The 530975-nt window shown below is 45.1% G+C and overlaps 11 protein-coding genes and 4 long non-coding RNA genes across 37 annotated transcripts; 8 read left to right on the forward strand and 7 right to left on the reverse strand.

Annotated features, from left to right (window-relative positions):
- Nucleotides 1-2076: 2076 nt before the first annotated feature.
- Nucleotides 2077-291510, forward strand: LOC309519151. The gene is made up of 2 exons (XR_014213691.1): nucleotides 2077-2377; nucleotides 290937-291510. It is a non-coding gene; the product is annotated as an uncharacterized lncRNA (long non-coding RNA).
- Nucleotides 37131-47469, reverse strand: NT5M (5',3'-nucleotidase, mitochondrial). 2 transcript variants are annotated; one of them, XM_082199897.1, is made up of 5 exons: nucleotides 46391-47438; nucleotides 43749-43849; nucleotides 41575-41635; nucleotides 40497-40611; nucleotides 38558-38838 (listed from the first exon to the last, which is right to left on the reverse strand). In XM_082199897.1, the coding sequence occupies exons 1-5, from the start codon at nucleotides 46697-46699 to the stop codon at nucleotides 38696-38698; spliced, it is 729 nt and encodes a 242-aa protein (XP_082056023.1). In that variant the 5' UTR covers nucleotides 46700-47438; the 3' UTR covers nucleotides 38558-38695. The 2 variants fall into 2 exon arrangements, with proteins under 2 accessions (XP_082056022.1, XP_082056023.1); XM_082199896.1 differs by lacking the exon at nucleotides 40497-40611 and having other exon boundaries at nucleotides 37131-38838; nucleotides 46391-47469.
- Nucleotides 51115-69390, forward strand: COPS3 (COP9 signalosome subunit 3). The gene is made up of 12 exons (XM_082199831.1): nucleotides 51115-51272; nucleotides 60286-60415; nucleotides 60922-61034; nucleotides 61130-61179; nucleotides 62232-62324; nucleotides 63498-63677; nucleotides 64835-64975; nucleotides 65598-65771; nucleotides 66073-66159; nucleotides 67044-67157; nucleotides 68293-68373; nucleotides 69081-69390. The coding sequence occupies exons 1-12, from the start codon at nucleotides 51218-51220 to the stop codon at nucleotides 69132-69134; spliced, it is 1272 nt and encodes a 423-aa protein (XP_082055957.1). The 5' UTR covers nucleotides 51115-51217; the 3' UTR covers nucleotides 69135-69390.
- LOC309519188 lies at nucleotides 76748-77427 on the reverse strand. The gene is made up of 2 exons (XR_014213736.1): nucleotides 77319-77427; nucleotides 76748-76974 (listed from the first exon to the last, which is right to left on the reverse strand). It is a non-coding gene; the product is annotated as an uncharacterized lncRNA (long non-coding RNA).
- On the forward strand, nucleotides 77433-106281 carry FLCN (folliculin). Of its 2 annotated transcripts, XM_082199760.1 has the most exons (12): nucleotides 77433-77570; nucleotides 79633-79903; nucleotides 83762-83908; nucleotides 87963-88184; nucleotides 91025-91185; nucleotides 92479-92570; nucleotides 94854-95044; nucleotides 98013-98126; nucleotides 98529-98652; nucleotides 101923-102054; nucleotides 103588-103693; nucleotides 104295-106281. In XM_082199760.1, exons 2-12 carry the CDS (start codon nucleotides 79655-79657, stop codon nucleotides 104494-104496), a joined length of 1740 nt encoding a protein of 579 aa, XP_082055886.1. In that variant the 5' UTR covers nucleotides 77433-77570; nucleotides 79633-79654; the 3' UTR covers nucleotides 104497-106281. The 2 variants fall into 2 exon arrangements, with proteins under 2 accessions (XP_082055886.1, XP_082055885.1); XM_082199759.1 differs by lacking the exons at nucleotides 77433-77570; nucleotides 79633-79903 and having other exon boundaries at nucleotides 83280-83908.
- LOC309519173 lies at nucleotides 95051-97982 on the forward strand. Its single transcript, XR_014213719.1, has 2 exons — nucleotides 95051-95216; nucleotides 95716-97982. It is a non-coding gene; the product is annotated as an uncharacterized lncRNA (long non-coding RNA).
- On the reverse strand, nucleotides 107732-109939 carry LOC309519099 (putative CENPB DNA-binding domain-containing protein 1). 3 transcript variants are annotated; one of them, XM_082199921.1, is made up of 4 exons: nucleotides 109720-109939; nucleotides 108946-109017; nucleotides 108262-108770; nucleotides 107732-108168 (listed from the first exon to the last, which is right to left on the reverse strand). In XM_082199921.1, exons 3-4 carry the CDS (start codon nucleotides 108742-108744, stop codon nucleotides 107875-107877), a joined length of 777 nt encoding a protein of 258 aa, XP_082056047.1. In that variant the 5' UTR covers nucleotides 108745-108770; nucleotides 108946-109017; nucleotides 109720-109939; the 3' UTR covers nucleotides 107732-107874. The 3 variants fall into 3 exon arrangements, with proteins under 3 accessions (XP_082056047.1, XP_082056046.1, XP_082056045.1); XM_082199920.1 differs by lacking the exon at nucleotides 109720-109939 and having other exon boundaries at nucleotides 108262-108761; nucleotides 108946-109704; XM_082199919.1 differs by lacking the exon at nucleotides 109720-109939 and having other exon boundaries at nucleotides 108946-109704.
- PLD6 (phospholipase D family member 6) lies at nucleotides 110175-115859 on the forward strand. The gene is made up of 2 exons (XM_082199917.1): nucleotides 110175-111239; nucleotides 112573-115859. The coding sequence occupies exons 1-2, from the start codon at nucleotides 110714-110716 to the stop codon at nucleotides 112863-112865; spliced, it is 819 nt and encodes a 272-aa protein (XP_082056043.1). The 5' UTR covers nucleotides 110175-110713; the 3' UTR covers nucleotides 112866-115859.
- On the reverse strand, nucleotides 115593-273925 carry MPRIP (myosin phosphatase Rho interacting protein). 9 transcript variants are annotated; one of them, XM_082199573.1, is made up of 25 exons: nucleotides 272500-273925; nucleotides 244321-244398; nucleotides 242189-242254; nucleotides 197650-197801; nucleotides 191462-191546; nucleotides 176548-176758; nucleotides 172991-173510; nucleotides 161655-161796; nucleotides 160255-160368; nucleotides 151132-151188; nucleotides 149482-149550; nucleotides 149131-149220; nucleotides 146914-147023; nucleotides 139724-140315; nucleotides 138163-138279; nucleotides 131203-135015; nucleotides 128602-128749; nucleotides 128343-128460; nucleotides 127738-127897; nucleotides 126398-126517; nucleotides 126151-126237; nucleotides 125247-125409; nucleotides 124349-124434; nucleotides 122852-122917; nucleotides 115593-120478 (listed from the first exon to the last, which is right to left on the reverse strand). In XM_082199573.1, exons 1-24 carry the CDS (start codon nucleotides 272617-272619, stop codon nucleotides 122885-122887), a joined length of 7251 nt encoding a protein of 2416 aa, XP_082055699.1. In that variant the 5' UTR covers nucleotides 272620-273925; the 3' UTR covers nucleotides 115593-120478; nucleotides 122852-122884. The 9 variants fall into 9 exon arrangements, with proteins under 9 accessions (XP_082055699.1, XP_082055697.1, XP_082055698.1 ...); XM_082199571.1 differs by lacking the exon at nucleotides 272500-273925 and adding an exon at nucleotides 250688-250886; XM_082199572.1 differs by lacking the exon at nucleotides 122852-122917.
- On the forward strand, nucleotides 274668-275088 carry LOC309519192. The gene is made up of 2 exons (XR_014213740.1): nucleotides 274668-274776; nucleotides 274883-275088. It is a non-coding gene; the product is annotated as an uncharacterized lncRNA (long non-coding RNA).
- CYP2W1 (cytochrome P450 family 2 subfamily W member 1) lies at nucleotides 291492-328225 on the reverse strand. Its single transcript, XM_082199979.1, is given in 12 exon segments — nucleotides 291492-292033; nucleotides 293430-293571; nucleotides 294428-294612; nucleotides 295382-295523; nucleotides 304131-304307; nucleotides 306334-306491; nucleotides 306597-306746; nucleotides 309111-309273; nucleotides 316006-316213; nucleotides 319850-319871; nucleotides 319874-320025; nucleotides 328161-328225. Coding segments are annotated over 12 exon segments (1731 nt in total). The 5' UTR covers nucleotides 328211-328225; the 3' UTR covers nucleotides 291492-291851.
- Nucleotides 328226-334271: 6046 nt separating this feature from the next.
- CHLSN (cholesin) lies at nucleotides 334272-474381 on the reverse strand. Of its 2 annotated transcripts, none has more exons than XM_082199939.1 (5): nucleotides 474225-474381; nucleotides 470690-470849; nucleotides 360911-361098; nucleotides 336637-336718; nucleotides 334272-335460 (listed from the first exon to the last, which is right to left on the reverse strand). In XM_082199939.1, the coding sequence occupies exons 2-5, from the start codon at nucleotides 470846-470848 to the stop codon at nucleotides 335278-335280; spliced, it is 612 nt and encodes a 203-aa protein (XP_082056065.1). In that variant the 5' UTR covers nucleotide 470849; nucleotides 474225-474381; the 3' UTR covers nucleotides 334272-335277. The 2 variants fall into 2 exon arrangements, with proteins under 2 accessions (XP_082056065.1, XP_082056066.1); XM_082199940.1 differs by having other exon boundaries at nucleotides 474230-474357.
- On the forward strand, nucleotides 378698-428981 carry GPR146 (G protein-coupled receptor 146). 7 transcript variants are annotated; one of them, XR_014213671.1, is made up of 4 exons: nucleotides 378725-379457; nucleotides 410182-410305; nucleotides 423122-425494; nucleotides 425529-428981. XR_014213671.1 is itself a non-coding variant. In XM_082199887.1 (4 exons), exon 4 carries the CDS (start codon nucleotides 423166-423168, stop codon nucleotides 424165-424167), a length of 1002 nt encoding a protein of 333 aa, XP_082056013.1. In that variant the 5' UTR covers nucleotides 378725-379039; nucleotides 379133-379457; nucleotides 410182-410305; nucleotides 423122-423165; the 3' UTR covers nucleotides 424168-428981. The 7 variants fall into 7 exon arrangements, 5 of the variants coding, with proteins under 5 accessions (XP_082056013.1, XP_082056012.1, XP_082056014.1 ...); XM_082199887.1 differs by having other exon boundaries at nucleotides 378725-379039; nucleotides 379133-379457; nucleotides 423122-428981; XR_014213670.1 differs by lacking the exons at nucleotides 423122-425494; nucleotides 425529-428981 and adding an exon at nucleotides 417747-418428 and having other exon boundaries at nucleotides 378698-379457.
- Nucleotides 451443-456393, forward strand: GPER1 (G protein-coupled estrogen receptor 1). The gene is made up of 2 exons (XM_082199480.1): nucleotides 451443-451886; nucleotides 454524-456393. The coding sequence occupies exon 2, from the start codon at nucleotides 454858-454860 to the stop codon at nucleotides 455926-455928; it is 1071 nt and encodes a 356-aa protein (XP_082055606.1). The 5' UTR covers nucleotides 451443-451886; nucleotides 454524-454857; the 3' UTR covers nucleotides 455929-456393.
- A 2240-nt stretch (nucleotides 474382-476621) lies between the features above and the next one.
- On the reverse strand, nucleotides 476622-484124 carry ZFAND2A (zinc finger AN1-type containing 2A). Of its 4 annotated transcripts, none has more exons than XR_014213683.1 (7): nucleotides 483972-484124; nucleotides 482680-482776; nucleotides 481579-481673; nucleotides 481212-481343; nucleotides 479210-479361; nucleotides 478196-478390; nucleotides 476622-476776 (listed from the first exon to the last, which is right to left on the reverse strand). XR_014213683.1 is itself a non-coding variant. In XM_082199951.1 (7 exons), the coding sequence occupies exons 2-7, from the start codon at nucleotides 482732-482734 to the stop codon at nucleotides 476758-476760; spliced, it is 522 nt and encodes a 173-aa protein (XP_082056077.1). In that variant the 5' UTR covers nucleotides 482735-482776; nucleotides 483972-484124; the 3' UTR covers nucleotides 476622-476757. The 4 variants fall into 4 exon arrangements, 3 of the variants coding, with proteins under 3 accessions (XP_082056077.1, XP_082056078.1, XP_082056079.1); XM_082199951.1 differs by having other exon boundaries at nucleotides 478196-478264; XM_082199952.1 differs by having other exon boundaries at nucleotides 478196-478264; nucleotides 482680-482826; nucleotides 483972-484100.
- Between the last annotated feature and the right edge of the window lie 46851 nt (nucleotides 484125-530975).

The raw sequence follows: 530975 nt of genomic DNA on the forward strand, positions 1-530975 counted from the left end.
GACCCCTCGTCGTTTCAGAGATTGTGGAATCTGCAGCACAAGAGAAAGTACAGAACATGAAGTTAGCTGCCTGCGTGTTTAAGAAACAGGAGATTAAATGTAATTGCAGTGGGTAAATTTGCTTAGCACTCAGAAGCAATTGCTGCCATTGTTTCACTCTAACCTTTGGGCCACACTGCCTCTGGGCTCCACTTTTTACCTGCAGAGGGAGAGGGATGGTGTGAAAAAAAGTTTTCGGCGCACCGCTGGCATCTTCTCTGAACACATTAATCCTGCCCTGAAGCCCAGGACGTTCTAACAGGTCACAAAACAAAACATTTTAAGAACAGGTAAAACTTCACACCTGACAAAGCTTGAATCCGGTTCAGACTGACCCAAAATTACTGTGTCTCATTGATGGCATGTCCTGAGTTTCCCTTTTGGAGATGCCAAGAGGGGAGAACAGAATGTTACGCCCCTGAATTATTATATTTGCAGAAGGGATTTAGCTTAGTGATAGAACACCTGCTTTTTCGTGCAGAAGGTGCCAGGATCAGTCCCTGGCATCTCTTGGTAGGGCTGAGATAGACCCCTGCCTAAAAGCCTGGAAAGCTGCTGCCAGCCTGCGCAGGTAATACTGAACTAAATGGACCCAGTGGTCTGAACCAGTATCAGGCATCTTCCTGTGTTCATATGATTGCATAGAAGCAAGGCAGGAATCTCAGCTAAAGGATGCATGATAGATGACCATCCTCTCCAACATACCTTGGTTCTCAAACTTAATCCATTCCAGAAGTCCGTTCCAAAACCAAAGCGTTCCAAAACTCAAGGCGTGCTTTCCCAAAGAAAGTACAGTCATACCTCGGGTTACAGACGCTTCAGGTTGCGTTTTTCCGGGTTACGGACGTGCCGAAACCCGGAAGTACTGGAACGGGTTACTTCCGGGTTTCGGCGGTCGCGCATGCGCAGAAGCGCTAAATTGCGCTTTGTGCATGTGCAGAAGCACTGAAACGCAAACCATGCGTGCACAGACGCGCTGCTCCCGCACAGATCACGTTCGCAACCCGAGCGTCCGCTGTATTGTAAAACAGATTACAATGGTACCTCAGGTTAAGTATTTAATTCGTTCTGGAGGTCCATACCTACCCTGAAACTGTTCTTAACCTGAAGCACCACTTTAGCTAATGGGGCCTCCTGCTGCTGCTGCGCCGCCGGAACACGATTTCTGTTCTCATCCTGAAGTAAAGTGCTTAACCTGAAGCACTATTTCTGGGTTAACAGAGTCTGTAACCTGAAACGTATGTAACCCGAGGTACCACTGTAATCCGTTCCAGACTTTTAAAAACAACCCCCAAAACAGGAATTTAACATGAACTTTACTATCTAACGAGACCACTGATCCATAAAACGAAAGCAATGAACAATGTACTGCAGTCACACAATCAATCAGTAGCTGAACTGGGTTCCACACAGTCACAAAAACGAAACAAAAAGAGCCGCAGAAACAAAATTGCAAAATAAATAGCAAAAACAGACAGACCTCAGTGTGGCACTCAAAACAGAAGCGTGACACTCAAAATGGAGCACTTTCGGCTTCCAAAAAAAGTTCGCAAACCAGAACAGTTACTTCCGGGTTTGCAGTGTTTGGGTTCCAGGTTGTTTGAGTACCAAGGCGTTTGAGAACCAAGGTACCACTGTATGGACACAGATTTTGCATTGACCCAATAACAGTGCTTTAGTGATGTGTTCACACTGGACCATCCGTCATTCCACTTTACCAGTTATTCTGGGATGCTTCCCTAACATTATTATATTGTGGTCACCTGGGTGGGGCAGTCTAGTGGCGGCCAGGCGCTGGAGTTTGTTGTGGAGGTTGGGAGTTGCCAGGACACCCCTATTGCCCTCAGAGAACTACAATTCCCAGAGTTCCCCAGGAAGGGGGGGTTAGTTGTTAAGCCAGTCTAGAAATTGTAGTCATAGAATCATAGAGTTGGAAGAGACCACAAGGGCCATCGAGTCCAACCCCCTGCCAAGCAGGAAACACCATCAGAGCACTCCTGACATATGGTTGTCAAGCCTCTGCTTAAAGACCTCCAAAGCAGGAGACTCCACCACACTCCTTGGCAGCAAATTCCACTGTCGAACAGCTCTTACTGTCAGGAAGTTCTTCCTAATGTTTAGGTGGAATCTTCTTTCTTGTAGTTTGGATCCATTGCTCCGTGTCCGCTTCTCTGGAGCAGCAGAAAACAACCTTTCTCCCTCCTCTATGTGACATCCTTTTATATATTTGAACATGGCTATCATATCACCCCTTAACCTCCTCTTCTCCAGGCTAAACATGCCCAGCTCCCTTAGCCGTTCCTCATAAGGCATCGTTTCCAGGCCTTTGACCATTTTGGTTGCCCTCCTCTGGACACGTTCCAGTTTGTCAGTGTCCTTCTTGAATTGTGGTGCCCAGAACTGGACACAGTACTCCAGGTGAGGTCTGACCAGAGCAGAATACAGTGGCACTATTACTTCCCTTGATCTAGATGCTATACTCCTATTGATGCAGCCCAGAATTGCATTGGCTTTTTTAGCTGCCGCATCACACTGTTGACTCATGTCAAGTTTGTGGTCAACCAAGACTCCTAGATCCTTTTCACATGTACTGCTCTCAAGCCAGGTGTCACCCATCTTGTATTTGTGCCTCTCATTTTTTTTACCCAAGTGCAATACTTTACATTTCTCCCTGTTAAAATTCATCTTGTTTGTTTTTGCCCAGTTCTCTAATCTGTCAAGGTCGTTTTGAAGTGTGATCCTGTCCTCTGGGGTGTTAGCCACCCCTCCCAGTTTGGTGTCATCTGCAAATTTGATCAGGATGCCCTTGAGTCCATCATCCAAGTCCCAGGAGGGGAATCAGGCGGTCTCCTAATACCTCTCAAACTACCTTAACAAATGGCAGGATTCTTTGGGGGACGCTGTGACTATAACCCAGCACTGTGAATGGGGCCTTTGTCAGCAGGAGATCACCTTGCGCTGGTCAAGCATCGGCGCTTCCTTCCTAGCCTTTATCATAGAATCATAGAGTTGGCAGGGACCCCGAGGGTCATCCAGTCCAGCCCCTTGAAACTGAAGCATCCATGACAGGTGGCCACCCAACTTCTGCTTAAAAACCTCCAAGGAACCACCTTTCAAGGGAGTCTGTTCCCATTGTTGAACAGCTCTTACTGTCTATGGCTGCTCCTGGTCTGCCCCGTGGAGGACCTTAAGGTCCACAAATGACAGTATTTTGGAGGTCACAAGTCACAAGGTGGTTAGATTGGTCTCAACTAGGGCCAGGGCCTTTTCAGTACAGTGGTACCTTGGGTTAAGTACTTAATTCATTCCGGAGGTCCGTACTTAACCTGAAACTGTTCTTAACCTGAAGCACCACTTTAGCTAATGGGGCCTCCTGCTGCCGCCGCGCCACCAGAACACGATTTCTGTTCTCATCCTGAAGCAAAGTTCTTAACCTGAAGCACTATTTCTGGGTTAACGGAGTCTGTAACCTGAAGCGTATGTAACCCGAGGTACCACTGTACTGGCCCCAACTTGGTGGAACGCTCTGTCACAAGAGACCAGGGCCCTGCAGGACTTGACATCTTTCTGCAGGGCCTGCAAGACAGAGCTGTTCCACCAGACCTTTGGTTTGGACTCAGTCTGGCCCTTATGTTTCCCTTCCCTAATGGTTTTGATCTATGGGCTACTTTTAAAACGAGGCTGCATTTTAAACTGCATTTTAACCTGTATTTTAAATAGTCCCTCCCCATTATGTTTTTACTGTAATTTTTACTGTTGTTAGCCGCCCTGAGCCTGGCTCTGGCCAGGGAGTATAAATAAAACAACTTCTTCTTCTTCTTCTTCTTCTTCTTCTTCTTCTTCTTCTTCTTCTTCTTTGCAGAATTTTCTAGACATAGGCTGAATACAGCAGTTGGAAACAGTGTCCGTGTGGGAATCGGTGAGATGTATCCATGTCAAGAATTTCCTTGTTTTGCATTCAGATTTTCACTTCTTGAAATAGGGCAACTCTATTACTTCCAGAAAGTTCTTCCTGAAGTTGAGTCAGAAACTCATTTCTTGCGTTTGAAGCCATTGGTTCTAATCCTACCGCAGAGAAGCAGGGCAAAAGCTCGTTGCATTTTCCATGCGACAGCCCTTCAGATATTGGAAGGTGGCTGTTATATGACTTCTCAGTCTTCTCTTATCCAGGCTATAAATTCTTTGGACGCTGTTAGCTCTCTGGTTGGGGACCAAATAGAAAATTTAGAAATGCCATAAATGAATAATCAATAATAAGCACAAAGCATGTGTCAGAGCTGCCCGAGGTCCCAGCTCACAAAGGACCAATGCTGGTTTGTTGTTATATACAAAAGTCTTTATTGAAGTTCAGTTTTGCTTTCACAGCCGCAGCGCGCAGCTCTACGTCTTAACCTCTAGACCGCTGAAGCTCCGTCTGAGTCTCCTCCCCCCAGACACCAGTTTAAGACTCTAGCCTTGCTCCACCTCTTCCTCTGCTCTTTCCTCCTCTGGGTCCGCCTGTCAGCTGGGGTCTCGCCCTTCCTAGACTCTTCTGACGCTGAGTCCCCTGAGTCTTCCCCCTGCCTCCGGCGGGCTTTAGGACCTGGTTCCCGATCCGGGCTTTCTGCTGTCCCGCGCGCCTGTACATTTGAACTTGGCGCGCGCGCCCAGCCGGCAACCTTCCTCCTGACCGTTACACTGCTCCTGTCACTGCTTCCCCCTTCGGGGAGGCTAGCTGTACTCGACCTCCCCTCCGTTCCCCCACTCTCCGATGGAGGTGTGGTCAGTCTCGACTCATCTTCTCTCCCTGCTGGAGGAGACACTGGCCCTGACACCTGGGACTCTTCCCCCCCCACTACGCTCTGGTGGGGAAGCTGGCCCTGATCTCCAGCTGCTGCTTTGGGAGTCCCCACTGGCCCCCCTTGCCCTGACCATCGGCGCCTCCTTCTGGGAATCTTCTGATTCGCTGGAGAAGCTCATGGAATCTCTCGGGTCACTGCCATACTCCCCTACGCTGCCCTCAGATCCTTCCCCTTCGCTCTCCATCTCCTCTCTCCCCTGTGTGTGCCTCTGTTCCTGAGCCCCTGACAGCATGTAATTATTCTTTTGTTTGGGGTGTGTGCATGCATGGTGTTTTCCTGAACATAAAAGTTTGTCCCAGCTGATGAATTTTCTTCAGCTGAAGGCAAAGGAAAAGAAGAGAAGAGAGATTAGCCTGAGGCGTTCAACTTTTGCAGTTTCTTGCACCTCAGGCACGAAACAATTTGGTCCATTTTTCTCTAAGAGGATGAAAAACCCTAGCATTTATTATTTGACTTGGGGCCAAGCTGCTTCCCTGGTGTTTCCATTGATGTAAACCCAGGATCATTCCACCTGTTTTTATTTTATCTTATGGGGGTCAGGATGTTTTGGATTGTTAAAAGAATTCTAAGGTCTCAAATATAAAATGAATGTTCCTAAGTGCACAAGGTAAACACAGAAACATAAGTATAAAAACCACATGTCTGAAATAGTACAGGAGAACAATCCTGAAAATATCTTGGCTCTCCTAAAGACTATAGATGTTTCCTCTGCCTAAAGAAATACTTTGGAAAAACCTTTCCCAATGTAGTTCTTTCACTTACAAATCCTACAAATCCTGCCTTTTGTGTATGAATCGGGTAGGCCTGTGACCTGGATTCAAGAACTAAAGTATTTACCATCTCAAAAGAGACTCACCAGATAATGTAATCAGTGACCATTATCATATACCTTGGCAGACAGGAGAGAAGCCACTCTCTCAAATTTCTGTTGTAGACGGCCTCTTTCTGTGACACGTGTATGATGCCTTTTGGCTGGCCTTTGGCTAAGGGGTTGGGCAATTTCAGAAGTCTTTAAGCAGGGGTCAGCAACCTTTTTCAGCGGGGGGCTGGTCCACTGTCCCTCAACCCATGGGGGGGGCCGGAATATATGGGGGGGATTAACGAATTCCTATGCCCCACAAATAACCCAGATGCATTTTAAATAAAAGCACACATTCTACTCATGTAAAAAAACGCTGATTCCTGGACTGTTCACGGACCGGATTTAGAAGGCGATTGGGCCGGATCCGGCCCCCGGGCCTTAGTTTGCCTACCCATGCTTTAAAGGTTCTTGCACACCTTTGTTCTGGGTCCTCACCTCCTTGCAAGTGGTGGTTGTGGTGGGGCTCTGTTGCAACAGAAAAATAAAGATCTTCCTTCCTTTCACCGGATCCTGCCTCCACTCCATTTTCTCTGACTGATCGTGAATTCAGGGGGATGGAATCCCTGGATGGAAAGCTGGGTTGTAAAAGCCAACCCCGAATTATTCTATAACGAGATGTTGTTGGTCCAGGGGGCTGGCTGAACCTTAGAGACAAAGTGAGTCCCCTGTCAGTCTCAGGCTGCCCTGCTCTGCCAGGCTGGGGAGTTGAAACGCAGGTGGATGTGATGGGGAAACCAACCTGGATGAGAAGGAGGCTGAGAACGGAGAAATGAAAAACAGAGAGAAACTGAAATTGACAAATTTGTGCCTATTGGTCCTGCACAACAGTTGGAACCCTGCAGATTTAGTTGTAACAGACCTGGGCCGATTTGATGTTTTCCTCCATGGAAACCAGCCGGTCCTTGGTCTTGGAACCAGTTTGCATAACCCATGTTCCTTCCTTCTGGGAAAGAAAGAGAATGCAAATACAAGTTAATTGGCAGGACCTATTAAGTCTAACTCTCTCTGGTTTTGCCCAGCTTTCGTTAAGTGTTTTCCCCGCACTCTTCCTTTGGGCGATAGGAAGAAAATGCCAATTGCCGACTCGTTAATTAAGGAGGCAGCTTTTCTTCCAGGAGGGGTGTGTGTGTGGGTGTGTGTTTTCCCCAATAGTGGTTTTTCGCTTCTTTTGCAGGAGTAAGAAAGAAAGATCAAGATTAATCCAGCCTGTGATGAAGCAAGATCCAGCTCTGAGCTGGAGGGTTCTGGCCTGGACTGGCTCTGGTGAGCTGGCGCAGGAGGGCTGGTGTTTGCTGAGTGCTCAAGAAGCTGAGACGACGCATCCTTGTTTTGATCCCTCGTCATCACATCTGGCAAAACTCGTCTTTGAGAAGCTTCTCTGTTTGAGCTTGCAGATCCAATACTGGTAGCAGCTAAGGTGGCAATAATAATAATTTTATTATTTGTACCCTGCCCATCTGACTCGGTTTGAAATGGCTGGCTGTCCTCTTTTTCAAGGGCGTAGGTCCAGTGTAAAGGAACCCTGAGAAAAGCCCTGATGCTAGAAAATAGACCACTTTTTATGTACAATACAGTAGCAGCCAGGATCTTAATTGCAAGAAACTGGAAAAGTGACAAAACACCTACGATAAATGAGTGGCAGGTCCAAATGATAGAATATCTACAGATGGCCATGATGACAGGGACAATTAGAGGGTATCCAAAACAGAAATGAGATGAGCGCCGCAACCCCAGAGTCGGTCACGACTGGACCTAATGGTCAGGGGTCCCTTTTCCTTTAATAGTGAAAGGCTTACATAAGCCTGGAACCAGCTATCCGCTGTGCATTTAAAAAGAGAATGTAAAACTCGGCTGAGTAAAAGAATGTGCTAGCTAGTGCATGTTAAGAAGGATATTAGGTAAAGGGACCCCGACTGCTGGGTCCAGTCGCGGACGACTCTGGGGTTGCAGCGCTCATCTCGCTTTACTGGCCGAGGGAGCTGGCGTACAGCTTCCTGGTCATGTGGCCAGCATGACTAAACCGCTTCTGGAGAACCAGAGCAGCACACAGAAACACCATTTACCTTCCCGCCAGAGTGGTACCTATTTATCTACTTGCATTTTGACATGCTTTCGAACTGCTAGGTTGGCAGGAGCAGGGACCGAGCAACGGGAGCTCACCCCGTCGTGGGGATTCGAACCGCCGACCTTCTGATCGGCAAGCCCCAGGCTCTGTGCTTTAGACCACAGTGCTACCCGCATCCCCTAGGAAGAATATTAATAAGCAATATATCCTCTTCTGTCTCCCTGAACATTCCCACACTTGGGACCCCTTCCAATGTGACAATTCTATGATTCCATGATTTTTACGTTCCTATGTACAACAGGAAATGTATGACAACAGAGCCATTCCTTCTAATTTTGCATTGAGGCATTTAAATCAGCACATGCAAATGCCATGCCAAATCTGTGTCCTCTTTTTTGACAATTCAGAAGTAGCTTTCCTGGAATATCCTTAACAAAAAGCCACAAAGACTGGGGAAAGGAGGAGTTGATTTATGCAGAGTCCATTGGAGCACATCTTGCCTGGGATCACTTGCTCTGATTGATTGCAGCTCTCCAGGGCTCCAGGTATTTACAACCTGCTAACTTAAACCCTTGTTGACCTGGAAATGCCAGGAACTGAACCTCAGACCTTCTGCATGCTCAGCCGCTGAGATACGGGTCCTTCCCCATTTCGACAAATGCTCTGCTTGGACTTTGAATGGGGAAGAAAGCAGGAAACCCAAGAGGCACAGCTCGGATAGGAAGGCTGGAGCACAGAAAGCGGCAGGAGCTAGATCTCATGGACTTCAAAGCATGAGAAGAGATGGCTGGATCAGGCCAGGGACCCATCTTGTCCAGCAGACTGTTCTCATAGTGGCCAAACTCTGGGAAACCAGCAAGCAACATTTGAGGGCAAGAGCTCTCTCTTCTCCTGTGGTCTTCACCAACTGGTATTCAGAAGCATCACCATGGATTTGCCTAATCCTCTTCCAAAGCCATCCAGGTTGGTGGCCATCACTTCCTCAAGTGGGAGAGAGTTCCATAGGTTAACCACGCACCATGTGACTAAGGACTTCCTTCTGCCTGTCTGGAATCGCCCAACGCTCAGCTTTGTTGGATGAGTCTTGGTGTTATTACACAAGGGAAGTGGGGACTTTTCTCTATCTGCTTAACAGCTGAATGGAGCTTCCATGTTAAGTGGCAGTCTACCTCTGAATACCGGGTGCTGGGAACAAACTAGAAGGTGTGGCATCGCTGCATTCACAGCCTGCTTGTGGGTTTTTCCAGAAGGTTCTAGCTAGCCGTTTCTTACATACAAGCAGCCTTTGTGTCTTGGTTCCGAAATCTGCCTTGCTAGAGAACTCTCTCGAAGGGATGAAGAATGATAATCAGCCTGACCAAGAGGCGCAGAAAGGACTTGGGGAGGGTCTTCTCTCTTCCCTTCTGCCCTAGATTTGGTCTCCAAGGCACTCAGGCCACCCCAATTAAGGCCAAATATTTTCCTCTCCTCTTCTCTGGAAACGACGGTGCGTCAGGGTGTTATTTCATACATTCACACAGTGACCTACTTCTGCAAGAAACATAGCGGTGACACAGCGTTACGATGACAGCGACTCTGTCGGGCCGAGAAAACTCAACCCAATCAACGATGAGAGCTTCTCCCCTCTCCATCGATCCGCGCCAAATCCAGAGATGCGGCTTCGTCCCTCCTCGCTACCACCCAATTTTCGATCAATTTCGGCTTAAATGGACGAAAATGATGTGATTTTTAATAGGGCCTTTGCTGTTTGTTTGTTTTTTAAAAAAGGCACAGCTGACTCAAGCTCTTAATGTGATGAGCAAAAAAATATATAGGAGTTTTCAGCTTCCCTCCACCCCTTTGGCCTTCTGAAGGAGGAAGGAAAAGCAGTTACATCTTCAATTTAGCCTCCTCGCTTTACAGATTGACAGGTTTCACCACTTTAACTGAAGCCTGCCAGTGCTTGGGCAGAAAGGACTTGGCTGAAGCTTCCCCAAAGAAAATTGCAGCAGGTGGGAGAGTGTGCTTTTTGTCCAGGTAAAAGCAAAATTAAATAGTTTTTCTCACGCGTGAGACTCCTGGAGGAGAATGAAAAGAGAAGGCCGTGTTTTCGTTCCAAAAAGGCTGCTCCAGATTTCTCCAGAAAAGAATAGCGAATATTTATTATTCTTATTATTTTCCACAAAGCGCTCCCTGCTGCCTCGGCCTGCAGGTGGCCTGGGCTTTTTGTGTAGTACAATAAAATCATATAAACCCTGAACCAAAGCCGTTGTGAGTGTTTATAATGGGAGAAAGAAGGCATGAAGGGTAAGGACATTAAAGAGGGAACGCGAGGTGGATCCTCTGCAAAACAACCAGAGAACAAAAACAGCTTTCTAATGGCTTTTTGAAAAGCGAAGAGGGAAAGATAAAGAGGGTTATGTGTAGAGGGGAGGTGAATGTCATATTGCGGTCTGGGATGAGGGCGACAATTGCACTGTGCATTTAAAGCATTACAATGCCACTTTAAACAGCCATGGCTTCCCCCAAAGAATTATGAGAGCTGTCGCTTGTTAAGAGTGCTGAGAGTTCTTTGGAGACCCCTGTTCTCCTCGCAGAGTTCCCTGGTAAGAGGGATGGATTATTAAAGCACTCTGAGAAATATAGTTTTCCATATTCAGTTTTTTCAGCGAAATTGCTTCTATAGGTTAGGGTTTCCATATTTCAAAAAGTAAAAACCAGAACACCTCAAAAGTTGTTGAGCCAAAAAATAATAATGTGATTTTTCGATTTACTTGCCCAAGATCCAGGACAAAGTGCCGCCTTTTGGAAATTTCCCCCGGATGTCAATTCCGCCTTTGAAACCCTGGTCATGCCCAGGAAAATCTGGATGTATGGTAGCTCTACTATAGGTGAAAGCCATAAGAGTGTTTTCCTTTCCAGCAGGTTTTTATATTTCTCTCAAACTCTATATAAGTTTTTCCTAATTACATGGTTCAAAAACTTTTTATGTATTTTAGCTTTACCATACCACAAACATGCATGCCAGCCAAATTTGATACCATACCCCTCCAAGTCTAATAACTGAGTGTTCTCCAGCATTATCCAATCCTTTAACCAACACAGACATGCTGCCTCGTAATATAAATGAGTCATCTCAAAAGCTGCTCCACTTCAGGGGTGGCGTAACCTTTGGCCCATTGTCCCTGGCCACTGTTCATGCTGGTTGTCACTGATGGAAGTTGGAGACCAACAACAGCTAGTTCCCCGCCCCAGGTGAAGGCAATACTGAGGCAGCAGGGTCTCACTTAATCCCCATCCGCACCACACCACTAAAGCAGTATCGTACCGCTTGTGACAGTCATGGCTTCCTCCCTAAAGAATCCTGGGATCTGTAGTTTGTTAAAGGTGCTGAGAGTTGCGAGGACACCCCTGTTCCCCTCACAAAGCTACAGTTCTCAGGGTGGCTTAACAACCAATCCGTCTTTCCCTGGGAACTCTGGGAGGGGGAAAGGGGTCTCCTAACAATTCTTTGCACCCTTAACAAACTACAGCTCCCAGAATTCCGTGGGGAAGCGGCAATTCCCAGAGTTCTCTATGAAGGGGAATGCTTGCATCACTGTGAATTGTGGCTCTGGGAGGGGAAGAGAGGCTTGCTGTTAAACTCTCAGGACCTGAACAGATCCTTTGGTGGAAGCCATAATTGTTTAAAGTGGTATCATCATCATCCCGCTTTTGACATGGCTTTTCGAAATCATCTGAAGGCAGCCCTGTACAGTGGTACCTCGGGTTACATACGCTTCAGGTTACATAAGCTTCAGGTTACAGACTCTGCTAACCCAGAAATAGTACCTCAGGTTAAGTACTTTGCTTCAGGATGAGAACAGAAATTGTGTTCCAGTGGCGCAGCGGCAGCAGGAGGCCCCATAAGCTAAAGTGGTGCTTCAGGTTAAGAACAGTTTCAGGTTAAGAACGGACCTCCGGAACGAATTAAGTACTTAACCTGAGGTACCACTGTATTGGGAAGTTTTAAATGTCTGGTGTTTAGTTGTGTTTTTATATTAGGTGGGAAGCTGTCCAGAGTGGCAGGGGCAACCCAATCAGATAGATGGGGTTATAGTAAATATCATCATCATCATCTTCATCACCACCATCATCATCATCATGGCCTGAATGCCCAGGATCCCAGCAGCTGCAGCTCAGGGCCCAGCCTCAACATTTACCATTGACTTGAGATACTGCATGCTCCAACTGTCCTGACCAGTGCCGGCCCTACCATTAAACAGCATGAGGCAGTGGCCCCAGGCAGCAGATGCTGTGGGACAGAGGCCAGGAGTAGTAGGAAATGTGGGAGAACATAGCTGCACATAGGAGCCAACTCCTAGGGTCTGAGGGGTCTTTAGCTTCCCCAATAAAATATTTGAGTGGCCTCAAATTTGGTGGGCATTGCCGTTCCGATGGTGTGTTTGTGCCGTGCCATGTGATCGATTATGCAGGGTGGGGTTTGCCTACCCACGCAGCAATATTTTGTTCAGGATGGTACCCCTGTAGCTGCTAGGGCCATATGGTCTGTCCTACATCCCCTCGTTCCCTCAGACACAGGAAAAGATGCGGTCCCAATTATATAACATTCAGTTGCGCCAGTCCACTCGCCTTCTGTAGGTGGGCACCTCTGCAAAGCCCTTGGGGTTATCAGCTGGACAGCACACTGAGCAGTGCCCGGGTCACAGACATTGCTGTCAACTTTCAGATTTGAAAATAAGGGATCAGCAGCCTCGAAAATAAGGGCTCAGCAGCCTCACCTGTCCCGGGGACGGTTTACGGGATATCCAACAATCCGGGATAGAAGTGAGAAGCAGCAGGAAACGGCGCTGGAATAAGGGAATTTCCTGCCAAAAAAGGGAAGGTTGACAGCTATGGTCACAGTGGAGGCTGGTCTCAGCATTGCCTCTTGTGGGGCTCAGCAGGAGGGAGATGGGAGAAGAAACTAGAATGAATTGCCTCTGCCTGGCATTGGCTCTCTAGCGCCACCTACTGTCAGGCTCCCTTCTGCCCTAGCAGCTCCAATGGGCACCAAGCACCATTGCATAATTTTTGAAATAGTGACTAGGGCCATGTATAATGCCAGAGGGAGGTCTTTGATAAGGGAAGCAGGAGGAAAGGGGAATCCCTATGTATCTTGGTTGTTGGCACTGATTGTGATGGACTCTGGCCATTTTTTATCAGCCTGGGGTTTTATAGTCTCTTGCCACGGACCACAGCTGAACGGGGAGTGATCTTTGGCCCTGTGGGGCAGGTGATCACGGGATTACATTTATACCTGCCCTAGATTTATATCTCACTGTTACACAACCTGCAGGTCCCTTAGCTTTGGAAAGACCCTTAGCTCCAAATCTGGAAACTGGGTGTTTGTTTATCCACCTCCCGGTTAGGGGAAGGGGAGAAATTCGATTCAGGCAACTTGACCTAATTCTCCTTTTCCAGGACAATACAAGAAATGAAACACAGGCACCTGTTGAAATTTGAACTCCTCCGTATTTTGCACTCCAGTTCTTCGACTGTGTCCAGAAATGTATATACTGTGCAGACATATACTGGTGAAAAGAACATACAAAGATGCATTATATTAAGGGAAACGGCTTTGCAAAACAGTGTATCTTAGGAAATGTTTCTCATTCGCCTTCAGAATTTCACTGGCACAGCTGAGAGATATGGCGGCATGTGGTTCTTTTCGGCCGAAGCATAATATCACTAAGAATTAAAATAGGGAGATTCACAAAAAGGACTTAAGGGGGAGGGGGGATGTGTCATAAGTGAAAGGTTTACAGGCCGATTCTTTTCTCAGTTTTGACAGAGTGCAGACCCAGCGGCACTTATCTCTCTCCAGACACCCCACAAATGGAATGGCAGCCTTGTGAACATGTTGGCTTAGGAGGTTTGCTGTTCCCGTTCGCTCTGATTGATAACCCCAATCGAGTGTCCAGGACATGGTGTTATCATTCTCTGCTTATCAGGCATTGTGTGCGTTTCACAAGAGCTATAGGAACTGAGAATTGCCATTGATGCATTGCCCGTTATGCTGAGGGAGCCGTATTCAACCCGGGTGGCGTTGTGGTCTAAACCACTGAACCTCTTGGGCTCGCCAATCGGAAGGTCGGCGGTTCGAATCCCCACAACAGGGTGAGCTCCCCTTGCTCTGTCCCAGCTCCTGCCAACCTAGCAGTTCGAAAGTACGCCAGTGCAAGTAGATAAATAGGTACCAATGTGGCAGGAAGGTAAACAGCATTTCCATGCGTTCTGGTTTCCGTCACGGTGTTCCGTTGCGCCAGAAGCGGTTTAGTCATGCTGGCCACATGACCCGGAAAAACTGTCTGCAGACAAACACCGGCTCCCTTGGCCTGAAAGCGAGATGAGCACTGCAACCCCAGAGTTGCCTTTGACTGGACTTAACCATACAGGGGTCCTTTAACTTTTTGCCTTTACCTTACCTATTCAAGTGTGTGCAGCTCCCGCTTACAAAATGCATTGCCTTCCCTGAAAATCATTTCTTAGGCAAGTGTTTGCATAGCGAATGCATGATTTCCATCAATTCCTATGGGAACATTTCTAATCTGGGGTTTGTCCCATCTCACCCCGCCTCCTTTATTTCCAATGGAGTCTTCCTGAGACAGCTCCAGCCAACCAGCAAAAGAGACACAAAGGAAAAACTAACTTGTCCCATCTCTCCTCCTCTCTGATTTGTCCGATTTTGCTCCTTCCCTGCATGGTTTCTGCCTGAAAATAGCTGCCGCCGATATCTGAATCTGTGGAATGTATAGTGAAGTTTGGGCATAATTCTTACTTTTGGATAAGTGAATTTTCACATAGTAAGAGGCTGGATGGTGGTACATGCACGTACGCTTCCTATCAGGCTGATTTCACTGGAGCTGTCAGAAACATCCCTACTTTACATCCTTGCTTAGCCATGGGAAGATTTTGGGCTTGTGGGTTTGACTTTGTTTTTTACCAGAACCCTAAGACCAGGGCCAAGTGAAAAAAAGTGGCTGAAATGGGTGGACATATATCAAGAATTAAGGAACATAATACAATGTAAGAACATAAGAAGAACTTAGGGGCTGGTACCTTTATGCACATGTGGCGGGACTGTGCGAAGTTAAGAGAATTCTGGGATATAGTATACAATGAACTCAAAAAGATCTTTAAATTGTCATTTTAAAAAAACCACCTGAAGCCTTTTTGTTAGGCATTATGTCCATTGATATACCAAAACAAAAACAAAAAAAACCACAGAACCCTCTTTATGTATACAACCACAGCGGTAAGGATTTAATAGCAAAAAAACTGGAAAGGTGATGTAATCCCCACAAAAACTGATGGGCAAGCAAAGATGATAGAATATTCAGAATTTGCAAGGATGACTGGGAGACTAAGAGGAAATTCTAACCAGAAATTTGGTAAAGATTGGACAATGTTCAGAGAATATCTTAAAAAGTACTGTAATAACACAAATCTCCTGACAGACTTGGTTTTTGCAAGTCGCAGCTGGAGTCAGGCCCCTCAGTCTGTAGAGATTGAAGCCCACTGCTGCAGTGAAGGAGATCTCTGCCTTGTTGCTCTCGAACCCTTGGAGATGTTACGTTTCATAACATTGCCCAGTCAAACATGGTGAAGCCTTATTCCCAGAAGCTGCAGCCTTTGGGAAAGATGGTTCACTGACATAAAAATGTGGGTGGATGGTCCAGTCTCCGGTGGTGTTGAGGTGTCTATGGGGTCGATAAAGGTTGTATCCCAAGGGCAGAAACAGTCCCTTCCCATACCAAGATCTCCTCCAATGTGGCGCTGGTCCAGGGAGGGTTCTGCTTCCAGCCTCCCCCTTGGCAGGTGATATCCCTCCTCTTGTGGCCTTTGGCATACTCTTCCCCTAAGAGAACAGATTGCTCTCACCTTTCCTCCTCTTCAAACACTGCAGGTTCCCCTTTGGCCTGTAAAAATACCTGCTTGGGGAGTCCGTGGCTGAGCAGAAAGCTTCTGCGCATTGTTATCGCTCTCCCCAGCCAAGTCCTTATCTTTGTTTCTGCTGCATTCAAAACATGCGTGAGAAATTACACCACAACAACACAATGCTGAGGGAGAAGGAGCGGAGCTGTGGACTTTGCTGAGCAGGCTCTGGCCTTGCCTCGGTTTTCCAAGGGAAGAGCTGTGAAATCAGGTCACTCTAATAATAACATTTATTAAGAGAAGACAGCGGAGAAGCTGCCATTCTTTGAGTGAGACCATTCGTTTATCCAGCTCCTCAATGTGTACACAGACGACCAGCCACACGCCTGGGTTTTAGGCAGGAGTGTCTCCTGGAAAGGCTGTGAATTGAACCAGGGAGTTTCTACGTTTTCTTTCATGGCAACTTGACACATTTTAGAGGTTGCACACTTTATATCGCCATTATGCCTTCCCCTGCTAGAGCGTTGTTATATATTACATTTTCTGTTTTACAATTTAGAATACTCATTTAAACTTACTTACATTATCAATGACTTCCCTTCTTCTCTTTCCATAGTGCATTTTGCATATCATAAATCCCTGCATGTTTTACATAAACTAAACCATTCAGTATTCCATTATTACATCCATCATAACTTATTTACACTGTTGAATTTATCTTAATGCTGCCAGTGTTTTCAAGTGTACACAATTCCCCCCCCCATATATTCAATAAACATTTTCCAATCTTCTTTAAATGTATGTTCTTCTTGTTCTCTTGTTCTATATATTAAGTCTGCAAGCTGCGCATATTCCATCAGTTTAAGTTGCCATTCTTCTTTAGTTGGTTTTCCATTTTTGGGCCAACAAAACATGGGCCACAGTAGTGGCATACATAAATAATCTTTGTTGACACCTGGGAATTTCTGCCTGATTATCCCCAACAAAAATGACCCCATTTTTGGAGGGTAGGGGAAATACTTTTTGTTTAATGGTTTCTTTAAATATTAAGGTTCATTATTGTTTCACAAGATGTGTATCTCTTTAAAGGCCAGAGTAAATATCATGACCTAGTTTTTCAGCCGTGAAGCAGTACAGCAGGTGCTGTTAAATTGTGTTAATTCAGCTGTGTCAGCAATTGGGTATCGTATATAAAGAGCAGCGTGTAAGTCTCTCAGTACCCTGGTGAATGGGATGGGTCATACTTATAGATTTAATGTAAGAGGAATTTTTGTTTTTGTAATTAAAGCCAAGCAAAAGGTATTTTTGCGTTTCTTCATTGTTTCCTGAACACGTGGTCTCCCCGGCACACTTTCTGCAGTGCAATTCATCTGCTAAATATGCAACACTTTTAAACATTTTTTTCCAATTCGTTACAGATTATTTCCCAGCACTTTTTTTACCCTTTTACAGGTCCACCATGCAATGGGATATTTTTAACTGGGCACCCCTAAAACGCAAAATCAAGGTCTGGAACAGAGACCAGAAAAGTGGGCCTTTCCCAAAACAGGGACTCTTGGAGTGTACAAAAGCTGGTTTTGACCATGTTGCCATAAATTCCCCTTTCCCTATGAGGTTGCCACTGGAGCGAAATATTTACAAGGCTGCATTGGTTACCTTTCCCCCAGAGCAAACAGCAATAAATCAGAGGTTGGGAAGTTTTGCAGAAAAAGTCAACAACGCCATCGGGCTACCAGCTTCCAGTTCAGAGCTCCGGGGGGTTTAAAAGTATGCGAACCTTTCCGTCACATTCTCTCCCCCTGCATCAGGTATTCTGGTAAATCAAGAGGTAGGATTTCTCCTCTCTTGGAAAAGCCGAAAAGCCGGAAAGTCCCCTCGCTGTCCCCACTGCTAAACGTGCAAGCCACGGTCGTGTGCTGTGATCTTGTTGTTGCACAATAACTCACTTGGGGCTATCCTACGCAGAAAGTGCATTCGAGAGCAGCTTCTTTACAGTGGTTTCACGGTTGTGCCCTTTCATTATACTCATGTCAAATTTCTACACCTAAGGCTTTTCGAAGACCCCAAAGACTCCTCATCCCACAACTGACCTGCCAGATATGGGATCGTCTGACTGAATTACTCTTTCTGGCTCCGTTTATTTTTTTAAAAAAGTGGTGTGTTGCTAAATCCTAGTTTTAACTTTTACAATTTTGCATACACTTCGAGTTTTATGGCAAGCTGCTTTGGACGGGCACTTTGCATAGAAAAGCAGCCTAAAAGCATTTTAAATAAAATAATATAAAAGATTTGCGTAAAGCCATGATTTTTTTAAAGCGATTATGGTACTGCTGTAAATGTATGGGGACAGATGGGGACTAGGACAGATGATCATATGGGGCAGATCTCAGTCAAAAACGCATACCTTCCAACAAGACGTGGCCCAAATTCGGGACACCAACTTCTGCGTCTGAAATCCCATGCAAGTCACGTGACCAGTGCAAGGTTGTGGACCCAGAAAAAGTAATTTTCCCTGTATAGTGGTACCTTGGTTCTCAAACTTAAACCGTTCCAAGGTCCGTTCCAAAACCAAAGTGTTCCAAAACCAAGGCACACGTTCCCATAGAAAGTAATGCAAAATGGATTAATCCATTCCAGACTTTTAAAAACAACCCCTAAAACAGCAATATAACATGAATTTTGTTATCTAACAAGACGATTGATCTATAAAATGAAAGCAATAAACAATGTACTGTACTACAGTCACACAATCAATCAATCGATCAATCAGTAGCTGAACTGGTTCCACACAGTTGCAAAACCCCAAAAAAGAGCTGCAAAAACAAAAATGCAAAATAAATAGCAAAAACAGACAGACCTCGGCGTAACACTCAAAACAGAAGTGTGGCACTCAAACAGGAAGCGTAACACTCAAAATGGAGCACGTTCTGCTTCTGAAAAATGTTCGCAAACCGGAACACTTACTTCTGGGTTTTGCAGTGTTTGGGTTCCAAGTTGTTTGAGAACCAAGGCGTTTGAGAACCAAGGTACCACTGTAATCCTCAGTCTGGTCCCTGACATCACCACACAAGATTACAGACCCAGGGGAAAAAAAGCTTTTTCAGGCACAGCACCCAAAATGTGTGTTTCAGGGTCCTGTGCAAGATCATGGATCCCCCCAAAAGCTGGGGGGGGCAAGATCTTGACCCAAAATCATGTGAGAGGAAGGCACCCCAAATTTTCGCCATACACTTGTGGGGCAAAATTGGATGTCCCAGTTTTTCCGGGGCAGTTGACAGGGATGTAAGCAAATGTCAAAATACTTGGTGTTCACCCAACAGTAAATCTGGTTGAGTTTACATGGTCTTTGTTTACAAAGCAATCTGGTGCTTAATTTCGAAAACGAGGCATGGCAGCGCTCCAGGCCCCAGACCTGATTCCTGGCAGACCTGGCAGTCTAGGTTGCATCATCTACACATAAAGAATTATAGCCAACTTGATGACCCAAAGAGACTCTCAAACAGGGGTTGCAAAAGTTTTCCACAAATCGCACTCTGGTCTAGCAACTGAAACATAAATTATGGTCCCATACGTTCAAACCAGATTTAACGCATGTTTAAAGCACATGGCTTACTCCAAAGAATCCTGGGAACTGTAGTTTGTTAAGGCTGCTGGGGAATTGTAGCTCTGAGGGGGGGGTAAGCTACCATTACCAGGGGTTTTTTTGAGGGGGGAGCTATGGGTTTTAAATGTGGTTCCAATACATGGGGTGTATGTAACTTCCATGTTTGTCTGTTGGGATGGGAGATAGAAATTTGGTCAGATCGGCTTTCCGTGTGAACATTCCTAATTCTTATCCAGATAGCAAATGAAGAACATTCCAGTGGCAGCCACCCTAAAAGATAAGTAAAAGAGTGATTTTTTTGTGAGACGAAATGTTCTATTCCCAGCTTCATTTGTCATTACCAATACACCACGATTAGAAACCTGTGAAAATGCAGAGATTTTTTTCCAGGGTCAAAAAATGCAAGAGGGAAGAAGCTTTAAGAATCTGCATGGTGTGGACAGGGGACAAGGTCCTAGCGAATCTCTGGGATGTTGGGGGACATGTCTTTATAAACTCAAAGCCAGAGATGGAGAGCCTGTAGCCCTCTAGATACTGTGGGACTTCAAGTCCCACTATCCCTGGTCTTTCAACACGCAGGGAGGGGCTGATGGGAGCTGAATTACAGGTTCCCCATTCTTGATCTAAGCTTAGGGTTGTTGAGTTTGTTTAATACACCTGGCCTTTGATTTTAAGCACATCTTAAGCCTGTAGAAATCCCAGTGGTGGTTCTTAGGCAGACAAATCCACTTGCTAAATACCTTGTTATCACCCAGCTATTATAAGCACCATAGCATCCATCTGTCTTGGCAGACAATGGAAGAGTGCATTTCTGGGGATGTCAGTCAAACTGCTGGAGAGTTACAGCACCTGCTGTGGCCGTAGAGACTGATATGGGAGATGCAGTATAGTGGGTTCCCACGAGGCAAGACACAGTGATAACAGCAAGAGTGTGATGGCCTGGGATTCGGACTCGGAGGCTGAACCTGAGGAATCCCAGCCTGTACAGGATTCTCCGCCTCCACAACCAGCTGAGCCGGGGCTGGGGCTTGAGCCTGAAGGGTCCTCACCTGTGCTGGATCCTCAGGTGCAGGCACCAGCTGAGTCTGCTCTGGCTCCTGAGATGATGGAGGACCCGTTGCCTGCAGGTGCTCCACTCTCAGCCCCGTCAGGGGAAGGTGAGGTTGTCTCTGGGTCCAGTAACCCTCCAGCCTCTCCTGAGCTGCAGAGGCTCAGGGCAGAGAGGCAGAGGGAACTAAGTTCCTGAAGGAGGAGTGCTTGCCTCCAGGCCAGGAGAGGCGAGTCACCTGTGGACCGGGGTGGCCCTATGCCTCGGGGCAGATAAAAGCCAGCCAGTCCCAAGTTGCGGTAGCAACATTGTTGGTAGCCTGTTCCTGCCTGCACCCTGTCCTGCTCTTCTGCCAGAGTTCCTGACCTCACCCAACTCCCCGCCTTGGACCCAGCTACAGCTTTGACAGACAGCCTCCATACCGCACCATCGACCTCGGACTGGACTCGGACCTTGCCTCTCGGTTAGCCCCCGGGACCAGGACAAAGAGCCTTTTTTGAACTAACAGAACTAGACACCAGGGGAAAGCAACTGTTTATATGCATTTCTGAAGGCCTGGGCCACTCCCACTCCAAACGCGATTGGCTGTCTAAACGTCCAAGCTGCGAATCATGACTCAGAGTTTAAGGGCCAATGGCAGAAGCCCAAATCCTGAAATGTTCTGTGATTGGATATTGTTAAGTTGTGGGCGAACATATCAGACAACACAGCGATTCTTCAGACAGCTCTTGTTTATTCACAGGCCAGAACAGAACTGAAATGAAGGGTTCAGCCAGCCTGCTTATAGAGAGCTCAACTAAAAAGCAACAGTAACAACTTTCTGTAACTATCCAATCACTGAACGTCACTTTCAATTCCTTATTTGCATATGCGGACCTGAGTGAAAACCATCTAGAGTATTCCCCTGCTGGCCCAGGGTGAGAACTTCAGTACATAACAGATAACATGTATCAAATCAGAACACAGGGGCTCAGAAGACTTAGTCCAGACTCAAGCTCAGGCAAACACAGACTACAGTGGACGCTCGGGTTGCGAACGTGATCCGTGCAGGAGGCACATTCGCAACCCGCAGCGCTGCATCTGCGCACAAGTGGGTTGTGATACGTTGCTTCTACGCATGCGCAAAGTGCCATTTAGCGCTTCTGCACATGCGCGGCCGCCAAAACCCGGAAGTAACCCGTTCCAGTGCTTCCAGATTTCGGCAGATCTGTAACCCAAAAAAATGCAACCTGAAGCATCTGTAACCCGAGGTATGAGTGTACTGAATACATAACAGGAGAGACATGTTTTGTTGCAGCTGGGGCAGATGAAGACAACCAGGTGCGCTGCTGCAGATGCACCATGGCGTTTCTTCTGTCTGCAGTCCTCCCAGTGGTCATTTCTCCTCGGGCCACTGCTGTGGACGCACAACCTGCCTGTATGTCTCCTGTCGTCACGGAGACAGGAGTGCGAGCGTGCTGGGAATGAGGGCTTGGGTGAACACATCATTGTCTGACACGCTGTCCTGCCTTGTGACGCCCAAACTCCAAATAAACACGAGAGCCTTTCCCAGAGAAAAATCTGGTTGCCTGTACCTTGCAGGTGGCATCTTCTCCCTAAAGCATAGCCTGCTCACAGGTTCTCCTGATCTCATCTCATTTTCCCCAGGCTTATCTTAATTGACGTGAAGGAGCTCCTTCGGTGTAGATTTATTTCCTTTACAGCTCAGCTCTTGCAAAGGTTATCTGCCTTATCTTAATGGCTGCGGGCAATACATTTGCTTAGTGAAAATTAATGATGAAATAAATACACTCTGACGAGAATAAAAGCACAATTCAAAAGGCTTTTTGTTTTAAAAAAACCCCAATAGGGAGTCATTGTGGGTTTAGGGCCAAAGGAGCTTGCGCTGGCAGCCTGCCCCAGATTTTTGCAGCCTAACTGTACCTTCTGGAGATTTGAACCCAGAGACCTCAAGATCCAGAAGCCAGCAAAGTGAAAGGTTAATTCTTGGAACATGGCATCTTCTTTGTATTGCTTTGCTTGCAGATTCAATGATTAACTGAAGAGGACGGATGACGTGGAAAGTCCTTTTTGGACCGATTACTTCAGTGCCTTTACTGAGCGTGTTCTTATCGGTGGATCAGTGCAAGGCTGCCTGTCTCTGTGTGCATCAGTGAATGGGTTGCCAACAGGGATGGAGTCACACTCAATAGTCAGCTGTTGCCTCATACTTTCCAATTGTCCCAACCAGTGGAGGCCGATACCCATTGAGACTGGTTGGGTGGCTTGGACTGTAGGAGTGCAAATATCCAGAGTGTGGGGTCAGGTGGGATTACTATGAGCAATTATAAAATATGCATCAAGCCATTGTGTCCACGATGAATGCATTGTGTTGACTGGGTTTGATACATTGACAATAATTTCTGACCAAATCCCACAACCCTCTTCATCTCTGGCTATTTCCTCTACTGTCCATCTCTCTTGCTTGACAAGACACGTACACAGCCCAGTTGCTTCGTCAGACAGGCATCCTGGGTCATCGAAGACAGTGGGAAGTTTCTTTGATGTAGCTTTTCTGATATAAAAAAATTCCTTCCAGTAGCACCTTAAAGACCAACTAAGTTAGTTCTTGGTATGAGCTTTCGTGTGCATGCACACTTTTTCAGATACACTGAAACAGAAGTTGCCAGATCCTTCTATATAGTGAGAAGGTGGGGAGGGGTATTACTCAGAAGGGTGGTGGGAATGGGAGATTGGCAGATAGCTGAGATGAGCCTGTTGACGACTCTTAACGACTGTAATAGGTCTTACAGGAAAAGGCAAGGGGTGAGAAGGTGAGAAATGGCTTAGTCATGTATAATGAGATAAGAATCAAATGTCTCTGTTCAGACCAGGTCTCTCCATGGTTTTAAGTTTGGTAATGAGTTGCAATTCAGCAGCTTCTCTTTCCAGTCTATTTCTGAAAGGACACTGTTGGCATTTGATGGCATACACAGCTCTCTATATTGGACAAACAGGCCAAACCTTACGCCAAAGAATAAACGGACATAAATCTGACATCAAGAACCAGTAGTTGGTAGTTTAATTTTGTCCCTACGTGGGGTCTGTTGAGATGCTCAGAAGAAATCTGATTGGTTCTTACGAACACTCTGTAAAAAGTTCTTTTGTGAATAAAAGGACCTGGGCCAAGGGGTGGAGGCACTCAGACAGAGAGATTATTATATGCACCCTTCCCAGAGTCTTGCTGGTTCAAGCCTCTGTGTGTATTCTTATTAATCAGAGTTCAATCCTTCCTTTACTTTGAGAACACCTCATTGGACATGGGAAAAAGCTAAGGGATTTTGGGAAAGGATATATATTGAAACGAAGATGATGATGATAAAATTGTTCATTTCCCCAAAACCTGAGGCTTTACTTCTAGGGATGTTGGGGACAAATGTGCCAGAGAATATGATCAAACTATTTATGTATGCAACAACAGCTGGCAGAATCCTATCCGTGCTGAACGGAAAGGAAGAAAATGTCCCCACTAAAGAGGAACGGATGGCAAAAACCAACGGGCTGTGTGGAACTGGCGAAGCTGACAGCAAGAGTGAGAGACCAAAGTGAGGAATGTTTTTCTTGAAGAATGGAAACCCTCTTCGGAATGTTTGAGAAAGAACTTTATATTCAGATGAAATCGTGGGCAGGAGTTGAATTGTGAGCAGCGGATTGAGAACGACAATAAATGTAATACAGTTACTTAATTGGTTAAGTACTTAATTCGTTCCGGAGGTCCATTCTTAACCTGAAACGGTTCTTAACCTGAAGCACCACTTTAGCTAATGGGGCCTCCTGCTGCCGCCGTGCCGCCAGAGCACGATTTCTGTTCTCATCCTGAAGCAAAGTTCTTAACCTGAAGCACTATTTCTGGATTAGCGGAGTCTGTAACCTGAAGCATATGTAACCTGAAGCGTATGTAACCTGAGGTACCACTATAGAGGAAATATGTATTAGATATAAAGGTAAAGGTACCCCTGCCCGTACGGGCCAGTCTTGACAGACTCTAGGGTTGTGCGCTCATCTCACTCTAGAGGCCGGGAGCCAGCGCCGTCCGCAGACACTTCCGAGTCACGTGGCCAGTCTGACATCGCTGCTCTGGCGAGCCAGCACCAGCGCAGCACACAGAACACCGTTTACCTTCCCGCTATAAAGCGGTACCTATTTATCTACTTGCACTTTAAGGGTGCTTTCGAACTGCTAGGTGGGCAGGAGCTGGAACCGAAAGACAGGAGCTCACCCCGCCGCGGGGATTTGAACCGCTGACCATACGATCGGCAAGTCCTAGGCACTGTGGTTTTACCCACAGCGCCATCCGCATCCCTTATGTATTAGATATAGTTTGACCTATAATGCAGCAGAATACGGGCAGGAATAAAAACACCACAGAGGTAAGGGTGGGAAGTCACCTTGTTTATTTTTAGTAAGGGAAAAGGATATTGAATTTGAAGTTAATGCGTTCCAAGTTTTCAAAAATGAAAAAGAAATTATTTTTCAATGAAGAGAAAGAGAACCTGGTAGGGCAGAAGGCAGGGAGAACAACAGTAGGTGGGATTAGTTGCCAATTTGTTTCTGGGCCCAATCCCAAGTGATCAATATCTGAAAGACCGCCTCCTTCCCTACAGGTCCCAATTCTATGATTCTAGGACCCACTTGAGTGAAGATCTGCAGGAGAGGCCCTCCTGGCAGTTCCACTGTCCTCAGAAGTGGCCTGGAAGGGGGGTCTTCACCTTGGAATACAGTGGTACCTTGGTTCTCAAACTTAATCCATTCCAGAAGTCCATTCCTAAACCAAAGCGTTCCAAAACCAAGTCACGCTTTCCCATAGAAAGTAATGCAAAACAAATTAATCCGTTCCAGACTTTTAAAAACAACCCCTAAAACAGCCATTGAACATGAATTTTACTATCTAACAAGACCATTGATCCATAAAATGAAAGCAATAATCAATGTACTGTACTATAAAATAAATAAGACAGTATTGTAGATGATAAAAAAAAAATATTTTTTTCCCCTTGCCTGCACTAATGATAGTCATTGTTTGGATGGGGGGCTTTTATCCATTTCTGCAGTCACACAATCAATCAATCAGTTGCTGAACTGGGTTCCACACAGTCACAAAAACAAATTAATCGAAAAAGCCTCCAAAACAAAAACAGAAAATAAATAGCAAAAACAAAAGCACCAAACTTAATCAGTTCTGGAAGTCCATTTGACTTCTGAAATGTTAAAAAACCAAGGCGCAGCTTCTGATTGGTGCAGGCATCCCAGAAACAATAGCCGACAGCCGCATAGGACGCTTGGCTTTCGAAAAAGGTTCAAAAACCTGAACACTTACTTCCGGGTTTTTGGAGTTTGAGAACCAAAGCGTTTGAGAACCAAGGTACCACTGTACCAGTTGCCTGGAAAGGCAAGAGGGAGCAGCGCTTTTCCACTTGGGGGTCCCGTTTGCAGGTTTCCCATGGGACATCTGGTCGGCCACTGCAGGAAGAGACCGCTGGAGTAGATGGACCATGGTTGTCAGGGAACTGACATCGGAGCCAGAGGCGGAGGGAAGGCTCTCAAGTGATGCTGGAGAGGGACCCAGCAGGGAGAGAGGCAGCTCATCAGAGGGGGAAGGAAATCAGCGCAACACCAGGGATAAAGGAGGGCAGATGGGGGAATCGGTGAGAGGGCTCCAGGACTCTTCGCCGGACACCAGCGGGGAGAGCACGGGTCCTCCGCTACCCACACCCTCCCTGCGCAGAAGACTTCCGCGCAGGGAGAGTAGGAGGAGACGTGGCGTCAAACAGCTTTTATGCTGGAAAAGGTTTAAGAAACGCCCACTGACGGATTCTGCTAGCGACTGAGGCAGCCACGGAGTGAAGGGCTGTCCAGACAGAAAAGGTTTAACAAGCCAACTTAGCCAGGAGTGGCGGCAACTTACGCACGAGCAACCCATATTCATCACAATGGTGCTGATCCATCAACCAGGCTCTCCGATGTCCTTAAGGTCTACAAAGAAGATCTTAATGCCGGTGGCGCTTTGCATGCCTCTGCACCCCAGACACGCAGTCTCAGCTCTTCAATGTCTCTTGAAGTTGAGCGTGTGCATCGCGCGGTGCATATTGTCTGCAGCAGGCATACATGCAGACATCTTTTAAAACAGCCAGAACCATGTACTGCGTAAAGAAACAAACAAACCCATGCTTGCCAAGGATAAGGACAGTAAAAAAAAACAGATGCCAGAATTTGGCTACATGATAAATTGTCATATCAGCAAAGTTTGGCAGATCATGTTAGCTGCGGGGGGCAGCTGTTTGATCAGAGAGGGTTAACTAAGAGAGGCCGTCTATCAGGATTCCTCAACCTCAGCCCTCCAGATGTTTTGAGACTACAGTTCCCCTCATCCCTGACCACTGGTCCTGCTAGCTAGGGAACATGGGAGTTGTAGGCTAAAAACATCTGGAGGGCCGAGGTTGAAGAAGCCTGATCTACATTATCAGATTATCCTCCCCCAGGGCCAGGGCCTTCTCAGTGATGGCTCCGACATGGTGGAACGCTCTGTCCCATGAGACCAGGGCCCTGCAGGATTTAACTTCCTTCCGCAGGGCCTGTAAGACAGAGCTATTCCGCCTGGCTTTCAATTTGAACTTAGCCTGATCTTTTATTCCCCTTCCCTCCCCCCTCCCCTTTTTATGAAGATTACCCGCTCTGGGATCCCACAACTAATTCTCCCCTGGTCTCCTCGCTGGCCCAAATAGGACTAATTTAGCCAGCTTGCCCTGGTGATCATCTAATGTTTATTGGATGGATTTTTCCCCTAAACTGATTTTTGAATTCTGAATTTATTGTTTTTCACGTTTTATACTGTATTTTATGCTGTTTTTTGCTGCATCAATTAAGTGTTTTAAATTTGTTGTTAGTCGCCCTGAGCCCGGTTTCCTGAACCGGGAAGGGCGGGGTATAAATAAAAAAATATTATTATATTTATTATTATAGTTCCTGTTTATTGAGTATGCATGTGATGGGTCAGCCAGACCTCAGCCACCAAATTCACAAGCTTCTTTTTGGACGGAAGTAGAAAAGAAAGCATATAAACCAAGTTGCATAAGAGATGTTTGCAAAACATCAGAAATAAAGGTTCAAGCACAAAGTTGGCTTGTAAGTAAAGCTTCTGTGGCTTTATATCATTACTGTTTACTGTTCTTTCATTTTATGAGTGTATATTTATATATACAAAACATAGCTAAAACTGAAACAGGGAGATCTGTTGTTCCTCTCTAGCTTTTAAATGAAGGAGCTTGGCTCACATGCACAGAACTGTGAGAAGATCTTTGCGTCAGATAAAAAAATTCCTTCCAGTAGCACCTTAAAGACCAACTAAGTTAGTTCTTGGTATGAGCTTTCGTGTGCATGCACACTTCTTCAGATGCATGCACACGAAAGCTCATACCAAGAACTAACTTAGTTGGTCTTTAAGGTGCTACTGGAAGGAATTTTTTTATTTTGACTATGGCAGACCAACACGGCTACCTATTTGCATCAGATGTCATTGGACTCCAACTCTAACTCCCATTATTGCTGACTGTTGACTATGTGAGCCAGGGCTGATGGGAGTTGGAGTCTAACGACATCTGAAAGGTACCTGATTTGGGGAAGGCAGCGTTAAGAGTGTATATTATTCTATTTTTAAAAGTCTGTGTTTAAATTTCATTTTGCAAACTATCTCTCTTGGAAAGCAAAACTCAAATGTAAAAGCTCTCTTGGGGGTTGCAAAATTGGATCTAGCTATACCAAGTTTCCCACAGCCAGGAGACTGCTGGTCCCCACCAGAGATTGGGGAGAAATTCATTTCTGTTCACATTGATAGGCAAACCTCTTTCTAATTTGCACCAGCTGGAACAGCATGCAAACTAAAGCTAGCCTTCAGAATCCGCACTTCTCTGAAACTGCAGTTCTCCAGCCAAGGAATGTGTACGAAAATGCATATATTAAGGAAAGGCTCGCAATAAAACGAAGATAATAGTGAAGATAACGTACAAGAACGCATTGCATTGAAGAATATTGCTTTGGGAACATATTAGGCAAACTTGCATGAAAGGGTTTGTATATATTGGACATTTGCATGAAAAGGCTGCAGGATACTCATGACGACTTGTTTTTAATAAATTCTCAAAAGGATTTAGAAATGTGGGGATCTGAACTTAACAAGTAGAAAACTGAGAAATCAAAACTGAAAGATTTGCCCATCTCAATCTGCCATCCTTATGCACCACCCCTCCCTAAACTTAGAAAAACCCCAATGCTTTAGCCTGCCAAAATACAGTTGGCAATGCCATCATAAGAACATGCAGGCCAGTGGCCTATCTAGGGCTGCATTCTGTCCTCACAGTGGCCAAGCGGTTTCCAGCAACTGGTATTGAGAAGCATTTATTGTCTCGAACCACGGAGACAAAGCATAGCCATTATGAGTCTGTCCACTCCTCTTTTCAAGATCTGGCGGCCTGCACTGTGTCTTGTGGGAGTGAGTTCCATAGTTTATGTGCTGTGTGGAAATGTCCTTTCTTTTATCCGTCTTGAAGAAGAAGATATTATTTATACCCCACCTATCTGACTGGGTTCCCCCAGCCACTCAGGGCAGCTCCAAACAGAATTAAAAGCACAATAAAACATCACACATTAAAAACTTCCCTCAACAGGGCTGCCTTCAGATGTCTTCTTCTAAAAATCAGATAGTTGCTTATTTCCTTGACATCTGATGGGAGGGCGTTCCACAAGGTGCGTGCCACCACCAAGAAGGCCCTCTGCCTGGTTCCCTCTAGCGTCACTTCTCACAGTGAGGGAACCGCCAGAAGGCCCTTGGAGGTGGACCTCAGTGTCTGGGCTGGATGATGGGGGTGGAGACGCTCCTTCAGGTATACTGGGCCAAGGCCGTTTAGGGCTTTCAAGGTCAGCACCAGCACTTTGAAGAGAGCCAGCATGGTATAGTGGTTAAGAGCAGTGGACTCGTAATCTGGGGAACCGGGTTCGCTTCCCCGCTCCCTCCACATGCAGCTGCTGGGTGACCTTGGGCCAGTCACACTTCTCTGAAGTCTCTCAGCCCCACTCACCTCACAGAGTGTTTGTTGTGGGGGAGGAAGGGAAAGGAGAATGTTAGCCACTTTGAGACTCTTTAGGGTAGTGATAAAGTGGGATATCAAATCCAATTTTTTCTTCAAATCCAAACTCTTCTGCTTGGAAATGTACTGGGAGCCAATGTAGCCCTTTCAGGACGGGTGTTATATGGTCTCTCCCAACATTTAGCTTCATTGAATGTCCATGAGTTCTAGTGAGGGAGACAAAACTTTCTCTATGCCATGCATAATTTTATAAACTCTTCACATGTCGTTTCTTCCTTGCTTTTTCTCTGAACTCAAAAGTCCCGAACACTACGACCTCTTCTCAGATGGGAGTCGCTTCATCCCCTTTATGTTTATGGTTCCCTTTTTTTCTGAACCTTTTCCAACTTCGCAATACGTTCTTTGAAGTGAGGCAACCAGAACTGGACATGGTGTCCAAAACATCAGGACACATCGCATCCAAAACTTAAGGTGAGAGCATTAGGGAATAGTGCGTAAATAAATAAAATGGAGGCTCTTAGCTGCATATTCGATAGTTTCCCCTTATCCACCCCATCGGCGCTGGTGTTTATAAGAACAAAATGCCACTGAGATATAACCAAGCTCAATTAAATGTCCGTCCAGCTCCCTGGCTCTGGCTGAAGGACGAAAACAACCCCTTCTTTCAGGCAGCCCTAGAACTCTGCCAATTTAATTCAGCAGCCGAGGATTTGAAAATCCAAGGGCACCGTTTCCCCACCAAAGGGACAAAGCTGACCAAACTCTCCTTGACGTCAAACCACTCCAAAGTTTCCCTACTTGAAATTTGGCTGGCTGCAGGCTGCGGATGCGTGGAAAAAATAAAATGAGTTTGTGTGTGTCTTTGGGGTAAGGAAGGACAAGGGGACTTACAAACCTCTGGGTGCATCTACTGTCTGGAGCAGGGAAAGGGGAAATACCAGGGCCATAAATCATAGGAGCCTTTGCGAATTTCCTTTGCACAGACGTGCTTCGTAAGAGTCTTCTTCTCCCCCAAGAGATGTCTGCAATACAGGTGTCATTTATAGAGTAAGCCTATGCTCCCCTCATCAGAAGGAAGTCCCACTGAGTTCAGTAGCAGTTGCATAAGTTTTATGCATAAGATTGCAGCCATCATGATTTTAGACGCATCAACAGAATCACAAATGAAGAAGAAGAGGAGTCTGGATTTGATATCCCGCTTTATCACTACCCCAAGGAGTCAGCAGCTGCATGTGGAGGAGCAGGGAAGCGAACCCGGTTCACCAGATTACAAGTCTACCACTCTTAACCACTACACCACACTGGCTCTCCAGTGAAGCACAGATTCAACAATTGCTCTTTAGGTATTTGGGTTTTTTGCTAAACCTGTATGCTAGGAACGGTGTGACCACATGCAAAGGAAGATGGGCCCCTGTGCTTTTGACATCTCTGCCGTAGAAGGGAGATTTGTGGGTTTAAAACCAAAGCGACTGGCACTCCTGTGTTTGAGGATTCTCGTGCACATGAACGAACTGAGCATAAGCACAAATGGCGATGCTGCAGCGGAAAGGGCCAGTGCTGAAGTGGTGCACACATGCCAAGGGGTGGAGCACGGAGGGTGAAGGAGTCCACCACGGAACCCCAGCCCTTGCCACACCGCCCAAGTGACCCCGCACTGCACTGGAGACAAGCAGGGATGTGCTGCGCCACCTGCCCACCCCCACAGGGATCCTGGCCACCCAACATGGCACTTGGCGGGTGCAAACCAGGCGCCCACACGCTGGTTCCCCCAGTGCAACCCATCAGGGTCCTCCTCTCCACAAATGTTGGTTTCTTCAATGTCAGGATAGGAGCGCTGGACTGGGACATGCAGTGCGTGCCTGGGCGGGGGGGGGGTGCCTGCTTCGTGCCCTGAAAAAATCCCTGCCCTGGGCTACGGCCCCTCTGGCAGCCCCCACGCTACACCCCTGCTAGAAGGGCATCCACAAAAAGGAGGAGGAGGGCACTAGAAAGTTTAAAAAAGTAAAGGTAAAGGACCCCTGACAGTTAAGTCCAGTCACAAACGACTCTGGGATTGCGGCGCTTATCTCGCTTTACTGGCCGAGGGAGCCGGCGTTTGTCTGCAGTTTTTCCGGGTCATGTGGCCAGCATGACTAAGCCGCTTCTGGCGAACCAGAGCAGCGCACGGAAACGCTATTTACCTTCCCACCGGAGCGGTACCTATTTATCTACTTGCACTTTGACGTGCTTTCGAACTGCTAGGTTGGCAGGAGCAGGGACCGAACAATGGGAGCTCACCCCATCACGGGGATTCTTACCACCAACCTTCTGATCGGCAAACCCCAGGCTAACTAGAAAGTTAGGAAAGTTTAAAGGGCTATAGCAAATCATAGGTGGGCGGCTGAAGGAAGTGTTAGATCAGAAAGTAGCTTTCTTGCCAGAGGGTCTTTATGAGAACTCAAAGTCTCCCCTAGCTGGAACAGATGAATTTGTCAATTTCGGTTTTTAATTTTAAGTTCAGTTATCCACATTTATGCATCAATCTGCAATTAAAAGAAGTCCTTGTGAAAATTTGTCAGCATTTCTCTTAATGCACAATGCTTGCATGCAGTTTTGCCTAACACACACACATACAAGCAAATTTCCTTAATAGAATGCATGCTCGCGCCTTGTTTTCACCTAATCTGTGCATTAGGTACATTTTCCCTTAAAATATGCATTTGTGAACACATGATTTCAACGTAGAAGTGCAGCTCAAAATTCAGAGAAGTGCGAAATTTTAAAGGAGGGCTGTATTTCCATTCTTGCATTGTATTGGAAAGTGCAAAATAGGTAACTTCTCGCTGAAATTTGAACTGAAACCAAATTTCTCCCCCTTCCCTACTTCTCATTGCTTTAGTCTCTCTCCTTGGCCTTTAGATGTTACTCTGATCCCCTTAGAGAACCAGATCTTCAGGCCGCCGATTGCTGGAATGCTACCACCCCCATGTGGGTTAGAAAGGATGACAGCCACTTCCTGCTCCAGAATTTTTGTTCTGCAGGACTTGACTACATGGTGACACTATATGTACATGTGGCGCCACCTACCGGAGGGATATGGGATTCCTTTCAGGTACAAAGAGGACGCGAGGACGTTTTTCTTTGTTCTTGCAAGCTAATGAATAGGTGAAAGCAGGCGAGACCCGCAACTAAATATTGCAACGCACCCTCATCTCCTAGCAGGAGCGCTCCTGTTCAGAGTTATAGTACCGTTATGAAAATCTGGCCTTTCCTCCCAATGGAGCCCAGGGCAGCAAACGACATTCGATGAAACAGTAAAAATAAAACCGCCTTACAAACAATTCCAGCACAGATGCAGACTGGGAAAGATCTCCACTTAAAAGGGTTTGTTGGAAGAGCTCCCGCCATCCAGTCATACCCATCTCCAGGATACTCCATTCCACCTCCTCCACATTTTCCGTTTTTCTTTATCGATAGTTACTGAGCATCCTTAGTCCTTATTGGACTGTTTTGGGGGCTTTAGGGAAGTTTTGTTTTGTTAAGTTTTGTACTTTTGTGAACCTCAGTCACCAGTTTAGCTGCCACACGCTGAATTAGTTGCATTTTCTGAGTCACCTTCAAAGGTAGCCCCATGTAGAGTGTGTTGCAGTAGTCCAAGCGGGAGATAACCAGGGCATGCACCAGTCTGCAGGCAGGTAGGGTCTCAGCCTGCGTACCAGATGGAGCTGATAAACAGCTGCCCTGGACATAGAACTGACCTGCACCTCCATGGACAGCTGTGAGTCCAAAATGACTCCCATGCTGCACACCTGGTCCTTCAGGGGCACAGTTACCCAATTCAGGACCAGGGAGTCCTCCACACCGTCTTGCCCCATTCCTCCAAAAAGTCCTTCTGTTTTGTCGGGATTCAACCCAGGGGCGTAGGAAAGGGGGGCGGTGGAGGCGGACCACCCCGGGTGCCCTCACTAAGGGCATTGGGCGTGCCGCTCGCCCATGGCTCCCAAGTCTACCCCGAGGCATTGGGGTAAGCGGGGGGAGCTGCGCCGCATTGCCAGTAGCATTCCCCCCTTCCCCCTTCGTTTTGGCAGCTTGGGGGAGACTTGGGAGTCGCGGGTGGGTGGTGCGCTGAATGTCCGCCATGGGTGGCTCGTTCCGCCCCCAGCTGCAGGGCACGCGCACCACTCCGAGCACCCGAGCACCTATCCTGCATCTGGGAGGGCACCCTCCGCGCCACACCCTCCTCAGGAGCGCGCCCGCCCTGGGCAGCACGGGCATATACTCTCCCACCCTCTATACATTCACTGTTGGCACTCACCCCTTGAATTTGCTGCCACAAGGAGTGAGTATACTGGTATACCCAGTCATTGCTCGGTGAATCTTTTTGACTCTTTGCGTGTGAATGAGTCATCACCTATCAAAGATCATCACGGTGGATATAATCGGGTTATACATTCAGCTGTGAGTCAACAAGCGTCGGCTTGGCGATCCGCACGATGCGTTTATGCACTGTCAGCAGAGGAACTGCATCACCAACAGAAGAACTGAAGAACCACCTTCTGGATCAGGCCCAATGCCCATCTGCTTTGCGATCCTGGTCTCACAGTGGCCAATCAGAGGCCCGTGGGGAGTGATCAAAAGCAAGGCCTGAACACCACAGCTCTCTCCCCTCCTCATGCTTCCAGGAAATGGTACTATCTCTGAGAAAACAACCTGAGTACAGCAGCCACTCATTGGGTTCTTACAAATGGATCAGGTAGCAGTTCAACATAGGTAAAAGAAAGGTAAAGGACCCCTGGACAGTTAAGTCCAGTCAAAGGCGACTATGGGGTTGCAGCGCTCATCTTGCTTCAGGCCGAGGGAGCCGGCGTTTGTCCACAGGCAGCTTTCTGGGTAATGTGGCCAGCAGGACTAAACCATTTCTGGCGCAACGGAACACCGTGACGGAAACCAGAGCGCACAGAAATGCTGTTTACCTTCCTGCCGTAGTGATACCTATTTTTCTACTCACACTGGTGTGCTTTCGAACTGCTAGGTTGGCAGGAGCTGGGACAGAGCAATGAGAGCTCACCCCATGGCAGGGATTCGAACCGCCAACCTTCCAATTGGCAAACCCAAGAGACTCAGTGGTTTAGACCACAGCGCCACCCGCGTCCCTTTAGCAGTTCAGCATGGTTCTTTGCAAACAAACATGAGCTGCTGCCGTTATACCAACAAGGGACCTTGTTCAAACTTTCCCCTCCCTTATGCTGTACTTTCTATAGTAAAACGTTCTTGGAAGCAATGTACCGTTTGCCTGACAGTGTGTAACTAGGAAAACAACAAATACTTTGGGGATTTGTGTCTTTAAAAAAAATCCATGGAAGCTAGAAGACTCAGAAAAATACTCATGCAAACAGGGTAAGAAAGTAAATAATGTCTTTGCACATATTGCCCTCTGGTGGCTGACTTTGAGATCTTGGGGAAAGCCGAATGGGGACTTTGCCCTGTGTGAAGTACAGTGGTACCTCGGGTTAAGTACTTACCGTATTTTTCACTCTATAACACGCACCCGACCATAACACGCACATAGTTTTTAGAGGAGGAAAATCCGTAGGCATGCCACCCGTAGGCATTCCCTCCATAACACGCACATACATTTCCCCTTACTTTCTAGGAGGAAAAAAGTGAGTGTTATGGTGCAAAACATACGGTAATTCATTCCGGAGGTCTGTTCTTAACCTGAAACTGTTCTTAACCTGAAGCACCACTTTAGTTAATGGGGCCTCCTGCTGCCGCCGGAGCACGATTTCTGTTCTCATCCTCAAGCAAAGTTCTTAATCCGAGGTACTATTTCTGGGTTAGCGGAGTCTGTAACCTGAAGCGCATGTAACCTGAAGTGTATGTAACCCGAGGTACCACTGTATTTTATTTTATCTGTCCTGAATTTCCCAACATTCAGCTCAGATGCCCACAACTTGTAGTCTTATGAGAAATGCAATTCTGTTTCTGCTTTCTCCATGCCATGCAAAATGCTATAAACTTCTATCATGCGGCCTCTTCTCTGGAGTCTAAGGGGAGCCCCTTCATCCTTGCTCCATAGAAGTGAATGGTCACGTTTGCTCATTCATGTATGTGGAGGGAGAAAAAAGTAGGGGTGTAAGAAGGTGTTGCTTTCTGCTCCACCCTGTATTTGTGTCATATGCAGTACTCTCTGTTCTGCTGCAATTTGCCTTCTGCCCAAAGAATCAGTCGTCTCGATGTCTGCTGTGCTGAAATTACATTGCGCCTTAAACAACGTCATCATTACATCATCAATTCTGCAAATTCCTTTCTTGCTGCATTATTTTGTCTGTTTTATATTGTGTACAGTCAAACTTTGGTTCCTGAACTCCTCCATTTTAGAACGTTTCAGCCCCTGAAAACCTGGAAGTAACTGCTCCAGTTTTCAAGCGATTTTCGGAAGCCAAACAGCTTCCGAGCCGCATTTTTCATTTCCCCCTGTTGACTTTGCAGCTATCCCATTGATCCTCGGTTTTCAAACTTTTCGGAAGCCGAACAGTCTTCCGGAATGGATTAAGTTCGAAAACCAAGGTTCCACTGTGTTGAAATCTACAAATGAAGGGTGGCATACAAATTTAATAAGTAATGAAATACTAATTCCACCCCATTCATTTCAGTGCAAAGGAAACACAATGCAAACGTTTGTGTATGTGACCAGCAACATAGCATCTGCAAACCGAAAGCGACAGCAGCAGCATATTTGCTGGATCGATTTCTGTTGCAGATTGGAGGCGAGTAAGTGAACATTAGCAATTTCTACTCTCGTTTCTATTAATCGCCAGAATTCTCCAACGCCCCTAGAAAAAAAAATGGGTGAAAATTAGGAAAACGGGGTGAGAGAATTGGGAAGCGGGTCCTGTCCTCCTAACCCTTAAAAGATTATCTGGATTGGACTGGGAGCCCTGGAATTCTGCTGCCCTGCTAGTTTGACTGTCCCTTCGTGAAGATCTATCAGGGATGGAGGCTCCAAAACCTGGGGAATCTGTCTATCCCGTGGGACTTTCCCCAAGCCATACCCCCTCTCCGCAAGTCACATCCCTCCCCAGCTCTGCCCCACACCCTCACTGAGAGTTTCTGCCTGGCTGGAATGTGTTCTTGACTCAGATGATGGCTCTCAGCCATCTGGGTGTGCAGAGAGTTGTGTGAGGGTAGGCAGGAACTGGCTTACCATACAAGGGTAACGTTATTGCTCTGCCACTGCTAGCATGTGGCCCTTGAAAGGCTGGCAAGAAGGGAATATGGCCCTCAGCCAGGAAACGGTTCCCCATCCCCGCCTGAGAGGAAAGATGGAAAACAATACAGGACTCTTGGATCGTCTGGATGGAAAACAGAGGAGTGTGTGTTTTGTAGAAATTAGCCTACTGTAGAAAGGGTATATTTCCATTCATTTGCCATCTGACAACTGTTGGGGTAGCTCAGTTGGTTGCGCATGAGTCTCTTAATTTCAGAATCGTGGTTTTGAGCCCCACTCTGGGCAAAAGATTTCTGCATTGCAGGGGGTTGGACTAGATGACCCTTAGGGTCCCTTCCGACTCTACCACTATATGATTCTATGATTTGCCTCCACCTGTTCCCCAAAAGATACCCAGAAGAGCACATTTTCCTAGCTTGAATCAGCGTTGCAGAAATCCAAACTGATTCTAATTCTTTCAGATTTATTACTCAACATGACTGTTTAGGAAAGCTGCTGAATTTGGGGGTTTTGAACTGGGATAATAGAAACAAGAGGACAGCGTCGAAGCACGGAATTGAAAACTTGAAAGGGCTGCCTTTAAAATACATTGACGAGCCAATCTTTCCTTACTTTCTCGTTTTGTAAAAGACTCAAACAGATTTCAAAAGCAGAACTTGCAAAATATTGCAGATTCATGAAGCCAAATGAATTCTGACCATTTTCCCAATTTCAGCTTGAGGGGGAATCCTTTTGGCTTTCGTCTTCCGGGAACAATAAAGCTTTCTTCCTTGTGTGCTGTCCCAAGCTTTTTAGCTGCCGTGTGTCTGGAGGGAATGAGAGTGTCTCATGACGGAAGACCTCTGTCCAGTGTCACTTGACTGAGACACTAGTCAAAGAGCTACATATAGCACAAATGTTCCAGAAAGTTCCCTTCAAGGCGAAGCTCAGACCTTGCTCCTATGGGCAGCGAGTGCAAAATTGTCTGCTTGCTCATGGGTTGCCATATCTGCTTCAGGATATGGGCCCACATTGTTCTCCTGTCCAAAAAATAAAATAAAAATTCCTTCGTATAGAAAACCAGCAGAATAGAATATTTCTCCCTGGCTTCTACCTGGAGGGATATTTGGTGGGGTATGAAGTCCATTCAGTCTTGTGAGTCTATCCGCAAAAAATGACGTGGTTGGCCTCCTCTCTTGCCATTTGTGAGGCCTCCTCGCCCAACCTGAGATTCCACAAGCCTTCTTACGTTAGAAGGGCACTCGCTTTGGCTTACACCGAGAGCCCAAAGGAGAACTTGGTTGGAACCAGGTCTCAGCTCAGAAACCTGGGTTTGTTGACGAGCCGCCATCTTGAACCATCAAACGCTACGAGAGAGAGGATGTTTCTGGGAGTAAGGGTAGGGAAACTGTGGCCCTCCAGATGTTGACGGACTCCAACTCTCATCATCCCCAGCCAGCACGACCAAGGATGATGGGAACTGGAGTCCAACAATGTTTGGACTGGTGACCGGTTCCCCAACCCAGGCATTTCCCCTGGCAAATGAGCTACCACAGTTCACACACACACACATTTTGGATTTTGAAGTGGCTCCCAGACCGGCCTGCCCCTCAGCTCATTTCAACGTCCTCCTGAAGCAAACTAAATTTCAGTCCCAGAGATTGGGAGCGGACGTTAAAGATGGCGGCCATCTTTACGGAAGCCAGATATGACGCTAAACAGTGCTTGGTGGGTGGTGAACACCCCTGGCTGGGCCTTCCTTTGGGATAAGACGTCTTTTGGACTAGGCCAAGCCAGACCCAAGAAGGGTGCTTGGCAAAGGTCCTTTGGTGGCCCAGCTTTTGCGATGGCTCTTGCGGGATGGCCAGGCTCCTTTTTCTTGGGAAGCCTGCCCTCGTCTCTGGCTCCATAGCTGAAACCAAAGACATGGTTTTTCCTGCTTCTCCCCACGGGGCCTAGGTGTGGTTTTAGGGCCTGCACCACAGATTCTGGCCCCTCGCCGGGCACGTGGAGGAGACTCTCCCAACGAGCTCTACAATGCCCGCTTGCTATCCAAGATGGCCTTCCAGTCGTCGGCCCACGAGTGCAGCCTCCGACGAAGAAGAGGCAGCTGGAGGTGCTTGTTGTGGCAGGCCGTGAAGAGGATGTGCTCCCAGCTCGGACTCTTCTCAGCTCCTGAAAGGCAAAGAAAAGGCGACGACTTAGGACCTTTTTAAACTGAATAACGCCTGTCTGTGGGGTTTGTTTGGTTTTTTAAAAAAAAAAAAATCTGTCACCTCACTGCTCTATGCAGTGGCGTAGCGTGGGTTGTCAGCACCCGGGGCAAGGCAAGTAATTTGCGCCCCCTAACCCGTGGATTTGCGCCCCCTAACCCGTGGATTTGCGCCCCCTAACCCCCAGATGTTGCGCCCGGTGCGGCCGGCCCCCCCTGCACCCCCCACGCTACGCCACTGGCTCTATGGAATCTAATAGTGGGGAATGAAAAGGGGAGAGAAGTTTCTAGTCTTCATGGGTGTAAAGATTGGCTTTACAACAGCTGGTGGAGTCTCACAATCCACTAACAGAGGTCTGCGCTCCAGTCTGCAGAGCTTGTATACCATGGGAAGGCTACCTAAGGCCCGTGGGCCAGATATGGCCCAATCGCCTTCTAAGTCCGGCCCGCAGACGGTCCGCGATTCAGTGTGTTTTTACATGAGTAGAATGTGTCCTTTTATTTAAAATGCATCTCTGGGTTATTTGTGGGGGCATAGGAATTCGTTCTCCCCCCCCCTTCAAAATATAGTCCGGCCCCCCACAAGGTCTGGGGGACAGTGGACCGGCCCCCTGCTGGAAAAGTTTGCTGACCCTTATTGTATAGGTTTCATGTTTTGTTTCTGTCCTCGAAGCAGAATTTTGAATTTCTGCAGGGTAGACACAGCCCTGTGTGTGCTATATGCCTGTAAACCCCAAAGTCTGTCGTAAGCGACTTTGCTTATTTACAGTAAGGAAGCAACTGTCAGAGAGCCATATAGTGTACTAGCCAAGAGATACCTGCACCTGGGAGCAATGTGATCTAAACATGCCTACTTAGATGTAAGTCCCATTGTGCTCAATGGGGCTTACTCCCAGGTAGTGGCTGTAGCCTCAGGAGAGGCTGGATGATGTTTGTCGTGACACACAGAAGAATTGCCTAAAAGCAAAAAACGATATTCTCACAGCTCCTTCACGTCCCTGCCTGCCAATAACCTCAGAGCTCCTCTGTGTCCCTCCATCCCTGCTCCATTTAAACTCCTGCTGTTGTTTAAAACCATCATTTGAAATCCTGCTTCTCTTTCACTCCCCCTCCACCCTTGCCCTGACTTCATGCGAATCCAGGATTGCGATGCAGGCCTAAAATGGGAGTTGCGTGATGACAGCCTTACGTTTTTATGTCTATAGGAAGATACAAACTGAAGCTCAATCCGGATAAGGCTGAGACACTGTTAGTGGGTGGTTCTCTAGACCGGATGGATGGGAGGTTGCCTGCTCTTGGTGGAGTTACACTCCCTCTGAATGAGTGGGTACGTAGCTTGGATCTATTGGTCTGGATCTATAGCTGGATCTATTGCTGTTGCTTGAGGCTCAGGTGGCCTCGGTGGCACAGAGTGCCTTCCATCAGCTTGGGCTGGTGGTCCAGCTGTGCCCTTATCTGGACAGGGATAGCCTAACTACTGTTGTCCAAGCTCTGGTATGCAAATTCAAATAAATAAGCACAGTATGTGTCAATGTTGAAGGGCTGTTGGGGCCTTCACTGCTTTGCACTTCCACCCACCCACCAGCCCCCGATGCCCTTTCCCTTGGGACAACCACTTCACCTATTATATCAGGCCTGTCGTCGATCAGCAGGTCGCCAGAGACCACCGTCTTATCTCGGGTGAGGACGATCTGCTCCAGAAACTCTTGGCCGAAGTGCTTCTCCACCCAGGCGTACTGGAAAGTGGAAAAGGAAAGAGTGGAAGAAAAGAGTTTGTGGGCAGAGGGCGGGGGAGGATGGAACTGGCACCGGCATGACCAGCAAACCCCAATGACCAAAAAACCCAAAAATAAACCCCATTATGGGGAAGCAGGGAGCGGGAAGTGGAGCTTAACTTTGAGCCAAGACTCCAGATGTGCTGGGTGTCTGCCCAAAATTTGACTGCAATCTTGCACTTGGTGCAATTATGGAACCAGCTCCCCACTGCTTTGAGGCCGATCCAGGAGTCCGTGCCTTTTAACTGGCTTTTCATATCAGTCTTTTCGTGGGGAGTTCTGCTTTATTCGTCACTTTAATGCCCTCTCCTGGTCTCATCCTGGCTCCCCGGAGTTTCACTTTATTTTCAAATTGATCACTTTATTTTCGTTCTTGATTTCACTCACTTCTCAGCAATAGTTATATACCAATTAAAATACAGAACCTCTCTAAGCAGTTTATATAAAACGTACTATAAAATTGCAACGGTTAATATTAGGCAGGCGTCTTCATTGTGATGTTTTTGACACCGGCTAGAAACCTTTTTTTTGTTCCGGCGAGCACCTCCAGACATAAAATTAATTGTGCACCTCTGTCTTTTTAAAACTGTCGATGTTGCCCATATTTTGATCATTCTCTTATGCCTCCTGTTTTTCAAAGTCTGCTTTTACCTAGTTTTAATGAATATTTAATGCCAGGAAAACCCAGGAAATGTATTGGCAATTTCCAGCCAGGGAAAGCCTGGCTAAACAGATGGGTTTTCAGAAGGCGGTCAAAACACACGGCTTAGTTCCTGCCTCTCCAGACTGCACGTAGGAGGGAGTTTCCGTCGGAAAGATTCTGAATTTCGTCACTGTCCTCTGCTCTGGGAATCCTTTCGATTGAAAGGCTGGCTACAAATTATCTAAATGAAGAAACAATAATAAAAATAATATACCCGTTACCTTTTCGTATGGGCAATACCGATACTTCTTGATGGGACTGGTGCATATGAACACATCGGTCCTACCATGACAGAAAAGAGAGATAGTGAAGGAGGGAAGGAGACAGTGGAGAAGAAGAAGAAATCTACCTTTGCATTTATTCATCCTGTATGGATTCTGGCTTTCCTGCAAAAAACAAAATAGCTCAAGTGTGCTCTGCATAGATATAAGCAAAGGCTGCCTCAGATGGACCACTTAGTCCAGGGGTCGGAAAACTAAGGCCTGGGGCCAGATGTGGCCCCCCAGGCTCATAAATCGGCCCGCAGACCCTGCTGCCCGATTGGTCAGTCCCCACACACTGTGGACGCCTCGCCGTGCGGGGACTGACTTTCGCGATGCTGGCACGGCTTCTGAAGAAGAAGAAGAGTTTGGATTTGATATCCCGCCTTTCACTCCCTTTAAGGAGTCTCAAAGCGGCTAACATTCTCCTTTCCCTTCCTCCCCCACAACAAACACTCTGTGAGGTGAGTGGGGCTGAGAGACTTCAGAGAAGTGTGACTGGCCCAAGGTCACCCAGCAGCTGAATGTGGAGGAGCGGGGAAGCGAACCCGGTTCACCAGATTACGAGTCCACCGCTCTTAACCACTCCACCACACTGGGCGGGCGATGACGCTGGCGCAGCTTCAGATTGGCTGCAGGAAGTTTCCACCCAATGAGACTTATTAAGATGATTGTGATTATGATTGTTCCTTTCTACACTGCTCTGTATTTAAAAGGGGGAGAAACCTCAGAGAGGTTTACAACACGTTAAAACATCAAATAAACCAATCCAGAATAAAACAAATTCAAGCTTCCTGGAAAGCATTTCAGATCCTTCTCTAAGTGACATTTTGCTGTCCCCATATTTATCTGCCTACTTAATTTATAGAGCTGCCCTGTAGCAGAAGGACTTTAGGAAGGCAGTGGTGTGTAGTGGTGGGAGTGTTGGACTAGGACCTGGGAGATCAGGGTTCAAATCCCGACTCAGTCAGGAAGCTCACTGGGTGACCTTGGGCCAGTCCCAGACTCTTCACCCACCTCACAGGGTCGTTGTGGTGATTAACTGAGGAGGGGGGTGAATCATAGACTGGGAGATAAATGCAGTATATAAGCTCTTCTGCTCACCTGCTTAAGAAAACTAGATGGTTCAGCCTGCTAGCCTGGCATCCAAAATCTCCATGTGGGCGCAATTGGACCCCAAAACATGCCTGGCGCCTGGGGGATTTCCAATACGGGCCAGAGCCAGTGACAAATGGAACCCACTAATGGTAGTTTTGTCCCTATCCTCCTCCTCCTCCCTGCCGAATTCTGCAAGGGGCATCACTGCGACTGTGGAGGAGGAGGAAGGTGACAGCCAGTGGATTGCTTGCAAGTAAGAAGGCAGGCAGAGAACAGACAAAAGTTGTTTTTTTATGGGGGCAGCACCCCATCTCCCCTAACAGACTAGCTCCTGCTGCAAAATGCCCTCAGGCCGCTTAGAGGGAAAATACAGAAACAAAGGCAAGTGACCGATCACAAATCAACAGAATGAGAAACAGCAGCAGTTAAAATAACAACTGACAGTTAAGTCCAGTCGTGAACGACTCTGGGGTTGTGGCGCTCATCTCGCTTTACTGGCCGAGGGAGCTGACGTTTGACAGCAGACAGTTTTTCTGGGTCATGTGGCCAGCAGGACTAAGCTGCTTCTGGCGAAACCAGAGCAGCACACGGAAACACCATTTACCTTCCCGCCAGAGCGGTACCTATTTATCTACTTGCACTTTGATGTGCTTTCGAACTGCTAGGTTGGCAGGAGCAGGGACCGAGCAAGGGAAGCTCACCCCATCGCAGGGATTCGAACCACCGACCTACTGATCAGCAAGCCCAAGAGGCTCAGTGGATTAACCCACAGCACCACCCGCGTCCCTAAAATAACAACAGCCGATAACAAATAGATAAAAATGTTGTTGTTGTTGATTGATTCATGCATTTAGTGTCATGTATTGATAGATATCGCCCGGCCTTATAGTTCATGCTCACCCTGGGACTATTTGGTGTAGAGAAGGCTAGAAGGACAAAATAATGAAAATAAAGGAAGAAGCCCGGCTGGTGGAAGAGCAGGCGTGTGCCTGCAGTGGGGAAGCTTCTCCCTTGCAAATTCCGCCAAACATACTCACTCTTTTAACTCGGCCATCTGCTTGACGGCTTCCACGGCCCCTGGGAGCGGATCCAGTTCCAGGAAGAAGTTCTTTGACTCCCAAATGCCAATTGCCTTTTCCTGCAAAGAGTTTTAGAGCAAGAAGGTTGGGGAGGGGAGAACATTAGTCTGTTAAGTCTCTTGGCTGCTCTCCTGCACAACAGAATCCACGAGAGCAGCTTGAGCAGCGACATTTGAATAAGGGCTGCATACAGAGCACATTTTAAACACCTGACTTTCCTCAAAGAATTCTGGGGGTTGTAGTTTACCCCCTCGCCAGCCTGCCCAGTCCTCCCCGCTTATCTGATCAGTTAAACCAATAGCAGCAAGAAGGAATAGAATCGCTCTGCCCAGGCCCAGGTCAGAGATAGCTACTCGATGGAGTTTGCAACCTTGTGGACTTTGAACACGCTTGGACTTTTGTCATTAATAAAAACACAGAGACGGGATTGTGCAGTAGATGGAGAACAGGCCTGGAACTTGGGTTCAATTCCAAGGCACTTACTTACCTGCCAGCCTCATTTCCACTCTATCCAACAGGTGGATAACAGTAGCCTACCCTATAGGGCTGTTGTAGGCATTAATAATAATAAAAAAGCCTTGGAGGTGACTTTGCCTATTTAAAAGTGCTTGTTATTATCTACTTCTCTAAACAAATGTGTATTTATTTATTTCTATGTGGGTCTACCCTTGAAGAAGACTTTGAAATTTCAACTGGTCCAACATGCAGCAGCCAGATTTCTGCCTGGGGTTCCTATTCATATAACCCCTGTTTCAAAACTGTGTTCAAATTGGTTTTCAGGCCCAGTTCAAGGAGACAGTGGCAGACTTTGGATTCTCAAATTTCAGCAGTTCCCAAATGGCATTAAAATTTGGCGCGCGCCCCCCCCCCCCGCCTCTTCCACATCATTGTTGCAGAGCCGGCACCCAGTGCCACTACACTAAAACCGCCTCATGTCACTGTTTAAAGCCCTGAATGACTTGGGCCCCAAATATCTGAAGACTGCCTCGTTCCCCACTGACACTCCTGGTTATTAGGATCTTGGTAGTTCCATCCATCGCCTGTGGAAACTCCGGATGGCAGCAGTGGCCCAGAAGAGGGCATGCTGCTTTGTGGCAGCTTTTGGGTTGTGGAATTCCCTGCCCACAGAGATGTGTCTGGCACCTTTATTGTATTGTTTCCTTGGTATGCTGAAGACACACTTGACCTAACCTAGGCTTTGACACACGAGATACCATATTTTTCGCCCTATAGGACGCACTTTTTCCCCTCCAAAAATGAAGGGGAAATGTGTGTGCGTCCTATGGGGCGAATGCAGGCTTTCGCTGAAGCCTGGAAGCACCTCCAGGCTTCGCGGACCTCTCCGCAAGCAGCGGGAGCCAGCGCTGGGCCCCCCCGGCTTGCAGAGAGCTGCCTGTTTGGGGGCTGGGGTCGGGGGAAGCTCAGGCCTCCCCCGCCCCAGCCCCGCGCCTGGGGGAAAAATAATTTTCCCCCTTTATTTCCCCCCAAAAAAACTAGGTGCGCCTTATGGGACGGTGCGTCCTATAGGGCAAAAAATACGGTAAATATCCGTACACATTCCAGGCCACTCTGCACCCAGTGAGCTGCCAGTACACATGACGTGGCCACAATCCGTACCTATCCTGTCATTTATTTGTGAAATACTGTGTTTTGATGAATTTCCCCAGCAAACCAGCTTCAATCCAAACTGAGAAAAAGAACGACCTAGCTGTGTGGTAAGCCCGTAATGTGTACACAGCCGTATTTTCAGGACCCATCCTTTTTGGAAATGTTGTACAGAATGTTTATGTTTTGTGTTTCTTCCTCCCTCCTCCTTATGGCATCATGTTTTTAATGGCATTACCCCAGTATGTTTTACATGTTCCGTAAGTTGCTAGGAGACCTTTTAGGTAACAAGCGATTAATACGTTTCAAAACCACAACAGTATTCCTACCACTATACAGTGGTACCTCGGGTTAAGAACTTAATTTGTTCCGGAGGTCCGTTCTTAACCTGAAACTGTTCTTAACCTGAGGTACCCCTTTAGCTAATGGGGCCTCCCACTGCTGCCACCGCACGATTTCTGTTCTCATCCTGAAGCAAAGTTCTTAACCTGAGGTACTATTTCTGGGTTAGCGGAGTCCGTAACCTGAAGCGTATGTAACCCGAGGTACCACTGTAATTTGTTTCAATATAAAATAGTGGTAACCTGCCCTGGAACCTTACTGTGAATGGTAGATAACAAATCCAACAAACGATAACATCAAATTTCATTTGGTTTGCTCCAGCTGCATTTCCCTTTCTGCTTTTCTCTGGTCTCCCTTCTGTTTATATACTGCAAGCCCCTTGGGGTTTTGTATTTACAAATGCCCTTGGAGATTTGTATTTTTGTATTTTGCAAGGCACTGTGGGTGGTGTTGATGCTAATAATGAGCAATTTCCTTCATTTTACTCCAGCTGCAATTCCCTTTCCGTTCCTTGGTGGACCTCCCTTGCGTCTAGTTATATATGGTAAGCCCCTCGGGGCAGAGATCTGTCCTCTTGTAATCTGCAAGCTGCCTTTACTGACATCATGTTGATAACAACAACAACAATAACAACAACAAGGCCACTGACTCACACTCAGCTCCGATTCCAGCTGCCCATACTGCTCCGAGACCCAGAACCCCCTGCGGTCCTCCAAGGCGATGTAGGGCTTCTCGGGATACTTGGCTCTGAACTTCTTCAGGAAGCCCCCCTCGAAATCCGCCAGCACCCCGTCCATGTCCACCAAGACCCGCAAGCGCCGGCGGCGGCCGGGGGCGCAGCGCGAAGAGGCGCTGCGTCTGCTGCAGTGCGCCAAACAGCCAGCGCCCGAGGCCAGGAAAGTGGCGCAGCAGCCGCGCAGGGCTGGCCGCGGGTGCAAGAAGAAGCTGCTCATGGCTAGCATGGAGAAGGGCGGAATCTCTCTCTTAAAAAACCGGGGAAGGGCGCCGGATCAAGGCTCCCTCGTCGCTGTGCTCCCAAATCCCCAGCCTCCTTTTCTGCAACTGCTGCATCACGCCCGGTTTTCTGTCTCTCTGCGGCGCACGGATTTGGGGACCCCACGAGGTCCGCCAAACCCGCAGATCATTGCTATTACTGTATTGATGCAATGATTGCCGCTGCAGCACCGGAGTCCTGCCGCTCCCTTCTTGCTTCTCCACCCCGATTTGCAGCCAAAGAGGAGCCCCGGGAGAGGAGATGGAGAGGGCGGCGAGGCGAGGGCTCCCGGGCCGGCTGCGCAAAAGCAGCGGCAGGGTGGCGCTCAAGGAAACGAAGGTGGGCGCGGGTCCGGGTGCGTTACGCTCGTCCCGCGCAAGATCCGCACGGGCTTCCTTCTCCTCGCCCCCTTTGCGACGGGCAAGGGCGCTTCGCGGGGCGCCGCCGCGTCCTCGAGGTGCTTCCGCAGCGCTGGGGGTGGCCGGGCGCGGCTTGGCGCTCCGGTGCGCGCGCCTCTGGGTTGCAGCCGAGCCGCGGGAGCCGCTCTCTCGCCCTCCTCCCGAGGCGCCGGCAGAGCAGCCCAACCCGGCAGTGCTCCGGTTCTCCTTCCCATCGCCCGCGGGAGGAGCTGCGGGTGGGGAGGGGGTTGGTGCTTGCGCTCCCGGCAGCTCCAAGCGCCGCCTCGCAGCAGCGGCATGTTTCCAGCGCCGGCCGGGAAGCGCGCCTCCAGCTCCTCGCGTGGGATCTCCTGTGTTCCCCCTCTCCGGGGTCTCTCCCCAGCAGTGCCGGATTTACGTATAAGATAAACAAGCTATAGCTTAGGGCCCCACTCTCTTGGGGACCCCCCAAAATATACTTCTTCTTAATTGTATTTCACTATTAATATACTTCTTAATTGTATTTCAGTTCAACAATTACTTTGATAAAATACATGTTTTGTTATTTGCAAATGGCTTGAGATACCTATTAGGTCCATAAATTACCATAGAGCATATTTAACACAAAAAAACAGTGACAATTTGTTGTTGACAAAGGACAGCTGGACATATAAAGGGCCCCATTACCTTCAGTAGCTTAGGGCCTCATCAAACCTCAATCTGGCCTTGTCCATCGCCTCCCTCCTTGCGCTGGAAGTAAACCCAGGGGTAGGAAACACCTCCTCAATTGGGCTGCTTCTCCCACTGCAAAAAAGATGACCCGAGCAAGGTCAGCCGCGCAGCGCAGGCTGATCCCATACCCTCCAACATTTATCCAATGAAAATATGAACGTCCATTCTATAGTATTAGTATTAGTACCCTGCACATCTGGCTGGGTTGTCCCAGCCCCTCTGGGTGGCTTCCAGCATGAATAAAAACATAATAAAGCAATAAACATTGTAAAACTTTCCTATACAGGGCTGTCTTCTAAAGGTGGTACTATATAGCTACTTATCTCCTTGGCTCAGGAGTTGCATAACTCCATCCCCTCCAACATCACTCCGATGAAAATAGGGACGTCCTAAGGAAAAGTGGGACATTCTGGGATCAGATCAGAAACTGGGATGGCTTTTGTAAATCTGGGGCTGTCCGCAGAAAACAGGGATATTTGGAGGGCATGTGATCCTGCGTGTGTTTACGTGGAAGAAAGTTTCGTTTTGTTCAGCGGGGCTTTCAGGGTCCATGAGGCCTACGGGCAGGTTCAGCTCTGGAATAATCAGGTTCTGACGCCAAGGTTCAACATGGTGTATACAATTAGAAGAAGTAGGCCTCTGAGCGTGTGCAGAATGCCTTTCAAGCAAAGGTTGATGAGCGCCCAAGCAGTTGCAACATTGAGGTGTCGGAGCTGAGCTCCTGTGAGCTCTGGGTGAAAAAAAGCCCTTATTATTAAAAAATTATTTATCACCCTAAGGTCCCAGGGTGAAAGTCCAAGCAACCTAACTAAAGGTGCTCATATTCCTTGGTTGCCCCTGCTTCAGCTTTGTTGAAACTCAGTGGAAACTCCTGGAAGCATAAAACAATCTTTTGTTATTGTTATACTTTGCAGAGACTGCCGTATTTTATTGTGCAATAGGAACTATAGGCAGAACTAGCCATATCTTTAAAATAGTAGTAGTAGTAGTAGTAGTGAAAGCCAGGGGTTACCGTATTTTTCAGCAGGAACTTACTGGAATTCAGTTCCGATACCTCTTAGGTGGATGCCATTGCCATTACAGTGGTACCTTGGGTTACATATGCTTCAGGTTACATACGCTTCAGGTTACAGACTCCGCTAACCCATAAATATTACCTCGGGTTAAGAACTTTGCTTCAGGATGAGAACAGAAATCGTGCAGCTGCGGCACAGCGGCAGCAGGAGGCCCCATTAGCTAAAGTGGTGCTTCAGGTTAATAACCGTTTCAGGTTAAGAACAGACCTCCAGAGCGAATTAAGTTCTTAACCCGAGGTACCACTGTATAACAGAACAAGGGAAGCTTTCATGGTGAGTTCCAGTGTAGCCTTATGAGGCTTTGCCCTCCTACACCAGCACCTCTTTTTCAAGAAAGATGAAAGCACTGGTGAAAGCCATTTTTTCACAAAACATCTAGACCATAATTATCACACTTATTCTGTACTGTAGCCCAGAACTCGATCCTTACTGCTTCTTGAGCAAATCCCATTTCCTCCTCGACGTTTCTGGAAGCATAACAGACTGCAGATTGAAGTAGGCCTCATTTACATCACCTGTTTATAATATGTGGGTTACAATACACTATTTTTGTTTACTCAGAACAGCTATTCGCCATATGAACATATATGGTTTTCTGGAGCATAAGACATGAGATGATGGTGGGAAGAGGTCACTGGCAAAAGAGATACAGCTTTGCCAAAAAAAACCACCCTGAAGTGCTGTTCCATTATTAGGTACAGACTGGATATACATCAGCCCCTGATGTCCACACTGGGAATATCAAGTGAAGGATGAGCTCATCTCTTCTTAGGATTTCCTGGTATCGTGCTGCTCACAGCACAACAACTGATTTCTCTCTCTCAAATGGGATCTCATAACACTGGCGCCTGAAATGCATTTCTCAAAAACAAATGTCATTTTTAGAAGGTTCCAGAAGCAGCATTGAAAGAGCTGGTTCTGAGCTGAGGTGGGTTGCTTTGTGTCTCCCAAATAATTACTGCCCTATTGGCAAGGAAATTGGAATCCTCAGTAGAAAGTTGGCACACAAAAGTGCCATGCTCAGCAGAAAACAGGAACTCTGTGTACTCTTTGTGGATTTGAGTCTGCTTTATCTAAAGCAGGCTTCCTCAACCTCGGCCCGCCAGATGTTTTTTTGGCCTACAACTCCCATGATCCCTAGCTAGCAGGACCAGTGGTCAGGGATGATGGGAATTGTAGTCTAAAAAAAACTTCTGGAGGGCCGAGGTTGTGGAAGCCTGATCTAAAATATCTGATGAAGTGGATTCTCCAGTCCATGGAAATTTATGCCATTAGGCACCTCCTGCCCCTGAGCTGTTTCTCTGCAAGTCAGTCATTATGAGAACTACTATTTAATAAAGGTTGCCCGAGTTTCCTTTCTTCCTCTTTCCTCCTTATCCATTTTCCCTTTTGTAATGTGGAATTTTTTTTAGGTTGTAAGGCTGCAGGCAGGGACTGTCTTGTTTATAACTCATTTTATGCAATTGGCTGTGCTTTCTTTGGCCCAAGAGTAGAGTACAAATGCACCTAAATAAATAAATTAAAATGTGTTGATCTTTAAATTACCACAAGGATCTTTTGTTCTTTTTGCTTATGTAACTGTGCTACACTCCCCCAAACAGCAACAAAACAATGATGATGATGTGATAGTGAAGTGATTAGCAGTGAAGTGATAAGCAGCCATAACCGGAAGATGCTTCTGAGTTGCGTGAAGTACTCTGTGTGACATCACACCGCGTCTGACGTCACCCTGACCCTTAGCACCCAGGCTGGGTCGTCGCTGCATTCTTACTATGTTTTTGTCTGCCAGACAGGGTAGAAAGCTGCAGAGGGCATTGTGGCCACCTAAATGTATTATCTGGGAGGGAGTTAAGGCAGTTTACTACGGGCTGGGTGCTTCTCCATGACGACAATTTGAAAGCAGACAAGGCGGGTTGCGGTGCCAGGCTAAAGAAGCCACCCTTCCCCGGTCCAGTTGGAGCAGCTACCGAGTCGAGGGCACAAGTGCAGTCGGCAGCTGCCTCTGTTTACACCGGGGAAGGCCGCTTCCGGGTTGAGGGCCTGGAGCGGCGGTTCCCATGGCAACGCCCTTGCTTAGGCCCGCGCGCGCGCGCCGGCGCCGGCAATGACGCCCGGGGAGCTCCGCCCCCGCGGCCCTCCGAAGCGGCGTCTGATTGGCCCTGCGCGGGAGGAGACGCTGCCTCAGGAGGGAGAAGAGGCGACTTCCTCTCCTCCTCCCGCCCCCTCCTTCCCCGGCGCGGGGCCCGCTCCGTCTCCCCCGCCTCGCTGCTCTCCCGCCGCGGCCTCCCGCGAGCCGCCAAGATGGCGTCCGCCTTGGAGCAGTTCGTCAACAGCGTCAGGCAGCTCTCGGCCCAAGGTGACCGCCGGGGACCCGGGCTGAGGGGGCGAGGCCGGGGGGCTGGCGGGGTGTCAAGCGCGGGGACCCGCCGGGCGGCTCCGGCTCTCCTCGGCCCCCAACCCCGCACCTGAATGGCCAGAGCGAAAGCGGCCTGGTGGGAGGTGGAGGCGGCGGTGGCCGTGGAGGGGGACGTGGGTTCGAATCCCGCCCCTGGGGGGGGGTGTCGGGGAAAGAAGCTGCCCCTGGCTGCCTTCTGGGGAGGGAACGGGCGCGGCTCCCCCTTTTCGCGTGTCCCCCGCGGGGCGTTTTAGAATTAACCCCTTTAACGTTTGCCTCGTGCAAGGGATTTTTTTTTGGGGGGTGCAGATCCGACGCATGTTGTAAAGGCGGTGGGGGAAGAGGTTTAGGGATGGTTAGCGCTGGAACTCGTGGACAACTAGTGAGCCTAAGAAGATGAGAAGAGCCCTTGTGGATCAGGCCAGTGGCCCATCTTACTTTCACAGTCAATGAACATTTGTCTGCGGGGAAACCAACATGCAGGACCTGAGCACAAGAGCATTTTCCAGCAACGGATATTCAACTCCAACTGTGGAGGCAAAGATTAGCCACCAAGATGAGTAGCCTTGTCCTTCGTATATTCTGTATATTCTGTCTTTCAAAGCCATGCAGGTTGGTGGTCGTCATTGCCAATGTGGGAGCGAGTTACAGTTCAACTATGCGCTGGTTGAAGATCTTCCTTTTATCCAACATAAATCTTCCAACATTGGTGAATGGTGGAAGCATAGAATTGCAGAGTTGGGAGGGACCCTGAGGGTCATCCAGTCCAACCCCCTGCAATGCAGTAATCTTAACAAAAGCATCCATGACAGATGGCCATCCAGCCTCTGTTTAAAAACCCCCAAGGAAGTAGGGCCCACCACCTCTCGCAGGAGTCTGTTCCACTTCCAAACAGCTCTTAATGTCAGAATGTTCTTTCTGATTTTTAGTCGGAATCTCCTTTCTTGTATCTTCAAGCCACTTGTTCAGGTCTTATGCTCTGGAGCAAGAGAAAACAAGCTTGCTCCATCTTGTTATGTGGCCACCAAGACCACATAACACCGGTCCTGAAAGACCTACATTGGCTCCCAGTACGTTTCCGAACACAATTCAAAGTGTTCATGTTGACCTTTAAAGCCCTAAATGGCCTCGGCCCAGTATACCTGAAAGAGCGTCTCCACCCCCATCATTCTGTCCAGACACTGAGGTCCAGCTCCGAGGGCCTTCTGGCGGTTCCCTCACTGCGAGAAATGAGGTTACAGGGAACCAGGCAGAGGGCCTTCTTGGTAGTGGCGCCCGCCCTGTGGAACGCCCTCCCATCAGATGTCAAAGAGATAAACAACTACCTGACATTTAGAAGACATCTGAAGGTAGCTCTGTTCAGGGAAGTTTTTAATGTGTGACATTTTAATGTATTTTTAATCTTTGTTGGAAGCCACCCAGAGTGGCTGGGGAAACCCAGCCAGATGGGTGGGGTACAAATAATAAATTATTATTATTATTATCTTCCATGTCCCAACCCTTTAGATACTGGAAGCTGCCTTTCATATCTCCTCTCAGTCTCCTCTTACCTAGGCTAAACACGCCCAACTCCTTCCATTGTTCCTCACAACAGATAAAAGCAAGGACTTCTTACGCAGCACTTAGTTAAAACTATGGAAATCGGTTCCCACAGGAGGCCGTGGTGGCCACCAATTCTCCTATGAGAAAAGGTTGCAGCATTTGGGACTTTTTAGTTCAGATCAAAGACAAGAGGTAACATAGTAACACGATGCCTTATGAGGAACGGCTAAGGGAGCTGGGCATGTTTAGCCTGGAGAAGAGGAGGTTAAGGGGTGATATGATAGCCATGTTCAAATATATAAAAGGATGTCACATAGAGGAGGGAGAAAGGTTGTTTTCTACTGCTCCAGAGAAGCGGACACGGAGCAATGGATCCAAACTACAAGAAAGAAGATTCCACCTAAACATTAGGAAGAACTTCCTGACAGTAAGAGCTGTTCGACAGTGGAATTTGCTGCCAAGGAGTGTGGTGGCGTCTCCTACTTTGGAGGTCTTTAAGCAGAGGCTTGACAACCATATGTCAGGAGTGCTCTGATGGTGTTTCCTGCTTGGCAGGGGGTTGGACTCGATGGCCCTTGTGGTCTCTTCCAACTCTATGATTCTATGATTCTATGATAGTAGTTTATCAAGAAAGTGGGAAGAGAGAGGTTTTTCTCCGTCACTCAATGCTAGAACTTGTGAACATCTAGATTAATAAAATGTATGTTAAAAAAAAAAGAACTTGTGAACATCTAACGAAGCTGAATGTTGGAAGATTCAGGACAGATAAAAGAAGGTCCTCCTTCACACAGTGCAGTTAAACTGGAATTTGCTTCTGCAGGAGGCAGTGATGGCCCCCAACTTGGATGACTTTAAAAGAGGATGAAACACATTCATTGAGGACAAGGCTATCAGTGGCTACTAGCCACAATGGGTGTGTTGTACTACCACTGTCACATGTCATACTTCCAAATACCAGTTGCTGGGAATTGCAGCTCAGGAGAGTGCTGTTGCATTCATGTCCATCTTGCAGGCTTCCCTCGGACATCAGGTCAGCCACTGTGAGAACAGGATGCTGGACTAGATGAGCCATTGGCCTGATCCATCCGGTTCGCCTTCTGTTCTTCTCATGTCCTGCTTGTGGGTTTTGGGGAGGCTCACCAACCCATGTTGCTGGCCGCTGTGGGATGATGGGCTAGATGCGCCTTTGCTCCAATCTGCTTGGTGTTACGTTCTTATGATGCTACTGCGTCAATAAGCCATGATGATAATGCAGCCTTGAAACAAGCCTACCAATGTTACTGTCTGCAAAACATTTCTACCAGCTTGCTGGAATCACTAAAAAGGGATGGAGTGCGCTGTCTGTTCTGCAGCAGCCTGCTGTTTCTGTGCTGGGTGCTTGGTGTATATCTTAGGTGCAGAAGAGCAATGGAACCCTGCATCCTTCCTTCATCAACCACCTTATTCATCTGCCTGGAATTCCTTTTTGGATGTGGTTATCAAGCTAATGCTTAAATACAAGACTGTGATAATGTGTGCAGCCCTGAGCTCCTTGAGGGTTAAGAGGGATATAAATGCTAAAACTAGGTAAATAATAGTAATAATAATAATAATAATTTATCATTTGTACCCTGCCCATCTGGCTGGGTTTCCCCAGCCACTGGGCGGCTTCTAACAAAATATTAAAATACAATAGCCTGTTAAACATTAAAAGCTTCCCTAAACATGGAGAAGTTTTCTTTTAGTGCCTTGCACCAGGTGGCTGTGACAGCTACTACTATTACTACTAACAGTAATTACTACTACTACTACTAATTATTGTTTTTTTCCTATGTTTTTAGCTATTCATATTTTCACCTATATGTCACCTTGAGTCCCTGCGGGGGGGGGGGGAGTGGGGGTGTCAATAAATGGATTCAAATAAATAACTACCATTGTTACTGGGGCTTTGAAGAATAACATTAAAAAGGACAGATTCCTAGCCAACAAGGAGCTTAGTCTACTTTTCGACAGTAGAAAAGGAATCTTAGAGAGATGAGGGTAGCAAGTGCGAGTAGTTACTAATCCTTAGGTTTGATTCTGAGCTACAAGCCTTGAGGTGATGGCTTTTGAGGAAGGCTTTGAAGTTGTTGGCGGGAGGGGGGAGATGGAACCATTCAGAGCAAGGCTTCAAGGCACAAGGGGAAGGATGAATGGGGGCAAGACGTGAATGGCCATCTTGCCAGAGTTATACCATCTTGACAGAACATTAGGAAAACCCTGCCTGGAGAGCCTTTAAGTTTTATTTGAAGGTTTATGTCTGCAGACAAGGAAGTTTCTAGCACTAAGGTGAAACTGTGACACTCCCTTGCTATTTTCGCCATCTTTTATTTTTACTGCTGTTGTTTTGCTATGTTATTATAAAATTATTTTTGTATAGTTTGTTTGAAATGTATTCCTGTTTTCTGTGTTGTTAAGCCACTTTGAGCATCTTTTTGTAGGAAAGCAGCATACAAATAAAAGGAAGGAAGGAAGGAATGGAATAGATGCTACCAAAACAAGCCAGCCCTAACTCAGCACAGCTCTGTTCTTGCTCACTCTTCAAAACATCTTGCTGCATCTTCTCAGCGTTTGTTAAGTCAGGGTTTCCAGAGATAAGATGGGCAATGCTACATGCATAGGAACAAAGGCTCAATGTCTATAGGGGATTTTCAGGGTTAATCAGGGATCCGAAGTGAATAATCCTGCAAGTTCTTTTCAGACACAGGCTGACATTTTGCATTGAACTTTGTGGCAATTGGAAAAGGGGTGCCAGCATGTTGGGGAAGAAAATGAGGAGGGGTGAGAAGTGTTGGGGAGCACGTCTTTCAAGCGTTTTGTGTGCTATGTTTTACTGGTGTGGTTGTTTTTAAACAGCAGAGCAGAGCAGGGAACCTGCAGCCCTCCAGATGTTGGTGGAATCTCAACTCACATCAGCCCCTTCCCAGCATGCCCAGTGGTCAGGGATGATGGGAATTGTAGCCAGAAGCATTTGGAATACCAGAAATTAGCCATCACTAGTCTAAATCAGTGTTTCCCAACCTTTTTTGGGCAAAGGCACACTTGTTTCATGAAAAAAATCTCGAGGCACACCTCCATTACAGCCCCGTGACGTCAGCGCGCAGCGTCACGCCGGGAGGGACATGAATTGCTAGCAAATTACATAATCACCTCCTTGAGGGCTGGCTCATCTTCTCCGAAGGCAGAACCCCATTAATTAACAGCACAGACTCACACCATAGCCAAGACGAGGGGGGAAAACCTCAGTCATGCACAGTCATGCACATGTGGGGGCTAAATGAGGACGAAGACCGGGCAGAGAGCAGGGTTCAAATCACCCCACCTGGCCAGGACAATCCCTGGGTGCTCCCTTGGGCCACTCGCCTGACCCACCTCGCAGGGCTGTTGTTGCGAGGATAACACGGGGAGAACCACGCGCGCCCCCGGGAGCTCCTTGGAGGAGAAAGCGGGCGATGAATGCAATGCACGAAATATATGAGAGGCGACCAGGTTTTGCAGGTGAGGGGCCCCCGCCAGCCTCCGCTTCCAACACCTGGCGCAACGACGCCGAAGTTTTCCCCCGGGCTCGGCTCGGGGAGCAGCGCTGCTCCCCCCGGCTCCCCTTCGCCCTCCCGGCTCTCTCTGCCGCCCACTGGGGACCCCCCTCACCTGCCAAGTCCGGAGCGCCGGTGGAAGTTGCATGCATGCATGCAGGGCGCCGCGTTGCCATTGCATTGCACTGCACTCCATGCAACGCCTGCACGCATGCATTGCCTTGCACGCCCGCCAAGGGGTCTCCCCGCGGTCCGATGCGTCCCCTCCGGCGCGGATGCAGCATTGCAAAAATAACCCCCCCCCGATGCAGCCCTACCTGGGGGGCAGCCTCCGCCTCCGCCGCTCCGCCTCCACGGGGATCCCCGGGCTCCATCCTGCCGCCCGATCTCTGCGGGGGCGCAGGCAGGCTGCGCGGGGTCTGCGCGGAAGAGCCCCTGCCCGCCCGGCCGCCACCGCTGCGCTCATTCCATGGCCGGGAGAAGAGCACTTCAAACAAAATGCCCGGCCCGCCAGGCCACACTGGGAAACGTAGTTTGCGCACCCCGCGCGGGCGCGGAGCCCAAGGGCGAGGGGACTACGGATTCCGGCAGCCCCCGCGCCGGGGACGGAGGGGGAGAGGCCGGGTGCAGGGATGGAGGGACGGGTGGGCGAGCGAGTGAGTGAGTGGCAGCCGCCAAGCCTTGGCCGAGAGCCAGGAAGGGCCTCCCCGGAGGAGGAGGAGGAGGAGGGAGGCGCAGAGAGGGAGGGAGGGAGGGAACCCCAGGGGTCATCTAGTGACGGCGCCCCAATCGAAAATTTGACTTTTAAAAAAAAAAATCTTTCGAATTTTTTAATTTTTCCCGCGGCACACCAGGCAACATCTCGCGGCACACTAGTGTGCCGCGGAACAGTGGTTGGGAAACACTGGTCTAAATAATGGTTCATCTTTCAGAGAGGAAGGCGTATATGTCTTACAAAAAAGATACAATTTATGCTGCCATTCTGTTCTCTGATTTGTACCCAAACCTTGCAGTTGAAGGTTATGGGGCATCTTGTGCATGTGACTCTTCTGCTGATGAGGGCTTCGTAGTGTTGATCTAACTAGTAAAGCTTATGTGTGAATGAGAAACACTGAGTGTCTTATGCATACTGTAGAAGTTAAGCTTAATCTCCCCAAAATTGTTTAAACTCAGGTTATACTCTGCATACACATAATTTTTAAAAATCTTGCCAGTCTCAGAAATATGCATTGTGTTTAATGATAACTTCTATGCACTTTGCAAAGCAGTTGGGGAAAAGCGTCCTAGTGAAGAGATGGTAATTTTTTTTGGGGGGGGGGGTCAGACCTGTTTGAATCATTAGAATAGCTTCACAGTGTTCTGTAGAACCTAATGTAGGTTTTTTAATCTTTAGCACAGCTATATGTCTTGCAGGACCCCCCAACCCCACGCCAGCTACCACTTAAAGATTCTGCATGCAGTAACATGTATCTTGTTTGGGACTGTTAATTGGAACAAAGGGAAGCTTTAAGGTTGTCTATGTTCTTTAAAAATAACGAGCACTCATGCTTTCTAATTTTGCTCCTAGTCACTTTTGACTGAGCCAAAGTAATAGTTCGTATTTGTGATCATTAGTTTTGAATTTGGAGCACAGCTTTGTGTACCTGCAATAGATGTGCTCAGAGCTGTAAAAAAAAATTCGTACTCCTAGGAATCCAGGTGTGAAAGCATTTGCATGCTTTTTTTTTTAAAGCTCAGTTTTCTTGGAGGATTCACATTTTCTTTATTTAAATATATAAGCAACATTGTACCGTACATTTTTTTTGCATTATGGAGGGGGAAATGTCAGGCTTGAAGGATCTACTTTTTCCTAGATCCCGGAGATCCACCAACTAGAGCCAGATTTTTGCATAGTACTGTAGCTGAGTGCACAGACCTCCACTTGAATACACACATACCCCAATAATTTGTTTTGTTACCAGCTGTCAACCTTGTCACATAAAAATCCCCTCCTCATCCCCCACTCCAACTTTCCTTCATTTCAGAAGCCAGTGACAGAGGCTTTCAGTTGTTGTCATTGTTAAAATGACTGGCAGTCAGCAACCCTTGCTGGGCTGCTGCACATCACCCCGATATCTGATGCTAAATCCAAATCTACTTTTGCCCAGCCTGCTCTATATAAATGCTTCATCTAAGGTTTGAGGAAAGACTTGTATTATTTTTTCACTAGCTGGCCTAGGATTTCAGCTGTGGTGCTGTCCATGGTATTTCATGTGTCTCGGGATTTTCAGTCTCTTCCCTCAAATTCCAGCTCTTTTAATCTGAAAATTAAACCCTCTACAAAAGTGAAGCATAATTCAGATTATATTCGAATCTACTTAAACTCCCACAAACTCATGCTCTTGCTTATTTAAAGCTTGGAGACTAGGGATATCTAATATGATGCTCTCCAGATCTTGTTGGACTCCAAACCCAATCAGTCCCAGCCAGCACAACATTTGGAAGGCACCAAGTTGGCTGTCCCTGTTGCATTCTCGTGCTGCACTTAACTTTGGGAGCTTCCAACTTGCTGGACAATTTAAAAATACAGTTTGCCGAAGTTCATTAGCAACAGACCCTTCACTGAAATGATTGTGGATGTAAGAACAGGCCAGTTTGATTGACCTCTTTCCCACAGTGCCCAGCCACAGCTCTCTTCTGATATTCTGTGGTAGACAATTTCTGAACATGGATGCTACCTTCAGCTGTTGTAGCCAGTAGTGACTGATGAACCGCCACATCTCTGTGGATTCGTCTAATTCAGCCTTTCCCAACCTCGGGTCCCCAGATGTTTTTTGGCCTACAACTCCCATCATCCCTCACCACTGGTCCTGTGAGCTAGGGATCATGGGAGTTGTAGGCCAAAAACATCTGGTGACCCAAGGCTGAGAACCACTGGACTCTAATCCTTGTTTCCCAAGCTGCCTTCCAGCTAGTGGTGATTGCCACACCTTATGACAGTGGATTTTCAAGCGTCGTGTGAACTGAAGGTGGGGAGATGGACTGTAGCACACCGTTCTCTTGCACTTTCTCACCCGGAGCTCTGAGCTCAAGTTCTGTATGGCGTTGTGATGGGTGTTGTCGATGGTGTTGAGTAGGAGGGGCACTAATTTAGTTTCGGCTGGGGGCAGTGGTAGAGGGGTTCACCTGGTGTCTGCAGAATAATAGCAAAGGAGGCAATCAGTTTTATCTGCAGCACCTGTTAAAACACCTCTCTCTCTCTCTCTCTGTAGAAGGCACCCATTGCCTTCCATTATTCCATTGTATTCCGTCATAGAATTGTAGAGTTGGAATATATCTCTCTTCCTCCGTAAGAGGCTTTTCACCACTCTGAAAGTACTTATGAAGAGCCAATCAGTGCAAACAGGTTCAGCTCAAAATATAGCTAAGGTTCATTTGCAGCACACACATGCCCTTCTCTTCTCTGCCCCTTTTTTCATTTCTTCCTAGACCGTAACAGCAGTGCTTCAAAGATAGGTGTGTCCTTCCCCTCTAGTATAGCTCACGGAGGAGAAAGGATACATGTGAAGCATTGTCTTCTCACTCATTGCCCAAGATAATGGTGCTGATCATATTTCCATGGCTGATCATATTTCCATTTCATGCAGAAGGTCCCTGGTTCACTCCCTGATTTCCCCAGGTAGGACTGGGCAGGGCTTCTCTCTGAAATCTTGGAGAGATGCTGCCAGTCAGTGTCAGAAGTACTGACCAAGGTGAGCCAAAGGTCTGACTTGGTGCAAGGGAGCCTCCTATGTCCTTGCACTTGGTGCAAACTCAGGGGGTACATAAAGGTGCGACAGGGAGCCTTTGCTTTATATACTTTTATTGAGCTGAAATGTAACAGCCCCTTTTTCTTGTTCCAGGGCAAATGACTCAGCTTTGTGAACTGATCAACAAAAGTGGAGAACTGCTAGCAAAAAACCTCTCTCACCTGGATACAGTGCTCGGTGCCCTGGATGTTCAAGAACACTCCTTGGGGGTTCTTGCAGTCTTGTAAGTTACTTTCCTTCATTTGAAATTTGTGTGGTGTAGTGGTTAAGAGCGGTAGTCTCGTAATCTGGGGAACCGGGTTCGTGTCTCCGCTCCTCCACATGCAGCTGCTGGGTGACCTTGGGTCAGTCCCACTTCTCTGAAGTCTCTCAGCCCCACTCACCTCACAGAGTGTTTGTTGTGGGGGAGGAAGGGAAAGGAGAATGTTAGCCGCTTTGAGACTCCTGAAGGGGCGTGAAAGGCGGGATATCAAATCCAAACTCTTCTTCTTATTGAATTGAAGGTTTGAAAGGGTGGACGGACTTGCTGTATGCGAGTTTTTACATTTTTATTCATGAAGGTTGCAGATTACTCTGTTTCCATTGCAAGAAATGTTAGAATGTGCAGATTGAAGCAATGGCTCATTGCCTTTGGAGCAGTCCTATTCTGCATTCTGGCAGCTTTTAAGAGCCGTGCCCATTTTCACGTGAGAGCTCCTGTTAAAATGTGGGTTCTGTCTTCGTTTTCAGGTTCGTGAAGTTTTCCATGCCCAGCGTCCCTGACTTCGAAACGTTATTCTCGCAGGTCCAGCTTTTTATCAGCACTTGTAATGGGGAACACATTCGATACGCAACAGACACTTGTGAGTTACTTCGGCAGCCTTGCATCTTGCCACGGTTGACGTGTTCCCTTTGCGGGGCTGCTCACTCTTTCTTTTTCTTGTTTCGTTGTCTCTAGTTGCTGGCCTGTGTCACCAGTTAACCAATGCCCTTGTGGAGCGGAAGCAGGTAAACAAGCCCAAACATGCTCCAGATTCTCTTTAGGGTGCTGGGCTAGTACGTGTTTTCTGGCCAACTAAATTTTGCCCTTCCTCATGCACTAATTCTGAACCTTTTCTCTTTTCTGTTGGTATGTCTCTGTTCACTTCTTTGGAGTATGTTGCACAATATAACTTTGCTGTTTTCATACTAGAGGAGGTATTTTTATGCTGACCCTGCGACCGGCAGTATGTTTCCCAGCCCTTCCAATGCCTGGGATACAGCAGAACCACCTTGCCACGTTAGATCACTGGGCCTGGTAGATCACTGGCATCATCAAAGGAGGCCTTGCAGATCGCATTCCAACCTGTTGAGTGTCATCTGGCACCAGTAGAGAGAGGGGCCTTCTTCATGGTAGTGCCTACCCTCTGGGGTGCCCTGCTCCTTTTTTGGGGGGGGGGGGAGACACTAACGAATTGGTGCCTCTGCCATTTAGTAAAAACTTTATTTTATTTATTTACTGTTGCTTTTCTTTCAAAAATGAAAATCAGTGTGACTTACAAAAAATGAACATTAAAACAGTATTAATTGGTTTTTGTATAATTGGGGTAATATTGGAAAACCAGTACAAATTATTGGGGGGAACCAAGGATCGAAGAGCCTAAAATACATACATGCACACATCCTACCCTGCTAAAATTAACATCCAATACTTGGGTGAATGAGAGTGTTTTCGCCTGCCACCTAATAACTGCTAGTGATGGCACCAGGTTTGCCTCCCTGGGAAGAGTGTTCCATAGAAGTGGGGCCACCACTGAAATGACTCATTCTCGGGCCCTCCCTGATAATTTACTCTGTTTCCTTTTGCTCTTTTATCAGTGATGCTTGTTTCTCTGTTTTAAATGATTTGAACCTTTGTTTTCCTTTTGTGATCTGCTGCAAGATTTCTTTTGAATGTAAGCGGTAGAGAAATGTTATGTATTAGATTAAAGTCAGTCGTCGGTGGCTTTTCGTTTATAAGTGCTGCTGCTGGGGTCCCTTGCGGAGGCTTCCCTAACAGAGACCTGTTACCTTTCCGACAGCCCCTGCGAGGAATTGGCATTCTCAGGCAAGCCATAGACAAGATGCAGATGAACACCAACCAGCTGACCTCAATACATGCAGATCTTTGCCAGGTAAGGGAATCCGGAAGACTAATAGGCTGAGTGGTTCTGCTTCAAGGGTGCTCACAGTGCAGGAAGCTTCAGCAAAACATCCTCACGATCCCTTCCAGCCATGTATAATCCAGTGAATAGCTTGAAACAAAAGTAAAGGCTCATCAAGTATGTCTGCTGCTTGCTGTGCTGCTGCAGAACTTCTGAGTCATGGCGACTTTTCCTGCAGCACTGCAGAGTTCCTTACAAAGCTAGCTGTTCACTGTGGGCAGTTGGTCAACACTGACATGGCATCTCCCAGTTTATCTTTCGACTCAACCCCGGGAATAGATAAAGTTGCTTACAGCAATAAGGTATTCCAGATACTTTGTGCCGACAGTAGCCTTGCGACTCCAGGTAGCTGTGTGAATTGGCATCAAGTCACTTCAATGGACGGAGAAGCTTGTTCCCTTTCTCTTTCAGTCTGGCTCCAGAGATGAGACAAGCTGTTAGAGGGTCTGTAATGCCATGCTTTAAACAAACATAAAGCCTAACCAGAAAAGTACCAAATAGAAACAAACAACGCTTAACGCACCTTTGTATGACATGCATAACCTTGAGTGGTTCGGTGTGCAACAGTTAACGTGCTTTAGCAAAGGCATGAATAATAGTGGGATTTGCAGGCTTATAAAGTGGGAAGGCAGTCAAAAGTTCTACTAAACCTACATTAACCCAGTTTTTTGAAAGAGTTATTCAAGCATCCTGATGAAGCCATTTGCATGTTTTGTAAATGCAGTTGTGACCTAATCCAGTCATGGCCAAACTTGGCCCTCCAGCTGTTTTGGGACTACAACTCCCATCATCCCTAGCTAACAGGACCAGTGGTCAGGGATGATGGGAATTGTAGTCCCCAAACAGCTGGAGGGCCAAGTTTGGCCATCACTGCCCTAATCTCACTCTCTCCTGACTGCCAATGTAATGGTCCATATTTCTCAGGAGTCCAAATTATTAGGGTTATTTCACTCAACGGGGCTGAGACTCCCAGCATCTCGTTCTCTCATGAGGTTTCATAATGTAATTCTGTTAGCATTTTGCCATGACTTGTGATTAAAGCTCTGTTCTTAAAGCAGGAAAGATTGGATTTGAACAAAGGCAGTGTGTGAAAGTGGCTGGTTGGTTTGATTTTTTTGGTAACTCTGGTCTGTTTTGTTTCAGCTCTGTTTGTTAGCAAAATGCTTTAAACCTGCCCTTCCGTATCTAGATGTGGACATGATGGATATTTGTAAGGAGAATGGGGCTTACGATGCAAAGCACTTTCTATGTTACTACTACTATGGTGGAATGATATACACTGGGCTGAAGAACTTTGAAAGAGCACTGTACTTCTATGAGCAGGTAACTTCCCCCGCCTCACCCGTGTGTTGAAGGAGAGCTCTCTGTGCCTCAGGAGGTGTAAACTTCAGGCTGTAACAGCTCTGTTGATAGGCGCATCAGAAGCTACTAGATTTCCCCAGTCATTTCTGGTTGCAGCAAAAGCCTACAAATAATGAAAAAGAAGACTTCCTCCACTTACAAAACCTATCCTCACCTGGAGACAATTATTAGCACCCATAACAGTATAGGTCGTTAGCAAGTCTGTGCTGTGATTCAGCATAGTTCAGGAACAAAGGAAAAAACATGTCTGCTTCCCTTCGTGTCCAGCAAAAGCAACATACAACGGAAGTTCCCAGCAGACTGTGCTGGACGTAAACAGGCATGTGATACACAACAGTCATGCCTGACCCTTTTAAGGTGGAATGGAACTATATCCTAACAGTGTTCCCTTTAACTGACGCTTCTGCCTAACAAATGGATTGATATACAGTATTGGGGGGGGGACCTATTTCAGCCTGAGGGCACATCCCCTTCTGAGTGACCTTGCGAGGGCCACAGGTCAGTGGTGGGTGGTGGCAGAGGCAAAAGTGGGCGGAACAATGGATGTAAATGTTACCTTGGGTACAATAGGCTTGTTTCTGTGCGCGCGCGCACACACACACACACACACACACACACACACACCTCTCTCCTCCATCCAGTCAAGCAAGAGGCCTGATCAGAGTTCAGGGAACGGATCCCAGCTGGGCAAAATCACCCAGGGTGCAAAACAGGGACGTGGTCCGGGGAAGAGTTCCAAAGGCCAGATGGACAGGCTTTGGGGCTGCAGCTGAGGTTCCCCACACCTAGTATACAGCTATAAAAGGGAAGGAACAAAGGGAAATGACCAAGCCGTTCCCATATATACCATTCCTTGTTTCTTCCGAGAAAATGTTTGGGAACCCAAGAGCAAGCATTGATTTAGGATTGTGGTTTGTTTGGAAGGAAACAGAAGTTCGTTTCTCTACTGGAACACACAAGGAGCAACAGGGGAGAGCTTTTGCTGCATGTGCACAGGATAATCTGCTTGACCATGGCTCACGGATTAGGACTGCATGCAAATGCAGCCCCTCTCTCTCTGTGTTTGTTTGTTTCTGGTGATTGTCATTTGCTCCCTTCATTTTTCTTTTCTTTTACAGTCTATAACAACTCCTGCCATGGCAGTCAGTCATATTATGTTGGAATCCTATAAAAAGTATATCCTAGTTTCATTGATACTACTTGGCAAAGTGCAGCAACTGCCGAAGTATACCTCCCAGATAGTGGGTAGGTTCGTTAAGGTAAGACTCCAGAAATCCTGTACTGGTGCATTGTTATTTTTTAAGGCAAAACTGTGATGGAGGAGGAGGAGAACTTTAATTGCAGTAGTTCTTGGGCCATAGCAGTGCAAAAAAGTGGAAAAAAATAAAGCAGAAAATGGATTTTACAGGAACAGGCATCAAAATCAAAACTTGCTATTTCAAATTGAGCATTAGTAAAAGTAATAATTGGAATTAATAAAATGAATGGGCAAAGCTGTGCAGTTGGAGTTGTCTGTTTTCTCTCCTGCTTTTAGGAAAAAACAAAAGAACAGGAGATTTTTGGGAATAGCAGACTCATTCCAGGTTATAAGGGGAAGAGGTGTTGCTCAGTAGTGGTGCATAGCCTTTGCAGTCCAGGTCCTCTATTCAATCCCTGGCATCCCCAGCTAACAATGATTTTGGGTAGCAGAGGTGGGGAAATCCTGGGCCCTTGGAGAGCTGCTTCCAGCCAGAGCAGGCAGTACTGGACTAAAGAGACCAATGCTTTGTGTTGGGATAAGACAACTCTTGAGATCAGTAGCTCCTGATGGGGGTCCTCATTGGTGTTTTGAGTTGCCCTTCTCTGCATTTGAAAAAGTCTTATTTTGCTTTCTCATCACAGCCACTTAGCAACGCCTACCATGAATTAGCGCAAGTGTATGCAACCAATAAGCCCTCGGAGCTACGGAATCTGGTGAACAAGCACAGCGAGACCTTCACCAGGGATAATAATATGGGTTTGGTGAAGCAGTGCTTGTCATCTCTCTATAAAAAGAACATTCAGAGGCTAACTAAGGTGAGTCATCCATTCTGCTGTATTCTTGTGAGTCCTTGGGAACATTATGCAGGTGTGTCTTAACTGAGGGTATTTTGCCACCTTGCAAAATTGCTTGTCTGGTTCTCATGGGTGCTTTCATGAAGTCTAAAATGTTACCTGCCGACAGCATCACACACCTGGCTTCTGATTATCCTGGCTTCTGCCCTTTTGCAGGCGTTCAGGGGTGGTCCTGGGTGTGCTGTACAGGATGCTAGTCCCATGGGAGTTGGTCAGAGTTTGCAGAAATCTCTAATGAATCTGCTCTGCTTCTGGATTTCAGACATTTTTAACACTGTCGTTACAAGACATGGCAAGTAGAGTGCAGCTATCGGGGCCTCAGGAAGCAGAAAAATATGTCCTTCATATGGTAAGGAATGTTGCTTTTTGAACGAAATGTCAAGTTGGATTTAGTTGAACGTCCCTTTTCTGCATATATTGCTTTCAGTAGCGATCAGGCTAATTGCAAACAATTGAAACTAAAGATCATATGGAATATGCACAACTCCTGGACCTAACATATACAGAGTAAGAGAACAAGAAGAACATATGTTTAAATAAGATTGGAAAATGTTTATTGAATATAGGGAGGAGAATTGTGCTTATTTGAAAACGTGGGGAGCATTAAGATAAAGTCAACAGTGTAAATAAGTTTTGATGGATGTAATAATGGAATACTGAATGGTTTAGTTTATTTAAAATATGCAGGGATTTATGTCATGCAAAATGAACCATGGAAAGAGAAGAAGGGAAGTCATTGACATTTTAAGATTGCTTAAATGAATATTCTAAAAAGTTAAACAGAAAATTTAAAAAAAAAATATAGGGGGGAAAAGTAACTAGAGGTCATTGCAAGTAGTCAACATTAACCAGTACAATAGGATGATAATGAATATTCCTAACAACTTAATTTACCAGGATAGGCAAAGTTATTATGATATTATGATAGCACAAATCAAAACGTATTGATCTTCATGTCAAAACAAGGGTGTTTTTAAATTTTTAATTTATTATTATTATTATTATTATTATTATTATTATTATTATTATTATTATTATTATTATTTTATTATTATTTGGAGACCACACATTCCTGGTTATGAGATGGGGAGGACTTCCTTTCTTGGAGGTTTTGCTGTCAGTTAAGATGCGGGAAATACAGGCAGTTGGAGGGTCTTCTGGGTGGGATGGCAGAGGCAAGATGAAACAGGAACAGCGCCCAAATCATAAAACACTAAAATCTTGTTATTTCAGATAGAAGATGGCGAAATCTTTGCAAGTATTAACCAGAAGGATGGTATGGTATGTTTCCATGACAACCCTGAAAAGTACAACAATCCAGCTATGCTTCACAATATCGATCAGGAGGTAAATAACCCTTCCTTTTCACCTCGGTTATGGTTGCCATGAGCAGCAGAACGAGTCAGTAGAACAGCAAGCTCTGTGGCACATTATGAATTCCCTATTAATTCTAAAAAAAAAAGCATGCAAATACCTAGCACAACCCAGAGCTGGTTCTAGTCACTGCTGTGCCAGCTTTCGAATTTTCTGGGAGGTGTTCTGATTTAACTCACAGGAGATAATTGAAAATCATTCCTGCCCGCCCTCCTGCCAGGAAGTCTGAACCAGCATAGTTCATTCTGTCCCCACCCTCCTCTTTCTCCTGTATGGACAGAGCCCACCCCCAGAATCTTCCAGCCTCCCAGTTAAAGCCCTTGGGATGAATTCAGGCAGTGAATTTATGGAAAGCAGGCACTTAAACCGATGCTGCTTATGAAGTTGAAAGGCAAGATTCTAGTATTTTGGATATAAGAGGGAGTGAGAGCTAATTTAAATGGCGCTGCTGAAAAATCTCTGCATGTTTACTCTCCGATAAGTCGCCCTGAGTTTCATAGGCCTTGCTTCCAGGTGTGTGTTCATAAGATGGCAGTCCTCTAAGCTGCGAATCAATCACTGAGCCAAGTGCAAAATAGTGGCTGGGGTCCTGGTGCAGATTGCTGCGATTAAACAACTGGGCATCAAGGAACCCTCCTGCAGACCACCCAGACACCTTTCAACAGATCCTCTTCCACCTTCTGTCTGTTCCTGCCATAGAAACAGCTGAGGGGATGGGCCAAATTCCTTCCTTTCCCTTGGTCGCTGCATTTCATTATTGACTGTGGCTTTGGGCAGCAGTAACTTCCTGATGGTTACCTTGACTGGCCCAGTGAAAATGCATTCAATGTTCTCTTCTTCCTTGCTGCCCTGCCCCGGATTCCTGGGTTCTTAGCAACAAACGCGTGTTTGTAACGATACCCAAATCTGTAAAGCAGCAGTCTTGAAGCGAATGGCAAGGGAGAGGATAAAGAGTTCAAAGTGGTTACTGGGATGGATTCCAAGATTCTGGCAAGCAGGTTATATATGTGGTGCCTGGGAATTCTGACACACGTCTGACCATAGGGCTTCAATGTGGATGATGAAGCTAACAAACTGTGACTGTCCTGTATAATCTGACTTTCCCCAGATGCTGAAATGTATAGAGCTTGATGAGAGACTGAAAGCCATGGATCAGGAGATCACTGTGAACCCTCAGTTTGTGCAGAAGGTAAGTGGCAGGACTCAGCTCTGTTTGGCCTTTTTCATAGAATTGTAGACTTGGAAGAGACGCTGAGGACCAACTAGTCCAGCCCTCTGCAGTGCGGGAATATGCAGTTGCCCCATATGGGGATTGAACCTGCAACCTTGGCAATATGAGCACCACACTAACCAACGGAGCTATATGCGTGGAAGTCAAACATTAAGCATGCATGGAAGCAAGCACCCTTTTTTGAACAGAAAGCACAGTGCATTGCTGCTTATCCAGTGGGTTGCGCCATTTCCACACACCCCTCCTCTCACCACCTTACAGATTAGTCCCAGCGGTGCTGTTTCCTATTTTGCTGGATTCACAAGGACACGTTTCTCTTTGTCACCCCCAAATTACAGCTCTTTTTTACCTGACTGAAATATAAGCCAAGAAACGGCTTCAGAGTAATTTTCAACGTTTAGAAAAATCACATGGGGAAGAGGGAAAGAGGCATTGATTGTTAAACTACTCTGGGAATTGAAGCTCTCTGAGGGGAACAGAAGTCTCCTAACAACTCTCAGCATCTTTCACAAACTGCTACAGCACTCAGGATCTTTGGGGGAAGCTGTGACTGTTTAATGTTTTATCATAGTGCTTTAAATGTATGGTGCGAATGTGGCCTGTACTTTTTCTTATTGCCTGTGTTTTGGAAGTAGGTACTAACAACTTTTCCCTTTCCTTGACAGAGTATGGGCTCCCAGGAAGACGAATCAGGAAGCAAACCATCCAGTTATTCTTGAAAATCACATTTTACTTGCTACTCTGTCATAGAGCAACAAAAAACAGAAAAAAACTAAAGAGAACCACCTTTAGGATCAGAGTGTTAAAAAAAAAGAACTGTTTCGCCTGGACATTGAGCAAAATTAAAATGATGTCTTCTCAGTACTGTGTGATTCCCCAAATATTCTCTGCAAGGAAAGGAAAAATCTCATTCTGTTGTGGATTTATCTTGAGGTTAACATCGTTATTGCATTAAATAATTTACTTTTTGTTTTACATGGCTTTGTTTTCATAATGGCCCTTCTTTTCCTCCATGAGACATTCAAGAAGTTTTATGTTGCTTCTTCAGGGAACAAGACAGGGCTAGTTGGTCTAAAAGCATTTTTATTTTTTTTGCCTCATTTGTTTGAAATACAACCTTTCTGAATGAACTTTGTATATAAGCAGGATAGCTTATTATTAAGGGAGGGGGAATGGTTTATTCCCCCCTCCCTCCTGCCATACCTAATTAAAGTGGTACATACCTTTACTTGGTGGTAGCTATTGCTAGATTAAAGACTCCTCAAATCTGACTGGCAAGGTATGAATGGAGAATATTCTCCCAAACTGTACCTGCCTCTCCCATTTCTAAAGCAGAGAAGCTGGCCTCATTGCTAGACCTTTTGATAAGGGAGCCTGTGAACTGCCCGCCATGAACAGAAACTTCTGTCTGGCTAGCAGCCACTGGCTCCACCTGCTGCATCCCCTTCTCAGCTGGGCTTCTCCCATCACGACCACTAGCTTATTTCAGCCCTACCTGGCTTGATCAAAAGGTAGAGAGGAGGTGCTGTTGTGATCCTGCAGCACCCAGTACACTCTAGGGCACTCTCTTAAATGACGTACAGTACAGGAGTGCAAAATGATCCCGCCATCCTTAAGAACAAGGATCTGTCTTAAAGCCACACATTCGAAATCAGTCCAGCCAATGGAATTTAGTCGCCCATGTGTGGTTCAGAATTGATGACTGCGATCCGCTCTGGCATGGAAGGTCCGAGTGAATCGTTTCCATGGCTGGTGTGGCTCCACTGTATCCTAATTTATTTCTGTCGCATTGAGAGCATATGTGAGCTCTGGAAAGGGATTTGTGACCACGGGGTGGGAGTTAGTATTCTTGAAGTCATCTTCAAAAGGGGTTTGTGCATGTGTCTTTAGATACTTTTGCAAAACCTGAAACGGGATGTAGATGAGTTTTGGAAAGTAGAACATATAAAACACTGGTTTTTATTTGTTTTTGCACTCTTGAGAAGCTCTTGTGGCACTTTATATACCAGAGCTAGGAAACAGGCATGGCGTTTTATATTCACAATCGGTTTTTAATGTGTATGAAAAATACAGGTTGTAGCATATGTGTATTTTTAAGGTTTTGCTTGCTCTGAAGTTCTCTTGCACAGTTCTGTTTTTTAAGGTGGTGGATTTAATTCAAGGACTCTGGAAGGAAGCCGTGGTTAATACTTGCTTTGGGGCTTTTAAAAACCGCATCGTTTTGTAACTTCTGTAAAGTACCTATTGGTTTAAATTTAACACCTGCCTAGTGTGTGGGCTGGTGGTTCTCAAATGATAGGTATAGACCCCCCCCCCTCGAAGAAACTTGAAAGATAAATTCAGAGCATTTTGAAGATTGGTGATGTGCAGGTGTTTTATCAGGGTTGGGGGCTAAAGACAGAACAAGCTTAAAAACCTAAACAAGGCGGCTTGCACAGTGTCACGTGTCACGAGTGGAGATTTAGAATTTTAACCCTAAAGTGAACCCACCCTAGTTAGCGTCGTAAGCATGTACCAACACTTGCAGCAATTTGAACTGGAGATGTGGGGTTATCACAGTACTGATATGGGAGCAGCCTAGTGCCCCAACAGATGAGTTACATCAGGGATGGGAAGACATGTTTGTTAGTGGCTACCGGGTGCTAAGGCACTGGAAGAATTCTGCTCTAGGTGAAACCTGATCCGATCCTGCAAGCTCACATGCGGATGCAACAGGACATTCTCAGGATCACTTAAAACAGGTCACTTTGATCAGGGTTTTTCAACCTGGGATCCCCAGCTGTTGAACTACAACTCCCATCATTCCTGGGAATTCCTCCTTATCCTGGCCTTTGACACCTGAGATGCGTGCTTTCCTGTGATTGCAATCTGTTTTAGCAATATTTAATTTTGATTTCAGATGGCTGTAACCTGCCCTGGGACTTACTGGCAAAGGGGTGGGTAAGGAATTTAAATGATGATGACGATACTGGCTGATCTGCCTGGGGGATGATGGGAGTTGTGGTCCAACAACATCTGGGAACCCTAGATTTAATGAATGCTAACTTCGTCCTTATCTGTTAGGCAGTCTAGAGGACGTGTGTTAAACTGAAACGCCACACACAGGATCTCATGTTGGGCAAGATCTAAGTGACCTTAACTACGGACGCTTCCTAATCTCTGAACGCTTTGCTGTGTCAGGGATTCTACAGTTGGAGTAGACCACGTAGATCTGCCCACCCTTGGTGCATGTGCTGTGTTGCCAATGCTGGAAATAAATTTCAGTTCCTGTAAGCCACTGCGTGAATTGTAGATACTTGGCTACTGAGCCCTACGTAGTGTGACCCTTCCATCTTGCAGGATAGGTCAAATCTTCAATGCAGCCTCTGCTCTAATGTTGAGCCTCAGCTTCAAGCATTACTTTGAATCGCTTGCTTGCGGCCCCTGAAGTCTGCCTGCGAGTTGGGGGAAGAATCTCTAGTTATTGGACACTTGCATGCAGTTTGCATGTGCAAAGTCAGCTTGATAAAGCTGTAGTTCGGGGGTCCCTGTGTAAACGATGGCTTTCTAAGCAGAAGCCAGCTTTGGGGATGTCTTCTTTCAAAAGATTCCTGCATCCTCTCATAGAACTCTACGGTTCTATGATTCCTGTTGTGTATACACACCTCATGCTGGAGCAAGTTTTGCCGTCCACTTTTCAGCTTCAACCATGACTTATAATTACACATGCAGGATTGATCACTAGGTTCCCCAACATTACCACTGGTTTGCAAGTTGAGCTGAGCGTTTGCCCCAGGATCATTCATTGGCATCTCCAGGTACGGCTAGGAAAAGACTCCCTGCCTCAAGCCTGGGAGAGCTGCTGCCAGTCCAAGCAGACAGCAGCAAGATACAGGATCCCTCTGTCTAAAGCAGATTCCTGCTCCTAAAAAGTTGCTTGCAAAAGAACCATGATTATAACATGCATGCTCATGTATTTAGTGTAGGCAAGGGGGAAAGGAGTGCAGGTCCCCAAGGGTAGCTCCCGATTTGCAAATGATGGTTTGCAGAAACTGTACTGCGTAAGCCATGGTTTGCAGTCAAACTAGCAAAGACTTCCTTTCAGTGGAAAATGCTTCGCTAATATTTGTATGGCACTATTAAAATATTCAAAGTGTTCCATGTGCGCTATGTTGTAAACCTCACAACAGGCTTATAAGGTAGGGCAGACTCATTCTGGCATTGCAGACTGGGATGGGATGAGGCAGCGATTTGGTAATTTTCCTAAGCCAACCTATTGAGCTCGTGGCGAAAGTAAGATTCAAAGAGGCTTGCAGCTTGATTCACAACATGAAATTCAGTATTCACAATTAGCATGAAATTCTTATTAGATCTAAAACACCGCCTTTTTTTTTTTTTTAGCCCTTACAATTGTGGGTTGATTGATTTGCTTGTCTTTCCAAAGAAATCTTTCCCAGTTTATTTCCATCCATAATTGTTCCATAGTTCGCAACTGTTGCTCCTGTGCTATGGCAGTCGTCACCGTACTTGATATCCCACAGAACAATAACAGAGGTTGAGGTGTATTTCTAAGTTCTCTTTAGGCTATCCAGTTGTTAGACTAGTTCCCATCAGCCCCAGCCGAGAATGGCTAAGATTATGGGAGATGCAGACCAAGTTCCCCTTACTATCTATAGAACAGCCTTTTCCAACTAGGAGTCTCCAGATGTTTATTTAGACAACCTGCGCTGGATGGGGCTGATGGGATTTGTGATCTAAAACATCTGGAAGGTTGGGAAAAGGCTGCTTTAAGCAACCTTGGACTCTTCTTTAATGCCTGGAAGGAAAGGTCTGTGTGATCTATAGCTTAATCTGAAAATCCTTTTGGTTCTGTGATCCTTAATCAAGTGGAAGATTGCTTGCCTCAAACGCAGCTGCCCTCTGACCTGCAGAGACTCATAAAGGATGAAGCTAAAATCTGCAGCTGTTTTAACAATCTGTACTATGCCATATAAAGCAATGTTGCAGTGTGCACCTTGCACAACAGTTTCACCTTCAGTTTACATTAAATTTCTTCCCATTTCCATCCTAGTGTTGTTGTTTTTTTAAAAAACCATTCTGTTGCAGAAGTTTTCCTTTATTACTCAGTGCCGTTGTGAGCTGTCTTATGTGTGCTGTCACAGGATTACTCTGTATAATATGGAGAGATGTGGGGTTTGTTTTGCATGGCTGTGACAGGTCAGTACTGAGGAGCTTTTTTAAAAAACCAAAAACCAACAACAACAACCCCTGTATTATTTAGTGACGAATAAAAAAGATCACACACAAGACTTCCAAGTTTTTTTCCAATATGCTATGTAAGGGATGGAGCAACTCTGCTATGAGGAAAGATTGCAGCATTTGGGACTTGTTAGTTCAGAGAACGCGGGTGGGGCTGTGGTCTAAACCACAGAGCCTAGGGCTTGCCGATCAGAAGGTCGGCAGTTCGAATCCGCGCGATGGGGTGAGCTCCCGTTGTTCGGTCCCTGCTCCTGCCAACCTAGCAGTTCAAAAGTATGTCAAAGTGCAAGTAGATAAATAGGTACTACTATGGTGGGAAGGTAAATGGTGTTTCTGTGCGCTGCTCTGGTTTGCCAGAAGCGGCTTAGTCAGGCTGGCCACGTGACCTGGGAAAACTGTCTGTGGACAAACACCGGCTCCCTTGGCCAGTAAAGCGAGATGAGCGCCGCAACCCCAGAGTCGTCTACAACTGGACCTAATGGTCAGGGATACCTTTACGATAGTTCAGAGAAAAGGCAAGTAAGAGGCAACATGATAGAAGTTTTTAAAATTATGCATGGCAAGGAGAAAGTGGATGTTTTCCTCCCTCATAACACTAGAACTTGTGAACATCCAATGAAGCTGAATGCTGGAAGACTGAAGACAGATAAAAGAAAATATTTCTTCATGCAGCGCACAGTTAAAACTATGGAACTCGCTGCCGCAGGAGTCAGGGATGATCACCTACTTGGATAGTTTTAAAAGAGGCTTGGACAAATTAATGGAGGAAGAGGGCTAGCAGTGGCTCCCAGCCACAATGGCTCTACTCTGTCTCCACAGTCGGGGGCAGATATGCTTCTGAATACCAGTTGCTGGAAGTCACAGGAGGGGAGAGTTGCTCTTCTGCTCAGATCCTCCTTGCAGGTTTCCTGCAGGCATTTGACTGGCCACTGTGAGAACAAGATGCTGGACTAGATAAACCATTGGCCTGATCCATCCGGTTTGCCTTCTGTTCTTCTCATGTCCTGCTTGTGGGTTTTGGGGAGGCTCACCAACCCATGTTGCTGGCCGCTGTGGGATGATGGGCTAGATGCGCCTTTGCTCCAATCTGCTTGCTGTTACGTTCTTATGATGCTACTGCGACAATAAGCCATGACGATAATGCAGCCTTGAAACAAGCTTACCAGTGTTACCGTCTGCAAAACATTTCTACCAGCTTGCTGGAATCACTAAAAAGGGATGGAGTGCACTGTCTGTTCTGCAGCAGCCTGCTGTTTCTGTGCTGGGTGCTTGGTGTATATCTTAGGTGCAGAAGAGCAATGGAACCCTGCATCCTTCCTTCATCAACCACCTTATTCATCTGCCTGGAATTCCTTTTTGGATATGGTGTGATCCAGCAGGCTTTTTGTTCTTATATATGTAGCTGTATCAGATCCGAGTCCAAATAATGGCACACACCCCCGCTCTGGGTTTACTCCTTAGCCCTTTTCTTCCCACAAGGTGTCCCACAAGGCAACGGGTACGGATTCTTCCTTGCGGTTTACTCCCAAAGCCTTTCTCACAAATGAGTGTAGCTATAAAGGCACTGGAGGCTTAGGACCAGAGCAGGGCTGTCTTGCCCATAGGCGTTAGGGGTGTGGGACACCGGGCTCTCAGGGGCGCCAGGCTGAGAGTCTGGGGCCCGAGAGGTGAGTCCAGGGAAGAGCCCACCCGTCAGTCGGAGCACCGCGGTGGGCTCTTTTGCTGCGGGCGGCTCTACGCCACGAGTTCAGGGGCGACCGAGGCAGCGAGATGCTGAGGCGGCCGGCTGGCTCTGCCCTCCTGTATGCCTGGGACTGGGGGCGGGCGCTAGGTGGATCTTTGCACCCTGGTGCCGCATATGCTTAAGACAGCCCTGGACCAGAGTTTGCCATCCCCCAGATGGGCTACCTTCCCAGGTCGATGAGCCCCACCTGCCCCTCACTTCCCTCTGCATCTCATGTAGAAACCGCTTTCTTTTTTATATATATAAAATTTTTATTGAATTTTCACAATTTATATAAACACACACAATACACAATACAAACATACAAACACAAAAACAAACATGTATAATTTCAAATCCTTTTTTTCTTAAAACTTATTTCACCGACCTCCTCATACCTCCCCTTTCTGCATTCCAATTTCAAAATTTATTTCAGCAAATCCTCCCCCTTAATTTTATCTAATTATTTCCTTTTCTTTTCCTCTACTTAATCTTTACAGCTGTAATCCACTTACTTTCTATAACCACAACATTTTAGCACTCATTAATTTTACAATATTTCTTAAGATAAATTTTAAATTTCTTCCAATCTTCTTCCGCTGTCTCTTTCCCCTGCTTTCTTGACCGTTGGACCCAATGTTGCTCTTGTACACTCAATCTACCAGAGCCTGTCTTTGCATGCAGGACATGTCCCTAACTCACCGAGGGTTTGAGACCTATACCTGTATCCGATATTAACCTGATGCTTTTGCTTTGTTTCCTTACAAACAAGTAACATTCAAAAGCCAACATTTGCTCTCAGGCTCCCAGTTACAGATAGGTAGCCGTGTTGGTCTGCCATAGTCAAAATAAAAAAAATTCCTTACAGTAGCACCTTAAAGACCAACTAAGTTAGTTCTTGGTATAAGCTTTCGTGTGTATCTGAAGAAGTGTGCATGCACACGAAAGCTTATACCAAGAACTAACTTAGTTGGTCTTTAAGGTGCTACTGTAAGGAATTTTTTTTTAATTTTGTCTCAGGCTCCCAGTCACTGTTTGCTTGGGAGAAACAAGGTACGAGATTTGGGAGCAGTTTGGCCCACTTCCCTTTGTTCCTTCCCTGTAATTGTTGGATACCAGGGTTATGGAGCCTCAGTTGCAGGGGTCAAATGTGGCCTCCAAATCTTTCCACCTGGCCCCCAGAACCCTTCTGCAGGCCACATCCCCGTTTCGCAGCCCGGGTGATTTTGCGTGGCCGGAAAACACGGGATTCTGTGAGATCTAAAGGGAACCCCTGGCAGCTGCATTGTGGACCAACTGTCTTCAAGGGCAGCCCCACGAAGAGAGCACTGCAGTAATCTAGCCTGGAAGTCACCAGGGCACGGAGCCCAATTTATTTTATCTATTTTATTTTTTTAAATTTCTATGCTGCTTCATATTTTTAAGAAAAATCTCAAAGCGGTTTACAGCATATTAAATCAATAAAACAATTGCACTAAAGGCACAGCCCTTTTCCCAATCTGCTTTCACAAAGCATCTCCCCTCTTCATGTGACTCTGCTGTTCTGCGTTGCTTCTGTCACATGACTGTCACAGGACTCTCTGGCTCGCAACATCTCCCTAAAGGCATGGGGGGGAGCAGAAAGAAGAGCCCGTGACTGAGAGGCCCTTGCTCTGATCGCCTTCCTTATTCCCAGTAGATTTTCAGCCTTCCTGCCTCCATTCTCTTCCTTAGACGGTACGAATCCCAGATTTGTATTGCGGAAATATTACTGCGCAATGCCCCCCCTCTTTCATAGATAGACCCGCCCGTTCTCTCCAGGCTGGAGTAGACGAGGGCGAGATCATTTTCCTATTCTAGGGGGTATCAGTGACGATTAGGAGGAGAATGCCTGGAGGCTAACATACGAGGTTCTGGAACTGAGTTTTTTCCGTAGCTGTCCTTTCCACTCTCCCCTCTGTACCTTTGTTCTTCGCGGGGCCTTAATGAAGGCGACTAGATCTCGTTTGCCTCCCCCTTGGAGAGTGGGCCTAATGGTACGCCCCGCTCAGTCAGTGTCAGGCGCTTCGGGCAGGACCAGAAGTCTGGACAGCTGCGCATGCGTATAGAAGGTTGGCGGAAGCGAGGTTTAGAATGTTGTCCCTGGACCCGCGATAGAAGCCGACCTCACTCAGGACTAGGAACTTGGTTTTGCACCTGCGGAGGGAACACAGGGGTAAGGTCTTGGGGGAATGCGTGGGAATGTCAGAGCATGGCTAGGGATGGTCGGTTGGGGGTGTTTCTTTGGATGCGTGTTGAGCTCAAGTTTCCTGCGGAGAGAAGGAGCAAGCATGTTTAGAATTCAAGGCAAGCAGGATGGGGAGTCCCCACTCCAGAATTTATGCATTTTAAAAACTTCCCTGTGCTGCACTTTGGACTAGACTCGCTTGCATTGGCTTATTATGCTGGTAGAAGCGAACAAGCAACCAGAAATAATATTGAAACAGGTCGCAGCTCAACAGAAGAAGAAGAAGAAGAAGAAGAAGAAGAAGAAGAAGAGTTTGGATTTGATATCCCGCCTTTCACTCCCTTTAAGGAGTCTCAAAGCGGCTAACATTCTCCTTTCCCTTCCTCCCTTCCCTTCCCAAACACTCTGTGAGGTGAGTGGGGCTGAGAGACTTCAGAGAAGTGTGACTGGCCCAAGGTCACCCAGCAGCTGCAGGTGGAGGAGCGGAGACGCGAACCCGGTTCCCCAGATTACGAGACTACTGCTCTTAACCACTACACCACACTGGCTCTCAGTGTGAACTGCTCCTGCTCCTGGACAAACAGGCCAAACCTTACGCCAAAGAATAAACGGACATAAATCTGACATCAAGAATCACAAAACAGAGAAACCAGTAGGAGAACACTTCAATCTCCCAGGACATTCTATACAAGATCTCAAAGTAGCTGTTTTACTACAAAGGAATTTCAGAAATAGACTGGAAAGAGAAGCTGCTGAATTGCAACTCATTACCAAACTTAAAACCATGGAGAGACCTGGTCTGAACAGAGGCATTGGATTCTTATCTCATTATACATGACTAAGCCATTTTTCACCTTCTCACCCCTTGCCTTTTCCTGTAAGACCTATTGCAGTCGTTAAGAGTCGTCAACAGGCTCATCTCAGCTATCTGCCAATCTCCCATTCCCACCACCCTTCTGAGTAATACCCCTCCCCACCTTCTCACTATATAGAAGGATCTGGCAACTTCTGTTTCAGTGTATCTGAAGAAGTGTGCATGCACACGAAAGCTCATACCAAGAACTAACTTAGTTGGTCTTTAAGGTGCTACTGGAAGGAATTTTTTAATTTTGACTATGGCAGACCAACACGGCTACCTATCTGTAACTGCTCCTGCCTAGCTGCCCAAGGGGAGGAAACACACGAAGGGGGGTTGGGAAGAGCTAAGGGGTGAGAAGAAGAGCTCAAGTCTTGGGGGAAGACTTGCTGGATTGTCAGCTGAGAGGTGCCTGGTGCTATAGCTAGCTAGCTATAAAGCTCTTTGACTGCAGTTTTTAGATTACCTATTTAAGCAATGCAGTTTCATTTTGTACTGGAAGGCAGTGTTGCGTAGGAGTTGCAGGGTTGGGCAAGGACTGGGGAGATGAGGGTTCGAGTCCTTGCTCAGATGTGTAACTTACAGCTGACCTTAGGATCAACTCCTCTGTTCCAGCTTCCTTCACAGGGTTGTTGTGAAGAGGAAATGGAGGCGGGGGAATCATGTACAGTGGTACCTCCGGTTACATACGCTTTAGGTTACATACGCTTCAGGTTACCCACTCCACTAAGCCAGAAATAGTGCTTCAGGTTAAGAACTTTGCTTCAGGATAAGAACAGAAATCAGGCTCCGGCGGCGCAGCAGCAGCAGCAGGAGGCCCCATTAGCTAAAGTGGTGCTTCAGGTTAAGAACAGTTTCAGGTTAAGAACAGACCTCCGGAATGAATTAAGTACTTAACCCGAGGTACCACTGTATACCATCTTGATATCAATTTATGTGAGTTCACCCCACTCCACTATCAAGGAGCTTTGCCTGTTATGTTTTCATGTGGGCAGCTGCCTTATTCCTTGTAGAAAGGCAGGATATAAATATTAGAAAATAATATATTAAATATAGGGCATACTAGGGGACGGTTTGCCAGTTTTTCAGGGAGCAGAGTGCGGAAAATGCTGCTCTTTGCTCCTCCAGGAATGCGAGTGGATTCTTTTTGGAGGCACTGTGTTCGAGACCTGCGCCTCTCTCTTGATTTTCCAGGGATTCCTGCCGGGGAGTCGCAATGAACGCCATCGTTGTGCTTTGCCACTTTTGTGAGCTGCACGGGCCTCGCACCCTCTTTTGCACGGAGGTCTTGCACTCGCCTCTTCCGCAAGGGGCGGGCAGCGGAGACAGCCCCGGGCAGAGTGAGCAGGCAGAAGAGGAGGAAGGAGGCATTCAGATGAGCAGCAGGATCCGGTCGCACAGCCCGGCGGAAGGTGCCAGCGCAGACTCCAGCAGCCCAGGGCCCAAGAAGTCCGACATGTGCGAGGCGAGTAGATTTGAGACCGTGAGCTGCTCTTGCACCAGAATGGAAGTGTCTTGCCTGTCAGTGGAAGACTGTGTGTCTTCACCTTCAAGCACTGTGGTATTTACCCCCGTGCAAATACTTGGAGGATTTGTTGCTATTATTTATTAAATTTATTGGTCATTCTTTAACCATAGTAACTCAATAGTGACTCAGAATGGAGAAATAAGCAAACTCATATTTTGATTTTTTCCCCAAAAGATATTTATTAAAGTTTTTAAAATATAACAATGAAAATGAAAAATAAAAAAACCAAAATACAAAATACAACATAAAAACAGTTAAAAAACCAATAAATTTCCATAACATATCTTCCTTACGCTTATTTCCCCAGACCTCCTCATACCTCCCTTCTTTGTAAAGGTAAAGGTAAAGGTAAAGGTACCCCTGCCCGTACGGGCCAGTCTTGACAGACTCTAGGGTTGTGCGCCCATCTCACTCAAGAGGCCGGGGGCCAGCGCTGTCCGGAGACACTTCCAGGTCACGTGGCCAGCGTGACATCGCTGCTCTGGCGAGCCAGAGCCGCACATGGAAACGCCGTTTACCTTCCCGCTAGTAAGCGGTCCCTATTTATCTACTTGCACCTGGGAGTGCTTTCGAACTGCTAGGTTGGCAGGCGCTGGGACCGAACAACGGGAGCGCACCCCGCCGCGGGGATTCGAACCGCCGACCTTTCGATCGGCAAGCCCTAGGTGCTGAGGCTTTTACCCACAGCGCCACCCGCGTACCAAAATACAAAATACAACATAAAAACAGTTAAAAAACCAATAAATTTCCATAACATATCTTCCTTACGCTTATTTCCCCAGACCTCCTCATACCTCCCTTCTTTGTATTCCACTTCAATTTGTTAGTTCAGCAAATCCTTACCATTAAGCTTTTACCCATTTGTAAACCTTTTTTTCGTATCTCCTAAAGCATTACAGCTGGAAACCCCTTAGTTTCTATCCAACATCCTTCTAGCATTCATTAATTTTACAATATTTCTGTAAATAGTCTTTAAATTTCTTCCAGTCTTCTTTCCCCAACTCTTCTCCCTGGTCTCGGATTCTGCCAGTCATTTCTGCCAATTCCATGTAGTCGATCCCCTTCATCTGCCATTCTTCCAGAGTGGGTAATTCTTGTGTCTTCCAGTACTTTGCAATGAGTATTCTTGCTGCTGTTGTAGCATACATAAAAAAAATTCTGTCCTTCTTTGGCACCAATTGGCCGACAATGCCCAGGAGAAAGGCCTCTGGTTTCTTCAGGAAGGTATATTTAAATACCTTTTTCAGTTCATTATATATCATTTCCCAGAAAGCCTTAATCTTTGGGCACGTCCACCAAAGGTGAAAGCAAACTCATATTTTGAAACCAGCATTGAAAAACAAAAGCAAAAGACAATTCTGCTTTTATAAAGCTGGATTATAATAAGGTTGTCATAATAATAGCTTTTGTTTTGCAAAATCTCCCCCCCCAATGTTTATTTACCTATTTTTTAGGAAAATCGCCAAAAAAATCAACACTTCCGATATGGGCTGCCATACGCCTGGATATTTTTGCCATTTTCTGAAAATTCCACCCGGACACCATTTTTGACAGATGAATCCTGGCTATGTCCTAGAAATTCCTGATGTATGGCAGCTTAGATTATAACATCCCACCCACCATAGATACAGTATGTTTCGCTCCATAAGATGCACTTTTCCCCTCCTAAAAACTAAGGGGCAGTGTGTGTGTGTGTGTGTGTGTGTGTGTGTGTGTGTGTGATGGAGCAAATGCAGGCGGGAAAAGCCCCCAAGAGCCACACACACACACTGATGAAGGCTCCCCTTGCGTGGGAGAGGCTGCACACGGCTATCCCATAAGCCAGGACAGTAAGCAGGATCGCTGTGCAGGCTTCTGGGATTCAGAATATTTTTTTTCTTGTTTTCCTCTTTCAAAAACTTGGTGCGTCTTATGGTCTGGTGCGTCTTATAGAGCGAAAAATATGGTGATTGAAAGCTAAAGGCCTGGTGGGAAATAAATGTTTCTGCCTAAAGATCTGCAGTGATGGTGCCAGGAGGGCCTCCCTGGGAAGAGTATTCCACAAGCAGGGAGCCACCACCGAAAAGGCCTGTTCTCGTGTTTCTACCCTCCGGACCTCCTAAGAAGGGGGCATGTGGAAAAGGGCCTCAGATGATGATTGCAAGGGCTGGGTCAGTTCATATGGGGAGAGATGGTCCTTGCAGTATTGGGGTCCATAAGGCTGTATAGGTGAAAAACCAACACTTTGAATTGGGCCCGGAAACTAATTTGCACCCCATGATATATCCTTTGTGACACAAATGGATTTCTTATACCCTTATCGTGTCTAGATCAGGAGTGGGGACCTTCCTCAGCTGAAGGGCCGCATTCCCTCACAAATGACTTTCTGGGGGCCACGTGCAAGGCAAAAGGACCACAGCCTGGGACCCTTGTTCCTACAGGACCGCCTCTCCCGATATGCCCTACGGAAGACCTTAAGGTCCATAAATAGCAACACCCTAGATGTCCTGGGCCCCAAGGAAGCCAGATTAACTTCAGCCAGAGCCAGGGCCTTTTCAACACTGGCTCCAGCCTGGTGGAACTGTCTGTCTCATGAGACCAGGGCCCTGCGGGATCTGATTTCTTTCCGCAGGGCCTATATGACAGAGTTGTTCCACCTGGCCTTTGGCTTGGAATCAGTTGGATTCTCTCCCCCTTTTTCTTTTTCTTTTTTCCTTTCTTCTTCTGTGATGGAACTCCTATTTGGGGACTTCCCTGGCTTTTTTCTGGCCCATGTAGGACCAGTCTGGATAGTTAGCCTTGGCGAAGACTTGACGTTTTCATCCCCAAAAAAGTTTTTGATTGAGTTTCGACTGAAATGAGGCTGCATTTTAATGTTGTATTTTAATCTTGTTTTTAAGCTGTATTTCAATCAATTGTTTTTATATTTGGTGTTAGCCGCCCTGAGCCTGGTCTTGGCTGGGGAGGGCGGGGTATAAATAATAATAATAATAATAATAATAATAATAATAATAATAATTATTATTATTATTATTATTATTATTATTAAAAGTGGATGGAGCTTTGTGCTTGATTCTTGCCTTGTGAACGGGCACTATATTCCAGCCATGTAAAAGTCGAGGGGTTCCTTCCTCCACTTCTCTAACCAGGGAAACAAGACCCATTGTCGCAGCTCAAGGTTCTTAGGCTCCTTTAAATGGGCTGCAGCTATTATGGGAAACCATCTAAGAGGCTCCTCACCACCCCTTACCTAAAGAAGGAAATAGATTTCCTTGTGGTGTTCCAACAGTGTCAGTCTTCAGGACTTACTCCCCCCCCCCCCCCCGGTATAGATAAGCAGAAAAAAGGAAAAGGAGTCTTCTTACCAGTTAGAAACTTTAATAATCACAGCGAGAGAACAAAGAACACATCTTCTAGAATGGGGGTGCTCCCAATTAAGGATTACACCCCCTTAATCTACGTCACTTGTAATCTGAGCTCGTACCCTCTGTGCTTTCTGTTCTGCCATTTTCTGAGCTCTCCGTGACTTTGGAGAAGGGGGTGTCAATGCTGCCCAGAGACTGTGAATCTGTTAACCCTCTCTCTTCCAATGTCTCTTCTCCTAGCTGTTCCCCATCCAGTATTTCCCAGCTACTGCCTTCTGATCTGTGTCCCTCTGCAAGCCGCTGTTCTAAATCTATACTGTCCTCCTGCTCCTGGGAGTACTCGGGATCAGGAGCAGGGGGAGGGGGAGGCTCCCACCATTCCTCCTCAGTGCAGTCCTCCTCAGCATGGTCCCTGACATACACTAACTCCGGCTTCTCTTTCCGCCACCAGGGGTGCCGCTCTCTGCCTGCAGGGCACCCAGGCTACGTCAGCCATGACAAAGAGACCTCCATCAAATACGTCAGCCACCAGCACCCAAACCACCCCCAGCTCTTCAGCATCGTGCGCCAGGCCTGCGTCCGCAGCCTCAGCTGTGAGGTGAGCCACATACCATGCAAATAATTGCCAGAAGCACCCTCTGGCTTAACATTCGTGCATTATTTGTATTTTAATGAACCAAACAGAGTGGAAGATTCTGAGTTATGAGAGTATGTATGAACTTGAAGAGTGCTTAGCTTTTTTTAAAAAAAGTTGCTGTTTTGTTAAGTTGTTAATATTGTTTTACAGATTATAAATGCCGTATTGATTTGTTAATCATATAATACGACTTTTGTTGTAATGGTGATGTTTATTTTATTTTTCAGTTGCTGTTTTATAGATGGTAATTGTCGGATTGGTGATTTGTTCATTATTTTATATGATTTATGCCGTATTTGTGATGTTCTGTTCTGGTTTAGTAAAGGTAAAGGTAAAGGGACCCCTGACCATTAGGTCCAGTCGTGGCCGACTCTGGGGTTGCAGCGCTCATCTCGCTTTATTGGCCAAGGGAGATGGCGTACAGCTTCTGGGTCATGTGGCCAGCATGACTAAGCCGCTTCTGGTGAACCAGAGCAGCGCATGGAAACGCCATTTACCTTCCCGCTGGAGTGGTACCTATTGATCTACTTGCACTTTGACGTGCTTTTGAACTGCTAGGTTGGCAGGAACAGGGACCGAGCAACGGGAACTCACCTCGTCATGGGGATTCGAACCGCTGACCTTCTGATCGGCAAGTCCTAGGCTCTGTGGTTTAACCCACAGCGCCACCCGCGTCCCTCTGTTCTGGTTTGCCATTTGTTATTTATTGTTTGTACTGTAAACTGCTTTGGGATTCATTTGAATGAAAGCGGCCTAGAAATACATTGAATCAAATCAAATCTCCCTCGCACACTATTTGGGGAAGGGATCAGTGGTCGAGCACCTGTTCACTGCATGAATAAATATATTCTTTTATCTGTCCAAAGTCTTCTTTGAATGTTCTCAAGTTCTAGTGTTATGAAGGAGAAAGGGAAAAAATCTACTTTCTCCTTACCGTGTATAATTTTAAAAACTTTTATCATGTCGCCTCTTATTCGCCTTTTCTCTGAACTGAAAAGTCCCAAACGCTGCAAGCTCTCTCCCCCATGAACTTGCCTGGTCCTCTTGCCCTGGTTGGTAGCCATCACTGTCTCCTGTGGCAGGGAGTTCCACAGATGAACCGCACTGCATAAACAAGTACCGTATTGGCCCAAATATAAGCCGTGCCCGCAAGTAAGCCGCACCTTTAAAATTCGGCAGCTTGGGACTTCCGGGTTAGCGCCTCCGGCAATGGCGGATTTCCTCTGATTGGGAGGAATCTGCTCCGTGGAAATTAGGGTCTGGACCACCACGGTGAGGCGGAGACCCATTAAAAACCACAGGCGAGAGAAGCCTGTGGACGTGGGATTCGGCTGGCACCTTTTGCGCCTCCCCTACTCGCGGGGAAACCCGGTTTCGGGGATCCGGAGCGACGTGGGGTGAGCGGCGCGGTGCTTCAAATCGACTGCTTCTTTCACGGAGTGAAGCCGCATTGCTGTTGCCGGAGAGCGCTGACTTTTTCCTGTGGACAATTGGATTCTAAACAACTACCCGTGAGTAGAATGGAAAATTGGATCTCTAAATATCTTAATTTGGTATTGAAAGGGGAAGGTTCCAAACAGGACGTCCGCCTTCCTTTTTTGTAAATAGATTGAAGCAAAGACGTTGCAAGCTAAAGCCTGGAAAGTCTTTTGTAAAGGATTAAATTTCTAAACCCCCCTTGGAAGCAGGAGAAGAAGGGGAAAATTTTAGATCATTCAAGCCTGCAGGAGAGAGAGTGAAGAAAGATAAATTACCACCGTTTCGAACCTGGGAAAGGGCTGCCAGTAAGATTGACGTTTTGGGAAAGTTCATTGACTATGAATAAAACGTATGTTGACAGATTGTTAAACAAGAGAAATATATTGTTTCCATTGTTTCCTTTTGCACTTAAAAAGGAGTAAAAAAATAACTGAAAATCGAAACTAACTTTGTTGCTGGATCTGCGCTTAAAAGGATGGATACAAATAGAAATTGTTTCCTTTAGAGGGAGCTTTTGAAACTGTTGCAGGAGTGGAGCTGGGGAATTTTCCAGCTGTAGAGATTAAAGACCGTGAGATTCAGAGATCGACCTTGGACAAGAATGTTGACAGAAGAAGCCTTGGTGATTGCATTTTGCAAGACAAGTGCTCTATTGGAACAGCTTCATGAGAAGACGGACGTGATGATTATTAAAATTGACAATTTGGGCCAAAAAATGACTGATTTGGGACTAAAAGTGAATACCTATGCAGAAACTACTCAGGATTTGATTCAGGAATCTGTTTTAACATGGCAAGCTGTGGAGAAGACGAAGGAGAAAGTTGTTGTTGAATCTCAAGTAATTCAAGTGGAGAGAGCCCCGGCCTCACAGAGGCAATTTGATGAACATAAGCTGTTGCCTTTCACGATCGAATATAGAGAATGCCAGATTTGGTGGGATGGAGCCCCGCTTGGATTGGAGAAGGAAAGTTGGATAGATCCTCTTATGCAGGGATGTTCTGGCCTTTGGGATTTGGATTTGGGTGCTCTGAAATATCTTTCGGACTTTAGTTCTGACTATGGAGAATGGGCTGACCTGTCGAGAAGGAATAAGGACATTGTTAGGTTGGAGTTTCCCCGAGATCTATTCCTCAGTGCCAAAGGAAGGAAATTAAGAACAAGATCAGCAGAAGATAAAGTAAAGTGCATTTATAAATATGAAGAAGATCTGCAGAAGGGACATGGAAAAGAGTTAAGAGCCTCGGACAGAAGGTCACCAGGTTGATGGACCATATGGAATGGATAGAAAGGACTGACAGAATCCGAGACCAGGGAGAAGAGACGGTGGAAGAAGATTGGAAAAAAAAGTTTAAAAAAAAATTATTTAGAGAAATGTTGCAAAATTAATGAGTGTTAGGAAAATGTTGGAATGAAATTATATGGCTTTAGTAGAAATGTTATAAGGAGTTAAATATAAATAAGTTTTAGGGTTTTAATGGTAAGATAAGGTTAAAATAAATTAAGATAACTAAATAATAGAAAACAGTGAAAGATGGAAAGGATTTGCTGAAATAATTAATAACTAGAACACAAAAAGGGAGGTGTGAGGAGGTTGATGAAACAAGCTAATGAAAGATAAAAATATGGAAATATTGGATGTGTTTTTAATTGTTTTTGCTTTTGTTTTTGTTTTGATGTATTGTGTCTTTTGCTTTTTTAAATGTACTGTAATGTATTGATTTGTATTGTTTATTTTTTCTCTTTTCTTTTTTCTTTTTCTCTTTAATTCTTAAACTTTTAATAAATATTATTTAAAAAAAAATTCGGCAGCTTGGGGGAGGCTTGGGAGCCACGGACGGGATGGGCGCAGTTGCCCCGCACTCCCGGGCTGTTCTCGGGGGGGGGGGCTGCCACACTTTAACTTTTCATGATAGGAATTTGGGGGAAAAGAAATAGAAAGGAATATAAGCTCTTTTTATATGCAATAACAGCAGCAAGAATATTACTGGCCCAAAAATGGAAGCAAGAAGAATTACCTACGATTGAAGAATGGAGGATGAAGTTATAATGGACTATGCAGAATTAGATAAACTAACAGGAAGGATTCGAAACCGGCGGGACCAGAAATTCACGGAAGACTGGAGTAAATTTACAGACTATTTGAAAAGTATTTGTAAAGATCAGACTACATTTGTAGGTTTGCAAGAAGTTTTGTGAGGAGTATTATTGGAAGTATTGCAAAAATGGAGAAGGGGAAGGATGATTTGTTAAGAGATGTAAAGGCAATATAAAGTTAAGAAATGCATAAGAAGTGGTTAAAACGGTGGATCATCAGAGGTGCTGATGGAAGTCTAAAAAGATTGTATAAGTGATAAGTTTTGTGGTACATTTTATAATTTATATGTTGAAATCAATTTTTTAAAAAAAGGAATTTGGAGGAAAACTGCGGCTTATATTCGGGCCAAAACAGTACTTCCTTCTATGTCTCCTGAATTTTCCAGCGCTCAGCTCCACTGCATGTCCGCGGGTTCTAGTGTTAGTTTGATCTCGTTTCCAGGTCTGCCCGGGACGCGAAGGCCCCATCTTCTTTGGCGACGAGCAGCACGGCTTCGTCTTCAGCCACACCTTCTTCATCAAAGACAGCTTGGCGCGCGGCTTCCAGCGCTGGTATAGCATCATTGCCATCATGATGGACCGCATCTACCTCATAAACTCCTGGCCTTTCCTGCTGGGCAAAGTCAGAGGCATCATTGACGAGCTTCAGGGCAAAGCACTCAAGGTGAGAGTGAGCTTGGGGGTTGCAGCTGTTTCTCCCAAATATTTTTCATTGAATTTTTAAAATACCATTTTTATTAAATCTCCAAAAATCCTCCAAAACATTTATCGTCATATACAAATCCCTTTCCCCCCCAACATAACTTCCTTGTCTTCTCACCCCTCCATTCCTGGTGTTTGTTTTTAATTTCTTTAATAATAATAATAATAATTTGAATTTTTTTTATACCCTTCCCATGTAGCTGGGTTTCCCCAGCCACCCTGGGCAGCTTACAGCATATATACAAACATAATTTTTATTAGCTGTTTTACAATACACGTGTTTTTATTATCTAAACTTCACTATCGTTGGTTCTTTCTGTAATCCACTGCTAATATATTTATTTATTTATTCAAGATTTTCTTGATTTGCAATAGTGTGTGCAATGTCTCTCTCTCTCGTATTCCCCCCCCCCATGTAACATTTTTACAAATCAGTTTCATTTGTTGAGACATTAGGAAGAAAAGGGGGAAAGAGGTGGAGGGGGGGGAAGATGGGTGGGGGTGGGGTCGGGTGGCGATGTTTCTATTTTACTTACTATATGTAGGGTTTGGTGTCAGCGTTGCTTGTGCAGGTTCTTTGCTGTTCACTTGTGTTCCTTTGGTGGTGAGAGAGGTTGGGGTTGGCCTGGGGTGTGGCTGTTCATTTGTGGTTGGCTGTGGTGGTCTTTGTTTTTGTGTGTGAGCGTTTTGGATCAGGTTAGCCATATTGATTTGTATGCTGTTGGTGGGGTTTTGTCATTATCTTGTTGGGCTGCGTGTGTGATAAAGGGGAGCCATACGGGGGGGGGGGGTGAAGGTGTCTTCTTCTATTTGTCCCTGTGCCAGTTTCAGTTTATTGGTTAATTTTTCTAGTAAGGCTGGTTCCCATGCTATTTGGTACCATTGGTCCATGCTTACTCCTGACAGCTCTCTCCAGTGTCTGGCTATGATGTTTCTGGTTGCTGAGAGTAGGTGGTTTATGAGTTCTTTGTGGTGTAAGTCTTGGAAGATGTTTAGTAAGGCCAATTCTGGGGTGGTTTCTAATACTTTGCTTGGTTATTTTACTTATTTCTCGTATGGTTGTTGTCCAGAATAGTTGGATATTGGGGCACTTCCACCGCATGTGGAGGTATGTGCCTCACTGTTAATATTTTAAATCTTGCCCGCAACTTCATGTATGGGTGATACAGTGGTGCCTCGCAAGACGAAAAGAATCCGTTCTGTGATTCTCTTCGTCTAGCGGTTTTTTCGTCTTGCGAAGCAAGCCCATTGACGGATTAGCGCTATTAGCGGCTTATCGGCTTATCGGATCAGCCGATAAGCGGCTTAGCGGCTTAGAAAAAGGGGGGAGAAGGAAACATTTTCTTGCGAAGCAAGCCCATAGGAGATTCGTTTTGCGAAGCACCTCCAAAACGGAAAACTCTTTCGTCTAGTGAGTTTTCCATCTTGCGAGGCATTCGTCTTGCAGGGCACCACTGTACTTTGATATCACTGGGCTCCATCAATTGAATTTTAATAAGGAGAACCAGGTTGCTGAAAAGAGAAATGGAAGAAAAATTAGTTTCAGAAAAGGGAGAAGTTGTCACAATTGCCGAAAAAGGGAGTCATAGCATCATGGAATTGTAGAGTTAGCTACAGTAGAGCCCAATGCTCATCTAGTCCAACCCCCTGCAATGCAGGAATCTCAGCTAAAGCATCCAGGACAGATGACCACCCAACCTCTGCCTTAAAACCTCCAAGGAAGGAGAGCCCACCACTTCCTGAGGGAGACCGTTCCACTGTCGAGTAGCTATTACTGCCTGAAAGTTCTTCCTGATGTTTAGCTAGAATCTCCTTTCTTGTAACTTGAAGCCACTGATTCGAATCCTACCCTCCAGAGTAGGAGAAAACAAGCTTGTTCCCTCTTCCGTGTGACAGCCCTTGAGATATTTGAAGATGGCTACCCTATCTGCTCTTGGTCTCCTCTTTTCCAGGCTAAACAGACCCAGCTCCTTCAACTGTGCCTCATAAGGCTTGGTCTAGGATATAGCTATACTGAGGGCCTTTTTGGTGCCTGCTCCCAGACTTTGGAACTCCTGCCCTAGAGAGATTTGACTGGCTCCCTCTCTGTTGTCCTTCGAAGACTTTCTCATTCCAACGTGCTTTTGGGAACTGAGTCAATAATAAAAGAGACCAAGAGGGAAAGGATGCGTGGTCTGGAATTACAAAAGGGTTCAGTGCTACCTTAAAAGCCAAGGTTCAAGGATAGACATCTGTCTGAGTCTGGAATAACCTTGTGAAGTGAAAGGATAAGACAGAGGGATTTATATCTGGATGCTAGGATAGAGATGATCAGGAAAACAGGAAGACACAATGAGAGGCAAAGGAGGTGCTGTGGGATTGGTGGAAGTCAATGTTTGTTTTTCTTTTTAGTGTTTATGTTATTAACTTGTAAGATATGGATTTGTTTTTTGTTTTTTTGAATGTCGGTTTTTGTGTTTTGTGTATTGTTATTTTTCGTGTTGTTGTGTGGAAAATACTAATAAAATTTATTTAAAAACAAAGCAAAGCAAAAGGATTCAGTGCATTTTCATTCTGTTTCTAAATATAATTTTTAAATTAGCTTTCCAAATTATTACAAATCCGTCCAAATTAAATACAATTTCTTTAAATCAGGTTTCCCACTCTGTTGCAAACATATGTCTGTTTCTTCCTCCTATTGCCACATCTTCTCTTCTTTAATTTCCATTCCCTCCATTACTAAGTTGTTGTCCAGTTTGACAGCAAGGCATAATTTCCTCCTCACAGGCAGTGCACTTTCATTCTTGCTCGTCTGTCCTGCAGGTCTTTGAAGCTGAGCAGTACGGATGCCCCCAGCGGGCGCAGCGCATGAACACAGCCTTTACGCCTTTCCTGCACCAGCGGAACGGAAACGCGGCTCGTTCCCTCACCTCTCTGACGAACGACGAAAACCTGTGGGCCTGTCTCCACACGTCCTTTGCTTGGTAACCCACATTGTGTGTCTCTCAAGTACAGTGCTGGATTTACGTATAAGCTAAACAAGCTGTAGCTTAGGGCCCCACTTTCTTGCGGCCCCCCAAAAAATTTAAAGGGAAAAAAAATTGGATGTGCATTTCCAAAATACAAGATAAAAAACAAATAAAGTAAAACCTATATACAGCAACAGTGTTTTGTGTTGTTTCAGCTCCTATGATGTAAGTCATGGGCCCCGCCTGCTATCCTGCTCCTTAAAATATAATTGGTTTGCTCCTTTCTATATATAGGGTGCCTACATTCTGCAAGGACTGGTTGCACGGCAACATGGGCAAATGGCTTTAGATACCTAGAAGGTCCATAAATTACCATAGGGCAAATATTCAACACAAAAACAGCGACAATTTGTTGTTGACAAAGGACAGCGGACACATAAGGGGCCCCATTACCTTCAGTAGCTTAGGGCCTCATCAACGCTAAATCCAGCCCTGCTCACGTAGCACAACAGCCGTGCTTAACTGCCAAGGAAAGATCTTAGTTGAATATTCAACTTCCTTGGATTCTGTTGCATTGATTAAGTCTCAGATAAATTTGCGAGAAGCAAAGCTACAGGGAACCAGGCAGAGGACCTTTTCGGTAAAAGAAGAAGAAGAGTTTGGATTTGATATCCCGCCTTTCACTCCCTTTTAAGGAGTCCCAAAGCGGCTAACATTCTCCTTTCCCTTCCTCCCCACAACAGTCACTCTGTGAGGTGAGTGGGGCTGAGAGACTTCAAAGAAGTGTGACTAGCCCAAGGTCACCCAGCAGCTGCATGTGGAGGAGCGAAGACGCGAACCCGGTTTCCCAGATTACGAGACTACCACTCTTAACCACTACACCACACTGGTAGTGGCGCCTGCCCTGTGGAACGCCCTCCCATCAGATATCAAAGAGATAAACAACTACCTGACATTTAGAAGACATTTGAAGGCAGCCCTGTTCAGCGAAGTTTTTAATGTGTGACATTTTAATGTATTTTTAATCTTTGTTGAAAGCCGCCCAGAGTGGCTAGCGAAGCCCAGCCAGATGGGCGGTGTACAAATAAATTATTATTGTTGTTGTTGTTGTTGTTGTTGTTGTTGTAATTGTAATGGATTCTGCGTCGGATGAGGCCTGAGGATCCGCGGAGTGTGCTTCCCAAAGCAGGGAACTAGACATTTGCTGGAAGGACTTGAAACCGTTGCCCGCTTGCAGCTGATACATAGAGATGACATTTTTGCTGTGCCATCTTTACTTAAATCCGGGGTCCTTTCTCGCTTCCTTAGGCTCCTGAAGGCATGCGGCAGCAGACTGACAGAGAAGCTTCTGGAAGGTGCGCCCACAGAGGATACCCTTGTTCAGATGGAGAAATTGGCTGGTAAGGCTTACGGCTGCTTGAGTTGGAAAAAGTGCTGGGTGGAGGAGCGGTTGTCATGCAATGTCACTCAACATTGATCTAGAACAGAACCTCAACGTACAATTAGCTGAGTAAAAACTTAAAACACGTTGCAGGATTCCCCCAAAATAGACCAGAGGCAATTGTATTTCATCCAGCAGAGCTTTTAATTGGTACTGAAGACAACTGAGCAGTAATGGTCACAAATCCAATACAATCAAGACTGGCACTGTCCATAAGAAATCCAGTTGCAACAGACTTAACTTGAACTTATACTCGGCTCCTTTAGGCCTTTTATAGTCAGCATGACCTTGACAGAAAGAGATAACCGATTTAAGCTGGCTGTACTCAGCTTCTCTGAAGGAATAACCCAAACATCAGGAACCTTCTGCTTGTTTCTTTCACACAGAAAAGCTTCCAGAACCCTCTTGAATTAATAAGACTAGGAAAGATCTCTACACATCAGATCAATACTCTAAGAAATGCAAACTGATACCCCCATCCACCCCCTACCTCCCCCCCCCCAATTTTTTGGGGGAGGAATGAGTGCTGAGCTTGGACTAGGAAACTCCGGCCTTAAGTCTCTCTGCACAACCCTCTTACCTTGCAGGGTTTATATATTGATTTACATATATATTGATGTACCGTATTTTTCCGTGTATAAGACTAGGTATTTTTTTTTACCAAAAAATTAGGTTTGCAATTAGGGCTCGTCTCATGCATGGGTCCTGCTGAGGGGGTGTTTTCTTAATTTGGAGTCCCCAAAAATAGGGGGAGTCTTATACATGGGGGCGTCTTATACACGGAAAAATATGGGTATATCTCACCTTTCCTTCTCTTGTCTCTCACTCAGATCATGCACACACACACTCTCTCTCTCTCTCTCACTAGTGCAGTGGGTGAGCTGAAAATAATGCCGATATATTTCACATTTGGTAATCAGTGCACCCTTGGGTTTTAGACAGTACATGAGGAAACGAGTCTAAAAAGCCTGAGAGACACATTTTCATGGTCCTCTAGTAGTTAGGGGGCTCATCTATCAGAAGTAATGTTTAACTTGATTTTCACGAAACTCGGCCCCCTGAGGTATATTTTGCTCTAGGAGGCTTAGTTTGGTCAGAATTGAGTATATGCTTCTAGAATGAACGCTAAATACATGACTTCTGGTAACTGAGCTGCCATAGCTGCTAGAGGGCCGGGAAAATTTGTATCCCAAGCTTTTTGGACTTGCCTACCCATGTACTGGGACGCGGGTGGCGCTGTGGGTAAAAGCCTCAGCGCCTAGGGCTTGCCGATCGTAAGGTCGGCGGTTCGAATCCCCGCGGCGGGGTGCGCTCCCGCTGCTCGGTCCCAGCGCCTGCCAACCTAGCAGTTCGAAAGCACCCCCGGGTGCAAGTAGATAAATAGGTACCGCTTACCAGCGGGAAGGTAAACGGCGTTCCATGTGCTGCGCTGGCTCGCCAGATGCAGCTTTGTCACGCTGGCCACGTGACCTGGAAGTGTCTCCGGACAGCGCTGGCCCCCGGCTTATAGATGTGAGATGGGCGCACAAACCCCAGAGTCTGTCAAGACTGGCCCGTTCGGGCAGGGGTACCTTTACCTTTACCTTTACCCATGTACTAGGGACGCTGGTGGCACTGTGGGTTAAACCACAGAGCCTAGGGCTTGCCGATCAGAAAGTCGGCGGTTTGAATCCCCGAGACAGGGTGAGCTCCCGTTGCTCGGTCCCTGCTCCTGCCAACCTAGCAGTTCGAAAGCACATCAAAGTGCAAGTAGATCAATAGGTACCGCTCCGGCGGGAAGTTAAACGGCGTTTCCGTGCGCTGCTCTGGTTTTGCCAGAAGCGGCTTAGTCATACTGGCCACATCACCCGGAAGCTGTACGCCGGCTCCCTCGGCCAATAAAGCGAGATGAGCGCTGCAACCCTAGAGTCGGTCACGACTGGACCTAACGGTCAGGGGTCCCTTTACCTTTTTACCCATGTACTATCTAATACCAAAGGGACACATTGGTTACCAAATGTGATTTCCTCCCCCCTCCCCCAGTTCTCCTACCCCACTAGACCCCCCCATCTCTTTCTCTCACCCCTCCCTCTCTTCCTTCCCCAAACACCGTCACACGACTTCCATTGTGTTTTCTTAGCACCAGCATAGTACCACACTCGCTGCTTAACACATGTGTGCAAACAGCTCCTTTCCTCTTCAGTAGGAGCGTGGAAGTGGGATTTCCTTCCTTTAAGGCCTTTCTCTCTCCTTTCTCCTGGAGATCTTGAGGAAGAATCGGAAGGCTGGGACAACTCTGAGGAGGAGGAAGGGAAAGCTCCAAGCCAGGGGGACGCTCAGGAATCCCGAGAGCTTGTCAAAAGCCCCACGGACTCCTCCCTCACCTTGGACTGCAGCAACTGGAACATGGCGCCCCGGAACCAGGGCTTCCGGTCCCTCCGGCACCTCAGACAGGTACAGGCGGGGTCCTGACCTGAGGCCAGCATGAGATTTTTAGAAAAAATTCATAGAAACAAAGAATTATGAGGTTGGAAGGGAACCCAAGAGTTTTCTAGTCCATCTGATCAGATGAAACTGTTTATTCCCATATTCTGCTAGGCCAGAGATGTTTAGGGAAGCTTTTAAGGTTTAATAGTTACAGATAGGTAGCCGTGTTGGTCTGCCATAGTCAAAATAAAAACATTCCTTCCAGTAGCACCTTAAAGACCAACTAAGTTAGTTCTTGGTATGAGCTTTCGTGTGCATGCACACTTCTTCAGATACACTGAAACAGAAGTTGCCAGACCCTTCTATATAGTGAGAAGGTAGGGAGGGGTATTACTCAGAAGGGTGGTGGGAATGGGAGATTGGCAGATAGCTGAGATGAGCCTGTTGACGACTCTTAACGACTGTAATAGGTCTTACAGGAAAGACCTCTCACCCCTTGCCTTTCCCTGTAAGACCTATTACAGTCATTAAGAGTCGTCAACAGGCTCATCTCAGCTAGTAATACCCCTCCCCACCTTCTCACTATATAGAAGGGTCTGGCAACTTCTGTTTCAGTGTATCTGAAGAAGTGTGCATGCACACGAAAGCTCATACCAAGAACTAACTTAGTTGGTCTTTAAGGTGCTACTGGAAGGAAGGTTTAATAGGTTATTGTATTTTAGTGTTTTGTTGGAAGCCGCCCAGAGTGGCTGGGGAAACCCAGCCAGATGGACAGGGTATAAATAATAAATTATGTATATGTTGCTTGTTTTTTCAAAATTTGTCAAGAGCCTTCTTGATTTTTAGACTGGGCATTGTTTTTATTCAGTCTTTTAAAATACAACCAACGACACTGCTGTAACTGTGTATTTTTGAAAAACAGCAAACTACAGGGACTTGAGGTATAAAAAATGAGAATAGTCAGTGTGGCATGTAGTTTAGCAATATGACTCCCTCCTATGGCAATCCTCGCAGAACCTCTAGCCCAATGGTTGTCATTAATTTGATTGGAATTAATTTTATAATGAAATGATTTTAGAATGTTTTATCATTTTACTGGTTAGCCGCTCTGAGCCCGGCTTCAGCTGGGGAGGGCGGGATATAAATAAAAATTATTATTATTATTATTATTATTAAGAAGGAATAATTCCATCCAAGGAAGAGTGGCAGATAAAATTGATGAACTACATTGGACGCTCAGGTTGCGAACGTGATCCGTGCAGGATGCACGTTCACAACCCGCAGCCGCGCTCATGCGCAAAGTGCAGTTTAGCGCTTCTGTGCATGCGTGACTGCCAAAACCCGTAAGTAACCCGTTCTGGTACTTCCGGGTTTCGGCGGGTCCGTTACCCAAAAAAACACGACCTGAAGCGTCTGTAACCCGAGGTATGACTGTATACTGAAATGGCAAAACTTAACAGGAAGAATTAGAAAACCAGGAAGAGGCAAAATTTAATAAAGAACGGGGAAAGTTTATGATCTATTTGAAAAATTATTGTAAACAGTGACATTCATTGGTAGGTTTGGCAGAAGATTGGAACCATGGATTGGAAAAGGCTTTATCGTAATAGAGTTAAGGGAAGAGAAGCAGCAGGAAGATCATTATATGAGGATCCCCACAAAAGGGGTGGGGAGGAAAGTCAAAGGGGATTTCATGTTTTTATTGTGTTTGTTTTCTTTCCTTTTGCTTATTGTATGTCAAAGTGAAAATGCAGAAATTAATTGTATATATAAAAAGGAGTCATCTAGTCCAACCCTCTGCAATTCAGGAATCTCAACTAAAGAATCCATAGCAGATGGCTATCCAACCTCTGCTTAAACACCTCCAAGGAACTAGAATCCACCTCCCAAGGAAGTCTATTCCTCTGTCAAACAGTTCCTGCCATCATTCTTTCAGATGTTCAGTCGGAATCTACTTCCTTGTAACCTCAAGCCACTGGTTCGAGTCCTGCCCTCCAGAGCAGGCAAAAACAAGGTTGCTCCCTCTTTCATGGGACAGCCCTTGAGATATTTGAAGATGGCTATCCTATCTCCTCTCAGTCTCCTCTTTTCCAGGCTAAACACCCAGTTCCTTCAACCACTCCTCATCAGGCAATGTGGCCCCACCCACTTTTGCCATGCCCCGCCCCTATAAATGCAGGGCGTTTAAAGATTCTGCCTGCATTCTAAATTCATAACAACAGTAAGCCAAAGGGACAGTGTTTTCAGAACATAGGTGGCTGAGTTTGAAGGCTGCAGTGGAAAGATGACTGGTTGAAGCATGGGTAGGCAAACTAAGGCCCGGGGACTGGATCCAGCCCAGTCACCCTCTAAATCCGGCCCATGGACAGTCCAGGAATCAGTGTGTTTTTACATGAGTAGAATGTGCTTTTATTTAAAAGGCATCTATGGGTTATTTGTGGGGCATAGGAATTCATTCATTTCCCCCACCCAAATATAGTCCAGCCCCCCCTAAGGTCTGAGGGAAAGTGGACCGGCCCCCTGCTGAAAAGGTTTGCTGACCCCTGTATGAAGCTTGAGAGGATGCGTTAAAAGAATGGATGGTAATCTTTACATCATTACATCCTGAAGGTCCCAGGCCACAGAGAGGATAGGCTGGCCTCAACTAGAGCCAGGGCTTTTTCGGCTGTGGCTCCGATCTGGTGGAATGCTCTGTCACAAGAGACTAGGGCTCTGCGGGAGTTGACATCTTTTCGCAGGGCCTGCAAGACAGAGCTGTTCCACCAGGCCTTTGGCCAGGGCACAGCCTGACTCCCTCCTTTGGCAATCTTCACAGAACTTTAGCCTAATGGATGCCATCAATTTGAGTTGAATTAATTTTATAATGAAATGATTTTAGAATGTTGTACTATTTTATTGTTGTTAGCCGCCCTGAGCCCGGCTTCGGCTGGGGAGGGCGGGATATAAATAAAATTTATTACTATTATTATTATCATTTCCCCCACTTTAATTTTAGGTGCTGGGGCCTTCCGCTTTCCGCATGTTGGCGTGGCATGTGCTCATGGGGAACCAGGTCATTTGGAAAGCACGGGACGCAGACCTTGTCCAGTCCGCCTTCGACGTCCTTCGGGTAGGAACCTAAGAATCTGCCTTGTCAAACCCTCAGCCCACCTGGATACTGCCTGCACTGATTGACAGGGGCTCTGCGGGACTTCAGAAATTCCCAGCCCTGCAGGGAGATGCCAGGATTCGAACCTGGGACCTTCCAAATGCAGAGCGGGTGCTCTACGACTGAGCTACCACCCTTTCGCCAGAGCCGTGTCTTCTCTCCGTTACCCGGGCCCAAGCATCTTGGGGGCGGAGAGGTGTCTGGCGTTGATTGGCTGGGCTGCCCTGATGTCACAGAAGGGGGCGGGACAGGCAGAGAGCCCTTGCCCCCTTCCAGCCTGCTGCCGAATCGCAGAGCTGCGGGTTGCGAGAACGAAATCTGTGCGTGTGGCGGGTTCTCACCCTGCTTCCTTTCCGTTGCCAGACCATGCTGCCCATTGGCTGCGTTCGGATCATCCCCTACAGCGACAAATACGAGGAGGCTTATCGGTGCAACTTTCTGGGCCTCGCTCCCCACGTGCAGATCCCGCCCCACATTCTGTCATCTGGTAAGAGCACCTTAACCTCTTTTCTTTTTCTTGGGTCGGCTTCCAGCACATACAGAAACGTCAAACATCAAAAACTTCCCAATACTGGGCTGCCTTCAGGTGGCTTCTAAAAGTTGTATACGGTGGACGCCTTGGGTTGTGAACGTGATCCGTGCGAGATGCACGTTCGCAACCTGCAGCAGCGCGTCTGTGCACGCGCGGGTTGCGATTCGGCGCTTCTGCGCATGCGCAAAGAGCGATTTAGTGCTTCTGCGCCTGCGGAACTGCCGAAACCCGGAAGTAACCCGTTCTGGTACTTCTGGGTTTCGGCGCATCCGTAACCCGAAAAACGCAACCTGAAGTGTCCGTAACCCAAGGTATGACTGTAGTTATTTATCTCCTTGACACCTGATGGGAGGGCGTTCCACTGCCTAGAAGGCCCCATGAGTTTCATGGTGGAGTGGGGGATTTGAACCCAGGTCTCCCAGGTCCTAGTTGGACACGCTAACCACTACATCACACTGCCTTTCTGAATCGTATGTGGCAGATCCTCACCCTCTTGCAGATCATTTCAACTTTGCTCAGCTTTTTTAAAATACAGTGGTGCCCCGCAAGACGAATGCCTCGCAAGACGGAAAACCCGCTAGACGAAAGGGTTTTCCGTTTTGGAGGTGCTTCGCAAAACGAATCTCCTATGGGCTTGCTTTGCAAGACGACAATGTCTTGCGAGTTCCTGCTGGTTTTTTTCCCTCCCCCCCCCTTTCCCTAAGCCGCTAAACCGCTTATCAGCTGATCCGATCAGCAGATAAGCCGCTAAAAGCTGCTAATAGCGCTAATCCGCTAATCCGTCAATGGGCTTGCTTAGCAAGACGAAAAAACCGCTAGACGAAGAGAATCACAGAACGGATTCCTTTCGTCTTGCGAGGCACCACTGTATCTATATAAAAAACTTCCTTGGCCCCGCGCTTTATCATTATCGCAGCTCGACTAAAACTCTCATCAGAATAATTGGGAATTGGGGGTGTTTGACTGGAACTAGAGATGGAGTGGCCGCCGAAAATACGTACCAGTTTCATCTGTGTTTTACTGATTTGTTCACAAGCTGCCTTGGAGATTAATGTGGATGAAGGAGAGTTGAGCCAACAAGAAAGAATAAATCTCAGGTTGTAGTTCAGTGGTAGAACACATTCCTTGTAGGCAGAAGGTGGAGAGTGTCAGATCCTGGTGTCTCCAGTCAAAAGTACCAGGTAGCCAAGGGGGGAGGGCACATTTTGGGGCTTGTGGTCAGTTCCGGATTTACGTATAAGCCAAACAAGCTATAGCTTAGGGCCGCACTCTCTTAGGGGCTACAAAAAAAATTAAAGAGTGGGGACTGGATGTACATTTCCAAAATATAAGATAAAAAACAAATAAAATAAAACCTACATACAGCAACAGTGTTTTGTGTTGTGTAGGCTCCTGTTATGCGCAAATGGCTTTAGATACCTATTAGGTCCATAAATTACCATATAGCATATATTCAACACAAAAAACCACGACAATTTGTTGTTGACAAAGGACAGCTGGACATATAAAGGGCCCCATTACCTTCAGTAGCTTAAAGATAAAGGTAAAGGTACCCCTGACCATTAGGTCCAGTTGTGACTGACTGTGGGGTTGTGGAGCTCATCTCGCTTTATTGGCCGAGGGAGCCGGCGTACAGCTTCTGGGTCATGTGGCCAGCGTGACTAAGCCGTTTCTGGCGAACCAGAGCAGCACACAGAAACGCCATTTACCTTCCCGCCAGAGCGGTACCTATTTATCTACTTGCACTTTGACATGCTTTCAAACTGCTAGGTGGGCAGGAGCAGGTATAGCCAGACCTAGCAGTGTACACGCAGAATCCACGGAAGCAATTGGCGACTTGGCTGCAGACAGGATAGACGAAGCAGGAACCAGGAGATTGTAGTTAGGTGTTTATTATATACAGTGGACTATTTACAAGAACAGAACACAGATCTTTTGCTAGCTCTCTCTGACACGACTCACAACTCCTACACTGACACAGAACTCTGAACACTGAACTAACACATTCCAGTTAGTAGGCCATTAATTATCACTCCCTTGAGAGAGCTTGACCAATCAGGGAGTTGTCTCCATGTCTCTGTTATCACCAGGCAGACTTACTCCTTTAGATTGCCTTCTGGCTGTCTGCCAAACCTTAATTGACTCTGTTTGAGTAGGTGCACATACACAGTTTCCCAACAGCAGGGACCGAGCAATGGGAGCTCACCCTGTCACGGGGATCCAAACCGCCAACCTTCTGATCAGCAAGCCCTAGGCTCTGTGGTTTAACCCACAGCGCCACCTGCGTCCCAGCTTAGGGCCTCATCAAACTTAAATCCGGTCTTGCTTATGGTACACTTGCAATGTTGAGAGACCGCCATGGGCACTATTCATCTCCAGTTGCTTCTTTGCTTTTCCAAAGGATCTGGGTAAAACGTGATCTGGTAGACTTAAAACAGATCCTCTTGAATTTGCATGTTTTTCATGTGGGATTTCCCCCCCCCAAAAAAACCCCATTGTATTAGATTTTCTTCAATGAATCACGCCAGTTGTTTTGTTTAAGACAGCTTTTTTTTGGTCCTGGTAACAGTAGCAGCTTAGGAACCAACAAAGGTGGAGTCCACAAGCCTGTAAGATACACAAGTATATAAAGGCACCCCCTTGTCTTAGCTTTACCCATGCGTAGAAATTAAGCCATGTTCTCAGAGGAAAAGCATGCGTCCCTGATTCAGCAGGAAGAATTCAGCGTCTGCTTTTGTCAGGCCGGTCCAGGCTGAGATTGTTTTCCTGCACAAACGCTCTTGACAATAAACAGATTCTCCTAACGATACCCTTCCACACACTATTCCCACATCTCTTCCTGTGTAGGCTGTCCAAAAATGTATACATCAATACGTTTGCTCGCTACCCCATCAGGATAAAGCTTACAATGGTAGATTTTATTTTACTTTGTTTTCCTGCACAATCTCTGGGCTGAATCCAGCGTTAGTCATTAGCATTCCTGTCCATTGATTTCAGTGGGTCTACTCTTGTGACTAACGTTGGACACGACAGGCGGATGAGAGTAGCAGTCCAGAATCTGGAAGGCCCCTGGTTCCCCATGCCTGCTCTAACCATTCTACTGCACTGTCTCTCGGTGTGGTATCTAACTATCCTGTGACTAATTTTGGGACGTGTCTCAAAGGCTGCACTGTGGTGAGTCAAACTGTTTGCAAAACTCTAGTGTGAGCTTTCTTTCCCTTTTAGAGTTCACCGTCCTTGTGGAAGTCCGCACGGCCACGCGGTCGAGTCTCTACCCTGTCTTGTTTGACGATGAGCAGCCTCTCAGCAAATATGAATTTGTGGTCACAAGTGGGAGCCCCGTGGCAGCAGACAGAGGTAAGTAGCGTCCATAACAAGAACAGAGTCCTTTGTGGTAGCCATGTTGAAACGGCTGTCACCACGATAAATCAGAGATACCTACCCTGTTGCTGTTTGTTTTAGGGGAGGGTGGAGGAGAGGAATTAGGTATGCAAAAAGAGAAGTCGTGTTTAATAATTATAATAATAATTTATTTATAGCCCTCCCTCCCCAGCCGAAGCCGGGCTCAGAGCGGCTAACAACAGTAAAAGTAACACAGTTTACATAAAATCACAATCAATTAATTGAAATATATTTTAAAATCACTTCATTCTAAAATCACTTCTGAATCAAATTAATGGCAACTATTGGGCCAGAGTTCTATGAGGATTACCAAAGGAGGGGGTCAGACTGTGCCTTGGCTAAAGGTCTGGTGGAACAGCTCTGTCTTGCAGGCCCTGCGGAAACATGTCAAGTTTGTGGCATGAAATACTGTACTTTTCCATGTATAAGATGCCCCTGTGTATAAGACGCCCCCTCTTTTTTTGGACTCCAAATAGAGAAAATGGGAGGGGGAGATTGCCCACAGTTGTTGAGCTTTCTTGGGGGGGGGGGTTGCTGAAAATCGCTCCCCTGCAGGAACGCAGCAGCCAATTGCATGCACATTGGCGATGCCACCAATCGTCTGCACACTTGCTCAAAGCAAGCACCAATTGCCTGCCCAATTGTCGTAGAAGCCAATAGCCAGCAGACCTTGCAGCACCCACCAATCACTCACAAAAACACCACAGGCAGTGTCCTGCTCGCGGCAGCCACCAATCACACCTCTCCACTACCCGTGTATAAGATGACCCCAGGTTTTTAGCATAATACTTTAATGAAATAACCTAGTCTTAAACACCGAAAGGGACGCGGGTGGCGCCGCGGTCTAAACCACAGTGCCTAGGGCTTGCTGATCAGAAGGTCGGTGGTTCAAATCCCCGCGACTGGGTGAGCTCCTATTGTTCGGTCCTTGCTCCTGCCCACCTAGCAGTTCGAAAGCACCTCAAAGTGCAAGTAGATAAATAGGTACCGCTCCGGCGGGAAGGTAAACGGTGTTTCCGTGCGCTGCTCTGGTTCGCCAGAAGTGGCTTAGTCATGCTGGCCACATGACCCGGAAGCTGTATGCCGGCTCCCTCGACCAGCAAAGTGAGATGAGCGCCGCAACCCTAACGGTCAGGGGACCTTTTACTTTTTTAAACACAGAAAAATACGGTACCTTCATGGGGCAGTTTGGGGCAGCAGTAAAACTGCTAGCACATTTGCAAAGCCAAGCAGGGTCTGGTATGGTTTCAAATGGGATGGGGGACTGCATGTTGAGATTAGTGTATTGCAGGGGTTGGATTAATGACCCTTATAGTAAGACAATGCAAGCTATGGGGTTGTGCCAAAGGACAAGGTGGATTTTGTGGAGGTTGCTACCTGCATGTGATAGAAATTTTGTAAGTACATATTTTTGCCCAATGCTGCACTGCCTGCTTCCAGAGCACTTAATAGTGCAGCACAGCTAAGTATTTTTCTTTCCGGTTCCAGTTGGTCCCACCATCTTGAACAAGATTGAAGCGGCCCTGACGAACCAGAACCTCTCTGTGGATGTGGTGGACCAATGCCTTGTCTGCCTTAAGGAGGAGTGGATGAAGTAAGTGTCCAGGAGCCTTGAGAAAAAGGTTGCTGGATGAGGCCAGGGCCCTGTTTTAAGCTCAGCACCTTGTTTTCTCAGTGGCCAGTCAGAGGCCTTCGGGCATAGCTGTCAACCTTCCCTTTTTTGCGGTAAATTCCCTTATTTCAGCGCTGTTTCCCACTGCTTCCCGCTGCTATCCCGGATTGTTAGATATCCTGTAGACTGTCCCCGGGACAGGTGAGGCTGCTGATCCTTTATTTTTAAATCTGAAAGTTGACAGCTATGCCTTTGGGAAGCCTGCAAGCAATGACCTGAATGCAACAGCATTTTCCCCTGCTTCTGATTCATTGCAATGGGTGTTCAGAGGCTTTATCAAACCCTCAGCTTAATAATAACAATAACAATAATAATAATAAATAATATTCTTTATACCCTGCCCATCTGGCTGGGTTTCCCCAGCCACTCTGGGCAGCTTCCAACTTATATAAAAACAATTAAACATTAAAAATCTTCCCCGTACGGAGCTGCCTTCGGATGTTTAGGGACAGAAAATTATACGGCATTCTACTACGCAAAGTGTTGGCTGCGTATGAATTTTCTTTCCCTTTTCCCACTGCAGCAAAGTGAAGGTCCTCTTCAAATTCACGAAAGTGGACAGCAGGCCGAAAGAAGACACCCAGAAGCTGCTGAGCATCTTGGGAGCGGCTGAAGAGGACAACGTGAAGCTGCTGAAATTCTGGATGACCGGCCTGAGCAAGACCTACAAGTCTCACCTGATGTCGACGGTCCGCAGCCCGACTTCTTCGGAGTCTCGAAACTAGGAAACTAGAACTCTTTCGGCTCTGCTTGAGGAAACCCTCGCTTGAGCCTTCAACCTGGATGTTCTCCGTGCAGCAGAGCCGCCCGGCTGTTTCAGGATGCGAGGGGACGCAGAATCTCATGGCGTATCCTCCGCAGATCAGAGCGTGCTTCTGTGTGCTGGTTTGCAATAGGTTTGGAGCGCCTTATCCTTCCTCCTGATGGTAAAGCTTCTTTGGCAAGAAGGCTGTTACCTCTTGAAATCTGAGGACTGAGGGGGCTTCTGGGCTTTCTCCTCTGTGACACCAGACTAGAGAGGTGAGGTGTTTTATTACCTGGTGAGACAGGCTTCATCAACGCCTTTCGTAATCTGGTGACCACACATGGCAGCCTGAGAATTTGAATTAGTCTACGGATGGGTTGAAATGGTATCTCAAATGCCCTGCAGCATCTAAGCAAAATTAAGTGGCTATTATTTGATGCCCCTCCAAACTCACAGACAGGACTATTCCTGAGGGGGCGCCTGTCCCGACGTCTGCATTTAGGAACCACTTTGCAACCATCCTGTTCCCCCCGTGTTTGGAAGTTTTTCCTCCAGTAAGCAAGCCTGTATTGTGGGAAGCGACCTTTGATTCCCCAAACTCCCCATCTGAAGAATCCGCCGAGAAAAGCTGTCCAGCAGGCTGAGACGCTGAAAAAGGCATGTTTGGCTGCTCTAATTTGAACGAATTTGTGGAGACCTCTTCTTCTCAGGCAACAGGAGGACAGGAACCCCTGTCACCTGTCCTGCGCGGGAAGCTAGGCAGGAGAGACCTGGGAAGGAAGACCACGCTCCCAAGTGAGGTGGTGATATCCAATTTGCATATTGACCTGCCTAGCGGAGCAAATAGGGAGGGGACAACCCTATTCCAGGATGCCCTCTTCCTTGCAGCAAAACAGAAGCTTACACTTAAAAATAAATGAAATTTATCAAAAAGTCCTGTACTGTATTCTGGAGGAAGGCAACGTGAACTTGCATCCCTGTTTTCCAGAGTTATGTTGCTGCCTTGCACTTTTAGCAAGATCTGACTCTTGCCTACTTACTAAGACTTATTTGCCAGTAGCAAAAGGAAAGGAAGCAAAAGAATTGTTTTGCAAGTGCATTGCAGCTTTATATCCTGCATGGTTACATACCCAGTTCCTTTTCCTAAACTATTTCGATGTGCAAGAGCTCATGCATTCAGTTGCAAAATGGGAGAATATTTCAAGGGTGCCATTAACTCTCTCCCTTTGGTTTCAGTGGGACTTGAAGGATTAATTTTGAATGGATTGTACCCAGCCTAGGAGGTAGTAGCTTTTGCTGCTGCACAGCCTATTTCTGGTGAAATGGAATTTGCAGAAATAATTTCTTTTGAAACGTGTTCAAGAACGTAAACATTAGTTACCGTAGTTCCCCCCACTCCCTTACCCCATGAAGTTTTTATTTCTAATTGCATAACTAAGGTGATGGTGGACAAACTCCACAAATCTCCTTTGCTGGGAAAGAAAACCTAAACTTAAAATATTTAATGTTTTATTTTAAAATGGGGAGAAGTGAAAAAAATAATAGGTGAGCCTAGGTTTGCGGTGTCTGATTTTAACATTTTTTATCTTGGCGTATGCGGTTAACATATTTATACTAAACTACTCTACAGGAAGATTCCTCTAACAAAACTAGCTATTCTTTCCATTTTGGAGATGTTAGCAGGTCCTTATTGATTTTTTGTTAATTATTTCAGAGTGTGTAAAACTGCGAACCAATAAAAAAAAATGCTGTATTTTTTCCCCTATGAGGAAAATGTGGATTTTACTGTTTCAGCCCAGTAAAACAGTGCCTAATGGGCAAGTCACTTTCCATTTGAAGTAACATACCCTCAAATCAGCTGTAATGGGAATTGGGGTTGCTTGTGCGTAAACTGCAAACTGCTCCAAGCTAGCCGTGTAGCTAAAACTTTCCCCGGTTGACAGCCCTTGAAACGCGACTGTCTTAGTCACTGGCAGAATCCGTCAGTGGGCGGGACCTAAATTTGCGCCAACATAGGAGTTGTTTGACTCCAAGTCTCCGCCTAGATTCCCTGCGTGGAAGCCTTCTGCGCAGCGTGGGCGTGCCAAGCGGAGGTCCTGTGCTCTCTCCGCTGATTTCACTGGAAGAGTCTCTGAGCCTTCCCTCCGCCTTGCTCTCGGCTTCCCCTTTCTCCCTGGTGTTCCCTGGATTTCTTTCCCCCGTGGGAATCCTCTCTCTCAACTTGCTAGTTCCCTCCCCTGCATCACTGGAGCGACTTTCCTCTCCTCTTCCCTCTGATGGCAGTTCCCTGACATCAGCTATCTGCTTGTCGAATTGCTTAATATGTGGGAGGCTGGTTAAGAATTTGATCCCTCCTTACTCTAAAATGAAAGGGGGCTAGACTCTCAGTCATGGGCGTAGCCAGGATTTTTTGTTGGGGGGGGGGCCAAGGCTCAGCAACTTTTGCTTTCCAAAAAAAATTTGTTGGTCCATCCAACGACAATGGGTAGATCACTGTCAGTTTTTAATACTGTGAGTGGATCACAGTCTGTTGGGAGTTGGACGTACCTGCCCTAGATGGTTGCAGCATCCACACAGGGCATAAGCTGGCTTTGTATCTTGACTGGATACCAAAAAAGGACAAGGTGCCTTTTTCACGCCACTGAATCAACCGACCTTGAGCGTCTAAATAGAGCATGCAGCATGTCTCGGTTCTGCAAGACACACCTGCTGTGTCTTGTAGTTTTGAAGCAAAGTTTCCAACTTTTGATTTAAAAAATCAGGTTGCCGTGGCTTTAAACATATGTAAAGGGACACTGCTTAAGTTGTTTCTTAGTTCCCAGTTCCTTATTTGCTTGAAAGTATGAACCCCAAAGTAAGCTTTTTGGGATAGCCCATATCCTATATCTATCTACTTTTGCTTTTATAATAATAATAATAATAATAATAATAATAATAATAATAATAATAATAATATTGGAGCCTGTTTTATTCCATACGATATATCTTTATTGTCATTGTCCCATGCAGAACAATGAAATTGGAAAACTACATATATAGCACAAGTGAAATTTATTATTATTATACAGTGGTGCCCGGCAAGACAAAATTAATTCGTTCCGCAATTTTTGTCGTCTAGCGAATTTTTCGTCTTGCGAAGCACGAAATCCCATAGGAATGCATTGAAAATCAATTAATGCGTTCCTATGGTCAAAAAAAGTCCAAACAAAGCCAAATTTGGTACAACAACAGTTTATTAACTGCTCTTTAAAGTCACACATACTGTAAAGAGCAGTTCAAAAATTGAAGGGAAAATAAATTAACTTTATAAACATGACAGAAAAACATTTAAAAATCAACAAAGTATACAGTACATTTTCTAAGACTCTGGGGGACCACTTGAAGAAGGCTCCTCTTCCACTCTTTGCTTCTTGGTCAAGAACCTGTCCATAGTCTGCTGCTTTATCCGCCTTTTCAGCAGCTCCCTGAAAGACGACATGACCCTCGTATCATAAAAGTTCCCAGCGTCATGTGCCACGTGCTTCTCATGGTGGTGTAGATCTGCAAAAGTCTGCACCTCCTTCCATTTCTGGCAAATGTCCCTCAGTCTTTCGGAGGACAGCCGTTCCTCAGTTGCTTCCTCCTCTTCCAGTGAGGCCTGCTCCTGCGCAGCCTCTGCCTGCAGTTCGAAGACCTGCTGCGGAACGTAGCCCTCCGTCTTCACAAGCTCCAGGAACTCCGCTGCAAACTCTTCAGCCGCAGGAACATCAGAACTGGCAGCCTCTCCATGCCTGACCACGCTGTGGATGCCAGATCTTGTCTTGAACCGGTCAAACCAACCTCTGCTAGCCTTGAAGACTTCTGGCTCGGCTGAGGTTCCTGGCTGTTCCCGGATGAGGTCAGCGTGCAAGGCCTTGGCCTTCTCACAAATGACGGCCTCAGTCACTGTGTCCCCTGCACGCTGCTTCTCTTCTATCCAGATGAGCAGCAACTTCTCGACCTCCTCCAGGACAGCTGGGCGGTTCTTCACAATCCTGGTGACTCCCTTGGCTGCATCAGTCGCCAGGATCTTCTCCCTCATCTTCAGGATGGTCCCGATGGTCGATGGGTTCCTGCCGTACTCCCTGGCGATGTCCGTCACACGCATTCCGCCGTCGTGCTTCCGGATGATCTCCTTCTTTATTTCCAGCGTCACCTTCTCCTTCTTCCTCTCGCCGGCCACCGCAGCAGCAGTCTTCTTGGGTCCCATGGCAGCACAGCTCCTACCTTCGTAAACTCAGAAACAGAAAAAAAAAATCAGTGATGTGCTTCAAACCCAAAAAATACAAAAGCACCCAGCCACCCACCACACAGAAATTAAAACCCAGAACCAAGGCCTTGAATCCCAAGCACCCCAACCCCAAATCCAAAATCCGAAAACCCCCAAAAAAGTTTTAAAAGTTTAGCTTACCAAATGGATGAAAGAGAAGTTCTGGAAAAGCTTCAACAATCAACCACCGAAGTCCTCAGAAACCTCAAATGGCTGCAAAAAAAGTTTAGGAAAAGCTTCAAAAATCACCAATGTCTTCAAAAACCTCAACTGCTCCCACAGACACGCACCAACCCACCCACAACACAGAAATTGCAAACCCCTCCCCAACTGCTCCCCCAGCCCCTCCCCTACTGCTGCAAACCCCTCCCCAACTGCTTCCCCACCCAGACAAAAAAAAATTTCAAAAAATAACAACATGGCCAGCACTCAGAAATTCAAACTCAGAAAAATTTTCAAAAATAAACAGCCATGCCTAGTGGTCACAGAAAATCATAAAAATTCCCCAAAACCCCCACAAGCCCCCAGATTTCTGCAGAAACCTCCCCCACTGTTCCCCTAGCCAGCCAGCACTCAGAAATTCAAACTCAAAAAAAAATTTGAAAATAAACCACCATGCCTAGTGGTCACAGAAAATCATAAAAATTCCCAAAAAACCCCAAATGGTCCCAGATTTCTGCAGAAACCTCCCCCACTGTTCCCCCAGCCAGCCAGCACTCAGAAATTCAAACTCAGAAAAATTTTCAAAAATAAACAACCTGGCCCAGTGGTCACAGAAAATCATAAAAATTCCCAAAAAAGGCCCACAAGCCCCCAGATTATCGCAAACCCCTTCCCAACACCAAGTCCTTGAATCCCAAACACCCCAACCCAAAATCCAAAACCCCCCCAAAAAGTTATAAAAGTTTAGCTTACCAAATGGATGAAAGAGAAGTTCTGGAAAAGTTCTGGAGAAGTTTTGGAAAATCTTCAAAAGTGAGCAATGTCTGAGAAAAGGCTACCAAACCACGTGCTAACAGTTGCTCCTCGAAGCCAAGTCGCAACTGCAGCTGCTCAAGCTAAGCACCCTCGGTTTTAACGGTTTTTACACAAAGGAAACAAAGTCGCGAGACGTTTTCATTTTGCGAAGCAAGCCCATAGGGGAAATTCGTCTTGCGAGGCAAATCGCGGACGAAAAAACCTTTCGTCTAGCGAGTTTTTTGTCTTGCGAGGCATTCGTCTTGCGGGGCACCACTGTACACCTTTTTCCCTGGCAGGAACTCAAGGCGGTTTATAGATAAAGAAATAAGAACCACTTACAACATGGAGAAAAATAATTATAAAAGTATCTTGATAGAATTAAAAGCTATATATAACTATATAAATTTATTTTTTTAAAACTTTATGGTTAACTTTCTGTTATCACTTGTTTGTTAGCGGTTGCGACGACTGTATACTAAACTGCCTGAGGACGGATGCTGTTTTGAAAGCCGAGGATTATAAATGAATAAAATGAACTTCATTTCTTTTAAACGAAACGCGAAGCGCAGCTGGAAGCAACATAACGAGACGCTTGGAAACTGTGGCGTGTGCGGATGCGCATGCGCCACCTGTCCGCGCCTGCCGTTTTATGTTCTCTACAGCCTTAATGACAGCGCATGCGCTGTAGTGGACGCAGCGCTCTGAGGGGACAAAAACCCTCAAAGCACTCGAGCCGAGTTCGAGTCGCCAAGTAAAAAGGTTGATGAAGTGAAGAATGCGCATGCGCCACGGCAGTTTAAAAGAAAAAGCGGTTGAGAGGAAAAGAGCGGACGCGGACGGACGCATGCGCCGTGGCGTGGGAAGGCGCGTTTGAGCGGGACGGAGCGCACGCGCTTGTGGCAATTTAACAGACAAGGCAGCTGAGAGAATAGCGCGCGCGGAGGGGCGCATGCGCGGTAGGGGAAAAAAAAAAGGCGGTTGGAGGAGCGCGCGGAGACGCTGGCCGTCGTGGCGCCCTGAGGCGACGATGTGGCGCGGCAAGGCGCGGGCCCTGCTAGCGGTGGGGCTCGGCATGGCTCTCGAGGCGCTGGCCTGCTGGCTAATAGGGCGGCTGGGTCGGTCGTCGTCGTCGTGGTGGCGGTGGTGGCAGCGGCCGCCTTCCCCGGTACGCGAGGTGCTTTTCTTCCCGTCGCGCGTGACGTGCGTGGAGTCGCTGCTGGCGGAGGAGGAGGAGGCGGCGGCGGCGACCCCGTGCGCGTGCCTGCTGCCCCACGGCGAGAGCGCGCTCGGGCGGCTCCTGGCGCGCGTGCTGTCGGCGCGGCGCTCGCTGGACTTGTGCGTCTTCGCCTTCTCCAGCCCGCAGCTGGGCCGCGCCGTCTGCCTCCTGCACCAGAGGGGCGTCCACGTGCGCGTCGTCACCGACACCGACTACATGGCCCTCAAGGGGTCGCGGATCGGCGAACTCCGGAGAGCCGGTGAGTCGCCCGGGAGGGAAGGAGGGAGGGCGGTGTGAGGCGGAAGGGGAACCTCAAGGGTCGTCTAGCCCAACCCCCGGCGAGGCGGGCGCCACAAACCAGAAAACACCCGACGGGCGGATTTCAACCCGTTGTTTACTTGTTAAATTTGCACACCGTCCTTCATCCGCAGATCTGAGGGCTGCTCACAACATAAAAATACAAGATTTTTTTTTAAAAAACAACACACCCCAGAAACGACATAATAAAGTCAAAAAGAGTAAAAAGATGAACAAGAGCAGAGCAAGACAAAACAATGACCCCGTCCCCACCCCCCTCCCACAAACACATTTAAAAGGCCAGTTACAGATAGGTAGCCGTGTTGGTCTGCCATAGTCAAAATAAAAAAATTCCTTCCAGTAGCACCTTAAAGACCAACTAAGTTAGTTCTTGGTATGAGCTTTCGTGTGCATGCACACTTCTTCAGATACGAAGAAGTGTGCATGCACACGAAAGCTCATACCAAGAACTAACTTAGTTGGTCTTTAAGGTGCTACTGGAAGGAATTTTTTTATTTAAAAGGCCAGTAAAGGATGTACCTCCCTGGGGAGAGCATTCCACAAAAAGGGGAGCCACTGTCTGGTTTTATGTTTTGTCTGGTTTTATGTCGTTGGAAATCTCTGTGATGCATTTTCTTTTTAGAAACAAACAAGCCCCACCACTCTGATTAAAATCCTCTCCTAAAGTTCTTTCTGATATGAATGTTGTTCATAATTTGTAATGAGGTCCCAGCTTGGAAGGAAAGCAGGGTATAAAATACATTTAATAATAATTATGCTGAATTTGGTAGCGGAGTTGTCATTTACATACCCCACCCTTCAAGGATTTTGTTGTTTTCACTTATTTATACAACAGTCAACGTTCAGCAGTCCCACCCAACCCCAGCAGAACCACTTGGTTGTTGGCCTCCGTTTATCTCTAGAGAAATGAAGTGTGACTTCCAGGGTGAAGTCAAACTGTGGCTGCAGAGATTGGTAAATCATTAACTGCTGCCTCCTGTGTTGTTTTTGTTGCATTAGCAGCACTGAATTTACTTCTCCAGGGTGCAAGCCTGCGGAGCGTGTATGGCGGTCATGTCTGTTTAACGCCATTTAACTTTTAAGTCATTTCAGGGTATAATTCCACAAGTTGCCCTGTGTCCTCATAAGTTCTTTTTGCACTTAAGAAATTTCAGCCACTGAATTTCTGTATGTAGCTCTCAGTACACTAAGTATAGTCTTGGGAGCTAAGTCAGTTTGGTGGAAAGATGGAAAAGTGATTTTGTGGCACTGAATAGGGTATGCTGGTTTTTCAGGCATTCAGGTACGTCATGATCAGGATAGTGGCTACATGCACCATAAGTTTGCCATCATTGACAAAAAAATGCTGATCACTGGCTCCCTGAACTGGACTACTCAAGCCATTCAAAACAACAGAGAGAACCTGCTGGTAGTTGAAGACAGGGACTGTGTGAATCTTTTCCTGGCAGAATTTGAAAGGATTTGGGAGGACTACAATCCGGCTCATTACACATTTTTCCTCAAAGAAGAACAGCAGGTACAGAAAAAAGATAAAACTATTCCTCAAACAAAATTGCAGCTTAAATGACTATTTTGAAGCAGTAAATTTTTTAGTCCAAAGACTGGTTCCTAAGTTAGGTGTTTGAGAATGGCATAAATTGCTTTAGGAGTAACTAAATGCAAATTTATGCTCCTTTAAAAAATTGTACAAGCAACATATTTGTGTTTGAATTATTTTTTGAGAAATAGATGGCCTGTACTTGTGTGCTATTATACCTTTTAAATAAAGCATGCCTTTTAAATTCTAATACATATGTTTCTGTTGTAAAAACAGCTGTCAGCACATGTAGATAGCATTTCAAGAAGAGTTTTATTCTGCCATTCCCTTGGCAACCCTAGTATCCACATGCAGGATGTTACTGGGGGGCGGGGACCTTTTAACATACAGCCAACTCCCAAATTTATGTGGCGCTTACTTTTTGAGGCACTGCACGTTTAAGTTAAATCACATATATTTGAAATATGATTGAAAAAGCCTGCAAGTACCCTGTTCTGCCCCCTTTTGTGACATTTTTGGGTTACTTTCGAGTTCAGTGCAATGTTTTTGTGTGTGATTGCGCACATATCAGATGCACCTAAAATGGTTGCTGCCTGAACAGCTTTGTCCCCTTTGGTTTTTAATGTTTGATGTTTTTATTATGTTTTTAGATATGCTGTAAGCCACCAAGAAGCCCAGCCATATGGGTGGGGTATAAATTTAAAATTAAAAAAAAAAATAGAATAGAACCATTTGCCTTTGTAGATGAGCAGCATAAAGCAGGAGACCTACTTGAAAATAAATGCCCATTGTGTGAATAGGCATGAATGTGTGCGCTTAACTCACAGATAATTCATATGCTGCTCTTTCATGTGTGGAAGGAGAAGTAATATTACTGTTTTATTCTGCCTTGGTCTGACCACACCTGGAATAGTTTCCAGTTCTGGGCACCACAGTTGAAGAAGGATATTGACAAGCTGGAACGTGTGCAGAGGAGGGCAACCAAGATGATCAAGGGTCTGGAAATCAAGCCTTACGCTTTGAGGGAGTTGGGTATGTTTAGCATGGAACTGGGGAGACTGAGAGGAGATAGGTTAGCCATCTTAAAAATCTAAAGGGCTGTCACATGGAAGATGGAGCAACCTTGTTTTCTCCTGCTCCAGAAGGTAGGACCTGAACCAATGGATTGAAGTTACAAGAAAGGAGATTCCAACTAAACATCAGGAATAACCTTTTGACAGTAAGAGATGTTAGACAGTGGAATGGACTCCCTTGGAAGGTTGTGGTGCTCTCTCCTTCCTTGGGGTTTTTTAGGCCATCTGTCATGGATGCTTTAGTTGAGATTTCTGCATTGCAGGGGAGTGGGCTAGATGATCCTGGAGGTCCCTTCCAACTCTACAGCTCTGTGATTCGATGACTGTACATGTGTAGAATTCAGCCCTAGAATCACAGAATTGTAGAGTTGGAAGGGACCTTAAGGGTCAACTCCCTGTAATGGAGGAATCTCAAACAGAACTGGAACTTGGTATATCAGTGGGCGGGGAAGCTGTGACTCTACAGGTGTTAAGACTTTATCCACTGTAATTCCTGACCACTAGCCATCCTGGGTGGGACTGATGGCCACTGGGCAGCCAACATCAGCTGGAATATCACATTTGAAGAGGGTATACTAAAAAACACCTGCCTGTCCTAATAAATGGGTGGGTGCAGAATAAGGCTGAGAGGTACCTTATGTTGGCATGTAAGTTGTAGCCATAACCAATTTCCCAAGTGTAGAAATGCAACTCTGGTGTAAGCGTATTTTTTGGTGCCAGTTTGGGGAGGGAACTGTTGAGGTAGGAATATTCAACATCTGGAAGAACTTTCTGACAGTAAGAGCTGGTATAACAGTTGAACAGACTCTCTTTGGAAGATGTGGACTCTCCTTCATTGTAGGTTTTAAAGCAGAGGTTAGATGGTGATCTGTCAATGGATACTAGAGATTCCTGCATTGTACAGGGTTGGACTTAGAACTCTATGATTCTATGGACACCAGAGTTTTAAGGGCTTTGAATCAGTCTGTCAGTGGTTTTCCAAAAGTATTGAAGCTGTTCCAAAGAGACTGTATGTGTGGTTATCACAGTACTCTTGATACAGTAGAAACTCCATTGTGCCCAAGAGGTGGGTACACTGTAGTGACTTAAATAAATATGTTGTGTGCTCCTCAAAGAGGAGGAGGGAGGAAGATAGTGGATCACAGTCATAGAACTTTCTCCAGGGTCATATGCTGTTTTAAAGCAGCTATATTCATTTAGCTTTTAGTTTTTGAAAACTGTCAGCAAAACACATACAGAAACAATATGTGGTAATTAATAGTAATTTATCACTAGTTCAGAATGCTTCAGCCTTTCTTGAAGCCGTTTAGTAATTGGTGTACTGTAATCGTTGTGGCCTTCCAATGGTAGTTCATAAAATGTTTCTTAATACTTATATTGAAGGGTAACTGCAGGTGGGATAGCTGCTACAATCATTCTTATGTGCTATTAAATTCTTTGGACATTTCATAATTTCACGTGTGCTATTTTTGCTGTGTATCTGCCCTGAAATGCCTCTCCAGAGCAGACGGAAGTACTTGGAGGCTTTCCACAATTGTATTGCATAGATCCTTTTATTAGTAAGCATAGCATCCTTGACTGTTGTCTTCTATTCCTAACTGAAGGATGCAAAAACATTGGAATGCTATTTCAAGAACTTCTCTGTCTCTAGTGTTAACAAAAATCTTCTCCACAGCATGCCAAGGGTGGTGCAAAAATAGTTTATTACGATACAGTTTTATGTATAGTTAAGTAATTAATATTTACAAAATAATCATCAGCTACATCCATGGGAACCCTAGCATGTCACACAAGGCTTGTAAGGAATAAATACTGTGACATAAATGATACTTCTATTACAGTGAACAGCTGAAGGAGGAAATAGCTCTTAAAAGCATGAAAACAAAACAAGAGGAGAAAGATACCTTTCAGACTCCAAGGAGGCGGCTCAAACCATTCATCTTTGCAAAAAGTCAGATTGGACACGTTTGTTCACCAGGCAAATTAGAGAATATGTCCCCCCAGTGAATTGGTTTTATTTGATTCGGCTTCTCTTGCATGCGATTTCCAGTTTTTGGGGTTAGCAGCTTTCCTGCCGAATCCCACGGTTGCTCTGGCTCTGAATCTTGCAGGGCTGGAGTAATTGATCATTCTCCTCATGCTTGGATGACCACTTTAGGATTCAATTTGGTCGTGGTCAATTAGGAGTTGAGGCTTCTGTAGGCTTGCTTGTCGATCAAGCAGGTTTATAATATAGACTGATTTCAGTATCTTTTAAAAGGAAGCTGGTGTTGAATTGGCATGAGGAAGAGCTCAAATAGGGATACCTGTGTGTGTACAGTGCTTGCCTCACCTTCTTAGCCATATACACATTTTGTCCAAACAAGTACCACATTGGAGGAGTGTACTAATGCAGGCTTTTGTTACTCAAGAACACTTAGCTGATAGCTTCTCAAGTGCTTTGATTTCTCTTAGAGGTGACTGTTTTAATACACTATTAGAAGCTGTGTTCTTCTACTGGCAGACTGAAATGAGAACCCTACATCAATCCTCAATGACTAGAGGGGTTAATTCACTTGGCACTAGAGGGGTTCTGCTGTCAACTCCCAGTTTCATTTACTCCTTAGTGGACTTCAGTGCATGGCGTGAGGCTGCTAAGCACTGCTTGAAAAAGCAAGACATTTTTCTAATGTGCCATATAACTGTTCTCCAAGGCATGCAGTCAGTAATGGACTCCCATCTACTTTCCATAGTCTAGTGGTAAAGATGACCCCGGCACTGTAACTCTGTTGAAACTACATCGCAATGAAATATAGTGTTACAGTAAATTGAATAATCATCCTATGTTAACTGTATTCTGTCATGCTGTTACACCACCATGCCATGTAACCTGAAAAAGATGGGTGGGTTGCAGGAATAAAAATCTACTCCATTCCCTTATCAAAATCCTTGGTTTACTCCGCAACAGTGCCAAGTTACCATGCAAGAATACTGATGTACGCTTAGTGACAGAATAACTACCACCATTAATATACAGATATACTACTCTCTGCAATCATATATATGCACACCCAAGAGTTGTTTATGCCACTGTCAGCTCTAAGATTATTGAACTGAAAAGGGTAAGAAAATTAATGTATAGGTAAGTAGGCTTGAAGTTTTGAAACACTGTACATCTTCTTTGGACAGGCATTTCCAAAACTAAAAAGGTATCAGAGAAATTTAAAAATATATTTATAATGTTCAAACAAACCAACAGACATTCTTTAAGGGAACATAAGAGTGGGTTTATCGGGTTACACTAATTTCCTTTTCCAAGTCAAAAGGACATTGTATTAGAACAAGATTTTTAAAAAATTCACCCCCAAAACCCCTCCACTATTTTTTTTTGAGTAATAAATATTTACATTGCGTGCTTTGAATACTATACAGGTTTTAAATTATTTTTAAAGAGAATAACAAAGCTTTTTTTAAAAAGAAAGAAATTACAAAGGAAGTATAAGCTACACTGAGCGTGCATGTGCTTAAAAGTGTTCACAACAAACTAAGTACTGCATATGAGCCACCAAAATGCAAAAAATCCAGTGGGATTCTAATCAAGTATGTTGTCATTACAAAAAGTGACACTTATTAAGAAACAACGCGTAGGGCTACTTGCAGGCAGCCTCTGCCACAGGAAAAACAGCCTGCTTGGGATCTGCACATCGGCAATCCCCCTTTTCCATATTTTAATGGGATAAAGGAAAATGAGTTTCATTAACAGAACACTCAATTCTGTTTCAAAAGGAGAGACGAATAAAGAAATCTGCAACAGGCAAGATTAAAGAAGCTGTTATGCAAGTATATTTATACTGTACATCCATCCATTAGTGTTGAACTTCACTGAGACCACAGTTATTTTGTAGTGTAGGTTTGTGTAAAATGCAGCAGCTTGCAATAGAACATACCTATTTATTCACATAATGTTTATACTGTGCCTTTTAAAAGCCATTCAAGAAATACAACTAGAATGCCAACTTGCTTTGCTGTGTATGAAGAGCAACTTGGTCACAGCAATACAGACTTTCTTGAGCAAAAAGATGCTTGGTTGCTTTTTTTTTTTTTTACACCAATTTTAATGTTTGTGAAATACTGGCTATTCTAATCTTAGAGGACAAAGGACATTGTTTGTTTTATTAAAGAAGTGTATGGATTAAACATAAACATAATCCAAAGATAATTCATTCCAGTGGCAAGGTTTCTCTCAAGTTGCAGGTACTTAAGGGAAAATAAGATTCTTCTGCCAAGATACAAGCCTAGTTAATGATTTTAAAGGAGAAAGAAAATGATCTAAGCCTGAAGCACAACCATCCTTCCTTAGCCACCCTAGGGAATAAAAATGCTGACTTTTCCATTATGTGCTCACCACTCTCTGCAGTCAGACAGTGTGGACAGACTGCTAGAGGTACCAATGCAAGACAGTCAAACCCTATCCCTTTCATACCTGATTTAAAAAGAAACTGCCAGACACACAGCAAGAAGACAGCAAATTTTCTGCTGTGAAGACCCCCCTGCTCCAAAATAGCAACAGCTTTTGAAGGAACATTGCTTTGCATATAAGACAAACAAAGATGCTAAGAGCTGTTTTGCTTCGGCATGGATCAGCAGCAAAGGCCCACAGAATAGCATCAATGTGTGTCCAATTAAGAACAGGATGAAACTAAAAGGGACAGAGTGCTCTCTCTAGCCTCTAACAGCAAAACTTTGCTTTACAGATTTGTCTGCTCAAAAGATCAACAATTTTAGTCTGAATAGACTGAAAAGCAGAACGCCACCTCAAATTCACCCCACCTGAGCAAGGCAGATAAAAAGAATTTTAAAATACCAAAAGCCACCTTGCCCACAAACCTTGTAGAATTAACTTCCCAACACTTCCTATACGTTTTTCAAAACAGCAATGTTCACCTGCTTTTGGAATAAAAAATTGCATGCATTGTTCAAAGCTTCTCTATATACATTATTCTGCTTGGGAAAGGCCTTTTGGCCCTGGAACCCAACAGATCAAATATTCAATGCCTCTGTTATTGGGCCTCATAGGTAAGGAGGACAAATGGGCCCAGACAACTGCTTTGTTTCAGATAAACAATGGCACTAAGATGTTTTCAAAAATTTGGACTGCCACTTTTCAAATGCCCCCTTTTAGCAAGGTTACTTGTGACTTGCCATTCCCCTGTTTAGACTTCTCTCTCCACTGACATCTTGCAACTGTATTTCCACATGCAGATGCTACCAGCTTACATGAACATACAGAAGACTCTCTTCAACTGTTTTGAGACCCATAAAGTCAATCCAAAGGCAAGCCAGCCCCCATTTCTGCCTTGACCTGCTTGGAGGACTGGCCTAACTTCAGCTGTACTGTTCCAAATACCTCTTGCTTATCAGCAAGCCACGCCCTTCCTGCTTTGTAAAAGAGCCCTGCCTACTTAGAATTCTGAACCATTCCTACCGATTACATGGCAGAAGCGCTCTTACTGCCTCCAGAGGACCAGAGCAAGGATTGCAAAAGATTTGTTCTTTAAAAGGCATCTTGAAGAAAAACTCCTCTGAGCTTCTGGGCAGAAGAATTTTGTTTGTTTTGCAGCAAATTAGGTGGGAGAAAAGTCTGGGTCACATTGTATGACAGACACAGAGGCAGATACATCCCACTGAAACTAAGAAACAGTGCATTGCCTTGCCAGAAGGAGTGTGTGGAAGGAGACCACCCTATTTCTCCACGAGAAATAGTTAAGTTGCACTGATTAATTTCATCACAAGCTGATTGCACATCAATGCCTGCAACTGTTTGTATGCAAAGCAACTTAAAAGCTTTTCAAGAAGATCTAAGTGGCGTTAAGGGAATAAATTCCAAACTGACCACATAGTTAAACACCAATCTACAAATGTCTTTTTCTAAGCCAATATCTTGTTGCAACAAACAAGCTTTCACTAAGGGCGCTGATTATGCCAAAAACAGGTCTGCATGTCTTGTTTCAGTGGTTCAAAATTTGATCCAAAGCATGCACTTAAGTGCTGGATTCCTCTCAACAGTGGCAGAGCTAAGCACAGTGTGTTGCCTCCCTCCCCCCCCCATCCCAGGGCCCTGTCACTACACCAAAGAATTTGGTAAAACAGAGCTAGCTTATCAACAGGCTGTTGAGCCTTAATACTGACACTTAGTGTAATGGATATACAGTAGGAAGGATGTTTTTGTAGAGAGCCAAGGGGGGTGGGGAGCATATCCCCAATCTCTCCCAGCCCTCTTGCCAAGGTTAAAAACTTTGTAAGTCAGGACTAAGAAGTTGGGAAGTTCATTTGATGGTGGGCAGAAGAACCCCCAGCATTTTCCAGACTTCTGGAGCATCCATACAACAAAAGAATAAAAAACCCACACACAAGCAACAGCAGTGAGGATCCTAAGAGAACAAAAACCAGAAGGGTGCTTGTGCTGTGATGCTGCAAGCAAGGAGGTGTGCGTGGTCAAGCCAAATAGGAAGGAGAGAACTAGTCTTTCTTCAAGTCCTTGGATTCAAAGAGCTTGAGGCGCTCCTGCACGGTCAGGCCTTCCTTCAGACTCTGTACATGGGAGGAGAGAAGGAAGAGCAAACCGTTAAATGCCATTCTGGTGGGGAAAGCAAAAGTCCAATAGAGAGAGATGACACAGATGCTCAGGCAAAGGAAAGGCAAAAGATGGCATCCTCAATGGGAAGATTAGAAAGACATGCTTCAAAGAAAATGCACCATTATGGAGTGGTGTTATTGGTGAATCAATCCGCGGTGAAGAAAGATGGCAAATGAACTGGATGACTGCAGGCACAGCTAACTTAGTTGGGAGAGTAATTGCTTGGATGTTTGAGGCAACTGCAAAAGCCTTTGCTAGCTCATCAGCGCCTCAAAACTGCACTTTTCCCATAACCATTTTGCTTGAGCACTCAAGTCCAGGGCTGTACACCAACAGTTCATCAGCACAGCTGCCCTGAGTGATTCTTTCAACAAGCAGTTATGCCCCTACAATGGTTAATCCTGGTGAAAGCTAAATGGTTCTGGAGAGAAAGGATAGCCCAGTTGGTTGCAGCATGGTGCTGATATGTCAAGGTTGCAGGTTCGGTTCCGGTATGGGACAGCTGCATCTTCTTGCATTGCAGAGAGTTAACTAGATGATCCTCAGGGACCCTTCCAACTGTACAATTCTATGATTCAAAGTCCTATCTTGATCCTGATATAAAGCAGCCGGTCTTGATAGACCAGGGTGCCATACGTTTATGTCTGTTTTTTGCTAATCGGAGAAATACGTTAATTTCTAAGTTAAAACTTCCCCCCAAGTTAAGGGTCCATTTTGGGCCCTTTTTATTTTATGAGGGCAAAGCCAAGCACAGCCTGAAAGCTTCTAGCTGCCAAGATTACATTTGCAGTGTTTTGACAATCTCACGTCATGTTTTCTGGAGCTATTTGTGATATATGATCTAAGGGTTTACATCAAGAATGGGAACCAGGTGGCCTCCAGGTACGCTTGGACTCTCAACTCCCACCAGCCCAGCAGAATGGCCAACGGACAGGGATGATGGGAACTGGGAGTCTAAAACATCTGGAAGGCAGCTGATTTACAGGCAACCGAATCAAGGGATGCAGTTGCAGGTGGACTGTATCACTTCAGGATCGAATCTGTTTTTATACTTATCCATGACAAAAATTCCCTGCACTCAAGGACGACAGGGAGAAGGCTAGCCTAGAACCCTTTGCTCTAACGTGCTTTGCTCTGTGTGAAAGGGTTTCTCACTGTGTGTGTGTGTGTGTGTGCGCGCGCGCGTTGAAACATGCGAACCATTTCCCCAATACAAAAACTCAAGTGACAAAGAGTCCCAACAAAAGCAGCACCATGCAATTCTGTGGTATTTGTAAGAGAGCGCTAGGGACACTGTAGATTAAAGCTAAATGCAGTTAGTCTAGTATCAGACATTTAAACTGCTCTTAATGCTGGTAAAAAATCCACAGTTGTTGTTCTTTGGATTAAAATTGCCTCCCTATATTCCAAATCAGATGGTTATAGAGGAAAATGCTTATAGTACATCCAAACCAAGCTGCCTATGATATAGAACATTGCTTTTTTCTGTGTCAAAATGCAGATATCTTCTTGGTCAGGTGTGGTACTTATCTTGATGGGCAATACACTTACTTTCTGAAAATTAAACCTCATTCAGGAATGAAACCATGCTTTGAGAAGGTCACTACTCCTTTTATACAGTAGTGACCTAATTTTTTCAGTTGTTGCCGACAATCTGCAGAAAATCAACCGCTTTCTCCTGTCGGGTCATCTTTTTTGTGGGGGACAACTAACCTAACAACTAAGATGGTTGGGAAAATAAACCAGTATGGGTTGGGTAGATCAGCTGATTTAGTACCAGAATATTTAAGAAATGGGTAAAAAGGATTTTAAAAGGGGGAAAGGTAGAGACCAGAAACCTGATCTGTGGACAGCGCAACTGGCTTTTCACATAACATCTGTCTGCCCTTCGTTAGGAGCAGGTTGGAAAAAATTCATCCATTCCAGAGGACATAATTAGTGAATCAAAAAGTACCCTTCTGCCTGTACACACTGCCATTTGGGAGAGTTAAGTCCAAAGCATGCATTTTCATCCAGCATGCACACTCTTTTGTCCCATGCCTTCAACGCAGCACCCCGTTGTTTGTTTTAGGAGGTGCAGAAATCCTTCCAGTGATGGATGTCAGTGAGGGCAGGGAGAAGCAAAAGGATGGAAGAGGCACAGAAACAGCCATTCATGAACTTAAGTTTTGAAATTCTGCCTCTTGCTCCTCCCACTTAACCTCTATGTAATTCAAAGGCAAGGGGAGATAGATTCTCATTAGCCATGGAGATGTGAGCCGGGCATGCATTAAGTGGGCTGCCCCTCAAGAGGTACAGTGTTCTTTGGAAGGTGCTGTTTGGATTACCTATGTGACAGGGAACCTGGAATCTGGTGCATTTCAGTTATCCCATGAGACCTGCTCAATAACGGACTGTTGTTGGAAGCAAAGACAAAAACAACAACACAGAAAACAGAAATAGGAGAAATACATGAATCCTGATTGCTCCAGAAATTCCCAAGTGCCAACATACTCCCTCCCACCCTAGCAAGGAGGGGAAAAAGGCAAACTGCAGCTTGGGGGTCTTCATGGCCTGCAAGGTCAGAAGTTTGCTTTTTAAACTCAGTACATAAAATCAGCCACAGAAGGGAAACTATAAATAAAAAGCACAACACTTTGTAACAAAGAGGAGCTACGCCACAGTGAAAAACTGGGGTACTCCAAAACGAAGTGCACACGTACACACAAAACTGGCAAATCACAAATGACACCAGGACTGAACTGCACGATTATCACAACATTTGTGTAACTGTGTGTGTGTGTGTGTGTGCGCGCGCGCACACCTTTTGCTGTGGCAGTCTTCCTACCATACCAGCTCAGGGAAACCTGGTCTCAGGGTGAGGAGAGTTGTGTGTAACTTTCCCTCCTTCCAGTTCTACCAGGCTACTGATCCTGGAACTGCACACCAGCACAGGTGCTCAAACATGGGGCAGGAGGCTGGTTCATTGACACAGGCCAAGCCTGTTAAACACCCAATAGTATTGCCCTTGTGGCCTAGCTGAAAGCATATCCCTCTAAGCCAGGGTAATCCAACCTCTCAGACCAAGGGGGCTGCAACAGTACTTCCAACATGGAACCTGTGGGTGACACACTGCTTTGTATGCGTGCGGGGGGGGGGGGAGTTGAGGGAAAATTTCACCACCACATACACACACACTTGCACTGCCTTCCCGGAGCCAGCTGAGCAAAGTGCCTGGCTTTGGGAAGGAGGCACAAGGCTCTGGCAGGATCCTAGAGCCCTCCCTCCTCTTCCTACGTTTGGGAAAGTTCAAACTAGGTTTTGGGAAGGAGGCAGGAGGACTCTAGGATCCTGTCAGGGCCTTCATGCCTTCTTCCCAAAGCCCAGGGCCTTGCTTACCTAGTTTTGGAAAGGCAGTGCGAGGGTTTGTGTGGAGTGTCAAATGTTGTTGGGGGCCACCCAAGAAGGCCTCAAGGCCACGCCTTGGACTGCCCTAGTAAAGCTGTCATGCCCTTCACTGAAAAATGGGAAAACTGAAACCACCAGCAGTCCCAAAACCAGAAACCCAGGGGTGGAGTAGAATCTAGAAAGCTGCTCAGTGCTATTTTTCTAGAAAAAAGGTGCCAGAACTCACCATGAACACCTCTCTTGTTCTCTTAGAACAGCAATGGCACCTGCCTGAGAGGTGCCAGAACTGAGTTCCAGTGAGTTCCGACTGGGAAAAAAAACCTCTGCACATGCTAATAACACAGACAGAACACAGACATATCATTCATAGACTTGTTATGGCATCCGACATAGCATAACCTCGTTTGGAAAGTTGGATGAAGTCACCATAAACTCACCTTTGACCTGATATTTCTCAGTTGCCGGCCAACGCTGGTCCTGTCTTTCTTCAAGAAATCAGGGTTGCTTTTGGATTTCATAATATCTAGGTGGAGGAGGAGAAACAGAGCCAGTTTACCTTGCTGTTGAAAGCACTACAAGCACAACATTTCCTCCCTCGCCGTGGAAAAAAGGAAAACAAATGGTTGTCAAATGGTCACAAGGAAAAACACTGGGCCGAGACATTTTGCCACTGTAGGCAAAATGCTCCCAACCTCTGCCCCCCCTCCCTGGCCCAGTCATTGTGCCCACACTGCCACCAGTCCCATCACTGCGACTGGTGAGATCAACGGTCCTGTGTTGATGGTGTGGGCAAAACCACAGTGGGGCTGGCGGCAGCGTAACTGTGAACACAGGGAGGGAGTGGATCTGCTGCCAGAGGCAATGGCGTCACCTAACCTCATGCAAGGGCCACCCCTAACCCAGAATAAAGTCTCCAAAGGGACCCCCATTTGCCACCAGTTACAGAGCTGGTTCTCCTGCCAACCTAGCAGTTCAAAAGCACCTCAAAGTGCAAGTAGATAAATAGGTACCGCTCAGGCGGGAAGATAAACAGCGTTTCCGTGTGCTGCTCTGGTTCGCCAGAAGCGGCTCAGTCATGCTGGCCACATGACCCAGAAGCTGTACGCCGGCTCCCTCGGCTAATAAAGCGAGAGGAGCGCCGCAACCCCAGAGTCGGTCACGACTGGACCTAATGGTCAGGGATCCCTTTACCTTTACTTTACAGAGCTGGCTCCCTAAACTGGTATGGCCCACGTAAGTATACCCAAAGCAAAAGCCAGAAACTTGGCCTTGCTTTCATCCGGAATCCTCACCAGCACCTATGAAAAAGCCAAACCAGCTAAACAAAAGACTGACCGTATCCAGACACAGTGGTGTTCTCTGGGGACTTCTCGCCAAGGGCTTCAGTGGCGGCCTTGAGCTGCTCTTTCAACCTGCTAATGTCGCAGTCCGCCTTGGCCTTCACAATGCTGAGCTCCGTGTAAATGTCCTTATACTTATCACTGGCATATTTCTTGTCCTTTAGAAAAGATAACAGCATTTCAGCCGAGGAAATGCTTTCAGTCTCCTTCAGCCTTGGAGATCGGCAGCAGCAAATATTGCCAAAGGGCTAGATAGATTTCAACCCAACAACACATATTGTTGCAATCAGTACCAAAAGTACTCCCTTTTATCTTTCCTGGTTTGGGCTTTGTTTAAAAAAAGAACACTGCAACCCACTGAGACAGGCTCCATTCTTGCAGAACAATTTGGTTTTGACCAAATAGTTGTATATGGCATCTTTCAAATCTGTGAACTACTCTTGACAACCATCCACTCAAACTAAGGCAGTACATATTCAAGGGGAGGGAGATCACACACTCCCATGGGGGAACCAATATACAGCTTGCATTTGCCACTGATACAGACTATTCTACATTGGAAACAATTAGCAGCTATACAGACTGAAGGCTCAAAACGTAGCTATCTTCCTGAGGCCTGTGCAGGTCTGGTTGGGAGATGGTCTGAAAACCAAATGTACGCTGCTCTGAGTTCCATGATGGAACTAAAGACTTTTTTTTATCTGCTCAGGCATGTTTCAATACTGGTTTCACTGCTTTGTGGATACTACAGAAATACATTTGTGTTGAATTTTACTGAAACTACCTATTATAATTGCAAGTGTTATGTGTATACACGAGTCAGCTGAATTCATACACATTTAAAGGCACTTGCTGTCTGACTGTATGATACAAAGGCAGGCCTCCTCCAGAACTATTACCCTCAATGCTGTTTGCAGTTCATCCTTCAAGGAGCTGATCTCCTGCTTCAAGTACTGTATTTCTGATTCCTTGACTCGCAGCAAGACCTGCAAAGGGGAAGAGAAACCCAGACAGATGTTTTTTAGGTTAGGCAACTATGCACAAATGAAAAAGGGGGGGGGAGTTAAGCCATTGAGCAAGAAGGAAAGTGCATTTCACATGCCCCTTGAACTCGCAACATCTGGAATCAAGGCAAGGCACCCTCACCTCCAACTCGTAGGCATCCTTGCCTTGGGTGAGAGGTGAGCCAGCCATCTCGATCCCACCCTCCCCAGTCACCAGGGTCCGTAACCGTGTGATCTCTGAAGCCAGGCGGTTGTTCAGCTCCTGTAAGAAGACCACAAGATGGCTATGAGCAGCAGTTATGAATAAAGCTCTCCCCAATCCTAGCAACTGAACATCCCTATTTTGCTTTTGGATGGCGACCTCAAGGATATAAACGCCTTCAGTTTTCACCAAACAGCACAAGACAGCATTTGTGGTTCTTTGGGACTTCCTTGCTGCTATCTGTACTTCTGCAGATCAGACAAAGGGATTGAGCTCAGTACTTCCACAAATGTGGCCCAAGCAGCACATTTGTTTCCCCTCCTCTAAAGATGGACATTTCTTAAGTTCACAGAGTTTTTAAACATTTTTAGTAACCCATGTATATCTATGCTGGTTATAATATACCAATAGCCTGAAATAATGACTAAAAAAAAATCTATTCCTAGTGGTGAAAGCCTGATTCTTTTGAAGTGATTGAAACAAAGAAAAAAAGATTTTAGAAAGCATACATTTTATCAACGCTTCATTAAGAAGCTGTGTCACAAGGCCTGGTGACGAAAATAAGCACACAAAAGGATTTAAAACCAAACCACAGGATTTCAAAAAGAACATGCAACCATCGTCTAAAACTATGGAGTTTGCATATTTGCACAATGTCATCTTTAACACAGCAGTTTCCATCATGCATATTTTCCCAGGAAACAAAATGCCATTGAGGAGACACCTTGAGGCACCCCCTGCCCTCCCTGGTATTTCAAGACAATTGGAGCTGTGGTGGATTTTGTAAAAAGAAGATCCCATGTTCCAGAGACCACCAAGCAAAAGGCAGTTTACAAGCCTGGTTAAGTCAGCAACACCATCTGGGGTACCATCTTTTTAATTCATTTTCCTTACCTAAAGCAGGGGGCTTCCTACCAACTTAGATCGAAAAAATGTGCAGAAATCACATCTGCCAGGTGTTGCAATAAATCTATGGTTTTTAAAGATATATATTTTACAGTTTAGTACTGTTTTTATTTTTAAAAACGTGGGGGCTCCACCTCAATCTCTTCAGTGCTTAGGGCCTTTGAAGGTCTTAATCCTGCCCTGCAGAATCGCTATGATTCTGGTCCTGCCGTAATGTTTCATTCCTATTAGGGGGAAACTGCTTATCAGGCCTCTTGACCAACTGACTCCCCTGCCCTGCTAGTCAAATCCTGGCTGAAAGCTATTCTGAAAAAGCCCCAAAATGACCCTTTTCTCTTAGGCAGCTGAATGAGGCTGGACAGGTGTTGCTTTACCTGGTTGTGTGCATTGAGCTCCTGGTTCTCCCGCTGGCACTGACGGAGGGCCTGCCTCTCTGCTTCCAGGGCCTGGGCCAAGTGAGCATTTTCCAAACACTTCTGAGAATACTGCTCGGAGAGAACTTCAAGTTCACGCTGGACAGACTGCAGCTCCTCCCTGATTAGGCATGGGGGGGGTAAAAACAAAAAATAAAGATTGCAAGGCCAACTGCAATCCCCCAAACGGATCAAATCAATTATCTCAGACTAGGATGCACGGAGAAGGAGGCATTGCACAACCTTCTGGCTGTGGACAGACAAGATGGGCATTCAAGTGCATCCCACGCATTCAGTTTTGCTTTCCCAGGAAAGCAAACAGGCATGTGGTTTGATTGCACTGACTAGATTAAACATTTGTGTTGTCTATAGATGGGATCCCCATTAGGGTCAGCCAGTGTGGGAACAGGATAGTGAACTAGATGGGTCTCTGGCCTGATCCAGCAGGGCTGTTTAGTGTGGGTGGTGTAGAATGATAAATTGTTCCACCCAACGCCACCCAGGTGCCAGTAGTGGCTCCACATTTCCTACCTCAACAAATCTAGAAAATACAGAGGAGCACCTACAAGTATTGCCTCTGGAGCGCTTCGATGTCTGAGTTGATGCTGCTGATCTGTGAGCGGTGAGTCTTCTCCAGCTCCCGCTCCAGCTCTTCCCGGTGGGCGTTCTTCATGGCTTCTATGGCTGTGTAGGAAAAGAGGCAAGGGCTGTAGATAAGCTGTCTTCCTCTAAGAAACACTCCCGTCTTCTGATCTCACCTCAGGAACAAAACCACCTTCTGATGTTGCTACTGATGACCGCTTATGGTCTTCTCTTTCCTCTTACCTGAGATAGTGGCTGCTGTCTCCTCAGCTAGCAAGCGGTCTTTCTCCTCCCTTAGCTTCTCCAGTTCTCGCTGGTGCTGCCTCTGCAAGTCCTCTATCTTCTTCTGATGGGTCTCTTCCATAGCTGCAAACCCTCGTTCGCAAGTTGCCTGGGAAAAGATGGGGCGGGGGAACTGAATTTGTGTTTCTCAGCCTCAGAACCTACAGGGATCGTGTTAGGTTGAATGTTAGGATTGTGTTAGGTTTTATGGGCAGGCAGGCAAGCAAACAAACAAAGAGAGGAGGAGAAAGCCATGGAGCTGATGGACAAGCATGCATGGAAAGTCTAGACTGGAGCTCTAACATGCCTCTTCAATCATAACCTGATAGAAAAACTACATGAAATTTGATTGACTAGGAAGAGGGTTAGTTCAAAACCCACTTAGGAAGCAGCCCTTGTCACTGGTACTCCATCTGGACTTGGGATGGGGAACCTGTAGATCTCCAGGTGTTGCTGAATGCCTGTTCCCATCAACCACTCAACAACATCTGGAGGAATGCAGGTTCCTTGTTCCTGATCTAGGCTTAACTTGGAATGCCATTTATATAAGACTAGGAAGAAAGAACACAACCCAGCGTCATTGTATTGCTGCACAGAGTTGTTTGATGGAAGTACGAAGCTTAAATGCACACTTTTAACTACAAAATCATTTGGAGTGGCTTGGATGTACTAAATTCACCTGCACCAATCTAGCCTACTCATTGGGAGGTACTGAATGTGGTTTGCTGTCTGTCCCACTTCTGCACTGTACAACTTCTTTCTCTGGTGTAAAATGTGAAGCATGCACCCTCATTCATAGTTGCCAGGAAACAGCTGCTTCTCGTGCAATTTTTGTACCCATGTACAATACACACAGGGTGTCTGCTGAGTCTTAAGGAGTGTTTATGAAGGAGGAAAGCATCTGTGTGTGTGTGTGTGTGTGTGTGTGTGTGTGTACACTCCTTTTTAAAATATACCTAAGGTACCTCTAGGATCCTAGCCTAAGACTTTAAATAAAATCTTTAAATATCTTCAGAATTTTTATTGGCTATTCCAAAAGGGCAAAAACGGGGCTCTTTAAAAATGAAAGATGGGTCTTTTCTGCACGGATGCTTAAAAACGGTACTTCCGCAGCTGGCTGCAAGGATATAGGTTACTGGCCAGCCTATATAAATATGGTGAATCAAAGCTGTGGTTATGTAAGTTGCCCATGCCCTCCTGAAACACATCTGTGGAGGCATGTACAGCTTCAGTTCCTAGCTCTTCACACTGAGGCCAGAATCTTAGCATGTGGGCTGGGATTTATTTAGGCCGCTTTGCTCTCTGTGCCTTGGTAAGCACAGAACTGCCCCTTGAACCAGCTGTGGGCTGCAGAAGTGGTTGCTGCAGATCTGTCAGCCAAGGCAACACTTTTTAGGATGGCAGAAAGTTAGTCCAGGGGGAGATCAGTGTTCTGCAAGGGACATTTAAAAGCACCCTCTGTTATGTTAGTGCAAGCATGCCAGCAGGTGCAATTGGCCTGTACGGCAAACCTTGTGAGCTGTGAAAAGGCTCTGTTGCTGAAGAGTGAAGAATGTTCTTGTGGGAATGTTACAAAGGTTTATGAAAGGCAAAAGAAAAAAGAAGGCAGGCTTCAGCCATGCCTGGAACAGAGTATTCTCCTAGAACCGTTGACTGCTTCTCACATTACTGTCATCATTTCATGATGTGACGTACCATTTACCTCCCATTAGCCCCTTTATATGGCCATGTGCTACAGCAATAAATACTGGAGGGTGTCTGTGGGCAGAATGTTGGCCTTAGACTGGAGGGACCAGAGTTTGAATCATGGCTCAGCTGTGAATTTCAGCTGAAGCAAGTCTCTGTTCTCTCAGCCTTGCCTAGCCTGCAGGGCACTTCCAAGATAAGGTGATGCAATCCCATTTACACTCTGAGCTTCTTTTAGGAAAGGGGGGTGGGTATAAAATGTGATTAAAAGGAAGACTTGTAAAGACCTATCTTTTTGCACGGGCTTTCCCTGGCCAGACCCTGTTTTATGTGCTCGTGTTCCTGTTTTCTTTGTTTTTCTGTGCTTTGATACTACCGTTTCATTAGTTTTAGGTTGTAAGGATGGAAGTTTGATAGGAGGGGTTTGTGTTTTGAAGGACAGTTATAGGAAATCTGAGATCTAAAGGTGAAAAGATCTTGTGAAGGTTTGCAGAAGATGACATACATCCCTAGGGCTCTGGCTACATCACCTCAAGGACATTATATTGGGCTTCCAAGATGGACAATTTGTTCCTATGTTGCAATGCAAAGTTTTGATTTACTGTTCTTAGGGGACAGTCTTGTGGACTGTAAGCATTCCGTTTGAAATGCATCCCATCCTGTGACAGAATATTATTATTTTTTACCTTTTTCTCTGTCATGGGAAGGAAGTGTTTCCATCCCTCTTTTTAGCTCTATCTATCCTCTGGCCATTCAGTTCTAGAATTCTATTTGCCTTTAAACAAAAAGGTGATTGTTGCAATGCCATGGGTTGGGGGCGGGGAGAGATTTACACACATGACTTATTGAAATTAAGTGCAGTGAAGAAGAAAAAACCTTAAGATTCTCAAAGTCCTTCTGGTATTTCTCCCTCAGAGTGGACGCATTGCCTTCGAGGTGCTTGTTCTCCAGCTCATCTCTCATGATGTTCATTTGGGCTTCCAGCTCTTGAATGCGCTCTCTCAAGCCGTGCATGGCGTCCAGCTCGCTCTCTGAGCCCTGCACCCCGCCATCGGGGTTATCAGCAGCCCATGCTTCTCCTGCACCCAATGGCACAGCAGGTAGTGCTTCTGAGTGCTGATTCTGGTACTGCTCCAGAGATGCTTGCAAGCACTGCAGCTCTTGCTCGTAGCGCTTCTGCAAGGCCAGCAGCTCTTCATTGTGGAAGACCTGCAGTTCCTTCATCTTGACTTGAAACTTGTCCTCTAGAGTTTGGATCTGCTCAAGGTGGAAAGTCTCCAAGTTCAGCTTATCCCGCGCAAGAGAATCTAGTCGCTGCAGCCCTTCAGTCTGTTCTGATTTCAGAGCATCCTCGGTCTTGTGAAGCTGCTCAACCACGTTCCGGATCTCCTCTTCATACGTGTCCTGAAGCTCCAGTATTTTCTTGCTCTGCTTATGTTCTTCTTCTTCCAGGAGTTTCCGCTGATTATCAAGCTGCTCCACTTTGGCCTTGAGCTCCGAATTCTCCCTTTCAAGCACAGCAATCATCTCGGCATACTTGCCCTGTTGCTTTCGGAGCATCTCTTCGTATTCCTCTCGGAGGGTGGCAACTGCCCTGATGCGTTCCTGACACAGAGCATCCACATTGTGCAGGGACTCTTTGTACAGCCGTGCCTCCTTGGCGTACTCCAGCCTTGCCCTGTAAGCCCCGTAACAGACCTGGGCCTGGATGATGGCATCTTGAACAAGCAGAGACGAGTAGCGCTCAAGATCCCCCAGACACATATCGTAGGGAGGACTGGAAGAAATCCTTAGCAGCTTGCGGCAGTCTTTCAGGGCCTCGTCAGGGGACAGAGACAGGAGAGCAGCAGATATTTCTTTCAGGACATTTGCTCTGTCTTTGAGCTGCTGGGCAAGATCGCCCTGAACGGCGGCTAGAGCTTGACTGCCAAGATCCTGCAAAGTGTGGGCTTCTGGCATGAAGCCAGGAAGGCTGGCATCCCAAGCTGAAGTGCCCTCTTGGATTTCAAGGGCTTTGGAAATCTGATGCATAACGCCGTCAAATTCAGGAGTCTGGTATGCTTTAATGATTTCCTCCAGCATGCACTTGTGCTGCTGAAGGGCCGTTCTGGTGTTGTGGAGGTCTTCTTCGATGGCCTTTAATCTCTGATGAAAGGACTCTCTCATTTTCTGGGCAACAAAACTGAGCTCTGCTTTAATCAGCGTGCTGTCTGCCACCGAATGAATGAGGCACTGAGGAATGTTTAAACACTGGGCCTCCACCTTTCCCTTCCCCTCTTCTTCCTTGGCACTCAAATTCTTCCTTAGCTCCTCCACCTGGCTCCAAAACTCATCTTCCAACACTAGCTTTTTAGATAAGACGTCAGCCAAGGCCACTGCAATATGTGAAATATTTGAAGGCTCCAGCAAGACCGCATCCACCGTACCATGAATCTCTCTCAGGGCTAAGGAAATCTTGGAGGTTGCATCTGTCAGAGACTCTGCTATCTGGTTGATCAAGCTGGCTTCAAAAGCCACCCTCCTGGAAAGCATCCGCAGCTGGTCTTGTTCAGAAAACCCCACTTGATGCTGCTGGAGGGCAGCTTTCTCCTCCTCCCCCAAGCTGCTGCCTTCTGCATGCAGTGCTTGGGCTGCAGACAATTCTTCTGCCAGATGACCAGGCGAAGAAAGTGCCTGTTGCAACACGAGGACTGCATCTGATAAAGAAGTCTCCGTATTTGACAGGACACCCAAAAGCACCTTTCTCTCTTGCTCCGTGTCACATCTGGACAAAGTTCTTAGCTGTTCTCTGCATTGCTCTAAGCACACCAAGGCTTGGTTGTTTCTCCCATGGAACCTTCCCAGCTCATGGATGTGATTTTCGAGCAGCTTGTGTTTTTCTTGCTTCTCACCCTCCAGCTGTGAGACCAGCCTGCTGACTTGAGCCAAGCTCTCCTGAAGCTGCTCCCTCAGCTGTGCTTCTGTGCTGGCCCACTGGTGGTGAAGCGTGATGAGGGTGTCTTGATTGTGGCCCTGCTGGCTTTCGAGTTTCATGGTCACATCTTTGAGCTTTTCTTCTGTGATGAAAAGTTTGGTTTCCAGGGCGTGGATGATAGACAGGTAAGTCTCCGAATCGCCTGTGCCTGGGTAACTTGGAGCTGGTTCTGATGACATACTGTCCTCCGAAAGCGACCTGTCTTGGCTGGTGTCTGATGAAGTGCTGCTGGTCCACATCTTCTCGGATCCATCAGGGTGGATATATTTTTGGCACTGGATGTTGGAGAAACGTATCCTTTGCCTTTTGGCTCCCGGGGTTTCTGTGTCCGATTTTGCAGAGTCCTTCTGGCAAATCTCTCTCTCTTGAAGGTCTGTAGACTTAGAGGTAGACCTACCCTCTTCTGGGTTCACTGCTGGGTGCTCACAGATCTGCCTGTGACTGATATTGGGGCCCTGATCCTCAGTGAGCATGCACTCTGAGGCTGGAAGTCTTCTTTGAAGCTGTGAATGTTGTGCTGGCTCCACAACTTGACCACCTGTTTCCATCGCAACACATGGCACTAAGCTCTCACCAGCTGATGTTTTCAACTCATCGTCTTGCGTCTGCTGATCTTCCACATTTTCTGGACTGCTAGTTACGGCAGCTACTTTTAAGAAAGGTTCTGCAAGCTCCTGGTCCTTATTTCCCACAATTCTCGAGTGGGCTTCCCTCACCACTCTTAGCTCCTCCTCCTTTTCCTTCAGCACCGCCTGCAAGTTCTGGAACTGCCCTGACACCACCTCGTAGGAGTGCTCCAGGGCATGGTAGTTGCTCTCCTCCAGCTGCAGCTTGGCTTGCAGCTTGGCGACCTCGTTATCGGACTCGGCAACTTGGTTCATCAGCTCTTGGAACCGGCATTTGATCTGATCCCTTTCCTCCTCAAGGCTCTTGATGTGTTCGGCGAGCTTTTGGATGCTGGCTTCTTTCATTTCGAGCTGCTCTTCCAGCTGGTGGACAATTTCGCTGCTTTCAAATTTGACGGACAGCTTCTCCTTCTGCAGGACCTCCATCTGCTGCTCGTTGTTCTGAAGCTGGTTCTCGTACTCGCTGGCTTTGTCCTCCGCTTCCTTCAAGCTCTGGATGAGGACCTGCTTCTCCCTCTCGCAGCTCTCCAGCAAAGCCTCGTAATTCCTCTGCAGCTTCTCCTCCATCAGCATCTGGGACTGCTCACTGGCACTCAACTGCTGGCTGAGGCCAGCAATCCGATCCTGGAGCCGCTGCACTTCCTTCTGGTAGTCCCTCTGCAGAGCTTGCTGCGTCTCCAGATCTCGCAGCTCCTGGGTCTTCTCCAGCAGGAGCGCCTCTGCGTTCTTGAGCTTCTGCTCGCTGGCTTTCAGCTGCGAGCTCAGCGCCTCCTCGCTGTGCTGCCACTCTTCCATCTGCTCCTGAGCTTTCTTCCGCTCAGCCTTCAGGTCGCTCTTCAGCTTTGCCAGAGTCTGCTCTTTGATGGAGAGCTCTGCGGCGGCATTGCTGAGCCTCGCTTGTAGGCTCTGGATCTCTGCCTCGTGGTGCCGGATCACATCCTTGGCCTCCCCATAGCTACGCTTAAGTGACTGGATCTGCTGGTTGATCAGTTCCTGCCGCTGACACTGGGCTTCGAGCTCACTCTGGAGGTCTTGATTGACTTTATGGAGCCTCTGCCAGGCCCCCGATGGGGGGCTGGCCACCTCGGTCTTTAAAAAAAATTGATTAAATAGGAGATTAGTAGCACTCTCGGTTCCCAGTTCTGAGTGTCACACCTCTGGTCAAGTTGGGCCACAGAACAATTCCTTGCATAGGTTTGATCACTACCCATCTGCTCCAATTTTGGATGGTTTCAGTTTTGTCTGCTTTCTTTTTTTTTTAAATCCCTTTTGCTCAGGGAAACAAGGAAACACTTCTTCAAGTTTAACAGACAACACGGATGATAAAACATTGAAACAGCTTGAATGCAAACGAGCCTAAGAGGAACAAAACAAATTAAAACAAAACAAAACAAAATGATGGAGAAGAGAACACCACAGGAGAAATGATGACTTGGGACAAGTAGAAAAAAGGTTTGGAAAGGAGTGAAAATTGTGAGGGGGGGGGGGCAATCCGAATATACTAAGATAAAACAAGCAACTCTTTGAAGCATTGGGAGACCTACCTGCTAGAAACTATCTTTTGCAGCTTGAGGCTAAGCTTGGAAAGGATGGGTTTAAATCAGTATCGTGTTTTGCTGGGATTTTATTTTCACTTTTGTGTTACCCACCCTGACTTTTTGGGGTGGGTTGACCTGTGAGTCTAACTGCTGGATTGTGTGTGTGCAGGTGTACAGTTAGAGCATAATGTTTTCGCCTAGCAAAAGATGCAGAGCTTCAGGTAAATAAAGTCCTGGAGGAATGAAGGCCACTGAGAAGACACAATTGCTCTCCCCTCACCTGAAGAGATGGCAGCTGCGAACTGATCCCTGCCGCAAACGTCTTATAGCTTTCCTGCTCGTGGGAAATATATTTGTGTGTGTAATATGTGAATGAAGTTTAAAATGCGGAGGTTCTAGATCTGTCTGCTACCCGTGTTTTGTTGTAAATCAAGACGAGCGGAGAGGAAAGGAGGAGTATGATGAGAACATAAAAGTCAGAACAAGGAAACCCTCGGAGAGATTCAAAACCAAAGCCATGTTGCATGCAAGGGGGCGGAGGAATAAACACACAGAGAATCATGCAAGAGTCGGACAGAAATCATGTGGCTTGAAGAATACACAAACAGAAGGAGGCAAGAGGAGCACAGCGCTAAGCCTGATAATTTGGCCTGTCTTGCTGTACCGTAATCGCTGGCAGGGACAGCCCATAGATGTGACACTCAGGTACAATAAGTCAGATTACATGCTTCCACACCAAAAAACAAAAAACCAACCCCCTAAAAAACAACCCATGCAATATTATCCACACCCAAGAGAGATTAGTACAGTGACCCTCTCCACCCTCGCCCCAAAGGAGGCAGAAGATACAACTGGTGTCTTGGGGGGGAAAAGAGAGGAAAAACAGTCATGCTCAACTTCTGTTAGCACTGAATGGGCTGGAGAAGCTCCACTTGCCATCGAGCTCAAGGCAGGACACACACAGGAAAGGTTACGTTGCAAGAGCTCAAAGAGGGGCTCAGTTCAACATGCACACGGATCGAGTTCTGAAGATAGATATGCAGTGTCTCGTTGGGCAGAACATTCTGCAACATCAGCGCTATGAACCAGGGATGGGAAGGAGGCAAAGGATTAGGAGCTCACCCGGGCTCTGCCGTTTTGGGAGGAGTCTGGCAAAAACGCTCCCCAGAAGCTGCAACCATCTGCTTTTCACAAGGGTCATTTGCTTCCCCGCTAGGCTGACCAGCATGCCTGCTTTATCGGTCTTTCACCAATTCTTCAAGGTCTCTTAAAGCGCCATCTTATGCACGCTGACCCAGGAGCAAGTCCCACTGAACTTAATTGGACTTACATCCGAGTAGAGAGACATAGGATCACATCGTTAGCTTCTTAGTCCTACAAGCAAAGGTACTCCTATTGGGCCCAGTTAAAAGGAGAGGAAGCATTTAGGTTATCTGGTGCGACCTGATGGAATTCGTCCCATTATTCTGAGCCAGGCAATCTGTACAGTGATCATCAGCCAGTGTCCCCCAGGGAAAGGAGGTTCACCCCACACAATGCCACCTCGGTCACCTACACAAATGGCAAAATAGCAAGGAGCCATAGGTGCAGGGTATCAGGCTGAAGGCACAACAGATAACCTAGCAAATGGGCAGCATCTGCTCTCTTTTGCCAGTATGCAAGAGATTCTGTTCCAAAAGATGATCTCTCTCCATCAGGAGACTTGGGTAGTCTTGGACAGAAGGCCAACTCTTCCAGAAGGGAACAGGGAAGGATGCCTCTGCAGCATGGTGTCGCTCTTTATCAAAGCTACTTACAAAATAAAAATATTAGGCTTGCAACTCTGAAGAGTGGGCATTAAATTCAAACACGTTTTGATAAACCCAAAGGCACCCTCACTTAATCAAGCAACTAATACTTTAAAATTTTAAATTATTGTTAATTGAAATGTATGCAAACTGACAATGGCACACACCAGCTTGGGAGCTATGTTTACCCCCCTGCAGGAAGTCTGCTTCATCAGCTAGGGAACATGGTAGACTAGGACCCAGCAGGATTGAACCCTCCCACTCTCAGCAGTGTAGTCAGCTGGGAGGGGGAGACGCCGTGGCTCCTTGTAGGCTTTAAAAACCCCAATTAAACATTAACCCCACGGACCAAAATGAGTCAGGATCAGATCCAGATTGGATGTTCCCTGGGTTGCACCCCTGGATCAGTTAGTAGGAGAGGGGGGGCACACACAGTCCTAGAAACAAATTACATTATCAACTACATACTTTGGAAAGTGGCTTGTTTGCTATCAATTTTGACACCTCTTAAGATACTGCAACCCAATTTTCCATGAAGTTTCCTAAGATCAAGGGACAGGTTTTAGTCTATGTTTGGATACAACCAGACATGATTATCAATGGAGATGGTGGACCGAACCTTCCGAAACTCTTCTGATTTAAACCATTGCTTTCAAAACTGGAATGATTTCTCAGAATTCCCAAGCAACAAGGCTGCTTAGTGCAGTACTGAAAAGAGGAGCTTGCTCTGTACCTGCAGAAAAGAGGGTAATGCAAAAAGCTTCTCTCTCACTCCTATGACGTGGAGGACTGAAGGTTTTGCAAACTGTGTCTCCCACCCAGGTGCGTCCCCACAAGCACCCTGGACTGAAGTCCCACAGATTAAATTCGAGCGACGGCAACCAAGTAGGACGTTGGCCTTGCTCTCCTACCTGCAGGACGTAACCTTCCCGGGCACTCTGCTCACGGCCCAAAGCTACTTTCAGCTGGTCCTGCAGAGCGCGGTTCTGCTCCAGGAGTTCAGAGGCTGCCTTCTGGCTCTGCTCCAGCTGCAAGCACAAGAGGGAAGGGAGAAGACCACAAATACGTCATTCAAAAACATCTACAACTCCAAACTGGCAAGGTGACCGGCTGCCCTATACAAACTGGTTGGGTGAATTGGATGGATTTCTCCTGCAACCTCCTAACAGGAGCTTCTCCTCCTCTATACCAAGCTTTGGAGTAGGAACTAAGCTAAGAACTTCTCCAGGAACCATCGTGCTCTAGGAAGCCATTCCTTCTCCAGTTTCTCCCCAAAGGCATGGGCTTAGATGATGGGTGAGGCTTGGCTTGCATTTTTCCCCCCTTCCCCAGGACTGGCTCATTAACGGCAGATGCTACAAGGACAGCAGAAGTTCAGATAAACTAAACATAATTCACTTGCTGAAGATGCAGAAGTGCCAAGGTGAGCTGAGCTTCTCCAAGTAAATGAACCCATGGAGGTCAACACACTTGGACACTTCTCTACCGGGTAGAGGGAAGAGAGGGAATGGTTTCTTATATCCCACAAGAGTGGGAAGGCTTGCCAATTTAGATCCATCTCCAGATAATTGAGGAGGACCAGTAATTATGGCCCTATCACAGGTTATGGGGAACCTCTGGCCCATGGGCCAAATTTCAGCACCACCCCTTTGACTGCATGCTGCCTTCCCAGATTATACTCAGAGAGGATTGCAACAATGAGAGCAATGCTTTGCAAAATCAACAATGTGACCCAGCATGAATTCCAATTCGCCCTGCAAGGCTGTTTCCCACAAGCCACGCCCACATGCAAGCCCCACGCATGATGTCACAGGTGCTCCCGATTGTATCCTGGCCAGAGAGCTTGGCAGTCACTGCCAAGGGAACTCCGCAGGATGGCTGATCCCAGAAGAGAGCGGAGCTTGGACTTCAAGTTCTGTGGGATCCATCGCTTCGGCTGCACGTGGCAAGCCAGTCCTTGAAAGGGCCTTCAAAGCACCGAGCAGAGCTATGTGCAAGCTCCCTGCTGCTTGCACAGAGCCCTGCTTGGTGCTCTGAAGTACCAATGACCTGGTAACAGGGCTCTTTGCAAACCCAGTGTGGCACTTTGAAGTCTCAACCATGGTGGGGACTTCACGAACGCCCCATCGCTGGATGGGGTGCCAGGTCATCTGACAGGTAGGCAGTGAAAGGGTGGGACAGAAACAGATCCAGTTCCCTAGCCCTGCCCTATCGGGAGTTAAAGAGGAAAGGTAAGCCAGTTTAACGTGCCTCGTCCATATTTAAAGTGACCGTAAGCAAATTGCAAACGGAGAGAGGGCGGGAAGAGATTAGTGTGAGCAAGAGAACTGAAGCCCCCTGCTTTAACCTCATATCCCCCTGTTTCTTCCAGGGCTCGCTGCTAGGCTTCTTGAACTCCCATCAGTCCTAAGCCAGCCTGCCTGGAGGAGCCCAAGTCCCACCCACCTGCCCTCTTCCCTCCCTCCATTTTACCTCCTTCTCCAGGAGTGTGGTGAGGTGCTGTTTGTGGAGAGCCTCGCTGCTGTCGTCCGGATGGGCGAGGTGTAGAGGGGCTATGGGGACCTGCTTCTCCTCGCGCAGGGGGGTCGTCTCCACCTGGTGCCACCGCTGCTCGATCTCCACGTGGACGTTCTGCGGCTTGGTCTCCGAAGGGCTGGGCAGCCCCGGGAGCCTGTCCACCTCCATGTGGGAAAAGTCTTCCGGGCCTCCCCCGTCGGGGGCATCCAGGCTTTCAAACCGCTTGCGCCTCTCCTCCCTCCGCCGCGCACGCTCCCTCTCCAGCTCCCCGGGGTCTGCCTCCGTGGAGCCGGGATCCTTGGCGAAAGGGGCGCCGCTGCCTTTGGAAGCATCCGCCACGCTGGCTCTCTGCTGAGCCAGGGCTTGCTGGATGGGGCGGAACTCAGCCCAGTCGAAGGTTTTGGAGCGGCCTTCACGCCGGCGCTCCCGGGCGCGGCTGCGCTTGTGCTCAGGGTCAATTTCCGCTTGCTCGGCATCCTGTTTCTCGCTGGGCTTGGGGCAGGCGTCGAAGGACGAGCTGGTTTTGCTTTTCTCCTCGGGCAAAGAGCTGGCAAGGAGGGAGGAAAGTGGACAAGAGAGCAAAAAACCATCAGTGCTGGTGTTGGTTTCCTATCTGTATACCCCCTTTCAGTTTTGCTATGTAAAGGTACCACTGTAAGCCAGAAGGTAGTAGGGGCAGGGAGGGAAGAATCGAAGCCCGTTGAAATGTCCAGGGCCATGCTATCTCTGAAGCTTTTTGCTATTGCTCTTGATCTGCCTGTGAAATTATCTCCTTCTTGCAAGATTTAGCATGTGATGCCTATCAAAACTAGTGAGTGGTGAAGCGCCCCTTCATCTGAAGCAGCTTAGAAGCTTTGCAAATTCATTTTTGCATTCCAAGCTAGAGGAGGACTTCAAGGTGGTTCAAAACACACCTGAGCGTTATGGGCTACATACACACATGCTCTGAACCAAACAGTTATGAAGTATGGCAATCAGAACGACCAGGGAAGGTCCTTTTTAAAAATCTGCTTTCTACTAAGTGGGAAGTGTAACTGTTCTCCCAAACTGGCCTGATTTTGGCCACACTCTGCCAGGGTTTTCCCCAATTCTCATTAAACCCCACAAAGACAAAAGGATTCCTCTCAACAGTTTGATCTAGTGTGTCCTCAAAAGAAAACTAGCTTTGTTGCTGGTGATTGCAAGGCAAGGTGAAATAATTCCTATGAGTAGCCTCACAGAAACCCTCCTAAGTTACAGAATTCAGGGCTGAATACAAGATGAGATTTCCCCTACCATACATACACACACAAAAATGGTACGCTGATTGTACATTCCTGTGCTTTTATTTTAACAGGTTCCTCAATGGGACCCATCTTCAGGGAAGGAAAACGTTACCCCAGAATAAAGCCTAAATGATAATGGGCTTGTTTGCCCATTGAGATACAGGCATCCCTGATCACTCTTTCTTTTTATTTTAAACCACTGCACTCAGTTCAGTTCTCAAAGAGGAGAGGACATAGCCTTAGTCGGGCACATTGGCTGTCAGGCTTCAATTTAACAATGGAGGGGGATGTCTGATCGCACAAAAGTAAACATTGGTTTGCAGAGAAATTTGGTAGACGTGCTTAAATGGATTCCTTGGAAAAGGTTCTCCGTGAAACATCTCCAAGCTCTTCTCTGTACTGAACACTCAGGTTTTCTTAGCGTTTTCCCCACTCAAGTGGGTGGCTTCAGATCAAGCAATCCCACACAGGCAGCACAACTTCCACCTGGCCGACAGAAATCAGGAAGCAAGTGGACCTGCCTGCGCGGGATTTTCAGGTCCAAAGCCTTTCAGAGTTGTCGTCTGTATAAAGCAAAAATAAGCATACAAGCTGTAAAAGCGTACAAACGTCTACTTTTTGCCACCATTGTGTGTGTGTGTCCAGAAACGGCAGCAGATACAGCAACTTCTAAACCCATGCGACTGTGGCAGGACAGACACGTTGGCAACTTCTTGCAATGGGCAAAGCGGACATTTGACTACACCCATGTTGTGGGGAAAGTGTCATGTGCGAAGAGGGCCAACAGCGAAGAGGGCTACTTCTACACGACAGGCATCAGCGCAGGGCCTAACGCAAGCTACTGCCGACACCAAAGAAGGAAAGCGGCAGCCCTCAATGCCAGTATTGAGAGAGGAACAGAAAAAGAGGCAGACAACACAGGCAGCAGACAAGCAAGGTGGAGGAAGAGAGTTTCAGACATCAGAGGAGAACCTAAAAGGAGCTGCCAGACAAGGCCTATGGACAAAACATGGCACATGCCAGCCTTCAGCATGCAAAGTGGCAGACTGGGTTTAAAAAATAGGAGAGGAGTTCTTCCTGATGTTTAGTCGGAATCTCCGACTAAGCTTGAATCCACTGGTTCAAGTCCTACCCTCCAGAGCAGGAGAAAACAAGCTTGCTACATCCTCCATGTGACAGCCCTTGAGATATTTGAAGATGGCTCTCATATCTCCTCTTTTCCAGGCTAAACATACCCAGCTCTTTCAACCATTCCTCATAAGGCTTAGTTTCCAGACCCCTGATCATCTTGGTCACTCTCCTCTGCACACGTTCCAGCTTGTCAATAACCTGCTCAAATTGTGGTGCCCAGAACTGGAGAGACGTCCCAGGGGCCTGAGGATTTCAACACAGCATCTAATTTGCAGGTGCCACCATCAGATGCCCAGGTCCTCGCTCCCTTGGATACCAGTACTAGCTACAGGTACCAGCTACCCTGGTAACATGGCAGGTCCAAGCACTGCCCAACCTGGAACTGAAGCCTGGATACCAGTCGCTTAGCAAAATGATGGCAGAGAGGCATTTCCCTACACTTCTGAAGACAAGCAGTACCTGCAAGAGATCGCACAATCTCTTAATGGAAGTTTCAATGCTAATCTGCTCTGCTATAGAGACTTTCTGCATCTTCGGCTGTTGCCCCCTTCCAAGGCACAGACCTGATCAGACCAGGAGTCTTTTCCAGGGAAACATTTCCAATTCTTCCAAACGCCCTTGAGGCATTTCCAAGAATGTGTGAAAACGTCACATGGGAAAGGCGACCAGCAGACACAGGTAATGTCATACACATGGGGTCGGTTCTGTGTCCTTCGCAGAGGTAGCAGCTTGTATTGCTTTTCCCATGTGACATTTTCGAACACAGGACTCAGCTGCAGGAGTGCGCCTTCGTTGTCAAGATGTAACGGGGAAAGCATCGCTGAGCCAAAGGAGGATAATCAGCAGCAAAACGAGGAGCTGCCTCTTTCCCCCCTTCTCTATCCCACTGTTTGTTCCCAAAGCAGAAAAGCAGGACTTTTTACCCCCTCCAGAGTGCAAAAAAATAAGGGAGGCATGCAGTGAATCACGAGATATATACAAACCACAAAACGTTAATACAGGAGAGAACACAGTTTTCCAACCTGGGCTTCAGCACGGATAGTTTCAAAGAGAAGCTTTTCCTGGGAACGCATGGAAATTAAACACACGAAGGAGTGAGGAGAGAGAGAAAAGAGGGTTCAGAAGCACCCAGAGAGAAATGGGGTGATGTGCGGAGCAGAAAGGGGAATGGGTCGTTCCGGGTTGAAACTATGGGCTGCGTTTTTCCAATCGCAGCTCTCAAAAGAAGGAAAGCAAGAGCGTCCTCAAGCGGTTGCTAGGGAGGGGTCAGAACAGGGCAGAGAATGGAAGAATGCAAGTGGTAGAAGAGGAAAGAAAGAGGCAGCACACTGAAAGAACACCCCCTAAAAACACACCCAGGCGGGGCTTCCATTGATTCTAAGAGGGGGGGTTACATGCGTCATGGGAAAAAGAAAGTGCACCCTCTTTGAATTCTGCAGTTTTACATATTAGGAGATAATAGCAATCATCTGTTCCTTAGCAGGTCTTAAAATTAGGTACAGTGGTACCTCGGGTTAAGTACTTAATTCGTTCTGGAGGTCCGTACTTAACCTGAAACTGTTCTTAACCTGAAGCACCACTTTAGCTAATGGGGCCTCCTGCCGCTGCTGCACCGCTGGAGCACGATTTCTGTTCTCATCCTGAAGCAAAGTTCTTAACCTGAAGCACTATTTCTGGGTTAGCGGACTCTGTAACCTGAAGTGTATGTAACCCGAGGTACCACTGTAAATAGAACCTCAGATGAACAACAACATAGGACATATTACACTGTGGCATGATTTATTTAACAGAAATAAAGCCAAGATGGAGAAATCATGTATGAAAAACTAAGTACACCCTTACTGCTTCCATAGGAATTAAGAAGCTAAGTAGCAGACAGAGGCTGCTAATCAAATGCTCCTGCTTAACTGATCATCAGCATGTTCACCTCTATAAAAGCTGAAGTTTTAGCAGTTTGCTGGTCTGGAGCATTCAGGTGTGTTTGAACACAACGCCAAGGAGGAAAGATAACACAATGCTCTTTGAGAAGCAAGTGCTGCCGCCCATGAAACTGGGAAGGGTTCTAAGACCATCTCCAACCAGTTTTAAGTCCATCATTCTACAGGGAGAAAGATTATTCAAGATTGGAAAACATTCAAGACAGTTGCCAGTCTTCTCAGGAGTGGACGTCCCAGCAAATTCACCCCAAAGTCAGACCGTACAATGTTCAGAGAAATTGCAAAAAACCAAAACAAAACCCAAGAGTTACATCTCAGTCTCTACAGGCCTCAGTTAGCATGTTAAAAGTTCATGACAATTAGAAAAAGACTGAACAAGAAGGGTTTCCAGGAGAAAGCCTTGTTTTTCTAAAAGAACACGACAGCACAGCTTTGGTTTGCAAAGTTGCATCTGAACAAATCACAAGACTTCTGGAACAATGTCCTTTGGACAGATGAGACCAAAGTGGAGATGTTTGGCCATAACGCACAGCGCCACGTTTAGCAAAAACCAAACACAAGAGCCTCATATCAACTGTCAAGCATGGTGGTGGAAGGGTGATTGGTTTGGGTTTGTTTTGCAGCCACAGGACCTGGGAACCTTGCAGTCATTGAGTTGACCACAAACTCCTCTGTATACCAAAGTATTCTACAGTCAAATGTGTGGCCGTCTGCCCAACAGCTGAAACTTGGCTGAAATTGGGTCATGCAATAGGGACAAGTGAAGGGAAGCACACCAGCGCATCTACAACAGAATGGCTGAAAAAGAACAGAATCAAGGGGTTGCAATGGCCCAGTCAAAATCCAGACCAAATGCTATGTGGGACCGTAAGAGAGCTGTACACAAACAAATGCCAGCAAACCTCAATGAACTGAAGCAAAGTTGTAATGATGTGAGAGACAGATAAAATCCTACAGAAAACAATTGCTTCATGTTATTGTTGCTAAAGGTGGTTCTGCAAGCTATTGAATCATAAGGCGCACTTAGTTTTCCATTTTGGCTTTATTTGTGTTAAATAAATCATGACACAGTGTAATATGCCATGTGTGTTGTTCATCTGAGGCTGCATTTACCTACCGTATTTTTCGTCCTATAGGGCGCACCGGCCCATAGGACGCACCTTGTTTTTTTTTGGGGGGGGGGAATGAATAAAAAAAAATTATCCCCCACCCTGGCTGCCGCCCCAAGCCTTGCGCTCACCTGCCCGAAGCACGGGGAGCCCTCCGGAGGGTTCCCCGTGCTTCGGGCGACAGGCTGCTGCCCCAAGCCTCGCGCACCCGGCGGGACCTCCTGCCAGGCGCGCAAGGCTTGCAGACATTCGCCCGAACCACGGGGAGCCCTCCGGAGGGCTCCCTGTGCTTCGGGCAACAGGCTGCCGCCCCAAGCCTCGCGCGCTCGGCGGGACCTCCTGTCGGACGCGCAAGGCTTGCGGACACTCGCGGGGGCTGCAGGCTGCTGCCCGCAAGCCTTGTGAGCCCGCGGGAACTCCCACCGGGCTTGCAAGGCTTGCGGATAGCTTCCTGAAGCCTGGAGAGCGAGAGGGGTCGGTGCGCACCGATGCCTCTCACTCTCCAGGCTTCAGCGAAAGCCTGCATTCGCCCCATAGGACACACACACATTTCCCCTTCATTTTTGGAGGGGGAAAAGTGCGTCCTATGGGGCGAAAAATACGGTAATTTTAAGACCTGCTATAGGAACAGATCATTGTTATTATGTCTTCATATGTAAAACCACAGAATTCAAAGAGGGTGCGCTTTCTTTTCCCCACGACTGTATGTATTCTTCTGCTAATCACTTTGTACACTGAAAATCACTAGAGATATAATGGAATATTTGCAATTCAGGCAGCTGCCCTGAGCCTCAGGAAAGCTGAGAATCAAGGCTTTGTTTAAAATAGTTTTATGTGGCCTTTAAGGTTGGGAGACTCCTCCCAATGTGGTGTACAATTAAAATACAGTACAACAAAATAATTAAAAGCCAGTTTTTGAAAAAAGCCCCCCAAATACTAAAATACAACACACAACAAACGTGGCTCAAGAAAAAGCTGGCAGAAACAAGTGGGACTTCGAGTTTTTCCTAAATGCCTGCAATCAACGAAGTCTGACAGATAATTCTAAGAGTCAGTTCTGAAGTGACATCTTTCCCAAGAAGATAAACACCCACCATGCAATGCAGTGTGGATTCCAAAGGAGAGAGGAGGACTCTTTAAATTGCCCAAGGCTGAGGGATCTCATCAATCAACTCTGGGCTCTTTATGCTTTTCAGTTTATTGGAATAAACTTTTACTTCTGAACTATTCTGCGACTTTTGATCACATATTTCCTCACAAGTCTTCCTAAACGGATGAGAAATCCTCGGTAAGATGCCCTCAGTGTCTTACAGATTAAAACAGGTGTGTGAGCCTCGGATCCTGCCCTTCCTTGAAGGAAGGTTGTGAGGGAGGGAGAGCGACCAGCCTTGGGTCCACCAGAGCGCTTTGTAACCCAGCAGACTTTTAAGTCTGTGCCTCCCTGGCTCCAGACCCACCCAACACTTCCAGCCATTGCGCTGCACGGCGGCGTGGAATCGGAACAAGCCGCAGCCGAGAAATTTGGCAGCGAGGCACCAAACAGCAGCTTCCGAGCCGTGTGAGGATCAAAAGGAGGGGTCAGTAAAGGAGAATGGAGAAAGAGAGAGAGAGAGAACAGAGGCATAGAGAGAGAGAAAGAAAGGCTGGAAGGTGTGGAGGCCCAGTGAATAAGAGACTGCCCTGAAACACCCCTTTCTTCTTACCTGGTCACATCTGGAGCAGTGGTGGGGCGAACGTGCTTCATAATCGTCTGGATCCAGTTCCTGCGGATCCCCGAGGTCATGGCAGAGAGGGTGAACTCGCCTTCTTTAGTCTACGCCAAGAGAAAAGGAAGAGAAACGCAAGGGGAAGAGGTGATGCTGAGCACCAGTTCATCTAGAAGAAAGCATCCTTTGCATCCCCTTCTATTAATAATATTATGATAATTTATTATTTATACCCCACCCATCTGGCTGGGTTTCCCCAGCCACTCTGGGCGGCTTCCAGCAAAATATTAAAATACAATAATTCATCAAATATTAAAAGCTTCCCTAAACAGGGCTGCCTTCAGATGTCTTCTAAAAGCCTGATAGTTGTTTATTTCCTTGTCATCTGATGGGAGGGCGTTCCACAGGGCAGGTGCCACTACCAAGAAGGCCCTCTGCCTGGTTCCCTTTAACCTTACTTCTTGCGGTGAGGGAACCGCCAGAAGGCCGTCGGAGCTGGACCTCAGTGTCTGGGCAGAATGATGCGGATGGAGACGCTCCTTCAGGTATACTGGGCCAAGGCAGGTTACCTGGTGAATGTTCCTAAGTGGGGTTTCCAGAAGGGATTGCAGAGAAAGATGCAGCTGCTGCCCCCTCTCTTTCCCCAGGGAGGAGCCATTTATTTATAAGATGCAAAACAGAGGCTGGGCACCCAGGAGGAGTCAGAAAGCCACCCTCCTTTTCAAGGGATGGAGATAGCCGCTTCCGATGGACCCAGTTTAACGAAACAGAACTGGGGTTTATTTTTTCGGGAAGGTCTTTGCCCTGCTTTTCTATTCACAGAATCCCCAAGTGTCTGGCATTTGGATTACAGTGGTGCCTTGCAAGACGAAATCAATCCGTTCTGCGAGTCTCTTCGTCTTGCGGTTTTTTCGTCTTGCGAAGCACGGCTATTAGCGGCTTAGCGGCTATTAACGGCTTAGCGGCTTTAAGAAAAAGGAAACAAACTCGCAAGAACTCGCAAGACGTTTCGTCTTGCAAAGCAAGCCCATAGGGAAATTCGTCTTGCGAAGCGACTCAAAAAACGCAAAACCCTTTTGTCTAGCGAGTTTTTCGTCTAGCGAGTTTTTCATCTTGCGAGGCACCACTGTATTACAACAGGAGCAATGCAGCACACTTTGGTAAGAATACAAATGAAACAACCCACAGACGAGACATGCCTACAACATTTATTTGCAATAGGGTGTAGCACAACTCATTAGGTCACTCCTATCACCCTGTGCTTTTCAAGTTGATTTATTGATTTATTGAAGAATTTGTTGAACTTCTTTACTGTAATCACCCTGTTATTATTTACAATAATATGTGTAGTATTTTACACCCCCCGCCCCGTCACCAATTTTTCTCAGTCATGTTATGTTTTATGATTTGTGTGTGTACAATTTTGCAGCACACAAAAAATAATCTAGTATTTTTTTAAAAAAAAAACAAAACCAAGAATCCACAATCTCAGATTAGCTGCATTAAGGCTGAAACGACAGAAAATAAAACCTAACAGTAAAAGTGAAAAGAAAGACACTAAAGATATGTCAGTAAAATATGGTATTTTTCTGTCACCTCAAGGGCATTAAGAAAAGGCACCAGGCAAACTGGGAGTTTAAAAACTGGGGTGGCATAACCAAGACTCTCTTCCCCAGTAGCTTCCTGCCTAACTTCAGAGAAAGTTGGGGAACTGGGAGGAGATTTTTTTATTTACGATTTTATTGTAAATTGTCATGATGATATTATTATTATTATTTTAAATTTATAAATAAGTTTATTAAATTTGCAATATATGTTATGACCACTCCAGCAAGCCACAGTCAGGAGTCTGGTCATCACCTTTTGAATCAGTTGATGTTTTCAAATGTTCTCTGAGGGCAGCCCCATGTACAACGTATTGCAGTAGTGAAGCTTGGATGTTAACCAAAGCATGGGGAACTGTGGCCAGGATGACGTGTTTCGAAGAGAGGAGTGCAGCTGGAGTAACAACTATGTGCTGCAGGAGACACTGGAGCAGTCTTAAACAAACCTCGACCTAGGAAATCTCCCAAGCTATGGACCTCAAACTTTGAAGGATAAGTGAAATTCCATTTGAAACTGGATGAAAGCTACAGAAGCAATTTTTTCCCCCAACCGCAGCCACCTCCTAAATTCACTGCATGACCCATCCTGCTCCCCGCAAGTTTCTCTTACATGGATTTGGAAGCCATAGTTCCGCTGGACAGGGTATTCCGTGACATCAAAACATGTTGACAAATCAATTTCCCCATCCAAATCAGCAGCCTGGCAAAACATCGCAAAGAAGAAATGTGTGAGGCTTGTTTTTCTCATCTCCAACAAGACAAAGTAGGCCATTTGCTTATTCAAGCAGCATGTGTGCGGTGTTTTACAAAATACCAGAAGATAGGTCCCTGCCCAGAGCAGCTTACAGTCTAAAATTCAGCAGGGTTGGAGAATGGAAGCAGGGAAAGCAGGAGAATGCGAGGAGTTGAACATCAGAGGGGGGAAATGGAGCTCTGACTATCATTGGCGATTGTAGCTTACCTCCTCTGCCACAGAATCCCGGTAGTATCTCAGGCTTTGATCCGTCAGCACAAACCAGTGTTTCTTCCACTAGGGAACAAACAAGACAAGCTGTTTTACAAACTGCTCAGATGATCTGTGTGCTCTTGCCATTCCCCCCAATCCTTATTGTGCAATGCCTCACTAGCATACTGTGACTCTAGACACTAGATCTTGCGATGTGTGCCTCTGTGCAAGCACACATAAACTTCTGTATACGGGAGCAAGTAACAACTCCTGAAGCAACAGCCTGCCTCCCTTATGATAGTGAACCTTGTCCTCTGCGATCAGAGGAGACGCAACTGGTCGTATGGTGGCCAGAGATTGCAATCTGGAAATGTTTCCAAGAGAGCAGGCTGTTTCAATTTCAACAACAAGCCTCTGGAACACACTCCCACAAAGGAGATTTTGGAACCTCCGTCTCTCGGGTCTCCAACGCCTCCTAAAAACTTGGTTGTTCACCAAGCCTATTGGGGATGCTTGAGAGTGTTAACCCTGTTGGATTGCCTGACATGCTCTTCTAAGTGACGGGCTTCAAAAGTATTTCTCGTGTTTCAATTTGAATTTTGGATCTGTGATTTCTGACAACCGCGTAGGGGATTTTTGACCAGGAGAAAAAATGCAAGCCAAGTAATAATACATGCATTTCATAAACAAGTGAAGAAGTTGGAATGGAAAGGAAAGCCTGAGCAACAGGAGAGAGTGGGGAGGGGTTTTTCGACAGGACACCCTCTCCAATCAATAACTTTGGCAGCCTTGCTGGGTCTAGGAAGGGAACATTCAACCACGTTGCCTTAGGGAAACAGAGCAGCTGGCTCTTCCATTAAGGACACCCTCTCCAAGGCATTCTGCTTTAATCCAATCTCTTCCTCCTTACTGTATTTCAGGATGCCCTTTTCAGTATTCAGAGGCTGCTGCTGTAGCTGCAGCCTGTGAATCTTGCAGCGGAAACTGGCAGCCTCGGCTTCTGGTTATCAACCAAGGCTGCCTGGATACTCAGGGAACAGCATACGGGCAAGGAGGACCTGGGAGACCAGGGTTCGGATCCCCACTCGACCATGAAGCTCCTGGGGTGACCTTGGAGTCAGTCACAGTCTCTTAGTCTAAAACGGGGAGGAAGAGAACCATGTATGCCAAATGGAGCTTATTGGAGGAAAAAGGTGGGCTATAAATCAGATAAAAGTACAACAAACTGTAACCAGATCGTAACAAAAGCCAGCTCTTTACTTGGAAGTAAAGGTAAAGGGACCCCTGACCATTAGGTCCAGTCGTGGCTGACTCTGGGGTTGTGGCGCTCATCTTGCTTTATTGGCCGAGGGAGCCGGCGTACAGCTTCCGGGTCATGTGGTCAGCATGACTAAGCTGCTTCTGGCGAACCAGAGCAGCGCACGGAAATGCCGTTTACCTTCCTGCCGGAGTGGTACCTACTTATCTACTTGCACTTTGATGTGCTTTCAAACTGCTAGGTTGGCAGGAGCTGGGACCGAGCAATGGGAGCTCACCCCGTCGCAGGGATTCAAACCACCGACCTGATCAGCAAGTCCTAGGCTCTGTGGTTTAACCCACAGCGCCACCCGCGTCCCTTTACTTGGAGGAGAGGTCTTTAAATCAGAATTTCATCCGAGATTTTACCTGTCCATCCTCGTACTGCTTGGTCAGCCATCCCTTCTTGAAGTTCAGCAGGTCAGGCTGCAGAGAGGAAAAGGAGATAATGAGTCCTTTGCAAAACTCAGACAGGACCGGGGCCACGTTCAGCTTCCAAGAGAGGGAAAACGCGCTGTCTTCATCCAAGGAAGGTGTCTGCAGTTCCACAAGGCCAAAAGGAAACGAGGGGAGACTCAGTCTGCACTGAACAAGGATGCCACAGGAGAACAAGCTACTTCCGTTACTTAAAACTATGTATGTTGTTTTCAAAACCATCCCCGGCAAGGAACAGCATTGTATGTGTGCTGGGATCCAAGGAAGCTTTTGTGCCATCGCCAGGTTCCATAAATTTATATATCACAGAAGTATCTGCAAATCCTTCCACTTTTATGCTACGGATATTGTTCTTGCAGCCAGCAGCCATGCTGTGAATTCATTAGACTGCAGTCTTTGAGTAAATCCATCCCCTATATTTAGAAATGAAAGCTACAGTGGTCTTCAAGACAGCATTTTTCACAAAAATGTGTACTATAGCTACAAATAGTTTAAAAGACCATAGATTTTTTAATTAGCCAAAGGCCTGGATGAAGAGGAATATTTTTGCCTAATGATATTTAATGAAGGTGCCAGGCGACTTTCCCTGGGGAGAGCATTCCACAGATGGGGAGCCACCACAGAAAAGGCCCCGTACTCGTGTTGCTGCCCTCTGGACCTCTCGCAGAATAGGCCCACAAAGAAGGGCCTCAGATGATGATTGCACGGTCCAGGTCTATTCATATGGGAAGAGGCAGTCCTTGGGGTATTGGGGGCAAAGAGAAGCAGGTAAGTCCATATTTCTGGGGCGCTCCCACCAGCTCAAGTCCCAAACTCAGAGGACTCTGCACATGCAAGGTGCAGACAGGATCAGGCCCAAGGATTTTTGAACAACATAATGAAATGGAAGATGGAAATACAAAGCAAAAGGGAGAGGGAGGGAGTGCACCAGGATGACGATGTGGACTTGGGTGTCTGAAGGACCCGAGTTCAAATCCTCACTCAGCCGGGAAGCTCCCTGGATGTCCCAGCCACTAAACCTTAAATGAATGGCTTTGCAGCCTGCCCTTGCACAGATAAACAAGAATCCTTCTCCATATAAGCAGAGAAGGCAAAAATTGATTGCTCTGGGGCTGAAGCTGTGAGCCGCTGCCGTTGCACATACTGGCCAGCAGAGAGCGTCTTAAAAACAGGAGCAAGGCAAGGATCCCGCCAGCAGGGAAATCTGATGCAGGGAATGTTTTCTGGAGGAGGCCAAACGGCTCAGTGCTGCCCATTGCAGCCAGCAGACCAATATAGAAATACATACGCCTACACACACGGGCTGCCTACCTTATCCATGCAGTTCCCTGCTCATCTGCCAACTCAAAGAGTCTTCAAGGTCTCGCTCCACAATTCCCCGGCTTTTATTTATAAACTCTGCAGGGCTGGCAGGTGGCTGTCACGTGTGAAGGGATTCAAGCTACTCCCAGGGGTTCCTATTTACGAGGCCTCAAAATACACTGGAAATTTGGCAGGTGGGGCGGCGGAAGAGGGACTGGTCTTTCTGCTCTGACCCGTCAGGGTTGCTGTTGCTGTTTCTTCTCCCCCCAAAGCAGATCCTAAGGGACAACCTGCCTTAAAGAAAAGCTGCCTACTTTGGAGACAAAATAAGCCCCCTCACGTTGCAGTAGACCCTCTAGCCTCTCAGGGGTGTGAGAGAACAGAAGCAACGGGGATAACTGTGCCCCTGAAGGACCAGGTGTGCAGCCTAGGAGTCATTTTGGACTCACAGCAGTCCATGGAGGTGCAGGTCAATTCTGGGTCCAGGGCAGCTGTCTACCAGCTCCATCTGGTACGCAGGCTGAGACCCTACCTGACCAAAGACTGACTCGCCAGAGTGGTGTATCTCCCACTTGGACTACTGCAATGTGCTCTACGTGGGGCTACCTTTGAAGGTGACCCAGAAACTACAACTAATCCAGAATGCAGCTGCTAGACTGGTGACTGGGGGCGGCCGCCGAGACCATATAACACCGGTCTTGAAAGACCTACACTGGCTCCCGGTACGTTTCCGAGCACAATTCAAAGTGTTGGTGCTGACATTTAAAGCCCTAAACGGCCTCAGTCCAGTATACCTGAAGGAGCGTCTCCACCCCCATTGTTCTGCCCGGACACTGAGGTCCAGCTCTGAGGGCCTTCTGGCGGTTCCCTCATTGCAAGAAGCCAAGTTACAGGGAACCAGGCAGAGGGCCTTCTTGGTGGTGGCACCCGCCCTGTGAAACGCCCTCCCACCAGATGTCAAAGAGAAAAATAACTACCAAACTTTCAGAAGACACCTGAAGGCAGCCCTGTTTAGGGAAGCTTTTAATTTTTAATAGGTTATTGTATTTTAGTGTTCTGTTGGAAGCCGCCCAGAGTGGACGGGGCATAAATAAATTATTATTATTATTATTATTATTATTATTATTATTATTATTATTATTCAGGATAGGGGGAAAAGGAAGGACAGCAGCACGGTGCTAAACTGTGGTACTCACTGCCCCGGGAATGGGCTGATGGGCAACCAAGCTAGATGGCTTTAAAAGAGGACGAGGCAAATCCACAGAGGAGAGGGTTATTATCAGTGGCTATGAGCCACAATGGCTATGCTCTGCCTCCACAGCCAGAAATCCTTCTGAATACCAGAAACCATAGAAGGGGAGAGCGCACTTGGGTAGGGGTCCCGCTTGTGGGCTTGCCCACAGACATCTGGTTGGCCACTGTGAGAACAGGATGATGGGCCGATGTTCTTATCTGCACCCAGGGAGATGCCACCTTGCACTCCCGAGAACAGTCCCAGGAGGTTCTGCCGTTCTCCGCGTGTGCCATTCTCCATAGAGGTGGTCGCCCCGCATCTCTGGAATCCCCTCCTGTAGGGGGTGGGTGGGAGATCAGGAAATCCCTTTTCCTGCCATTCAAGAGGAGCGTCAATCTATTTTATTTACGCAGGCCTTTGGAAGGGGGTCAGTGCATTTTAAAGAATGTGATTTTAGTAACTGTCATTTCAAAATACAGTGGTACCTCGGGTTACAGACGTTTCAGGTTACAGACGCCGCTAACCCAGAAATATTACCTCAGGTTAAGAACTTTGCTTTAGGATGAGAACAGAAATCGCGTGGAAGTGGGAGGCCCCATTAGCTTAAGTGGTGCCTCAGGTTAAGAACAGTTTCAGGTTAAGAACGGACCACCAGAACGAATTAAGTTCTTAACCAGAGGTACCACTGTATTGCTACAATGGATACAGCTTCGTCTGATTTTACGTCGCAAGCCACCCCCAGGCACCTTTCAGGGAGAAAGGTGTGGGAGAACACACTAAATGAAGGAAGCGACTGCACAGGAAACTCGCCACAGGTAAGCGCAAAACCATCTAGCCAACCCTTGTTTCCTCTTCCAATGGCTCCGTCACAAATGCCACAGCTTGGAGAAACGCTGTCTTAAAAAGAGCCCCGCAGGATCAGACCAGAGGCCCACCTGTTTTATATTTATATCGTTTATTGCATTTGTATCCCACCTTTATCTCCAAGGAGCTAAAGGAGGCATGCATGGTTCCTCTCCTCCCCAGTTTAACCCCACAATCCTGTTGAGAAGCAGGGACTGGTCACCCATCGAGAGCTTCATGGCGGGGTAGAGATTTGAACCCTCGTCTGCCGGGTTCTGGCCTAGCGCTCTAAACCACGACACTACCACTGACTCTCCTTTAGCCCAGCACCCAGTTTCTCAAGAAGCCCAAGAGGCGAGGCATGAAAGCAACAGCTTGTCCCCAGCAAGTGTCCACTTAGCTGCCTGAAATATCTTGTAGAATCATCAAGTTGGAAGGGACCCCCGAAGGTCATCCAGCCCAACCCCCCGACGATGCAGGAATCTCTGCTAAAGCATCCCTGACAGATGGCCACCTAACCTCTGCTTAAACACCTCCAAGGAAGTAGAGTCCACAACCTCTCCTTCTTTCCCATGAATTTAGCTAAACCCCTTTCAGAGCCATCTAAGAGGGCGAAGATTGCAAATTCCGTACAAAGCGTGTCATGTGAAGATTGTCCCCTCTTTTGACCGGATCTGCAGCCTAATCGTTTTCATAAACTGCCCCCAGTTATGCATTAGGTAAAAGAGGGAGTGGGTATCTCTTCACCCAGGAATAATCCATGCATTCACATTAACCACCGCCTTTTCTAAAACAATCCCTTCCCTCCCACAAAGGAATGCCCCGTTTGTACTCCAGATAGTGAAGGTGCCCCGGCCATCGATTACTTTGATTGCTCTTTTTGGCACCTTTCGCAGATCAGCAATATCCCTCCTACCCTCCTTTCGTAAGGAGGCCCCAACCTAGTGCCGAGAAACCGTCAGCGGCAGGAGTTCAGGTTTCCAAAACTCGCTGCAGGATCTAGCCAGTGGAGCAAATTGCAGATTTGGGGGGCAGATTTAGGAGAAAGCGGCCCCGCCAGGCCACTCAACACAGATGCAGGGGGAACGGTGAGAGAAAGAGAGAGAATGGGGGAGCTGCTTCCTCCTTTGAGCTGAAGCCTCCCTTAAGGAAACCTTAAATCACACACAGCCAGAGCAATGATCCCTGAATGGCGTTTTCAGAATGCCATGCAATCAGGGAGAAGCTGATAGCGTCTCAGAAATAGAAAGCGAGGTGCTGCCAGTAGTAACACGACCCTCTGGGATAAACCCACTCCGGATGTTAAGAAAGCAGCCTCTGGATTTCAAAGGATTTAGGCCGTCAACAAGCCCTTGCTGCCGGTGCCATTTTTGAAATGAGTTTTAGGCCGCAGGACAATCTTGCTGGCTCTCCTGTACAGAGGATCTGCCCCATGGTGAGGATGAGGTCCCAGGCTTCGAAATGGCCTCCCTTGCACACTTGGGAAGTGCGTTCAGCAGGAGAAAGAGATGACGAGGGACAAGGAAGGACAACCGGCCACATCCAGCGGCTTTAGATTCCCCGCTTGCCCAAGTCTGCCTCACTGGGGGTCAGACACCAGATACACCTGGACTGAAGGAGACAACTCTGGGTCACCTGGTGGGAGCAACATTAAGGGATGCGAGTCACAGTGCTCGTCAGTGGAGCGCATTCACACATTGTGCCAGGTGGCCAAGCGAAACACGAGCAACATGCATGTTTGTGTGTCAAGCCACCCACAAGCTCCCACCATTTCTGGACAAGGTGAGGCCCAGGGGCTGCCCCCAAGCTGCCCCACGGAGAAGCACTTGTCCTCAGAAGCTGGTTGTAACGAGAAAATTGGTTTTGCTGGACAGGTTTCTTTTTTCTCTCCCTGCCAGCAAATGGTTAATGAACGGAAGCCTCTAATTGGCTGTGGTTCCAGGAGGGAGAGTTTAAAAGGAGAGGATTTGAGGGAGGCAGTTAGTTGAGAAGGTTGGAATTGAGGATGGAGAGGTTAGGAGATAGGTAGGGATACAGGTTAGGAGACAGGTTGAGGTAGAAAGAGTGAATGGGAGAAAGAGTTGGTTTTGGGGGGAAACAAATTCTGCTCTGAGCGTATTGTGAAGGACAGAGTGTGGTGTCCTGTAGGAGGAATAAACGGGAATTTTACTGGGAGGCAGAGGTTGAGCCAGGAGAAGTAGGAGCTGGAAAGGAACAGCCTCCTTGGGACTCAAATCTAGTCTGGAGGGGAGAGATTCTTCTGAGGAAAAGAAGAAACTCCCAGACCCAGTGAAGGGTGTGTGTGTGTGTGTGTGTGTGTGTGTGGAGGACCCTTTGGTCTATTACAGTGGTGCCCCGCAAGATGAATGCCTTGCAAGACGGAAAACTCGCTAGACGAAAGAGTTTTCCGTTTTGGAGGTGCTTCGCAAAACGAATCTCCTATGGGCTTGCTTCGCAAGACGAAAATGTCTTGCGAGTTCCTGCGGGTTCCCCCCCCTTTTTCTAAGCCGCTAAGCCGCTTATCAGCTGATCCGATCAGCAGATAAGCCGCTAAAAGCCGCTAATAGCACTAATCCGTCAATGGGCTTGCTTCGCAAAATGAAAAAACCGTTAGACGAAGAGAATCACAGAACGGATTCTTTTCGTCTTGCGAGGCACCACTGTACTTAAAGTACCTCAGGAGCAGGATTGTTAAAAGAGGTGGATCACTGAAAGAAAGTATCACCATATAAAGGAACCAAACCTATAAAGCAAAAACAACTGAGGACGAATTAAAAGTGAAATCGCACTGCATTCTTGAAGTAACCTAAGTTTAATCCAGTTGTGTTATATGCTGTCTTGCCTTGAATAAATCTTTATTGTTTATTTAAAGAAAACCTGTCTGAGACTCCAATTTACTAGTTACCCCCTCACAAAGGTCCCCCATAGGAAACTCTGGGCTAGAATTTTAGGAGAAAAGGAAAAGAAACCTTTGGGTAAAGGATTGTTCAGTGAGGTGGGGGCAATTTATCAAAGTGAGAGTGGGCCCAACGGCATGAGAGGAAAAAGTGCCAATGCGCCCGTCACACTGGTAGAATGACGAAGCTACACACGCGCACACACACAGTCTGCATCCCTTCCATTATTTTGGGGATGCTGCAAAAGACGTCGCGAGTGACAGCTGCCCCAGGAAGGAGTGGTCCATACTGAACAGCTGGTGAATACATTAAGCGTATGTTTCATCCAAGTCCTTTGAACTGAACACATTCCAGGAATGTCATAAAGACATAATGCCATAAAGTCAGAGCCAAACTGTTAGTCCACCTGGCTCAATACTGTCTGCACCTGCGGTTTCCCACACTGGTCCACACCTCTGACTTACAACCCACAACATGGCAACCGCTGTGGCATTTTCACTTTGGATTTCTACTTAATGCACATTATTAATCCCAAAATGGCAATTCACAGAGCAGTATACCTTAGCATTGCCACCAATTGAAAAGCAGTGGGATTTTTATTTTTAACACTTGATCTTAGCTTAAAGGCTGAGCAGCTTTTGAAAACCAGCGATTTTGCACTCTGGGGAGGAGTCTGGAAATGGACCAGAAGGGTCGACATGGGCTCAATATGGAGGACCAGTGCTTTTTTTCTGGGGGGGACACACACTCCTAAACATTTTGTGAATCTAAGTTTGGCCTCATTGAGGGACAGTATTTCAATATGAGTAGGAAAATGAGAGTATCCCTAAACACTTTTTTTAAAGGAAAAAAAAAGCACTGTGGAGGACCCACAATGGAGGCATAGATATAGGGAGGTGGGGCATGTGGTTGGCCAGAAATACGCAACTTATTTAAAAAACGGCTCACGCTTTTCTCCTGCCGTATTGCAGCACTCAGAAAAACAGAGGGTCTCGTCGGATAACGTGTCCCAGACCAGACACGGTTTGCAGTCCTCCTTTGGTCTGGCCAGCCTTGCCTGGAATCCAACATGGCAGCAATGACTTCGCTACGACCCACCAGTGGGTGCCAACCCAGTGTTTGAAGACCCATGGTCTCCACCAACTGGCAACAGCTCTCCAGAGGTTCAGAGAGGAGTCCTTGAAAGCCCTGCCTGGAGATGCTGGGAACTGAACCCGGGATGTTTTGCACACAAAGGTGTTCTGCCACTGAGTTGTGGTCCTTCACTACAGTCCTTTGTAGTGGAAACGGCCACTTCCTATTTTGAGTTCCTGCCTCATTCCTTAAAATTACCTGCTTCAGGGATAAGAGTGTGTTCCCAAAAACCACCCTGTGAAGCGGTGCCCAGGCTAACAAAGGAAGAGGGGGACAATGTGACAGGCAAGCTACAAACACAGAGTGTTATGTTTCTTTGTGAAAAGTCATGCACGTGGTTCACTGTGGAGAAAGCCGCATTATCTCATCTTGTTGAACAGGCACGGGCAGACTTGCCTGCTGATAAATGTTCCCCTCTGATAAGGTCAACTCAGTCTTCAAGGAAGCCTTGAGATGGAAGAGAGAGGTGCAGAGAGAGGGAGAAAGAAGCTGGTGAGCTGCCGCCACAAAAGCATTTCACTGCAGCTGAAGAAAAACTGTTCAGATGAAGCAAGATATGGGAGGCTTCCTTGCTGATCACGCACCATGTAACTTCTTGCAACGGTGAAGTGATTAGTATTCACACAGAACAAATGTTGGTTAAAGGTTTACCACCGAACTCACAAGGCTAGTATGCTCCGTCAGTGAATTTGGGGACAGTGGGGAAGGGGTTGTTCCATCTGAAGTTTGAGCAAAAGAACCTGAAGCCGAGGAAGAGTTTGGGTGGGAATGGAGGGGCACGTAGGTGGGGGGGAAACCTGGGTTTTATCACCTTCAGCTGACACAATTCAAGTGGCACTTACATCACAGAACTGGCTTCTTCAACAAGAGACAAGACAACCCATCTCTAAATAGGACTGGGCACCTCCTAAGAATGGCACAAACTGCATGCACTCAGGAAAACCAGTAAGGGGAGGGCCATAACTTCCTGCCTACTGACATCAGGAAGGCATCTCCCTGGGGAGAGCATTCCACAAGCGGGGAGCCACTACAGAAAAGGCCCTGCAATAGCCCCACTTTTCCCAAAGACACCAAGCGGCACAATTCAGGGCCCTGTGCATTGCAAGTGCAATGACGGCCTGTGTGATGTAGCGACTGAGGATGTAGGCGACCGGGGTTCAAGCCCAGACCAGGGTTCAAGCCCCCACTCAGCCACCAAGCTCGCTGGGTGACCTTGCCCCTGTGACCCAGCCTATCTTGCAAAGTTGTTGTGAAGATAAAATGGGCAGGAGGATCACTATGTATGCATCCCTGAGCTCTTTGGAGGAACTGGCGGAAAGGAATATAAATGGAGCGAACAAATAACAAAGCTTTTCTGCAGAAGTGGATAGGAATACCTGCAGAGCAAGCCCCGGCTTTGCAAATTCTGAGATCCTTATCCAGCCTTAATGGGCGCTGCAACTTTTGGCTCAAATTCCCAGCCGAGCAATTAGCACGCTAATGTCATGCCAGGTCTCCTATTTTGCCTCGTCAAGCACCTGCCTTTTCCCTGAGCGCTCCCTTCTCCTGCAGAGGACATCTGCAAAGGAGAGCGTCACCATTCATTCCTTTGGGGCACCGCGCCAGTTTCCATGCACGGAGTAAAACAGCAAACGCCTCGGGGCTCACCGTCATGGAGGACTCAGTCGACCTTCTGTCCAGCGATTTGGCTCTGCGGTGCGGGGACAAGGGAGAAGTCGAGACGTCCAGGATGGGGCTAGTTGCAGATTCGGCAGCAAAGTCCTGCAACAAACACGGAGGTCAAGGCTGGGGGGAAATCTGCAGAGCTCGGCTCTAAACATCAAAATTCAACACCAAAGAACTCTTTCCACTGAAAGCCTGCAAAGCAGGAGTCAAAAGCAAGTCGAAATGAATCTGAACCCTGAGAATGGTGTACTTTTCCCCAAGAGAAGCAAAAATTCCACGTGTACAGTGGTGCCCCGCAAGACGAATGCCTCGCAAGGTGGAAAACACGCTAGACGAAAGAGTTTTCCGTTTTGGAGGTGCTTCGCAAAACGAATTTCCTATGGGCTTGCTTCGCAAGATGACAATGTCTTGCGAGTTCCTGCTGGTTTTTCCCCCTCCCCCCCTTTTTCTAAGCCGCTAAGCCGCTTATCAGCTGATCCGATAAGCCGCTAAAAGCCGCTAATAGTGCTAATAGCGCTAATCCGCTAATCCTTCAATGGGCTTGCTTCGCAAGACAAAAAAACCGCTAGACGAAGAGAATCACAGAACGGATTCTTTTCGTCTTGCGAGGCACCACTGTACAAAGATCTTCCTGGATTTAATTACAGTGGCACTTCATTTTGAGTCCGCCTCATCGAGCGTCCATTTCGTTGAATGTCCGCGGCAAACCCAGAAGTACCGGAACGAGTTACTTCTGGGTTTGCCGCTCGCACGCGCGCAAAAGCGCTAAATCACGCTTCACGCATGTGCAGAGACACAAACCGCTCCACACACATGTGCAGAGCGGCACTTTGTCGTGCATTCTTTATGTCAAGCGCTCAGGGCTCTGGAACAGATCCTGGACTCAAAACGAGGTACCACTGTATTTTTTTCTGCTAACAATGGGCCTGGCAAAGAGCTGGGAACGATATAAGTTGTGAGGGATAAAACAGAAGAAAAAAAGTTGATCACAACCCTGAGGGTCATTTAGTGCATCCCCCTGCAATGCAAGACTATGCAATGTGGAAAATGCCCCCTGGCAGGCCCTACGGGGAAAAAGACGAGGCGATGCAGAAAAATATTGTTCCACTGTCTTACCCAGGGGTCAGCAAACTTTTTCAGCAGGGGGCCGGTCCACTGTCCCCCAGACCTTGTGGGGGGCCGGACAATATTTTGAAGGGGGAAAAAAGAACGAATTCCTATGCCCCACAAATAACCCAGAGAGGCATTTTAAATAAAAGCACACATTCTACTCATGTAAAAACATGCTGATTCCTGGACCATCCATGGGCCGGATTTAGAAGGCGATTGGGCTGGATCCGCCCCCCCCCCCCGGGCCTTAGTTTGCCTACCCATGGTCTTACCCGTTTCCTGGGGAAAACCCTCTTCTCGCTCCTGCCCTGCCGGGTCTCACTGGAGAGGGCAGTTCCAGAGGGGGCGTTGGTCTCCATGTGCTCAGCATTCTCAATATCTAATGCCTCAAATTTCTCAATTACCTGGGACCGCCTGCAAGACAGATAAGAGGGGAAACCAGGGCTGTTTTTTCCCAAAAGACAGGAGCCTGCAACAATCCTCAGTAAATCACAGCAGCTCCATCCCCCACACCCCAATTCAACGAGAGCCTTCCTAAGGTATTGGAATGACAACCCTTTCAAAACAGCTTACTCTGCCCTGTTTGGATTTATTGCCGGAGGGTGGGGTGGGAGGGGAGAAGGAATATGACCGGAAATAAACTTATTGGGATTCAGCCCGCCTGCAAGACATAAATACACATGTATCTGTGTGTTTGCTTGCAAGCACTTATCACTTTGAAGGCATTATCATCTAACTAGAAAGAGACGACATGAATAAATGCCTGGCTTTACTCTCAAAATGAAAAGTAGCGTTTTCTCTGGAGACTGGAATCTGATGTCCCACTGTACAGTGGTGCTTTGGTACTCGAACAGCTTGGCTCCCAAACAAATTGGCTCCCGAATGACGCAAGAAGCTCCTGCAGCCAATCGGAAGCTGTGCCTTGTTTTCGAACGGTTCCGGGAGTCAAATGGACTCCCGGAACGGATTAAGTTTGGCAACCAAGGTACCACTGTAGCTGTGTCAGTTGAAGAAGGCTTGGATCTGATGGATCTTTTATAAGACTAACTTCCAGAAGTCTGTTTTATAAGAGTAAATACCATATGAGATTAAGGTCTGGTTAACTACAATAAGAGGGACTTCTGGTCTCTTGCTGTGGGAAATGGCTGCCTCCCACACGAACGGACCCCAGCCGTGCTATAATTCAGGGTTAACTACAATAACAATACCCCCTTTTTTGTAATGTGCACAATACATTATCCTGTTTTGTTTTCTACATGGGTACTATTTCTTGTTCCTTTTGTGTGTGTGTCTTATTGCTGTGCACTTGTAATTTTGTACTTCCTCCCCCAGTAAAGAATATAAAACAAAATAAAAAAGACTAACTGCTAATAAGGGAGGAACATTGGGCTGGAAGGGACCAGATGATCACAAAGTCCCTACGTTTGAGGCAGGATCTTTCCCACCAAGGAACCCCTTCCAGGTTAGCCTCCACAGTCAAGACCACGCCATGCCACATGCAGGGACAGAGAGCCACCCAAAGCTTTCCCAACACCAAGAGGCCTGAAGAAGAGGCCTGCCGGATACTCCCAGGGAAGGCAAAGACCCCGCAAATCACCTTTCTTCATAAGCCGCGCTGCACATATTTTAACACTCTTCAATATGTTTTTTTTTTAATTGACAGCAGCCTTTTCGTTAAAAAAGAAAGGAGACCCCACTTTCCCCCACTCCCTCCATCTCAGTTTTGCAAAAAGGGATGAAAAGCGAAGGATCATCAAATTGACATTTGTCTCGGCCAAATGGCAAAGGGGCTCATTTTCTTTATGAAAAAGGAAACAGAACAAAAAAACCCAACAAAACAAAGCAGCCTGATTTCTTATGGAAAGGGGGGTTGCACCACCAGGTTGTCTACAGCTCGAATTTTTAAATATTTTTTTTTTGGAGATGAGATGGTAGCGAAGCAGGCGGAGTAAAAAGGGCGGACACGTCACACAGCAGAAGGTGGAGAGCAACAAGACCTGGAAGAAAAGAAAGCTGGAAAATGAATGAACAGACAAAATTATATTTCCTCCTCCCCAACCCACAAATAAAAATTAAAATCATTCCAAGATTTCTAAAAAAAAGAAAGAAACAAAACAAAAAAATACAAATCATCAGCAAAATGAAATTATAATCATTGCAAACCCCCAAAATCACATCCCCGCTGTGAGTGGTTATTCTGATCATTAAGGAAAGGGGCCGGGTGAGTAGTTTCGGGGAGATATGCAGGAGAAGGAATCCCTGTTCCCCAGTGGAATCTAAGTTTGCCCAGGCAGCCCCTGCGAGAGCTTGCCAAAAAGGAACATGCAGGCACTTGGAGAACTCAGATGCCTGGAAAGGGCACAGCGAAGGCGTTCAGACGACACCCGGCTTCAAAAGTGGCCGGGGGAGAGAGACCGGTTTGCAGTGGAGAAGTGGCCGGTGAGATGGGGTGGTTTGCCTCCTGCTTTGCCCGCAGGTATTTCTCAAGACGTAACCGGCTGTGAGTTTGAAAAAATAACATATGCTATATATTGACCCAAAGGGACGTGGGTGGCGCTGTGGGTTAAACCACAGAGCCTAGGGCTTGCCCATCAGAAGGTCGGTGGTTCGAATCCCCGCGACAGGGTGAGCTCCTGTTGCTTGGTCCCTGCTCCTGCCAACCTAGCAGTTTGAAAGAACCTCAAAGTGCAAGTAGATAAATAGGTACCGCTCCGGCGGGAAGGTAAACGGCGTTTCTATGCGCTGCTCTGGTTCGCCAGAAGTGGCTTAGTCATGCTGGCCACATGACCCGGAAGCTGTACGCCGGCTCCCTTGGCCAGTAAAGCGAGATGAGCGCTGCATCCCCAGTCAGCCACAACTGGACCTAATGGTCAGGGGTCCCTTTACCTTTTTATATATTGACCCAGCAGTTAAACGGTTCAAAAATATCCCCAGAACTGATCCACTGAGTCTGCTACTTTTCTCGTTGAACTTTATCAGCTACTTCTGTTGAAATCTACAATTCAGTACAACAAATAGTATATATTATTTTTTCAAACGTACAGCCGGTTATGTCTTGTGTGTTTATTGAATATGTTTCACATAACCAGAGGTTTGTCGTTGTTTTGCACAGCTATTTCTCAGCAATCTGCTGCTCTCCAGCTGCTTTTTGAGGGCAACTTAAAGGCAAGTCTGGAACCGGCTGGGCGGGGAGCGCATGAGAGCTCCTCCTGCCACCGCTTCTCCCCTGCAAAAGCCACACCTTCGTAACCCTCCTTGTACGGAGGGGAGCAGCGGGATCCCTGAAACCCGCATCTGCCGCTGCTGAACGCCTGGTCTGGCCAATGGGTCTGCTGAGGAATGTAAAACAAAAAGAAGAGTTATTTAAAGACCTTGGGGCGTGGAGTGCCATGCTCTCGTTGGGGGAGGGGGGGTTAAAAAGGTAGGGAGGAAAAGAGAAGGGAGCCCCATGCGTGTTAGTTTGTGGCAGGCAGCCACGCTCCAGGGTTAGAAGGGTTTTCATGTGGCAGGGAGTCAATGGGAGAAGAATGATTTGCTTTTGATTGAAAGCAGTTTCATTGGGTTGATTTTTTTATAATTCTGCAGGAAGTGAGGTGAGGAGTCAGGAACAGCCAGAGGGGACAAAAGAGATGTACCCAGAGAAGGAGCACATCTGTGTACCTGTGTGTAGGGATAATAGGAAGATTGTGGAAATCCACCAGGAAATGTTTAAAGCCCAGATAGAGAGGGCTCGTTGATCTAAAAGACGGTCAAGAGGAGACCAGCACACATCCATTATGCTGGGTTTTAGTCTCTCAAGGAGAAAAATGAGAAACAGTCGCGGTTGCACGCAACTCCATGCCAATTCTGAGACAAGGGCTGCTGCTACGTTCTGCAAGCTGAATTTATTCTGCAACCTTTGAGCAAATTTACATAACTTGTTCTGGTTCTTCTGGTTGCAGAAAGGGACCGAGGCACATGGAAGCCCAACTTCCAGCATGCTGAATCTGATTGGGCATTCCTGGCTTTTGAGATTTTAGCAAGCTGTGCCAAAACCCTTTCAAGCATCTCTCTGCAACAGTAGAACCTGCAACTTAGATCAGAGTATGTAGAAGGCAAGGGCTCAGTCGCTAAGTGAGGAGTGGTCTTTATCTGGAAAGACAGCTACCACTTTAGAGACAAAGGCGGTTGTAATCAAACACTGCCAAGCTGGGAGGACTGCGTCCCCTCCACCCGCAGCCTTGGGGACAAAAAGATAAGAGATTCTGAAAATGTGTTGCTGTGCAGTCTTAGCCTTCCCTATGAAACCAAAAACCTCATCCAGAAACACAACATGCACCTATCGGGAAGTAAAATTTAGACAGAACAGTTCAGTTTCCATTTCCATTGTACAACAAAATGAGTTGGCAAAAAAACATTGTGGAAGTCATAGAACCGCTCTATTCTGCCTTGGTCAGACGACACCTGGAATTCTGTGTCCAGCTCTGGGTACCACAATTTAAGAAGGATGTTGACAAGCTGGAAGGTGGGCAGAGGAGGGTGACCCAAGATGATCAAGGGTCTGGAGACTAAGCCTGATGAGGAACGGTTGAAGGAGCTGGGTATGTTTAGCCTGGAAAAGAGGAGACTGGGAGGAGATAGGATAGCCATTTTCAAATATCTAAAGGGCCATCCCATGGAATAGGGAGCACGCTTGTTTTCTCCTGCTCCAGAGGAAAAACCAATGGATTCAAGTTCCAAGAAAGGAGTTTCCAACTAAACACCAGGAAGAAGTTTCTGACAGTAAGAGCTGCTTGACAGTGGAACGGTCTCCCTTGGGAGACTGTGGACTCTCCTTCCTTGAAGGTTTTAAAGCAGAGGTTGGATGTCCATCTGTCACAGATGCTTGAGTTGAGATTCCTTCATTTTGGGGGTGGGGTTGGACTAGATGACCCTCAAGCTCCCTTCCAACTCTACAATCCTATGAATCTATGCTACCAGCAGGGGGAGTGTGGACACCAATGAACCATGAGACACGCCTTTCCAGAGATGAATCCCATGCCACTTGAAGGCTCTTGTAAATTGGCAAGGTTGGCATAAACCAGGATGGGTCACATATCCTCCAACTGGCACCTATTCAATAAACATTTTCTCTCATCCTAGGGCACATTTACACTACAAATTTAAACCAGTTTCAAACCAGTTTAGGAGCCACCCTTTGCTCTCAAGACCACCTAGTAGTCATGATTTCTTTAAAGCGGTTAAGGGGGCACCACCCTAACATTACAATTCCCAATTCCTCTGCAACAACTACAGCAATTTCAAACCCATCTGGAGCTGGCTTAAGTACAGACGTTTATACCAGCTTGCAAATGTGCCGCTAATCTGTGTTTTAGCTGGACTAAACCGTGCTCTGTTTTGTAGTGCTGAATTCCTGATCCATTCCTTTTAAAAAAAAGAGGATTGTGAAAACTGAATTGTAGCCAACCACTGAATCTCAGCTCTGCCAGTGAACATGTTACCGGGGGAGGGGGGCAGTTTTCTCAGCCAAATACTGCATTTTAAAAACATGCTTCTAGCCCTCATGATGGTATAGAGAAAAGTTTGAAAATGGATGGAGAGGAAGCCCTAAAAAAGCAAACCCGCAAGTTGATGCTGGGCTGTAAAGTAAAGGTAAAGGGACCCCTGACCATTAGGTCCAGTCGTGACCAACTCTGGGGCTGCGGCGCTCATCTCGCTTTATTGGCCGAGGGAGCCAGCGCACAGTCATGTGGCCAGCATGATTAAGCCGCTTCTGGCGAACCAGAGCAGCGCATGGAAACGCCGTTTACCTTCCCGCTGGAGCGGTACCTATTTATCTACTTGCACTTTGAGGTTCTTTCAAACTGCTAGGTTGGCAGGAGCAGGGACCGAGCAACGAAGCTCACCCCATTGCGGGGATTCGAACCGCCAACCTTCTGATCGGCAAGCCCTAGGCTCAGTGGTTTAGACCACAGCGCCACCCGCGTCCCATCAATCCTGATCTTGGGCCATGCTGGATGGCCTGGCAGGAGTGAGAGTCCCAACAAACAACACCTGGAGCTGCTGCAGGTTAGCCTCTCTCTGAAGCCAGAGAAGGTCCAGGTGGGGCTTATACTCAGTGTTAGTAATTCAGATATATAAGATAGGTGCCAAATGGCTCCTTAAACCAAGGTTGCAGTCACCAAAACAGAATGTCTTGTTGCTTTTCTTTTCTTTTCTTTTGGTGCAAGACAGCTTGATGTTTTATTTTTCAAATGATGAACTGACAGTGATTGATTCTCAGTTAAACATATGTTCAGGTGACAACCTTGAGCTAGGTTAAGAACTTTCATAACTTAAAGAAGGAAAACCACTTGATCCAGGGATACTACAAATATATATTGGCCGATTTCTACTTATTTTTCTTAATGGTGACACAGACCACTCATAACATAGGAATATTCTTCCTAACTGTGAACAGGGCACTGGGGTGGTTTTAGGGGAAAGCAAGAGACAACAATTAACCATAATGTCATTCCCTGCTCCTGTTCAGGCTGCACAGAAAAAGCAATTTGGTTCCTGAAATTTGGTTCTGATTATGAGGTTAAAATATAAAAGATAGAATTCTACAGGATGGACTATTAGTGTGTGAAAACAGTTCAGATCCAATGATCCCCAGGTGGAGATGGTGGAGATGTCGGGCACCATTCTTGTGTCCAGGCATCCTCACTTGGTCGATACCTAGGAGCAAAATGCGCCTGGCTCCTGGCTAATTTCAAACACTGCTTTTTCTGGTCACAGACAATGCCTCTCGCACTCTGTTTAGCAACTGAATCTCCCCGTGAGAAAGAACTAACCAGGGGAAGGTGGATCTGGCAGACAAACTTGTGTACTGTTAATGATCTCCTTGGTTTTGAATCCCTGATATGCTTCCAAGGGAGCCTGGGGTGGTGGGTAGAAAGGAGTATGGAAACTGCTCCTCTAAGGACTAATAAAATAAAATAAAAAATTCCTTCCAGTAGCTCCTTAGAGACCAACTAAGTTAGTTATCAGTATGAGCTTTTGTGTGCATGCACACTTCTTCAAATACATGCATGCACACGAAAGCTCATACCAATAACTAACTTAGGTGGTCTCTAAGGTGCTACTGGAAGGGGATTTTTTAATTTAATTTAATTTGTTTCAGCTATAGAATTGATGCTTTTGAATTCTGGTGCTGGAGGAGACTCTTGAGAGTCCCATGGACTGCAAGAAGATCAAACCTCTCCATTCTGAAGGAAATCAGCCCTGAGTGCTCACTGGAAGGACAGATCCTGAAGCTGAGGCTCCAATACTTTGGCCACCTCATGAGAAGAGAAGACTCCCTGGAAAAGACCCTGATGTTGGGAAAGATGGAGGACGCAAGGAGAAGGGGACGACAGAGGATGAGATGGTTGGACAGTGTTCTCGAAGCTACCAGCATGAGTTTGACCAAACTGCAGGAGGCAGTGGAAGACAGGAGTGCCTGGCGTGCTCTGGTCCACGGGGTCACGAAGAGTTGGACACGACTAAATGACTAAACAACAACAACATCATGGCAGAGCAACCCAGCAACCTACCTGTAACTAGTTCTAAGGACTGTTTGCTCTGGGCTGTTGCTAGAATAACCCCGCAGCCCCTCAGAGAACAAACATTAGAATTGGCACAAGAAATCCAAGACCCAGAGGGACTAAGGCAGGAGGCAGTATGTGAGTTTGGGATTTTGCTGGCTGTTTTTAAAGCGCTTGGTCTGTTCCTTGGGACCCTGGCATGTGCAGTATGTGTTTGTGACAGGGGTGGGAGTGGTAAGTGGGGAGTGGGCTCCCATGCGCAAACGGAGACCAGGCACAAATAGAGGAGGAGGAAAATCCAGGTGCAAAAACAGACACCAGATGCTTGGAACAAGTTTGCTCAGCTCCACAAACGGCAACAGAACCGACTCACAGGTGGGAGAAGAATGTTAATAAGCAAGAAGCAAAGTGGGGAAAGCAGAGAAGCAGCCAGGAGCCAAGCAGAAGGGGAAGGGGGGGGGGTTGCAGGGCAATGTTAATTCACTGTTGCAGGTGGCCGCAGGCAGGGCTTGGAAAACCGTCCTGCGCCAGCCCACCTGGATACAGAAGACACCTTTGCGGAGGAGAGAGCTGATTGACAGCTATTAACCGCGACAGCTCAGAGGGGCCAGAGGGAACATGGCACATCCCAAGAGCAGACACTAAGGGACCGGCAACAAGAAGGCTGCAGCGTCCACACACTGCTGAAGAAGTTCCCCCAGACATTTCTAGAAGCCAGATGCCGGCTGGATCCAGCTGTTCTTAAGGGTTGCACGCCTCTTAGGAGAGTTTCAGACACCAGGATGGCTGGAGGGTAACCAGAGAGGCCGTGCACAGCAGCTCCATTTATCTCCTGTTGGATATTTTGCTAATGACCCCCCCCCCCAAAAAAAAAAATATCCATGCTTCTTTGCATTCTGGGACTTCATTCAGATGTTACACTTGTGCAATCACTGGCAGCTACTAGCAGGGAAGGAAAAGCTCACGACGGGAGTGGAGTCACGCCAAGCTGGTTTGCACGTAAGGCTAAACCAGCAGAGAGCAGTGGTTAGAGTGTTGGACTCTGGGAGACCAGGGTTCAAATCTCTGCTCGGTCATGAAGCTCTCACTGGGTGACCTTGAGCCAGGCATTGTTCCAAGGATTCTTGCGGCCCACTTGGTCTGAGAAGTTGGCCTGCCCTGCTCTACAATCTGCCTAGTTTCCTTTGGGCTCCCAGGACATTTCTGAGCACAATTCGAAGTGTTGGTGCTGACCTTTAAAGCCCTAAATGGCCTCAGCCCTGTATACCTGAAGGAGCATCTCCACCCCCATCATCCAGCCCGGACACTGAGGTCCAGCTTCAAGGGCCTTCTGGTGGTTCCCTTACTGTGAGAAGTGAGGTTACAGGGAACCAGGCAGAGGGCCTTCTCAGTAGTGGCACCCGCCCTGTGGAACGCCCTCCCATCAGATGTCAAGGAAATAAACAATTATCTGACTTTTAGAAGACATCTGAAGGCAGCCCTGTTTAGGGAAGTTTTTAAATGTCTGGTGTTTTATTGCTTTATTATTATTATCATTAATTCTCTTGGGAAACCCAGCCACATGGGTGAGGTATAAATATATTATTATCATTATTATTATTATTATTATTATTATTATTATTATTATTATTATTTCCACAGTTCCACAGCAACACTAATGAATCCTGCAATCCAGGAACCTGTGAAAGGGGACCACTTCTTGGGGCATGTACATTCTCCCTCCATTTTTCAAAAGGCACGACAAGGTGTGCCACCCACTCAGCTGAGCGGCTCTGGGAGAGGGGGCCCAGCCACCTGCCTGACCTTCGAAGTTACATGAAGCCTGTACCTTCTGGGCACATGTCAGGAAAGAACCACGAGGAGGGTCTCACCTGCGAGGGAATTCCCCACCTATGCGTGCACGGAGACTGGTACCTGGCTCAAAAAGGGTCATCCTGAAAAATGTAGCTTTCCCATTGCAAAAAGTTCCTAGATCTCATGCGAGCAGCAGCTTAGGATCACTGCAGGGTCCCTGGTGAGAACTTCTAGGCTCCTGTGATGCATCTTGAATGACCTGCAGAATGTCCTGGTTGTTTCTACACTAAGACCCATAGCTGTCAACTTTTCCCTTTTCTTGTGAGGAATCCTATTCGGAATAAGGGAATTTCCCTTAAAAAAAGGGAAACGTTGACAGATATGCTAAGACCACATCCACACTGTGGGCTACTCAGACGAGACCCACTGGAAATAATGAAGACAACTCAATTATTCTCTGAGTAAAAGCTAACAGAATACCATCCCTTACATTTAAAGCGCTATTTATACCTCTTGAGAAATAATTTATTCCCCTAATGCATCCCAGGAATTGTAATTAGTTAAGGGTGCTGAGAGTTATTAGGAGAACTCCCTATTTCCTTCCCAGACCTACAGTTCCCAGATTTCCCTGGTAAGAGGGACTGACTGCTAAGCCACTCTGGGAATCGTAGCTCTGCGGGAGGCATAAGGATCTCCAAACGACTCTCAGCACCCTTAACAAACTACATCTCCCAGAATTCTTTGGGGCTGTTGAAAGTTGTACAAAAGTGCTTTAAATGTAAGGCGGCCTAACCAATGTGGCCCAAGAATCCCCCAATATTCTTGCCACCCCTTGTACTTTTGCTTCTTGGTGCGAGGGTCAACACCACAGCATAATCTGTCTGGGGTAGCTCAGCAAGAGATGCTTAACCTCAGGGTCGCGGGTTCAAGTCCCACGTTGGACAAAAGATCCTTGCGTTGCAGAGGGTTGAACTAGAAGACCCTCAGGTCTCCTTCCAACTGCTGTGATTCTGTGAATACTGGAGACAAATGCAAAAAGACCCCGCAGCCACTCGCCAGAAACCTGCTCGAGTGAACATGCCTGTCGGGAATCAAGAGCGAGCAAAAGAGAGACGACAGCTTTCTCCCCTCTGGTCCTGCGCCTCTGCTCTCTTGTCGTTTTATCTGCAGGCCTCGTCATGCCGAGAAAACGAGAGAGAGAGAGTTGATTTGGAAAGGCAAGTTTCAACTATTATATGTGAGGGGTCTGGAATGTCACACACACACACACACGGTTGTATGTCTGCAATACACCTTTGCAGCTGCAAATATGGGCCTTGCACAGCAGCAGAGCTATTGCACCAATCCAGCTATTGTGCCCATACCAAGGTATTTTACAGCTTATTCAGCTCCACTAAACGACGTCTCCTTGAGTCTCCATCACAGCTCATTAAGCTAGGCCAGCATACATGCCAGACTCCCCACACATGCATTGCCTAGGGAAATATGTGGGGAGGGGAGAGAGGCAGTTGTGCAAAGCTTTAAACTCAACCGCCAACTGAGTTAAAACCTGATGCCGACCCACTCTTTAATTCTGGAGGCTTTCTCTGCGCTTTGCTTCAAAAGCATGAGGTCCAGCAACTTGCTCCGCCTTTCTTTCCGAAGAAAGCTAACATTTTCCAAGCCCCGAACCAGATACCAGACTCCTTGCCAATGTTGTGCGATACCCGCAAAAGCCCTGCATTAAAGCCATGTCCAAGGAAAAGGAGTTCCTTTGCATCCTGGATGCAGTGATATATAGTTTCAGGGCTTGGGTGCGGTGCTCTGAGAGGCAGCTAAACCAAGAATTTTGATGGTCACACACAAGTGAGCGAGTTGCCTGCACCTGCTTTCAGCGTCCTGGGCTGCCTTGCCATTTGCGAATCCAGATCCCACTATCCCTTCTTCTGCACAACCGAGCGATCTCTTGAAATGCCACTTGGTCAGGCCACATTTAACGCCACCCACCCAGCAAAAATGGTCTTGCGGAGGCTGCCCTATTTGTGCCCAGCAGGCCAGCTCAAAAACCCACTCAAACGCTGCCGCATCTCTCCATCTCGGGCCTCCAGCTGTTGATGGACTACAAGGCCCATCATCCAGTGGCCAGGGATGATGGGAGTTGTAGTCCGACAACAGGAGACCCAAATTGGAGAAACGCTGCGAGAGGCGCCGTGAACTTCATCTGCCAGGAGCCAACCGGCTTCCTCTGAACGAGAAACCCGTCGGCGGCACTGCCGCCCGTTCCTTACCTCCTTTCGCTGCCAAAGAGCCGAGCCACCTCTTCCCTTCCGGGGCTGCGAGCTCGGGAACGCCGCTCCAGCCTCTTCTTCTCCGCTTGGAAAGCCTCCCGGTTACTAATCCTGACAGCCTTGGGGACATCGGCCAGGGTGGCGTACTGCCGGCTTGCTCTAAAGGAAAGGGGGCGGCCCGGCCTCTCGGCTCCCCTCACCCCGTCTCTCGCTGCCGAGTCCTTGCAGCCGGACATGGAGTCGCTCGTCAAGTCCAGGCAGTTGAGGGAGAAGCTGTACACCATTCGGCTGCCTGGGGGGCCACCTGGGGAAGGAAAGGGGCAGCTCTGCTCCGGGGAGGGCGACTGGGAGTCACTGTACCTGTTGTTGGGGGTGCTGGGGCTGGGAGGGGATGGCGGGGTCGGCAGCTGCTGCTCTTCCGGCTTCCCATCCTGTTTCGTCTTCTCCAAGGAGAAGTAGCCGCTCTCCACCCGGGTTTTCCGCCCGCTGTCGCTTCGGTCGCCGTGCATGCTGCTGTCGTCTGCGAGAAGGCAAGGAGAAGCTGGAGGTGACTGGGCTGCCCTTGGGTCCCCCCTCCCTCCTCGCAGGGAACTAAGGGCTTTGTAGATCTGTGGGGTGGGACTTGATTATATAATATTATAAACACCACCCACCTTTCTCCTGAGGGCCTTCTGGCGGTTCCCCCACTGCGAGAAGTGAGGTTACAGGGAACCAGGCAGAGGGCCTTCTTGGCAGTGGCACCCTCCCATTAGATGCCAAGGAAATAAACAACTATCTGGCTTTTAGAAGACATCTGAAGGCAGCCCTGTTTAGGGAAGTGTTTAATGTTTGATGTTTTATCGTGTTTTTAATATTCTGTTGGGAGCTGCCCAGAGTGGCTGGGGAAACTCAACCAGATGGACGAGGCATGTATGTATGTATGTGTAAATATTATTTCATTATAGTATATTATATTTATATTATCATCATCATCCTCATCATCATTATTGGGATTCAAGGCAGCTTACAGCACTACTGAAAGTTATAAAATACAAAGCAAACTGGCTAAAAAGAGCAAGTTGAAAGGACATCAAAACACCATTTAAAACCAGCATGAAAGTTGTTTGTGTATGTAACAACGTCGGCTAGGATTCCCCACACACAAAAATGAAAGGAAGAAGACATTCCCACCAAGGAATGGGTAAGTATGGTGAGGGACTATGCAGAATTGGCAAAATTAATTGCCAGAGTAAGAGATTCTAATGACAACTGCTTTGTGGAAGAATGGAAGCCCTTTCAAGAAAACGTAGTAGTATGATGAACTTGCAAGCAGGATTTGAAATAGGAGCAACAGAAGGAATTAAGAGAATATAGTATGGATGTGATGGGATAAGAGAGAGAAGATATTGGGCATGGAAAATGGGGTGGGAAGTCGAACATTTTTGGTACCAAGGGCAAAAAATAAATAAAAAGCCCATCTTGATTAATCCCAAGCATTGCACATGCGAGAATGGTGAACCCCCTGAGAGGAAGGCAAGGAAGAAAACAAGCTCTTTTGATAGCCAGCCTTGAAACACAGATAAAGGAGGAGGGAAATCTTGGCTCCTCCTAGGTAGCCAAGGGGAAAACTCATCATCCTGAACAGGAAGCAGATCTCTAGCCCTTATTGTTTCATGGAGAACAATGCAGCAGAGCTGCTGGCAGACTAATCAGAGGAGATGGGGGGCAGCGGGATGAGGCAAACCACTGGGGACGGGAGAATGAGAGAGGAAATCACTGTTTGACAAGAAATGCAGGGTAGTTCAGGTGGTGAGCTGGGAGATGCAGAATAAAATCAAGGCATTCTGCAGTTTATTATCGGTTGGAGGCAAAAGTCCTATTGCCCCCTATCTAGAGGTGGTATGGGGGGGGGGAGGCAGCGTTAGCAAACACATTCAAGATCCAGACAACTCTTCACATTATTTAAATTGTGTAAACGTCGCCAGTTCCCAAACTCTGCAATGTTTTGGGAAAGCGCGAGGTAAAGAGGGTCCGCCAAGAAACGGAACTTAAGAGTGAGGTCAGGATGCTCGCAGTGGGGAAGGAGGTTTGGGAGACAGTCGAGAGCGCGTCAAAGCCCAACACACGAGACACGGGGAGCCACCTGGAGGCAGAGTTTAGCTCCCCCCTCCCCCCCGGGTGTCCCCAATCACAAGCACACAGCCTTTTGCTTCCTTGCATGCGAAAAAGAAAAATGATTTGCTGCACTTGGGCAACTTGGGTGAAGATTTGACGTTTTCATCCCCAAAAAGTTTATGATTTGAGTTTCTACTGAAATGAGGCTGCATTTTAACGTTCCATTCTAATCTTGTTTCCAAGTTGTATTTTAATCAATTGTTTTATACCTGGTGTTAGCCGCCCTGAGCCCGGTCTTGGCTGGGGAGGGCGGAGTATAAATAAAACATTATTATTATTATTATTATTATTATTATTATTATTATTATTATTATTAATAACGACCCTGCCAGCCCAACAATGCCATCCACAGAGTTTGATGCAGACTCCACCGACAAGAGCGGTGGTCTCCCATCAGCTGGGCGGGGCTTGAAAAGCTCCCTTGCAGCCCCTTCCCAATTCTCAGACTCCCTCCTCTGTACACCCCACCCAGGCGTCATGCCAGTGTGGTGTAGTGGTTAAGAGCGGTAGTCTCGTAATCTGGGGAACCGGGTTCGCGTCTCCGCTCCTCCACATGGAGCTGCTGGGTGACCTTGGGCCAGCCACACTTCTGTGAAGTCTCTCAGCCCCACTCACCTCACAGAGTGTTTGTTGTGGGGGAGGAAGGGAAAGGAGAATGTTAGCCGCTTTGAGACTCCTGAAGGGGAGTGAAAGGCGGGATATCAAATCCAAACTCTTCTTCATGCAAGGTTTTTGTTTATCATTGCATTTCATGCCACGATTTCCTCCGAGGAGCTCAAGGTGGAGTGCAAGGTTCTCCCCCCCCCCCATCTAATCCACCCAACAACCTGCAAGGTATGTTAGGCCTAGAGGCAGCGACCAGACTCCAAGGTCACCCAGTGAGAATTTCACAGCCGAGTTTGGCCTTGACCCCTGGTCTGCCACAGTCCTCGTCCGGGAACCTAACCACTAAAACCTCACTGACTCCCACGATGAACATGCTGTTCTTGGGACGCGCCTGAAGCCACCCAAATCAGCCCCTGCAGCTCTGCCAAACCATTCTCTTTACGGCGTGTTAGCCTTGGATTTATCTTTGCTATTCTCTGATACTCTCCCAGCTCCAGCAGGCCAGAGCCATAACATATTCGGACAGGGTCACTGGGAAGTCAACACGTTCCTTCAAAACAGGAGAGACTTGACTTCTTCTCTTTGGATGTTACACAATCCTTCGCAGCAGCAAAGATAAGCAAAGGGACAGGGTCTCTGCGCTTAAATTTCGCAAGGTATCTTCCGAAACGCGGAGGTGTGGGATATCAGGTGTGCTAACACAGCACGTCCCATGTGCAAAAAACATCGTTGACCCCAGACCTTCTGTGCCGGCCTTGTCCTCTCTGTTCTGTCTGGGTTCAGGGTTCAACCCTTACCTTCCTTGCTGTCCAGTGATGGCTCCTTCAAGGAGCATCCAGGGGGGGCCTGGCCTTGCACAGGGCTTGGGGCTGGGCTGAGTCCCCCGTTGCCATCTGGCTGGTCTTTGCTCCTCATTTCTTCCTGCCAAAGGGTGGACTTTGTGGTCGGGACCTTCTCTGCACCAGGGATGTTGCTACTGGTGACAGCCATCTTCGCTGGGCCAGGTTCCTAGGAAAGAAGGCAGAACCGTCAGGCGACGTGAATTTGACCGACAATTTTTTGTCTCACACCAACTTATGTCATGGAATGTAAACATGCAGCTTGGAAGCTGAACCGAGTGCTGGATCCCTGCTGGATTAAGAACACACCTCGCCCTTGGTTATAATCACTCCGAGTTTAAGAAAATAAGAAACACATATTTGATAGGGAAGGCCTGAGTTCTGCCAGACTAGTAACAGAGCCATGCCTGCTCTTTGTGCTCAGCAAGAGACACACACAAAGATGTCTCCTCTCCCAAGGCAAGGAGGGAGGAGAAGGATGTGAAAAATGAGGAAAGCAACCTTGAGAGCATCAGTCTAGCACAGGGGTCAGCAACCTTTTTCAGCTGTGGGCCGGTCCACCGTCCTTCAGACCATGTGGTGGGCCGGAATATATTTTGGAAAAAAATATATGAATGATTTCCTATGCCCCACAAATAACAAATAAAAGCACACATTCTACTCATGTAAAACCACCAGGCAGGCCCCACAAATAACTGAGAGATGCATTTTAAATAAAAGGACACATTCTACTCATGTAAAAACATGCTGATTCCCGGACCGTCCACGGGCCGGATTGAGAAGGCAATTGGGCCGCATCCAGCCCCCGGGCCTTAGGTTGCCTAACCTTGGTCTAGCACTTAGCACAGGTTTAAAGGACGGGCTAGGGCGTCTGGAGGGTCTTCCCTTTATACACTTTCTCCCATGCAGACCCACCGGTCTTCAATGCAAGCCGAGTTGCACCTCAGCATTTCATTGAAGGAGACACACTTTGCTGTCAAAAACAGCAGCCTTGTACTTATTCATGTATGCTACAACAGCAGCAAGAGTCTTGATAGCACAAGGATGGAAGAATAAGGAAACCTCGACAAAAGAACAGTGGCAAGATAAATTGATGAGCTATGCAGAACTGGATAAACTGACATACAAACTGCGAGATAAGGACAACTGTGACTTTAAAGAAGAATCGGAACTTTTTACAAATTATTTAAAAAGATAACAAAATGAACTGGACTCCTTGGCAGGTTTTGAATAAACATACACAAATTTAGTGAGGGTTAATATAGTAGATAGATAATACAAGGAAGTATGCAATTTTACAATATGCAGAGAATAACATGAGTTGAGAAATCAGAAAGAGGAGCTGAGGGAAGTCTTGGGGGGGAGGGAGGGTTTGTTGGGGGGAAATAATGAAGATGATTTGTTTTGATAATTTGTTATGTTGAAATTGTTAATAATTTTTTTATTTAAAAAAACAAACAAACAAACGGCAGCCCTGTTATGTTTAGGCATGCACTGGCTCATGTAGTAACGTCATCAAACCCCGAGTTTCCCCATCAACATGTAGCCTGATCATTTCATGACCTGGGTAAGAGTGCCAAAACCAGGAGGATACACAGACAGCTGCCATATACAGAGTCGGACCATGGGTTCATCTGGCTTATTAGTCTTCTGTGGCTCAGAACCTCTGTATCTCAAGGACCAACTCTGCCCATATTAACCGACCTGCACCCTGCAATCATAATCTGAAGCCCATCTTCGCCTGTCCCTTCCACAGGAGGTCCAGGGGGTAGCAACACAAAAAGAGGCCTTTTCAGTGGTGGCTCCCTGCTTGTGGAATACTCTCCCCAGGGAGGCTTGCCTGGCATCACCATTACGTATCTATAGGTGCCAGGAAAAAGATTCCTTCTTCATCAGGCTTTCAACTATCAACTACCTTTGTGCCTGAGTGGGATGTTTTTATCTATCTATCTATCTATCTATCTATCTATCTATCTATCTATCTATCTTTAATGGATTTGTCTTTTACATGTTTTTAAAATGTTGGCTTTTATGTATGTCAGAGTAAGATTTTTGATTAAAATTCTGTAAATCACTTTGAGTTGCTGCGGCAAAAAAGCAATAAATAAGTTTAATCGTAACAATACCGTCAGCAATAATAACTGGAGATGCCGGGGATTGAACTTGCAGCCTTCTGTATGCAAAGCAGATGCTCTACCACTGAGCTATGGGGGTTGGTGCAGACCTAGCATCTTAAGTGTGTAGAACAGCACATCACTTTGCCTGCTGCCCTGCACTGACATCTTTGTGTTGCAATTGTCTCAGGAGAAAAATGTCATTGTGATACTGGTAATGTTGCATTTACAAACTGCCCTACCCGATGGGCAGCAGGCTGGTTGCAGTTAAGGCAACCCTGGGCCTCAGAAATGGACCTGTGCTTTAAAATCCTGATAAGGCCATGCTCCAAAAGCCATACTGATGGGAAAATAAAACTGTGGCTTCACAAAGCAGAACAAACTCTGGGGTACAGCTACTGCTGCGGAATCGCCAACATCTTCCTTGGATAGTTTTTACATGCCAGGTTAAAATTGTCTCCTTCTGCCGCACCACCCAGATTTAGCTTTTTAGCACCTGCGGTTTTTAATCTTTTTACAGACTTGAAAGTGTTCTTGGCCAGAAGGACTCTGAGCCGCTCCCCATTGTTGATGCTCTTCCTGGTTGCTTTCATTGTTTTTAAGTGTTTCTGCTACTGTAAACTGCCTCAAGCTTTTTGCACTGGAAAGACAATGCTGTTATTTTCAAAATAAAGTAAGCTATTAGCATGCGCAAATAGTTTGGAGGGAAAGGGTCACAGCCTATCTTGCTGAAGGGGGTGGATTAGGAGTCGGAGGACGGGTTCCCCCTTTCTTCCTATATACATAAAAATGCAAGGCTGTCGTCACACAGCCCCCACTGGAGGATTCGTAGTGCTGCATCACAATCCTGCATTTGCATGAAGAAATCAGGTCAGGAAGGTGAAAAACAAGCTTGGTATAGTTGCCTGAGGTGGGAAGGGGGAAATCTGGGTCATTAATGTGGAAGAAATGGGAGTGGGGTTGATGAACGGAGCTAGCAAGGGTAGCAGTTTTTTATTTCTGCATATCTAACGTGAACATTCTCCCTTCATAGCTCCTTTATTCCTTCTGCATCCTGGTTTCCAGCAAGACACCTCTTCCCACCCCAGTCTCCAAACAGCTGAGGGCCACAATAACATGTGCACACAAATGTCTTATTTATAGATTTTGTGAAGCTGCCAGACGCAAAGGCAGCCTCACCGGGGAATGGTTAATGAAAGACTTCCCAGAGGCAACGGGGGGCTAAACGCTGAGTTTCAAAAAGAGGAGAGAGCTTTTAATAGTCTTCTCCCACAAAGGGCAGGAGTCAAAAATGGAAGAGAAGAGCAAAAGCTGGCTTTAGAAAGACACCACTTGGACCTCTTCCAGAAGTGGTGCGCCTGGGCGCACGAACACATCAGAGTTGCTCCTCAAGGATGAGGATCACAAATCCACCTCACCCTTCTTTTGGGGTCCCCTGCACCCCCAAGACACCATTGTGTGTCACAGCTACGAAGTTAAAGCAACAAAGATAAATCTTTCTCTCTGTGACCATGAGAACTTGAAACTTGCCTCACGGGACAAAGTGAATATTGTTTTTACATAGCGGACAGATGAAGAATTGGAAGTTCTTTACTTTCTGAATCTTATATTTCTATATTTCTCTTTTAACCTCTTTTCTACTCTCCTCTCCCCCCCCCCCTTTATGTTTTTATTGTATACAGATCAAAGTCTTAGTTTGGATAAAAAGGGGGTGAGATATTAAGCTTTGTATTTTTCTCCATGAACCTCAGTCAATTCCTCAGTCAAAAAAAAGCTAGAAACTTGCCTCAACAAGAGCATGAGTTTCAGACAGAACCTGCAGAGTCACATGAATGAGAAGATGTTGTTAAAGTGGTACAAATAGCAATTTAATCAGCGGCACAAGGGGTCAGGTGTCTGTCTGGCTGTCAACCAGAAGGTCGGTGGTTTGAGCCCACCCAGGGGCACAATTCCTGCACTGTGGGGGGACAGGAATAGATGACCCCTGTCTATGAAATGCATGGCATCGCGTTGACTTGGAAAGCCACACAAACCTCACTTCAGTCAGGTGAACAAACCTGCCCAGAAGCCTTCGCTAAGCCCTTCCAGACAAACAGATCCAGAGATGGATGACGAACTTCGCTCGACTGCCTGCATCCCTGAAACCCCTCTGGAGTATATCATGGGGATGTTGCCATGGCAGAGGCCTCTGTGACTCTGGTACTGCCAAGCCAGGAAAGAAACTGCTTGGCAACCCTCACAAGTAGGAAATGAATGCCTCAAATACAGTGGTACTCGGTTTTTGAACGTAATCCGTTCCGGAAGACCATTCCGAGTTCCGAAACATTTGAAAACCGAGGTGCAAAGGGAGGCCTGCAGAAAATTGAGAAAAATAACAAGTAAAAGCAGCAGAAGCCGTTTGACTTCCAAGGCATGTTCAAAAACGGAAGCATTTACTTCTGGGTTTTTGGCGTTCGAAAACCAAAATGTTCGACCGAGGTACCACTGTATACCCTCGAGATATACCCCAAATGAGGAAGCGTCTCACAGTGGAGTTTGTACATCTCTTGAGGGGATTTTGAAGTGGGACGGATATTCTCACAGCCGTCTCCAATTACAAGCAATCCCCACGCTCTCTGAGAGGCTGAAGGTGACCACACACACCTGAACTCAGCCTGAGGTAAAATTTGCCCCACTGCTTGCCACCACAGCAGCAAGAGTACTCATCGCAAAGCATTGGAAGACCCAAGATCTACCCACTCTGGAAGAATGGCAGATGAAGGTGATAGACTATATGGGACTGGCTGAAATGACCGGCAGAATCCGTGATCAGGGGAAAGAGACGGCGGAAGAAGATTGGAAGAAATTTAAAGTTTATTTTAAAATTAATGAGTGCTAAAATGTCGAGATTTTTGGAAAAAAAGGGGACTACAGCTGTAAAAGATTAAGTAAAAGAAAAGAATAAGGGGAAAATTTGATAAAACTAAGTATTAGGATTTGCTGAAATAATTTTGGAAATTGGGATGTAGAAAGGGGAGGTATGGGGAAGTCGGCAAAGTAAGGTTTAAGAAAGAGGGATATGAAATTATACATGTTTGTTTGTGTGTTTGTATTTTGTATTGTTTGTGTTATAAAAACTGTGAAAAACCAATAAAAAATTTTTTAAAAAAATTGCCCCACTGCTTCATTGGTGGCCAAGCCCCACATTGCAGTTTTACTAGGGGGGAGGGATGCTTCTCCCACAGGCCCCAAACCAACCCGGTAGACAGACTCCCTCTTTTGACTACAGTCCTCAAAGCATTCTGGGTAGTTATCGTTTCTCCCTCTGGAATAGCAGAGTCTGCAAGCAAGCAGGAATTGGAGCACCGTGAAGTGAAAAAAATGTCACAAAGCACAATCTCAAACCCCCATCCAGATAATTCCTTTTACTGGAAGCAGACCCCCCTCCCAAAAATTTTCCTAGGCATGTAACATGCCTCTATAGCAACCCAGACAGATGGGCAGGGTATAAATAATAAAAGTATTATTCTTGTTATCATCATCTGTAGTGCCACTCAACAGAAGCACCCAGACGGCACAAGCTTTGCCCCCAAATCAGCATCATCTCCGGAGATGGCCTGGTTGGGAAGAGACCAGCAGGCGCGTCTACTCGCCTCGCATCTTCCCCCAAAATCCTACTTGCCTTATTTGGTGCTCGGGAGCTCAGTTCCTGTCATGTTTCCAAGAGGTTGCCGCGGCAACCAAGTGCAATCCAAAAATATGATTATTATTTGGCCAACTTTTTTTTTTTTAAAGCCCCTTCCCAATTTTTGTTCCTCTTCCAAAAACAGAAAAGAAGAAAAGGGGAACGGCTTAGGGGGCGCTAGGATCGCGCTGCGTGGGGGCTTCCTCTTTGCTGGCCTCAAGCAAAGGACCCACAACTCCCGAAATACTCTGAGGTCTCAAGTCAAAGGGCAGGAAAAAGCAGCTGCCTGCCTGGATTATTTTGGAACACAAACAAGCACCATCTGAGGGCTCCGGGAGAGAAGTAGAGCTCCGAGGAGAGGAGATAGCACCAACCATTTCACCACAAGCCATTGTGGGAGAAATCGGCTGAGAATGGATGGAACGGGGCCTAAATTGGCAATGCAATCCAGCATGTAATGTTTTACTGTTGCTATAAAGGTAAAGGGACCCCTGACCGTTAGGTCCAGTCGTGGCCGACTTTGGGGTTGTGGCACTCATCTCGCTTTACTAGCTGAAGGAGCAGGCATACAGCTTCCGGGTCATGTGGCCAGCATGACTAAGCCGCTTCTGGCAAACCAGAGCAGCGCACGGAAACGCCGTTTACCTTCCCGCCAGAGCGGTACCTATCTTTGACGTGCTTTTGAACTGCTAGGTTGCTATGGCCATTGGCTAATGCAAATAAAGTTTTATTTCCTAAAAAATAATAATCCATCATTCAGAATGAGTTGCAAAGTTTTGTGCTGGATGGATAATCTCATCTTCTAGTCACACACGGAAAACCCAGTTCTGTAGTCCTTCTGGTCTGATAGCTATGCAAGAACCACTCCAGAGCAGTGGAAACAGGGTGTGTGGCTTCCGAATAGGATCTCAAGGGCTCTGGGGCCTGGCTTCCATCTCCTCCCTGACTGGCAGAAGCAGAACTCTGCAAAACAGGCCTCTGCAAACTTGCTTAGTTTGCACTAACGTGGCTTGCAACAGTTCCCTCTCCTTGGTGGAGAATGGAGCACAGCGCAAGCATTAGCTTAGCTTCCTTCTGGAGATGGCATCAGACTCTGCCTCACGAACCCTCAAGGAGCTGGAAGGCATGTGGGCACCTTGAGGGGGGTGAAGCCAGTTGCAGTGGGCAGCCCACAAGCAGCTGACCTCTCCTCCTTTCCAAGGGCACATGGGTCCCACACAGAACTTGGAAGGACAGCCTGCGATGGAGAAGATGCTCAGAAGATCGGAGAAGTGGGTTCACGCGAGGCTCAGGTGGCCTCGGCGGCACAGAGTGCCTTCCATCAGCTTTGGCTGGCAGCCCAGCTCTGCCCGGATCTGGACAGGGGTAGCCTAACTTCTGTTGCCTATGCTCTGGTAACCTTGACGGTGGATTACTTCAATGCGTTATACGTTAAGCTGCCTCTGAAGACGGTTCGGAAATTTCAGCTGGGACAAGGTGGTTTGAGCATCTTATGCCACCATCTGCTACCAGATGTCGGAAATCAAGCCTTTATCAGGAGAAACTGGCAACTCTTCCAGGCACCCGGCTTGGTCTCCGGTTGACCTCCCTGTCTGCTTTCCCGGCAAGATCCAGGCAGAGGTCGCGATAGGCGATCCTTCTCAGCGTGAGAAGAACACCCCCCTCTTTCCTGCCCCCCCTGGGCAGGGGAAAGAGATAGACAGAAACGTATTTACATGCCTTTATTTCTGTCTTTGCAGCGTTACAGAAAACATGACTGCTCTCTTCAAACTCCAACAGCCGAGAGACAAAACTCCTCCTGTACTTCCTGTACAGCTCATATTACACTCTGAGCTAATTCCGGTGCCCTCTGCACTGTGAATTGACTGTCCCTCTGTTTCCTATGGAACAGTCCCAACATTCCCATTATGTTTTGTTTTCAAGCTACCAGTAGCTCGCAGCTGTATTGCTTCAATATCGTAACAAGTATGACCCTACTGCACTGGCTGCCAATTAGTTTCTAGGCCTAATTCAAAGTGATGATTTTAATCTATAGCACCTTAAGTGGTTCAGAACCACAATACCTCAAGGACTCTCTCTCTCTCCACATGAAGCGACCTGGACCCTAAAATCATCGTCTGAGGCCCTTCTTCCATGTGCCTCCTCCACGAGAGGTCCGGAGGGTGGCAACATGAGAACGGGGCCTTCTCTGCAGTGGCTCCCCATCTGTGGAACGCTCTCCCCAGGGAGGCTCGCTTGGCAACTTCCTTATACACCTTTAAGCGCCAGGCGAAAACGTTCCTCTTCAACCAGGCCTTTGCCATGACATCTGATGTCCTTTTAAATGTGTTATGGGAAAAGCTGACTGGAAAACTCAGAAACCAAGAGGATAAAAACTTTATAAAAGAATGGGAAAATTTTATAAGTTATTTGGGAGAGCGCTATAAGAACAGGATTTTGACCCACTTGTCGTGTAAAAAATATTATGGACAATATGGTTTGATATAAAAACTGGAGTACGGATGAATATGCAGTTGTAGATGTTTAAAATGAGACCCCATGGAGGGGATGGGGGGAAGTTTCGAGATTTAGAGAATCTCTTTATATAGATTTGTTTTTACAGTTTGTGTTCATTTATATTTTGTATGCGTAAAACCAATAAAAATTATTTCAGGGGGGAAATATGTTATGGGAGAGGAGATTATTGGTTTGTTTTCATTCTTATTCTTATTATGTATTTTGTGCTTCTTTATATTGTATATTTTCTGTTATGAAATGCCCTGCGATCTACAGATAAAAGGTGGTACAGTGGTGCCCCGCAAGACGAATGCCTCGCAAGACGGAAAACTCGCTAGACGAAAGAGTTTTCCGTTTTGGAGGTGCCTCACAAAACGAATTTCCTATGGGCTTGCTTCGCAAGACGACAATGTCGTGCGAGTTCCTGCTGGTTTTTTCCCCTCCCCCCCTTTTTCTAAGCCGCTAAGCCGCTTATCAGCTGATCCGATCAGCAGATAAGCCACTAAAAGCCGCTAATAGCGCTAATCCGCTAATCCTTCAATGGGCTTGCTTCGCAAGACGAAAAAACCACTAGACGAAGAGAATCACAGAACGGATTCTTTTCGTCTTGCGAGGCACCACTGTATACAAATTTTAATAATAATAATAATAATAATAATAATAATAATAATAATAGGAAGACAAGTAGATGACACCTGCCTCTCAACTCCTCACAACATTATGACAGCTCTGTGAAATCGCTCCAGTCGGGCTTAAGCCTTGTCACAACCAAGGAGAAGGTTCACAGTCGGACTATTAAACCATGCACAATTCGCTCTGAAAGCTTCTCCACTCAACACTGCTTCTCTGCAGTGGCTCCCCGTCTGTGGAATGCTCTCCCCAGAAAAGTTTGCCTGGCGCCTTCAATGTACACCTTTAGGCGCCAGGCAAAAACATTCCTTTTTAACCAGGACTTTGGGTAATCTGATTTACATCTTATGCCCTTTTAAATGCTTTGGGGGGGGGGAGAGCTATTGGGTTGTTTTTACTTTTATTATGAATTTTGTGGTTTTATACCTTGATTTTATTCTGTGAACTGCCCTGAGACCCCTGGGTATCGGGCGGTATACAAATTCTAACAACAACAACGACAACCTGGGGAGATGTTCATGTGGCTCCCATCTCATGACCCCAAATGCCAGAATCTTCCTGGGGGGCAGGCCCACGAATACATGCCATTAACCCGTTGGGTTAACCCAACCCAGCAACAAAATCTCAGCCTTAGTCTGTGTACACAACTGTAATTTCAAAGTACACAACTCCCCCCCCCCCCCGAATCCTGGTAACTGGAGTTTGTTAAGGGTGCTGCGAACTTCAGGCTCTCAAAGGGATAAACCGCAGTCCTGAGCTGTCTTTGTGGGGAGCTGTGTGCCTTAAACACAGCCTTAGTCCCAGAGAAGAAGAGCAGCTATTCGGATAGGATCAGGGGCTGAATTCTCACCCCCCCCCCCAGACTCCGGCCGGAAAGAATAAGTCATGGTCCTGCACCAGGGTTTTGGGTCTCTCTCTATCTCTCTCTCTTTTTACCATTTATAGTCAAAAAAGAGACCAACGCTGTCACTGGATCCCCAGAGAACGCAGTCCCAGCCCCCAAAAGATCTAGGAATGGCCTCAACCTCAGCTGTGGCCTCTTACTCTCCGAGTCACCTCCAGGGAACCTCTCCCCTGCAGGGAAACCAGAGCTCTGGGTAATCCAATCCAACTGGGGAGGCCTGTGGACAGTCAACAATACATTCCCTGTTTCCAGCTGTGAAAAGGGAGCCGGAAGCCCGTAGGCAGCAACCAGGAAGTAGCCTTTGTCTGCCTTGCTGCAGGAGGGTGTCACTCTGTGTACGCATATGAACACCATGTGGTGAAAAAGGAACTCTGGACGGTTAAGTCCAGTCAAAGGCGACTATGGGGTTGGGACGCTCGTCTCGCTTTCGGCCAAGGGAGCCGGTATTTGTCTACAAACAGCTTTCTGTGGCCAGCAGGACTAAAACGCTTCTGGTGTAATGGGACACCGTGATGGAAACCAGAGCGCACACAAACGCCATATACCTTCCCGCCACAGGGGTACCTATTTATCTACTTGCACTGGTGTGCTTTCAAACTGCTAGGTTGGCAGGAGCTGGGACAGAGCAACAGGAGTTCACCCTGTCGCGGGGATTTGAACCGCCAAACCTCCAATCGGCAAGCCCAAGAGGCTCAGTGGTTTAGACCACAGCGCCACCCACATCCCAATAATAATAATACATTTTATTTATACCCTGCCCTCCCCAGCCAAGACCAGGCTCAGGGGGGTTAACACCAGATATAAAACAATTGATTAAGATACAACTTAAAAACAAGATTAAAATACAACATTAAAATACAGTCTCATTTCAATAGAAACTCAAATCAAAAACTTTTTTGGGATGAAAACGTCAAATCTTCACCAAGGCCAACTATCCACACTGGTCCTACGTGGGCCAGAAAAAAGCCTGGGAAGTCCTCAAATAGGAGTTCCATCACAGAAGGAAAAAGGAAAGAGGGGAAGGGGATAAAGTTGATTCCAAGCCAAAGGCCAGGCAGAACAACTCTGTCTTACAGGCCCTGCGGAAAGAAATCAGATCCTACAGGGCCCTGGTCTCATGAGACAGAGCGTTCCACCAGGCCGGGGCCAGTGTTGAAAAGGCCCTGGCTCTGGTTGAGGCTAATCTAACTTCCTTAGGGCCCAGGACCTCTAGGGTCTTGCTATTTGGATCTAGATACAGCAAGTCCATTGTATGCAAGTTTCTGTGCAGGGAGAGGACTGTGCCTCAGGGTCAGTGTGCCTGCTTGGCATGGGGGGGGGGATGGGGAAAAAATATCCCAGGCTCAATCTCTGCTGCTCCCACATAGGCCTGGGAGAGAGAGACTCCTGCCTGAACCCTCGCTGAGCTAGCCGGACCAATGCAGTCTGCCATGTGTCCCGAGGACACATCGTGGAGGGCTGGTCAGACCAGGGTGAGGGTTAGGGGAAGTTGGCTTCTCTTCACCCAGAGAGGGGCCAACAGGTTGGAATGAGCTGTGCCAGGAAGTCAGGAGATGGGTGAACCACCTCAGGGAATCAGATCGAGAGGAGAGCTCCCCTTCTGGTGCTCCACTCCACCCCTCATCACAAACTTATCACGAGCCAACAGTGTGATGCAGCAGCAAAAATAGCTAATGCTATTCTAGGCTGCATCAATACATGTCTAGTGTCCAGATCAAGGGAAGTCATAGTATTATTCTGCCTTAGTCAGACCACACCTGGAATTCTGTGTCCAGTTCTGGGCACCACAACTTAAGAAGGATGTTGACAGGCCAGAACATGTGAAGAGGAGAGCAACCAAGATGATCAAGGGTCTAGAAACTAAGCTTTATGAGGAAAGGTTGAAAAGGCTGGGTATGTTAAAGAGGAGATATACAGCCTAGGACCCTCGTACCTACAGGACCGCCTCTCCTGGTATGTCCCGCGGAGGACCTTACGGTCTTCAAATAAAAACATCTTGGAGGTCCCGGGCCACAGGGAGGTTAGGCTGGCCTCAACCAGAGCCAGGGCTTTTTTGGCCATGGCTCCGATCTGGTGGAACGCTCTGTCACAAGAGACAAGGGCCCTGCGGGACTTGACATCTTTCCGCAAGGCCTGCAAGACAGAGCTGTTCCACCAGATCTTTGGCCAAGGCAGTCTGACCCCCTCCTTTGGTAATCCTCACAGAACTCTAACCCAATGGTTGCCATTAATTTGACTCTGAATTGATTTTAGAATGAATTGATTTTAGAATGTATTTCAATTAAATGATTATGATTTTATGTAAACTGTGTTATTTTTACTGTTGTTAGCCGCTCTGAGCCCAGCTTTGGCTGGGGAGGGCGGGATATAAATAAAATGTTGTTGACAATAGATAAACTAAGGGCTATGAATTTGCTGAACCAACTTTTAAAAGGGATACAAGAACGGGCGATGTGAGGAAGTCAGGAAAATATGTGAATTTAAGATATAAAACTAAGAAAGAGGGAATTTTTGTGTTTTTCCTATATGTGCTTTTTCTTTTTTTATTGTTAGTTTTTTAATGTATGTATTTTTGTGCTTAATGTTTGTATTGTATTTTGTAGTATGTATTTTGTGTTTTTATGTTTCTTTTGTCCTTGTCTCTGTATTTTTTCTTTTATACTGTGCATTGTTAAAACTTAATAAAATTTTTTATAAAAAATAAATAAATAAAATGTTGTTGTTGTTGTTGTTGTTGTTGTTGTTGTTGTTGTTAGAGCCATCTTTAAATATCTCAAGGGCTGTCACATGGAAGATGGAGCGAGCTTGTGTTTTCCTGCTCTGGAGGCTACGACCCAAACCAATGGATTCCGGTTACAAGAATGAGATTCCAACTCAACATCAGTAAAAACTTTCTGAGATTCCTGCATTGCATTGAGGGCTGGACTTCAAACTCTACTATGATCCTATGATCACTAAAGCACTTTGCATCTTCCCGTCTCCTGCGCTGGCCTTGCCTCTCATTCTGGCACCATCTCCAGGACCCACCGATAGCCCAGCCTCCCAGGGAGAAAGTTCTGCTCAGTCTGGTTCAGAGATGCTGCTTCCTGACAGTAAGAGCTGTTCAACAGTGGAATTTGCTGCCAAGGAGTGTGGTGGAGTCTCCTACTTTGGAGGTCTTTAAGCAGAGGCTTGACAACCATATGTCAGGAGTGCTCTGATGGTGTTTCCTGCTTGGCAGGGGGTTGGACTCAATGGCCCTTGTGGTCTCTTCCAACTCTATGATTCTGTGATTCTATGATTCTATGTCCCCCATCTTCTGGGTCACAGAGATGCCAGCGCAGGTTGTAAACAGATGGCCCAGGTGTGGGCAAAAACAAACAAGATGAATTTTAACAGGGAGAAATGTAAAGTATTGCACTTGGGCAAAAAAAAATGAGAGGCACAAATACAAGATGGGGGACACCTGGCTTGAGAGCAGTACATGTGAAAAGGATCTAGGAGTCTTGGTTGACCACAAACTTGACATGAGCCAACAGTGCGACGCGGCAGCTAAAAAAGCCAATGCAATTCTGGGCTGCATCAATAGGAGTATAGCATCTAGATCAAGGGAAGTAATAGTGCCACTGTATTCTGCTCTGGTCAGACCTCACCTAGAGTACTGTGTCCAGTTCTGGGCACCACAGTTCAAGAAGGACACTGACAAACTGGAACGTGTCCAGAGGAGGGCAACCAAAATGGTCAAAAGCAGAAAGGTTGTTTTCTGCTGCTCCAGAGAAGCGGACACGGAGCAATGGATCCAAACTACAAGAAAGAAGATTCCACCTAAACATTCGGAAGAACTTCCTGACAGTAAGAGCTGTTCGACAGTGGAATTTGCTGCCAAGGAGTGTGGTGGAGTCTCCTACTTTGGAGGTCTTTAAGCAGAGGCTTGACAACCATATGTCAGGAGTGATCTGATGGTGTTTCCTGCTTGGCAGGGGGTTGGACTCGATGGCCCTTGTGGTCTCTTCCAACTCTATGATTCTATGATTCTATGATTCTATCCCTCGCAGGGAGGAATTCCCGTTTGCTTGCCCAGTCCAAAGAACAGCCTCCCTTTCCATGCTTCCATTCCCACATAACGGGACTTGAGAGGGCGTGTGGCTTGCTGGACCAATGTCTTCGCTTGCTCAGCCATGCACAGCTCCTGCTGAGCCTTTGAACCCTGTTTTGCATGGCTCTGAATACCAAAGATTTTGGCAGTAAAACTGTACTTCTTCCTCAAGCGAGAGGCAGGACTCAGGCTAAGGCAAAGTCCTACACTTCCACAGAGAAAGCGCAGAATGTGGTTCTGGGTGCTCCTTCCTGACCCCACTTTCTTTCTCGCAAGATGATGTTGCAAATGTTAAAAGATTATACGTGCAGGAATTGGCAAGTGGATAGCTGACGGATAAGGATAAATAAGTTTTAAAATAACAAAAAAACAAAAACTACTGCAATAACGTATAGGCCTGAATATAAGTCACACTTCCCCCCCAAATTCTGACGGTGAAAAGTTAAAGTGCGGCTTAAATTTGCAACCTTACAAAAATGGGCTTTTATGATATCACTTTCGGATTTGCTTCTACATTTGCCATTTATGGGTGTGAGTGCCTGCGGAATTTTAAGGGAGCAGCTTATATTCAGGTATTGTCTTTTTCCCCCCCTTGAATTTTAAAGGTGAGGCTTATTTGCGGGTGCGGCTTATATTCGGGCCAATATGATATAAGGTGAATTGTAAGGAATGGAATGTGAACTAGAAGCAACTAGGAAAATAAAGCAGTGACAAGAGGAAACCTTAGACGCATCAAGAATGGAGTGCGGGAAACCAATTTTTGGGAAAAAACGGTATTAAATCTGTCTTAATTTGTGGCCAATTTGATAAGATTTGGGAAATCAATTTTTAAAAATTGGTAAAAAAAGAAAAAGAAACGATGAGTGCTGCAAAGCCATGAGCAAGCTGTGAAAAGCTGCTTTCGTTTCAGAGGCGTGCTTTTCAAAGGGAGTCCCATATCTTGCTAACCGTAACTGGTGGGGATCACTTCCCCCTTCCTACCGATTTACCTGCGGAGTCGGGGGCTCCACTTTCCTCTTCTTTTTCTGGTTCTGCTTGTTCGTCCTTGGGTAGACAACCAGCATCTCCAGCCACCTGGAGGAAAGAGGAAAGAGAGGAAAGTTAGGAATCGTGTCACGGGAAGCATCCAGAAAAGGCTCCGAGAGCCAGGTGAGACTGGCAGTGGTTCCCCCTTTCGTGGAGCAGGTTGGCTGATTGGCTACAAGCATCTATTAAAGAAAGAGGTAGATTACAGTGGTACCTTGGTTTAAGAACAATCCGGTTTGAGAATGATTTGGTTTACAAACTCCGCAAAACTGGGAATAGTGTCTTGGTTTGAGAACTTTACCTCGGTCTAAGAACGGAATCCGAACGGTAGAAGGGCACCGGCGGTGGAAGGCCTCATTAGGGAAAGCATGCCTCGGTTTAAGAACGGTTTTGGTTTAAGAATGGACTTTCGAAACAGATTAAGTTTGTAAACCAAGGTACCACTGTATTGGGCTTGTGCAACACCAGGGTAGATCGGAGGGGGTGGAAGCGGTATTCCCAATGCTTTTAACATTTGCAATTTTAAGTCAATGGACTAACCAGGAAATCTGACTTGAGGGAAAACAACATAATAGTCTTGTCATGGCTCTGTGTTCAAAGCACATGCACACACACACACAGTCCCCCTTACGTTGGAGACATCCAGGCAGCTGTTGCTCTGGGGGACAGGATATAATGTGGTGGCAGAGTACACAACTTGCATGCAAATTGTCCCAAGTCCATTTCCAAACATCTGCAGTTCAAAGGAAGGGAGGCGTTGGAAAGGTATGGCTCATCTGAATAGACTATGAGGGCTTTTGGGTTAAGAAAAGGATGGTTGTATATGTTTCACTGCCCTCTAGGAATCGGGTACCATTTTCCAGCAGAGCAATAGCTCAGACAATAGAGAATGAGGCTCTTAATCTCAGGGTCAGGGGTTCGAGCTCCATGTTGGGCAAAAGATTCCTGCATTGCACAGAGTTGGAACAGATGACTCTCATGGTCCCTCCCAACTCTTCTACGATTGCAAACCCTAATAATAATAATACAGTGGTGCCTCGCAAGACGAAAAGAATCCGTTCTGTAATTCTCTTCGCCTAGCGGTTTTTTCGTCTTGCGAAGCAAGCCCATTGAAGGATTAGCGGATCAGCTGATAAGCGGCTTAGCGGCTTAGAAAAGGGGGGGGAGGAGGGAAAAAACCAGCAGGAACTCGCAAGACATTGTCGTCTTGCGAAGCAAGCCCATAGGAAATTCGTTTTGCGAAGCACCTCCAAAACGGAAAACTCTTTCGTCTAGCGAGTTTTCCGTCTTGCGAGGCATTCGTCTTGCGGGGCACCACTGTACCACCACCACCACACTGGGGACTGAACCTGCAACCTTCTGCATGCTAAATGGATGCTCTACCTCTGAGCTACAACTTTTCCCATTACTCCTCAAATCTTCTCTGTGCAAACAGCAACAACGTGGGCACTGGTGCAAGCAGAGCAGTAACTGTGCCCCCTTCCCCACCCCAAACCTCTGCTCAATGTGAATGCCTTCTCTTCTCCTCCCAAGCGGTGGGGTGGTTTCTAATCTCTATTCCAACACACACACACAAGCACAGGGTGCACTGTTTGTGCATGGGGTTGCGTCCGTGTACTCCAGGGCTAAGCTTCTACTTTTCAGGAGTTTATTCAACGCCACCGTGAAAATAAAAGCCTGCCTTTTGAAGGACACTGACAAACTGGAACGTGTCCAGAAGAGGGCAACCAAAATGGTCAAAGGCCTGGAAACGATGCCTTATGAGGAACGGCTAAGGGAGCTGGGCATGTTTAGCCTGGAGAAGAGGAGGTTAAGGGGTGATATGATAGCCATGTTCAAATATATAAAAGGATGTCACATAGAGGAGGGAGAAAGGTTGTTTTCTGCTGCTCCAGAGAAGCGGACACGGAGCAATGGATCCAAACTACAAGAAAGAAGATTCCACCTAAACATTAGGAAGAACTTCCTGACAGTAAGAGCTGTTCGACAGTGGAATTTGCTGCCAAGGAGTGTGGTAGAGTCTCCTACTTTGGAGGTCTTTAAGCAGAGGCTTGACAACCATATGTCAGGAGTGCTCTGATGGTGTTTCCTGCTTGGCAGGGGGTTGGACTCGATGGCCCTTGTGGTCTCTTCCAACTCTAGGATTCTATGATTCTCTCTCTCTTGACTCTGAACTGCACAAGCTCCCAGACGCAAGCTTCTCAAGAGGCAGCAAGGGCACAGAATACAGCGTATAATTGTAATAATAACCACCCCAAATTCTCACACCACCACCACCCCCAAGCCAGCAGCTGCAAACCTAAAACAGATGGACGTCGTGTTGCCAAACAGGAACCCACTCCAACCTCAATGGAGGGGGGGATTTCACGTGAACAGCATGACAGAAGCAGCCTGATCTCAGAAATCAAGCTGCTGGAAATCCAGTGGTTTTACAACAACGTATTATTATTATTATTGGGGCACGGGTGGCGCTGTGGGTTAAATCACAGAGCCTAGGACTTGCCGATCAGAAGGTCGGCGGTTCGATCCACGCGATGGGGTGAGCTCCCGATGCTCAGTCCCTGCTCCTGCCCACCTAGCAGTTCGAAAGCACGTCAAAGTGCAAGTAGATAAATAGGTACAGCTCTGGCGGGAAGGTAAAGGGCGTTTCCGTGCGCTGCTCTGGTTCGCCAGAAGCGGCTTAGTCATGCTGGCCACATGACCCGGAAGCTGTATGCCGGCTCCCTTAGCCAATAAAGCAAGATGAGCGCTGCAACCCCAGATTTGGCCACAACTGGACCTAATGGTCAGGGCTCCCTTTACCTATTATTATTATTATTATTATTATTATTATTATTATTATTATACTATCCATCTGGCTGGGTTTCCCCAGCCACTCTGGGAGGCTCCCAACAGAATATTAAAAACACGATAAAACATCAAACATAAAAAACTTCCCTAAACAGGGCTGCCTTCAGATGTCTTCTAAAAGTCAGATACTTGTTTATTTTCTTGACATCCGTTGGGAGGGCGTTCCACAGGACAGGCGCTACTACCAAGAAGGCCCTCTGCCTGGTTCCCTGGAGCTTCACTTCTCGCAGGGAGGGAACCACCAGAAGGCCGTCGGAGCTGGACCTCAGTATCTGGGCTGAATGATGGGAGTGGAGACGCACCTTCAGGTAAGCTGGGCTGAAGCCGTTTAGGGCTTTAAAGGTCAACACCAACACTTTGAATTGTGCCAACAGCCCCTGAGACGGCTCACTTAGGAGGGAGCAACTGCTCTCTGCCTCCCTTCCCAGGGTGAACAGAAAGTCGACCAAGACAGAATGAAACCACTGGGTCCATCTAACTCAGTCTTGTCAACACTGACCCCAGGGTTTCTGGAGGTGCTGGAGACTGATCCTGACACTAGAGATGAGCGATATATTGATAAATTGCCTGAAACTAACAGGGCACTCACATCGCGATACCAGTTTCTGACAATTTGAGCTGGCAATCCTTGCCTAGACGTACCATTGTGGCAAACATATCCCAGACTTAATCTGCCCTTTGGCGATGAGCTAATATAGCTGAGTTTCTAACACTGTTTAGGACCACAGACTTTGCTCTGGGCTCATCCTCTTAATAGCAGAATTCCAAGAATCGGCGAGGCTCAGGCCAGATGCAAAGCATTCGAGTCCTGGCTTCCCCCAAAGAATCCTGGGAACTGTAGTTTGTTAAAGAGGCAGAGAGGCCCATGTTCCCCTCACAGAGCTTCAATTATCCGACTGTTAATTATCAATCCTTCTTCCCAGGGAATCCTGGGAGTTGTAGTTCTGTGCAGGGAACCTCTTAAGAACTCTCAGCTCCTTAACAGGCTACAGCTCCCAGAATTCTGCCTAAAGTGGTATGATAGTGCTTTAAATGTGTTGTGTGGATGTGGCCAATTTGCCCTCTGCTCTGGCAGCATTCCAGCACGCTTTAAATAGCTTAAAAGCAGTCCATAAAGCACATAAAAATCTCGCCATGACTCGCAGGGAGCTCTGTGACGGATAACTCCTCAAAGGAACAAAACTGACGCCAATTCGGTTTCTAAGGCCATGTGGCCGGCCGATTTGCCCCTGTTAACCCCAGTTTTGAAAGAACCAGATCTCCCCAAACCGTACAGGTTCGCACCACCGTGCATTGTACATAGTCCGAACATTTCTTTAGGCATGAAGCATTTCTCCAAGAAAGGGGTTGCAGGCGGCTGGAGCACTCTGGCCCCAGCAAGAGAGACGGGCACGAAATTCAGGAAACAATTAATTCCCGCAGATCAAGCCCGACTTGGGCAGGACAGCTGTGACAGGGAGACGGAGGAAACAAGCAAATCCTGCTTAACAGGTCAGGTCCAATTCCGCAGCCTGGATTCTGCCTCTCCCTGTCTGTTGTGCTCATTTCAATCTCTCCCCCCCCCTTGTTTTAACGCCTATTTCAGGATTTGCAGGTTTAAGAGGCAAAAAAAATAGAACGAAAGAGGCTAGCCGGCTGCAGCTCAGGGCAGTTCAGGTTTTCCGCTTCCGCTCCATGCAGACCTGCTGAGCTCAAGACGTCTTTGCATAAGGATTCTAGCCTGCCACGGGCTCGGGACTAAAAATGATCCTAGTCCTCAGTGATCCATGCCCACCTTGATTTTAAAAGCAGCCTAACCCAGGGCCTTCGTAAGAATGTAAACTTTAAGGTGGGGAACGTCTGCAAAAGGAATTTAACTGCCTCTGAAAGTAGATCATTTAACTGCCTCTGACAGTAGATCCTTTCAGGAGCACATTACCAACTCAGAAAAAGCAAGTGTGCTTCACTGCTCAGAATTTGGGTGAAGAAACTGCTCTGGAGGGAGGCAGGCTGAGATTTTAGGCCTAGGCCAGGCACAGGCAAACTCGGCCTTCCAGATGTTTTGGGACTACAACTCCCATCATCCCTAGCTAACAGGACCAGTGGTCAGGGATGATGGGAGTTGTAGTCTCAAAACATCTGGAGGACTGAGTTTGCCTATGTCTGGCCTAGGGAGACGGGTGGATTTGCGCCTCAAAGGGAGATCTCCCTATTCAGACGCCTAACCGTTCAGCGTTTGCCAAATTGCGAGGCCCCGGGAAGTAGGCTGCAGGGAATGGAGGAGGAGGAGGAGGAGGAGGAGGAATATTTCATTTTAATTTCCTTCCTAAGGTCAGTCCTCCTTGGGAAAGAGAGGAAGAGCAGCTGTGTACACAGGGAGAGGGGACAGCAGGGGGACAGAGAGCAAGTCAAAACCAGAAAAGGCTGAGGAGAGTGTGTGCCGGAACTGCAATAAGATTGGCTTGTGTGCGACATTCCCAGAAGCAAACGACTCCCTGCAGAACTGCTGGGACTTTTGAAGAACAGGTGGAGGCCATGGTCAAGCCAGTGTGTGTGTGTGTGTGTGTGTGTGTGTGTGTGGAACAGGGCCTTCTAAGTGTTAGCACCCAGCAGACTTTGGCAACGCTAAGTCGATATCGACCAAGAAATGGGAAACCATGCTAAGTTCTATAGCAAGTGTGTCTCTGGACCTTAGGCTAAGACTCATACTACAAAAACTTATATAATTTACTGGCATCGTCTATGTTTGTTCAGGAAAGGGCTACCCAGCTGCTGGAGCTGTAATAGGAGTGATGCTTCTTTGAAATATATCTTCATACAGTGTCTCACATTGGTATGGAATTGGCGTGCAATTCCACACCCTGATACAAATATATGATTTTCTGGGTTCAACGACATTTGGAAAGACTTGGGGTGGAAGGGTGACTAGGGTGTTAGCTGTTGACTAGGCAAGGGCAGGAGGCCAAGCTCCCAATATCTGCGCAAGGCCCAGCCTATCCAAAGGCTTCAGACTGACAGCCAATCGCAGAGGCCGACGTTGCACATTCTTATCCTCTCCTTTGCCTGAAGAGGGCGACATCGCCCAAACATCCCACAAGGCACCTGGAACAAACCAAGGATGCGAGAGTCAAAATGTGGGGGTCCCTGGCCCCCCACCACAAGGGGCGCTCAGCATCACGAGGTGCAGAAACGGCCCCTCCTTGAACCCCCTGAGCCTCTTACTCCAACAGCGAATTGAGAATTTTGCTGCATGCCATGCCCTCTCTCGATTCCTGCCCTCTGCCGCTGCCCCTCTTCCAAAAACACACTGCTGCCAACTCACCCGCTGATGATCTCCTTGTTCTCCGCTCGGATGAAGTGTTCCTTCTCAGGCGTCAATATGCAGAGGGAGAACTTCTGCCCGGTCCGGCTTTCCCCGTCCACGACATCCGTACACTGGTTCATGTTGATGGTGCCCTGGGGCAGGGTGGTTGGCTAGAAGGGAGAATGGAAGCGGGAAAGTTATAAGGAGGAAGGACGAGAGCATTGCTTCACATGTTCAGTGTTTTCCTGTACAGCAGCCTTTGCCACCCAGGTGTCCTCCTGGACATTTTGGACTACAACTCCCATCAGTGTAACACTGCCGGTTGGAGCTGATGGGAGCTGTAGTTCATTTTTTTGTTTTCTCTTTTTTATATATATTAAATTTAGAACACAGATTTCAGGGCAGTTGCCAAGATAAAATCACAATATATAAACTTAAAATACATAATAAAAACAAAAACAAGAACAACCCATTAATCCCCCCAACATATTTTAAAAGGGCATTTGAATAGGTGTCTCCAAACAACCCCCCAGCGCCCTTAAAGAACTACACAGTTCCTGGGGTCGTATATTGAAATACAGCGGTACCTTGGTTTAGGAACAGCTTAGTTTATGGACAACTTGGATTAAGAACGCTGCAAACACGGAAGTAGGTGTTTTGGTTTGTGAACTCTGCCTTGGAAGCAGAACATGTTTCGCTTACTGTTGAGTGTGTTCCATTTGTAAATTGAGTCCCCCGCTGCTATGGGAAAGGACGCCTTGGTTTAAGAATGGACTTCCGGAACGGATTAAGTTCGTAAACCAAGGTACCACTGTTTATTATCACAGCGGCAAGATTGTTAAATGCGCAAAGATGGAAGGGTTTGCCATTACCTACTACAGAAGAATGGTGACTGAAATTAATGGATTTGGCTGAGATGGCGAAGTTGACGTGTTTAGTTATAGAAAAATCATCACTGCCCTTTATTAATAACGGGAAACCCCTTATGGACTTTTTGTGCAAAAAGGAAAAAGAATATGTGGTATCTGGGTTTTAAGTCTGAAAAAAAGGTTAGTTTGTGGAAAGTAGAAGAGCTGGATACTACTTGGGAGCCAGGATTTTGCCCAAGTCTAGGAAGCTGACAGACAAAGAATCAGAAGTCTTTTTCTCTCTTTTTTTAGCTCTACCAACTGAGCTATCCTAGGACATAATAGTCACCACGATAGCTTATTATAAGCCAACATAGTCATCTCAGTGCATTGCTATATACACCTGCCAAACAAATTATTCTGGGTTGCCTTTTCTTTCCAAAACACACTCGCTGTTGATCTTTGCTCCCTCCCAATGCCGCCCCCTCACCCTACCCGAAATCACCATGTTTTTTAAACCAAAGCCCAATCTCAGGGGCAGCTCAAGGTATTTTGCTGCCCGAGGCGAAGGTCAAGATTCTGCACTCGCCACCCACGCAAGACGGGACTGGCAGCAGAATCTCATCTCAAGGCTGGCAATGGGGACTGTGTCCTCCTGGGCAGGAAAGTACAGTCAGAGGGGCTTCTCCTGCCGCCCCCCCAAAAAACATCTGCCACTCAAGACAGTGCCCTCACGCCTGTCTAATGGTACAGACGGCCAATTTTCCCTCCACACTAAAATGGGCTGTAACGTCTCTGCTTACTACAAATATAGGTCATGGAATACGAGCAATTCACACAAAAAAACAAATTCAAAATCCTTTATTAGGCATAACACACCACACATTAACAAACAAACATCATATACAGACTGTATAAAATACGGGCTCAATGAACACAATTTATCCTAGTCCTATTCTTAACTCCAAGAAATGAATCGATGTACAAAGATAATATAATACAACACAGCAACATCACCTACCATTAAAAACCACTAAGTCTCTTTATCATGGCCCATTCTTTCTTCATGGACAGCACTTAAAAATTCAGCCGCTATTAATGTGATTTGATCACAAAAAATCATTTTCTTTCAATCAGATAGGCTACTCCCAAGGCCACTGTCCACATGCTAGGATTATGTTAGCCCTTGACAAAAATGGCCCCTCTGCCCAGGTCCATAACCAGTCATGCAACACTATTCCCCATTCCCCCCATGGGAAGCTATTTCCAGTGCTCCTCCGACCTGGAAGTGGGTGGCCGCGCAGGGCAGCGCCGGTAAGAGTGGACGACGGGGGTCGCCACGGGCCGGATAAACGAGTCCCTTGGGCCTTATCTGGCCCGCTGGCCTTAGTTTGGGGACCCCTGATTTACAACATGCCAGCAAAGGCACACTGGCAAAGCATCGTGGGAGGGAGACGGAGCCTGCATCAGAATTCCCCCCCCCCCATGGGACATGGCCAATTTGTGTTTACATGCGCAAAGAACGGCCCCCAACGGCCCGCCTTGTCTTGCCAAGTTGAAAAACCTCGGTGAGCAGCGTGGCAGACAAGCCAGGCAGGCACACACAAGCGTTTTCTAGCAGTATAAATCATCCGTAAGCTTCTCAGAAGACTTGGAAAGGATGCCAGGCACGAAAGTGAAGGAGGAGGAGGAGGAGGAGAGGAAATGGTGGCAGCGATGCGGCTCTTGCCCCACACAGCTGGGCCTCCCACAGCCAGGCGCTTGCTGGCGCAAGAGGTTAATGGTTTCTTGACAGGTACCACTGTAGAAGGCATGCCTGGAGCAACCAAAATTTGCAGCGAGCTTGCTGTGCTTTTTAAACACCACCTAGCTGGGCTGTTTTTGAAGTCTACGGTGTGCCGCAGCTAATTCTTAGAACTGTAGAGTTGGAAGGGACCTCAAGGGTCATCTAGTCCAACCCCTTGCAATGCAAGAATCTTTTGCCCAAAGCGAGACTTGAACCCACGACCTTGAAATTAAGAATCTAATGTTCTACCAAGTGAGTTAGGATAATTCAAACTTTGCCTTGGCCGCAAACCTACGCAGAGGTTCCCTGGTACATACCACCATCTAAATCTACAAGGGCAAACTTTCTGAATTTTGGGGATAATAGTATCAGTGATGTCGGAGGAATTTGATCCTTGGAAATTAAGAGGATGAGCTCGCCTGAACCTCACCCTCCTAGATCAACATGAAGATTGAAATTTAAGCTATCCATCTTTTCCCCATGCTTCTGGGGTGTCTGAACACAGTTCGCAGACCAAATAATATATCAAAATAGGCTTAGATAGCGCATTCAGATGCAAATATTCAAGCAGATTTTTCTGAAAATCACAAATCAATGCGGGAACAGGATGGGTCTAACTTCAAGGTGGATGCATTTGAAAATGGCAAGCTAGGAATAAACCAGTTTTCCCATCCCTGATCAATAATGGTCTCCCTTATAGGATTATTGCATGCAGTCCAATATATAGAATTGGCTTTCCAGGTCACCCAGTGAGCCGAGTGGGAGGATTCAAACCCTGCTCTCCCGGGTCCTAGCCTGACACTCTGACCACTACACCAGTATCCCCAGGAGCTGCGGAGCCACTATCAGAATAGACAATTCCTTGCAAAGTGGAACAACCACCTGAACACCCAGCCATGAAATAGGGTGGAAATTGAAGTAGCAGCAGAATCTGGGGAGGGTTTTTTGGCCGGGGAGCGAGAGAGAGTCTGTCTTCCCAGCATTTCATGGACGGGGATGGCAAGTTCAGCCAGGGGACATTTTTAAAAAGAGGCGTAAAGTTTACTCAAGGCAGACAGCAAGTCTAAACAGCCAATCGGACCAGCCAGGAGCAAAGAGGTAGACTGAGAAACAGGCGGATCTCAAGCGTCAAGAGAGCCAGGAAGACTTAACCCTGTCGGATGCCCAAACTTGCTCAGCATCCTTATATTTTCACCCTGCCCTCGGAAGAGTTCAAGGCAGTTTATACCACACTGACACCACATAAAGCGTTCTCACACCATTTTTAATACTCGTGGGTTCCACTCATCTAAGCATCCTGGGAACTGTAGACTGTTAAGGGTGCAGAGAAGTCTCTCCTCACAGTGCTACAGTTCCCAGAGTTCGCTGGGAAGAAGAAACAGTTGTTAAACTATTCCGGGGAAACGTAGCTCTGTGAAGGGAATAAAGGTAAAGGGACCCCTGACTGTTAGGTCCAGTCGTGGCTGACTCTGGGGTTGCAGCACTCATCTCGCTTTACTGGCCAAGGGAGCCGGCGTGCAGCTTCCAGATCATGTGGCCAGAATGACTAAGCCGCTTCTGGCGAACCAGAGCAGCGCACGGAAATGCCGTTTACCTTCCCGCTGGAGTGGTACCTATTTATCTACTTGCACTTTAACGTGCTTTTGAACTGCTAGGTTGGCAGGAGCTGGGACCAAGCAACGGGAGCTCATCCCGGCGCAGGGATTCGAACCGCCAACCATCCGAACAGCAAGCCCTAGGCTCTGTGGTTTAGACCACAGCGCCACCTGCGTCCCCAAGACCCTTTGCGGGAGGCTGTGGCTGTTTGAAGAGGTATAATGGTTCTTCAAATGTGTGGGGCTGAGTTTGCATAGTTGCCCATTTATGCTCACACGGTCCAGATCCAAGGTTCCCCAGGGATGCGCCTCCAGATGGCGGAGATGTCTGATGGCGCCCGGGCATATTCACTTAGTCACAAGTGGCCAACAGCCAGGTGCAAAATGCCCCCCAAAATAAATAAACCAGGGAATTGTCTTTCTGGCCCCCAAAGATGGATGCCACCTAGGATAAAGGGTCTGGGCACCCTCCATATTTAAAATGCCCCTGCCCCACAAAAACCCCCTAAAACTCCTGCTTGAAGTCCAGTATTTGCATACAGCCACGCTGCAAATGGGTGTGTGAGGATGCTTGTAAGTTTAAATACGGGGAGCAAGGGGATGGGGCAGGACTCTTTTATTCCAGGTGGCTTCTGTCTTCTCGGTTGTGGGGAAATCAGCCAGAAGGATAATAATGTGAGGGAGAAAAGAGCCATGTGTGAAGCAGGCCCCGCCCCTCTCTTTCCCCTGGGCTGATGGAATCAAACAAGCTTTTATTTTTCCGAGGCTGTTTTGACCTTATATGGGGAATTCTCGCATGCAGCTGTAATCGTGCTTCGCAGCAGCGATTCACCCCCAGCAAACCTCTGCCACGGGCCTGCTCCACTCCTTTCCAGATACAGCTGCAACACACAAACACAAGTCCAGCTACCAGAAGGTTAACAAATAATTAACCTCGGGGAAATCATCAACACAAAGGAAGATGGAAGCAGTTTCACGGATGCGGGAAGATCTGCACGCTGCATTTAAAGCATGGACAACACACATTTCAAGCGCAAAGAATCCTGGAGGATGGCAGTTTCCCCCGTTCACAGAGCAACACCACTTCCAGCAACTTTAATTCCATAAACTACAATTGCTGGTACCCGTCTGCCTTGAGAGACAATGGAGTGCTCCTCCGGGGGTGAAGTCGTCAAACCACTGGAGAATCACAGCGCCTGCTGTGGCTGCAGAAACCGGTAGCTCGCAACTGCTGCTTCCCGCATTGTTTTTGCTGCGTTACGAGCACCGAAGTGACCGCCCCAGGGTGCCAGCCTGGGCAGCGTGTCTGGAGGTCCTCGGCTGCCCAGACAACAAGACCCCCTTCTCGGCCTCGCTGATGGGGTCCAAAGGAAAGCAAAGCAAGACGTTTGGCCCCAGCTTGGCCGCAGGAGGAGGCGTACAAGGAGCCAGTGTGGTGTAGTGGTTAAGAGCGGTAGTCACGTAATCTGGGAAACCGGGTTCGCGTCTCCGCTTCTCCACCTGAAGCTGCTGGGTGACCTTGGGCCAGTCACACTTCTGTGAAGTCTCTCAGCCCCACTCACCTCACAGAGTGTTTGTTGTGGGGGAGGAAGGGAAAGGAGAATGTTAGCTGTTTTGAGACTCCTTTGGGTAGTGATAAGGTGGGATATCAAATCCAAACTCTTCTTCTTCTTCTTCCACCCAATCATCTTCAGAACTTCACTCCAGATTTGCGTAGGGCTTATTCCTGAGCCTTTTCTTCTCCCTCAGATATCCCACAGGGCAGTGTCAGTTCAGGTCTTCCTTCTCCTAGATGGGCTACCTTCCCAGGTGACCGAGCCCCATCTGCCCCTTACTTCCCTCTACAGAAGCCTTTCTCAACCTGTGGGTCCCCAGATGTTGTTGAACTACAATTCCCTTAACCCCAGCTAGCAAGGCCAGAGCTCAGGGATGATGGGAGTTGTAGTCCAACAACATCTGGGAACCCACGGGTTGAGAACCGCTGCTCTACAGAACACTCAGAAATTGCCTCCTTGACCATTGGACCCACTATTTTTCTCAGCTGCTCAATCTGCCACAGCCTGTCCCAATTCTTTGTGAGGTTGTGTGCTTTAAATGTATAGTGAAGGCCTGCTCTCAGTTGTCATTAATTAGGGAAACGCATAGACGACAAGGCTATCAATAGTAATTACAGTCAAACCTCAATTGTCGGACGTAATCCGTTCCGGAAGCCCGTTCGTCTTCCAAAATGTTCAGCAACTGAGAAGTCGGTTGTTCGGCTTCCAAAAAACATTTGAAAACTGGAGCATTCACTTCCTGGTTTTAAATGTTCCAAAATGGAGGCGTCCAAGGAGCTGTCTGGGGGGAGAGGCAAATATTGGCAGAAAACGGGTGGTTGTTTCCACACCCTGCTGGCAAACTTTCCAGAAGTAAATGACTGACCACTGTGGAAAGCAGGATGCTAGATCTGGTGGAACTCTGATCTGATCCTGAATGGATCTTCTTATGCTCCGAATGAGAAGAGGGCCTTCCTAGGGAGAGTGACAAATGCCGTCAGCAGCGACAGAGGGGTGACTAGAGAGGGAAGGAGGGGGATTTTGTTCAGTCCATCATTTTAAGCAAACTGCCCCCATTTGCACCTCTCCTGGGTTACGGACACAGATCAGAATGCAATCATCCTTTGGATTTTGAACTTCTCCGAATTTTTGCGATGCACTTCTCTGCTCAAAACGAGCGAAAAGTTGTCTATTTGGGGACAGATGTGTCCAGAGATGCGTATATTGAGAAATTAAGAGACTGAATGCATATTTCTGCAAGGATTTTTAAAAAAAGATTTGCAGATTGATGGGGAAACAGGACATAACAGACTTGTGAACACACGTAAAACTGACGCAGACTGGAAAGAAGACTGATCCATCTGTTCCCAGTAACATCCATCTATTTAACTACACACCACAGAGAACACTGCATTTTTCAGCTGAACCTGATACCCTGGGACCTCTCCCAAATATTCCCCCATCCCTTGGGAGATGGGAGGTGAACTTAACCTCTCTCTGTAGCAACCTTAAGACAGAGGCTGCAGTTGCATAAAGCAGCCATAAAATTTTATCTATAAAGTTGGATAAAGCAGAAAGTGCCCACAATTAGAGTTTTCTTATCAAAGCCGTCCCTTTTCAACGAAAAGACCACCCAGTAAAGAGTTTTCCTGGCAGTAGGACTGGGGAAAAGCACCAGAGATCTAGAGCGCTTCCTGTGAAAGGAACGTCCGAAATCTGATCCTAAAAACAGAGCAACCTGCCCTGTACGCTGACCACCACGTGCCAACTTTCTGGCGACACACAGAGATGTGGTACCCAGGACAACTAGCTTACAGGGACCCTCGTCTGCCTACTGGCCCATCTGCCTCCGTACTGCCTGCACAGACTGGCAGCAGCTGTCCAGGCTTTCAGGAAGGGTTCTTCCCTTGCCCTATATGGGAGAGCTCAGTCAGTAGAGCATGAGACTCTTCCATCTCAGGGCCATGGGTTAAAGATTCCTGCATTGCGGGGGGTTGGACTAGATGACCCTGGGGTCCCTTCCCATTGTTCAATGATTCTACCTGGAGAGAACCTGAGGCCTGCCTTCTGTATGCAAAACAGATAATAGAAATCAAAGTTACTCCGTTTTCTATCTATCCAGAATTTTCTGTCAATTAAGGGAGATGGATAATGGTAATCACAAAATTGTAGAGTTGGAAGGGATCCCGACGGTCATTCCAACCCCCTGCAGTACAGAAATATGTAGTTGTCCCATGCAGGTATCGAACCTCCAACCTTGGCGTTATCATCACTACGCTCTAACCAACTGAGCTATCCAGATGTTCTATGACTGAGCTATGGCCCTTCCCCAAGCCAGGACAAGGCTTTATTACAGCTTAGAAGTCCTGGACAGATAATAGTCACATCAGGCGACAAGAGTGCACCAGTCCCCCACACCCTGAGATTTTTACCCCCTCCCTGGATTTCCCCCTGGGGGGGGTCCTTATACTCCCCCAAGTCCTGTCCCATCCATTAGGGTTCCCCTGGAGGGAGCCTCTATGCTACTCCTCTGCCCTACCTGTCCCTCAAAACTTGCACTTCAGGTTTGCAAATTACACACTCGGCTGGGAGCAAGTAAGAACTGCTTCCAGACAAACAAGTTGGCGTTTTTAATATATATATATATATATATATATATACACACACACACACACATATTTATCTGCGTGTGTCAAGCTGTGTGTTGCTGCTGTTTTCCTCCGAGGGCTCAGGCGTGCACCAAAGACTAACCAAAGTATGTGAGAGAAGCGAGAATTTCTGTGGCCTTATTTCTACCATCAGAGGAGGGACGCAGGTGGCGCTGTGGGTTACAAATCCCCGCAACAGGGTGAGCTCCCGTTGCTCGGTCCCTGCTCTTGCCGACCTAGCAGTTCGAAAGCACGTCAAAGTGCAAGTAGATAAATAGGTACCGCTCCGGCGGGAAGGCAAACGGCGTTTCCGTGCACTGCTCTGGTTCGCCAGAAGCGGCTTAGTCATGCTGGCCACATGACCCAGAAGCTGTAGCCGGCTCCCTTGGCCAATAAAGCGAGATGAGCGCTGCAATCCCAGAGTCGGTCACGACTGGACTTAATGGTCAGGGGTCCCCTTTACCTTTACCATCAGAGGGCATGGGTCTGTTGCCTTGTTTAGTCTTCTCTTCCCATCGCAGAACACGACACAATTACATACCCTTCCAGTCAACCTCTGAAAGGAACCCTGGAGCCACTGTGGTGCAGCGAGTGTTTGGAGTTAGGACGTGGAAGACCTGGGTTCAAATCCCCACCCAGCCGTGAAGCTCAATGGATGACCTCAGAAGTTGGTCCCTGCCTCTCGGCCCAACCTACCTTGAATGGGTGTTGTGGGGATTCAATGAGGGGGAGAAAAGTAGGGTACGAGTGCAATCCCATCTTTCACATCCCCACCAATGCTAAGAAATGTCATACCAAGCATTTCTCAGAATGATAGAATTGTAGAGATGGAAGGGGGCCCGGGGGGGGGGGTTCTCTATAAATATTTATTAGAAGTTTTCCATTTTCAAAAACCAAAAAAAAGAAAAGACTTGTTCTCTAGTCCAACCCCCTGCAATGCCAGAACCTCTTGCCCTATGTGAGGCTCGAACCCACGACCCCGAGATTAAGAAACAGCTGGAAACAGGGACTCCTAGACACCAAGGCCACTTGTGAATGCTGGAGGCAAGAGTACCCTCCATCTTAGTGATAATGATAATGATAATTTATTACAGTGGTACCTTGGGTTAAGAACTTAATTTGTTCCGGAGGTCCGTACTTAACCTGAAACCGTTCTTAACCTGAGGTACCACTTTATCTAATGGGGCCTCCCGCTGCCGCCGCACGATTTCTGTTCTCATCCTGAAGTAAAGCTCTTAACCTGAGGTACTATTTCTGGGTTAGTGGAGTCTGCAACCTGAAGCGTCTGTAACTTGAAGCGTCTGTAACCCAAGGTACCACAGTATTTATACCCCAGCCACGCTGGGCGGCTTCCAACAAAGATTAAAAATACATCAAAATGTCACACATTAAAAGCTTCCCTAAACAGGGCTGCCTTCAGATGTCTTCTAAAAGTCAGATAGTTGTTTATCTCCTTGACATCTGATGGGAGGGCGTTCCACAGGGCGGGCGCCACCACCGAGAAGCCCCACTTCTCGCAGAGAGGGAACCGCCAGAAGGCTCTCAAAGCTTGACCTTAGTGTCTAACCAACTACAAGTTGTGAACTGTTGGTGCACTAATTTTACTGCAAATATTAATAATGCGCCTCTTGCAGTGTGTCTGGGGCCGAGCCATCCTGACTCGGCCCCAGACACACTGACCAGATGTTTGGAAGCTGTGGCTGGATGGTTACGTGGGAGCCGGTTGAAGCTAAATCCTTCGAAGACAGAGGTCCTGTGGCTGGGACGGGGCGATATGGGATTGGGGGGGCAACTCCCATCTCTTGCGGGGGCGCAATTAGTGCCAGCACCGTCCGTTAAGAGTTTGGGTGTAATCTTCGACACCTCCCTTTCCATGGAGGCGCAGATTGCAGCTATAACAAAGGCGGCATTTTTCCATCTCCGCCAAGCTAAGCAGTTGGCTCCTTACCTCTCTCGCCCTGACCTAGCCACTGTGATCCACGCGACGGTCACCTCCAGACTGGATTATTGTAACTCGCTCTACGTGGGGCTGCCCTTGAGACTGACCCAGAAACTCCAGCGGGTGCAGAATGCTGCAGCGAGACTCCTTACGAGGTCTTCGCTGCGAGATCACATTCACCCGGTGCTATACCAGCTGCACTGGCTCCCGGTGGGGTACAGGATCAGGTTTAAGGTGCTGGTTTTAACCTTTAAAGCCCTATATGGCCTAGGACCCTCGTACCTACGGGACCGCCTCTCCTGGTATGCCCCACAGAGAAACCTACGGTCTTCAAATAAAAACATCTTGAAGGTCCCAGGCCACAGAGAAGTTAGGCTGGCCTCAACTAGAGCCAGGGCTTTTTCGGCTGTGGCTCCGATCTGGTGGAACACTCTGTCACAAGAGACCAGGGCCCTGCGGGACTTGACATCCTTCCGCAGGGCCTGCAAGACAGAGCTGTTCCACCAGGCCTTTGGCCAGGGCACAGCCTGACTCCCTCCCTCGGCAATCTTCGCAGAGCTCTGGCCCAATGGTTGCTAGTGGCTTTAATTAATTAATTTTTATAATGAATGATTTTAGAATGTTGTTTATGTTGTACCTTTGTACTGTTTTATTGTTGTTAGCCGCCCTGAGCCCGGCTTCGGCTGGGGAGGGCGGGATATAAATAAAATTTATTATTATATTATTATTATTAAAAAAGGGAAGCCTAATGACTAGTTCTCAGCCAAGAGAGACAGAACCCTGTGAAGAACTCCTATCCAGTTCCTATGGAATTTTCTCATTCCACATTAAAAACACAAGTATCCATGACTTCAAAAGGGTATCAGGTACGGCTTTTGTTCCCTGCCTTACATAACCGTCCCAATTTGCCAAATTAGCTCCAAAAGCCAAGTCTCAGGAGCGGCAAAGACAGACTCTCCTGGAAGGGCATTTAATTTCACCAAGCAGCTTATGGAATTAAGACCAAAACCCAGAGGCAATTAGAAGAAGAAAAACAAAAAAGCAAAAATTAAAGTCGCTGTGCGTTTTGCTCAATGCCCCCAGGACTGGCTGGCGGACAAAGAATGGCTTTGGGCACATTCACAAGAGACTCCAAAAGCTATTCTTTGCATCACATGCCAATAAGGAAGGGTGGAAAGGAGGGGTGACAAAAACAAAACAAAACACCCAATATTCACATAGTCCTGTGTAATTACACCCTAGTGCGAATCCTTCAAGACAAAGCGAGCTCCAGAATCAGCCACCAGCTGCAAAGACTGTAGCAACAAGCTACAAGAAGCAGGCTGGATGAAAAAGCTGTCTGAGCATTGTCGTTTTAAATCAGGCTTCCTCAAACTTGGCCCTCCAGATGTTTTTGGCCTACAACTCCCATGCTCCCTAGCTAGCAGGACCAGTGGTCAGGGATGATGGGAACTGTAGTCTCAAAACATCTGGAGGGTCGAGGTTGAGGAAGCCCGATTTAAATGGTATTCTGGAATAAAAAGAGGAGTTTAAAAAAATGAACTACAGAAGGGAACCAGGGAACATTCCAGGAGGGATCACTACAGAATGGATTTCATATCCTGAAAGTCTTCTCAAACTGTATTTTTAAGGTTCTAGGTCTCATGGTGGGAAAGAAGAAATTAAAACCAAACAAACAGGGTTGCGTTACTTAGTCCATCCACCACGTTAATAGTCTAAAAGAGTTGTGGCCAGCTTTTTTCGGCCAGCCACAAATTTGTTGCCACCAGCAACACAATATACGGTACATGTCCTTTCAGAGGCTATGTTTCCATAATATCTGGTGAGGGGAGACAAATTAGATTTGAACCCTATTTTTTTTCTTTTTAAAAATTGCTCAATTAATTTAAAAAGCACTGATTGATTGATTAATTAGCTGATTAATTTAAAATCTGCTGCCTTGATTAAAGACCACAGATCGATTTTATTACAAGCAACAAAATTTATACACAGTTCTAAGAAAAGTTATTTGCTCTCCATTTGCATGCAGAAGGGAATTCTGGGACCACACATAAGTCCCATCTGACTATGAATTATCACTTTTTTATTAACTTGTGCTGTTTTTATGGATTGCTACTTGATTTTGATTTTTTAAAATTTGTGGTGATTTCGTTCTTCTTTATCACATTCGCCTGCCAGCTTGTGTTTAGTTCAAAAGGGAAAATCAGAAGATAAATGTGGTACTTCTTATTATCGTTACCATTCTTCCAAACTATTGTTTTTATTCCCAATGCAAAGGTTAGGCAGCTTGGTTACAAATACATCAACAGATGCTTTAAGTTATAAAAGCAGCCCTATTAGAAATAAGTGGGTGATGACAGGTAAGAGCTCAAAAACCAAGATGTGGCTTAGTCAATATCCACAAGCCAAGATGAAGGAAGCCAATGATGTAGACAGACTGCAATTCCCATTGTAATTGGCCAATGGGCACGCTGGCAGGGGCTGATGGGAGTTGGAGTCCGGCACTATCCAGAGAGCACCACCTTATCTAACCCAGAGATTATGAACTCTACTTCCCTGGAGGTTTTAAAGCAGAGGTTGGATGAGGTCACCTGTCTTGGGTGCTTCAGGTGAGATCCCTGCATCACAGGGGGTTGGACTAGATGACCCTAGGGTCCCTTCTATGAATCGGGGGGGGGGGGTGGCCTGCTTTATAAAATGAAGTAAAATAAAATATGAAATAAAACTTGCAAAAAACTTTTATTTGATAGACATGATGTTGTATAAATCTTTGGTTTTCTTTTCTTCTCTTTTCCCTTTTTCCTTGTTTTTTCATTTTTTCCGTTTTTTGTTTTTACATCATGATTTTTTTCCTTTATTTATTTCTGTATTTAACTTTGTTATGCCTAACTTCGTTGTATGTTTGTATTTTAAACTAATAAAGATTTTTTAAAAACAAAACAAAACTTCGCGTCAAATGCATGGCCTGTTTAAATCATACAAATTGTAGCATTCTTCTTTTCCAAGGAGCAACAGGGCCCACGCAAGGTGGCAGCGCAGAGTTAAACTACGGAACTCCTTGCAACATGAGGCAGTGGTGGCCAACAACCCAGATGGCTCTAAAAGAGGACTAGACAGATTCATGGAGCATTAGAGTACCCATGGAAGTTGACCAGGCCTCCATGCTCATTTGCAGCAATGCTTTTGAAATAATAATAATAATAATAATAATAATAATAATAATAATAATAATAATATATTATTTATACCCTGCCCATCTGGCTGGGTTTCCCCAACCGCTTCCAACCGAATATTAAAAACAATACAGCGTCAGACATTAAAAACTTCCCTAAACAGGGCCACCTTCAGTTGTCTTTTAAAAGTAAAATAGTTGTTTATTGCCTTGACATCTGATGGGTGTTCCACAGGGCGGATGCCACCACCGAGAAGGCCCTCTGCCTGGTTCCCTGTAACCTCGCTTCTCGCAATTGCCGGGAAATTTATTGATTCCTTAAAATTTGATTGTAGGGAACAAAACAAAAAGCCTGAAATCAGCTTGCAAAAATAATAAACACGATGAAAAGCGTCATTTCCCACAATTCCACATCTGGTGCCCAGCACCAGCCTCTGCCCTCAGATGGCACAGCTGTGGACTCCCAAAATCTATGCTTACTCCAAGCAGCGTGTTTTTACATGAGTAGAATGTACCCTTTTGTTTAAAATGCATCTCTGAGTTATTTGTGGGGCATAGGAATTCGTTCATTTTTTTCTCCAAAATATATTCTGGCCCCCCACAAGGTCTGAGGGACAGTGGACTGGACCCCTGCTGAAAAAGTTTGCTGACCCCTGAGCTACATCCTCGAAACAGCTGGAGCCAGTCAGGATTAAAGCCCACCAATGCATGTGCAGAAAGGAAAACTTGGGTGCTTAAAATTGGAGACTGGCACAGGGAGAAGTATCTCAGCTCGCAGTCAGAGGTAACTGGCCTCCCCCGGGCAAACCGAGTGAGATACTTGTTGACCTTCCGGCAGGCAAGGTCGTAAATCGGCGATTCTCCTCATCAGACATGAGAAGAACACGCCCTCTGCTACTCTGCTTCTCTCCCTCCCTGCATTCCCCCAGGGAGGGGAAATGAGACAGACAGGAGTCTATTTACATGTCTTTTATTCCTGTCATTCAGCAGTACATAGAAAATGTGACTGCACTCTCCAGACTCCAGCAGAAGAGTCTCAACGCTCCACCCCTGCACTTCCAGTACAGGTCAGATGACACTCTGAGCTAACATCCGGTGCTCAGTACAGAGAATAGACTCCCCCTTTTTCCCAACAGTATGGTTCGAGACAACAACATCCTGTTTTGCTTTCCAGCCACCTGCAGCTGGCTTTTGCATTGCTGCTTTTTCCCAACAGCGAGGGGGTTTCTCATCATTTTTGTAATAGGACGAATGCAGCGGGTTCCGGTTCCGGTTCCTGCTTTCAGCCCAGTCCCTAGGAGCTGTTTCTGGGGTTCAGCGGAGCCATGTTGACTTAAGGATGCCACCGGCTCAGGAAAGGATTGCGCCGGGAGGAAGGGAATGGTCCAAACTTCTAACAAAGAGGATTAAAAGCCTGGATATTCCCATAGGGGAAAGGAAGCGCCGTGTCTCCTCCGAGCCTTAGAGGGAGACATCCCAGCGGCTGTTTCAAATGGGATTAGTGCCCCCAACAAATGTTTCGTTTTAAGGCCCTTAGGCAAGGTTTACATAACCATGGTACAGAAAAATACCAAACAGGCTAACTATTCAAGGGAGAAAGGGGGGGGGGAGAGAAGGATGTAAGGGAGATGCAGTTGAGAGACTTGGTGGCAGAGGCCATGCTTAAAGGTAAAGGTAAAGGGACCGCTGACCGTTAGGTCCAGTCGTGGACGACTCTGGGGTTGCGGCACTCATCTTGCTTTACTGGCCGAGGGAGCCGGCATTTGTCCGCAGACAGTTTTTCCTGGTCATGTGGCCAGCATAATTAAGCTGCTTCTGGTGAAAGCAGAGCAGCGCACGGAAATGCCGTTGACCTTCCTGCCAGAGTGGTACCTATCTATCTACTTGCACTCTGACATGCTTTCAAACTGCTAGGTGGGCAGGAGCTGGAACCAAACAATGGGAGCTCACCCCATCGCAAGGATTCGAACGGTCGACCTTCTGATCGGCAAGCCCTAGGCTCTGTGGTTTGGAGCACAGCACCACCCGCATCCCTGAGGCCATGCTTAGGATGCTATAAGTCCCAGCTTCAACCCTGGAGAGCAGCTGCTAAATGAGCGAGTAGCCTGATGAGATTAGTAAATATATATTGATATTGATTCAAAGATACAGTGGTACCTCTGGTTGCAAACGGGATCTGTTCCGTAGCACTGTTCGCAACATGAGCAGAACGCAACCCGCGTCTACACGTAACGATTCACTGCTTCTGCGCATGACGTCTTTTTGAGTGTTTGCGCATGCGCAAGCGGCGAAACCCAGAAGTAACCCTTTCCGGTACTTCCGGGTTGCCGCAGGGCGCAACCTGAAAAGATTTAACCTGAAGCAAACGTAACAAGAGGTAAGACTGTATATAAAAGTTCATATAAATTAAAAAGCATATTTTTATAATACACTGAAATAAAATAGCTACTTAATTTAAAACAGAACAGAGGCAGAAAGAAAAAAAGAAAAAGACAGAAAGAAAGAGAAAGCAAAAGAGAGAGAAAAGATTAAAGATTAAAAAAAACCTTCCATTTCTCTGTCCTGCAGCAAGATATAGTATTCACTCATTAAGATCCAACCATTCTATCTTCTGTAAACTAGTCTTTTTTCAATATTCAAATCCTGATATGAAAAAGTCCAATCCTTAATAATGCCAGTAATTATTTTTCTCCAATTACACATGTTAAATTTGCCATCTCAGATAAGTCCAATAGTTTTTATCCGCCATTTGTCTACAGTGGGTAAGGCAGCGTCTTTCCATCTTTGTGCATGGAACAATCTCGCTGCTGTAATCATATATAGGAGTTACATATATTGGAGTTAATCATATATTGGAGTGCCAGCTTCTTATATTCCTAACAAGAAGAACTGCAAGGGTTGGACTTGATGAACTTTCAGCTCCCTTCCAACTTTACAACTCTATGATTCTATGACAATAAATCTACTACAACGCACCTGCCACCCTGAGGCAGTTCTGCAGGTGCCCAGCATCTGTTTTCCAGCTCAGTGCAAAATCAGAAATTAAACTGGTGCTAGGGAGACTGATTCCGCCCAGCCAGCAAACTTTTCATGCATGCCCCAAGTGCATTTTGGAGACAAACCATCAGATGCCAAATGTGACCGTAAATAAGATTTCCCAACCCCAACCTTTTCTCTTCTTCCTATCACTCAAATCAACAGCTCTATTTTTTGCTTCCCTGTTCAAGCTTGGCCAATGAGGAGATAAAGAGAGAGAGAGAGAGAGAAAGAGACAGACAGACAGACAGACAGACAGACAGACAGACAGATCAAACCAGCAAACAGAACAGCGCGCAAGGCAATTGTCTCTGAGGCAGACAAGAGGAATGTCCAAATAACACAATTAACGCTCTGCTTGACTGCGATGTGCAATCTGTTGCCAAACGCAAAGTAATAAAACAGATGCAACAAAAAGAAAGCAGGAATGAGGACCCTCTAAGCCAGCCTCCATCAACCTAGTGGAGATGTTTTGGACTACAATTCCCATCAGCCTCAGCCAAGCCAGGAAACCCTACATGGGTCCCCACACCATGTGACATTCCTCTTTCTGTGCCACCATTGCAATTGCCCAAACACTTACTCTCTCGTTCCAGCCCCAATCCACACCTCTGCGCCCAGAATCAGGAGAGCAAGGGGAGAAATCTGCTTACTCACACAGCTCAGTGTTAAATAAGCTCAGATATAGAAGATAGCTGCCAAATGGCTCCTTAAACCAGAGTTACAGTCGCCGAAACGTAACGTCTAGTTGCCATCTTGCGGCCAGGGTGCTCAAAAGCTGTGTTTCTCAAGACAACATTTTGGTTCTTGAAATTCATTCCGATTGTGCAGATAAAATATAACGGCTAGAATTCTACAGGAGGTGTTGCTATTAGTGGGTGGAACCGGTCCAGATCCAAGGATCCCCAGGCATGCACCTCCACCTCCAGATGGTGGAGACGTCAGGCACCGTTCTGGCACCTGGGCATCTTCACTTGGTCGCAAGTTGCCGATAGCCAGGTGCAAAATGTGCTGGGGGAATTTCGAAAGCCGCTCCTGCTGCTGCTCCTGCCTTCCTCGGCAGCTGCCTGCCAATACCTCAAGGACCACCTCTCCCCATAGGAACTGACCCAGACCCAACGTTTGTCATTTGAGGCCCTTTTTCATGTGCCCTCTCTATGGGAAGCCCGGAAGCTGGCAGCACAAGCGCTTCAGAGGTGGCGTGTGAAATGCCCTCTCCGGAGAGGTCCGCCTGGCACCATCACTGCATATCTTTAGGCACCAGGCAGAAAAAAATTACTTTCCGCCAGGCCTTTGGCTCTCAATTATCTCTGGCCTCCCTGAGGGGGATGTTTCAATGCTGCCTTTTAAAAATATGGCTGTGTCTCAGATACTTATTTATTTCATAAAATCTGTTTACTGCTTGATTAGTTTGTTTGTTTGTTTATTTATTTATTTATTTATTTTTGCGTGCGCGCACACACACACATATACACCCACCCACCCTCAAAATGGCTTACAAAAAAGATAAAACAATAAGATTATCAGCAAAAACTTTTTTTAAAATTCTGGTTTTGACATGTTCGTATGCTGCTGTAAGCTGCATTTTCAGTTGCTTTTGCAGGAAAAGTGACTAGCAAGTTTAATAAATAAATGATAAATACTGCAGAAGTGGCAGATGAGGAGGAATTGAGCCGCTCCGGCCTTGGCAGATCCCTTAACGGGGGAGATGCAAAACCAGTTCGAAGGCCAACGAAGGATAGATGGATCCCTTAATTTTGTTTTCTCTCCAGTTTCTAATTTTTCCAATTTTCATTTCATCACATCTCTATCAGCTTCTGTGTGTTTCAGTCCTCCAGAAAATTCACCATTCCCCTAATAAACACCTTTCTGCTTCCAATTCTGCCTTTTCTTTTCTTTTTTACAAATCATTTCCCCCTCATATAATGCTCCCATGTATATTTCCAGCGGTGTATGGATTTTTATAAACACTTCCACCTAACGCATGCATTTTCGCAGGGGCGCTGCATCGCGAAACCCGGAGAAGTGCAAATTTCAAAGGATGTGTTTCGTATATTGTTTTCGTAAATGCAAACCGGACGGAATATCTCCCCCATCCGTACTGCCCACTATTAAGAACCCAACAGCATTGACAGTTAACATGAGCAACTATTGCACAAGTTCAGCTTTTTTTTTTAAAAAAGGGGGCTTCCTCAAAGACATCTGTTTCACGCACAAATCACCGCCAGCAGACGGAAGGAAACCATAATAATTATATCTTGCCCTCAGAACTCAGGCGTTGCTTCTTCTTTTCTCTTCTGCAAAAGACCAAAAGGTAAAAAGTGAGGTGCAACTTTTTTAAATTCTCCTTTTCCTTCATGAAGAGGAACGGCAAACAAACCCAGTTGTCTGCCGCTGAGTCATAGCTTTGTAGAGTTGGAAGGGACTATGAGGGCCATCTAGTCCAACCCCCTGCGATATAGGAATCTTCCACCCAACGTAGGGCTCGAACCCACAACCCTGAGATTAAGAGTCTCATGTTTTACTTACTGAGCTATCCCTTCAGTCTGATGTTGTTGGACTTTGGCTCTCATCGTCCCTGACCATTGGCCATGCTGCCTGGGGCTGATGGGAGAGGAGTACAACAACAGGGAGTCCCTAACACCATTGCCCTAGAGCAGCCTTTGCCAGATTAGGGTTGCCAGGCCTCCAGAGCTGACCTGAAGTCCTCAGCTTTGCCTTGCCCCCTCCAGGTGGCAGGGGGAGGGTTTGATCCTCCAAGTAGACCGGGGCTCCTTTAAATCTTCATTTTTGTTCTCTATGTGCTGTTTGCAAGTTTAAGCTCAGCACGAGCCACCTGCAAATTACTGCATAGACTCTCAAGAGATGGGGTCCCTCGGGGTAGGATTAAGACCTTTAGCGGCCTTAAGCACTTTAAAGATGATGGTGCCCCCGTAAACATCTAATTCAAAATATAAACAGTGATAAGCTGTAATTTTATTTTTCGAAATGAAGAAAAACCTACGGTAGGATGGAAAATATTGTTTACTTCTACTTCACATTTGAAAATGTTTCTCCTGCTTTTTGTAATTGCAAAGTCTTTGATCAGATCCTCAAAACTATTGTTATGTAACGCATCTGCTTATATACTTAGCAGAGATAAGGTCCTCCTGCCGCAGCCCTCCACTTCTCTCCCAATTAACCTCCGTCTCCAGGGATCGGTGGTGGGAGGGAACACAGAGGAAGGATCACCAGGGGCCATCCCCATGACATCATCAGGGGCCATTCCCCGTGACATCACCAGGGCCCGCTCCTGGGTCTTGGGTTTGGCCCCTGAAATTTCAGGATCTGGAGTGCTCCTCACCTAGCAACCCTACTCCAGATGTTTCAAACTGCAGCCGCCCTGGGAGTTGGCCATTCAAAACATCAGAAGGCAGCCCTGTTTAGGGAAGCTTTTAATGTTTGATGGATTACTGCATTTTAATATTTAGTTGGAAGCTGCCCAGAGTGGCTGGGGAAGCGCAGCCAGATGGGCGGGGTATAAATAATAAATAAATTATTATTATTATTATTATTATTATTATTATTATTATTATTATTTGGCGGGAACCAGGGAGATGAGATGGTGCTGGAGGAGACTCTTGAGGGTCATATGGACTGCAAGAAGATCAAACGTATCCATTCTTAAGGAAATCAGCCCTGAGTGCTCACTGGAAGGACAGATCCTGAAGCTGAGGCTCCAAGACTTTGGCCACCTTATGAGAAGAGAAGACTCCCTGGAAAAGACCCTGATGTTGGGAAAGATGGAGGGCACAAGGAGAAGGGGACGACAGAGAATGAGATGGTTGGATAGTGTTCTCAAAGCTACCAGCATGAGTCTGACCAAACTGCAGGAGGCAGTGGAAGACAGAAGTGCCTGGCGTGTGCCGGTCCAGGGGGTCACGAAGAGTCGGACACGACTAAACGACTAAACAACAGGGAGACGAGAGAACTTTCAAAAATCCCTGCTCTGTACCAATTAAACCTGTGGGTACCTCTGCTATTGCCAATGGGTGGAAGGGAAAGAGATTGGAAGAGGAAAAGATGGAGAATGCAACAAGCCTTGCTCCCCAAACTGGGGCAGAAAGGAAAGCAAAGCAGAGATTTATCTTTTTTTCCACCACCAGAAAAAAAAGAAAGAGACTTGGGGAAAGGGGCGGGGCACATGGCGTTTTTTTTGGTCTTGCTTGACAAGCGTACAGTGGTACCTCAGGTTACAGATGCTTCAGGTTACAGACGCTTCAGGTTATAGACTCCGCTAACCCAGAAATAGTACCTCAGGTTAAGAACTTTGCTTCAGGATGAGAACAGAAATCACGTGGCAGCAGCAAGATTAGCTAAAGTGGTACCTCCGGTTAAGAACAGTTTCAGGTTAAGAACGGAACTCCAGAACGAATTAAGTTCTTAACCTGAGGTACCACTGCATTCCCTTCAGAGAAGATGACGAACGCTCAGGGCGGGAGAAGGAGATGAGGAGGGAGCTATCTTCATTCCTCGCCTTATGCTCTCGATGCTAAAGGGAGTCTTCGCTTCCCATTATTAGCATTTGATGTGGGAACCCAGGGCTCCTCGGAGGCCTCTGGCCCTTCCTGGTCAGCAGAGGCCTTGGGAGTCTGTGGGAAGCAAGCAACCTCAGATCTTGCCTTGGGGCGCTGCTGTTTTTCTCAGGCATTCAGGAGTTTGCAAGCAAGGCCCTTTCCACCCCCCTTCCTTTCCGTCCATCCTCCAAACTTGTTTGGGAACACTGGATGCCTGCCTAATTGAGTATTTACTTCTCATTTTCCCAGCTCCAAACCACACTCTACACCGCCCCCCCGCCAACTTTTGGAACAGCTGAGACCCGTAAGGCCTTCCCAGAGCCTACGGACAATTTGAGAGGCCAGACCCCTTTTTCTATCGCCCCCCCATAGCAAACAGATGCATGCACAACACCCCACCCACTCCTCTCCAAAAAGGACAGGCAGGATGTTGGAAAAACGAATCTTTGAGACGAACAATAATTTGGGAGGTGGGACCGGAGGGGCAGAAGGGGGAGGCGTGGAGGAAGAGATGAGACAGGAAAGGAAGTTGCTAAGAGACCGTTTATTTCTGCAGTTGGGAGTAAAAATAGACGCCGTTAAAATGGAGGCCACAAACGCAGCTCTGAAGCAAAGCAGATGCCATCTGGGGCAAGCCTGGAAATTGCCACCCACTTGGGTTAGCTGTGGGAAGATAAGAAGCAACTCTTGCAACGAAGCAAAAAAAAAAAGATTCAGAAGTTTCTTTCAGGCCCACGAAAGGGTAGCAAAAAATCCTTTTGGACTAGTAACTTTGGCAGAATTATTCGCAAGTCTGTTTAGGTAGGGCAGAGATGTGTGTGTGTGTGTGTGTGTGTGTGTGTGTGTAGGTCATAGGCATGCTTTAGACCACATAAATTGTTATTTTTCCAGAAGTGCTAGTTGTCTCTGGCCATCTCACTGGCTCTATAGGATGGCTGAGTTTGAACTGCAAGGCAGCGTTAGAAATTAAGATATAGAAGATAGCTGCCAAATGGCTCCTTAAACCAAGGTGGTGGTGGTGGTTGTTTAGTCGTTTAGTCGTGTCCGGCTCTTCGTGACGCCCTGGGCCAGAGCACGCCAGGCACTCCTGTCTTCCACTGCCTCCCACAGTTTGGTCAGACTCATGTTTGTAGCTTCGAGAACACTGTCCAGCCATCTCGTCCTCTGTCGTCCCCTTCTCCTTGTGCCCTCCATCTTTCATAACATCAGGGTCTTTTCCAGGGAGTCTTCTCTTCTCATGAGATGGCCAAAGTCTTGGAGCCTCAGCTTCAGGATCTGTCCTTCCAGTGAGCACTCATAGAATCATAGAATCATAGAGTTGGAAGAGACCACAAGGGCCATCGAGTCCAACCCCCTGCCAAGCAGGAAACACCATCAGAGCACTCCTGACATATGGTTGTCAAGCCTCTGCTTAAAGACCTCCAAAGTAAGAGACTCCACCACACTCCTTGGCAGCAAATTCCACTGTCAAACAGCTCTTCCTAATGTTTAGGTGGAATCTTCTTTCTTGTAGTTTGGATCCATTGCTCCGTGTCCGCTTCTCTGGAGCAGCAGAAAACAACCTTTCTCCCTCCTCTATGTGACATCCTTTTATATATTAGAACATGGCTATCATATCACCCTTAACCTCCTCTTCTCCAGGCTAAACATGCCCAGCTCCTTTAGCCGTTCCTCATAAGGCATCGTTTCCAGGCCTTTGACCATTTTGGTTGCCCTCCTCTGGACACGTTCCAGTTTGTCAGTGTCCTTCTTGAACTGTGGTGCCCAGAACTGGACACAGTACTCCAGGTGAGGTCTTACCAGAGCAGAATACAGTGGCACTATTACTTCCCTTGATCTAGATGCTATACTCCTATTGATGCAGCCCAGAATTGCATTGGCTTTTTTAGCTGCCGCGTCACACTGTTGGCTCATGTCAAGTTTGTGGTCAACCAAGACTCCTAGATCCTTTTCACATGTACTGCTCTCAAGCCAGGTGTCACCCATCTTGTATTTGTGCCTCTCATGTTTTTTGCCCAAGTGCAATGCTCAGGGCTGATTTCCTTCAGAATGGATAGGTTTGATCTTCTTGCAGTCCATGGGACTCTCAAGAGTCTCCTCCAGCACCATAATTCAAAAGCGTCAATTCTTCGGCGACCAGCCTTCTTTATGGTCCAGCTCTCACTTCCATACATCACTACTGTGAAAACCATAGCTTTGACTATACGGACCTTTGTTGGTAAGGTGATGTCTCTGCTTTTTAAAATGCTGTCTAGGTTTGTCATTGCAAACCAAGGTTACAGCCGCCAAAACAGAATGTCTAGTTGCCATTTTGGGGCAAGGCCATGTGTGTGACACCACACGTCATGCACACAACGCCACAAGGAGCCAGGGGTGGAGGCCAGAATATAGAGGAGTCTTGGCCCTCTCCAAAAAACACAGGGGTGGGGGACTACCTCAGCCCCTAGGAGTTGGTGTGCCTGGATGCGGGGGACCTTTGGCTATGCAGATGTTGTTGGACTGCAACTCCCATCATCCCTAGCTAGCAGGACCAGTGCTCAGGGATGATGGGAGTTGTAGTCCACCCAAGTTTGTGAAACGCTGGAGTAGACAATCCCAGTCTAAAGGGTCAAACCTGGAAGCCTTCTCTGTTGCCTCAATGGCCAGCGGACTGGAGGGCACAGGCTGTGCGTCTTCCTTTTAAAAATGTGCTCAGAGCCCAGCCTCTTTCGCTCCTCCCATCTGATCCGCCACTATGAAGTTTTATTTACGTAACTCTGCTTTTCATTACCCTAGCCCAAGCTTTTAGGGGATTAGCGCAGAGTAGCAGAGCTGGGAAGAGTCACAGACACACAAAAGAGCCAGCAAAGGAGCTGATTACGCGCCACGGAGAGAATCCAAGCGAAGAGGATGCCTTCGTTTTAATTAATTACGCACTTCCTTTCGAAAACAGGAAACGGGCAGAAGGAACAGCTACTTGCTTCCATACCCGATGTCAAACGCACAAGCGTACCTAATCTAATAACTCCAGCCCCGTTCAGGCCAGGGTGGGTGGGGGAACCCAGGTCCGAACAGAAATTGAATCTGGCCCTCCAGGCTTTTACATCTGGCCCTCCAAACTCTCCCAGGCAACAGCATCCCATTCCCATCGCCCAAAGCGCTTTTGCGTGGCTGGAATGTGTCACTGAAGTGCAACGAGGTCTCTTGCACACCTGGTACTCGCTTAGTTGGGCCTGAATGCAGAGTACCGTACGAAAGGTAAATGTTTATCCTGTTTCTCCACCAGTTTTATCTCTGGCACTGGAATGTGGCTTTGGGGCTAAGACGTTTTCTTTTCCCCAGCTTATTTGGCTCTTAGGTCCCCAGTTCCAAATTTTATTTGCCCTGAAAAGCAGTTGCGAAGAAGCACCCCCAAAAGCAAAACCCAAAACCTCCACTGGGTTAAGGAGAAAGCACTCTGCGCATGCTCAAAGAAGAGTGTGTGGATTTCAAGGTTCTAACAAGGCAAGCTCCAGACCTCATCCTCAAGTGAGCTGTTCTAACATATATCCAAGAACTGCGGCAATAAGATAATAAGATGTTACTGGCCTTGGAAAGAGGGAGAGGGGAAAGGGAAGGCTGAAGGGAACAACAACCAGAGGTTTTAAGCACAGAAAAGGGCAATGTATAAAAAGACTATTGTTTGGAAGCCCTGCCCAAAGGAAAAGATCAAAGCCACTCTCTTAAGCGGGGAAAACTTAGATAAACGGCGTTCCTGCATCTCCACGGCAATCTTTATTAACCAAAGGAGCCTTTTCTGCATAATGAACCAATTGCCTACAATTTCAGACTTGGCCTCTAAATGGCATGCTGCGGTTCAGAAAGCAGAAAAGGCAAATTACCTGTTGCAAGGACAAAAAAAGGAACGTACGTGTCCTAGGGTAATTTTGCACCAAAACAGTACATGGAGGCTTGTGACATGTGGTGTGGGGGAGAGGCAGCAAGAAATTGGGGGGGGGGGAGAGAGAGAGAATGTACGCTGCAAACTTATACCGGGTGCCAGCAAATTTCACAGTCTTGACTTTCCCTAAAAAGAATCCTGTCAACTGCAGTTTTGACGAGCGTGCAAAGAATTATCAGTTAAGAGACTGCTAGCACCACGTCACCTGCCAAACTCCCACTGCAATGACAGCTCCAAAATTTCTGGGTAAAAAAGGAACAATGGCAGCGTTAGAAACTCAGATATAAGCTAGGGGCCAAATGGCTCCTTATAAACCAAGCTTACGGTTGCCAAAACAGAACGCTCTGAAGTCTTACTGTATTTTTCGCTCTATAAGACGCACCAGACCATAAGACGCACCTAGTTTTTGGAGGAGGAAAACAAGAAAAAAAAATATTCTGAATCTCAGAAGCAAGAAGAGCAAGAGGGATCGCTGCGCGGCGAAAGCAGCAATCCCTCTTACTGTTCTGGCTTCTGGGATAGCTGTGCAGCCTGCATTCGCTCCATAAGACGCACACATACTTCCCCTTACTTTTTAGGAGGGAAAAATTGAGTCTTATAGAGCAAAAAATACGGCATTTTTTCAAATGATGGACTGACTGTGATCGATTCTCAGTTAAACATCTGGCTAGTTCAGATGACAACCCTGAGCTAGTTTAAGAGCTTTGAGAACTTAAAGAAGAAAAGTCACTTGATCTAGGGACAGTTTCTTCCTTTTCTTTCTTTCTTTCTTTCTTTCTTTCTTTCTTTCTTTCTTTCTTTCTTTTTCTAATTGTATGATGCCCTTCATCCGCAGATCTTAGGGCAGTTCACAACAATAGTAGGAGGCTGAACTAGCCTATATATGGGCCTATTCCTACCTCTTTTTCTAAATGGTGACATGGACCATTCCTAAGGTAAGACTATTGTTCACAATGGAGTTTATGTATGCTACAACAGCGGCAAGAGTCTTGATAGCACAAGGATGGAAGAATGAGGAAACCCTGACAAAGGAAGAGTGGCAAGAGAAAATGGATGAACTATGCAGAACTGGCTAAATTGACATACAAACTGCGAGACAAGGACAACTGTGACTTCAAGGAGGAATGGGAACTTTTTACAAATTACCATATTTTTTGCTCTATAGGACACACTTTTCCCCCTCCAAAAATGAAGGGGAAATGTGTGTGCGTCCTATGGGGCGAATGCAGGCTTCAGGAAGCTCTCCGCAAGCCTTCAGAGTGCAGCGGGAGTCCCCGCTGGGCTAACAAGGCTTGTGGATAGCTGCCTCCAAACCTGACCTGGTTTGGAGGCTGGCGGTGGGGGAAAGCAGCGCTTCTCCCCATCGCCAGCCCCACAAGCTGGGGGGACAGCGGGGAGGCGGAGCGCACCTTCCCGTTGCTCCCTGACCTGCTCTTTGGGCTGGCGGTGGGGGAAAGCAGCGCTCCCCCCCCCGCCACCAGCCGCAAAGAGCAGGTCGAAAGGAACCCAAAGCCTCCAGAGCCCAGGGGGAAATAAAAAAATATTTATTAGACATTTTCAAACAATAGAAAGTCACAAAATTATAGATAGAAAAAAACAAAAAAAAACCATGACAATCGGGTGAACGCACCTTGAACGCACAGAACGCACCTTGTTTTAGAAGGGGAGAACAAGAAAAAAAATTGTTTTTTCCTGTTCTCCCCCTCCTATGGCCCAGTGCGTCCAATAGAGCGAAAAATATGGTACTTAAAATGACAACAAAATGAACTGGACTCCTTGGAGGGTTTTGAATAAACATACACAAATTTATTGTTGATAACATGATGGAAAGATATGTAAAGATATATACAATTTTATAATATGCAGAGAAAATATGTGCAGCGAAACCAGGGAGAGGAGCTGAGTGAAGTCCATGGTGGGGGGGGGGAGGGGGAAATTATGTAGGTGATTATATGGTTTGATAATTTGTTATATGGAAATTGAGCAATATTTTTTTTTAAGTAAAAACCAGGACCAAAAAAGAAAGAAAGAAAGAATATTCTTCACAACAGTGAGCAGGGCACTGGTATGGGGTAAGTGAAGGCAAGCGACAACAATTAACTATGACATTGCTCAGTGCTCTTCCTCAGGCTGCCACAGGAAATGCATTTTGGTTCTTGAAATTCATTCTGATTGTGCAGATAAAATATAACTGATAGAATTCTACAGGACAGGGTGTTAGTGTGTGAAAAAAAGTCCACCTGGCTAATTTCGAACACTGGGTCCAACCCGTCCAGATTAGAACAGAGGAAATTGCTTTATCAAAGTATTTGTTCATCTAGCCCAGTACTCTTTCTCTAACTGGGAGCAGCTCATTGGGGTCTCAGGTAGAAAAAGGCTTTTCTCATCATCATCTGCTACATGACCCTTTTGAACTGGAGGTGCTTGGGAATAAACCTGAAACCCTCTCCATACAAAGACGCATTGTCCCCCCTCAAATGCAACTTTTCAAATTAGGCAGCTTTGTCGGCGGTGCTTAAGCAGCGGCTGGACAGTCACATGTCAGGGATGCTGCAGACATGTACAGTGGTACCTCGGTTCTCAAACACCGAAAACCCGGAAGTAAATGTTCCAGTTTCCAATGTTTTTTGGAAGCTGATCAGAAGTTGCGCCTTGGTTTTCAAACATTTCGGAAGTCAAATGTACTTCCAGAATGGATTAAGATTGGCGCTTTTGTTTTTGCTATTTATTTTGCGTTTTTATTTTTGAGGCTTTTTAGGTTAATCTGTTTTTGTGACTGTTTGGAACCCAGTTCAGCAACTGATTGTTTGATTGATTGTGTGACTGTGAAAATGGATAAAAGCCCCCCATCCAAACAATGACTATCATCAGTGCAGGCAAGTAAAAATAATAATTATTTTAATTTTTATCATCTGTCTTTTTTATTTTATAGTATAGTATAGTACAGTGATTACTGCTTTCATTTTATGGCTCAATGGTCTCATTAGATATTAAAATGCATGTTAAACTGCTGTTTTAGGGGTTGTTTTCAAAAGTCTGGAATGGATTAATCCATTTTGCATTTTCTGTGGGAAAGAGCGCCTTGGTTTTGGAATGCTTTGGTTTTGGAACGGACTTGCGGAACAGATTAAGTTTGAGAACCAAGATACCACTGTACTACACTGCAGCTGCTACGCTGAGTACGGGGTTTGACTAGATGAGCTGGAAAGGTCCCTTCTGACTCTCACGATTCTATTAAACCTGCAAGAAGAGAGGAACCCGGGTGCCAAACAAGCAAGGGGAGGCTGAGAAGCAGAGGTAGCAAAATCACCAAGGTGGAAGACCCCAGACAGCGGTTCTCAACCTGTGGATCCCCAGATGTTGTTGGACTACAATTCCCATCATCCCTGAGCTCTGGCCTTGCTAGCTAGGGATGATCGGAGTTGTAGTTCAACAACATCTGGGGACCCACAGGTTGAGAAAGGCTGCGGCCTAGAAGACCTGTCCTTTTGGAGTCCCATCCCATGAACGGACACAGGCAAATTCAGGACCAGACTTTACACGCAGATTTCTATTTTCATCCTAAAGCTGTTTGGGAAATGCAAAGTCAGCTCTCTCATGGCCAAAACTTGCTGAAAAGACTAGTGTGTGTTGCTCAGAATACAGAAGGAGGTCCAGAGGAAAGGATAATCCGAGCAAACAAGTTGGACAAGCCCCAAGGAGTCTACAAAGCAGGTCCTGGACATTTAAATTCTGAATCATGAACTGAGCAGCAGCTGGCTGGGGCTTCTACATTCCAGGCAGCCTGTTATGGGAATTATTGTATGTACACACAAACACACGTTCTCACAGTCATTATGAATTAAGCCTTTCTGTTTCATTCCCTTTTTAAAATGTCAATGAGCTATTGGGGGGGGGCGTGGGGGGGGGAAGGTGGAAGCGGATATTGGATCGGAGGCAAAGTTTTTATGCTAATCAGAAACCGAAAGGAAGAAAAATCTGGAAGCAGTTAATAGGATTCAATTCACAAGGGGGAAATCAGTTGGGGTTACTTTTTTTCCAGGGTATTTTCCCCCTCTCTTTCAAAGTTTTTAAACACACAATTTGGGAACAATTCGGCTGAAACTTGGGATGAGCCGAAAGGGTTAAACAGTTGTTCGTGATTCCTGCCAAACGGTTCATTTTCGGCTCCAGGATTAAGTAAACAGCTCTGATATAAAAAGCGGCGCTGGCAAAATAAAAGAAATCACAATTTCTTTTAAAAAAGAGAAAAGGGGGAGAATCACCAAAGCTCAACGGCAAAGAACTATAAAGGGTGAATGGCAATTTTTCCGTAAATAGCTGTGACAACATGCTCTATGAAATAACTGTGAGAGAGTGTGGGATGATGGGAGTCATTTCAGTGTCTCTTTAAATATCCCACTCGACCATAAAGAAAGCGAACGAACATAAAATTTAAAAGCCAGGAAGCCATTTTGGGACCTATCCACAAGGTTAGTAAACTGCCGTCAAGGTTCACCAGACAATATGCAGATTACTGGTGTTACACAGAACTCCTGAGAGCATGGGACTCCTTGATCCCATGGTTGTGGGTTCGAGCCCAACGTTGGGCAAAAGATCCCTGGCCTTGCAGGGGGTTAGACTAGATGAGTCTTGAGGGTACCTTCCACCTCCACGATTCTTTGATTCAAGAATAAGGAGGCGTGCCTTTAATTCTGAGCCCTGGAAAGTAAAAAAAAAAAAGGGCAGCTCTGTGATCCAGGAGTCTGCAAAAGGTCCAGTTGGCGCCTCATCCAGCTGTTTCGGACTACAACTCCCATCTGCCCTAGCAGAGTTGTGTTCCAACTCTGCCTTAAACTGATTCAAGCTTTTAGATATTTAACAGAGCAGCTCTTTTTGCCTCCGGACCAGGCTAAACATGAACAACTACAGAAATGGAACCGCGCCAATCCAGCTGTGGCTCTTTTGTCGACTGCCAAGCCTCTCTCTTCGAAGCTGGCCTCTGCCCTGCCTGCCTCTCCTCCTTATTTACATTTCAACCCAAGTGTTACACCGGCTTTCCATTCCACCCTGGCCAGGCTCCCCTCCTGCCCTTCTGGTTGCAAGTCGCCAGTGTAAGGGGGGGGGGGGGAAAGACGGGCACACCCACCAGGGCAAAACCACCCCCATCCTTTTTGCGCTTAGGAAAGGGACAGGGTTCGCGAAGCGTGGGATGAAAAATTAAAAGGGAATTTTGGAAATAGCAGCGGTGCTGTTTGCAAGGTAACAGAATCGGCCGGCTATGAAAATGGATGAAAACTAGTAGAAGGTTGAGATGGTGATCAAAGGAGAAGGATGAAGCAGTAACATCAGGAATTTAATGAAACTTTTTAAAAAATGTATTAAATTCAAATAATTAGGATGGATTTGTTAAAATTTGCAAGCTAATAAAAATTAATATTAATATTAAAAAAGAAAGAAAAATTAACAGGGAAGATATAGCAATAGTAATAAAAAGAAATTGTTATTTAGGGGGAATGAATTTAATTCTAAATTATATTCTGGAAACGTGGGAGATTTCAAGGGGACAAAAAAAAATGGATGTACTGTGCTATATTAGAAGCAAAAAAACTTTTGATGAAGTGGAAGAGCCGCAAAAAGATTCCACTGAGCACATGGATTGATAATATGGACAGATTAGCTACATATGAATGAACTGCATGTTGACGCAAAATAACAATGGATAAATATGAAGAAATCTGGAACGAGCATTTAAGCGATAAGGCGGATAGTGGTGGGAAGTAGGGGGAGAAGAAAGAGGTGGAAAAATATTGTTGAAAAAGGTGTAGTCGTAGGTATACCAGTGTATTCAAATCTGAATTGTCAAATTGTGTTATTATTGTTATTGTATGTGTCTTTTGCGGTTGATGCTTGTATCGAAAAAATGATTAAACAAATAAAAAAAAATAGAAACCACACCTAAGCAAATCAGGATGAAGGCTTGCTGTTGCACAACATCCCTGCAAAGACATTGGAACAGATGTTCCATGAAGACGGGACAGTCTAACCTCCGTGTGAGCTTTAGGCGAGCAGATCAGAACAAATTATAAATAAAGTCGGCCATTTGGGGGAGCCCCTTCTGTGCAAAGGGAAGAGTCAACCCCCACGGATCTGCTTTGCTTTTGAATCTGGATGCACTTGCTCCCAGAACATCATCCCAAAACAAAAGCCTGGGTTCCCGGTATCAACATGTTGAGTTTGGTTGCTCTGGCAGCCTTGATGATGCCTCAGGGGTCCTGCAATTCCATACGGGCTCAGGACATGGGCGGTCAACTGGGACGGGCACTGTTTTGGGCACCTCGGGAATCCCGTGCTTTAAAAACAAGCCAGCAGGTTTCTAGACCTCAAGGCTTAAAGAGCAAGTGTTACTTTAACCCCGTGGCCATTACAAGCTGTGCTACTCAGAGCTGTGAGGTCAGAGAGACATCTGAACCATCTGAATCTGAGGTTGGGGGAAGCAACTGAATCCTTGTGGGGGTTTTTTTTGGGGGGGCAGAACACAACCGAGAGCGGCAACACAATCTTGGTGAGAAAAATGGTAACAAAGGGAAGAGTCGACGCACCATGTGCTCCCACAATCTTCTGCAGAGAGCCTTTCCCAGGCAATATATATCTTTCCTCTTTTGCAAAAGGGGGGAGGGATAAATCATCCACCATCTTTCTCTACTCCCCCTCCTCTCTCCCAGGAATTAATCTGAAAGCGCCGATTCCCAGCTTCTTCTCTAGCCATATGTGGAAAAAACCGTCTCATCATCGCAGCCTCCTTTACATCATCCCGAGTCTTTTACGCAGGTTTGCAGAATGCAATGAAAAATGAGCCGGCCTAAATCTCCCTGGCTGCTTACCATGGGAACAGGATGCTTGGCTGGGCTACAGATTCCCCATCTCTCCCCACCCCACCCCACACCCCTGCCTCCAACCACAGCTGCAGAAAACTGGAGGCGGGGACAGAGAATACAGCCTTTGTATAACCAGCTGCGTCTAGATCTGCCTTCTAGAGAGAAAGAAGTCTGCCTGAACAAACTTCGCTCACCTGAGGCTCCGGCCAGAAGCGCTGGCCACTAGGTATCTATTTATATAATAAAATAACAACAACAACAACAACAACAACAACAACAACAACTTATTATTTATACCCTGCCCATCTGGCTGAGTTTCCCCAGCCACTCTGGGCGACTTCCAACCAAGTGTTAAAAACAACACAGCATTAAACATTAAAAACTTCCCTAAACAGGGCTGCCTTCGGATGTCTTTTCAAAAGAAGATAGCTGCTTATTTCCTTTAAATCTGAAGGGAGGGTGTTCCACAGGGCGGGTGCCACTACTGAGAAGGCCCTCTGCCTGGTTCCCTGTAACCTCACTTTTCATAATGAGGGAACCGCCAGAAGGCCCTCGGCACTGGACCTCAGTGTCCGGGTAGAACGATGGGGGTGGAGACGCTACTTCAGGTGTACTGGGCCTTTGAGGCCGTTTAGGGCTTGAAAGGTCAGCACCAACACTTTGAATTGCGCTCGGAAACATACTGGGAGCCAATTGCATGAATTTCTGGAAGAGCCCAGGAGGTGGGCATCTCTAGGGTGCAGGAGTTCACAATCTGTGCTTGCACCCACGTTTTGCCAGTTATTTGCAACTCAACATCTCACACACGACAATGCAAGTTGATTTTACATGACACACACAAAACCCTCATATTGTGACCAACTGAGGACCAAGAGGCATGAAGTCAACTAAGGAAGATCTGGGTTCGAATCCCACAGGGCAGAATGCCCCAGGAAGGACAACACAGCCTCTCCAGGCCTGATGTTTTCTCCGTGCCTGGTTTCTCACTCTTTGCACAACTCCAAGGAAAGCCTCATGCTTGCAGCAAGCTCGGACCTCGGGAGCAGGTCTTGCGCATCGTTTGGTTTCCTTTCCAGGTAATACTGGCTTGAGACTGTTGCTTAACGGCAAACCCTGGTCAGTTAAACCAGCTGGCTTTGTTCCCCGTGGTTCAAAGCTGGCTTAGTTAGAATCTGAAACATGTGTCATTAAGGTAAAATGGGGTATATGCAGGATAAATGGTTTTGAGGGTGTCTGTAGAATTTGTACTGTTAAAAAGGAAAGGCGTCAAACCGTCACAAGAGGTGCTGAAATTCTGGGAGGTCGAATAGTTACAATGGCTTGGTTTGGTGATGGGGTGCACATTTTTATTCTTATTTATTCTTATTACTTTGTCAAAATAAAATTAAAAAGAGATGTACAGAGCAATCCTAACCATGTACACTCAATGAATAGGTATATGAGAACTTTTCTTTACAGCAAATACTAATATCCAAGCATGGAAGGCATTTGAAATCGTTAAGCGATTAGAAATTACTTTGCATTGGTTGATTTAGGTATACAGTGGTACCTTGGGATGCAAACGGGATCCGTTCCGGAGCCCCGTTCGCATCCTGAATGGAACGTAAGACGCGACAGCGCGTCTGCGCGTGTTGCATTTTTCTACTTCCGCGCATGCGTGTGATGTCATTTCGAGCATCTACGCATGCGCAAGCAGCAAAACCCGGAAGTAACGTGCTCCGTTACTTCCGGGTTGCCGCGGAGCGCAACTCAAAAGCGCTCAACCTGAAGCACATTCAACCTGAGGTATGACTGTACTTTCCTTGCTTGCTTAAAGTTTCCTGAGTTATAATGCATGATATAAATAAATAGTGCTTTAAGTATTAAAAAAAAGAAGAATCTGAGCACAGTTTGTCTTAAACCATCCTCTCTGGTTTGGACTCTTGCAGCCTTTTTCCTGGCTCATGCCACGACAGCACCCGAGCCAAAGGCTTCTTTAGTCAGGCTCATTCCAATTTGTGCATGTGGCCCTAAACCCACTGCAAAAAGCACTTTGCATTCACGTGTTTCAGGGGGTAGCGAAGAGAGGAGGAAGCTACCTGCCTTGCAAAAGAACAAGCCTCCGCTGGCACATGAACCCAGTGGCACCAAAGTCTCTCAAAACTGCAGCTGTGCAGAGGCTGCCCAACATGCTGAGCTTGTGCACACAGTTTGATGCCCGAACATTTCCACCGTGCGCCCAAAACGCGCAAGGAGAGAGAAGGGAGGTGTTGGGGGGAAATTGCCAAAACCAAACAGGGAAGCACTTGCCACAAATCAGCCAATCGTGCTGTGGGTTGCTGTGGGTTTTCCGGAAATTTTTTAATTGGGAAAGTTTTCCGGAGGGAAATTCCCATTAAATTTACCCAATGCAAAATAGGCTCATCCGCACCGGAAAAATTTCGGGGCTGATGGTATCTGTAAGCCCCAAACTTCGGGAAGGGCCTAGGCTGGCAGAGGTCGCCCTGAAAAGTCACCTAACCTAGAGCCTTTCTTTTGCTCGTATTTAGCAAACAAAGCTAAACTGCCAAGCTCACCTGAATGTTGTGCTTGCAGCTGGCACCCATTCATTGTTTGCTAACGAGCTTATGAAACAGAAAGTTTCCTGCGCGGGAATTTTTTTTTTTTTTTTTTTGCACTGGATTAATTTCCTGAAAATCTTCCGCCCTGCAGCACTGAAACCAACTTTGCTTTCTCAAGCAGCTGCAGTCTGAATCGGGAACTGTCCAAAGAGGAGGGCAATCCCTTCTCCAGTCCTCTTGTGTTCTTGAAGACAACCTCACGCAAAGGGGCCCAACTGCGGCCCCTCCGGATCCCTCCATCTGGCCCTCGGGGCTTTTTCCAGACCATCCCCTTCTTCTTAAGCCGGCAAGCAAAAACTATGCCTCTTATATACTTGGGTGAACAACTGTTGATCTGCCCCCCCTTTTGCCTACAGACCCCCCAACAGCTGGCATGTGACCCTAATCCGCAGCCTCAAGACACATCTGCCAAGCCAGGGCCCCATCGCTCCACCCTACTCTATAAAACAGGGGGGAAATGAATAGCCAGAACCAGAGACCCAGTAGCCACTACCCAGGTTTCTGTGTTGTCTACTGTTTGCCTTTGCCCTGAACTCCACCATGAACAGGTGATGGGCTAATTTCTTCCTAGCCCAGACTAACCACATTTGGGATCCACTTACCACAATCATCTCCTCCCTGTTTTTACGGCAAAGCTGGAACGTTGACTGAGGTCTACTTCCTCTGGGAATAAATGCCTCCCAGGGATAGAAGGGCAAGATTTTGTTCACAAGGAAAAACAAAACAATTCCCGCCCGCCCCTCTGCCAATGAAGCCGAAGGTCTCATTTCCTGGGGGAGAGGGCATGGGAAGTTTTCTTCTTCTTCTTCTTCTTCTTCTTCTTCTTCTTCTTCTTCTTCTTCCCCTCTTAAGCCTACAGAATGCAAACACCATGGCTAACTAGCTGCACAGATGACCCTTCCGACCTAGTTATCCACCAGCCAAGGAATTCATGCCTGAGGATAAACATAGATGGGTCCTTTCCTACCTACGAGAAACAGTACGCAGGAAGGGCAGGAGTGAGCGAATGCAATGCATATTACAGTGGTGCCTCGCAAGACGAAAATAATCCGTTTTGTGATTCTCTTCGTCTAGCGGTTTTTTCGTCTTGCGAAGCAAGCCCATTGACGGATTAGCGGATTAGCGCTATTGGCGGCTTTTAGCGGCTTATCGGATCAGCTGATAAGCGGCTTAGCGGCTTAGAAAAAGGGGGGGAAGGAAAAAAAAACCAGCAGGAACTCGCAAGACATTGTCGTCTTGCGAAGCAAGCCCATAGGAGATTCGTTTTGCGAAGCACCTCCAAAACGGAAAACTCTTTCGTCTAGCGAGTTTTCCGCCTTGCGAGGCATTCGTCTTGCGGGGCACCACTGTACAGCGATCGCCCAGTTAAAGAAACATTACCAGATTCCTCAGCTACCGTCCTGGTTCTGCATATGGGTAGAAAACAAGAAGCAAGAAGATTCCTGCCCTGTTGCAGCAGGGACAGGGAACCATTTTCAGGCAAGGGTTTTCGCTAAGAACCTAAGAAAAGCCCTACTGGATGAGGCCCAAAGCCCAGCAATCCCAGCATCCTGTAATCACCGTGGCCAACCAGACGCCCCTGCAAGCATGTCCCGAGTTCAAGAGCAGCTCTCCCCCACCTGTGATCCCCAGCACTGCCTCCGTCAGTGGAGTAGCATCAAAGCCGCCATAACTAATGGCCATTTAAAGCTTTGTTTTCCATGAATTCCCCCCCAACCCCCTTTTGAAGTTGGTGCCCATCACGACATCTTGTGGAAACGGTGCAGAATTGGGGTGTGTGTGTGTGTTAAGTTCTACAGTGATTTTTTTTAACCTCCTCCCCCCCCCCCCTTTATAAACTCACAAAAAATTATCTGGCCCCTGCCATAACTCCCTTCCTCTCCCAGGAATGTTGGAGGAGAGGAGAGACCAGCCCACCCCAGGGCTCAGCTCCGCAGCTCATCCATCTCCTTCCAGAACCATCCGCGCCGACGTTCAGAGTGACATCATTTTTTTGGAGCATGCATGAGGAAATTTAGCCCCCCCCAGGCGGGGAATGAAGGTCTCTCTGTTCTTCAGAGCAGGTGTGGAATCAGATTTGGGGGGGGCTGGTTCAGGACTCCAAACCCAATTGCCTTCGCATCAAGCCAAAGATGCTTTCTGCAGAGATAATGCCCAGTTCTTCTCCCCCCCCCCGTTAATTCCACCCCTCCCTCCATTTTCTAATATGCCAGATTCAGAAGCACCTTTCTCCTGACATACACAACCCCAACCCTGCAGATAAGCTATTCCACGTGCCTTAAGATCTACTAATCTCTGCACTAAGCCTAGATGGGCCCTTCCAGGCGGCCTGTTTACTGAGCAAACCATCCCGATCTGATTCCACAAAACTTACAGGGAAGTCAGACCGCATCCTGCATTTATTAAGCATCTCTTTCGACTTCTTTGCAGTGGGGGGAAGAAAATAGCTTTCACGCCTATTTGTTTGCGGTGCGTTCATCTTTCATTCATCTTTCATTCATCACAAACTTTTCAGCACATTTTCCTAAACACAAAAGGTCTTTTTAAAAAAAATAAATGATTTTTTTGTGGTTGGGGGCAAGGATGGTGGCAAATGGATTGAGATTGACTCCCAGCAAGACCAAAATACTATTTCTGGGGAACAGGGGGCAGGTAGTGTTAGGATATTTCTGTTCCACCTTAAAAGGGAGCAGGATGTTTGTGTCACAGCCTGCGTATTACCTGTGTTCACAGGATGTTTATGTTTCTATTGCTTTCGTTCTCTCTGTACTGGAGACACTGACGCAGGCAGTCATGTCTTTCTTTGTTCTGATCAACGCTGAATAAAACTTGTAAATAATGCTCTCCTGAGTGCGACTTTTGCTGTGCATTATCTGCTGATAGAGTGTGCATGAGCTCTGGAATGTGGCAAGATATTTTCTAGAAACTCATGTCGCTAATTGCTGATACTGCGTGCCTACGGGAGATTGAGGGATCATCCGGCAGACGGCTTGGGGCCATGATGGACTTTGTCTCCCTGGCAGTATCCCAACAGGTAGGTGTGGGCCTTTTCTGTGGCTGCCCCCAGAAGATAGGATTCCCCCCCAAGAGAGGTCAGACGGGCTCCCTCTTTGATTCCTATTCAGGCTGCTAGAATCTAAGGAGCAGGCGACGCTGTGTTTTCATGCTGGTTCTTAATCCGTCTCAATGTATTCTAACTATTGCTTTTCGTCAGTTTGTTTTTTATGACTTTGCATTTTTAAACAATGCTTTTAAATGTTGTTGAGCCACCTCAGATCCCAACTTGGAAGAAAGGCAGGATAAAGGTAAAGGGTAAAGGGACCCCTTGACCGTTAGGTCCAGTTGTGGCCAACTTGGGTTGCGGCGCTCATCTCGCTTTACTGGCCGAGGGAGCCTGCGTACAGCTTCCGGGTCATGTGGCCAGCATGACTAAGCCGCTTCTGGCAAACCAGAGCAGCGCATGGAAATGCCATTTATCTTCCCGCCAGAGCGGTACCTCTTTATCTACTTGTACTTCGTGCTGTCGAACTGCTAGGTTGGCAGGAGCAGGGACCGAGCAACGGGAGCTCACCCCGTCGTGGGGATTCGAACCGCCGACCTTCCGATTGGCAAGTCCTAGGCTCTGTGGTTTAACCTACAGTGCCACCCACGTCCCATGATATAAATGCATTAAATAAATAAAGCCAACAATCCCAGAAATACTAATAATAATTTTAAAAAACGACACAGGAATTGATTTGCACTGCCCTGATTATAGTCCCTGGTTGTCCTCCTCTGAATTCTGGCCAACCAAAGGAAGTAGGGGGGAAGTTTGCAGCTCGACCTCCCCTGCCCTTCGTCTTATGCGCAAAGCTGTTTTCCAGAACTGCAAAGGTGAGGCAAGCCTACTCCCCTGGGCCACCAAGAACTTTGTGCCAGTAAATTCACCTCCCCCCTGTTCTTTTGCTAGTCAATTCCGCTCCGAAAGTGGAGCTTTTTTCCATATGCGAAGCAGGAGTTGACAGCAAACAAGGATAAGCAGTAAGAACTTGAACCAGCCGGAGTGGGGGGGGCGGTGGGCGTGGCCCCTTAGGCGCCATCTTCACTCCGTGGTTGAACCCCCATCGTGTGGGGCAGATTCACACCTTACATCGTTCTGCCCGGACACTGAGGTCCAGCGCTGAGGGCCTTCTGGCGGTTCCCTCACTGCAAGAAGCCAAGTTACAGGGAACTAGGCAGAGGGCCTTCTCGGTAGTGGCGCCCGTCCTGTGGAATGCCCTCCCACCAGATGTCAAAGAGAAGAACAACTACCGGACTTTTAGAAGACATCTGAAGGCAGCCCTGTTTAGGGAAGCTTTTAATGTTTGATGCATTACTGTATTTTAATACAGTCATACCTCTTGTTACGTTTGCTTCAGGTTAAATCTTTTCAGGCTGCATCCGACGGTAACCCTTTCCGGTACTTCCCGGTTTTGCTGTTTGCTATCAAAATGATGTCATGCGCATGTACAGAAGTGGCGAATCGTGACCTGCGCGCGCACAGACGCAGGTTGCGTTCTGTTCTTGTTGCGAACGGGGATCCAGAACGGATCCCGTTCGCAACCAGAGGTACCACTGTATTTTGTTGGAAGCTGCCCAGAGTGGCTGGGGAAGCCCAGCCAGATGGGCAGGGTCTAAATAATAAATTATTCCTATTATTCCTATTTTTATTACATTACATTTAAAGGTCCTCCAATGCACATTTAAAGCGGGTGACTTCCCCCCCACTCTGGGAACTGCAGATTGTTAAGGGGGCTGGTAACTGTAGCTCTGTGGGAGAAAACTATAGTTCCCAGGGTCCTCTGGAAGAAGAGACAGAACTGCAGAGTTGGTAGGGGTCACAAGGACCATGTGCTTTCAATGTTCATTGGGTGTGCTTTAAATGTAGAGTGTAGATCTGCCCTTTGTCTTTGAAAACAGAAAGTACATTATCCGTTCCATCAGGGTGGTCCAACCCATAGTCGGCCCTCGGCTACATTCAAGAAAAAAACACCATGAAGTCTTTAAAATGTATTTTTTTGGTGTCGTGTGTTGTTAACAAAAGCGCATGCATCTGTTTATTAAATTTGTTTCATAATTGAATATATTAAATCTATTATTTGTGTGAATACATTAAATCTATTATTTGCATTAACTGTGTATATTAAAAATATTAAATGTAAATTGCAAATACTTTAAATGACAACGTGGAAAGTTAATTCAGTGTGTGCCCCCTGGGTTCTGGGTTCAAAGTTCTCTTGCGGCCCACTTGGTATGAAAAGTTGGACCGTCCCAAATTAGATTCTCTGACGCCACCAACCCCTTTGTGGGGTTATAATATGACTTTTCTGTGCTGTTTAGTCTATTTTTTAAGTTGCTTCATCAATCAACAGAAGGTGGCTGCTTTGTAACTGTTTTACCGATGATTTGTTAACTATTTTACAGAATGTATGTCGTAACTGTGATGTTCTGCTATGTTGTTATTTACCGCATACAAGCCACTTTGTGACTTGAGTTAGTGAAAAGAGGCACAGAAAGATAACAAACGAAATGGAAATGATTCTGTTTTTCCCCTGTCCTGCTGATTTCGTGCCGTCTTGGCTCCTGGGCCTTCCAAGGGATTTCTGCCCTGCTCCTTCTTCCTCCCAGACCCCATCCTCAGCTGTCTCCCCATTGTCATTTCAGGAAATATTATCCCAGTGAAAGCAGCCAGGTTGCCTGGAGACGGGAGAGAAATGTACGGCGCTCAAACCCGGATGATTAAAAGGATCTGGACAAAGTTCCAGAGCCCCAATTTGCAGATCTGAGAGTTCTTTTTCATACAGAGCCAAAATGCGGCTCCTTAAAGGCAGGGAAACAAACAAACAGACCTCAGAACTTGTGAGGGAAATGGAGGGAAGGTCTTGTCTTCCAGCACATCCCTGTGCTTGCTCCAAAGCAGCCAAAAGGGTGTGGCCTCCCTTCGTTACCGCAGCCTTGCAAATAAGTCTGCAAAAGTTACTAGCCTGACTTACCGCAACGTAATAACAAGAATTACCTGTGGCTCAACAGATTGCTTGACGAAAGAACAAAGCGTCTCTGCCTGCCTAGATAAGAGTCCTCCCAACCCCAGGAGAGCAAATGTGGTTATTTTTTTAAGACAAAACAATGGCATCATTATTGCTCAGAAGGTTTAGCGTATTCACTCCACTGGCATCAGCTCGGCAATCCTTCCAAGCAGCCCTGCAGGGCCGGCCAAGGTTATTATCCACACAGCACAGGTAAAAGGGCTGAGGGAAGAAATCCAAATTGACAGCTTCATGGTCACCAAGCCCACACGGCAATAAAACCTCCAAAACAGGGCATCTGTGGAAAAGGGGACCAAATCTCAGCACATGCCAACCTGGTGCATTCTCTTCTTGAGTTATTATTAGAAACGCTTTTAAATTATTTTATATTTATAGAAACAACATATCCAAGAAACACGGAGGTGCTTCTTCAGATACAGTGGTACCTCAGGTTAAGTACTTAATTCGTTCCGGAGGTCCGTTTTTAACCTGAAACTGTTCTTAACCTGAAGCACCACTTTAGCTAATGGGGCCTCCTGCTACTGCCGCGCTGCGGGAGCACGATTTCTGTTCTCATCCTGAAGCAAAGTTCTTAACCTGAAGCACTATTTCTGGGTTAGCGGAGTCTGTAACCTGAAGCGTCTGTAACCTGAGGTACCACTGTACAGCCTTATCATCCTTTGCTTCAGGTGCTGCTCACATGGTCCATTATTATTATTATTATTATTATTATTATTATTATTATTATTACAGCCATACCTCAGGATGAATACGCTTCAGCTTAAATATTTTCGGGTTGCATTCCACGGCGACCTGGAAGTAATGGAGCACATTACTTCTGGGTTTTGCTGCTCACGCATGCACATCAAAATGATGTCACGCGCATGCGCAGAGGCGGCAAAATGCGACACGCACAGTCGTATCTTACGTTCGCTTCAGGATGTGAACGGGGCTCTGGAACGGATCGCGTTCACATCCAGAGGTACCACTGTATTTCTATAGTGCCCTTCATCCACAGATAACAGGGCAGTTTACAATGCAGGAACACAAAAATACACAGGATAGGAACAAACAAAAGCAACAACCCCACCCCACACTGGTCCTGATATTAAGTTTATATTACAAACATAGAACAAGATTCTCCTGTCTTTCCTGGCAAGGCTCCTGGTCTTTTAAGCAGGCTGAAATCCAACAGGTGCCGTTTTCCTTGGAAAGTCAAATAACAGGGAGTTCCCCCACCCATGTGCGCTGTGCCTCTGGAACTTCTGCCTGCCAAGCAAGCTGTTCCAGGAATAGTAAAATAAAAACATAATAATAATATGCCGTTTTTTAAAAAATGGGAAGCTAAAATACACGTTGTTCCCCCGCCCCAAATTAATGTTATTACTTCTCAGTGGGGCAGGAGAGAGAGTGGGGCTGATTCCAGATTGCCAGCGAACAAACAAAATGAACAGGTGGGGTTTTTTTTTCTTTTAATGGTGGAACTGTGTGATCCCTGTAATGTCCACAAGTCGTGCATTTGCACGTAGCATGTTGGCAGCTGTGGCTTAGCAATCAATCCCTTTTCACAAGAAACTCTGGGAGTTGCTGTTCTGGGAGGTGAATAGAGGCCTCCTATAAACTCTCAGCACTAATGACAAGAACAACTATTATTATTATTATCATCATCATCATCATCATCATCATCATCATTATATTTAAGATTGCCATACTTCAGAAAGTAAAAGCCAGGACACCCTGAAAGTTGTTGAGCATTTTTTTTAGGAAGACCCCCAAATAGCTAAGCTGTTTTTTACATACAAACCCCTGAGTTATTGAGCTTTCCCCCCCCAAAAAAAAATGACAAAACCCCCCACAATTTTTCAATTGGCTAGAATTTACCCCAGACATCAATTCCACCTTTGAAATCCTGGTAATGTCCGGGAAAATCTGGATGTATGGTAGCCCTATTTTATTATTTGTAGCCCACCCATCTGACGGGTTGCCCCAGCCACTTGGGGAGGCTTCTAGCAGATACAGAAACATAACAAAAACATTCATAACTTCCCTCTACAGGCCTGCCTTCAGAGATATTCTAAAGGTTGTACAGTTACTTATCTCCTTGGCATCTTAGGGGAGGGAGTTCCAAAGGACGGGTGCCACCACCGACAAGGCCCTCTCCCCGCTTCCCTGTAACCTTAACAAACTACAGCTCCCAGAATGCTTTGGGGGAAGCCTCCTAGTGCTTTAAATAAATGGCGGCTCAGCTGTTTTGGGCTACAACTCCCATCGGCATGTGATGTGATGCCGTCACATTTCATGGGCATGCAGATGAGCAAATATGATCATAGAATCATAGAGTTGGAAGGAACCCTGAGAATCGTCTAGTCCAGTCCCTTGCAATGCAGGAAAATTCAGCTGTCTCATACCAGGATCAAACCTGCAACCCCGGCTTTTTCAGCATCACGCTCCAACCCACCGAGTTATCCATGCTTTGCTATACAGCGGCACCTTGGTTCTCAAACTTAATCCGTTCCAGAAGTCTGCTCCAAAACTAAAGCATTCTAAAACCAAGGTGCACTTTCCCATAGAAAGTAATGCAAAATGGATTAATCCATTCCAGACTTTTAAAAACAACCCCTAAAACAGCCATTCAATGTGAATTTTACTATCTAACGAGACCACTGATCCATAAAATGAAAGCAATAAACAATGTACTGCAGTCACACAATCAATCAGTCAGTAGCTGAACTGGGTTCTGCGCAGTCACAAAAACAAAAGAAAAAGAGCCGCAAAAACAACAACGCAAAATAAATAGCAAAAACAGGCGGACCTCAGTGTAACACTCAAAACAGAAGCGTGGCACTCAAACCGGAGCACGTTCGGCTTGCGAAAAAAGTTTGCAAACCGGAGCACTTACTTCTGAGTTTGCAGAGTTTGAGTTCCAAGTTGTTTGAGTACCAAGGTAACACTGTATTATGTTATGAGCAACTGGCTGGGGCTGGTGGGGGTTGTAACCCCAAACACAACCACTTGCGGAGCTGTAAATTGTAAGCAGCCACCTGGGGTAGCAGAAGAGCGAGTGACCACTGTGTGACTCAACCGTTTAAATTAAGCCCAGGCTTACGAGGCAGAGTACAGTATGCTGCCTAGCTCTGCCCAGACACTCCCAGAACGGCAGAATAAACACCAAATCCCTAAAGGAGAGCAGGAAACACAACCCCAGCACCACATGTGGCCGGCTGCACCCACTACTTAAAGAAAACAAAACTAAAAAAGAACAGAGACCTGTCAAGCCACTTTGGGATATGAAGGCGTCACCCAGAGTCAAAAGGCTCTCCTCTCAACAGCAGCCCACAACAGTTATGGAAGAAGTAGGGGGGGGGGGAGAGGGACGGATCCAGCTCACAAAGTGCGGAACGGCCAGGGAGGCCTGTCCATATCCCAAGCGCGGCACCTCCACGAAGGAGAATTGGGAGCACGCGCAACCCAGAGCACACCGTGGCAGTGGCGTAGCGTGGGGGGGCCGTCCGCACCGGGCGCAACATCGGGGGGGGGGGCGCTCACACTCGCAGCTCTCTGCCCCTACCTGGCTCACTCACTCTCTCTCACTGCAGTGCTGGCTGTGCGAATCCGATCCGAGCTGCCGGGTCGCCGCCCACTGTGGAGGGGGTGGGTGCCAGGCGTGCGGTGCGGAGAGAGAGCGAGGGACTATCTGGGGGAGGCACAGTGCAGCGGCCGCCCAGCGCAGCGCTGAGCGCGGGAGAGAACCACACCAGACCAGACCAGGCAGCAGCAAGAAGAAGCTGGCAGCGGCGGCGGGTTAGGGGGCGCAAATTACTTGCCTTGCCCCGGGTGCTGACAACCCACGCTACGCCACTGCACCATGGCTGTGCGGAAAACGGCAAAACCCGCGGCTGACTCAAATTTGCCTCCCAAAGCTGCCCCAAGTGTCTTGGGGTGACAGCCCACAGCAAACCCACTGAAGGAGGAGAGGCACAAGAACACGGCAGCTTTCGCTTTACCCGCCAAGGGCCACTCACCATCTCGTCCAGGGCATAACGCAGGAGGCCGTGCTCGTAGAGGATGAAGAACCGGCGCTGCCATTTCTAGGAGAGAGGAAAAGGAGGCGTGAAAAGGGAACACATGAAACTTTGGACTGAGAGGGATCCCCCTCCCCCTGCATCTTTGTCAGGAGCGCACCTGCCCTCTTCCCCTCGCAGAGCCACAATTCCCAGAGTTCCACAGGAAGAGAGGATAATAATAATAATAAATAGTAATAATAATTTATTTGTATCCTGCCCATCTGGCTGGGTTTCCCCAGCCACTCTGGGAGGTTTCCAACAAAGATCAAAACATACATCAAAATGTCACACATTAAAAACTTCCCTGAACAGGGCGGCCTTCAGATGTCTTCTAAATGTCAGGTAGTTGTTTGTCTCCTTGACATCTGATGGGAGGGCGTTCCACGGGGTGGGTGCCACTACTGAGAAGGCCCTCTGCCAGGTTCCCTGTAGCTTTGCTTCTCACAATGAAGGAACCGCCAGAAGGCCCTCGGCGCTGGACCTCAGTGTCTGGGCAGAACGATGGGAACGGAGACGCTCCTTCAAGTATGCTGGACCGAGGCCGTTTAGGGCTTTAAAGGTCAGGACCAAAACTTTGAATTGTGCTCAGAAACGTACTGGGAGCCAATGTAGGTCTTTCAAGACCGGTGTTATGTGGTCTCGACAGCCGCCCCCAGCCACCAGTCTAGCTGGTGACCAGTCTAGCTGGTAACCCCTCTGGGAACTGTAGTGCCGCGAGGGGAACGAGGGTCAACTTTCAGCAGCCTTCACAAACTACCAGATTCTTGGGGAGGGGGGAATGATCACTGTTTAAAGTGGCATCATACTGCTTTAAATGTGTGGTGCGGATATAGCCTTAGAAGCCAGGTGCAAAGAGAAAGGCTCATGCCGGCTTAGTCAGGGCTTAATCCAGATGTCTCGGTTACCAGCAGAGAGGGAAGGGATGCTTGGCGGAGAGACACTCTGCCCTCCACCCACAGATTCACAAATGTGGGTCGGCCGGAGGAGTCAGCCGCTATTTGTGGCGATCGCTGACCTGGTCCTTCCCCGAGACCTCTGGTGCATCCTGCAAACACTCAAAATGCAGTGAGAATCTCTTTCGCCGCTTCTTAAGTGTCTCCCAATCCTTGTGCGAAGAAAGAGACTGATTCGCCACCCACTCCCCATTCAGTTCCCTGCGCAGGCCTCGAGAGGGCAGCTTGAATTCCTCCCACCTAGCCTCGAATGACAGTCCTTGCCATCCCTGACAGCTCTGAAAGCTCAGAGGAAGTGAGGGACAACCAAGACTTTTGTTGGGAAATACAAGACAGGGAAGTTGTCAATGCTCTTAATTTTTCCTTTTCTTTTTAACTGCACCTAAGGGACGCGGGTGGCACTGTGGGTTAAACCACAGAGTCTAGGGCTTGCCGGTCAGAAGATTGGCGGTTCGAATCCCCGTGACGGGGTGAGCGCCCATTGCTCAGTCCCAGCTCCTGCCAACCTAGCAGTTCGAAAGCACCTCAAAGTGCAAGTAGATAAATAGGTACCACTCCGGTGGGAAGGTAAACTGTGTTTCCGTGCACTGCTCTGGTTCGCCAGAAGTGGCTTAGTCATGCTGGCCACATGACCCGGAAGCTGTCTGCAGAAAAACGCTGGCTCCCTCGGCCTATAGATGAGTGTGCAACTCCAGAGTCGTCCACGACTGGACCCAATTGTCAGGGGTCCCTTTACCTTTAAGCCACTATAACTCTGCACCCAAGCAAAACTGCACCACATTCCCTGTTTAATTTAGGCAAAACCGAGCAGATTTGCATACTCTCCTCCCTCCTCATTTTGCATAATATATTCCAGTTTTCGCTACCCTGACATTTTGCCCCGTGACTCCTGGAAATCTTATTCTGTTACCTCTGAGATTTCTTGTTTTTCAAACATTGGAGCAGTCATAAGGACTAGAAACTTGGCTGTGGGTTTTGTTTTTGCTAGGGGAGAACTGAATTCTGTGGCTAAGGTCCTATCCTACACTTCTCCTTCACTCCTGCTGCACTCAGTTCACCTGGCACCAGGCCACCTGGGCTGTGACTATCTTTAAACGTCCCCCCCCCCCGACTCAGCAGAGGGACCCCCATCCTTACCCGAGAGCGGTGCACGGGATTGTCAAAATCAGTGCCTTCCGGCGCCAGCAAAAGCCATCCACCATAAATGGGCTTGGCCTGGAAAAGAAGTGGAAACAACAACAATAAATAATCAGCCTTGTTTGTTTTCTAAGAAAGGTACAACTGGGGGGCATTGTACTCAGTGACGCAAATGACAGCAACGGCCCGCTATGGGAGCTGGCACAGAGCCCTGGCTATTTGCAGGGCAGAAGAAACCACCGCAAAACTCTATATATGGTCCATGGCTCATTGCCAGGGCATGGGATTTGCAGGCAGAGGACCCCAAGTTCAGCGGCTGGTGGAATCTCCCATTAAAAGGATCTCAGGTGTGGCCTCCTTTGGAATTACAGTTTGGGGTTCTGGTCGCTTCACCCCAAAAGGGATACTGTAAAGTTGGGAAAAGGTTCAGATAACGTGACACCAAAATGATCGAGAGAATGGAACGACTCTCCCATGAGGAAAGGCTGCAACTTTTGGGACTTGTTAGTTTAGAGAAAAGGAGTTAGTCTAGAAAAATGAGTTTATAAAATTATAGATGGCCAGGAGGAAGTGTGTAGATTGCTCAGTCTACAGCGTTTCCCAAACTTGGGTCTCCTGCTGCTTTGGACTACAACTCCCATCATCCCTAGGGAGCAAGACCAGTGGTCAAGGATGATGGGAATTGTAGTCAAAAAAGCAGACGGGGGACCCAAGTTTGGGAAACACTTGTGGACGTCTAATGAAGGTGAACACTGGAAGATGCAGAACAGGTAAAATAAAGTCCTCCTTCACCCAGGGCAGAGCTAAACCTTGGAACTCACTGCCACTGGAAGCAGTGATGGCCACTAACTCGGATGGCTTTGAAAGAGGATTGGACAAATTCATGGAGGAGAGGGCTATTGATGGCTATGCTCTGTGCCCGTGGCCAGAGGCAGGAACGCTCCCGGATATCAGTTGCTGGAAACCACAGGAGAGTTGCTCTTGTGTTCGAATCCTGACTGTAGGTTTCCCCTTGGCCACTGTGAGAACAGAATGCTGCCTAGATGGGCACTGGCCTGATTCAGAAACCTCTTTTTATGTTCTTATGTTCTCGAGGTACAAGGACTAAGTTCATTCTCCTTTTCCCTTTCAACAATCCCCATGGCACGCAATTTTCCTCCCCATACTAAAGTGAGCCTGCAAAGGAAGCCTAAAATAATTCCACATTAATAAACAGAAACCAGAAACTCAAGGAAGACGTCATAAACACTTGCAGTCTTTTAAGATTTGGAAATCTGAAACCAAGAAGAAAAATAACCAGGATACTTTCTTTTCGGAACTGTGAACCATCAAAATAAAATCTGGATTTTTTTTTTATTTATTAAAAGCAAACATGAACTTCAGAGAGGATTTAGCAACACCTCAACATACCTGCTGTGCAAGTAGAAGATTTCACAACATTAAAAAATATGCACACGCACACAATCTGTCTCTCCATATATAGATACATGGGGAAAGTGGTTGCACCCTAAATGTATAAAACAAGAAAATCACGGGCAATTTTAAAAACATATTTCTTAACTCTCCTAGCATTACATGGTTGGCTGAGGGCTGATAGGAAACACTGAAGTTTCCCCAAAAAAGGCAAAAAAAATATTGTGACAGGGGAGGGAAATGTAAGGGGGAACCCTCCCTCCAATAAACAGTCTGATAAGGATTGCTCAAGCTCCGTGAACACCCAAAACGACTGTTGGGAGGCGGTGCTGAAAATGGGAGCGCACAAATGAAATGGAGTCTCCTGAAAGAGCCTGGCTGGCTGGCACCTTGCAAAGAAATACTCCACGCTGCAACGTTTTGTTGCGGGTCTCACTTGTGAGAAATAGGGTAAAGCCACATTTGACAGCCATAAGAGGGCCTTGAAAGAAATGTTGGTAAATAAAACCTGCTCCATCTTTCTTTCGAAATATACAATGCTCATCTTGGTTCCTGCCTTTCCCCCTGATCCAACACACTCCGGGCCCAATTCACAGATCCACGGACATCGCTGCATTTCTTAAATCAGGCATGTCCAAAGTCTGTTTCGGGGGCCTAATCCGGCCTGCTGGTTGATTTAATCCCCATGACAATATATGTCCTATGGTAAAATCCTTAAAAAAGCTCAATAACTTTGGTCTTTGGTTGGCCCTCACACATGTTCACTCCATCAAATCTGGCCCTCTTTGAAAAAAGCTTGGGCACCCCTGTCTTAAATGAATGTGTGGACTGACTAAATTGAGCCAATGCAATTCTGGGCTGCATCAATAGGAGTATAGCATCTAGATCAAGGGAAGTAATAGTGCCACTGTATTCTGCTCTGGTCAGACCACATCTGGAGTACTGTGTCCAGTTCTGGGCACCACAGTTCAAGAAGGACACTGACAAACTGGAATGTGTCCAGAGGAGGGCAACCAAAATGGTCAAAGGCCTGGAAACGATGCCTTATGAGGAACGGCTAAGGGAGCTGGGCATGTTTAGCCTGGAGAAGAGGAGGTTAAGGGGTGCTATGATAGCCATGTTCCAATATATAAAAGGATGTCACATAGAGGAGGGAGAAAGGTTGTTTCCTGCTGCTCCAGAGAAGCGGACACGGAGCAATGGATGCAAACTACAAGAAAGAAGATTCCACCTAAACATTAGGAAGAACTTCCTGACAGTAAGAGCTGTTCGACAGTGGAATTTGCTGCCAAGGAGTGTGGTGGAGTCTCCTACTTTGGAGGTCTTTAAGCAGAGGCTTGACAACCATATGTCAGGAGTGCTCTGATGGTGTTCCTGCTTGGCAGGGGGTTGGACTCAATGGCCCTTGTGGTCTCTTCCAACTCTTCTATGATTCTATGATTCTATGAACGACCGGTGTGTCTTGAGGTGATGTGAAGGGAACAGAGAGATCTGCCTGTGGCCCTGGGATTGCAAAGCCCCACTCTGTACACCAAAGGCACACGGATGGAGCAAGCATGTACGGATCGGCCTTAAATGTGCATGGATGAGGAACCCTTTTCAGGGCCAGGGACACATTTCCTTCCAGGAAGCACATGACAGCAGCAGGAGTGGTTGGAGCCACGAATGCAAATTCTACCTTTGTACAGTTGACTCATTTGTACACACACAAACTTTCCCCTCTGACCTCCACCCAGGTGAGGAAGAGGCAGTATCAGAAGTTCGAGGACAGAGTCCAGCATGGCAAAAATATGTGAGGAGGGTGCGGCCAAGAAGCAGGTGTGGCCTGGGGAGGGCCAGGCAGAGGGTCCTGGGGGGCCACATTCAGCCCACGGGTCAGAGGTTCCTCACCACTAGGCCACATTCACACCACAAGATTACAAGGGACCTTGAGGTTCATCCATCCAACCCCCTGCCATGCAGGGATCTCATATAATAGTAGTAGTAGTAGTAGTAGTAGTAGTAGTAGTAGTAATAATAATAATAATAATTAATTTATACCCTGCCCGTCTGGCTGGGTTTCCACAACCACTTGGGTGGCTTCCAACAAAATATTAAAATACAATAACCTATTCAACATTAAAAGCTTCCCTAAAGAGGGCTGCCTTCAGATGTCTTCTAAAAGTCAGATAGTTGTTTATTTCCTTGACATCTGGTGGGAGGGCGTTCCACAGGGCGGGCGCCACCACCGAGAAGGCCCTCTGCCTGGTTCCCTGTAACTTCTCACAGTGAGGGAACCGCCAGAAGGCCCTCGGCGCTGGACCTCAGTTGGCTGAACGATGGGGGTGGAGACGCTCCTTCAGGTATACTGGACTGAAGCATCCATGACAGAAGGCCATCCAATCTCTGCTTCAAAACCTCCCAAGGGAGGAGAGCCCACCACATCCCAAGGGAGCCCACACACACAACACACATACAAATACGCAACTGTCATTCACTACCAACTGGCAGAAAAAAATATTTTGCCTCTCACTCGCAATTCTCCTTCAGATTTGCAAGGCAGATCTGGTTCCGCAGCTCTTCACTCCACAACATTTAATTTATTTTACAGTCTAACAGGAACTGTGCTTCCAGAATGTTGCCATCAAACAGCAGGAGTGTGCAACATCCAGAGTCCCAAGCGATTGTGTTATAAGAAAGTAAGTTGCTAGGCCTGGGGGGAAATCTCCAAGAGAAGGAAAACAGAAGCGTACAAATCGGGGTGAAGGTATTTGCAGGATTGTGTGGTCTGCTGTGCAAAGTCGCAGGGTTCAAATCCATGTAAGCTAAAAATCCAGTTTAAGCTTTTAACTTCATCTTCCCCATATCTATCCTGCCCTCACAAAAAATCTGGGGGGTGGTATAGGGTGGGGTGGGGGGTCACCCTATTCCAGGGGTCGGCAAGGTTTACCTCACCTGGGCTAGTTTACTCCAGCTGAGATCCCTCCTTGGGCCGGATCGAGGGTGCGCGGCCGCGATTTTCTGCGCCTGCATCTGCGCAGATGTGATTTTTTGTGTCTGAGCATGCGCAGACGTGATTTCTGGCACTGCAGAAGCGAGTCCCTGCGCTGCGCTGTGCCAGTTTAGCGCAGCGCACAGGGACTCACCGAGCGGGCAGCTCATGGGCCAGTTAAACGACCCCTGTGGGTTGCTTGTGGCCCATGGGCCTTAGGTTAGAATCATAGAATAGAATCATAGAATCATAGAGTTGGAAGAGACCACAAGGGCCATCGAGTCCAACCCCCTGCCAAGCAGGAAACACCATCAGAGCACTCCTGACATATGGTTGTCAAGCCTCTGCTTAAAGACCTCCAAAGTAGGAGACTCCACCACACTCCTTGGCAGCAAATTGCACTGTTGAACAGCTCTTACTGTCAGGAAGTTCTTCCTAATGTTTAGGTGGAATCTTCTTTCTTGTAATTTGGATCCATTGCTCTGTGTCCGCTTCTCTGGAGCAGCAGAAAACAACCTTTCTCCCTCCTCTTTGTGACATCCTTTTATACATGGCTATCATATCACCCCTTAACCTCCTCTTCTCCAGGCTAAACATGCCCAGCTCCCTTAGCCGTTCCTCATAAGGTTGCCTACCCCGTCCTATTCTTTCCCTTCAGGGAAGTGGGGCTGAAAGATAAAAGCCACCCACATAAAGTAGCTGGGTCCACATTCGAAACCCATGTCCCTCCTCTCCCCAAGCCCAGACCCCTGAACCCCTGCACCGAGGTACTAACACGGATGCAGAGAAAATACACAGTTCAGAATACTGCAGTTCTAAAACCAGAGGATAGTCAGTTGTGCTCACAGGTCCCAAGGCTATCTTCAAATTAAAGAAAACTTGTAGGCCACACGAGTTTTGATTGATTAAAATAATTGAGAACTGCAGTCGCAGGTCTCTTTGATCAGACGGCAGGCAGCTCTGGTTAATCAGCCCAGATTTGCAGAAAAGAGAAACAGGAGAATCAAGTCAAATAAACCTGAACAGACATGCGAATGGATGATAAAACGAGACGCTCCGGAGGAAATAAGGGGGAGAAGAAAACTCGCCACAACATTTTGAAAAAGGCACACACACACACACACACACACACACACACCCTCCTGCTAAAGGAACATATCATCTAAGACAGCACCTGGAGAGTTCTTGTTTGTGTGAGCACTAGAGTCTTGGAAAAAAAATTAAGTCATAGAATTGTAGAGTTGGAAGGGATCCATCTAGTCCAACCCTCTGAAATGCAGGAATCTATTTCACCCAACATGGGGCTTGAACTCACAACCCTAAGATCAATTATCTCATGCTCTACCAACTGAGCTCTGCCCAACTGACTGAGGGCCTATTTATTATTAATTATTAATGTTTATTATTATTTTATTATTAATAATATTAAAATTTGTATAGCGCCCTTCATTTGTAGATCTCAAGACAGTTCACAACAACAAACCTTCCTAATCCATTAAGCCACTTTGGGTAGTGTGAACCTACCACCTAACTAAAACTTGAAACCACAGCTTTAAACTGATCCCTGGCTGCAATTTGCCTCCTGGTTCCAAAACTACGTTTCCCTCTAACGATCTGTACTGATTTCAAGAGGACAACAGGGAACAACTCCGAACAGGCCTACGTAAAGGAATCCAGATTGCAGAACAACACACGGGTGCAGAGTCAGACAGGATCACAGCAAACGATCAAAGCACCCCGGAAACCCCCTGACCAATATCGCATGATTTATTATTCCTCAGCGCGGCCCCTCCAAAGCGAGGAGAGGGCATGGGAATTAATGAAGGCTCTCCCTCAAACCGATCCCTCTTTGCTTCTGGCCATGTATCCATGCTGGGTCAAACTTTCACCCCAGACATTACTGAACCACACCTCTCTAGGTTCACCATTGAAGCCCCGGCGCCCCATCCCCTGCCCAGACAGGCCTGCTAGGCTCAGACGGACCTTGCCTTCTGCTCCCAACTCCTCCAACGCCTTCCTGGCACGAGCACTTTTTCCTCGGTTCATGGCTCTCCGCTTCCAGGTTCCTTTGGATCCTCTGCGCTCTCTCCTTTCCCTCTCGGCTGATGATGCACCTTCTTCCTCCGCGAGGCTCCTGGGATCCACACCCATCCACCCCACCCCCCATGGGCACACACCCTCCTGCCTGCAATCTCCCTCCTCTGCGGCTCAAAGCGGCCTCGCCCTCTCCTGAACTCTGCACACTTACGCACCTGTCACTCCCTCCGCGCCTGCTCAGAGGAGGCTACGTCCTTCAGCTCCTTTGCAAAAACGACACCAGGCAGCTCCTCCGTCGGTGCAATGCGAGACTCTTGGCCTCAAGAGCTGTGGGATCAAGCTCCACTTTGGGCGAAAGATTCCTCAACGACCTTTCTGGTTCCTCTGCCAACTCTACAATTCTGTGACGCCAGGAAAACATCTCTCACCAAACCACATGGGTTAATTCCCAAGCAGGGTTAGAAACTCAGGTATATAAAGGTAAAGGGATACCTGACTGTTAGGTCCAGTTAGGTCCCCTGACTGGGGTTGCGGCGCTCATCTTGCTTTATTGGCCGAGGGAGCCGGCGTACAGCTTCCGGGTCATGTAGCCAGCAGGACTAAGCTGCTTCTGGCGAACCAGAGCAGCGCACGGAAACGCCGTTTACCTTCCCACCAGAGTGGTATCTATTTATCTACTTGCACTTTGACGTGCTTTTAAACTGCTAGGTTGGCAGGAGCAGGGACAGAGCAACGGGAGCTCACCCCATTGCGGGGATTCGAACCGCCGACCTTCTGATCGGCAAGTCCTAGGCTCTGTGGTTTAACCCACAGCGCCACCCACATCCCCGGTATATAAGCTAGGGGCCAAATGGCTCCGTAAACAAGGGTTGCAGTCACCAAAACGAAATGTCCAGTTGCCATTTTGGGGGCAAGACGACTCTAAAGACTTATTTTTCAAATGATGGACTGACTATGATTGATTTAAACACCTGGCTAGTTATTGAGCTAAGTGAAGAACTCTGAGAACTAAAAAATGAAAAGTTACTTGATCCATGGAGAGTCCACGTGTATATGGGCCTATTCCGATCTCTTTTTCTTAATGGTGACATGGACCATTCATAACGTAAGAACATTCTTCACAACTGTGAGCAGGGCACTGGGAAGGGGTAAGTGAAGATAAGCAGCAACGATTCACTGCAGTCGTACCTTGGAAGTTGAACGGAATACGTTCCGGAAGTCCGTCTGACTTCCAAGACGTTCAGAAACCAAGGCACAGCTTCCAATTGGCTGCAGGAAGCTCCTGCAACCAATAAGAACCCACGGAACCCGCGTTGGACGTTCGGGTTCCAAAGAACATTCGCATACCGCAACACTCACTTCCGGGCTTGTGGCTTTCGGGAGCCAAAACATTCGACTCGCATGGCATTCGACTTCCAAGGTACGGCAGTATAACATTGTCAGCTGCTCTTGCCCAGGCTGCACAGAAAAGGCATTTTGTTTCCTGAAATTCTGGTTTTGCAGATAAAATATAACTGATAGAATTCTACAGGACAGGGTACTAGTGTGTCAAAAGAGTCCAGATTCAAGGATTCCCAGGCATGCACCTCCAGATGGCGGAGAGAGATGTCGGGAGCCACCCTGGCCTCTTCACCTGGTCGCAAATGGTTGAAATCCAGGTGCAAAATGCTCCTGGCGCCTGGCTAATTTCGACCACTGCTGTCGGCACCCGCTCCCTGAGTTCACTATTAGAAGGAAGGCTTGCTGCAGCAAGAGGCCTATGCAAACAGCGCCGCAAGTTGGAGTTTTTGAGCCAGCAACTAACGAAACTCCACCCCCTGCCACTCTGCACATTCCTCCATCTTCACTCCTCTTGGCTGTTTGGGTCTGGCCTCCTCAAAGCCGGCTGGAACAGTTACGATAGGAAACAGGCAGGGCAGGAAGCCGGCTGTCGGGTTTACATGAGGCTGTCAGAGAGCTGCCCTGACACATCCCAGGCATCTGCGAGAAATGGGTCACATCCACCCAAGGAATCAGTGAAACCTGAGACTCTCCGCCATCTCCCTGCCAAGGAAGAAGGGGACAATTTAACCTCATCATTTGCTCTCTTATTATTTAGGAACGTGCATTATCCTTCCCTGGTTTAACCTTGCGTTCACTTCCTTTTCCTTTTTGGGGGTCTACTTTTAGACTGAAGGATCCTTGGGGCAGAGACCTGTCTCCTTGTATATTGAGAAAGCCTGTTGCTTGTTGGTGGTGCTACGCAAACAAGCAAACAATGCTTATTCCTCACATGTGTGCCCCATCACTCCTCCAAGGAGCGAGAAAGGGGCTCCCTCACCTCCTTTATCTTCATGACGACCCTGTGAGGAAGGCTGGGCCGAGAGAGCATGATTGGCCCAATTTGGTTCCCCAATAAGGCTGACGGAAGCCGCCACCCAAAGCAACTCAGGTGTAGATTTGTACACCTGCATATCAGACGCGAGTGGCGCTGTGGTCTGAACCACTGAGCCTCTTGGGCTTGCCGATCAGAAGGTCAGCGGTTCGTTCTGGTTGGATCTCTGGTTGGAACGGCTAAGGGAGCTGGGCATGTTTAGCCTGGAGAAGAGGAGGTTAAGGGGTGATATGATAGCCATGTTCAAATATATAAAAGGATGTCACATAGAGGAGGGAGAAAGGTTGTTTTCTGCTGCTCCAGAGAAGCGGACACGGAGCAATGGATCCAAACTACAAGAAAGAAGATTCCACCTAAACATTAGGAAGAACTTCCTGACAGTAAGAGCTGTTCGACAGTGGAATTTGCTGCCAAGGAGTGTGGTGGAGTCTCCTACTTTGGAGGTCTTTAAGCAGAGGCTTGACAACCATATATGCCAGGAGTGCTCTGATGGTGTTTCCTGCTTGGCAGGGGGTTGGACTCGATGGCCCTTGTGGTCTCTTCCAACTCTATGATTCTATGATTCTAATGAGTGAATACTATATCTTGCTGCAAGACAGAGAAACACAAGTTGTTGTTTTTTAATCTTCAATCTTTTCTCTCTCTTTTGCTTTCTCTATCTTTCTGTCTTTTTCTTTTCTTCTTTGTGCCTCTGTTCTGTTTTAATTTAAGTAGCTATTTTATTTCAGTGTATTATGAAAAATATGCTTTTTAACTGATATGGACTTTTATATATTGTTGAATCAATATCAATATAGATTTACTGGTCTCATCAAGCTACTGGTCCATTTAGCAGCTGCTCTCCAGGGTTGAAGCTGGAACTTATAGCATCCTAAGCATGGCCTCAGGGATGCCGGTGGCGCTGTGGTCTAAACCAGTGTTTCCCAACCGGTGTTCCGCGGCACACTAGTGTGCCGCGAGATGTTGCCTGGAGGGAGGCGGGCGAGTCCAAAAAAGGTTGGGAAACACTGACTTAAGTTTCTCTTTCAAAAAGGAAACGTGGGTTAAAGCGGCGGCGCCGCCTCCCACTCACTTTCCTGCTCTGGCTTCCCTAACAGTTTTCCGAGTTGCGTCACTGGATCCAGCCCCCTTTTCCACAGGTGACACGGGGCTGGAGGGAGGGAAGGAGGGCTTTACGTCGCGCACAAAGGCAGCCTCCTAGAAGCGCTCTGGGCCGGCGCCGTTTCGCCGAAGGCGCCGGAGGACCCCCACCCTCAGCTCCTTCAGAAAGGAAGCCCCGCCCCTCGGCTCCCTACGCCGCCAGGCAGCTCAGCTGACTGACGAGGACGTTCTGCGGCGGCCGCCGCCGCACAACCACCGCAGTTGCTGGCAGCGTCCGCAGCGCAATAAGTAACAGCGCCTGGTGCTGCCAACTCTTTCTCTCTCTCTCCCGCCCCCCCACCCCCAAGCTCTCGCGCGCCCCGCGTCAACATCGCCGCGCGCAGCTTCCCGAGCTCGAGGCCAGCCGCTGCACGCACGCGCCGGCTCGTCATCGGCTCCGGTTGTTGCCTTTCTCCGCCGAGGTCGGTGGACCCTGAGCCTAGGCTTCCTTCCCGCACCCCGCTTTCCGAAGACCGCACACCAGTTGGGCCAGTACATATTCCCCTCCCGTGACTGGAGCGGAATAGCCCTTTCTCTTCTTCCCCAACCCTTGTCGTTGGAGGAGTCCCTCAGTCCCTCGCTTTGCTGCTTCCTCCCCCCCCCACCCCCAAAGCTTGGAGGTTCCCCGGCAAGGGGGAGGGGAAAAAATTGAAACTTACACTTTCGTGCGTCCCTCCCGGCGTGACGCTGCGCGCTGACGTCACAGGGCTGTAATGGTGGTGTGCCTCGAGATTTTTTTCATCAAACAAGTGTGCCTTTGCCCAAAAAAGGTTGGGAAACACTGGTCTAAACCACAGAGCCTAGGGCTTGCTGATCAGAAGGTCGGCGGTTCGAATCCCCATGACGGGGTGAGCTCCCGTTGCTCGGTCCTTGCTCTTGCCAACCTAGCAGTTCAAAAGCACGTCAAAAGAGCAAATAGATAAATAGGTACCGCTCCGGCCAGAAGGTAAACGGCGTTTCCGTGCACTGCTCTGGTTTTGCCAGAAGCGGCTTAAGCATGCTGTCCACATGACCCGGATGCTGTACGCCGTCTCCCTGGCCAATAAAGCGAGATGAGCGCTGCAATCCCAGAGTCGGTCACGACTGGACCTAATGGTCAGGGGTCCTTTACCTTTACCTTTTATATGCCGTTTACCCCAGCCTTTGCTCATGCAAGGCAGGTAACTGGCTCCACCTCCCGAACCACCATTTGGCTTCTAAATCCCATCAGCGGACAAAAGAAAACTTAGTTTGAGCCCACAAGTCTCAAGTCCTGCCAACTCCTGAACTATACAACACTGGCTCATAATTAGGTATCTGGCTAGGTATCAGTAAAGCATGGGAGGAAGAAATCACCTAGATTGGTGTTGAAAACTAGAAACACTTTGTTTTATCTCAGAATAGCTCCATCCTTATTTCAGAAATCGGGATATATTGGTCTATCTCGATGATTAGCTGACGATGTATCACGATGTTGGATGCAGAAAACCGCAGGTTCAGTTCTCAGCACCTCTAGCTAAAAAGATCAGGTAGCTAAGGAAAGGCGTATTTCTCCTCTTCCATCCCCAGGAAGACCTTAAAGAGCTGCTTCTGGCCCGCTGGAAGAGACAGTAATGGCCAGAGGTGGACCCCAAACTTTATACAAGTCTGCTATATATGTTCAAAAGGTTATGCCACAAAAAAACCTCTGACTTTTAAAAGGTGCCATCAGACTGGCGATTTTGCCTCCAAAGATCTTAGGAGTCCGTCCACCCATGAATGGCAGTTTAAGTTGTTTACGGAAAGAGAGACACCCCATGGTTAGTTTACCCCAAGAAAACGTCTCTATGCTCACTTGGAGGCCATTCCCGGTTCACCCTAGGCGAGCGACATTTCACAGGCCTGGCCTGTCAGACGTGCCAGGGAGGTAATGTCAGCTCCTGCAGGAACTGTGCCATCATCCTGACAGATGACCCAAACGTCAGCGCTTATTTATAAACAGCTCATCACGAAGCAGAAAACTCTCCATCATCCCGTCCCGCTCAGAATCCCTCCCGACGGAGGTTTGGTCCAATTTAAGCCCTGTCTCGCTGCCTTCCCGAAATTTAAAAAACAACACCTGGCGCAGTCCCTAACCGCGATGCCAAAGGGATTAGGAAACGAGGGTATCAGGAGAAAATGTTTTTTAAGAGCTCGGAGGAGGAGGAATTCGCCGGGAGCTGCGCGGCTGACCCGTCAAAACATGCTGCAGAAGTTCACATTACTCACCAGGAAAAATTCCTGGCTGGGGGGCAGAGAAGGACCAGAAGAGTGGGAGGGAGAGGCCTGAGACTCAAGAGGGTTTCTAGCTGTGTTCCAGAGTATCCCGGGGTTCCTTCCACTTCCACGGACAAGGGGGTCCGGAATAGAAGGGGCCCATCGGGTACCACATCCTTGTTCTCACAGTGGCCAACCACTGTGCTTCTTTGGAAGCCTCCAAGCAGGATTCGAACCCAAGACCCCTCTCTCCTCCTATGGTTCCCACACCTGTCACTCAGAAGCATCACTGCCTGCGACTGTAGCCATGGACAGCCCTCCATGAATTTGCCTAATCCTCTTTTAATGCCGCCCAGGTTGGCGGTCATGGGGCAGCGAGTTCCACAGATTAACACTGCTCTGCAGGAAGAGGGACTTTCTTCTGTGTGTCCCAAATCTTCCAGCTTTCCACCTTCTCCAGGACACACATCATTTTATACAATCTGCAGAAAACCAGGGCTTTTTTCCCCCCAGCCGGAACTCCGCTCCGGCAACTCTCAGGCAAGCGCCGTTGCCATTCTAAGAGGACAAGGGAGAATTTCGTGGTGAGTTCCGGCACCTATTTTTTCTGGAAAAACAGCACTGCATAAGACCATACAGAAAAGTGACATCAATTAAGCATTGCGGAAAGATGTATTCTGAATTGCCTGCGTAGGCCTGGCGGAGCAGGGTTATGGCAGAAGCTCGCTTGACATTTTGCAGAAAGTCTTCGCCCTGTTTAATCCTAATAATTACCCAAACACAGCTGGATTTTTCCAGAGTGATGCCACTGGCCACCAGCTGAAGAATTTGAGCGAGTGAGGACAGTCACCCAGGGATTCTTTTCAGGAAATATTTATTTAAAACGAAACAAGAGTGGAAGCCGGCTGGGAGCATAACCGTTATTCGCCTAGAGCTCTGATCCTAGAATTCTGCACCCAGATATAAAAGGGTGTCAGGAACCAGGTCATAGGAAGGTGTTTGGAAAGAGTTGTGAGCTTGGAATGAGCAACTAAGACCAGGCCTGAAGTCGGAACCAGACCAGAAGTGAAAAATGATGTAATAATAATAATAATAATAATGATTTTTTATTTATACCCCGCCCTCCCCGGCCAGAGCCGGACTCAGGGCGGCTAACACCAGTAAAATCACAATAAAAACATAATAGGGGAGGGGGAAAGAAACTATTTAAGATACGGATTAAAATACAATTTAAAATGCAGCCTCATTTTAATAGTAGCCCATAGCTCAAAACCATAAGGGGAGGGAAACAGAAGGGTCAGACTGAGTCCAAACCAAAGGCCAGGCAGAACAGCTCTGTCTTGCAGGCCCTGCGGAAATATGTCAAGTCCCGCAGGGCCCTAGTCTCTTGTGACAGGGCGTTCCACCAAGTCGGGGCCAGTACTGAAAAGGCCCTGGCCCTAGTTGAGACCACCTTGCGACTTGGGACCTCCAAAGTGTTGTCATTTGTGGACCTTAAGGTCCTCCGTGGGGCAGACCAGGAGAGGCGGTCCCGTAGGTACTAGGACTCAGACAGACACTGCTGATCCGGGAAGGCTCAGCTGGAAACAGATGTCCTTCTATACTCAAACCTTCTTCCTCAAGAAGATACAATGCTCATTCTGGGTGAGTGGAGTCCACAGCCAGAACTGGAAAATCGTTCCCCAAGAGACTGAAGTTATGGACCATGCGTAGGCAACCTAAGGCCCAGGGGCCAGATCCGGCCCAATCGCCTTCTCAATCTGGCCCGCAGACAGTCTGGGAATCAGCGTGTTTTTACATGAGTAAAATGTGTCCTTTTAATTAAACTGCATCTCTGGGTTATTTGTGGGGCATAGGAATTCGTTCTCTCCCCCCCCCCCCCGCAAAATATAGTCCGGCCCCCAACAAGGTCTGAGGAACAGTGGACCGGCTCCCTGCTGAAAAAGTTTGCTGACCCCTGTTACGGACGGTGGTGGGCTCCTAACAGCTTGCCTCTCCCTGCCGCCCTTCGTTCCCCTGCCTCTGGTGTCAACATTCCCACCTCGCCCACAAAGCTGACCAAAAGGAAACCTACACCAGCTCTGACTCCAGGTAACCGGACACTAGCATGTGTGAATCAGATCTGTGCAAAGGTTCCAAGATCAAGGTCACGTGATAGTTCCTTCCTAGCAAATGTCTTAGACATCTCATAGGAAGACCATTCATCCCCTCCACTGAGTGGCAGCCCTATTGCCAGGGTATCAGATATGAGTCTTTCCCCAGTGATGCCGGATGTGACCCAGAGACCCTATGTCTTCAAAACATCCTTTCCACCACCAGGCAACAGCCTCTCCTAGCATGCTCAATATTTCCAAATTTGTGGCAGCCCTTATTACACCCATCCCGCAGATGGGAAAGTTGAGGCTGGGGAGAATGGCAGATTCCACAAAGCCACAGCTCTGAACTGTCACTCCAGACCTGGGCAACATGTTTCTTTTGTTGGGAAACCCATTGCATTACCTATTATGCCATAAAAAACACCCTTTCCCAACAAAAGCGCCTTTGTAAGGACTCCGTTATGAATTGCGAAGCTTTGTTTACCGTTTGCATAGTATAATCCTCCATTTACGGTGCGGTCAAAGTTTTGTCTGCCGAGCTCTCTTTGTCTGGAAGTCCGCCGTTATTTATCCTGTGACTCACTTTTATCTCCTTCTTCCATTATCATCAAAAATGCCCTGTGAACTCAAAGTGGGATTCTTGGAAAATATTTAAATTTAGGACCCACAAGCTACTGCTTCCCACACTGACATCCTGTGCAGTGACCCCCACTCCGTGGAAGGGAGAGGATTACACACAGCCTCAACTGTTAGTCCTCATGACAGCAGAAGGAGACTTTTATCCGGTGGAGAGGCCTGCTCACAAGCCACAGATAGGATTGGTGCCAATAGCCCAATGGCGCACACATTTTTCAATTTATTGTATTATTCTTCTTATATTTATTTATGTCCCAGATGGGGGAATCAAGGCGGCTTACACAAATTAAAAACATAGATGAAATACAGTGGTGCCTCGCAAGACGAAAAGAATCAGTTCCGTGATTCTCTTCGTCTAGTGGTTTTTTTCGTCTTGCGAAGCAAGCCCATTGACGGATTAGCGGATTAGCGCTATTAGCGGCTTTTAGCGGCTTATCAGCTTATCGGATCAGCTGATAAGCGGCTTAGCGGCTTAGAAAAAGGGGGGGAGGAAAAAAACCCCGCAGGAACTCACAAGACATTTTCGTCTTGCGAAGCAAGCCCATAGGAGATTCGTTTTGCGAAGCACCTCCAAAACGGAAAACTCTTTCGTCTAGCGAGTTTTCCGTCTTGCGAGGCATTCGTCTTGCGGGGCACCACTGTACAATGTTTTTAGCAACAGTAATCTCCCCTCCTGTAGCTTCCAGCAAATGCTATTCAGAAGCACTGATGCCTCCGACCACACATAAGCACAGAATTCACATTTTCTACATTACAACCTTTCCAGTATTTTGGAAATTTCTAACCCAGGCATCCCCAACTCGGTTCATCAGCTGTTTTGGGACTACAATTCCCATCATCCTTGACCACTGGTCTTGTTAGCTAGGGATGATGGGAGTTGTAGTCCCAAACATCTGGAGGGTCGAGTTTAGGGGTGCCTGTTCTAACCTGTCCAGTCCCCCAGTCTTCTAAATATAACAAGCTATGTCCAACCTCTGCAGCTCACAGACTCATAGAACTGAAGTCGAATGGGACCCCTGAGGGTTGTCTAGTCCAACCCCCTGAAATGCAGGGATCTCAAGAGATAGTTTGCTGGATGCAAAGGAAACTCCGCAACCGGAGACCCAACTCTGCTACAAAGCATCTTTCACGGAAAGAGAATTTGACCACATAAGAAGAGATTGCTGGATTAGGCCCATGGCCAGGGCCGGATTGAGGTTTGATGAGGCCCTAAGCTACTGAAGGTAATGGGGCTCTTTATATGTCCAGCTGTCCTTTGCCAACAACAAATGGTTGCTGTTTTTGTGTTGCATATATGCTATATGGCAGACATGGCCAAACTTGGCCCTCCGGCTGTTTTGGGACTACAACTCCCATCATCCCTAGCTAACAGGGCCAGTAGTAAGGGATGATGGGAATTGTAGTCCCAAAACAGCTGGAGGGCCAAGTTTGGCCATGCCTGCTATATGGTAATTTATGGACCTAATAGGTATCTAAAGCCATTTGCCCATATTGCCCTGCAACCAGTCCATGCAGAATGGAGACACCCTATACTGTGGTACCTCCGTTCTGGAGCCCCGTTCGCAACCTGAAAGGAATGCAACCTGCGTCTCTGCACGCACGGGTCGCGATTCACCGCTTCCGCGCATGACATCATTTTGTGCGTCTATGCATGCACAAGTGGTGAAACCTAGAAGTAACCCTTTCCAGTACTTCCGGGTTGCCGCGGGACGCAACCTGAAAAAACGTATCATGAAGCAAACGTAACAAGAGGTATTACTGTACAGTGGTGCCTCGCAAGACGAAAAGAATCCGTTCTGTGATTCTCTTCGTCTAGCGGTTTTTTTGTCTTGCGAAGCAAGCCCATTGACGGATTAGAGGATTAGCGCTATTAGCGGCTTATCAGTTTATCGGATCAGCTGATAAGCGGCTTAGCGGCTTAGAAAAAGGGGGGGAGGGGAAAAAACCCGCAGGAACTCGCAAGACATTTTTGTCTTGCGAAGCAAGCCCATAGGAGATTCGTTTTGCGAAGCACCTCCAAAACGGAAAACTCTTTCGTCTAGCGAGTTTTCCGTCTTGCGAGGCATTCGTCTTGCGGGGCACCACTGTATATAGAAATGAGCAAACCTGTGATATTTGAGGGAGCAGGCTAGCAGGCGGGGCCCATGACTTACATCACAGGAGCCTACACAACACAAAACACTTGCTGGATGTAGGTTTTATTTTATCTGTTTTTTATCTCATGTTTTGGAAATGTACATCCAGGCTTTTTTTCCCTTTAAATTTTTTGGGGGCCCCCAAGAGAGTGGGGCCCTAAGCTATAGCTTGCTTAGCTTATATACATAAATCCGGCACTGCTCACGGCCCACTCAGTCTGATCGTCTTCACTGCCCTCAGATTTCCCCATATCATTACAAGTGCAAAACTCAAAAGTGGACAGAGCAACAACTTAGCATGCATGCAACACTTCCGTGCTTCACGTAAACTATTTGTGTGTGTGCAAATGCTTGCAGCCACCCCTCTAGGGCAGGCCAGTGCCTCTGGAGAAAGGGCCCCTGTTCAGTGGCGCAACACCCACCCGCCTTATGTGCGGAAGGTCTCGGGTTCAAATCCCTGGCCTTTTCGGTGGTGTCGGGAAGATTTTGAGTACTCTTTCCCATGGGGAGCAGCTTTTATGCATTTAAAAAAATTCCAGCGACACTCTTCACATTTGATGATCGGCTATTTTTAAAGCCTGCTCTGCCCTCGAGTTGTGAAACACTGGGATTTTATTGTTCTGCTACAATTTTCTCCCCGCATTTCTAACCTGTCCTGCTGCTGTTTGTTCACACACACACCCCTGAGTGTTTATGAACAGAAACAGCAGGGTAAAAATTACTATCAATCATCTTCAGCCTCTTGCACCAACACAAGATTACACATCAAAGGGGGGGGGAAGCACGTTCAAGTCTTCCAGCGATAATTAAAATAAACCTGTTGTGTGGCTCTTTTTAGATGGGGGAAAACGCACAAACCAAACCAAACTGGACTACAGAATCCTATGCATTACAAAGTTGCTAGCAGACCAAAGCACACCCGTTTCTTCCATCTGAGCGTGCTTTTGCTTATCTTGGGCCCAGGTTAACCTGTGGCCTTCAAATTTTGCTGGGCTACAACCCCCTGAACCCTGACCACTAGTCATGCTGGCCAGGAGCTGGCGTGAAAGGAAATTCAACTTCTGGAGGACATGAACTTGGGGAAATTTGAAATACAGGGATGACTAAAGCCATTGAGACTCTCTTCTGTACACACACACACACACACACACACACACACACCCTACAGAGCGGCATTCTTGGCCTGGGAAGATCTGAGTTCAAGTTCTGACTCAAGTCAGGAACGTGGCTTTGAACTGGTCATTTTCTCCCAGCCTAACATCCTTCAGAAGACGTTTAACAAGGGTAAAATGACATAATGACACTTTGGAGCAGAAAGGCTGGTGATTGTATTATTTTAGTAGTGGTAACAGCAATAATATTTGATGTTTTGTGTGCTTTTTTGGGTCAAAAGATTCCTGCATTGCAGGCGGCTAGACTACGTGACTCTCGTGGTCCCTCCCAACTTTACAATTTATTTTTATTTATTTTATTTCATAAGATTCATGCACCGCTTGATTGTAAAAACAAAAACAAAACACACACACCAAACCCTCAATGTGGTTTACAAAAATAAATAAATCAGTAAAAACAGTTGAAAACAACTATTTAAAACATTGAGAAAATCAAAATCAGCGATGAACTGAGAACATTAAAACATACACCAACATTCTACATTTCTAGAGAGACTTAGAATCATAGGACTGTAGAGTTGGAAGAAACCACGAGGATCATCTAGTCCATGGGTCTGCAACCCGCGGCTCCGGAGCCGCATGTGGCTCTTTTACACCTTTGCCGCGGCTCCGGGGCGGATACTAGCGAGGGGAGGAGGCGCATCGTGCGCCCCAACACTCCCCACTGTCGCAGGCGCTGTACTGACTGTGACGTCGCATGGGGTGGTGTGTGCGTTAGTCACGCACCGTCCCGACGTCACCTTCCCGCCCGCCCGCCCGCTACATTTTAAGGGGCATGAACGCTGGTCACTGCATTGAAAGGGGGCATGTACGCTGGTCACTGTTTTGAAGGGGAGTGAAGAACACACACACACACACACACACACACACACACAGAGGTAACTTGTTAATTTAACGTTTATTTCTATGAGGAGGAGTAATTCTGAGGGGTCAAACAAAGAAATAATAAAAAAGTGACAAAAAATTATTTTTATAATGACGAGTTTTGCGGCTCCCAGTTTTTTTTTCTTCGGAAACTGGTCCAAGTGGCTCTTTTTGTCTTAAAGGTTGCAGACCCCTGATCTAGTCCAACCCCCCAGGAATATTTCACCCACCATGGGGCTCGAACCCACAACCCTGAGATTAAGAGTCTTGCCTAAACGAAAATGTTTTCCGCTGGCACCGAAGAGAGTGCAGCGAAGGCACCTGATGTCAACAGGCAGGGAGTTCCAAAGTGTAGCTGCTGCCACACTACAAAAGATTGATGTCTTGCAAACACGAAACAAGTATAAAGTGGCACAGGGCCACCTCTGCAGATCAAAGAAGACAAGCAGGCATACATGGGGCAAAGTGATCTTGCAGGTAAACTGTTCAGAGCTTTACAGTGGATGCTCAGGTTGCAAACGTGATCCGTGCGCAATGCACGTTCACAACCCGCAGCGATGCGTCTGCACATGTGTGGGTTGCAATTCGGTGCTTCTGCGCATGTGCAAAGCGCAATTCAGTGCTTCTGCGCATGCGCGGCCGCCAAAACCTGGAAGTAACCCGTTCTGGTAATTCCAGGTTTTGGCAGTCCACAACCCGAAAAAACGCGATCTGAAGCGACTGTAACCTGAGGTATGACTGTATATGCTAATACTAACACCTTGAGCTTGGCTGGACAGCAAATCAGCAACCGGGGCAGGTCTCCTGCGTTTTTTACGGGGCTTCCTTTCCTTGCAGCAAAAGCATATTTTAAGGAAACGGAGAAGAAAAAAGCCTTATCAAGTTCTGTGGTCTCAGGCTACAGGAAATACAGAGTGTGTGATTTAGCAAAGCCCAACCCTTGGGGCTCAATCTGATCTGGCCGCTAACTCTTTGAACACATCAAAGGCTGTTGCGTTTCAAATTGTATGCAAATGCTGCCGATCCTCTTTTGCAAAAAAACACCCAAACACAAGGAGCTCGCATTGCAGCGGCACTACTTTTCTGGCAGGATCCGACCTTGCAGGAAAGGGAGATGCAACACATCTGGAAGCTTGCCACACACTGGTGCTTCCTCCAGAGTTCGAGGAGCATAAGCAAATCTCTCCCATAATGCTTTTCCTTCTGGCACCCAAGAATGGAGCTCGCCAGATCGCTGGCCCAGCAAGAACACGCCACCATTCCCCAACCTGGTGCCCGCGATATGCCTGTGTTGCCAATGTATGGGGCCTCCCAATGTCCTTGAGCTCCCAACTTCCATCAGCGCCAGGCCATACGGTCCACAGCCAGGGATGGGGAATTATTATGGGATATGTAAAAATAGAAATTGTCTGCAATTATTATACAGATCACAGAATCTGGAACTAGGCAAACCACTGCAATCACAGAGCAGTTAAGAAAAATATGGGACACTATATTGCTGATTGAACCAACTTGTGTTTCTGGAAGCCATTTAAGACGACGAACAGATAGTCTGGGAAAATGGTCTTTGTTTATTAATTTTTCAGATAACAAATTTCAAGATGAAATCAAGCCTTGAGGTTTTTCTCCCTACGCTGCGACATTAATTTAGGTTTTTATTTCTCTTTCCTTATCAAAACATTTTTATATTTGTGGCTTTCATTAGAGCTTAAACTCGTATTTGTAAACGCTTACACTTCTTTGAAGTGTATAATAGCCCCTTTTTTTGTACAAACAAGTATTTAAGGGGGAAAAGTTTTATTCAACCGCGTGTTGTGTTTTTAATCCTTCTGAATGGTTTATGCTTTTTAATTATAGTAATATGCTCCAGGGGCCCTGTAATGAAGGACATAAAATTGCATGTACAGTATCTTCCTATATGCATAAAAATGGAAGGCTGTCATCGCACAGCCCCATTGGAGGATGAGCAGTGCTGCATCACAATCCTGGATTTGCATGAAGTCGGGATAGGGGTTGGTGCGCTGCACAACCTCAGTGGCTGTGGCATGGAAGTGGGTTAATGGCAGGGAGGTTAGAGAGTGGAGCAAGCCCAGACGCGAACCCTAGTAAATAAATAAGAGTGCTGATTAAGTCATGACAGTGCAATTTGCAACTCACCAATCACACACCCCTCTGCTTAAAGGCGGAACTCACAAACCTCCTATACAGTGGTACCTTAGTTCTCAAACTTAATCTGTTCCAAAACCAAAGCGTTCCAAAACTTAGGTGCGCTTTCCCATAGAAAGTAATGCAAAATGGATTAATCCATTCCAGACTTTGAAAAACAACCCCTAAAACAGCAATTTAACATGAATTTTACTATCTAATGAGACCACTGATCCATAAAATGAAAGCAATAAACAATGTACTGCAGTCACACAATCAATCAATCAGTAGCTGAACTGGGTTCCACACAGTAACGAAAACGCAGAATGAATACAAAAACAGACAGGCCTCAGGGTAACACTCAAATTGGAAGCGTAACACTCAAAACGGAGCACGTTCGGCTTCCGAAAAATCTTCACAAACCGGAACACTTACTTCCAGGTTTGCAGTGTTTAGGTTCCAAGTTGTTTGAGTACCAAGGCATTTGGTGGTGGGATGACAATGAGTGGTCAGAGGGAGAAGACTGGGAAGAGGAGGTGTCGGAAGCTGAAGAGGGAACAGGGCTAAGTGAGCGGGAGGAGTCTGTGGCAGAGAGCAGTCCAGACTCAGAGGCAGAAGCTGAAGGAGGAGAGGAGAGAGACCTAGAGGCAGAGAGGAGTCAGGCTAGTGGAGAGGTACGGGTGTCTCCCCTCCAAGTGACAAGCTCCCCTCCCCACTTGTCTCCTAGAACCAGAAGAGGCATGAAAAGGGCTGCGGAGGAGTTAGTTTCATGCAAGCGCAGTCTCAGATTGCTTGGGGAAAACCCTGGAGAGGAAGCGACTTAGGCAGCTGTGAGGAGGCAGAGACTTTTAGCAAATGCTTCGGGGGGGGGGCAATGCCTTTTGGAGCTGAGTTGCTGCGCTCATTAGTCCTGACACTCATGTCAATCCTGTTTTTGCTAATAAAGAGTTAACTCCAACTTGCTCTATGTGATTTACTGCTGACTTGCTCCCGTCACCATGTGATCCGACCCCCTCCAAACACCCCTGCTTCCATGTCTGACTGGTAGCTCAATTCTTCAAATAAGCAGGTGTGAGGCAGGGCTTAGTCCAGGGGTCAGCAAGGTTTATCTTGTCTGGGCAGAATCGGTCCCATGGAGATCCCTCCGTGGGCAGGATTGTGCGTGTGCGTGAGTGTGCCCACCCACAATTTTTGGCATCTGGGCAGACGCGATTTCTGGCACCACGGAAGCTAGTTCCCACACCGTGCTGTACCAGTTTAGCACAGTGTGTGATCGGGCGGCTCAGTTTGGGGGCGGCTCGTGGGCCGGTCAAACGACCTCTGCGGGCCACTTCTGGACCACAGGCCTTGGGTTGCTGACTCCTGGTTTAGTCAAAGAAGCAAAGCAGCAAAATGTAAAAAACTCTGCAGCCAAACCAAACTGAACAGCAACTTGCAAAGCATTTGACTATCAGGCAAAACCCCCAGACAGCTTATCATCATGCCACCAGCAGACTGCATTTGACTTGGCAGGTCACAAAATCTCCACAAGCATGCTTTAAATTTGCGGAATCTCCACATGTTTCGCTTTGAGGTTTTTTTTTTTACTATTTCATCTACCATCCAGAGCCCAGGGCAAACGAGCATTTCTGGTCACACACGCACATCACAAATTTAAAGCAAATGACTCCCCTTATTGTGAGAACTCTAGTTTCTTCAGGGTTCTGGGAACTGTAGCTCTGTGCAGGTAAACTGCAGGGTTCTTTTTTGGGGAGGGAGGGGGGCCGTGCTTTTAAATGCATGGTTTGGAGGTGAAGTCTGGGTAGAGAGCCGCAAATTTAAGGGGGAGAATTTTAAGATTAACCACATGCTCAATCAAAGCATCAGTGGCATAGCGTGCGGGGTGCAGGGGGGGCCGGCCGCACCGGGCGACACATCTGGGGTTAGGGCAAATCCACGGGTTAGGGGGCGCAAATTACTTGCCTTGCCCCGGGTGCTGACAACCCACGCTACGCCACTGCAAAGCATTTGTCTGCAGGATCCGAACTGGGTCTGCAAGCCTTTTGCAGCAGTCAGAGGGTTGGGAGACCAGGATTCAAATTCCTTCTTGGCCACGAAGCTTGTGGGTGACCTTGGAGGGGCCAGTCACTGTGTCTCTCAGCATACTCTACCTTGCAGGGTTGTTTGTAAGGATAACATGGGGAGAATTATGTGTACCACCCTGAACTTCTTGGAGAAAAGGGCACGATATAAAAGCAATCAAAAACACACCTAGGGTTAGACGAAAAGGTTCTTTCAACCTCCTACTAGTGGAAAGACTCACGATCAGAGGAAGAGAGATTCAGCTTTCGCTCCTAGTTTTCTCCTAAGCATTGCAGGGGGTTGGACTAGATGACCCTCAGGACCCCTTTCCAACTCTATGATTCTGTGATTTCAGCAGCTCAACTTTAGAGGTTAAGGTATGGTTACCAGATTTTTTTCAGTGAATCCAGGGACACTTTTTTCTTTCTTTTTTGAAGCTGAGTAGCAACAGGGAGTCAGCAGTGGGGTTGGTGAGGCAAAAGACCCTTGGCCCAAGCACACATGCATGTTGTATAAAGGTGCAAAGCCCTTCTTTCGCACCCTGTGAAACAAATGCACAGTTTTTAAAAAACAGGGCAATGGCTGCCCTCCCACGACTCTCGAGCCTCCCCTGATCAGTCAGAACAAAGGGGGAAGGGGGCAGGAGATCAGGGGAGGCTCGGGAGTCATGGGCAGGTGGCGTGCTGGTGCCCAATTTTTAAAAAACTCTGCGCATTTATGTTTCACAGGGTGAGAAAGAAGGGCTTTGCACCTTGCCCACAGAGAAACAGCACACCTTGTACCCCTCCTGGGCAACGCCCGCCCGCCCACAACTCCCAAGCCTCCTCCATCAGTCAAAACAAAGGGGGCAGGGGGCAGGAGATCTGTACCACCGGACGTCCCCGGTTCCCCCTTGGCAGTGGTGGTGGCAGTGGCAGTCAGCAGCCCGGAGCCAGCCTGAGCCAACTGCACTACCAGGCTGGCTCCAGGGACAGATTGCAAATCTGGGGACTGTCCCCGGCAACGGGGGCGTCTGGTAACCCTGGGTTAAGGCCCTTTCAGCTGTTGCTATGGTTAAACAACCAAGGTTCAGAAACACCTGCCCATCTTCTGCAACCCACACAGAGATTATGCAATGGGATATGCAAGAGAATTCGCAACCCATTTAATGCAGGAAGGCAAGCAAGCAGCGGCTCCTTGCTGTAGAGCTGAGCTTACAACCAGCGAGGAGCATGTTGTCTGTAGCCTCTGACCAGGGAAGGGATAACCTGCCCTGCCGCACAGCCAGATATTTCTAGGGATCAGCTCCCAATTTGGTAGCAGGAGAAACACGCCCTGCAGATTGACAAAGGGGAACAGGGAGGCCCATGGTCATCAGAAGCAGCCACCCACAGTCAGTGCCAACTTACAAAAGTGAAATCAGAGCAGGAAAAAGTAGAAGGAACTCTGTGCTAAATTGCTCCCAAACCATCATTTCCTGATCTTTTATGTGGGCCACTTGGAATTCTTAAAGCAATTCTGTATTCAGGTTCGTAGGGAATCGCCTCAGTAGACAGAACCAAGATAGAACCACAGACTTGTAGAATTGGAAGGAACCGCGAGGGCCATCTAGTCTGACCCCATGTAGTGCAGGAATCTTTTGCGCAACGAGGGGCTTGAACCCACGACCCGAGATCAAGAGCATCATGCTCTGCCAACTGAGCTATCCCATCTGTTCCAGCCTTCTTTTTCCACCCAAATGCCCCTAGGAAACTCAGCCACCAAAGCTTTCTTCCCAGCGCATGGCATTCACACATAACAGCCTCCTCGAAAAAGGGGAGGCTCCGTTTTGCTTATTCAGTCCCAAGCTGGGAAACCCGTGGTCTTCGAGATGCTGCAGAGCTCCAGCTTCCACCAGGCCTGACCATCGGGCCTATGCTGCCTGGGGCTGATGGAAGTTGGTAGCCCCAGTGCAACTGGAAGGCACTGGGTCCCATTCCCCACGCAGGAAGAAAGGGGCAGCCGCTTTGGCACCCTGTTTGTGGGGCTCCCCAGAGGCACCTAGACTTGCTGATATTGCAACTGTAGCATCAGAATAAAAAAATTCCTTCCAGTAGCACCTTAAAGACCAACTAAGTTAGTTCTTGGTATGAGCTTTCGTGTGCATGCACACTTCTTCAGATACACTGAAACAGAAGTTGCCAGATCCTTCTATATAGTGAGAAGGTGGGGAGGGGTATTACTCAGAAGGGTGGTGGGAATGGGAGATTGGCAGATAGCTGAGATGAGCTGAGATGTGGCATCAGACTACAGGATGAACATTGTCCTGATTCAAAACAAGGTAGCATGGTAAATTACGATGCGTTAGGTGGGTGTGTTTCCCCCCAAACCAAACCAAACCCTTGTCCTGTAATCATCAGCAAAACGAAACAGGCACTGAACGCAACAGAAACAAACCAGCTGGGTCCCTAAGGAGCTCTCAGTTGAGCGAAGCGCATTCACAAAAGCGCAGAAACTGGTTTTTTTTTATAAAAAAAACCATCCAGAAAAACACAAAAACGGCCAACTTTTCACACTCGACAGATGATGTTGAGGTGGCTCGCTTATGTCAGGGCTGTACCACTTCAGAATCAGCGGGGGGGGGGGTCGGTTCAAACGCTTGAATGCTCCCCCCCTCCCGATATATATAAACCTGTACCAAACGCAGCAGTTTAAAGGGCATTTGGCACTCACCAACACGCCCCCCCCCCAGGGTGCACAGCTGCCCATGGAGGCTTTTACTCGGTACCCGCAGGGCCACCCACCCAGCCTTGCTGAAATGAGGCAGGAAAGAAGCATTCCATTGTAGTCAACACACTAGAGCAGAACGTGTGCTGGGCTGGTGCGTGGGAAGGGCTGGCGTGACAGGTGTGCAAGCACACCCACCGGACCCAACAGATTGGTGCGTGTGCAACATGCACACACACCCCAATCTTCTTATTCTATGTACATTACTTTGGGGGGGGGGGTTCAATTGAGAGGTGCACAGAGATGCCTTCAACCACGTGGCAGGCCCCCAACCCAAAATTCAAAGGGGTGCAGTTCCAGAAACCACCCTGAGACCTGCAGCTACAGGGCAGCATGCAAATTTAATTAACTGTCATCGTCGTCATCATCTCACCTGAGCGGCCCAGACCAGGGTTGCTACCTTACCAAGCAATCTTAAGAAGTAAGCAGGGCATGTGTGTATTTATTTACTGAACACATCCATATCCCAACTTCTTCCCCACTGACTGGCTTCTGAGGTCACTCGGGGAGCTTCATGCCCGACTGGGGATTCGAACCCAGGTCTCTTGCAGGTCCTAGTCTAGTCTAACCACTACACCACACTGCCTCTCAAGGAACTTAAGCAGGCAGGTTGTTTAAATCCTGCCTTTAAAAAATTGCTCCTGTTTGATTCCCCACCCTCCTCTGTCTCATGCTGGATCTAATGTGTTTATTGTCATGAGGTGCTTTCGAGTTACACTTTGTTTACAAAAAAGGCGACAAATAAGTTTGGTAAAAATATATAAGTAAAACTCCCTCCCTTGAACAAGAGAGGGAAACGATACCCCTTTTCAGCAAAACAAATGCAGAGTTATTTATCTGTCAGGCTTTTTTCTGTGTTGTTTTTTTTTTAATGGATGGAGAGAGAGAAATTAGCCACATCACAAATTTGCTCCATGATTCACACTAAACAGCAAGAAGGAGAGAAAAGCAGAACTTGCAAGGAACCAGAAAGCAGCTGCTGTTGCTTGAAGCACCGCTGACCAAACCCTGAGCCCCTCCAGGCTTTGTGCAAACACTTCTGATCAGTTATGCACTTGTACAATGTTGCTCAGAGAAATACATTTTTTCCATATTAGCTTCCAGATTACATTATCTCTCTCTCTCTCTCTCTGTGTGTGCCCCCGCCCCCTCCCAGCTCTGCAATATGACTGATCTCATTTCCATAATAGGATTGTAACCATGGATGTCAGAAGTAGTGTGGAATGAGGAGGGGAAGGGTGGGAACAGAAGCACTGGATTGTTTGATCATCAGCCCAGGGCTTCACGCGCCCCCCCTCCCGCCACTATGTACGGGGTACATATACAGAAAATTGTGTTTATCAGCAGCAGCCTGAACAGGAGGAGTGTGTGGCTTAAAGACATGCTTCTGCACCGCACTTGAATTCAATGGTCCCAGATTCTGCCATTTACAACTACACAACTTAAAAAAATAATAATGCAAGGGCAAATTTACAAAGGGTTCACCTAAAAAATAAATAGCCTCTCCCAGACGCCCGGCTCAGCCTGCCTTTGATATGGTGGAGACAAGCTTTCGGAAACTTCCCTCTTTGGCATTTTAAGGTTCTAGCCCTCAAGGTGGCAGGGAGAGAAATGCTTGCAGCAAGAGCTGGTGTCCTGGTTAGCAATCCAGAGGCCTTGCAATCCGGATGGGTGGTGCATAGATGTTAAAATTCCCTCCTGCAGGCTAACAATTCCAGCCAGAAAGATTAATAGATTAGGAAGAGAAGAGAAACCCGTTTTGATTCCACTCCCCCAAAATAAAAATCTCTTTTTTTTTACATAAATGATTCAGAAAGTGTTGACATCACAAAGTGGTTCTGTTGTGTGTGTCACAGTTATGAGGTCACACTTCTGGTCAAAGTCAAAAGGGGAGGAAAGAACAGAGAGATACATTCTTTTCCTGTTTGCAAAAGAATAAAGCAACTGTGGCCAGTGGCCTTTTCAAATTGCATCCTCCCTCTTCCACTACTTCAGTATTATAAACAGGCAGGCAGGCAAGGCCTGTTCCACTGCTGTCGTTTAACAATGTGTGCAGCAGCAGCAGCAGCAGCGCTCAAGTAGGAGCCACCTTCAAGTACAGGAATAACTGCAAATATTGCGCTTAGAATCCTCCACCCCCTGACACCAAAACGCCCTCTCTCAACCCACATCTCACCTGGTTCAAATCTTCATCGTTGAGCAAGTGCGACTCGCGAGGCTTAAAACAATTCTGGCATTTGCTCTTGTTAAAAATGTTAGCTTGAAATTTCCTGCAGGGATTATCTTTAGCAGACATGGCGTTGTCTACCCAGGGAAGAAAGGAAAACAGGAGGGCGAGAACGAGGCCAGAAATCAGAGCTGCTCCTTTCCCAACTTTCGTCCACTATTTTAAAAGAGGAATAAAGGGGAGGGACCCAAAAACACACAATGTGCAAGCTTCGTTCTCCTTTGTATAAATATTTCTCTACGTATAAAAAACAGGATCCTTTTAAAATCCAAGAGTGGAAACTGACCAGGGCCAAACCCCTTTCATTTGCCTGCTAGGCCACAAACACCTCCTCGCGAGCAATCCGGAGCAACAGAGAAACTGGCCTGCAAGAACATCCCGATTTTATTTATTTTTTCGCCAGAGGCAAACGAAACAAAAAACAAAAAACTGGCATGGAGGAAATGGGAAGAAGAGGAAAAATTATGTGGCCCCGGAGCAGGCAAGATAAAGCAGATCGGGGCTTGCAAACCAAACAGCTCCCCAAATCTGGATCTCTGAGGCTCCAGGAGGTTGCCAGGAAAAGAGGGAGCGAGAGAGAAAAGCGGATGGAGGAGAAAAAAAAGAAAATCCCAGCTGTCAGGGCAGGTCGGCCTTCGACGGAGCAGAAAGTGGGCAGATCCCGGAGGAGAGGAGCGAGGAGCAGCGGTGCGCTTTCGAAGGAGGGATGCGGAGAGCTTTGCGCGCAGACTTGCTCCTTTCCTGGTCGGCGTCCTCAGGCGCAATTTCCGCGCAGGATCCCGAAGCGCGCTTGCAAAGGGCCGGCCGCCGTTTCCAGAGGGGATCCATGTTGCTGCTGCCGCCGCCGCTTCATCCCCACCGCCCGGAGGAGGAATTAATCCAGAGGGATAAATCCAGAATGCAATGTGATTCCTCCCCCTTTTAAGTTAGCCTTTGCAAAAAAAAAAACCCAAACCCCGAAACAGCAGCTGAGCCCAGGAAAAAAGAGCGAGACGAGGAGGGCGCCCGTCTCCCTCGCCAAATAATCCAACTTCTCCCCAACGCCGGGAGGCGGCGAAGCAACGGGGGAGGGGACAAGCCTGCCGGGCCTCAGCACCAATCCGGAACGGAGCCCGGTCCTCCCGGCGCCTTGCAAAAGGCCTTCTCGCCGCTCCAGCCGCCACCGCCTCCTCCCGCTCTCGGGCTGCCCATCCAAGGAGGGAGGGAGGGAAGGAAGGAAGGAAGGAAGGAGGGGGGGGGAAGGAAACGCCTGGATTCCTCTCGCCCCTTTCTTCTCCTGTATTCTTCTTCTGCTGCTTTATGGCTTGCAGGGGGGCATTTTGCATGCAAAAGCCACCCAGCCCCCGCGCGCTCTCGTCTCTCTTTCCCCCAGCTTTTTTCCCCCCTTTCCCCCTCTTTGCACCAAATGTTTGCAAGCAAAAAAAAAGGAGGAATTTAAAGGGGGGCGGGGAGCGGGGGAGGGAATCCTCACGCGCTCTCCGGGTTTAGGGGCACTCCTCCTCCTCCTCCTCTTCCCGTTTAATTGACGTGGAGGGATATCCAATGGCAGGCTGCGAGTGAAGGTTAACAAAAGGAGACGCTGCCCAATCCAGAGAGAGGAAAGGGACGGGAGGGGTGTGTGGTGCGCAATGTGCAAAATGCATGCGACCCAAAAGCGGAGATGGGGGTGGGATTGGAGGCCGGGCTGTTTCCTCCCCACCCCACTCCTTTAAATCAGGTTTGGTGGACGCGTGCGTTTGGCACCGGTGGTGGATTGATTTGCACTTCCCGGACGCCGGTCCTTCCCCCGCCCACCCCCATGAAAAAGCAGCAGCATGATTTGGAGATTGAAAGCCCTTTTTTGCAAAGGAAAGGGCCTCCTTCATTGTTCCTTTCCTCTTGCAAACGGCGGTTTCTTCCTCCGCAGTGAAATCGGGAAAGCCGTCGGCGTTTGCAAAGCGCGCTTCTGGCGCGCACCTTTGCGCAAACGCCACGCCGCCTGGTTTCACGGCTCAGTCTCGCCCGAACCGCCCGTTGTTTCAAAGCAAATAAAAAGTAGCGCAGTTGTTTGGCAGGAAGACCGCTGGAGTTCAAGGCCGCTCGCATCCCGAGGGAGCACGGATGCGTGGTTTGCACGTCGGAAAGTGCCACGGAGGACGAAGCGCGCCCGGCATCTGCGGGGAAGGGTAGCTCTTTCCTCACGGCTTCGCCCCAGGCGCCCTTGGCGAAATAATCCCCGCTGTACAGGTAGATGCCTGGAAGAAAGGAAGGAGAAACAGAAGTATCACAGTTCCCTGTGCTTGTGTCACGTGCTGAAGAATAATAAATAACAATAATACCCTTTTTTCACCAGCAGGTCCCCCAGTCCGGTTATACTACAGCAATTTCAAACTTGCAAAAACAGTTATTACATTGACAAGACCAAGGTGTGTCACTTGGTTGGAGAGGCAAATGGATGCTCTGGCTTTGTATAAAATTATCCCGAGTTTTCTCTGGAAGAAGAAATTTCATGCTGCTTAAATGTAAGGGGTATGCATATAAATGATTTTTTTAAAACAACAACCCAGAAATGATTGGAAGTGTTGGCTTCTTTGCAAGCTGGAAAAATATTAGTTCTGAATTAAAAAGTGTTCAAACGTTTGTATTGTTATTTATCAAGTGCAGCGTTAACCAAGAGATGGGGAAATGTCCTAATAATGCTGATTAAAAAATGCCTTCTCTCTCCTTGGATGTTATCTGCAATACTTGCTTATGCAGAAGTCAATGCCACCAAGAAAAGCGTTTATGGACTTGAACATTTTAGGGAGCCGTTCTGTACCAAGTCCATCCAGTTCAGTAGCCCTACAGTGATCCTAAGCAGGTGTAAGCACCACTGAGCCCAATGGAATCATAGAATCACAGTGCTGGAAGGACCCTCAGGGTCATCTAGTCCAACCCCCTGGAATGCAGGAATAAGCAACTGTTCCATGTGGGGATCGAACCTGCAACCTTGGCGTCATCAGATTGCTTCCCTAGTATATGTGCCCTGGATTGTAAAGATGCAAGATTTCAGCCGCTGCGTTTTGCCTACCATTTCCGTTTCTGAAACGCACAAATATTTTAGAGTTAGAAATTTTTGTTTAAAAACAACCCTGAGGATGCTTGTCCCTGTTCCCCTTTTCCAGCCTGAGGGCCACATTCTCTGCTAGGCAGCCTTCCAGGGGCCGCCTTCCAAGGGGAGGCGGGGCCAGAGGCAAGAGCGGGAGGAGCAATGAATAGAATGCAAATTTCCCCTTTCTATCCTCCAAGCAAGCAGGAAGCCTTGTCTGAGTCCACGGGCACATCCCAGCCAGACCAAAATACTCCAGGAGGGTGCAATGCGGGCCATTAAGAGGGTGTGCCTGGGGAGAGTTCTGAGCGCTGGGCAGAGAAGCTTGGAGTGCCACATTCAACTAGTACACAGCATGGCCAAATTTGACCCTCCAGCCATTTTGGGACTACAATTCCCATCATCTCTGACCACTGGTCCTGTTAGCTAGGGGTGATGGGAGTTGTAGTCCCAAAACAGCTGGAGGGCCGAGTTTGGCCATGCCTGCAGTATGCAGATGTTGTTTGACTCCAACTCCCATCATCCCCTGCCCATTGGCCATGCTACCTGGGGCTGATGGGAGTTGGAGTCCAGCCTCTTCTGGAGGACTACAGGCCCCCTTTCATATAATCATCGACTTGGAAGGGACCCCAGGGTCATCTAGTCCGACCCTCTGCCATGCCAGAATCTTTGCCCAACTTGGGGCTCGAACTCAAGGCCCTGAGATGAAGAATCTCATGCTCTGCCAGCTGAGCTTCCCCATTACCCTTAAATCAATGCATATGCTATATGCACTTCAGCCACGCTTAACTGTCAAGGCACTCATTGCTATCATTTCCCTCCTCTTTCTTCTCTCTATGTGCATACCGTAGCTTTAAAGCACACTCTCCCTCAAAGAATTCTGGGAACTGTAGTTTACCCCTCACAAGAGTTCCCCTTCCCAGCAAGCCTGAACAAACTACAGCACCCAGAATTCTTTGAGGGGATGAAATGTGATTCAAGTGAGCTTTAAAGGCGCAACATGTACGTAGCCTTTATTTCTTTACATATACCAGTATATAATCTATGCCACTCTTTCATTAAAAAATAAAATAAAATCTCATAGCTGCTTTCCAAAAAAGTACATTGAAAGCAGACTTCTCCTTATACAATTGCTGTGAAATTCTGGAGGGTGACTTAGCGGAGGCCTTGCTAGATTCCTTTCATAATGGTGCAAAGAGAGAAAGGCCCATTTTGCTGCCAGGACAACAGGTGCAGAATATGGAGGGGTGTTTTTTTGGTCTTTTTTTTCAGCTCCCTTTCATCCAGTTCCCTCTGCCTGCTCCCAAGGGTGGTGGCTTTGGCTGGGGGCCAACGGTGCGAATTTGAAAGGCACCCTTTGTGCTCGCTTTGCCCCTTGGCTCATTAACCACCCCACGAGAGCGTTTCAGCCTTCAGGTCCAAGGTGCTTTCTTGGGAGGAGGGCTCTGCAAAAATTCCTTCCTGGGACGGCCGCTCCCTGCCCCGAGTTTGCTCTGCGCTATTATGACTCCCTCCTACATTACAAACACCATCAGCCTGGAACCTCCTGTTTGCTTTAGTTTAGTGGATTGTTTTAACCGTGTGGCAAAGCACCAAGATCCACCCAGGACTTAATTTTGAAAGTACCGTATTTTTCGCTCTATAACACGCACCCAACCATAACACGCACGTAGTTTTTAGAGGAGGAAAATCCGTAGGCATGCCACCCGTAGGCATTTCCTCCATAACACACACAGACATTTCCCCTTACTTTCTAGGAGGCAAAAAGTGAGTGTTATGGTGCAAAAAATACGGTATATATAATCGGAGAGACAGAGAGGAAGGAAGGATGGAAGAGGAGGAGGAAGCATTTGCCCTAAAGCCAGGAGTGCATCCATACATTTAAAGCACATGCCCAAGAATCCTGGGAAATATAGTTTGTGAAGGGTGCTGGGAATTATAGTTCTGGGAGGGAATAAATTACCATTCTTTTGTGTGGGGTGGGTGTGCTTAAATGTATGTTGCCTACACAGCCCAGGTGCATGTTCATGAGTTGTGATTAGTCAGTGGGGAAATGGGAAGACACTTCGTACATGCCCAGAGGTATTTCCCACACCCTTCCAATGTTTCACAGGAGAAAGTAAAAGACATCTCCCCCCAATCCCTCAGACAGCTTTTCTCATTCTCTTTCCTATTCCTCCCTGGCTAAATTTAATAGTGTTGAAGACTTCCACCAGTAACCTGCACAGTGGTACCTCGGAAGTCGAACGGAATCCGTTCCGGAAATCCGTTTGACTTCCAAAATGTTCAGAACTCAAGGCGCGGGTTCCGATTGGCGGCAGGAAGCTCCAGCAGCCAATCAGAAGCCGTGGAAGCCACATCAGATGTTTGGATCCCAAAGAACATTCACAAACCGGAACACTCACTTCTGGGTTTGCGGCGTTCAGGAGCCAAAACGTTCGACTTGCAAGGTGTTTGGGATCCAAGGTACAACTGTATGTTTTATTTATTCTGCCACAGTCTGTCCTTCACTGATGTCTAAAAAACATGATTTTGTTAATATTTAGGTATTAATATCCTGTTTCTCAAGTGGGGGGGGGGATCCTTCACAAAGTGGCTTGAGATATGGCTAAACTACTATTATAAAGCTATAAAAATGCTGACACATGATTTAATCTGTGTTTAGCTTATTGTTTATTTTAATTATTATTATTTGATTGTTTTAAATAGCTGTTTTTAACTTTTTATTTACAATTCTTGCTGTTTGTAAACTGCTCTGTTTTCCCTTACAATCAAGCGGTATGCAAGTTTTATGAAATAAAAGACTGGATCCTACGCCACTCCATCAAAAGATGAGGACTGTTACACCCTCCTCTAAAATGAGGCGTGAGCAGCGTCAACACCCCAGTCTCCAGGGTCCAGGCTATATTTCCTTGCAGAAGATGCTGTCCTGTATCTCGCTGACACATCTTGCTAAAGCGATGCTGCCCGCCTTGTTTGATGCAGGGCCCAGAGACCTGCCCCAGCCAGCCAGCCAGCCGGCCTGCCTCCATATTGTCATAACGTTGGTAAATAAATATGAATAGAATTGTGGTTTGTTTGCAGCTGGGAGGGAGCTCTGTTGTGTATCAAAGGTGCCTTTGATCACCTCCACACGGTCTTAACCACCAGCACCTGGCTGGGAGGCGGAGGTTTATTCTCCTCCACTGAAAGGCAAATAAACCCACGAAGGGACAAGAAGATCACTCCTGCCTCCAGTTCCTGGGCCATTTTTTAAAATAATTTTTTTTTTTTGCCAAAATCAAAAATCGAAGGCCAGCCCAGAAAAGCAGCCAGCAAGAAGAAGCTTCAGTTTAATTCTTCTTACATGTGTTTATAATATTGTTTGTAGATGCTTTCAATTTGTTTTTTTATTTATTTTATTTTTAATTGGGCTGGTTTTTGCTGACGTGAGAACCTTTGGGACGAAGAGCTACATAGAAATTCAATTAATAAACTAACAAACAATTTAACACGATGAATACCACAGACAACTGCTAAACCCTTATATAGCAAAATGCACACTTTTAATGCACCAAGCACTACGTATTGTTGAGTGTTACCTTCCGCTGAATCGTTTTGGGTCAGAATTATGAGCGTTCTGTGTTCCAGATGCATTTCCTATGGAAAGAATCCCAGGGACGAGATAGACAAGCAAAAATTGATTGCAGTACACGGTACATCAATTCTAAATCGAAAGAGTTTCCTTATTTGTTCCTTAAAAAAACAACACCCCAATCTAGAAGCCTTTAGTAGCAGTAGTAGTAGTAGTAGTACATAGTAGTAGTAGTTATTTATTATTTATACCCTGCTCATCTGGGTGGCTTCCAACAAAATATTAAAAATACAGTAAAACATCAGACATTAAAAACTTCCTTAAACAGGGCCGCTGTCAAATGTCTTCTAAAAGCCAGATAATTGTTTATTTCCTTAACATCTGATACAGGGCAGCTGCCACTACCGAGAAAGCCCTCTGCCTACTTAGGTATTTGCAACTGCAGGATACTATTGCTCCTGGGTGAAATTTGTACAATTTACCAAATAGTTCACCACCTCCTGCTGTTCCTGGTGCGAGCATTTCCCAGGTAACAGAGTGTATTGCTTTGATGGGTTAAGTATTTATTTTATGATGATGGGCACACACAAGCCTGTTGCTCTGCATGACTGGGAGTTGTGTTCATAGCTTTCCTCCCTGCCCCTCAGCCCATCAGGACAGAGAGGGGGAAGCTCCGTTGGTAGAGCATGAGGCGCTTAATCTGAGGGTTGCGGGTTCGAGCCTCATGTTGGGCAAAAGATTCCTGCATTGCAAGGGGGTTGGACTAGATGACCCTCCTGATTCTGTGAGTGTGCATCTCCCTTGACTGCTTTCTCCCCACTCCTATGAAGAGCACAATATTTGGAAATCCTCAGCATGTGCGCATGCAAGCACACAAACATCGCATGCTCCAAAGCAGTCTGTGCATGCACGCACACAATCTACTCCCATATTCTTCAACCTTGGGTCCCCAGATGTGGGTGGACTACAACTCCCATCATCCTTGACTATTGGGCTAAGCTGGCTGTGGATGATAGGCATTGTAGTCCACTTACATCTGAGGACCCAAGTCTGAAGAACAACAATCTACTCCAACCAGGTACCTTCCAGATGTTTTGGACTGCAACCACGGCCCCCAGCCAACATGGCCATGCTGCCTAAAGCTGATGGGATTTGTTGTCCAAAAGATCTGGCGACCATGAGGTTGGCAGTGGCTGATTTAGCTAGTATGATCTTCTGCCCGCCCCTGTTCTGGTCCACTTCAGCTGAGTCAGACCTACCACACAGGCTGGCACCAAGCGGGTGAGTCACCAAAACCACTTGCGTCCAGGAAATGAATTAAAGATGCATTTTTTTGAGAGGCAGGAGCCAAACTGGGCTCTGCTGAAAGGCCGTTTTTGCAACTCCTGAAACCCGCCCACCTCTCGTTTGTTTCTGTGCATGACCGATACTATTAATCACGAGACTGAGCACTGGGAGAGCATGTGTGTGTGTCCTAAGCACCTGGTGTGCATTGTTTTGGCTGCAAGACTTACAACAGCCCTTTCAGGTGGGACTGGAGACCCCCAGCGCTATGCAGCTTCCTACTTAAGGAGAGGCGCATTTGCAAGTGTGGATCAAGTGGGCTGTCAGCTGGCCCAGTTGTGCCCTCAAAGGGGAAGCATGGAATTGGGTTATAAGCTCTTTCAAAACTCTCCTTAGGTGGCAGAAGCACATAGGCTAGTGGTTCTCACAGGGTGTGATGCACCACACTGGTGTGGCAGGAGAGGACGGCAAGTATGGAGGGAAGGGACAATCAATATTATATTTTGGGAATGATTCATGTTTTTATGCAGCTGCGCTGTTTTATACTTTCTGGATGTCCCACGATCATATTATACAGTACAGTGGTGCCCTGCAAGACGAATGCCTCGCAAGACGGAAAACTCACTAAACGAAAGAGTTTTCCGTTTTGGAGGTGCTTCGCAAAATGAATTTCCTATGGGCTTGCTTCGCAAGACGACAATGTCTTGCGAGTTCCTGTGGGTTTTTCCCCTCCCCCCCTTTTCTAAGCCGCTAAGCCGCTTATCAGCTGATCCGATCAGCCGATAAGCCGCTAAAAGCCGCTAATAGCGCTAATCCGCTAATCCTTCAATGGGCTTGCTTCGCAAGACGAAAAAACCGCTAGACGAAGAGAATCACAGAACGGATTCTTTTCGTCTTGCGAGGCACCACTGTAGTTGTGTTCTATGTTATAAATCAATCAACTGCTAAAATTGCTTCTTTATTTTTTTCCCCCAATAAAAAACTGGAGGGGCGCAAGCAGATTTTTATTCTGAAAGTGTGGCTCAGAGGAAGAAAGCTTGAGAATCACTGATACCGAGAGAGGGTTTTGTGATTATTTATTTCAATCATTGCATTTATCCCCCACCTTTTTCACCAAAGAGCTCAAGGTGGCACGCATGGTTCTCCCCCCCCCCCATTTAATCCACACAACCACCCTGTGAGGAAGGTTAGGCTGAGAGACAGGGGCTGGCCTCCAGGGTTAACCAGTGAGCTTCATGGCCAAGCGGGGATTTGAACCTTGGTCTCCCAAATAGGTTCCCCACCTGGATAGCTCAGTCAGTAGAGCAGGAGACTCTTAATCTTAGGGCTATGAGTTCTATTCCCGTGCATTGCAGGGGGTTGGACTAGATGACCCTCAGGGGCCCCTTCCAACTCTATGATTCTATCCATGCCTTCCTCACCCTGGAACCCTCCAGATTTTTGGGTCTGCAGCTACTCTCAGTCCCTGCTCTGTGCTGACTGGAGCTAATGGGGGTTAAACATCTGGAGGAGGCCAATTTGTCCACCCCAAGAGCTGATTCCCCTCTTTCCAATCAGTTGGGATGCAAAAAGAAACTTGGAGGCATCTAGTGGGGAGGGCAATTCACAGCTATGAAGCACAGATCAGAAGATCAGAGATGTTATCTTCTCCAATCCGGTGCCCTCCAAGTGTTTAGGGCTCCAACTTCCTCCATGGGTTAGAGTGTGGTGTTGATGATGCCAAGACTGCTAGTTCGATCCCCGCATGGGACAGCTGCATCATCCTGCATTGCAGGGGGTTGGACTAGATCAGGGATGGTCAACCTTGGCCCTCCAGATTTTTTGAGACTACAATTCCCATCATCCCTGACCACTGGTCCTGCGAGCTAGGGATCATGGGAGTTGTAGTCCAAAAAACACCTGGAGGGCCAAGGTTGAGGAAGCCTGGACTAGATGATCCACAGGGTCCCTTCCAACTCTTAAAAGGTAAAGGGACCCCTGACCATTAGGTCCAGTTGTGGCCGACTCTGGGGTTGCAGTGCTCATCTCACTTTATTGGCTGAGGGAGCCGGCGTACAGCTTCCAGGTCATGTGGCCAGCATGACTAAGCCGCTTCTGGCGAACCAGAGCAGCACACGGAAACGCCGTTTACCTTCCCACTGGAGCGGTACCTAATTATCTACTTGCACTTGGACGTGCTTTCGAACTGCTAGGTTGGGAGGAGCAGGGACCGAACTACGGGAGCTCACCCCGTCGCGGGGATTTGAACCGCCAACCATCTGATGGGCAAGCCCTACGCTCTGTGGTTTAACCCACAGGGTCTTAAGACTCTATAATTCCTTCAGCCCCTGCCAGCATGACCAACAGGCAGTGGCGTAGCGTGGGGGGTGCAAGGGGGGCCGGCCGCACCGGGCGCAACATCTGGGGGGGGCGCGCTCGCTGCCTCCGGAGTCGCCGAAGAGCCTCCGGCGCAGGCTGTAGCAGAGCCCCATGTCTCGCGGAACCGACGAGCTGTGCGCGCACCCGGGCTGAAGGCGTCCGGCAGGCAGCGGCTCTCAGCGCTCGTCGCAGTCCCCGCGCGTCAGGGCCGCGGAGGACGCGCCAGGCAGCCCCTCCTCACAGCCCCGCCTCCGCCGCTGCTGCTGCAGCTGCTGGGCCATGTTGCATTTTCCTCGCCTCTCTGCCCCCCTCCTCCTCCTCCGGGCAAGCGGCGTCATTTGGGCGGCAGCGCCAGTGGCAACTCGCCTCAGATCGGCAGGTTAGGGGTTAGGGGGGACACAAATTACTTGCCTTGCCCCGGGTTAGGGGGCGCAAATTACTTGCCTTGCCCCGGGTGCTGACAACTCATGCTACGCCACTGCCAACAGGGAAGGGTAATGGACCTGTGGTGCAAAACAGGGTTATGAACATGGGGTGGGGAACCCTCCCCCCCAAAAAAAATCCAATAAATCAATGAGGTGAGAGAGAATCCAGCCAATATTTAAAAAATAAAGTGTTGGGACATTGACTCACTGATCTGCCACGAGTATTTGCACCAGCAGCTGTCTGTGGCAAGGGTCAGGCAGCATGGAGGTGATGTGGCATTGGGTGAGTTTGACGTTAATCGAACAGCTCTTCATTCATTCATTCATTCATTCATTCATTCATTCATTCATTCATTCCTGGGTGTTGCTAGGTGATCCCAACTCCTATCAGCTTCAGCCAGCCTGATTCATAATCGGGGAGGATGGGAGTTTGAGTCCAACTCTAACCTGTGTCATGGTTAGAGTGCTGTGGGACTGGGACCTTTGAGACCAGGGTTCAAATGCCCCCCTCCCTCAGCCATGAAGCTCATGGGGCGACTTTGGGGGCGAGTCACTGCCTCTCAGGGTAAGCTACCCCTCACAGGGTTGTTGTGAGGATCAAACAGAAGAGAAGGAGAGCCTGAGCTGTTTTGGGGGAAGCGTTGTATATAAAATGCAATAAACAAACATACATACATCTGAATAGCTTCAGTTTTGCCTTGTTTACTAAATTTGTACACTGCCCTTCATCCAAAGATCTCAGGGCATAAAAATACAAAGTACACAATAAGAGCAATAACGAAACAAGACAATAGTTCCCTTCCACTGTCTGAACGTCTGCGTCTTTAAAGCAGTGCCTGCTTGAAAATATACACATACAAACATCTCTGCCAGCAATTGTGGCCCCGATCTGGTGGAACGCTCTGTCACAAGAGACTAGGGCCCTGCGGGAGTTGACATCTTTCCGCAGGGCCTGCAAGACAGAGCTGTTCCACCAGGCCTTTGGCCAAGGCACAGTCTGAACCCCTCCTTTGGTAATCCTCACAGAACTCTAGCCCAATGGTTGCCATTAATTTGATTCTGAATTGATTTTAAAATGAATTGATTTTAGAATGCTGTGTTACTTTTATTGTTGTTAGCTGCTCTGAGCCCGGCTTCGGCTGGGGAGGGTGGGATATAAATTAATTTAATAACAACAACAACAACAACAACAACAACAACAACAACAACTATTACCACTCATAGAACTGTAGAATTGGAAGGGACCCTAGGGGTCTTCTAGGCCAACCCTGTGCAAATGCAGACATCATAGCTAAAGAATCCCTGCCATGATAGTTATATGCAAACAAGTTATTCTTCACATGCATATTTCACCATTCCTCCAAGAAGCTTTGGGAGGCCGGAATGCACTCATTCAAAGCTCAGACTAATTGTCGTACAGGCAGGAAATGGACTTTGACTCTCTTCGATTATCATTAACCCCCTGCTGTTTGGAAATGGTGCATCTTTGATGCCAGCAGTCACAGGCGGCAGTTTCTCGAGAAATCATGTTATCGCTGAATTTGCAGCTCCCGTCTAACTTACGTCAAACACAGGGTGGGAAAGGTTATCTACCTCTTCTTGCCATTGCGAGTCACAAGAAGCAGGAGGGGTTGCAGAGATCCATATGCAAAGCAGGAAAGGGAGAGGCCTTGGTGACATTTTGCTGCTCTGGAAACCTCTGTTCGCCCAGCCAGGCGGTCGTGAAAAATATGAAAGCCAATGTGGTGGAGTGGTTAGAGCTGTGTTTCTCAAACTTGGGTCTCTGGCTGTTGTTGGACTACAAATCCCATCATTCCTAGCTAGCAGGATCAGTGGTCAGGGATTATGGGAGTTGTAGTCCAACAACAACTGGAGACTTAAGTTTGAGAAACACTGCATTAGAGCATGGGATTGGGACCTGGGAGAGACCAGATTTCAAATCCCCACCCAGCTGTAAAGCTCTCTGTGTGAACATAGGCCAGTCACTGCCTCTCAGCCTAACCTACCTCAAAGGGCTGTTGTGGAGATTAAATGAGGGAGGGGAGAATCACCTACGCCACCTTGAGGTCCTTGGAGGAAAAGGTGGAATGTACATGCAATAAGCAAATAAACTGTCAAGTAATTGGATTCTGTTACAAGCAGAAGACTGGCGTATGTAAAGAGAAATCAACTGGAGTTTTTCCCACCTACAGCAGGGGTGAGGGACATTTCTCAGCTTGAGGGCCACCTTCCCTTCTGTGCCGCCTTCCGGGGGCCACAGGCAAAAGCGAGCAAAGCAACAAATGTATATAATATGCTGTTTTCCACAGACGCCCTTCTCAGTCTTCCAAGCAAGAGGCACGATTAGAGTTTAAGGACCAATTCCAGGCAAGAGAAGATGTGGCTGAGCAGGGGGTGAGCCCAGGGGGCAGTCCTGAGGGCCAGAGAGATGCCTGGAGGGCCACATTTCACCCCCAAACCTGAGGTTTTTCCCTAAAGCAGGAGCCCTACTTTGTCCCAGCTTTGCAGTTTACACAACAGACATACCGCCCATCACATCAAATCCCAGGTCAGTTGTCGGTGTTGCGTCCTCTTACCCCTACACTTCAGGTGAGCTTTCTGACTACCTTTTTTTTAAAGAACAAAGACCAGGGGCCACATGTGCATTAATGCACAGGGTCCAGAGGAAGGCGCATTTGTTCTGAAGGCACCCCTAAACCAGCACAGATGTTGCAGCTTCTCTTCATGCGAAATTCTTATTATCAGATACTTGCTGGCAGGGATATAATTCAGCCAATGCAGTTCCAGGTGTCTAATGTCATTTTTAAAATGCACAGCACTCTTTTGCCGTAGTGGATTACAGGCGTGCCAGCTTGGCCCAGCAACCATGGGTGCCATGCACCATGCATGGCCCTGGCACCAAAATTTGTGGGAGCCTGGCCACTTCATGGGAAATTTTTTGTGTGTACAAGCACCCAGGGTCCCAGTGAGTTTGCACCTAGGGTGGATAATGTTGGGAGCAACCTGAAGCTGGAACTGGTAAAATATGTTTTGAGAAAATGTAAGAACAGGCATACAAAATTTTCATAGACTGTCTCCAATTTTTTTTTGGGGGGGCGGTGTTCTTCGTGGAGTAGAGAACATTTGAAGGCTGCAGAATAAGCACTTGCAATTAAAGAAAATGCAAAACAGCTGCATCCCTCAGGTTAATGGTGCTTTGCAACCACTTGAGCACTGGGGAAAAGGTGGCAGAGCCACCCTAGGGCACACAAGCTACTCCCAATGAACTCACAGGGCCATGAATCATTTCCATTTAAGCATCACATGCCTGAGCGATGCTAAAAGCTGCTGAGCTAAGACTTGGCCTCTGCAGCCAGACTTTTGCTATAGGGCTGCTGCCACCGCCAGCCGTATTAAAACACACCCTTCTGTGCACAATGGCTGATGGCGAAAGGACACATTGCAGGTGCCTTGTAGCAACCTGAGAGAAGGGAACGAAATCGCAGCGGAGAGCAGCAGGACTAGCCTGTTCTGCATCTTGCAGAGTCGTGCATTTGCATGTGAGGTTCCAGCAAGTCTCGCATCTTTGTGACAAAAGACGCTTCCTCCGTTTGGGCTAACGAGACGAGAGACTGGGGACCCAAGCCTGAGTTCAATGCTAGTCTTTGAGACTCACGAAGCAGGACCAAACAGAAGGTAGACTGGGATATGTCTCAGTGGCTTGCAGTAGGTCAGTGGTGGGGAGTCTCTCCCACCCGTGGACCTAATTAAGTCTGGCAGGGCCCTCATTAGGACTGTGAGGCTGTTTTATCCAAAGCACGCCCCACACTTGAGGTCAGAGATGGCCCCCTACTCAGTCTCATCCGAGGTTCCTGCCTCCTCAGCCCCAGATCAAGCCTGATCCAAGGCCAATGGCAATAGCAGGGCCTCCAAGTAATCCTCAGCTGAGACGTGCGTGACTTGCAGGCCCTGTTCTAGCCAGACGTTTACTTAGACATGCTTTTCCTCCCAGTAAACCCATATGATGGGTATCCTCATGGGGCAAGCTGAGTGCTTTGCCTGTGGATCTGAAGCTGTCATCTTTCCCTGGGAGTGATGGGAGCCTAGACACCCAATGTGGAGGCCTCTGAGGATGATCTAGTCCAACCCCCTGGAATAAAGGAATATGCAGCTGTTTCATATGAGGATCGAACCTTTCTGCAGGAAGGGAGCCTCTGATCTGGTGACGCACTCATGCATGATAGCTTGCATTTTGCAGAGGTATGTTCCTGCTTGCTGGCTTGCTTGCTTCTATCCATGATCTCCCCTTTTTTACAGCAAACCGTTGGGGAGAAATGAGCTCCTGTTGAATGAATAAGTCAATAGGTGGGAGCAGAGTAGACAGGGAACTGGACGGCTGTAACCTAAGGTGGGCACCAGGTGGCAGCAGAGAGAAACAGGCAAGGAAGGAACAGCTAAACAAAGAAGATTGTGGCAGGAACATTTATAATCAGAGTGGTAGGGTTGGAAAGGACCAGCAAGGACTGTCTATTCCCCCCACCCCCACCCCCAATGTTATGATGTTACAGATTATGGTCAGGCAATAAATGACATACAATCACCACGGTGCATGCACAAACATAAAGGGTATACAGTGCTTTGCACAAAAAAAATTAAATGTGTACTTAAAATGCAACTGTTGCTCCACCTAATATCCTGTGTGTGTCTTGAATTATTAAAACCATTGCATAAAACAATATTATAAAACCCTCCTGCAGATGTCTATAATCTCCTCTTGGAAACTTCGGATCTCATTTAGTTATGAAAAAATTTGTACAGTGGACGTTGCGAAAGCTATCTGTGCGGGATGCATGTTCACAACCCGCAGCGCTCGCAACCCGAAGTGGCGTGTTTGCGCACGCGCGGGTTGTGATTCGGCACTTCTGCGCTTTAGCGGCTGCCGAAACCCGGAAGTAATCCGTTCCAGTGCTTCTGGGTTTCGGCGGTCCGTAACCCAAAAAAACACAACCTGAAGCGGCTGTAACCTGAGGCATGACTGTATTCCACTATTCATTTAAGAAAATATGGAGCAGTTTACAACAATTATACATAAGACCATACAATAAAAACTGGATAAAAAGCCACATTTACAAATCAGCTAACTGTTATGGAAAGATGTATTAAAAGTTGGCACAGAAGGTGCCTGTTGAATCTCTATTGGCAAGGAGTTCCACCAGACTGGACCGATGACACAAAAGATTCAGTTTCTCTTTGTGGTCAATTTGAGCCAACTGTGCCTCACCAACTTGGGGAATGAAAGGAGATGCTCCTGCAGAAGTCCTCCGTGATTGAGCTGAGATGTAAAGGTTAAAGTGATCACTGAGGTAGCCTGGACTTAAGCTGTTCAGAGCTTTGTAAATTAATGCAAGGACTTTGAATCTGGTTCAATAGCAGATGCGCAGCCAGTGTAGATGCTTCAGATTTTCTGACGAGGCCCCACTCCTAATCTAAACTGATATCTGTGGACCATTAAGGCTGTGCACACACTATATATTTAAAGCACATTCAGTGCACTTTCCGCTCTCAAAAGGATTCTGGGAACTGCAGTTCATTGAGGATTGCTGGGTATCGTAACTCTGAGAACGGTAAACTACAGGGCCTGGGATTCTTTGAGGGGAAGAATGTGCCAGGAATGTGGTAAAACAATCCATAAAACAATAACAATCAATACAATTAATTTTCATTTGGAAAAAAACCAGAATTCTTTCTTCTAGATATCATATGAGAGGAAATAAATAAACAGTCAGACCAATATTTATGTATGTGACTATGGCGGCAAGGTTATTAATTGCCAAAATTTGGAAAAGCAGCAGCTTCCCAACTAAAACAGACTGGCGATCTAAAATGATGGCATACTTTCATATTGCTGAGTTAACAGGGAGCATAAGAGGAGATATGGTACAAAAAGTGAATAAGGAGTGGGCTATCTTTAAGGAATACATCAAAATCTATGTGGAAAAAGTAGAATCTTTGACAGATATTGAGTGAATCCAGAAAATGATTACAGTGAAAGGAGAGTAAAATTAAGATAGAAGAGATTAAAGATATTAATGAAATGCGTTTAAGCTAACTGGAAAAATAAAGTAGTGTAATAAAAACGGCTGGAAGTCAAGTCACTTGGTGGGTGTCCCTGTAGGGTAGGCGTGTAGCTATGCTGATAGGTAGGTATTATATAGAGTAATGTAGGTATGTGGGACGCGGGTGGCGCTGTGGGTAAAACCTCAGTGCCTAGGACTTGCCGATCGTAAGGTCGGCGGTTCGAATCCCCAGGACAGTGTGAGCTCCCGTCGTTCGGTCCCGGCTCCTGCCCACCTAGCAGTTTGAAAGCACTCTTAAGTGCAAGTAGATAAATAGGGACCGATTTATAGCGGGAAGGTGAAGGGCGTTTCCGTGTGCGGCGCTGGCTCGCCAGACGCAGCTTCGTCATGCTGGCCACGTGACCCGGAAGTATCTTTGGACAGCGCTGGCTCCCGGCCTCTTAAGCGAGATGAGCACGCAACCCCCGAGTCGGTCACGACTGGCCTTCGGGCAGGGGTACCTTTACCTTCACCTTTTAGGTATGTTTTATGCTATGAAAATAAGATAGTGTGTTGTGTATATGTATTGTGTAAATGTATGCGTTTTATATGTTAATTTTTTTAAAAAGGAATGTGGTTTCCATGTACAGTCATACCTTGGGTTATACATGCTTTGGGTTGCGCGTTTTTGCCGAACCCGGAAGTACCGGAACAGGTTACTTCCAGGTTTTGGCACTCGCACATGTGCAGAAGCACTAAATCGCACTTTGCGCATGCACAGAAGCGCCAAATTGCAACCCGCACCTGCGCAGACGCGACGCTGCGGGTTGCGAATGCTGCAGGTTGTAAATGTGCCTCCAGCACAGATCATGTTCGCAACCCGAGCATCCACTGTATAGAGTGCACACACAGCCCTTTTCTCACTTTCCCCAGGCAAGGCAGAAGGTCCCTGGCATGCAGGTCTCAGGTCCAGCCCTGAGGACCACCAGTTACAAAGAGTGATGTAGCAGCCTGAAGTGGTGGACTGCAGGTGCAGTTTTAGCATCAATGGGAAATAACCTTCGGAGGTTAGGTTGAAGGCTGCACAGAAAAGGAGGCTTAGAGCAGGAGTTTGAAGAGAACAGGAGGTGGGCAGGAAGGCTCTGGGCACGAGGAACAAAGAATGGATGTCCCCTCTGCTGGTTGGAGTTCATCACTCCATAAAGGAAAAGAAAGCTGTGACCTGTAGATAATCCAAGAGAGCCGATATGTTTCTGAAGCACCAATTCCAAGAAACCCCTCTCTGTACAGACAAGGGTTATTGTCTCAGGATAATGACTTCTGTGTCGGGAAGGAAATCTATTAATCCCTGTGGACCCACTGTGTGGGTGAACAACTAAAGAATCAGCTATGTGCCTGGATTCGAAACAAAAGGCCTGCACACAAGAGAGCCCCCAGTAGGAAAAATATTAAACTCACAAAAGTTAAGCAGCACTGTGAAGCATTCGGAATATAGTTTGTTTGACCCTTCTTATCCCATTTACAATGTTCTCTTCTTTCTATCCCTTTTTCAAGGAACAAACCACACACTACTAAGCAAGTCTAGAATGCTTTACTTACATATTCATATGCCTGATACATGTGTTGTTTCATGCAGCGGCAAGGAGAAAGCACAAGCAGAACACTCTTGGATATAAAGTACAGAATATAATTCCAAGTAGAAGGTAACTAAAACTATTAACAGAACTGTACGAAACAACCTAACATTTACAGAGCAAAATATCCTCTTGAATGATATACCTAGCACATGGAACCTTACAAAAGGACAATATGAGTGGTCTCTCTGTGCCCTGACCACAACAAAAAGACTGATCCTGATGAACTGGAAAAATGAAAATGCAGCTCCCTTCTACAACTGGATTGAAGACTTATACAAACTCTCAACATATGAACAACTTGCATATAAATGCAGACTCGCTATGGAGAAATTCAATGATATTTAGAATCCATTCTTACAAATATTATAATAGGTTAAGATCTGGTGAAGTACATTAACAACCTTATAAAGTACACAGTTTTGGGTTTCCCCCTCCCCCCCTCATTTCCCCTTCTACACGGGTTCTGTTTCTCTTTCTCTCTCTTTTATTTACGTCTCAGCGTGCTTAGTGCACATATAATTATGTACTTTTTGAACTTTCGATAAAGATTTTTTTTTTAAAAAGCAAGTTTAGAATGTTTTACTTACATATTCATAGGCCTGATACATGTGTTGTTCCATGCAGCTGCGGGGGAAAGCATAAGCAGAACACTCTTGGGTAGAAAGTACAGAATATAATTCCAAGCATGTGCTGTAAGCTTGGGAGCAAGCTCACACCTGTCTGTCTCGTTACATGGTACACACACATACACAGAGAAAGGAAGTAGAAAGGCTTCACTTCCTCCCTCTCTATCTAGCAATATAACTCTGTAGTCCTTAGCATCTTCATGCACTAACTAGCAGGTGTGCATATTGTAATCTGAACATTCACCTGGGCAAATGAGACAAAAGAACATTTCCACTAGGACAAGCTGTTCTCCTTTTAGTGCACAGCACAGGCAGAGTAAGCTTGGGGCCTCAGTGTGAAGGTGACTTCGGGGGTGAGGTCCAAATCTGAAACGGTCTTTCCAGGAGGAGGACAAAACGTAAACCTTTGGAGCAACCCAACAAAGAACAAGAAGATCTCCATCAAGGCCAGGCTTTCTCCGGGACAATTCCTACGGCCTGCAACAAACCAGTGGTTTGGACTTTCAATGAAAACGGCAAATAGAAGCAAGAGTCCAACAGTTTGCAATATTATTTTTGTAAGTTCTTTTGCGGGGCGGGGCAGTGGTAGTCCGGATGATACCCATGGGTCAGTTCCAAACTTGGGAAGGAACCTGGTTGCTTTGTTACTGTAGTGGTCTTAGTCGGCCAGTTAAGTGCTACCATTCACATGTCCATTCACAAGAGGTTGTCACAGAGACAAATGAGTGGAGCTTTTCCCACATCAAAAAAACAGAGACACATCTTGCTCTGTGCTGAATCCAAACCTGAGTTGGGGGAATCCCCTGGACCCCTAAGGGGGAGGCAAGACCGGCTGGTGTGTTAATGCTGCAAGACCCTTCATCCATTGCTCAGGTTACATATCCGTGTAAATAAAACCATACGTCCTAAAGACACCACAGTCTCCATGGACTTTAGTTTCCAGGAAACTAAACCCTAGGACTCTAGGGTTGTGCACAACATTATCAATTATTTGGTGAGTGCATGCCCTGTCTTAACACTCCAAGGGAGTGTCGCTGGGACCCTGAGCTATTCGCAGTGACTGGAGCACTGATAATAAGAAGGTGCCCTAAGTCCTGGGGAGCCAAGAGGGGCTGTGATGTGGGAAGTGGCACAGACTCTGACACTGAAGCAGGACCTAGCAGCCTCCAGCTCCAAGCCAGTCACCCCTGGCAGGGAACCTTCAGAGGAACCACTGAGAGACTCTCGTTCTCCATCCCTGCCTGGCAACGCACACAGGTACTCTTAGCAGAATGGCGATGCGGCCCAAAGCTGCAGGTGTGCAGACTGCCCCTTTAAAGACCTTGACAAGAGGGGACAGAGCTCTGGGTGGATAGCCAGGCCCAGGGGAGGATACGAGTGCAGGTCAACCCCACTGCCGTCCTTGGAGCTTTCTGAGGTTCAGCCACTCAGACCAAATCAGCCACTTGCTCTCCTAGCTAGCTGTGGTCCTGTTGGTCCTCAAGGGCTGTGTCTGGGGCCGCAAGAAGCTGATCTCTCCCTGTGGCCTCATCTCATGCGCATAATAAAGTCAGGTCACATACACGGCACTCCCAGGTGGTCTCCACGTCTCATGCCTAGAACTTCCAAGAACTGACTCAGTGGAGGGGAATCTGCCTGTTGTGTAAGAACACCAACCCGTGACCCATCTGGTCCAGCAAGATGTTCTTGCAGCAGCCAACCAGATGCCCCAGCGGGAAGCCTGAGATCTGGATCTGCCCATCTGCGACTCCCAGCAATGGGTAGTCAGAGACACAGGGCCTCTGACAGTGGAGGCAGAACATAGCTATACCCTTGGAAGATAGGGTGGTCGTCATCAAGCACCTTCTTTGCCTGCAGGAAGAATTTGTGTTACCTATAGTGAAGGGCAGGAAGGCGTCCTTCTTCACAAAGTTCCCCTCGGCATCCAGAAAGTGGTTGGGGTTAAACTGGGTGGGGGTTTCCCACTGGGTCTTGTCATACAGCACGGAGGTGAGAGAGGGGATCACGGGTGTGCCCTGGGAGGCAAGCAGAGTTTACATTGTTAATGGGGGGGGGAATTGGAGGGAAGGCATTCCATTGCCCACAGCTGCTGCTATTATTATTATTATTATTATTATTATTATTATTATTATTATTATCATCATTTATTCCATTTATAATCCCACCACTCTGCCAAACAGCTCAAGGTGGCATACCTGGTTGTCTCTGTTTTGTCAGCTTCAGCTGAGAAATAATGACTGCCTCAAGGCCTCTTATTGATCTTCAAGGCCAAGTGAGGATTTAAACTCTGGTCTCCCAGGTCTTATCCTGACACTCTAACCACTACTCCACACTGCCTCTCAAGTTCTCAAGGAAGGAAAAGTCAATGGCAGGAACACAGGGAAGGCTTCCTTTTTCAGCCTGGATTCAGACATGCAGTTTATTGCATTCGTTTTCCGGGTTATAATGCTAGCGCTTCTGTGCCGAGTTCTAACAACCCTTTTACTCTGCGTTACGGAACTGGGCCTTTTTGACTGATATACTACCATGCTGCACTAAAGCTTAAATGTTGGGAAATTCCAATTACGTGAGATTCCAACACAAACAAGCACACCTCAGGATTTCTGAGCTAAAGGGTTGCAACTGGATTTTCCCCCTGGACACCATTATCGTGGGAATTAGTGCTAAGCTTCTGCTAGACCCCACTTTACATTGTGTGAATAATCACATGAAACATGGAAACTGACAGGTCAGGGAAGATCAGGAAAGAGGAACGTGCTGTCTGAACGCAGCCTCAGAGGTCAGCTTTGACGCCAGACGTCCTCTTTCAGAAATGGCGCACTCCCAGCTTACCTTGCCCACTTGGCCGTGCCAGCAGGGCAAGCTTCCTACCTTGGGGATGAAGTAGCCGCGGAAGCAAGTGTCCACTGCGGTGCAGCGGGGAAACTGCTGCAGGATACTGGCAAACCTCTGCACCTCGTGGACTATGGCGTTGTTGAAGGGCAGCTGCTTCCTGTCTTCACAGGTGGGCAGACGTTCCAGCCCAATGACCCTTTCGATTTCCTCTCGTGCCTGCCCTGAAACGGGAGTTCTCTGACAGTTATTATAAAAAAAGAGGTGAAACCAAGGTATGAACGCAACAACTTAACACAGGCTTTTATACTCGCATTAGCTGCTTTATCACTCATTCACATAGTTTGGAGAGCCCCCCTTGGAGCTCTTTGCAATTTCTTTTTGGTTTAATGACCCTCAACAATTTAGTATCGTCAGCAAACTTGGCCACTTCACAGATCCCCCCTAACTCTAGAACAGGGGTCAGCAAAGTTTTTGTGGCTTGGGCCGGTTCATGGTCCCACAGACGCCCCGGTGGGCCGGAGACTCTGTGTGTGTGTGTGTGTGCGCGCGCGAGCACATGCATGAGCAAACGCTATTTCCGGTGCTCCTTCTGGCGCGGAGGAGGCATGCGCAGCTTCCCATTGGCTGCAGGAGCTTCCCATTGGCTGCAGGAGTGGGCAGCAGGGCTCCATGGGCCGGTTAAACGACCCCCATGGGCCGTTTGTGGCCCATGGGCCTTAGGTTGCTGACCCCTGCTCTAGATAGTTCATGAACAAGTTAAAAGCCACAGGTCCCAATACTGATCCTTGGGGGACTCCACTTTCCACACCTTCCCATTTATTCCTACTCTTTGCTTCCTGCGATCTACTCAAACCACGATCCATAATAGGACCTCTCCTTTTATCCATCCCTCCCAGTGCATCTTTGTCATGGCGACGAGAGTTTGGCTGGTTCATAGTAAAAATCAGAATGCAACGCTGTCCAACTTTGAAACACGAAAGTATGGCTTACGTTGAATATCGGGGTATTTCATCATCAGCAGGATAGCCCACTGCAGCGTGGTGCCTGTGGTTTCTGTCCCAGCCAGGACCAGGTCAAAGACGGCTGCCACAATGTTGGCATCATGGAACAAGTTCCCGTCTTTGCTCCTTTCCTTAGAGTAAGAAGAGCAAGGTGCAAATGTTGTGGTTTATTTATGTTTAAACAAAACAAAACAACAGCAAGAAATCTGTATACTGACCTTCCCTGGGCGGTTTCCAGCAGAAAAATACAAAACGAGAACATAATAAAACAAAAACAAACAAATAACACACACACACACACACCAACACACTGACACATTTTAAAAGCCACAGAATGTTAATCAGTCAAATTCCTGGTTGAAGAGAAATGTTTTTGCCTGGCACCTAAAGATACATAACAAAGGTGCGGGCCTGCTCCTTCATTACGTTACAGACAAGGAATCAGTTCCTGGGGAGGGTCTCAGCAGTGTAGTCTCTCAGTGCTCTGCTGTGCTCCTTCCTCCATCTCCCTGGCTGCGCTGCCCCTGAGTCACACCCTTTGGTGCCAGCTGCTGCTGCGCTGAAGTTGTGCCTGCCCCATTCCCATATAACAGGAGGCATGTTTGTTTGTTGGATCAAGCTTGCTTAGCCTTCTCGGTAGTGGCGCCCTCCCTGTGGGATGCCCTCCTTTCAGATGTCAAGGAGATAAAGAATTGCACAACTTTTAGAAGACATCTGAAGGCAGCCCGGTATCGGGAGGTTTTTAATGCTTGATGTTTTATGTTTTTAGATATGCTGTAAACCGCCCAGATAGGCGGGGTATAAATTAAATTATTATTATCATTATCATTATTATTATTATTATTAGCCATGCACAGCACTTGCCTTGAATCTTACTTTGCCTACATATCATGCTGAAGGCAGCCCTGTTTAGGGAAGCTTTTAATGTTTGATGTATTATAGTATTTTAATATTTTTTTGGAAGCTGCCCAGAGTGGCTGGGGAAGCCCAGCCAGATGGGCGGGGTATAAATAATAAATTATTATTATATTATTATTAAATATTATGGAATGAACCATGCTCCAAGCTTGAGTTTTTCATCCAGGGTGAGAGCCAGGACACAAAGCTCAGAGAGGCTAACAGGAAAATACTGTTATGAATTTGTGGGTGTTGGAGACCCTAAATTTCTGGGTCTAGCAGGAGTTAAGAATTTCATCAGGGCTTGGTGTTAAGACTAGGTGCCAGGCCCGTATATATTAAGTCAGTGTGCATTAAGCTGTGTGCTAGACACTTCTAATTCTTTAATTAAGCCAAGTGTTAAGAGCTGATTAAGCCAGGTTAACTTCCTCATGAGGTGATACCCTGGGTAATGAGCCATTAGGAAGAACAAAGGATCCAGGGACTCTGTCTGAGATGGCAAACAGAAGGGGCCCCTCTCTCCCTCAACATATACAGCCAGAGTTTAGAGAGAATTAGGGCTGCAATGATGTGAATGAGACAGGCTTCCGGAGGCGGCGCGAAACGAGTAATGGCGGTCCTCTTTGCGCAGCAAAGGGGGGCTCCGCAGAAAAGGGTTGTTCGCTACGGCGAAGCGACGACCCATTAAGTTAAACCACGAGCAGAGTGAGCTCGTGGCCGTGGGATCCGGCGGGCACCGAGAGCGACCCCCAAAACGAAGAAGGGACCCCGTAAGGGGCTCCGGAAGCGCGGAGGGGAAGCGGTGCTGTGGATTCATCGCTCTTTCTGCGGGAGTGAAGCCGCGCGGCTGTTACCGATGAGCGCCGACCTTTCTTCCTTCACATTGGATTACAAATCAACTACTCGTGAGTAGGATTTATTGGAGATTGGATTACAAATTGTGAATTCGGCTGAAAGCGGGAGACGAGAAAAAGGAAGTCCGTCTCCCGGAGGTGCTTAATGATCAAAGGCAAAGGAACTGACAAGCTGGAAGCAGTACAAAAGGGCTTTTAAATGAAAGACAGCATACGTCTGGAGAAGCTTGGAAATTGAAGGGAAAGGCAAGTTATCTTTATTTTCTTGTGATCGTGTCTACTCTGCCTGGGGTTTCTTCTCCGCTAAAACTTTTAAAAACTTTAAAGACTTGAAAATCCCTAGTCCCGGACTTGCAGCGGGCAAAAAGTTGTGTTGCGGATACACTTACAAAGCTGAAACAGACATTTAGAGGCATTACCGGTGGATACAATTAAGTAACTGTATTTTGCACCTTTTAAGAAACTATTGTGGCAAAATTGAGAGGGCTCTGCCAGAGGGAAAAGATCTTCTCTAAAGACATTGATTAATTTAACCAATTGTAGGAACTTTAATGGCGACTGAAACTTTGTTTCTTCTTTCATGAACTGAACAACACTCCCCCTAGTGGAGTTTGGGATTTACAATTTCCTGAGAATTGACTTTGTTTTGTCTCTCTGTGGTCTGGTTACTCACTCTGAGGCCTGTCTTTCCCATGGAACTTTTGACAGCTTGACCTTGAATCCAAAGACAGGTGCGGAATGAGTGTGGAATGAGTGGTAAACCAAAAACAAGAGCTGCGTCGAAAGCAGGGAAAGGCAAATTGGTACAAACAACTTTGGTTTCCCAGGCCCGCAGATCTTCAGTCCCTGCGGTTCTACAGGCTGTACCATTACCAACAACCCCAGCTGAAGAATCAGAACAATCAACAAGTGAAGATATGGCAGCTGGGGGATCCAACATTCTCCTAGAGGAAATGCTACAACAATTTGCAATTTTGAACAAAAAAGTGGATGATCAAACTGCAAAAATTGACTTAGCCACATCTTCAATTACCAAACTTTCTGAACAGGTGGCTAAGCATTCACAAGACATTGGAAACCTAAAGGACGTTGTATCCGAAAATCGAAAATTGGCCGAGGCTGCGAATGAAAAAGTAGAAGCAGTAACTAAAGAAGTGGAGGAATTGAAAGGAGAGGTAAGGCCGCTCCATAAACATATTATTGACCAGCAGGCCTATCTGTCTTTGGTGGAACTGCGAAACAGGGAAAATAATTTGAGATTACGCTCTATCCCAGAGATTGAGAAAGAGGACTTGATTGGCTTTTTAACAGCAGAATTTTCTAAATTCTGGGGTATAAACGAAGACACAGACTTCAAAATAACAACTGCATTCAGATTGGGAAGGGTTGCCGGGAAGGACAGACCTAGAGACTGCTTGATTATTTTAAGGACTAAGCAGGAGAGAGACAAGATACTCGACCTACATTTTAATAAAGCACTTGTGATCCAGGACAGAAGAGCACAAATTTACAAGGATATTCCTAAACAATTACTGGATCTAAGATCTAACTATACTGACCTAGCTGGACTTTTGAGAGGTAACGGAATACCTTACAGGTGGGAGTTCCCACAAGGCCTCTCATTCAAATACAAAGGAAAGAAGATAAAAATCAAAACGAAAGAGGATAGCCAGAAGTTCCTACACGACCACGGAGAAGACTTGCAGAAAGGAGCGGTAGCTATTTGGCCACCACCAGAGTCAGGAAAAGAGTTACCACCCTCGGATTTGGACAAAAAAGAAGACACCCAATAAGAGTAACAACAGATTGATACAGGATGTCTCTGCAGCTGTATAGTTGGAACATTAACGGCGCGAATTCCCCAGAAAAACGCAAAAGGATCTTCCATATCCTAAAGAAAGAGAATTTGGATATAATTTGCTTGCAAGAAACCCATGTAACCAGGTCACACAGGAAGGTGTTAACAAATAAAAGATTAGGTCAAGAATTTATTTCATCAGATAGAGTTAAGAAAAGAGGCGTGGTGATTTACGCCAAAGAGAATCTATCACCAAAATTTCTGTTTAAAGATGAACAAGGAAGAATCCTGGCTATTGAAATTTCGACCCAAGGAGAAAAAGTTTTGATATTAGGAATCTATGCACCAAATGAGGGGAAATCAGAATTTTATAAGAAGCTGCATGAGACACTACTGGACTATCTGGACTATTCCAACATCATTATGATGGGAGATATGAATGGGGTCGTCTCTACTTTGATGGATAAGTCACAGAATCAGAATCTGACTAAAGATGGAAGACTACCAAAAACTTTCTTTGAACTAACTGACAATATGGACCTAATTGATTTATGGAGGACGAGAAACCCCCTAGGTAAAGAAGGAACTTTCTTTTCTGAAGCCCACCTGTCATGGACAAGAATCGACCAAATCTGGGCAACTAGAGGGCTGGCACCTAAGACTACAAAAATAGAAATCTGCCCAAAGACCTGCTCCGACCATAACGCTTTGAAAATGGAAATGAGATTTACTACTGCCGACTCCTTCAGATGGAAAATGAATGACAACCTGTTAAGAGATCAAGAGATAGTAAAGAAGGCCCAAAAAACTCTAAAGGATTATTTTGAAATTAACTTGAATACCTCGGTGGAAAAAAGAATTATCTGGGACGCGAGCAAAGCTGTTATGAGAGGGTTTCTGATACAACAGAATACAATCAAGAAAAAACTTTGGAATAGTAAAAAAGACAAGATATTGGAGAAGATAAGTGATGGAGAGAAAAAATTAAGAGTGAATCCAAAATCAAAAGAGACTTTAAGAGAAATCAAATTTCACCAGTCACAATATGCGAAATTGATTAACCAAGAAGTGGAATGGAAAATCAAACAAATGAAACAAAGATCTTTTGAATCTGCGAACAAATGTGGGAAACTGCTCGCTTGGCAGTTGAAAAAGAGACAAAAATTAAATTATGTCACCAACTTAGAAGTTGAAGGGAAAAACATTCAGAAACCGGGAGAAATTAGAAGGTGTTTCCAGAAATATTTTAAAAAACTGTATACACAAGAATCCGAGGAAGCAACTGAGATAGAACAATTCTTGAAAGATAACGGCCTACCAAAATTATCTCAAGAGAAGAGATCAATCTTGAATTGTAAAATAACACAACAGGAAATCGAGGATGCCATTCAGAATATGCAACTAGGCAAATCTCCGGGCCCTGATGGACTCACCTCCAAGTATTACAGGATTTTAAAAGACTATTTGATACAACCATTAATGGAGGTTTGCAACCAGATTATGGGGGGAGGGAGGGCACCAGATACGTGGAAAGAAGCATTCATCACACTGATACCTAAAGTGGAAACTGAAAAGACTCAACTCAAGAACTACCGCCCCATCTCACTCCTAAACGTGGATTACAAAATATTTGCGGATGTTTTGGCTAACAGATTTAAAAAAGTACTAAATGAAGTAATTCATAAGGACCAAGCAGGCTTTCTCCCAGGTAGACATTTGTACGATAATACCAGGAACATTATCGATATTCTGGAACTTTTACAAACAAATATTAACACCAAAGCAGTGTTAATTTTTATTGATGCGGAGAAGGCCTTTGACAACATTTCTTGGAAATTTATGAAGAAAAACTTGGAAGGGATGGGAGTGGGAAGGGGGTTTGAGAACGGAATAGAGGCAATCTATTCAGAACAAAAAGCTAAGTTGATAGTGAACAATGTGGTGACAGAAGAACTTCACATTGAAAAAGGAACACGCCAGGGGTGCCCCCTATCCCCTCTGTTGTTTATTTCAGTCCTGGAGGTTTTGCTGAATATGATAAGGGAGGATCGGCAGGTACAAGGAATACGGGTCGGAGCGAAACAATATAAACTGAAAGCATTTGCAGATGACTTGGTTTTAACATTACAGGAGCCAGAACATAGTACAAAAAGAGTCTTGGAACTGATTCAGAAATTTGGTCGGGTGGCGGGTTTTAAGCTGAACAAACAAAAAACTAAGGTGTTAGGGAAAAACTTGACGGTTACTGAAACAGAGGGGTTTCAGAAGGAAACAGAACTAAACATTGTTAAAAAGGTGAAATACCTGGGGGTCAATCTGTCCTCCAAGAATTTGAATTTATTTAAAGATAATTATGAAAAATGTTGGTCAGAAGTTAAAAAAGATCTAGAAATTTGGTCAAGATTGAAACTATCCTTGTTAGGCCGAATTGCAGCTATAAAAATGAACGTTTTGCCAAAAATGTTGTTTTTGTTCCAGGCCTTGCAGATTGTGGACAGAGTGGATTGTTTCGGAAAGTGGCAGAAGGACATTTCTAAATTTGTCTGGCAGGGCAAAAAGCCCCGAATAAAGTTTAAAATACTAACTGATGCAAAGGAAAGAGGGGGGTTTGCCCTGCCGGACTTAAGGTTATACTATGAAGCTGCGGCCTTCTGCTGGATGAAAGATTGGATTTTATTGGAAAACACTGATGTCCTAGATCTGGAAGGCTTTAATAATTCGTTAGGTTGGCATGCGTATTTGTGGTATGACAAGGGGAAAACACATGGAATGTTTAAAAACCATATTGTCAGAAAAGCAATATTTATGGTCTGGAAAAAATACAAAGACTTATTGGAAAGTAAAACTCCGAGGTGGATTTCACCAATAGAGGCCAAAGCTCGGAAAACATCCAATATGGAGGCATATTGGCCGAAATATTGGGAAATAATAGAAAACATTGGAGGTAATTGGAGGCTGCAGAGCTTTGAAAAATTAAAGGATAAGGTGCAAAATTGGCTACATTATGCCCAAATTAATGAGGTTTTTAAGCTAGATAAAAAAATAGGATTCCAGGTGGAAAAATCGAAACTTGAGACAGAGTTGTTAGAACCAAAGACCAAGGTAATATCGAGAATGTACAACTTGCTGCTTAAATGGAACACTCAGGATGAGACAGTTAAATCAGCCATGATAAAATGGGCTCAAGACATTGGTTACAATATTATGTCTGAGGACTGGGAAAGGTTATGGACCATCGGTATGAAGTTTACGGCATGTAATGCCTTGAAAGAAAACATTATGAAAATGGTATACAGGTGGTACATGACCCCAGTCAAGCTCGCTAAGATATACCATTTGTCTGATAATAAATGTTGGAAATGCAAGGAGGCTGAAGGGACATTCTTTCACCTCTGGTGGACTTGTCCAAGATTGAAGGCCTTTTGGGAAATGATCTATAACGAGTTAAAAAAGGTGTTTAAGTACACCTTTCCCAAGAAACCAGAGGCCTTCCTTCTGGGCATTGTCGGCCAGAAGGTCTTAAAAAAGGATAGAACTTTTTTTATGTATGCTACAACTGCAGCAAGAATTCTTATCGCCAAGCATTGGAAGACCCAAGATTTGCCCACACTGGAGGAGTGGCAGACGCAATTGATGAACTACATGGAACTGGCCGAGATGACTGCAAGAATCCGAGACCTGGGAGAAGAGGCAATGGAGGAGGACTGGAAAAAATTTAAAGACTATTTGCAAAAGTATTATAAGCTGTATGAAACATAAGACGTCGTATGATTTGGAACGTTAGCCCCAGCAATGAAATTTAATTATTTATGAAATTGCTAACATTTGTGAAAGAATCAAAGTTTAAATGGGTAAAAATGATATCATGTTATATTTTTAGAGTAAATGGAAAATAAGAGATTTAAACTTAAATTGCAACTGAAAATATAAAGAAACACACGAAATAAGGGTATAATTTGCTGATGACTTTATTATCAAGAATGCATTATGCGGGAGATGTGGGGAAGTCCAATGGAAATTTGAAATAAGCTGTTGAAATGGATGTGATTTTCTGTTCTTTTTTCTTTTTTTCTTCTATTCTGTTTTTTTTTCTGTTTTTTCTGTAATTTGGAAAAATGTAATAAAAATTATTTAAAAAAAAAAAAAATGATGTGAATGAGACAGAAAAGGTGCCTCATTGCCAGAAGGAAACACGAACCCTGAGTAAGTGTGCCTGGAACCCCTGGAAACTTGCAATGTTCAGAGATTGGGGTGATGTGCAACAATATCACAACACAGTAAAACAGCAGAACCGATGAACCACAGAATGGCAAAATCTGCTTCTCAAGGCAAGGAATGGAAAATAAGCCAAAAGGCTATCTCCTAATAATAATAATAATTTTTATTTATACCCCGCCCTCCCCAGCCAAGGCCGGGCTCAGGGCGGTTAACAAGCAATAATAAAAACAAGTTGAATGAATACAACTTAAAAACAAGATTAAAATACAACATTAAAATATTGAAACTTTAAAATGTTAAAATGCAGCCTCATTACAGGAGAAAAGAAAAAGAAAAAAGAAAGGGGGGGGGAGGGAATCAAATTGGCTCCAAGCCAAAGGCCAGGCGGAACAACTCTGTCTTACCGGCCCTGCGGAAAGAAATCAGATCCTGCAGGGCCCTGGTCTCATGAGACAGAGCGTTCCACCAGGCCGGGGCCAGAGTTGAAAAGGCTCTGGCTATGGTTGAGGCTAATCTAACTTCCTTAGGGCCCGGGACCACTAGGGTGGTCATCTTAGCTGATGAATTTGCTGCTAATATGTTTCCTTGACCAACAACTGCCCTGGGAAAATAAATACTGAATCTTCTCAACAAGCAAATAAACAATTTCTCATTTGTCACTCTAGCCATTCTCTCATTGGCCCACCGGCTAACCTGGGCAGGCTGTTCTGAGACTTACTCAGCATCATGGTTGGGATTGCCCACTTCTGTCCCTTTCCCTGAATTTTGTACCACTTTCAAACACAGCTAATGCACTGTTTAGGGACATGATTTATCCTCTGCACATAACTTACTGGGGAACAGACATGCAGATACACACAAACACCCCACCAAGCGCCAAATAAGCACTGGAAAAGTTGGCCTTATATCTAGATAGATGATAGATAGATAGATAGATAGATAGATAGATAGATAGAGAGAGAGAGAGATACCTCTGACTGTTGCTTGGTTAGCATATAGTCGTAGTAGTTTTGTAATAGGTTCTCATTGATACTCTTCTTGCCTGCTGCAAGGTATTCCCTCAGAATGACACGGGTCTTTTCCATTGTGTCCAAGATCATCTTGTGGGGTTTTAAAAGGAATCCAAGGAACGGGTAGACATTATATAACTAGAGAAGAACCCAAAAAGAGAAGTAAATGAAAAGTCAAGTAAAGATTGCATGCAAGAAAGATGTGACAGTACTTCTGTGCCAGATAGGATAGTACTTCTGTGTTCTCTTGCACAACTCCCATTTCTTCCCATTGGGTTTGTGCAAGAGGCCTTTGAGTCATCTTGGTGGCGTTCCTGAAAGTGGCATGCTATGCGATAGAGACTGAATTAGGGGAATTGTTTGAAAGGCTATGGGAATGCCTCATTGGAATCTGACATTTTGGAGAGATAGCGTGAGCTTAGCACCACAGATTTGCCTTCTGTCCTCCATCCCTTTCCCAGTGACCCGAAGCGTTTTAGTGCCCCTTGAAGGGAGGGATAGGGCAGGGCAAGTGGGGGGGGGGGGAATGGTGAGGAGAACCCACACAAAGACTTTCAGATTTGGGGCTTGAAAGGTTATTGATGGGTGGAGCAACAGTGGCTTAATCCCAGCCTAAAGAGGCTTCGCTTCATTTACATGTGGTTTTAATTTAAACACCAGCTACGCACTGTGCAACAGGATCTGCGTGGGAGGGTTGTGAAGACGTCCAGGACAAACTGATGTTTGTAGATGAGTTGGCGGGAACCTACAGGCTAGGCCCCTGCTCAGTAAGGAGAGAGGGGAGAGAGAGATGACGGGAGCCCAAACTCATTTTGGCTTCAAATAAAAACATTTCTTTCCAGCCTGACTCAAGGACAGTTCTAGTTTTCCACATGGAGAGTAAAGCCAGCTTCGTACAGCTGCTCTGCAGGGGGCACTGTGGTCTAAGCCACCAAGCGTTTTGGGCTTGCCGATCGTAAGGTTGGCAGTTCAAATCCCCGTGACAGTGTGAGCTCCGTTGCTCTGTCCCAGCTCCTGCCAACCTAGCAGTTCGAAAGTACGCCAGCGCAAGTAGATAAATAGGTACCACTGAAGTGGGAAGGTAAACAGCATTTGCACGCACACTGGCACTCATCACATTGTTCCATGCGCCAGAAGCAGTTTATTCATGCTTGCTTTAATGCTATTTGAATTTCATTACTTTTTAATGGTTGTCTTTTAAATGTCATTAGCTTTTTGTATTTTATCGGTGATCTTTTAATTTGGCTGTAAGCCACCTTGAGTCCCAGTCTGGGGGAAAGGCATGATGTCAACATATATAATAATAAAAGTTGTTGATATCTAAGTGCCCATCACATTGTTGCTTTGCCTGTGGTGTGTTTACAAAGCACACTTGGTTGTGGTTTTACTGCTACAAAATGATTAGTGTACGCAGTGGTACCTCGGGTTACATACGCTTCAGGTTACATACGCTACAGACTCCGCTAACCCAGAAATATTACCTCAGGTTAAGAACTTTGCTTCAGGATGAGAACAGAAATTGTGCTCTGGTGGTGCAGCGGCAGCAGGAGGCCCCATTAGCTAAAGTGGTGCTTCAGGTTAAGAACAGTTTCAGGTTAAGCACAGACCTCTGGAACGAATTAAGTACTTAACCTGAGGTACCACTGTACCTCAGGTTAAGTACTTAATTGGGACGCGGGTGGCGCTGTGGGCTAAAGCCTCAGCGCCTAGGGCTTGCCGATTGAAAGGTCGGCGGTTCGAATCCCCGCGGCGGGGTGCGCTCCCGCTGCTCGGTCCCAGCGCCTGCCCACCTAGCAGTTCGAAAGCACCCCCGGGGGCAAGTAGATAAATAGGTACCGCTTACCAGCGGGAAGGTAAACGGCGTTCCGTGTGCGGCTCTGGCTCGCCAGAGCAGCGATGTCACGCTGGCCACGTGACCCGGAAGTGTCTCCGGACAGCGCTGGCCCCCGGCATATAGATGTGAGATGGGCGCACAAACCCCAGAGTCTGTCAAGACTGGCCCGTTCGGGCAGGGGTACCTTTACCTTTACCTTTACCACTGTACCTGACAAATCTCCGGGATTCTAGACTGCATCAAACCAGTTTCTAAGGCACGGCACCCTTTTCCACTGGCCAGCAAGTCTGGATGGTTTTTGCAATGGAAGATGTAGGAAGGATCGCCTACCTGCAGCTGTGGTTCTCCCAGGTGGACCACCACTTCATCAACGTGTTTTAACAGAGTGAGAAAAGTCTCGTCGGCATAGTCAAACCTGTCTCCAAACACCATGCCATAGGCGACGTTTGTTGTAGCTAAAGTTAATGTCTTCAGTGGAAAGGGTTCACCTTTAAAACATAAAAGAAGAAGAAAAGAATAGAGAATGAACACAGTGGCACTTGCCAGATGGCAGGCATAGAAAAGGAGAAATAAAAGTGAAAAAAATGCATCACCTTTAAAAGACTTGATCAGCTCAACCAGGAACTGCAGCTCTTCTTGAATCTTTCCTTCTATCCGTTTTTTGCCCATCCCGAGATCCCGCAAGCTCGCCAAGGTGTATCGACGTGTGGCTTTCCAAAGTTCCCCATCAGAGAAAATTACACCTGAGGAACACAACCCAGAAAACACAAGGATGAAGTTTTCTTCCAATTCAAAAGCTGTGTGGACTGGGATCCCAACCCACCTGTCTGGAAATGTTCTCACCTGTGGCTCTAGCACATATGGGGAGGGGGAAGTTGAATGTATGGCATATCCTGCAGGACCCCTGGAAGCTCCCACTCTGGAAAAGACCCTTCTCAGCCAGGCTGAAGATGCCACTGCCTAGTTGCCACGGTCTAGTTGACCTTCCACACTCATCCCTCAGCAGCAGGCGCAGTACCAAGCCTAAGCTGAACTGCAGATCAGCAGCAGCCCCAACACACACCTAGCAGCAGTGCTGGATGGTGCTCAATGTGACTAGAAGGGTGGAGGACAGCAGAGGTGGTTTTAGGGTAGAGTGACTGGTGCAGCTGCACTGGGCACCACAACAATGCTGTAGAACAGAGTGTAAGAGGCAGGGATCACTGAATTTTAGTGTCACACAGGGTGCCACTGAAATGTGAGAGCCCAAAGTCTGACCCTGAAGGCAGGGAGGCTAACAGTAGGTGGCACCAGAGCTGATGACTCGAAGAGCCAACTAATTCAAGTTTTGCCCCCATCTTCCTCCCTGCTGAGTTCTGTAAGGGCAACACTGAGACTGAAGAGGAGGAGGAGAAAGATGACAGGCAGTGATTGGATGTAAGTGGAGGCTGGCTGAGGTTGGTAGGGAACTGCCCCATCTTTCCAAATGAACCAGCCTCCACTGCCAACCAGCACAAAGCCTTTTGTCGGCGAAAAAATACTCAGGAGCAGGAAGCAATAACTGAGGCATGCTCTTCATCAAGCCCTACCAAGGCACCAGGAAGGGCCACAGAAGCTGTAAGACTGGTGCATTGCTTCGTTCTACCCAGCTCCTTCTGCTCTGCTGCAGCCTTTGCCAATATGGTGCCCTTTTAGAGGTTCTGGACTACATCTCCCATCAGCCCGAGCCAATACACCCACAAGCAAGCCAGGAAGGTATGCTGCTGGGTAAGCAGGAAAATTAGATCTCCGTATGCAAGGTTGAACCAAAAACATCCTTTTTGATAGGTTAGAGGGGAGTTGTTGATTTTAAGGAAAAAATGTATTGTTTGAGGGTATTAACAAACGAAAGACACAAAGAAGAATTTTCGGGGGAGTTATCCAATCCAAGTAATATATAAATTAGTTCTGTGGGGGCTTAAGTGATCAGAACATGAAGACCTAAGAGGGACTTACTGGATGAGATCGAAGGATCCATCTAGTCCGGCAAGTGGCTCTCTAGAGGGTCCCATCAGATGCCCCTGGGAACAAGCAGGCAAGTGTGTGTGTGTATATAAATATACACACATGCACACAGACCCACAGCTCTTTCTCACATAAACACATGCAAGGCACCTCCCTTGTTCTCTCACACCCACTCATGCACATCTGGGAAAGCAAGTGAGTTAATCAGGAAGGGAGAAGACCCTCTTGCTCCCCACTTTCTGCCCCTCTCTCCACTTGGCTTCTTCTTCCTTCCCCCCACCCCCGCAAATGCTAGCAAAGTAGAACACGTCTGGAGAGAAAATTCCACATGTGAGGCGTGGCTGCAGAGAAGACCTTCTCCCAAGTAGCCAGCTACCTCACACTGGAACGCACAGACGCATGGAGCAGGGCTTTGGCAAAGGATCTGAAAAATTAGGCAGGTTTCGGTACTCCTTCAGATATGGGACATGAGCTGCATATACGCCATACATTCAAAGCACATTTCCACCACCCCTAAAGAATCCTGGAAAATGTAGCTCTTTAAGGGTGCTAAGAATTGCAGCTCTGTGGGGGCCAGCACTGTGATATTGTTGTTTAGTCATTTAGTCGTGTCCGACTCTTCGTGACCCCATGGACCAGAGCACGCCAGGCACTCCTGTCTTCCACTGCCTCCCGCAGTTTGGTCAGACTCATGCTGGTAGCTTCGAGAACACTGTCCAACCGTCTTGTCCTCTGTCGTCCCCTTCTCCTTGTGCCCTCCATCTTTCCCAACATCAGGGTCTTTTCCAGGGAGTCTTCTCTTCTCTTCTCATGAGGTGGCCAAAGTATTGGAGCCTCAGCTTCAGGATCTGTCCTTCCAGTGAGCACTCAGGGCTGATTTCCTTCAGAATGGAGAGGTTTGATCTTCTTGCAGTCCATGGGACTCTCAAGAGTCTCCTCCAGAACCATAATTCAAAAGCATAATTCAAACTCTGTGATACAACTAATTAAAAGGAACAGACGCAAGTTCTGACCTTTAACAGCACCCAAATTCTAGTGCTTCTCCCTGCCTTCCTTCAGCTGCCCTTGCAGCCCCGTTTAGGAACAATATGCATCAGAAAGTATTCTTCCCATGTTGCTCTTACCGTGTCCATTCTGCATCTGCTGGAATATTGGGAGTGGAGGCCTGTTTATGAATTCATTGCCTTTGCTCGTAAGCGCCTCTTTCACAGCCTCGTAGCCAGTCAGCACCAAAAACTTCTGGAAACCTAAATAGACCGTGAAGACTGGGCCATATTTTTCTGAAAGCTGGAAGAGAAGATGAGCTTGCTGTTACGTTTTTCTTGATTATAATTTAAGTTATGATTTATTGCAATTGTTGAGAGTGAATTTCTGTTTGTCGATGTTTCAAGAGTTAATTCTATAGCATGCTATTACACTCTAATAGATTGTTGCATATTACTTTCTTTTATATAAGTTGTTTATTTTAAGTCATCAGGAAGAACTTTCTTATAGTAAGAGCTGTTCGACAGTGGGAGAGACTCCCTTGGGAGGGAGCTGCAAGTATTTGGCAATTGTTTTTAATCATTTCTATGCAATTTTACATACATTTTACTTACTAAGGGAAACTAAATTATTTTAATTTAACCAAAATATCTTTTGAATTCCCAAGTCATTTTACAACTTTTCAGCACCTCTCATTTTTGGAATTTGAAAGCTGAAAAATTTCACATGCAGTGCTGCAGGCTGCCAGAGGAGGATGCAAGAGCTAAGCTCTTCAACTTTCCCAAGTGGTGAAAAGCATTCTGTTGTGCAACAGTTCTGCAGTTGTGTGGCTCTTGGAGAATGGAAATAGGGTTGCAATAGTCCATTCTTGCCCCCCACCCTTCCACTATTCCAATGAGGGGGAAGGGGATCCACTGCCTTGTAGGAGCATGAGAAAATCAATATGGCAAGATGAATGGAAGCTTCCTGTGAAGATGAAATAAAGTTTATCTCCTTTCATAATCATTCTTTGGTGCCACTTCGGGCAGGGGGAAGAAGCCCAAGCAAATATAAAACACAATATTGCCACTGTTATAAGAACTTAAGGTCTCAAATATATAAATTAAATGTTCATAAATTTAGAAGGCAAACATATACAGTGGTGCCCCGCAAGACGAACGCCTCGCAAGACGGAAAACCCGCTAGATGAAAGGGTTTTCCGTTTTGGAGGCGCTTCGCAAGACGAATTTCCCTATGGGCTTGCTTCGCAAGACGACAGCCCATAGGGAAATATCCAGGACAGCGGGGAAGCGCAGCGCGTCTTCCCCACTGTCCTCGGACCTCATCCGAAGCCGGGCGGTGGGGCGGGAACGCCTCCTCCCGCCGCCGCCGGGCTTCGGAACGCTGCTCCAAAGCCGGGCGGCGGGGCGAGAACACCTGCCCCCTCCGCCCGGCTTCGGAACGGTGCTCCGCTGTCCCGGGGTTTTTTAAAATGCTGGGGGTGGGAAGAAAAGCCCTTGTCCCCCCCCCCAGCCTTCAGAAGAGGTCCGGGGACAGACTGTCCCCGGACGTGGTCTGAAGGCGGTTTCCCTAGGAACGCATTAATTGATTTTCAATGCATTCCTATGGGAAACCGTGCATCGCAAGACGAAAAACTCGCAAGACGAAGAGACTTGCGGAACGAATTAATTTCGTCTTGCGAGGCACCACTGTACAGTGGTGCCCCGCAAGATGAATGCCTCGCAAGACGGAAAACTCGCTAGACGAAAGAGTTTTCCGTTTTGGAGGTGCTTCGCAAAACGAATCTCCTATGGGCTTGCTTCGCAAGACAAAAATGTCTTGCGAGTTCCTGCGGGTTTTTTCCCCTTCTCCCCCCCTTTTTCTAAGCCGCTAAGCCGCTTATCAGCTGATCCGATAAGCCGATAAGCCGCTATAAGCCGCTAATAGTGCTAATCCGTCAATGGGCTTGCTTGGCAAGACGAAAAAACCGCTAGACGAAGAGAATCACAGAACGGATTCTTTTCGTCTTGCGAGGCACTACTGTACATAAGTATGTAAACCACGTGTCTGAAATCGTACAGGAGAACAATCCTGAAACCATTCTGATTCTCCCAAATTGACCTCAAATGTTTCTCTGCAAGTAGGAACGAAATGGAAAAGCCTCTATATTGTCTTTTGCTTACCTGTCTTTAGGGCATCTTTGTGTATGAATAGGGTGAGCCCATGACCTGGATTCAGGAATTAAAGTATTTACCATCACAAAAGAATCTGGCCATTGTCAGGTATCCTGGTAGACAGGATTTCTGTTGTAGACTGCCTCCTTCTGTGCGGTATGTATGATGTTTTGGGGAGTGTTCTTGAGCTACAGGGTGGGCAATTTCAAAAGTCAATATAAGGGCTTGCGCACCATTGTTCTGGGTTCCTCCTCCCTCCTGCGTGTGGTGAGTGAGGACCCTGTTGCAACAGTTCAATAAAGATCAGGCTTAATAGCTACTTGGCTTCTCAATATTCTCTGGTTGGCCTCTGTTATTTCTCCTACCGAGCCTCGTATACAGGCTCTTGGATACCCCATAAGGCAAAAGGAGCAGATTTTGTTAACATCACCACACAACTGTTCTTTGCCTTTGTGTTGAACTTTACAACGAGGCAGGGCATGTTGATGGTTTGCTTTCCATCTTTCATCTCTTTTTTAGTCTAGCCAAAGCACAGCAATGCTACAAGAATGGTGGTGGTGGTGGAAATTCAGAGAAGGGGGGGAACTCTGGGAATTGTAGTTCTGTGAGGGGAACATGGGTGTGAATGAGAAATGGTCACAGGCAGGGCTCAGTTGGAAAAGTAGGATCAAAAGCAGCTACATTTGCACCGTACATTTAAAGCACTATGATACACTTTAAACAGTCATGGCTCCCCATCCTCCAAAGAATTATGGGAGCTGTAGTTTGTTAAGGGTGCTGAGAGTTGCTAGGAGACCCCCTATTCCCCTCACAGGACTACAGTTTCCAGTGTTCCCTGGGAATAGGGATTGATTGGGAAGTTTGATCTTTCAAATTTCAGCAGCACCCTGTGCAAGGCCAAAATTTGAAACCCCTCTGCCTCTTGTCCTCCATTCTGCTAAATTCACTACATCATGGTTGCAACACCCTGCGGCACCCGCTAGGCTCAGTGCCCGGTTCAGCGGAACTGGTCACGCAGTCCTAAATCTGCTTCTGGCTTTGTACATGCTAGACCTTTAAAAACACATTCAAAGCACATCCTTTCCTTCAAAGAAATCTGGGCGCTGTAGTTTGTTAAGAGTCACTGGGAATTGGAACTCTGAGAGGGGTAAACTAAAGTGCCCAAAATTTTTTGGGGGGAGAAAGAATCTGCTTCCAATCTGTTTGAAGATGTTCCCACCGCAAACAGTGGTGTGGCCCAAACTGAAACGGATCCTACTTTTGTTTTTTAAAAAAGAACAAATTTCAGTTTGTGCTGGAGACTCCAATACTTTTTAAGTAGTTCCACTGAATGCTGTGTTCACCAATAGTCAGCATGGATTTCTGAAAAATAAGTCATGTCAGACTAACCTGATCTCATTTTCTGACAGAATTACAAGCCTGGTATATGAAGGGAACGCAGTGGATGTAGCCTACCTTGATTTCAGCAAGGCATTTGACAAGGTGCCCCATGATATTCTTGTAAAGAAGCTGGTAAAATGCGGTCTTGACTATGCTACCACTCAGTGGATTTGTAACTGGCTGACTGACCGAACCCAAAGGGTTCTCATCAATGGTTCCTCTTCATCCTGGAGAAGAGTGACTAGTGGGGTGCCACAGGGTTCTGTCTTGGGCCCGGTCTTATTCAACATCTTTATCAACGACTTGGATGATGGACTCAAGGGCATCCTGATCAAATTTGCAGATGACACCAAACTGGGAGGGGTGGCTAACACCCCAGAGGACAGGATCACACTTCAAAACGACCTTGACATATTAGAGAACTGGGCAAAAACAAACAAGATGAATTTTAACAGGGAGAAATGTAAAGTATTGCACTTGGGCAAAAAAAATGAGAGGCACAAATACAAGATGGGTGACACCTGGCTTGAGAGCAGTACATGTGAAAAGGATCTAGGAGTCTTGGTTGACCACAAACTTGACATGAGCCAACAGTGTGACGCGGCAGCTAAAAAAGCCAATGCAATTCTGGGCTGCATCAATAGGAGTATAGCATCTAGATCAAGGGAAGTAATAGTGCCACTGTATTCTGCTCTGGTCAGACCACACCTGGAGTACTGTGTCCAGTTCTGGGCACCACAATTCAAGAAGGGCACTGACAAACTGGAACGTGTCCAGAGGAGGGCAACCAAAATGGTCAAAGGCCTGGAAACGATGCCTTATGAGGAACGGCTAAGGGAGCTGGGCATGTTTAGCCTGGAGAAGAGGAGGTTAAGGGGTGATATGATAGCCATGTTCAAATATATAAAAGGATGTCACATAGAGGAGGGAGAAAGGTTGTTTTCTGCTTCTCTGGAGAAGCGGACACGGAGCAATGGATCCAAACTACAAGAAAGAAGATTCCACCTAAACATTAGGAAGAACTTCCTGACAGTAAGAGCTGTTCGACAGTGGAAATTGCTGCCAAGGAGTGTGGTGTAGTCTCCTACTTTGGAGGTCTTTAAGCAGAGGCTTGACAACCATATGTCAGGAGTGCTCTGATGGTGTTTCCTGCTTGACAGGGGGTTGGACTCGATGGCCCTTGTGGTCTCTTCCAACTCTATGATTCTATGATTCTATGATTTAGGTGAAACAAGAGGGCTGTTTATGTCTACAACAGATCATTTTTTCTTTCTTTCTTTTTTACAAATAATACCTTATGTGCTAAAGTGCACATTCTCTGATAGTCAGAACCTCATGAAATTTCAAAACAATAAGAGAAAATAGTTTGCCAGGTTAAAAGGGGCAGGAGGGTTCCTTCAACTCTTTAAAAAACCAAAACCACAGCTGTGCTGATTGCGAGTTTGTTTCCAGGAAATTTTAGGAGCTGAAAATGCACCTTATTTAACCTCTGGATAATAAGTAATTGATAAACAATGTGAATTTCTGTGTGCATAATGTGATTTATTGTGTGTGTGCAACCTTCAATGGGTCAGTGATTTCTGCTCCCCCACCCCCCATGAACAACAAGTGATCAGAGATAGCCCGACTGCTGCTGGAACCCTTGAGGCTGGATTACTGCAATGCGCCCTATGTGTGGGTGCCCTTGGAGCTTGTTTGGAAGCTCCAATGGGTGCAGAATTGTTGTTTTGAATACTGGTAACTTTTTAATGGGTTTCATGAACAAAGCTCATAGGAATAAGAAATGACACAAATAAGTATACCAAATCTCCTCATGTCATTTCTGCATCACAAAAACAGCATAATAAATTTGCAGTAATATCTACATCATATGGTTCATTATTAGTAGCCATGTGACTCCATGATTAAAGCATCTGTCACCTGCTACCGGGCCAGGTTCAAGTCCTTGCATTAAAGCCCTCCACAACTTGGGTCTAAGGTACAGTGGTGCCTCGCAAGACGAAATTAATTCGTTCCGCAAGTTTTTTCTTCTTGCGAGTTTTTCGTCTTGCGAAGCACAGTTTCCCATAGGAATGCATTGAAAATCAATCAATGCGTTCCTATGGCGACCGTCCGGGGACAGAGGGGAAGCGCTGCGGGCCTTCCCCTCTGTCCCCGGACCTGTTTTAAAGCAAGGGAAGGGGCAGCGGGGAGAATCGCTTCTCCCCGTTGCCGCCCCTTGGTTCAAAAGGGGTCCGGGGACAGAGGGGAAGGCCCGCGGCGCTTCCCCTCTGTCCCCGGAGATTGCGGGGCTGGCAACGGGGAGAAGCAATCTTCTCCCCGCTGCCCCTTGCCTCAAAAGAGGTCCGGGGTGCGGGGGCAAGCTTCGTTTTGCGAAGCAAGCCCATAGGGAAATTCGTCTTGTGAAGCAACTCGAAAACGAAAAAACCTTTCGTCTTGCGAGTTTTTCGTCTCACGAGGCGTTCGTCTTGCGGGGCACCACTGCACCTCTGGATCTGCCTGGACCCTTATATCCCAGCTTGATCACAGAGATCATCTGCAAGAGCGTCTCTTTTCATTCCCCGAGTTTGTGAGGCTCACTTGACAACAACATGAAACCAAGCCATTGTCATCAGTCCAGTCCTGTGTCAATAGAGATTCAGAAGGCACCTTCTGTTTCAACCTTTTAAACACCTGCTGTAAACAGATGCAAGCAATGAAGAAGATATCTTTCCGCCATAGTCAGCTGATTTCTAATTTTAAGTTTTTAAATATGGTTTCTATTGTATGGTTTTATTGTTCCAATTGTGAATTGCCCTGGCATCTTATTTATTTTTTATGAATAGCGGTGTATGAATATTTTCAGTCAAATAAACCAGTGCAAAAGAGGGGATTTTATCTCCCCTGCCCCACAGCTGGAAAAAAGGCCTTGTTGGTGGCGGCAGAGAAACAAGTACGCATCTTCCCTGGCTACTTTAGATCCTTGTGACCTGTCACCTCTCCAAAAACTGCGCTCTCAGCTGTCAAGAGGGCCAAGGTGTCGGCGAGGGGAGTGGGGACAATCTCACTGGACGACTCATCAGATGCTGATCACAGCACTGGGTCAGGATGGATGAAGCTACAAAATACCCCAGAAAACTTACGTAACTGATTTGCTTCTGCTCTGCAGATCAGGTGCGGCTGCCCCAGGTTCTCTTCATGCCACTGCCAAAATTGGTAGGTGGTCTCTGAGGTGGGGGAGACCTGGAGACCTGAGGTGGGGGCGGCCCTCTAATTCTGAACCCTGGTTTTCTGCGCCTGGTATGTAGGACTACAGCCTTGGACCTCGAATATTATTTAAGGAGTTTAACATTTTCACCATCATAATCGCAAGTGATCTGCTCTGAAAATCACACTGTGAAACGATACTCAGGGATTTACGGAAAGCTAAACTCTACGTTGGCCGCACTGAAATGGGAAGGTTTAAAAACAGAACCAACGCCTCCCTCCCTCCCTCCCACCACAAGCCATCACCACATCTCACCTTCATATATGATAAATCTTGTCTTCTGATATCTATCAAATGCAAATTGCCAATGACAGGGAGTGGACAAGGACCTGGAGGAGGGGGAAGAGGTGATTTCCCATGGCTGCTGCTCAGAAACCAGAATGTCGTTAGGAAGATCAGCGCAAGCAGCAAGAAAACTGAGACTGGGTCAAGGAGGACGAATGTCCACAGAGCCATGTTGAGGCTGACTTGGAAGGAAGAGAGTGAGAGCAAGAATTGATGGAGCAACTCTCAAATACTGCTTATCTGCTCAGCGTTTTGTTTTGCGTGGGGGTGGGGGCACGTTACATAACATCTAAGATCTGCACTCCACTTTACTGGTCCACTTGGCTGCCCTGGGCAAAGTCTTCCCATCTGCTGAAAGCCAAACATTATGAGGCAATACTGAAAGAGGCCTATGTCATCCATGAGGATTTCACCAGTTGCCATTTAGAGCTTCCAAGATACATACTGTTCCAGTGCATTCTTCCACCTTTTTATCCTTGGCACATCAACTTTCTTAGCATCTGGGTAGGTGTGCCTAAACAATAATGTTTTGGGTTTTCTTTAGGAGCTGACAAAAAGAATACAGTAAAGATGCCTGCTTGCTATCAACAGGGAGGGCGTTCCACACACTAAATGAGTTCTTACAAATGTCAATTCTACCATGGGCACATGAGGGGAAAGGAAATCTCACAGGTAAACTGGTCCCAAGTTGTTAAGGGCTTTATATACCAAGAGTAGCTCCTTGAACCTGGCCTGGTAGCAACCAGCAACCAGTGTAGACCTCTACAGCAAAGGTTTTATATGGTGATGAGGCCTGTTAGTAATTGTGCTGCAGCATTCTACACTCACTGCAGCATCCAGATCAAGCGCAAGGGAAGCCCCACAAAAAGCGCATTGCAGTAATTCAGTCTCAAAGCAACCAGCACATATAGCAGGGTCTCCCAAACTTGAATCTCCAGCTGTTTTTGGACTACAATTCCCATTATCCGTGACCACAGGTCTTGCTAGCTAGGGATGATGGGAGTTGTAGCCCCAAAACAGCTGGAGACCTAAGTTTTGGAAACCCTGGCATAAAGTACTGTGGCGAGGCTTTCGTGGTCCAGGAATGTTGGCCTTTGAGCAGATGTGAGGCAGTCTGGGCATGTATCTTGATTAACCAGATGGGTTGGGGGAAATAATAATAAAATTATTATTATTATGGTCATAACTGTACATGTCAATTTGGTATGGGCATTCCACACATCAAATTATAGGAAATGAGTTGGCTGGCAGATATATAATAGGTTTGAAATGCCTGTGTAAAGGTAAAGGGACCCCTGACCATTAGGTCCAGTCATGACCAAATCTGGGGTTGCAGCGCTCATCTAGCTTTATTGGCAGAGGGTGCCGGCGTACAGCTTCCGGGTCATGTGGCCAGCATGACTAAGCCACCTCTGGAGAACCAGAGCAGCGCATGGAAACGCCGTTTACCTTCCCGCAGCAGTGGTACCTATTTATCTACTTGCACTTTGACGTGCTTTTGAACTGCTAGGTGGGCAGGAGCAGGGACCGAGCAACGGGAACTCACCCCGTCGCGGGGATTCGAACTGCCGACCTTCTTATTGGCAAGTCCTAGGCTCTGTGGTTTAACCCACAGCGCCACCCGAGTCCCAAAATGCCTGTGAAGGACGGTTAAATCAATAAATCAAGTCTAAAACTCCATGTCTGCTGTCCAGAGCACCTCAGAGGAAGAGCAATGTTGTATTGTTCTTTTTTGTGTGTAATAAATTATTAATAAATTCACCATGACATGCATATGAATATATCTCTCTGTCTCTCTATCTATATCTGAAGCAACTAAATACTGACTAAAGGTCCACCTATAAGCCAGAACTGTGTGTTTGGACTGGCAGTTGTTCTTCATGGTCTACATCTCAGGTCTTTCTTAGTCCTGCTACTGAAAGCCCATACCTTCCAACATTTCTCCAATGATTAGGGATGTCCTATTCCATAATATTAATAATAATAATAATAATAATAATAATAATAATAATAATAATAATAATTTTATTACTTATGCCCCACAGATCTGACTGGGTTGCCCCAGTCACTCTAGGTGGCTTCCAACACATATAAAAACATAATAATTTTTTTTAAAACTTCCCTATACAGAGCTGCCTTCAGATGTCTTCTAAAGGTTGTATAGATCTCTGGTGGTCACGTTTAACTCCATACCACCCCCACCCCCAATGAAAATAGGGACGTCCTACCATACCCTCCAACATTTCTCCCATGAAAATAGGGACATCCTAAGGAAAAGCAGGACTATTCTGGGATGAAGTCAGAAACCGGGATGGCTTCTGTAAATCCAGTACTGTCTCTGGAAAATAGGGACATTTGAAGAGTCTGGAAGCCCTTTTCAGATGGTTAAAACCTAAAGAATGAATCTTGGGCCTTGTGTAAAAAAACCAGAGTAGTGGACTTATGGCTCTTCTGCTGTTGTGAAACCTCACTCTAATCACTCCAAACCACGTTCCACGCTGTCTGGGGCTGATGCCCAGAAACATCGGGGCGGGGCGGCGGGGGCGGCACAAGTTCACCACCCCCTGGTATGAAGCAAGTTCACAACCACAGAGCCAGAGGTCCTCCCCACTTACAGACAACAGCAAGCTGGCCCATAGATATGTCATATTATGGGATGCAGAACTGGATGACGTAAGGGAGGTCTGCCCAAAGGACTTCACCAAACCAATCACTTATGTTCACTTGTGGAACAGATGGGAACTGTCAATAGAAAATGAATTTCTAACTAGCACACATGGCCTTGAGGCAGTTCCAACAGGGGCACTGCTGACTCTTTAATAATTTGGCTGACTTACATAAAATAAACCAAAGTAGATGCCCCTGGTTAAATATTAAAACAGAGAGAAGTAACCTTGAAGCCAATAGCCCTTGCAAAAAAAAATTAACTGCTGCAACAGCAGTGGACTTGGTACTGACATGATGGAATTGGCACTGTGTAGTGATGATGGAATTGGCACTGTGTAGTGGGGAATGTTCTCAGTGCCCATAATGCCCCTGTAAAAGGAGGTGCATCCAAATGGACCACCTCACACGCTTGTTGTGAGGACCGCTAAAATAAAGTGCTACAAGTACGAAGGTAGAGGGATTCTGTAAAATAAAATTTAAAGACAGACGTTTATTCCAGCTGGAAAGTATGTAACTTCACAAGAACAGTCATATGGCCAATGAGACATAGAAATGCAATCAATAATGTGTAACTTCACATCAATAAAATACAATGAATGTATATAATCACACAAAGTACGGTGGTACCTTGGTTTACAACCATAATCCGTTCCGGAGGTCCGTTTGTAAACCAAAACAGGTTGTAACCCAAGGCATGCTTTTGCCAACGGGGCCTCCAAAAAAATTGGGTTGTAATCCAAAAAAAGGTTGCAAACCGGGTCACACACTTCTGGGTTTGTAATCCAAAATGTATGCAAACCAAGGTACCACTGTAACGTGTTCTGTGCAAACATATGTATTTATTTTATATGAAGCTGTAAACGATTGTTTGCATTTGTACATCTCATTGGGCCATTGCTATATGACTGTATAAAGTTATTTTTAGCCCTATATATGGCATAGGAATATACTGTGTCCATGGAGTACCCTGACTTCATTTTTTTGCATTTGCCAAGTGGTCTGGGAATATAGTTGCCAAGTTTGTTTTCTTAGTCCAGCTGGGCCCAAGAGGACTGATATGAAAGCTTGCCAGTTCCCTTCCACCCTCCATCTTACCACTGCAAAAATGCATATTGGAGAGGATTCTCCAGAGGAACTCAATACTCACCAAAGGCCATGACGCAGGGAATCGAGTTGAGATGCAAATGGAGTGTGAAAAATAATGCCTCAAAAGGGGAATGAATTCCCAGGCCAGGAGACGTGGGTGGTCCTCTAGAAGCTCTCGTCTTGACAGCATCACAGTGCTTGATGGTTCGGCCAACTGCCTTTACGAAACCACAGCATCTGAAAAGTTTCCAAATTAAATGCGTGAGGCGATTTGCAGGTTTCCTCTTTCTCTCTCACCCACACATATTCCAGGAAAAACGTTGTTCAAAGCACCAAAATCACCAGATTTTCAACCTCGCACTAGTCTGGAAAATAAGCAGTTAAAATCAGGATTAAAGCAAATTCCACAGTGAAATTCAAACTGCAGTTTCTTTCTTAACAAAGGGGGATGGACAATGCAGGACATTTTCTTACTACAAGCAGTGCATGCATTCCAATCCTTACCTTTTGAAAGGCTGCAGTTTCTGGGCCACAGACAGATGCTTTTTCTCTTGAGATGGCTTGGTAGTCAGGTTTCGGTGCATACAAAAACTAAAACCACATGCACCAAAACTTTGGTCTTCATTTTACATAATGTATTTATTTTGGTGTCTTGGGATTGTAAACTGCCTCAGAAGGCAGTATATACATAATACTAATAAGGCAGAAAGGCAGTATATACATAATACTAATAAAAAAAAAGAATAATACAGTTTCAAAGTTGAGTCAAATCAAATTATCATCATATAACAATGTAAGCTATTCAGCGGTGATAGCAATCCAGCAATTGGGGTGGGGGGACTTGTAGAGGTTTTTGGAATGCAGTTGTGGGCAGTTAAATGTTAAATGAAAAATGATGATGACTTTTACCAAAGAACTCTAAGAAGAACAGAGGTTGGTATAATTAATATACTTTGCGACTAAGGGAGAAAGGACTAGAAAAACAAACTTCAAAAATACTTAGTTCTAACTTCTTTGTTAGAGTCTTAGTGCCACCAGATGTCACTGCCACATCACGACAAGCAGTCAAGAGATGTACCCAGCGACACAAACTGCTCAGCCGCAGGAGTTTCTGTACTCCTTTCGCTCACTCAAGCAATGAGCAAGTGACTGAACAAGCCTCCCTTTCTTCCCAGAGGCAATAGATCCCCAGTCCCATCATGTTTTACAGATTTTAACATGCTCTGGAAAGCTGTCTTATTTTGTCAGTCGAAAGCATTATTTAACTACTAATAAACGACAGTAAAATGAAGATCACAGACAGGTTTCGATAGCCATCGTCAAATAACTAAAAGGCTGTCAGATGGGAAATGGAGCAAAAGTGTGTTTTTGTCCTGCTTTGGAGGGTAGGACTCAAACCAATGGCTTCAAGTTACAAGAAAGGAGATTCCGACTCGACATCAAGAACTTTCTGATGGTAAGAGCTGTTTGGCAGTAGAATGGACTCTCCTTCCATGGAGGTTTTTAAGCAGAGGTTGGGTGGCCATCTGTCATGGATGCTTTAGTTGAGATTTCTGCAGTGCAGGGGGGTTGGACTAGATGACCCTCAGGGTCCCTCCCAGCTCTACAATTCTGTAAGTCTTAAGCAATTAATTTTCTGAAGCAGTAAAAGTTAATTTCTTCCTGCGTCTAGTAAGCTAGCAGATATGGAGAGCTGGTGCTTCAGCAAATGCTGTAGCTACTACATGCAAGGAGTTTGCTAAAACGTGCTGCCTCTGTACTGCAGTTTGAACTGGGAAAGGCCTGATTTCTACCATCTCAGCCTACCAACTACCAAAATTTGCTTTAAAATTGGATTAAGAGGGGGTTAGACAAATGCAGAGGCAAGAGGTCTAGCAATGGCTATTAGCCACAATGGTGACATGGAACCACCAGGATGCTGCTGAAACCTATTTGCTGGAGAGCAAGAATGGGAGAGGGCTGTTCCCTTTGTGCTTGAGAGCTTCCCATTGGGATATCCGTTTGGTCACCACAGGAAGCAGAATGCTGGACTACAAGGACCTTTGGTCTGAGCCAGCAAGGCTCTTCTGATCTTCTTATGAAGACTGAATCTACCAGTTGCTATTAGCCACATAATCACTAAATGGAACCATAGCAGTTTCATGTCCCAAGGAAGCACACCACTGAATGGCTGACAAAAAGAATACAGTAAAGATGGAAAGACCATCATCTGTAGGTAAGGCCTGCCCACTCATGAGCCAAGTTGAGGTGACCGCCTCAGACAGCAGGATCCACAGGGGCAGATCTGGCCTCCAGGGAATATAATAAAATAAAATAAAATAAAATAAAATAATAATAATAATAATAATAATAATAATAATAATAATAATAATAATAATTTTATACCCCACCCATCTGGCTGGGCTTCCCCAGCCACTCTGGGCGGCTTCCAAAAAAATATTAAAATACTGCAATACATCAAACACTAAAAGCTTCCCTAAAGAGGGCTGCCTTCAGATGTCTTCTCAAAGTCTGGTAGTTGTTGTTCTCTTTGACATCTGGTGGGAGGGCGTTCCACAGGGAGGGTGCCACCACCGAGAAGGCCCTCTGCCTGCTACCACAGCAGCAGCATTGAGTGATATATGTCTGGAGGCGGTTGGAGGATGGATGGCGGCTAACAGATTGAGATTGAATCCTGACAAGACAGAAGTACTGTTTTTTGGGGACAGGAGGCGGGCGGGTGTGGAGGATCCCCTGGTCCTGAATGGGGTAACTGTGCCCCTGGAGGACCAGGTGCGCAGCCTGGGAGTCATTTTGGACTCACAGCTGTCCATGGAGGCACAGTATTTTAATATTTTTAGCTGGGTTCCTCCAACACAGAGGGATCCCATGGCAGATCAAGCAATCTGGAAAGGATTCCCTGTAGGTAACAAGTTTGAAAAGCACTGATCTAGAGCAGGCACGTCCAACTCCCAAGAGACTGCGATCTACTCAGAGTATAAAAATATCGGCTGTGATCTACCCATTGTCATTGCCAGGAGTTGTTGAGCTGCTTTTCTTTAGGGGAGGGTTGACCAAAGTTGATGAGCTTTTATTAGGAGGAGAACAAGGAACACTACAGGAATCCAAAGGCAGTCAATATTTTAGGCATGTACTCCCCTTTACCACAAGGTATTCTTTGAAGCTATCAAAACTTTTAATTATGTTGGATGTGAAACAATCTCTCCGAATTATGGATAATCCAGATTGAATAGAGTCTAGTAAAATCACTCATGAATTCCTACTTTGACAGCAATGGGAACTTAAGGGAAAGAGTTTGCTTTAGATGCTCCAGCCATGCAAAACTACCGTTATAAAAAACTAACCATGATGTTGGAGGATGTAATATTTGTGAATACCAGTTGCTGGAAACCACGGGGGGGGGGGGGGGACGGGACCTGGGTTCTGTTTCATGGGTTTTCCAAAAGAGGCATCTGGTTGGCTACTGTGAGGACAGGGGGCTGGACTAGATGGGCCACTGGCTTGATCCAGCAAACCCTTCTTGCCTTCTTCTTAGTATTTTGGCATTTCAAAGATAGTAATCACAAAGCATATTTTGAAAAACAGCCCAGAACTGCTGGATGCACTTCAGCATTGATGGAGAATGCTCACTCACCCCATGTTCTTCTGGCCTTTCTTCTTTCTCCTCTAGTATTGTATCAGTGCAATCACCACTACATTCCAAGTTTAAAAAATAAAAATAAAAATCTTTACACACAGAAAGAGAGAGAGAGAGCATGCAGATGGAAAGTTTATCTCCTTGTAGACCATTCTGCTGCTAGTGCTAGGTGACCATTTTATGCTAAAGGATTGTCCCAGATCTCAGAACATCAGACCCCACAGCACACAACCTACTTCCCAACACTGCTGCTTTTTTGCAGTGCCATGGAACACACATTCGACTCTGCTACCTCTGAGATACGTTCTCCCTTAACGCTTTTATATATGGAACTCTGCCCTCAAGCTTCTGTGTGGAGTCACCTCTCCCTTCAAATCCTTGCTCAGAAACCACAATTTCTGCGAAACTTACAGCACAAAAGTTTTAGCTTAACCTGTTAATTCCCATGCCCACCTAAGAATGTATGATTGTATCTGCATGCAGCCATCCTCAGAAATCCATTGGCCTCCAGGGGAAGGCCATCTTAATGGGTCCATCACTCATGTCCATAAACGGGGGAATGGGGACGACAACAACATCATCATCTGTGGCCTTCCAGAGGTTGTTGGGACTCCAACTGCTATCACCCCCGACCACTGAGTATGTTAGCTAGGGCTGATGGAAGTCGGAATTATTATTATAATTTTAAGGTACACACACATACAGTATGCCATACTCCACATAAAACCAACCAGTTACCCTTCAAAATTAGGAAATATTCCCTGAAAAATAAATACACTTTATCTGAGTACACAGAGCAATCCTGAAGCCATCTTGACTCTCTTAAATTACCCCAAATATTTTCCCTGCAGTAGAAGTATCTTGGAAAAACTTTTCCCAATAGTTTTTTTTTCACTTACACCCTCAAACCTGTAAATGGATTAACTTCTAACTTCTTTCATTCTGGTTTCTTCCCCACCCTTGGTATTCTTTGGCTCCTATATGTTAACGTGGAAAAGCCAATAAAACTTTGTAATTTCTCATGTACTTTGTACTCTTGATCTTTGCATTTGTAGGTTTTTGGTTTGCTTTGTTCAGAGACAGCTGAAATAATATTCAAATGGATTTAGAAAACAAAGACGAGGATGCCTTTGGAAAAGAAAAAGCTGCCAGGCTGAGAATTTTATATAGTTTAGCCAGTTTCTGGAAACAATAGCAAACATTACTGTACTTTTCATGTCATATATATAGTTTGCAACCACAACTTTTTAAAAAAAAACTGAGCCACTATAATATAATGTAGAATACAACTTTGTTTCAAATTATTGCACAGATGGTCACTTTTAGCCTCAGTTATTTAAATACCACAAAGACTTGAAATCTAAACAGCACTCCAGGCTGTTTTGAAGCCAAAGCCAACTTCTGCCTTTAATGCCTAAGGATTATTCCATAACCTTGATAAAAAAAATTCTTTCTGGTCTCACATGCAAATTTGCTTAGATACATTTTTTCACCTATTAATTAGGCTTAGCTTTAATTTGTTCAGGAAATTCTGGTAACAGGGAGAAAGGAAAGGAGACTGGATACATTTTCAGTGCAGTCATCCGCTTGTCAAAGATTTATCCATTGTTATAAAACAAAAAACACATTGCATGTGATAAAACCTTGAGATAGGAACACACACGTTTTTCCTCCTTTTGTGTATTGCCCACAACCATTCACAGGCACCAAAACCAGCAAGGGAGGTGTTCCTTCCCGTTACTGGAAAAGAAACAACTGGCATTTGTACAGAGCTTATGCAGATTCAAAGCTCTCAATTCCTTTAGGAAGGGATCAGGAGAGGGCAATAGGACTATGTTGACCTCTCCTGTGTGTATGAATTCCTAGCAACCCTCCGCATTCATCAGGAAACCTAATGAACTGGCTGTGACTGACTCATTGCAAACTAGTTGGGATCAAAAAAATCTTAAAATTCATATACAGTTGTACCTTGGAAACCAAACGGAATCCGTTCCGGAAGTTCAACTTCCAAAACGTTTGGAAACCAAGGTGCAGCTTCCGATTGGCTGCAGGAAGCTTCTACATTATACAAATCTATGGTGTGGCCGTATGTGTAATACCGTGTACGGTTCTGATTGCCTCACTTCAAAAGGGGTATTGCAGAGTTGGGAAACGTTCAGAAAAGGGCAACCAAAATGATCAAGAGGGGTGGAGGAAGCTCTCCCATAAGGAAAGGGTACCATATTTGCAGATTTTTAGCTTGCAGGAAAGGCGAGTGTGAGGCGTGTGATAAGAGATAAAATTATGTGTGACATGGAGAAAGTAAATAGAGATTTTGTTTTTCTTCCTTTCTCGTAACACTAGAACTTGTGGACACCCCAGGAAGCTCAGTGTGGGAAGATTCAGAATAGACAGAAAAGAAAGTACTTCTTCACACAGTGCATAAACTTTGGAACTTGTTCCAGCAAGAAGCAGTGGTGGCCACCAATGCGGATGGCTTAAAAAGATTAGACACATTCATGAAGGATAAGACTCCCAATGGCTACTAGCCATGATGGCTATGTGCTGCCTCCACAGTTGAAGGCAGCAATGCTTCTGAATAGCAGTTGCTGGAAAAAGCAGGAGGGAAGGGTATACTGTTGTGCTGATGCCCCCTGCTTGCTGGCTTCCCAAAGGCCAGCTACTGTGAGAAGAGGGTGCTGCAGAGGACTGGTCACTGGCTTGATCCAGAATGACTCTTATTTTGCCCTTAAAGCCAACCATGATTTGAAGCTGGTTTGAACTGGCACTGCGCTTGTGTCAACCAGGCATTCTTAACACTGTTAACTGTGGGGCTAATGTTACAGATAGGTAGCCGTGTTGGTCTGCCATAGTCAAAATAAAAAAATTCCTTCCAGTAGCACCTTAAAGACCAACTAAGTTAGTTCTTGGTATGAGCTTTTGTGTGCATGCACACTTCTTCAGATACACTGAAACAGAAGTTGCCAGATCCTTCTATATAGTGAGAAGGTGGGGAGGGGTATTACTCAGAAGGGTGGTGGGAATGGGAGATTGGCAGATAGCTGAGATGAGCCTGTTGACGACTCTTAACGACTGTAATAGGTCTTACAGGAAAAGGCAAGGGGTGAGAAGGTGAGAAATGGCTTAGTCATGTATAATGAGATAAGAATCCAATGTCTCTGTTCAGACCAGCTCTCCATGGTTTTAAGTTTGGTAATGAGTTGCAATTCAGCAGCTTCTCTTTGCAGTCTATTTCTGAAATTCCTTTGTAGTAAAACAGCTACTTTGAGATCTTGTATAGAATGTCCTGGGAGATTGAAGTGTTCTCCTACTGGTTTCTCTGTTTTGTGATTCTTGATGTCAGATTTATGTCCGTTTATTCTTTGGCGTAAGGTTTGGCCTGTGGGGTTTGTGGGGCTAATGTAAGACTTAACCACTGTTAAGTCAGGTTGTGAGAATTCACATGCAAGAGAGGAAGGACTAGGGAGAAAGGGAAGGGATAGTAGTAAAGGACCACCTCTTCTCTTACCTGAGCCTGCCTATCAATTAAGATCTTCTCTAGAGACCTTCTCCAAGTATCCTCACCTTCTGTAGCCAGGTGGGAGGCTAGCAGAGAGAGGTTAGCAGAGAGGCCTCTTCTGTGGTGGAGCCCTAATAATGGACATATCCCTCTAATGGCAGCTCTGGTATCCTTTAGGCCAAAATTAAGTATGTAATGTTATTATGGGCTTTTAATTGTATCTGAGCTGATCTGTAGTCAGCTGTCAGAGTAAAGCCAGGAGCTCTACCGGGGGTTCAGAGTTGGGAAGCAAAGCCAGGAGACAGAAAATCTAAAGACAGCAGAGCGAGGAAGACAGCAGTTACTCCGGCAAGGTTCCAGACGAATTGATTTACAATTATTTCTGCCTAGGAAGTCCCAAAGAGTAGCCCATAACCTGAGGTTACTTCACTTAAGGTGGTCACAGGCAAAACAGCAGGTTCCCTGTTCTAGCACTGATAGCTTGTAACAGAAAGCCTTTTCTTGCTGGTTTGCCTTTTTATTTTGTTTAATAATCAGTTATTGCATTGTCCTGTGCTTTAATATCGTAAGCCACCTTGAAGCATTACAATTTTTGCAATTAAATGCATACATCCATAAAAGCCCTCTTCCAGCCATGGGTCAGGTTTGGGAGTGTTATGCCTGCATAGGTTTTATGATAGCAAGGACTGCAGGTGGATAATTTGTTGTTGTTGGCATCTGTCTGTCATGAGAGACAATGGAGTGCGCCTCTGGGGTGGCAGTCAAACTGCTGTGTGAGCAGCACCGAAATGACCTCTCTGGGGAGGTGGCTAATTAGCTGCAAGTGAAATGATAGCATTTCAAGATAGGGTTCATCTTCACTTCCATTTGTGCCGAAATTTTCCTACATAAATGCACAGCTATGTATACAAATGTTACATTCATACAACTGGCTAATAAATAAAGGCCAAGAGCAATTGCTTTTCCTTCTGAAATACCTTCACTCTCAGCCTCCTGGCTCTCTCTCACCCAGAGCTCCACCCATCCACTCTGGCGCTCACCCAGCACCTAAACAAGCTCACAGCTCACCCACAAAATCTCCCTAAGAAGAGGGTTCCTGTAAACTGCTGACCTTGCCCTGGTCTCTCACTCTAGGCTTGCCTTTTATGGGCAGGCACCAGTACCAAGATAAAGCAGATTTGGCAAGCTTCCTGGGGGGGGGGACAATGACGGCAAATAAGACACCCTTCCACTCACCCTTGTTTCTCTGCCCTCTGCACACTTCTCCTCTTCCAGCTGCTTCTCATATTGCCATTGTGGGTTAAATTATATTTGCCTCTCTTCAACACTGTACAGTACTATGATAGAATGAAGATGGAGAGAAATCAGTGATGGGACCTGAGTATTACACCTTCCTTTCCAAAAATCGACTAAACTTTTTAAAATAGCATCCTGCCCAACACAGAACTGGGTAGAAGCTTACATGTGACTTTTGGGGAAGAGGACTGAAGAAACTGGTGAAGCAATGTTTAACGATCCTCTTCGTATCAGGAATCATCTCTGCTTTTGTAGAAGGCCATATTCCTAATTTTGGAACCTGTGGTAGCCAAGAGTGGCACTGTGTGGGGTTACGCTCCTTGCAGCCTTTCCAACCCTCGGGCTCATCATGGCATCTTGGCTGCCTCTAGCAAGCATACTACTCTTCACTGGAAGAGAGTTGCATCTTGAAAAACAGGATTTTTCCGTTTCTTTACAAGTAAAAGCGTCCAACAATCAGCAACATCATTATGGAAAAGCCGCCTTTTCTACAGTGTGAGAGAGACAGGAGAAGCCATTTGCATAGCTATTCTCTTGACAGTGGGCTTCAGCTTCCAATATGCCCACACAGCTTTTGTCTTGTGGCCTACGGAAAGAAATAAGACTGTAACAATTGGAGGCTTATATCTGCAGCCTCAGGTGGCAAGTGGCAACTTACTCAGCTCGGCTGAGGAGGATGTGATGTAAGTGCACCAACCCCATGCTGCTTTTGCGGGTAGAATCATAGAATCATAGAGCTGGAAGAGACCACAAGGGCCATCGAGTCCAACCCCCTGCCAAGCAGGAAACACCATCAGAGCACTCCTGACATATGGTTGTCAAGCCTCTGCTTAAAGACCTCCAAAGTAGGAGACTCCACCACACTCCTTGGCAGCAAATTCCACTGTCGAACAGCTCTTACTGTCAGGAAGTTCTTCCTAATGTTTAGGTGGAATCTTCTTTCTTGTAGTTTGGATCCATTGCTCCGTGTCCGCTTCTCTGGAGCAGCAGAAAACAACCTTTCTTCCTCCTCTATGTGACATCCTTTTATGTATTGGAACATGGCTATCATATCACCCCTTAACCTCCTCTTCTCCAGGCTAAACATGCCCAGCTCCCTTAGCCGTTCCTCATAAGGCATCGTTTCCAGGCCTTTGACCATTTTGGTTGCCCTCCTCTGGACACGTTCCAGTTTGTCAGTGTCCTTCTTGACCTGTGGTGCCCAGAACTGGACACAGTACTCCAGGTGTGGTCTGACCAGAGCAGAATACAGTGGCACTATTACTTCCCTTGATCTAGATGCTATACTCCTATAGATGCAGCCCGGAATTGCATTGGCTTTTTTAGCTGCCGCGTCACACTGTTGGCTCATGTCAAGTTTGTGGTCAACCAAGACTCCTAGATCCTTTTCACATGTACTGCTCTCAAGCCAGGTGTCCCCCATCTTGTATTTGTGCCTCTCATTTTTTTTTGCCCAAGTGCAATACTTTACATTTCTCCTTGTTAAAATTCATCTTGTTTGTTTTTGCCCAGTTCTCTAATCTGTCAAGGTCGTTTTGAAGTGTGATCCTGTAGTAGTGCTGGGCCTGCAGGGTGCACGACCTGCCACATCCCTCCTGGGTGCCTTCCACTTGGGAGGATGGTTGAGTGGGGACACAGTGGGTGTGCGTTGCCCCTGCACAGCTTTTGCAGTCAGCGCTGGGCCTACAGGGCGCCCAAGCCTCCATGCCCCTCCTGGGTGCTCTCCAGCGCGTACCTTTTGCACCCTTCTTGGCCGCCAGAGGGAGGCGGGGGGGGGGGAGCAGCAGCTTGGGCATGTTGCAAGCCCAGCCCTGCACTGCTTTTGTGAGTGGGCACACTGGGACTTCGGGACACCCGGACTTGCATGCCACCTTCCACTCTGCCCGATGTGGTGCCCCAAAAGATAAGTGCCTCCTGAGGGGACCCACCTCCCTCCGTGCCCCTCTAGCTACGCCACTGGCATCATGCAAGGGCTGCCCATGCCTGTAACTGTTGTTATCAGGTTCTCAGGATCTTTGGGTCTGGGCTGTGGTTGGCACCTGGGTGGACTGTGTGAACCTCAGCCTCAGAGCCCTTTATGGGCAGAGAAGGGAACTTCAACAGGCAGCACGCAAACCTGTGCAGGCAGCACAAATCCTCTGTATTGGTCTTGTCTCATCAAAACCAGGCATTCTGCCATTGCCAGGTCAAAGGCTCAGGACTTGCTGCTCTTTCAAGACCCGCCTTACAGCCCCAGACTCAAAACGACTGACCTCAGGGACATTGTGCTGGAGAATATGCATTTTTAGATTTGTATTGAGTACAGCTGTGCATAGCTCTAGCCTGGTCCTGGCAGTGATCTATAATATCTTTCACATACGGGTGGCCGACTGGATGAGATAAACATTAGAATGACTGATTTATGCATATTATTTCACTCTAACAATTAATCATATGATTCTTCAACATCAACTTTGTTGAACTGGTCATGTTGTGCGGATGCCTGATTATCGTCTTCCAAAGCAATTACTCTATTCTGAACTTAAAAATGGAAAGCGTAATGCTGGTGGTCAACAAAGGAGGTTTAGAGACTCTCTCAAGGCAAATCTAAAAACTAAAGTATAAACACCATCAACTGGGAAACACTGGCCTGTGAGCGTTCCAATTGGAGGACAGCCTTTACCAAAGATGTCATGGGCTTTGAAGATGCTCCAACTCAGGATGAAAGGGAGAAACATGCTAAGAGGAAGGTACACTTGGCAAACCGTCCACAGTCATTTACAGACTTACTGTTGAAACCATGTTCATGGAAGACAATCTTACTTGGTTATGAGTGATCGCCAAAGAAGATATCATCAACCTTGTAAAAAAATGAGCAGCTCCATAGCATACACTTTACACAAGTCCTAAGAAAATTCAATAGTGGGGTGCTTTGTTTTGTTTTTAAAATGCTTCAAAAATCAGAACTGGCGTTCAAACAATATCTCAGCTTTGTACGTTAGGAGAATGTGGGAGGTCTGTGTTCTTGCAACAACTATGGCAATAAGGAGATTTTGTTTAATTTTCTTGCTCATTTTCGATTATTATGCTAAGTTTATAAAACACTGAAGTATGACTGACAAAGTGTGAGGTCAATCTACTTTCACCTTTCTCTACAGTTCAACTAATGGCAATGGGCCAGACTTCTGAAGTGCTGGTTAAATAATACATACGCAATACATCTTTCCCAATTTAAGATAATGGATCTATTTCCCTAGTACAATTTTATTTATAAAGCAATGGTTTCAAATTAAAAATGAGAACAGACATCATAGATCTATGAAATTTACAATGTGTGGCAAAGACCAGTCAAATTAAAGGGAAGACCACTACATTGACATTGCTTTTAGCAATTAGCACCATAATCAGAGGCAGATCTACTGGGTTCAGCAGTCCTCAGGAATGATTTGGTTTTATATTGCATCAATCCCTGACTTCAGCATTCTCTTACTACCATATATGAATTCTCCCAGACACACATACACAATGATTAACTCATCCGAGAGCCAATTAGAGTTGGCAAACGACCATTCAGTTTTGTGCTCTGTGCATATACTCTTTGTCTTGGATTTTAGGTTTATTATTAACACAACAGGGTGATTTGACTCACATAATTTTGCTGAACCCTGCCCCCAGTTCTCGCTAGACCATGTTAAAAGAAATAACTGGAAGATATAAATGTGCAGGCAAACAGGCCAGATAACCCAAAGAGTTCCTGGATCTCCGCATGACTGAGCCTAAGGTTTCAGACATAGTGAAATCATGCTATTAAGGAATTGATGCCATCCACATTCCAACCATAAAGTGATACAGTGGTACAGAAAGATGGCTCAATTAATGACAATTAAAAGTCTTCTCACAGCAGAACATTATAATCACTTGGGTCATCCTGGGTGGTCTATACAGGTACATTTCCAATTCCAAAGGAAGACTCTGAATGCTGTAATATTTGCAGCTTTACCAACAAATAAACTCCAAACTTAGGTAGTGAACACATCTGAGGGATGTGGGTGCCACACAAACCTCAGTTTTGTTTTTAATAAAGATGTGCATTGCACACAGGAGACAAGTCACCTGCTATTTTTATGTTCTTTGATTTTTCTGCTTTAAGTGATCAACAGTACTTGGAATTATTTAGTTCAGTTGAACAAAGTTCACTTAACCAGTTCAAAAATCTGTGAATGCCACCCGAAAATCATTCCCATAACTGCTGCCTAAATTAAAGGTGAATTAAGTTCATTCTGGGGCAGAAGTTTCTGCTAGTTCACATTCACTTCACCCATCCAACCACAGCTGGTCTGAACCATTAGTTTTCATTTTTAAAAAAAGTCAGTTGCATATCTATAAAGGAAGTTAGAAAGCAAAACTTTGGGCAACTTTCTAAAGCTTATTAGGCAGATATGGAGTAACCGCTGTTGCTACGGTCTCTTAAGTCACTTAATCACTGTAGCTAAGCAATCAGAAGGAAGCAATGTGAGGTGTTTTCAGCATCTTCTCTACTGAAAGGATTCTCTGGCTTCTAACAAGAGTAGCTTGCAGGGAGCAGTACAGGTTCAGGAACAAAGCAGATGATGCCTTGAGCCTTTAACAGCTGTGTAGAGGCAGGGTAATCTTTTTTCTAGTATGTAAGTACAATTATGAGAAAAGCAGTCTGTCATACATTTGATTACTTGTGTGTGGCCCTGATTTGCTTTTGAATCCTATACTTCAGCACAGCAACTGAATTCTGAATGCTGATTTTCTTTTTCTGCCAAGAATGAACTTTTTATGAACTAATGTTTGGATGACCTTGAACCAGTTCTTTTTGTGAAAGGATGAGCTTGAACCAGAACTAGTTCCTTTTTGGAGAGAATGAACTTGACTTAGAACTAGTTCCTTTTTAAAAATGAACTTTTGAAGAACTGGCAATCAATATACAGTAGTACCTCCGGTTAGGTAACCCTCTGGTTATGTAAACTTCAGGATGCGAAAGCGGCAAAACCAGAAGTATGTGACCGGGTTTCACCACGCACGCATCCGCAGAAGCGGTCCTCAGGTTGCGGAAACCTCGGGATCCGACCAGATCTCCAGAACGGATCCAGTCCGCAACTGTACTGAGGAATATAAGACACCAGAAGAAGGGAGGAAATGAGAGAGAACAATAGAAAAGTTAGTCAGGTAGTCCAGAAAATGTATGTGATGGGTTTTGCTGCCTCCCACTGCTTTGCTTTCTGTCTCTCTCTTTTTCTCTGATTCATACATACCTTGGCTTGTTCCAGTATATTAAATTCCATTATAGTTACTGTATTAGCATAGCACATATTGATTCACTTAAGTATTTGGCTCTCAGATGAAGTTGTCTTAAAGGGAATGCAATATGTTAGCAACTTTCAGAATTCCTAATATCTTCCATGCTTTTTCCAAGAACTCTAGCAAGTCAAGCTGGTGATGGGTCGTCAAAAACCTAGACAAATGCTACAATTGAAAACAGTAAAAGGTTTCGAAAATCTGGTAACCAAAGTTAGACAACAGTTCAATTAGCACCTGTGACATTTTAGTAATAGATATGTTTGTCATTCCAGCTCTCTGAATTCACTATTCCTGCATGACTATTTGCAGAAGTCTTCTCTCTTATGTCTCTTCGAGCTCCTGCCGTCGGGACGGAGATACAGGACGATGAAGACAAGAACGAGCCGTCTTAAAAACAGCTTCTTCCCCAGAGCGATCTCGGCCCTGAATGGGAAGCCTGGACTTTGAAAGTCATCTAAACTTCCTTGCTGTTTTATACTGTATTGTTTTAATTAGTGTTTTTATAGTTGTTTTGATTTTGTGTGGAGTGCCCTACCTGGGTGGATGGAGCAGCCAAGTAATTTCGTTGTCCCCGAGAGGGGGCAATGACAATAAAGATATTATTATTATTATTATTATTATTATTATTATTATTATTATTATTATTATTAGGATGGACTGCCAGACAAAACAACTGAATGCAAGGTTTACTCATCAGGAAAACAATCACACAAGGACAGTATGAAGGCCCGGTATGCACCAAAATGGCAACAATGTATCCTTTTATTGATGATAACACATGAAAGAGTCCATAATTTTGTTATCTCACATGAACATGTAGGTAATTAAAATAAAAATCTGCCAGAATTTTGAACCCTTGAAGTGGTATTATCCTTTGGGAATCGAGTAACTTCTTGGAGAAAAAAACATTCCTGAGGTCCTCCCAGTTGAAAACTGCAATCAGAGCCTTGAAATGTTTTTGAGGTGATTATCTATCATCTGAGGAAGATCTTCAAAACAGGACCTTATCTGGAAGCCTGTCTGCTGTCAGCTTAAAATAATGCTTGGAGCATTCTTCAATACAGTACAATTACTTTTGTGCTTTATGGTTCTTTGTAAGCCTTGCTGAAATGTACTTTGCAAGTGTGATGATATTTTGTCTACTTTACTGTAAACTTCTCATAATTGTTGTTCTTACAGTTGTGTGCATTTCAGCACTATTTTGTGGTTGCTGATTAAAAGAAACAAAACTTTCAAGAAAAATAAAGGAAGACCAACATAAGCCAACAGCTTCCAGACCTTCAACTTTGACTACAAGTTGAGTAATGAAACCTGCAGTTAACAGACTAAAGACGCCTCAAGCAATTAAAGATTTCAGCTGCTTCAATGGAAGTTAATCATTTCAGTTGGGTTTAAAACCATTATTATGGAGGGAATTGCCACTAACAGATGCAAAACCCTTAATAATAATTATGTAGGAAAAAGCTAAAGGAAATAGTTCCCAAAAGAAGAGCAGAAAAATACTGGTAGGAATCAAAGTCTTGTTGCTGCTTCTGTTTTAATACAGATCAATTATTTTTCATCACCTTTGCAATATTGGAAGAAATTTGCTTAAAAAGAGGGAGGACAAAGATGGGGGGGGGAAAATACTGCTTTTGAAAGAGAGTTTGAATTTCACAAGGCTGCTTAAAGGCTAGGAACTATATTCAGCTCTGGTCCTGTAATAAAATGCATATATATGGGTGTGGGAAGGCTTGATAGGACGATGTTTTCATGATAACAACTGTAGAACTTTTCGGATCCGCTCACATTTCTCCGGTTGGCTTGAATCTTCTCTTTCAGAATTGTCATATTCCTTCATGACAGCTTCTGCTTTCTGCACAGTTACATCTCGTGCACTGCCCTGGAGTCCTTCAAGGTACCGCAGCAAAATGGAAAAATATTCATCAGGGACCTTTACGATGAAAAGGAAGAGAAAGTGAAGGATCCATTACTCAATGACTTTGGGTTGAGAAACCAGCAACACCGACAGAATGGTGTTTAAGTTAAACCATCCCTCCCATTGGGGAAAAAAAATTCTTTTTTACTGAAGACTTTTCATGGCGACTGTGCAGGCAACAGGACTGATTCTAAGATTTTCAATATTATCACCTTCATGAGGAGCAACCACCACCCCAAGAAAACATTTTTCAGAACCTTCCACGTGGTCATATGTGAGCTAAGTATTAGCCGGATAACTGATTTATTTTTTATTTGCTCTTGTCTACACACAAAAAAACCCTTATACAAGTACACAGCCATAAAATGTACTGCATGACTGAGGTCAGTCCAAATCTCTCAGCATACCCTGCCGCACATCTTGTTTTTAAAATGGAACAATGGCTTAAACTCCTTGGAGGAAGGGTGGGATAAAAATACAAAGTACACAATGGCGATTTCCTTAAAAACACCACTGCTGCCACACTGGACCAACAGTCTTCAAACGAACTAAATACAGAGGGCTAGGAGAGTTCACATTAAGCCAACCCCCTCCTTCTTCTCCTGTTGATGAAATTCTTGGAAGTCGGATATAAAGGCATAGCACAGATCCCAGGCTTTTAATTTCCAACTATACCCATGCGGTGCCTTCTAAGAAGCCAGTAGCCAGCTCACCCCATGCCCAAACTGGAAACAGGGAGGGGTTAGGGGAAAGACGACATAGAACCACACACACAAAAAGGAGTGGAAACGTGACAACACAGACTGTGGGAAAAGTTCGAAATGAAGTGTCAGAATGAAGGGTAGATTGCAGATAAAACAGAGGGTGGGAGACTTCACAAAAGCAAAGCCTCTAAAGAGAACTTTTTAGACCCAACTTCCTTTGACCTTAGGCTCACTCTGGAGTGCAGGATGCCTCCTCCCCTTGGAGAGGATGTAAAAGGCTGTAAGTGACTCTGCTCAATCTGCACAGGAGGAGGTGCCGCGCCATGGGTTAGGAATATGCAGTATAATCTAACAAATTAATGATTAACTATGTGCTGGTAGTTTGTTTTATCATGTAACATGCAACAAGACTTTTGCTCAGCCCCCTGACTATATAAAGATGCACATTTTGCTACTGTTTAAAGGGGGGGGGGGCACCAGAACATACCTTGTCTTTTTCATACATGTGTAAAAGAAGCCAAGTTTGCCTTGTCTTCTGAAACTTCCACTCTTTGGGATTTTCAGACCAGCTGAAAGAAGAGAAATAAATTGAAGTAATTCAACATTATAATATAAAAAAAGAAAATGAACTTCTGTTTCTCATGCAACCTTAAATGAGAGCCTCAAACCTTCCAAAACCATACCTTAGTTCAAACAGAGATTGCACTAGGGAGGGGGAAAACCACTGGAGAACACAGAGATTGGGAGGATAGAAGCATGTGGAAAGTACCTTTCCTTCAAGTAGCCACAGGTTCACCAACAGTGTTGGGAGGAAAACTCCTCTGGTGCTGCCTGTGAGTGCAGAAATAGTTCAGAAGTTTCAGTCTCTTTCCAGCTGTGTGAAATTCAAGGAGTTCAATTGCCAACACAGTTTGATTTGCGCTTTGTGTTTCCAGGTGTATGTGTTTATTTCTTGCCCCAAAGAGATGTGGACTTTTTAGCTGTTTTATTTTACACGCTGTACATATTAAACTATTTGCAATATCTGCAAATGCTTTCCCAAACACCTCACTGGCAAACTTTAAATATACAGAAATAGTTCAAGGGTTTCAGGTGTGAACATGAAGCTGCTTTCTGTGCAATTGTTACAGAGTAAACATGGCCTAAAAGCTAATGCATTGAGGCTGTATCCATGCTAAGGCTTTAGCATTTAAGGAGAGCCTGCTGGAATTAGGCAATGGTCCATCAAGTCCAGAATCCTGCTCTCACAATAGCCAACCAGGTGCCTGTAGGAAAACCGCAAGCAGGATTTCAGCACAAGAGCACTGTCTCTTCCTGTGGTTTCCAACAACTGCTCTTCAGAAGCATTACTGCAGTTGCAGAGGCAGAGCACAACCATCATGGAGCCTTCTCCTCCACTGATTTGTCTGATCTTATTTTAAAGCCATCTCTGTCTCCTGTGTGAGTTTCACAGTTTAACCATGTGCTATGTACACGGATTGAACAGAACTGATTTTCCTGTATGCACTTTTGTTTAACTTTGCCCACATATGAGCACCTTCAGCCTTAAGCTTCCCAAATCTATCTTGACATTTCCCATTCACACTAGTGGGCAGTGCTTGATGGGCTATATTAGGATGGTAGACCCTTGTCCTCCCCCTCAATTACTGCTTTCTCTGTTAGAGAAACCTGAGGTCCTTTGAGGGCATGTGCACAGGTGGAAGGAGGAACCTTCACTCTCTAGACCAGGGGTCAGCAAACTTTTTCAGCAGGGGGCCGGTTCACTGTCCCTCAGACCTTGTGGGGGCCGGACTATATTCTGGGGGAAAAAATAATGCCCCACAAATAACCCAAAGATGCATTTTAAATAAAAGGACACATTCTACTCATGTAGAAACGCTTTGATTCCCAGACCATCTGTGGGCCAGATTTAGAAGGTGATTGGGCCGGATCCGGCCCCTGGGCCTTAGTTTGCCTACCCATGCTCTAGACCCTTTCCTCCCCACACACAGAAAGCAGAGGGGATGGCTTAGAGGAGGTTGCCTTCAACAGCCATTGTAAATCTGCACAAACCCTATGGTATGTATTACAAATAAAATAAGAAGCATGACACTCACTCTCTCTCTCTCTCTCTCTCTCTCTCTCTCTCTCACACACACACACACAGCCAAAACAGGATGGGATAACACATAGATTTTTGTTTATGACCTGAAAGGCCAGTTTTGTGCACAACAGCTGCATTAAAAATGAATATATGTGTGCATTTACTGAGAAAGTGGCTTCACCAACAGTAGGTGGAAGTAGGCACACTGCTTCCTTTCCTTGGTTGACAAAATGAAAATGTCTAGGATGTGCTCAGGTGAGAAGCAAATGGAAGCAGAGGGTGTGGTGATAAAGACCACCCAATGAAACACCACCACATATATCACCCACCAAAATGTGGTCTTATAATGTGCTTCAGCACATCTACATCCAGGTAACACGTATTGGATCCCTCTCTCCCCACATCGGACCATCTGTTGATTGGCAAAATCTGAATTGGGGGAAAGGTGCAGGCTGCCACTTGCATGAGGGGGGAATATTATGTTGGCACCAGGGGAAAACGGCTGAGGCACATTAAACTCCCATGTGGACAAGCTCATAGAGAGAAGAAAAGAACTGAAGTTGAACCCTCATTACAAAATATTCTAGTATAGATTTTTTGTCTATATTATCAGTGTGTGAGAGAGGATGGTGAAATGTAAAACTTAAAGATGCGAAACTTTAAAATTGAATGTTCCTACAGCCTCAACCACTATTTTGTAGAGTTATGGGTGCAAGGAAAATCTAGTGTATGATTCTTCACTTGACATAGTAATATTAAACTCAAAAATAAATTGGAAAGGGAATTCTGCAAGAGTGCTAATATAGTTCAAATGCTGTCAAGTCTGATACACTGAAACAGACCACAAATTAAATTTGTTCTACCCTAGTGAATAAATTGCTCAGTGAACTCAGTATATCGCAAGATTTGGCCAGGAGGGCTTTGTGAGAACTAAATATAAAAATATCCGCTTCCTTTTCTAGACTCAAAAGTCCCTAAAATTATCAGAAAATGGGTTGATTGGGCTGCATTTTCAGCCAGAGCAGTTACACAATACAATCAATGTATATCTATCTTAAATAACAATGGGAACAATGAGGAAAGAAATATATAATATAGCACAAAAAATAGCTTCAGAACACTAACTGAATTCAAAGTTTGAAAAGTCTTTGGCATAGCCCCTTAGACACTATATCCTAATTAAGCCAAAGTATGTGTATCTGAAATAAATGCATATACTTCCCCAGCTTCCACCTTTCTGTCTTTTGCCTTGTGTAGAATGTTATACAGTGGTACCTTGGGTTACATACGCTTCAGGTTACAGACTCCGCTAACCCAGAAATAGTGCTTCAGGTTAAGAACTTTGCTTCAGGATGAGAACACAAATCGTGCTCCAGCAGCACAGCGGCAGCGGGAAGCCCCATTAGCTAAAGTGGTGCTTCAGGTTAAGAACAGTTTCAGGTTAAGAACGGACCGTCGGAACGAATTAAGTACTTAACCCGTGGTACCACTGTACTGTAAGCTTATCGGGGTCTGTAAGGTGCCATACACAACAAACTCTCTCTCTCCAACAGCAGCTCCAACAACAGCTCTACTACTGAATCAATAAGTTGCAAAAGCCACAATTTATTGGACATATGTAAGCCTCCAGGTGTGTCCAAAATAAATTTTCAAGCAGAGCAGTCTTGCAAATGTCAATCACTGCAACCCTTCATTTCAATATTGAGCTTGGAATTCAAAGCAAATATTAACAGGGAACCTTTTTGGGCCCATTTGAAATTTTGAAAAAGGGCCATCAGCGTTGGTCACAAAATGGCTGTTGTGGGACTGTGGCATAACACAAAATGGCTGTGACATATAAAAGAGCAGAATAAAAGACAGAACTACAAGGTGATGCAGGTGTGCCCCCCTCCACCGGGAAAAGAGGCACGTACATCTCTGCACTTGCTCACAGAGTGAAAAGATTTGCTCCTACCCTCTGTTTAGAACAGAAGAAAAATTGAGTATCCAATCTTGTTAAGTTATGCCCCCTTTCAGCCAAGAAGGCTGCCAAGAATAAACAGATCCATGAAAATACATACAAACGATACCATACAAATCTTGACATCCAACCAACGATGGACATGTCTAAGCAAAGTGCCTCACAATGCAAATAGATTCTGGAGGCTTTCTGCTTCCTTCTGACCCCCCTGCAAATATAGCTCCTGGTAAGGTGGGAATGGGGATTCAGACTCTTGTTGTTACTGCAAAAAGAAGGGAATAAAGGGCATAAAAAAGGATGAATGCTGAATATAAACCTTCTACCTTCTGTGATTAGTAACTGCAGCAGTAGCTACTAGGTCCAATCTTAAGAGAAAGACCCGGACACAGTAAACCGAGGAAATTTAACAGGGAAATGATTACATTACCATGTCAGCCTGACTCCTAACACCCACCTCCTTCAACTGGAAGTCATTTAGCTTATAGGCTGCCCATGTGTGTGGCATTATTGTGCAAATACTGTGTAAAACCTACATGTGGGTTTGGGAGAAAGCCAGCTGCTCCATCAGACACCTATGCACTGAGCATCATGTCCAAACAGGGGCATGCAAAGGACTGATAAGGTTGCCATATGAGAGGTGGGCCCCAATCTCATTGCATGGCTCAGCCCTGTGTTAATTTGTGTCCCCACTACATATGATACGATATGATAATCTTTATTGTCATTGTCCCATACAGAACAACAAAATTGAAAAAAATCTACACCAGACATTCAAAAACCAACAAGCCTGCTATCCCAGCCTGGCTGTGCAGAATTAGTAAAGCCATTATCTGCATAGCATTAAAATATTTATCAGACTACTTATTTTTATTCTGTGCTGACTATGAGACAATGCAGATGTGCTAATAGTTCTGTCCAGATGCCCATGTTATCTTACACCTAATTCTGGTCAGCTTCAGGGTTGAGGTCAGCACTGATTAGGCAACACTGCAACATGAAAGAGGAAAAGCAACTTATTTTCATTTCCCTCCCACAACGAACATCTTGGGGGGTAGCTGCGGAGGGGAAAGTGGGCCCCAACTGCTGGCACGAGTATCGCTCAAGCATGCGGGATCATTTACAAACAGGGTGGCTAATCCCTCTCATTTATACACATTTTTTTAAAACAACCACCAGGCGATGGATATGTTACCAGCCTCAGGGGAATGTAAAAAAAAAAAAAAAGGCATAATACTGTCTCATTTTCTTCTTCCCCCGCAATACCACAATGTCACAAACTGTCTGATACATGCATTAAAAATATTCTTGGTGGGGAGCAGATCTGAGCTTGGCTAAGCCTGACAGCTTATTTTGGATGTTTCCAACGGATTAGAGGGTTTTCTGGTTGGTTTCATTTTTTATTTATTTTTCATTTGGAGAGGATTCCACCCTCCCCCCCCCTTTTCCTGGCCTCATTTGAGTTTTAAGAGGAAAAACAACATGGAAGAATATGGGAGGGGAAAGTGCTCTCATTAAAACACCCAAAACCAAACTATTTGCTCATGTCACATATTATGTATCTGAACAGCTTTGAAGGTCCCAAGTGCTGTAGTGTCCCCTCATTCGACTTCACCATTTTCTCTTTGAAATCTCAAAAGATGACTTTTTAAACAAGCAAGTTAGTTTTTGCTTTTTTCATTGTATAATAGTTTGCAGTGTCTAAGCAGTATGTAGGATATAATATGCAGCTGGATAATGATGATGACAGAAAAAGGCACAGGGAATACTTTGCACATCACAAAACCCTCACACAAAAGGTTCTTCTATGAAGGTGTTAATGTGCAATCTACACATAGCTCACCCCATGCAATGGTGTCACACATGAAAATGCCTCCCTCCCGGGTTAGAAGCTGCTTGTAACATGTGAAGTAGCCCATGTCTTTAGTCTGTCCCATGACAGGCAGCCCAAGTCAAGTCACTCCTTCTGCCTTGGCTCTTCCTGCCCCCACCCAACTGGAATATGGGATAATAGTGACCTAGTTTACAAGGTTGTTGTAAAGGACAACATAATATTTGAAAAAGTGCTTTGAACACTCACCCCAAAGCACTATATAAATGCTATTACAGATTGTTCCCTAAAATGCAGTGTCACAGGAGAAATTTGGCTTATATGTACAGTGGAAACTCGTGTTGCGTACTGTACTCCTTGCGAACACTTTGGGTTACGAGCTTTGCTAACCTGGAAGTAGATGCCCCTTGTTGCAAACTTTGCCTCAGGATGCGAGCGGAAGTCACACATCAGCAGCGCAGCAGGCGGCATTGGTGAAAGCGCGCCTCATGTTGCGAGCGGTTTCGGGTTACAAATGGACCTCCGAAACAGATTAAGTTCGTAACCGGAGGTACCACTGTACAGTATGTACTGGCTAGACATTCCCCTGTTGGCTAGCAAGAGTGAACTTACACCTTAATAAGTTTTAATATATTCCATTGTTGTACTAGGACTTGCTGATCGCAAGGTCGGCGCTTTGAATCCCCGCAATGGGGTGAGCTCCCGTTGCTCGGTCCCTGCTCCTGCCCACCTAGCAGTTCGAAAGCACCCCTAAAGTGCAAGTAGATAAATAGGTACCGCTTTATAGCGGGAAGGTAAACGGCGTTTCTGTGTGTGGCGCTGGTGCTGGCTCGCCAGATGCCGCTTAGTCACGCTGGCCACGTGATCCGGAAGTGTCTCCGGACAGCGCTGGCTCCCAGCGTCTTGAGCGAGATGAGCGCGCAACCCTAGAGTCGGACATGACTGGCCCGTACGGGCAGGGGTACCTTTACCTTTACCTATTGTTGTACTAAGGTCCTTATAGTTAAAGCCATGGTCTTTCCAGTAGTGATGTATGGAAGTGAGAGCTGGACCATAAAGAAGGCTGATCGCCGAAGAATTGATGCTTTTGAATTATGGTGCTGGAGGAGACTCTTGAGAGTCCCATGGACTGCAAAAAGATCAAATGTATCCATTCTGAAGGAAATCAGCCCTGAGTGCTCACTGGAAGGACAGATCCTGAAGCTGAGGCTCCAATACTTTGGCCACCTCATGAGAAGAGAAGACTCCCTGGAAAAGACCCTGATGTTGGGAAAGATGGAGGGCACAAGGTGAAGGGGACGACAGAGGACGAGATGGTTGGACGGTGTTCTCGAAGCTACAAACATGAGTCTGACCAAACTGCGGAAGGCAGTGGAGGACACGAGTGCCTGGCGTGCTCTGGTTCATGGGGTCACAAAGAGTCGGACACGACTAAACGACTACACACAATCTCTAGCAAAGATCCAACAGAAACAAGCAGAAGAACGTTAATAATCTAACGCTATCTGATGTTGTCCTTACAAGATCTAATGTAGCATTATAATATGAGTATCTCACCATCAGTATGACATTACAGCAAAATTATTAAGATAACTTTCTGAAGTGTTTCTGCTGTATCATAAAAAACACCACTCAAGTTGAAACTGAGTAAAAAGAACAGAGGAGCTATAAAGCAACTGGAGATCTGAAACTCTTCAGATGACTTTGGGCGTTGCTAGGATGCCAAAGACCAGATTACAACCAGGCACATTTCGTAAGGAACTTGTGCTGTTTACTCTCATGCTTGGTCTATTTTAAGAGATTTGAAACTGGGTAGCTGTTAGAAGGTGCATCACCCTGATTAAGACTTACTGGCAATCAGGAACTGCCTAATATGAATGAACAGATGTTTCTAATAAATTTTTATGTTGTGTATTCTTCTATTAGTCAGTCCTTCCTCCACCATAATGGACAAAGGGAAAACTAGGGATTATAATGGTAAAAAGAGAAAGCACCCAGTTATTGCATCTTCATGAAGGCAAATTTTGCAGAAATGCATTCAAGTGAAATACTTTAACAATGTCATTATCAACTCTAGTTCATATGGAAGATGGTAAATTTGCTGCAGGACCCTTATTTATTTATAGCAAAACCCCAAGCATGTTTACTCAGACTCCACAAAACTTACCCTATACAAGTGTGTTTGTGGCTTTAAACCTTTAACCTGCTCTGTATCCTGAGAGTTAGGACAAATTTTAACAACTTATTTGGTGATAAGCAGCATGCATTCTTTAAGAATGCAGAAAAGAAATGATAATATTTTTGTACTGACAGCTGCTGCTGCTTTATTTATAAAAAAATTCCCACTTAACAAAAATATCTAAGAAGTTTACATAAAAGCACAATCTTAAATAACATTTCCTAAAAATGAGATAAAAACAAAAAGCAGCCGATTCTTACAAATAGAACTGAGCCATATATAAAACAAAGAAATTAAAAACTAAGAGTGCAGGAAAACTTGGGTATACATAAAAGTTTTAAAGTATCATTTAATGGTCATTACTGTCTCTGCCTCACAAATTATCTGAAAGAGGGTGTTCTAGAGGATTGAATGTATCAACACGAAGGCCTGCTTCTCTGTTGTCACCAAGTGATAATTTGTTGGTTGTGGTACAGCAGAGACGTCCAACTCCCAAGAGACTGTGATCTACTCCCGGAATAAAAAAACCGCAGTGATCTACCCAAGGGGGGGGGGACTGTTGAGCTTCTTTTCGGGGGCCAGGCTACAATTGTTGAGCTTTTTTTTGGGGGGGGTACCTCAGGTTGCATATGCTTCAGGTTACAGACTCCGCTAACCCAGAAACAGTACCTCGGGTTAAGAACTTTGCTTCAGGATGAGAACAGAAATCATGCTCTGGCGGCACGGCAGCAGCAGGAAGCCCCATTAGCTAAAGTGGTGCTTCAGGTTAAGAACAGTTTCAGGTTAAGAACGGACCTCCAGAACGAATTAAGTATGTAACCAGAGGTACCACTGTACACTCCGCCGCTCTCACCTCACCTCCAATACAGCACTTAGGCAGGCCTTTGGTAGGGCTGTTGTGGGGAAGAGGAAGACGGGCACCAGGAACCGTCTACCAACGCCAGATCACATGGGTAGACCAGCACGCCCAGGGACACGTGAAGCCTCATGATGGAGTGAAGTTGATGCAACCTGCTGGCAGGGGCTTCATACACACCAGCGTAGCAGGGCGCCAGCGCTGGTGGCTGAGCAATGAGAGACGCTCGCCAGGTCAGGATGGCATGCACAGGGATGCTCTTTCCCCCCTGCATAGGAAAATGAGCCCGCAATCTACCGCTATCACCCGAGGTACAGCAGGATCTACCGCTATCACCCGTGGTACAGCAGGGTCTCCTGAAAAGATCTTAAAGGTGCAAACAACCGGGACCAGGATAACTAGCAGGCCACCTTCCATGGTAGAGACCAGACCAATCTTTAATTTTCAGCAACCCTGAATGTGGCTTGTTAGCTTTTGAGGCAACTTTTAAAACAACTTTTAGCCACGGCAACTGATGGGAAGTTAGGAGTCGCTCAAAACTTGGTGCACTCCAGCATCGACAAAAAAACACAATGGCTCACCTATTTTGCATTTCTCTTTCACTTCCCAAGCAAAATGGGACAAACAAGGAACTCAGGCATGAATTCAATAGAGCTTATGCTACATACGGATCTGGTCCTGCAATTGTTTATTTAATGGAATTATGCACTGCCTTTCTGCCAAGGCACCCAATGTGATTTAGAATTTTGAAACACGCACAAACACAAATTTAGAGTGACAGAGCTCTCTCAGGCCAACTGAAACCCAATATAGTATGTGTGCTCCCTGGTCTGTTGCAGCCCCAGGGATGGTGGAAGAGGAACTGCCTCAACATCTCTTTCAGGTCCTTGATGGTTCTTTCAGGAGCTGATAGTATGTGTGCTCCCTGGCCTAGGCTCCTTCACTTCTCAAATTCCAAAATATTAAGGTACAAAGAAAGTAATGCAGCAGACATTCATGAGAAATTTTCAAGCAGCCTGAAAGTTTATCAAAGAATTTAAACACAAAAATATTCCCAAACTGAAAAGAGAAATCTCATTCTCCCCCCCCAATCTTTGTTCCTGTGGCAGTGGCAGATGAACTCATAAGAAAAAGAAGGAACACTTTGTACTAAGATATCTACATTTCTAAAACTAACTACACCTTTTCTGGCACCACCCCTTTAATGAAAAATGGAAGAAGTAATAATTGTATGAAAATTCTTCATGTATTTATAGATGTAATCTATTATTTGTACTCGGAGGTTGGGAAATTTTAATGACTCCCTGGAGCTGAATGATTAATAATCATGTTCAGCTGTTTTAAATTTTAATTTTATCTTTGGTTGACAAGCTTAAATGCTTCACTGGAACAAGGATGGACTAGTGTATTTCACAGGGCTGGGCCATAAACGAAGAGCTTTCATGTTCCCCAGGAGTAAGTCAGAGCTATTAATTCTTTACAAGACGTAGTATAAAACTGTTCAACAAGGAAAATGTTAGTAAATCACACTAAGTCAACAAATATTTTTTATTTTACCCATTTGATTTGCCAACATGGTTTTAAAGTGTTTTACACCACTCCACACACTGAGCCTGTGTGCCACAAAAACACTTCCTGCAGATAGTCGGCAAGAGGAAAGGGTCGATGACTGGAGCAGCTCAAAGAAATATGTAAGCACCAGTGGCAAGACAGAGATCCCTCATTATTTAATAAGTCACAATACATAACAATATGTACTGGAATGCAGAGAAAATGCAGCTGTATCTGCAAAGGAACACTTGGGCAAGGATCCAGAAAGAGAGATACACTGTTTTTTGGGATCTTGGCAGTGGGGCTAATGTTTTTGTTTATGAGCTCTCTATTATCTGGACAAATTACTCTTTTAAATACTTAACCAACATTTGATTTATTAAATGGACAGCTCTCTCTCTCTTCCTCACACGTGCACACACTCACACATAGACCCCATATGTCAGAGTGGTGCCTGTTCTTTAAAGACTATAAATTTTAAAAGTTTTTTTTTAAAATCCCATTGGGCAATCTAAACCAGCCCCTTGGATTCTTGCCCAAGTTAGGGTCAAAGCACATGTGATGTGGGTGTTCTATAACTGGAACTCCCAGTATCTTTTTCTATTACAAAAATCTGCCAAGGGCAGTTGATGTGGAACACACCAGTTTGGATAAGGGCTACGTCTTTCCAGCTACTATTTGTAAATTAAAAAGCTGTTAAGAATCATAGCTATAGTATTCCCACATGAAGTGTGGTTTGACCCTCCTCTGGAAGAAAGAAAGAAAGAAAGAAAGAAAGAAAGAAAGAAAGAAAGAAAGAAATCACAGACTTGTAGAGTTGGAAGGGACCACAAGGATCATTCTAGTCCAGGAGTAGGCAACCTAAGGCCTGGGGCCCAGATGCGGCCCAATCGCCGGATGGTCCGGGAATCAGCGTGTTTTTACATGAGTAGAATGTGTCCTTTTATTTAAAATGCATTTCTGGGTTATTTGTGGGGCATAGGAATTCGTTCATATTTCCCCCCAAAATATAGTCCGGCCCACCACATGGTCTGAAGGACGGTGGACTGGCCCACAGCTGAAAAAGGTTGCTGACCCCTGTTCTAGCCCAAACCCCTGCAGTGCAGGAATCTTTAACCCAATGTGGGGCTCAAACCCACAACCCTGAGATTAAGAGTCTCATGCTCTACCAACTGAGCTATCCCTCCAGTAATCAAAGTTCAGTATTTCATGTGGTTATGCTATAGCACAGGACAGTGAGATTCTGCCCTATTTCTCACTAATAACAGGTGAGATAAACTAGTGTCAAGACTGCAGTATGACACTCATAGATGGAATGTACCTCCATATAAAAAGAAAATTTGCATACAGATAAGTAGATGTGATGGAGCTGTTTGTATGAAGGGGAAGAGAAGTCTGATGCAAATACGAAATGTCCATTTGTTAAGTGTCCCTGACTATGTTAAGTGTGTGAACACTCAAATTGAAGGTCAGTTTCTAGATTTAGCCAGATGCTGATTCATTTCCCTTTTGTGACATTTTCAAGTTTAGTAAAGAACTGTTCAGAGACACAGAAAATTCACATCAAGTATGCTTAACAGTTTCAGAGCTTCTTGCATTGTGCATAGTGCAAATGTCAATTAAACTAACATAATTACTACATATCCTGAAGTTTAATGAATTGCTAAGAAAATTCACTTACACAACATTTTATTTTGCTGGAAATGAGAATCATTAAGAAGGAAAGTATTTTGTTGGAATTAAATTTGCAAATTAAACTGCTATTTTGCAGGAAGGATTCAGGCAGAGAAATATGAGCTTTGTACTCAGATATTTAACACCTGTTACGTACTTTTATGTGCTGGAGGAAGTGCTCACAGCAGGATGGCTAGCTTCAATATTAATTCAGTTTTACAGCTGTTATATTTTATCTGAGAATGTTTATGATTAGATAAACTCATGGACCAGACTGAAGCGGGTGGAGGAAATACCAGATTATTGTATTTTTTAAAAAATGAAGTCCTAGTAAGGTAAGTTAATTTTGAAATGTCTAACAAAGCAACATGTAGTCGCTTTTCAGACATCCTCAGAACCTCTTCTACTACAATTCATTTTCAATATAAGTTTATTCTTCTAGCCCAGGGGTCTGCAACCCGCGGCTCCGGAGCCGCATGTGGCTCTTTTACACCTTTGCTGCGGCTCCGGGGCGGATACTAACGAGGGCAGGAGGCGCATTGTTCGCCCAGACACTCCCCATTGTGGCGGGCGCTGTACTGGCTGTGACGTCGCATGGGGGCGGTGCGTGCATTAGTCACGCACCGTCCCGACGTCACCTTCCCGCCCGCCACATTGTAAGGGGCATGTACGCTGGTCACTGCATTGAAAGGGGGCATGTACGCTGGGTCACTGTTTTGAAGGGGAGTGAAGAACACACACACACACACACACACACACACAAAGGTAACTTGTTAATTTAATGTTTATTTCTATGAGGAGGATAATTCTGAGGGGTCAAACAAAGAAATAATAAAAAGTGACAAAAAAGTTGTTTTTATAATTATGAGTTTTGCGGCTCCCAGTTGTTTTTTTCTTCGGAAACGGGTCCAAGTGCCTCTTTTTGTCTTAAAGGTTGCAGACCCCTGTTCTAGCCAAAGGCAATGACAAACCTGCAGCAAAAGTACCAATAAAGCAATACAGATCATACATCCATAATATGAACCAACAGCCATGAGGTAAGAGGGAGGTTACTAGAAACACCAACAAATTCAAATCCACCTTGATTTCAAATTAAACCTCCAAATCACTACTACTATTTATAGCGATTTTATTTCAATATTTTTTCCTGATTTTTTTCCCCAGCTAGTGCATAGAGGGCTACTCTGTGTGCTATACAGCATTACTGCCATTCAAATGGAACCATACCACTTAAACTAAATGTAAAACTAAAGATATATTTTTATTTATTAAATTTATATATAGCTCTTCACCAAGAGATTCCAGGGCAGTTCTCAGAATAAAATACAAGATAAAACACAAGTAATTAATTAAACCAAAACAACAGATCCACCATGCCAGTATGTTGCAACTGACCTTAGAACTATTCAAAATAAAACATTGCACATCACCATCTTCACTCAGAATTCCTCTTTTACTACAGGAGAGCAAATGTAGCAAGATTGTGCCTTCTCCCTAACAGCCACAGGTGCCTTCAATGAGGAAGAGCATTTGAAGAGTAGGGCTAGGAATGAGCTCTGAGTAAGACCTGTTGTTTTTAATCATGCACAATTATCCCATAACATTCTAAGGTTCCAATATAGTTTTGCTTAAAAGTCCCAACCCTGTGGAAGTACCGTATTTTTCGCTCTATAACACGCACTCGACCATAACACGCACGTAGTTTGTAGAGGAGGAAAATCCGTAGGCATGCCACCCGTAGGCATTCCCTCCATAACACACACAGACATTTCCCCTTACTTTTTAGGAGGAAAAAAGCGAGTGTTATGGTGCAAAAAATACGTATTTTTTTAATGGATATACAGAACTAGCACCTGCTCTTAATCTGTTCCTATTTGCTTCTCTCTCCTGCTCATTTCTAATATGGCCTGCAGCATATTTATATCCTAAGGAAGGTCGCAAGGTGATCTACAAATAAAGTCATCAGTTCTCTGGGAAAGAAGGTGCACTGGGGAGATGTGCAGTTTGTTCCTCACCAACAGGCTGTTAATTACACCCTTGTGTAATTACACCCTTCAGTCCCTTCCCCCACCCCAGATGATCTCCGGGAAAGAACATGCTGTGCATGAATTGCTCGTTCTGTAGCTAGAAGGCTGTTGCTCCACTCTCAAGTTTAGGGGTCAAGGGGTTGTTCAACAGTGGGTCTGCAGGGTGGGGCGGCTTAGCCTCTCCCCTTGAGAGGAGGCAAAAGGCTTCAGAGGACTCTGCCTGGTCCTTCCTGTAGGTGGCATCATCCCTATCAAGAATGTCCTTCAGCAGCATCTTCAAACAGAAACTCACAGTGCAAACGGTAAAACGAATTTCCTTTTTTTATTATTTAACCAAAGGTAAGATTACCTAGCTCAAAATTTAATGCACTCTCTAATGGTCTTAGTGGCTCCAGTGTTCCTACTACTAATCATAGCTGGGCAACAGTGGCACATAGGGTTGCCATATTCCCAAAAGTGAGTTTCCGGACAAAAAAATAAGTCCAGGTTTTCCTGGACGGTGAGCTTCAGCATCTCTTTTTCTAGAAAATAGCACTGGGAATATGGAAAAAGAAATGAAATGTAGGACAATGTCCTTAACCCTGGCATTACTAGCCTTACTGACTTAACCCAAGTAAATGATTTTTTGAAATCCAAGTCTTGATGGTGTTTTGCAAAACACATACCCTCTTGTACTTTGGCCTTAGGCCCCTCCTATTAGCAACAGAAACAACACCAGCTGACTCTGCAAGCAGCAGGTATTTTTCATGCAGAGACCTAAGGCATTATTATTATTATTATTCATACCATTCACTATTGTATGCTGCAACCCCAAAGAGTGTGTCCGAACCGAAAAAACTGCATAAATATTGTGACAGCTTTGCTGTATGCAGACACGATGGCAGGAGAACAAGGTTGCAGACAATAAAAAACTCAGCATCTCCAACAGTTAACATGCATTCAGTTTGCTAATTTAATTTCCTGTGGCCCCATATTAATTGGATATCAGAAAATGGGAAACAAATCTGGTAACAAATATAAAGAAAGATTCGTTTCTTATTTTTCTGGTTATTTTAAAAATGAGATACTACTTAAGCACAATCAAAGAGCTACTTTAGGAGCACATAGTGGAATTTTTGAAGAGAACTTCTACAAGTACCATTTAAATGAATGGGGTGTGTGCAAGAACACTACTCTGCGGGAGAACTTTCAAGCGGACTACACCCTTTGACTATTTTTCTTTCAAAAGCAACCCACCACTCTATGCACATGAGGTGAGTCGCCAACTTCTCAGATATAATAATAATAATTAATAATAATTTTATTTATACCCTGCCCGTTTGGCTGGATTTCCCCAGCCACTCTGGGCGGCCTCCAACAAAATATTAAAAATACATTAAAACATCAGACATTAAAAACTTCCCTAAGCAGGGCTGCCTTCAGATGTCTTCTAAAAGTCAGATAGTTGTTCATTTCCTTGACATCTGATGGGAGGGCGTTCCACAGGGCGGGCGCCACTACCGAGAAGGCCCTCTGCCTGGTTCCCTGTAACTTTGTTTCTCGCAGTGAGGGAACCGCCAGAAGGCCCTTGGCGCTGGACCTCAGTGTGAATCTGCCCACTTAGGCTGATCAATGGCTCTCCCTCATCAGAAAGCTTCAGGCTCAGTAAATAATCTGTGTAAGGAGAATCCATCCAGCTATTGGTAATCAGGACCCTTAGCTTTGTTTTGTTTCTTTACAAAAATGATTTATTTCAATAATCCAGTGGTGATACCAAGTGAAAGGAAGTTTTGTCCAAAACTACTGACTAGATTTTATAAAGTGTGTCTACTTCTCCAGTTCCTCCCTTCATAGGAGTGTTAGGGTTGATTCAGATACAGCTTTACTGTTCACTGTATTGTACTACTTAAATGTGGATTGCTAATCTGTTTTGTAAAAGAAAACCACCAGTACACAAACATATTTTACAGTGAGCTTGAGACAAAATATACTGAAATTGGATATTAGGATTTACAGATTACTAACTTCTTAGTTAAGAAAACACTAGTTTATCCTAACTTCTTAGACTAGAACGTAAGTTTTCTTGAAACAAGTATTAAAGAAAATGTTGATAGATTCAAGTGTAATAAACTGACATCTTTTACAAGAAGCTCCTCACTGACGAACTTGAGTTGAGAAAGGTCAGTAGAACCAAAAAAAATATGTTCTCAGAGGCAGAGAAAGTAGTCCCACAGGGGCCCAAAATTTTGATAGAAGTATATTGTTAGACACACCTGCTGAGACTCAGTTAGCTTTGCATAATTAAGTCCAGATTTTTCTCAGCATGGGCCTCTTGTCCGGTCATATAAACTGTTGACATGTTTTAAAATATGATGCATTATATAAATGTAACCAAACAACATGAGATAAATTTCCATGACTCAAGCGGGCAAACAACAATAATTCAAGGCAGCATGATAGCTGTGATGGATCTAGGACAGGGAAAATTTTAAAAAGCTCAATCCAGACTTTACAAAGCATTCAATAAAATATGAAACAACACACTATTTAAAAGAACTACAGTGGTACCTCGCAAGACGAATGCCTCGCAAGACAAAAAACTCGCTAGACGAAAGGGTTTTTGGTTTTTTGAGTTGCTTCGCAAGACGATTTTCCCTATGGGCTTGCTTCGCAAGACGGAAACGTCTTGCAAGTTTGTTTCCTTTCTCTTAACACCGTTAATACAGTTGCGACTTGACTTCGAGGAGCAACTCATAGAACACGGTGTGGTAGCCTTTTTTGAGGTTTTTAAAGACTTTGGTGATTTTTGAAGCTTTTCCAAAACTTTTCCGTCACTGTGCTTCGCAAGACGACAAAACTCACGGAACGAATTAGTTTCGTCTTGCGAGGCACCACTGTATAATACACTCACAAATATGTATTCATATTTCCTGCTAGTAAGGGGCAGAGGAAGGAAAGAGTGTTGTGTTTCTGTGCCACAAAGTAAATTTTTCTGGGATCTGAGAAACCAGGTCAGCTGTGGCAACCTCCCCAACCCCACCCTGAAAAAAATCATTTGTTACTAGGGCTGTCACTCAAATAAGGAAATCTTAATAAATCATATTAGTTCTAGATGATTAATTAATGAAATTGCATATATTTACATGAGAAAAAAGTTTCCCTTCTCATTCGGAGGAATGACTCTCTCCTAAAACAATGCAAGGCATTTGTAGTTAGGTATTTCTGTGTGTGGTATTTATAATCTTAAATCTGTAGACTGGTCTGCTGTTTTTAATAATTTATCGGATTAATCAACAAACATTTAAGCTTCAGTTGTGGCATTTTTATGCTTAGATTTGGATTCAGATGGTCAAACTAGTAGAGCTTCTGTTTGTCCTTCACTGTGCTACAGCCAAGAACTGGTTGGCCTTCTGGAGTAGTGCTGATTTCAACAGATACAGTAAAGATTTTGTATTGGTATCTGCCTGATATAAATTTAACTGGTCACTGCAAAGTTACAATACAGGCGGCAACCATTTTAGGCCAATTGAAGAAGGCAGAACAGGGGTGGAATGGGGGACAAAACTTATACGCACTCCACCAACTTGTATCGGGGCCGGGAACCCTCGCAAAACGGTTGCTGCCTGTATATTAGAGACTGCAAATTCTCCACCTACTTGGCAGGGAATACAAGGTAATCCTACTGCATTTTGCTATCTGACTGGGACAATTTGATCAAATACCTGTTTAAAAGACATGGCATTCCTAGACATTATTATAGGATAACTGAAGCTGCTGCCATATAAGCACCTCTTTCAAGTCACTTTAAATAACCTTTTTGGAAGGCACCCCACCTCTATCACCACACATAATTCCTCCTTAATTACCATATATAATTGTCTCTTTAAAGTTAGTTGAAAGCATTTCCCCCTTCGCAGTGGGGGGAGAGAAATGTCCTCAGCTATAGGAGCCTGCTGCTCCCCCTGAGAAGAAATTGGTTTTCCAACTCTTTACCTTGTTGACTTGTTTCCTTTGCAAACAGATTACAGCCAAACATCGTCTTCCGACAATGTTGGTATGCCAACCAACCAACACACTTAGGTCCTAAGAAGGTTTGAGTTTCTCATGCAAGAGGCAGGAAACAAAGAAAAATAAATAATAAGCACTGGCAAACCAGATTTGGTTTCACTGCTCTCCTGTCTGATCCGAGGGTGGAAAGACTTTAGACATCTGGAATCTACTTTGTTTCTTAATAAAGCCCCAAAGTAGACTAACCAGTCAGGGGCAACACAGTGGTGTGGTGGACATGAGGGCCCACAGGGAGAGAGTACACTTTACTAGGGCCTGGAGATCATAGGTGGCTTGTCCAGACTGCAACGCCATTCCCATGGAGGAGTCCAAAATATGAAAGTAATATTTACAGTTTATATAGTGCTGTGGAACATCCAAAGCATTTGAGATAATACTAGCTCAATGAAGCTAACAACCACCCTACAAGGTACAATTATTCTCATATTGCTTATCAGCAGTGGAGGCTGAGTGAGCAGTTTGCCTAAGTCTGCCTACTGACCTGATGTCTACAGGGAGATTTGAAATGGGGACTTCCTAGTGATTTATAGTGCTATGATGATTTACATCAGGAAATCCATTTAGGATAGACTTTCTTACCAAGTGGCCTGCAGGAGTCCTTCAACATTAACCCATGGGCTGCACACTGCCTTGCTGCATGGTGGTGGGGATAGTGAAGTCATAATTTGATGTTGGCACTAGGCTTTGGCACGGAGGCGCGAGACTCGGGTAGGGTCCTAGAACCCTGCTACTTCCTTCCCAAAGCTGGGAAAGCATTAACTAGGCTTTGGGAAGGAGGAAGGCGAACTCTAGAACCCTGTCAGAGCCTTGTGACTCCTGCCCAAAGCCCAATGCTATTCTTACCCTGCTTTGGGAAGGCAGTGAAAGGGCTGTTGTGGGGCATCAAATGTTGCTGAAGGCCACCTCAAAAGGCCTTGAAGGCCACATGCGGCCCTTGGGCCATGTGTTGGACCACCCTGATTTAGGAGACAGAGCAAACTATTGCTGATCTACTGTGTGAATGCTTAAAACAGCAATATGTCACCCACCTTCCCGCCCCCTCCATATTACACCTCATTTGATCACTACAAGTATGACATCACACCCAGAGAAAACAGTGGATATATATATATCTCCAGGAAACAGGGTAAAGGGTAAAGGTAAAGAGACCCCTGACCGTTAGGTCCAGTCGCAGATGACTCTGGGGTTGCAGCGCTCATCTCGCTTTACTGGCCGAGGGAGCCGTACAGCTTCCGGGTCATGTGGCCAGCATGACTAAGCCACTTCTGGTGAACCAGAGCAGCACACAGAAACACCATTTACCTTCCCGCCGGAGTGGTACCTATTTATCTACTTGCACTTCATGGTTTTGAACTGCTACGTTGGCAGGAGCTAGGACCAAGCAACGGGAACTCACCCCGTCGCGGGGATTCGAACCGCCGACCTTCTGATCGGCAAGCCCTAGGCTCTGTGCTTTAGACCACAGCACCACCCGCGTCCCCCAGGAAACAAGAGAACTTGCTAAATGTGACACACAGACAGGAACCTCTCTAGAACACACAAAGCTGCGAAGGAGGTCATTTAGGTACATGTTTGCTGCAATTCACACTTCCACACCTTTCACCATCTTTACCTAAAGTGAATTCTATTCAGACATCTGTAGGGATTTTTCATAAACACTGGAAGCATGTAACAATTATTTTGAAAATGTGATTTTTTAAAAAAGGTTTAAAATTAGTAGCAGGGCACGGTGAAAGCCTAAGGAGGCATCCAATACTATTTTTAGACTCCAGGTTAAAACTTTTAAAAAAGCAAAGTTAACTCAGGATTTTCAAATGGCTTGCTCTTTTTTCTATGGTGTGTTGTATAGGCAATTCATGGTACAGTATATTTTTTCAGTTCAGTTGTATACCACCCAGGAATCACTTTCTGAAGAGGAATAATAAGAAATATTTAAATAAAATGCACCAGAAGCTTTTGAGAGTTTTTTCCTGTTATGAGCATTTTGGCCAAAGCATACTAAGGGACAAACATATTCTCATTTCATTAGGGAGCCGGAGAAAACTTAATTATGCCCTCTGCTGGTTCTTTCAGATACTGGAGAGTTGTTTACATGGCCCAGGTCAGAAGTGACCATTTCTAGATAAGGTACCATGTGCTGACTAACATTTGCAATTCCCACCCACTCACTTTTATCTTTGTTGCTGATGCCAAAACATCTAAACATGCTTGTCATAAGGATCTATCCAGAACAATCAGCCCAAATAAAACAGTAAACAGAACATTTGGGAAATTGTGGGCGAACCCTTCTTTTTTTACTTCCTTGTTAAGAATGTTATCTCAGTATTTCCTGTTTTCTTCTACATCAAAAGCAGAATTATCAGTCTTCTCATTCCTGAAAATACACCCCCCCAAAAAAAAATAAGGAAGTCTTAGCTGGATCAGTTCTTAGAAGTCTACCATCTTCTCCTCTCGGGGGAAAAACAAGATAAATGTAGATAACCAAATAACTTGAGAAGCTTTTCAAAATTTTGAGGCTGATTTTTTTCTTCAACTTCAGCCCTTCCAAAGGCTCAACTGACTTAAAGAGAGTGTAGCTCAACAACACAAAGATTATGATGCCAATAGAAAGCAATGCCAGATATTTCTGCTTAATAACTAAACACAATAGTGAACAATACCAGGAACGAACAAACACCAAACTATGCAACTTAATTCATCATTTTATTTTATTTTATTTTTAAAATTATACACCACCCTTTTAGCATTAGTTATACCAAAACACAGGTTCCAGTTGGCTTTCTTTGTGGAAAGCTGCTGCTTGACATGGCTTCTGAAAAGTTAGGTGGATTCTCATCTAAATAGTCGGGCATGACTAAGTTCTTTCATTAATCTGTTCTTTATACTGCAGGTATTCACACTCCTTCAATTACAAGGTGTTATTAGCATCGGAAGTCACTTTAAGGTGTTTCCTTCAACCATGGAAATTTGTAATGACTATCCCATTATGTTATGAGTGATTTCCTGTTTAAAGTCTGCACTGAGAAAGGCAAGGAGTGAGGCCCAGAGGATTGCCAGATGGTATGCCAATGATTACTGGCTAAAGCTGTGTCAGAGCATTCAACTCACTTGCAAAATGTATGAAGGTATGAAGAAAGCCTTTGGACCAATAGTCAGGAAAACCGTACCACTGAAAACCTTGTCTGGAGAGATCATCACAGACTGCATCAAGCAGATGAGCACTATCAAGAACAGCACTTGCAGAAAAACATGATTGCTGATACAGCAGTTGACAGCATCCAGACTTTGGAAGAGCTGGATGTCTCTCCCTTCCTTAACTATCAGGCATGTGATAAAGCCCCAGGACAAGACGGAATCTCAAGTGAAGTGATGAAAGCCAGCTTCAACTCCCCCCTCATGATGCACCTCCATGGCCTTCCCTTGCAATGCTGGGAAACAGGATCCGTGCCACAAGACAAGTACGACTCCAGCATTCCGGCCCTCTACAAGAACAAAGGTGACCACTATGGGCATGTTTAGCCTGGAGAAGAGGAGGTTAAGGGGTGATATGATAGCCATGTTCAAATATATAAAAGGATGTCACATAGAGGAGGGAGAAAGGTTGTTTTCTGCTGCTCCAGAGAAGCGGACACGGAGCAATGGATCCAAACTACAAGAAAGAAGATTCCACCTAAACATTAGGAAGAACTTCCTGACAGTAAGAGCTGTTCAACAGTGGAATTTGCTGCCAAGGAGTGTGGTGGAGTCTCCTACTTTGGAGGTCTTTAAGCAGAGGCTTGACAACCATATGTCAGGAGTGCTCTGATGGTGTTTCCTGCTTGGCAGGGGGTTGGACTCGATGGCCCTTGTGGTCTCTTCCAACTCTATGATTCTATGATTCTATGACTGCAACAGCTACCGAAAAATCTCCCTGCTGAGTACTGTGGGGAAAGTCTTCGCCCATGTAGTTCTCAACAAATTACAGTTACTCACTGACAGGGTTTATCCTGAGTCACAAAGCCGGTTTAAATCTCAGAGGTCAACAGTCAACTTGATATTCACACTGCGTCAGCTGCAGGAGAAATGCTGAGAGCAGAGTCGCCCCTTGTACATCACCTCCAAAGACCTGACAAAGGTCTTTGACATTGTCAACCGAAAAGGACACTTCATTACTCAATATGGAAGGATGCCCACCTAAGCTCCACAAGATGGTTGTCCTTCCACAAGAACATGTGTAGCACCTTCCACTATGACAGCTCATACTTGGATGCCTTCCCTATAAAGAGCAGTGTGGAACAGGGCTGTGTTTTCTCCAGTACAGCATAGGAGAATGTGATGATAATGACCAATACCAAGATGAAGGTCTACCAGGCTTGAATGTTGAGCACACTGCTTCATTGTAGTGAGATGTGAGCAACTTACTTCTGCCAGCAACAATGGTGAAGAATCCCAGCTATGCTCCATATTGAGAATATTGCTGTCATTTGGCTATCACTCCATTATGAGGGTTATGTCACAAAAAACACATGTTCCCCTGGCTTGGAAGGCAATTAATTTCCTCCCTCCACACTAAAAAGTTATAAGCAACCATTTAGCCTGCCTGTGTGTTTTAGTCCTAAGTACTGCTGGAGATCAGATACTGGAGCTATTTCAAGTGGTAACCTATATTTTGTAACATGCTAGTCTTCTGGATTTTAGAGTGGAAACTGGGTTGCTGTTGGGAAAAAATAAACACCACCTTTGTGTTTATCTGGGTCCTGTAATTGGCTGTAGCCTGTTATGGAAGCTTTTTACTTTTAACCACCCCCTCTCCCTTTTATCCCCTACTGGAATTTTAAGTTTGTCCCCCTCACCCTGGCCCAATATCTAATTACAGTAAATCATTATTTGAAGTCTGGAACCACTCACTTACCCTGGCATATAATTATAAAACCCTGGTATTCAAATATAAGGCTTTGTTCTTCACCAAACTTTCTAAAATGTACAACCCTTTTAGTTCTTTTCTATCAACCAAATGTTATGTAATACTTTGCCTCGAATCATTAAAGCTGCATGACTTTAAGACACTTCATGCAATTTCAGTGCATATGGAAAAACAATGACTTATTTCTATTTGGAAAAACAATGACTTATCTCCATTTAATCATCTTATTAAATACAAAATAACTAACTGCACAAAGGTTGTGTGAATGTTCAAAGTGTGTGCCGCAACCTTTTTGGTTTATTGCTGCTTTGATATGTGTTTCTAAAGGTCTGGTTTAGGGTTTCTGATCTCTCTCTTTTTCTTCACTTGCAAACCTCTTCTGGGATTCAAGGCACAAATAGTGTTGTCCACTCTTGCAGGAGGACGTCTGGCCTGAATATAATTGGTTTCGCCTGCTTTATGTCACCTTGTTATGGGATCAGTGCAGACATGACGTTGCCTCCCTCCTAAGTACTATTCAGAAACTGAGAGCCAGCCTCCAGATTTACACCGTACCCCTTCCCATTCTCATTCCCTCTTAATAAAAAAATTCCTTCCAGTAGCACCTTAAAGACCAACTAAGTTAGTTCTTGGTATGAGCTTTCGTGTGCATGCACACTTCTTCAGATACTGGTATCTGAAGAAGTGTGCATGCACACGAAAGCTCATACCAAGAACTAACTTAGTTAGTCTTTAAGGTGCTACTGGAAGGATTTTTTTTATTTTGACTATGGCAGACCAACACGGCTACCTATCTGTAACTCATTCCCTCTTGCGAGTGAATTGCCTCTTCTGCATTAACTGTGGTTAAGGGAAATGTCAGCACTCAACTTCCCTGCAGTACTTGCTGAACAAGGGTTCCCACTTAATTTCAGACTATGTATGTGCTACAACAACCATGCTGAAACTAAGCAGATCTGTGGTTGGTCAGTACCTGGATGAGAGGCTACCTGTGCATCCTACAAATGCCAGCTTGAGAGTGGGAGACAACTATACAAAATAAACCAGGAATTTGGGAGGAGTAAATAGGCCGGGATCCAAACACAGAACCAGTTCCATGAGCCCATGAGGGATTTAAATTTGCTTTTCTATAACACAAGTCCCACTCCTCATACTGCCACATGGGATGCTGCTTTTGAAACTGCAAAGAGTTTGTGATATTGTGCATATGCATATGGGGCCACCGAGTTAAGAAAGAAAGAAAGCCACTTAGGAGAGCATAAGGAGACAATTTGTAACCCAATCATTCATTTTGTATCACTATGCATAGATTTTATATGCTCTCGTTGAAAGGATTGTCAGAAAGCCTGGCTTGCATCAGTCCCACACCAACTGAAGTAGGTCTCCCAATATTAACCTGAACTCTAAGAACTTGTACTTTAACCAACCTGTTGAAGTTATCACCATTTAAACCTAATCCTAAACTTCCTGGAAACAAGTTTCGTTGAAATAGCTGGAATTTGCCTCCACTTGGTGCTTCAGGAATAAAATTTGGTAGCAAGTTCAAAACAGATGACGTATTCTGAACATTTACCCCAAAGGCACACTCCATTGTCTTCTGAGACAGATGGAAGCCAACAACTCTTGAGGAATCTTCAAAGCTATTGAACTTACCTAGTTAAATAGTTTAGTGCCAACTCTGATGGTGATGGTTTCTTAGGTTCTACTTTCTTAACTACGATCCCTTTTTCTCGCATTAATCTCTTTTCTTCCTTCTTGCGCTCTTTCTTCAGCTTTCTTTCCAACGTCCTCTTTTCCTCTGGAGAAAGTTCTTCATCTGTATCCTCCTCTGGTTTCTTTTCCTGAATAACAAAAGTACAATATTCAATCTACTGTTTATTAGAAAATGTCCCAGTTTCTATGTTGATAGGCAGGGTGCAGGTGAGGGGAGGGTCTAAATGCTGGATAAACATCACGGTAGGCTGTATGGTACCTCTTTATGAACAGCACACAGATACATATTTGTTGCCATCTTGTCAATGGAGGCAGAGCCACCCACTGTCAGGAGACATCTTTACCTCATACAGCAATGCTCCTGTGTGCAGAATGAAAAGCAGTCATTCACTTATATGGGAGAAAAGAAAAGGGGTGCATACAGAGACACCACTGAGGTGAGTAAAACAAACAAGCTTCCTGCTCCTGGAGTAAGGGGTGAGTTTTGCTCACTCCACAGCCCACCTACTTCATTCCATCAAACTGAATTTTAATTATTTATGAAAAACTTATTTATATAGTCAAACCTGGGTTCCCAAACGCTTCCGTTTTGGAATGTTTTGGCTCCTGAACACTCAAAACTGTTATTTTGGGTGTTCTGTGTTTTGGGTGTTCCGGGTTTCAAATGTTTTTCGAAAGCAGAACATCTGATGTGGCTTCCTCTTGAGTGCAAGAAGCTCCTGCAGCCAATCAGAACGGGCTTCCGGAACGAATTACATTCAACAACTGAGGTTTGATTGTACTGCCTTCCACATTAAAATTATAACACAAATAAAAGAGAGACAATAGTCCAAGGCAGAGTTAAATCATAACCAGCACACTGTGACAGCCACTGAGAACTGAACAAGCTTTCATTTGCAAAACCCCACCTATTCACCTACATTATCTTCACTGTGGTTTCCATTCCTTCCCATGATGCTACAGCGTGACAGCATTTTGCTTTCATGAAAGTGAGAGAGAACTTATGCCATAATAAACCTTTTAGTCTTTAACACAATACTCTTTGTGGCTTTTGCCGCAACTAGCACCTCTGCAAAATGAATGCTGAAAACTCCCTAGGTGAGGTACGTCCAACATTCAACAGGTTGCAACCCACCATCCAATATAAAAAACTGGCAGTGATCCACCACACTCTCCCATGGTCATTCTTCAACTTAAACATATTATATTTAGCTGGGGAAACCCAGCCAGATGGGCGGGGTATAAATAATAAATTATGATTATACAATAATAACAAATTATTACCCCCACACTAGCCCCTTCACAGGGCCGCTGGTGCACATGGGAAGCCAACACGCCCCAAAATGTCCACTTCCCCCTTTACCGGATAAAAAAGTGACGTGGGAAGGGGCAGCAGCGGCTTACTTTTGAATAAATGCAGATAGGCTGGAGCTGGAAAGGTGGGGAAATCTCAGCATCCATGCAGAACTAGGAGGGAGATGGTTTTCTTTCCATGGGAACTGGCGGGAGGGGGGAGAGCGAGGAGAAACGTCATGGTCTCTCTCTCGCGCTTCCCTTCCCTCGGCTCCATTTCCTGGCTGGTCAGTTGGCTGGGCACCTCCGCAGCTGCAGCCCATGCAGAGCCCGCACATCTCATTTTTGCCTGCCTGCTCAGGGTTGCAGCTTGTAGGGGGCGGAAGCAGGTGCCTTGCGCCTGTCTGGACTGGCCAGCTGACTGGGCGTCGGGCAAAGCCGGTGGCCGAGCAGGGTACTTGAAGCGGCCATGATGGACCAAAATTCTCAAGTGATCCCCGAGTCAATCGTGGTCAACGCATTGGACATACATGCCCTAGATAAATAAAATTAAATATTCATTTACAAATTAAAAACATTTTTACTTGGGTTACCCACATCAGTTTAGTGGTGCCCAAGGAAGATTCCATCTCATACATACATATATCTCACATACATTAGACATAAAATTAGAACTAAAATGAAAACAGACAGATAGGCTTGCTTTGGTCATAACAGCAGAAAGCTAGCAGCATGTTTTCTCAGAATTAAATCCTACTGTGATTTAAATGATATTTGCTTCTTATCAATTTTGTTTCTCTATTTAGAATAATTATATCACAAGCAAAAACAATAAAATTCAGCAATGCAAAGAGCAAATACACATACAAAAAGCATTAAAAGCATGGAACAACCACCTGTCAACACCTCCATGCTGTTAGGATTCAACCTTCATTCAGCTCATTATCAGTTCTACGCACCTGGATCACCTCACCTGACTCAGCTGACAATGAGAAACAGGGACAAGTGCCACCAGCACATTCACTGCACATCACTATAAATCTTCTAATGACCCCACCCTGAGATTTCACAGAGATGTTAAAAAGCATGGGAGGAGAACTGAAAGCTTACAGGACCCTGCAGCACAAATGTTGAGCAGACATCTTTGAATGCTGCTTTCTGAAATCAACCTTTAGGTACGAGTGGAAACACCATAACGCTGTGCCTCCAACTCCCACCTCATCTCACTGTACATGCTGCACTGCATTTATCAATTTAGGATTAATTTCGTTGTTACTTTCTTGCAATAACCGTATGTGTCGCTTGTGTGTCCAGTGATACTGTGGTGTGACAAATTTTCAGAGAAGCATGTGACTGTCTCACACAAAAGGCTTCACCTCTCTAGGAAGCATGTTTTAGGGCTCATATGTGAAGTAGACACACTTGCAGGTTCCGACACAAATGTAACATGATGTCCATGATTTAACTTCACAGCATGAATTGAATAAGGCATCCAGGCTTGATAGTATTCCTCCATCTGTACTAAAAGAGAATTTGAATCGACAGGTGCCCTTTTTAGCATCATTTTACACGTTGTGTGTTAAGATGAGCTGTGCTCCCCATATATCATAAGGCAATTGTAGTGTCTATTGGGTGAGGGGAGAGATATGGAAGTAAGAAGTTGAAAGTCTTAGAGATGAATAAATTGGCTCCAGACCAAGCCATATAGTTGTAGATCACTGTTTCTTTTTGTACCATCATGCAGCAGAGTACTCCAATCAAAGTGGGGGAGGCGTTAACCTTTCTGTGCTTTTGATTTAGTTCCAAGGAATTTGTTATGTGTAAAGCTGGAGGCCCTGTCTATTCACAAGAGGCCTTTGTTTTGAATTTGGAAAATGTCTAGTCAAACTGAAATGTAGGTTCACTGTGGACAAGTGAGAACCTCTCTGATCCAATTTCAACTACAAGAACAGTATATCAAGGATGTGTGTTTTCTCCACTTCTGTTCACTCTTTTAAAAGTGCTATTTTACTTTAGCAATTGTCCACTGTTACACTAACAGTGGTTTCCACAAACACTGAGCTCTAGATTTTTTAAAGGCTAACTCTGTTATCTGGTTGCTGATGGGAGCTGCAATCTGGATTAAAGATGCTGTGCCATATGTGGATGCCGTGCAGGCACTCATCCTCTGGTCTATTCTTGGCGTTCTTAAATGAGTTGGGGCTTCAGCTTTTTATTTGTAAGTTGGATTTCAACCAGTGAGCTCTTACGCTCATTACCCTGAACCTTTCGATTTGATTATACTGTAATGCAGTTGTACATTCTTTTGGCGAACTATGCTTCGCATCAATGAAAGCTGCTTTGGAACAAGATATATGCATTGGGCTTTTCACCTGAGGCTTTGATAATAATGGGTGCTAATCACGCTAAAATTAGGGATTTAGACCTCCAAAATATTTGATATCCAGCAAATATGCCTGCTCCCTGTTAATAATTTAATCCAATTGTGGGATTAAATTGACAAAATACTTAATAGAATCATAGAGTTGGAAGGATCATCTAGTCCAACTACTGCAATGCAGGAATCTCAGCCACAGCATCCATGACAAATGGCCATCCAACCTCTGATGAAAAACCTCCAAGAAAGGAGAGTCCAGAACCTCCCAAGGGAAACCGTTCCACTGTCAAACAGCTCCTACTAGTTTATCCTGATGCTTGGTCAGAATCACCTTTCTTGTAACTTGAAGCCATTGGTTTGAATCCTAGCCTACAGAGCAAGAGAAAACAAGCTTACTCCATCTTCCATGTGACAGCCCTTTAGATATTTGAAGATGGCTATCCTATCTCCTCTCAGTTTCCTCTTTTTCAGGCTAAACATACCCAGCCCCTTCAACCTTTCCTCATAAGACTTAGTTTCCAGACCCTTGATCAGCTTGGTTGCCCTCCTCTGCACACGTTCCAGCTTGTCAACATTCTTCTTAAACTGTGGTGCCAAGAATGGATACAGTATTCCAGGTATGGTCTGGCCAAGGCAGAATAGAGGGGTACTATGACTTCCTTTGATCTGGACACTACTGTTGATGTCACTTAGAATAACATTTCCTTTTTTGCTGTTGCATCACACTGTTGTCTCACATTAAGCTTGTGGTCCACCAAGACCCCTAGATCCTTTTCACATGTACTACTGACAAACTGGGTGTACCCAGTTTTATTTTTGTGCAGCTGATTATTCCTGCCTAAGTGTAGAACCTTACATTTGTCCCTACTGAAATTCATTTTGTTAGCTCAGGCCCAGTTCTCCAATCTGTTAATGTTATTTTGAATTCTGATTCTGTCTTCTGCAGCATTAGCTACCCCTCTCAGTTTGGTGTCATCTGCAAATTTGATGAGCATCCCCCCAGTTCCTCCATCCAAGTAGTTTATAAAGACGTTGAACAACAATGGACACAGGACAGAACCCTGCGGCACCCCACTTGTCAAGTCAGAAATTAGGATCTACAGGGGAGGCTCTTCTTTGCTTTCTGATAGTGGTGGAGGACTGAATGGCAAGGATGGCAAGAGGTCCTTCTTTGTGGCTGTGCCCAAACAGCAGCATCTCCTTCTCTAGGAAGTTCAGTTGGCCCCTACTCTTAATCATCTCTTATTTGGTCAAAATGTTTGTTCTGACATGTCAGGTTGCGTGTTTTTAATAGACTAGCACCATTTTTTAAAAGGGTTTTGATCTGCTGCTTTGTGTGTTTTTTAAAGCTTTTATGGCTGTATTGATTTTTTTTTTTTGTTTCTTGTGGATATTTTTGAAAGTTGCAAGCTGCCCTGAGCACCGCAACTGCAAAAAAGGCAAAGGACACCTTTTCTAAATAACTCAGTTTCCCACATTCCATTTCTAAGGCAGTGTTTCCCAAACGTTTTTGGGCAACGGCACACCTGTTTACCGGAAAAAAATCTCGCGGCACACCACCATTAAAGCCCCGCCCCGTGACGTCAGCGCGCAGCGTCACGCCGGGAGGGATGCACAAAAGTGAACGTTTTTTCCCTTCCCCTTGCCGGGGTGGGAGGAGGCAGCAGAGCGAGGGACTGAGGGACGGCGGCAGCTGAGGCGGCGGCGGCTGTTGTGGTGGTGGCGGCGATAGCGGGCGGAGGAGGAGCCGTCGCCGGGAGTTGCTGCTGCTGCTGTTGCTGCTGCTGCCCGGACATGCCGGCCTCCTCCTCCTCCGCTGTCTCGCGCTCCTCCCTTTTGCGCGCGCTGCCCCGCCGCTCGGCACCACCACCGCGGAGCCGCCCCCGGCTTGACGCGGATCCTCGCCGCTGCCGCTTCTCGCCGCCCGACTCGCCCGCCTCCCTCCCACGGCACACCAGCCGGTGTCTCACGGCACACTAGTGTGCCGCGGAACACCGGTTGGGAAACACTGTTCTAAGGGTACACATAAAAAAACACACTTCAGCCTCATGACTGGAGGTTATGACTAATGCCCTACACACACCCTACCTGTAGCTACTGTAGCAACCCTCACTGTAAATCTTGAGTACAAGCAGGAAAAACAAGACGATGCCCATTCCTTTTAGAATTGATTAGATGTCAGATACCTTGTTCCTGAGCCTGGCTGGATGTTAACCCAGCTTCCTAGTGCTACATGTTCACTCTGCCTTCACCCGTGTCCCACCTCCTCAGTTTGTTACAGCGCAACTTTCAAAGATATGGGGGAAAGAGACATTTTTAAATAAATAACTGAACAGAGGTCAAAAGCGTGACACAAAGATTCACCCGTCACATGTTGCACAGGGAGATGATAAAACATCTGAGGTCAAAGCCACATTGAGATCAAAGTCCACAGGAGTTTCACCACTGGCTTACCTGATATTAGGGTTGATTGTAAGCATCAAAAACAGGGGCTGCAATTGTTGGCAGAATATTTAATAACTGAAGATTGGGGGGGGGGAATCAAGAGCTCAAATAAAAGTAAGGAAATAATTGTATCACAGGATGCAGAATGTTCATACAATAAGCCATTGTTTAGGGAATGCTATTTAACGAAACGAGAACCAAGTGGGTGTGGGGAGGGAACAGCAAGAAGTTTGCTTATTGCCAAACTGTTTCTTAAAGATTATTTTAACAGCTAGACACACTTAAGTCTTCTTTGTGGAACAATCTAATTGTTTGTTGTATTTGCCTCAGCTGCAAAGCGTTTGAATTAAAATGAGACTAATTCCTTCATGAGAATGTATCTGATAACATAGGCCTTCCTTTTCTCCACTACAGTATATGCTTATCACTTCTCACCCTCCTACACATTCCTCACATTATCAAAAATTTCTTTATTTGCAGTCCTCCTCTGTTTCCCCCCCTCCCCCAGTTGGGAAACAACCAAAACTATACAAGCAACTGTTGTTCTGTAGCAAAACCCCAGCAGAAAACACCGACCCTTGTAAACACCTTCATTTGGAAGATACGGTAATCACATCCCTATATCTATACAAGCTACCGTATTTTTCGCTCTAAAGGACACACTTTTTCCCCTTCAAAAATGAAGGGGAAATGTGTGTGCGTCCTATGGAGCGAAGAAGCCATAGCCCCGTGACCCTCTCCCGGCTGGAGCCTCTTTAGCCGCACACCACTTCTCCAGCCGGGAGAGGGTCGCGGGGGGCTTCTTTAGCTAAACAAGCCCCCCGAGACCCTCTCCCGGCTGGAGAGGTGACGGGCAGTTTTGGCAGGAGCCTCTATAGCCGCGCGTCACCTCTCCAGCCAGGATAGTGCGCGCGCGGCTAAAGCAGCCCCCCACGACCCTCTCCCAGCTGGAGAGGTGACGCGCGACTATGGCAGGAGCCTCTCCGCTGCGCGCCTTTCCCCGCTCCCCGACCTGCTCTTTGGGGCTGGTGGTGGGCTTCCCCCTGCCAGCCCCAAAGAGCAGGTCAAAAGGAACCTGAAGCCCGGAGAGCGAGAGGGGTCGGTGGGCACCGACCCCTTTCGCTCTCCAGGCTTCCAAGGCCTGAAGGCGACTGAACGCACCTTAAACAGCACTTTGTTTTAGAGGGGGAAAACAAGAGGGGGAAAATTCTCCCCCTCTCTGCGCAGCGCCTCCTGCCGCTTCGCTGAAGGGGTGCTGGGCAGAGAGGGGGAGAATTTTTTTTTCTTGTTTTCCCCCCTCTAAAACAAGGTGCGTCCTATTGTCCGGTGCGTCTTATAGAGCGAAAAATACGGTATGTGCTGTTCTCCCTTGTCATGGGGTTTACCCACATGAGTAAAGGATTCCTTCACCCAGGTAACCTACAAGGGAACAGTCAGTATGTCAACTACTTTAAAGCAAGACGTACAACACTTTCAGATTCAAGCCTCCTAGCACAAGTATTTAAGAGAATGTGAAATATTTTTATAACTTTTCAAGCACCACTAATTGCTCTGTGCCTTCTGCTCTTAATGATACCCTCATCCACTTTTCTGCATATTGTGGCATATTATTATTGTATTTAATTCAGTAATATCCAGTTCTATGTTGGCCTGGTGGACTGTTTCCCCACAATTTAAGGCTTTGGTAGAGAGTGACGACAAGGGGGTCTCTTTCCACAAAAGGGAAGATTGTAGCTGAATTCAGGGCTGAGCCAGCCTTTTTTTCTGAGATGCATTTATCCAAAACCCTGGGAGAGTATCTGCAACAGTGGTTCAGAAAAGATGGGCTTTTTTTCACAGGTACACATAGCAGCAGTTATACTGTAACCAAATAAAGCAAATAAAAAAAAATGTAAGATAGAATAACAATAAAATAAATATACAAAGGTAGAAAAGAATGACCAGAGTTTTGGCAGTCAATGCCAAAACATTGCACTAGCTCCAGAAAGTTCCAAGACAAGGCTCTGCACAGGTGTCCACACAGAAGCTTAAAGCTTAAAAAAAAACCCCAAAACAACAACAAGGGAGAGGGCAAAAAAATATATATGGGCAGGTGAGTTTAAAACTCAGCAAGTGGCAACTTTTGGATTATGGGAGCAATAAGTACTAATTCCTTCCTATCAGGCATCTAGCACTACTGCACAAATGAAACTGTTGGATTTGGAAAAGGGTGGCTTGCTAGAGGCCATAATAAATAATGGCATAAGCATTAGCTCAGTAATTCTTACAATAACTCTGCAAAGTAGGTATTATCATCCTAGATGGAGGAAGTAGAGATTGAGAGAAAGCAGCTACTCAAGAAAGATCATGGCTGAGGCAAGATGCAAATTGTGGATTTCCTGAACAGTACAGTGGTACCTTGGGTTAAGTACTTAATTCGTTCTGGAGGTCCGTTCTTAACCTGAAATTGTTCTTAACCTGAAGCACCACTTTAGTTAATGGGGCCTCCTGCTGCTGCCGTCCCGCTGGAGCACAATTTCTGTTCTCCTCCTGAAGCAAGGTTCTTGACCCAAGGTAATATTTCTGGGTTAGCAGAGTCTGTAACCTGAAGCGTATGTAACCCAAGGTACCACAATATATCAGAATCTTGGTCTACTACATAAGCCAGCTTTTAGGTTATGCTACTGCAATACTTTCTCCCACTTTTATTGGGCTCACATAAAACATCCTCTTAAGGCTGCATCAATCAGTAACTAATTATAAGAGGAACTTGATGTGGAATTTTCCAGGGAAGGTGCCTGCAGTTTACCTGAGCAAGAAGAACAATCTTAACTGCTGTGAAAGCTCGCAAAGGGCCTACGTGGGCTTTCAAACTGAGAAGTATGCCTATGAAGAAGTGGCAAGAAAGTAATTATGGAGCGCACACTAGGAGAGCATAAGTGTGGGGGGAGGAAGCATACTTCTGAGAATAGATGGACAATATGGGTAGCTATTGGACAGGACTATTAGAAGCATCAAAACAGTGGGATATGCTTGTCTCTATTTTTTTTAAAATAATATTTATTGCTTTTACAACAATTTAAACACTACCAAAAAACAAAAACAAAGAAAAAACAATACATTACAATACAAAGACACTACCTTACACTAAAACATTAAACTAACAAGACAAAACAAATACAATTTAAAAACACATCAACAAAGAAAAGAAAAAAAGAAAAAATAAATAAATTTCAATGTCTTATCTTTCTTTCACATATTTCCACGACCTCCTCACATCTCCCTTTTTGTATTCCACTTCTATTAATTATTTCAGCAATTCCTTTCCATCTTCCCGTTTCCTATCCTATAATTATCTTAACAAATTTCAACCTTATTTTTCTTTTAATACTCTATTAATCTATTTGTACTTAATTCCTTATAAGCTTTCTACTAAAGCCATATCACTTCATTCCAACATTCTTCTAGCATTCCTTAATTTTACAATATTTCTGTAAATAGTCTAAACTTTTTCCAGTCTTCTTCCACCGACTCTTCTCCCTGGTCTCGGATTCTGCCAGTCATTTCTGCCAATTCCATGTAGTCCATCAACTTCATCTGCCATTCTTCCCTAGTGGGTAAATCTTGTGTCTTCCAATACTTCGCGATGAGTATTCTTGCTGCTGTTGTTGCATACATAAAAAAAGTTCTATCCTTCTTTAGCACCAATTGGCCGACCATGCCCAGGAGAAAGGCCTCTGGTTTCTTAAGGAAGGTATATTTAAATACCTTTTTCATTTCATTATAAATCATCTCCCAGAATGTCTTAATCTTTGGGCACGTCCACCAAAGGTGAAAGAATGTACCTCCAGTCTCATTACATTTCCAACATTTATTATCGGGCAAATGGTAAATTTTTTCAAGCTTAACTGGTGTCATGTACCACCTATAAATCATTTTCATTAAACTTTCTCTTAGGGCATTACATGCCGTAAATTTCATATCTGTGGTCCATAACTGTTCCCAGTCAGCCATCATTATGTTATGTCCAACATCTTGTGCCCATTTAATCATAGCTGATTTCACCATTTCATCCTGAGTATTCCATTTCAACAGCAAGTTATACATTCTTGACAAATTCTTGGTTTTTGGATCTAACAATTCTGTTTCCAATTTTGATTTTTCCACCTGGAAACCAACTTTTTTGTCCAATTTGTATGCCTCCATTATTTGATAATAATGGAGCCAATCTCGCACTTTGTTTTTAAATTTTTCAAAGCTCTGCAATTTTATTCTATTTCCATCTTGCACCAGAATTTCCCAATATTTTGGCCATTTGGCCTCCATATTGAGTTTTTTCTGTGCCTTCGCTTCCATTGGTGACAACCATCTTGGGGTTTTCTTTTCTAACAAATCCTTATATCTTATCCAAACATTAAACAATGCTTTTCTAACAATATGCTTTTTAAACGCTTTATGTACTTTTACCTTATCGTACCACAAATATGCATGCCAACCAAATACATTATTAAAACCTTCTAAATCCAACACTTCAGTGTTTTCAAGAAGCAGGATATGCTTGTCTCTAAGGCCTAGGGCCAGTCCTACAAATATTGCTTACTCCTTATTTTGGAATACAGCCTCTTCAGAGAATAAAAGAACAGATTGTGCTGCATTATTTCTATGATCTGCCTTTGCGAATTAGCCACACACTTTGCACCACCATTCCAAATTAGACTTTGACTAGGTAATAACCCCGTAGACTCACAGCAACTACAAACATGCAAAACACACACACCATACAGCAACTCTGAGTCACGTATGCAAGGATTTTTTAACTGCTATGCCAAGTACTGTGTCAGTTTGCAAACTGCTTGGGATTCACCAGTTACAATGAAGGGCCCTAACCATAGCAGGCCTTTAAGGAGTCTAAGTTGAGAAAACAGTGAATTTAGAAAGCTGGATTTTATGGATACAGAACAGGTAAGGCTTGAGGAACAGAATTAGCATACTGCTAAAAGGTGCAAAGAAACTTATGAAGCTAGGTCATCTTATTTGTCTGCATACCTCAGTGTTGTCTACTTAGAATGGCAGAGAGAAGTATTCTCCAATCATATGTTACCTGATACTTTTAAACTAGAGATTCCAGGCATTGAAGCTGGGCTCTTCTACATTCAAAGCATGTGCTCTATTACTTGAAATACCTCAAAAAGGGAAGGTAGCAACAAACTGCATCGCTGCTTTGTTTTCAATGGCTAGTAAAAGCATGGCTATTTAAAAAGGCCTTTGGCTGATTATTTTTATGCTTTATCTTTTGATGTTTTCTTACTTTGCTTTCCCCCCATGTTAATATTTTGATGGGGGCTGTTATTTATTTCAATATTGTTGTCATATATGGATTTGTTATCCACCTTGAGTCTCATACTGTACATAAGTAAAATAAAACTATTTTTCAGAAAAGGAGCACAGAATGAATAAGAAACTGAAAACTGCGAAATATCTAAGAAAGAATACACTGCAAACACCCTTAAGGAAATACTATTGACTACTGTGAAATGTTTTATGGCAAATGACAATTTGATGAGATTGTGAAAGAAAATAAATAAATGAAAGATTCATTGCCCTGCACTTAGTTCAAAGAATACTGATGTTCATTCTATACAGTGCCTGAATATAGATTACCAGGTGCTAGCTCATCAAAATGTGCTAAGATGATGTTCACCTGGTAAGCCTTTTTCATATTTGTCCATAAGCAGTCTCCATCCACTTATTAAAGACAAGACAAGAAAACATTTGAGCTATTCCCTTCCTTCCCCTGAGTCCCATAAATGGATGGGAATGCAATACTCCAGCTAAAATACAGAACAGCTGAACAGAAGTCCAAACAATTTTGCCAAATTATGCAGATCTCAAGGTGGTATATTAATGATGAAAGGCTCACTGATAATTAACTAACTGAGGCTCTGCCAAAGAACTGCCCCACCACCATACAAATCAAATCAAGACAATTAAAACTAGAGACAGTGCAAAACGCCATGTGTATGTGGAGTTCAGAATACAATGGCCCCATTTCAAGTTAGGACCAGGCTCCTTTGGGCTAGGCTGATTCAAAATGGGATCTCCACTTCTTCATCCTTGCAGCTATAAAACTGTCCCCTGACAGCAAAGCCCACCAAAGGGGAGAGAGCCGTGCTTTGGGGGAAAGAGAATACAAATGGTGGGGTGAGCTCACCACCTCAGAGAGAACCCTCATCACCATCTGTTACCACCACACCTTGGGTGGGACTTTGGGGGAATAGGAGGCAACATTCCACCCACTTGTGCTCAAAAACCCCTCAAAAATGTTTTGCCTTTTACCAAAATACCTGAAAACCCCACATATTTTTAGAGATGTCCTGGGGTGTGTGCACTAATACGTTACTGATTATAACCATGTTAAGTCATCATGTTCCATATATTTACTACACTTTTCTTATTTCATAAAGAGTTTCAGGTGATACTTAATGTTAGTCATACTCAGAGCAGATCCACTGATTTAAGTGGTCTTTCCATGATCTACTCTTGAGTATGATGAACATATCTCAGACCTCATATTTCACTAAGATAGAAACAGACTGGCGCTCCAAATAGTAATACTTTCCCAATAAAATGGTCATTCCCCCCAAAGGATGGCTCTCTTCGTGTTCCTTTCCCCCCCCTACTGTTGGGGAAATTAAACATAACTGGTTCAAAAACAATCATTTCCCATATTTCTTAAGTTCACAGATTAGTGCCTGTCCTTACATATGCAAGTTCAGAGGGCTGAACTTGATTGCTGCTGGATTCAGGGGTCGTGCTGCTGGTATCTGTAGACTTGCAGGAAACCCCAAGGTTTAGAGAAGTACAAAAAAATATTGGAGGGGATTCCTATGGGAGAACTAACCCCCAAATCTCCAATGTGGACTGAGAGTGGGGTAACAGACTATTGGTGGACGGGGATGCAAAACTAGGTGGGAGGGAAAAGAAATGGAGTAGCCTGGAGGAAAATGTGGCTGACTGGTTAGAACAGTGTTTCCCAACCGGTGTTCCGCGGCACACTAGTGTGCCGTGGAACGTTGCCTTGTGTTCCGTGGGAGGGAGGCGGGCGAGTCGGGCGGCGAGAGGCGGGGCGGCGGAGGCGAGCACACGCGGGGCGGCGAGCGAGCTCCCTCCCACATCCCATCGCTGCTCGCTACTGGGCCTGCGCATGTGCGAAGTTTTCGCGCATAGCCACTTCCGGGCCTGCCCCAGGAGGTGGGGTTGCGGGCATCACGCCCTTCCCCACGTGAGCGGGGGCTGGTCTCAGCCCCCGCGAGAGCAGGGGAATCCCATCCGGCCACGCCTCCTGGCCAGCCAATTGGCTGGCTGGAGGGGGCGTGGCTTGCCCTATTTAGGGCCGGAGCGGAGGGGGCTCGCCCTCTCTTCTCCGGCTAGCCCCATCGCCGCTCGCTACTGGGCCTGCGCATGCGTGAAGTTTGCAGTCCTTGCAGTCCTCGGTAACCACAGCTTGCAGTCCTCGGTAACCACAGCGACCCGAGGGAGGGGAGGGAACAGGGAAGTCGAGGGTGGCGGCGAGCCGCGATGACGTCAGTGGGCCACGCCGCCTCGCCCTGGCACGGTGTGAGAGCCCCGGCTAGTGGCGCGAGCTTCGGAATAAGTGGGATCCGCGTGCGCGAGACCGAGATCGCGGGTAAGGAGCTCAGCCCTGGGCAGGAGGAAGCGGGGTCGCGCGTGCGGGCCACATCCCCACAGAGAGCGAGCCTCCCCCGGCCCACCACTCCGGGCAGGTCCACTCGCATGAGGGGGCGGCGATGGCGACGGCCGGCAGCTTGCCTGCAATGCCATCCCTCGAGCAGGCGAGGAGCCCGGAGGCTACCAGATGCGAGTCCTCTTTCCCACCCTGCTTGGGAGTCCAGAGCACTTGGTCACATTCAGGATCTAGAGTGGGGAAGCGGGGCTTGTGTCTGGGCTGGACACATTGGGCTGCCTGTGCCGCTCGACCTGCGGGGAGAAATCAGGGTGGGAGTCACAACCGTGAGGCAGGGCTGCCAAGTGTGGCAGAAGAGGACACGGCCGTCGCACCTGTCCTTAGGTAGGAGCTTCTTCCGTGCTGCCCTAAAGTCTTGGCTTTTTTCTTGGCTTTTTGGCGGTTGGCACAGAAGGAAGGCAAGGGGGAGGGGAAAAAATTGAAACTTACACTTTCGTGCGTCCCGGCGTGACGCTGCGCGCTGACGTCACGGGGCTGTAATGGTGGTGTGCCTCGAGATTTTTTTCATGAAACAAGTGTGCCTTTGCCCAAAAAAGGTTGGGAAACACTGGGTTAGAATAATAAACCAGAACACTACACACTGCACCTTGGTTGCAAGCAATCATAAATGAGCCTACTGTCTACAAGGAGCAGGTTTTCTGGGTGGCATCTCAGGTTCTCTGGGATTCCTTCAAAAGAGAGCTCATTAGGATGGTTGGCTCACTACCAGTTCTTCCATGTTTAGTGAAGATTTTCTGCTTCAGAATGCCTTGGGATGATCTGTGGATTCTTACGTTCCTAGGTATATGCTGGTTCTTGATTTTATTACTCATCACTGTGGTTTTAAAACTGATTTTATAACTATTCTTGAGTGTGGCAATTTTTTTTAAAAAAAATGTATGGAATATGTTTTTTTTTTGGGGGGAGGGAGTTAATAGTAGCCTTGTAGGCCTGGATACAGTCCAAAAGGCCAGATATAAATTAACAAATAAGGAACAATGAATAAGATATTCAAACTAATGAAGGAAAATATCTCAAGTGTCATCCTTTGCAAAATACTTTAAATAGCCTTCCTCAAAGATATCTCACAGATTGCTTGGCAGGGGGGGAAACAGTGAAAAGAAATTACATTAGCTAGAGAGTGAGAAAGATTGCTTTATATGCAACTCAAGCAGTAAACCCCCAAACACGTTCTCCAGGAAGCTAAGTTGAAATGAAAGTCTTTGTACCTTTCTGAGCTAGGAAAACTTTCAACCATTGGAAAGAAAAAGGAGAATGGTGCATCTACACACACACACACACACACACACACACACACTTGTTACTCCTACGATGCACACTGAAACAGCCAACATGTACTCAATTAAAATTCTACTTAGCCCTGATGCCGCTTCCTACTGAACTAAACATTTTTTCTGAGCAACACATAATCATCCATAATAGCTGGTGTATATAAAAAAATAAGGGAAAACAGCAGAGTATGGCACCTTCAAGACTAACAAATTGATTACGGTGTGTGTTATTTTAAGATATATACATTTACACAAAGACATATGTGCAGAGTTTCAGGGTGGAGGGGGTTGCGCATAGAGAGGTCAGAAGAAAATGAAATGCATAGAAAAAATAATAATGATTGCAATCAATTACATTTTACAGGTCTCTTCCCCCCGCCCCCGGTCCTTTCATACCAGTAAATGAGCATAGTTTTATCCTCACAAAGGTCCCGTGAAGGTGTTTAGATTGAGAAAGTGACTTTCTCATGCCCACCTAGGTGAATAGGATTCCTTATTGTTTTCGGTGCCAAAGACTAACATGACCATTATTTGTCTGGAAATTAAAAAGATGAGAAAATTGTTCAGGACACGATATAAACATCTGCTTGTTTTCAACCAATGTTGTCTGGAAAATGGGTAGAATGTCAGTATCACCTCCTCTTTTGAAATGAATGGCTTCAGTATGGAGAACAAGAAGCTTCTGTGTATGAGTAATTTGTGAGTGTATTTATTTATATAAGCCACATTTCTTCTCATTAAAAAGTGGCATCCAGCAAAAAGTTAAAAAATGCAATTAAACATAATCAATCAAATAAAACATATTACCAGAGGCAGCTGGATCTTAAACAACACAAAAGAAGGGACAGCCAGGAGTTACCAATCAGTCTCATAAATACCAAGCAGAGATTATACTAAATTATAAACACCAGAATTTTAATTAATAAATAAAGCCTAACTAGTGGTGTATGGAGCTACCCAAATTGGGAACTGACAACATATACAGGGTACAGAAAAGCGAAAAAATATTGCTAAAGAAATTGCAATATGTATCCTTCCAAGGAATGATAGAAATATAAAGCTTCCTCTGAAGGAGTGTTTGAAGACAACAGTTTCACCCCTAAACATGACATCTGTACAGGGATGCAAGTTCTCCAAGCTGTGACTGTAAAACCACCTCCATTTGTTACAATAGGATGCAGGAGAGCCCCAAGCAAACTAGACAGAAACAGGAATATGTTACCCATCAGGAGTGCTTGGCAGACCATGCCCCATCTCCCATATTGCTTCTCATCACCTAGTTTGCTAAGCTGGACCTTATCGTGATACAGAGTGGGAGCATCTGCACACTTCAAATGCGTTTTCTCAGGAATATTGTTTAGGGAGTGGCCTAGTGGGCCTGGGGCCCGGGTCTTTTGCCATGGGACCTATATCTCATGCCTCTCTCCATGCCCTTTAATTTTATAAAAAACTTTGTTTACAGGATGGCTGGGCATGCTGCAAAGCACCGTGCTGGGAGGACTCCAGACACCTTAACTTTTGTAGATGCAAAACTCTGTCATGGCCTGTGCCCCAAGTTTAAAGTAAAGGTAAAGGTAAAGGGACCCCTGACCATTAGGTCCAGTCGTGGCCGACTCTGGGGCTGCGTCGCTCATCTCGCTTTATTGGCCAAGAGAGCCGGCGTACACTGTGGCCAGCATCACTAAGCCGCTTCTGGCGAACCAGAGCAGCGCACAGAAACGCCGTTTACCTTCCTGCCGGAGTGGTAACTATTTATCTACTTGCACTTTGACGTGCTTTCGAACTGCTAGGGTGGCAGGAGGTGGGAGTGAACAACGGGAGCTCACCCCGTTACGGGGATTCGAACTGCTGACCTTCTGATCGGCAAGTCCTTGGCTCTGCGGTTTAACCCACAGTGCCACCCGCGTCCCGTGCCCCAAGTTTACCGTACCTATTATTGCCCGTGTTTGCTGCAGACAAAGTTTTTACACCTGTGTTTCCTTAAGCAGCCATAACAAAATGTGAACAGACATTCATCTTTAAAACACCAATGCTACATGTCCTTAAGAGCCCCAACCCCTCCCCACTCTTTTCACCCCACGCCAGCAACTTCAGGAGCATAGTGCTTCTGAATAAGGGGAAAAGAAAAGGTACAGCTTTATTCTTCCCAGATGCATTGGCTGATCCTGAATTTCTAAGCCTGGTATAGAGGCCACTCTGTGCTCCCACTCGCAGCCCAGATAGGCTGCTTCTAAGTCAGCTCGTTGCTCCCCAGCATTGCTAGATAAATGCCAAAGAATTGTAGTACAGAGAGGGGGGAAAGCTTTTAAAATTGCTCCCCACCCAGCCCCCTAATTTATGCAGCTACATCCAGGCTTTTCTGACGCTGCTCAAAAATCTGGGCACTAACTTCCAAATGTGAAAGAGACCAAAAAAAAAACACTGAATATGTGTGTTTTTGTTAAACTGGTGCAAGTTCTGCAGCCATGTTAGCGCCAGCAAAATCATTTCTTTTTTTAGGCTGTGGGTAAACCAGCCAAGGCTCAGAAGGACTGGAGTATTGGGTGGGTGGGTGGGGGAGAGAGAGAGAGAAGTGGCAGAGAGAATCTGATGTTTTTGAGGTCCTTCGCTGGAGAAGGAAACAAGAAGGCAGTCTCCGCCAATGAAAGGAGAAGAAGTACCACAGAGTGTAGGCAGGTTGCCAAGTGAGCTCCGCAGCGTGACGGAGCTGCATTGAGTTTCTTTAATGAAAGCCAGGAAAGAACACATTACACAGTGTTTCTTCAGAGAGCTAAGCTAGCCTCCAGTGATTGAAATCAATAAAAACAGCCGGCAAGGGGCCCAAGTGGGGGGAGAACCAAATCTACACTCCAGCACTCAAGTTTGCTTTCCACTTTCCCCCCATTCTTCAGAAGTTAAACTTTGAAAAACTATAGGCTACTCCTTGCAGGACTCTAAAGGTTTTTTAAAAATTATTTTTGGTCCAGGGGCCTGGCGAGTGGACAGCCGCTCTAAGCTTCCTTCCAACTCACCCCCTCCATTCTCTTTTACAGCGTGGGCAGCAATGAAAGGATTGTTTTGAACGTGAAACCTGCTGAGAAGGACACCTCCGGACAAGTGCCTGATCTTACGACTTGGGGTGGGGGTGGGGGGCAGAGAGGATGAAGCCTGTAACAGAAAAACTTGTGAAGAAATGAAAGAGGAAGTAAAACATGGAATTTTGTTCAGAAGAAAGCTCTCTGTCTGGATAGCATGTCAGCTGCTGTTGTGGCGAATTCTGAAGCTGCTGAAGAGACAGCCTTGAAGGGGGGTGATTCCATACTAAAGCAGAAAAACCTGAGAATTCATGTTCAGTTAAGAGTTCAGGATCAATCTCAGGTAAGTCTCCGAGCAGTTTTTAGCCTTTTGGTTGAAAATCTGAAATTAAAAAGACACTTATCTCCTTGGTGACTTAAAAATGTTTTCAATGTGCCTTCCTGTTAACTCTGTAAAGGGTATTTGAATGCAACGTATTTTAGCAATCTGAAATGAGACATTTTTAAAATTCTGCCAGGACACCAATCACCACAAAGAATGGCCAAATACGCAGAAAGACTGGAATTTCCTTTTTTATTCTTGTCATTGTGTTTTTGTGTAATCTGATTTATTGACCAGAGTCCGGCCATTACGTAACTCTACCCGCTCCCCAAAGGACTTTGTGTTCCATGCATTTGGGAACCTGATTTGTTGTTTTCTTTGTGAAACATCGGGGAGCCCATAGACTGAAAGAAAGAAAGAAATCTGCATTTCTGAAGGTTTCTGTAATGATTTTCAAATGAAGTATGTATCCACTTGATCGGTTTTATAGAGAGCTACATGGAGCATGTAAGCAGTCTGCATGCTTCTTAAAACTAGAAATATTAAAGTATTTGTTGTTCCCTAAACAATTATGACAGAATGCAACAGAATAATTTTATTTTCATGTGGAGAAGTTAAAAAGTGTGTGTGTGTGTGTGTGTGTGTGTGAGAGAGAGAGAGAGAGAGAGAGAGAGAGAGAGAGAAACTGTTGCTAAGGAATGTACAGGAGACTAGGGCAGCAAGTTCTCTGCCAACACTCATGATTTTAATATGATGAGAAACTTGAAATCATGAAAACTTTATCTTGCTCCTCATAATGGTTGCAGAGAGAAGGGAAAACACTTGATACAAGTCAATAGTATCTTAGGCTGAAAACAAAGAAAGCAAGTGCATATCCTCCAACAATTCCCATATGAAAATAGGGACATGCTTCCAACACTCCTATTTCCATAGTAAGGATCATTAGCTAATACCCCCCCCCCCTTTCCACTGTTACACATTCCTGAAGGTTCTACTTTGCCTCATTTATTATTTTAAACAGCCTAATTGCCATTCATTTTAAAAGCTAAGGTCCTTGTTCTTTTGGCTAAAGATATGCTAGAAAAACATTACTGCCCTACATGATGTTATCAGTAGTTTAAAATACACCTCAGCAGCTGCAGTCTGTGAAATGATAGGCTGAGCACTACATGGTGTCATCCATGCAAGAGATTTAAGTTCTAGCCACCCCAGGGAGGGAAGTAAGGCCAGAATGATGACAACTCTAGAATCTCACACTATTGAAAAGACATATCAAGAACATAAAAATAGAGAGAGTGATTTATCATCCCAGAAAACAGAATAGTCAGAGAGAATGTAAGTGGGGGAAAATATTGTTTTTAAGCATTGATGATTTATAAATGAATTTCATATAAAGACCTCTAATTTGGACCTGGAATTCTGGTGTCTGTACGGCTCCCACCATTAAAAGAACTTCCCATATGTGAACAGACTAGAAAACAGAACTACACAAACCCATGGCAAAAATAGAGAGAGGAAAATACCCAAAAGCTAATGTAAAAGAAAGGGCATTGTTTTTAAAGGAAATGGTATGAAAAATGAGTAAAATCAGGCTTTTACATCAACTTTTCTCCCAATTTCTTTATGATCAGATATACAAAATCCAGAACGATTCATTACTTTGAAAACTGTAAAACTGGTTGTCTGCAGGGACACAGTGAATTTCCCCTTCATCCTCTGAATGTTTACTTCACCTCAGGTTTTTTCACGTTGATAAGGGATTAACTTGTAATGTTTTAGTACTAATAAGTAAACTGACTTGATTAAAAACAAATATCTGATTGAGTCTAAGAAAATATGGCAAGACTCGTGAAACTGACTACACCATATGGATACTGCAAATTGTCCTGTATATTAAACTCCATGTCATACATGGTCTATAGAGAAACTGACTTGTAACAGATCAGAAATTGACAACTCCTTGGCCAAGTACGGGCCACTTACAGATGCCATCTGCTCCTCCCTTCGCCCACAACAAAGGCAAAAAGTACTGGATGGGCAGAATCTATAGTAAGGGGATTCAACAGCAAACCACCATGGATAGTAGAACCTTTGAGATTCCATAGTTGATGTTTTATTTTGAGGGGACAGACAGGCCATAATGGCAGAGTCCATGCTTTGTATTCAGATTCCCCAGGTCCCATCATCTCCAGGTAGGGCTGGAACTTGTCAGAAATCCCAAAGAACTGTTGTCAGTCAGTGCAGCCAACAGTGAGTTAGATGGACCAGAATATCAGCATATTCTGATTCAGCAAACAACAATTTTTATGTTTCAGTGGGGGTGGGAGAAGGGACAAACAATTCAGGAATACTTTATGAGCAGTACACACCGTATCAACATAATTCTTATCTGTAGTTAAGAATGGTGGATAGGGTACCAACTTTTGATTTCAAAAATTATGGAGCCAGGGGAAGGTCAGAAGGTGGAGTCTCTTGGACGCAAGAGAGAATAGAGTTAGTAGTAAAAGCTTTCCATTTGCTCCTGCCAAATACAGTGGACTGAGCCCATGTCTGCATTCTAGGGTGGGGTGAAAAAGCTGCATAGGGAAGCAGGTGTAAGAACAATCCCGACTCCCCAGCTGCCACTGAGAACTTGCCAAGTTGCTCTGCCACCACCCACCCTATCTGCCTCAGCTTAAAAATCTTATTTGGAGGCAGTGGAAAGAGAGCTATGGAATAAGCAGACACATGTACTTTACAGGCTCACAGGCAGGGGTATGTTAAATGCTGAGCTGGTGCTGAGCTTGGACTGAGCTCAACAACATGGCACATACATTAGATACACATTTTAAGCCTGGGGATTGTGAAAATGATGCTGCTTTTACTTGAAAAAGCAACTGACCAGAAGTAAAAAGAAAAACAGCTGTATTGCTCCCGCCCTCCCTACCCTGGCCACTTTGGCAACCCTCTGATGGGTCCACTTATTATTTCTCCTGTGATCTGCACCAGCCTCAAGCATATTATATCCGGTTCAAAAGAAATGTTCATAAATATGGTAGTTTGGCTAATAAGAACAAAACAAAACATTTTTAAAATGGTGATTCAAAAGGTAGCTGGTAAAATGAAAGTCTAGTATAATGAAAAATGAATGCAACAAGTGTACAATGGCAAAACTTTGCATGTACCTTTCTTCTACTAGCTTTTTGTTTGCCTTTTGCCTGTCGCTGAAGGCTAAACTTATTTTGTCTAGTCATCCATCTTGACATACTGCCAGAAACTCAATGTTTTCTGGCTGCACAAAGTCCCTCTTGGGGTATGCATTGGCACCAGACTCTCAAGGTTCAGGTGATACGCCTCTTGCCTTCACCACAAGAACAGTGGAATATTTTCCAGTCACTGTCAAATTACATTAGCTAATCCACATTTTGCTTTATCTGAGAATGAAATTCACTCTAGGGCCAACCACAAGGCTTATGAATCATCTATTTGAACAACCAGACTAATTTAAGAATAAGTCTGAAGATAGTAAGCCATTCAATATCCTTCAGTTGAGCACAATTTCCACAGATCCCTTGATACTATGCATTCACTCATATCAATCCCAAAATAGTACAGATACTTTGAACAAACAAACAAAAAACTCTCTGTCAGACCATCTTTTTGGCTATAAATTTATCCAAGCCTCAAGCGTTTTCCACATTGAAATCCTTGGAATTTATTTGCGAGAAAACATGTTTAGATTCGGCTGCAAACCAGAAAAAAATCAACCCATTATGACACTACTGGCAAGTGGCTCATTCATCATAGTTCTTAGGCACCATACAGAAATAATGATCAACACATTCAAGTTTGGAACAAAGTTTCATTGATAAGCAACACTACTAGATTCCATTTTCTGGTCATACAACTAGTACCATACACACATGCCAACCTGCCACAATGTGAAGTTGCTAACCTGTATGCACCCTCTCTCTTTCTGCCAGTAGTGAGCTGGTATGGTCAGGTAGGAACTACAGTAGCACATCGGGTTAAGAACTTAATTCGTTCTGGAGGTCCTTTCTTAACCTGAAACTGTTCTTAACCTGAGGTACCACTTTAGCTAATGGGGCCTCCCACTGCCGCTGCACGATTTCTGTTCTCATCCTGAAGCAAAGTTCCTAACCCAAGGTACTATTTCAGGGTTAGCGGAGTCTGTAACCTGAAGCCTCTGTAACCCGAGGTACCACTGTACCAGCTTTAGTAGTGGCCCCGGAGCAGCACAACAAGCTAAAATCCTGAAATATAACTATTATCTGTTGGAGTTAGGGGATCTTCTTATTCAAGCAATGAAAAGATTTAGCCTACATAACAGATTGCATTGGTAATCAAGCTCCAGTCTTCACAAATCACACTAGTGACCCTAAAAGGCTGTACAAAATGCAAAAGGTAGCATAACCTCTGCACAAATGGAGTTCTCACTGGCCAAACATATAAAGAAGTAACACACAGAAAACCACTAACTCCAAGAACACAAAACATGGTGCCTTAAGCTAGCTTGTTGAGTGGCTTTGTGCACACTCACATGCAAACACACTTTCTTCCTCAGCTTTCCATATTATTGAAGCTGCACAATTATATGTCATCTAACAATTGCTAGCAATGAAAAGTATTCCATTCCAACAACCTTTTCTTGCATTGAGAGAAGTCTGATATCAAGTGTCAGGCGATAAAACGAGTTCAACCAGGGGGCATATGTTAAGCAGCTGTGACTTAGCTGCTTAACAGTTCAGATTCAATGCCAGTGCAGAAGCTCTGCTTTTCACATCTCCCTTCCTACACCTACACACTTGACCACATATGCATGTGCATATAAAAAGAATCGGGCCAGTTTAGTTTTCATTTCTGGAACCACAGGAAATTATATGTTGAGGCTACACTGGCCCCATTTATCCTATTTGTTCACTTCAGATATATTTCAGTGACACACTAAATAATTACGTTTGTTGTCAAAATGTAGTGTTTTCTCCTTTAAATATTTTCTAATAAGGCAAACATAGGGAGCAGATGAGAATCTGCAAACTTCATTGAAAAAGAGATGAATTGTAACTATGGAAAAGAGTTATCCAAGCAAGTAAAGGCCACAAGTGAAAAAAACAACTCACTAGGAGGTGCGAGGCAGTGTTTTTTTCTTGGGGGTATGCACACCCCTAAACATTCTGTGAATCTAAGTTTGGCCTCATTAAGGGGCAGTATTTCAACATGAGTGGGAAAATAAGAGTACTCCTAAACATTTTCTTTTGTAGAAAAAGAGCACTGGTGAGGGGAGAATAATAGAGAGTGAGTAAAGTTGCTTGCCCAATGTGTCTAAGCAGGAATTAAGCTGACAAAGACACATTCAGCAAACTTTCCTCTGAGAAGAATTGAGCAACCTACATCTGTGCACATCAAGCCTGAGAGTTAAACCTGAATTAAATCTGTCCCTCTGTCTACATGTTGACTCCGTCAGAGAAGGCAGCATCTCCCAATCTATGAAATATGGGAAGAATGGTATTTTTTTCGTTTGGATAAGGTCCCTCACCAAGCTTCTGTAGAGTTATATGTCCTGTTTACCATACATCCATTACTATCCTGGCTCATGACCAGGTTGTTTTTGCAAGATTTTACAACTCTAGGCAGGCAATGAATTTATAATCCTCAAATACGTAGTCCTGATTTACATTTGCAGCAACCAAGAGTAGCCTGAAAGTGCATGGCCAATGCCTGATGTAATCTCAAAAGGAAATTTTCTAGTCTCCAGTTAATTTTCTAGTCCTCAGGCTGGCAATGCACCATAAAACCCATGGTTTGGCTCCTCCAGATACGAGCTGTAAAAGTTTATCTGACAAGCCATGTGCCTGGGTTCGGACATGCTAAGCTAAGTTGTCAGGGAACTGCCATCGAAAGGAGGGAGGGGGGCACAAGAATACAGGGAGCCTCCGACGATGTTGCTCAGAAGTAGCTCTTCGTCAGGCAGTGGAGAGAGCCACGCCTCCAGTGAAGCAGAGGGGGAAAGGAGGGGCAAGGTGAAGGAAAGGCTCACAGATGCTACTGTGAGCCCAAGCGCTTCGCTTAGCCAGGCTGGTCAGGAAACAAGCATGCCGCTTCCGTCGCCCAGTATTCACAGAGGGATGAAACGGAAGGAGGGGAGGCGGTGATTTGGGGTGCCTAAGTTCTTACGTTGGGGGAGAAACCGGAAGTGGCCACTCCCGGAATCTGCAAGTGACTGAGACAGACATGAACTTTGGGTTTCTGCACTGTACATAGTTTGCACTAAATAAAACCTGTAAAAGACAGGTCAAAGTCCTGGCTGTTTACTCGCGAGCAACCACCTGCAAACCAATCCATAAGCCAATCCATGGCTTAGCCCTGGGTAGTGCAGCAGGAGGAGGAGCTATGCCATGGTTTGTACAAAGCCAATGCCTGTCTTAGTATTATGTGCAAACTAGGTCGTTGTATAAATTATACACAATATATATATAAGTAATAACATTCCGTTTTTCTTAACGCAAGAAAATGCCACTACCCTGGCAGATTTAAGATTTTAAATACACATAGCTCTGCACATAACTTGCATCAAGCACTGATCTGTTTACAGGAATAAGTGCATTTGAATTGGTCAAATCTGAGGCTCTTGACTATTTCATTATCATTGGTTTGCTGTGGTAGGCTCAATGTTGTGTTCCATGAACACACTCTAAAAAACAAGCGATGAGGCTAAAATCAACCTAGAAACTGGTTCTGCAACTTGTAATCAATTAAATAATAATAGTTAAAAAAACATTTGCATTGCCCAGTTGGTCAAGCATTTTAATTTTTAATGTAAGTTCCGCAAGCTGCAGATGATAGGCACCATATTAACAAAGGGATTCTACCTTCATTCTCGGATAGGAGAGGATGCTTCTTCCAACAAGGTCCATATATGTCACAGGCAGCAGCATGTAAAACATCTGCAAACATGTGCCTCTTGTACTCTGGTTACATGTTTCATGTACATTTATTCACTAGTTAACATATTTATACCCCACCTTTCCATTAAAAATGATCACAGCAATAATTAAAAATAAACTGTTTATTTATATGCAACCACATGCAAAACATAAGACTTTAAAACAATGTGCTAAGTGCTCACACCACAACCAACCCTGGGAATCCTACATAATTTACTTGGGCTGAAGGAGCTATTATTTCTCAGATCAGAGTGTTTTTAGCATTCTTCAATTGTACAGACTTCCTGTTCAAAAAGACAAAACAAAATCAGGAAACAGAAGTGCCACCAGCCAAAAGATCATAAGGGGGCCTAACCTTGCTGGATGCAAATAATGTATTTTTTTGTGGTGTGAGATACTAGTTAATATCCTGTATGTTATAATGTGCCTATAAATCAAAACCTTCATCAACTCCCTGCCTTTTGCTCTTAATACTCACAAGATAAGAAAGAGGAAAGGAAGCTTTTGCTTTTGATTAGTTTGGAAACACAATGCTTAGTGTTTCCCTTCTAAATTTGTGAATACACTATTGCAAAATTTTGAGCCATGCACTGATTCCCTGCCTCCAGTCATGTTTTGAAGCTAAATGTATGTAATTTGCCATTTTGTCCTACGTTTGACAGTGCCCTGCAAATCAGGATTGGAAATGAGGGTCACACTAGGCAGGGAATAGATGTATGCAAGGCTGAATGACTCCAAGGCCTTAACTCCTTGTTCACAACCACCAGGCCATGGTTTGGAATTACATCTGAACCACTATGTTGTGTTGGAACAATTGCATCATCGCTCAAATTGATATATTACTTAAAAAGCATAGTCCATCTTACTCTCCCCTTCAACTTCAATCACATATGACTTTGCTAATCTGATGTATTAGGGATAATTAGATATCAAAGCTTTCCGATTCTATGAACAAGTTTCAATATTTATTTTTAAAATTACATGAAGAAATTAAATACGTTCTCTCTTTTATTTAACATTCTTTCTTTCTGTTCTGTACCCAGGAAGCAGATTGTGCTAGAGGGCAAATTTGAGTGATTTGCTACAGCATAGAACTCTAGGAATACTCAGCCCCATCCCACCCAAATCTCTCAAAACCATCTAAGCTAGAAGGCAGCAATTGGTATTAATAGGAAGCTGGGGGGTGAGGGGACCGCTTAAGTGCCTGTGCAGCCCATTTGCACTAATTTATTTATGTACTGGGCTGCCAATCATATCTTCCCAGAAACTCAACATTTCACAAGATTCTGAATATCAACTGGACTGTTTTGCTTTCACAGTCAAAAACAAATAAACAATCAGTTTTGTAAGAAGCATGGAATTCTACATTTTAAGTAACCTATTTGATTCAAGTATTCGGATGATGGGGGAGAAACCCCAATGAATCAGAATATTTACAGTTCAACACCTTAACCCCATACATTTGTATCTTAAAGAGAGCATGGATAAAGGAAAAATATTAAAATGGAGCAAAAGTCTTTGAGATGTTATTAAACAATTCATGCAAAAAAATTGCAATATGTTCAACACAAAACAAGCAACTTTGTTAAAAATATTCTTTGCCCTAAAATAGCTCTGAAATCACAGCAATTGCAATGCATTTTACATGTAAATCTAACATTAGACATATGAAACTTATTTCATCTAGGATTCGCAAATGAATGGAAATTGTAACCATCCTTGCACATTTCCAAGGCATTTAAAACAATTACCACTCTTTTTGTAGTAAACTGATATTGCAATTTCATTAAACTCTTCTTGCATGAACTAGTAAACACTAAAATCATACAGAGCATGGCATAACATCTGGAAATGCCATTGTGGGGATTTGCTATTGACGTCAAAACTTTGTGGGCTCCATTTTTGTTATGGACGCAGTACACAAAAGTCCTGTATTACCACATATACCTCCTCTCTTGCTACCACATACAAGCACAAAGAGCCAAGTCCTAGCAAATCCAATGCAAACAAAGTAATCTGTGCATAGCTGTCAAGTGTCCCTTATTTGAAGGGACAGTCCCTTATTTCAGCGCCATGTCCCACTGCTGTCCCTTATTGATGGATGTCCCTTAAATGATGTCCCTTAAATTTCAAAGGAAGCAGCTCCTCTCCCTCCCTCCCTGCTGGCCAGAGAGGAGGGAGGCTCCAACAGTGTTGCTTGGCTGTGTTGCTCACCCAATAAGAAGTCTAAGAACGACTGGGGGGTAGAGCTTGGATGCCCTGTGTGTGGCTAGTTAATGCAAGCTGAGGGGTTTTTTGAATGCTGGACGCCGTTTTGTTGCACGTGCTGCTGCAAACTTTGCAGTGCAAAGTCAGGCCGGGGAGTCATCTTAAGTTGAGGCTGCCTAGGCCTTGTGGTGCATGTGATTCAGATTCTATTCAGTTGAACCTCTGGTTATAAAGTTGGTTGGACAGTGTTCTCAAATCTACCAGCATGAGTTTGACCAGACTGCAGGAGGACAGGAAGACTAGAGTGCCTGGAACAGGTGAGGCTGCAGGTCCCTTATTTTGGCTGCTGGTCCCTTATTTTCAAGGCTGCTGGTCCCTTATTTTCAAATCTGTAAGTTGACAGCTATGAATCTGTGGCCATAGATAGATTTACTGCTGGTGCTTCCCCATTCAGAGCTGAAGATTTTGTGGTTGGTCGAAGAAGCACTTGCAAAATCCACAACCAGAAATGGGGAGAATTTAGCATTAGGGCTACGGCTGCTGACATAGGCTCCCAAGTTTATACTGGTTCTACTGTCGCACTGGTAAAGAAGAAGGGAGGCTTGCACCCACATGATTTTTATAAAAATAAATATGTGTGGGTAAGACCAGGGCCTATATGGATAAAATTAAATGGGTATACTTGCTGTAGTCAACGAAGTACTGTAACTGTGCACGAGGAATGACTTCTGCTTGCGCAATGGCAAGTCTACTCCTGCTCCTTCCCCAATAATGCTCTAGGCCGGGGTTCTCCCAACTCTCTAGAGTAGATTTGGGTGAGTGCAGGGGACACACAGGAAGGAGGGGGAGAGAACATTCTATTGCACAACTGCAATGTCCTTCTTGGATTCAACCCAGGACCTTCTGAGCAAATATTTTTGACAGGATTTGCACTAGGCAATATACTTTAAAGATACTACTCAAACATTTTTACTAACAAATATGCACATAGGCAATGGTTAAACAAGTAACCAGAAATCCAGTTGCAATTGTTATAGGGACATGACTTCAATTGCATAGAACTAGCAACACCTTAGTGGTCCCGGGCCCTAAGGAAGTTAGATTAGCTTCAACCAGAGCCAGGGCCTTTTCAACTCTGGTGCCGGCCTGGTGGAACGCTCTGCCTCATGAGACCAGGGCCCTACAGGATGAGATTTCTTTTCGCAGGGCCTGTAAGACAGAGTTGTTCCACCTGGCCTTTGGCTTGGAGCCAATTTGATTCCCTCCCTCTCTTTCTTTTTTCTTTTCCTTCTCCTCCTGCGAGGAGGCTACATTTTAATATTTTAATGTTGTATTTTAATTTTGTTTTTAAGTTGTAATCATTCAACTTGTTTTTATTATTGCTTGTAAGCCACTCTGAGCCCGGCCTTGGCTGGGGAGGGCGGGGTATAAATAAAAATTATTATTATTATTATTATTATTATTATTATTATTATTATTAAACCAAAAATAAAAACTTCCAAAAACATCCTTCTCCAGGTTTGGGGAAAAGAAAACAGGAGGAGGGAAGCATGCAAACCAAAGGCTCACTGTAGTTCATGTGCATCTTGCTAAACCATGGTTTATTATAATATGCAAACTCAGAATCTTAATGTGCATTTGTATATTCACCTGATTATATGTAAAAGAACGTCCATGAAATTGCATCTTATTAAACTTCAGTCTAAAAATATCCAATGGGTCCCCCCCCCAAAAAAAAAAGATTCTGTGAAACATGTTATATTTATTGGTTGTCTGTGGACATCTGCTGCCTGTTGGTGTCCAATTTTTCTGGTCAGCCCTAAGTTTTGCTAGATGGCTTCAGGCAAGTCAAGATTTTTCATTATCACCTATCTAGTCAAAGTGCTAATGCAAAGATGGATGTTAACATAATTTGCAAATACCCTTTGCATACCAAAAACAAAAGATATGAAAATGTTAAGTAAGAGTTGTAGCATAAAATAATGACATCTGCAGATTTAAAAAATCACTGGAAAAAGCTCTTCAATAAAAGCTTTTGTTCCATTAAAAGCTGTATCTAGTATGTCCCAACAACTTCCACATTTTTCATGGTTTCCAATTACAAAATTGCTTCGCATGATTAGAGTGTATATAAACAACTGAAAGCAAACTGAAAACAAACCTTTTAGGCCATCTGTGTGTTCAATAATGGAAGTAATAATGCAGCTAGTAATCTAGTTGCAAATGTGGTTAAAGTACATTTTTTTCTAGAAAAGTTATGTCAATTGAAATATGAACAATTTGACATTTTACAAAGACTGGGGCCCAGTCTCAACCCGCTCCCCCACCCCATACCCAGATATATGTTTATCAAAAAGTGATTCAATCTGACAGTAAAACGGAAAACAGTAGTGAATTTCTACTGTAAGAATTTGAAGGAGCAGAGACTGAATGCTACTCTGTTCTCAACAAAGGACTCATTATATCATCTCTTCTCTAAATCTACTGGCCCTTGATCATTTAAGTATTGGGTCTTTTCAGGCATTTTAATGGGGTATGAAAAGCAACATCTACCAAGACAGTGAGTGATTACTGGCACTATCATCTAGGCTAGGAGGGGAAATCAATTTTACTTCAAAGTAAATTCAAATTATACAGCTTGAAATGCATGAAATGTTATTTTGTAAGTTTTCAATTACTGTACAAGTTTTCAGAAACCAGTTCCAGAATTTATTTTAGGCTGTGATGTTTTGATCTGCACCCATGAATTTATAAAGTGCATTTTTCACACAAAACATAAGGAGCAACTTCGAAACTCACTCCTGTTATTTGAGCAAATAACTGAATGCTTTTAAGGTAAGGTAAATCATGCGTACATTGTACCCCATAAGCTGAGCTGGCTTCATGTTTGCATAGCCCAATTCCCCAATATATCCAGGCAGGGCTTGGAAAGACCCCTGTCTGAAAACCTGAAGACCTATCAATGTCAGTCAAGATACTGCGCCAGATGGCTCAATGGTTCAACTTCATATAAGGCAGTTTGCTAGATTCTTAATGTTTTGCTCTAAAGTAGAATTCTCTGTAGTTCATTGATCTATGATAAATCTATGATATCTATGATTTATCTATGATAAAGCAAAGGTGTATACTCATGACTGGTTAACAGTCACAGAATAGCAAACTTTGATAAAGTAAAACAGCAGCACATATACGTATACCGTATTTTTTGCACCATAACACTCACTTTTTTCCTCCTAGAAAGTAAGGGGAAATGTCTGTGCGTGTTATGGAGGCAATGCCTACGGGTGGCATGCCTACGGATTTTCCTCCTCTAAAAACTACGTGCGTGTTATGGTCGGGTGCGTGTTATAGAGCGAAAAATACGGTACTTAGATTTTTAAAAGGAACCTTCTTTAAATGGTCCAGAATATGCACTCTTGCTTAAGAATGTGAGAAGCGCCTTCTGGAACAAACCCTTATCATCCAGCATTCTTGGCAAGAATCACAAAACCAGGAAGTGCTAGAAGATCATCACCCACCAGAAATTGGCCAGTGAACCACTGATGGACTGCTATCTACCTCCTGTTGACTCTTGTTCTAGCAAATGGAGAGATTAAATAAAAAATGCCAAGGTCCCTTTAACTGCAATATTTAGTCTTCATTCCAAGTGGTTTGTCCTGGTTTCTGTCTGTCTTTGGAACAATTCTGAAAGATCCAGGCATGCCTTATTTAAAATGTATGATCAAATTATTGCTCTGTCCAAGCTGCAGCGCAGAGTCCTGGGAAAGGTTTCTGCGTAACGTATTGCTACCAGTATCACCGTTTAACTAGCAAAGGGCACAGTATCCAGTCCCGAATTGTTTTGGCATTTCTTTCTTTTTTGGTGGAGCAGAGAGATAGGGAAAAATACAGGTGAAACTTGAAAAATTAGAATAACATGGAAAACTTCATTTATGTCAATAATTCAACTTAAAAGGTGAAACTAATATATGAGAGAGACTCATGACATGCAAAGTGAGATATGTCAAGCCTTTATTTGTTATAATTGTGATGATCATGGTGTACAGCTGATGAAAACCCCAAATTAACAATCTCAGAAAATTAGAATATTGTGAAAAGGTACAGTAGCTATTCAATCCATAACACCTGCAATGGGTTCCTGAGCCTTTAAATGGTCTCTCAGTCTGGTTCAGTAGGAAGCACAATCATGGGGAAGTCTGCTGACCTGACAGTTGTGTAGAAAGCCATCATTGAGACCCTCCATAAGGAGGGAAAGCCTCAAAAGGTAATTGCAGAAGAAGTTGGATGTTCCCAAAGTGCTGTATTGAAGCACATTAATGGAAAGTTATGCAGAAGGGGAAAGTGTGGAAGGAAAAGGTGCACAAGCAGCAGGGATGACCACAGCCTGGAGAGGATTGTCAGGAAAAGACCATTCAAATGTGTTGGGGACTTTCACAAGGAGCGGACTGAGGCTGGAGTTAGTGCATCAAGCCACCACACAAAGACGGATTCTGGAGATGGGCTTCAAATGTTGTATTCCTCTTGTCAAGCTACTCCTGAACAAGAAACAACGTCAGAAGCGTCTTACCTGGGCTAAGGAAAAAAAGAACTGGTCTGTTGCTCAGTGGTCCCAAGTCCTCTTTTCTGATGAGAGCAACTTTTGCATCTCATTTGGAAACCAAGGACCCAGAGTCTGGAGGAATAATGGGGACCCACACAATGCCAGATGCTTGAAGTCCAGTGTGAAGTTTCCACAGTCTGTGTTGATTTGGGGAGCCATGTCATCAGCTGGTGTTGGTCCACTGTGCTTCATTAAATCCAGGGTCAACACAGCCATCTACCAGGAGATCATAGAATCATAGAATTGTAGAGTTGGAAGAGACCACAAGGGCCATCGAGTCCAACCCCCTGCCAAGCAGGAAAGATTTTGGAGCATTTCATGCTTCCTTCCGCAGATGAGCTTTATGGGGATGCTGACTACATTTTCCAGCAGGACTTGGCACCTGCCCACACTGCCCAAAGTACCAAAACCTGGTTCAATGCCCATGGGATTACTGTGCTTGATTGGCCAGCAAACTCACCTGACCTGAACTCCATAGAGAATCTGTGGGGCACTGCCGAGAGAAAGATGAGAGACATGAGACTGAGCAATGCAGAAGAGCTGAAGGCTGCTATTGAAGCTTCCTGGTCTTCCATAACACCTCAGCAGTGCCACAGGCTGATAGCATCCGTGCCATGCCACATTGAGGCAGTAATTGATGCAAAAGGGGCCCAAACCAAGTACTGAGTACATATGCATGCTTCTACTTCTCAGAGGTCCAATATTGCTCTATTTGCAATCCTTGTTTTGCTTATTTCATTTAATATTCTAATTTTCTGGGATTGTTAATTTGGGGTTTTAATCAGCTGTACGCCATAATCATCACAATTATAACAAATAAAGGCTTGACATATCTCACTTTGCATGTCATGAGTCTCTCTCATATATTAGTTTCACCTTTTAAGTTGAATTACTGAAATAAATGAACTTTTCCACAATATTCTAATTTTTCGAGTTTCACCTGTACATCTCCTCTTCAGGATGGGTGTGTGAAATCTCAGGAAATGGGAAAATTAGTATGAGAGTAGACCTGACACCAATTGACCACTCTCTACAAGCAATGGCTGCTATTCCAACAGTCAAGGGTTTGCTCCTCCAACAGAAAACTACTATGTCATATCAATTTCTAAAGTGACATGCCATGCAAACGATGGGCTAACCCAGGGGTCTGCAACCTGCGGCTCCGGAGCCACACGTGGCTCTTTTACACCTTTGCCGCGGCTCCGGGGCGGATACTAGCGAGGGGAGGAGGCGCATTGTGCGCCCCGACACTCCCCACTGTGGCGGGCGCTGTACTGGCTGTGATGTCGCATGGGGGCGGTGCGTGCGTTAGTCACGCACTGTCCCAACGTCACCTTCCCGCCCGCTGTCAGATCAGAGGACAGCGGCGCGCATGCTTTAAATGTCACAATGGTTTTGCGGCTCCCAGGTGTTTTTTTTCCTTCGGAAACGGGTCCAAGTGGCTCTTTTTGTCTTAAAGGTTGCAGACCCCTGGGCTAACCAATAATTCACATCTAGTGATATGGAATATAGAAAATAAAGAGACAGCCAAAGTAACCCAGGTGCATTCTAAAATCATAATAGGATTATTCTGGCCCAAGAAATGCCTGACTACCTTCTGAAAGAAAATCAAAGGTAAGCTTCTTTATTGCACCATGAAAAGGAATAGGATTTTTTTTTTTTTACAATTATATAATTTGTTTGGTGGCATGAGGAGAAGGGGGAGAATGAAAGCAAAATCAGTGTGACTAATTTTAGGGCTGCGGATTTAGAAGTATGTTTCTGTGATAAATGAACAAGCAGGCATTATTAACAGAGAGAAGAAATAATACTAATGTCATTATCTGTGAGAGATAATGGGGTCACAGCAAAGCCAATTTTTAATATCGAAAAACTGCTGCCTTACTGTGACTTATTGTAGCGTATTGTAACTGTTCTGGTAGGTTTCCTAGGAATTTATCTCCTACTTGTGGCTATGAAACATTGCTGTAGACAATAGTTCTTGCAGTCTGTATTCTTGTCTTCCCATGAGGTTTAATTTTTCTATCAAAGATTTACAGAGAACTAAGTACAGTAAGCAGTAATGAGGTCACATCTTGATATAGAAAACCTCTTAGATGAATTTAATTTGAAAAGACATACTGTATTAGGGAAGACCAGCAAGTTATAGTATGAATCAAACTGTGTTCTTAGAAACCCTGGCATTTCATGGAGAAGTTCCTTGCTGAGAAGATCAGTCATTTTGGAGAAGTTTCTTGAAATACAACTTGTCCATGATTACTGATCTATCCCTGCAGAGCAGAGCCACAGCAAAAGTGCTGGAAACATCTTAAGAGTCCACTCAATCACTCAGTACAAGAGGCCAGTCTGGGCAGCACCTTATTAACTAATTAACTAATAGAAGGACTGCTCTGGTCTATGGGTATTTGCCAAAACAATTTCTTTCCTTTAATAATACCTGGAGACCTCTGTAATACACAAGTTTCCTGTTTAAAAAAGCGAGGAGTTCCTCGGCAGGCAAATCAATATGGAAAGAGTTCCTTGAGGATAGGAAAGTTGAAAACTTCTGTTTTTACTAATGTAAAAATAAGCTGCCTTTAATTCAGTTTCAGAGATAAACTATCAAGTGATTTGGAGTCAAGGTATTTGAGGTCAAACCCTACAAGCTAGGTATTTTGTATACTATCAAAGATCCTAAAAGGAAAATGTGGCAGTTGCTATTTCTAGGCCCAAGCAATAACCTGGATCAGAAGGCAAAGTTCAAGAGCACAGTAATGCACTTGTGCATTAACAGAAGGACTGCTCTGGACTGTGGGTATCTGCCAAAACCATTTCCTTCCTTTAAAATTAAAATTCTGATCAGCCTTCGTGTCATTGGCAAAAATGTATGTCTTCAACTACATCCTGAATGCACCTTTTCTTTGGTCCGACAAATGGAATACGAGACACTGTTTGCTGGTATACTGTAAAATATTTTAGACAGAAGTAAATGCTCTATTCATACAAGCAGAAACTACTTGCAAATATATAGATTTTAACAATCCTTAAACAGAATTTAAACAGTCATAATTGTTTTGGTTTTTTTTAAAACTTTAATGAACAAACTGTTTTTAGGGGTGGTGTAAAGATAATGTTGGCTCTCTCTTCACTGTGATTAAGAGATCAGAACCAAGATGGAGGATTATATGCTCTCTGCCAACAGACCCTCCCACCCCAAACACAGTTTTGTCACTCTCACCTTAACTGGGGGAAATGCTGTAGCTCCATGGTAGAGCATCTGCCTTGCACGGAGAGCGTCCTAGGTTCCAGCCTGAAACCCTCAAGAGCTGCTGCCAGTCAGGGTAGACAATACTGAGCATCTGTATCTGAAGAAGTGTGCATGCACAAGAAAGCTCATACCAATAACTAACTTAGTTGGTCTCTAAGGTGCTACTGGAAGGATTTTTTTTTATTTTGTTTTGTTTCGACTACGGCAGACCAACACAGACTATGCAACACAACTGTGAATAGCCACTGGTTGCAGCAATTCCTTTTATAAGCAGGATACCATGGGGATTAAGCGTATTACTCAGGCAACGGTCCTGGGAATCGCTTCCTCTTCTTTCCTTCCCTTGCCATACTTTACAAGGGTTAAATAAGTAGTGGCTGGTGGGGCAACACAACACAGATAGGCAGCAGTGCTTACCTGGGTTCCCAATGCCAACCACTAGTTACCAAGAGGGAGGAGGAGGCTGCAGCAGCAGGGAGCTAGGTGCAATACAAGCATGGCAGCACTGCCAATCCATCTCTCCCCACTGCCTCAACCCACTTGGTAACCAAGTGTGGAATTGGAAAGCCAGGTGAGCAACACAGTCCTCCCAGTGCTGCTCTGCTACTGGTTAAATGTGCTGTTCAAACAACTGCCATTCCTGGTCTCCACTTAGCACCTTCCACTGAACTGCCACTTGGTAAAGGTAAAGGTAAAGGGACCCCTGACCATTAGGTCCAGTCGTGGCCGACTCTGGGGTTGTGGCGCTCATCTCGTTTTATTGGCTGAGGGAGCCAGCGTACAGCTTCCGGGTCATGTGGCCAGCATGACTAAGCCGCTTCTGGCGAAACCAGAGCAGCACACAGAAACACCATTTACCTTCCCGCCGGAGCGGTACCTATTTATCTACTTGCACTTTGACGTGCTTTTGAACTGCTAGGTGGGCAGGAGCAGGGACCGAGCAACTGGAGCTCACCCCATCGCGGGGATTCGAACCACCAACCTTCTGATTGCCAAGTCCTAGGCTCTGTGGTTTAACCCACAGCACCACCCGTGTCTCCACTTAGCACCTTCCACTTAACTGCCACTTGGTAGCAAGGGTTAAATATGCAGCTTCTCTAACTCTGAAAGAGGTAAGAACTCTCTCTGATAAGAGCCAGTCTTAAGCACAGCAAACAAAACAAAAGCTTCTCCCATCAGAGGACATCAGGAGACAGCAAAGTTTTTCAAAGCTGCTCTGCCAAAACTGAACTTATTCCCCTTAAAAAGATTCCACCAAAGTTTTCCTTAAAGTGAAGGGTCCCACTACTGCCTCCCCCCAAAAGTGAACCACTGGACTAGCCTATCTGGCAACCATGATTAAAAATACAGAACATGCTGTGTTTTAACAGAAGTTACTTTCTCAGCAGCTGCACAGATATGAGACATTAGGTAAACTGCAGAAACTGGCATGTAAACTTTGTTTTGGTGTATGCTCATTTATGTTTTGAAAAGATAACCGAAGAGTTGTTTTGATAAATTTTATCATGTGCAATGTTGTTTTAAAAATGTTAGCGCCTCCTTTTTATTACTGCTACTTCAGCTTAGTTTTATCTAGTAGAGGAAAAAAATGTAGAAAACAACTAAGCATGAGGGGTCTTGCAAAATACTGATAAGTTGATACAGTGTTTCTTGTGTTCAAAGTGCTTCACAGATTTCTTTTCCTCAGAAATCCTTACAAACACCCTATAAAACAGGTCAGTATTAATATTCCAATATTGCATAAGGGCCGAGAGAGAGAGGCTGTATACACACCATACATTTAACATGCTTGAATTCCCCCAAAGAATCCTGGGAACTGCAGTTAACCCACTACAGAGCTACAATTTCCAGCACCCTTAAACTATAGCTCCAATCATTCTTTGGGGGAAGCAATGCGTTTTAAATGTATGGTGTGTATGTAGCCAGAGAGAGGGAGGGAGGGCTATTCTTGCCTAAGGGCAAATAGTGAATTGATAGCTGAGTTGAGATTTGAACCAGGATTTCTGGATTCATAGCTCAATACCACATGACATTAGCTCTTGAAGGTATAAAATAAAAGTGCACAATGAGTTTCTGTATCTGCTGTTCTCTTGAAATAACTTTCCTAAAGTGACAGTCCAAAGTGTTTAAATTCACACAGGGTGCAAATTATCTTTGTCTTTGTCTAGTCCTTTTCTCTTTGGAGAATTTACCAAGTACGGTATAACATATTTTAACTGGTTGCCAAGAAGAACTGAAGAAAATAACTTATTCTCCTTTGGTAGCAAGCAATTTATAAGAAGCTGATTACAAGGGGGGGGGGAGAGGAAACACCAAGATTGAGTGAAACTGTGTATGGTGCAATCAAAATGAACTTCATTTGCAGTTTCTTAAATCCAAGACAGGTTTCCTCTCTGTCTGCTTCAAGGGATTGCAACAGTAAAACAGATTAGAAGGTTAAGAAATTTTCTGCCTATTACTATGCTGGGCGTGTCCTCTCCCTTAGATTTTCTGCTTTGGGTTTTATATATATTTCACCTTGACAAGTAAACTATTAGGACAGGTTTGCGTATAGCATTGCCTAGAGAGGAAAAGACAGTAGATCTGCTTGAACTCTGCACTCTTCTGGTTCTAGGATCACTACACTCACAGTCTAGTGAACCACCAAATCCAGAGCTTTCCAAACTGTGTGTCGCGACACGTTAGTGTGTCGGCTGCAGTGTCTAGGTCTATCACGTGAATGCTCCCCACACACCTCCTGGGGTGGAAAGAGGTTTGTTTAACCTCCAGTTTGCTAGTAAAACTTAATTGCTGTGTCACGAAATGTTGCATGTCTAAAAACAGTGTGACACCCACAAGAAAAGTTTTGAAAGCTCTGACCTAATACAAGCTTCACGTCCAAGCTTTATGGCCAGCTTGTTTTCCGCATACAAAACGTTGGAAGCCTTCCACTGCCCCTATACCAGAGTTCCCACTTACTTTTCAAGGTTTCCCCATTGCTCACATGTGTCTTGCAAGACAAAATAATTTTGCAGAGGACATCATCCAAACACAGTTCTGTTGCCTGAAACTCCTCTTATCTCCTTCCCACAACCCATGTTCTGGAAGATGAAACCACTTTCTCTAAATTTGCTCTACTTAAACCTTGACATTTAATGAGAAAGATTGCCACAGCAGCTACATATTCATATTCATTCTCATTCGTCTCTCTCTCTCTCTCTCTCTCTCAGATTTAAAGGGCTACCATCCCCTTTTAAAGACAGAAGGGAGAGAAAAAGAGCAGGTGGGAGTCATTCTGAGAGCACGCTCTCTGTTTCTCTTAATAGAAAGACTGGCAAGAGTGGCATCACCTACACAGGTGAAAGAGAGAACTGGCAGCAGTTCAAGGCCCACAATAACCAACCAATAGCAATAAAATATCAAGAGGCAAAAGAATGTACAAAAACCACTTACTAGGGCATTAAAAAGCAGTCAAAACAGAACAGATCCCACCTACTACTCTTATCTCAGACTCCAAGGTGTCTACAAACAAAAGACCATGCACTTGCCCCCTTTTTAAACAAAAGGTTGATGGGTAACCACAGCAATAGACTTATTTCAGACAACTTTGCCCAAGTCTTGAGACTACCAGAAAAGCCCTTCACTTTCCAGCACTGGTGTTACCCTCTCCCAAAGACTGTATCTGGAGCAGAGCTCTTACTGATGACACATAGGGGAAGAGGAGAAAGTAGATGTGTTTCTGAGATATGCAAGGCAGCCCAGCCCCCGAGATACATGGGTTCCAAGCTATTAAAGGCTTTAAAGGTCATAAAATATCACCTTGGCTTAAGTCTGGAAATTCACTGGCCCAGTCTGCACATTATGGCAAAACCACAGTTAACTGTTTACCTTGGAATGGGGAGATTGATCCTCCTTGTACTAAGTGAAAAACAAAGTAGAATAAATCAGTTGTGATTCCTGGGTTAGCTTATGTCTGAATTGTCATGGTTTGTTCTGCTGAAACCATGGCTGGTAAGCCAAAAACAAACTTTGCTTGGCTTTATATTGTGTTTTGCATGGAGCAAAGCAAACCATCACCCCTGGTTCTGACATAATGCTGAGTCAGGGGTTGTGGTTTGCTGCTCCCACCCACACTGGGGAGGAGTAAAAAGGGAGCTAACTCTATTCACCATGGCTTACCATGGCAGGCAAACATGGATGGGCGAATCTTTCAATTTTGGTTTCACAGTTTCTAGTATTTCCAATCTTCAGTTCTCCATATGCTTGTGTCGTTGTTTTTTTAAGAGTTATCATGAAAATTCATTGGCACTGTAGTGCAAATTCTCCTAATATACACTTTTTTAATGCAATTTTGACTAATATACAAAATTCTGCAAAGCAAATTTCAGTAATATAATGCAATTTTTCTACGTTACTTTCACCAACATATGCATTTTTATGCACAGTTTACCTTAGTGTGTGCATTTTTTTACTTATCTGTGTGGAGAACTGTACTGCAAAATTCAGAGAAGTGTGACTTTCAAAGGATTGTTGTGTTTTGGTTTGCATAGCATTTTAGAAAGTGTGAATTACACATATTCTCCTTTAAATGTGAACTGAAGCGAATTCCTCTCTCATCCATAAATGCAAATGCTGTCACTGGGCAAGAAGCTATGGCATCACGCAACAGCTGTTGTTTCCAGACTGCTTTTAAGGGCAGCCCCATATAAAAGTGCATTGTAGTAGCAAGAGATAAAGGTGCAGCTAGGCAAGTGACCCTCTATATAAAGCAGCACAGAATTGCCCAAGGAATGCAGAAATGCAGCTGCATACTGAGCAGCCACTACTGCCTCTGAACACATCTGCCATAGCACCACTGACCTATAAGTGAACTTTCATAGGCCTGCTACTCAAGATTAGAAACTCAAATATGTCCTTAGGTACAAGAGATAGAGGCACTCAGATCTCCAACTATTTAGCACACTTCCAAGTCAATGGAATGTACCAAAAAAGATAAAAGTATCTTATCAGCCTTTACTCTAATAAAACCAGAGATTGCTTTACATTCTTAAGACTATAAAAAAGGTTAAGGAAAGGAAAATCCTATGTTTTAAGACCTGTGAAGAAACATGGCATTGCTCAGTTGCTGAGCAATACTCATATCTAAACTCCAGGCAGAATGATGTGTTTTTCTTTTGATATGCACTTGCAGTCGCTACTGAAATGGACTCAACTTGTGCACATGCACTCTGTTATAATACAGACCACTAATGAACTTTAAACCATTACAAGAGCCTTTTATAAGATCATCCAAGCTGCTCGGATAGCTTTCAGCTCAGCTGATTTGTGCTGTTGTGGTTTTGTAAAATTCTAGTGTGGAATGTATTCCTGCAGACATTTACTCAGATGTAACTGAATTTAAATCACACTTATACGATTGAATAGCACGTGTAAAAGCCACATCAACAGGAAATTTTACATATCTGGGAGCATTATCTATGCTATATCAAGGAAAATGGCAATGCTCCACTATAAAAATCAGAGAAGCAAATGCTACCACTTTTGCATGTTCTTGGCTCATAAAAAATAGCAAAGATAAGCTTTTGCAAGACCAATGCAATTTATGGTGTAGCTGAAAAGGCACAGGAGTTAAAAAAAATTGCCTTGAGCTGCATTTGAAAGCTATGTAGGTAAAGAAATGTGATGGCTCACTTAGATAAGCACAAACAAAACAGAGTTTTATAACAGCTTAAAGACTAGTAAATACACTGGTAATTTAAAGCCTAGCAGACATACACACAGGTACAGAGGAAAGAAACTGTAACTAGTGGGGCCAAAAGACCATGAAATGGGGTAACTGTGGTTGTCCATATCAGGATGGCATCGCTTTCTGGAGCACCTAAGCAGGATCATTTCCCATTGCTCCCCTGACTTCTAATCTAGAATGGAAAAGCAAGCAACCTCTTAACCCCAAACTGGAAGGGGGGTCGCAGAATCAAAACACACGACTGGTATGTGAGTTACCTCAAAGCAAATCCCATATACAACTATTAATGATGAATACAATGTATGAAAAGAGAAGTGAGAAAGGAACTGAACCCAGAAGTCCGTAGAGGCCCCTCTCACATGTATGGCACTTGCAGAATCCATACTTTTAATTCTTAGTGGAAAGTTATATGCCGGCCCCAGAAAGAAGGGTGGGTGGAATGTCGTCTGGGAGACTCAGAGAACAGAAATTCATGGCAAAAACATTTCCATTTTCTTCAGAGGCTCCCTGAGTGCATGAATAATTCTGATTTCACAGAGCAGTAATATTCCTAGGCTTCCTGAGGACCAGTCATACTGTCCCAACAACTGCTGCAGAACTCAGTGGCCAAGTGTTCCATCTGCAGAGCAAGAAACTCTATTAGTAATGTTTAGTAAACATGTGAACAGATGCCAAAGATGCAACAATATACATATCTAAGCTGAAACCTGGTGTATTACTTAAAACTGAAGTAATCTAAAAGCTTTCTCTTAATGCACACAAGCAAAGCAGAGCAGACATTGCAGTGAGTTGGACTAGATGATCCCTACCAACTCCACAATCCTATGGTCCTGTATTTGAGAATTGTGTATAACATGCCCCTTCTCAAAGGCACCAAAGATCTCCTAGGTGGAGGCAACCCTGTTAACAGGGGCGGAAAGTTCTTGCTTTCTTATTGGTTTGTTTTTGTTCTTGTTTTTATTATGTGTTTTGTTCTTGTATTTTTATGTTGTGAACCACAATGAGATCTATGGATGAAGGGTGATATACAAATAAAATCAATCATTCAATCAATCAATCAATCAATCAATCCATGATTCTATACTGGGAAACAAACTCTCAGTAAGGCCAAATCAATATCTAGCAAAGCTGTAGTTTTTAGATCTCCAGAACAGAGAAACCTGTGAACAATGCTGTAACTGTTTCAGCTGTAATATCTTATGTAATATTTCTTATGTTAAGATTCATGATTTGATTTGATTTGATTATTAGATTTGCACAGCGGTTTGTATATGAAAATTCAAACAAACCACAAAAGGCTGCTTATCTAAGGGAATTAATTTTCGCACCCATTAGACATGTTTACTCAGCTTCATTTCAACTTATGCCCACAGAATATTGGACTGGTAAATTCTTTAATAGGCCAACCAATGACCATCTTTGTGTGTGTAAATCAGGCCAGAACAAAGACACTGCGCAGCATATCCTGTAGAGCCTTTTGTATAATTCACCTAGGGATGTATTTTTCTATTCACTACAGAATTTTCTGGAAGGTTAATCAGATTATTTCAAAATTAAGATAGTTACTGGTTGATGCAGACAGGTTTGTTACCTATAAGGCCCCTTTATATGTGCTAGCAGCAAGAAAAATCACAGGATATGTTTTTGACCTAAAACAGTATACAGTAAGCTCCAGAGAGCCAGTGTGGTGTAGTGGTTAGAGAAGTAGACTCGTAATCTGGGGAATCAGGTTCGCATCTCCGCTCCTCCACATGCAGCTGCTGGGTGACTTTGGGCCAGTCACACTCCTTTGAAGTCTCTCAGCTCCACTCACCTCACAGAGTGTTTGTTGTGGGGGAGGAAGGGAAAGGAGAATGTTAACCACTTTGAGACTCCTTCGGGTAGTGATAAAGCGGGATATCAAATCCAAACTCTTCTTCCAAAGAGGAGTTCTTTTTTCATCTAAATAATTTGAGGAACCTTGTGATTATAAACTTTAATAATTTGCAATTCTGAAAATGTATTGTTGCATGCCACCCCAGTCACTGAGTGGTGTGAGACTCCAGGGGTTCTAGACACATACCCAGGGTTTGTGTTTCCTTTTGGAACAAGGCCTAGTGGAGACTGTAGTGTCTTTAGGATACAGTGGAACCTCAGTTGTTGACCTCTCTGTTGACGCATGTTTTGGCTTTCGAACGTCGAAAATCCAGAAGTACCTGCTTTGGTTTTTGAACAATTTTTGGAAGCCAAACGTGCCTCGCAGCTTCTGTTTTGAGTTTCCCTATTATATTGAGGCTTCCGCTTTCAGTTCTCGGTTTTTGAATGTTTTGGAAGTCGAACAGTCTTCCGGAACGGATTACATTCGAAAACCAAGGTTCCATTGTATATGGTCTATTTACACACTTACGCAACTTGAGCCTGTGATGGATGTGTTCACAGCAATAACACCCCCCAAAGGGTCTTGTTTATCCCACAGCCGCAGCCTTGGATTCAAACAGAAATCAAACCTTGCTTTCAAAAATTGCTCTGACTCTCTCCCCAGCTTGCTGCTTTTCTTCTGGCTCACATCACTGCCAAACTCTGTTCTCCATTCTGGCTTTTTCTGTAGGGGGAGGGCCCTCCACCAATTTGCCATCTTGCACCAAGTCCCTTAATTCCTCATTGCCTCACCAGGAAGTTACCCTGCCCATTTCAGGAATTAGAAGGTTTGATTAGCTTTTAACACTTGCTAGATCAAGGGATTAGAGGGGTCTCTCTCACACACACCCCAAAAAGCCTCACAACAGTATGTTTTAACTTTCTCTTCCAATTATTTGTTTTAATGATTTATATTGTAATGGTCATTGGCTACTAAGTATAAGACACTGACTTACTGACTGAGAATAGGGATATCACCCTCAAAGGTCGCTGAAGCTGCTGCCTGCAAGAAAGAGTGGGCAGCAATAACCCCATTAGTAGGTCTTTCACTAACACTTTATAGGCTAAGAGTATGTGTTCTTTAAGCCATATGGATTTGGACATCTTACTTTCTCTAGCCTCTGACCTTTGTACTCTTCCATGCAATCTAAATAGAAGTGCAGTGCACACCCACAACCACAGTGCACCACATACTTCTAGCTTGTGCCGGCTCTATTCCCTGGGATCACAGAATCATAGAATCCTAGAGCTGGAGGGGACCAAGGGTGATCTAGTCCAACCCCTGCAATGCAGGAATCTCAGGTAAGCATCCATGACAGATGGCCATCCAACCTCTGCTTAGAAACCCCTAAGGAAGGAGAGTTCACCTCCTCTTGTGGGAATCTGTTCCACTGTTGAACAGGCTTGGTGCAAAAGGAGAGCAGAGAAATCTAGAATCTATGGATCAGGGGAAATATGGCTGCAGGCCTATCTCTTTCACGCTGAAGACACGTGGTTTGGATCCACTAACAACACTCTCAGCCTCGAGTCTTTGTGGGCTGGTGTTATGGCCACTAAAAAAACCATCTAAATGTGAGCAAAATAGGAAAAATGTGACCACTTGTTCAAAGGGCTTGGAGCTATGGAGTTTGGCTCCTAGAATCACCACTATAGTCCAACATTATGGCTAACTAGGTAGAGTCAGTTTATGAGTCAAGGTCACCCTAACCCTTGGTGAAGTAATTATGAATTGTTCTGCCTACATGCTCCAGAAGGGGGCATTCATCCTGAGGATTAGGAATGCCCTCTGTGAACCTTTGGAGAAGATAGTATTAGCAAAGTGTTGTGAATGTGTTCTTGCATGGATCTGAGCTGTACATAAATGTTGCAGACCCACCACTATCCAATACATTTCCTGGCTTTGGGGATTTATTGTTGACTTCCTGCCCCCTTTATGCACATATTTGGCTATATATTTGCCAACTGAGGATACACTTCATGCATCTCATAAAAAGCTTGGCACTAAATCTGCTTATCTTCTAGGTAGCCACAAGACTCTAGCTATTACTTTTTCCCCAGCGCATATGCCATCTTGGGGTTAGCACCGATCCTTATGTAGCCAAAACAGCACCACCTACTCACAAAAGAAAATTATCAGCAGGCTCAGGTGAATGCTGAGCTTTGAAGTACAAAAAAGAGAGGGAATACCACCCCACCTCCCAAATAGAGAAAACAAGAGGATGGAAAGAAGGAGTGCAGAATCAAAGTCAAACAAAGACATGACCTGAGTCTCAGCCAGAGCTCATTACATGGCCATAGACTCTACTGGCAGCCAACATGACCTTGGTCTTCAAGGGTTCCTTATTTGGGACAGTTTTTCCACTCTGGACACCTTCAAGGGTCCCAGCCATCCTCCCAGTGGTGGAGAAGCCAGAAAACAGAAACACATCCTCACCACAGCAATATTTTGTTGCACAGCCTCACTTATACTTTTAGAAAGTGACTGCTTCAAGAGGTGAGGTAACTATGGGACTATTAAAACAAATGATGGAACTATTAAAACAAAAACAAAAAAGTCAACAAAATATAATCTAGGACAACAGTTAGGAGAAGCAGCAGTAGTTTCAAATCCAATAGTTAAGTTGTCAAGGGAGTATGACTCCTGTTCCCAACCCTCGTTACTGTCACCTCATCTACACTGTGAAGAATCCACAAACGATGGCATCCTTCACATCAATATGCCTCTTTCAAAACATAGAGCCACAACACAGTTGGGTAATTTTTAAACCCCACCTGTAATATTGAAGTAGCTCGCTCACACACACACGCTCTCTCTCTCCATATATAAATTACTACAATTCCTAAAAGTCTATATGGTGTAATTAATGTTTGCATCAATTAAAAAAACCCAGAGAATATTATATTACACAACTGATTGTTCACAAATCATTGTTAATGATACAAAATTGACACCAACACCTAAACTCTCCCAACACAAATCAAATAATGCCAAAGAACAGGAAGCCAATGTTACTACATTGACTAATGTCATCTAGTCCAAATCCCTGCAATGCAGAAATGACAGCTAAAGAATCACAGACAGAAGGCCATCCAACCTCTGTTTAGAAACCTCAAATGAAGGAGCCTACCACCTTCCAATGTTGACAATTCCCATAGTCAGAAAATTCATTCTAATGTTTAGACAAAATCTCTCCCTTTTTAATTCAAATTTGAATTAATTGATTCTGGTCCTATCCACTGGAGGAGCAGAAAACAAGCTTGCTCCATCTTCCATGTGACAGCTCTTCAGATAACTGAAGACTAGAACATACCCAACTCCCTCAACCATTGATTTCCAGACCCTTTATCATCTTGGTCTCCCTCCTCTGCACACATTCCAGCTCATGTGTATGAGTGAGTAACCAATAAGATTCTGCTACTCAGCTGCTAGCAAAAACTTATTTTGGTAATTTTCATATTGTGAAGACATGGCTTAAGAGTAAGTAAAACTGTCAGAATGGTAGAATAAGCTGCACACAAAAATATGTTAAGAGGTTCAACTTAATTCATTTTAAACAACTGAAAAACCAACATGTGAAGAGCATATAAACCATTAGTTCATCTACTCTGTACCGTCTACTCTGACTGACAATGGCTCTCCAGGGTGTCACATAGCAGGGCCAGAAAGTCTCTTTCAGAAATCCTTCTTCTAAAAACTCGTATGCTGGGAATTAAATGTGGGACCTTCTGCATGCAACACTGCTCCATTTTAAAATCTGACTGAAAAATCTTGAGTCTGGGCAGCGGCGTAGCGTGAGTTCTCAGCACCCGGGGCAACGCAAGTAATTTGCGCCCCCCCTAACCCGGGGCAAGGCAAGTAATTTGCGCCCCCCCTAACCCGTGAGTTGCCGCTGGCGCTGCCGCCCAAACGACGCCGCTTGCCCGGAGGAGGAGGAGGGGGGCAGAGAGGCGAGGAAAATGTAACTGCCCAGCAGCTGCAGCAGCACCGGCGGAGGCGGGGCTGTGAAGAGGGGCTGCCTGGCGCGTCCTCCGCGGCGAGCGCTGAGAGCCGCTGCCTGCCGGGCGCCTTCAGGCCGGACGTGCGCACAGCTTGGCGGTTCCGCGAGACATGCGGCTCCGCTACAGCCTGCGCCCGAGGCTCTTCGGCGACTCCGGAGGCAGCGAGCGCGCCCCCCCCAGATGTTGCGCCCGGTGCGGCCGGCACCCCTGGCACCCCCCACGCTACGCCACTGAGTCTGGGAATATGGAATCCAATAAAAAAGGGAATGAGTTTATTCTAAAGCCCTGGTTGGCAACTAATTTTTAAACTGGGACCATATTTTCAATGCAGCAAAGCCTCAAGGATCAAGGACACTGGCTTTTTTAACACCCTCTTCCCAGCATGAACAACACAGCTTCTGACCATGCCCACTCCTTATACACTTCAATTTATCTTCCCTATTTGAGCCAAGATGCAGGCAAAAGGGAGCCAGTCTTCTGCTGGTGTTCAGGCAGGATAAAAGGCAGTAAAAGAGCCTGTGCATCAGAGCTTTTGAGGAAGAAGCCACTGACAGGGCCTGTTGCAATGTATGTGTCTGAACCCACATGCCTGTCTCCAGACAGTGCCAAGGGTTGGTATTTTCTAAGACCTGCCAAATGCCAACCATTGCAACAGCACAGTCATTTTCATTTTGCATGGAGCACCTGAGGTCAGAGGGAAAATTCTGTTTCCACTCCTCATATACAATACATAAAGTGTACTGAGGATGCTTTGTCCAACATTCAAGGTATGGCAATGGCAAGTGATGTGCACAGTGCTACAGCGGTGCCTCGCAAGACGAAATTAATTCGTTCCGCAAGTTTTGTCGTCTTGTGATTTTTTTCGTCTTGCAAAGCACGGTGTCGGGAAAGTTGTGGAAAAGCTTCAAAAATCACCAAAGTCTTTAAAAACCTCAAAAAAGGCTACCACACCGCGTTCTATGAGTTGCTCCTCGAAGTCAAGTCGCAACTGTATTAACGGTGTTAAGAAAAAGGAAACAAACTTGCAAGACGTTTCCGTCTTGCGAAGCAAGCCCATAGGGAAAATCGTCTTGCGAAGCAGCTCAAAAAACAAAAAACCCTTTCGTCTAGCGAGTTTTTTGTCTTGCGAGGCATTCGTCTTGCGAGGTACCACTGTATTTTTCTAGAAAAGGAGGTGCCAGAACTCAACATGAACACCTCCCTCATACTCTTTAATGGCAATGGCACTGACCTGAGAGATGCCGGAACTGAGTTCCAGTGAGTTCTGGTGGTGGGGGGAACCCTGAAGGTGCATAAGAAGAGGCAGCATATTTCTCACAGCAGTGGCTGTTATTGAGGGCCAAACAAGAAACCTCCGAAGGCTTAACTGAGCTTCTAGGCAGCATACAGTAAAATTAAAACCCACAAAAAGGCAATTTTAATAAGCAGAAATAATATACAGTAGTATAGTTTTGGTTTAAATAATCCTGCTGTTGTACTGCATTGTACTTTGAAATCCTCGTTACACTGTAAAATTGTAAGTTCCTTTTTAGAATACTGTTCTTCCTAAGGCTATGTTTCTATTAATAAGGTAATGCTGCTATGTTTGACTTTTTTAAAAAAGAACTTTCCTGGAATAATCTGCAAAGGAAATGTACATGCCTCAGTATTCCTATTTTTTAACAAGACTACTCAGTTAAGACAGCTTCAATGCTTATTCCCTATTGTGGTCCCGTGGCCTGTGTGCACTTGATAATGGTTTTATTATGAAACTGTCAGAGGTTTAACAGTTCTCTAACTAGAAAAATGCCTTTTAAATGTGATGCCTTTTAAAAAAATACAGCGCGCGTTCAGGACTCTCTCTATACTGCTGCAGAGGCAAATCAGCCTCAGGGCAGTAATCAGACCTCATGATTAATGCCCCTTCACCCTCCTGACTTAATCACTTAGAGATATCACTGTGGAGGGCTTGATTTTGTAACAGACCTCTCTGCCAATCGGAGAGTACAGCTGAAGCTTAAAGGATTATGCTGTGTGTGTATGTGTTGGGGGAGGTCACGTGAATACATGGAGTTCAGTGTCACTAACAACAGTGATGTGGTGGAGTCAGCGTTCTCCTAAGCTCAGCTATTGTTTACCCTTTACAGAAATGAGACACTGGAGCTTTTGCTGAACTTACTCTGAGAAAGTTCCAATTTGAGGAGCAAAATGTTTCTGCCTGCTATTAAGAAGCCTACATACTTCACTCTGAGGCAAGGTAGTGCATACCAGGTGAGTGTTCAGCTACGCTGCTTTGTAGCTTGGTTTTTAAAACAAAGGGAATTAAAGGGTGTTGTTTTTGCTATAATACAGGCAACGGTTAATGAGCAAAAGCACAGAACTTCTGCATCAGAAGGCAGTAAGCACCTGTGAGATGATTCATAATTTTTTAAAAAAGGTAATCTGTTAGGAAATTGTGTATGTAGATATCTTTGTTTCAATACTATGGATCTTATATCTAATTAAACTTCATCTAACCTTAGATCAACTTTCTTTACTGCAATTTTTCTAGAAATATGTATTATATACATTAAAATGGATCAGTAACTTTAATACCTTCTATTTTGTCATTCATAAAATACAAGGTTATACCAACAGATTTAAGGAAGAAATATAATGGTACACAAAATATTACAAAGCTGTGATTTTACATTTGATGTTGCAATAAGTTAGAGTCAGCAATCCAGCTGCATTTTTATTAAGTCATTAGAAGAGATGGTTAGCAAAAGATGAAACTTCATTAGATTGTAACAGACTTGCCTTGGTATTTTAATGCTAACATAGAATCAAAAGAACTTTTAATCCTGTTTCGCAATATATATGAACGATAGACACAGATATGAAGTATTCATTTAAGTCTGGTATCTGCATGTCTACTGTAGTATTAAGCAAGACTCAAAAGAAGTATTGGCTGAAACAGCTAAATCTTGTAGCACCTTAAAGATTTATTTTTAAGTCAACTAATAAATTAATCCCGCATTGCAGGGGGCTGGACTAGATGACCCTCATCTAGTCCAACTCTACAGTTCTATGATTTTATGACTCTAGTCCACAAAACGTTGTACCATAATCATTTTTTTTGTCTTTAAGGTGCTACAAAGCCAGCTTTGTTATTTTTGGTACAGCAGACTCCCCCCAGAAGTGGTCTGAGCTAAGCAATTAATAACAGAACCTTAGATCCTCTATATAAATCCTTAAAAAAGCTAAAGAGACAAAATTACAAAAATGTTCTGAATACCTGCTCTTTAGTTTCCAATTGAAATATACAGAAATATTATCTAACTGACTTCAGGAGTCAAAGATGAACGGAAATATTTGTGTACAGTATGTTTAAATGCAGGTATGAATAGTCTTACTGGTAAACATTATATGATTGTTGGTTCAAATAATGATTGGTAGCAGAAAATCAATTGTGTCTGAAACAAACAGCTCTTTTATAAAAGAAAAATGTGCCTGACAGGAGCCATGCACTCCTGCAGAACTAGTTTACAAATGAAGCCCTTTTGTAAAGGAAAATTTGGAACTTAGCAACTACTGCAGACCAACAATACCATACCCCTTTAGCAGGTAAAATTCCACATACCTCTCAATGGAGGAATATAGGTTTGTGTAAGTCTGACAGCTTAAGCATTGATATCAATCTGATTTATATATCTATCATAGTATACATCCTAATTACACCACAACCATCCTGTGAGGACCAACAGCTTTAACAAATTTATTTATTATATTAATTCAAAGCTTGAAAGCGACTGGATTTTGGGAGTTAACCCACTGAGTACTATTTAATCTCTGGTGAATGGAAAGCAATACTTAAATATTTAAGTTTCTGCACACTGCTCAGAAGCCGCATAGAGATTCCCCCCATTATGTAAAAATTATATATAAAAATACTAAGCTTATGCTTTAATGAAAAGATATTCCCATCAGGGAAATAGTCCACATCAGGGGAAAAGATGGGGTATAATAATAATGATAATGATAATAATAATAGTGCTCATGGACAAAGAACATTTATGCAACTAGTGAAATAACATGTGGGCATAAATTACAAAGGACTTCAGTTAAACCGACAGTGGAAAGGAAGATGCACAAGAAATTTCAAGTAATAATAATACATGAATAACATTAACAAGAGACTTGTTGAAAAAGAAAATGGTTAATACTGGATGATTAACTTCACCAGCTGTCCCTACTTCAAGGATCTAACATTTAGAAACATTTCATCTAACGTTTAGAAACATTTCAATCAGCTTCCCAGTAAGGTTGCAACCCATCCCTAGAAAAATGTGGTTTGTCCTTTTTCTGGACAAACGGGGCCCCATTTTCATGTATTCCAGCTCATCCTCCTCCTCCTCCTCAAAGCTGCTTGGGCAGAGGGTGGGTCCAGTGAGAGGAGGGGAGTGAGAGCCTGAGCAGGAGTTTGTGCGGGCAGAGGAGGGGTCCAGGAGGAGGAGAGCCAAGAGTGAGAGTGAGAGCTGTCGCAGGACATGGGCAGAGGGTGGGGCCAGGAGGAGGCATTTGAGTTTTTGCGTGGGTAGAGATGGGTCACGGATCATGAGAGATGGGGTTTGCTGTGCACAGGCCTGCTATGGTGGAGTCTCAGGTTTTGTGTGGATGGGTTGCAGGGCCCTGGTCCAGTGTGGGAGAGAAAGGTTTTGCGTGGACAGAGGGGATGGGATGGGTCAGACTCAGAGAGCGAGAGAGGGGTTTGCACGGCCCTGATGGAGAATGGGGGGAAAGAGTTTTTGCATGGGCAGAGGCAGGTGCATCGAAGATGGAGATTCAGAGACTCAGCGTCAGAGAGTGAAGAGGGGTTGCGCCTGGTCTGTCCATTCAGTGGAGAGCAGAGGGATTGGGTATGAGTGTTTTTGCATGGGCAGAGGTGGGTGGGACGGAGAGTGATAGGTTTTCTTTTTAATTGAATAAACCACTGTAACCCCTGTGTGCCATTGTAATGGATTGCTTTGAAGTCATTTCTGCACCAGGTAATTTGTAACCCCCAAATTCCCTGCCCCAACATGTCCCATATTTTGCCTGATCTGTCCTTTAATTTGCCCGACCAAGGGTGATGTTACTTCCTAATTATGTTGCTATTGTCTGCACCATTAGAAATAATGAAGAACAAAAAATAGTTGCTAGGGAAATTGCACTCTAATTCACGGTTAAAGGTTACTAAAGGTGTAACCTACTAAATATAATAGGAAGAAATGTTCAGTAAAATCAATGAAACTAACTTCCATTTACACACTTTAATAAAGTAAGAACACTTAAGGCTACAAACTCTGCTAGGGATTAAGTAAAGAGAGTATGGATTGGGAATTAGCACGCTTCCTAGTAATTTCAGCCACAAAGTGGCTACCCTGAACATTCAAGACCAGAAATGCAAACCAAAGCAACCATCCTTATTATGAACACCAACGGGAGAAAAATATCCTGTTTCAATGTATTTCCTGGAAGTATTTATGCATTACCAGTCCTGGCATTCTGGGGCCACAGAATATGAGCCCATTTCTCAACAGGAAACTCCACTGCAGCCAGCATAATGCATTGCTGATAAGTCACTAGGTCGACTTTCACTTGTTTTATTGACAGGAAGTAGCACAGCATAATGGTTTCCAGGAGAAGCACCATCTGTGCCGCCTGTGAATCTTTTCCAACTGGCAAAAGAATATCTATGGAAAATGTTCCCTTGATGCCAAGTTTCACTTCTTTCTCCACTCACAAAGTCTAAACTCACAAAGTTTCAACAAATGGAGTTTGGGTTAGTAAATGAACTGTTGCTTCTGCTGTGCCAAATTCATTGAGGCAGATTCAGTTCTGAAATAACAGCCAAGCTGCAATAAAATCAACAGTACCATCATTTCTCACACTGAAGCTAATGTGGCCAACAATTTGGGAGATTTGAATTGCCTCGGAACAATGATTTGTGTCAGCACACATCTCAAGTGAACCATGTCAGATCTCACCAGATTTCATCTATTTTTAATATAGATTGATGAAACTGAAAGTTGAAAGGTGATTCAGAGAAAAGAAGAAAAATCCTACAATATACAGATTATTTGTTGCTTACAGCATCTCTTTCAGAGATCAATCTGGCTCGTTCTTATCCATTTGTACTTCAGGTTGCTAGGCTGTCTCAGTCACCTGCTCTTTTGCTAAAGCAGTTGCCTGTTTTGCTTCTGTGAAGTTTCTGCAATTAAGTTAAATTTATGAGGGCAGAAGAGTATTGTTACTAAAGTTCTGTGCCACCCCCCAATTTCTGCCAAGTGGTAGCAATATTCCGGGGGGGGGGGTCTAGGTGCTCACCTGGGATCGTGTTTCTTTTGGGAGATCAAGGCAGTGTCTTTAAGCAATATGGTTTATTGTACACATATTTACATCTGGATCTACTCTGGAGAGAGTTCAGAGCAGTACATCTCAAGCAGGGCTTGTTCCCCACAGCCATGCAGCATTGGAGTCCAAAACATCCTGCACACCATCTCTGGGTCTCTTTCCTAGCCTGTCAATCTGGTTCTACCTCACAGGGTCTCTGCCTGGAGTTTTGGCTTTGCCCTTCTTCTTCCCAAGAACCCTTGGTCCAAGCAACTCCTCCCCATGTGCCTGCTCGCCCCCCCCCTTATCCAGACCTCTTTTTTCAAAAGGACCACATTCTTCCTGTTTGATACCACACCTCCTGTAACCTCCCCCTCCCAACTCTGGTATTTCTTCTGCTAAATAACACAGATGGGAGGGGGACAAACAGCAGCTGCATGGTCAATGTTTCTTTAATGGCCCAGTACTTAGTTCTCCTTGTGTTCTTAATGGCATCGCTATCAGTGATGTCCTGAACAGGAGAACTGGTTCAGCCTGTATTCTTCACTGGTCTGGCATGTTCCTTTCATTACTCCAAACATTATCTAAATTCTACCATTTATTTATTTGTAACATTCACTAACTCTGGCAGTTATAGGTCGTCATCGTACACCCCCCCCCAAAAAAAAACCCTGTTACACCAGATCTGTGACAGTATATTTTCTGAATGGTTTTCTAATCTGAAGAAAGATAAAGGCATTCTTTGCATCGATCTTCCACTACCTTTGTAATGTACATGACAGTTCATAGAATCATAGAATTAGGCCAACCTCATTAAGGAGCAGTGGAAGATGCACAAGGAGATTAAAGAGATCAACAACCAGGAAAAAGTGATTTCAAATGTTAACAGCAAATTACACCAAATTTACCTGCCAAGATTGGACTAGGAGATAATGAGAACTACTAAAGTGTAATCACACATTTACACAAACATGTAGCTGAGTCCAAACACTGGCTAAAAATGAAAATCTGCTTTGGGAGGGAGAACTTTAGAGCACAGAACTGGTGCTTAACTCTTCTCACTCCCCGTTACTCCAATCCATATCCCCTCTAAGTTATTTTTGTTTGTTTGTTTAAAGCATTTCTTACCCGCTCTTCACCACACAACAATTTCAGGCTGGGTTCCATTAACCTCATTAAGTTCTAAGTGTATTGGGTTCCATGCTCCTGGATGTTCCCCAAGGATGAAAAACAAACGAAATTAAAAATGGGAAGAGACGCGGGTGGCACTGTGGGTTAAACCACAGAGCCTAGGGCTTGCCGATCAGAAGGTCGGCGGTTCGAATCCCCGCAACGGGGTTCGAGCTCCCGTTGCTCGGTCCCTGCTCCTGCCTACCTAGCAGTTTGAAAGCATGTCAAAGTGCAAGTAGATAAATAGGTACCGCTCCAGAGGGAAGGTAAACGGCGTTTCCGTGAGCTGCTCTGGTTCGCCAGAAGCGGCTTAGTCATGCTGGCCACATGACCTGGAAGCTGTACGCCAGCTCCCTCGGCCAGTAAAGCAAGATGAGCGCCACAACCCCAGAGTCGTCCGCGACTGGACCTAACGGTCAGGGGTCCCTTTACCTTTAACAAAAGGAGGAGGCATAATTTGGCAATATTTTTTTAAAAAAACAACAACCATGGAATACTACACTGGAAAATAGCTTGTTTGCTTTCACCCACACTGCACAATCTCCATTATATGATACTGATGGTTGCAACCTCCCACCAGTCAAACTGGTCACAGGCGCCACCATGCAATAATAAATGACAGGCTTGGGAAAAAGTTTTGTAGGTTATTCATGCCAACACCCTTGACCAAGCAGGATTTTCTACTGCACTTATTAAAATAAAAAAAAAAACTCATCTATTAAATACCTGTGTTATAAGTAATTGTGACTCATCCATCTGCAAGTGAAAGATTATCCTATTGCCCAATCTGCCCTCCCTATTACATGACACAGAACATGTGCTGTACCACAGAGCCCTATAGCAACTGAAATTGACTAGGTTCTGTACAATAAATGCAGGAAAAGAAAATTCACTATTTATGTAAAACAGGGTAGCCAATGTGGTGCCTTCCAGATGTTGCTGGAGTATAGTTCCCATGAGCCCCAGCTAGTAAGGGCAAAGCTAGGGACAATGGGAATTGCAGTCCAACAATTGGAGGGTGCCACATTGGTAACATGAATACATGACATACTTGAGCACAGCTACAAGTTTGCCATTTAATGTTTTTAATTCTCTAGTGAGTACTACATGTAAAATATATGTTTGTTAAGTGAGGGTTAAATAAAAGTCAAAAGAATCTAAAGATCATGCAGCTAAAAATCCCAAGAGTTCGCTTTTGTTAAACAACTATCCTGAAAATTATCCATGATGTATATTGGAGGTTGAATAGTAAGTCTGCTTAGTATGCTACAGAGCACACACATACACACAAAGCAACAAGCAAATTCTCTCATAGCCTTGTGTCACTGCCTAATAAAGAGTGCAGTGTTTGTGCTTGTGTTTTAATGATTATTAGCTTCATTTTTAATGGTAAACCTTTCAGCTGCATTTCAGTAAGTGTTTTAATTAGCCCGAACAATTATAAGGCGCTATCAGGCAACCAATTTCTAACCTTTTTGTCATGCATGTTTCTGCTGAAAACCCTTTCATGCCATTTCTGAAACACCAGCATATCAGTGACTTTTGTGCCATTACTCTTGTCTAACCCTTGGCAAATCCTATCTTTTGCAATCTTAAGATTAGGCTGCTTTGTGGGTGACATGAAAGCACAGCAACAGTTTTGTATGAGCCAGGTTTAACGACATTAGCTGGACATTGGTCAGGCTACGAAGAATCATGAAACTAGTTCCATAACTTTAAACAAACTTTAGACTACTTTTTTCAAAGAGCAGAACATACAACACTCAATCTGCTCAGTTTGAAAGTGTCAGTAGTTTCAGAAATGGTTTATGATGTGGCATAGTTGTCAGCTATTCAAAGCCCAAAATTCCATTTTGACTAATGCAAGATCTAATCAAGCGGGTGTACGTCGAGCGAGGGACTACTGTTAATTCCACTGCAGACCGAAACAGCCAGTGATGTCAGCAAGGAAAAGGGGCAACTTCATCAACTGTCCTCAAATCAGTTGTCTGTGAGAAGATCTGTGAGTCTGGAACAATCTTGACTTCCTGACCTAGACACTGCTGCTGCCTCTCAGATTTGGTGTGGGGCAAGGAGATAATAGCTCTTTCTACCAGGGTTTGCTCTTTGCCCCATTACCAAGGCCAAGACATCCTGAATCTGAGTAAACATCTGGCATATGGTGAGGGAGTCTGCTTCTTTGTTCTAGGGTGGAGGATCTACATGTGGAAGCCTGCCCATGCTGAGACTGTAAACAACTTCATTGAAACATTTTTAATGCCACCTTGTACCATGTAAACCACTTTGAGAACTTTTTTTTAAAATAGAAAAGTGCTATATAAATATTCTAAACAAATAAACAGAGACCCTTAAGGGAGTCAGTGCAACTCTTTCATTCCTAGTACAGTAATTCTCTGTATATACACTTGGATATACAGTACTCTTGATAATATAACAAAATTACTAAAATAAGAAATTGAGATGAGCCCTGGTGGATCTGACCAAAGCCATATCATATATTGCTGAGCATTTTGCCCTCACAACGGCCAACTAGTTGAATCTGATAAGCCTATAAGCATGTTATGAACCACATACAAAAATGCATTATATTATCCTTGTAAATTGCACACAAAAGGGTTATATTAGGAGAAATGCAGAGTAAAATGCTGATGAATTTTCATAATGATTCTGCACCTTCCCCCTGTTAAACTGCAAACTGATTTTGAAATGGGGGGCGGGGAGGGGGTGGAGAGAGAGACAGAGAGACAGAGAAACGGAGTAAAACCATCATAGAAAGATTTGCCCTGTTTATAATTCCCAGCACCTTGTATCCAGAGGCACCTACTGCGTCCAACAGAAGAGTTAATATAGCCATCTTGGCTAGTAGCTATTAGTTGTTGTTGTCATTGTCATCATCATTATTTATACCTCAGCCAATTTGGGCGGCTTATAGCATATCTAAAAACTTTTAGAATTGTTCATTGTCAAGATCTATATACACAATGCTAAGATATGTTTTAATTATAAAAAAATATCAGTGGAATTAAGCCCTGCTGCCCAGAATATCTTAACCTCAAAAAAATCAAAAGAGAAAACTGATTTTCCCAATAACAGTTTCCCGTAAGACATTTCATACCTTCAATGGAATCTGCCAGCTAAGGGCAAAACTGCTTTCTACTGAGAATGCAGTAAACTAACCCGGCGGAATTGGAAAAAGGCAGGCAGCTAGTGGGGTGGGGGGGTGGGGGGGGAGAGAGAGATAGAGCAACTGTAACTGAACACCAAACTGGAGTCTTCCAGGAACATCTCCCTTTCTACCAATCAATCAGAAGCAGCCAACACTCAGCAGAGTGTAATGTCAGGAAACACTCCCCTCTGAGATCAGCCTCCTGTTTCTTGAAACTGGCTGTAAACAGAGAAAGGGAGGAGCTAGCCTTGGCTTGCCAAGAGAAGCAGAAACTTTGTGAGTAATTTACTAGAGGAAAAACAAGTGCAGCACACATGCAGAAAAACTACCAAGCTGTGTAAGGCTCCTGGTGATCGCAGAAGATCACTATGTGTTCCAAGAGGGAAAATACAACACCCTTCGGCATGCTTTCTTCTCCTGAGATGTTATTTATCAGCCATATCTGGACCCCGAAGTACAAAGGAAAATGCTACATGAATTGAAGGTAGGAGTTTGAGAGCTTTCGTAGCAGCAGGGAAAGGGAGTTTGAGGTAAGGCAGTGGGCATGACAGCTGTAAGAATTGAGAATCAAAACAGAGTGAATGTTATGCAAAAAGTTTTAGTAATACAATATTCTAAAGAAGCAAAAATTTATTTAAAACTTAATACAGCATAAGCCTTTGGAGAAACACACACATTCATACAAAGGTTTTTATTGTACTAAGCAACACATGGTACTTTACCTTACCAGGAATAACTGCTCTCTAGGTACTATAAAATTGCATTTTTTATCTGAAAAATAAACAAAATTGAATCAAATGACATGTTACCTAGCAAAATATATTTTTTTCAGACTGAAACCCCGATTTCATTGGGATAGGGGTAGGGATGTCTCCTAGATAAATTTTTATTGTGGGCTTTCAAATGATGTAATTTTTTTATTACTCAAATGATGTAACAGAAAGAATAACCATGATAATTTCACCAAAAATCAGTTACTATCATGGCTATTACCCATGGTGGCTATGCTCTACCTCCACCGTATCCCAGTTGCTGGGGATCCTAAGTGGGAAGAGCACTGCTGCACTCAGGTCCTGCTTCTAGGCTTCTCATAAGTATCTGACTGGTCACTGTGAGAACAGGAAGTTGGATGAGATGGGTCTTTGGCCTCATCTAGAAGTGTTCGTCTTATGTTCTTCAAAAAAAAACCCAGTTAATCTTGGGGATTGTGGAGGGTTTATCTTGGCATTATATAGGAAACACTGGGGCCACTTTCACTGCATAAGAAGAAATATGATGAGAGATAATATTGTTTAAATAATGGCTGTGTGGGACTAAGTCTAAGGGTATGAATTGATAACCTGCCCCTGTCTTGGAAAAGACAAAAGAGAGGTAGTGAAGATTGCAGGTTTACATGTAAGTCTATGGTACTGATGAACTCAAAAGATGCAATCCACCAGTGACTGCTGCCTAATCACTTTATTTCCTTAGAACTGACTTCTTCCACTGAATTGAGAGGAAGTTGCATAATAGCAGTGTTTGGTAAATTGGATCAAAGAAAGTCATATTCAAATTTCCTGGGTTTCTGCTTGGTCTCAGTTGTGGCGGGTCCACAACTCAGGGGTATGGCATATGCTTTGCAACCTGAAGTTGCAGGGTTTAATTCCTGACATCTTTATTTAAAAAAAAGGAGACTGAGAACTGACATGGTATTGCTGTCTCTGCCTGAAACCTTGTTGAGCTAGATGGAGCAATATCCTGACTCAGTGAAATCAGTTTCACGTACACATGATGTTAAAATATTGAATATTATCTTAATATTTTTTCAGTTGAATTATGTGTGGTGCTTTAGATTTTCAAGATAAACATACGTTATTTAAGTGTCATAAAGTATGCTATGCTAATCCTTCAGTTTAATAAAATAGGAAATCATTATATGCAGAAATAACACACCTTTAAATTAAGCTATGATCAAAGCAATTGCAAAAGCATTTGCTTGCTGCTCCAGAAGGGAAAACTGTCTTATGAGAGGGAGGTCAGTTCTTATAAATTATCCAGCCACTTCTGTGCCTGATAAAACTTTTGGAGCTCTCTTGATTCCTGAGATAGATTAGGGGTGCATAATTGAAAACACAAACAAAACACATGTGCTTAAAAACAACAGCAGTGGAACTAAGTTGATTTGGGGCCAGGTTCTCCAGCTGCACACCCACACAATTCCTTTTCACACCTCAGCCAAGCTATTCCTGTGTAGCTAAGAGGCAACTATGTCAATCAGTATTACAAACTTTTCCAAAGAATTCTGGACACAGTAACCCTCACAAAGTTACAATTCCCAGTAACCCTTAACAAACTACACTGCCTAGAATTCTTTGATGGGGAAATGTGCTCTGAATGCACTTTAAGGGTATAGCCTGATTTTGCTTTTTTGAAATAAATAAAGAAAGAAAGAGCAGGAGGAGGGAGGGAGGGGGAGAGGAGGTGTCATGACCATGAATTAAGAATCCCCTTATTTATTTGTTTAATATATCTTATACTACATTTCTCTCCCAAGTTGGGATTCAAGGTGGCTTACACTGTTAAAAATTATAAAATACAAAGCATTCCACCCCCAGCAATTCTTCTGGGAATGAAGTCGGTATCTCCAAACCAGAAGATGAAGGGAAAACAGTGCCAGCCACAGATGCACTTCCACAAGATGAGTTTGTAGTTAGTGCCCTTCCAAATGTGGAGCTGGAACTGTCCTCAAAGTTGTGGGACTGCTGTCCTTAGAGGACTCCGTTGCAGAAGCCCCAGTGAGACTAGAGGCTTTTCTGTCTGCTGGCAGCAGCACTCTATTAGAGTAGGTTGTGCACCTTTTAACTGAAGAAGCATCTTCCTGTGGAGATGTGGCTAAGAACTGGGATACAGCTACTGCCACTATATAGGTCTCGACCTCAGTTTGCTTGTTGGTAAATTCATATCAGAGTTCTTTGGATGCACAGATTAAATGTTATATCCCTGGCCGAAGGAGTTTAAGATTTATGCTTTGACAGCAGGGGAAAGAGGCAAGGATCACAGGGGCAAAATATGTACAAGTACTGTTATACTGCTTAGATTTCCTTTCAACTGGGTGTGAGAACTTGTATGGTTAAGCCAAAGGCTTCATAGAAGAGGAGAGTTTTGAGGCAGCGTTTAAAAGAAGGGAGAACGGTAATGCCATTTAGGTCTCATCAAATGTCATTCCAAACACATAGAGAAGAAAAACAGAATGGCCAGATCAGTTAAAAGGAGCAAGAGCACAATATAGGAGGGGTTCAATATAAAAACAATTTTTGAATGCCTATGTAGCTGCTATAAGCCACAGGAAGAACAAAGGCTAGCTGTGGTTCCAAGAGAAAAACACCTTAAATTGAGGAAGGAAATGTTTAGGTTAAACAGCAGCAATTATTATCCAGTCAGTATCACAGCCATGCTAAGCAGAAAATAGCTGTCATGAAGCATGCCATCCTAGACAGGCACAAGGAAATTGATGACTTTATATTCCAGTCTTGATGACTTTATATTCCAGTCTTCAAATTAAAAAATTATACAGTGGTACGGGTGGCGCTGTTGGTAAATCCTCAGCGCCTAGGGCTTGCCGATCGCATGGTCGGCGGTTCGAATCCCCGCGGCGGGGTGAGCTCCCGTCTACAGTCCCAGCTCCTGCCCACCTAGCAGTTCGAAAGCATCCCTAAAGTGCAAGTAGATAAATAGGTACCGCTTTCTAGCGGAAAGGTAAACGGCGTTTCCGTGTGCTGCGCTGGTGCCGGTTCGCCAGAGCAGCTTCGTCTCGCTGGCCACGTGACCCGGAAGTGTCTCCAGACAGTGCTGGCCCCGGCCTATAGAGTGAGATGAGTGCACAACCCTAGAGTCTGTCAAGACTGGCCCGTACAGGCAGGGGTACCTTTACCTTTTTACCTCGGGTTAAGTACTTAATTCGTTCCAGAGGTCTGTTCTTAACCTGAAACTGTTCTTAACCTGAAGTACCACTTTAGCTAATGGGGCCTCCTGCTGCCTCCGTAGCAGAATTTCTGTTCTCATCCTGAAGCAAAGTTCTTAACCCGAGGTACTATTTCTGGGTTAGCGGAGTCTGTACCCTGAAGTGTATGTAACCTGAAGTGAAGTAACCCAAGGTACCACTGTACTCTAAATGATATTTTAAACTTCTATAATGTGTAGGTAATTAGACAGGGCTTTTTTTCATCCGGAACTCATTTGCAGCACCTCTCAGGTAGGCACCATTGCCATTATAACAGAACCAGTGAGATGTTCATGGTGAATTCCGTACCTCTTTTCTAGAAAAATAGCACTATATCTAGATGAAATAAAATGCTGAATTGTTTTCATTTATTTTTTTAAAAAAAGAAATATATATACTGTCTTTTCCCCCCGTTTAGGAAAGCTGGTGACCAGCCGAGAAGACATACACGTTAAGGTCACTATGTGGAACTGCGAATCTTTCAATGGTACCAAAAGCATAGAGGACCAGCATCTTTGCCATGATTTCCACCTTGTACTTTCCATTTTTTCATTACTCTACCTCATCATCTGTTTCCCCATTGGCCTGTGTTATAATGCCCTACTGGTGCTAGTCAACCTATACAACAAAGCAACTATGACCATGCCAGATGTTTACTTTGTCAATATTGCAATTGCTGGCCTCATCATCAATGCTATTGCACCAATGTACCTTCTAGGACCTGCCAGTACAAAATGGGCCATCTGGAGTTTCAACAATGAAGTCTACATTACCTTGCTTATCTTGTTCAATGTATCATCTCTGGTTATCATGTATTCTACCACACTGCTCAGTCTGGACTACTACATTGAACGCGCTTTGCCAAGAACTTACATGTCAAGTGTATACAACACAAAACATGTATGTGGATTTATCTGGGGAGGAGCTATGCTTACCAGCTTTTCATCTCTTCTGTTTTATGTCTGCAACCATGTCTCCACTAAAATAATAGAATGTTCCAAAATGCAGAACAAAGAAGCAGCAGATGCCATCATGGTTTTTATTGGATACGTCGTACCAGCCATTGCTGTGCTGTATGCGCTTGTGCTAATTCTGCGAATACGCAAAGAGGCAACACCGCTGGACCAAGACACTGGAAGATTAGATCCATCAGTACACAGGCTTTTGATTGCTACTGTTTGTGCACAGTTCACATTATGGACACCTTATTATGTAACTCTTCTAGTAAACACATTAACTAGTATGCAAGGAAAAGTCACGGATGAAAATTACACTAGAGTATTACATTTTACCAAGGGACTGTCAAAATTCTTGGCTTTTTCAAGCAGTTTTGTCATGCCTCTACTTTACCGATACATCAACAAAAACTTTCCAATCAAATTGCGAAGGCTGCTTAAAAAACTGCACTGTGGAAATCAAGGATGCTCTCATGAACGCACGGTTGTTCAGCAAGTTATAACGTAGGTATGAATGAATGCCAGTGGACCAGAACCTAGTTTGGAAAGCTTATTCTCTTATTCTCCAAGTTTCTCTTTTGTGCAGGTCACCTAGCAAGGATGACAGGAAAGGGGGTTTACACTGTAAATCAGGAGCTCTCAGTTTTAAACTATACAGGTAATGAAGACGGTTAGAAAATTGTTCAGATTCCATCTGCAGGTTACCCTTTGATTTCTGAGATTTCAATGCACTGATTCAGTTACACTATATGAGCTTTGTTCTGAGAATTCTGCCTGGAGAAAATCACTAGAGGGCCAAAAAGCTTTGACTGAACACCTAGCACTTTGTAATCTTCTAGAGCTAAACAAATATGGTATTTTTTATGTTCCATATAAAATAACATGATTTTTAATTCTACAAAGTGGTTTTATTTCAAGATGAGGAGAGTACCTTTTCATTGAGATACTCTCCACTAATGATCATACTGGTCCAACTGTGTAGCACTCTAAACAATGAAGTATCAAGGATAAAATTACTTTAGTATTTAATTATATTTTCTTGCTTATTTTGCAAAATTGTATTGTAAAAGGAGGGTCTATTTGCAATTCTAAAACAGATTATTTGCAAATTAATATTTGTTTTAATGTATCTTTAATTATTCATGTTTTCCTACATTTAGCAATGCATCAAAAGAAGCATTTATATGTTTTTTCTTACTTTGTATCACAAAAACATTTCAATCAGTCAGAAGTAGCCACTTTTAGAAAAAGTAAGAAAAACAAAAATATTGCTTTACCTAATAAAATGAAGGACAAATTTAATATGAAAAAATTAAAAAGCACATGGGTTAAACAGTGTGTATCTAATTGTTATGGTCTCCAAATATTCATGCGAATTAACTACAATATTTTAGGGGCTAAATAATTGTGGTTTTAAAAGTATTACTTCTGTAATGGAAAGGAGTAACTTTAAAGGTTTACAAGTGTTTGTTATCTTTTCGTTATTAAATGAAAGAGAGGGAACTCTAATTCACTTGTGCCACAGAACAGCAACTTGTGTGAATATGCAGCCTATGAAATACATCAGGAGCAGGATTCTGATCATTCTAGCCCTAGTTTTCTAGCTGATTTGGCCCAATTCCTCCTTAGATGGTGCTGCTTTTCTTCCATTCTTGTCACATATTGCAAGTCAGTGAAAAGAGCAGGCAAAGGTTAGGCTCTGAAGGGCCACATAAGAAATCCTGTGCACACATGCACTGCTGCTCAGGGCCCACCCATGAGGTGAGGTGGCAGTCTCAGGCAGTGGATTTTATTTTACCTCAAGCGGCAATACATCCCAGGCCACCCCTGCTACAGTTCCAGTTGTCTCCAGACATAGCATCTGAAAAGGTCAAAGACCATCCAGAACACCATTCAGTGCAGTATGGGGCATTGCAGGTGGAAGGATGAAACTGGAAATCTTAGTGGGTTTGTAGAAACACCTCAGATATATGCAAATGGCTGCTCATTTTTGCCTAAGAAAAAACTTGTTTTGCTTCATGAACACACAGAGTGCACTACATGGAGAAATCAGGCTGTAGAGATGGATAATCATGCACATAAATATTTTTGCTCGTATCCACACTTTAATACAGCTACATTCTGTTCTTCACAGCCTGATTCTGATTCTATTAGTAAGACATATTTTTTCAAAGAAACATCCTAAGTTACTTTTTAAATATAGTTACATTCATTTATTGAATACATATTTCCGTTACGTGTATTTTCTTCAAACTCTCTTTAATATAACTTCACTCTGTTGCACTTTGTCCACATAAAGGACTATCCAGCAGGATCACATAAATGTAAGTTAATGGCACACTACGTTTTCACACTATTTATACCATCACAGTATATTCCCCCCAATGCTCTCCAAATCCCCTTGACACAGAGTACATGATTCTGAATTTTTCACATGTTTAGTCTCATAAGTGACTTGTCCTTCAGTATTTCATATTCAGAGTCTTAATTTCACTGCAGGTCCAAGTATGTTTAACACCAAAATATTATTATCAGTACCAGAGATGCAAGGTTTCCCCTGGTATCTTCTCCACTAATACAAAACTCTATTTACTTCCTACTGCAGCTCCAGTTAAACCCCATAGGTTCAGTAATTGAAAGCATACCAATTCTACATCAGAATTGGACATTTAGCCCCATTTGGCCCTCATATGCACTAATAAGATAGTTTTGGCAAGAACTTAAAATAGCATCTTATTTCCACTGCATAAATGAGTGAGCAAGACATCTGGGGTGATTGCTCTCTTCTCTTGCTGCCACACAGCATCATTTGTCAAGGTAGTACTGGAAGGGATCTCTAAGACAGTGGTTCTTGGAACTGAGTGGATTAAAATACAGGATATTTCACAATTCTTAGTTTAGGTCTTTAGACTGGGCTATCAAAAAATCAGATTCACTTAGGTTATATTCAGCTTTTTTGTGCTACACAAGTTGTAAAAAGAGCTAAACAAAACAAAGCTGAAATTGCATGACTTCAGGACCTGATGTTCTGATTTACAGTATCTACTTGGTGTTTCAGTCCTGCGTAGGCATTATAAAATCACAATGGCCTTTTATTATTTTAAGCACTGAAACTGCCCAGAAGGCTATAACCCTTATATTGTCAAATCTGTTCCTATCAAAGTAGAGACTCCTTCTCAGTAGAGAAATATTTAACCAAATACATCTGGTCTATTAATATTGCCAGGTGTGTTCTAAAAACGAATCTAAGCATAGTGAACTGGTACTGGAATAATCTCCTTTGTAAATTCCACAAACATTCTTAAATTGCAGAAGACAGAATATCAGTAATTTCTTTTGCCACTCACAAAATTCTCTGCTTCAGAAAATGTAAATTTATCCACAAAACGAGGCATATGTACAGTGGTACCTTGGTTCTCAAACTTCATCCGTTCCAGAAGTCTGTTTCAAAACCAAGGTGTGCTTTCCTATAGAAAGTCCTGCTAAACAGATTAATCCGTCCCAGACTTTTAAAAACAACCCCTAAAACATCAATTTAACATGAATTTTACTATCTAATGAGACCAATGATCCATAAAATGAAAGCAATAATCAATTTACTGTACTATAAAATAAATAAGACAGTATTGTAGATGATAAAAATTAAAATTAATTTTTTTTCTTTCCTGCACTGATAATAGTCATTGTTTGGATGGGGGGCTTTTATCCATTTCCGTAGTTGCACTATCAATCAATGAGTAGCTGAACTGGGTTCCACAGAGTCATGAAAACAAATTAACTGAAAAAGCCTCAAAAACAAAAACGCAAAATAGCAAAAACAAAAGCGCCAAACTTAATCTGTTCTGGAAGTCTATTTGACTTCCGAATGTTTGAAAACCAAGGTGCAGCTTCTGATTGGTGCAGGCACCCTGGAAACAATAGCCGACAACCGCATCAGACGTTTGGCTTCTGAAAAACTTTCAAAAACCGAACACTTACTGCCGGATTTCTGGTGTTTGGGAACCAAGGCATTTGAGAACCAAGGTACCACTGTAATGCATTAGGAAGGTTTGTTTACTTTTTCTTTTTCTTTTTGTTGGTCTGCTCTGTAACACTTAAGACATCACAATGGATTTGAAATAATGCTTTTTCAGAAGTTAGTTTCATGAGCTTTATTCAACAATATGTCTGGGACTTTCATTTCAGCTCACTGGATATTTCGTTTTAGATATAAGCTTGAACCCCAGCATCAGTCCCTGTGATTGGCAGACACCATGAAGCCCCTGGATTGATCAGGCCCAATATAAATATCAAGGGCCTGACTATCTGCCTTTGCGTAGTCAACAGAATCTCCTGCCTCCTGCACTTCAGGCATGCTTTTTACTTGGAAGTAAGCTCAAATTCAATTGAGTTACGATACGGTGCAATGTTCTAGAAAAGCAACAGTACTTTGAAAATCGAAAAGGGCAGCATGTTAGATATATGGAAAGGTTACTTTTTATGCAATCAACTCTGTAAGTCATTAATATGAAGATTGTTCTACATTTTGAACCACTTTTGTTCAAAATGTTTGCAAATTTTTCATTTGTGGTTATTTCCCAGTTCTGTGTTTTCTCTCTTAAACTGGTTAAAGATTGTGTGTTTGTGTGTGTGTGTGTAACACATGTAAATTACCTGATCTTTTAGCTGCTTTCCAGATAATGTTCCACAAAACCACCCTGTGCTATTTTTACCTCTACAATGCCGAACAGGAATTGCAAACACACTTCCATAAACTTTGCATCACATGTGATTTTCAGATAAGCTTTCACATAAATAACTAAGAAGACAACAGGTCTGCCACCTTTATGCCAATAAAAAGCTATGAGTCTAAGGGGAAATATAAAGCAGTGAAGATAAAGAATTCTAAAGAATTAAAATTGAATTAGGTTCTTTCTTAAAGCATATTAACTTTCTACTTATAAAATGTGGGGCCTTTCCATTTCAATGCCTGAAGGTTTCCAGTTACTTTGTATATATGAGCCAAACTGACATTACAATGAATATTACTGTATATATGCAGAGAGAAGCAATCTACTGATGTAAAAAGAACATTTTAAAGAATTTATTAAATTATTTCCTAAGATACAAATTTATCATCATTTAAAAATAAACTTCTCTAGATCATTAAAGAGTACTGTATATGATTTATATGTGTTCTGAAAGTCAGCACAACAGTGCCATTATTAACAGTATTATTTTTCTCAGAGTAAAGATTAGTATTTTTGAAAATGGTTTATGATTTGTAGATCTCCTCTAAATGGGGAGAGATTTATGTCAAATCAATAAACTAATAAAAATCCATCCCCGCCTCAACTTGTGTCATCTTTTCCCAAAGTTTTTATATCTTCAGTTGGTAAAGCAGGAGACACTTAATCTCAAGGTCATGGGTTCGAGCCCCAGACTGGGCAAAAAGGTTCCTGCATTGCAGTGGATTGGGCCTGATGACCCTCATGATCCCTTCCAACTCTACAATTCTCTGTTTCAATTCTTCATCTATCTTATATCATCTTCATCTGTCCCAACTGCAACAAAACATGTCTCTCCTGTATCAGTCTCTACAACAGCTTGACTTCACCCTCAAAGACGCACTCCTCCATTGTATCCCGAGACATACCTGGATTTAAATTCTTACACCAAACCAGTCACTCTACAATATACTGAAGGCAGACAAGAGGAGAAGTATTTTCACTAAATTAAGTTTGCAGTCATTCAGCTTCTAATAAAAGCTAGGATTGTATAATTACTATAATGTGCTTTATAAGGGGCTGTCTTTTAAAAATGTCAAGAAGCTTCAGCTGCTGAAGAACCCAGCAATCAGATTGTTAACTCATCATCACCACATCATCCCAATCGCCTGGCACCAAAACACAATACCCTCAAGGTAATGCCAACGACACAAGGGACCCATCAAGGCTCCTGCTGTTATTCCTTTATTTACTTATTTATTTAAAGGGGTCCAAAGTTAAGAGAAGGAAAACTGTGCCAATTTCTCCTAAAATACCTATGGGTCCCAACAATAAAACATTAACTACCAACATTCTTGCATAAAAGTCTTCCAGTTACACAGTATTAGAAATTATTTTGGGCAAGTAAATATATGAGCACTTCGTCTTCAACATTTTGTTCATCATTCTAAAAGAAAGTATTTAATAATCCCCCAAATAACAATAATTGGATTTTTCAATTTTTTGCAGGGGAAACAAAACAAAAAAAAGGCTTTGGGAAAATGAGGTGTCCCCCTTTTCTGGGCTCTCGCATCTCTTAACTTAACATGCCTCTTCTTCTTATGCCCAGCTTTTTGTAGCTATTTGAGGGGGGTTTCTTCTTCTTGTGGGGGTACAAGGGCCTGCTGTTTGTGAGGACTCTACCGCTTTCACTTCCCTGACCACCAGCCTCACTTGAGAAACTTGAAGAATTCCTCCCCACCCTGCTCCCATAATAGAAAGTGCTAAGTGGCCTGCTTTTAGGCTCTACCAAAAATGAGTGCTGGGAATGGGAAGATTGCTTGCACTCTTCCAAGTGGCTCTGCTTGGAGGGCACTGTAGCTTTTCTGCTAGTCATCATGTGGTGAGAAGGTCCTGGCTGACCCAAAGGCAGATGTGGGAAGGGATTGGATAGCAAGTTACAGCCTCCTTTACTCAGTACCAAGCATTACTCCCCCTCTGCATCTGAGTGGGAGGAAAATACAATCCACTATGACTACTGTGGGCTGTCTCTAAGCACAGTTGGCCTCTCCTTGTATGGAGAAGATGCAAACCACTAAAAAAAAACATGGCTCCCTCGTTGCGTTGCTGGTTCTGCAGCCTTCTTGTTCGTCATGTGCTGGGTGCTCTGCCCTATACTAGGAAATGGGGGAGAGGAAGGGGAGGGAGGAAAGGCTGAAGATCAACAGAGTGAATAAAAGATCCATGAAGGAGAAAGAGAGATCAGAAAGAGGGAAAGCAGCCGTGGACCCAACCACTCACAATTTAAGGCAGGGACCAGTTTGGAGGGTGTGAGATGGTTCCTCTCCAAGACAAGGTGGTCAAAACTTTGTGCACTGCTTGCTAAAGTCAGAGGGAGGAGCCACCCCAAATAGCTGAATGTCCTTCAGGAATCACTGCAGAACCACAGTTCTACAAGTTGGAATGTGTTGGAAGAACTGTGTTTTAGTAAAAAAATGGAAGTGGGATTATTCACTCTTCTCCCCTTGCACAAAAAGGGAGCATGTGAGACCAAGTATCACTGCCACTTGTTCATGATAATATAAATATAATATAAACCATGGTTGCCTGAACCAAGTAAGTGACATAAGCACACACAGGATCTCCCCACTCATTTCAGGCTGCAGCCTCAGGTGCCAGGGAGGGAAATGACCTCACAAACAATACTTCCCTGCCTTGCTGATGGCTGAAATCACAATTTTCATGTCTTGGTGCTCATGTCAAGGATACTGACAAGCTGTTCAGGGAACTGGGTATGTTTAGCATAGTAAAGAGGAGACTGGGAGGAGATATGATAGCCATCTTCAAATATTTAAGGGCTGTCACATGGAGGATGGAGAATGCCTGCTTTCTCCTGCTTCACAGGCTAGGACTCAAACCAATGGTTTCAAGTTATGAGAAAGCTTTCTGACGGTGAAAGCTATTTGATAGTGGGACAGACTCCTAGAAGAGGCAGTGGACTCTCTTCCCTTGGAGGTTTTTAAGCAGAGGTTGGATGGCCATCTGTCATGTATGAGATTCCTGCATTGCAGGAGGTTGGAGCTGATGACCCTCAGGATCCCTTCTATCTCTACAATTGATTTTATGAGCAGCTCATCCTTAGAAATACCAAGCTTATTGTTGTTCCTTCAGAAGCGCCACCCTGTGGTTAACTATAGAATGCAAAGCAACATTCTCTCATCAATTACCTTCAATCTAGAATTGTATCAAAATGAATACTCTGAGGAGCACTAATTTAAGGGAGAAACTATATATACACCTATATACACTGCTTAAGTTTAAGATAATGCTATTCTACTTGAGATTTACTATTTTTAATACCTGACAAACTTGTTTCCTCTGTGTATTTTATTTTTGTTACATTTTAAAAAGTTTTTTTTAATTTGTTTTTGAGGTTTTCAGTTAAGTAGTAACAAAACAGATAATGTAAGCAAACAATAACATAAACATGCACAGAAGCTGAAACATTAACATACACACTTCTTTTGCAAGTGATAACACAATATTTTGTACACTGTATACATATATTTTTATATGTGCTTGCTGTATGGAAATTAATGAAACAGAAGTCCTGCAGTAAATAATAATTTAAATAGTAAGAAAATAATAATGCCTATTAATACTGTAGTAGATCTACATTTCTGCTCCAGTCCTGCAGCGCCACAGACCACGTCCCTCTTAGTGCCTCAGGTTGATTATCTATAATTCAGCTAAATAAATGGCATCCATATACTCTACATATGCAGCAGGAACACATATAATGACTTGCATAAGTCTTATCAGTTACAATTAGGCCAAAGGGTTCAACCAGTTATACCACAGTTGTGCCTTTAGCAGACGCCACGCCCTGTCCCCTTTACTCAAGAGGTCTTGAATTCACATTATGCTCCTAATCCTTGCTGAAACCTCAGCGGAAATCGAGGTACAGAACCCACTAAACAAGTCTGTTCCACACTACACTGCCTGCTTCAAAGACACCTTTAATTACAATAGCAGAGACCATTCTGCTGGGACATTATGTTTGATATAAGAAGCACATTAACACAGGCTTTAACAACAAAATGCAGAGCTATCTACGGAGCCATAGTACCAGCCTTCCTTACTTGGGAGCACCTAGGTTACCACTTTAACACTGCTAAGCTTGAGGTCTAGCACAGGTATAGGCAACCTCGGCCCTCCAGATGTTTTGGGACTACAATTCCCATCATCCCTGACCACTGGTCCTGTTAGTTAGGGATCATGGGGGTTGTAGTCCCAAAACATCTGGAGGGCCAAGGTTGCCTATGTCTGGTCTAGCACTTCCCTGCTTGACCTTATCTGAAAGTCGGGGTAGGGGGTGGAGGAGCAGAGCAAAATGCACTAGTGAGACCAGGATCCCTTTTCTCATTGGCATGCTCAGGTCTCCATTTCTCTCTGCTTCTAGCCTGGCTCCCAGAAAATTCACTGGCTCCTAGGGTTTTGCAAAACTTTTTTGCATCACTTGCACAAAGCTCCAGCAACTTGCTCAGCTTGAACGAGGCACAAGGCAGCCACCAGTTATAGCATTATGATAGCATGCCTTGACCAGTGTGATCAGTGGAGTATGTGCGGCTCCAGAGGAATAGTCCAGAGAGTATCAGAGCAGGGGAGGGGGAGAGGCACTTGTCTGTGCATCATCACTCACAAGCAGTGGTGGGGGGAGGGGGTGTGGTGGGTGTGGGCTGCCCCAGGTGTCATCACTGAGGCAGGTGACAAAAATATGAGTGGTTATTTTCTTTTTTTAAAGAAAAGAATGGGCTCACTAAACTTTTTAGTTCAGTCAAGAAACGTAACAAAGCACGGCTGGCAACGGGCAGCACACCGCAGGGCCTGCAGTGTGCCCGAGTCACGCGTCTTTCCTGGGAGTGACGTGATGGCTTGGGCGCCTGCAGGCTCCATGCTGCCTGAAAGGGCAGCGTGGGGCTTGCACCTGCCTACCGCCTCTCCCTCAGCTGCCCTACAGCTGAGGGGGAGGTGGCCAGAGGCTCCACGCAGCTCGCCCCGCCCCCGGCTGCAGGAAGCACGCACTGCACCGAGCACATGAGTGGTTAGCTACACCGCTGCTCACAAGGAGAAAAACCTTGAAAATTATTCTACAATTTTCACGTTTCTGCTCCTGAAAGCTGACACTCTTATTGACAAGCATCTTTATTTGCTTAGGCAACCAGACCCAGTAACCTTTGATTTGATTTGATCTGAAGGCAGCCATGTTTAGGGAAGTTTTTAATGTTTGATGTTTTATCACCACTTCTTCTTCTTCTTCTTCTTCTTCTTCTTCTTCTTCTTCTTCTGTTGGGAGCTGCCCAGAGTGGCTGGGGAAACCCAGCCAGATGGGCAGGATGGTTATTATTATTATTTGTTGTCATAACTGAGGAATACACCCTGTTTCCCCCTGGGACTCATCTTGGTGTGCATTTCAGCCAGGATGTGCACCCATGCTGTGCAACCAAACACTCTCAAATGACCCAGGCTAGGTTCATGGGTGTAGCCTGGGGGGGGGGGGGCGCCAGGCGGGCAGCTGCCCACCCCCATATCAAGTAAAACAATAGAAATACTCACTGACAAATCACATTGGTTCTGCTCCCCTAACAAAAGTCCTGTCCCCCCTAACAAAATTCCTGGCTACACCCACGCTTAGGTTTCATACCATGAAAAGCCCAAATGGTGTTGTTTGAGTTGCAATTGTGAACAGCTAGTTCTGAGTGTAATTAACCATTGTTAAGGCTTTCTCCAATAATGCATCAGACAACTGTGTGTCTGTAATTGAGCACACATCATTTCTTTGAGAGTGTGATTTTTGTTTTCAGCCACCTCATTGTCAGAAGGGGTGTAAGGGCTGTCAGCTGATGCATAAGCTCCTTCTTAACTAGGAAGTCTTTATATTTCAAACACTTGTCTGTTTGCTACAGGCTTCTCATAATGATTATGCACCCAAGTCGCAAATGATTTAAACTCTTAAATTTGCTGACTGCTCGCTTTAATAAAGACTGCAACCTCCTAGAACTGCAGAAAGTTAGCCCTAAATCAGTTGACCAACCACTAAAAAAACAACAAAAAACTCATACTAAAACAGCCCCTTGTGTGCTATCCAAATAAAGTTTACTTTCTTATTGAGCTCATATGACCGTATCCTATGATTGCTCAACTGAATCAAATTGAGACTATAAAAATAAATGTTCAAGAGAAACCACATTTGAAAAGAATGCCCACTTTTTCTTCCTCATTCAATTTCGAATAGCAACAGTAACTGTCAGAGGGAAATGTGCATGAAAATTACAGCACTGTGTAAATTAAAATGTTTAGAATTATCAATAATTACAATTGTATTCAGCCATCTTGCACACTACGGGTTAGTAGTGAGCAGATTAAATTGACTATCTCTTCAACCAAGGTTTCTCAAACTTGGGTTTCCAGTTGTAGTCCAAAAATAGCTTGGGAGACCCAAGTTTGGGAAACCATGTCTTAAATATAATCTCTTAATGCATAGGGTATTTTGGACAAGCTATTTCATGGACACACCACAATTATGCCTCCAAACCCAGCAAGAAGGTAGGAATCTTTATTTCCAAACTTTTGATTCTAGGCGAAGTATTCAGCATCAGCTTCTGGAAGGGGGGGGGGAGGTAAGGGTGTGAGTGTTTTAATCATTACCATTTATACTTCTAGCAATCTCACTTCTTCTAGTCCGTATGCAGCCTAATCAACACTGCTTATGCGTAAGAGGGAACTATCAGCAGGCCAGAGAACTTGGAGGTTGCAAGGAGCATAAAAATATATTTCAAAAAATGGGAAATGAACTTTCACAACAGCCAAATCACTGAGCACGTTCAGTGGGCATGGAAAGCTGACTGACTGTTAGTGGGAGGGAGATCAGGGGAGAGGAGGGGTGAATGGAATGGACTGGCTGGAATCCTGGACAGGAAGCACTCCATAAGATAATATTTTGGCGCAGGTCCTACTTGTATAAAATATTTTTATTTGATATTTACTTGTGCAGCATTTTGAAAATGCTAAACATCTGGACATGTGAAAACATACTTCCAGTATTAGTGAATAGGGGTAGAATGGCTTCATGATTTAAAATAACTGAGAAGCCACTGGATGGCCTCAAAGACTCAGAAATATATGACTAAACACTACTTTTCTGTTCTGGAGTACCCAAACATCACTCTGTGTAGGTCAACTCAAACTTTAAAGTCACATGATGGAGCCATACGCGGGCTAAAATTGCAACGTGTATGGTTTGAATTACATGAAACCAAGTTCCTGTTTCCTACAGAAGAACTGTGGTTTTTTGTTGTCTGAGTTTTCGAACTGAACACGTCACCACGCACGGGAAGCCAAGTATGCATTAAAACTTATTTTCCTCATCAATCTGATCATAAAGACAGCATCAGCCTGTTGCATCTGCATTTTGTTTCACGGGTAAGTAACCTACTTTGTTTTAAATGTAAAATGTTTTCATCATCACTAAGGACCAAAAGCAATGTGAAAAGAGCTCTGTACTTTCAACCTCTTTGCTTCAGTAATATGCTTAAAGCTGCACAAAATGCAGCAAAGTACCACATCTAAAAAAAATGTTATGAAAACAAAAGAGACCAGGATTTTTCTGTTCTGCTAGAATCCTTTTATAAATAATTAAAGTGTCACAGAATTCTTAAATGTGCAAGAAGCCAGATGCTCAACTATTTAAACAAAAGGAAGTGGGGAGGAGGAATCAAAACTTTCTACTGAGCCGGAATGTTGCCTTCTACTGTTTTACAATAAGACTAAAGCAAGAGTTGCACACATAACAGATTTTAAACACAACACTGTTAACATTCTTCCTCTGTGTAGAAGGAAAAAAATCTCTTTTCAATTTGTTTGTTTCTGTAGAAACTGTATTCCTTCAGTTAAATTCTCACTGTAATCAACTGTATAAGTAACTCCATTTTTAATTTCTCTGCCTCTACAAAGCCTGTCTCTGAATTTAACTTATGTCAGAATCCCTAGTCCATCTTTTGCAAAGAATTATAAACACATTTACACTAAACAGCTAAAATAGCAATAACACTCCAGTTACGCACAAGGCTTGCTTGTATAAAAAGCATCTTCTTTCTCCTGTAGGGAAAAAAAACCAGGGAAGGGCTGTCATATGCTAAGCATCTATACAAAAATAGATCTGGTTTCTAAAACAACGATTCCTAAACATAGTAATGCAGCTTGGAAGCTTTCAAATAAGTCGTCAGTTTAATTCATTAAACTGAAATGCCCAGACTTGAGTGTTTTACGCAAACGCATGCAAGGGGGAAATAATTTCAAGTTCTGCCTTTCTCAAGAGATTTCCCTCGCAGTACTTGCCCTCCTGTAGTTCTCTCCTGTGTGTTGTGGGGAATGGTTCGGCTCCATCTATTGGAGGCAAGGATAATTTATTAGCTGTGTGTCTGAGCCTGAGAACAGGATTCCAGAACATTTTTGTATTCACTGCCAAAACAAATAAAGCCTAACATACTAGCAGCACAATGCCTGAGAAGGGCTTTCTTTAAAATGGAGGAGTCAGAAAAAGTCAGAAACAAATAAGGGGAAGAATCATCAGTGAAAGAAAAGATCAGAAAGAAGTTGAGAAACAGAAGTGAACAGTATACAGATTACTATTTTTTTCAAAAAAGAAACCAAATGCATATCCTAAAAAAGAACTGCATTCATTACTTTTAAAAAATACTTAAAAAATAAAATAAAATATTGTGTTTATTCATTTGTCTTATATCCTGCCCAGGGCAGCTAACAACCACCATTAAAATAGAAATACAGTACAACAATAACTAAAACATCAACAAAATCCAACTATTAAAACATAACATAGTGAACAATAAACCTTTAACTGTTAGGCTCCAAACTAGTTATATTCCAAAAGCCAGGACAATTTGTGTGTGTGTGTGTGTGTGTGTGTGCGCACGCTAGGAATAATGCTATTTCCTTGTTCAAATTATGTTCCAAATAAACCCTGGGGGTTCCTTGGAAGCAAAAGAGAGGTTCTGCACTGAGAAAAATCTGTAATATGAGAGACTCCCGTAAAAGCTTGCCTACTACAACATGCTTTCCCTTGCATGCAACAAGCATCCAAAGAAGAAAGTTGGGTTTGTTATAGGACAGACATTCCCTTCACGTGTGGTAACTATGAGGCCCAATGTCTAGGTTAGTGCCCTGGATAAACTGACTGCGCACCTCAGAATACTTCCCAGAATGCTCTGCAACACCCATTAATGGAAGATATGCAGAATATCCTCAGCAGAAAAGGTAATATGAGAAGGACTGCGTTAAAGCAAAAAAGTATGAAATCCATGGCTTTAAACCTAATGCGTTCTGACTGTAATTTCAGCTGTTGTCATGAAATGATGATATTCTAAGACACTTCATTCTGCAGAAGCCACTAAACAACGTGAAGGGATGCACAAACCACGCAGCTTGCTAGAATTGCTGCAGTAAATTTGCTGTTATGCTAGGTAATCAGAGAAAGGTGGTGGTAAGAATTATTTTCCCAGAGTAATGGAAATTAAAGAACCTCACAATCTATATACCTCCATGTAATTTTTTCTTCACTAACAGAAAAGGTACCCTTTCCAGTTATAAATGTTTTTCATTTTATTTTACAAAATGGAATTCTCAATGCCATTATAAGGTTTTTACTAAGAATGTACTATGTGGTGATGTACATTTGATGCATTTGTTGCCTGCTGAGTGTTTTTCAGGCAACACAAAATGCATGGAATCTAAGAGTTCCTTAGAATTCAAATCCAAAAGATGCATTCAATATTAGCTGAGATTCCTGCATTGCAGAGTTGGACTAGATGACCCTCAGGATCTCTTCCAACTCTACAATTCTATTTTTCTAGTTGAACGTACTCTGTCAGTTCACAAATGGAAAGCATTTCTTCAACACTCAAGCTGTAGACTACTCTTATATTATTCTATCAGAACTTAGAACCATTCTATCACAAGCAGGGCTACCCCACATCTGCATTTTCCAGGACATTACTGGGATTTCAAAGGCGGAATTGATGTCTGGCGGGGATTTCTGAAAGGCGGCGCTTTGTCCTGGATCTTCATAGGCAAGTCAACTGGAAAACTCTGGGGTTTGTAAAAAAATTAATTGAGGTCTTCCTAAAAAAAATTCACAACTCTTATTAACACTAATAAATATGCTTATTAAATGCCACTTTGTCTGACAGCTTGCTTGTGAGTCAGGAAGCAGAAAGGTAGACATTGACAGTACTAATACTAAGCTCAACACAAACACTTGCAGATACTAATACTGGCCTAAATAATAAAGTTGCTTTTTAAGAGTCACTGAGATAATATGTCATGTGCTTTGAACACTCTTTCAGTGTCTTATAAATGGTATAATTATTGTAATAACCTAGTGGCTCAGGCTTTTGCGGATGTGCTGCTCTCACTAAATGCTTTTCTTCTGTTAGCAAACAATCTGTTTCTTCTTCTTCTAACCCACAAGTGAGTTTCATTTCAACTTACATTAATGAAACAGAGTTCATTCTGGTAGCAAAATGGAAAGGAACTAACCCCTTTTACATATTTTTTTTTTAAATCCATGCTGAGTGCTAGCTAGCTATTGCCAGTGGAGCAGATAAATCCCTCCCTCCCACTTAACAATTTAGTCTAATGTCCTTTGTGTGCAGCTCACCTTCCCTTTCTTGCATCTGATGCTCTAGGTGCTCCAAATCCCAGTTTCAAAGCTACCTCATTTTAGCCAACTCCACCTTTCTGCTGTAAGCTGTGGGTTCTTGCTGCAAAGATACCTAATTGAAAAAGCTGCCCCCAAAACTTATTGCTGAAGCCTCAGTACAGGAAAGGGTTTTGTTGATTTCATCTAGCATAATTCAGCCAATGCTGCAACCATGCTGCCTGTGATGCTCTAGAACAGGCTTCCTCAAACTCGGCCCTCCAGATGTTTTGAGACTACAGTTTCCATCATCCCCGACCACTGGTCCTGCTAGCTAGGGGTCATAACTGTTCAGGACCAAATTACATGACAAAAATCTGGCCTTCAGTTCATGAAGAGAGATTTGTGGCACAGCAGGCGTTCGATCCTGTGTCTTCTTGGTCAAAGCCCAAGCATCAAAGGCTAGTACTTTAACCATTATATCCCATGGCTCTCTCAATCTTGAAAACCTTGCATTGGGGAAACTGGGGATCAAAATTCCTTCTTGGCTATAAAACCAAGGCAGTCACTGTCTCAGCCTAATTCTACCTCACAAGGTATTTGTAGGAAGGAAATGGAAAACAAATATTCTGCTTCAAGGTCTTTGGGTGAAAGGCAGGAGACATATATAGCTTTTTCTGTGGTAGCTTTGCTCTTATTGCAGGGCTTCTTCCTCCCCCCCCTTAACTAACAGCCAGTGGTGGGGTGGGGGCTGAATCAGGACTATGGGGAGGGGGTATTCACCCCTAACATGGTCTTTATTTGAATCAGATCATCAATCGATCTTGCTGTTCACAGTGAAAGGAAAGCAACACAAGACCTACTTACTTCACGTCTAGCATGGCCCTTACTGAGGGACCTAAATCACAATTCCTTAGCCTAATGTACAGCAGAAGGCTATTGTGAGAACAAGGGGAGAGGAAGGAATGGCAGGGTAGAAGTCTAATAAATAAACTAAAAGCCCATGTTATTACACCACTCTGCACATACATACCCGTATCCCAACAACTGGAAATATTTGTTATTGATACTGTATTTTTATAGTAGATCTCAACTGTTTGAAAGTCAACATGGGTGCCATTTTTAGCTGGATGTCAGGGTGTGCGTGTGTGAATAAGCTAATATTTCAGCTCTGTCTAACATACTCACAGAATAATTCTGTGCATGTTTATTGAGAAGAAAGTCCAACTGAGTTCAAAAGACGTTAGTTCCAAGCTGACATCCATGTTTGGAGGCATGATTTGGGGAAGGACTATTGTTTTCATGTCCTGTTTCTAAGCCTCTAAGGGACATAAGATGCAAGATGGTAAACTAGATGAATACAGTGGTACCACGGGTTACATATGCTTCAGGTTACATACGCTTCAGGTTACAGACTCCACTAACCCAGAAATAGTACCTCGGGTTAAGAACTTTGCTTCAGGATGAGAACAGAAATTGTGTGGCGGCAGCTAGAGGCCCATTAGGTAAAGTGGTACCTCAGGTTAAGAACAGTTTTAGGTTAAGAACGGACCTCTGGAACAAATTACGGTAAGTTCTTAACCCAAGGTACCACTGTATTTGGTCTAATGTAGCAGGGCTCTTCTTAGTCTCTTAAATGTGGCATACAACTAAAGCCTTAAACTTACACTGTAGCTTAAAGCACAGCATTCTAACATTCACAGAACTGCACTAACAACATATAAGCTATGGAAGAAAGTCTTAGGGAGAAACATTATTCCATTATTAGATGAGGCTCTATGGAAACTTCTGATAAGAGACCCAAGGCATTGCAGTGTCCCTGCAATTCACTGTACATATACACTCTGCCTGAATGGATCAGCTTTGCATATTACTGAATGATTTGAAGAAACCACAGTATTAAATCTGGGGATTAATGTGAAAACTGAAATGCTTATGTTACAAAGGAAACAGAAGATGAAATAGTAAACATAGCATGCTATATTTTTTAATTGCAGATATGCTAAAACATCTTTTAATACGAGCACAAAGCTTGGGAAATAGAAGCTATATTTTAAAATGCACTAATAATTACACTCCAAAAGCTCCATATAGGTTTCTACATAATTTAAAATATGAAATGTTTATCCTATTGGAGCACAATCCTTTTTTAAAAAACCTCCGAATAATATTAGCAACAGATTTCTTTCAACAAAGTATATGGAAATCACCTTTTTGATAACGTACAAATCGTGTTTTTAGGTAGCCTATAAAATTACACATTCCATATTTATGGCAGTCATTTTCTGCAGAGCAAACAACTATTGTATCTTTTTACACAGTCTATTATTTGTTTAAAAGAGAAAGTGATGTCTTTTCATGGTAACAGAATCATGATGGCATCACATGATTGAGCTATTACAGTTAATTCCCTGTCAGCTTCACCTTAAAAAACCCTATCTTTAGGAATTTATAACTGCTATAAACACATACACACAGTTCTAAGCTAGAAAAAGAGTATAATCAGATAAAGGTGTTAAAAAGAAGTTTTTAAAAAACAATTATTTTCCCCAATCTCCAATAGTTCCACCATGAGACTGGGGGAATTAAAAGGTCATAATATTACGGCTGAAAATCTATTGCTGCAGTCTTGTAGTCTTCACAACTATTCTGAAACAATCACTGTGAACATAGTAACCCAATAGCCACAACGTGCACTAAGAGGGTAGAACTGCTACTGAATCTACTTGTGATAGTGGAATTCAAAGATATACCAGTGTAGTGACCAGATGACAATAGAGCACCCTGTCCTTTTACTGGGACTATGGTTGTGTCTCTAGTTATTATAATAACTAAGCCCTCCCCCATAGAGGCTATAAACATCATTTTCTATTGTTTGTGAAGCTGTCTCAAGACCACCTCCCCATTCTACTACTACTACTAATTTCATTATTTATACCCCACCCATCTGGCTAGGTTGCCCTAGTTACTCTTAAGTAAGTAACATTGTACTCAGGCTCAACAGCAACTCTACATTCCTTTCTGACAAAGCACATGGCTCTACGGTTTGCAGCTGGGGTGCACTGTAAGCACATTTTGACATTTAAAAAATCCAAAGATATGCGGTGGTACTTTCTCACTTTTCTTCTGCTTTGACTATACATTTAAAGTCCTTTGATTGTTTGTTTTCCAGTTTGCAGAAACACCAAGCAACCAAAGTTCTTCACAAGAATGGTCTCCCATAATATGACCTGGATGAAGTACCCAAGCCAGAGCCGAGATTCATTCACAAGTTTTGAAGACATCATATTCTCACAACATGTAATATCAAGATTTATGCACTGCTATATTACGCTCTTTGTACCAACTGGTCTACTAGCTGGGATTGTTATTTTAAGCATCCTCATCAAGAACCATATGCAGCGCACCAATGAGAAATTAGATATAATGCTTTTTGCTCACACCATCAGCAACATGTTAATGATCCTTTTATCGCTCACCATCATCACAAGGCCTGCCTACCTCAAAGTATCCTATTTTGAGTGTGGAACGCTGTCGTTTTTTTTCAATTTGAATTACTTCAGCTCTCAGTACCTTCTTGTCCTCATGGTGCTTAGCTTTTTTCTTTATAGGCACCCACCCCAAAATGCTTTAATTAGTAAGGCACATCAAAACCCTATGGTATCTGTTGCATTTGCACTGATATGTGCCTTTTGTGCTACACTAATAGTGGTGGCACTGCTGGGCATGGAGAATTACCATGAAGAAACAGACTGCCAATTAGATCCTTTATTTGCATGGCCTGAATACGAGATTATTAAATTTACCTTTGGCTTCTGCATTCCATCTTTGGCCAAGCTTCTCTGCTTTATTCTAATGTTTGTTAAAAAAGTTCAGCCAGAAAGCCATCCCTCAAGATACAATATTCACCCTTATTTGACTGTTTTGGTCATTACAATAACAATGTTTGTGTGTCGTCTATTTTACAACAGTATGATTCTCTCTAGGACCAGCCTGAAGATACAGAGGATAATAGGGACACCCCAAAATGAGCTGACAATGAATATTGCAGAGATCCTGCTGTTCAGCGAAAGCTGTGTTAGTTTAGTTATCATTCTTTGCCTTCATAAACCATGCAGAATCGGCTTATTGAATGTTATAACTAATCTCACAAAAGTTTGCAGGAGGACACATGCTAGTAACAGTCCTCTTGAAATACCAGAGACTCGTGCTGAAGTCTCATCTGGGCCCTCTGAAAATGGATCACACTGACCTCTGCCTTCCAAAATATTAGCATTGAAGAAAAAAGCTACAAATCTGCCAACATACAGAACCTGAAGGAATAAAAGATTTGCAAGCTTATTTATTCTTACAACCTGAGGAACAAATATTCTCCAGCTGGGGCTGAAAGCTACAATCATAGTTACTTAATGTTCCTCCTGTGCTGCTATTGCACGTCGTTGTTGTGTGCTGATGTATGGACAGCGGAGTGAACAACAGGACAGGCAACATGGTCAAGAGCTTTTATAAAAAGAAACTTTTCCAGGATCAACAAAGGGGTAATGAATATGGAAGACTGAATGGGAGAGTGAAGGGAGATCTTGATAAAGAAGTGCATCACCTAGAAGTTAATGTATTATTCTACAAGTGACTCTTATATCAACAAAATTAACTAAGTTATCATACAACATAATCCTTCAGTCCGTACATTTTTATCCCCCTCCCAACATACATTCATAAGGGATACAAGTCACTTGAAAGGGGGCCCTTTTTCTCTGTTCACCCATCTTGGACCAACAAACACCACCCACGGAATTGTCTAGCCTAAGAAGTCCAGCTTTCAGAATCCAGCCTGCTTGAATGTGGGTGCTTCTAAAAGGCTTTTCAGTGTACAGAGTGGAACAGAACTGCACGGAGCAACAGACAAACTAGTTATACTGAATTATAGACATTGAGGCTCTGAGATTAGAAGTTGTACCCATCTTCAAAAGGGGGGCGGGGAGAAGATTGAGGTAACTACCGATCAGTCAGCTTTTCTATACCAGGAAAGACCCTAGAACGTAGAATTAAATGGTCAGTCTGTGAGTACTTAGAAAAGGATGCTGTGATTGCGAAGACCGAGTATGGGTGTCTCAAAAACAAGTCATGCCAGACTCATTTCTTTTTTTGATAAAGTTACAAGCTTGGTGGATTGGTTAATGCTGTGGATGTGGTGTATCTTGATTTCAATAAGGCTTTTGACACAAGTCCCCTGTGATATTCTTGCAGAGAAGCTGGTAAAATGTTGGTTAGATGAGGTTACTGTTAGGTGGATTTGTAGCTGGTTGACCGACAAAACCCAAAGAGTGCTCACTAATGGTTCCTCATCCTCCTGGAACAAAGGGACAAGTGGGGTGCCACATGGGAGGGTTCTGTCTTGGATCTGTTGTTCAACGTCTTTATAAATGACTTGGATAAAGGAAGTGAGGGGATGCTCATCAAATTTGCAGATGACACCAAACTGGGAGGGGTAGCTAATATCACAGAAGACAGAATCAGAATTAAAAATAACCTTAATAGATTGGAGAACTGGGCCCAAGCTAACAAAATTAATTTCAGTAGGGACAAATGTAAGGTTCTACACTTAGGCAGGAATAATCAGCTGCAAGAATATAAGATGGGGTACGCCTGACTTGTAAGTAGTAAATGTGAAAAAGATCTAGGAGTCTTGTTGGACCACAAAATTAATGTGAGACAACAGTGTGATGCAGCAGCAGAAAAAGCTAATGCTATTCTAGGCTGCATCAACACAAGTACAGTGTCCAGATCAAGAGAAAATCACTATATTCTTCCTTAGTCAGACCACAACTGGAATACTGTGTCCAATTCTTAGCACCACAAGGAGGATTTTGACAGGCTGGAATGTGCGCAGAGGAGGGCAACCAAGATGATCAAGGGACTGGAAAGATGATCAAGGGACTGGATGATCAAGGGCCTTATGAGGAAAGGTTGAAGGGGCTGGGTATGATTAGCCCAGAAAAGAGGAGACTGAGAGGAGATATGATCTTCAAATATCTAAAGGGTTGCCACATGGAGCTTGTTATCTCCTGCTTCAAGGGCGGGACCCAAACCAATGGATTCAAGTTACAAGACAGGAGATTCCAACTTAACATTAGGAAAAACTTTCTGATGGTAATAGACTTTCTCAGAAGGTGGCAGACACGCCTTCATTGGAGGTTGGATGGCCTTATGTCACAGTCACTTTAGTTAAGATTCCCGCATTGCAGGGGGTTGGACTAGAATTGGGCCCATTCCAATTATACAATTATATCATTCTGTAAAAATAAATAAATTCCTTCCAGTAGCACCTTAAAGACTAAGTTAGTTCTTGGTATGAGCTTTCGTGTGCATGCACACTTCTTCAGATACACTGAAACAGAAGTTGCCAGATCCTTCTATATAGTGAGAAGGTGGGGAGGGGTATTACTCAGAAGGGTGGGAGATTGGCAGATAGCTGAGTAATACCCCTCCCCACCTTCTCACTATATAGAAGGATCTGGCAACTTCTGTTTCAGTGTATCTGAAGAAGTGTGCATGCACACGAAAGCTCATACCAAGAACTAACTTAGTTGGTCTTTAAGGTGCTACTGCAAGGAATTTATTTATTTTGACTATGGCAGACCAACACGGCTACCTATCTGTAACTGGAATCATTCTGTAAGTTCCCTTAAAAAACAAGGGGTTGCAAAAGGGCATTGTATTTGCTGGAAGTGTGCAGTATATTCAAGACAGCCTAACTGCTGTGCAGTAGAAATGGCAAAGCCATATTTCAGGGTGGGACGGGACATGAATACAGGTTCTACAAACCAGGACAGTTGTTCTGGACTTGAGCTAAATTAATTATTTCGGGTGCAGGCAGTGTTAAATACATCTGGGCAGGCCTTTGCCAAAATATATAATTGATGTAACAATGACCAACAACATGAAAGATTTAACATGAGAATGGTGCTATTGGGGATAATGTGGTATAGTAAGATGAAATGTGTCCATGTGATCATGGTGAATCATGCCTCTTTAAATGTTTTGGAGAAAAATGAAATCATGTCAAAAGACATAGCAAGAGAAAAATGCAAGGAGGACAGTAGTTCTTTCATTAAGATGGGTAATAAATAACAGTCTAGGAGTTTCTTAACAGTAAATGAGATGAATGTAAGGCAAGGCATGGAAGATCTAACAGGGTGTTGGAGCCTTTTTCTTTTCATGCATAGAGAGCGTTATCTGCTGGTTCAAGGCTTACCTTGAAGCAGGGGTAGGCAACATGCTGCCCACCAATGCTGTGAATTCCAGCTCCCATAAAGCCCAACCACCCTGGCTGATGGTCAGGAATTATGTGTCCTAGGGCAGGAACCTTTCTCTCCCATATGCTACTCTGTAAAGTGTCGTCTATGGTTATGGCACCATGTACAACATAATAATCATTATTAATAATTATAGTTTGATTTCTAATCAAGAAGACTGGCTTATTCTAAATACTTCTGAAAATGAAAAGAGAAATGTATGTCCAAGGCAAAATATTGCTCTGGACTGTTTTTTGGTCATGACAAAGGGTATCTTTGTTTCACCAACTTCCTACAACAAAATCACACATCAACTACTGCCACAGGCTGGACTTTGGGATGTAGTAAACATATGTGCCAGGAAAGAACTCAGGCGATTCTCTGTCTGAGATAGCTCGCAAGAAAATATTGTAACATTGTGTGCTTATACATTGCAATAGTTGTTGGGAAAATGTTAGAAGGGATTTTGTAGTGAAGACACATCAGAGCCTTTCAACATCTATGCCAGTGAATATTAGACCAACTAATATTAGGGGGCTGAGGCTAAGGTCTGCCCTGACTACAACAGGACCTCCAAGTGTAACACTTTACCTGAATTGGGAAACAATGAAGGATGTACTCAGGGTTGTTATTATAGGAGGTATTAAGCATGATCCCCACCCCTAGTGATCCCAGCCATTGATTAAAAAAACTTTTTCCAATCCTTCATCTGCATAGCCCTGCCCTGTGTTCCATTTCTTGATCCCGCTAGAGTGTGACAGAATGCTAGAAGCTACTTTTTATGTATATATAGATTACGTTTATGATGATATGATCAACAAGAATCAACAACTGTTTTTCATCTATCAAAATGTGAACCAAATTCAAGTTTTCTCAATGCATATGGTTAATAAAGGTTTCTAAAAATATTTCAGCAGTCTAAATGATCTTCCAATTATTACATAATTCATTTTTATAACAAGCACAAGTAGGATATTAGAAGCATTTTAGTGTATGGATGTTTGTTCCAGTCATGGGGAAAAGCTGTCTACTTCTATTCAGATACAGTAGTGTTTTTTCCCCTGCAGCAATTAAGGAAATGTTATTATAGTAAACCATAAGCCAAATGGAAAAGAACACCACCCATATCCGAACAAAGATGAGTGAGAATTATTAGACTGAGTATACTGAAAGTATTCTAAGCCTGCATTAGCTCTTTACCCGGAGCCTGTGGAGATCTGATGTGCTTTTAATATCCCATTTTTCTGTAGTCTCTGCATTTTAAAAATAAAAATGGAAAGCTATGGTTTAAATTTCAGTAGGCTTGAAGAGGAACTATGACTGATACTTGTGGCAGAATCAAGTACATTGTTGTGTTCTACATAAGAGATGAAAGCTAGGGCTGCAATGTTTAGTCAATTCATTCAGATTAATTCATTTAAAAATTTAATCAGGAAATAGATTTCTAAAATTATCTTTTATATAACATCACGGAGACTGCAAGTTCCATCAGAAGTAGCATTTCTCCTTCCACCTCATACAGGAGGGAATTAATAGGCTAAGGTGCTGTGACCTGAGGGATGCATTCCCAATGTCTAAAACCAAAGAAAGCATGCTTTTTTATTTCAAGTAATTATTCTTATTCATATGCAAATGAAATTTTAATCTACTGGAATGCATTTGATTAATCCAACAATATTATTTAATCGTTTGATTAGTACTGCCCATAGAAGCATAAGAGTTCTGGTGCAGGCACAGGCAAACCCAGCTTGATGGGCGGGGTATAAAACAGGCATATGCAAACTCGGCCCTCCAGATGTTTGGGACTACAATTCCCATCATCCCTAGCTAACAGGACCAGTGGTCAGGGATGATGGGAACTGTAGTCCTAAACATCTGCAGGGCAAGTGTTTGCCTATGGCTGCTCTAGTGGATCAAATATAAAATACCATCTACTCCAGCATCTTGCTTCCCAGAGCAACCAACTAGCTGCCTCTAGGACAGGGGTGGGAACCTCAGGCCCAGGGACCAAAAGCCCTGTCACACCTCTTTGTCGGGATGTTTGAACATACCTAGGCCATGGTCCTGCTTTGCGCCCTCCGCAAGTGCCTTTGTCAGCATAAAACAGGAGTCACCAACTATTTTGGATACATGGGCAGATTTCAAATTTTGAGAGAGTGCTGTGGGCACCAGTCACAACATGGCTGCCATGGGGCCACAGTATACACAAAACTAGAGGGATCACAGTCATGGTGAAGTTTTTTCTGTAATTGTGCTTCCATTCTATAAAAGGCTTAACCTGTTGAATGTCTGCCTGTCATACAACTGTTAAAGGCACAAGAACCCCGTTTTAGCCAATTGCCAACTCTAAACTGAAGCCTATGCTACCATCCTGTACCTAGTTATCTAGGAATAAGCCCCATTAAACACAAAGAGACTTACTTCTGAGTGGACATGTATACCATTACACTGTAAACTAATGATTCATTGTGAAGTTAACAAGTGCCTGGTCCTTAGCTTCTATTAAGCTGGAGACATTTCCAAGCCTCTTCGAACAGTTTTCATATTTTGCCTTTTGGGATTAGAGGGGATTCTTTAACATCTACCCACACTTAAGCAAGTAGTATGGGGGGGGGGGAGTCTAAGCATTATCTGATCTCAAATGAATCCACCAAAGGAAAGATGCATCCTGATTTGGGGGTGGGGGTGGGGAGGAAGAAGGGCAAACTACAGAGAATCCAAGGAATCTCATGGGACTGGAAAAGGTATGGGAAGGGGACTAGGGATCAGAGACCTGGGTATCAAAAGTGCTTAAAGAAGCCAGCAAGGAAGGAAGGCATGGTCAACATCAGGGCCTGCTCCAGTAAATTAAACCCTTCCCCTATGGATCCAAAAGACGCCATCCACCCTGTGGGAAGGCAGAAGAGAGTGAGACAGGCAGGCAAACAGACAAAGGAAGCATCAGGACTTGCTCCAGTCAGACTGATTCCTCAACTCACAAGGCCAACTTTACATATTTTATTATTTGTTTTAGTATTTTGAAATTGTAAGTCTTTTCTTGGGTGTCTTGGAATAAAACGACTTATGAATACAATAATGAAATAATTCTTGCACACTCCAGCAACTAGTATTTAGCAGTATACTACCTCTGAACAGGTTCCATATAGACATCATAACTAATAGCCATTTATCTTACTCACCGTGTGAAAGGAATAGCTCAAAGAACCCAATAAATGCAAACACCGAGAAAATAAAATGAGCATTAGACCAGTGATATGTACAATACAAGCTAGAACTAAACTGCTCTGTGATGTGAGGTTTACCACTGACTGCCCCTGCCTCCATGGAGCTGTTCTCCCCACTCCAGCATCTGTTACATTCAATGCTTCACACATCACATGGAGGGAAATATAAGTTTGCCGTTGCATGCACTTATGACAAAAATCGGTAGCTAGACCCAGCACACCTGTTAAACGCTCAGAAAGTATGAGCACTAAAGCTTGGGTATTCGAAAACAAGGGTCATTCTTTGAAAATGTGAGGAAACATATGCCAAATTGAACAGCGATAACTGTTACCTAGTCACAAATGGAACTCTGATAAATTGCTGCCGCTGACCTAATTTCACTCCATTTTACTATGTGGAGATACCAAATGCCAGCAAATGGAATCTCAGCAACAGCAGAGATTCTGAGGTATGACAGGGGAGCCACCAATGCCCACAGCAGTACGATTACTTAGCGTCTGTCTTGCTAGCTTCAACTATATAATATTGACGCGCAGTAAAATATAGAGCACAATACCACTGGATAACAATTGGATTCTTAAGCTGAAAAGCATGCATACAGGTAGTTTTTAAAAACTGAGTTTAGAAAAGGTCACTCTGAGCACCAAGCATGAATAAGGAATAATAAAGAGGTGCCATGTAGAGCAAGGGTAGCCAATGTTTGAAATTATAGCTCCCTTGATACTTGAGCCCTAGCCATACTGGCTGAGGTTAATGGAAGTTGGAGCTCACATATGGAGGGCACCATATTGGCTGTCCCTGATGCACTGGGACATGTTACAAAATACAGAATAATTTAGTAAATGTTAAATCTCACGTTTGGTTTCTGACCAAAAACCGGATTGTACGTACGTATGTACGTACACACATACATAGTTTAGAATAAAGGCTATCAACAGCCAGAAATAATGACCAAAATTGTGATTTCTGGGTTCTGCAGCAATAATTTTCAAACTGCGTCAAGCTCCTCTGAAATTCAGCCCCCCCCCCCCCGGATATTCTCTGTGCAATGTGCAGCTGGTTAGAAATGTTAACAGAGGCAAAAGTGAGGCCCAGCAAGCCAAGATGGTGCACAGAGAACATGCCCCATAACATTCCTCAGAATCTTCTACAATGCACCAAGATTCCACTGCAGGCACACAGGGCTTATCTGGCAGAGAAGTTTGCTGAACAACCATGGTTCCAGAGCAGCCTACCCCAACCTGGTGTCCTTCAGAAACTGGACCCTAATTCCCATCACCCCCAGCCAACATGAATAATGCTCAGGGATAATGGGACTATATTCCACAATGTATGGTGGGTACCAGGCTGGGACAGGCATTTCTGGGGCAGTGGAGAAATGCATTCAAGGTGAACTCCAGAAGTTTATTCACAACAGGATCAGATAATGAAAACTGCGCAGTGTGTTAAAATCATGCTGTACCCAGATGTACAATGGTATTACTGAAGTACACTTAGGGTAGGTGTTGGTATGGCAACTTCATGCAGCAGAACTTTCAAGCATAGTTTCACAACTGTAAGAACTAGAAAGTTTTTTTGTTTTCTAAAATGAAAAAATTCTCAGAAAGCTGAACTTCTTACAAGTATACTGTGCTTTTTAAGCACTATTTTAATATAAGTCATTTACGACCCGCAGAAATCCCAATTTTTTCTCTATTTTAAGTTTTCTAATTCAGCATGCCCAACTGTGGCCAGGATCCAATAAGCTGCCATGGGTTTGGGAGGCATGCCAAGTGGAATTTTGAGCTTTCCCCCTTTAAACAAGATTTACCCACTCCAACCTGGTGTAATATCCCTGCTTCAAAACATTCAAAAGTAGTTTGAATGAGGCATTGGGTGCTGCTGCTTAAGAAAGGAATGAGTATTTTATTCTTCCCCTCTCTCACACACACAAACACACACCAAGTAAAAAGTCTGCTGAGGACATGCACTATAGTCTTGTCCCTTCCACTGAGAAAACAGGATTTAACGTAGCTGTTCAAGACTTCTTTTCCCACAGTCAGCAGAGCAATTCTAGCAGCCGCCAGGTGGTGTTTGTGCAGTTATCAACAAGCTTCCTTCAGCAGCAGATGAAGCCCAAGCCTCCACCTGCTGCATCACGATTTAGAAGCAGCACCGACACACTGAATGTATGGTACAGCTAAGTTTGTTGCAGGAAAATGATAGCGATGATGAACACCACAATGCAATACATCACAATGGGAATACCTCTTGAGCTGACCGAAATATGCAAGCGGTTAAGAAGGGAAAACAGGACTCACGAAAGAGGGTAGGAATATCTCATTCTAGTTATTAATGCATGTGTTAAAGAATCAGTCTTCACTTTGAGTTTTAATGTTTTTCTTTTAATTGCATTTGCTATACGCTTGTACAGCCAAGGAATATCTCACTCTAGTTATTAAAGCATGTGTTAAAGAATCATTCTTCACTTTTGAGTTCTGTTTTTATTTTAATTGCATTTGCTATATGCTTGTACAGCCAAGCAGTGGTATATGCTGAAGGTGCTTCTTCTAGCTGAATCTGTGAAATGGTGCTCAGTGTACTGGCATCTGAGTTTATTTTTGTATTTGAAGTAGGATCCCAAAAGCAAAAGAGGGATGAAAATAGGCAAACATCCCACGTCTCTCAACATGTTGTTTTGTTTTTTTAAAATTTACAAATTGAACTGGCAAAGAGAAATAAACCAGCAGAAAGAGAGTTAATTTTAGCCTTTAAATGATGTCAGCTCAACAAAAACTGTAGAAACGACAAGAATCTATAAAGCTTTGTTATAGTGGTAAGACTTGCAGGAAAACCTGGATTTGTTGCTATAAACCATTTAAGTATCTTGAACAATCTTTTAAAAATGCAGGTGTTTATTCAGTTCTAAATTAACTGTACCAATACACTACTGCCTTCAGTTCAATCTAGAATAATCTGAATAGCACTAATTTTTATAATTGGTGGTGGTGATAGTGATGTGATTAAACATAAATTAGCCAACCAGTGGTTAGGAGGAAACCAGCTCAAGACCAGTTAAAACCTATGAATACACATTAGTGTAAGGTAAAATGAATCCTAAAAACACATGATGGAAAGAACAATTTAAAATAATGAACGCTGTTGAAATTGTTTAGATTTCTTGCAGAACCCAGAGCATTATCAGAATGCCACTGATGCACTACTATTTAAAATATAGTTTTCCCTTCAATATTTACATTAGCCTGCTTTTTAGTGATGTATAAAAGTGATTTATTCTACCTTGCAGAAACAATAATTATAAAGATTGGCAAATTAAAAAATAGCTGAGTTATTCTTAAACCCTCTACTACTAAAATCATTTTTTTTACAAGATTATGCATTTCCCCCAAAAAAGTAACTAATCTAAAAAGATGTTGTTACAAGCCTCATGGTAATTCAACAACACCGTATTTTATTTTGGACAAGTGAAAATAAATTTTCTTTCTGGAAATAAACATGACAAACTCCTTGAAACGACTTTATGCATGCCTTCATATAAAATAGTAAAAATTAAGACTAAGACCAGGCTAAGGCTGCAAACCAATGAACATTTACTTGGGAGTAAGTTCCACTGAATTCAACTCACTTCTGGGTAGGCATGTATTTGGTCTCCAATAGCAACCGGCTACTTCTGGATATTCAAAAGCTGAGCAAGAGGGAAATAAGTATCTCTCTGATGCATGTTCCCAGGATCTGGTACTCATGACGTATACAACCTCAAAACTTGGGCTTTTTATTTTAAACTATTATGGCTAATCACTATTAATAAATGTATCCTTCCAGTTATTTTCTATAGACATCTAAGATGGTGACCATCACCACAACTTGTGGTAACAAAATTTGTAAGAATAAACACTTATTAATGTCAATCAATTTAATCGGATGGAGAGAACAATTTGGAAAGGTATTCTGGTTACACTTTTCATGTTATAAAACTGTATCATGTTGCCACTGCCACCTTGATCCTCCACCTTCTATACTAAAAATGGCTTATCTTTAGTCTATTTTCATAGAGATTCTAAACCAGTTATTGTCTTCACCATCCCCTCAATAGCTTTTTTCAGATCAGGCAACCAGAGATGCACACAGCATTCTACTACCAACTGTGCTGGAAGAGGTTAGGCTGATAGGTCTCAATAATCAAATGTATGTAATATTTCAATCTGGCTCAAAAATTAGGTCAGAGATATTTAGGCCAAACAGAGTTTCCATCTTATTTACATGTGTTTCCACTTCCATATACTTAAAATGCTGTAAGAATCTTAGCTGCTCATGGCTTTTTGGCAACAAGGTTTACATAATCCAGTTCAAGATTTTAATCATCTGTGGTAATCTGCTTTATTTTTATTTCCTTATAATTTCACAAATCATTTAACAACATAGATAGAAAAGGTAACTGCTTAAGAAATAAATATTCTTTCCCCAAAGACTTCTGTTATACAATTGAAAAGCAATTAAAATGTGCAGACCTATAAGAGCCTCTCTTTTTTTAAGCCTCTGTGAGAAAAATAGAGTAAGAATCTAGCTATCAGTTTTGCAGCCAAAGCATGTGCTGTGGGGGTTAAGATTTCTATAATTATCTATGAAAACAAAGAACATGATACAACAGAAAGTTGATCTTTTATTTCTTCCAAAACTGGCTTATTCCTGATTTTTATCCTTTTCTCATAAGAGCAATGCCAAAAAGATGTTTTGCTCATTGCCACTATATAGATCCTAAAATGATCCCAAAAACATTTACACTGAACATGTACATTCATATATTTGTGGTTCATCTAACTAAATTCACAAAGTCAGCATCATGGATATACATGAACAGATGTTAAGGCTATTCATGTTAATAAACAATGAACTCTTTCATTTTTTCAGGAAGGAGATTAATTATTTTCTTTTTTATTAATTGCAGGTCAAACAAGATTCATTAGTTGCTAAACTGAAGTAAACAGAACTATTATGATTCAGCATCTTTCAAATTGTAAGCAAGATTACAATAGAAGAAATATGTATACACCTGAAATCATCATTACCATACAAAAGTTCCTGTGTTATAGAACATATCAATTGATTCTTGCTTACCACTTTTCTTAAGGTACTGTAGAAATTCTGCAAGTCTTGACCTAAACTGATTCTGCCTTTGCAGAATACAAAATATGACTTCTACAGATCTCTTTGGATTCACCAACAATTTAAACACTTTGGTACTGAAGTTCTAAGCGATATACCCAAGAGAGGCGCATACCATGGAAATTTTCACAGCATCCACATCTCAAGTACTTTGTAACAGCACATATTTTGAACGAAATGGATCATATCTATGCAATGAAAACAAAACTGTCAGCCTCTCGGATAAATCAGAACACCAGCAATACATTATAGGTCTTTTCTTATCATGCCTTTACACAATATTCCTTTTTCCTATTGGCTTCGTGGGAAACATTCTTATTTTAGTGGTGAACATAAGTTTTCGTGAAAAGATGACTATTCCAGACTTATATTTCATAAACCTTGCAGTAGCAGATCTCATTTTGGTGGCTGACTCACTCATCGAAGTTTTTAATCTTGACGAAAAGTATTACGATATCACAATAATTTGTACTTTTATGTCATTGTTCCTTCAAATCAACATGTATAGCAGCATATTCTTCCTAACATGGATGAGTTTTGACAGATACATAGCACTAGCAAAAGTAATGAAGTCCAACTTATTTCGCACCATGGAACATGCCAGATTAAGCTGTGGCCTCATCTGGTTGGCATCTATCTCGGCAGCACTAGTGCCCTTCACAGCTGTACATTTGCAACATGCTGGGGAGGTTTCCTTTTGCTTTGCAGATGTAGAAGAAATTCAGTGGCTAGAAATAACCTTAGGGTTTATCATCCCTTTTGCTATTATAGGCCTTTGTTATTCGTTAATTGTAAGAGTCTTGATAAGAGCCCACAAGCACAGAAGTTTGCGGATACGCAGACAGAAAGCTCTTCGTATGATTTTTGCTGTTGTCCTTGTCTTCTTCATCTGCTGGCTTCCTGAAAATGTCTTCATAAGTGTGCAACTTCTTCAAAAGACAGAGCAAACCTCATCAAGGGACCAGTCTTTCAGACACAACTATCCCTTAACTGGACACATTGTGAACCTTGCAGCCTTCTCAAACAGCTGTTTGAATCCTCTTATCTACAGCTTCCTAGGTGAAACTTTCAGAGAGAAACTGAAATTGTATATTGAACAGAAAACCAAAGTCTCTGTTTTAAACCGGTTTTGTCATGCTACCCTGAAATCTGTTATTCCTGATAGCAACGAGCAATCAGAAGTTTAATTTAGCCTGTATTTAAAGGTACCATAATGGAACTTGATCACAATGCTAATAGAAAAATAATATACTTTGTCCTATGCACAAAGATTTGTACTATTTTTATGCTGATATGTAAAAGATTACACATTACTCAAATCTGCATTTCATTAAGGTTAGAAACTAATAAAAAGCTCGTGGGGGGCCAGCTGTATTTGCATACTTGTGAACAATAAGGTAGCAGAAAACTGTCTAAGGAAGATTTTAACTATAATATACTTCTCAAATAATGTTATTTTTCCTGGCTTATGTTAGATGCCCTGAACAAAATAGTAAAACTGCAGTAAGAATAGGGAAATTCAATAGAACATATTGATACAGAGATGCAGTCACAGATATAGAGAGTTGTTGATTTTCCTTCCAAGAATATCAGCTTGCAAACCTGGTGAAGAAAACAGCTACAGCGTAGAAAGCATGGTACTGTATATTAATAGACACATACTGTTGCACAAACTATTAAGAAAATAGAAATTCAATCTAGATTTACAATGGACCTCTCTTTCTGGGTTGTTGTTTTTTAATTATTACAGTTAGCTATTAGGCTTTTATTACTTCCAAATCCCCTGAATCACCAAGAATCTTCCCCTTTAATAGTGGACTCAGGCAGTTGAGTGCTTATTAGCTTGTAAGTGAAACAGGGCCACCCAAAACTAAGGTAATGGTACATACTCAAGGGACTTCTCCAGTTATACAGAACTACTGTATGTAAGTTTGCAGCAGGAAAGAATGGTATTTAAAAAAACAATTGAAAATGGCTCAAAGGTTTGTGAACTTCCTTAACTCATGGAATGTGGACGACAGCTGTGCCTACAGAAATAAGAAATATTCTATTACTCATCCTGTTACCTGAAGATGAAATTTCCATGACCACATTTAACATGAAAGATAGGAGTTCCTGTGTATTCACTATGCTTTAGTTGTGGGGGCAAATGATGCATAACCCCCATTGTGCTAAATCCTATGGCTTTTCCCCTATGGGTAGATTTCATCTCCACCTCAGGAGACAAAGGAAAAGTTCTAAAAGAACCAGGACAGACTGTGAGTGAGCTGAGACACAAAATGTTAGTGTGCCAGTTGAGGGCGGGGGAAGGAAAATGGACTCCGGGAGAAAAGTGGGAAATTACTAGCTCAATGTAGCCTATGGTAAGTATTCTGGGAGGGTATGCGTGCCATCAGTTTAAAGCAGAAAATATTTCTCTTCCTGCACTATATAGGAATGTTTCCAAGAAAAGGAAAATGAACACATTTTCGAGTTCCACTCTTCAGAACACCTCCTGCATTATACAGCAATTAAATGCTTAAGATCACCTTGAGCTGTTTACTGCTTTATAGGGTAGCAAAGAAAGGCCATGTGGGAAGGTGTTTTGTTTCCCTTTTCTTCTCCTGAAACTCTCCCAGATGTCAAATACCACTACACATCTTTTGATCCAAGCAACTTGGAGCCCTGAATGAGGACCTTCTTCTTACAGGGTAAATACATTGCTATTGGGTACTGCAATATCCACTAACTCGAATCAACTTTTTTCCCAGAATACTTGGATCCTGGGCATGTTCAAGCAATATTTACTCTCAATACCTGTATTCACACAGCAATCAGGAGATTCAATAAGTAACTGGCCCCGTTGCGAGGATTCGAACCGCCGACCTTCTGATTGGCAAGTCCTAGGCTCTGTGGTTTAACCCACAGCGCCACCCGTGCCATTGGTAATATAGAATATATCTCATGAATTGCAATTTACTGCAGATTCTCCCTAATTCTCTTATCTAAAATCTTTCATCATGGTATCACGGAAAGATGGCACTGTCAATAAATAAGGCACCGCCAAATTTAGAAATTGCACTCTATATGCAAGGAGGGGAGGAGGTACACATGAACAAGGAGAGCTAGCATCAAAACTGGCTCAGAGACTGGACAGTCAGAATTAGAGAGACCTTTTCCTATATGGATATTAACATCTATTTGTAAAGACAATTTGCATACTATAATGATTTCATCATTTCCTGCCAGGATGGAGAAAAGTTTGCTTCTTACTGGACTTGAATCACTCCCTTTTGACCACTCTACGGGAAAAGAAATTTGAGTTTAAGGGAAAAGTGGACCTTGGCTGACCCTTGACTGCCTCCTTTGGGCTTAGCTCCCTAGACTTCAACCTCCTCATGCTTGTCACTAACAGGCTGCAAGGTCTTGAGAGCTTTGGAAAGCAACATGGAGAAAGTATTGGAGAGCTACTTTGGAGTGTGGAAAAACAACATTCTTGTACATCCAGGTTTAGCATGCTCTAGTTCCTTTTCAAGCAATGTTAAGATAATCACAGAGATGCTGCACTAAACTAGGTAATGTTCCTATTATTGGAGGGGGTCTGCCTGTTCTGCTGATCATACCCTTGATTACAGGCTAGGCATGGAACTAAATTCTGATTGCATTTCGGAGCTTCAGAAGATTATCTTGCCCATGTGATTGACTTTCAATCCCTTCTAGGATATATACTCTATGAAGGGCTCTGTACCCTCCAGAACTGTGCTATATTATGACCTCCACAAAGATCTCACAGGACAGGAAGACTTAGATCCTGACTAGGGCTGCGGCACATAGCTAACAAAAAGCAAAAAGTTTCACTACAAATTTCCAAGATGTACTTTCATATTTTTTAAAAAAATCTAAATTTATGAAGCTTCCCATGGAGCCAGTAATTCAAGGAGACTAACATGTTGGGGTCCAGGAGCTGCATATCAGCAGCAGGTGTGGTCACCCCACAGTCTCACATGCGCATACATGATACACACAGGAGATCAGAGTCACTTGCAGCTGATCCAGGCAGCATTATCAAAGTTACCAAGCAGGTATAATTCTGAATAGTAAACTAGATGATTACTATGGGGTGTATGGAGTGTTAGGAGAAGGTAATACCTCTGGTACGGAACACATTGTGCTCCTTCTGGGGTAGTTTCTCCACCTTTGGTCCCCATCCTGCAATCAGCTCTCACCTGTGGCTCCTAGAAACTGTCAGCATGCAACAGCAGCGACAACCCGGCAATGGTTTTGACTGGCCAGCTAAACCAGGTGAGGGTAGCCGATGGGTCTCAAACACTCCATGTCCACTTAGTAGGCTTATGGAAAGAAGAAAGTATTCAACAGGCACAGAAAATACATTAAAGACAGTGTCTGTCTGATATGAAACATGAAGGAGTTCCAAAAAGTAGGTGCTGTCACACTTAAAGACTTGGTTGCAATATGGTTCAGAAAGGACCTCCTAATAATATGGTACCTGTACCTCTTCTAAATAATGCAGTGATATGATGTATATATAAGCAATGAAACAGTATCCTTGTCATGTCTCAAGCAAACTCTGAACACCAAAGCCAGCACCTTGAACTTGGCTTGGGACCTAAGTGGCAACCGGTACAATTATTTCAGCAAGGGCATAATATGATGCTGATATGCTACCCCAGAGAGCCACTAAGCTGTTACATTTTGCCCTAGCTGCAGCTTCTGGGTCAATCTCCAGGACAGCTCCACATGGAGTGCATTGCAGTCTTTGAGGCCTGCTGAAGACATTCTTATTTGGACAAGCCTACACAAATGTTTAGAAATTTTGTAGAAGTTTCAATGCATTTTAGTCTATTTTATTGCAATTTTAACCTTCTGTATGTTTTAAATTACAGTTGTAATTTTTTTTAGTTACAAATTTTTAAATGAAAAATATAATAATCTGGAAGTTTCATGTAGATGTTAAATAGCACTGGAGGCAAAATGGTACCTTCTGGTGCGGTGCCCCACAGCATAACTGCCAGGGGGTCAAGAGATCATTACCTAATTCTATTCTCTGAAATCAACTATGACAATAGGACCAGAACTACTGTAAAATAGTGCCCCCGTCAGTTCAGGAGGATATGAAGGTCAATGGTATCAAAAGATGGTGACAGATCAAGAAAGTATAACAAGGTTGCAATCGTTTGTCCATATTCTGATAGAAAGGTAATTTATCAGGGCAACCAAGGCTTATTCAGTCCAATAACTAGACCTGACCCCAGCTGGATAAGAACAGGTCAAGATATGAAAGCTAAGTGTTGCTGCTTCTTTTCTTATAAAGTATAAGGCAACCTTTGATTTTTTGTGGGAAAGTCATAAGCATCTGTACAGTTGCTGAAAAAATGATGTATTTAGCTGATTTTGCCTGGAATCTTTCCAGTATTATGAGGAGTAAAAGTTAAAACAACAGCATGCTCTCTTCTCCCACCCACAGTTATAGCTGTTTGTGGAACACTTGAAAGTCGTCAGAACAGAGTGTGTTGGTCAACAGAGGGTAACAAGAACACAATAATTTTACAGTGAAACCAAGTTCCAACAATATTAAAAACTCACTTATACACAACACAACTGCTTTTGCTAATGCAAAGATACTACATGGTTGTGGATGAGGTAGCAAAGCTATGTCTGCAACTTGGAAGAACAGCAAGGGAAGTAGCCCATGAGAAAATATCTATGCAAAAAGATGCCTGAAGTTGTGGAAAGTCTGGTATGTGGGATGTCATTCAAAGTCAGCCTTTTGGCACTCAAGCAACAAAACAAGTATGCAATGACATTTGATGCCACTTGAAAGCAACACAGAAGTAGAAACATTCAGAATGTATGTCAAGAGACCAGCTAAATGAAGCTGCTAGTTTTTGAACACTTATCCATGAGGACAACCAACAGTTATATACAGTTTTCACTCTGAAGCAGAACTAATTAAGGAAATTTCCCCAGTATAATAAAATCAAAGGGCACTGTTTGTGGAGCCAATAAGCAGCCAATAATAGATGCCAGAGGCAATGTTCTATATAGCATCTAAGGTGACCTCTCAGTGTGTTAAAAGCCTGCAGCCAAATCAATGAAATATGTATAAATGGGTAATGGCCTCTGCAAACGCGGATAAACAACATCTTTTTACTGGAAGGTAAAAAGTATGCATTAATTTTGCAGTCAGGCTGACATGTTCTCCAATGCATCCACTGACTGAATATCAGCTGGTAACTTCTGTTGCCTGCTATAGTGAAAGTATTTGTGAGAGTAATAATAGGTCTAGCTTTGTCTTCAGTGTAGCAAGTATAAACTATGAAGCAACAACTTCTCCATTTCACACTTACAGGTAGGTAGCCGTGTTGGTCTGCCGTAGTCGAAACAACATATTTTTTTAAATTTTGTTTCCATTTCACAGGTATGCTAAATGGGTGTAAGACTGAGCTCTCAAGTTACAATGCCAGCAGGGTTTCAATCATATCATTTATGACCTCAGATGCATTTCAACATGGAAGATACTGGCCTTGGGATTAAGAACATATCACAATTGGCCCAGCTATCCAGTATGGTTTAATACCTGAGAATCTTCAACTAGAGATGTCAAGAATTGAACATAAGACGATGTCCATGTAAAGCAGATGTTCTGTCCCTGAACTATATATACTCTCCACTCATCTAAATTTAGACTGATTCTAAATGTGTTCCCATTTAAACAGTAATACAAGGATCAAACATATATGATAAACAGTTCAACCCTTTATTTTACACTTCACTATAGTTTCTCCTTTCCTCACCTAGGGATACAGCAATGCTAGAGGCTAAGAATAAACATCAGTCTGCTGAGCCAGCTATCCTAGGTGGCAAGAGAGGAAGCTGCCAGCTCTGTTTTGTTCAGAAGAACTGAGACAGCACAGTTTCATCTTATTAGCTCTTAGGGGCTGTTCTGACTTACTACAAGCAATTCTGGTGAATTCTATAGTGTTATTTGGGATGATAATATGAGCCATAGTTCAGGAGTGCCAATACAATGCTTCTCCTCAAAATCCCAGATTTTTAAACCACTGTCACATTGATTTTTGATGCTATCATATTTCATAGGAGTTTTTATTATCAAGACTGTAAAAAATAGCTTTTTCCTTTCCAGATCCCTTATACATTCATCTCTCTCCCCCTCTTAAAATGGATCTCCCCTTGTAAGAAATGTAGGAATAGATTTAAAAGCAGCTAGGGTTGGCATGCTTATCAACCAACCAATCAAATACAGTGGTGCCCTGCAAGACGAATGCCTCGCAAGACGGAAAACTCGCTAGACGAAAGAGTTTTCTGTTTTGGAGGTGCTTCGCAAAACGAATCTCCTATGGGCTTGCTTCGCAAGACGAAAATGTCTTGCGAGGTTCCTGCGGGTTCCCCCCCTTTTTCTAAGCCACTAAGCCGCTTATCAGCTGATCCGATAAGCCGCTAGAAGCCGCTAATAGTGCTAATAGCGCTAATCCACTAATCCGTCAATGGGCTTGCTTCGCAAGACGAAAAAACCGCTAGACGAAGAGAATCACAGAACGGATTCTTTTCGTCTTGCGAGGCACCACTGTATTGTCACTGATCAAAAATTGTCTGATACTCCAAGAATGTGAGAGTGGGGCTTGTGGAACTTCTGCTATTATTATCATAGAGTTGTATACTTGGAAGGGAAACGAGCGTCATCTAGTCCAACCCCCTGCAATGCAGGAATCTCAGCTAAAGCATCCATGACTGATGGCCATCCAACGTCTGCTTAAAAACCTCCAAGGAAGGAGATTCCACCACCTTCTGAAGAAGTCAATTCCACTGCTAAACATCTCTTACTGTCAGAAAGTTCTTCCTGATGTTAAGTTGGAATCTTATTTCCTGTAATTTGAATCCACTGGTTCGGGTCTACCTTCCCTAGCAGAGAGAAAAAGCTTGCTCCATCCTCCATGTGACTGCCCATCAGATATGCAAAGATGGCTATTATATCTCATTTCAGTCTTCTTTTTACCAGGCTGAACATACCCAGTTCTTTCAACTGTTCCTCACAAGGCTTGATTTCCAGACTTTTGATCGTTTTACACCGATCCTGGCCCAACTGCACTGGCTGCCAATTAGCTTCCAGACCCAATTCAAAATGCTGGTTTTGACCGATAAAGCCTTAAAAGGCTCAGGACCACAGTACCTCAAGGACAGCCTCTCCCCATATAAACTGTCCTGGACTCTGTTCATCCTCTGAGGCCCTTCTTCGTATGCCTCCTCCAAGTGAGGTCTGGAGGCCAGCAACACGGGAACAGACCTTTTTCTGCAGTGGCTCCCCATTTATGGAATGCTCTCCCCAGGAAGGTTTGGCTGGCGCCTTCATTATATATTTTTGGGCGCCAGGCAAAAACATTCTTCTCCCAGGCTTTGGCTGATTATTCTACAGCCTTTTAAATGCATATGTGGGAAGGGCAGTATATAAATTTAATAAACAAATAATAAAAAATAAATCTTGGTTGCCATTCTCTGAGTTGGAAGGGACCCCAAGGGTCATGTAGTCCAATCTCATGAGTTGGAATATAAAAAAGATACTTTTACCCCTTCAGTACTTTGTATGTGTATGCAGCTGAGAGAAATAAATAACCTGCTAATTTCTATAGCACTTCATCCTTGAGCCTCCTTATGTAGTATCCTTACTGAATTCAGTATCTGTGCAAGACACTCCTGTGGCAGGAGAAAAGCTGACTGCCTGGCTTCCCAATCTTTGATGTTGTTTAAGCTTTTCCTGCCATGAACCCTCATATGCACAGGACATGGAACCTTTGCCCTAAAATGAAATGTCAGGACTGGCTCTCCAGTCTTGTGACACTGTGACACAAAGTAGCAAATGACCAACATGGCAGGAGGTAGAGCCGTCAAATTCTCTGTCTTGTAATAAGCAGTGATGCAATAGAGCAGGGATGATAACGTCATCTCCTGGGACGTTATTTGCCAATCTTCTACAAACCAAATAAATAGGCTTTTTTTCAGAGAGAAACGAACCAAATAAGCCAAGGGGTTACATTACCAAGTATGTGTAAGGGTTAAGTTGCCACTTTTATTTTTTAGGAAACCAAAATTCTTTTATTCTGGCCAACCAACCTGAGGCAAAATAGTGGCCATGCTAGATGTTAAGCAAGGGGATGAGGGGCTAAGCAAGAAAGTCTGCCCTGGATAAAATATTGCTTTTGTTGTAGTCTTGTGGGGGCATGGCTATGGGGACTGTCATGAACACAGCCTGAACTTAAGGATTTACCACTACACCATACAGTGGTACCTCTGGATGTGAACGGGATCCGTTCCGGAGCCCCATTCGCATCCTGAGTAGAAGGTAACACGCGACTGCGCGTGTCGCCGCTTCCATGCATGCGTGTGACGTCATTTTGAGTGTCTGCGCATGCGGCGAAACCCGGAAGTAACACACTCCATTGCTTCTGGGTCGCTGTGGAGCGCAACCCAAATATACTTAACATGAAGCTACTTCAACCCGAGGTATGACTGTACAGTGATTTCCTGCATAAGGAAGAGCCAGAGCTACTTCTTGGTCTGAGGATAGGGTGTGCCTATCAAGATTGACTGCTATTTGCTCCTCCTCTGTCCATTAATGTTTCTATGGGCTTTTGGCTCTGAAGAGTCCAGGATGCTTCCTGGCTCCCAAAAGCAGGAATCTTGATTTTCAGCCTCTTGACCACTAAAATCTGTTAAGAAAAGTAAGCACTCCGTCCTGCTCTAAAAATGAACTCCTGTTCAACTGAAGGAACAGTTTTATATCCTTATGCAACTTTTATGCCAATTCTAGGTTGCTTTTTCTTTCCTAAAATAAATCTTTTGGTTAAATGTCACATGTCTTATATTTAGACATTCAAAAGATTTCACATACCTTCCTATATGAGACTACTTGTTCAAACTGTAAACTTAACTCTATGATCATTTAAGGTAGATGAGAGCCGCAGACCCTGAGCAGAAATGGAAAGAACCTTGACAAGTTTTGTTCATAGCTGTTTCTTGGGACATCCAGAACACCCAACATTATCAATACTCGATGGCTGCTGCTAAGGGTTTAAATAGTAATGGTAAATAAAGTGTAAGATAATTCACAAGAGTAACCACTGAATGTCTGAAAGGCAGCATTCAATCACCAGTTACAATAAAATGTATTTGAAAACTTGGCAGCAAGACACCTTTTTCTCTCAATGTCAACAATACAATGGGCTGTTTTCTGGATGCAAACCTCACTTAAGCTGGAAAATGAATATAGCTATAGCCTTTGAATTTAAGTAAATCAGTTCTGACTGACTGCATCACTGTATTTTTATCTTTATTGTAGCCATCTTGAACCTTCCCCTCCCTAGAGAAACATGGGCTAATAAAAACATGTATATAAAGTGACAATGTTTAACTGACTGATTTCCAGGGATTTAAAAAATGAACGCACTATCATGTCTAGCACAAAAAGGGAACTACATTTCTCACCCCGTCTCCCTATACTTTGATCTTAGCTTGAAGAGAGAAACCAAAACTACAGCACATTTATATAGATGCTGCTGCATTCTGTTGGTTAATGCCCAATGAAGAATTCTTAACCTTTTGAAACCCTGCTAAATAGTACACAAAATATTGTGTTTATACCAGAAACAGTTGGAGATGCAAGCTTTTTGCCTGGGAAAACCATTTTCAAAGTAGGAGCTGTTTTCCCAGCTGTGAATATGCTTTCCTGGGAAATTTGTTCAGCCCATTACAAAAATATTCAAAGGAATGCAAAATTATTCATTCTTATCTATGCATACAAATATTTCAAACACATTTTTGTACATTTTCTTCAATTTGCTGTCATGACAGAATACTTCATTAATAGCAAAGCAAAGCAACAACAAATAAACGTGTTGCCAATTTATGTACCAAATTAATCCAGATTCCCCCATGAGTAACTTAAGTCTTGTTCACAGAAAGCAGGTTCCCTCATATAGGGTGTTCAAATGGTTCCAAGGTCTTAAGAAAGTTGAATTTACTCCTATAAACAGCCATTTAACATGGGATAAATAGCAGGTTACTAAAGATGGTGGTTTGCAACCCAAATATTCACTCAGTTCCTTTAAAGACCAATAAAGCAGCCCCAGCTATTCCCATTCTTTCCCCCAATGCTTCCCCCATCTGCTTCTTCCATTTATTTGAACGAACAGGTGAGGATTCAATCCACGGAAGATGTGGGTGGAAAAAAAGAAATGCTTGATCTTAGTGAAGAATGTAAGAATACTTAAGGTATTGAATAGAATGAGTGAAATATACAAATTATGTCTACTGCAAGTATTTGCCTTTTGTTTTCCTTTTCATCAAGACTAAAGGAGGATAACATAGTTACAACAAGAACAAAATCATATAAAACTTTTCTGCCACTGCTAACAGGATGCTCTCAAATTATTTTAATGGTTTTAAGAAGACACAGAGATATACAACACCCAAGCCACTTAGGGTTCTTAGATCACAAGCTATACATACAACCCTATAGAGCAATATCTGGGCAATATCTAATTTTCATGATATAGCTCTACGGTGATGTATCACCAGCAAAATAGCACGCTATCTCGATATATCACGATATATATCTGCAGTGGTGGAGGGCCTTACTAGGCCTCTCTGTGGCAGCAAAGGGTGTGCCACGCTTCCTTGCAGCAGCTGAGGGCCTTGAAGAGGCTTCCTGTGGCTTGGAGGGCCTTAAAATGTAAAGAAGTAGTAGATTTTTTAAAAACATACTAAATAAACTTCTATGTACAGTGGTACCTTGGTTCTCGAACTTAATCCATTCCAGGAGTCCATTCGACTTCCGAAACCATTCGAAAAACAAGGTGTGGCTTCTGAATGGCTGCAGGAGCTTCCTGCACTCAAGCGGAAGCCACGTCGGACATTCGGCTTCCAAAAAACGTTCACAAACCGGAACACTTACTTCCAGGTTTGAGGCATTCAGGAGCCAATTTGTTCAGGAGCCAAGCCATTCCGAGGACCATGGTACCACTGTAATATATTTAATATATTTTCAACTAATTTAAGAGTAGTTAAGTGATTTACTAGTCAAGCTGCATCTGCTTCCCCACTCAGAGGTCTAAGTGGAATCAGTGCATGCATAAGCCCCATTGAGTTAAACTAAACTTACTTCTACTTTCCTGGGAGTAAGCCCCATTGAATTCAGTAGGGCTTGCTTGTGAGTAGACACGCCTTTGCTTTCACTGCTTACCTGAAAAACACCCTCCCCATCATTCTCACATAATACCCAACCTCCCATTTCAGCATAAGGCAGCCAGCTAAATCTTCTCACCTTCATTTCTCTCCCCCCCAACAGTCCTCATTCCACCAATCTCTACCTTTTTATAATGGGAGGGAGGGAGGGCGGGCAAGCAAGAAAAATGATAGTCTCCTTTAAATAAGAAAAAGAACCCTTCCTTTTTTACATGGAGGAAAGCTATCTAGAGGGAACAACAAAAATAAACACCACCAGAAAATAAAAATAAAAACTCTTCCCCCTCTTTTTTTCACCGGCGGGGGGCGAGTGTGAGGGGGGCAAAAGAAGAGCTTTCCAGTTCTTTGTTTTGTTTTTGTTTTCAAGTGACACAAAAGGGGGAAGAGCCCCACCAATCCATATTCTTTCTTGAAATTTCATTTTCGGAAGCTGTCTTTTTTATATTAAAAAGAAAAGAAAAGCTTCACATCAATGACTGGAATCAAGACAGATGTAGCTGATCTCTCCACCTGAGCAGCTTGCCCATGCCCAGATCCCCCATTATGTTGGCCTCTCCTGAACAGTCATAGCAATTCAAACATTTTAAAAAATGAATAGTGAATACTTTATACAAAAATATCCTTTGCTCATGCTTTCATGGGGTTCTTCTTTCTTTACTCTGCCACTGGATCTCTGTCCTGCTGTGGGGGGGGGGAGTTCCTGATTGATTATTAGCAGGCTGTGCATAATTAGCTGAGCTCTAAGTGGAAAGATACTGGTGAAGATGAAATAGTTTGCTGGTTTGTGGGAAGGCTTATCATCATTTCTTCTCTGTTAGGAGAGAGAGAACAAAGCTGGAGACACCCTGCATGCAAATTATCTGCAAAGTATCTGTAAACTATCTGTTCAGCTGAGCTACCTACCCCCTGGGAAGCTGTTGAGTGTCCACCTTTTGTTCATTGGCATATTGCCTTGTTAAAACACTCATCAGAATGTTATTTCAAAACTGGTATTCAAAGGTATGGTGATTTAATGCACAACCCTATCATGAAGTAGGCAGCCACTGGATTCTGTACCAAATGCAGCTAGAGATGCCTCAAGCACAACCCAGCATAGAGTAGTTTAGCAGTTCTGAAGAAACAAACAATTGTTGCTAGATCTCAGAAAGGGGGACAAAAAGGGAGCCTTGTGAGACTCCTCTGGGGAAGTCTTACAGAGGTGATGAGCTATTAGCCATCAACGCCCCTCAACCCTGCCAAGCAGTAGTAGTTACACAAATATGGCCAAATCCCACAAACATTTATCATAGTCAATGGCATCAGGGCCTGTGTAAAGGTCAAACAATTTGAACATAACACAAATTCTCCAGGTTATGGTTGTACTGCAGCCAAAGCCTCCAGCTGCTTGTATCTGACAAGGCTCCCATTAGAATTCATGTTTAGAGATAAAAGAAGTAATTATAACTCCACAAATGGCCAACTTTTTTATGAAAGCAACTGCCATGCTGGTGCTGCAAATCAAGACACATCTTTATGCAATGCAATTATGTTTGGTAGATCAACTTCTGTTGATGAAAAATAATGCAAACCTTTTAATAACAAGCTGCAGTCAACCATCAATCCCCCCCCCCCCGTAATCTGACTCAATAAGGGATGAGACTGGCAGCAATTATAACTCCTACCACAACACTTAAGTGCCTCTTACTATGGTTTTTAAAAAATGAGACATGGCTGATATTTCTCTACAATTGCATGAAATATTAGTTTTGTGTGAAGGTATACAAGCACCCCCTCTCCAACTACCTATAACAGACATATTTTAACTCTGTTATCAGCAACTAAGGTTCCCTTTTAGTCAGAATTTGCAACTGATTAGCGAACTTTGGTTAACTTGCTTTCAGCTAGACAGTGGCAGTGCTGATGTAACACTCACAGTTCAGGCTAGCAAGGAAAAGGCAGGAGAAATTGTGCTCAAGGCGGAAGGGAACACATGGCCCCACAACCAACTCCTTATCTCTTAAGCATTGTTACAAGATCGGGATCATTATTTACCTCAACCCAATGTGGCCTCTAAAGCCATTCATACTAATGCTTAGCAAAGTACTTAAGTTGCTTGTTGCTATTTAATGTAAAAGGAAGGAAATGAATAGATGAAAAATCAATAAAGAAAGATTGCTCTGAAAGGTCAACATGTCTTACAGGCAAATGTACTAGTCTTATTTGAGCAAAATTTTTGTTGGAACAAATTTCATTAAAAGTATGGTCAACATAATATTGAACTTCTTCACTTACGAAATATTTCAGCTTGCTTTTAAACAGCTCTGCACCGAAATCAATTAGAAATTTGCATTTTACACTTTGGAGATTGGAAATGTGAGGACAGAAAAGCTGTGTAAATCACAGCTATATGCAGCAACCTAATGAATCAGTGAAATATCTTTCCCCATCAAAAATGAACCATATAGCAATGCATTTCCCAACTTTAAAATTAAATAGTAATGTTGACTTTTTGCCAATCAATCAAAAACATCATTTATAGAAACCAAAGAGCAAACCTCGTTTCCTCAATGACAACCAAGAATTTCAGCTATATAACCACCATTCTCTCTAACTAATCTTATACTCTAGTTGTAATATACTGGCACTTTTCAAAACTGCTACCACTACACAGCATATAACCTTGCTGTAAACAACATGCCAATATCAAGCAACCTCTTGGCCTCTTCTGTTTAGCAAATGACACAGCCTACAGAGCTGGGAAGTAGGGGGCATATGAAGAATTTCCTCTCGTCTCAGCAGGAACATTGGGATGGGTAGTCAGGTCCTGATAACAAGGGACAGATTATGGAACAAAGGGCAGCATCTTAGGGCTGCTTCACATCTTACATTTTTAATGCATACACATTTTATTTTAGGTAAACAGATGTGCACTATACCATCTGATGTGTGGTAAGAGTATTCCTTCCACTTTTCCTTTCTGAGACATCACCAAATTACTCAGTGAACAAAAACAGCAAAATTTGGAGCTGAAAAGGTGAATATAAATAACTTTATTATAGACAGTGCAGAAAACACTTGAGGAGAGTCAACCATCTTCCACCCATTTTCTTCAAGTGTGAGCTGTTCCAATAGTGTCTGGACAGCAAATGGCAACAGACTCCCAACTTCCCTCAGATTTCAAGCATGTCACATGTAGGATTTTATTTACACTTATGAGAAATGTGTACATACACACTGTAGAACTTAAGTAACATTGCCTACATGTATATTTTACTATATTTACCCTCACTCAGAATCTGTGTGTTGATGCAAATCCTGCACATGTGCATTTTTACACGTGTCTATGTATTTTTGCCCCTACACATATTTGCATCTGTGAGGATGAAGTATCACAATATATTTAGAAATTTGACTTGATAGTAGTTACTACCTAACTACAGAACTGTGTGCACACATTTTGTAGGCGCCTAGGTACATGCTTGAGGTCAAGATATAAGATTTTTAAAGCTAGTTGGTTTCTTTCCTTGCCTACTTTTATTCATTCAGTGCATCACAACAAGAAAACATTTATTTCCAAAACTGATAACATGCTTTGCATGGCACTTATCCCAATAAAGTTATCATTTTGCAAATATTTTCCAGTGTCAAGATGTGCATCTTCTCCTGCAAATACGAAAATATGCAAGTTCAACAAACTCATACTTGTTCACCCACCTCCAGATTCTGTTTTTTCAACTTAGGTTCATCAACCTGTTGCTCCTTTTCTGATATGAGATGCTTCATTTTTTCCTTTTTCTTTTCTGCCAAGTGATGCTTCATTTCTTCCTTTTTCTTTTCTGTCTTCATGTCGGTAGCTTTTCTTTTCTTTGCCATTCTAACAATTGAAATGTGCATTTTTTGTTAAACAATCTATGTGTCATTTCATTGTACATAAGAACCACCATCAATGATTTATTTCTTGAAAATTTAGCAAGACATACAAATGTTTTTCACAAAGCTCCTGTCATGAAAGCAAGTAGTTTTAAAGTGTCCTGCGTTTCCCCAGATGTTGTTGGACTATAACTCCCATCATCCCTGAGCTCTGGCCTTGCTAGCTAGGGGTGATGGGAGTTGTAGTTCAACAACATCTGGGGACCCACAGATTGAGAAAGGCTGGTTTAGGGGAACTCTTTCTCCATTGTCTCATCTGATGTGGAACCCTTAAGGCTGCATGGAAGTCCTGTGTGTTGAGCTGGGTTCTTCTAGGGCAGGCATAGGCAACCTCGGCCCACCAGATGTTTTCGGACTACAATTCTCATCATCCCTGGCCACTAGTCCTGTTAGCTAGGGATCATGGGAGTTGTAGTCCCAAAACTTCTGGCGGCCCGAGGTTGCCTATGCCTGTTCTAGGGCCTAGGCCAAGTACTCAGTTCAGACTGGTCATTAGCATTACCCGAACATCAAGCGAGTGTGATAGAACACAACTAACACTCCCCTGCAACTTGGTAGTGGTGGGCAAGTCATCTTTTAGTATAAAAACTACTGTTAAGTAAATAAATGTACAACTTTTTGTTTTGACTTTTTATACATAATCTCAACTATTAATAAGTGCATTACATAGTTAAGTACATGGATTACCAAATTACAACCTGAACTACATTCTTATATCTGCATGAGCTAAATATACTATCACATTGTATGAATATTATATTTAACTCCAGAAAAAATATATACCGGGCCTCAATATATGGCCACGCTGCGTCCATAGTTGCAATGATCAACATACAAGTATGTTCACTTTTTCACAGTCCTACAGGAACCACAAGAAAAAAGGGAAGAGTTGGTTCCTAGCTAAAAATACAACAGGGTGCCAAACTCCCTGTTTTCTAGGCTCCACCCATCCCCCCCCCCATGTAACTACGAAAGCCTAGTTCTGTAATTAATCTGGCAACTCTAATGGGGGTAAGGATTGCCTCAGAGAGCTATTAAAAATTCTCTTGGAAAGATTTGGTGGACAGACTTTACTTCCATACAAGTGATTAATCGCCGCATTTGAAAACAGGAATTAATTGTCCTCCAGGCAAATTGAGAGTGAGCTGGGGATTAATTTCCCCTATAATGTGGTATACAGTGCAATTGCTAGAGGCATCTAGATTAGTTTGTTGTTCCTTTGCTCCACAAGAACAGATGGCAGAGAGTAGTACTCTGAAGACAGCATACTACACTAGATAATGTGGACAAATATATAGACATTTGGGTTTTAGACAAAATATCCTCTGCCTGAATTAACTTCAAGCCTCTTGTAAAAGTGTACTGTACATAAATCCTAGAAACCTATATGTGGCCTAGCAGTAACAGGTGTTTTAAATCAAAAGGTATCCTACTTGATTCTAGAAACAACCTAGAACATTTCAAGGAAATGCCCTATCTGCTTTTGACTATAATGGATACTGTGATCAGTCACTTTTGCAGACAATAGGCTCCAACCTTCATTGGAAATATAATCCACCTCATGAAAAGTCATATCTTGTCAGGATACAGCATTAATTAAAAAGCAAATACTTTCTGACACAGAGAGGCAGAATAGAACATGTAATCTTTGAGACACAAGGCTGTCCCATTGTTTTTGTTGTGGCCATTTTAACATAGCTGCCCCTCAAGGTGTTTCTATTTTCCTCTGTGAAATGTTGCATAGCACCCCCTCCTTCTAAAGTAGGGATGTGCATACATTAGATCCTCCACAATATTAGCTGTCTCAGTCTACAACATTTGATGGACTCTAGTCTGTGAAAGCTTACAGCAGTCTTTCAAGGTGACATAAGACTCTTTTGTTTCTGATGCAACAAGTACAGGCTACATCTGGAAAACATTATTTTGGACACCTAAAAACAGGTTCAGCCAACCTGATCTCTAGATATTCTGGACAACTCACATCATCCCTGACCACTGACTATGATGGCTGGGGCTGATGTGAGTTGCAGTTCACATCTGGAGGGTACCACATAGACTACTCTACTACAAAGACTAAGAGATTTATTGTAGTTTAAGCTTTCATGGATTAGGATCTATGTCACCATATGCACCTATGGCTACCCTGAGTTGGCAGGTGTTATGTGTACCATGGTTAATGTACCAAACTAAGAGAACATGGGGTACCTCTTTTGTTTTTCACGTTCAGCAAGTATTTAAACAGGCACTTAAAAGTACTGGATTTTAAACACCAGCTTAAAACACGTTTGTTCTCTCAGGCGTTCACTGATGTGTGATCCAGTAAAGTTGATTGCGCATTAATTTGATTATTGACATATAAACTTTGCTGCTAGTGATGTAATTTAAGTGATTATTTTGTTTCCCACCCTTATTCCTTTTTCTTTGGCCGTATAGAAATGTTTACAATAGGTCTTAACCTCTGCAAGGCTTCATACTCCTCAGGTGGCCTGAGTAACCTCAAGAGGAGCAACTACATTACCCTGTGATAAGAAAAAGTGAGAGTTTACAATAAATTTATTACAATATAAGCTTTCATGGGTGAAAAGCAGCTTTGCCAGACGTTGGCAAGGGCAATACCTAAACGTAATTCACGCAAAACCGTACAGAGAACGTTTTTAATGCTTAAGCTTATGGTTGCCATCAATTTAATTTTAATTAATTTTTATAATGAAATGTTTTTAGAATGTTGCACTATTTTATTGTTGTTAGCCGCCCTGAGCCCGGCTTCGGCTTGGGAGGGCGGGATATAAATAAAATTTATTATCATTACTATTATTATTATTTCCCCTCAGCCTGGCCTACCTATGGCGCCTGTGGTGAGGCTAAAATTGGAGCGGGGAGACCAGACACCCTTCCCTCTCAGCCTGGCCTCCCTCACAGGCCTGTCGTGAGTCTAAACTGGGGGGGGGGGGGGTTTGACAGTCGGCGGCCAGCCACTCTCTTTCTCAGCCTGGCCTCCCTCACAGGTCTGTTGTGAGTCTAAACTGGGGGGGGGGGGTTGAGAGTCGGCGGCCAGCCACTCTCTTTCTCAGCCTGGCCTCCCTCACAGGTCTGTTGTGAGTCCGGTTGGGGGGGGGGAAATGAAGGCGCTCGTGAGGAAAGTGAGGGGGAAGAGTCTTTCCCTCACACAGGCACGTGTTGCGCGCCACCCCCTCGCCGGCGCCCTTCTGGTCGGGGTGGGGTAGGGACCTTTCTCTACCCCCACAGGAACCCTAAACCGCGACACCCACACCCGCCCCGGTCCCCTCAGAGGCGGCCGCCTCCCTCTCACGCCACCCACCTCACTCTCAAGCCCGCCTCCTCAGCTGCGGCCGCTCACGCGCTTCCTCGCGCACGTTTCAACCCAGCGCCTCAGACCGCCCCGGCGCTCCCATTGGGTGCCCGGAGGCCACGCGCTCGCCCGCATTGGACCCTCCGGGTTCCAATCAAGCAGCGGAGCTAATCAAAATCGAATGCTGCGGAACCCAGGCCCTCCTTCTCCGTCGCGCCCTGGGGGGGGGAAGGCGGGGCGGGGCTTGGAGCAAGCACGTGAAGAATGCGCGAGCCCTGGGTTTCTCCCTTCCTATTGGGCTCAAAGGCCGTCGCTCTTCTTCTCCTCCCGCCCCACCCGCTACGCCGCCGCCTCGTCTAGTGCGCGTGACGTCTGCGTTCGCCGTTGCGTCCACGTGGCTTTCTCTCTTGGCTGGTGCAGCGCACTACCACGCCACAGGGAGATGCGCAAAACTGGGGCAGGCTCCAATTCAGACCACACCCAGGGAGAAGTAGATTATGATTGTGATTGTTTATTCAGTTTAGTAGCCGCTTAATTTTTATTTTTTTTTTAAGTAGCCCAGCAAATTTTGGGAGCCAGTGCAATTGTTTTCAGTGAAAGCATTAACTTTGTGGTATTCTGCCACAGTGATCAGTCAAGCACAGGGGTCAGCAAACTTTTTCAGCAGGGGGCCCGTCCACTGTCCCTCAGACCTTGTGGTGGGCTGGACTATATTTTGAAAAAAATATATGAACGAATTCCTATGCCCCACAAACAACTCAGGGATGCATTTTTTTAAAAAAGGACACATTCTACTCATGTAAAAACACGCTGATTCCCGGACCGTCCGCAGGCGATTGGGCCGGATCCAGCCCTCGGGCCTTAGTTTGCCTACCCATGAACTGGAGCTATCAAGGTGGCTTGCAATAGATTTAAAAATACAGTAAAACAATAGTGGGGAGTGAGGTGTTGTCAGTCTGTTCTTAATACTAACTAGTATTATAGAGCAGCGGGGAAAATAAGCATTTTCTGCCCTAAATGTGATTCTTCAGGTCAGGGAATAATGTGTTTTCCCTATTATATTTGAGTGAAATTGAGTGATTCTTATTTATAGGGGATGAGTACATCCCCTCTGGTACATCATGCTCCTTCTGGGGTAGTTTGTCCACCTTTGGTTCCTATCCTGCACTTGGCTCTCACCTGTGGCTCCCAGAAACTGTCATCCCTGTGAAGGAGGCTGGGCTGAGAGGCAGTGACTGGCTTCCAAGGCCACCCAGTGACCTTCATGGCCGAGTGGGGATTTGAACCCTGCTCTCCCAGGTCCTAGTCCGACACTTTAACCACTACACTACACTGTCTCTCAATGATTAAGAAATCATTGAGGTATTATTAGTGGGAGAAGAATATGGTGACCAGTACAGAGGAAGAGCCATGACTCCCTTTGGTCAGCTGTCAGAGGGATCATTTCCACATTTTGCTCTCGAAAGAAATGCATCTGCTGGAATATTTACAAGGCGCACAAAATTACATTCCTTCCTTTTAAAGGCAGGAATAAGACTTGACAGAGCACACAACAAACCTCTCAGCTGTGACACCCTGTGGCTGGATCTGATATTGCATCCAAGACTTTCACATGTTTCGCAGGGACACTGCCCAAATTTAAAGCCATAATCTCACATTTGAAAAATTTAGGCCTCCATGTTCTTGATAACACTATTGAACTCTGGCAGCCGCTTTCACTGTACCCCTTTTGGCACGTGCTAAAGATAGTGTTTAGGCAAGCCAGAGATAATGTTTAGAGAAAGCCGGTGCAAGTTTTGACGTTTTTAGTTGATTGTTATTTTTACTTTTTGAAAGTTCTAAATTGCTCATTTTTCTTATCGGTGATTTATTGTTTTATCTTTTTTGCAACCTGCTTTGAGGTTCATTTGTTCTTACAATCAAACGGGGTATAAATTTTATGAAATAAATAACATTTCCCTCTAACAAAGGGGGGGGGGAAATGAAGCATTTTACGGGTAGGATCATTTTAGTATTTCGTTTTTGGAAAGGTCTTCCTCCTCTCTAGTGAGGAGGGATTTGGGGTGGGGCATGGCAGGGAAGAAGAGAAGAGAAGGATGAACACAGGACTTGGCTTCATTTATCAAAGCAGCTTTTGCCAAACTGGTACCTCTAGGTATTTTGGACTGCAACTTCCACCATCCCTAACTGTTGGCCATGCTGGCTGGCACTGATGGGAACTGGACGCCAAAATATATGAAGGCCACCAGATTGGCAAATGCTGGATGGCTCAAGGCATCGTACTTGCAAGCCATTAAACTTGGGGCAATGCAACAAATCTCCTCCTTGCTTCTTGAGAGAATTATCCAACAAGTATAGGACTTGGTTTCAGGTTTTCCATTGACTGAACTACCAGAGAAGCACCTCTATTTGTAAAGACATCGGTTTTTATTGAAGAAATAGACATATAAAATTAATATAGAAAATATGCAGAAGTTTTAAGAGCTAAATCTGTACAGCAGTCAACAGGACAAGGCAGTTTGGGACCCAAGCTGTGAAAACTTCAGCTTTTTGCTTTGCAGCTGAAAAAAACAACAACAAGCAATTAGTTAGCAACAAGCTGCAGCTAACGAAGAACCACCCATTTCTCAGAAGACATGTCTCTACCTTTGTAGTACGCCCACATCTTACGTACAGGTGAAACTCGAAAAATTAGAATATCGTGGAAAAGTTCATTGATTTCAGTAATTCAAATTAACAGGTGAAACTAATATATGAGATCGACTCATGACATGCCAAGCGAGATATGTCAAGCCTTTCTTTGTTATAATTATGATGATCATGGCGTACAGCTGATGAAAACCCCAAATTAACAATCTCAGAAAATTAGAATATTCAATGAACTCATCAAAACAAGGATTGCAAATCAAGCAAGATTGTGTAGAAGCACATCTCGCTTTGCATGTCATGAGTCAATCTCATATATTAGTTTCACCTTTTAAGTTGAATTACTGAAATAAATGAACTTTTCCACGATATTCTAATTTTTCGAGTTTCACCTGTACTTCTAATTTGCAGTATTTCTTTATATATGGGCAAGGTTGGGAAGCTCTCAACAAGATCTTGCGGGAAGTTGGATAGTCTCGCGAAAGCACCCTGTACACTCCCAAAGCCAGTGTACTGACTGGGCCTTGCCAAGAAGCAAGGCTGAGTGCTTAAAAGCTATTTTTTTGCACTGCATAGCCCCAAGCAGACCTGGCGAGAAAAGAGCTTTTAAGCTCTCAGCCTTGCTTCCCAGGCAAGATCCACTCAGCACACCAGCTCTGGGACTAGTAGGCATACGTTCTCCCACTAAGATACACTCTTTCAGGTAGCCTCGGCCCAAGCCGTATAGCTAGTGGCCCTCAAAAGTCCAAGTGCAAAATGAAGTTGATGCTACAAGTCTGGGTCTGCCCACTTCTGTGGTACATGTCAGGTGAGATTCTGCTCCAGTTATTAGGTTCAACAGACTTTGGAGAAGCACGCCAGCCCCATTTAATCCAGAATGTGGCTGCCAGACTGGTGAATGGGAGTGGCTGCCAGGGCCGTATAACACCGGTCCTAAAAGATCTACACTGGCTCCCAGTATGCTTCTGAGCACAATTCAAAATGTTGGTGCTGACCTTTAAAGCCCTAATCAGCCTCAATCCTGAAGGAGCGTCTCCACCCTCATCGTTCAGCCCAGACACTGAGCTCCAGCTCCGAGGGCCTTCTGGCAGTTCCCTCCCTGCAAGAAGTGAGGTTACAGGGAACCAGGCAGAGGGCCTTCTTAGTAGTGGTACCCACCTTGTGGAACGCCCTCCCATCAGATGTCAAGGAAATAAACATGACTTTTAGAAGACACCTGAAGGTAGTCCTGTTCAGGGAGGTTTTTAATGTTTGCGGTTTTCTTTTGTGTGTGTGTTTTAAATACTTTGATGGAAGCCGCCCAGAGTGGCTGGGGCTACTCTGTTGTTATTTACCTGTTCTGCAGAACCCGGTGGTTGAGAGACATCTTGTTTGATTCCAGCGATCTCATCAGAGCAGCACATCTGCAAGGGAACAGCCACATTCAGCATTCTGCATGCACCTGCCAGCTGTGCCACTTCTGGGTTTGTGCAGGATTACCCCTTCCATCACTCAGGAAGCCTCACTGCACAAGGCAAAGGTCTCTTTGCCTGCGGGGGACAGGACATTTTGCCACAGGAGAAGAAGGGGGGGAAAGCTGACATTATTCAGAAAGACCAATACTGTGGATCTGCAGATTACATTACCTTCGGGTAACATAACTTTCAGGTTGCAAACGCGGCAAACCCAGAAGTGTATTCCTCTGGGTTTTGCCACGCTCACATGCGCAGAAGCGTTCTATCACACCACGCACGTGCGCAGAAGCGGCACCTCTACTTGCAGAATTTCGGGGTACGTACGGACCCCTGGAACGAGTTACATTCGTATCTCGAGGGTCCACTGTACAGGTTTTAAGATCTAAGTCCACACTGCTGTCTATTGATCACATTAGACTTACGCAAGCCTTTGGCAAGACAGCATACAAATAAAATGATGTATGCATGGGAGCTGGCTTGCAGAAGGCCTCAGAAGTTCACAAGGCTATACTGGCTTTAAAACCCTCAAGAGGATTTAAAACATTTAATATTTTCTGCAGGCAGCTTCTTGAGCCAGCAGAGAAGTTCTAGCCAGCAACGGAGGAAGCCTCTCAGTCGTCTAGGGCGGTGCGCCCATAGGGGCAGGGTGAACCACCCGTAGGGACGGCACAGGGTGCACGGCACCCATAGGGATGGGGTGCGCCGTGGGGCCTCAGCCGACCTACAGCTGGGAGGGAGGCAGCGGGTGGACAGCGCGGAGCCAGCGGGTGCCCGAGACGCGTGGCTCAGGCGTGCTGTAGGTCCCGTGGTGAGTGCCACCCACTATTTTTTTGCCCCTGTCGGGTGACACCCAGGGTGGAACCCCTCCCCCAACGCCCCTGGTTCTAGCCTTACCCAGCCTTGGAAATGGCCCGGGCTTGTCCTTTGCAGGCATGGTCCAGAGGATGTCGGTGTTTCAGACAGAAGTTCCCCTGACACTGGTCGCAAACCAGCTTCATCATCTCCCTCTTTTTGCAGCCTGGCTGGAAGCACTTGTTTGTGAAGATCTAGATTAAGAAGGAAGTCGGGTTACAACTGGACCAGGAAAGTTGACCGTCTCACAAAGATTCCACAACTGCCTACCATTTTAATGGTTGCAATCCCATGGCATGCTCACCTGGGAGCAAACTCCATTTAGCTAAGAGGGACTTGGGTGAACTGGTCTAGGACTAAATAAAAAAATTCCTTCCAGTAGCACCTTAAAGACCAACTAAGTTAGTTCTTGGTATGAGCTTTCGTGTGCATGCACACTTCTTCAGTGTATCTGAAGAAGTGTGCATGCACACGAAAGCTCATACCAAGAACTAACTTAGTTGGTCTTTAAGGTGCTACTGGAAGGAATTTTTTTATTTTGACTATGGCAGACCAACACGGCTACCTATCTGTAACTGGTCTAGGACTGTGTTGCTAAGACTAAATCCAATAAGAGATTCTGGCTTCCCTGTAGTGCAATGGAAGGGAACCTTTTTCAGCTCCAGGGCCACATTCCCTTGAGGGCAGGCTTCCAGGAGCCACACACCCAGTGGTGGGCAGGTCAAGGGATGCAACTTTTATCTTTACGTAAGCTACATTCCAGCCACACAAAAAGGAATTTTGCACACACACCAAAAGGCTTAGGACCACAATACCTGTCTCTCCTCATACAAATCACAGCTGATGTAGAATTTGGGGGTTAGGTTGCTCACCAGAAGACAGCTTGAAAATATTACACCATTCCTAGCCTGACCACACCGGCTGCCAATTAAGTTTCCAGACCCAATTCAAAGTGCTGATTTTGATCTATAGATATTTAAATGGTTCAGGACCACAATACCTCAAGGACCGACTCTCCCAATATGAACCTATCTGGTCCCAATGATCATCCTCTGAGGGCCTTCTTCATGTGTCTCCTCCATGAGAGGGCTGGAGGATGACAACACAAAAACCAGCCTTTTCTGCAGTGCTTCCCTATTTGTGGAATACTCTCCTCAGGGAGATTCGTGTGACGTCTTCATTATACAGTCAAACCTCGGCTCCGTTTTGGAACATTTCGGTTCCCGAACGCCAAAAACCCGGAAGTAAATGCTCCGGTTTTCAAACGTTTTTCGGAAGCCGAACGTCCGATGTGGCTTCCGCTTGAATAATAATAATAATAAAAATAAAATTTTATTTATACTCCACCCTCCCTGGCCAAGACCGGGCTCAGGGCGGCTAACCCCAAATATAAATAGAGTAAAAACATTAAAAACACAACCAAACAGTTGATTAAAATACAAGTTAGAATACAGTGCAAGAAGCTCTTGCAACCAATCAGAAGCCATGCTTCGGTTGTCAAACGTTTCAGAAGCCAAAAGGGCTTCCGGAACAGAATACATTCGACAACCAAGATGTTTTCCTTCAATAAGGCCTTTGGCTGATTAAATAACCTATGGCCTTTAACATGTGTTTCTGGGAGAGGGGTTATTTTTTGTTGTTGCTGTTGTTTTTATTATAGGTATTTTGTGTTTTTTATATTATAATTTTATGTATTGAACCTCCCCGAGATCTACAAACGAAGGGTAGTATACAAAATTAATAAACAATAATAGTCAGGCAAACGAGAGGTATCACAGTTAAGAACACTTCCCAGCCAGCCAAAAGCACTCTTGATCCAGTGAAGAGCTTACAGTATAACTTTTATGAAACAACTTAAATATAGCTGTTTTCTTCGAAATTCTTAGGGGCCTTCAAAGAGGAACTTTGTGTCCTCCCCAAAGTTGGGTTGCCAGCTAGGAAAGTGTTTGAGCATCTCCTGATTAAAGATAAACGGGATACAGAGCAGGGACCTCATTTTGAACTGCTGTGTACATCCAGTATAGCTCTGGGAAAAGGTCCTAACCTTTTGCTTCTGCTGAGCAGAATCACGTCTGCAGTTTCTGTCCATGTGGGCACTAACAGCAGCATCCGGCACCTCTCCCTTCTTTACTGGGATGGGAGTGTTACAGAGAGGACAGACTGGAACTTGCACATCCTGAAAAAGCAACTGGATATTAGCGAGGAAATACGGCTGCAGAACTCGGGTGTGTTAAGGAGCAAAGTCTGCATTCCATCATGCACAACCCCATCCCTGCTTTGGTCCTATGAACAGCACGTGTGTTGTTATCTACAGCTACTTCTTTTCAAAAAATGCCAGCTATTCAGTTTTGCAGCGCTGTTCTTCATGTCACACACACTAGTCGTTTCACCCTTTCTGCAGTTTACATTACCTTCTGGTATGCAGAGGAACACTTGTGCCGATTATACGCAAAGTGGCCTTTGCAGAAGACCTCACCGCATGCATCGCATTTCAGAGGTAGAAAGTCTACAAGGAAAAGAGAGAAAACACACCTAGTTCAAGGAAAATGTGGAATGAGGAGTCACATATAACCAACATAAAAGGTAAAGGGACCCCTGACTATTAGGTCCAGTGGTGGCCGACTGGGGTTGCGGCGCTCATCTCGCTTTATTGGCCGAGGGAGCCGGCGTACAGCTTCCAGGTCATGTGGCCACCATGACTAAGCCGCTTCTGGCGAACCAGAGCAGCGCACGGAAACACCGTTTACCTTCCCGCCGGAGTGGTACCTATTTATCTACTTGCACTTTGACGTGCTTTTGAACTGCTAGGCTGGCAGAAGCAGGGACCGAGCAACGGGAGCTCACCCTGTTGTGGGGATTCGAACTGCCGACCTTCTGATAGGCAAGTCCTAGGCTCTGTGGTTTAACCCACAGTGCCACCCATGTCCCTATAACATACTCAAGTCTAATTAATGCATGAAGGGGTTAAGGGCATAGAGTAAGCTGTTCTGCCAGGCTTAGCTAGGTCACTCCCCCTCCCCCTGGGAGGAGGGGTTATCAAGCCTTTGTTCTTCCCATTCCACCATGTGAGGAGCTCTAAACTGGATTATCCAAGCCCTGAAGCACCTGTTGTGGCCAGTTTTATTGTAAACTGCCCAGAAAGGCATTGGTTATTGGCAGTACAGAAACGCTGTAAGCAAGCAATATAGTTATATTTGCTTTTTTGCAATGCAAGCCACCTTGGCAAGTTGGAAAAGTGGGGGAGAAATAAGCCAAGGCTGGGGACTTTGCTGCCCTCCAAATGTTATTGGGCTCCCACTTCCTCTCACTGTAGACAATGGCGAGCAACAATGGGAGCTTTACTCCAGGAAGGCCACAGCTTCCCCATCCCTGATACAGACTCCTCATTTATTACATGCTCTTTATATCTCTTTATATCCTTCCTGCTCTGGTTGTCTGCCTGATACCATGGCACTCTACCCTTAAGGGAAGCTCCAAACACAGTATCAACACCCCCCTGAGCAGTTTCTCACCTAGCTGTTTGCAGGTCTTCTCAGAGCAGTGTTCCCCCAAATCTGGAAATTCCATTTCTAGGAAGCAGCCTGCTTTTCTTAAAGAGTTCTTTGTTACCTGTAGGAGGAGGTTCTACTGGTTTAAATTCATCAGGTTTTCCAAGAAGCCTGAAAATAGGCAATATAAAGTCAGGTGTTCATCTTCCGAGCCACAAATAAGAAGGGTCTTCTATTCAGACAAATCACTATGGACATGCTTGCAAGGCTAAATGATATCTAAGTAAACAAGGTGCATAGTAGCATTGTTAGAAGTGCCTGTTAATTCCATAGGAATAAGGAGCTAGAGGTGTGAGCAAGCGTCCAATCAGCCACGGCCTGGATGCGTTTCAAGCAAGCTGAACGTTTTACCCTTGAGAACTGCCTAATTGACATTTAGGACACTTTTATCAGAGAAAACCAGTTTTTCACCCAGCTGAACAAAGACACCAATATCTAAAGGGTTGAATTACAGGTGCCAAGGGAGGCACAAAACACAGAAGAAAAAGCGGAATACAGTGGTACCTTAGGTTACATACGCTTCAGGTTACAGACTCCGCTAACCCAGAAATAGTACCTTGGGTTAAGAACTTTGCTTCAGGATGAGAACAAATCGGGCTCTGGCAGCACGGCAGCAGTGGGAGGCCCCATTAGCTAAAGTGGTACTTTAGATTAAGAACAGTTTCAGGTTAAGTACGGACCTCCAGAACGAGTTAAGTACTTAACCCGAGGTACAACTGTATTGACTCAAAAAGTCATGTATAGCTGTACCTTACATTTCCTTATTGGCAATTGTGACAGCTTATTTCCCGCCTAAATAAAAATAAAAATATTTTCTCTGTAATCTGTTTTATAGTTATTAACATTTAATAAAATGTATTTGAAGAGGCAGGGGTGGAGATCATCATAAGCACAGAGGGAGCAGTTCCTAAGCCTATGCCATTTCAGAGGATTGGAGAAGGAAGTTAGACAAACCAGTTAATAGCAAGACAGCATTAACAATGATTTGTATAGTATTTATATTTCTGAGAGGGGAAAAAAACTGGTACAATCCAAAGCAAAGCACCTTTTCACCCCAGCTGTTTTAAGATACTGCATGGAAATGGGAATATTTTTTTCACCTACCGATAAAAAAAATCCCTCCTTCCCGCCTCGTATAATTTAAGGCACAGAATGACAGCAGTACAGAAGAATGAAGAAACGAACAGATTCTTTAAAAATAAAGGAAGAGTTAAAGGGTAAATCAGCTGACAGACCAACGGCAGCACTTTACCTACCGTTTCCCTGATGCCCCAAACTCTATATTTCTCTCGTTTCTAGTGAAGTTCCAAAAGAGTTGTTAAGTTTCGACTTCTACAGAGCTTTATGTAGGTGGATTCAATATGCTGAATCATGCTTCGCTGCTTCCGCTTCCCGGTTCCCCAATCCGAAGCAGCCGGCTTTGACGTCACTGCACCACCCGACCAATCGAGACGTCGCTCGTCCCGCCCGGTTTCTGCTGAATCACGAAAGTGTTGATTGTCCGCGGGCGGCGTGGCAGCGATGGGGGAATTGCGCTGAGTCAGCCTTGCTTTCTCAAGCCCTCCACGCGAGTTAGGGAATCCGCGTGACGTGGTTGGGCATCCTATCCAGGGCCGGATTGAGGTTGGATGAGGCCCTAAGCAGCTGAAGGTCATGGGGCCCTTTATATGTCCAGCTGTCCTTTGTCAACAACAAATGGTCGCTGTTTTTTTGTGTTGAATATATGCTATATGGTAATTTATAGACCTAATAGGTATCCAAAGCCATTTGCACATAACAAAATATGTATTTTATCAAAGTAATTGTTGAGCTGGAATACAATTAAGAAGAAATATATTAATAGTGAAATAATTATTAAGCTCTAACTTAAAATGATTGGGGGCCCATTGCTTACATCATAGGAGCCTACACAACACAAAACACTGTTGTTGTATTTAGGTTTTATGTTATTTGTTTTTTATCTTATATTTTGGAAATGTGCATCCAGGTTTTTTTCCTTTTAATTTTTGGGGGGCCCCAAGAGAGAGGGGCCCTAAGCTATAGCTTGTTTAGCTATATTGGAAAGTATTGGAAAGACCCTGATGTTGGGAAAGATGGAGGGCACAAGGAGAAGGGGACGGCAGAGGACGAGATGGTTGGACAGTGTTCTCAAAGTGGCCAACATGAGTTTGACCAAACTACGGGAGGCAGTGGAAGACAGGAGTGCCTGGCGTGCTCTGGTCCATGGGGTCACGAAAAGTCAGACACGACTAAACTACTAAACAACAACAACAACAGTATACGTAAATCCGGCACTGATCCCATCCATGCCTTTTGCACACATGCGCACCTACTCGGAAGTAAATGCTATTGATCTCAGGGTGCAAGGGCCGCCTTCTGCGTAAAGTGTGCAACTATACAAAGTTTCCCCATGGTGTTTTGGTGGAGAAGCTGGGAAAATGTAGGTTGGAATGAGGTAACTTTTGGATCTGTAGCTGGTTGACTGACCAAACCCAGTAATGATTCCTCATCATCCTGGAAAAAGGGACAACTGGAATGCCACACCATAGAGTTGTCATGGGCCTGTTTTGTTCAGTGTCTTCTTTATAAACAACTTAAGATGAAGGAGAAATATATTTTTAAAAATAATAATAATTGTCCAGTAGCACCTTAGAGACCAACTAAGTTTGTTCTTGGTATGAGCTTTCGCTAGTTGGTCTCTAAGGTGCTACTGGACAATTTTTATTATTTTTTTTATTGGAATTTTATTTACAACATAACCCCCCCCACCCCACAAACACAAATCCACCCTGATTAAACGTGAACATAACATACAGTGAGCATAACTTACAACCATACAAACCACCAAATAAAAGACTTCCTTTATCCTGTATCTGGCCTCATTATTCTTATAAATTGTTTCCTTTATGAATAATTATTAAGGTTTTTCTAATTATAACTTAAATATCCACAAAGTCTCCTGCATACATTAATCAAAACAAGTCCAGGTATGTATTTTAGGGCTGTTTTGTGAAGTATTCTCTGAATTTTCCCCATGCTTTTTGAAACACTTGTCTAGTGTGATCTCTAATTGCCTCTAATTATATATATATATATATATATATATATATATATATATATATATATATATGCAGGTTTTGGTGTCTTCGGGTGTCTTCCCGTGTAAGAGTCGGGGTGTCTGGGCGACGTTTCGACGAGGTCTCACTCGTCATCTTCAGGCTGGTGCTTTCGGCTTCTTGTTACTGGAACAGAGCAGAATCTGGTGTTTGAGTTCCTATAAATACTGTTGAGGGGTGTGGTGTATAGCCTCCAACGTTCTGGGCAGAGAGGAAGTTCCTAGATTAGTGTGCCTTTTCTTCTTTTGTTCCTTAATTACTTGAGGGATATCTTGAGTGATTTCATGAGTGATATTCTGAATACCACTGGGTGGGTCATTAAGTGTAGATTAGTTGCTAAAGCTTTCGTGTCTTGACCTCTTGAGCTTGTGAAGAGTTTTTCTGAGAAGATGGCTGTGCTGCATTTAGTTGTGCTCTGGCTTGGCTTCGTGTATAGGGGCGAGCTGTGATTTTGTGCCTTGTGCCAGCCAGATCTGTGTAGGGATTGCAGGGGGGTGCAGCATCCGGAGGAGACACCAAAACCTGCATTCCTGTACCCGTGAAAATCTACGAAAGCATATATATATATATATATACACACTGCATCAGAGCAACACAGCTACCTAATGGGGGGGAGGGGGGGAGATCTTCCAGTTTGCAGATGGCACCAAACTGGGAAGTGTAGCTAATGCTGGAGAAAAGAGAATTGGGGATCAATATGACCTTTACGGATTGGACAACTGGGTCCAAACTAACAAAATTAATCATAATAGGGACAAATATAAGGTTTTACACTTAAGCAGGAATAACAAGCTGCACAGATATAAGAAGGGGCACACCTGGTTTGTCAGTAGTATATGTGAAAAGGATCTAGGGGTGTTAGTGGACCACAAGCGTAACATGAGCCAACTGTGTGATGCAGCAGCAAAAAAAGCTACTGCTATTCTAGGCTGCATCAACACAAGTATAGTGTCCTGATCCAGGGAAGTAATAGTACCACTCTATTCTACCTTGATCAAACCACACCTGGAATACTGTGTTCAGTTCTGGGCAATACAATTTAAGAAGGTTGTTGACAAGCTGGAACATGTGTAGAGGAGGGTGACCTGTTGGGGGGGGGGAGCTGGGTATGTTTAGCCTGGGGGGAAAGGAGACAGAGAGCTAATATAAAAGCCATCTACAAATATTTAAAGGGCTCTCAGATAGAAGAGGGAGGAAGTTTGTTTTCTCCTGCTCTGGAGGGTAAGACCTGAACAATGGATTCAAGTTAGAGGAAAGGAGATTCCAACTATACTTCAGGCAGAACTTTCTGACAGTAATATATGTTCGACTGTGGAACGGACTCCCTCTGGAGGTGGTGGACTTTCCTTACTTGAAGGTTTTTTTAAGCAGAGGTTAAAGGTATGAAAAGCTCAAGAGCAGACTAGGTTGTCATTTTCTGGGCAGTTAGCAAGCTTCCCTTGAAAGCACAGTCTTCTATGAATATTTTGTTAAACTAGTTGGTGCCAGGAAGTCACCATGACCAGGACAGCATGTTCAGTGACGCTGACCAAGCTGGATGCTGTGTAAAATCAGGGCACGGGGGTCATGTGATCTCCCTGTGGCCTTACATCAGGCTCACAAGACACTGACTCATGTCTTCACATTGAGCAAACAGATAACAGGCATGAGCTTATTTTTTTAGTTGTTGCTTTTTAAACAGTGCTTTATAGATTGTGGTTGTGTTGTATTGGTGATGTTCTATCATGTCATTGTTATTTATTGTTTGTAAGGCGCTTTGAGATTCATTGGAATGAAAAGCGGCATGGAGATATAATAAACAACATTATTTATTTACTTATTTATACCAAGCATAGGCAAACTCAGCCCTCCAGATATTTTGAGACTACAATTCCCATTATCCCTGACCACTGGTCCTGTTAGCTAGGGATGATGGGAGTTGTAGTCTCAAACCATCTGGAGGGCCGAGTTTGCCTATGCCTGATTTATACCCTGCCCATCTGGCTGGGTTTCCCTAGCCACTCTTGTATATTAAAATACAATAATTCATCAAATATTAAAAGCTTCCCTAAATAAGGCTGCCTTCAGATGTCTTCTAAAAGTCAGATACCGGTAGTTGTTTATCTCCTTGACATCTGATGGGAGGATGTTCCACAGGGTGGGTGCCACCACTGAGAAGGCCCTCTGCCTGGTTCCCTGTAACTTGGCTTCTCGCAGGGAGGGAACCAGCAGAAGGCCCTCGGCGCTGGACCTCAGCGTCCAGGCAGAACAATGGGTGTGGAGACGCTCCTTCAGCTATACTGGGCTGAGGCCATTTAGGGCTTTAAAGGTCAGCACCAATCTTTGAATTGTGCTCAGAAAGATACTGGGAGCCAATGAAAGTCTTTCAGGACCGGTGTCATATGGTCTTGGCAGCCACTCCCAGTCACCAGCCTAGTTGCCGCATTCTGGATTAGCTGTAGTTTCCAGGTCACCTTCAAAGGTAGCCTCACGTAGAGCGCATTGTAGTAGTCCAAGCGGGAGATAACCAGAGCAAAATCCAAAATCTAACAAATGAGCAAATGTGTCACTGATTGGAAATTAAGATAGAAACCTTAGCTAAAGGGGGGTTGTTCCCTTTCTTCTTGTGAACAGTAGTGTGGACGATGCACTTGCTGGTCAGTTCTGGATGCATTTAATTTCCTCCTGACCTCACTATCTGCACCATCCTCACCAGTACTTATAATATTATACAATTTCATAGAATCATACCCTTTAAGTTGCCATAAGACATTTTTGCTTGTTCAGAAAACCGTCCCCCAAAGAAAACACCTTAAAGAGTTCCCAGGAACACATACTATTAATATTGATATACAAGATCACCAATATACACATCTACCTGCCTTGCATATTAAGCAATGTGGCAGAAGCAGGGAGTGGGAACGCCATCACTAAGTAGATTACCCTTCCCAGTCTCTACAGTACTTTCAAAAGAAACACACGCACACACTCTCTCTTTATTCTCCAAGCTCCGTATTTAAGACACAGTGGGTGGTGAGGGAACCAAAACCACCACTGGGTTGGCGAAAGCCCCTTTTGTCAATCTGTATAGCTCTATCCAGATTTCAATATAGCTTCAATCCAGATTTTAGCTTGCAAAACTCCTCCATTTTTCTTAAACTTCCACCACTCCATTCCATTCCCTCCCAGCGTGATTTCCTACCAGGGCCGGACTGAGGTTTGATGAGGCCCTAAGAAGCTACTTGTTAAGTTGTGGGTGAACATATCAGATGACACAGCGATTCTCCAAACAGCTCTTGTTTATTCACAGGACAGAACAGAACTGAACTGAAGGGTTCAGCCAGACTGCTTATATAGAGCTCCACTAGAAGGCAACAGTAACCACTTTCTGTAATCCAATCACTGAATGTCATTTTCAATCACTTTCAATCCCTTATTTGCATATGTGGACCTGAGTGAAAACTATCTACAGCATCCCCCTGCTGGCCCAGGGTGAGAACGCTACTGATGTGATGGCCTGGGAAACCGATTCAGAGGCTGAACCGGAGGAATCCCAGCCTGCACAGGAGTCCCCGCCTCCAGGGCCAGCTGAACTGGGGCAGGGCCTTGATTCTGAAGCGCCTGCACCTGTGCTGGATCCTCAGGAGCAGGCACCAGGTGAATCCACTCTGGCTCCGGAGGTGGCTGAGGACTCAGTGCCTACAGGTGAGTCTCCCCCTGGGCCCAGTAACCCTTCAGCCTCTCCTGAACTGCAGAGGCTCAGGAAAGAGAGGCGAAGGGAACTGGTTTCTCCCAGGAGGAGTGCTCGCCTTAAGGCCAGGAGAGGCGGGTCTCCTGGGGGCCGGGACCGCCCTTGGCCTCAGAGAAGATAAAGGGCAGTCAGCCCGGTCCCAGGTTGCGGGAGCAACGTCGTTGATGAGCTGTTTTGGCCAGCATCCAGTCCTGTTTCCCCCAGTGTTCCTGTCCCCGCCCAGCTTCCTACTTCGGACCTCACCTCGCTCCTTGTGAACTGTTTCCAGCCCAGTGACCCAGGAACGGACTTTGACTACGCCAACGGTAACCTTCCCTCCGGGACCAGCACAACTGATGGTAATGGGGCCCTTTATATGTCCAGCTGTCCTTTGTCAACAACAAATGGTTGCTGTTTTTTGTGTTGAATAGATGCTATATGGTAATTTATGGACCTAATAGGTATCTAAAACCATTTCCCCATGTTGCCATGCAACCCGTCCATGCAGAATGTAAGCACCCTATATATAGAAATGAGCAAACCAGTGATATTTGAGGGAGCAGGCTAGCAGGTGGGGGGGCCCATGACTTACATCATAGGTGCCCACACAACACAAAACACTGTTGCTGGATGTAGGTTTTATTTTATTTGTTTTTTATCTTATATTTTGGAAATGTGAAAAGGTAAAGGTAAAGGTACCCCTGACCGTTAGGTCCAGTCGCGGACGACTCTGGGGTTGTGTGCTCATCTCGCTCTATAGGCTGAGTGAGCCAGCGTTTGTCCACAGACAGCTTCCGGGTCATGTGGCCAGCATGACTAAGCCGCTTCTGGCGAACCAGAGCAGCACACAGAAATGCCGTTTACCTTCCTGCTGGAGCTGTACCTTTATCTACTTGCACTTTGACATGCTTTTGAACTGCTAGGTGGGCAGGAGCTGGGACTGAACAACAGGAACATGTACATCCAGGGGTTTTTTCCTTTAATTTTTTTTGGGCCCCCAAGAGAGTGGGGCCCTAAACTATAGATTGTTTAGCTTATATGTAAATCCGGCACTGTAAGTTCCTGCACCCATGTCTAAGGTTCCCCATCAGATTATTGGGGAGGAAGACTGTCCTGGAGGCAGAAGGGGGGAAATGCTACAATGGGATTGAGGGGGCAGCTACTCCCCCCACCCATGTCTGTGCTATAATTTGCAGCCAACTTTTGCCTCATGTGCCCCACAACAAGAGATACATGAATATCGACCTCTTCCACAGTGGCTTCCCATTTGTGGAATGCTCTCCCGAGGGACACAGGTGGCGCTGTGGGTTAAACCACAGAGCCTAGGACTTGCCGATCAGAAGGTTGGCGGTTCAAATCCCCGCGACGGGATGAGCTCCCGTTGCTCAGTCCCTGCTCCTGCCAACCTAGCAGTTCAAAAGCACGTCAAAGTGCAAGTAGATAAATAGGTACCACTCTGGCAGGAAGGTAAACGGCGTTTCCGTGCGCTGCTCTGGTTCGCCAGAAGCGGCTTAGTCATGCTGGCCACATGACCCGGAAGCTGTCTGCGGACAAACGCCAGCCCCCTCGGCCCATAGAGCGAGATGAGCGCCGCAACCCCAGAGTCGGTCACGACTGAACCTAATGGTCAGGGGTCCCTTTACCTTTACTTCCGAGGGAGCTCACCTGTCAGGTTCATTATATATCGTTAGGTGCCAGGCAAAAACGTTGCTCTGTTCAGCCTTTGGCTGATGAAACAATTTATAGCCTTTTAAACTGTGTGGGACATTGTTTTTGTTTATTATTGTGCTATGTATTTCCATGTTTTTCTGTTGTAAATGACCCTGTGGCCCTCAGTGCTACTGAGAAAGGTGCTCATCTGAGGATCTTGGGCAGGAAGTACTCTGGAATGTCTTTTGGCAAAAAAAAAAAAAAAGCTCAGCTTTTGTGTCCAGATTTTCACCTTTTGAGATATGGCAACCTTATATAGGTCAGGCACCCCCAAACTTGGCCCTCCAGATGTTTTGGGACTACAATTCCCATCACCCCTGACCACTGGTCCCGTTAGCTAGGGAAGATGGGAGTTGTGGTCCCAAAACATCTGGAGGGTCGAGTTTGGGGGTGCCTGATATAGGGAGATACAATATTTCAGGTAGCCTTGAGCCCAAGCCCTGTTTAAAAGCCATTTTCCCCAATTCACTTTTTCTAAAACAATATGCAAATTTAACCTTGGCTGTCCTTCTAAATTCACATTTGATGAATTTTGCCAGCCATGTCTCCAGCCAAAAAGCGCATATACTGGGGGTAAAAGAGTGTACATTAGTGAAAATACATTAGTATTTTCAATATGCAAAATAGTATTTTCAATATGCAAAAAGTATTTTCAATACGCAAACAATATGCAAAAATGCATTCTGCTGGGGGAAATTGCTTCGCAGAAGTGTGCATATTAGGCAAAAATGAATGCGGTAGGATCAGTGGCGTAGCGTGGGTTGTCAGCTCCCGGGGCAAGGCAAGTAATTTGCGCCCCCTAACCCGTGGATTTGCGCCCCCTAACCCTAACCCCCAGATGTTGCGCCCGGTACAGCCGGCACCCCCTGCACTCCCCACGCTACGCCACTGGGTAGGATAAAAATTGCACTCGAGGACGTCCGTGAGATCTAGCAATGTGTAGAACTTGAATGCAAGACTGGGGAAATGACTAGTGCAGAGAAACCAAATTTGACACAGTCGCCCATCCCTGGGCTCAGAGACTCACACACCCAGCTGATGAGGGAACTGCTTGAATCCAGCCTAAATTCGTCCCCCTAGAGCGGGAAGAGAAAGGAGGTGGAGGCGGCTGCGAAAGTTATTTGGCTTATGTTGTTACCCAGGCTAAGACCTGGATCACAGTCTGTGGGGTTTGATAGAGGAGGAGCCCCTATGCAGATAACAAAGGGAACGGTTGCGCGGAGGATTTGCGATTCTTAAGGAAGACTGCAAATCCAAGCGCGGAAGTAGCCCATCTGGCAGAGGCAGGCATCTTAAACGGAAAAAGGAGGATTTAGAAATTAGCTGAGGTCTTAAGTGGTATTTTTAGATGCTTTCCCCTCTCCTGACAGGTTGGGCTCCTGAGATCCAGAGGAAAAGCTCCAGACCCGGCTTCATTCAGGAAAGGATCACACAGCGAGGTGAAGGATTACAGGCTGGCTAGCTTAGCGGCCGAGGAATGAGAAAGAGTTAGAAATGATTTGCAGGGATTTAAGCAAGGGGGAAAGTGCCTGAAAAGCAGAATTTAATTAGCGGCAGGCAGCCTGAATTTAGAAGGGGGAAAGTTGCACCTAACAAGCGCCCAAGTATTGGAGGGGTATTTACGTAGCTAGGGAAAACGTGCATTAGGGATGTTGAATTTATGTGTCCATGTATTGTCTCTTCTTTGATGCAGCCCTTATCCACTGGGTCCAGGTGGCAGCTTCATAAAATCTATTTTTAAAAAAAATATATATACTTTATTGATTAAAAATTTGCATGTCTATATAAACATTGTGTATTATCTCTAATACACAAAGAAAAAGAAAATTATATAGAAACTAGATTATGACGTATTAAAGAAAGAAGAAAAAACAAGAAGTGAGAATAAGGAAAAAACAAAGATTAATAAGTAGAGAAGTCAAAAAAGAAAAAAGACAAGACAAAATTATTTACATAGTAAAAGTGTTCATTGACACAATCCTTCCCATCCTTCTCATTATACTGCTATATAAACATTCTTTTTTTACACAGATTTGTATTTGTCATAGTGTTTCTTTCTAGTTTGTATACATTCCTTTAATCTTTCTCTTTACAAATATCACTCAATTTCTGCTAATATGGAATTATTTGTACAATAAAGTTTTACATAATTCTAGAATACTATCCATTCTCTAGTTGTTTTTTGTTTTGATATTCCTCTAAATTTTACAGCATGTCAGATCTGTTCAGCGGCAGGAGGTGGCAGGCACGCCGGGTTCTCCCGCACATCGTGGATGCCTAGGGCATGTGAGTGACGTCACAAGCGTCACACTCATGACATCACACAGCATGTAGTATGCATGACATCACATGGTGTAGCTGTGACTAGCCCCATTGGGCTTTGGCGCACCATGTGATGTCATGCGCACACCTCATGGGGTCGCTCAGCCGGCCACCCACAGTAAAAATTTTGTAGGTGCCTTTGCCCCCAGACCTCACAGAGATGGTGCCTATGGGAAGTGGGCACAGGAAGAGAAAGACAGCAGGCAGTTAAAGACTTGTTGGAACAAGGCATCTTTGACTTGAGCCCAGGAGGGTGTCAATAACTTATCAGGCAGGGGAGCATTGCACAGTGGAGGTGCCACAACCAAAAAGGCCCTGCTTCTAAATGGAAGTCAATCTTCCTTCAGGCAAGGTAGCCCACTAGAACAAGGTGTCCCATGTATTTTGGGCCTGGAAGTAAACTTTTACCCTGGCCTATAAAAGAGCAATGGAAACATGTTTGTAACCTACCTTTCCCTTTGAGAACTCATAGGCGCCGACTCCATGGGGCTTGAGGGGGCCCGAGCCCCCTCAAAAATTCGTTTGGGGGGGCTCTGCCCCCCCAATAATCTCCGGCGCCCCTCCAGCAGAGCGCCATCGCCGCCCCTCCCCCAGCCCAAAATGCACAGGGTCGGGCTGCATGCCTCCTGCCCTCCCTCCCGAGCAAAAGCTCCACCCAATTTCCTTCGGAGCTGATTAATAGGCGCAGCACGCTCTCCCCTATTCGCTCACGAGGAGGCGGCGCCACTTTATTTGCATATTCATGAGCTTATTTATTATTCATGAGCTTTCCCGCCCCGCCCCCCAATATTTTTTATAAGTCCGCGTCCCTGTGAGAACTTCTTATGGAAAAGTGGTATAGAAATAGTTTAAAGAAAGTCTACAGAATATTCTCTCCTTAGTGTCCCACCACCAAGCCCTAGGGATTCCCTTGGGGATTCCCCAGCTGGTACCTCCCAGCACTCTTCGTCATCTAGCCAGTCCCTGACAGCACCCCCTGCTCCAGAAAAAAAAAATCACTTTAATGCAATAGCCACATTAGTGTCTCAGTCTCGTGCTGAGCAACAGTGAGTGAGCTTGCGAGTGGGAGACCAGCCAAGCAACAGAGTCTCAGGGGTAAAGGTAAAGGACCCCTGGACGTTTAAGTCCAGTCAAAAGCGACTATGGGGTTGTGGTGCTCATCTTGCTTTCAAGCTGAGGGAGCCGGTGTTTCTCCACAGACAGATTTCCGGGTCATGTGGCCAGTATGACTAAGCCGCTTCTGGTGCAATGGAACACCGTGATGGAAGCCACAGCACACGGAAACGCCGTTTACCTTCCCTCCACAGCAGTACCTATTTATCTACTTGCACTGGCATACTTTCGAACTGCTAGGTTGGCAGGAGCTGGGACAGAGCAACAGGAGCAGCTCACTCCGTCACGGGGATTCAAACCGCTGACCTTCTGATTGGCAAACCCAAGAGGCTCAGTGGTTTAGACCACAGCACACTTGCCTGTAGGCAGAGTCCGTATCCAAAGTCATGTCCAGTCCTAGGGTCAGGTTCACATGGTCAGACAGTCCAGGGGTCAGGGAAGCCGGTGATCAAAAGGAGCAAGAAGCAGCAAGGTCAGGCCAGGAACGGCGAGTGTTGTTTCTAGCATTTAACTGAGGCTGGGCCACAGAGAGGTTAGGCTGGCCTCAACCAGAGCCAGGGCTTTTTCGGCCGTGGCCCCAATCTGGTGGAACACTCTGTCACCAGAGACTAGGGCCCTGCGGGACTTGACATCTTTCTGTTGTTGTTTTTTTAAATAATATTTATTAAGATTTGAAAGGTTACAAAAAGTAAAAAAGGAAAAATAAAAAAGCATATTAAGCAGAAACAGAACATCACATCACAATACGGGGGGAAAAAATACAATGAATCTTCCCATAACTTATCTTTCATTTACTTATTTCCTTGACCTCCTCACACCTCCCTTTTTTGTATTCTAGTTCAGTTAGCTATTTCAGCAAATCCTTTCCATCTTTCCCAGTTTTTGTCCTATATTTTATCTTAGTATAATGTAACTTTACCTTCCCTCCTTTCACCATTTAACAATCTGTTTTTTCTTAATCCTTTATAGCATTTCTGCTAAAACCACATTACTTCATTCCAACATCCATCTAACATTCCTTAATTTTACAATGTTTCTGTAAATAAACTTTAAATTTCTTCCAAGCTTATTCCACCGACTCTTCGGGACTTGACATCTTTCTGTAGGGCCTGCAAGACAGAGCTGTTCCACCAGGCCTTTGGCCAAGGCACAGTCTGACCCCCTCTCTCCTTCTGTAATCCTCATAGAACTCTAGCCCAATGGTTGCCGTTAATTTGACTGTGAATTAATTTTAGAATGAATTGATTTTAGAATGTATTTCAATCAATTGATCAATTGATTGTGATTTTATGTAAACTGTGTTGTTTTTAGGGTTGTTAGCTGCTCTGAGCCCGGCTTCGGTTGGGGAGGGCGGGATATAAATAATAAAAAAATATTATTATTATTATGAAGGCTGAAGCCAGCTGGTTCTCATCAGTGCCTTCTCCTCTGAGTCCTTGAAGGCTGGTCAGCTGCAGGTGGAGTCACTTGGCCTTCTCCCCCTTCAGGCAGCTGTTCAGCAGGTGAAGCTGACTTCTGGCCCATGACACTTAGAAATTGCTACCTTTTACACAACCTGGGACATGGGTGGCGCTGTGGGTTGAACCACAGAGCCTAGGACTTGCAGATCAGAAGGTTGGCGGTTCGAATCCCCGCAACAGGGTGAGCTCCCGTTGCTCAGTCCCTGCTCCTGCCAACCTAGCAGTTTGAATAGGGACCACTCCGGCAGGAAGGTAAACGGCGTTTCCATGCGCTGCTCTGGTTCGCCAGAAGCGGCTTAGTGATGCTGGCCACATGACCCGGAAGCTGCACGCCAGCTCCCTCGGCCAATAAAGCGAGATGAGCGCCGCAGCCCCAGAGTCGGCCATGACTGGACCTAAGGATCAGGGGTCCCTTTACCTTTACATGACCTGAGTACTTGAAGCGCCCAGAGGGAGGGCAAGGTGAGGGAAAGGTGGAAAAATGTTGCATGCCTTTGTGGGGTGAGAAGCACAGGGTGCTACTGCTGCGTTTGACCTCGCAGTGTCACGTCGCCACGCACAATTAGGTCATACACCACATAGTCTGATATGGTGATTTTTTGCACCAAAGCCTGTGCCCTTGGCACGGGCCAGTTTCAGCAACCCCTAGTTTCAGCCTCTGCCTTTCCTCTTAGAGAAGTCACTGCAACTCCTGGATCATGCTGTAATTTGTTACAGTGGGGGTTAAGTCAAATGCATTACCTATAAAGGTGAGCTTTATGGGGTTCCAGCCTCAAGGGGAGAAAGGGAAAGTTGTTTGGGTGGGCTTTATTTGTCCCCCCCCCACCCCCTTGTACATTTAGGCATGGCCTCCATGTTTCCTGATCAGCAGTAACTGGAAAATAGGATCAGACCTACACTTAGGGGAGGAGTGACGACAGATTCCTTTCTGTTGCCGCACATTTTGCTTAGCATAATTTAAAATACAACACAAACTAATAAAATTAAGGGCAGTATATAGCTCCAGTAACACCATAAAAAGAATGCTAACCTGCAGGATAAATATATAACACTTTAGCCCGGGGGGAAGATTGCAAATAAAAGAGAAATATGAGAAGAGCAATTCTGGGTTAATAAATAACCTTAAAGAGAAATAATGAAGAGGAGTTCTACAACTTTAATGGCCTTCTTAAGATTCATTATTTTGAAAATAGCTTTTCTCCTCTCTCTCTCTCTCTCTCTTTCTCTTTCTCCCCCCTCCTAGATACACACAAATCCACAAATTTGCAAACAGAAGCTCTTGGACAGCATCTGGACAAGGGAGTGTAATTTATCACCTAACAGTGGTGGCAAGAGAAAGGGAACTTGACTTCTCAGGGACAGCTGAAACAAGCAGGGACATCTTAGAGACCAACTAAGAACAAACTTAGATGGTCTCTGAGGCACTACTGGACAATTTATTTTGACTGTGTCAGACCAACACGGCTACCTACCTGAATCTAGAAGCAGGGACACAGTTTGATTAACCCAGGGGGGTGGGGAACCTGTCGCCTTCCTGTGGCTGATGGACTCCAGCTCCCATCAGCCCCAGCCAGCATGACCCATTGCCAGGAATGATGGGAATTGGAGTCTAGCAACATCTGGAGGGCCACCCGTTCCTTATCCCTGGAGCAAGCGCTTGAATACTTGACTTTCAGCAAAGCATGTGAGCAGATGCTTCGGAAAAAGAGGGGCCTTGGAGAGGAGATTAGCTGTGGAATCCTAAGTGTGGGACTTAAAAGTAACTCCTGCCCTTTTTCCATTATGGGGTATCCAAGACCCCAGATAGAGTCCTTAAGTGGGTTCCCTATCGGTAGGAGAAAATAACAGAGGCCAACCAGAGAATATTGAGAAGCAAAGCAGCTCGTAAGCCTGATGTTTATTGATCTGTTGCAACAGGGTGCTCCCCTCACACGCAGGAAAGGAGAAGGACCCAGAACCAAGGTGTGCCCGCCCTTATATATACATTTTAAATTCCCTGCCCTGGAGCTCAAGACCACTCCTCCATACATCATACATGCATCACAGAAGGGGTGTAACCCAAGACCACCCCCCACAAACATCATACCTACATCACAGAAAAGGTGGTCTACAACAGAAATGTGAATGTTGTGGTTTTTCCTGTCTGCCAGGTTATCTGATAATGCCTTATCTGACTGCCTTTCCTGGTAGTCTGGCCATACCTTTGAGATGGTGATTTCCCAATTCCTGAGACAATAGGAAGGTTCCTTCACCCCCTCCCTCCTTCCAGAGAAAACATTTGGTCAGTTTGGGAGTCAAAATGGTTTCAGGACTGTCTTCCTGTGCTGATCTATGTACGTGCTTGGTTGGTACATTTATGAACATTTATTATATATAAGACCTTAAATTTTATTATTACACTCCCATTGAAATCACAGAGTTGGAAAGAACCCTGAGGATCATCTAGTCCAATCCCCCCCCCCATGCAGGAATATGCAGCTGTTCCTTACAGGGATCAAACCTGCAACCTTGGGACTATCATCATGACACTCTAGCCAACTGAGTGGTATAGGGCTGTAGCCTAAAGGTGTGTTTGGCCAGCAGGGTTGCAAAGGTCAGGAGCCTCCCAGAACCTGAGATCTTGGGGACCAAACACGAGACCAAGGGGAGGGCCCTGGTGATTTTTGCTCTGTGCTCCCTCTCACCACTTCGCCGTGGAGACGGAGGTTAATTGGGGAGAAGGCCGCAGAGCAGAGCAGACCTTCCGCATGTGAGAATCTATGAAATAATTTGCAACTGGCTTTTGATAGGGTTGAAGCTTGCAAGTGGGGAGTATGGTTGTTAACGGAGAAATCTGAGGACTCCCTTGGACAAAAAACAAGGACACCAGCCAGGAATACCAAAGCAAAACAGCAGCCAGTAGGCTTGGTCTTTATTGAAGACTGTCGCAACAGGACTCCCACCTGCCACAAGGTGGAACAAGATGGAAGCCCCAAACAAAAGAGCCCCCAAACTTTTATTAGCTGCTAATCCCCATGTTACACCCCCCCCAACTACATCACTAATACGTCATAGTTGCATCATGAAAGGGGAGGTCTGGTGGCAGTAATCTGAGCATCCTGGACCCTGCCCCATGGTTCTACTTTTACAGAGACATTTACATTTCCCTGTTTCCCAGCCAAGTTCATCACACCCTTTTGTCTTCATCTGGGTTTGTTATTTCTGGGATGGCTACCTGTCTGGCACTCAGGTATCAGGATGCCAGGGATTATCACTCAGGCAGAGGGGCTGCTGAGTAGCTGAGCTCACATGTCTATATGAATTTCTGAAGTTTTCCCAGTGAGCCAGTACATAGATATATTTATCACTGAATTCTTACATTTGATATCATGCAGCAAAGGCCCTTTGAATAGATAGGAAGAAACTGTGATGAAGTGTTTTGTGGGGACAAATCACAAAAGTCACAAAAGGGATTGTGCTGATTTTGGTAACAGTGGGCTGCATGTGCATGATATACCGTATTTTTCGCTCTATAACACGCACCTGACCATAACACGCACGTAGTTTTTAGAGGAGGAATATCTGTAGGCATGCCACCCGTAGGCATTCCCTCCATAACACACACAGATATTTCCCCTTACTTTTTAGGAGGAAAAAAGTGAGTGTTATGGTGCAAAAAATACGGTATCTGCTGGAGGGGCAAACACCACCCCCCCCGCATACATAAATCCCTGCAACATGGTCCTCTTAATTTTTTAAAAAGTTGAAATTCCAAGCTAGAGATTCAATTCCTCCCCTTGCCACCCGGAGACTTCGGGTCAGCCCTAGAGATCTGGCAACCCTGCTGACTGGCGATGGAGCTACAATCTGCATTTTCCTCGGCAACCTCAGTGTTGCTTTAAATGGGCTCCTGTTTACTCAAACATCCAGACACTGAGCAAATTAAGATGTGCTTCACTTGAACAACGTCACAAAATCGTGTGCTCTTGTATAAAAACTTTCTGCTAGGGACAGCACTGCTCTGCCCTTTTTCATCCAGTTAATATTCGATCCTGGAGGCCACTGAATGATTATTACAGGATAGACGCCTGAAAGCGGAGGAACCACGCATGAGTGTGTACATTGCATTTGCACCTATCACCCACTAGGTGTCGCCAGTTCATTGTGGATGGGTTCTCTAAAGTCTTGACTCTTTAATAGGAACATATTGGTATGCATGCAATCTGAAGTGGTTTGGTTGACAGTGGTTTATTTTTAATTATCCGTCATTGGTTATCATAAAGTATTGGCATTACCTTTGCTGTTATGATCCCCGCATCATCTTAACTGCTTCAGTTTTTAAATGATCATATTGACAATAATCTGTTTTCATGTATTGTTTATGGTATTATTCAAATCTATTCCCATGACAGTTTACAAAAAGATTAAAACAATAAAAATATTTTTCCGTCTATAAGACGCCCCCATGTATAAGACACCCCCTATTTTGGGGAACTTGGATTTAAGAAAATAGGGGGAGATGGCCCCTGTGTATAAGACACCCCCACATTTTTGACATTATTTTTAAGGGGGGGAAACCTAGTCTTATACATGGAAAAAATCGGGGTCTCTCTCTCTCTCTCTCTCTCTCTCTCTCTCTCTCTCTCTCTCTCACACACACACACACACACACAGAGGCCAAAGGCCATGAACTCAGAAAAACAACCTAAAACAATAAACAGCATTAAAGTCAGAACCCCAAAGCTTAGGGAAATAAAAGGGGCTTGTTTGGTGCCAAAAGAACAATAACTGGGTTGCCACCACTGAGAAGGCCACACTCTTCACCCCAGATGATGGGGACACCCATAGGAAGACTACCATTGAATATCTGATGGGCACGAGGTTGACGAAGGCTACTGTACTGTAGAAGATTCTATTCTGTGAATCGTAGAACTGTAGAATTGGAAGGGATGCCAAGGGTCATCTAGTCCAACCCTCTCCAGTGCAGGAATCACAGCTCAAGAACCCCTGAAAACCTCCATAGAATGAGAGTCCAGGACCTTCCAAGGAAGTCCATTCTGCTCTTACCATCAGAAAGGTATTCCCAATATTTATTTGGTCATTTGCTCCCTCTTCCATGTGACAGCCCTTCAGATATTTGAAGATGGCTATTCTGTCACCTCTCGGTCTTCTCTTCTCTGGGCTAAACAAACCCAACTCCCTCAACCATTCCTCATAAGTCCAGACCCTTGATTATCATGGTTGCCCTCCTCTGCACACCTTCCAGAATGGAAAGGCAATTCTCCATGAGTGAAAAGGTCCATCTTTGGAAACATTTGGTCCAAAGATGGATTGTGAACAATTTTAACAAACACACTTCTTTGGCGATCACTCGTAGCCGAGCAAGATTGTCTTCCATAAACACGGTTTTAACAATGAGTCCGTAAATGACTGTGGAGGCCGATTCTGGATCCACACGTCCTTCCACACTAGCATGTTTCTCCCTTGCGTCCTGAGTTCGAGTGTCTTCAAAGCCCATGACACCTTTGATGAAGGCTGTTCTCCAATTGGAGTGTTCGCAGGCCAGTGTTTCCCAGTTGTCGGTGTTTATACTACCTTTTTTTAGATTTGCCTTGAGAGAGTCTTTAAACCTCTTTTGTTGACCACCAGCACTATGCTTTCCATTTCTAAGTTCAGAATAGAGTAGTTGCTTTGGAAGACGATCATCAGGCATCCAAACAACATGACCGGTCCAACGAAGTTGATGTTGAAGAATCATTGCTTCAACACTGAGAAACCCAAAGCATGATGTGTGTTGCTGCTTTCCAATGGGCACAAACTGATCCATCGGAAACAGGAGAGAGATTCGGCCAAAAGGTGGCAGCAGCGCCTTCCCTTTAGCCTGAGATGCCTCTCCGGTTAACGCTGCCCATCTCCCTCTAATCATAAAATGTAAGTTTGTAAATCACAGAGCTGGATTGGAAGTATATTGCGGGCCTCCTTGCCAAATTGATATTTTAGCAACAACAGTAAACTTTTGCTGATGGCCGATAATTTGAGGCGCTTGCACCAGATGAAAAATTCATAATAGCTTGGGCCGACTGGAATATGGACAAATTATATTTAATGCTCAGAGTTGTAAAGCAATTTGCTCCAGGGCACCGATATAATAATAAATATAAGGACATGGTAAATGGAATCAGGCTAGCCAGGTGCCCTAGGCCTATAGAGATAGATAGATAATGCACGCAGTGCTTAGGAGATAACAATAGCTTGGACTGCTGGAACTTTGCAGTCGTTTCTCCAGGAAAGCCCAGGGAACATGAACCAGAATCCATACCTGATTGTGTATGAAAGTACAGTAGCCTTCGTCAACCTGGTGCCCGTCAGATATTCAATGGTAGTCTTCCTATGGGTGTCCCCATCATCTGAGGTGAAAAGCGTGGCCTTCTCAGTGGTGGCACCCCTGTTACTGTTCTTTTGGCACCAAACAAGCCCCTTTTATTTTTCTAAGCTTTGGGGATCTGACTTTAATGCTGTTGATTGAGTTTGTGGCCTTTTTAGCCTGTGTGTGTGTGTGTGAGAGAGATCTTAGGACATAACAGTATCTTGGATTTCTGGAAGTTTGCAGTTGTTTCCCTAGGAAAGGCCAAGGAACACGAACTAGAATCCATACCAGGGTGCATATGAAAGTACACCTTCAACCTGGCGCCTTTCTGATGTTTTGGACGACAACTCCCAGCAGCCCCAGCCAGCAGGGACCTCGAGGGTGACTGACTGGACCCAGGTGCAAAATTCAGAGGGGTGGTAAGAACATAGAACTGAAGACCAGAGTGTCTCTGAATGCATGCTGGGTGCACAAATTTATTTTCAGCCCTAGAGCTCTTGTGCTTAGAGTCCTTCCGCACAGAAATCCACTCCTGGTTTTCCCTTCAAGCTTCCTTCATTTCAGCATCCTAACTCAAAAGTTAAACAGTTGGAAATCAAAAGCCCATGTACAGGAAGTCACTGAAAGGTCTACAAGAGGAGTCTGGTCTAACTTCTGCCCAATCCTCGGATTAAAGTAGCTTTTCCCAAACTGTGTGATGTGAGGGAACCATCTGGTATACCCTCCAACCAGGGCCAGATTGAGGTTTGATGAGGCCCTAAGCTACTGAAGGTAATGGGGCCCTTTCTATGTCCAGCTGTCCTTTGTCAACAGCAAATGGTCGCTGTTTTTTGTGCTGAATATATGCTTTATGGTAATTTATGGACCTGATAGGTATCTAAAGCCATTTGCACATAACAATAAATGCATTTTATCAAAGTAATGGTTGAACTGAAACCAGTGATATTTTAGGGAGCAGACGAGCCCATGACTTACATCATAGGAGCCTACACAACACAAAACACTGTTGCTGTATGTAGGTTTAATTTTATTTCTTTTTTATCTTATATTTTGGAAATGTACATCCAGGGTGTTTTTTTCCTTTTAATTTTTTTTGGGGCCCCTAAGAGAGTGGGGCCCTAAGCTATAGCTTGTTTAGCTTATACGTAAATCCGGCACTGCCTCCAACATTCCCCTGATGAAAATCGGGACATACGTCTTTAGCTGCTGCGCTGCTGCACAAGTCAGCTGGCTCACACAGAAGCGCAGCAGCAGCTCATGCCCAGGACATTGAGATCGAATCAGAAGCCAGGGTGCCTTCTGCATTTCCGGGAATGTCCTGGGAGAATAGGGATGGTTGGAGGGTATGAACTGGTATTCAGAAACATTGGTGCCTCCAACTGTGGTGGAAGAGCATAGCCACCATGGTTAGCAGCCACTGATATCCCTCTCCTCTGTGAATTTGTTCAGCCCTCTTTTGAAGCCATCCAAGTTGGTGGCCATCATCATCTCCAGAAGGAGTGACTTCCATAGTTTTAATTATGTGCTGCAAAGTTATTTTACCCACCCTGAATCTATCTTTCTTTTTTTAAAAAATTAAATCTTTATTAATTTGAATTAAAAAAAATCAAAATGCAACAACATTTAAAACAGACAGGTGAAAAAATAAAGAAGAAAGAAAATAAAAAGAGAGAAAAAGAGAAAGAAAAAACATAATACTATACCTTTCATATATGTAAATGCCATTACATATTTACAAACTCCCAAAAAAGAACAAAAACATTACTGTGAATTAGCTAAAAAAGACTTCCAAATATTTTCATTTACTATATCTATTCATTCCTTTATAGCGCACAGTCTCAAATTAGCTTAACTATTTTTGTATGTCCAGACCTAATATCATTTCCACCTTTTATTTACAAGAATCACTCTAGTTCTGCCAGGAGATTCTTATTCTTACAATATTTTTTTAGATATTCTTTAAATATTATCACCCCCTGAATCTTTCAACCTGCAGCTTCATTGGATCTCCACGAGTTCTAGTGTTCTGAGAGAGGGAGAAACACTTTTTTGTATCCGCTGCCTCCAAAGTCGTGCTTGGGTCCACCCTCTTGAACCAAACTGGTGCCCAGTATCCCAGCCCAATCCTATACAATTCTACACGGCTCCATTTCGTTCAATGGGGCTTGTTTCTGGGACATAGAATCATAGAATCATAGAGTTGGAAGAGACCACAAGGGCCATCGAGTCCAACCCCCTGCCAAGCAGGAAACATCAGGTATGATACTGCAGCCCTGGAGTTTTCAAAGCACTGCGTATAAATACATTATCTCAGAAATCCCTACGGAAACCCAGTATAATTAGCCCCATATTGTGGGTGGGAAAACTGAGTCTGAGAGACAGTGAGGGCGCTTCTTGAGACAATAGGAGGGGCAAAATTTCAAACTGGTTCCATCACTTTCGCTGCCAGGCTTAGACCCAGTTACATGGGAGTAAGCACCATTAAACTCAATGGGATTTGCAGTAGACATGTTTAGGTTTCTGCTGCTAATAGCTATGCTCCAGAAAATTAAATTTATGTCCTCCCCTCCCTCTGTCCAAACCCCTTTGGGAAATCCAAGATCCCAGGTGTTTTCTGGGATGTAGACTTCGCTCGTCTTGCAGAGAATCGATACCTTCCCTGTGCCCAAACTCCTATACATTGTCACTTCGGGGAAGGGGAAACTTCATTCCTAAGCTATTTCTTCTTTGGTGACCTGGAAGAAGCAAAGATCACCAGTGTCAAAGCAACGATTCTTCAACAACAACTTACTTGGACTAGTCATGTTCCAAAGCAACTACTCTGTTCCCAATTTAAGAATGGTAAGCGTAATTCCTAAGCTAGCTTGTTAATTGCTGTCGCAAGTGCTGTATGAGATCATTAGCATCATGGGGACCTATTGGATAGTGCCCATGATATCACCAATTAGACAAATGACACAACCCAGCACCACTTGCCTATACCATTTCGTGCCTTTCTTCAGAAACTTTTTTCAATCGTCATCAGGAGGTTGAATTCTCCCTCTTTGTGCTCTTCAAGTGAAGGCTTCCACGGGCCATCCCTGCTCCCCTTAGCACTTAAAGAAAGTACCCAACCCCAGTGTGCCTTTTGGGAGGAAAAAACAAACACAAGGAACCCGCTGCTTAGGAATTCAGCAGCAATTATGCAATTAAGTATTAAAAAATGCACGCAGTTCCGCGGGCAGATAACAAAACGCGGCTGCCGCGACGCCGTTTGCTTTAAGCAGTCTGCAGACCCCAGAAACTCTCAGTGGGGTGTTTGAAAAGGGGAGGCCTATGTGTTGACAACTTTAATCGATCCATGGCTCCGGGAGAAGAACTGAAACAGCGCGTCTCCTCCACGTCGGTGATGATAACGGGGAGGAAACTTTCTTAGCACAGGAATATTCTTTGAGGCCTCAGACTCAGCAAGGCCAATTGAGAGAGAAGTGGCATTCTTGCTTCCTCCATTTCTCTTTCCTTCCCCCCCTTCCCAACCTCCTTCCTTCCTTCCTTCCTTCCTTCCTTCCTTCCTTCCTTCCTTCCTTCCTTCCTTCCTTCCTCAGATTCAGTGGCTCAAGGCTAGGCATACACACAAAGCCCATGCCCTCCAACATTTCTCCAAAGAAAATGGAGTCGTCCCATTCCATAATGATAATTTTACTGTTTATATCCCACACATCTGACTGGGTTGCCCCAGCTATGCTGGGCAGTTTCCAACATATATAAAAACATTAAAGGTAAAGGGACCCTTGACCATTAGGTACAGTCATGGCCGACTCTGAGGTTGCAGCGCTCATCTCACTTTATTGGCCGAGGCAGCCAGTGTACAGCTTCTGGGTCATGTGGCCAGCATGACTAAGCCGCTTCTGGCGAACCAGAGCAGTGCATGGAAACACCGTTTACCTTCCCGCCGGAGCAGTACCTATTTATTTACTTGCTCTTTGACGTGCTTTCGAACTGCTAGGTTGGCAGGAGCAGGGATTGAGCAATGGGAGCTCATCCCGTTGTGGGGATTCAAACCACCAACCTTCTGATCGGCAAGCCCTAGGCTCTGTGGTTTAACCCACAGCGCCACCCGCGTCCCTCCTATAAAAACACAATAAAACATTAAACATTAAAAATACCCTTGCCTATACAGTGGTACCTCGGGTGAAGGACTTCATTCGTTCTGGAGGTCCGTTCTTAACCTGAAACTGTTCCTAACCTGAGGTACCACTTTAGCTAATGGGGCCTCCTGCTGCCGCCGCGCGATTTCTGTTCTCATCCTGAAGCAAAGTTCTTAACCCGAGGTACTGTTTCTGGGTTAGCGGAGTTTGTAACCTGAAGCGTCTGTAACCTGAAGCGTCTGTAACCCGAGGTACCACTGTACAGGATTGCCTTTGGACGGCTCAGGGATCAGAAAACTCCATACCCTCCAACATTTCTTTGATGAAAATAGGGACGTCCTAAGGGAAAGCGGAACATTTCGGGATCAAATCAGAAACCAGGATGGCTTCTGTAAATCAGGGACGTCCCTGGAAAATAGGGACACTTGGAGGGTCTGAAAGCCAACTATCTTTTTCTGACCCTACCAGGCACCAGTCTATTACCACTGACTGTTTTCCCAGAGGGCAGTCGGGTCCCCGGTCCTGACATTTTGCAAAGAAGGGGGTCACAGCTGGAAGGAAGGAGGTCTATTATCATCCATTTTCCTTTAATTTCATTTCACTTTTAATTTTGTATCTCGCCTTTCTATATTGCTGTACCCAAGGCGGTTTACAAGCCGAAGAAAAAAACAAAACATGCAAGGTCCTACATCTTACGACGCATCCCATCCAATATGAATAAGCCATAGCGAAAAATATGGCCTAAAATAAACAGAGTAATATTCAATAATCTGTTGGGTTACAATAGTACACAATAAAATTAACTCTCAAAATAATAATTAAACAGAAATTCACTCTCCGCAATTGCGGTGCATCATTACTAAATGATAATAAATAAAAATAACAGTAAAACTACAATGCATAAAATATCACAATACCTTTTTTAAAAAAATGCCCTGCATTTGAACCCTAGATCTCCAAAGCAGCATGTGGAAAGGGGATGCCACTGGACCGACACTTTCTGGCCATTGCTTGGTTAATGGGTGCTTGCTTGGGGTAGGGAGAGATGTGTCAGACTGTTATGTACTGAGTTGAATAGGATCCAAACTGCAGCAGTCTGATTGGTCCTAGAACAATGCAGCAGTATGATTGGTTGGCAGGAACCACCCAATCATGCTCCAGATATAAGTGAATCCACAACCTGATTGGCTTACAGTAGAATTCCAGAATTAGCCAATCATGTGCAGCCCATTGTGTAAATAATGTATATAAAGCAGATACTTTGAGGGGACTTTCATTCATTCTTCCTCACCACTATGAGCTTAATAAAGAGCATGAAATCACTTTGCGACTCTGAGTACGGTATATTTCACAGACCACACCTGGAATATTGTGTTCAGTTCTGGGCGCCACAATTTAAGAAGGATGTTGACAAGCTGGAATGTGTGCAGTGGAGGGCAACCAATATGATCAGGGGTTTGGAAAGCAAGCCTGATGAGGAACGGTTGAAGGAGCTGACTGTGTTTAGCCTGGAAAAGAGGAGGCTGAGAGGGCTGTCACATGGAGGAGGGAGCATGCTTGTTTTCTCCTGCTCTTGGGAGTAGGACTCAAACCAATGGCTTCAAGTTAGAGGAAAGGAGATTCTGACTAAACATATAACAGTAAGAGCTGTTCGTCAGTGGAATGGCCTCCCTTGGGAGGTGGTGGACTCTCCTTCCTTGGAGGTTACCAAGCAGAGGTTGGCTGGCCATCTGTCATGGATGCTGGAGTTGAGATTCCTGCCTTGCAGGGGGTTGGACTAGATGATCCTTGGGGTCCCTTCCAACTCTACAATTCTATGATTATATGAAATGCTGAATAGCGCAAAGTCAGGGCTACAGGACTGGCAGAAGGAAGCCCTTCTTCACACAGCGGAATTATGGAACCTGCTTCCACAAGAGATAGCACCAACTTGGATGGCTTTCGAAATGGATTCGGACAAATTCACGAGGCGCACCAGTGGTAGGAGGTGCCTGAGGCATAATAATAATAATAATATTTTATACCCCGCCCATCTGGCTGGGTTTCCCTAGCCACTTTGGGCGGCTCCCAACAGAATATTAAAAACATGATAAAATATCAAACATTAAAAACTTCCCTGAACAGGGCTGCCTTCAGATGTCTTCTAAAAGTCAGATACAGTGGTACCTCGGGTTACATATGCTTCAGGTTACATACGCTTCAGGTTACAGACTCTGCTAACCCAGAAATAAGGGTTAAGAACTTTGCTTCAGGATGAGAACAGAAATCGTGCAGCAGCGGTGCAGCAGCAGCAGGAGCCCCCATTAGCTAAAGTGGTGCTTCAGGTTAAGAACAGTTTCAGATTAAATATGGACCTCCGGAACAAATTAAGTACTTAACCCGAGGTACCACTGTACAGTGGTACCTCGGGTTACATATGCTTCAGGTTACAGACTCCTCTAACCCTGAAATAGTGCTTCAGGTTAAGAACTTTGCTTCAGGATTAGAACAGAAATCGTGCAGCGGCGGCGCAGTGGCAGCAGGAGGCCCCATTAGCTAAAGTGGTGCTTCAGGTTAAGAACAGTTTCAGGTTAAGAACGGACCTCCAGAACAAACTAAGTTCTTAATCCGAGGTACCACTGTAGTTGTTTATTTCCTTGACATCTGATGGGAGGGCATTCCACAGGGCGGGTGCCACTACCAAGAAGGCCCTCTGCCTGGTTCCCTGTAACTTGGCTTCTCGCAGGGAGGGAACTGCCAGAAGGCCCTTGGAGCTGGACCTTCGCGTCCCGGCTGAGTGATGGGGGTGGAGACGCTCCTTCAGGCATACTGGACCAAGGCCGAGGTGGAGCAACGGATGCAGCTTTTAGGATGGTTCCTTCTCGCTGCTCAAGAGTGAGGTGTTTCTACACCAACCGACCACCTCTCTCCATCCATCATCCAGCTAAGCAGAGGGCCTTATCCTGGTTTCTGCTCAGCTTGAGGAGTGGGCAGGGCTGGTGAGGGGGTGTGGCCCTTGCAGAGAGGGTGTGGCCTAGGGGGTAGAGGGTGTGGCCAGGAGAGAGAGTCTCAAGGGCCGGATAGAGGAGTCATATTTGGCCCCCAGGGTCTGAGATTCTCCACCGCTTTGTCCCTAATGGTCCCTGGTCGTCCGGACCCCCGGACCACCCTCTATTCGAGCCCAGCAGCCGCTTGCATCTCCCGTGCAGCAGGTTAGTCAGTTTCCTCCAGGCCTGACCCTCCTTTCCCTCCAGACTTTAATTACCGCAGAACGATTTTTATCAATAAAAACGCGAGGTTCGGGTGGAAGGCCAGCTTCCCACGCACCTGAACCGAGCTCATTGACTACTCCGGCACGCAAAGATGTTGGGTTCAGAAACAATAATAACACTTTGGCCTCTTGTAGTATTTCAAAGCGCTACACAAATATGAATGAATTAAGCCGCCCTGCGCAGGGGCCCCGCACCCCCCCAGGGAAGGAGTTTAAAGGGGAAAAGGTCAGAGGAGGGCAAGGAAAACTTCCTGGCTTTAATTCACCAGGCTCTTCCCCGATAACCGCATTTAATATCCAGGAATTACGAGCTGGAGGAACCCAGGTGAGCGGGAGCCAAAGGTGTGATCTGCCGGGCCAATTAAGATGAGGCCACGGCGCTGCACGGAGGAAGCCCCCAGGGGCAGCTGGGGGCAGCGGGAAGAAGGATGTTTAACAGCAGCCCTGGCTGGGGAGAGAGGTTTCTCCCGTCCCGCTGACGGTGCCCCCTTCTCGCCTCGGAAAATTAAATATAAATAATTAATGCCTGCCCACCAAAGCAAAAAAGAAACAACAGTCCCGGCTAATGAAAATCGAACTGTTGTCTAGGAAGACCTGGCGATCCAGGCAGCTGAGCTTGGCTGGTCTTTCTTGTTTTATTTTAAACACACACACACACACACACACACACACACACACACACACACACACCAAGGCTCAAGCTTTGCTTTGCATGAGTCACACTTTCTATATTTGCAGCCCTGTAGCAGACCCTCCAAATGTCCCTATTTTCCAGGGACAGTCCCGGATTTACAGAAGCCGTCCCGGTTTCTTATTTGATCCTGGAATGTCCTGCTTTTCCTTAAGGTAAAGGGACCCCTGACCATTAGGCCCAGTCGTGGCCGACTCTGGGGTTGCGGTACTCATCTCGCTTTACTGGCCGAGGGAGCCGGCGTACAGCTTCCGGATCATGTGGCCAGCATGACTAAGCCGCTTCTGGCGAACCAGAGCAGCGCACGGAAACGCTGTTTACCTTCCCGCTGGAACGGTACCTATTTATCTACTTGCACATGCTTTCGAACTGCTAGGTTGGCAGGAGCAGGGACCGAGCAACAGGAGCTCACACTGTTGTGGGGATTCGAACCGCCAACCTTCTGATCGGCAAGTCCTAGGCTCTCTGGTTTAACCCACAGCGCCACCCCCGTCCCTGCTTTTCCTTAGGATGTCCCTATTTTCATCAGAGAAATGTTGGAGAGCATGTAATTATGCGACCCCCGAGTCAAGGAGATAAGTAACTATGCAACCCTATGCATAGAGAAAGTTTTGTCTCCCTCACTAGAACTCATGGACATTCAATGAAGCTAAATGTTGGGAGAGACCATATGACACTGGTCCTGAAAGACCTACATTGGCTCCCAGTATGTTTCCAAGCACAATTCAAAGTGTTGGTGCTGGCCTTGAAAGCCCTAAACGGCCTCGGCCCAGTAGACCTGAAGGAGTGTCTCCACCCCCATCAGTCTCCCCGGACATTGTGGTCCACCTCCGAGGACCTTCTGGCGGTTCCCTCCCTGCGAGAAGTGAAGCTCCAGGGAACCAGGCAGAGGGCCTTCTTGGTGGTGGCACCCACCCTGTGGAACGTCCTCCCACCTGATGTCAAAGAAATAAACAACCATCTGACTTTTAGGAGACATCTGAAGTCAGCCCTATATAGGGAAGTTTTAAAATGTTTTATTATGTTTTTATATATGTTGGAAGCCACCCAGAGTGGCCGGGGCAACCCAGTAAGATGGATGGGGTATAAAGAAACTGATAATGATGATAATGATAATGATAGAATAGGACGTCCCTATTTACATTGGAGAAGTGTTGGAGGGTGTACAACTCTGAACAGGACTTGGAGGTAACCCAGAGAGTCCTTTTCTTCCTCTCCTTCTCTGATAGTGCCACCGCTCTCCTCAACAGGAAGGACTGTAGAGCAGAATGGGGGAGCCTGTGATCCTGCAGGTGGACTAATACTCCCAGCAGTTCTGACTGTTGGCTATGCTGATGGGATTTGGAGTCCCAAAAGAAGAGGTGGATTGTCACCTCAACTAGAGACGCTTCCTGGGCTGTCACACAGAGGGTGGTGCAAGCTTGTCATCTGCTCCAGAAGATAGGCCCAGATAGGCATTACGAGAAAGGAGATTTCGATGAAACATCAGGAAGAACTTTCTGACAGTGAGAGCTGTTCATCAGTGGAACGGACTCCATGGGAAGGTGATGGACTCTCCTTCTTTGGAGGTTTTTAAGCAGACATTTGATGGCCATCTGTCAGGGATCCTTGAACTGTGATTCTTCCACTGCAGGGAACAGGGGCAGAATTTGGTCTTTCAGATTTCAGTGGTGCCCTGTGCGTGGCCAAAATTTGACACGCACCCCCCCCAGCTTCTCACCTTCCGTTCTTCCCAATCCACCAAATCATGGTTGTGATGCCTTGTGGCGCCCCCTAGGTTTAGCGCTCAGTATGGGGGAATGAGTCAAGCTGCCCTAAATTATGGTTACTAGATTTTTTTCAATGAATCCAGGGATACTTTTTTTTTAAGCTGTGTAGCAACAGGGAGTCAGCAGTGGGGATGGTGAGGCAAAAGACCCTGGGCCCCAGCACACATGCATATTGTATAAAGGTGCAAAGCCCTTCTTTTGCACCCTGTGAAACATAAATGCACAGAGTTTTTTAAAAACTGGGCAATGGCCGCCCGCCTGTAACTCCTGAGCCTTCCCTGATCAGTCAAAACAAAGGGGGAAGGGGACAGGAGATCGCACAAGACATATCATATGCACACAAGACATTTCATATGCACACAAGACATATCATATGGGGACTTCTGGCAAGGAAAAATGGCGGGTGCCATGGCAGCGAGCAGCTCCTGAAGCCAGCCAGAGCTAACTGCGCTACCGGGCTGGCTCTGGGCTGCTGAGGCTGCCACTGCCACGTTTCCCGGGGACAGATTTGCAAATATGGGGACTGTCCGCGCGAACTGGGGATGTCTGGTAACCCTACCCTAAATCCACCTCTGTATTAGACTAGATGATGTTCGGAATCCCTTCCAACTCTATGTTTCCTTCCAATTCTATGATTCTGTTATTCTACCTGGAGGTGCCAGGGACTAAACCAGAGACCTTCTCTGCACATGGACATGTGCATGAGGTCTACTACTGAGCTGTGGCCCCGAGCATGTTTGATCATGCACAGTGGAGTCTGGTTCCATCAGGGCAAGTGAGGCACTGCCCAACCGCTTGCTTGACTTTTACAACCAGCCAAGGAGGTAGCCCTGGCTGTTCACTCCTCCCTCCTTAGTCTCAGTGCTGCCCTTGTAGAACTCAGCAGGGAGGAGAGGGGGGTCAAGTCTAGACTTGCTTGGCTCTGCCTTTCACTGCCTCTCTGGCTCCACCTACTGTTGAGCTCCCTCCCTCCCACCCTATCGGTCCCAGTGGCCACCAACCACCACTGTTCATGTAGGACTGGAGTAACAGCAGAGCCTTTTCAGTGGTGGCCCCTGTCTTATGGAACTCCCTTCCCAGGAAGCCTACTGCGCCTCAACATTACATGCCAATCCTAAATCTTGCTTTCCCCCCCAAAAAATACAGTGGTACCTTGGTTCTCAAACACCTTGCTACTCAAACAACTTGGAACCCAAACACTGCAAACCCGGAAGTAAGTGTTCTGGTTTGCAAACTTTTTCCGCAAGCCGAATGTGCTCCATTTTGAGTGTTAATGCTTCCGTTTTGAGTGTTATGCTAAAGTCTGTCTGTTTTTGCTATTTATTTTGCATTTTTGTTTCTGCGGCTCTTTTTGTTTTGTTTTTGTGACTGTGTGGAACCCAGTTCAGTTACTGATTGATTGATTGATTGTGTGACTGTAGTACATTGTTTATTGCTTTCATTTTATGGATCAATGGTCTTGTTAGATAGTACAATGTATGTTAAATTGCTGTTTTAGGGGTTGTTTTTAAAAGTCTGGAACGGATTAATCCATTTTGCATTGCTTTCTATGGGAAGGCTCGCCTTGGTTTTGGAACGCTTTGGTTTTGGAACGGACTTCCGGAACGGATTAAGTTTGAGACGCAAGGTACCACTGTAAGGTCTTTCAGTCTGCGTTTTTATAGCTCTTGGTGTTGACTCTTCTGCTCTGCATTTTGGGAGTTCCTGTGGAGATGATGAGTGTTTTCTTTTCCTTTTCTTCCATTGCTGCATTAATTTCCTTACAGTTTCGCCCTTTGCTGACGTTGGGTCCTTCCTTCCATTTTATTGGCTGTTAAGCCACTTCAGGGTTTGTGGTCGGGTTTGTTTGTTTGGGGAAGGGCTGTATCTCAGTGGCAGATAGGGCTGGGAGTAGACCCTGCATGTAATCCTGGAGAGCTGCTGCCAGCCAGTGTAAGCCATACTGAGTTAGATGGACCAAGGGCCTGACTCAGTGAAAGGCAGCATTCTCAAAACAAACCCTAAAACTGGAACAAATCAGTTGCATAACTCCCCCCACCCCCAGTGTGGTAGATCTCTGCCCTGAGGAGCTTACACACCCTTGACTGGAACCAACTGTGCTGTGAGAGGCAAGGGATGGAGATGTAAAGGAAAGGAAGGATGAAGTGGTACTAATGTGGCCGAGTGGTTTACTGTTCTGTGTCCTTGAGGAAAGCAAAGCCTCTTCCACAAGAGGCCTGCAGAATACAGTTCTTAAGAAGAAAGGGGTCTTCTCCCAGCCCCCTCCCCATCCTCCTGCCTCATCTTTCTTTTGACTTTGTTACCTGATGCCTTACAAACGCATCCCGCCTCCGCCCGCCCCCCCCAATTCAATGTTTTATCCATGTTGCCACTTCCATCTTAGCAGTTAGCATCTTTAATGGGAGAATATTACCATATTAATTGCTATTGTGAACCAGAAGATACTTATATCATCCAAGCTTTCATTACTGTCAGGGAAAGATTTTTCCCACTGAGTCAAAAGTGACCACTTTCCCTAATCCCTTCTTTAAAAGCTGTGTGATTTCTCCTTGACGGGGCTTTGGAGCCATGCTTGGCTTGCCTCCCCCCACCTCTCTCCCTGCCGCCACCCCCCCACCGCAAAAAACCCCTTTCTTCTTTTTGCCTGGACCCAAATTTGGAATTCAAGAGATGCTCCCCAGTTGCGATAAGCAGAATTAAACCTCTTTCTTTTTCTCTTCTTATTTATTCTTAGATCCAGGGACGTAATTTTAGATTTCAGTAGAGGGGGTGGTGCAGGAAGGCGGGGGGGGGGGTGTCAAGATATTTTGATACAGAGAGGGCCCTTTTCAGCAAGACCCACTGACCCACTCACGGGTACACTGATTGCAGGAAAGAAAGAGAAGCATATTCCAAGAGCGTTGGACACGATTGTTCTCTATTGTTTGTACCTCATCATATGCCCTCGGCGCAAGACAAATCTTTCTAACCTATTAAATACAAAGGGAAAAGGATGTTGGTGACGAAGGCCTTCCTCGCCATCTTTGAATTTTGAATCAGCAGAGTGGACTGTGTCAGGGGAAGGTTGCGCACGCCATTTTTCAATGCTCCCTAGTTTTGTTTTTTAAAAACCAGGCCCTCGATGCAAGCGAGAAGACAGCTCTCTTGCAGTCCTTGTGTCAAAGTCTCCTCCCTGTTTGGCTGGTGGTCTGCTTCCTGGAAGGAATTTATTTTGCCATCCCCCCTCCCCCATTCAAAATTGTGATTCTCACAGCTGCAGTCTGGAACCATGACCCAAACTTTTGTTGTTGATGCTGCTGTTGTCGCATTTACACATCCCACCTTTTCTTCCACGGAGTTCAGGGCAGATATATGTGCTTCTCTCTCCTGCCCTCCCAATTTCTCATTTAAACCCCACAACAAGGCCGGTGAGGTAGGATAGGCCGAGAGAGGTGGTGACCAGGTTCCAAGGTCACCCAGTGACCTTCATGACTCATTGGGGATTTGAACCCAGGTCCTAGTCTAACCAGCGCACCAACCTAGTGCTTTCGGGAATCTGCCAGCCCATTCAGCTGCTTTGCTGTGCACACACTATTCCTTTAAAGCACATTTTTGAAGCACGTTTCCCTTCCCACTCAAAGAATTCTGGGCTCTGAAGTTTATTAAGGGTTGCTTGGAATTCTAACTCTGTGAGGGATAAAGTACCATGCCCAGAATTGTTTGAAGGGGAAAATGTTCTTCCAAGGTCATTTAAATGCATAGCACAGTGATAGCCAAACTTGGCCCTCCAGCTGTTTTGGGACTACAGTTCCCATCATCCCTGACCACTGGTCCTGTTAACTAGGGATGATGGGAGTTATAGTCTCAAAACAGCTGGAGGGCCAAGTTTGGCCATCACTGGCATAGAATTATAGAATTGTGTGTATGTAGCTTTACATATAGAAGCTACAGATTGCAAGTTCCTTAGGTACAAACCTATCATCTCCCTATTATACAATTTTGTACAGTACCTTTTTCTGTATGGATATTTCTGCTGAATGGTTACTTTTTTTAAAAAAATAGCATTCAATAAAATTCAAAAAGCACACAATTATATGTGCACCAAACATGGTGAGACATAAATAAAAGAGAGAAAAAGAAAGAGAAACAGAACCCGTGTACAAGGGAAAATAAAGGGGGGGAGGGTCATAAAACTATATATTTTACAAAGTTGTTATTGTACTTCACCAGATCTTAACCTATTACAGTATTTGTAAGAATGGATTCCAAATATCATTGAGTTTGTCCATGGCAAGTCTGTGTTTATATGCAAGTTGTTCATATGTTGCAAGTTTGTATAAGTCTTCAATTAAATCCAGTGGTTACTTGGGGGCAAGCTTTGAACACCAGCCAGACTTTTATTGCCCCATTTGTCAATTTTAACACTTTGAAAGGGCTTAAAGTGTTCCAAGTGCTGTGTGTAGTATCAGAAGTAAACACAGCCCCCCTTTGCAGGCTCATCCTTCGAGAGACGCAGCACAAAAGGAAAAGGGAAAGAGGAATGGGGAGGGAAGAAAAAAGCAAGTGTTGCAGCCGAGGCTCAGAGATAAAACAGGGGTGGGATCCAAAATACCACCTAATCCTTCCTGGGTATATTATGGGTTCAGCCTCCCAAATGGCTGAAGGTCAGCCTTCAGCAACTTGGCTGAGGCTCATGGGAGTTGTAGTCCAAAACAGTTGGAGGGCGTTAGGTTGTCTAAAATGGCCCTGTTTCCTCTGGCTGGTGGCAGAAGAGGCCAGAATCTGCATTGTAATTTCAGAGCAACTGGCTAGATTCAAAGTCAATTCTGAATACGGTGGTACCTTGGTTCTCAAATGCCTTGGTACTCAAACAACTTGGAACGCAAACACTGCAAACCTGGAAGTAAGTGTTCCAGTTTGCGAACTTTTTTCAGAAGTCGAACATGCTCTGTTTTGAGTGCCACACTTCCAATTTGAGTGCCGCACTTCCGTTTTGAATGTTACGCTGAGATCTGTCTGTTTTTGCTATTTGTTTTGTGTTTTTGGGGCTCTTTCGTTTTTGTTTTTGTGACTATATGGAATCCAGTTCGGCTACTGATTGATTGATTGAATGTGTGACTGCAGTTTATTGCTTTCATTTTATGGATCAATGGTCTCGTTAGATAGTAAAATGCATGCTAAATTGCCTTTTTAGGGGTTGCTTTTAAAAGTCTGGAACGCATTAATCCATTTTGCGTTACCTTCTATGGGAAAGCGTGCCTTGGTTTTGGAACGCTTTGGTTTTGGGACGGACTTCCGGAACGGATTAAGAGTGAGAACCAAGGTACCACTGTACATGTCCCTAAGATTGTGGACAGGGCCTGATGGCTTCTCAGTGAGTAAAGCCCCACTGAACATCATGGACCTTCCATCTCCTAGTAAATGCGTACAAGTTAGGACTAGAAGGCTCTTCTCTGCAGACACCTTACTTGCAAGTAAGTGCCTTGGTAAAATACAAAGAGAAGAGAAGAGAAGAGAAGAGAAGAGAAGAGAAGAGAAGAGAAGAGATTTGTAGTCCATTCATGCCAACTAAAAGTAAAAAAATCCTACTCATTTCAGTGAGATTGATTCCCAAGCAAATGTGCCCAGGATCACAGCTGTAAAGCCTGATCCTATTAGTGTTTAATTCCGAGGGAAGTCCTATGGAGTTTAACGGTACTTCCTCCCGAGTAAGCATGCACATGAGTGTGGCAGTGCAGTGTAATCCTATGGCTGTCTACTCAGAAGCAAGCCCCACTGAACTTTGCTTTCTGGCCAGCCCTCAAAGCTCAGGCAGCGCTCTGGAGTCCTCAAAATGTCCCACAATCCTTTTCTTCCACAGCCATTTTTTCTTGTTCTCAGCCTTATAACTTTGGAAGGCAGGTCAGTATTATTAGCACCCGCAAATCGCAGAAGAATGGGGCAGAGACTGAGGCTGAGACAATGGGGCTTGCATAAGGACACCTCCCAGATTCATGGCACTTGTGCACACGAAAGATACTGACACCGGATCCCCATAATTGCCTGCTGCACCAAATCAAAATAAAAACATGAGAATCTGCACACAGAAATCTAGCATGTTGGGGAGGACCAGGCTGCAATCCTATACCCACTTAAAACGGGAAGGGGGAGCCTGTTGTGGCAGTGTTGTGCAGTGCTTAGAGTACCGGAAGGCGACCTGGGAGAGACTGGGGCTCAAATCCTCACACTCAGCCATGAAACTCACTGGAGCTCCTTGGCAGAGAAGGTGAGGTATTAAATGCAATAAAAATAAATAAGCAAACACCGTCCTCAGCAGGACCTACTTCAGAAGAAACACACCCTACAGGTGTGGGGGGGGGCTGTGGTGGGAACTCTAGACGGGGCTTTCCTGAGGAGCCCCATTCACTTCAATGGGACCTACTTCAGAGTAAACACACCCTAGAGGTGGGGCGAACTCTAAGATTTCCGGAAGAAATATCAACAACCTCAGATATGCAGATGACACAACCCTGATGGCAGAAAGTGAGGAGGAATTAAAGAACCTTTTAATGAGGGCGAAAGAGGAGAGCGCAAAATATGGCCTGAAGCTCAACATCAAAAAAACTAAGATCAGGGCCACTGGTTCCATCACCTCCTGACAAATAGAAGGGGAAGAAATGGAGGCAGTTTTCCCAGTGGTGATGTATGGAAGTGAGAGCTGGACCATAAAGAAGGCTGATCGCCGAAGAATGGATGCTTTTGAATTATGGTGCTGGAGGAGACTCTTGAGAGTCCCATGGACTGCAAGAAGATCAGACCTCTCCATTCTGAAGGAAATCAGCCCTGAGTGCTCACTGGAAGGACAGATCCTGAAGCTGAGGCTCCAATACTTTGGCCACCTCATGAGAAGAGAAGACTCCCTGGAAAAGACCCTGGTGCTGGGAAAGATGGAGGGCACAAGGAGAAGGGGACGACAGACGACAAGATGGTTGGACAGTGTTCTCGAAGCTACCAGCATGAGTTTGACCAAACTGCAGGAGGCAGTGGAAGACAGAAGTGCCTGGCGTGCTCTGGTCCAGGGGGTCACGAAGAGTCGGACATGTCTAAATGACTAAACAACAACAGAGGTGGGGCGAACTCTAGATGGGGCTTTCCTGAGAAGCCCCATTCACTTCAATGGGACCTACTTCAGAGTAAACACACCCTAGAGGTGGGGGGGGGACTCTAGATGGTGCTTACCTGAGAAGGAGCCCCATTCACTTCAATGGGACCTACTTCAGAGTAAACACACCCTAGAGGTGGGGGGACTCTAGATGGGGCTTGCCTGAGAAGGAGCCCCATTCACCTCAATGGGACCTACTTCAGAGTAAACACGCCCTAGAAGTGGGGTGGGGACTCTAGACGCTTTCCTAAGAAGGAGCCCCATTCACTTCAATGGAACCTACTTCGGAGTAAACGAGGCGGGGGTGATGTTCTGACCCCCCCCCATTAAAACAAAACCTACAATACGACTTTTTAATAAATAAATCCTCTATTTTTGGGCTGGGGGGCTTCGGTTAAGGTGCCTGCTCTGGGGCTGGGCGGCTCGTGCCGATGGGTTAATGGGGAGGAAGGGGGGGCCGGGCCGGCGACAGCCGCGGGCCGGGCGCGGTGGACGTGTCCCTGGAGAGATCGGAGGACAAAGAGGCAGCGGAGGCAGAGAGAGAGACAGATGGGAGTGAAAGGAGACCACGGGGCGGGGGGAGAAGGGGGCTATAGAGAAAAACAATTAGGAGAGAAGGCTTTATCATTTATCAGTTAATCAGGCCGGGGGCGGACAGGTTTCCCCCCCTCCCTTTTATTACCGAACATGTTCCCTGGAATAAAAGAAAACAAAAGGAGGTGGCGGGGGGAGGGACGGGAGTCGCAGCCCACCCCCACCCCAGCCCGCCTCGTCAATTTCATTGGCCTTTGCTGTATGTAACTCAGAGGCTACTCAGCCTGGGAGAGAGAGAGAGAGACTCTGGGGAGGGTCCCTTTTCATAACCCCCCACCCCCACTGCCCTGAGGTCTCCCACCCCCAGGTTGCAGGGACCCTATGGAAAGCGAACCTTCGTCTAGAGCAGAGAGGCATCACTTACTTCCTCCCAAAATAATAGCCCCCCCAAGCTCGATGGCGGTCGGCCTGTTCGATTCTTTAAGATACATGTGGGTGAGCCTTTCCGGGCCAGGAAAAAGTCTCCTGCGCCTAGAGGGCTTATTCATGCAAGGTTCAGAGCCCTGTCGGATTTATGTATAAGCTAAAAAAAAGCTATAGCTTAGGGCCCCACTTTCTTGGGGGGTTCCCCAAAAAAATTAAAGAAAAAAACACACATTGATGTACATTTCCAAAATATAAGATAAAAAACAAATAAACTGAAACCTACATACTTACATCATAGGAGCCAACACAACACAACACAACACAACACAACACAACACAACACAACACAAGCAACAGTGTTTTGTGTTGTGCTGTGTCGGCTCCTATGATGTAAGTCATGGGCCCTGCCTGCTCGCCTGCTCCCTAAAATATCACTGGTTTGCTCCTTTCTATATATAGGGTGCCTACATTCTGCATGGACTGGTTGCAGGGCAACATGTGCAAATGGCTTTAGATACCTATTAGGTCCATAAATTACCATATAGCATATATTCAGCACAAAAAACCGCGACCATTTGTTGTTGACAAAGGACAGCTGGACATAGAAAGGGGCCCATTAGCGTCAGTAGCTTAGGGCCTTGTCAAACCTCAATCCGGCCCTGTGTGGGTCAGCATTTCCTGGCCAGGAAAAAGTCTTCTGCAGGAAGAGAGCTTATTCATGCAAGGTTTGGAGACATACAGACCCCTCCCTTCCAGATCTGGAGCTCATGGTGCCCTGCAGCCACTGGCTCAGGCATCCCCAACCTCCTTCGCCCCTCCAGATGTTTTGGACTACAGTTCCCATCATCCCTGACCACTGGTCCTGTTAGCTAGGGATCATGGGAGTTGTAGGCCAAAACATCTGGAGGGCCGAGGGCAGAACACACTTGCAGGTTTCTAAGCCTCTGAGCCTCTAAGCCACGATCACATCTTGCACCCATGCATTTAAAGCAGAAATGATCATGGGAACTGTAGTTTTCCCCCTCGCAGAACTCTTATTCCCAGCACCCTCAACAAACTACAGTTCTCAGGATTCGTTAGGAGAAGCCAAAGCTTTAAATGGATGTATTTATTTTATTTCATAAAATTTATATGCCGCTTGCTTGCAGGAAAAAAAACAAACCCTCAAAGCGGTTTGGTGTGGATGTGACCTACTTCTAGAGAGAAATGTGAAAGCTACTTTGTTAGGAAAGTTTCTTTGAAACAAAGAGACACCACCGTGTTTGTAAAGGGGGCAGGAGATCTAGGGCTGGCTACAAAATATTAGGGGCTTGGCTACCCCCTAACAATGTCCTACAAAATAAAAAAATTCCTTCCAGTAGCACCTTAAAGACCAACTAAGTTAGTTCTTGGTATGAGCTTTCGTGTGCATGCACACAAAAGCTCATACCAAGAACTAACTTAGTTGGTCTTTAAGGTGCTACTGGAAGGAATTTTTTTATTTTGACTATGGCAGACCAACACGGCTACCTATCTGTAAATGTCCTACAAGACGGGTTGTGGGGGAAAACCCTCAATAATTTTCATCATACTATTCACAGTCATCTAAAATGTACACGTGCAATGTGAACATCATCACGCTAGCATGTGATGTGCCATCGCAGCTCATAAGCATTAATAAACCAGCACTAATGACCAACAAACGACCTTTCATCCCTGAACCAAAACCTAAATATGGCCAAATCAACAAGGCAATTGCAAGGAGAAGGCAGTGAGAAACTGGAAGGGCTTTTCTGCAAAATACTGTATCCTTGCGGACAAGTGAGTGAGTGAGATTCTCCAACACTTTCTCTACCCCCCACCCCCGGAAAACTCTTCTGAGGAATTTCAACTTATTTAAACTGTTTGGAAAGCAGTTGTTACAGTTCAAATGGAGGGGTGAGCACCAAACCCTTTGCAATATCAAATTTTGCACCCCAAAATTCAAAGATAGCACAAGGGGGAGGCCATTTTCCAGGAATGGTGTGAAATTATTAAACGGTTCAGGGGAATTGTTGAAAAAGAAAGCTTCTCTGCCCCCCCCCCCCAAAGGCCAGGAAATCAATTTGGGCTCCATCCTATGCCTTAAATACCATCAAAGTATTTGCCCATGTCCCCCTTTGTTTTGTGAGCTTAGCTGCCTGCTTCCCAGCCTTTGGGGGGGGGGGGCGCTGAAGCCTTCCTTCAACACCTGCGGTCCAGTCGTTTTCACTGAGGACTGAAGCTGGGACCTTCTGCAGGCAAGGCCAGGGGGCCTCTGGGAACTCTGGACCCGTGTGCAGCCCAGACAGAGCAAGCTGCCTTCTAGCAGCTCGGGCTCTTTGTCCTCGTACCCCAGTGTTGCCTCCTCTGGCTGGCAGCATCTCTCCAGGGTTTCCTCAGGCAGAGAAAAGTATTTGCCGTCTCCTGCCATCTGATCCTTCGAGCTGCGGATCACGCAGGTTACTTTGCAGAAGTGGCACACAGCTTGGAAGCTGGACTGTATGCAGAGTGCTTCCTGTATGAGCAGGGCCTTCTACATGCTCTGCCACTGCACTGAATTAAATTAAATTAAATTTATTAAGTAGGAATAGGGGTCTCTTAACACCTCTTGACACCCCCAATGAACTACAGATCCCAGGATTCTTTGGGGGGGCGGGGGGGGAGACGAGACATGATTGTTCAAAGTGATCTGATACTGCTCCGAATGTAAAGTGCAGATGAGGCCATCATTACACACACACCTCTTGATGCTTGCTAACACACACACACACCAAGAGGAGCACAGCAGTGCTTTCAATGTGTGGACTGTATGTCTTCATGAAGACTTAAAAGGGGGCCCTTCCCCAAGTTATTCCACATACAGCCAGCGTCCAAGCTGGGTGCTAACTCTGCAAAGTAATCAACAGGTTATGGGCCCCGATTCTCTGGGTTGCTGACCTCCCTTCCTGCTCTCCGCAATTTTCTTCTTCTCTGACATCTGAAGCAGAGCAGAGAAGAGCTATCTTCCTTTTGTCTCTCTCTAGCAGATGACAAAGAGCAAGCATCTCCAACTTCGTTAGCAAGAGCTGAGAACTCTTTGCTATCCAGTATGTGTTTCTTAAAATAAGCTCGGCTTTCTTATTTTCCACACTTGGAGTCTCTGTGGGGTTGCCTTGAGGTTAAGTATTCATACAACCAAGTGTGCAGAATGCAGCCAGCTTCCAAGCTGTCTGCTAACTTGCAAAGGGTAGTCAACAGATGGAGCCTGGGACCTTCTGCACGCAAAGGAAGGACGTGCCCTGCCACCTATCTTGGGTGCCTCCCTTTCTTATGGAGATGGGGGCTGGGCTGGACCCGTTCAAAAAGCGACTGGACCTAATGCTTCTCCATTCCAAACAATAAAATAACATAAATGGCTGCACACAGAAAACAAGTATGTCAGGGAGAGCACAAAGCTAGAACCTGTCTCCTCATCATGTTAGCTTTTTTCTTTTTAAAGTTTGTTGCAACATTCAGTTCTATTACGCTTCCTCTCTGCAGTGGGACAGCCCAGACCCATGCTGACATCCTCTGGGAGCAGAAAAATTAAGAACATAGGACAAGCCTGGTGGTTCAGTCCAATGGCCCATCTAGACCAGGATCCTGCTCTCACAGTGGTCAACCTGATGCCCCAATGAAAAGCCTACAAGTCGTAGTAGTAGTAGTAGTAGTAGTAGTAACCACCACCACCACCACCACCACCTCTCCATTCTGAAGGAAATCAGCCCTGAGTGCTCACTGGAAGGACAGATCCTGAAGCTGAGGCTCCAATACTTTGGCCACCTCATGAGAAGAGAAGACTCCCTAGAAAAGACCCTGATGTTGGGAAAGATGGAGGGCACAAGGAGAAGGGGACAACGGAGGACGAGATGGTTGGACAGTGTTCTCGAAGCTATGAACATGAGTTTGACCAAACTGCGGGAGGCAGTGGAAGACAGGAGTGCCTGGCGTGCTCTGGTCCATGGGGTCAGGAAGAGTTGGACATGACTAAACAACAAATAATAATAATAATAATAATAATAATAATAATAATAATAATAATAATTTATTTATACCCCACCCATCTGGCTGGGTTTCCCCAGCCACTCTGGGGAGCTTCCAACAAAAGATTAAAAATACATTAAAACATCAGTCATTAAAAACTTCCTTAAACAGGGCCGCCTTCAGATGTCTTCTAAAAGTCAGAGAGTTGTTTATTTCCTTGTCATCTGATGGGAGGGCGTTCCACAGGGTGGCTGCCACTACCGAGAAGGCAGGGAACTGCCAGAAGGCCCTCAGAGCTGGACCTCAGTGTCCAGGCAGAACGATGGGGGTGGAGTCGCTCCTTCAGGTATACTGGGCCAAGGCCGTTTGGGCTTTAACCAACACTATGGAAATGTAGTTATTGCCCAGTGGTTTCAGGGAATGTTACAAAAATATAAGGATTAATATCCGATGCGCTATAATTGAAATAATAAAAGTTGGCTGGCTTGATGCTGAAGTAGATGGACTTTTTGGTCCGATCCAGGAGGTGCTGTTATAGTTCTAACTAGGTCAGTGACAAACTGGAATTTCATTTAGTAGGCATGTTCAGAGTACCACTCTACACTTCAAATTTGATTACTGCTGGGTGCTGTCTCCTGTTTCCAAAGGGGTGTGTGCCTGTGTGTTTTCAAGACAGATAGTAATTCAGTGCCTGAAGCGAGGAACATTGTGCTTCCCTGGTTTACACTTCCCCTCTTGCAGGCTGCATTCTGCTCCAGGAAGTCGGCTGTTTGCAAGTGCAGGTACTCTGCAAAAGAAATCTAATGAAAAATGCCGACGTTTATATTTCAAAGGCAAAGAACATAGGCGGTGCATTTGGTCCTGGGATCAATGCTCAGCATCTCTAGATAATGGGGGAGCTGTGCCCCCCCAGATGTGACTGAACTACAGTTCCCATTATTCCTGACTATTGGCCATGCTAATGGGAGATGATGGGAATCACAGAATCTCCTTAGGGAGACCATGGAATCACGTGGAGAGCCACATGTTCATAGAATCATAGAATCATAGAATCGGAAGAGACCACAAGGGCCATCGAGTCCAACCCCCTGCCAAGCAGGAAACACCATCAGAGCACTCCTGACATATGGTTGTCAAGCCTCTGCTTAAAGACCTCCAAAGTAGGAGACTCCACCACACTCCTTGGCAGCAAATTCCACTGTCGAACAGCTCTTACTGTCAGGAAGTTCTTCCGAATGTTTAGGTGAAATCTTCTTTCTTGTAGTTTGGATCCATTGCTCCGTGTCCGCTTCTCTGGAGCAGCAGAAAACAACCTTTCTCCCTCCTCTCTGTGACATCCTTTTATATATTTGAACATGGCTATCATATCACCCCTTAACCTCCTCTTCTCCAGGCTAAACATGCCCAGTAAGGCATCGTTTCCAGGCCTTTGACCATTTTCGTTGCCCTCCTCTGGACACGTTCCAGTTTGTCAGTGTCCTTCTTGAATTGTGGTGCCCAGAACTGGACACAGTACTCCAGGTGAGGTCTGACCAGAGCAGAATACAGTGGCACTATTACTTCCCTTGATCTAGATGCTATACTCCTATTGATGCAGCCCAGAATTGCATTGGCTTTTTTAGCTGCCGCGTCACACTGTTGGCTGCAATCCCAGAATTAAAGGATAGGTTTTCTTGCAAATACCTCTCTGTGCCTGAGGTCTTGGACAACCAGAACTGGACTAGACCGAGCAAAGGTTTAATCCAGCACATTGATGACATGACATTAGACCATGGGTAGGCAAACTAAGGCCCGGGGGCTGGATCCGGCTCAATCGCCTTCTAAATCTGGCCCGTGGGTGGTCTAGGAATCAGCGTGTTTTGACTTGAGTAGAATATGTCCTTTTATTTAAAATGCATCTCTGGGTTATTTGTGGGGCATAGGAATTCATTCATTCCCCCCCCAACAAAATATAGTCCGGCCCCCCACAAGGTCTGAGGGACAGTGGACCGGCCCCCTGCTGAAAAAGTTTGCTGACCCCTGCATTAGACTGAGCCAGACCAGCAGTTCGTCATAGGTCTGAATCTACTTTGTCAAATGCGTTTAGTCGTCATCTAAGTGGGTAGACATGTGTAGCCTCGGTCAAGGAAGCAGCAAGAAATATCTTTGCTCCCCCCCCCCAAGTGAGGCCAAACGAATATATCTATGACTTTAAATTTTTTGTACCAACTTGTAACAAGTTACGCTGCAGTCCTAGCTAAGCTTGCTCAGAGGTAAGTCCTACTGAGCCAATGTGGTGTAGTGGTTAGAGTGTTGGACTAGGACCTGGGAGATTAGGGTTCGAATCCACACTCAGCCAGGAAGCTGACTCGGTGACCTTGGGCCAGTCATTGTCTTCTGGCACAGGGCTCTTGTGAGGATGAAATGCAGCAGGGGGAGAACTACAGAAACAGCATTGAGCTCGTTGGAGGAATACAGTACAAATAAATGTAAGTAATTTTCAAAAAAATACTAAATTCAGCAGAACTTACTTCGAAGTACGTGAGATGGGGATTACGACTTTCAGTGTTGAACCTTCTGGAGGTCATTTAGGCCAAGCTCTATTCTCCCCCTTAATCCTGTGCTTGAGACCATATGTATTATTATTATTATTATTATTATTATTATTATTATTATTATTATTATTATTATTATTATTATTATTAAAGCCCATCTCCACGTTTTCTTCCTATGAGGTGTTTAAGATGTACTGCCTACTATTAAAATACACCCATTTCTTCGCAGTTTAATTTCAAATCTACTGAAGAGTAGACTTTCAAACTCTGTACACTTCTCGCTCCCGCTCATCTCGACAAAATAAATAAATAAAATGATATCCGCGTCGCGCGCGTGAGAGCAAAGTTTTGAAATTGTGGGTGCTGGAACCGCAGGGCGCGCGCTCAGCCTCTAGGGGGCGCTGCACCCCCTTCAAAGCAGCGCCGCTCCCGCGCTCTCCCTTTCTCTATTCCAACCCAGTGCTGTTTAATTAACGTGCAAATTGAGTAGATTAAATGACTCTAAATAATTAGCCACAGATCCTATAAACAGGATAACATATTTAATTAAGCAGCGATATAGATTTTGGAAACTGTTAATATCTTTCCAGAACGGTTCCTTTAGATCTCTGCTTTTGGCTGCTAACTTCAAAAAACAAGATGATTTTTTTAAAAATTATTTTTTTTTGAAAAAGAAAGTACAGCTTTTAGAAAACCAGGATAAATATGTTTTAAAAGATGTAAGAGAGAAATATATATATATATATATATATGCGCTCACGAACTCCCCCGCACTGATAGAAATGTTGGCTTTATTGCAACAGAAACTTAAGTTGGCAACTTTTTGTCCTGGACTAAGATATAAAAAGAGGTTTGGTTTGGGGAGCAAAATGCTGTTTTCTTGGGCAAGGGAGACACGGGTGCGCGCGTGTGCAACTGGGGGAGGGGGCGGTGGCGTGGGGGGTGAGAACAGCAAGACAGTGTGAGGGATAAGGTAAGTGAAAATAAAATCCAATTTCATTATATCAATCAAATTTAATTGGCAATTTGTATAAGCAATGACCAGCCTGGCTTTAGGTAAAAACTATTAGAGGAGAAAAAGTCGGGTTGCTACTAAAATCTTGGTTACTTAATTAGTGTCTGAACTGCAGAGGAAAAAGATCCTCAGATTTACTCTCTACAAAGAGGGAACTGCGCAGACAATTCATTAGGCAGGCGGCTTGTAAATTAGAGCTAAGTTAACCTGATTTCCCTTAATTAAAACATCTTTTCTCGTTTACGATGTGGATATAAGTAGATCTCCAGGGTTTTGAATTTTCTACAACAGCAGATGGTCAAGCTAGAAGCAGATAATAGTTAACGCTTTCTCTCTAGCAGATCCGAACAACGTGAGCTGGCGACCCAGGCGCGGATTAAAATTAAGGCGAACAAAGAGCTGTTAACCCTTTAGAGTGCAGGTTACAGACACCAAACAAGGCGGGGAGGAGGGGGGAGGGGGGCGGCCGGGCGCGCGTGCAAACCGGGAACACGTCCGAGAGAGGGTTTTTTTTTTTTATTCCCCCTCCCTCCTTCCCTCTCTCCTCTTTCTGGGCAAAGAGAAAGAGGTGTCAGAAGGAAACAGAAGGTCGGCCAGAGAAGAAGGCACGCTGTTAGACGGAGTTTTCCCTCTTTTTCCTAATAAATTCTTAGCAGTCTTCTTATTCCTTAATCATGACATTCCTCGCTGCATTCACCACGCTCATAAAACAGGGCGCTTTTGCACAGCGGCGCAAGTATAAAGAACTTGATTTAAAAGCAAAACCAGAATTGGGTCTCTGCCCCGCGGGGGCTTACAATCGGAAATTCGACGGTGGGAGGAGCAAATGGGGTGGGCGGGGCGAGGTGAAGGTGGGGAGAAACTTCCGACTCAAGGGGCCAGACGAGGGTTCCCCTCAGTGGCGTAGCGTGGGGGGTGCAGGGGGGGCCGGGCGCAACATCTGGGGGTTAGGGTTAGGGGGCGAAAATCCACGGGTTAGGGGGCGCAAATTACTTGCCTTGCCCCGGGTGCTGACAACCCACGCTACGCCACTGGTTCCTCTAGATCTTCATTCTCTGGTCAAACGGAACCTTATACTGGCCTACCTTTTAGAGTTGTTGTCAGCAGGGCAACCAGGGACAGCGCCTGAATAGTTTGGTCACGAAAGACCTGCATAAAGGCTGGTTAAAACACACGCGCACACAAAAATAAATTAACGGATAAAGGGAACTTTGTTGATCTCACTTGGCTGTTTTCATGGAAATAAGGCTACGTGATTTTCTTTTGGCGGGGGAGAAAGTTGAGTCTTTACAGATACGAACTGAAGCGGTGCTGAGAGGAATTCGCCTTTGATTTACCATAGGTAAATCTTTTTTTAAGCCCAATCCCAATCAAATCTGAATCAGATTCCACAAATAAATAGACTTTCTCCCTTTTGGAATACGCACACACTCACTCTCTGTATATATATATATTCTCACTCTCTGTATATGTATATATATATTATATATGACAAAACCCAAAGGCAATTGGAAGTCTTTCTGGAGAACGACCAGGGAAGGTATAAACTCGAGGAAAAAGCGTCCCTCGCTAAAAGACGTTTTCACACGTTATGGGGGTTCCTCTCTCGTCCTTTCTGAACAGGGCCAATGAAAAAAGAGCCGTTTCTCAACCTCAAAGCCGGTCCTGGGTTTATTCGAGGCGAATGACAAAACGAGGAATTCAGTGAATGAATGAGTACATTCCCATTTAAACGTCACTTGTGAAAACTGGCCTGTAGCTGTTTTGCAAACCAAAACACATCCGAGCTATTTTGCGGCCGCCTTGGAAAGCCCTCAGACGATTCACACACACGAGTCGCGCAGTAAGGAAGCATCCAGTGTTTGCTCTCTCGGAGCCTAGCGGGCCCCTGAGCGGGATGACACGCGTCTTTCCTAACACCCGCTCGCGCATTCACATTTTACATTTCATTCGGTGCAGCAATTCGCCTGGAAAGTGTGTTTCAGTGAAAACGAGCCATTTTCAGTTTGACTTTCCGGAGTCAGGCGTCAGAGGCTACGAAAAGCTCAGGGCCTCGCTTGCGAAAAATAAGTCGGTTCTGCCGGTTATATGAAGGAAGGTTGCGCCTGTCGGCGAACAGCCTGAATAGAGAGGCGTCTTTTGGGGGGAGAGAAGCGAGTTCGAATCCTGGCGCAGCGAGAAAGCAAATTGGTTCGCCTTAAGCACTATAAACACATTATCTCAGGCTAACCTGCCTCAGGGTTAGAATAAATTCCCGGAGGATTCCAAATCTAAAACTGTTTATAAACTGAAAGAAGGGTGGTGGTGGTGGTGGGGAATCCTGTAGGAATTATTCAGTCATATGCACTTTCACACGTGAGGCTGCCCTAAATGCCTTTCCTCCCATTGTCCGTGTGCACGTGTGACTGTTCTTAATGAAAGTCGGAAACGGCCACGCAGCCCTTATTCCATCCAGCGCGTCCTCTTACGCACGACAGGCGTTTTCTGGATTAGCCACTGCGGAATCCACATACGTGAAGATTCTGACCAGCGTTAGGCCTCTGGAGAAGCGATATTATCTTGACTTTACTTGGAAGGAAATCTCATGGAAATGAATGGCGCTTACACCTCCAAACAAATGGCCTTTGTGCTGTATGTGCTTGTGACCAGACCTGTATGGAACACCCTTGGGTGAATCAGAGATGGATGGGAGATTAGAATCGATTAAGGCGCACGTTTCCTAAGGGCAAAGCCGTCTGAACGCGGCTAGGTTTACCGCCGGCTAAACCGATTCCCAATTCTACTCTAGACGCGCTTCCAGAAGCCCCATTAAAGGCTCTGGTGTTTTAAAGACGTGGGGAACAAGGATCAGGACTTCGCTTTAGGGAAAGGCGAATCCAGGTCTTTTTATTCCTGAGCTAGGCCTTGGGCTCGCTACAATGGGAAAAAGAGAGAGATTTCCAGGGAACTACGCCGGAGCGGAGGAAGCAAATCCTTGTCTCCGGAGTGAAACCCTTGGAGTGCCAGGAAATTACTC

This window comes from Podarcis vaucheri (genome assembly GCF_965113315.1).
Source record: "Podarcis vaucheri genome assembly, chromosome: 14".
NCBI lineage: Eukaryota > Metazoa > Chordata > Lepidosauria > Squamata > Lacertidae > Podarcis > Podarcis vaucheri.

What these genes read in the sequence shown, in the direction of transcription:
- NT5M (XM_082199896.1), bottom strand. Translation starts at nt 46,699, where the DNA reads ATGCTAGCCATGAGCAGCTTCTTCTTGCACCCGCGGCCAGCCCTGCGC. An exon ending in AGCTGGAATCGGAGCTGAGT is followed by an intron (nt 43,850 to 46,390) that starts GTGAGTCAGTGG and finishes AACTCTTTGCAG; the next exon opens with GAAAAGGCAATTGGCATTTG. An exon ending in GGTATTGCCCATACGAAAAG is followed by an intron (nt 38,839 to 41,574) that starts GTAACGGGTATA and finishes TTTGCCTTTCAG; the next exon opens with GAGCTGAGAAGAGTCCGAGC.
- COPS3 (XM_082199831.1), top strand. Translation starts at nt 51,218, where the DNA reads ATGGCGTCCGCCTTGGAGCAGTTCGTCAACAGCGTCAGGCAGCTCTCG. An exon ending in TTCACAATATCGATCAGGAG is followed by an intron (nt 67,158 to 68,292) that starts GTAAATAACCCT and finishes GACTTTCCCCAG; the next exon opens with ATGCTGAAATGTATAGAGCT. An exon ending in ACCCTCAGTTTGTGCAGAAG is followed by an intron (nt 68,374 to 69,080) that starts GTAAGTGGCAGG and finishes TTTCCTTGACAG; the next exon opens with AGTATGGGCTCCCAGGAAGA.
- FLCN (XM_082199759.1), top strand. Translation starts at nt 83,492, where the DNA reads ATGCTGCCCAGAGACTGTGAATCTGTTAACCCTCTCTCTTCCAATGTC. An exon ending in CTCCACACGTCCTTTGCTTG is followed by an intron (nt 91,186 to 92,478) that starts GTAACCCACATT and finishes TCGCTTCCTTAG; the next exon opens with GCTCCTGAAGGCATGCGGCA. An exon ending in CCCTCCGGCACCTCAGACAG is followed by an intron (nt 95,045 to 98,012) that starts GTACAGGCGGGG and finishes CTTTAATTTTAG; the next exon opens with GTGCTGGGGCCTTCCGCTTT.
- LOC309519099 (XM_082199921.1), bottom strand. Translation starts at nt 108,744, where the DNA reads ATGGGACCCAAGAAGACTGCTGCTGCGGTGGCCGGCGAGAGGAAGAAG. An exon ending in GAGAGGCTGCCAGTTCTGAT is followed by an intron (nt 108,169 to 108,261) that starts GTTCCTGCGGCT and finishes CTGCAGGCAGAG; the next exon opens with GCTGCGCAGGAGCAGGCCTC.
- PLD6 (XM_082199917.1), top strand. Translation starts at nt 110,714, where the DNA reads ATGCGCGGTAGGGGAAAAAAAAAAGGCGGTTGGAGGAGCGCGCGGAGA. An exon ending in CGGCGAACTCCGGAGAGCCG is followed by an intron (nt 111,240 to 112,572) that starts GTGAGTCGCCCG and finishes CTGGTTTTTCAG; the next exon opens with GCATTCAGGTACGTCATGAT.
- MPRIP (XM_082199570.1), bottom strand. Translation starts at nt 250,855, where the DNA reads ATGGGTGTGGATCCCAGGAGCCTCGCGGAGGAAGAAGGTGCATCATCA. An exon ending in ACTGCTCCAGATGTGACCAG is followed by an intron (nt 140,316 to 146,913) that starts GTAAGAAGAAAG and finishes CCTCCTTGCCAG; the next exon opens with CTCTTTGCCCGAGGAGAAAA. An exon ending in GCGCTCCAGAGGCAATACTT is followed by an intron (nt 127,898 to 128,342) that starts GTAGGTGCTCCT and finishes ATGCCTAATCAG; the next exon opens with GGAGGAGCTGCAGTCTGTCC.
- GPR146 (XM_082199886.1), top strand. Translation starts at nt 423,166, where the DNA reads ATGTGGAACTGCGAATCTTTCAATGGTACCAAAAGCATAGAGGACCAG.
- GPER1 (XM_082199480.1), top strand. Translation starts at nt 454,858, where the DNA reads ATGGAAATTTTCACAGCATCCACATCTCAAGTACTTTGTAACAGCACA.
- CHLSN (XM_082199939.1), bottom strand. Translation starts at nt 470,848, where the DNA reads ATGGCAAAGAAAAGAAAAGCTACCGACATGAAGACAGAAAAGAAAAAG. An exon ending in GCACTAAACTATTTAACTAG is followed by an intron (nt 336,719 to 360,910) that starts GTAAGTTCAATA and finishes CTCTTCTTTCAG; the next exon opens with CTGGTCTGAAAATCCCAAAG. An exon ending in ACATGTATGAAAAAGACAAG is followed by an intron (nt 335,461 to 336,636) that starts GTATGTTCTGGT and finishes TTCATCGTAAAG; the next exon opens with GTCCCTGATGAATATTTTTC.
- ZFAND2A (XM_082199951.1), bottom strand. Translation starts at nt 482,734, where the DNA reads ATGGAATTTCCAGATTTGGGGGAACACTGCTCTGAGAAGACCTGCAAA. An exon ending in GTTCCTCTGCATACCAGAAG is followed by an intron (nt 481,344 to 481,578) that starts GTAATGTAAACT and finishes TTGCTTTTTCAG; the next exon opens with GATGTGCAAGTTCCAGTCTG. An exon ending in CGGGCCATTTCCAAGGCTGG is followed by an intron (nt 478,265 to 479,209) that starts GTAAGGCTAGAA and finishes GTTCCCTTGCAG; the next exon opens with ATGTGCTGCTCTGATGAGAT.